Source organism: Amblyomma americanum, chromosome 7 (assembly GCF_052857255.1).
Source record: "Amblyomma americanum isolate KBUSLIRL-KWMA chromosome 7, ASM5285725v1, whole genome shotgun sequence".
Classification (NCBI taxonomy): Eukaryota; Metazoa; Arthropoda; class Arachnida; order Ixodida; family Ixodidae; genus Amblyomma; species Amblyomma americanum.
In genome coordinates, this window is record NC_135503.1 from 118,466,554 (window position 1) to 118,931,908 (window position 465,355).

The 465,355-nt window shown below is 48.3% G+C and overlaps 1 protein-coding gene, 1 long non-coding RNA gene, 1 other non-coding gene and 1 pseudogene across 3 annotated transcripts; 3 read left to right on the forward strand and 1 right to left on the reverse strand.

Annotated features, from left to right (window-relative positions):
- Nucleotides 1-32,508: 32,508 nt before the first annotated feature.
- Nucleotides 32,509-37,075, reverse strand: LOC144097421 (uncharacterized). The gene is made up of 3 exons (XR_013307011.1): nt 36,989-37,075; nt 36,262-36,356; nt 32,509-32,672 (listed from the first exon to the last, which is right to left on the reverse strand). It is a non-coding gene; the product is annotated as an uncharacterized LOC144097421 (long non-coding RNA).
- A 68,442-nt stretch (nt 37,076-105,517) lies between these two features.
- LOC144098022 (calcium-activated chloride channel regulator 2-like) lies at nt 105,518-454,806 on the forward strand. Its single transcript, XM_077630593.1, has 15 exons — nt 105,518-105,596; nt 105,721-106,032; nt 111,645-111,963; nt 139,740-139,846; nt 140,107-140,274; nt 146,095-146,210; nt 149,088-149,196; nt 170,171-170,395; nt 170,968-171,288; nt 179,186-179,429; nt 190,477-190,617; nt 311,038-311,274; nt 351,048-351,298; nt 454,422-454,650; nt 454,745-454,806. Exons 2-15 carry the CDS (start codon nt 105,886-105,888, stop codon nt 454,804-454,806), a joined length of 2,676 nt encoding a protein of 891 aa, XP_077486719.1. The 5' UTR covers nt 105,518-105,596; nt 105,721-105,885.
- TRNAS-UGA (transfer RNA serine (anticodon UGA)) lies at nt 156,553-156,626 on the forward strand. Its single transcript has one exon. It is a non-coding gene; the product is annotated as a tRNA-Ser (tRNA).
- On the forward strand, nt 311,948-312,492 carry LOC144096842 (uncharacterized; annotated as a pseudogene).
- Nucleotides 454,807-465,355: the final 10,549 nt, after the last annotated feature.

Consider the following 465,355-nt stretch of genomic DNA (forward strand, 5'->3'; position numbering starts at 1 on the left):
ACCGATCCTTGAATGGCATAAGCACTGTTCGTACATCAGTCAGGACGAATTGCGACGATCGTGGAGAGAGTATTCATCCTCCCCCCAACCACCTGTGAAGAAGTTAAAGATGACTAAACAACAGATAAGAAAAACACAGGTTCTGCTACTTTGAATTGGTGGTATTACGAGGTTCCTGTAGCATTTAAAATGTAGGCAAAAACAAGTGCCGAATATAAGAGGCTGCAAGTGTTGTTGACTCGAGGAGGTAAGGTTAGCGTTCCTCTAAATCGGCAGGTAATCCCGCCAGTTTAACGATGCTGTTAAAGTTACCGAAGTGAACTTTTTATTTACTCTTTCGCTACTGACGGGACGTCCCGTTGCTGTGCCCTACTGCCTCTCTCTATGAGGTTGTGATTACATTGGCTACTGTACAGCTTTGTGTAGAACTCTTAGGCTACTTTAACTATCGTATATAATAATTGGTAATGACATTTTCCCCTTTGCCTCTTAGATCATATATGTGGTTTTTACTCATTCTTAGGTCCCACTCACTGCTTTTAGGCTTCCTCCGTTCTTTAGATCATGCTCGATTTTCTCCATATTAAACTTCCCCATGACGGCCAACTTGTGCTTATTTATTACCTTTGATATCTCTGCCAGTTGTATTCTGTTCGTAGAGTAAGAATGTTTTATGCTTTGGCATTTCTTAATGAGATTTTTCGCTTCCTGATAATATTTCTCCGGTATCGTCTCGAACCATCCTACCGCCTACTCCGAATGCGCACTCTGTAATGATAGCTGTGAAAGTATCATTCATTGTTTAAACGTTAAGATCGTCTTCCTCAGAGCCGAATATCTTTTCTTCAGCAATATCCTGAATACCTCCTCTTGTCGTCGTACCGCTAACTCGTTAATGCGTTTCCGTTTGACTATTTTTTTGCGCTTCCTTTTCGGGTCTAAGCTAATTCGAGACCTTACTCTTCTGTGGTGGCTACAAACACCTTTCTGAGGACCTCCATATCCTGCACGGTACAAGGGTGAGCGCATAGTATGAATATATTTAAGGCCACTTTTCATTAGGGCTTCGTTACCTTTCTAATTAATATAGCTTGAGGTTACTGTACGCCTCTGTTCTACGCCGAGAGTTCTCGGAGCTCCCGGCTGCGCGTAACCCGCAAACAACAAAAAAACGCGGAAGTCATTGTTGGCTTAGCAGCAGCGCTACAACGCCCGAGCACTGTTGGCATAGTTAAGCGCGCTTTTCCTCCAGCGCACCAAGAAACACGCATGGTGCGTACAGAGAGGGTAGTAGACGGCAGGCGGCGCCCTCAAGATCCTATCTTGCATTCCCACGCCAGCGGATACACGTACAACTTCCGCCAAAATATGCGCACCTGCTCTCGAGTTCTTGAAAGGGGCCCTTTAGTTTCCAGGCACTTATGCAAGCATCGCTGCGTCCCGGGGCTTGTTTCCTGCCTTTGCCATCCGACCCTTCCACAATGTGCGAGCAGATAACGCGCCGTGTCCGATAGCTAGGGAAACTCGTCAGCCATCTAGAAGCGACACGGAGATGCGGCGGCGAAAGGAAAGAGAGAAAGAGCATCACGCGATAAGGGTAAGAACTTCTGTGGGGAGAGGTTGTTATGAATGCTTTCTTTATGTGTTCCTTTTTTTAAGCCACGCCCTGGGCTCGAAATTGTGCCCAACCTTCAGGGCCTGTGGCTATCTTGTATTAAACTTCATTGGTTATTGAAGTTTAGAGCGGGCCTTGAAACATGACCGCCGTAACATCTTTCTCTTCGTGAAACGCATAGTAATATTAATAATAATTGGTTTTCTGGCGGAAAGGAAATGACGCAGTATCTGTCTCATATATCGTTGGACACCTGAACCGCGCCGTAAGGAAAAGGGTAAAGGAGGGAGTGAAAGAAGAAAGGAAGAGAGAGGTGCCGTAGTGGAGAGCTCCGGAATTATTTCGACCACCTGGGGATCTTGAACGTGCACTGACCTAGCACAGCACACGGGCGCCTTAGCGTCTTTCCCCCATAAAAATGCAGCCGCCGCGGTCGGGTTCGAACCCGGGAGCTCCGGATCAGTAGTCGAGCGCCCTAACCACTGAGCCACCGTGGCGGGGCGCATAGTAATGCAAGAAAAAGAATTAAACATAATTCTAGTTAGAGGCTCTCTGCCTAGCACCTACTTCAACGAGTACCTAGGTTTTAACCGAGACCTTCGGTTGATAACTAGTCTTCAGTGCTGTTCGGCTGTGCGAGAACAGTTGTGTTAAGTTACAATCATTGAATTCGTCTCTGTGACTTCGTTTCTGTAACCTGCAATTTTCATCGTTGTAAATTGTGTAAATATATTTTATTGTCTTCATAACCTGCAACACTGATCGTCACCTCCTTCATCACCACCGAATCAACCACGTGCGGAGAGGCATGTGCCCCTCCGAAGGACACAATGGACCGTCTTAAATTTACTTTCTATTTCAATTCTGTCTCACCATTGGGGCTATTCCACGTACACTTCCTGTTATTTCGTTTCCGAAAGCAGTTATTCATGATCCGTAAACTATTTCTCTCTGCGAACTCTACTAATACCCCCCCCCCCCCCCTGCTATTTACGGAGCCTATGCCTTGGCCGCCTACCTTATTTTCATCCACCTTCGCATTGAAGTCGCCCATCAGTATACAGTCTACTGTGATTTTACTTTGTTCATTGGTGATTCCACGTCTTCATAGAAACTTTCAATGATCTGGTCATTATGGCTGGGTGTAGGCTCGTATGCCTGCGCCATCTTCAGCTTGTCCCTCTTATTAAGCCTAATTACGATAGTTGCCACCGTCTCGTTAACACTTCAGAACTCCTCCTTTTTTCTAGATATATCCCAATTCATGAGGTACCCCACATCTAGTTCACGCCTCTCCGATAAAAAGTATATTTCCCTAGGTAGCAAGACCAGTATCTAGAGTGAATATGGCCGCTGCTGTGGAAGGTCTTGGTTTGCTGGGTTTAAAATGGACGAGCCGTAGCCCACCGCCTTTGGTCGGAGACCCATTTAGACCTCTCAAGTTGCATGCTTAACTATTGATGTTAAAGTGAAGTTCGAAGTATTATGATAGTACAGTACATGCCCAACCGTTAGTACTGTAAATGCCTTATCTGTCCTCCTAAGATTCCTAAGGTATTAAAAGGTCGGTGTTAAATGGGACATCATATTTAATACCCGCCAATTCCTCGACAAGCACTGCGCCTGGTTCTTTCCAATGGCGGCCTGCCCGTAGCCAGAGATTCTTAGCACGCGCCTCTGAGTCACAGGTTTGACCGCAACTTTAGTCAGCTGCTTCGCAGCCACAGGGGACTGAGGGCTGAGAAGTAATTGGTGCTTTCTTAAAAGGTCGCGGCCAAGTGCTACCAAAGGTGCAAATAGGTACCGAAGGAGGCCAAATCCTGCTCTGGTGTGGGACTGCGTTCTCGGTCCTGGTCACCGAGGTCAGGCCGCACACCAGCCCTGCTTATGCAATTCCATTGACAGGCGTTTTTTTTTCTTTTAAACCCGGTGTGAATTGCGCGGCACCGGGATTCGAAGCACGGTCCTCGAACGCGATGCACATACTCAAACTCTGCGCCATCCCTGTATGTTAGATCAGATCATTTATGATTTATGAGAGCTTAACATGGCAAAGCGACTCCGGCTATAGACTTGATTCTTTTACCCTCGCACGCAGGCTGCCGGAGCACTCCTACATTCGACATCAGTCGCCATCTGTCGGGGCGCGCGGCACGTTGGATTGCGGGCGGGTCATGCCGGCGGCGCGTAAAATGCGTGTTTACGTGCTCTTCGCTTCTGTCGCTGATGCGCTTTATCACCTAATGTGTGTGGGTGTGTGAGGTGCATAACTACTCAGATTTCCCCAGGCCGTTCTGCGGTTATCTGAGGCACATTTTTGCACATTGTTACACATATATCCAAGGGTAGTCGACCAGGTAGGGTGCGGATTGTAAGCAAGTACTTACAAGCACATTTCAGCGCTCGCGTGTCATTTGTTGCCGTATTTTACGTACGCTACCATCTATGGCAATTTTATGCATCAGAATGTACATTTATCGTTTTGACTCGATGGTGCAATGCTGTGCAAGCGGTAACCCGATCGGCCAGCTGCAGACCGAAGGTAAACCAGGCGAAGCGCGTGTTTTCTATCACCAGTACGTCTCGACATCCGTGAGCTTAGCTTGCTATTGTTCCTGTTTCTTTTTGCCGCAGAACATCAAAATATTAGTATATGAGTATTTGTTATTGTCATAGCTGGGTTAATGTTTCCTGGTGTGGGGTACTACGACACAAAAACATAAAAAGTATAAGTGCTACAAAAGAAAGCTGTGCGTATTGTTCCCAATAAACCCTACTACGCCACACCGAACAATTTTCAAGGCAATAAATCTGGCACCCATAACTGCTATGTACGACAATGCGCTGTGAAACCGTTATCAGGCATCTCTTAAACACAAGGACACATTCCTAAATCATCTTCCAGATTTGACTGCGAAAGAACATGCCCGCTCTTTGCGAATGAATGCACACTGTTAAGTTCCAAGAGCCCGCACTATGGGCACCACATGCTGCCCTGCATATTACCAGCACTGCGGAATTTTCCTGCTGCATTACTGATTTCATATCTTTGCATTCTACCATAAATGTTAGCGTATATATATATATATATATATATATATATATATATATATATATATATATATATATATATATATATATATATATATATATAGCTTTGCATGGTATTGTGAACACTAAATGTGCCTGCCTGTTGCACTGTATGCCGTGTAAGCGAGCGCGGGCCTCGTCAAGCCCAGTTTGCTTTTTGTCTGCGTTTTCCTCAGTATCTACAATAGTGAAATAAATTTTGATTGATTGCAAATAGCGACTATTCAGTTTGTTATTTGATCTTAACAACCGAAGCCTCGTTTGTGGATCTTGGGTAGCCCATGAATTGCAGCCGCGAAACCATTTCGACACAATAGGTGATAGTGTAACCTCTTCCAGTCCGGATTCCTGAACTCGGAGATATCTGCCAGAAGTTCCTGTAGTTTCCTGTATGCCGCGGCAAGGCTGCATACGTTGGTCGGTCGTCCAGCTGGCCACGCATTTTTCGTCGTTGTCTTTCTTCTCTGGCAGAACTGTAGCGTTGCCTTTGTCGGCAAGTAGAACAACAAAACTACTGTTGCTGCGTAGAATCCTGATGGCTTGTTTGTCGAGAACTGACAGCCTCGTCGTGTCTTTCCGCCACTTTGAAAGACCGCCAATAGCACGGTTGCGTGCTTTGTACCGGACTGACAACGGGTGCCTCGGCGGTGAGGGCTAGCAGGAGGAAAGGTTGATCACGTCTTGTTGAACGTTCTTCGCCCCATAATACCGTAAAGCTTGAAATTTTCTTTTGTGAGGCGTTCCGCAATCGCGCTCCCTCAGATTGGCGGTAAAGGTTGCGTGTTGTTGATTGTTTGTGAAATCAACTTGAATAGTGTGTTTTAGCTGTCACCGGGCAAAAAAGGCCTTAGTATCCGGGGTCCTGATTTTTTTATGCCATTCTCGAGCACGTGCTTGGAGTCCCCGGTCACATGTCGAACGATCTGATGTCCCCAGGACGCCCGGACCGCTGTGTGCAAACGAAGAGGCTTGAGCACCGGGTTTCTATCATGCAAGTCAAGTTGCAGCTCAGATGGAATCTGAAAGAAGTGACTTTTGAGGTGAGTGAAACATAGCGGCGTGCTCTCGTGACGACGTCTTGTCCAAATGGCTCCGGGCATATACTTTATGGGCACCCAAGATCCAGAAACCAGGCGTACCGTTGGGACCCATCGTTGATTTCAGCACGTCTCGACTTTACAGCCTTTCCAAATACCTGTACAGTGTAACAAGTCATGACACATGTGGCCAGTTCATGCGACCTTGTTGGAAAGGTGCGCAACGTACAACTGAACGAACAAGATATAATGGGATCCTTCGCTGTCACGTCACTGTCCACCAAGGTGCCGGTTAGCCTGGCCGGCTCAAAGTGCGAACAAAGTCAACAGAGGGACACCGCCCTCTCTGAACGCACCACTTTTGACGTCCAAGATCTTTCTCATTTACTTCGTTACTGCTTCAATAATCCGTATTTCATATTTTGCTTGAAGTTTTACTCGCAGACACAAGACACTGCCATTGGCACCTGCATTTCCGTAATTACAGCTAATATTGCAATGAATGCATTAGAAACCCAAATTCTCAGTAAATTCACACAACCCAAGCTTTTTTACCGCTGCGTGGATGACTGGATGACACTCTTTGCATCCTACGCAAAGCGGACGTCTCCTTGTGACCGCAACAACTGAATGCATTAGAGAGAGAGAGAGAGAGAAAAACAAATTTATTGATTCGAGCTCGACGTCTGCTTAGACGCCGTCGATGGGAGTGGTTCCCTCTTCACGGGACCCATATGCTTCCCTAGCCGCCTGGCCCCTGGAGATCAGGACGAGCTGGTCTTTCACGGCGGGGCTGGCTAGCAAGGTCTCCCATCGCTCGGTAAGGGAGGGTGAGGGATGGGGTAGGGTAGTGGGGCAGGTAAGAGGTGGGGGGATTTCCTTGTTGAAGTTGCATACTCCAATGACATGTTGGAGCGTGCCTAACTGCGCCTTGCAGAAATCACATTCCTTCTCGTACCTTTCCGGGTACATCTTGTTTTGAAGGTAAGGCTTCGGGAAGGATTCTGCCTGTATCTGCCTGTAGATCGCTTGCTGTTCTCTGGTAAGCGATTTGTGAGGATCGGGGTAACGTCGCCTCTCCGTCTTGTAATAGTTCGTAATGTCCTTATAACTAATAATGGACTGTGGCTCACCTTCCTCTGCCCGGTATTCCATCTCTCGGGCGAACTGGTGGGCAAGTTCGTTGCCCTCCAGCCCAGAGTGAGCCGGTGTCCATATCAACTCAACTTTCCTTTCAGGAACGTCGCGTTTACTTTTGAGAATTCCTAGTGCCGCAAGGGACACCCACCCCTTTCTGTAACTGTTATACGCTTTTAATTAGAGCCAGAACTACACTTCATGGTCCAGTATGTACAACATGGCAGTCTCCTTTTCCTCGACGTCTTAGTACAACGCAAGGACGATGGACTCTGGTTAAAATTATACCGAAAACCAGCGCAAGCAGGAAAGTACTTGGACTTTAATTAAAATAACCAGGTTGCACCAAAAAATTTGTTAAGTCGTCTTTGGTGACGCGTGCCACGTGAATCTACAAAGAAAAACACGATTTGCAAGCTGAACTTTAAACGATACGCCGATAGGTTTCGTCTAAGGCTATCACCGCCACTCTGTGGGAAGGATCCAAAAACAGATATTGCAGCCGAGATACGCTAATAGTAAGGTTTTCCCCGCCATTGCTGGCATTCCCTAAGTACATGGCAGAAGCGAAGCTTTATCCGGCATTTTCGTGTAGTATAAGGTACAGATTGAACACCTGTCTTCCAGCAAACTTCGAAGTATGCTGGTGAAGGACCCCTGCCAGATAACCGCTTTCCCGGCGTTGACTATCGGATTCCTTGCGGTGACTGTAACCAAGTTTACATCGCTGAAGCTGGAAAACTCCCCTGAAGAAGAAAGAGCATCAGCGCGATGTCGAAAACCAGAAAGTCGCTTCCATTGCGATCGCCGAGCACGCGCACGAGAAACCGCATGATATCGACTGGGACAACGCTGAAATCATATCCAAAGACAGGAACTTGACTCTTTACTACACGCCTTTTGCTTGAGTCATCATTCATCCAAACGGCGTCTGATAATATGAACTGGAATAAAAAGAGGATGCCACCCGTGTACATGCGATCATTACGTCATATTCTGCGTATTAAAGTGTCGACAACTTGACATTTTAATCTGTTTGAACAAGGTACCCTTACGGGCTCCGAAATGTCAATTTTTTTACTTTGACTTGGCCAATGACTGTTATACTTTTATATGTAACACCAGTGTTTGCGGCCTGGGCTCAAAAATATGATTTGTGCATGCACAAATGGCATTGCTTCTGTAGATTTGTACACGGACGTGTTCATTCGGGCGTTCAAGTACAAGTTACGGGATACCAACACGGCACCTTTATTTGTAATGGTAAGGGGCGTAGCCAGGGGGTGGAGGGCTTATGGGGCGTGCCCCCCCCCCTCCCCTCGAACTTTTTTCGAACTGTGACGCACCGGTGACCGAAACAACCACTGGCGCCGGAAATCATTCTGAATTTTGCCACCTACAGTGTCTTTTTCAGACTAGAAAAGGCATTTTGGCGCGAGCATTGCTAACTCGAGTTGGATTTCGCGGAAACTCCCATGCACCTGGAGTCATGTAACGCAGGAGGCCCCATCCTAGCACAAACTTTCAACGGCCTATCGATGGATCGCTGTTGCGACCAGAATTTCGGTGCAATTACTCGCAATACATAACCGGTGACAGCTGCTGCTGCGCAGTGCACTGGAATGAAAGACAGCGTCATTAAGATTTTTCTCTGATCGTTGCATACGTACAAAAATATAAAGGTTCCTGAACGTCAAACATTCATTAAAACATTTGTCCTCTACTTGCTAATTTCATGGCCTTTACGTTTTTCATAACAGCGACATGCAGTGCTTTGCTGTTTTCGGACCGGTATATAGTTCGAGACTTCGTGCGATATTTTCTTTACTTAATTAATACGCAGAAGCATGGAAGCATTGGTATCAGTTATGTCTACCACGAGTGAACGATAAGGGTATATTTGGTATGACATTATTACAAGGCACAAAACTGAGCAGGGGACAAGACAGAAAAGAAGCAAACAGGACGAGCTTGTCCTGTTTCCTTCTCTCCTGTGTCTTGTCCCCTGCTCAGATTTATGTTCTATAATCATGTCTGCCACGATTTTTAAGACATACGAATACATTATTTTAAAAAAGAGATATTTCACTTGTCTACAAAGTGCGTAGCGTTATCTAATACACAATGGCATTGTCAATGGCAATGACAATGCAGTTATTATTGTTGCGTTTGATCCTTCCACAAATTCTATGAGGAGGCCGTGCTGCAACATGAGCCCCACCCGCACAAAATTTCTGGCTACGCCCCTGGTAAGGGTATGCCTGGTACCAGAACCTCGATCATAGATTGCTTGTGGGGGGCAGCCATGCCAGCACTCATGTCGTATATTTTGTGAATGCAGCACAAAAATAGGACTCAACCAGGAGTTATCAATTTCCATCAGCGTGTTACTTCAAGCGGGTACAAATATGTATTCGATCTGAGCCGAGAGGAAGCAGATCCGTAACTGATGTCTCGTGGTTTTTTCATTTTAAACTCACTGTCGCAAATTCGACAGCGATAGGTTCTCCGGCCCCAGATGCAGTGTTCCACGGAATGTCGGTGATTTTAATAGTAGACACGCTTCAAAGAACGCTAAATGTTGTTGGAAAGTTTTGCAGAAATCTATAGCATGATACATCGCATACGATTGCTGCCTGAACGTTAAAGCTGCTCTCATGTAACTGAGGTCTGGACACTGTTGCCGAAAAAGTTGTTGTACAGTGTAAGTTTCGTAGATATAGTGTGAAGAAGAAGACAAAGCTGGCAGTGGCGCGGGATGGAGCGCACGCGCTAGGCCTGCAATGTTTCTAAATTCTTTCAGCGCGACACAGCATTCAGTGCAACTTACTTGACTTCATGTAACTGGAAGTGGAAAATAAGTGCAGTGACAAACATTGCTAAGGGCATGGTGAGGCCTACACAAAGCGTAATGGTAGAAACGTCTGAAATATGCCCCCTTATGCATGTGTGTAGCGCTAATAAAATCGCTTTAAATGTTGTATTCCTAAATGAAATTCGCTCCATTATTTAGACCTCTACATGCCCTCAGGAGAGGCCAGTCTTCGTTCTCACTCTCACAAAAAGTATTTGCACAGGTTTACATACTGGTTCACTCGAGGGCTGCACGCTTGTTTGTATAACATGCTCTTCATGCAGAACGTCTTGTTCCCTTCGCCGTTAGTGCAGATTTTGTCGAAGCTTCTCCTGTTGCGACTGCACAGAAAATATAAAGCACGTAATAAGAGAACACGCTTGCTGTTATGGCATAAAGAAGCATGTTTTGATGCGTGCTACGGAAGTGACTTACACAGTGAGGCAGGCTGTTAAATCAGAATTTGCAGCACTGAAAGTTAACTCTTTGGAGAACTTGGAGAATTTCAGAGGCGATGAACGCCGAGCATTAAGCGCTAAAATTTCTAATCAGGAGCACGTTGGGAAAATCTAACGTTGACATGGAAGCATTTTGGCACATGTAACTCAGTTTTTACGTCTCTTTCATTGGTAAAGAATGCTGGAAAACTATAAGTGTGATGTACATTTGAGCCCAGTTATATCGAACATGACCGTGACGCGCCGCGTGTGTGTTGTAACCGGAAATTAGCAGCAAATGGACTCATCATTCTTAATGCCATCATTATGCCAGCAAGGGGGGCTTTAAGTCATGCACTGTCAACATTATATCCGCGGGGCCCTATCAGCCTAAACAAGTTTGATGCCATTTGATGCTTTTTCACAACATATAAAGCTTCTCATTTTGTCAGGGAACATTGCGAGCATCGCGCGTACCACAACGACAGGACGATCTGTGTCGAGCGTTCAGACTTACGGCATCCCACAACGAGAAAGTCCGCTGTCAGCCATACGCGAGATCGGTACCTGCAAAAGTGGGAATTTCTGCGTCTGTAGCGTACAAATTTTTTTCACAATGCAATCTTCTCACCGGAAACTGGTGACACAATTTGCGGAAGATCGTGCTTTCGCTGCATGCGAGTGCAGTGGGGAGGGCTTTCGGTTTTCGAGCCCAAAAAACGAATGCGCGTTTAAGGTTTAGTATCCCCTTTAATCAATAGATGTAATTAAGAGCCAGCGCACTTTGTCAGGCAGCGATATTAATATCAACGATTCGTTTTGGAAAACTCCTTGTTGCGCTAATTATTGACAGTGAAGCCGAATGGCCAGGAGAGATGCCGGCAGGGAGCTCGAATATTTTAATGCGAGAACGTTTCTTCCCTTTCTTCTGTCATGAGTGGTGTGAACAGGATGCGTCACCACGGGCTGTGGACGGTAAGTGTGACCAGAGCGTGTCCTCATCAGTCGTCGATCATCCAGTAAGAGTGTAATTATTATTTGTGGTCATTAATGATTATTGAACTCAAAATTTAAATGACCGAATTACTCAATGGAATCATTACTTAATTATTAAGGCAATTATGTTTGCTAATTGCTCGAAATAATTCACAACACTGTTGACTTACTAGTATCTCTTTCGGAACTTAACTAAAAAGTATTGTAACGGGGGCATAGGCTAACGCTGAACCGGCGGCGAAACCACGGCGGCGACAGAGTCTCTCGACTGTTCAGGTGAGCAGGCGCTCGGTTTGAGCGATGGCAGTGCGGCTACTTCTTATTTTCCTCAGTAAATATAGGATGATGCCCTTCCTCCTCCTCACATTGGCCCCGGGGAGAAGAGGAGCCATCGTGGCGACTCAGGATGCCGACAACACAACCGGGTCATAGTATGGCTTGAGTCGTTGGACATGCGCAGTCTCGCGACCACGTCGGCGAAGATCGGAAGACGGTGTAAGGGGCTCGATAAAGTAGTTCACGGACGATGTGCGCTCCAGGCACCGGTAGGGACCATGGTATTGCGAAAGAAGTTTCTTTGAGAGGCCGGGAGCAGTGGAAGGTATCCACAGCCAGACAAGTGAACCAGGTGAGAAATCCGGATAAAGCTGGCCGCCGTCATGGCGATGTTTCTGGCGCCCATGAGTGTCTGCCGTGAGCGACCGCTCAATCTGGCGGAAGTCATCGGCGTGCTGGGCAGCTTCAGAAATAGTCGTACAATCAGATGAGGTAAAGCGGTATGGGAGAACTGTGTCGACGGGATCGGATGGATGTCGGCCGTAGAGCCGAAATAATGGGGAAAAACCGGTGGTGGACTGAGTAGCAGTGTTGCAGGCGTACGTAATATAGGGTAGAACGAGGTCCCAGTTCGTGTGGTTGGCAGCAACGTACATCGCCAGCATGTCGCTCAGAGTGCCATTAACTCGTTCAGTTAGACCATTTGTTTGCGGATGGTAGGCTCCACAAGTCCGATGAATGATATTGCACTCGGAGAGTAGAGCTTTAACGACATCAGACAAGAATACGCGTCCTCTGTCACTGAGGAGTTCACGAGGAGCACCACGGCGAAGTACAAAGCGGTGCAAAATGAAGGACGCCACTTAACAAGCTGTAGCAGCTGGGAGCGCGGCGGTTTCTGCATACCGGATCAGGTGGTCAATGGCAACAATGACCCAGCGGTTGCCAGTAGCGGTGTTCCGCAGAGGGCCGTATATATGGATGCCAACACGGTCGAAGGGGCGAGGAGGACACTGCAGTGGCTGCAACTGTCCAGCAGAGTGATGAGGCAGTTGCTTACGGCGTTGGCAGGACGGGCAAGAGCGGACGTACTTGAGGATGAACTTATACATGCCTCGCCAGTATTACCGGAGACGAATGGGATTGTAGGTCTTGAAGACTCCCGTGTGGCCGCATTGAGGGTCAGCGTGGAAACAGGTGCAGATTTGGGACCGGAGATGTCGGGGGATTACGAGAAGCCATTTCCGTCCGTCAGAGTTATAGTTGCGCCGATAGAGTAGATCATCGCGAAATGTAAAATGTGAAGCTTGGCGACGAAGGGCGCAGGATGCTGGAGGCTTAGATGGGTTAGAGAGAAAGTCAAGAAGAGCGGCAATCCATTCATCTTTACGCTGCTCAGAAGGCATGTCGCAGGTGGTGAGCGAAGGCACAGAGGATTCGAGGGCGGAGAGGCTGGCAAGCGCCGCCGGTATCGGGGAGCGGGACAGGGCATCAGCGTCCTGATGCTTGCGGCCCGACCGATATACGACACGTATGTTATACTCTTGGGAGACGGAGAGCCCTTCGAGCCAGGCGACCAGAGGGATCTTTGAGCGAAGAAAGCCAACATAGGGCATGGTAGTCGGTGACCACGTCAGAAGGACGGCCATGGAGATAAGGTCGAAACTTTCCAAGGGCCCAGGCAATGGCCAAGCACTGTTTTTCCGTCACGGAGTAGTTGGATTCCGATTTCGTGAGGGTGCGGCTGGCGTAAGCATCCACTTATTCCTCGAATCCATACTTGCGTTGGGCGAGCATTAAGGCGAATAATAATAAAGAGACTGACTTAAAATCTGTGAACTAATGAATTAATGATGAAATAAGAATGACTTGTAGTGATTAGTATTCATTGTTAATAATAATGCAACGGATATTTTTTGTGAATACGAAGTGTCTCGGTAGTGCGCGTGTTCTGTCCGGGCCGTGTGCTCTCTCGGCCTGTGTGCTGTGCCAGGGGCGCTCTTGCGTCGTTCTCGCTTTGGATCACCTATCATCTTTGGTGGAGTTGCGGATTTTACGCCCAGCACACCACGCAGCTTCGGAGTGGTCGTCGGGCAGGGTCTACCAACATGGCTCCACCCGGTGAGTCAAGGAACACCACTACCGCTACTTTCGTGATCATGGCTCCTTTTCGCGACCTCAGCACCTTTTCTGGCACTGATGTCATGGATTTGGACGACTGGCTTAGGCTCTAAGAACGCGTCAGCACGTATAGCAGGTGTGACGTACCCTAAGTTAGTGCTCGGCAATGTCATATTTTAACTCAGTGGCACGGCACGAGTGTAGTACAAAACTCACGAGGACGACCTGACAAGCTGGGACCTTTAAGGTGAAGTTGTGGACGGCCTTCGGTAGGTCTTATGAGCGGCAGCTCGCCGCCATAAAACTGCTTGTGTCTCGAGCCCAATCTTTGACAGAAAGCTACGTGGACTACATCCAGGGCATCTTGGCCCTTTGCCACCAGGTCGACGCTGCCATGAGTGAGACGGACAAGGTGAACCACGTGCTCAAGGGCATTGCAGGCGATGCTTTTAATTTCCTTGTTTGCAAAGACTGTTCCACTATTGACTCCATCGTTAAGGAGTGGCGTCGATTTGAGCGAGAGAAAGGTCGCCACATTCCGGAGCCGTTTTCCCGTCTTCCTAACGCAGGCGCGCACATTTTATTGCGAAAACCAGCGATCTCCATTCCGCGCGCCCTCCGATGCTCCTGCCGTCACCGATTCGGTCACGAGGTTCGTCTGACGTACACTGGAGGCCCTCGCACCTCTGTTATCCCCACCATACGTCCCTGATAGGACAAAAAGTATGGTGGGGCAGCCAGAAGAAGAATGTAAATCAATATGCCCCTGCCTATGCCACTAAGTATAACAGGCTTACCCCTGATAGGGCAGTGCCCGTCGTGTCGCTTATTGAGGCCGTTGTGAAGGAAGAACTGGCAAATATGGATCTTTCTCCGCAGGTGTGTTCCATTCACCGCCGAGCCGTCCGCCAGTCCCCTTCCCCTCCTTTTCGCTCCACCTACAACTCTGCGCCTCGTTACCGCAATCCGGCGAATTCGCACGGCTGAAGTCATTCCCATACGCTTTCACTGCTCCCGCGTTGGACACATTTTTCGACACTGCCACAGCCTTTGGTCTTCGCCTCCCTGCGGTGGGTTCTCCAACTACCGACCTGACCCTCAGCGCCACTTCTCGCCCAGCTCCCAGCTCGACCAGCCTGAACCCTCCTTCCGCAATTCCCGCTCTCCGTCGCCCAAGGCCATTGCTCACGCTCACCGCAGTCTTTCGGCTGCTGCCCGCTACGTCCGCTCCACTTTGGAAAATTAGCTGATGCAGCCAACGAAGCTGACGCTGCATCAATGACCTCGACCAGAAATCCTCTACTGATCACCCGACCGAACTTACTGAACGTCACAGACGACGGGTTTCTTGTGCGCGCCCCCACTGAGACCTGTGCGCACGTATCTCTGATGAGCTCCGCCCTTCGACGTCGCTTCCACAAAATGCTCACACCTGAAACGTCCCGCGTGCGGGTGTTGGATGGAGGCAGACCTGCCGTGGGCGGACTATATACTGCTCGCATCACTGTTGCCAGGCACAGTATCCCGGTTCAGTTAACCGTTTTGTCTATCTGCGCCCACGACCTCATTTTCGGCACGGATTTCCTTTCCGACCGTTCAGGTCTGATTGGCTGCTCACAGGGTGTCCTACAACTCGAGTTCCCACAATTCAGTTCCGAGCTTGTCGATCCTTCTCTCCGCCTGCTGAATGCACACTATGCTCACCTGCCGTCTCAAGGCGCCTCGTTCGTTGCACTGACACCCTCTCCTCCTGTTCCCGATGGCCACTACCTCGTTGCGCCTAGTAACGACCTACTCCTGACACGCAATGTTGCTCTGCCGTATACTATCGCCTCCGTCAAGGCGAACAAATTTTTTCTGCCGTTCCTCAACTTCGGCTTCTGTCCTCAAGTTCTTCTGTTCCGCATTTGCGTTTCCAAGTTATCCAACCCTCGCAATGTGCCAAGTCGCTTCATTGGACACAGCCCCTTCCCAAGAACCCGCAGCCCATCCCAAGCCTACCTCTCTATCTACCGACGCCTTCGCCACCATGATGCCCCGCGACCTGCGTCCCGCCCAGACTGCACAGCTTCGAGCCTTCTCGAATCGTTTTCGGATATTTTTCATCTCAATAACATTCCGCTGGTCCAAGCTGTCTCTGTGAAGCACCGCATCGACACCGGGGATGTCTCCTATCCGTCGTCAACCATACCGAGTCTCCCGCGCTGAGTGCCAAGTCATTAACGCTGAGGTTACAAAGATGCTTGCTAAGAACATTATCGAACCCTCCTACTGCCTCTGGGTCTCGCCAGTCGTCCTTGTGAAGAAAAAGAATGGCTTATGGCGTTTTTGTGTTGACTATCGCCACATGAACGAGATATAAAAAAAGACGTGTACCCCCTCCTGCGCATCGACGGCGCTCTTGATTGCCTCTACGGTGCCAAATTCTTCTCCTATTGGCGGATAGCAGTAGATAACCAGGACCGTGAGAAGAACGCGTTTGTGGCACCTGAGCTGTATCAGTTCAGAGTTATGCCTTTTAGATTATGCAACGCACTGGCTACCTTCTAGCGTATGATGGACGCCCTTCAGCACGGATTCAAATGGTCCACTTGCCTCTGCTATCTCGAAGACGTCATTGTCTTCTCGCCCAGCTTTTCTTCTCACCTCGATGGCCTTTCCAAGATTTTTTCACTTTTCCGGCATGCCGGCCTGCAGCTCAACTCCTCCAAATGCCGTTTCGCGCGTCGTCTAGTCACAGTCTTGGGCCCTGTCGTTGATTCCACTGGTGTTCACCCTGATCCATCTAAAATCCGAGCCGTGAAATACTTTCCGGTGCCGAGTTAATGCCACGACGTGTGGAGCTTCCTGGGGCTGTGCTCCTACTTTCGTAGATTCGTGACCGGCTTTGCTGACGTCGTCAGCCCCCTCAGTGATCTGCTCATAAAGGGCATGACTTTCACCTGGGGAACCCTACAAGAAAACGCCTTTGCCGCTCTAATCCCGAATCTCAATAACTCGCCTGTCTTGGCACACTTCGATGTGGCCGCTCCCACTGAAGTCCGCACTTTCGCGAGGGGTCATGGAATCGTCACTGTCCTTTCTCACCGGCAATCTGGGTCTGACCATGTCATCGCTTACGCCAGCCGCCTCCTCTCGGCATCAGAGCGCAATTACTACATCAGGGAACGCGAGTGCTTGTCCCTCGTGTGGGCCGCTGGAAAATTTCGCCCGTATTTATACGGCCGCCCTTTTACGGTTGTCACCGACCACCATGCGCTCTGCTGGCTCTCCTCACTGAAAGATCCTACTGGCCGGCTATGTCGTAGGGCTTTACTTCTACAAGACTACAACAACACCGAGGTCTATAAGACCGGTCGCTACACACCAATGATGACTGCCTCTCTCGATATCCCGTTGACCTTTCTGAACATACTGGCAGTGACGGCGCCGCCCACCTGTTCTCGCTTTCTGCTATCGCTCACGTTAGCAATAAGCACAGACGGGATATTGCGCTCCGTTCAATTATTGACCGCCTGAACTCCTCCCCATCTGAGCCTGCTCTGCGCTGCTTTGTATTGCACCATGATACTCTATACCGCAGAAGCCTCAACTCCGCCGGTCCCGGCCTCCTGCTCGTTGTGCCCAAGCACATGATGACCTCCCCAAGCTCCATGACCTCCCCACTGCTGGACATCTGGGTGTCGCGCATACTTACGCCAGCATGCCACGTCGGTTCTTTTGGCCCCGCCTCTACCAGTCCGTACGCCGCTATGTTCGTGCCTGCGACCAGTGCCAGCGGAGGAAACGTGCTGCCACTCTCTCAGCTGGTATGCTCCAACCTATTGATATGCCCCCTGAACCTTTCTATCGCGTTGGCTTGGATGTTTTGGGCCCGTTTCCTGATTCCACCTCCGGAAACAAATGGGTTGCCATTGCTACAGGCTATGCCACTCGCTACGCAATCACGCGAGCCGTGCCCACCAGTACTGCTACTGACGTTGCCGACTTTCTTCTGTACGACCTCATCCTCTCTCATGGTGCACCCCGCCAACTTCTCACCGACCGCGGCCGTTGCTTTCTCCCTAAAGTTGGCGACGACATTCTCCATTCCTGCTCGACTAAACATAAGCTGACCACCACCTATCATCCCCAAACCAACGGCCTCACAGAGCGCCTCAACCGTACCCTCACGGATATGCTCGCAATGTACGTTTCCCCGGACCTTCGAGACTGGGACATTGACCTTCCATACATGACTTTCGCCTACAATTCTTCCCGTCACGACACTGCCGGTTACTCACCGTTCTATCTTTTGTACGGCCATGGGCCCCATTTCCATTGGACACGTTGCTTCTAACTCTCCTTCACCGCCTTCTGAACATGCACACGACGCAATTGCTTGGCCGACCACGCCCGCCAGCTGGCTAGATCCCGACTACAAGCATCGCAGGCCTCGCAGCAGGACTACTACGACCGCCGCCATCGCATGGCAACTTTCTCCCCTGGAGCCCTCGTCTTGCTTTGGTAGCCATCACACCGCGTCGGGCTTTGCGAAAAACGTCTGTCCCGGTATGTTGGCCCATACCGTGTGCTCCACCAGGTCACCGCTGTCACCTACGAGATCGCCCTGGCCTTCCCGCAGACCACCTCCCGTGCACCTCAGCGTTACGTTGTCCATGTCTCTCGCCTCAAGCCCTACCCCTCGCCACCCCTTGCCACTCCCTAATCTACACCGAGACGGTGTTTTTGTGACCGGGGGCCGTGCAACGGATATTGTTAGTGAAGACGAAGTGAACGAAGTGCCTCGGTGCGCGTGTTCTAGGCTTTGTTGCTCAGTGTTCTTTACGGCCCTGTGCTGTCGGCCTGTGTGATGTTCCCGGGGCGTTCTTGCGTCGTTCTCACCTTCGACTCCGTAACATTATAAATTAATTGATAAATATTTAACTAAATTCGAGATTAATTACATACTGTGAAGAAGAAGAAGGGCATCATCCTATGTTGACTGAGGAAAAGAAGAAGAAAAAGAGGCAGCCGCACTGCCATCGCTCAGACCGAGCGCCTGCTGACCTGAACAGACGAGAGACTCGGTCGCCGCCGTGGTTTCGCCGCCGCCTCAGCATTAACCTAAGCCCCCGTTACATTTTAGTCGGTGCGCGCGTACAAGGTATTGGCCATAGTCAAATTCATTATTCGGTGTCATTGGCGTGTGCAAAAACTGACTCACGCAAACAAGCTTCAACGCGCATTTCATATCAAATACATTCGGAACCGGCTTACTTATGCGTGCGTCAGAAAATAGGTTTTCGAAGCAGTCCTACAGAATTCTGCCAGTCAAAAAAAAATATTCTTCGCTCTTTAGGAAAGTATCGTGAAGTTGAAGAACCACGGTTGTTGATATCATGAGGCCTGCTTGAGACGGCCTAACTCAACTTCTCGCTCTGCTTCATCAATTTCGTTCCTCCTTCGATTGACACGAACCCTCTTTGACCCGCACGTCGACTGTCGCCCACCATATCGACACCGGTGACAACGCGCCTGTGCGTCTGCGCCCTTATCGTGTCTCAGCCAGTGAGCGCCAAGTTATTCAAGACCAAGTTGACACCATGCTTCAGAGCGGCGTGATCCAGGCCTCACACAGTCCCTGGGCTTCGCCCGTTGTCCTCGTGAAAAAGAAAGATGGCTCTATTCGTTTCTGCGTTGATTAACGCCGCCTGAATAAGGTCACACGAAAGGATGTTTACCCTCTTCCGCGCATTGATGATGCTCTGGACTGCCTTCAAGGAGCGGAACTCTTGTTCTCTTGTCTCGACTTACGCTCTGGGTACTGGCAGGTCCCCATGGCAGCCGACGACCGCCCTAAAACCGCATTTGTGACCCCTGATGGCCTGTATGAATTTAACGTCATGCCTTTTGGCCTCTGTAATGTTCCGGCTACTTTTGAGCGCATGACGGACAGCATTCTGCGTTTCCTGAAATGGAAGACATGCCTGTGTTATCTCGACAACATCGTGGTATTTTCGCGCGACTTTGCCACTCATCTATCCTAGCTGAAGCTCGTCTTAACATGCCTTACGGACGCCGGCCTTCAACTGAATTTAAAGAAGTGTCGATTTGCTGCTCGTGAGCTCACAATTTTAGGCCACGTTGTGTCAAAAGAGGGCGTCCGCCCCGACAACGCGAAACTTCGTGCTGTGACTGCGTTTCCAAAACCTACTTGTATTAAGGAACTACGCAGCTTCCTAGGCCTCTGTTCCTATTTTCGACATTTTATTCGCAACTTTGCGGCCATTGCTGCCCCTTTAACTCAGCTTCTCGGCAGCAATGTAAATTTTTCGAATTGGTCGCCTGCCCGCGACGACACCTACAACACTTTGCGCAGTCTCCTCACGACACCACCCAACTTGCGTCACTTCGAACCGCAAGCCCCAACTGAAGTACATACGGACGCCAGTGTCATTGGCCTCGGGGCTGTGCTCGCCCAACGCAAGTCTGGATTTGAGGAATATGTAGTTGCTTACGCCAGCCACACCCTCACGAATTCTTAATCCAACTACTCCGTGACGGAAAAAGAGTGCTTGGCAATTGTGTGGGCCCTTGGAAAGTTTCGACCTTATCTCTATGGCCGTCCGTTTGATGTGGTCACCGACCACCATGTCCTATGTTGGCGTTCTTCGCTCAAAGATCCCTCCAGTCGCCTGGCTCGATGGGCTCTCCGCCTCCAAAAGTATAACATACGTGTCTTATATCGGTCAGGCCGCAATCATCAGGACGCTGATGCCCTGTCCCGCTCCCCGATACCGGCCGAGCTTGCCAGCCTCTCCGCCCTCGAATCCTCCGCGCCTTCGTTCACCACCTGCGACATGCCTTCTGAGCAGCGTAAAGATGAATGGATTGCCGCTCTTCTTGACGTTCTCTACAACCCATCTAAGCCTCCAGCATCCCGCGCCCTCCGTCGCCAAGCTTCACATTTTACAATTCGCAATGATCTACTCTATCGGCGCAACTATAACTCTGACGGACGGAAATGGCTTCTTGTCATCCACCGACATCTCCAGTCCCAAGTCTGCACCTGTTTCCACGCTGACCCGCAATGCGGCCACGCTGGAGTCTTCAAGACGTACATTCGCATCCGTCTCCGGTACAACTGGCGAGGCATGTATAATTTCATCCTCAAGGACGTCCGCTCCTGCCCGTCCTGCCAATGCCGTAAGCAACTCCCTCATGACTCTGCTGGGCAGTTGCAACCACTGCAGTGCTCCTCTCCCCTTCGACCGTGTTGGCATCGATATATACGGCCCTCTGCGATACACCGCTGCTGGCAACCGCTGGGTCATTTTTGCCATTGACCATCTGACCCGGTATGCAGAAACCGCCGCGCTCCCAGCTGCTACAGCTCGTGAAGTGGCGTTCACTCTTTTGCAGCGCTTTATAATTCGCCAGGGTGCTCCTCGTGAACTCCTCAGTGACAGAGGACGCGTATTCTTGTCTGATGTCGTTAAAGCTCTACTCGCCGAGTGCAATATCATTCATCGGACATGTACAGCCTACCATCCGCAAACAAACGGTCTAACTGAACGATTTAATCGCACTCTGAGCGACATGCTGGCGATGTACGTTGCTGCCAACCACACGAACTGGGACCACGTTCTACCCTACATTACGTACGCCTACAACACTGCTACTCAGTCCACCGCCGGTTTCTCCCCATTATTTCTGCTCTACGGCCGACATCCATCCGATCCCGTCGACACAGTCCTCCCATACCGCTTTGCCTCATCTGAGTGTACAACTATTTCTTAAGCTGCCCAGCACGCCGAAGACTGCCGCCAGATAGCACGGTCGCTCACGGCAGACACTCAGGGGCGCCAGAAACACCGCCATGACGACGGCCAACTTGATCCGGATTTCTCATCTGGTTCACTTGTCTGACTGTTTATCCCTTCCACTGCTCCCGGCCTCTCAAAGAAACTTCTTTCGAGATTCCATGGTCCCTACCGCGTCCTGGAGCGCACATCCTCCGTGAACTACCTTATCGAGCCCCTCACACCGTCTTCCGATCTTCGCTGACGTGGTCGCGAGACTGTGCATGTCCATGGACTCAACCCATACTATGACCCGGTCGTGTTGTCGGCACCCTGAGTCGCCAGGATGGCCCCTTTTCTTCCTGGGGCCATTGTAAAGAAAGAGAAGGGCATCATCCTATGTTGACTGAGGAAAAGAAGAAGAAGAGGTAGCCGCACTGCCATCGCTCAAACCGAGCGCCTGCTGACCTGAACAGACGAGAGACTCGTTCGCAGTCGTGGTTTCGCCGCCGCCTCAGCATTAACCTAAGCCCCCGTTACAATACTAACAGAGGAGGCAACGGAGCTGGAGATGCTTTTGCATTTCCGCACGTAAGGAGACAAGTGCATCATTATTTTTTTTCAGCTGATAGTGCTTAGTCGCTGATCACTGTGTGCGCCGCAGGCTATAACTGATGCGACTGACGAATGCGCCCCAACTTTTTCTTTTTTCCTTTTTTGCGTTTGCTTCGCGTAAGCCGAGCCCTTTCTTGAACTTCCTGCGAAAAGCAACTTCGATGCCCACGCACGACCAAGGAGCGCGTGCGAAAAGATACGCGAGCGCCCAGTGCTTTGCATGCATCTTTGCTGTGAGTGAATTTTGTGTTCACGGACGAGTGTTCCATCTGAGTCTCGGCGCAGTAGGCCTATAGTATTGATCGCAGCGTTTATATTCTTTGTATATGAGTTTTCGTGTCTTTATTTCTTATTTGGAGATACTGTCAATTCTTTTAGGCACTTTTACAGAAGTCGACTCAGGACGTGTATACATTTGCGCATACAGCCATACGCGCATTTGTACACAAGAGTTTGCGAAGACCACTACAAAATTAAAGAGGGAAGCACATGAGAAAAAAAACACTAAAGATACCGGCATTCACGCGCTGACATTGTCACAGATTTACATTTATATATAAGAAGTAAAAAAAAGACACCTCAGTGGTGGCATCACTTTCTCGCTGTCGACAGTACAGAATTGATAGCGAGTTGAAGAAACTTGTCAATGGTAGACTGCGAGACCACACTCTCATCTAAAAAGTTACAATCACGCACAGCTCACGGGAAAAACGAAAAACTGTATGTATTATAGGCACAAAAATATTCTTCGAGTGTGAATTGATTCTTCTGACTGGTTTCTCTGGAAGTAGAGAAAAAAATGTGGGTATCAGGATTTACTTTATTCTTGTTATGCAAGATAAGGTACAAAAATTTAAGACGTTGTAGCATCACTTGGCTGGTTAGTGTATGAAGCCCAATCTCGGTCAGCATCTGCGTAGGTGAGTCGGTACACGGCGCCAACACAGGCGTGGCTTTTTCTTGTGTGGAACTTACACCAGACCGCTTCTACACCTGGGACTTCTGGCAACACTGAGCAGCTTATGCCTTGTCTCAGGAGCAAAGCAACACCACCGCCTCTAGCTGCTCTATCTTTTCGCACAATGGTATAGCCCGCGGGAACCAGTACGTGATTTTCAACGTCAGCGTGCAGCCATGTCTCAGTCAGGCCGATAATATCCGGCGCACGGGAGATCAGGATTGCCTCTAACTGTTAGATTTTGTTCACAGGACTGCGCGTGTTAACACTGAGGACAATTACGGCCAACGGCGATTTTGAGTTCGCTTGGCTGGTCTCTCGTCCATGCCTTCGTGTTTTGCAGCTTCCACTGTCATTGGTTTTTGTAGTACCAGATGTACAAGCGGTTATTTATTTTGACTTTGCCATAAGACAAACATCACGATGAACTTTCGTTCTCTCCCGTAGCTTCTTTCTAACGTCCCTTACTCTTTGCGAAAAATCCTTACTCACGGAGTATCCTGATTCTTTAAGCTTTTTACAATTGCTAATTAGGTTGGCTTTATCGCGACAGTCGATTAGCTTCATATTCAAATGTCAGGGCTTGAGATTATCAGTCTCTTGCTTTCGGCCGAGGCGGCGTATTCGTCCGAAACCAGCTGTTTTTATTCTTAACTTATCTTCAAAAATTGTTTTCTCGACAGCATGAAGTAGATCTTGATGAGTTTCATTTTTATGTTCAGCAATACTGTCACGACGCAGCTGGCGTGCGTCGTAGTAAGGCGTGAGGAGGAGCGTTCATATCATATTATATGAGCAATAGTGACCGAAACGGAGGAGCTAATGGAGCTGGTAGTGGTGGATAAACTGAAAGAGGTCCTGCCTAATGACGCGCTGCGACAGATAGCACTTCAGGAGAACAAAAGCTGGCTGATAATAGACGGACTTACAGAAGTAGTCGAGGCTGTGGAGAGCAGTCGGGTGAAACCATCGGGAGCTAGCGTACCGCGCATGGGTATGACCAGTGGTGAAGGACGTAGAAGAGAGGAGATGGCTGAGGCATCGCCACTCCACGGGCAAGAAGCGATAGAGGTGAAGAATGCGCCATTTAAAGCACATACGAGGATGCGCCAGTGTTACCGTTGTGGCCGACCAGGTCACATGGCTAGGCAGTGTCAAGAAACTGAAGAAAAAATAGGAAACAGATGTTGTAAGTGTTCGTAACGATCCCTAGGAGGGGCATTCTGCCGGCAAGGGATGGGAGCAGGAAAGAGGAAAGAAGGCTGCGTCACCCCTTTGCTACCGCTGTGGCCGTTTAGGGCATATTGCCCGAGATTGCCTAGAGACAGAGGCTAGGAAGACTACCGCCAGAGTGATAGAAGTAACCCCTCACAGCGCTGAAATTCTGTGCCAGGGTCAGGAGCCAAAAGCGAGCACTCAGTTGGCGGGGACACATGTAGGCGATGTTCCTCTGTGTTCGGGCGAATCAGACATCTTGGCGCGATTGGATTCGGGCACGGATATAACGGTGGTCAGGAGGTCACTGCTGCCGGCGGGAGGGGTAGTTCAACGAGGGAAAGTAGCATTGAAGGGAGCCTTCGGACATCACATTGAGGCTGAGCTAGCGCATGTGCCGCTAAGAATCGATCGGGGTAGCCCACATGTTGCCATCTTGTGCGCAGTGACAGAGGAGTTGGCGAGAGAAATTGAGTGCTTGTTAACAATGAAGGACTATAACGAATTGGTCAAGCAGAAGGAACCCCTGATCACGGAGCATGAGAGCAGCGATGTTCGAGGTTCACCTCGGTAGACTGTTGTTCCTTTTCTGTTTATTTTTATGCATGCTTCTTGTATACTCTGCCTTCACTTTAAATATGCGATCCTGTGGCGTACGGTGTGGTGTGTAGCAGTGTATCTTGCTTTCATGTACTTGCATGCCTGTATTCTTTTTCGCAGTGAATCTCGAGGGGAAGATTTAGTGCATTCTTGCACTGAAGATAGGCGCGGCGTTCTGACCCAGCCTAGGGGGAAAGCTTGTTTTTTTTCGAACTGGCAAAAAAAAAATAGGGGCGGGGGGGAAGAATGGAGAAGAAGAGGGGAGGTGTCACGATGCAGCTGGCATACGTCGTGGTAAGGCGTGAGGAGGGCCGCTGGAGGGGAGCAGGCGAACGCGCCGACAAAAGGGAGAGGCTCTCAGGGCGGCCTCGCGCGCGAGTTTCGGGAGCCTCGGCCTAAGCAAGGAGTAATGGCCTGATCAGACGCATGTGTCGTAACGGGTTTCTCTCCTGTCGTTGTGGCATGTTTCTGGTTAGCCACGGCAGCTTGCTCGATGGGCCAGCGCTGGAGGCGAGCACGCATCCAGGCACCGTAGGCCAGAGCGGCTAACAGGACGCATGTGTTGTAAATTGCTTCTCTCCCCTCGTTGTGGCATTTTTCTAGTTAGCCACGGCAGCTTGCGTTGCAAGGCGTGTTTTATATTGTGTGCTTTTCTTTTGTGTTGTGATATGTTGCGTCCGAAATATGGCGGTAAAGTCACCTATTGGCTGAGGGTATAGTTTTCGCGGGAGGACAAGGAGATGGGTGAAGGCTGAGGAGAGCTCGGGAGGGTTGGTTGGTGGCAGCCGGACAGATCGGTCGTGTGCGGCCGGTGGTGGTCCCGGGGTCGCGGAGTTGGAGACGCGAGTTCCTTGAGCGGCGGCCGGGCGGGTTGGCCGTGTGGTGGCCGACGGTGGTCCGGAGTCGCGAGAGTTTGGAGTTTTGTCTTTTTTAGTAAAAGCAGAGAGGCCGAAATCTTTCGGCATATGTAAATCCGTTTTGTAAATATTGTAATAAATAACTTTTTGAGGAAAGCCTCTCCAAGTGCCAACGTCAGAAGACCTGCACGCCTGTCTCAAAAGCACCAGTCGCGAAATACGTCCCACGGGTCACTCACGAGACCCACCCTCTACCACTCCACGTCAACATCTGGATGCAGCAACATCGCACAAGAGAGAGAGAGGGAAAATAAACCGTGACTAATACCATACACGATATGGTTAGGTCTGCGGCTGCCATTATGTAATTCGTAGTTTTTTTTCAGTCACAGACAGAACCAGTTTTTCGAGTTTGTCAACCTTATCCACGCATTCTGTTACATGTTTCTCAATTTTTCCTTTTTTTTTAGTCTTTTGTCTATCGCACCTAGCTTTTGTTTGGTGACCACTTTTTCGTTCCTTATGTATTGGATGTCTTTCGCAATTGCTTTAAGTTGCTCGATGAGCGTTGTATCGTCGGGCCCAGGGTTAGTATCGACGTCCCCTGCTAGCACCAACAGAAATCGCAAAGAAACCAACAGATCACAAAACCATTCAAGCAGGTGTTGGCACGGCAGCACAAGAGAGCAGACTTTATTGCTGCGGAGTGATTTTCCAAAGCGCTTGCTCACCTGGATTGCAAACAAGAACGGATTCGAACGAAGCGGTTTGGTTTATCGGTGTTTAACGTCCCAAAGCGACTCAGGCTATGAGAGACGCCGTAGTGAAGGGCTCCGGAAATTGCGACCACCTGGGATTCTTTAACGTGCACTGACAACGCACAGCACACAGGCCTCTATAATTTCGCCTCCATCGAAATTCGACCGCCGCGGCCGGGATCGAACCCGCGTCTTTCGGGCCGGCAGCCGAGCGCCATAACCACTCAGCCACCGCGGCGGCTAAAGGAAGCATCTTGACATTGCTGCCGCACCCACTGAAGGTTTCGTCACAGAAACTGTTCCTTAAATCACCATCTCGTGACGCCACGGTCAATCCCACAGATGTCGTTGCACTCTTCGGCGGGGAGTAGCCGTTGGCTTCATCTTGAATTAGATGAGAATCCCGGTCATGTCCAGCGATCACAGGTAGCCGGTACAATTCCGCCGTAGAATTGCTTGTAGAAGTCGTCGAAGAATGTCCGGAAGAAGCCAACAGCAAACCAAGTGAAACGTGGATTGAAAACAAGAACGGGTTCCAATGAAACATCTTGGCATTGCTGCCGCACCCGCTCCGTGCTGCCGTTATGTACCGTTATAAGCAGGCTCGACTGTAAAGAGCTGCACATGAATGTTTGCTGTCGGCAAATGTTTGGGCGTACGTGTAATGTCTACAAACAAATGTAGCCACCATCCTTAAATACAATCTCTTCTGCTGACCAGAAAAACGCGGGTTCGATCCTGTCCGCGGCGGTTGAATTTCGATTGAGGCGATATTCTAGAGGCCCGTGTACTGTGTGATGTCAGTGCGCGTTAAAGAACCCAGATGGTCGAAATTGCCGGAGACGTTCAGTACGGCGTCTGTCATAGCCTGAGTCGCTTTGGGGCGTTAAACCCTCATAAACCATAAAGCTTAAATACAATCTTCGACTAACGTAGGCTAGCTGTAACTTACAGCCGCATCAGGGCCGAGGAAGTGCGATAACACCTAGCTGATTACAAAAAGCCGCGTGTGAGGGAAGGAAAGGAAGAGAATGCAAGTTACATAACCAGATAACCCCTGAAAAGGGAACAATGGGGGGGGGGGGGGGTAGGTAGGAGGTGGAGCGCATCGCGCCACTGCTACAGTCTAGAAACAAGCATCCTCGCAGGCCGGCATGCTCGCTGGTCTTATGAACGCTGCGGACAGCTTTGGGAGGCGAGGATTCTGTTTCATGATTCGCGTTGTGTTGAAGTTTGCGCGCACCCACAAACACATACACACAAAAGATGTCAGCCAACGAATTAGCGGGCTGACAATGCATGCCAAAAGGCGTTCCGTTGAGGATAATCGCTACGCTTTTCGTAACCCAAACGAGCAAGGGGAAGGGGGTTAAGCCAGAGGAGGAGGATTATAGGTCGCAGCCCTTACTCTTACGTAAATTACATATCTGGTCCAGATATGCTTTATGTGCGGCCAGATATAAATATATAAGGCAGCAAATAAAGCCATATCTGGGCAGATTTAGGTCGAAATCAGGCCATATATGTGCGAAATGTTGCCCTTATATGGCTCAGATCTGACTATATCAGGCAACATATAATCCATATCTGAACGAGTAACGGGACCTTATAAGGCCAGATCAGGGCATATGTGCCATCGTCACGGCCTTATATGGCCAGATCAGGGCCATATCTGGCGTTGTCACGACCTTATACAGCCAGATCAGGACCATATCTGGGCGCATTGTGACCTTATACGACCAAATCGGGGCTATATCTGGGCATCATCGCGACATAAGGCCAGATCAGTGCCATATATGGACACCATAGGGACCTTATGCAGCAGTACATTTAGCCTTAATTCATCTACGGTATACGCAACATATCCAATATTGGCATCATGTGGCCCAGCTTCAATTTTTGACACGTTCAGCATGGCCTAGCTACATGCTTAGTTTTGACATATATATTTATGTCGAATTTAGGGAAACTAGGACTCAATATTTCAAAATAATTCTTGTAAGCATGTATGTATGCTGACATAAGTATTATTTGGGTTTCACATGCACATCATTATAGCAGGTGTTCTATGTTTATCTGTCCAGGCTGTAAAAAATTCCCCTGCTCAAAATACTGGACAGTTTTTGGACCCAAACGCTAACTGCGGGCAAATTGACTTCGTCTACATTTTCTGAAATTATTTTAACACCTGCATTTTCCAGAATCGGCTGAAAGCTGCAGTCGGCTGTGGCACAACTTTTCGTCAAAAGTTGTCAACAAGAGAAGAAGCCAATTTTACAGGTTGTGCCATCTGGCTAACTGCGCTGCAGTGTCCCGCATAGCAAGGGCACAGACGGGCCTCGCAGTTGGCCAGATGATGCAGCTTGGCGAACCAGTTGCTCTGCTCGCCACGATGAAAAGTGCTGCCGCAGCTGATTGCCATCTTTCGCCGATTGTGGAAACTGCAGGCAAGTTCACGTTAAATTACATACCGAAAAACAGACTATCACAAGGTACCTTGTGATTGCATTTGAGCCCAAAGAGTCCAGTAGTTTGCAAAGGGGTTTTTGCAACCTGGGCAGATAAATATTTAACACCATGTATAAAGCATGCAAATATGATAGTTTGTTTACAGCAGCAGCCATCTGCACTCACAGGCAAATTTTTAAGCAACGAGAGAACTTTCAAGAAAATATTTCTCTTGACTGTGATAACAACGATGTGCAATAGAGCAAATGTAGTTCAAAACCCAGTCAGAGCCCAAGGAGCTTTTATGTGCTGACTGCCCACACCAAAACCTGCCCACAGAAAAAAAGCTAAGGGAAACGTTAAATGCATGTTGAAAAGCAATGAACACTAATATTCAGATGTGTGTGACATACACGTGTTTCTAGAAAGCAAAGGTTAACCCGAAAAGGATTTTCGCAATGTTTATTTTGAAAGTGTGCAAAACCGCAAAGCAGCAGATCAAATATCCCTTACAACAAATCAATACACAGGCATCATGAAGCTCATACAGGTGCCAGCACAGCATAAATCAGGCTGTACTTGAGAAATTTATCATAAAATTTGTGTTGAGCAGCTGAAAAACAACTGCACTTTGTGCAGGAGATAAAACAAATTCTACAAAAAAAATTCACGGAAAACAAGCCAAATATATATAATGACACATATACAAGGGCCGTTCACAAAGTTTGGTCTCTTGGTCTGTAACATCTGTAACATCTGGTCTGTTCAAATACAAAGATGCCGCAATTTCAAGAAAGCTTGAAACATTTTCCTTCAATAAAAAAGGTCATTTTTATGTTACCATAGCAACAAAAAACTTGCATTATCGATACACTGGTGTTTGTACACCATCAGAGAAGAATGGGGCTGGCCACTGGAGATTTACGCACTGAATTGGTGAGCTTACTGTCAGACAAAAAGGGCATGCCTTTCAATTGTTACTACACAGCTTTGGACTAGCGGTGAGCCACATATGGCACTGTCTGGAATATACGCTGGGAGGCATAACATCTCACAACTGCACCTTCTTTAATGTGGCAGTTGTCTTCAAACGTGTGGCCAAGCACGGCTAAGCGCTGTCATGCCAGCTACCAGGTGATAAATATTCATCTGAAATTCCAGATAGTCCAGATGTAGTACCATGTGATTTATTGCTGCTGCCAAAGCTGAAGGAACAGCTGAAGGGCATGTACTTTATGTCTAAGAATAAGTTCGCTAATGCAATGCGTAGTTGGTGTAGTCAGCAGCAAGCTCATTCCCTGACAGCACACAAACGCTCGTTTATCGCACAGGTGTATCATTGTTGGTGGGGATAATGTCAAAAATGATCTGTTCTTTTGGAAAACATGACATTCGAACGTGACACCTTTTAAATTGAACAAGTTAAAGGCGTATTATGAACTAGAAGACGGATTTTAATGAAGCGCCCTCGTACTGCTACCAGCAGGGACTGCAGAAAAGTGTTCTTGCATTAACATCACTGAAAGAGATTAGCAGCAAATGTTACAGCGCCTGTAGCTCAAAGCACATGAATAAAGAACTTGTGGAGCGACTCCCACGGACTGCACGTACAACCCCCACATTTTGGTGTTTCTATGCGAATAAACACACTGTTCAATGCATTTTTCTGCCTTTGTAAGTTATAATTTTGCCTCGTAAGAATTTGGAGAGGTACACACAAAATCTAGCACCTTTACACATTTGGTCAGCTTTGGTGGAACTGGAATCACATCAATCTGGCTACTTAGATATGTGGAAACAACAAGAGGCAGTATGAATCCTGCCCCTCGGTGTATGTACTGCTCGGCGTGCTCAAGCAGCCTGTTTACAACTATATAGAGTTCTCCAGCCTACTTAGCAAAGCACCGAATTGATGCAAAGGTTCTCTCCTCACCAAATACATACAAAACTGTGAAATTGTTTCGCTTCGGCTGCTTTGCATAGAGCACAAGAGAAAATGTCTGTGCACCAATTGTAACTTTTCTATACACACTGGCATTGTCCATTGAAGAAAAGAAAGAAATCAAAGTCCTTCTAGCTACCGCAGTTGGTCGGCATGATGCACCATGATAAATAACAGCATTAGACGACAAGCTGATGAACATTAAAGGAGCAGTGGCGTGCTCCATATAAGGCATGAACACCATCAACAAATTTGAATAACAATTTTTCTGCCACATCAACCTGCTCGAAAGAAACAGACTCTGACAGCAACATATAGATTCCACCAACAAGGAGATTAAAGTGCTCCAGGTAAGCATCTGGTAGGATGCCAGACAGAACAAGAAAACTATAAAACAGAGGCCATGCACGCAGTTCATTAGCCTTCTAGTAGCACGTGTGCTTGAGGGAACGCGGAGTTCTAGTTATGTAATCTGGTGGCTTAATTGCTAGAAGTTTGCTGTCCACCAGTCTACCCGGCGCCCAATGTACCATGGCTGACCATGATGTTTAGTGTCAAACCAAAGACAGAGAAATGTTCTCACCACCCCAAAGAGGACACAGTGCATATAATCAACTACGAAGCCAGTGCTGCAGTCGAAACCTGGGATGAGGTTTGTAATAGTAAGGCCTTTAACACCTTTTACCGGATGGCCTTTGCTGGCAGCTTGTTCAGCTTGCTGCCTCATTCTATGACCATTCCTTAGAGTGTACGTTTTGCCAGGGATGTAAACCTGTACGGGACCTTAGCTTGGCAGCAGGTGAGATTTTCCTGGGTGCTCGCAGAATGAGCAACCATACAACCCATTAAATTGCCGAATTCCTTGCAGCATCGCTCTTGCCACCGCATCAACTGATGACACAGGAGCAAAGACATATGATGTTACAGTTTTGCCAGTTTCGGGGTGTCTCCATGTAAGTCCATTAGTTGCAAGGCGACGCAACTCCAAACAAAAAGGTTTCAGGAATGTGTTAATCAGTGGTTTCACACCAAACCACAAGAGTGTCAGGATTTGAAATTTTTTTCGAATGAGAGGCGGAAGTTCAGGGATAACACAGTGGACTAGCCAAAGGGATCTTACGGAACTCTTGAAGACCTGTACACAATCAGTATTCCAGAGGAGCGTGAAGTTAAATTCTGATGAGTGGGCAGCACTGCCTTGGTAGATTGCGCCAACCACAATGTCTTCTAGAGGGTAATCACTGGCTGAACTCACTCTTTTCATAAAATACTTATATATTTTGTCGTTTTCAAGAACTGACCGTAATGTGTCAGTCAACCTCATCTGAAAGAAACTGCCACGCATATCTTGGCACTCTTCATCACAGCTAGGGCAGGCTTGCATGTCCACTTCGAGATATTCCTGACAGTTTTTTCAAAAAAAGTGTGTCTGCACTTCTGTTCCTCTTTGAAATCCTGACAACTTGAAGAATTTAAATGTTGTGTTTGGAAGTGTGTTGGAAGGTGGCAACAGAGCTGAAAAAATGAAAAAAATCTGGTCCGAACACTCTCTGGTTTGTTTAAACTTAAAAAACAGTACCATTAAAATGAGGCATGCGTGAACATTGCTGAAAGCACTGCCCTCAAAAAGTGCAGGCTTGTAGTGTCGGGGCTCCCAGAAGTGAATGGGTTACCAGAACCTGCAGAATCGATCTCAGATGTGGAACAGTTCATTGGATCATCCTCCTCACTATCACTGCATGAAGCAGCACTGGATATAACACCCTGTTCATCGTCCAGAGCTGAGGGTGACGAAGTGCCACTAACCCAGTGGCTAGGAGTCTCGCTGGAGCCAGGAGTCTCGCTGGAACCAGAAGTCTCACTGAAGCCAGAAGCCTCGCTGGAGCTTGCTGCAAACGATGCTTGCCAGCGCCGGCAGGTTTCCCGCGGAAGCTAAAATACAAATTATAAGTGTTTGTACTTCACACGAACATTTGTAGCAACTCAATTATGAGTGTTTACTCCTTGAAGTACTCCTACTTGGAGCCAAGTCAAGCTCGCTTCTGGTTCCCCCCCAGTGAGCATGCTGTCAATGACACATTATACATTCTCCTATAATTGTAACAATCTGAACATGCTCTCAATGGTACATTATACCTTGTCCTCCAATTCTAACGATATGAAGCAAGCGGATAACAAAGCAAAGAATGGCAAAACACAGGAAATGTAATGTAATGAAAGGAATCAAAAAGGGACACAAAAGACTCTCTGCACACTGTTGCAATAAGCAGGTAGGGCCATGCCTGAAGGCACACTGAGGACAATTTGATTAAACTGCAGTTGTTAGAAGAGATCAATTTCTTGGTATTTCATGGCTCTCTTCACATCTCTTTTTAACAACAAAAATATATTCTTGCATTTTTATTGAAATTAGCTACCAAGAACTGAAGTGAAAACCAATGTTGAGTTGGGCTGGGTTTAATGGCACTAGGCTACTAAGGGCATCATGCGCCAAACGCAAGGTTCAGTGTGTATATAGGTGAGAGATATCAAAAGGGTTGTTTAAAAAATCATATCTGGTTTCAAAGGTTTGCTTCTTTCAAGAATGAAATGACACATGAGATATTGACAAGTTAATCTTGTGCTAAGATTAAGCTTGGGATGGAATGGGACATGTTTCTCAAAAAAAATCTGGGAAGTGTTTTTTCCTCAGTTTATCCAGTCCATTACACGAGCATAAAATGTGCATTACTGTCATCTCTTCTCCACACAGCTCACATGCTGGTCTCTGATGTTTAGAAACAATAAAATTGTGTGTAATGTGTGTGTGTCCACTTCGTAGGTAACATAAAATGACTTCCATGAAACGGAAACCGGTGTGGACTAATATATATGCATAAATAGGAAAAGTGCTGCTGTTTATGCACCTCATTTGAAAAAAAATGGCAGGTAGTGGTAACATGTGTATTTTTCTTCTGTAGTTTATAAAGGCTCTGTTTTCAGAGAAAAATATCATTTATGAATAGAATTTTGTCAGCAATACTGCCAACTCCTTATTTGACCTTGGTGTCTCTTTAAAGAGAGCATGGGAATGTGTAGCCTTTTAACTATGGCATAGAAGTGGCTAATACCTGGGAATCCAATGTGCTGGCTATTACAGAACACAGCAAAAACTTTTACGACCACTTTAACAAACATGGTGAAAACAGCCGCTCCTTCACTCTTGGGTCAATCATGATTCATGATTTAAATATTTCTGCGGAGAAAGCCTCCTCAAGAAATCTCCTTCCACTCGAGGTGGCGTGAATGGCCCACAAAGGCTGAGATTAAGGCCAAAATGTGGCCCACAATCTGCATGCCGCTCTATGTAACATATATATTTCGTCATGCTGTGTCTTCTAAACAACTTTCACAAGCAATTTCTACATTCACATTCCAGTAAAACGTGTTTTGTGGGCTGCATGAACCAGCAGATGCAGTGAAAGATGTCTGTAAACACTTTTTCGTGTGGAAATTGTCTCTGCTGGCGACGCACAGCCCATGTAGAACAAGACGGTGTTCAAGAATGGTCTGAAAGCTAGTTATGTTTATTTGGGTTTCGTGTAAAATTTCTTACCCTTCCCTTTGCCCTCGCGAAGCTCAGGGCTCGGGTGTGGTGAAAACACCGCATGCTTCTATGCAGCAAGTTGCAACACATGCACCCAAACCAAAGAGTTCAACTCTCTAAAAACTAAAGTCGCTTGCGGGTTCAAAGCAAACTGGGAGTTTTAATTACCAATGTGCTTGAAAAGCCGTGCCTTTTGCTGATCACAAACACTCCTTTTGTGGAACAAGCAAATCAGTGCTCTCCTTGGACAGCACTACACATCGAAAGACATGCCTACACCCTGAGGCGATAGGCAAGCTGTTGGTGCGCACATCTAAGATGCTCGCACAGGTTGACCGTTTCTCCGATGCCCCCCAGCTTCCTGTATGCAACACGCCATTCCCCACAAGTGAGCAGCTGTATGTGGAAGCTGCCACGCACATCGAGCTCGCTATTAGCCGCCAACTGTACTCCACAACCTGGCACACGGTAGTCTGTGAAACATTTCTCAGGTGTCCAAAGATGGCTTGAAATGTGCCCATGCCACAGCATCATTACGCGATTATCAGTAGGCTCGGTATTTTCAGCTGTTATTGGAAAAACACTGATAAACATCCGCTGGTAAAAATATTATGGCATCGGTTAGAACCGAAAAATGCCACTTTTTGGTTTGTTCATCCTGGCCTAGGACCCATACTCAACAAAACACTTCCCATTTACTTCCTTTCACAGTACAGAAACAGGCCAGCAGGCACTGAGAAAACCGGCCCGGGGGAAGGTGGGGGCACTTGAGGCTCTGCGGTGCTAGCCCCCGAAATGAACCCGCTAGCGTCTCCGTTGCTCTAGCAATAAACAATTTGCAGCTATCTGTAAGTCAGCTTCTCTCCAAGGCTTGTTTTTCTAACAAGAAGATCTCAGTCCCTGACGACACTTCCTCATTCTTCATAGGATTAGTACTAGGAGGCCTGGTAGGAAAGCTGCCAATGAATTCAGTTGATATTAACTGCTCAACAGAATGAGTGTACGGACGAGTCCAATATAAAAGAGTTCGAGTCAGAGTTCTACAGTTGCCACCAGAACAAGGTGAGCGCCGTTATCAACCCTCATATAAGCAAAGCAGCGATCGAGGAGCGCTCAAGGCAACACCGGCGCCACTTAGAGATATACTTGAGGACATCAAGCTTTTCCAAAACTCGAGGAGCGATTCAAGTGAAGGTATGTTTCTGGTCACATGGAGCAAAAGTTCGAGTCAAGGCATGTTAATCAATTTGTCCATTAGCCTAGTACCATCTGCACATCATTTAGATTTCAGTGCAAGCTAGGAGAAATATGGAATCAAAGAGTGCACATATGAGAACAGCATAAAAAATGATGTTTTTTTTTTCACTACTACAAAATTTCAGTTTCTAGAGATGAAAAGTTAAACAAAAGTGTAAAGTTTTATATGAAATCTAAAATACAAAGAAGGTCGCCTGTTCCAAATTAGTCAGAAACACGAAGGCAAATGTTCACCCAAAACTCACGCAACAGACAAAACATGTAGCTATGTTTAACATGAAATGTTTCACATAAAACGCAAGAGAGCTTTTTGCCAAAAGCAACACTGGAAGGCGTGCCTCTCACTGCTACTACAGACAGTTATGGCTTTCTTGGCCTCGTATTCTCTCCAATCGCACCTTTTACTAATCATAAACAAGCATTTAAATCAGCAAAGTTTTTATCCTTGAACTTTCTAATGAGGACCAAACTAACATTTCAGAATGATAATTTATTTCTTAAAGCAGCTAAGCAAGTTCAAAACATTTCTGGTTTAAATATGAGACAGTGCTTAGAAGGTTAATGCATCCATTGCCCATGCATACTATTGAGCTGTCTGCTTTCATGCAGCAACCATTACCTATATACATGTCTGAATCAATGTACTGAGTCAAGATCATGTCAAAAGTGTAGATTTACTAGTTGTCCTGCATTCCACAGGTACTTTTTTAAGGGCCGCGCTTTCTGCTTGGGTCCATCTTTGAGTGGCAACGAAACCACAACAGTTCTTGTACCTGACGGAATAAGAGCAAAGTGTTTGAAATATTTTGTCAAGCATATTGCGCCTTAGACAATGTGACAAGACATTCGAGCGTAAAATCTATACACCTTTCATGCACAGGCAAGTTTTTTTACTTGAACAAGCAATGAAATTATGTGATAGGAAAAAATTCAGACATACTCTGTAACAAAACTGCCACGCCATACGCATGGTAATATCACAAATAAAGTTTTACACGACGCATGTTTTCAGAAAAAAAAGTTTACAGCTCTGCCTCGCGAAACAGCCGTGTGATATTGCCAGCGGATAGAGCATGTACGCACACGTCCCGGTAACTTTTGGCCCTCCCAGTACATGAAATAGAAACCCGAAACAGTATTGTGGCCATGCATTTCTGAACACGTGGCGGGGACATTTGTGCTCGAGCCGTGCCAGACGGGGCAAAATATACGAAACTTTAACGCACGTAGCGGCTGTCACAGATAATTCCTTCGTTCAAGTGCTGCAGCACAGCGAAACGAATGATAAAAGCCCAAGCACAGTGGCAGAAACAAAGCAGGTACGCACGTTAGTACGCTATTTGTCAAGCAGCACACCGCTGTAGCTCTCCATAAGCGTGCTCACTTCGGTGTTATGTATACTTACGTCGCTGAGTTGTTCACGCTGGCGTACTCCAAGTGTTGTTCGTTGAGCAGGCCGACAGGCGTAGACACAGTACCATGAATCGCTGTGCCGGCCGCAGGAAGAACTGTGTGCAACGAACACACCCAACTTAGGGTTCTTAGGGTGCCTCGATGCGCGCGCCGCGCGCCAGGCGCGCATCGATTGAGGCACCCTAACCGAACTAGAACCAAGAACCAAACGCCGCCAAGCCCTTTTGGATTTCGATGTGGATTGAAGACATCTGGAGAAGACTCCACCATAGGCTTTATAAAGGAGTAAGGACACGAAATTTTAGTTACGTAGTATGTATGTAAGGGGATGCACAGCAAATTACTAAAGACGAAAAGTAACTTGGATTGCGCTAAAAAACAATAAACATTTCTTAAATCAATTTTTTAGGTTGTTTGGTTTCGGTTTCGGTCTTCGTATGGCAGTTGTGATGCCACAGACGAATTCAACTCATGTATGTACGGTGCACAAAAACTGCAGAAAACCGGTCGCTGCTTAGTTCGTTTTCGCAAGCCCGTCATATTTCATATAGTCATATTTCATGCCACACGCGACCAAAACAAACCAAAACGCGTCCGCTTAGATGACTGAAACCGAAACTATATGAGAAAAAAAACGCATCAGCGCGCGTCATGTTCTGGCAGTTTGGCCGTTAGATTACGGTCCCTTCAGGCCGTTGGGTATTTGCGCTCGTTCAATGTAGTCCAGGTTTGCCCAACATTACAACCGTCTCAACGTTGGATTTTCTTTCATCCGTGCGCCGCCTTTTTTTCTACAATGGACCGTTACGGCCTGGTGTTTTTTGAAGATGAGAAGACATATGATGCCTTGAAAATGAATCGCATCAGCAGCAAGTCTGGCGAAGACCTTGCCGAGGGATGCGAAGTTCTTGTGCAGTGGCGAAATGAAGGGTCGTTCGCTGCTACACTCATCGGCGTTTCAAGTAAGCCCTGATATTCATATCACTCTTTAAGACGTACGTTTGTGCAATTCTAAATTACCCTCAGGCGTGTGGTCAGTTAATTACTGGTGCTGGCAGCTTCATGTGCGTGTATAGTTCCTTATTCTAGACAAGGCCAATTTGAACAAAGGGCGCTCGCGGAAAAGGATTGTGCAGCGATGTATTGCGGCGGTAATTTTTACGCCAGGGTAAATAAAGAGCCATTTGCCCCGAATCAGCATCCAGATGCTCTCATTCGAGAAAGGATTTTTTTTTGTAGTGCTTACATCAATGTGGAAAATCTGCTACGTGTGCTGCATGTCTCGGATTGTAGGCATTAAAGAAGAAATAGTTCTTTATTGAGTGCTGCGCATTTTGTACTTGCTAACAACCATAAATTTCTTGTTCATTTAAGAGGACGAACAGAAGCTCGTGAGGAAAATGGAAAAAAATGATTTCACTTCAGAACAAGACTGCACAAATGTAGTCCAGGAAAAAGGCATGATATTGTCTCCTTATTTCTTGGTAGCGCTGTACGTTCTTGGCTTTGTGTGTGTGTGTACGCGCACGTGCGTGCGTGCGAGCGCGCCCGCGTGTGCATGCATAGACACCTGCAATTATTTTTTCCGCCATTATCCACTCTGCAGTAACTGGTACTGCATATATAAAAAATATTGTTTCTGATCTGTATATTCTCCCTGGTTTTGTAGACCACAGCACATAGGAAGGCTTTGATGTATAAAACAGTGATTTCATTTGTGATTGGGCAGGTCTAAGACGTGATTTAAATTTCATTTGCGTTAGTATTTTTGCATTTCTCAACGGCAGCTCTAAGGTGTCTTTTGTTACTGGTTCAAAACAGTGCATGCCACTTAGCAATAAATGTACGTGCTGTGTTTGTTGTGTGGTGAGAAAGCACAGAAAAATAATTCTCTTGCTCTATAAAGCAGCCGTAGACTGGTACTTTTTATAGCATTCAACTTCTTCTACCACCATGACAGGAGAGACAGAAGCAGAGGGAACACCGCCTTGCAGGCAGTAAAAAAGTTTTCATGATAAACATGACAGGCATACCAGTACACACAGCCGGTCACCTGCTTGACCATGTGGTGTTGTATGTGAAGTATTATTCAAATGTAAGTCAGGAATGCACTCAGTTAGGAATGAAAGTGCCCATGTAACAAAAGGTATATGGGGGTCAAGACTAATAAAAAAAAATTCCAAGGGTGCACATAGCCTCTCATGCCCAGAGAATGCGAAGCATTTCAAATTTTGAGGCTGGCCGACCTGTAATTGGGAGTCACCACTAAGTTGGCCTTATTCAGATTAGTTTGGACACCAAAAAGTTTGGTCAACTTCGGACGAAGTCAAATTTTAGGTGTCTGGTGGGCCAGATTTTGTGGGTGGACCACCTCACTTTTGAAGTCATCACTGAGCTGGCTGTACTTAAATCAGGTGGACACCTATCTTTGTCAAATTCTGACAAAGTCCAGTTCTAGGGGTGCAGGTAGGCCAGGTTTGGGATTGCAGGCAGACACATTTTCAGCAGACACTTTTCTGTGGCATGAGCCTATTATTGCTTACACATAAAAAGAAATCTCTGCCAGTGCCATAGAGTGCGAGAGGCAGACTGCGCTCTTACTGCCAGTTAAGCATTTTTCTTTGTTTCCTTTTATGCACCCAAGTTCAGTGTCGCAAAAACACATTTGAAAATCGCTCTATAAAGAAAGCTTTCCTATATACCTTATTGTCTGTTCTGCAATCTTTTGGGGCTGTAAGGCTTTCAGAGTTCATGACCAGTAGCCGGCTAGCTTGTTTTATAATTTTTGCAGCTCTATTTTTATGCAATGTTTGCAAAGATGTGTTCAAATTGTTTTCTTCTTTAATATCATTAGAAACAACACTGCCGAAAGAAACAAGATGAAAACCTTCTAGCTTCTATCAAGGAAGCCCAAGAAGTGGATCTGCACAAGGAAATTTAAGATTTAAGGAAAGAAAATGAACATTTGCAGCTGCAAGTAAAGAAATACCAAAGAAAGTTTTTTTCTGTTAGATCAGTGATTTTTGTAAAGAACAATTGTTGTCAGTAATACACCCATCAGACTTTTAACCTTCTGTTTGGTGCATGATAGACTCAGTTGCTTATGCGCCTTTAAAACCAACACACAACAACAACAACAAAGCAACCTGACTGCTTGGGCCGCATGTTAAGTTTTAGCGCGGCACATAGCTGTAGTTGGCTATGGTGTCGCATTCTTTGCCGATGTAATGTATAAATTCCTGCCCAAACCATGGTTTCGATGCTTCCTTTTATCGCATAGAAAGTTTTACAAGAATATATGAATATTTTTGCACTTTTTTCTGGCAGTAGACTGTTCTGGACAAAACGTATACGTACATTTGCACTTGTGTTATTTCCTGCATTAACTGTGGTAAATAATTTATAAGAGAACCCTCTGCCAACTTTATTTTCCTTTCTACTGCTTTCTATCAATGTTTGCTAATGTGCGCGGTATTGTTTTGGCACTTGAGCTCGACGGCTACCTCAAAAGAGCTGAAAAGCTCGTCAAGGAACTGGACCAAAAAAATTGCCCTCGGCAACTAAACACCATGGACGAAGCTGGGTCATCTGGAGAAGAATCAACAGATGCTTCAACACTACCACCTGATGATAACAGTGATGCACAGGCCGCTAAAGATCCTGGAGAAGGTGCTGTGGGACCGGTACACAATGAACAGCAGGCTCCTGAAGTCAGCGCAGCTGCGGCACCTTCTAACGTGACCATGTCATCACAGCTGCGGCACACATGGAGCGACCCTGGAGTAAGTACTCTGTGCGCAATGTTTCTGCCTGAAAGTGCACTGCAGTGTCTTGTACTGGACACAGCTATACCATGAGGCTTTGCACTCTCTGCTCTTGTCTGGAGGATATTTCTCTGGTATTCTTGAATTTTAAAGGCATTCTTGATGCCCTATCGTGGCTGTAACGAACACCTAGGCAAAAAATGTCTTGGCTTAAACAAGTGTGGAATACAGCTCTACTGAAAAAATATGCAATGCAGTATTTTCATACAGCTTGTCAGTAGGTAGTAAATTAAGATCTTTCACCTTTCTTGCTCTTTGAAAATGTTGCCGTTGAGAGAAACACTACTGTTAAGTCCACTTGTTCCATTGCGCTGACATCAGGCAAAAAACATGCAGCACTGTCCTATGAGAAAAGAGACAACCTCCTTTCATATTGCAATATTTGAAGAAAAGGTTCCTTGTATAAAGGAGTAGTATTTATAGTGAAACCAGTGATTCATTTTTAAACAGTAAAATTCTGACGGGGCAGAAGCTCAATGAGAGTGTGACATTACCAGCAGTGTCTGTTTGCCGCATTGGACCCGTGAGATAGCCATATTTGAACCTGTAGGGTAGCCAGCCTATGGGTCTCAACTTTTTTGCACTGCATTTTCTTGCCACTGCATAATTCTGTATGAACAATTTTCTTCACATGCCCTCCCTTTGTCTGTGGAGATACACTCAGTGCAACCCTTTGTAAGAAGTGACCATAATGCAACAAAAGTATTTCTGTGGGCAAGATGTGGTGTGGAAGAGCTCATCCTAAAATAGAACAAACACATTTGTTTCTTACATTTTTAAGGTGTATTCTATGAAATGAGAAACATAGGAAGGAAATGAGACTTTTTTTCCAGCTCCCCAAAAGCCATGAGTGTGAGCCATAATGTATAGGATAGTTAGAGATTCCGCCTGTCGGAAGAAGGGTTCTTGCACTGTCAAGTGTGTGGCACCATTCATCTTGTTCATTATTTACACTGTTTATAAGGTGTCGCAATCATGTGGCAGTGAAGCAAAACCGACATTTGAGCTAGTTGGTATTGCATCTTGTAAAATTATAAAGCACACTCAGGACAAGAAGCCTGGTTCCATAGGACATGTGGCAACTCAAGATTCTGATAAATTTGCACCATTTAATTTCAGCCGTTACCATTGTTTTTTTGCTACAGGACGACGCAACTCACAAGACTGTAGCAACCTTGCACATCATTAAATACAGATGCTCGCATTAGCCACCCATTCATCATTCATCACATCTGAAAAGGCTTTCTTTATAACAGCCACTCACAGAGCATGCGTTTGTTAGGATTATTGGGTAATTTTAATGCGAAAGCATTTCTTTGGTCATGGCTGGCGTGGACAGAGCCTGTCGTCAAATGTGTCATCAGAACTGTCCGCACACTGTCAATCACCAACTGCATGGATGATTAGCAAATAGTTCATTAAGGAATTATGTAAATAGTAGGAGTAATTAAGTTAGTGAGATGTTTAAATGTTTTGTTAATTATTGGAGCAAATTAAGTTGTGGACAGAGCGTGTCTGTAAGAACTGTTATCAGAGCATGTCAGCCTGAATAGCCAGATAATTTGACCGAATTTGGTATGAAATCTAATTTGAGTACGGCCACATCAATAGTCATCTCCAAATTTGGATGGGCCATCCCCAAAATTTGACCCCTTTCCTGGACACTCGATGTTTGCCCTCGTCAGAATTGGACCAAAATTGATGTATAACCTAATTCGATAATGGCCAATTCAATGGTGCCCTCGAAACTTACATTAGCCCACCTCGAAACTCAGTCTCTATAGGGACCTCCAAAATTTGACTTCATCTGAGTTTTACCGAAATTGATGTCTAACCTAATATAAGTGTGGCCACGTCAGTGGCGACTTGCAAATTTGGGACAAAATTTTGGTGTGCCAGCCCCAAATTTTGTCCTTTTACTCCAGAAATTTGACTTTTTCTAAATTGGACCAGTAGAAATGCACGTGGAACTCGTAACAAAACAGTGTATGGAACACGCAATGCTTTCACATTTTGGCAAGTAAGCAGATTTAAGTGTGCCCCTGTAAATTTTCAATATATTCAGGGTGCCTATCAAAATATCTTTTCAGATTCTTTAACTTTTTATGCTTCTCTCTGACTACTGCACCAAAATTTTCCTTACCACTTCAAGGGGTGACAAATGTGATTGGCCTATAAGATGATAACACACATCATCCATTCATACAAAGAATAACAGTTCACTGAATCTGAAATGACACAGTATAAAATATTTGTTCCTGTTTCATAAAGCCAATTTTTTCTTTAAGGATACCTTGCTTCAATCTGCGACTATTACTTCTCCTGTACGTCTTTAACACAGGTTTCAGTTTCATCCAAACATCTAATGTTATGATGTGTGAGCAAACATTTTTTAAACCAAGATAAAAGTAGTAAAAATTTGGAGCAAATTAAGTCAGATATTTTCATGCAGTTCAAATAGCAAGACAGAGCTTAAACTAAAAGAGAAAGAAAATGTTTCCACATAGCACGAAATGAATAGATACCTCTACTCATCCTTGTCATCCTTTGGCACACCGTAATTCATTTCAGGCATCGCATAATTAATATTGTGAGGGTACAATTTATACAAGTTACATCTTTGTTCATGGAAAAAAGTTATTCTGGTATACATTTAGGTTTACATGCTTGACTAGAGAGTTACTGAATATTGTCATGAAACATTGGTGAATTCTCCTACACATTCTGCAAGTAGAGATCCATTTCTCGTTTATGCTCATGCAAAGGAAAGGATATTTTTTTTAGTCGCTGATTTTCCCTCACTTGTGGCGGGACGTGCACCTGTAAGATACAGTTTGTGCCACACTGCTACAAAACAAACGAAAATGACTGGGGATGTGCAGCAGCTGTTTTTGTTTAACCATAGAGCAACTAGCCTGTGTTTGTATTGGCTTTTTCATGGCCTGTGAGATCAATGCGGCCAGACACATATCTTTCCTGAGCTCTTTTCATGCCAGGAGATATAAAGTGCACAAATTCCGCACATTACAGGTTCCAGCTTTATTACAAAATATACTGGTGCACACAGCTATGTCGGCTTAAGCAAAGCAATAACCAGTGTAGGACAAACGAGCATATTCATGCTCCCTTCGTTGGCAGCAAGAAATGGCGTACTTGTATATGATGTTATTTATTTATTTATTTATTACTACCTCAAAGGCCCCATTGAAGGGATATTACATGAGGGAGTGGGTAACAGGGCATAATATTGCTTCAGTCGATGACTTCAATAGTGATGGATCCGTACGAAGCACGACGTGGCCGGGTAAGTCATTCCAGTCTTTTCCGGTGCGCACAAAAAATGAGGACAGATGAGCAGATGTGCGGGCAGGCGGAGGATAGATGGTCTTTTTATGGTTCGTGCGGCTTGAGGTGTGGTAGGCTGGGATGATAACAGACTCGTGCGGAACATGATAATAAAACTTGTGATACAGACATAATCTTGCGATGCTACGTCGGCTAGTTAAACTTGAGAGATGAGCATTGCTGTTTTAGTTTTCGGTGACACTTTCATGATAAGAATAAGCAGAGAAGATGAACCTAGAGGCGCGGTTTTGAATTGCTTCTAGCGTATTAGAAAGGTTATTTTGATTAGGGTCCCAGATAGCGCATGCGTACTCAAGTTTAGGCCATACAAATGTTAGATAGGCTAGTGATTTCAACGACGGTGGTGCTAGACGTAACGTTTTCCGAAAATACCCGAGGACGCGATCAGCTTCCTTTGAAATTTGTGTGACATGGTTTGACCACCTAAGATCATGCGTTAAATGTAGACCTAAGTATTTTTAAGTTGTGACAGCGGTGATTTCTGAGTTAGCAATAAAGTACTTTGAAGGTGGGTCAGAGTGACACCTGTGGAAGGAAAGGAGAGAAGTTTTTTTTACGGTAAGTGACATTAGCCATTTATCACACCAAGATAATATGCAATCTATGTCAGATTGAAGGAGCTGGTGATCATTGTTAGTGAGATATAGGATGGTAAACAACGCAATCATCAGCGAACAAGCGTATGTTAGAGCGTATGTCAGTTGGTAGATCGTTTATATAAATGAGAAAAAGAAGGGGCCCGAGGACTGTGCCTTGGGTTAGCCCAGAAATAACAGAAGAGCGGGAAGATGAACATTTATTAGCAAAAACGAACTGTTGCCGGTTAGTTAGAAAGTTACGAATCCAGGAAAGAACAAGGAAATTGAGATCAAGATGTGAGAGTTTCAAAAAAAGCCGCTTGTGTGGAACTTTGTCAAAGGCTTTTTCGAAGTCTAAAAAGAGGGTCTCCACCGTAATGTTGAGATCAAGTTTAGCACTTATGTCATTAATAAATAGAGCTAATTGTGTATCACAAGAAAGGTTCTTTATGAATTCGTGCTGGTTTGCGTGAAAGAAATTAAGAGAAACTAGAAATTTTATAATGTGAGAGAAGATTACGTGTTCCATTAGCTTTGATGGAACGCTAGTAATGGATATCGGACGGTAATTGTAACGAGAAGATGAAGGCCTTTTTTTGGTACCGGAATGATTTTACCCACTTTCCAGTCGTACGGTACAATGCCTGATGAAAGAGATTGCTGAAAAATATGAGAGAGCAGTTCACTTTTGACATGTTTTGTGTTTTTTAGTGCCTTAACATTAATGTCATCAATACCTGCTGATGAGGTTAGTTTCAAAGAGTCAATTATTTTAACAATACCATGGGGTTCGAATGATATATCGGGCATAACAAGGAAACCAAAGGACGGAAAATTAGGTTGATCACCGTCTGGTTCACGAGTATATACAGAAATAAAGGTTTGGTTAAGCACTTCGGCAAAATCCGGATCGGCAACTGCAGTGTTATCATCGTCGCGAAGTGTTGTGTTGCTAGGGTTAGGATTAATGCATTTCCAAAACTGACTAGGGTTTTTGCGCAACAGTCCGGGGAGTGTGGTGTTACAAAATGTTTGCTTAGATTTAAAAACTTGGGCGTCATAAACCTTTTCGGCTTCGTAATATTACCTCCACGTGCTAAGGTTATTATTTCTTCTGGCAGCCCGAAAAAGCCTTTTCTTCTCATTATTGAGGTGTCTTAAAGTATTATTAAACCAAGGGGTAGAGACGCGCTCACTCATATACACCTAAATTGGAAAGATGTTATGCCAACATTATCAGATTCATGTGCTTTATGCGCGCAGTATCATTTTGATTTAAGCATGTAGGTTTTGGGCAAAATATGCCATATCTGGGCCAGATCTCGTACTTTAAATTATGAATTGGGCAGATATCTGACCAAACATGCCATATATGGCACTCCAAATAAGAAATTTGGCAGATATGGCATACCTCACCAGATATGCCATATCTGGTACTTTAAATCAGTAATTTGGGCAGATATGACATACCTGACCAGCTATGCCATATTTGGTACTTTAAATCAGGAATTGGGCACATATGTTTTATCTGGCCCAGATATGTCCAGATATGCTATATCTGCCCAATTCCTGATATGCCAGATCTGTGTTTTATATAAGTCCAGATATGGCATTTCCGTAAGGGTAGACACAGACGCTTTATTAGCCCACCAGCCCACGGATTTACCCGCTATAGATGGACAAAAAGTGACTTCGCTCTACGGAAACGATGCCACTAAAGAAAGTGTTTTACAGCAGCACAGGAAAGAACGTTGGTTTGAGAGCTACGAGGTTTTCATTGCCATGTAAAGATTCAGTGCCCCGCCGATAGGAATGCAAGCAGAAGGAGGAAGACGTACGCTGCTCATTCATGTTAAGTGCAGTAAAATGATTGTGATCAGTAAAACTGGTTCCAAACGGATATTGCACAATGTCTTTTGATACCACAGCGTCTGCGAACTGCTTATTCGTGCATACAGAGCGGATCGATATTTCTGTATAGATTATAAGCTATACATTATAATTGGGAATGACGGTTTTTCATGGTATAGCCACTCAGGGTGGTCGGCAGACCTTTTATCGCGATCGCGTGTGGTATCGTGATAGTTCTGAAAGTGCTGTATACAATGCAACAAAATTGTGCACATGCGTTTCAGCCGTACATATTTTCACGGCTGAGATATGAGAGCACATCTAGCCAGCTCAGTAATACTAAGCGCACACCTACACTCACTTAGTCGCCCCCAACTGGCAACGAGGGAGCAAAGCCGATGCCACCGACACTGTTCGAACATATGCATTACCCCCTTCTCAGGAAAATAATCGTCCGGATTCGAAACTGAAGCAACATAAAATAAAACATCATATAAGAAGACAGGTAAGGAACAGACTAAAAGCAGGAAGGGGCCGAACGCATAAACACTGCACTTAGCGTGAATAGTAAGATTTGAATCTGCTGACATGCACAATGTCAGACGGCGCAGCACGGCGCGAGGAGTGGGCAGTACCTTGAAGGAGGACCCTGTAGGGGCGGAGCACCCTGTAGGGGCCAAAATAGCAACGCAATAGTTTTGCTGAGTGGCCTCTCTGACTGATGGGGCTCCACACCTACACCTGGTCTCCTCAATGCTATTTGACATCCCTATGATCAAGGTTGTAACGCTGGGCGTCTTGGCTTTGTTGCTGACGAACGGGATGCCTGACAGACGGCGAGCCTCCTCGGCAAGCTGTGCAAGTTCTTCTGCATTCAAGACGGAAGCGTGTACTCCATGCGGTAGGAACATCGAATCTAACATTGTCTTCACTTCACGGAAGTAAACAAGGCGGAAGGGTGTGTGGCTGACTTCCTGTACAGCGGTATTATACACAAACGTGACATCGAGTAGGACAGCATGCAGTTCTTGTCGTCGTCTGCGTACATAGAGAGAATATCGTCAGTGTTTTGTTTAGGCGTTCTCTGAGTCTACTCGCCTGGGGTTGATAGGCGGCCGTCCTGCAGTGAATGCTGCAACTGAGCCACATTACTTCCTCTACTAAATGCGCATTAAGTGTGGCTTCACGGTCCGTCATAACAGTCGCTAGAGCGCCACGGCGAAGGAGGATGTTGTTGACAAAAACTGAGCTATTCCAGGTGCAGTGCCTCACTGGAGGCCATGCGTTTCTTAATACCACTATAATTAATCAGTGGCGACCACAGGCTACCTCTGTTCTAGAGATGACGTAGAAAACGGCCCCAAAAGTTCCATCTCGACTTGTTGAAATGTAGCTTTGCGGATAGGCAGGTTGAAGGAAGCCGGCAGGTTTCAGAGGAGGTATCTTTCTGCGCTAGAAGTCACGACAAGATTTCACATAACATCGCAGTATGGCCGGAAGCTTGGCCAGTAATACTTCTGGCGAATTCGAGCCAATTTGCGAGCGAAGCCAAGATGCCCAAAAGATGATTCATCGTGACAGGAGCGCTGGAAGTGGGCGCGCGGAGATACAGGTACGACGAGGAGGTACACGTGACTCAGCAGTGCAGGTCCTTGTATGAGAGATGGTACGTTGGGATCGCCGCCGGAACCATTGCAGCCACGTTAGTCTGGTCATTAAGTGCTGGCTGTGCGAGCACAGTCAAGATCAAAACTGGTACTAACTACTAAGGAGGTTAGGAAACCGCCCTCTTTCATATCTCCTCAGTTTTCCTTTGTGCTGCTTTATTTTATGGCTGCTTTATTTTTCCTGAATACAACTAGCAAGGAATTCTGTCGGTAGCTGTTATGTAATTGCGGTGGTATTCGCAAGGTTGATGCAATGCAAAACTTCTGGCGCTCGCACCAAAGGAGACAAGAAGCGGGACCGACAAAACGAGTCCCAAATGTGAATTGGGAATTTCTATGTGCGCCCTCCTCTGATGTGAAATAATAATAATAATAATTGGTTTTTGGTGGAAAGGAAATGGCGCAGTATCTGTCTCATATATCGTTGGACACCTGAATCGCGCCTTAAGGGAAGGGATAAAGGAGGGAGTGAAAGAAGAGAGGATCAAATAGGTCCGTAGTGGAGGGCTCCGGAATAATTTCGACCACCTGGGGATCTTTAACGTGCACTGACATCGCACAGCACACGGGCGCCTTAGCGTTTTTCCTCCATAAAAACGCAGCCGCCGCGGTCGGGTTCGAACCCGGGAACTCCGGATCAGTAGTCGAGCGCCCTAACCACTGAGCCACCGCGGCGGGGCGATGTGAAAACCTCCGGCAAGAGATTAGGAAGTGCTTCAATGTATCAACTTCTCCACAAGCCACTCTAAGGTTTGTGGGACTGATCCCGCATCAACATAAGTAAGGATTTAAGCAGGAGATCCTGCGTCGCAGAAGTTCTATTGATACCTCACACTGCCAGGATTTAAACGCACGAGCCTTCCATAGCTACATGAGATGTTCCATAGCTACACCAGCCACACTTCGGCGTCCTCACTTTCCAAGTAGGGAGCAACGCCGATGCCACCTACACTGTTCACAAAATTCATGTGGGAATATTTTACAAAACATTCTCAATGAAATAATGGGGTGACAAAGCACGCAATGATATCATGCAGTTATGCAGACAGTCAGCTAGTCGCTCAAAACCCTGCTGTTCAATAATAATGGTATACACGCATGCTACTTACTGAAGTAACAGAAAGCGATGGCATTGCACTTTCTATCAAACGGCGAAGGTGTCCTCTCGCAGCATTGGATTCCACTGCACAAAAATACAGGCAGCAAACAATACTCCATTTCGTCAGTCACCAATTATCCGAAAAGTTTCAGGGCGTCAATCCACCGCTTTGTGGCTGCAGGGTCATTCGGAAATCTGCCGCGCAGTACTGAAAAAAAAATTACCTATTCCGCTTCTTTCCATGGAGAACCACAGCATATATTTTCATTTCTAGCACTATTGAAAAAATTTGCACTCACCGGTGGAACGAAACCTGCGAAGAAACGACTTCTCTGCGGCTCCTCTCAGTCAAAAAAACCATTGGATTCCAAATGAAAATTACCAATTGGAAAATTTCCAATTGTGTTTTCGACACCATTGGAAACTACCAGTTGGACTTTTCCAATTGGCCGAAACCAACTGGAATATTCCAGTTGACCGAAACCAATTGTACTAGTTCAGTTGGGCGAAACCAATTGGACTATTCCAATTGGTAGACACCAACTGGTCCACTCTATGGCCGATACTCACTGGGCTGCTCTGATTGTCGGGCACCAGATGGTTAATAAACAGTCAGGAGGCAAGCAGTCTATTAACTGTAGCAGTTTATTATAGGCATTTGCATGAAAATACTTTCCCTACAATAATGTCCCATAGGCATGTAGGAATAAGAATTAATAAATAAATAAATAGTCCTGAAACAAATCTTGTTGCAGCTCCTAGCTGGAAGGCTCCATTTCTTTTGCGAGCACCCTGCAATCAAATAGAAGCACGACACAGATTGCATTACTGCAGAAAATCTACAGATCGAAAAGCAAATAACAAGGAATAAGATTTAATGTGTGAACAAACTAACAAAATCCATTAGGCTCCACACTAAGATGCTCTATGTAGAATCAAGTTATGGATGAGCATTCAATGCAGTAACTGCTTGAGTTTTGATACAAGCAGTCACAACAGAAACAATAATTTGTGCGTCATGAAAACTGCAACATGGGAATGCTTGTTTTTGTTCAGTTGTTGGCGATTCATGAAGCATCACAGGAACTTGCTATGTTTTATTTCGTAATTACGCAATGCGATCAAGTTAATAGCAAAATGCAATATACTGCATTCCAGGAGTCATGTCCTGCGCTGCAAAAACAGCACTTTTATAAATGTATACTCCTGAAGATTTGTATTATCCAGATCATCAACGCTGAAAAAGTGCGTAAGCTGCAGCCATCCTCCACGCGCAGAAAAAAGATTCAATCATTTTACCTATTGTCATTATCATACTATGTTCGTCCATTAATTGTTTTACACACAAAGATGTGACCACGTGCTCTGCTTTCAAGCATAGATCGCGGACGTAGGCTCTATAACAGCTTCACAATTAACGCTTAACGTTTGCATCAGGCACACACATATCACATAAAGTTAACAGTGAAAAGTGCAGGTAATTACCTCCAAGCATGAGAATGTGGGCCGGATAAAAGTCTGCTTCTCCTTTGGCACCTGTCCACTTCACCTGATGATAGATTCGCGAATCAAAAGTCTTGGGCATTTTCGGGTGCAAAGTCCTTCACATCCGTGACGGGCACCACCGCACAGCTTATATTGTCTTTATACCTGACGTACGCAAAATCAGGCGCACTCGAAGACATCGCGCACACAGGTATCCTAGTACTACACCTAGAGCACTGTACTGCAGCGCAAGAACCACGCCGATCACGCTGACTGCGCGCGCCATGACACAAACACAGTTGTGGTGATACGAAACTGAGGAATCATTTTATTTTCCGAGAGTAAAACTTTTGAAAGAGATTAACAGCAACAAAATTTTTTAATACAATTTTAAAATTAAGTATTGCTATTTTGTTTATAAATTGTTAATATTTGACTATTTTGTGCAGTACTCTGCATTATGTGAAAATGTGGATAACATCGCTCACCGGCTGACTGGACAAACCTGAACTGCAATATGGCGATCTATGAAGTGAGGCTATGACGGAGCTGCCAGTTTCTGAAATATTGACTGTTTGTATATTCGTAAGAACAGGTAAAAATGCTTATGTCTCGCCAGTGCCGAGTTCATTCACAATGTAAACTCAATATTGCCGGAAATCTTTGTACTGTATGTTTGTTCTTTCTTGAGAGCTGCTGGCACACAAATTTATCTGTTGATCGCACCGAGGCGGAGCCTTTTGCGCGTTATTCCAGACTTATGGTAACTTTGCACGCCATATCTCAGAAGTTCGCTATCAGCTTTAAATTGGGCACGGCCGAGAACAGTGGGCACTCTGTTCGGCGACCGCCGAGCATACTTGTTGCTTTCGTCGCCGCCAAGTCATTCGATCAGCTCATTGTGGGCGCAAGTCAGCCGAAACAGTTTCGTTCGGAGGCTATTTTCGCTGTCTTTCTGACCGCTGGACTGCTGTCATCTCAACGTGACATCTGTTGGGCCAGTTAATTTGGAAGCAGGGAACCAATTGGGTAGTCCAGTTGGAACAAGGAAAAACAATTGAGCTGACCAGTTGGAATATAAGTCCAATTGGAAAGTTCAATTGGACCCAACTGGAAGTACAAAATCAAGTGGATGGTCCAATCGGAACTAGAGAGAAACCAATTGGGCTGCCCAGTTGGATTGATCAGTCCAACTGGCTGACCAGTTGGCTCCCAATGGGTCCAACTGGCTGACCAGTTGGCTCCCAATGGGTCCAATGGGCTGACCATTTGGGTCCAATGGGTCACATTGGAAACTTCAATTAGACCCAATCGGTTTTTTTGACTGGGCTGCACCTGGAGACGCGGTTCTTCACGTTGCGGAGCCCGCCTGAGCACATTCACACTGTTTCGTTAGATGTTTTCGGGTTTCAGTTTCCCGCGCTGGTCCGCCCATGAGCGCGCACGGCGCTGATAAAGATCACCGTGCGCTATCACGTGATATGGCCGGGGGGTCGACTTTATTCTTTTTACATGCTTTTAATATTTATGACTAGGCTTCTGTTTTCTCGCCGGACGCCCCCTCCAGACGCAAGACGCGTCACCGAGTTCCGGAATGGACAAAGCTCTTTGTTGGCAACAACCTTCGACCGACGATACCGACATCTGAACAAAAGCACGTCCATAGCCTCCTTCAAAGAAATTGCTGCAGTGAGGTACACATTCGCCCTCTCGGACACTGTGACAACGGTCGCCCTAACCCGCACCTCGGAGACGACATTGAACCTCCAACCAGGTCCACCCCAGCACAGACGACAGCTTGGGCAGAGCCTCATACGAAGTTACGGAGCGTTTTGTTTGCGTAACCCAAAGGTCCGACGAACGTCCGTTACGAAACATCAAATTAGAACAGGACAACGGAGCCGCAGTCTCCGCCAGAGCCCATACCCTGTGTCCACAGAAGAACACAAAGCCATTGGGGATGGGTTCGAAGAAATGCTGCGCTACGGTGTTATCTGGCCACCAAAGCGCCCCTGGGCAACAACGGACTTCCTCGTGAAAATGAAAAGCGGAAGTTTTCAGCTTTGCTTTCATTACCGCTGACTTAACAGGTAGTGAAGAAAGTTGTCTACCCTGTGCCATTGTACGAACACCAATTTTGGCCGCCTTAGCGGCCTGAAAGGGATCGCAAAAGGGAATGAAAGGGATCGCGAGAAGACATCTCTCGGTTTGGTTTGGTTTAAGGGGGTATAATGTCCCAAAGACCCTGGCTATGAGGGATGCTGTAAGGAGGGGCTCCGGAAATTTCGACAACACGGGGTTCTTTAACGTTCACGGACGTCGCACAGTACACAGACCTCAAGAATTTCACCGCGATCGAAACTGGACCGGCGCGGCCGGGATCGAACCCGCGTCTTTAGGGTCAGCAGCCGAGCACCATAAGCACTGAGCCACCGCGGCGGCATAGAGGACAGCTTCATCCGCCCGGATGGGCTGCTCGTGTTGACGGTAATGGCTTTTAGTCTTTGTTCTGACCTACTGACGTTCAAGCGTGTTATTGACACAGTAATAAAAGGCCGTCGTCATGAGCATCAACCTGTTTACTTCAACAGCAGGGCATAGGCTTCTCCAATGTCTCTCCAATTAAATCTGTCGTTTGCCGGCTGCGCCCACCGTATGCCCGCAAACTTCTTAATCTGATTCGCCCACCTAACGTTCTGCCGCCCCCTCATACGTTCGCCTTCTCTTGTAATCCACTCCGTTACCCTTAAGGGCAAGCGGTTATCTTCCCTTCGCATTACGTGCCCTGTCCAAGCCGATTTCTTCCTCCCGAGATCGACTAGTATGTCATAAACCCGCGTTTGTTCTATCGCACACTCTGCCCGCTTGCAGCCTACTAACGTTTCACCTATCATTTTTCCTTCCATAACTCGCTGCATTTTCTTTAAATTGAGCTGAACCCTTTCCGTTAGCCTCCACGTTTCCATTCCGTGTGTCAGTACAGGTAAGATACAACTGTTGTATATTTTCTCTTGAGGGATACTGGTAAACTGCCATTCATGATCTCAGAGAACCTGTCTTATGCGCCCCACCCCAATCTTATTCTATTTGTTTGCCTCTGATGATCCGGATCAGCGCTCACTACCTGCCCTAAGTAGACGTATTCCTTTATCGCCTCCATCACCTCGCTGCCAATTGTGAACTGTTAGTTCCTTGATAGACTGTTCAACATTATTTGGTTTCTCTGCATTGTAATTTTTCGACCCACAATTCTGCTTCGCATTTTGATTATGCTTTGGAGTTCATTGCCTGAGTGACTCAGAAAGGCAATGCGATCAGTTAATCACAGATTATTAAGGTATTCTCCATTAACTCTTATCTCTAGCTGTATCCAATGCAGGCCTCGGAATACCTCCGGTAAACAGGCGGTGAATAGCATTGGCGAGATTGTGTCTCTCTGACTTACGCCCTTCCTTATTATAATATTAATGCTAAATTTAATGTATGGTAGCTGTGCAGTTGATGCAGATATCCTATCCTATTTACCCATAAGGCTCTTCTACACCCTATTCACAATGTTTGCATGACTGCCTGGGTTCCCAATGGGCCAAATACTTTCTCGTAATCAATAAAGGTTATATATAGGGCTTAGTTATAATCGGCGCATTTCTCTATCAGCTGATTCATAGTGTGCATATTTTCTATTGAGGAATATTATTCACGAAAGCCTCCTTGATCACTTGGTTGATTAAAGTCTTAGGATGTCCTGACTGTATAAACGATTACCTTAGTGAATGCCTTGTAGGGACCGGACAGTAAGCTGATCGGCCTGTAATTTTTCATATGCTCCAAGACTCCTTTCTTGAGAAATAAGATAATTTTAGCGTTCTTCCAAGATTCTCGTACAGTCGGGGTCATAAGGCATTGCGCATTCAGAGTTGGTAGATTTTATAGCACAATCTCCATTCCGTGCTTCAACATGTCTGCTTTTACCTTATCCTCGCCAGCTGCTTTTCACATTTGCATTCCTCCTAAGGCTTCCTTTACTTCCTCTTTCGTTATTGAAGGGATGACGTTTTGCTGTTCGCTACCGTCTCTCTCATTAACGTTCTGATTACATTGCCTCCTGCGCAGATCTTCGTAGAACTCTTCGTCTACGTTAACTATCTGATCGCCATTGCTCATGACAATGCCCTGTTTGTCTCGCAACAAATACATCTGGTTTTTACCTATGCCTAGTTTTCTGTGCGCCGCTCTTAGGCTACCTCCATTGTTTAGAGCATGTCCGATTTTATTCATATCAAACTTCCTTATGTCTGCTAGCTTGCGCTTATATAATAACTTCGATAGCAGTGGTAGTTCTATATTGTTCGATGGACGAGACCCAGAACCGCCGAACACTGCTGCTGTCGCGCAGTTTTTGCAGCCGAGAGAGACGAAAGCTAAACACAGATTTATGCGGCTGTGCATGTATTACTCAACGGTTGTCAATAATTTTTCGCGGATTGCTGAAGCCTTGACTTTGATGAAGGAGCCAGATCTGCCATTCAAGTGAGAAGCTGTGAGATGTGAAGCATTCAAAAACTTCAGCGTTGTTTATAGTCATTGCCTGTGCTTGAACACAAGGACGAAAACACCGAACACTAGAGGCATGCGGACAGTTATTAAGGTGTGGTTATGTGCTGGATGGTGACGCATGCTTGACAACATAGCGCGCAGAAAAGAACGAAGACGAAGACGAGAAAAGGCACGAGACACAATCTCGCCAATGCTATTATCGCCTGTTTACAGGAGGTATTCCGAGGTCTGCATTGGGTACAGTTAGGGATAAGAGTTAATGGAGAACCAATGACTTGCATCCATTTAAATAGGGAGTCGGTTGGGACACAGATGTCTAATCTCATATTGCTCGACAGTGACTAAAGGCGCGCTTCCCCAGCCAGTGCCTATCCTGTCCGTATCCCTTTTGATGTGAGTTCGATCGTTGTCAATACAATACACCTCTCAAAATCAGTCGCACAGCGCCATAGACCTCGCTACCACAGTTTCAACAGTGGATCGCTAGGGTTTTACGCATCCTTCGGACATTATTGGCATGCTCACGCAGTCGATCATTTGCACATTGTTCGGTCTTATCAACTTAGGACCGGCCACGTGCAATGTTTGTAGATGATATACTCCATGTAGTAACATATCTTTTGGCATGCCGCGTTTGACACACTGCTTTGTGGCTTTTCGATAGGTTCGTCACCCTACAGGCCAGTTCCAGTTTATAGGCGCTGGAATGACATTTACATTGACCCGTTGTGGATACTCAGCCCCAATGCCTCCACTTGTGATTTTCTTTCTCGCCGTGCACCCTCCCACGGCATCACCAGGGCCCACGGAGCCATTTGAATTTCCCTGGTTAGTTACCTTAAATAAAAAGCGAGGGTGCCACGCACGGCGTGATTGCTGCGCGCACACGGGAAAGGGCATACTTCACGGCTGGGGAACGTCATGGGGAGCGGACGTATCGCCTGCGGCGCTCCGCTCTCCGCCTGCGGGGCGAGGCCTCGTGGGCAGGACCGTTCTCCCGCATCTCGTTCCGCCCGACCTGGAGTATCCCCTTGCCCTAGCGTAGACGAACATTCGCCTGTAAGTAACCTTGCTTATGAGTCGGACGACCTTGATTCATTAGTGTATTTTGTTGCTGGCTGGGGTTCTTGTTGTTGTAGCAATAAATGCCTGCTCGTGTAAGCCAGAATATTGTTCCTTTGTTCCCTCAGTGCAAGGTCCGCCGTGGTTGGTGTACGCTCGGTAGTGTATGCGAACACGGGGTGAGGTCCGGGCGGTTTTGATCTGTGTCAGCCGCTATTAAGCGGGGGAAAACGCATTTATCCCCCAAATTAAAACCACACACCTTCGAGCAATGTTCTTAAGATTGTGGTACAATGAGTGTATGTATGCAAGGGCACTAGCCCTTTCTTTTTGCTTTTTTCTTCTTCACCCACCTTATCGCAGTCATCTATTTTCTTTCCGAGAATGCTTTCAGCCACAGCTCGAAGTGGATTGGCGGGATAGCTACTCGAATTTTGTGGATGAATCTGCTTTAAACACCTTGGTCCAACATGCACAGGTCTGATTTTCTTAGCGCGTTACAAGCGCACGTTTTCACGATGCCCATTTCATGAGCTTGGTGTGCGCAGAAGAGAACGGTAGCAGCGCTGTTTTTGCTTCGTGTTTAGTGCACCCAGCATACGTGTTGCCCAAACGCACAAGCCTTCAGACCTGGAATCTAGGGCATGGACCATCGGTGACCTCATTGGTTAAAATAAGTGGGATCAGACCCATCTTAAATATAAACAAAGCAAACAGCACTTCCTGTTCAAAGCCCCTGTCATCCAAGTCAAAACAGAGAGAGAGAGAAAAAAAATTGGTAGAGGAAAGGCAGGTAGGTTAACGAGAAGAATGTTTCGGTTGGCTACCCTGCATCGCGGTAGAGGGATGAGGGGGGCGCAAAAAGAATATTAAATTAGCAACGCGGTATGTATCAAGCACGACTAACAATGACAAGCGCACTGAAAATCACTGGTCACCACAGCAATAGCCTGCACACCTTGCGGGCTGCCGAACCGTGCGACCTAAGCAGAAGAGATCTACAGTCCTCTATCACTGATTCGAGACAGATAGGCAGCGCAGAAGTTCTACTGTGTGGAAAGACTCCTTGCCGTTGCGGCTGATAATGTTGATGACAACGTAACACATCCCGACTTATCGGAACTATGAAACCGGAGGATGCGTTGTGCCAGCTATTGGACATCTGCAAGCACTGGATTCAGCAAATCCAGCATCTGCAGTTCATTCTGTGCAGGTGGCATGTGCAAGCTGGAAAACAGCACACGCACGGCATTCACGATTGGCTTGACGATTGCAATCACTTGCTCGTCTGGGACTTGGGCCGGTTCCTGACCCAATACCCGACCAGCAGCAAGCTCAAAACACTGAGTGCGTGGTGACTGTTCTATCACTGAGGGTGTGGAGTGCTTCGGGAGCGATGGCCAAGTCACTTGACGCTCCTGGTCTTGGACCGGAGTTAGGGCTTGTGCTTGATTAGCAATAGGCTCAGGACTTTGGGTGCGGAATAGCTGCTTGGTAACTGCGGGTCCGTGTATCTCAGGCAGGGAAGGCCAAGGCCCATCTGCGACAACCATCCCTGCCTCGCCAGTCATATGGCTCCGGTTCCTTAAAGTAGTATGCGGAGGGGGAGGGCAAGTTGCGGAAATTCTTGGACGATCCTTTCCAATGCTCGCTACAACTTTAGAAGGTCTATGACGAGGGCAACGACGCCGTCGCACCTTAGCGGTAGCTTCCCTGTGTGTGGAATTGTCTCTTTTCGTTCGTTTGAGTATCGCCCGTTCCCTTTTCAGGCGAGGACAATCTTTTGAGGCAGCATCATGAGGGCCGCGGCAATTAGCACACGTAAGGACTGTTGCCCGGCAAGAATCGCCGCTGTGTGGCTGAGTACACCGTGGGCACACGATGGGGAAATTACACACACTACTCACGTGTCCCATCTTTATGCATTTTCGGCACGGAGGAGGCTTCGGGACGAAAGGCCTAACCACGTGCCGAAAGGGCCCAACCTTCACGTACCTTGGAACACAGTCCCCTTGGAAGCTGAACTTAATGCACTTTCTCTTCTCAACGCGCTGAGCTGGCAGTGTGGCTACACCGTGGGTAGCTGGTTTGCTCAAAATTGGCAGATCCGACTCGCTGATGGCCACGTGGACGTCGTAAATGCCGTCTGCCGTAGTGCCAGTGCCTTGAAGAACAGGGGAACGAACGCTGATGCCGCCGAGTGTGTTGATGTTGCTCAAACTTTCAAGCGCGTTCTGGTTCATGACATCAATGGCGACGACATTCCTAAAACGATTCACCCTCACATCTTTAATTTTTCCCGGGACGCGTGCTTCCAGGAACGCAGACGTGGCTTGCCTATTGATGTGGTTGAGATTTTCGGTGGGAATCTCTGGCACAAACAAGACAGTATGTGCCGAAGCTCCTCGCTCCGTAGTGATCGTGGACGTACTCGACGAAGACGTGTCCTCACTTTTGCGCAGTCTTCGTTTGGCCTTCTTGCTGACGACTCTGATGAAGCCGTCGTCAGCCAAAGAGCCAGCACGGCTGGCCGAGTAAACTACGGTGACCTGACTGCTTGCGTTATTCGGCAGGCCAAGAGGTTTCCTCTGGGCGCCAGCGGCTGACCCACCGGTCTGAAGTACAACAGCGTCCACTTCCATCACCGTCAATAAAAATGAAACAGTGGTTTCATTATAATGTCGTAAATCAGGAAAAATTTAAGAAGCGAAGGGACGGCGTTCGGGTGTGGAACCACTTCCCACGTGAAAAGATTACCAAAAAAAAAACATCGACATACAAAAAAATGTTTAGTGCTTTTGGGTCGATAAGAATGTCAGCCAAGGCCCTGTGAAGATGCATTAATGAGAAGTCGCTGATGACGAGGGTGATGCTCGACCCGATGCTTCTACTTCATCATTATCAAGATTCTATCGGAGCATGTTACAATTGTAGACTGTATTAACAGTCTACAGCAGTCTACAGACTGTAGACTATAGAAACAGACGACAGTCTAAAGAGCCGGTTGCGCTTAAACAACCAGAGTTCTGAAACTGAGCACCGCAAAACGATAGAATGCTCACCTCGACACGCTGCAGAAGATCTTTGTGCGCTAGCGAGTAAGAAAGATCATACCCAGGCAGCACATGCAATCGGCCCAATACTGGATATATATTGGCAAATGCTGGTTCTACAACTGACCAATGTGAGACCATCCTTTTCCTATATTCGGCCAATTACCAGCGCCGCTTGGGTTCATGTCAATCGAAAAACTTTGAACGCCGTACCTTAAAGCCTCATTTCTAGTACATCGGGCCTTTTGTGTTCGTTGACCTCCATCCTTGCTACGTTGTCGCCTTGATCAGCATCAGCGCAGCGCATGCACGTTGTTCCACTGCATACGTTTAGGTGAATTCTGCCCGAGGTTAGCCACCTTTCTGGCGGCTTTGCGCCATTCACGGGGAAAGGAAACAGAATATTTTAGATGTTACCAGCGGCAGGTGCGCTTCTACTAGAAAGATGATGACAGCGGCAGGTGCGCTTCTAAAGGGAGTGCGTTTTTCATCGACTACAGCAAGAAGAGTCTCGGACCTCAGTGAGTATAAGAAGGTGGCAACAATGCAATCGTCTAGTCGACCACACATCTTAGTTCCTCTGGCAAAATACACTCTATCTTCTGCGTACCGCCTAGCGAGTAAAAGAACCGGCTTCTACAGTCATCAATGTTCACAGAGATGAAGGTGTGTATCTTCCCCACTTCATGCCATATACACATTTGCATGGAACGAAGTCTGCTGTACAAACTAGGCGGCCCCGACGCGAGCTACTGCGTATTGAAAGAAGGTGCCCAAGCGAGCGCCGGAGTGTGTGTTCTTCCAGCACAAAAATCAAGGGCTTGTGCTGTAGTTCATAGCATTTTTTTATAAATGAAGAAGCTGCGGACGCAGTCGAGGCAGGCATAGTTCAAGCCAGTTATGAATACGTCCCTTTCGGAAAAAAAGGCCTAATGTAAAGGTGGTGCAATGAGCATAAGCTATAGAGACTCACGCAACATACAGAAAGTAGCCATGCCACTAGTTTGCAGACATTTCCCCCCGCGGAACTCACAAGATAAAGTATCCTTCGTGCGCCATTGTCACTGAGCGTGTAACGTGGCAAAAATCAGTGGCCTCTTTATTGCGAGCAAGCTTAATCCTCTTAGAAGTGAACAACACTTGTTTAGTAAGGAACCCACAGGCCGTAATTGACTTTTCGAAAGGGTTTACTCGAATTGGCTTGAAGGATTCTTGGATTGACATAAAGGGCCGTTTTTACTCGCTGCCACAACATGGTCCTCTGCTGCGTGTTGAGGATTGCATTCTTTCAATTGATGCTGTTTTGTTTCGGAGCTCACTTGGTAAAAGCGAAAGCGGCTTTTTAGAGTTTCTTTGTATGTACCTCTATGCTACGGTGGTGACATGGTGCGATGCCACCTTCTTACAGAAGAAAAGTATATCCATAGGGTCGAGCATCGTCCCTATCGTCAGCTACCTCTTTATAGTGCACCTTCACAGAGTTTTGGCTGACTCTCTTTTTGACTGTAAAGTACTAAAATTTTGCGGCATGTACATGATTTCTTTCTGGCAATCTGAACATAAAAATTTACAACTGCTGTATCTTACCGGTACTTACCTTTGGGGCGCAAAGCTGGAGGCTAGGGCAAAGGATTCAGCTTAAGTTAATGTCAAGGCAGCGAACTAAGGAAAGAAAAATGGTAGGTGTAACGTTATGAGAACAAAAGTGGGTAGAGTTGATAGGAAATAAACGCGGGCCAGCGACACCCTATTCAAAATCAAAAGGAAGAAACGGGCTTCGGCAGGCCATGTAAAGTGAAGGTAAGAGAAATGGATTCCAAGAGAACGCAAGCGTAGCAACGCATGGCAGATGGCCCGGTGGTTTATGATTTATGGGGGCTTAATGTCCTGAAGCAACTTAGGCTCTGAGGGATACCGTAGTGAAAGGCTACGGAAATTTCGACAAATTGGGGTTCTTTAAAGTGCACTCACATTGCACAGTATGCGGGCCTTCAGAAATTCGCGTCCGTCGAAGTTCGACCGCCTAACCGCCCCAACCGCCTGACTACTTGAGCAACACTTGCTATTGGGCAAGTTTGTTTGCTTCTATGTTTGCAGGAAACAGGGCAAGAATGAAGGCAGCACAAAAGATTTAGCAGTCGCTTAGCTCGGCTATGCCAGGATATAGGTAGCGTGAGCGGCAATTTCGGTCTCCTCCATGGCTAAACCACACTGGTAAACGCTCCGCTATATGCATACCCTCACTGATTCCTCTGCGCATGCGCACAAAATGAGAGGCACTATCAAGAAGCTCCGGCGCAGCGTCAGACTTGGCTACTGCGCAACGGAGGCGCAGAGCTGGGCAAGCACCGGCACCAGTGCGTCTGCCGCGGCTATGACGCACTCGTTGATGACCGGGCAGTCGCGCGCGCGGCGGAGGCGGATCCGGCGCGCCAACTGTGCGCCGTATGACGTCCTGCTCCTCGCGCATGCGCAGCACGGCTCTCCAGGAGCCACGCGAAACTGCTCAACCTCGGTCACCTACAAAACACGCTACAAAACAAGGAGGACGACAGGAGGGAGCGCTGAACTAACAACTTATAAGCTGATTTCAGGCAGGCAGTAAAATTGTTAGCTCAGCGCTCTGTCCTGTCGTCCTATTTGTTACTGTGTTCCGCTCATTCTTGCGCTGTGTCCTGCAAAAGCTTTACTACTTGACATTGGCGTCGTCAGCAATTTATTTTTCTATGTTTTTCATTGCCTTTTCTTCCCCATTTCCATTATATTCCTATATATTTCAACCCATGATCAGTATAAACCACAACTTGGTATTTAGCGCTTCTCTGTGTCTTCTGGTCTTCGTCCTCATTTTCTGCGTGTTTGGTTGTCAAGAACATACGGAGGCAAACAGTGTCTGCCTCCGTGCAATTGTCGTGTAGAAGAGAAGGCCGCGAGAGAATAATATGCCAGCCGCTATTTATCGAAGGCATAGGTCAGCTATTTAACGACAGAGAAGGAGTGCATGGTCGCGCTGAAATTCTGACCTTACTAGTACGGTGGCCTTGCAAGGTTGAATGCGTTGTGCTCGCCTGCGCTGAGAGTCTGACCTTACTAGTACGGTGGCCTTTCAAGGTTTAATTCGTTGTGCTCGCATGCGCTGAGATTGTGACCTTACTAGTACGGTGGCCTTTCAAGGTTGAATGCGTTGTGCTCGCCTGCGCTGAGATTCTGACCTTACTAGTACGGTGGCTTTTCAAGCTTGAATGCGTTGTGCTCGCATGCGCTGAGATTCTGACCTTACTAGTACGGTGGCCTTTCAAGGTTGAATGCGTTGTGTTTGCATGCGCCGAGATTCTGACCTTACTAGTACGGTGGCCTTTAAAGATTGAATGCGTTGTGCTCGCCTGCGCTGAGATTCTGACATTACTAGTACGGTGGCCTTTCAAGGTTGAATGCGTTGTGCTCGCCTGCGCTGAGATTCTGACCTACTAGTACGGTGGCCTTTCAAGGTTGAATGCGTTGTTCTCGCCTGTGCTGAGATTCTGACCTTACTAGTACGATTGCCTTTCAAGGTTGAATGCGTTGTGCTCGCCTGCGCTGAGATTCTGACCTTACTAGTACGGTGGCCTTTCAAGGTTAAATGCGTTGTGCTCGCATGCGCTGAGATTCTGACCTTACTAGTACTGTGGCCTTTCAAGGTTGAATGCATTGTGCTCGCATGCGCTGAGATTCTGACCTTACTAGTACGGTGGCCTTTCAAGGTTGAATGCGTTGCGCTCGCATGCGCCGAGATTCTGACCTTACTAGTACGGTGGCATTTCAAGGTTGAATGCGTTGTGCTCGCATGCGCTGAGATTCTGACCTTACCAGTACGGTGGCCTTTAGAGGTTGAATGCGTTGTGCTCGCCTGCCAGACTAAAAGAACCTTCGGTTGCCTCACTAGACAGAGTTTACGGCCTCACGAATTTGACGTCATCCTTGTCTACATGTCTGGGCGCCAGCATTCGGACGTCGACTGTCTGACACGGGCACTTGCGGACGCACCTCGAAATGACAATGATGACGACGCCTTCCTTGGACTTTTCAGCAGTAGCGCATTCACGCAGCAGCTACGCTTCAGCCTCGGCCTTGTACCCTATTTAGAGTACCTGGAAAGCGGGAGCGCTTCGCTTCCTGCAGGATTAAAGTCTTTGGTCCTCTTCTTTTTGGAAAACGGCATCATCGCGGAGATCTCGCTCAACAAGGCAACGTGCCTTCTCCTCGTTCCTAACAGCCTCTGAGAACAATATGCAGAATTCACACAAGTAAACGAGAGCTCGCATTCTCCTCCGAATTCAGGACAGATTTTGCTAGCCCTCCCTTTCCGATGATTTCACAGGCTACACGAAAAGTTGCCGTGACTGCCAACACCACAAAACACCGCTAGCGAGAACTGTACGTTTTCTACAATTAATTAAATGGCCAAAGACGGTTCAGAAAATCACCTTGCGCCTTCTTGCTCAGCTTTCTGTGTCGACATCTTATTACAAATGCACGATAGCCGCGGTCAACAACTCACCCTGCTGCGCCGAAGTAAAAGCTGTGTTGCGTACGAGCGCCCCAGAAGCAGGGAAATGCTCCGTTGGAAAAATTTTTCATACCCCCGGAGATGGCTTTGCGCACAGAGTAACTGCGGTAACTGCCGAGCTTACCAAAAAAAAATTGCTGCAGTATGGCGAATGGAGACACTTAAAGACGACTGCGTATCATCCAGAAAATAATGCCCTATCGGTAGCTCTAAACAACAGGATCACCGACTTCCTCGATGTGGACGTCAATCGTGGGATGCCATCCAACTCTACGCTGTGTTCGGTCACAACAACGCTGTGCAAGAGACCAGCATATGAGTTGAGCCTCGTTCACAGCAGCGATGCAACATCCACTCTGGACTCCATGATCCCAAACGTCCCTGAAGACCACCTAAAAGAATCGCGACATCCACCGATTACGGATCAAGGACCAGCAGCGGACCAAAACCAGATACTACAACCTAAGACGCAAAGTGGAATACATGGAAGCAGACAGAGTCTGGTTTCGGACACCCAATCACCGCCACAAAATGGGGGAAAAACTTACGCCGTTGTTTTGGCCACTCTACCGCGAGCCACCAGAATGGCTATGTTGTGCGTCTAAAGCATTATTATGCGCGGTAGAGGACACTTTATTTTTATATTGTCGGCTTTTATTTTGAACTCTCCGGGTTTATTTTTGCGGTCCTTCGTTTGTTTTAAGGCATGAGGGAGGCCGCTTTAATAAGCAATATCAACGCAGTAACGTTAAGCTTTCTGTTCTGCGGAAAATTTGGCATTGTTGGCGTCGGTTTTATAAGAGCAAAATCCCCGGGCAAGTAACCTAGGTGAGTCATCTAGGTCACTCACCTTGTGCCGTCAATACACCCTGGCCACTGGATTGTCAGCAAAGTGGCCAGCACGGGAGATGGTGGTTAAAATAACGATTGAACGCGAGAGGTCGCTCGGGAAGAGCAACCTGGGTAGCACAAGCCCCACATGTGGGAACTCCTGACATCGCACGGCGCTGGCGCATCGGTCTAACTGCTGCGCCACTGCGCCAGGAATGGTATGAGGACTCAAAGCAATGTATGGATGCAAAGCCGAGATTGATCCAATTCCGCACATATGCGTTCACACCTCCTGCATTTGGAAATTTCACCGGTCCTTGTCGGTTTGTCGGTCTATGCAGTCTTAAATGCAAGAGGGAATTTCATGATGAGGTACAGAATAATACAAGTAATTTACGTATACAGAAAAGCACCAGACACTTGTGCAGCCTTGAGCTTGCAAAAAATAAATGACGGACAAGGAATCTCTTGCAAAAAAGGGCCTTCAGCAGCAGGTGTGAATGCAACCACCTACTAAGTGTCAATTTCTCTCCTTTGCACGTAAACATAACCCATCTCTGTTGAATTATAATTTACACGCTGTACAGCTGTCGCGAGTGAGCGAATACAAATATTTGTGGTTATTTTTCATCTAAACTTACCAGAATTAAACATGCCGAATACGTATCAGCAAGGGCTTGCAAAGGGCTAAATTTCGTCAAACGTAAATTCAGAAAAGCGCCTGCTAAAACTACAGAAATACTTTACTTCACTAAAGTAAGATCTATTTTGGAGTACGCCTGCACGGTTCTAGACCCCCATACTACACTTCTTTCCGACATGCTTGAAAGGATACAAAACCGTGCAGCTCAATTTGTCTGCAATAATTATAACTTAACGTCTAGCGTTACATTACTTAGGTATGGACTGGAATGGGAACTATTAAGCGAGTGCAAAAAATGTACAGTTAGAAATAATAATAATAATAATAATAATAATAATAATAATAATAATAATAATAATAATAATAATAATAATAATAATAATAATAATAATAATAATAATAAACGCCTTTATTTTCAGAGAACATATTTACAATCTTTAAGACAGGTCTGGTCAAGCCATGAAGGCTTGTAGGGCAGTACCCGACAGTCGTTAATAACAAATATATTGAAACACAGGCGTGATAAATCAAACAAACAAAAATAAACTTTAATACCAAAAGCAAACAAGAACAAACAAACAGTTTAAGTTTCCGACTAATGGGTTTTTAAGAAGTGTTTTATTGTGACAGCGAAGAAACTGAAACGATCGAATCAGGCAGAGAATTAAAAATTTTGGGTATATAATATTTACGAGTGAAGTGGCCATAATGAGTGTAGCAGCGAGGTACCGTAAAACGAGGGTGCTGTCGGAAATGACGAACAGGAATGAAAGGAACCAAAAGTTCAGTCTCCCAAAAGTGAGCACGAATAACTACGTGATGGAAGAGGGCATCGAAAGAGGGCAGCTGTAAAAACGAAAATAAATTGCACTCATGTGAAACATCCGTGTTGCATGCCACGGATCGAAGGATGTTCCTTAGTATAGCATTTAATTTCATTCGTCATGGCTTTGAGCAGTGATAATACAGAGTGACTCCATATCTGAGGATATTATAAATAAGAGCATGTGCAATAAGCTTGCGAGTCTGAAAAGGTAATAAAAATCGAGCATTGTATAGTACATATGATAAACCAAGAAACTTGTTACATAATACGGTAAGATGACTGTTCCAAGACATATCTCTGTCTAAAAGTATACCACGGTACATGACACTATTTGAAAAATTAATAGGAATGCAACAACAATTAGGACAATGCGAACATTGTAAAAACGATGGTTCAACAAAGGAAAGCTTTTTATGGGGATTATGAAAACAAATGAGTTTGATTTTTTGTTCATTAATTAGAATAGAATTATTTATGAACTAGTTCTCAACATGCACTACATCTGTTCTAAGAGCATCCATGGCCATAGGCAACGATGCATTTCTTGACAACAATAGCGTGTCATCGACGTAGTGAAAAATGTAACATTTTGCTACAGCATTTGATAAATCATTCACAAATAAATTGGAAATCAAAGGCGATGAAACAGAGCCCTGTGGAACACCGGCCGACAAAAATGATTCAGAACTTCGATGCCCGCTTTTTTCAACAACTTGAGCCCGATTAGAAAAATAGCTTTTCAGCAAATCAATAAAAGGACCCCTAAACACTATGACACCAAGTTTCTCTAGCAGAAGGTCTTGCCCAACACAATCGAAATATTTGCTAGCGTCCGAAAGCAAACTACATGCGAATTTGTTATTATCAAAACTTGAGTAAATAATATCAGTAAAACTTTCTAATAACAAAACAGTTCCTTTACCTTCAATGAAACCAAACTGCGCTTCTGATAGGATATTACTCTTGAAAACAAAACTATACATATCTCGGAATAGGTGCTTTTCAAGAATCTGCGCTATCGCAGGTAGAATTGAAATAGGCCTGTAATTTTCTATAGCCTTCAAAGAGCCACTAATATGTAATGAATTAACTATGGCAACCTTTAAATTGTGTAAAATGAAGCATTCAGTAATAAAACTGCTCAACATAAAAAGAAGTACCGACTGCAATTCCGTAAAATTTCGTTAGAGGTCACTCATTCTGAAATTGTCAATACCTGCAGCTTTCTTCGAATTGAAGCTTAAGATTATGCTATGGAGATCCTGGGGTGTAATAGAGGGGAGAAAAGCTGAAGAAGCTGTGAAATATAAAGACCGTGGAACGTCATAGTGGGATAAAAGAAACTTCCTGGAAAGCTGAGAGAAAAATGCATTAAACTCAGAGGCCACAGAGTGCAAGTCCTTGACGAATTTGGCAAATGAATCGCTAATGGATTGTTTTGGGTTTCGTCCAAAACGGCCGCTGAGAGTTGACTAAGTTTTACGTGAAGAGTGTCGGCCGTTACGAAAAGCCGAAATGAAATAGTTACGTTTCGAGGCTCGGATCATGGCAGTAACTTTATTTCTAAACAACCTGAAGTTATCTTTGAGGCGTGTGCTACTGGAACTACGCTTGAAACGTGTCAAAAGGGCATCTTTTTCTGCAGTGGCCTTTAAAATGTCACTTGTTATCCAAGGAAGGTTTGGGTTGCGTTTTTCTAATCACTTTGACCTTTTGTGATGAGGCTGTTATGGAATGAACAACCTGCACAAATCTGTCGTACACGTTAAAAGAATTAACTTCCTCGAGGAAAGAGACCCAGTTAAAGTCTGCTATAAGGTTATCGAGTTTGGCAGTGTCTGTATATGAAATTCGCCCCTTATTTGGGTATGATTTGTTTAAAGAACGAAAAAGGATATGAGAACCTAAAAAGTAATGATCTGAAAGTTTGTATGTAATTACCGAAGAGAACGACTTGGCAAACTGAGCTCTTATATCGATGGGATAAATACAAGAAGCTACGAAATGTTTTCCAAGGTACTCTTCTCTTCTGTAGTCTTTTATCATTGGTTCAAGACTATGTTTCGCTGATGTATTTAGGTATTCGAAACAAATTAACGTGATGGTGACACGGTGTCAATATTAAAGTCTCCAATGAGGCATATAGCATGGTTTGGCAATAGGGAGCCCAAAAAATTTTCCAGCTCAGAAATTCAAATTTTGCGAAGGAGGCCTCTAAATTCCTAGAAGAGTAACTTCTGAACTTGAGATTGATATCTGCAATGCAACGCACTCAGCAAAGCAATATTTTGACTGTAAAGGGCAGGCATTCCATTTGCTGTGAACAAAAACAAGAACTCCGCCGCCTATCAAAGTAGAGCGTGTGAAAGATAAACTATGGCAACTAGGTAACGGAAAAGAGGAGAGAAGCGTGGAAGAGATGTTAATTTCGGCAAGTACGAATGCATCAATAGTATTCTTAGTGTTGTCAACAACAGCCAAAAATTCATTCCAATCTTTTCGCAAGCTACGTATGTTTACATGAAGTACACTGAACGCGTCCTCCTTTGGCGAGACTAAGTTACAACATTCACCAATATTGGCGGAACGAGAAAGGCTGAGTTCATGATTCAAACTAGTTTATCTAAGCGGGCAGAATCATGGATTCGAAAAATAGAAGAGACTTCGGTCTTCCTAGCAATACTTTTCCATGTTTGACCCAAACAACTTTAATATTTTTTGCCTATTCTTTCTGCTTAGCCTCCCAAAGCAGTTTCCTGTTTGATGTGGTGAGGTTGTCATTAAAGTACATTTCAGATAGCTCCCCCTTTTCCACTAGGGGCGTGATCTGGCTTCGATGACTCATTTCATTTTTCTTTCGCAACGACAGAAGTGAATCTCACCAGCAGAATTGTTTTTTTTTTCCTGTGGGAGACAATGAGCTTCTTCAATATCTGAGTCAATCAGCTCAATTTTAAGCTGCTCTGCTAAGCTCTTTAGTACCTCAGACACCTGCTTACCTTGCTTAAGAGAGAAGCCCTGTATTTCTAAGTTCTGCAGCCTGCTGTGTTGCTCCATGTGATTTATCTCTTTCTGAAGGTGTAGCAGTTGTTCATTTTAGCCCGCCACTGTGGTGTTCAGAGTAAGCACCTCATCATGAAGCTTCTGGATTTTGGTCTGTTGGTCAGCAGTGGATTCAACTAAGTCATAATATTTCTCTGAGAAGAACAAAATAGAGGCGTCTACATTTTCGACTCATCCTTCTACCGACTCAGCATTAGTTTTCAGCAAAAACAACTCAGCCACTCTTCGAGAAAGTGAGCTCATGGCGTCCTTAACTGGCAGCAAGCTTTCTATCTTGGCAAAGAGCTCCTCAAGAGTTCTTGACGAGCACGCCTTTTCATTTTTTGGTTCCGTACCGCTCTGTGACCCACACTGCAGACACCGGCAGTCGGCGCATGCTTCAAACCCTCTTTCGGCAGCAGACTTTGCAGGAACCCTTGAACATTTTTTTTTTACAATTTAACATCTTATTACAAGCACAACATGTTTAGTAATTGCCTACAGAGGGCATTGCTTCAGAATATTTGAAACAAGTTTACAGAGTCTCAAATAGAACGATGAAACAGAAGCGCAGTCGGTGGCGGGCAAAAGTCTACCGCGAGAGTGCAAAAAATACAACTCTCACCTGCAACTCTCACCAGCTCCAGCCAAGAGAACGCCGCCGACTGCGCGCAGTGCTCGTTGACGGCGCGTTTTATCCTCCTGGAATTCGGCGAGGATGGAGCAGGAAGCGCTCAGCACGATGCCCTGGTGATAGTGACCACGCTGCGTAGTGGTTTACAATGTAATGCTCAGCAGAAAGTATTTCGGAACAGTTAGAGTGGACAGAGAATCTTACTTTTTGCGTCCTCATTTTCCGTCTAAGTTTAAGGTGCGATCACCAACTCAAAATAGGAAAATTTAATTGTCGGACCAATGTCTTTCGTTGTTCATTTTTTTCCACACACTTCCAGCGAGTGGAACCGACTTCCATAGAAAATTGCAGAATGTCAGAGTGAAACATTGTTTCGGGCGTTGTTGTCAGATGTGTAGCTGCTTGCGCGGAGCCTTCGTTTAATTCGCTCGTTCATTCATTTCAATTTTTTTCCTGTTTGTTATTGTGGCGCCATTCTGTTCTTTTCTCATCTTTTTTTTTCTCACACAAGGGGCGCTCGTGAACAACATGTATTTCCCCCCTGCAATAATGCCTTCGGGCGCTGCAGTTATTGTAAGTAAATAAATAAATAAACATGCATCTCTACCTTAGCTCAACCTTCGCAAGCTACGATAATTCTATCTACCTACAACAGCAGGAAAACTGCATTGGTTCGTGCATCGCCTTGGTTAATATTGACCTGAAAGTTCTTAGGAAAGGTATTTCGATATGTAGATATTTACCTAGTGATCGTGAAATGGCAGCTTGATGCTCTAGTTGACACCACCCTAAGAAAGTTTGTGGCTGGTCTAGAACCACGAGAATTCAGATAGGAACTTCCAGGCTAAGGATCGATTACGCTTCAAGAACTCCAGCCGACGTTAGCAGAACCGCAGACCTGTTCGTGCGAGCCAGTGTAAACAAGGGCTTCCGGCTATACGAGTCAGCCGCTCGAGTCAGCCCGCTAAAAAGAGGCCAATTGCGCAAAATTGTTTCACCGACGCTGTCAGGAAATGATGCCCTCATTTCATGATCAGAAGCCTCAGCATGCAGGTTACACGCCTCAAGTAAGCAGGCTACCCTGATTCTTTGGTAGTATCTATAATAGAATTCCTAAACAGGAAACAAAAAACGGAAGCATGTCTCACTGCTGAAGCAAAAGATAAACTCAGTCAAGCAATCTTTATTTGAACATCGGAATGTAGATGCGCACTTTCGGAAAGCAAAGAGAAAACTTGACGAGGAATGTGTTCTCTGTAAAAGGCGTCAGTGGTTACAGTGGCTCGATGCAAAGAAAAAGGGCAAAAAATTATTCATTTCAAATTTATAACAAAACCGCGATACAAACAACACATAACACTTCTTTTGTGTATGAAAGTACAATATAGGTGCATCAATGAACAACACAAAACAACAATTAATTGAAATGAAAATTGTCACCTTTCAAGCTCATCTTGTCATTTAAGCAACGGAAAGATTGCACATAGTGCTAAGCATTTGATGAACCTGCACTCGTAGCATTTGGGAAGCACGGTTTAGGCGGGATCGGGGTATCAGCCAAATAATTAGTTAAATGATTAGTCATTCGAATAATGTAACTTTATTTACATCATTCATATGTTAGAACGCCGATAAAAACCTCGTCCTGGAGTTCGGTTGCGCGCTCGCGCCCTCGTAAAGTATTGACGGATGTTGTTCAATGCTATGTAAATAGTAGATACCTTTATTCTAACGTCGAGCATGTTAGGAGTGTGCTCGAAAAGACTAAGACTGCCTTTAAAAGAGAGGTACACCCCTACATACTGATAAAGCGGAAGAAACAGCACGCGGACGGAAGGTCAACAACAAAATGACTATTGGACGTAGCTACACATTCCCTTGTAAGTCATAACAGGTCATGATGGAAAAAATTCATATCGTTAACAAAACATAAAAAATGCAAGAACACAGCAAATGAAAAACAAAAGAAGTACACATAGCACTTTTTTTTGCAGAACATGCGCAGCACACTGCACTGCATAATTAGGCGCTCAATCCTCCGAGGGTGAATTAAGCAGGTTTGGATTCATGTACCCAAGCATTTCATGGCCGTAGTTCGTACGAAAGGATGGGACGTACCATATGTCATAGTTACGTGTTGAGTAATGATTAGTTCTGGGCTGTAAGTTTGCTAGCTCATCAAAGAGCGTGTCAGGATTTTTCCGTTTCCTTTCATAGCGTTTCTTTAACAGAATGTAGAGGTTACTGACGTGTGTTATTTTCAGTGACGTGAAAAGGTTGAGTATGAGCCTTATTAAATGGGGCGTTAGCAATAATACGAATGAGTTTTTGTATTCTCTGCGATTTGTCACCGTTTGACCATATTTTCGAGCCCCACAAGAGGTGATAGTATGAAAGGTTTGATAGAAATCGTGCATTGTATATTAAGAACCTAACACTAAGTGGTATTGAGAAACGAACATTGCATAACATGCTTGTGCTTCTTTAAAGATTGTTAAAAGATTATCGATATGTAGGTCCCCTGGCAAATTTCTCTGTATTATCACACGCAGGTACCTTAGGTACACTGTCGCAGAAGCTATATCAATACGTTGTGAATCAATTGTAAAACAAGACAAATATTCTAACGGTTCGTTATTTGGCCTGCTTTGCGTTCATCTTGGGTTTTTGCGTTCATTTTTGTGTTCATCTTGAGCGAAGATTGCGTGCTCCATGCAAGCAATCTGCGCAATGCGTCGTTTGCTTTTAATGTCAATTTGCGTACTGCATTAGCTGTGAAAAATATGCATACATAACACATTTATTACTATAGTGGAGCTCACGATGTCGTTAATGTAGATGGTAAATAGTGTGGGTCCAAGAATACTGCCTTGTGGTACGCCATAAAGAATGGATTTTATGTGTGATGAAGAACTGTTAACCATAAGCAGTTGCCGGCGGTGTTCTAAATACGTTTTTTCTAAGCTAAAGGAAATTGCTGAGAAAACCATACTGCTCAAGTTTTATGAATTAAATTTTGTGATTAATGCATGGAATTGAAAGCTTTTGCGAAGTCAAGGAAGACTCCAAGCGTAAGATCTTTTTTTTTTCAAAGGAATCTAAAATATTTTTTTTTCATGGATAATAACGTTGTTTCAGTTGATTTTCCTTCTAGAAAACCAAAGTATGAATCGGAAATATTTTATGTTTTTCAAAAAGGTATTATACGAACATGTAAAATTTTCTCGAAACATTTAGAAAAACTTGATGGTTGGAAATAGGTCGCTATTTAGAAAAATTAATTTCGCCACCTCCTTTGAAAATTGCGGTAACTTTAGCAATCTGTAGCCTTTCTTGGAAGGTTCCTAAGGAAAATGCCAACTTTGCAATATGTTCCAATATTGGGGCGGGTATATAAGATGTGTATTTGGCCGGCAATTGTTGGAAGTAGTCATGTCCTTACTTTTACTATTTCTCATAGAGAGTAAGACCGACAGAGTTTCACGGGTTGTAACAGGAGCGAAAATCGCGCTTTCGCCAACTGTTTGATTCATGTTGCTTAGAGAGTGGTTGGAGTGTGTGCTGTCTGCAATAGAGTTAAAGTAAATATTAAAATCCTCTGCTAATTAAGAACAAGACAGGTGAGTTCCATCTACAATAATTCTTCAATTTCTGTCTTGTCTTTTAACTTCAGCAAGTTATGGAGTCGTTTCCAGAGAATATCGGAGCGCTTGATTACGTCCTTGTTAAATATGTTAACTTTGTAAGTCCTTTTCAATTGACGCTTGATGCTATTAGCTCTATTTTTTACAGCGCTGAATTTTTTTCTGATCGTCAATAGTTTTAGTTTTTAGAAAGCGTTTAAACAGTGTGTTTTTAAATCGTATCCCCAAGGCATTCCTTAGTTATCAACAGCTTACGTGTTTTTGAAACCCGTACGTTTGTTTTACAGAAAAATACTCAAAATACAGCTGTTTTGAAGTAGAAATAAAAATACGGTAAGCTTATTGAGCATTAGTTTTGTAATACACGCTGCTCCAGTTTACCTATGACAGTTTATCATAGAATGCTTCCAATGCAGTATGGTTTATTTCTTGAAGACACAGAATGAATCATTTTTGTGGGTTTAATATGTGGGATTAAGATATTCGGCTAGTACACCGGATATTGGGGATTCATAACATGCATTAGTCGCAAAGGTTCTAGTAACGTGGATGTTTTGGTGGTAATGCCGCTGCGGTGGCTGAGTGGTTATGGCGCTCTGCAGCTGGCCTGAAAGACACGGCTTCGATCCCGGCCGCGGCTGTCGAATTTCGATGGAGGCGAAATTCTAGATGTCCGTGTACTGTGCGATGTCACTGCGCGTTAAAGAACCCCCGGTGGTTGACATTTCGGGAGACCTTCAATACGGCGCTCTCATAGCCTGTGTCGCTCTGGGACGTTAAACACCAATAAACCATAAACCGTTACGGTGGAAATGCGTGTTGGCTGATTTATGGTATTGACAAATGAGTTGGTCTCTAGAATAGCGTATAATTCTTGCTGGAGAAGAAATTTCAAGCATGTTTATGTTCAGGTCACCGTCTAATATAAGTTTATAGTCCTCATCATTTACCCAACGGTAGTATTGGTCCATTAAAGTGAGAAATTTTTAACAACTGCCGCTGCATGGGAGGAATATGACGGTAAAGGGCAAGCAATTAGACTGTAGGGTAAATACTTCGTAGTCGTCGTTCCCAATAGAGAAATTGTCATGTAATTCGCCTTTTAGAAAATTTTCTGTCCGTAACGCAACCCCCCTCTACTCCTAGATCCGCGGTTAAAGAAAAATGTGGGGTATCCGGATAGACTAAGCACATCACAATGGCTTTCATACCATGTCTCAGAGATCATGATGATAACGTAAAGCTAAAACTGGAAAGAAAGGCACATATATCAACGCTTGCGTTACGCGCTGATCGAGCATTGAAATTCAGAAAAGAAATGCTGCTGCTTTTTGCCTGAAAGTGGGCTCTCAGCTAGTAATGTATCAGTAAATCACGGATTGAAGTGATCATTAACCGCATAATCTCTGAGATTTAGTATGTTCCACTTTTGGTAATAACCATAAGAAATAGCCCCCCCCCCCCCCCCAATAAAAAAGCAACCTGCTGGGCAAAGCCTTGAAGAAATTTAAATGAAAACTGCAGTGGGCATATTGCTCCCATCGCACAAAAATGTGTTTTCAATCAAACCTGTGTGCGAATAGTACACATAATGGGGCACATCACAAAAGCAAGAAAAAGGTAGAATCCTACCGGGGAAAGTGACACTGTGTGTTCTCTAAACACAGGGATTATACAGGCGTGCACAAACCTCAATAACAGCAAAACTATTATCGTAAGCAAACAAGGATTAAGAAAACAGAGTGGTGAACCACTGTTTCAAATGTCAAAGTGTCAAATTTCGTTCACAGCAAAACGTAACGAAGAAGAGAAATGATAGTGGCAAGTGTCCATCTCACAAGCTTATCAAGCAATATTCCATTTTGACGGTCCGTGTTATGTTGTATTGAACACAACATTACAAAAAAAATTACATTTCAGGAAAGTTAAGCGACAGACATTGTTTTTCAGCAGCGATTGCTTGGTCTCATAAACTCTGCATTTTTTTGCGTTTGTGAATATTTTGTGTCTTTTTGCTCCTGTGCCTCGTCTGTCTATTTTAAGGGAATTTATTTTCAGCGCGACACGTAAACGGGGCAAGATAGGCGCTGTGTCTGGCTAAAGAGGAATTTCCCTTGGAAGAGACATACAAGGTACAGGAGGAAAAAAGGCAAACAATAATTAACAATGCCAGAAAGAGTCCATGACACTAAATCGAAGAATTTAGTAATGATGGAGAATAATGACTGAGCATTTGACACGTGTAATTGGTGCACATCTGATGAATGAACCACTCGTCATAATTTCGTATAGCATAATTGTGTTTGTTCTCTGCCTTTTTATGTGAGACGAAGTTTCCACAACACTTCATTACTTGTTTTATGCTGTTTTTTTAGGCTTATTCTGTAGAATTCTTGTTTTGGTGTTATGTTGAAACAATTAACAAGAGGCTTAGTGGTGACGCGCGGGGAATGTTAGCAATCCTTCTTACTGCCCTTTTTTAATAACAGAAGCGAACAAAGAAGAATTATTTAGAGTCACTTTTATGCGTTATGGCTGAAAATAGCCCAGTTTATAAACTCAGGATGCCGACTATTTTTGGTAATTTGTCAGCGGTCTTATCAATATGTATTGACCACGATAAATCCTGCTCGAAAACAATGGCTAAGCTTTTTACGACAGGGACAGCCTACATCAGTACCGATCCAATTGAAAGCGAAATTATCAGACGCCGATTTATTTCACAATATTTTTGGCAAGTGGTACTTCAAAATCAACAGCGCAAAGACGGCACAAAAGAAAAGGATGACACAAAAGCAGTGTTGTGTCGTCATCTTTTTTTGCGCCGGCTATCGCTGTTAATGTGGAAGATTTATTTACTGCTCTAAAAAACACATCTTCCTTTTGTTTATGTCCATGGGCAGTGAATTTGACTCTCCAGTTATTTATAAGGTGTAGGCTACTGTTTGCTTCTTCAGTAAGGTCCTTAGTGATGCTAGAGGCTAAGAATAGGCTCGTGTCATCGGCATATATAACAAAACTTGGGCGTGGATCAATGAAAACGATGTCGTTTATGTAAATGATGAAATCAATGGCCACAATATGCGTCCCTGCGCAAGTCCCGCTGACAATGATTGTACGTCGATTAATTTATCGTTTATTATAACTTCTTGATTGCGAGATGATAAATAGGCGGTTAGTATGCGAAGAAAAACACCACGAAAGGCATAGAACTCAAGTTTAGCAAACATTGTTTTATGATTAATGAAATCAAACGCCTTAGAGTAATCTATAAATATACAAAGGGTTAATTATTCTTGTTCAAAAAAATTAAATTTGTTCTTCAAGAGTTAAAAGCACAGTATCTGTCAAAGGTTTGAAACCCGTGTTGATGGGGTGCCAAAATGCATCCTTTTTACAAAAATTCACAACCTTTTTGTAAAGTAGTTTCTCGAGGCATTCTTAAAAAGGTTAAGAATTGCTATAGGGCAACTTGCATAGCTTTCGGGAAAACTTCCTGGAGAAAGCAAAGATTAAAAATGTATTCTAATACGGGGCAAATGAGGTCGGTAGAATTTTTGATGGGTTCGAATTTGAAATCATTTGCGGCCCGTGTGGTGCTGTTACGGAGAACACGAAAACAGCTTTCAATTTCAGTAGGTTTTTGGAGACATGACACCACTAGAATTTTTTCGTGATTTGAGATAACTCAACGATTCAATATTATGTAAAACTTAACTGAAGTCAGGAAATAATTGCTGAAAGCGTCCGCTGGGTTTTTTCCCGAGTGTCTCTGACTTTGTACTGAGATTTCTAGCTCATCAGATTCTTGTACTGTAAGATTTAGAATTCCTTTTATTTTGCTTCCAAATAAGCTCGGTTCGGTTTCGAGTATTACTAGGGAACAGTTTATCTATTTATTCCTCCTTTATTTGTCGAAGAAAGTATGGCACTTTCTCAAGATTAGATTTAAATTTGGCTAAATAGTGAGGAGCTCTGGTTTAAAGAAACCGTTTTTAAGGGATAATTTTTCCTTTGGATGACATTTAAACGAGACCAATTTATCCCAGGCTTACGCGCTTTTCTGGAACTTATAATGATTTTTTGTGACGAAAGCATTTATCCTATAATGACTTTAATGTGCTTAAAAATGCGTCACATGCATCGTTAGGTTCAACGCTTTCATAGACTTGATTCTAGTTTACGTTTGGAACTTCTCTACGAATATTCCCTATAGTTTGATTTGTAGTGCCCTTTTGCGTCAAATGATGAGTCTTACTCTCGCGTGAGACCATTGGCCACTCGACAAACATAAATATGGGGAAATGATCGCTAACCTGCTCCAGCCTGCAGACCTAACACATTATACTGGTGCATTAATACGCAAAACATTGATTGGTGTCTGTGCAATCGGTCACGTAGGTGATTTTATATAGTTTGTAAGGAAATAACATTGCAACAGCCTGTATATTTCTCTTTCTTGGAGCACAAAGAAAGTCAGTGTTAACTTCATCACTTAGTGTAAAATTTAAGGTATTTTCGGTTACCTAAGAAAGGAATTTGTCTAGGGAAGACAGAAAACCCGAGACGTTTCCTTTTGGAAGACGGTATATGGCGGAAAATACGTTACGACCAGATTTCAAAGATATTATCTCGTAGCTTTCGTTCATTACCGAGTATTCTGAAATGAGACAGCATCGGAAGCATTTCTGTGCACTTGTCATCACGCCACCCCGTTTTTTCTTTGGACGGGTTTGGACGTATCTATCGTACTCTATCAGTTTACAAAACATGTATCTTTTTTATACCAAGTTTGAGTTATGACCGCATCGAAAGAAAAACTTGAAGAGCGACAACTTCATCAACGCTGTTACCTAGTGACTGCATGCAGGGGAAAGAAGTTGATGGCTTTTTTGTTTTCTGTATGAGCCAGCTATTAGCACGTAATGTAGTGTGGAGTTTGCTTTTTGGCGTCAGGTCAGCAGGCTTGCCGGCTGATATCTTGTTGGAGTGTGGCGTTGTAGAGTTCACTGAGTGGTGTTAGTCACAATGATTGAAAAAAGGGGAAACCTATGGGTATCATATGAAATGTTAGCAATAATGTAAAGAACTGTGTGATGCGTTTCAATTTTCTTATGTTTTTTAACGTTGTTGTGATCCATACCAGAGGACAGGACATTAAATTGGGAGAAATTAATTAGTTATATCATAATACCTTATGTATCTGAGGCGAAAGAAAGCGCACCCTGGTTGTAACTTCTACAACAACTGGAAGTTTGTTTTTATCAGAATGTTCACACGATTGTCCCACATCACGTTCTCTTCACGACACCAAGGCTTTTTATAGAAGACACAATTTTTAATGTAATGGAAACGAGAGGGAGTAAAATAAATAGGTTTGTTTACCTAGGGGAATATAAGAGCCTTTGATTTTGTGGCATTAATTTTCAAAGAGGAAGATGTGCTCTAAGTGAGTTGTTGATCACACATTATATAAGCCCTTTGGTCAAGTTCATGCACAGTCGGGAGTAAAAATGATTAGCACAGTTGCGTCACTAGAGCAGTAAAAATTGTATCGCGTGTCTGGCGCGGCGCCTTGATTTTCGAGCATACCTGGTATTTTTGTTACGGGCGTGTTCTTGAGCGCAGCGCCGAAAGTTGGTATCTGCCGCTCCGGTGGCGAATCACCAGGGCTATCTTTTTACTCGCGACTGTACTATTGATGCAGTGCAGAAGATGCTCGCGTCATGTGCATAAACGATATATGTAGCATTTTTCTCAATGTTAAATATACCGTTGAGGTATAGGTTAAGAAATAATGGTCATAGAATACTCCCTTTCTGGATGCCTGCGCAGACGGGATTTAGGTTCCATTTGTGGCCTTTGATAGCTGCGTGTTGCTGGTGCTGCTCAAGATATGATTGAGAAGGTATTGCAAAACAGCGAGGAAACCCGAATGTTCAGGTTTTTAAATCGCATTTTTTTATTTGGCTGGTTACATGCTTGGGATAATCAATGAATACATCAAGAATGTTTAATGGTTTTTAGAATAAATATAATATTTTTTACAGTCAGCAAGGCTGATTCTCTCGATTTACCTTTTCTGCAAGCAAATTACAAGGCTGTTCTAATAATATTCTTGCTAATGAAACTGATAATCCAATAGTGAATTATTTTTCTACGCATTTGAATCATATTGAAAGAATAGATATTGGTCTGAAATTTCGTATATTGTTCTTGTCACCACCCTTAGATATTAGCCACTTGACCCGTCTGCAAGCTTTCGGAAAAATAGCTGACAGAAAAAAAATACATTTGTGATATACGTAGTATTCTAAGTCGCGCAATTATTTCTACTACATGCTTCACTGAGTGCATTTGTAGGCCATCTGCGTCAAACTGTTGATATTTTTGTTCACTCCACCGCATTTATAACGTCTTATTTTGTGGCGGAGCTAGAAATGTGCACTCAGAAAGCTTCGGCCTCACATATTCTAGGCAGTAATAACAACTTGTTGAGGAGTCACATAAAAAGTCCTTACAAGCATTTGCCAACTCAGCCCGAGCATATTTGGTCCTGATGTAATTTATACACGGCCATTTATGGATAATGTAAGCACAGTGCACGACATTCTTCTTCATCTGTACATACATCTATTCGTCATTGTCGCTCATCTTCGTCTTTGGAGATGTGGCCGCCATTCTAGCCAGTGTGCCTGCAGCTCGCTCCGTGCTGTCTCACAATATATGAGAAGGCAAATAAGGCCATGTCTTGGCAGATCTGGCCATATATTAGGTCAAATGTGGCCATACATGCCGCAGCACTGCCTTATTTGTTTCAGATCTGTCCAGATCTGGCCTGAAAAACGGCATATTTGGCTAAGGCCTGTCCAGATCTGAACGCAAACGCAGTCTTATTCGGCCCAGCTCGGGGCATGCGAACCACCATATTTGCTCCAGTTATGGTCAGATATGAGCACAGATGCGAAATATTAGCCATAGGAAAACTGCAAGCACACGCGCACTTAATCTTCCATGACCGTACTTCTGCGTTTTTCCACAATTGCGCACGTACAAGTGGTGAAAAATAACTTGTCGGCAACGTCTGTTAGCTGCTGAATTAAAGAAACAATTTGTATTTATAACAATACCAGATCTTTGAGTATATTTCATAATCCAACTATCTTTTCTCACTTTTTTATTTTCTGGGGACTGCTTCGTCACATAAATGACATTAATTCTTTCCTGTCCAAGAAACTGATTTCTTAAATAATGCTGAAATAATGGTCAATATGTTACCAGAGAAACATTAGAGTTTGCTCACGTAAAAAATTAGATTTCATATGGACGTTAATGTTGCATATGTAATGATACCGTGCGCACACGTTAAACAGTACCCTCTTCTTTAAAATCATTATGTGAATAACTTCCAAGACATTTCTTCTCAGAGAGATTTGCATATTTATTGTGATTACAAAGTTACAAATAGTTAACTGATATATGCAGTATACAAGTGTCATGAGGCTGGTCGGAGGAGAAGTCTGAACCGACGTCGTCTGGGAAAGCTGGTTGTGAGCTTTCGGGGAACTGGCTTTTGTGGCTGGATATTTAACTCAGGAGCAAAAGAGGCAACAGAGTCATCGCGACATGCAATTTATTTCCGCCAACTTCCCTCCAGAAGGAATCAATTTAACCGTAGAATTGACAGCTTCTCTGCGCTTCGGTGCACTTGCGGGACGATGAGTCCGAACAAGCAGTCTATGCACTCCCGCTGTTTACTGGGACGACACATTCTTCAAAATCAGCAGGGTGGGACCATATCACGCATTCAACAATGCATTTCTAATTGAAGAGAAATCGAAGAAAGACTTAATATACGACAGCAAAATGGCTGTTAAGTAGACTATGGCTGCCTTTTTTCAAAGAGGGCCAATATTTTCGACACCATCTTTCGAGCTCAGTTGCGGTGTAAAGAAAAGTTATTAAAATTTTGCAGTCACAATTACCAAAGCGCAGCTTTTCTAGCCTCGAAACTAAAGAGTACTTTTTAAAAAAATCATTACTAAAGACAAGCAATTGTTATGCAATGTCATTCTTTTTTCAGAACTGTAATTGGTAATGTGGCTTAATTACTTCACCGAGATCTCTAGGAAAGAAATTAGTAGTGTAACTTAATTACTTTTCAAAAGTAATTTTGCCATGTATGCCCTGATGTCCCTGCTGCTGGCGCCGAGCACAGATAACCAAAGTCATTCGCTCACTCCAGTGCTGTAGTTGATCATCGCATTATGATTATGCAACACTGGAACATTTCAAGTGGTCACCGGATTCTAAGCAACGTTTCACAGCCTACTGTGTGCCGAGCTCTGGCGCACATATGTCTGCTATTAGCAAGCTCGCTCAGCATGATGGCTTCTGCAGATGGCGGCGCACTTGTGACGAACGGCGTGCTGCATACAGAAAGTTTTTGAGGAAGGGAGGCTCGATTGCTGTTCAAGCATCTGTGCTGCACGCATCAATGGCTTGCGCGTCGCGTTAGGGTATGCATGTTTTCAGACGCGCGGTGCTCTCGAGGAAGTACGTTAGTTCACTCTTTCCATGGAAGGGATATTTGTGGCAAGCGAAAGGCATGGATTTTCAAGCACTTTTACAATTACTGCTCCCAGCTTGCTTAGGCACTGCAAGCTTCTGGATAGTCGAATTTCGGGCGAATTTCGGGGCTCCGGTGCATGCGTTGCAGCACGCTGTGAAGTATGTATGTTTTCGGAATTGTTTTCTTTGCTTTTTTCTTTTCTTTCCGGTCTTTTGCAGACAGGATTAACAAGTTTTCACTGCATATTTTTTGTATGCCTGAGTGGGCCCCTCGTCAGCTCTGAATGGGATTAAAAACAGCGGGCAGCTCACCTGGGTCCCACCACAGATACATGCGGGCAAAAGTGCGATTTCTATCACGGTTCAGTTTGGGCAGCCCCTAAACGTTCCTGGAGTACGCCTCAACGGTTTGGTCCCCTCATCACGCGAGCAACATTGACCGTTTAGAATCAGATAAAAAAAAAGCAATACGATTCATCTTTGGCCGGTACGATCGCAACTTTTCACCTTCTTCATATATGCACACTTTATCTTTGCAAACGTTACAACATCGGCGCACACATGAACGTACCATCATGCTCCACAAGATCGTTCACACGTCATCTCGCATTCAGGCACCGTTCTCTTTTGTGTCCTCAAGAGCACGTGCAACCCGACGGAACCACTCATTAAACATTGTTCCTTTCAAACCACATATAGATTGCTTTAAATTTTCTTTTTTCCCGCTACCTGTTGAAATTTGGAATCGATTGGATGGCTCACTTCGCGCATTGCCAATTGAAGAGTTCGTTGTTTAGCTGCCTAACAATTTGACCTGTTGATCTGTTTTTAATACTGCTATGTAATGTATGTCTATGCTGCCCATGTTATTTGTTTTTACTAATGTATGTCCCACTCCTGCTATGTCTCCCTACCGAGACAGCAGTATTTGTAAATAAAAAAAATAAACACTTTTAATTGGGCAGTGGCTCAAGCCACCTAGCCATGACTTATTAAATTTTACTCTTGTCTTGAATTCAGCCACGAATCAGTGAACCTTCGCTTGGTTACTTCTACCCGCTTAAAATCTATTTTCTCTTCACTTCCCTTAAACCTCAATGCCTTGGATAAGTCAGCCCCGCTGCTTTCCACTGTAGGGTGAAGCCCTTTACAGAAAAGTGTGAAGTGTTCAGCCGTTTGCTCCTCCTCTCCGCACGCAACACACAACGTGTCTATCTCGTGATGCCTTACTCTTTATGTCTTAGTCCGCAAAACTCCCGTTCTGGCCTCAAACAACAAAGAGCTCCCCCTACAATTACCATAGACATTTTCTTTGACAATTTCCTGCTTAAAGATCATGTAGGTTCCCAGTGCGGACTTCGTCAGCATCCCTGTTTTTCACACAGCTCTCTCTGTTTCTTTAACCTTTTTCTAAACCGATAATTGCTGATTTGCCCCGCTACTGCTGTCCAGATATTCGCTTGTCAATTTTCTAGTTTGCTACGTCCATTTCGTGTCAACATTCCTTATGTACAGGTATCTGAAAACTTTCCCAGCCCACTCCTTTTGCCCCATTTTTCTCAATCGCCCCTCAAATGCTATCTTACTGTTAGCTTCTCCGCTCTCGAATGACGTTCACCCCATATCACTCTGTACCTCCTGATTTGGTGTATTGTCATGTGCTCCCATAGCTATCCTCCCTACGCCACGTTGTTTGCTTTCTAACCTTGCTTGAACATTCACCCTTGGGGTGTCTCGATGCCAGCGCCGGGTGGAGACAACTTAAGCGACGCCGCCATATTGAATCACAACTCGCCTCTTTAACGTACCGCGAAATGCTCGACTGGCAGCCCAGTGCAGCTCTCGCTGCAAAAGGCCGTTCAAGTTAAAGCACTTTGAAGGGCGCCGAGAACATAAACGGCGCCGTTACGTACGCTGGCGCCGCTGATCCCATGTGATTCAATATGGCGGCGCCACTGAAGTTGTCTCCACCCCGGCGGCGCTGGCATCGAGGCACCCTATCCACCCTTAGATCACAGCGCCATCTATGGCAGCAACTAGAAAACAGCACATCTCGCATTGAGACTTTTGGCGCCCTCTACAATGCATACAATCGTTCCGCCATATATACTCCGACAATAAGGGGCACCCATCCTGGGACAACCGTGTACCGAATTTGGTAGGCAAATAAATCTCTACGGGTTGTGGTATAGAAATAAAACTACAATTAAATAATAGGTAACATTGTATACATGCAATTACTAATTGCGTTACTATATTGCACCGCAAGCCGAATTATAAGTCCTCCTTTACCTTCCAAACGAAGCAAGTTCCAATTGGGGCCTATCCTCAGGGGGGCGCAACCTTAGCGGTGCAACTCGACAACGGGCAGACGTGCATCGTAATTTCCCTGATAGATGGCGCTAGGCGTCGAACGCTCCGCTGGGTGGAAAAGTTCGTTTACTTTTCCGAACCGCTCAGGGTTTTCTTCACAGGCCCCACTAGATGCGGAATGACTTATGTTTTACGCATGGCCAATAAAGCTAACGCTCGTTACTTCAACGGCTTCCAGGCGGTGGCGGCCTTTCTTTTTCAAGGAATACTGCAGGCATGCGTACCTCGCGCGAACAGGCGAACTGATTGGAATAATTATAATACATATAAGAAAACAAGACGAATACATACATATCATCACAGTATTATGAAGAAGCACAAAACACGGTTGAACGCATCACATTTCAACTGGTGGGCGATAAAAACGACCTTTTAATCGGCAGGCCGGTCTAATCGGAAATCGTGCGTGGAAAAATCAGAATTTGTACATGTTAGTTTGTGCAAAAGCGTGATACATCTAAAAATAGTGTTTATATCGGAGCGCTTGTCAGTCGTCGTATATGTTTCCTTTCGCCCATCTCTAAGTTTTGCGCCTACTTGATTTTTATTTGAAGGGTCTTGAGGAATCTTTATAGGGTAGTCTTCGGGGCTAACACAGAGATTTGTAAAATATAAGAATTTAAGAAAAGTATTTGGGCTTGCTTCCTCCTTTCTTCCAGTAGATCAAGACCAGAAATACGTTGCATGGAGGAAGGTGAGCCGCGCCGCCTATATTGAACGCAAATGACGCCAACTGCTAAGCGATCAATTTTCGTCTCCGTCCTATATCACGCACTAAGTTCGCAGATTAATTATTCAAAAATATTCAGATACAAACGCTGCAGCCACATCAAAAATAAAACAAAAACCGTCGGCCTTTTTGTACACACTCAATTCGGCTTCGAAGCAAAACCTTAAATCCATGAGTTTTTTTGCACACACTGAATTTGGCTTCAGACCGTGCGTTTCTACGCACATGAAATACCACACAGCCTTCCAAGCCAACGCTCTCTATTTTTTTCAGCTCCACATTACCGGATTCCTCTCTGCTGAGCTGGCCTTTTTGTTTTCCCAGTTTTGCCAGTCAACCAGTTAATAAACTTTTGCCGCCATCATGCCTGAACGCGATCTACCCTCCCCATTCTACACCATTCCCACTTCACACCCTCCTCCGCCTCGCCGGACCTTCCTCATCGGAGGGCTGAGTCTATTTCAACCTCGCCAATGATGAACGCTTTGCCCAGAGGAAGACAAGTCCTCTTGTGTAAACATTGGCAAGTAGCCTGAGGTTTTGCCTCTCTTGTTCTTTGGGATTATCGAGACCCATCTCAACAACGCTTTCTAAACTGTTCCTCGCCTCAAAGAAATCATGCTAAATAGTCAGACACACAAACGAGCCCCCTGAGCAATGCTGGTGCTAGACATATACAAAGCATTCAACAACGCCTTCTACGATAACATTCTATCCACGCTAGAAGCAACACACTCTGGCCCCTTACATGAAAATATGAAGTATTCTTCTCCAAGCGAGCGCCTACTGTGACGCGCGCCGTCCTTTACATCACCCACCATCCATCCACGCAACCGCTGTACTCCAAAAGGATAAGTCCGGCCACCCTCCGATTCAACATTGCCATCACCCCGCTAGCTGAACTACTTGCATACATCTCGAACTTAAACCACAAAGCAAATGCTGACCATATGACAATGCGGTCCACCAATGGAGCACCTGCAAAGAGCAACCGATTCCAACCAAATGTACGACATGTCTTGGTCCCGCTTACGCTGCCACTAAATCTGAGTAACTTATAATCAAGCCACTCAATCATACCTCTGCCGCACAAAATAAGGCGTGAGAACGCACGCACACCCAAGGTAGAAAGCTCCCGTTGCTTAGGCTACAAATGGAGCAGGACTTCAAAGTGACGCACAGCATAATCTCCTACAGGGTCAAATAAGCGAAATAGCACATCTCATTGCACGCGTTTCCAAACTCAATCCCGGAATCAAGTAGAAGACTGCCTCCATCATATCACATCCTCACTGAAACGTAACGAAAGCTCAAGTTAATAGACGAAACAGCTGCAAAAGCAATGCTACACCTACCCGACACACCATCACCACAAAATTATTGCAAACACTACAAGGCTTATTACATTACAATGTTAAGTCCACCTAATAGAACAGCACGTCAGGCACCGTGCTCCACTTCCTCCACTTACACATAACGGTGGGATAGAACCCGCCAAATACTCACACCCCGAAGCCAACAACTCTCACTCCTTACTTGCGAAGCAACGTTCAGCAGAAACCACGACCACAAAAATGAACGCAGATTGCGACAAAGGTCACAGGTAAGCAACGGTGTTCCACCACACGAGGCAATTAAGACATGCATATACCGGTGCCAAATTGCAACCCAAATCCCAGGCACCAATACAGCCGCCCTGAACACCGGAGGTAATCGAGGAGCAGGAATCCACAAAATCGCCAACACCGGAGAAGCAAGATGCCTGGCGCTACCTATGGCTATAGCACGTCTGCATCCTTGTCACAGACACCGCGACCACAAGTAGCGACTCACAAGCAACGTTGTTGTTGTTGCCTCTAAATCGATGGCACATGCCCACTTAGAGGGACTCAGCAGGGTTTGGAACAGATCTAAACAGGGGATTATTGCATCTAGGTTTATCCCAACTGGCTCAGAAATATAACTGAGGAATCTGGGAAAACAAATAACAAATTTTGGAAGATTGTGAGGAAATTCTAATAAACGTCGTGGAAACAAACAGGTGAGTGTTAAAATAAATTAATTTTCAAACAACAACCATAGATACATAAATTTTCAGAGAAAAAGAAAGGCAATTAAAAGCCAATACAAAAATCACCCGGCATCGACAACATAACTGTGAACAAGTTCACACAAGCTGTGAAGTAGCTCTGAAGGGCATGCCCTTTGACGGCTGCACCGAAGGAGCGGAGAACGGGAAGAGAAACCCGCCGCCCTAATTGAGCGAGACGGCTTTGCAGAAACTTAATTCCGTGCAAACCGCCGGCAGGAGAGGATAAAATTGTCTATGGAATCAACGTCCCCGCATGACGCATATAAATTCGAGGACGCGAACCAAACGGCATAAATAAAGTTTGAGACGAGAAATCCAGCAGCGCAGCAGCGTACTAGAAACTTCACATTGCCTTGAAATGCATGAATGTACGTTTCATGGCAATTTTAGGTCTTTATAGCATGCTGGAGAAATGATGGGCTCATGGCTCAGGTTTTGGTATAGTTGGAAACGTTCATAACCGGACGTGGTCAGCAGAGTAAGCTTTGGAACAACATAGGCAACAGCGCATTGATGGCTCAGTTCGCAAAGAAATCGCCATCAAATTTTAAGTAATGGCGCATTGCCCTGCAAACCAATGTAAACGCAGTTCTTGTACATGAAGAGGCACAAAATATATTATTTATCGGTACGAGAGAGTCCTCGTGCTTTCAAGCGCTGCCAAGACTGAGAGACAGTCCGAGAGAATAATTCCATAAGAAATATAGTGGGGAACTTTTTAAAGGCCTAACCAATAGCGGGAAAATCAGCTGCAAAACTTCCAAAAGAGGAAACAATTTGCCCTTGATTTTTTGGAAACCTCAGGCAAAGCCATCCAGCATGTCTTTCCAAAAGCACCAGAGGTTGAATTTTGTATCGAGAACACCCGGAGAACAGAACGCAATAGAACTCTAAAATTGGTCTTACAAAATTCTTATAAACAACCAAGAAAGTGCCTCGGCGCGTAGCGAATTTCTTACTGCTGATTCGCGTCGGGCGGCCGATAGTTCGCTCACCTTTGAGTACTATATTTTTGATATAAGGTCGCTAGTCTAATCCATAAAATACAGCTAGGCATTTTAAGTATTCAACTTGTGGGTTTTGCGCGCCCCAATACAGAAGACATATATAAAAAGGGGAACTTACAAGGCATTGAAGTTGGCTTGAAATAGCTGGTACAATGAATGAATACCCCTTGCACATGGGAAAGGCATCTTATCCGCATACACATACATTTTATATAACCCTGAATATTTATGTCCCGCGTGAGGATGTTAAAAAATAAAGGTGAGAGGATTGATCCCTGAAGCACACTTCTAGTCTGAGAAAAGGTTTCCGAAGTAAAGAAACCATCGGAATTCCTCTACCCATGCAAGAACTTAAATAGGCGGAAGAGTTTCACCAAGTTTGATCAAGAGTAGCGAATGTTCTACACTGCCATGCATTTTGGTGATATCCAAAGTAAATAAATATGCGAGATCTTTTCTTCTCCGTTGAAATAATAATTCTGCTTTCCGAATCTAAATGAGCTGTCCAGATCGAGCACCCTCGACGAAACCCAGTCTGTGTAGCACTAGCTGCCATCACGTGGCCTGCAGTACAGCTGTGAGTACTAGTAGTAGGAAACAATTATTCCAAAAAGGTAGGATTGAGAGGCGAAAATACAGATTTTGGGTGGAGTCCTTATTTCAGGACCGCAATGTCCACCGCAGTTGCTCTTGCTTGGGATATCAGCTTTCGCTGCGTCGCCAAGTCAGAGCTGAGCAGGGCAAACTCCCACTGTTCCTCGGAGTGATGTTTGTCTAGTTCGGGGGGCTTGGAACCGGAGCAGTCCCATGTTACATGATATGTTGTTGGAATTCCGCCACACCAGGGGCAGATTCTGTCATATCTGTCGGGGAAGATGATGTGGTACTTGTGTAGGTTAGGAAAGGTGTTCGTCTGTAGTTGTCGCCATTCTCTCACCTCTGCCGCCGTTAGCTTACGGTGTGGTGGGGGATAGACTTGTCTTTGTGTTCGGAGAAGGAGGAGGCGCTCGCCGTAGGTAGAGGGGAGAGGGTCACGTGACGTCGGGGAGGTTAGTCGCTCGGTCAGTATATCCGCGAGCTAGACTGTCCGCGGCCTCGTTTCCCTCGAGCCCCTCGTTCCCAGGAGTCCAAGTGATTTGGTGCTTGCATGTAGAATTTTGAACTTGTGAGGTAGTCAGAATGGGAGCGACGGAGTGTGGAAGAGTGCCAGTGAGAAAGAGGCGACACGCGGACTGGGAGTCGGTAATAATTTTTAACTCATTTCCCATAGCATCGTCGTGCACCACATACGGCTGTGCGTAATGCGTTCAATTAGGTTCACTACATTGGACAAGAGGGAAATCGGCAGAATCTTGTCGATTACAAAACTTTGAGGATCTTGGATAAATAAGATTATTTTCGCAACTTTCCATTCAGGAGGAAGCCAAGCTGTCTCAAGGAGCACATCAACAATATTGTCACTGATAAACGGTCGAAGCACTCAAACCAGGTTTAATTAAACGTGCTGGGCGTGCAAGACAGCGAGGAGCTCGAGCGAGGAAGAAGATGAAAAACCTCTAGCCCTATAGTGCGCAAGGCACGGCAAATCCGATCTAAAACAGTTCGGCCGCAGTATGGCGCCACTGGATTCATTGGTACTGTGGCAATATGCAATACATCAGAGGTAAAGTCTTGCACAAGTGTCTTCAACATACCGATAGTGACCACGTCGCATCCAGGAGCTGCAGGTTTCAGGCCAGAAACTATGAAAAATAATTAAAAGGTTGAACAGCAGTGTAGACGAACGGAACAACCACCACCAACCGCTCTTTATAGCGCAAAGCAAGACTGCGCTATCTGGTGAAGTTTATTTTTTGTTTCCTGCGGCGGTAGCACCTCTAGCTCTATAATATGGGAGGACGGCAAAATATACTTGCATTCTATGAACCACTAAAAAGCTTTACACTTTTTTTGGGCTCCTTAGATAACAGTTCAAAATCGCATCCTACTCCTTCGTTGCCGAGAAAATTTGTAATTTATCCAATTCCGCGGGCAATGGTTATGAGAGAGGCTGGCTTTCCAGGCAGTTTTTCTAAGCTGATATTCTCTCTCACACTCACCATTCTACCACAGAGAGGGCTGTTTGTTCTTGACCGTAGATTGCACCGTGAAGATGGAACTCTCAGTGGCACCTAACACGGAACAGAGAGCTTTCTAAGCGCTATCCAACTTATCAGATTATTCAATGCGGGAGAAAGAGGAATGTACAAGTTTTTTGCAACTTGTGTGGTTGACGAACCTTTGTGGAGAAGCAGCCAGCCTAAAAGGACCAGCTAATATGGTGAAAGCTATCGGAAAGTGACCACTGGAAGTACCACAATCCATTTTGACCAAGTAAAAACCCGCACCTCGTTCGCGTCGGCACGCGTGTAAGTAACTCTTGAAGTGCTGCTGCAGCGCACGCTCCTTGCCGACATCTATGACGAAGAAGCTGTCCACATGCATCTCTTCGGAAACCAGATTTTTTCTTTATGCCCGGCTCTAGTCCAGCTGTTCAGCAGCTTTTACCCACGGCCCCTCCATCGTTTTGATGAAAATAAAGCTATTATTATTATTATAATTGTAAGGCGCATGCATGGCTCCCGCAGACACCACAGCGCAGAGGAAGGCCGTGCTGCCGGGTAAACTGCGATTGGATGGACGACTGGTGGCTGCTATTAGCTTTGAAAGCGCTGCGTGTGGTCTTTGATTCGCCACTGACACAAGGTGGTGCTGTGGAAGCCTTGTTAGATGCCGTATGTGGATCCGCAGACTTTGAAGGGTTATATACGTCGAGAGTGGGTAGTCCTGGGCGATTGCAATAGTAGCAAATGTTGGTGCGCTGCGAGGGAGACCCAGGCATGTGCGAAGTGCCTGACCTTGTATAGCTTGCAGGGCACGCAAATTTGTCTTGCATGTGCTTGAAAGCACTGGTGCACTATACCGCAAAAATCCCAAAAAGAGTGCTCTGTAGAGTTGCAGCATTGATAGAATCGACATTCCCCATGATTTTCCGCCAAGAAATTTGAGCAGGTGTGTGATAGAAATTAGTTTTTATTTGCAATGCTGCAATGTGGGCTCCATGATAAATTCCGATCTATAACAATTCCTAAAAAACGATGAGAATCACGATAGGCAATGACATGGCCGTCAATAGTTAACGGATAACGAGTCATACCTTTGCGAGTGAATGCCACTATAGCGTACTTCTTGACTGACACGCTCAGACCTTGCTCTCGGAGATAGGAGGAATTTATGGTTGCTTCCCTCTGAAGTCTTGCTCGCACGTGAAGACGCGTCACAGAAGAGGCCCAGATGCAGATGTCATCGGCATACATAGAGATATGGACGGTATTAGGTAGGTACTCCTGGAGCCTTATAAGTTTTAGATTAAACAAGGTAGGACTGACAACACCGCCCTGGGGCACGCCCCGGTAGGTGTAATGCACGAGTGTGGAGTCATCTTCACACATAATAAAAAATGTTCTTTTGGTCAGATAGCTTTGGATCCACCTATACATCCGTCCACCGATTCCAACAGCCTCTAGCGAATCAAGGATGGCCTCATGTGTCACGTTATCGTATGCACCTTTGATGTGAAGAAAAAGTGCCGCGCACATGCGCTTATGGCGTTTCTGTTGCTGTACTGTGGACACGAAACCCCGTCGGAAACCCGCCGTGGCATTAGGATACATGTTATTGTGCTCAAGGTACCACTCAAGACGTGAGGAAGCCTCATGTGAGGAAGCCTCTAGCAGCCTTCATTGCTGTTGCTATAATGTCCTCCAAACTGGAACTGAGGGCTTCTTTACACGCCTCTTCCGTTCGAGTTTTAAATGCCGTCCAATCGATGTGCGCGTGTTTAGCTGGGCCGGACGCCCCAAGACCTGAAATCTTGAGGTAGGTGGGTATGTGGTCACTCCCATGAGTCTCCACATAACAAAACCAGTGGACACGCCAGCCCAGAGACCGCGAAACTAGCGTCAGGTCTAGGCAACTGCTATATGAACTGCCTCGCAGGTATGTCGCTCTGCCGTCATTCATTACGGAAAGTTCATTTTCTGAAGCAAATAAGACCAGATTCCGCCCTCTGGCGTTGACTATAGCAGTTCCCCACTGTTGGTGGTGGGCGTTGAAATCTCCGCTAATAATCCAAGGAGCCCGGGTTGCCTCCATAATTGTCTTCAACCTCTCGCAGTCCAATTGAGAGGAGGGGGAGATGTGAACTCTAGGGATCCTTCTTTGACTATGAAACACACGTACTGATTGTCATTGTGGGATTGAACTGGGCAGCAAACGTACGTTATGTCGCTGAGGATGTAGATCAGAACTTTGCTGCGCTCACCGCATGTCGGAGCAAAGAAGGGCTCGTAACCGGAAAGCCTGATTGCTTGGGATAAGTTAGGTTCACAGATGACTAATATCGGGAAGTGGTTGTTGAAAACATGTTCCCGAAAACTTGCGATTCGTGACTTTAGGCCCTTTGCGTTCCACTGGAAGACCGCAGCGCCACTGACTTCCTCACGAAATGTGGGAAGCTGGCCAACCATTATGTTTTAAAGATCTTGTAGTGCTGGAACCAGAGAGTCCAGCACCATTAAGACGTTTCGGGCGGTTGACGATTGCAGGGCCTGTATCAGAGGGCGAATGGCGTTCACCACCGTCCTGAGGATCACGAGGGCTTGGCGATCTTGCTCTGGGAGCCCTTCTCTAATGACAGGTGAGCTCGACGATTGGAGGTTGCGATAAGGAGGCTCAGCAGGACGCAACGGTGGAAGCGCTGGCCAAGCATCCGCACACAACTCTTGGTCCGATTCTCCTTGGCGATATTTCGCGGACTGGACAGACTTGTATGTGGCAGCATGGGAGGAGGTTGAGAAGGAGGTGCTGTGGGCGCGTCGATGTGGTTGCTTTTTGCAATACACTTTGAGTTATTCTTCCGGCGAGAACGCCTTTTCCTAACAGTCGGGGCAGCTTCACGGTGCGTAGAATTGTCCTGAATTATTTGCATTAGAACGGCTCGCTCGTTTTTTAAGCGCGGACACTTCTTAGATGAGGCATCACGAGGCCCGTTGCAGTTGGCACACTTAAGCACTTGTGAATTACATGACTCATCGCTCTGAGCTCCGGCACAACGAGGTCACACTCTCGTGTTGTCGCAGACACCGCTCATATGACCCAGTTTGAAACATTTGTGGCACTGCAGGCGTTTCGGAACTAATGGCCGCACGGCATGACGGAAATGGCCCACCTTCACGTGTGATGGAAGGCTTTCACCTCGGAACAAAATCTTCACACAACGGGAATTGCCCAGACGTGACGCTCGTAGAATTACGGTGCCATCATTTGCCGGCTGCACGAGTATGGGCAAATCATCTCGGGTGATAGCCTCGTCGACATCAGAAATTACGCCGGAAAAGGACTCGTTCCCGACGAGGGGGATAACAATACGTACTGATAATCCGCCGAGCTGAGTTATGGCCCGCAGTGGTTCCAACGCATCCGCATGGTGGACATCAACAGCTAAAATGTTCTTCCGCGCATTCACTCGAACGTCTTTGATTTCTTTAGGCACGAGGGCATCGAGTTCTACAGAGACGACTTGCCTGTTAAGCCGCCTCATGTTGTCGGTTGGCTGCACAGCAAGGATGAGGAAGGTGTGTGCCGGTGTGCTGCCACTTGTTTTTACAGTGTACTCACTGAATGACGACCCGGCTCTGAGCAGTCTTTTTTTGGTCCTCCGGCTGAGGTAAATCTCAAAGCTGTCCTCACTGCTGGCCTCGCTGAGGTACTCGGTGGTGTCATCGCTCTCGGGGTCGCTCGGACGGCTGCACCGCTTCTTCGACGAGCTCGAGGAGGAGGCCGCCGGGCCATCCGCATGCCCCGGAGGGTTCAAATCCATCGCCGTGTGGTGGTGGACGGCGTCCCCTCAGTATACGCGCAAAAACAGAAAAAACTGGAGAATCAATGAAAGCGTTCCATAAGAATGCACTTCGTCGTCTTTGTGGAACGACTCTTGGGGACATGGCGGTCATGTCTTGAAGGATCTGGTAAAAACGTTCTGTGAGGCCCTTGGTTTGAGTGGGGTAAGCAGTAGTGGTGCGGTGCACTGTGTGGAACGCAGCGAGAAGCTCGCGAAGAACTTCAGACAAGAAAACACGGCCGCGGTCACTGGGGAATAAGGCTACATCACGAGTAGTAGCCGCAGGTAGGGCAGCGATCTCAGCATACCGAGTGAGGTTGTCCACGGCGACTATGATCCAGTGATTCCCAACGGTCTTGAAAGGCAGTGCCCCATATAGGTCGATGCCCACACGATCGAAAGCGCGAGCCGGACACGGTATTGGCTGTAACGGGGCAGTCGAAGGGCGAGGTGTCGACTTCCGTTGCTGAGAAGCAGTGCAGGACCGAACGTAGCGACGAACGAAGTTGTACATGCCGCACCAATAGTATCTCTGGCGTAGTCGCTCGTAGGTTTTCAGCGAGCCAACGTGAGCGCTCTGGGGGTCGGCATGGTGGTGTTCACAAATCTCAGATCGGAGATGTCGGGGAATCACAAGAAGCCACTTTCGGCCGTCTGGACGATAGTTACGGCGGTACAGAAGATCGTTGCGAAGGGCAAAATTGGAAGCTTGGCGACGAAGGGCCCGAAGGAAGGAGGCCGTAGAGTGTGCACGAAGTACGTCGAGCAAGGATGAAATCCATGGATCTTGGCGTTGTTGAAGGGGCATGTCCATGGTAGTGAGCGCTGCGAGTACGGAATCAGATATTGGCGAAGAGGGCGCAGGAGAGGGCAGTGGCCAGCGCGACATGGCGTGTGCGTCGGAGTTCTTGCGGCCCGACCGGTAAACTACGGTAATATCGGATTCCTGAAGACGGAAAGCCCAGTGACTAAGGCGCCCTGAAGTATCTTTGAGTAAGGCCAATCAGCACAAGGCGTGGTAGTCAGTGACGACGGCGAACGGACGGCCATATAAGCATGGTCAATTTTGTTTAGAGCCCACACTACGGCGAGACACTCCTTTTCCGTCAAGGAGTAGTTCGATTCAGCTTTGCTGAAGGCACGGCTGGCGTGCGCAAAGACGTATTCAACAAATTCGGGCTTGCGCTGGGCAAGGACAGCACCGAGGCTGAATCACTTGCGTCGGTGTGCACCTCAGTAGTAGCACTGGGGTCGTAGTGTCGAATGATAGGTGGTGAGGTTAGAAAACGACGGAGCGCAGCAAAAGCGTCGTCGCAGGCAGAGTCCTAAGTATACAGGTCGGTGGGACCATTAAGAAGTTTTGTAAGGGGCGCGACGATAGAGGCGAAATTAAAGAAAAATCGCCGAAAATAGGAGCAGAGACTCACAAGTCGGCGCACCTGTTTTGTAGAAGTCCGTTTAGGGAAGTCAGCCACAGTACGGAGTTTGCCAGGATCTGGCAGGACGCCGTCTTTGCAGACGAGGTGGCCGGATACTGTCAGCTGCCGGGCGCCAAAGTGACATTTTTTTAGATTAAGTTGAAGACTAGCACTGGTGAGGCAGCTCAGTACCTGCGCAAGCGCTTGAGATGCGTCGGAAAATCGGGCGAAAACACGACAACAACGTGTCCACTTGAGGCCGCGCTAGATGTTGTCCATCATTCGTTGAAACGTTGCGGGACCGTTCCACAGGCAGAATGGCATCACGTTGAATTCATAGAGTCCGTCAGGGGTGACGAACGCCATTTTAGGATGGTCGGACTCAGCCATCGGGACTTGCTAATAGCCGGAACGGAGATCTAGGGAGGAGAAGAACTCAACTTCTTGCAAGCAGTCAAGGGCGTCGTCAATACGTGGCAGCTGGTACACGTCTTTGCGCGTAATTTTGTTGAGCCGGCGATAGTCCACGCAAAATCGTATCGAGCCACCCTTCTTTTTCACCAGGACGACTCGGGATGACCAAGGACTGGCGGATGGTTGAATGATGCCGCGTTGTAGCCTGTCGTCAACTTGCCCAGTTTTGGAGCGGCGCTCAAGAGGCGACACACGGTGGGGACTCTGGCGGAGAGGAGCATGGGTGCCGATGTCAACGTGGTGCTCGACAGTGGTCGCTCGTTCCAAAGAAGTGGATTGGTAGTCAAACGATGAGCGAGACTCGTTCAGCAGGGCAAGGAGCAGCGCGCGGTGAGTCATGTAGAGGGCGCGGTCAGTGGAGTGGTCGAAAATGTCCGAAGATGGCGGTTGATCTGAAGTAACGCGACATGTGGTGAGGGCAGCGACCTCGGCACTGGAGGAGGTCACATCAATGTCCAAGGAAGTGATCAAGTCAGCGGTTTCAAAATGGCCGAGGCACTCGCCACGGAGCAGGGAGAGCGCGGAGAATGAGGTGTTAGAGACGAGGATGGCGGGAGCACCGTGGTGTATGTCGATGACGGCGAGGGAAGAGATGTGGGTCGGCGGGAGGCAAGGACCGGCGAAGGCGTGAAGAGAACGGTGGCGTAAGAAAGAGAGGCGGCGCAAACAGGGACGAGCACGGCACTGTCAGGGGGTATGCCAGTGTCCTCAGCGACAGCAAGCTTAGCAGCACGGCGAATCGGAGGCTCGTCGAAGGGCGCATCGCAGAGCGGAGAGAAGTCGACGTGCGCCCGGGCACAGTCAATAACGGCACTGCGGAGGGATAGAAAACCCCATCCAAGGATGACGTCATGGGAGCTTGCAGGGAGGACTAAAAATTCGACAACGTATAAAACATCGGCGATGACGACGCGCGCTGTGCAAACGGCCGGAGGATGAACGGGCTCGGCGCTGCCAGTACGGAGTTAGAATCCAAAACATGGATGGTAACTTTGCGAAGCGAGCGGCAGAAGTTTTCGGGGATTACAGAAACGGTGGCCCCAGTGTCCACAAGCGGAAGTGTCTTGACACCGTCAACAAACACATCAAGAAGATTCGGCGGAGAAAGGCGAGGACTTAAGCAGGGCAATGAGTTCCCAGTTCGAGCCCCAGGAACTGCGGCTGCTAGTTTTCCGAATCGGCGCGGACGTTGCGACGCCTCATGGGCGACAGTGAGCGGCGGCGAGGCGAAGGCGAGCGGTAGGAAACGTAGGGCTGGCGACCGTGCTCGCGGTCAGGAGAGGTCTACTGAGGTTGTGGTCCGAAACGTGGGCGAAAGGTACGGTCTGCATCAGGGTAGTCTGGCAGAGGGTGGACAGGCGCATGCAGAGTACGTCGATAGAGGCGCGCGACGTGACCCGGAAGACCGCAGGCGTAGCATATCGGTCGATTGTCAGCCGTGCGCCAAGGGTTGTAGGTAGGGGGCGTGAAGCGGGTCCGTGGAGCAGCAGGCGCAGGCACCACTTGAGGAACGTACGTATAAGCCTGCGGTCGCGGTGGTCGCGCGACAGCCTCGGCATACGTGAGAGGCACGGGAGTGGGGGCAGGCGGCACTTCAACTGGAGGACTGTAGCTCAACGGAGCAGCAAGAGGCGGTGGCGGGGTCGGGGGAAGGCCGACCTGGGGATCCAAGGAGGCTGGTTGTGGAAGAGGAGGGAGGGCGTCAGCGACCGCCTGCGTGAAGGCGTGCCGGATCTCAGCGCTTAGGGGGGTCGGTGTCTGATGTTGGTGAGATAGGAGCGAGAGCTGCCGGCCGACCTCGTCCCGCACAAAGTCTTTGATGGTAGCAAGTAGATCTGGATTGATGGCCAGGCCGGAGATGGAGTCGGCAGGCGGAGGAGGCCGACGAGCGCGAAGACGTTGCTTGCGCAACTCGTCGATGCTTTGGCACAGGGTATACACCGAACAAACGGTGGTGGGAATCTTCGCCAAAAACATCTGAAAAGCATCGTCTTCGATACCCATGATGTTCTTGATCTTGTCAGCCTTTGGCATAGCCGGATCAACAATCTTCAATAAAGCTGGTGAAAATCTCCTCCGTATGCTGAGGTCGGACGCGCAAGCTTTGCTCAGCATGCAGTTTCCACACGGCGGGACGGCCGAAAATCTCCGCAAGTGTGCTCTTAAAAACGGCCCAAGTGGGAACGTCGGCCTCGTGGTTGCGGAACCAGAGGTTCGCAACATCGCTGAGGTAGAAGATGACGTTGGCAAGCTCGACGCGGTCGTCCCAGTTGTTATGACGGCTCACCCATCGTTTGTACGATTCAAGCCAATCTTTCACATCCTGGTCGCTGTGGCCACTGAAAATAGCGGGGTCGCGCTGCAAGATGGCACCGGAGCAGGTGACTGGCTGCGATGGTGCGGCGGGCTGTTCACTGGCCTTGGTCGTTGACATCGGAATGGTGCAGCTGCGAAGCACCACGGTGATAGGGAAAAGGGGAACGCAGCAACCTCCAGCAAATGTTGAGCGGTTTATTGGCACGTTGGAAGCGCCAGCGACGAACACCTTAGCGCAAGTACTCTACGAGACAGTGAGGCGAGAGACTGGGACACAAGCGGCAGCGTTCCAGCACGAGCATCCGACGGGCTTCTTCTTCTTCTGTTGTTGTTGTTGTTAGCCTATCAAAAGATGGCACATACCCACACTGGGGGATCGGCCAAGAATCGGGTGGCTATTCACCTGAACGCAGTTAACAAAAAGGAAAAGCACGTGGGAGCGCCACACCGGTGAATTTTTTGTCATGAACAGAAAAGGGATGAGTGTTTTGATTTTAAAATTTTAAGAATAATAATAAAGAGAGGGATTAAAATATTAATGATTTAGTCAAAATGTAATAATTGATAGAAAAGAAAAGGTAGGAACACATAGCAAGGCAGTCGGTGAGATTTTATCAGGAAATTTAAAACAGCGGTGCAAACAGATCTGTGGCTGAACCCAAATGTGGTGGCGCCAAATGATAGCAAGAGCGGGCTGCTCAAACTAAGGCGAAGATGCTGCAAGGGCTCCTCCAGCAACCTTTTTCTCAGAGAGTTGAATCGGCGACAATACAGCCAAAAATGTTCAATAGATTCAGGCTCACGGCAAAATGCACAAAGGGAGAGAGCGCCAAACCCGACTTGTGTAAATAGAAATTTAGAGGGGGGATGCGGCAGCGCAGCCTCGTCAGTGATACTTCAAGCTGCCGAGAGCAACAAATTTTCCTGTTCCAATAATATTTAAGGTGCTCATAATCCGCCGATGTTAAAAGTGATGTGTCTTGCGTGCTTAAAAACGCACGTCGCCGAAATCTAGATGCTGTAATATAGGCTGTAGCCGGGATGATTGGCAACACGGGGCCGCTGAGGGAAGCCTTTGCGAGATTATCAGCAATCTCATTTACTGTCACACTGCTGTGACCGGGAGCCCATACTAAATGAACAAGGCTCAAATGCGGAGGAAGTAGGGATAAGAAAGTTGATAAAATGGGACCGTCAACATGTGCAGCGAGGGACGAACACAAAGATAAAGAATCAGTAATTACTGCAACTGCTGTAACAGAGGGGTCTAGCTTGCGTAGAGCAAGTACAACTGCTAGAAACTCTGCTTGAAAAATAGGGGTGAAATCTGGAAGGCGTAGAGAAAAGGGCCAGTCTAAATGCGAGCAAAATATTCCCACACCTGCTTTTTCATTGCATTGCGATGCATCAGTGGCTATTGCTATATCTGTAGGTAGGGTCCTCAGATGATCTTCTAGAAGACCATTTAGAATACTCGGTGGCAAAAGTTTTCATTTTTTCGGAATATGTCGTCGAAAACAATGTGGATAGCGGGCCCATTGCGAAGCGCAGGAAGGATATCATAAATGTTTACATCTAAAGGCTGAAGTAATCTTTGCACAAACACTACCTGAGGGGAATTGAAACGAGACCAGGGGACACCAAAAAAGGAGGTCGGCTGAGAACAGAAAATGCTTTGGGAACGGAGGAAATGGGATTCATAGATCCTGAGGTAAGTTTGCACAGTTAAAAATTGAAGTCGTGATAAGAGAGACGGAATGCGGGCTTCAAGGTACAGCACATTGATAGCCACAAATTTTGGAAGGCCGAGGCACATGCGAAGTGCTTCCCTCTCTAAAAAGACGAGAGGGCGAAGTTTATATGCAGCCGAGCCTGAAAACAACACTGATCCAAATTCTAAAATTGGCCTGACATACATTATGTATATCATTAATAGCGCATCTCTGCGCATGCTGTACCGGTGATGACAATCTCCGTAACATGCCCACGGCACGAGCCCCTTTCGCCGCGACATGGTCAATGTGAGGTCATCAGGTGAGTTTGTTGTCATAAATGACCCCTAGGTATTTTAGGGATTGAACCTGCGGTATTATTTTTAACTGGCAAGTGAGAGACACCACTACAGGAGTGAATAGAGGGAAAACAAGAGTGGCGCACTTGCCAACATTTAACTTCAGGTATAATGCGCTCAACCAGTGCTCAAATGTATTCAAATATGACTGCAACAGACCACACAGAAAATGTATATCCGGCGCAGCAGCAAAATACGCAATGTCGTCCGCATAGACGTAAGTGCGTACATGGCGGTGGAGAGGAATTGAGCTTAACAGAATATTAAAGAGCACAGGAGAAAGAACAGCTCCTCTCGGTACACCTCGCGTTTGTCTTTACCTCTCTGAATGAACACCATTATGGACGCAAAAGAATTCCCTGTTATGAAGAAATGCAGGTATCCATGCAACTATATAATCTGGAAATTGAAGAGACTGTAGCCTATGTATCAGGATGGAGTGTTCTACACTGTCTTAAGCTTTGGCGACATCTAACGTAACCAAAGCCGCGACCAGGCGTTGACGACGAGCAAGAAGAATTCTGCCCTCAAGATCAGCATGTACATTCCATATCGAACACCGTGGCCGGAAACCGAGTTGGCACGGGCTGAGTATACTTTTGTGGTCCACAATGGCTGACACCCGAATTAGTAACATCCTTTCTATCAACTTTACCACGTTTGATGTTAAAGAAATTGGCCTTATATTATCCAATTCATAGCCTCCACCCTGATTTTTAAGTAAAGGGATCACCTTGGACAGCTTCCACTCAGAAGGTATCCAAGCGTGTTTGAGAGAGTAGTTTAATAGGTACAATAAGGAGTTGGGAGACTCTTCAAATAGAACCTTGAGCATCTTTGTGGTAACACCATCAGGACCAGGAGCAGCAGCTGGCAATCTCTGGACAACTTGTGAGAGCTCTGATAGATTTACTTGTGAGGCATTATCATTTGGCACGACTGGTGCAAACAACAATGGTCGCAAAGGTAGTAAAGACGAGAACCGCTTTTGCAGGCCTGTGGCTATTAATTCAACCGCCTGGGTAGCTTCTACAGGTGACATAACTAATGACTGAAAATTATGAGAGGACATGAGCTGTTTCCTAGACCGTAGAAAACCGAATAGTGCACGTCGGTTGCCCGCCTTTGAAAGATAATCGAAGTGTTCTGAGTCATATTTTTCCTTTTCGCGAGAAACTGTGCGTTTGAAGGTGGCTGCAATAAGTTTATAATCACTCCAGTTATTCGGACATTGGTTATGAAGAAGCTTTTTCCATGCTGCCTTCCTCCGCCTGTAATCTCTTGTACAGTCCGCATTCCACCAGTTAGAAGAATTCCCTTTTGTTGGCCTCACCAGGAACTCCGACTTTTTACGGCTTTCCTCAATAGCCAGACATATGCTTGCTGACTGGTAGACCTCGGCGATGTTAGACAATGGAGCAAGGGCAGAGCGCAACGCCATCTGAAATCTGTCATAATTTACATGTGACCGCAACTGAGAAGACGCCGAAGTAACACGACATATGATATCAAAATGAATAGGTATATGATCACTTGAGGTGCCGCTATCAACTGTCGACCAATTCGTTACGCCAATTCCAGGACTAATGAACGTGAGATATAAAACAGATTGAGTGTGTGAGCGAAGATAAGTGGCCGATCCTGAATTTAAGCACATCAGGTTGTGATCAGAAACCCAGTCCCAAAGGCGCTTGCCGCATGTATTCGTCCTAAAACCCCAAGACACATGGTGAGAATTGAAGTCCCCAGCAACGAGAACTGGGTTTTTGCAGTTTAAGATTAAAAAATCCAGAGGTCTAACATCCTGGACTCCATTGGGGAAATAATTTGCTATTGAAAATGGAGAGCACCCAGGAAGTACAAAGTCTATTGCCAAAATCTCACAGTCAGGAGACATTTGTTGAAAAGATACCACAGCCCTGTGGCAGAATTTTGAAGAGACTTAAGTTAGTAAACCCCCGCCTCTTGACTGGCGGTCTAGGCGAAATGAAAGGTAATTTTTGATATGAAAATGTTTCTCGGTTTAAAGCCACGTTTCTTGTAGAATTATGACATCCGGATTAAGCTGAGTAGAAAGGCAGTGTAAATCTGTGGAAGCGGGAAGAATAGAGCGACAGTTCTACTGCAAAACTCGCAACGACGCTATGGTTGCGAAAGTCTAGCAGCAGCAACTGCCTGCTCCAAAATGATATCCTTGGGTTTAGTGCCAAGCTGCTTCTTCTTTGATTTGGGCTGGGTGCCCAGAGAATACAACGAATGAGACATGGGGGACCCACTGCGCTTAAGAAGCCGCGCATCAGGCTCCATCATCTCGGAATCATACATTATATCAACATCCCTCGAAGTACCCGAGGTAGGTACAGCGGAAGGGACAGAAGTTTGTTCCTGGGGTTGTGATGCTACTGGAATTGGAGACCGGATAAGAGGAGAGGAAATTGCTGTCGAAAGAGGTGCCAAACTAGCCTGCACGGCATGTGTAATCTGAGTCGCTAGAACATTTGTAAGGCACTCCGACACAATTGCTAAAATCTTTTCTACCATTTGAGACATCGAAGCCTCCACAGCAGGCGCAATTGCCTAGGACAGCGTTGAGTCTAACATGACACCTTGCCGAGCGGTCACGCCGGCATAACCGTGGGCACGTTCTTTGACCTCTGAAATAGCGTCACGGCGCGAACAGCGTTTCCTGTCACTTATTTCCAGAATTTGAATTTCCTGAGCTCGAGAGGGACAATTTGAGTAGTTTGCAGAGTGAGCACCATCGCAAAGTCAACACTTCTCATTCTTTTCAGTGCAGGTGCTCGTGGAATGACCAGCCCCACAGTTGCAACACCTCAAGTTGGATTTGCAACCGCCGGCGCTATGTCCATAGCGCCAGCAGTTGTTAAACTGCAGAGGCCGAGATGATAATGGGTCTACCCGAAAAATTAGAGGCCATGCCTTGATTTCAGAGGGACAGGAAGTGCCGCCAAAGGTAGCAATCAATGATTCAGTGGGCATCCGCAAGTTGTTTACATCCCGGCTACAGCGGTGCACAGCAACAACACCTGCAGCTGACAGAAGCTCAAGAGTCTCTGCCGGAGATAGGGAAGAGTCTACGCCTCGTACAATACCTTTCGTGCACGCCAGATGTGAAGGGATGAAGGAACTTACCCGAAGGGAGGCAAAGGATGAGGAGTTTAGTAAATCTCCTACACAGGCGAGGTCTGGCGATCTGCACAGAATCCCGCCGCGTCCAAACTGGCGAACCTCTGAGATTGACTCATAATGAGAAGTCGCCGACTGGAGAGCAGCCCGAACAGCACCAGGGTTGTTCATCTTGATAGCACCACCATCCTTAGGCACCTGCGCGACAGGGATACTGCCGACACCACTGCGCAAAAAAGCTTCCAACGGTAGGAGATCAGTGGACAGAGAAGCCGACCAGAGGGAACTCCCCTGGCCGGGAGACTGGGTGGACATAGCCCGGGCTTACTGCCTTACCGCGCAACGACGCAGAGAGAAAATGCCACAATCAGCCACCCGAAACTTAGCCGATCGTTCCCAGCAGAGCAGAGCCGTCGGGGCAGCGATGGACGCAAGCGCTTCGTCGTCGTTGGCGTCGGTGCTGGATCATCTTCTTCGTTCCAATAGCAAGGCTCGCATAACAATAGCTTTTCCTGTCTAATAGTGGTTAGGCATCAGGTCTGGGAGCAATTTCTTTGCTGGATAATGTCCAGAACACTCAGCTCATCAGAACGCTTAAGGCAACCGGCATCATTAGCAACGTACTGGTTGGTTGGCCTCAAATAACGCTGGCACACCGCTTCTTCATCTCCAACCCTAATATCATCTACGGTACCAGCACCACAGCCACAAATAATCGTTAGAGGGGCCTTGTGCATGAGAGCATACCCGGAAATGTGCGCATTCGTACGTTTGCCCTGATATTAGCGTCATGGGGTGTGGATGTCCTCCCCAAAGCAGTAGCATAAGCTCAAACCCAAAAAAAGCCTGTCCACTACCACAGCATCATACAACACTAGAGGCAAAGCACCACATATAGCAGCCTTCGTACTCCACACACGAGCACTTACAAAGCTTACACTACATAAACCGTCAGATTAACTCACTCTTAACCCGTCAGCGTGCCTTGCTCCTGTGTTTGTGCTGTCGATTTCGTTCTGTGACCACACTGAAGGATCTCGAAAAAAGCACTGACTGTCGCTCCCCTTGGCCGGCCACGAGCTTTTGCTTGCGTGCCGTGCGCGGGAGATTGCAGCCAGCGCTGCACTCTTATCATGAGACGCCCATCCTGAGCGGGAGTAATCCATTTTATTAAGCTTCCTGTGTGCACTTAAGCTCCAAGATTTCTTGCATCTTCCTCTCTGCTGGGCAGCGTGCACTGGTAACAGTGCGGTCCCAAGACTGGGGAGGCTGATGAAGACATTTCATTTTTCGCCCGTCCGAGATAGCTTTCGCAACAGACCTAATGCTCGAGTAAATGACTGTTCCTATGAATATAATCAGGTCTCACAGCGACTTCAGCAACGCGGACACTCGAGACAACGCAGTTGCCGTGTATGTCGAATGAGCTGTGCATACTGGTGGGGAGTTTCGAATTCTGACTGAACTGTGCAGGGCTCTTAGGGCTCTGTTTTTCAGGCTGCACCTTTTTAATCAACTGGTTAAAGAGTGGCAATCTATAGGTTTTGTCCTCTCTTGCAGATTTGAAAACGTGGCGACCTTTTAGCGTGAAAACATTCGAGCAATGAGAAGAAAACGAAATTGTTACAGCATCCGTCGACTCGGTCGCTGAAGACGACGGCGATGAACTTGGCATGTCTCAGTGGGTGGGATTTCCAGTCTCTTCTTAAAGCGCCGCCACGAACTGAAGAAAGCGCTCGTCTTCGAAAAAGGGTAAGTTGTCCATGCCTTACCTTAATGGAAACAAGCAAAAGGAACAAAATTAACTATATGGTGTCTACAAAACTGCGGATTGAAGAGACTTGTGTACGCCTAATTCTTCCATGTTGTCCGAAAGGAAATTCATCAAGCCTTCTGTGGTGACGGGGCTGTCAACCCGGCTAGTGAGGCGCTGTCTTCAGCGACGAGTAGTCAAGCCTCCTGTGCTAACGGGGCTGTCGACCCGGCTTGTGAACCGCAGTCTTCATCGACGAGTCGCCGGCTTTCGGGCGTAGTTATAAGCATGGTCTTGAACTTACTCAATGCTGCAGGACTTTTGTTCTTGACGCACGCACTAACCGTCGACAAGGAAGACGGCGGATACGTGGGATTGCTCGTAGCCATCGATGACAACGTCGCGTACGACTCTTCTGTGGTCAACTCTACCCAGGTAAGCCGAGGCAGTGGCTTATTCCAAAGGAATTCTCCTACGTGTTTCTAGGACAATTATTTCTGTTTTTTCAATTGGTTACAAAATTTCTTCAGAGGTGGTCAAAGCTCTACCATAAAAACCAGAGTCGTAAATGCCCTTGTCTGGCTTTTACATTCTTAAGAACTAGTACAGCATCAGAACATAAAGTGTAATGTACTCACTCTTGTAGGAGTTTCACGATCATCAGCTTGGATACGTTCATTTAAGGGCAAACGCCTCTCCCGTGTCTCTCGCAATAACAGTGTTGCCAAATAGGGCGGTTAATAGACAAATTGGGCTAGATTTTGTCCCAGTTGCAGTCAAAATTTTCGTTTCGGCTGTGACTATTTCTGCACTACATTTTGTCCTGCGCTTACGCAAAAGAAATTAAAAACGGCTATTAAAATGTGCTCTATAACGAATATTTTGAATGATTTTACTGCAGGCTTTCTCAATTTTTTTCTACATAGTACCACTAGCCGATGTCGTCGGTGCATCTGCTTAGGGGCTATTTTTTCACCTGAAGGCGCTTTTAGCTGATAGCAAACTTGGCATCAAATATTGTGAGGGGCCTCGGGACAGATGCTGAAAGTGTCATGTGCGGGCAGTCCAAGGGCGCTCTGCGCAAAACTGGGGCTGAAAAGACGTGCATGTAAAATGTGTGTGTCATTTCCTTCAGCTAGCCCCTAATGAGGCAATCGATGTGTTTCCTACTCGCATTAGCTACCTGGTATAAGGTGCACTACAATTCAGGTACGCGAAACTTTAGATTGATTAGCACATTTTTCAAAAAGGCAACAAGGGTAGAGGGAAGAGTACGCCGCTATCACATCCGACGATGTCCAGAATAATTCCTCTGGACATCGCCCGAGAGGATGGAAGCAGTGCCAGCATAGCTCGCCATCTTCAGACACCTGACAGCTCAGCATTGCGCCTGCGTTGCGATCAATCGTGAATCAGTGGCCTGTACTACACGCTCACATTGAAGCAATGAAAAGTATAGGAAGCCGTTACGCAGCAATACTATTAGGCTAAATGTACTGTGATGAGCGAAATTCAAATTTTGTTGAATTTCTAACCCGACTTATCGAAGAATTTGAGCGAAAGAACAAGCTCCTTTAGTGCGAGACATTAGGCCGTGATAGGTTTGATTTCTTCTCTGATACAGCGTCAATAAGTCTTCCCTCAGCGACTCCGATAAAAAATTTCAGTTGCAAAGGTACCTTAGTTTTGTAACGGCTTGCATTAAAAACGTGCTAAAGCTTTTTCCCACAAACACAGATTCTTAGCGACCTGCACCTTTTCGAGCAAAAAAATGTGCAGTGTGCCTTCGAGTTTGTCCTGCGCCCATTTGGTGCTTCTCGTCTCATTTTATTTGTTACAAGCACTGAAGCACATTAGGGGGCGAGAGAAAAAACCTCTCTTGGTGAGCAGCTTCACAAGCTCGCATCCTAATGCATAAAGGCAATGGCAGATCGAGTACAAGCGCTACGTGAAACAAAGAAAGAGCACTATTTATGAACATAACTGCCAGAAAAACATGAACTGAATTGAGAGAAGTGACATGATTCCCCAAATTCAACAATAATATATATATTTTGCAGAGAGAGTCCCTACGTTCTTCACCCACATGTTACAAGAAGGTTTAAAAATACAAAACACCTATATAGAGCGTATATAGCTAAACCTATAAGCATGAGAATATATGCGATAATATAAATCAAACTAGCAACACGTTAACGTTTCTAATATACTCATGCATCGTGTCACTAGTAGGAAGGTTATTTAACAATCTTGTAAATATATCTTCGACAAAGTCTGCATTCTGTAATTTGTTCTTGACGAAGAAACCTCGCAGTGGCCGTTGTGCCGTTTACGATATGGTTGACAGTTTTTATCTATGGTAGCCAACATTGACAGGAAGTTATGCTCATTTTTTTTCTTTTAGTAGACCTTTACACAGAAGAAACAGTTATAGCGTGCCATGGTTACCAAGTTCAGTTGTTTAAACAGTGCGCGGATAGAACATCATGAGGTTGAGTGAGATAATTCTTATAATCTTACTTTGAAGACTACTAATATAGCGAGCAATTACCATTTTTGCACTAGATGCGTTCGAGTATCGCCTGCTCCAAACGAAAGTCAGTGATGTGGCAGGGGGTAACCGGTACAATAATTAGATTTGCTAGGCTTGAAAAGTGCAAAACATATTGTGGCAAGTCGATGTTATCAGCGATATCTGTGCTGGTCCTCGCTTTACAATCATAACCTGTGTCAAACGCAATCATGAAGCGAGCGTTCAGCCAAGTGACGCTCACTAAAACGCACCTGCCAGTTAAAAACCATCCTCAGATGGTGGAAACGTTCCTCCATTAGAAGTTCGGCGTGGCGAGAAACGGAGTCTGCTGCAAGGATTTCACACCGGACCAAGATTTTTCGTCCCGTTTCAGCTCGAACACTTTGCATCTGGGCTAAGCAGTTCCGCTTCCCAATCAGATCATGATGCCTGAGATCCCTCTTTAGCCTAACCTTCGTCTATCTATCGAGCTAAATTTTGTACAAGTCGGCACCCTTGGCTGATTTTTTTTTGCAATTCTAGTTTTAGTTTATTGCATTGTCTTCAGAGACAACACATTTGTATCTGTGCTGAATGGCCGAAGGCATGCCGTTGCTCAGCGAGTTTGTTGTGCTGTTATATTTGTGTTTTTTACGACAATTGTGTTTGTGAAAATACTACAATTGTGATGAAGACTACATCTGCCTTCCTATTAATTCGCTTGCTTTCCTCCGTTCCTGCATTCTTTGAACTTGTGCAGCATCTGCTTTTGTGGAGCGTAACCTCCGTGATGGTGCGCTCTAGGCAGAAAAATTGCTCCGCGCGCGCCTATTAAAAGTTCATGTGTGGAAAAAAGTAATATATAGATATCATTGCGTCCACTTAGTTTACTACGCCTCAGGAGAGACAAAAAAAAGCATTTTCTACTTCGCGACTACACAAAATTTGCGCTTTTGGCCATATTTGGGTTATTGCGCCGAACAATTTGGCTGCCTGTGGTCGGAGCTTTCTGGCAACCCTGCCGATTAACCCCGTCCTTTGCTAGCAGCGGACACCGTATCCCCGCAAACTTCTTTACCTCATCCGCCCACTTAACCTTCTGCCGCCCCCTGCTACGCCTGCCTTCTCTTGCATAGCACTGTGTTACCCTTAATGACCAGCGGTTATTATGCCTTCGCATTACATGCCGTGCCCAAGCCCATTTCTTCCTCTTGATTTCGACAAGGATGCCATTAACCCTCGTTTGTTCTCTCACCCACTTTGCCCGCTTCCGGTCTCTTAACGTTACAGCTATCACTTTTTTTCTTTTCATAGCTGCCTGCGTTGTCCTTAGCTAAAACTGAGCCCCTTTCGTTAGCCTCCACGCTTCGGCCCCATAAGGGAGTACCAGTAAGAAACAGCAGTTGTATGCCTTTCTGATCAGAGTTATTGGTAAGGTTCTATGGACGTTTTGAGAGATCCTGCCATATGCACTCCACCCTATTCTTATTCTTGAAGTCATTCCTCTCTCATGTTCCGGATCAGCGGTAACTACCTGCTGTAAGTATACGTGTTCCCTTACAACTTCGAGCACCTCGCTACCAACTGTCAACTGCTGTTCTCTTGCTAGACTGTTGAACACTACTTTGGTTTTCTGCATGCTAGTTTTTACAACCGTCGTTCTGCTCTACCTCTCTAACTTATTTACCATGCTTTGCAGTTCATCTCCTGAGTGACTGAGCAAGGCAATGTAATAAACGAATCATAAATTACTAAAGTATTCTTAATTTACTCTTATTCCCAACTGTTCCCAATCCTGGCTTCGGAATCTACTCCTACTTTGTTGCTATTGGCAACATAGCAGGCCAATTTAAGCTCAAGACGTTGAGAGGTTGTACGAAATCATCTTTGTTTAAACTTCCTGACAAGGCTAACCCCTTCTTGTAGCCTGTTTAAAACCTTGCGATCAATGCCCAAAGCTGGTATAGTTTGTGCTTTATTAAAAGAATTAAACTTTTCCAATGGGCACAAATAAACAATAAATAGGATGACTCACGCTGAATTTTTCTATTATGCCAAAAAATCAGATGGCTTGAAACACGTATCAGCGCTAATCTGAGGGCAAAAAATAAATTACAGAAAAGCAGGAACTTAGAAATTATTTCAGTTTAAATGTAAAATCATGGACAAAACATTGTGGGATACAAGGTCCAAGAAAAAAATTATTTCGGCTGGGTTACCTCGCCACTCAATAAGGTGGTATTCTTTCAGAGCAGTAAACGTGCACATCGCCGCCCCCCCCCCCCCCCCTACCCACCGTACTTCAGTGCACTCACCTCGTTTCGCTAACCGCGGACTAAAAAGTTTTCCCGGGAATCTACATTCCATGAGTCCATCACCACAAGTGGTTTATAATCGATTGTAAAACGCTTGATACCCCAATATTCCTTTAAATCAGCCCATGGAAGTGAGAGGGCTCATCGATGGGTTTGTCTTGAAAAAACAGCGCACCTTTAGACACGGACAGAGGCAGATATAACGACACAGCGCTGTGTTTGTTCATAACTTCAAAGGAACAAGGTATGTGCTGGCTTCAAAGTGCTTGCCTACGTTTCGTCAGGTAAACAAAAATCAAAGTTGCGAAGAATGGCCAGCAAGAAAAGGCAAAAACCCACGGCGAAAAAAAAAATGAGGGACGTGTTCCTGAAAGCTTAAAACGTCAAAAGATAGCAAATCTTTAGAAGAAAAAAATCGGTTTTAATTTTCTGGACACATCATGAGACAAAACACAGCCTTCCAAATTTTACTAGTTGGCGGCTTTCTCCCTTTCATCGGCTGAAAAAAAGTTGATCCTACCCGTCATGCGCTTTTTGTCTTTTTTGGCATTTTCTGAGAGGCTTTCATCTCAAAGTGGTTTTGTCCAAGCTTTCTAGGTCACAGGTCCTGACAGGACATCCCATACTTGTGCTGTATCCGTTTCTTATGAAATAAAGGTTGATAGTTCAACGCTTCAGACCGTGTCGTCGTCCTGCTGCTCATTCTGCTCAGTTTTTGATTTGCTTCATTAAAGGTCACAAATCAGCGAGTAATTAAGCGGTGCTTATTTGAATCCTGAAGCATCTCGCCTTTGGCTCCGCGTACCTCTTTCACTCGTAATTATAGGCGTGCAAACTTCACGCATCTAGCTCATAAAGTCATCGTGTGAAATGAGCGAAGTGGAATAAGTTTTATTACCCGCACATTACGCATGAAACCTTCCGTTTCTCGCATTTTAATGCGGTACTATTTAGGTTGTCATCTGCTAAAACCACCGGTGACGCTATCAGCACCGCCACCTGTGAAAATCGGAGGAGTGGAACATTCAAGCCCTTTTAAGTGGATTATCATATGGTTCACCGGGCACACTCTTCCACCTTAATCCACCTACTAAAACACCTTAATCACTTTTCTTGGTTAGGCCAACTTCCAAATGCTACCGCAATTTTTTTTGAAATTGTGCTTAAGAAGGCCTTAAGTTTTAAATGCAACTGAAGACGGCTGGCACTCGCTACTGCAGGTACTTCTTCGTGAGGCTTCTTCGATACTCTATCGGGCAACGCGCCGTCACGTGTACTTCAAGCAAGTAACCATCGCACTTCCACGAAGTTGGCCGCGCACGGTGGAACATTCCGGCGTTGCTGTTCGCCAGGTGGCTTACCACGCTCTGCACCGATCCGAGATGCGGGTAGTGCAGACCGCGAGAAACTCCGGAGGAGGCGCCTATTCCGCAATGCACGCAGTGAACCCTCGCGGCTGTGGGCAGCGGGGAGACCACATAATGATTTCCCAGGACGCACTGCCCGATGTCAACGATGCTGCCTCTGTGAGGAGGGCAGGTGAGCATCCAGTCAGGAAACTTTCAATGCTGGCTCCTTACGTAATCTACCTACTACGATATGTGCAGAATAGATGAAGATTTAGCCTTCATACCATTTCAGGTCCAGAAATCGATTGTAAGCCTGTTTTGTTCAGAACGCATCTATTCTTACGTTCTTCGTAGAATGTGAGAATTGCACCGATATGAGCGAACTACAGATCTATGCACTTTGCAGTTGCGTCTTTCAGCAGCTAAACATATCATAGACAAGGTCTTTGTGCGTCCAGAGCTGCTCTGAGATTTAATATCCAGCCATCTATTTGCGTTTCGAGCTTGCATCTCGGGAAGTCTTGTTTTATTATCTCTACGGTTATATTTCCCTTTCTGTGCCTGCTAGTGAGCACTTGGTGACCTCTCAATTCGAACAGCATTCATGAAATCGCTTGCCCTTGATGCGGCTGAAAAGTAAAACGAAATTGACGTTCTCGTAGGTCCCGTTGCTCATCTCAGTTTCACCCCCAGGGCAGCACTAAGCTTTTCGTGATTTTAATAAGGGTAGTGTTTTTTGGCATAGCCTCCAACTTGACAAAGAGGCTGCTTTAAGTTTAATCTCGTGCTTGCCTGACAACGTTGTGTTAGTAATTGGCTCAAAAATGTTCTATTTTGGTGATTATGTGTAACTGTAATTTTTAGCTTATAGCAGACAACATCCGCAAGGTTACTCGCTAATACGACAACTATCCGGTAACTATTTTGAATTTCCTACTGATGTGCAGGGCAGCACGGTTAACATTATGTGGAGTATCAACGAAAACCGTATTTTGAGGGGAAAGGAAATGGCTGAGTATCTGTCTCATATAACGTTGGACACCTGAACCGCGCCATAAGGGAAGGGATAAAGGAGGGAGTGAAAGAAGAAAGGAAGAAAGAGGTGCCGTAGTGGAGGGCTCCGGAAAAATTTATTCAGGTGTAAAACCGAATTTTTGTGTACAACAATTTTGCGGTTCTTCGTGCAGAAGCCTTAGTGAGTTAAAAGAACCTCCAATGAGAATTGTCATGATAGCATGACACAACAAAGCCGAAATAACACCATGGTTGGATCTAGATCATAGTGCCTTTTCATCCAGGTAACTCAGAACTACATATTTGCGAGCAAACTGAACTTCGAAAGGTGATGCGAAGGCTGGGAACATGGCATGGGCGGAGGTTCACGCATAGCTCGTTGGTTTTGCATGTTTATATGTTCCTTGCTTGCGCCGAAATTCACGCCGTTTCGTGGGTCTGATCGCGTATTTGACACCGAGCACTTAATTTTGACATTTTGTAAGGGCGCCAGATACCATCAGACCGAAGTTTTGGCGGCGGCGTGGCTGTCAATCCTCGCAAAATCGCGCTAACAGACGAACGTCTTTACGGAATCTACAGTGGAGAATTGGCGAAGTGTTCCTGTCTCGACGATACCTGTGACGAACGGAAACGTGTTCGCAATGTGCTTATCCAGTACTATAGGTAAGGACCTTGGCGGCTTTTTCCTTACTTTGCGGGAAAGCAGCGGCGCGCTTGCGGGAGGTGGCTTCGGTCGTCGCGCTTTTTATGTGCCGGGTTTGTCGCCGCTATATTCTTGGTAGCAATCAGCAACGAACACGTCGAGTCAAGCGCATGTTATGTTCTTATTTGAGAATATGCAGCCATCTATGTGGAGAAGGGGCAGCAAAGTAAGTCGGGATATTAATGTGTGCAACATACGCGGTTACACAAAGATAAATATGCTTTTGAAGAGATTATGCCTTGTGCATGGATAGAGCGTCCACAGTGCTTTTTCGCCGAAGTAGTGCGACAAAATTTTTGCGTGCTCGATCGTGTCGGTTGCCTCTCTCTCGGTGTCGTGAGTTCACCTGTGCTAACGCTAAACTCGAAATGGCAACCCTTCAGAGAAAGGTGAGAAAGCGGCAGTGGCGGAGGTCAGACAGTCTGGATCGTGCACGTGGGCACGTGCCGGGAAAACACGAGCGTGAAAGGTTATACTCGCGAAAAGTGCGCGTCCTTGTCAGCCTTTCTTTTGTTTGTGTCCACCATAGCTATCGGACATCATAAACCCAATACTGAGCGAGAGCCTCGGGATCTCTAGGTTACGTAGGCATTTTGCCCAGAAGCAAAACAGGGAACAGGCGCCCACATGCGACTCGAACGACATATGGCAAAACACATGCCGACAGGAGATTAGACATGCACATATCGATTGTGTTCATCGTGGGCCTGCGGGGTTCATAGTCTGTTGCATTGCTTTTTTGAAACTTTACATGTTTTCGATGATGAAATGAAAGGAAGTTTTTCACCGATCTCACTTGCCAACCCTTTTGTGCAGCTATTGGATTTATATGCACTTTTAGTTTTTATTGACCATGAAACGAGCCAGGTTACACACCTTTATTAAAGCGAAAGCTTTACTAGGCTATGTAGGTGGGGATGGTGTCCACAAAATGTGTCGGTGGCTCAGCTCTCAAAAGGGTCTCTTCACTGCAACTTTTGCTGATGCATCTGTAGCCTGTGCAGATACTCATGCAAATTTCACATCACACATTTATCCGTTTCTTACTCAGATATTGAAAAAAAGAACCTATCTGCACCATAGACATTGTTGCATGAACCACTAAAGCTAAAAATATCTTTTCCATACATAAATGTCAAGCAACAGAGCCAAAGACTTGAGACATGTAAAACAGGTATCACTTTACATCAGTTCGCTTTTATAGAGTGCTCTCCTTATCGTAATGGCGGTTTCTCATGTAAGTGCTGTGGGGGGCGAGAGATGATTTAGAGACCATGCGCCAATTGAAACCGCAATAATTTTTTAACAATGATCAAGCATGACTTGACAACAGGCAGAGGGTGCAGCTTGACTAAACACCAAATAAAAGAGGCCTCTTCACGATTGCTGTTATGATTATTTTTGCGTCATTAGTGTGCATTTTGAGGCCTCTCCATTTCCTGAATTCAAAACATTTGATTGAAGAAATGTACATAGCACAAGTCGTCAAAGTTCAATGATAAAGCAAGGTATTGGAAATTCGTATTTGAGACTGGATTTCACACTGGTAGTTTGCAATTTATTAATTTTTCACTCACAATGCTTCAAATGGGTATAGTGTGCATCCACATTGGCAAATGCTGCATAAATTTGCTGTCATGTAACTAAACTCTAACTTAGGGCCACAAACCACTTAACGGTTAAACCTGTACAGCATACAGTGGAACGCCACCGGAATGTATGCCAGTTTATCAAACATCTTCTAGAACCTCATGTCCAACACGCATTTTATCTGGTAGGCATTGGTTTGGTTTTGCAAATTCAGAATGACTTGTGCTGTCAAGGAAGTTTCAGCGCCTTTATGAAAGCTCATATTACTTTATTCCCACCCACATTTCATGCCTCATTTAGAAATTTTGCAATAGCTTTCAAACCGTTGCTCTTTGTACTCTGTAGCTCTGCAAGGATTCACACGAGCAATGTTTTGTATAGGTGCTCTGTAATTCTTTAACTGGAGTTTCACTATGGGTGACTGTTCACCAGTGTTGTGTGAATACCGCTGGTGGCGATTGGTATTGATTTCTTCGCTATGTTTAAAGACAAAGATAATGTTTTGGATGTGTCATAAGACAGTAGTGTCATTTTATAACAATAAATACCACTTCGCACTTTGCATGAACACTAGAGTTATTTATATATTTATCTGTTATCCTGTTTGATACGACTGACATCAATGACACTGAATGGTGCTGTTCCCTCTCTCATAAAAACCAGGAAATGATGATGATGTTTTTGGCATCGCTCTTGAAGTGAAAGTGGAGTGTCATTATTCTGTTGCATGTAATAAAAGTATTCTATGCATAGTGTCTATGTGGGTATGCTTACTCATTGAAAATCAACAAAATTCCTTCTCATCGCAAGTGATAATAATAATTGGTTTTTGTGGGGAAAGGAAATGGCGCAGTATCTGTCTCATATATCTTTGGACACCGGAACCGCGCCGTAAGGGAAGGGATAAAGGAGGGAGTGAAAGAAGAAAGGAAGAATAGGTGTCGTAGTGGAGGGCTCCGGAATAATTTCGACCACCTGGGGATCTCTAACGTGCACTGACATCGCACAGCACACGGGCGCCTTAGCGTTTTTCCACCATAAAAACGCAGCCGCCGCGGTCGGGTTCGAACCCGGGAACTCCGGATCAGTAGTCGAGCGCCCTAACCACTGAGCCACCGCGGCGGGGTCATCGCAAGCTCATTTAATGATTTTGTTGTTGAGGCAGAACACTGCACTAAAATTGAAATTCAAAACTTATATTTTTTTTGTACGTCTACTAGAAGTAAAGGCATAAGGCATGAGGCACAACTCCGGTAGCGGTGGAAAAACTATGTATGTACATAATAGCCAATAGCTTTGTTATGAACCTTGTGTTTGTGTGTGGTTAAGTTATACATTGGATGTAAGATACTGTAGAGCAAGCCATAACATATCTGCTTTTGAGTTATACCGCACGGCTCCTACATCTTGTTTTTTCCTGATCCTACTATATTATTATTCTGTACAACTCGAACATTTCCACACACTGCTGTTTCTAATAAGCCTTATGTAGAAGTAAACTAAAGTCAGAATAATGCAAGAAGCAATATTAAGAGAAGTATATAGGATGCAGGCGCATTATATGCACGGTATGTGCCTATCACGGGGACACTGAAAAATCAGTGCCTTGTTAAACAGGGGGTAACGTTCGGCTGCAGAGTTCCAGGGTGAGAGGATGTTACCCGGCATCTCCACTAAATGTAAGATGGGGCTTATTTGGAAAAGCTTCGGAACGGGAGCAGGGCCAACAGCAGTCAGAAATGAGCCAGTACAGACAGGAGCACTATTAGGAATGGCCGCCAGCAGGGTATTAGGATTGGCGCCAGCATGTCTCGGGGATTGCAACCAAGGCAGAATCTCTCGCCATGTGTCTGCGGTATGCATTTACCGCGCTCGCCCGGTCGTTGTCTCGAGGATTGCCACCAAGACAGAATCTCTCGCCATGTGTCTGCGGTATGCATTTACCGCGCTCGCCCGGTCGTTGCTGCGTGGGCCAATCGGGAGCAGGGTTCTGCGAAAATCCCTTTAAGGAGTAGCTGTCCCGGGCCGCGAAGTTGTTCGGGCTGTCTTCCGATTTTCCCCGACGTCTCCACCGACCCGACTACTCCTGACCTCCCGGGCACAGCACCAGCGTGGGAACAGATCGCCACAGTGGCTTGTCTGCAAGCTTCGCCGGCCATGCCTAATGGCAGAACCATTGGGGATTATCTCCCGACGGGGCTGCGCCTCGGTTTCTTCGAAGTTCACCGACCGGCGGAGAGCGGGCCGACCACCTGACGTCGCCTGCCAGCCTGGCGGGGTCCTGGCCGCACACTCCTCTCCCTCGGGCTCAACTTATGCCAGGGGCGTGTCCATGTGTACGGAGGTGTCTGTTTGTGTGTGATAGCGCAAGTTTTAACCACACCCACCACGGCAAGGGCGTCCCCTACCTGGGGAATCTAGGGAAGATGCAGTGTATAAAACTGGGCTGCAGATGCAGTTGAAGGAGCTCACTTCTGAACTCAAAAGCTTGTAAAAATGTAAAATAAACCAAGTCTTCTTCCTCCACTAACGAATCCTTCACTCAGCGGCACTCCGGTTCTGGACGGAGCGGGCGTCATCTTGACCGAGGTTGTGTCGAGAAGCGACCCCGATCCCCACCTTCAGCAACTGGTGGCAGCGGTGGGATGGACCAGGTGACATCGTTCTGCATATACGGGTGAGCGCTTTGTCTGTGTTCTATGATTCACCAGGCTTTAAACTCTGGGTAAAAAGTTTGAACTGCTGGTAATCGGGTGTCTGTAGCACAGTGTAGTTTGCACAGAACCATAGAACATTAGTGAGTGGGCAAAGCCACAATTTGGGGCAACGATCATAGACTTCAAGAAGGTTGATAGGGAAGAGCTGTTGCTGATGTGTGATGAGTTGGATGTGGAAGTGGAGGAAGAAATGAGGAAAGGGGCAATCATAAAAGCAATCAGTAATAGCGATGCGGACGAAGAAGCGATGCAAATTGCGTGGGAAATGGCAATGAAAGAGCTAGAACGGCGAAGAAAGAAAGCAGAGGATGAAAAAAAGAAAGCAGATGATGAAGAAAAGAAAGCATAGGATGAAAGAAATAAAAAGCAAGCCGCAGATCAGATAAACTGAAAATGATGGAGCTCCAACTCGAAAGCCAGCGTCTGGCAGCCCAAAACGGCGGAGCAAGCATTAGTGACCGATTAAACAGTGTAGAGTCTCACTGTACAGACAATTGGATGTATCCCTACAAGATGGGCGAAGACATCGGTCTGTATCTAATCAACTATGAAAGGGCGTGTCAAAAGAGAAAATCGCAGAAAATTTGTGGTCACAACGCCTGCTAGGTCTTTTACTGTGCGAGGCGCCTAATGTGATCGCCAGGCTCAGCGAACAGGATGCGGAAAATTATGAAAAGGTGAAACCTGCTCTACTGAAGAAATACCGCCTTTCAGACGAGGCATTTTGGCAGCGTTTTAGGGAGGCAACAAAAAAAAGCAATGAGGGTTATGCGGAGTTTGCGTACACATTGAAAAACAACCTTGTAGAGTGGCTTAAGGGGACAGGCGTGTACGAAAGCAGGGACAAGGTAGTTGAGTGCGTCTGTCTAAAGCAGTTTTTCCGCAGCATTCCACCGTCCGTAAAACTATGGGTGCAGGACAAAGAAAAGGTAGAGACAGTGGAGCGAGCAGCTCAACTCGCAGACGAATTCTCGACACGGAGAAAGGCGACTGCGGAGGAAGGCCAGTCAGAAAGGAACTACCTCAAGAAAGTATCTTTCTTCTAGACGTCCGGCTCTAAATGGAAACGTGGGGCAGAGTTTAACACAAAAAAAAGTCACCGAATAGGCTCCAGAGAAGAGCGGCAGTCAAACGAAGGACGAAGGGGTAGAAAAGGCGGGGAAAAAGGAGTTCGAGGCCAGGCAACCGTTGCGGTGTTTTAACTGCCAAGAAACAGGGCACATCGCTGCAAGATATAGAAACCAGCGATTGGTGTTCTCGTACGTAAACGGTAGTGATGAAAACCTAGAACTGCTTCGCCCCTACCTTCATAAGTTAGAGGTAAATGGCAAGCCTTGTAAGGTGCTCAGGGACAGTGCGGCTACGATGGTTGTAGTACACCCATCCTATGTTACGTCTTAGGATTTCACGGCAGGAGTAACGTGAATTAAACAGGTGTTGGAGGAGCACAGTGTTTGCTTACCTATGGCAAGGGTTGAAATTTCAGGTCCGTTTGGAAAACTGGTGACGGAAGCAGCCGTCACGAAAACAGTTCCGCTGGAATATCCTTATCTGTTCTCAAACCGGTCTGACCGGCTGTTGCGTGAGCGAGGGCAGATCTTTGGAGAAGGAAAAGTGCAGGCACTAACGCGCTCTAAAACCAGCCAGCTCGCCACTCAGTTAACACAGGACCTGGGACAGGGAGAAGCAGAAATCGGAGCAGAACCTGAAATCATGGAGCCAAACCTCGTGGCTGAACAAGGGGTCGAGGTTGTAGCTAGATCAGGCGACATCGACGCAGCTGCGGCGCCAAGCGAACCGCAGGAAATAGAGCTCGGAGCGTCAATATTGGCCTCGACTTCGCGCAGTTTTGAGCGGCTATTAGAAATATACAGGGATATGCTGAAAGCAGAGCAAAAGAATGACCCTAGTTTGAGGCGCTTGCATGCTACCGCGGAAAAGGGGCATAGCGAGGCGTAGCATCACGATACTCGGAAAAGGCTGACTGCTGTACAGGCACTACAGAGATCGCAAAGGCAAGACGTTTGATCAGCTGGTGATTCCGGAAAAATACCGGGCGGACCTTCTGAGATTGTGTCAAGGGAACAGCTGGTCGGGACACTTGGGGATCAAGAAAACGAAAGAGCGACTTTTAATGGAGTACTACTGGCCAGGGTGCTTCAAAGACGTGGAGCGGTACGTGAAGTCGTGAGACGCATGTCAACGAGTCGGGAAACCAGGAGACAAATGGAAGGCTCCCCTGAAATTGGTTCCACTGATCACAGAGCCTTTTCGGCGGTTAGTGATTGACACGGTAGGACCCCTACCGCAGTTTAAATCGGAATACAAATATCTTCTTTCCATGCTGTGTCCAGCAACGAAATTCCCCGAAGCAGTCCCCCTCAAAGAACTAAGCTCTACAGAGAAAGTGGACGCTTTGCTCAGCACCTTTGCACGAATCGGTTTTCCCACGGAGATTCAGGCGGATCAGGGAACCGTGTTCACCAGCGCCTTAACCGCCACCTTTTTGAAGAGGTGCGGTATAAAGTTAATACACAGTTCGGTACATCTTCCCCAGTCGAACAGTGTCGAGAAAATGCAATCCGTGCTCAAAAGGGTTCTGCGCGCGTTGTGCTATGAACGGAAAAAAGAGAGAGCTGTTTGCCGGCAACGCTGTTTGCGCTCAGAACAGTTCCCCATGAAGCGACCGGATTCACCCCGGCTGAACTTGTGTATGGGAGAGCCCTACGTTCTCCTCTCCGGATTTTGCGAGAATTCTGGGAGGGAACAGGAGAAAGCCAAACTGTCGTGAGTTACGTGTTAGAATTGCTCGACCGACTAAGTTCTACGCGTACCCTAGTAGAAGAAAACTTGAAAGCGGCACAGCAGGGGGCAAAAGTCTATTACGATCGAAACGCAAGGCAATGATCATTTCAGACGGGCGATAAGGTTATGATTTTGCGACCATCCAGGAAAAACAAGAAGGAAGTGCAGTGGGAGGGTCCGGTGGAAGTTCAGCACAGGCTTTCAGAAACAAACTACTGTCCTGAAAAACCCGGCAAGAGAAATAAGGTTACCATCTACCACTGCAATTTGATGAAACCTTATGTAGGCAGGGAGGAGGTGGTAAATATGACGTTAAACGCACCCGAGGAAGTACAGGCTGATCTACCTGAGTTAGCAACAGACCGCGATGCGGATTGCAGCGTCCAGAACATTCTTGCGCGCTCTGCGAGGGCTGATGTTCTGAAAGAGGAACAGGTAGATGAACTTAAGGATCTTTTGGGGGAATTCAAAGCGATGTTTAGCAGTCGGCCAGGGAAAACTGACCTGATCACTCACGAGATCGAGCTGACTTCCTCCGAACCAATCATGTCAAAAGCTTATCGAGTGTCACCACGTCAACGGCAGATCTTGGAGACGGAGATTAAGCAAATGCTCGAAATCGGGGTAATCAAACCAACTGAAAGTGATTACACTTCCCCTATGATTCTCGTCGAATTGCCAGGTAAAGAGCCTCGTCCATGCGTGGACTATCAAAAACTCAATGCAATCACCAGAGACCAGCTCTATCCGATTCCCAATATTAATGAGAGAGTGGAGCGGGTAAGTGGGGCACAGTTCATCTCTACGTTATATCTGGTGAGGGGATAATGGCAGATTCCTCTCTCAGACACCTCGAGCCGCTATGCCGCCTTCATTTCACCCATTGGGACATTCAGACCTCTAGTGTTAAGCTTCGGCCTCAAGAACGCACCGTATAGTTTCTCCAAATTAATGGATATTGTACTTAATGACATGCAGAGCGATGCAGTTCCCTACTTGGACGACATAGCCATATTTTCGAACAGCTGGGAGGAGCATATCGCGCATCTGAGAGGCGCGTTGGCAAGGTTGCGGGACGCTGGGCTCGCGCTGAAGTCTGAAAAGTGTAACTTTTGTTGTTCACTAGTCACCAACCTGGGACACATTGTAGGTCGTGGAACTAGGCAGCCTCCGGAACTTAAAATTAAGCCCATAGCGGACTTTCAAACGCCTCGAACAAAGAAAGACATCCGCTCCTTTCTAGGGCTTGTTGGGTATTATCAGAGGTACATTCCTCGCTATTCTCAACGAGTGAGTCCATTAACAGATGCGCTACGAAAGGGTGAGCCCGAAAGGGTTTTTTGGGATGAAGCAAAGGAGAGCGCCTTTCAAGAGCTCAAGAAAGTACTCACTTCACGGCCCGCATTGCGGACGCCTGACTACACAAAAGAGTTTGTAATTCAGTGCGATGCGAGTGATAGGGGGATGGGCGTTGTATTGAGTCAGGTCGGAAAAGACAACGAAGAGCATCCCATCCTGTACTCAAGCCGGAAACTGACGCTAAGGGAGGAAGCTAACAGCGCCTCAGAAAAAGAATGCGCATGCTTAGTCTGGGCAGCACAAAAACTGTCATGCTACCTATACGGATCAAAATTCGTTTTTGAGACGGATCACTGCCCACTCACGTGGCTGAGGCAGATGTCTCAAAAGAAGGGACGCTTGCTGCGGTGTAGCCTCATCCTTCAAAAGTACAACTTCTCTGTGTGGTATAAGAAAGGAAAAATGAATGGCAATGCCGATGGTTTAAGCAGGCTATTCGGAAGTGCTTAAGGTGAAAAGGGTCCTCCAACTTTTATGAGTGTGTTTGTTTGTGTGTGTGTGTGTGTGTGTGTGTGTGTGTGTGTGTGTGTGTGTGTGTGTGTGTGTGTGTGTGTGTGTGTGTGTGTGTGTGTGTGTGTGTGTGTGTGTGTGTGTGTGTGTGTGTGTGTGTGTGTGTGTGTGTGTGTGTGTGTGTGTGTGTGTGTGTGTGTGTGTGTGTGTGTGTGTGTGTGTGTGTGTGTGTGTGTGTGTGTGTGTGTGTGTGTGTGTGTGTGTGTGTGTGTGTGTGTGTGTGTGTGTGTGTGTGTGTGTGTGTGTGTGTGTGTGTGTGTGTGTGTGTGTGTGTGTGTGTGTGTGTGTGTGTGTGTGTGTGTGTGTGTGTGTGTGTGTGTGTGTGTGTGTGTGTGTGTGTGTGTGTGTGTGTGTGTGTGTGTGTGTGTGTGTGTGTGTGTGTGTGTGTGTGTGTGTGTGTGTGTGTGTGTGTGTGTGTGTGTGTGTGTGTGTGTGTGTGTGTGTGTGTGTGTGTGTATTACTAGCGGACCTATGTATGTTTTTTTTTCAAGTTTAGTTATCTACTTCTATCCATTTCATGCACGGCTCTGACTTTTTTGTGGCCCAAATATCCATGATACGTTGACTTAGGATGGCGGAACCACTCGGAGTTGGATTATGTAATGTTATTACCTTATCTGTTGGGATAAGCCTGGTGGATCAGGGGCACAGACTGGGTGCTTTCGCGTCGTGTCGAGCCTTGTTGCTGGGGCCGAACCGGCCGCTGTTTGCAATTGTGGGAGGTTCGGGGGTTGTTATGGTGCTCGCAGAAGATAACCGGTCATCCCATTCCCAAGACCAGCCCATCTCTCATCGGCAAGGGATTGCTACCACTGGCCGAACAAGATTTTCCTGGCCGCGAAGGAGTTATTAGGAATGGCCGCCAGCTGGTATTAGGATTGGCGCCAGCATGTCTCGAGGATTGCCACCAAGACAGAGTCTCTCGCCATGTGTCTGCGGTATGCATTTACCGCGCTCGCCCGGTCGTTGCTGCGTGGGACAAGCGGGAGCAGGGTTCTGCGAAAATCCCTTTAAGGAGTAGCTGTCCCGGGCCGCTAAGTTGTTCGGGCTGTCTTCCGATTTTCCCCGACGTCTCCACCGACCCGACTACTCCTGACCTCCCGGGCACAGCACCAGCGTGGGAACAGATCGCCACAGTGGCTTGTCTGCAGGCTTCGCCGGCCATGCCTAATGGCAGAACCACTGGGGATTATCTCCCGACGGGGCTGCGCCTCGGTTTCTTCGAAGTTCACCGACCGGCGGAGAGCGGGCCGACCACCTGACGTCGCCTGCCAGCCTGGCGGGGTCCTGGCCGCACACCCCTCTCCCTCGGGCTCAACTTATGCCAGGGGCGTGTCCATGTGTACGGAGGTGTCTGTTTGTGTGTGATAGCGCAAGTTTTGTCCACACCCACCACGGCAAGGGCGTCCCCTACCTGGGGAATCTAGGGAAGATGCAGTGTATAAAACTGGACTGCAGATGCAGTTGAAGGAGCTCACTTCTGAACTCAAAAGCTTGTAAATATGTAAAATAAACCAAGTCTTCTTCCTCCACTAACGAATCCTTCACTCAGCGGCACTCCGGTTCTGGACGGAGCGGGCGTCATCTTGACCGAGGTTGTGTCGAGAAGCGACCCCGATCCCCACCTTCAGCAACTGGTGGCAGCGGTGGGATGGACCAGGTGACATCGTTCTGCATATACGGGTGAGCGCTTTGTCTGTGTTCTATGATTCACCAGGCTTTAAACTCTGGGTAAAAAGTTTGAACTGCTGGTAATCGGGTGTCTGTAGCACAGTGTAGTTTGCACAGAACCATAGAACATTAGAGAGTGGGCAAAGCCACAATTTGGGGCAACGATCATAGACTTCAAGAAGGTTGATAGGGAAGAGCTGTTGCTGATGTGTGATGAGTTGGATGTGGAAGTGGAGGAAGAAATGAGGAAAGGGGCAATCATAAAAGCAATCAGTAATAGCGATGCGGACGAAGAAGCGATGCAAATTGCGTGGGAAATGGCAATGAAAGAGCTAGAACGGCGAAGAAAGAAAGCAGAGGATGAAAAAAAGAAAGCAGATGATGAAAAAAAGAAAGCAGAGGATGAAAGAAATAAAAAGCAAGCCGCAGATCAGATAAACTGAAAATGATGGAGCTCCAACTCGAAAGCCAGCGTCTGGCAGCCCAAAACGGCGGAGCAAGCATTAGTGACAGATTAAACAGTGTATAGTCTCACTGTACAGACAATTGGATGTATCCCTACAAGATGGGCGAAGACATCGGTCTGTATCTAATCAACTATGAAAGGGCGTGTCAAAAGAGAAAATCGCAGAAAATTTGTGGTCACAACGCCTGCTAGGTCTTTTACTGTGCGAGGCGGCTAATGTGATCGCCAGGCTCAGCAAACAGGATGCGGAAAATTATGAAAAGGTGAAACCTGCTCTACTGAAGAAATACCGCCTTTCAGACGAGGCATTTCGGCAGCGTTTTAGGGAGGCAACAAAAAAAAGCAATGAGGGTTATGCGGAGTTTGCGTACACATTGAAAAACAACCTTGTAGAGTGGCTTAAGGGGACAGGCGTGTACGAAAGCAGGGACAAGGTAGTTGAGTGCGTCTGTCTGAAGCAGTTTTTCCGCAGCATTCCACCGTCCGTAAAACTATGGGTGCAGGACAAAGAAAAGGTAGAGACAGTGGAGCGAGCAGCTCAACTCGCAGACGATTTCTCGACACGGAGAAAGGCGACTGCGGAGGAAGGCCAGTCAGAAAGGAACTACCTCAAGAAAGTATCTTCTAGACGTCCGGCTCTAAATGGAAACGTGGGGCAGAGTTTAACACAAAAAAGAAGTCACCGAAAAGGCTCCAGAGAAGAGCGGCAGTCAAACGAAGGACGAAGGGGTAGAAAAGGCGGGGAAAAAGGAGTTCGAGGCCAGGCAACCGTTGCGGTGTTGTAACTGCCAAGAAACAGGGCACATAGCTGCAAGATATAGAAACCAGCGATTGGTGTTCTCGTACGTAAACGGTAGTGATGAAAACCTAGAACTGTTTCGCCCCTACCTTCATAAGTTAGAGGTAAATGGCAAGCCTTGTAAGGTGCTCAGGGACAGTGCGGCTACGATGGTTGTAGTACACCCATCCTATGTTACGTCTTAGGATTTCACGGCAGGAGTAACGTGAATTAAACAGGTGTTGGAGGAGCACAGTGTTTGCTTACCTATGGCAAGGGTTGAAATTTCAGGTCCGTTTGGAAAACTGGTGACGGAAGCAGCCGTCACGAAAACAGTTCCGCTGGAATATCCTTATCTGTTCTCAAACCGGTCTGACCGGCTGTTGCGTGAGCGAGGGCAGATCTTTCGAGAAGGAAAAGTGCAGGCACTAACGCGCTCTAAAACCAGCCAGCTCGCCACTCAGTTAACACAGGACCTGGGACAGGGAGAAGCAGAAATCGGAGCAGAACCTGAAATCATGGAGCCAAACCTAGTGGCTGAACAAGGGGTCGAGGTTGTAGCTAGATCAGGCGACATCGACGCAGCTGCGGCGCCAAGCGAACCGCAGGAAATAGAGCTCGGAGCGTCAATATTGGCCTCGACTTCGCGCAGTTTTGAGCGGCTATTGGAAATATACAGGGATATGCTGAAAGCAGAGCAAAAGAATGACCCTAGTTTGAGGCGCTTGCATGCTACCGCGGAAAAGGGGCATAGCGAGGCGTAGAATCACGATACTCGGAAAAGGCGGACTGCTGTACAGGCACTACAGAGATCGCAAAGGCAAGACGTTTGATCAGCTGGTGATTCCGGAAAAATACCGGGCGGACCTTCTGAGATTGTGTCAAGAGAACAGCTGGTCGGGACACTTGGGGATCAAGAACACGAAAGAGCGACTTTTAATGGAGTACTACTGGCCAGGGTGCTTCAAAGACGTGGAGCGGTACGTGAAGTCGTGAGACGCATGTCAACGAGTCGGGAAACCAGGAGACAAATGGAAGGGTCCCCTGAAATTGGTTCCACTGATCACAGAGCCTTTTCGGCGGTTAGTGATTGACACGGTAGGACCCCTACCGCAGTTTAAATCGGAATACAAATATCTTCTTTCCATGCTGTGTCCAGCAACGAAATTCCCCGAAGCAGTCCCCCTCAAAGAACTAAGCTCTACAGAGAAAGTGGACGCTTTGCTCAGCACCTTTGCACGAATCGGTTTTCCCACGGAGATTCAGGCGGATCAGGGAACCGTGTTCACCAGCGCCTTAACCGCCACCTTTTTGAAGAGGTGCGGTATAAAGTTAATACACAGTTCGGTACAACTTCCCCAGTCGAACAGTGTCGAGAAAATGCAATCCGTGCTCAAAAGGGTTCTGCGCGCGTTGTGCTATGAACGGAAAAAAGAGAGAGCTGTTTGCCGGCAACGCTGTTTGCGCTCAGAACAGTTCCCCATGAAGCGACCGGATTCACCCCGGCTGAACTTGTGTATGGGAGAGCCCTACGTTCTCCTCTCCGGATTTTGCGAGAATTCTGGGAGGGAACAGGAGAAAGCCAAACTGTCGTGAGTTACGTGTTAGAATTGCTCGACCGACTAAGTTCTACGCGTACCCTAGTAGAAGAAAACTTGAAAGCGGCACAGCAGGGGGCAAAAGTTTATTACGATCGAAACGCAAGGCAACGAACATTTCAGACGGGCGATAAGGTTATGATTTTGCGACCATCCAGGAAAAACAAGAAGGAAGTGCAGTGGGAGGGTCCGGTGGAAGTTCAGCACAGGCTTTCAGAAACAAACTACTGTCCTGAAAAACCCGGCAAGAGAAATAAGGTTACCATCTACCACTGCAATTTGATGAAACCTTATGTAGGCAGGGAGGAGGTGGTAAATATGACGTTAAACGCACCCGAGGAAGTACAGGCTGATCTACCTGAGTTAGCAACAGACCGCGATGCGGATTGCAGCGTCCAGAACATTCTTGCGCGCTCTGCGAGGGCTGATGTTCTGAAAGAGGAACAGGTAGATGAACTTAAGGGTCTTTTGGGGGAATTCAAAGCGATGTTTAGCAGTCGGCCAGGGAAAACTGACCTGATCACTCACGAGATCGAGCTGACCTCCTCCGAACCAATCATGTCAAAAGCTTATCGAGTGTCACCACGTCAACGGCAGATCTTGGAGACGGAGATTAAGCAAATGCTCGAAATCGGGGTAATCAAACCAACTGAAAGTGATTACACTTCCCCTATGATTCTCGTCGAATTGCCAGGTAAAGAGCCTCGTCCATGCGTGGACTATCAAAAACTCAATGCAATCACCAGAGACCAGCTCTATCCGATTCCCAATATTGATGAGAGAGTGGAGCGGGTAAGTGGGGCACAGTTCATCTCTACGTTAGATCTGGTGAGTGGATAATGGCAGGTTCCTCTCTCAGACACCTCGAGCCGCTATGCCGCCTTCATTTCAGCCATTGGGACATTCAGACCTCTAGTGTTAAGCTTCGGCCTCAAGAACGCACCGTATAGTTTCTCCGAATTAATGGATATTGTACTTAATGACATGCAGAGCGATGCAGTCCCCTACTTGGACGACATAGCCATATTTTCGAACAGCTGGGAGGAGCATATCGCGCATCTGAGAGGCGTGTTGGCAAGGTTGCGGGACGCTGGGCTCGCGCTGAAGTCTGAAAAGTGTAACTTTTGTTGTTCACTAGTGACCTACCTGGGACACATTGTAGGTCGTGGAACTAGGCAGCCTTCGGAACTTAAAATTAAGCCCATAGCGGACTTTCAAACGCCTCGAACAAAGAAAGACATCCGCTCCTTTCTGGGGCTTGTTGGGTATTATCAGAGGTACATTCCTCGCTATTCTCAACGAGTGAGTCCATTAACAGATGCGCTACAAAAGGTTGAGGCCGAAAGGGTTTTTTGGGATGAAGCAAAGGAGAGCGCCTTTCAAGAGCTCAAGAAAGTACTCACTTCACGGCCCGCATCGCGGACGCCTGACTACACAAAAGAGTTTGTAGTTCAGTGCGATGCGAGTGATAGGGGGATGGGCGTTGTATTGAGTCAGGTCGGAAAAGACAACGAAGAGCATCCCATCCTGTACGCAAGCCGGAAACTGACGCTAAGGGAGGAAGCTAACAGCGCCTCAGAAAAAGAATGCGCATGCTTAGTCTGGGCAGCACAAAAACTGTCATGCTACCTATACGGATCAAAATTCGTTTTTGAGACGGATCACTGCCCACTCACGTGGCTGAGGCAGATGTCTCAAAAGAAGGGACGCTTGCTGCGGTGTAGCCTCATCCTTCAAAAGTACAACTTCTCTGTGTGGTATAAGAAAGGAAAAATGAATGGCAATGCCGATGGTTTAAGCAGGCTATTCGGAAGTGCTTAAGGTGAAAAGGGTCCTCCAACTTTTATGTGTGTGTGTGTGTGTGTGTGTGTGTGTGTGTGTGTGTGTGTGTGTGTGTGTGTGTGTGTGTGTGTGTGTGTGTGTGTGTGTGTGTGTGTGTGTGTGTGTGTGTGTGTGTGTGTGTGTGTGTGTGTGTGTGTGTGTGTGTGTGTGTGTGTGTGTGTGTGTGTGTGTGTGTGTGTGTGTGTGTGTGTGTGTGTGTGTGTGTGTGTGTGTGTGTGTGTGTGTGTGTGTGTGTGTGTGTGTGTGTGTGTGTGTGTGTGTGTGTGTGTGTGTGTGTGTGTGTGTGTGTGTGTGTGTGTGTGTGTGTGTGTGTGTGTGTGTGTGTGTGTGTGTGTGTGTGTGTGTGTGTGTGTGTGTGTGTGTGTGTGTGTGTGTGTGTGTGTGTGTGTGTGTGTGTGTGTGTGTGTGTGTGTGTGTGTGTGTGTGTGTGTGTGTGTGTGTGTGTGTGTGTGTGTGTGTGTGTGTGTGTGTGTGTGTGTGTGTGTGTGTGTGTGTGTGTGTGTGTGTGTGTGTGTGTGTGTGTGTGTGTGTGTGTGTGTGTGTGTGTGTTACTAGCGGACCTATGTATGTTTTTTTTTTCAAGTTTAGTTATCTACTTCTATCCATTTCATGCACGGCTCTGACATTTTGTGGCCCAAATATCCATGATACGTTGACTTAGGATGGCGGAACCACTCGGAGTCGGAATATGTAATGTTATTACCTTATCTGTTGGGATAAGCCTGGTGGATCAGGGGCACAGACTGGGTGCTTTCGCGTCGTGTCGAGCCTTGTTGCTGGGGCCGAACCAGCCGCTGTTTGCAATTGTGGGAGGTTCGGGGGTTGTTATGGTGCTCGCAGAAGATAACCTGTCATCCCATTCCCAAGACCAGCCCATCTCTCATCGGCAAGGGATTGCTACCACTGGCCGAACGAGATTTTCCTGGCCGCGGAGGAGTTATTAGGAATGGCCGCCAGCTGGTATTAGGATTGGCGCCAGCATGTCTCGAGGATTGCCACCAAGACAGAATCTCTCGCCATGTGTCTGCGGTATGCATTTACCGCGCTCGCCCGGTCGTTGCTGCGTGGGACAAGCGGGAGCAGGGTTCTGCGAAAATCCCTTTAAGGAGTAGCTGTCCTGGGCCGCGAAGTTGTTCGGGCTGTCTTCCGATTTTCCCCGACGTCTCCACCGACCCGACTACTCCTGACCTCCCGGGCACAGCACCAGCGTGGGAACAGATCGCCACAGTGGCTTTTCTGCAGGCTTCGCCGCCCATGCCTGATGGCAGAACCACTGGGGATTATCTCCCGACGGGGCTGCGCCTCGGTTTCTTCGACGTTCACCAACCGGCGGAGAGCGGGCCGACCACCTGACGTCGCCTGCCAGCCTGACGGGGTCCTGGCCGCACACCCCTCTCCCTCGGGCCCAACTTATGCCAGGGGCGTGTCCATGTGTGCGGAGGTGTCTGTTTGTGTGTGATAGCGCAAGTTTTGTCCACACCCACCACGGCGAGGGCGTCCCCTACCTGGGGAATCTAGGAAAGACGCAGTGTATAAAACTGGACTGAAGATGCAGTTGAAGGAGCTCAGTTCTGAACTCAAAAGCTTGTAAATATGTAAAATAAACCAAGTCTTCTTCCTCCACTAACGAATCCTTTAGTCAGCGGCACTTCTGTCCTGGACGGAGCGGGCGTCATCTTGTCCGAGGTTGTGTCGAGAAGCGACCCCGATCCCCACCTTCAACAGCGTGCACCATGCGATGGCCACTTCGCTCGCGCGTATGCCTGCCGTGCTCCTTACGATGCCAGCACAGTCTCTCAGAGTGCCAAGAAAGCAAACTGTTTATCAAGTGCGCTTACACCCGAGAAGCAAATAGCGCAGCAAAGGCAACAGTATGAAGTACACCTTGCATGTATACTACTGCACACAGTATAACATGATGCTCTGGAGCGTGCCGCAGAGCGCTGGGGGGCTAGCTCGCAGCTAAGCATGTGATGTGCGCGAAATGAACAAGGCAGGGATTGACCACTCCAGAGATGCGTGTCGGCCCTGAGCTCCCCCTTCTCCTCTTCCGTCCCCTTCTGAAAGGATAATGCTTTGGCGAGGCACACTTGAGTCTGCTAGGCGTGGTTGACTTGGCTTGTTTGACTGTTTTATCAGTCGCTGTCAAACGCTGGCTTCAGCTCCTATAAAAAAAAAGAAAGAAATTAAAGCAAAGCTATGGCATGGGTGGTGTGCTATAGGAAACTATACATACTTCGCGAGCAAAGTATGAGAACTAAGAGAGGCGCACACTGCTAGCAGTGCTTGCCGCTAGTGCTGTATTAAACATATGAGAATTGCTGAAGAGATATTACTGTAGGCACTAAGCAAATTAACTGAAATACGAAATATGCTCACCCTATACTGCGCTTTGTACACAACTGTGCTGAAATTTGAACTCGGGTATTTGCTGCCGAGACGTCTGGTACCTTATGGTACAAAGCGTCCACTCCTTTTTGTTTGCTTTATTTTTTCGTTGTGAGGAAATGAAAACAGTGTTCACAGAGACTGCAACGCACTCGCAGGCTGCCATGAAAAGTGAAATCCTTCTGAGCACGCCAAGAGTGCTCATCTGCGCTCGGTTATCGCTTAAATGGACGGTGTACTTTGCAAGCGAGGAGGAGGATAGGTGAGGCCTCAGGGGCGACTGCTTCCTTATGGCATCGCTCGGAGGCAGTGGAGGTGGTGGCGCGTTGCCAATGATACTGCGCGCGATAGCATAGGATTGAATAACGTGGATTAACATCTATGCCAATCTTGGTACTAAAACCTAGTGAACTAATTTTTTAACAACTTTACTGTGGTTGCTGAGTGACTATGGCATTTGGCTGCTGATCCCAAGGTGACAGGATTTGATTCCAGCTGCATCATCTACATTCCGATGTAAGAGAATTCAAAAGGGCTCAATTTAATGCAACCTTGGTGCACACGGAAGAAGCCCTGGTGCTGATGTTTAATCCACAGCTTTCCACTGTAGAAATTATCAGAGCGAAATGAGCTTTGGAATGTTTAATTGTACATGCCACATCGTTTATCACAGCCCAACCAGAAAAACATACAGGAATTGCAATTAAAGAATAGCATTTACCCCTTATTCCTGAACACGACATCATGGATGTCTTGCAAAACCACAGAAAACATATGTGCTGTAGCACGATCATTTCACATAATTTACAGCATCAGAAAATGTCAAATGACGAATTTATGTGGATTTTAAAGAATTTTTTAGGTGAACTACTTATTAACGAACGAATCGTGCCACTGCAGCATTGTGAAAGAAAATAACTTTAAAAATTGGTTACTGCAGCTCACAGAAAAAAAGGATGGGGCTCTTCTAGTAACCGTTCAATTAAAATTTTGCATATGTCTGAGAAGCCAGAACGCTACCTAATTTCAAATTTGGACGTACCATCCAATCGTATAGTGTACTGACGGGACTCTTACGATGTTGCGACATTTTAGCTTCAGAGGCACTTCGGAACACTTTTCTCCTTGAGCAATGCTAACAATTGGCGTTGCCCCTGGTGAGAGGCACCGTCTTTAGCGGTCGGGGTGTTCTTGCATGTGCACTCAGTGGCCAAGAAAGCCAAGAGAGTGCTTCACATTGGTGCCAGTGACATCGCATACGACATTTTCGAGTACCATATCACTGGCTTCCTATGAATGCACCTGCAGCTCGGATGAATCAAGGTCCTCTTGCCTCCTGCGGCTTGTAGTTTGTGTGCTGCTCTGCGACAGAAATGCAGATTAAGTTGGTGAGGAACGCATTTGCTGTAACCTAACAGTTCCTTTGGGAAAGTTTGAAAAGCCTGCTTGTCCAAATATGCTTTTAAGTCGCTGCAAACTCGTACACATGTCGACATTCGTTGCAGCTATATTTTTGACGAATGATTCCGAACATTTTCCAATATGCATAGGCGCCGACTGCGAGGGGGGGGGGGGGGGGGGCTGGAGGGCTCGAGCATCCCCAAAAGACAGCAATTTGGTCGATGTCGCAGTTTCTAGCCGCACGCTTCAAGACAGGAACGGCAAAGTTCACCGGAGCGAAAAAAGCGCACAGCAAAGTAAACTCGTCCCGTCAGCCAATTTACATCAGTGCCAACCTATCGTCCGTCACTTGTTGATCACCAACACAAATTTCATGTGAGTCATTGCCACACACTTCTTTTTATTTGGTCATGTCACCTACGTTAAATCACAAGAACTACTTTCCCGTAGACACTGTGTAAATAATTTTTTTTCGCCAGTCAGTATCTGCATTTTTGTTTCGTGATTTGATTAAGTTTTCTTCACAGGCAGCCCGTTTTATTTTTATTTGTTTTGCCGTGATACGTTTTGCTCACGTTTGCTCATGTACGGCTGCAAGCCCTAACACAGCAGGAGGAGCCGCGAACGCAGTGCGTACACGGCTTTGCGCGCATACTGAACCTTGTGCTGCAGGACATGTATCAGAAAATAGAAATGTGTCGCGATTTCCTGGGCATGATCCCAGAAATAATTTACTTTGTTGCGTGCTCCATAAAATGTTTAAATTTGTTCGAGGCATTTCAAAAAGTCTCTCATGGCCACTTTACTGATGTCGGTTCGGAATTACAGCCACCTCATATCGTTTTTTATGGGCTAGAATCACAAGAACGGAACGCTGATGGAGCAAAAGCCAGCTGATTTTTGAAAGCGCTGTCAAAATTCGATGCATACTCATGCTCAAGCTATATTTTCGCGATTAGAAACAGTAAGCACGGCATTGTACAAGGCAGCATTGAGATTTGATGAAGCGGAAAAAATGGCCAAGGCTGTCAGGAAGAGCCTCAATGAACTTGGGAAGCAAGTATTTTGCCGATTTTGGATAGAGACTCAAGCACAGTCGCGCGAAATGGAACTGCATGTTAAAGAAAAAGAAGCCCCAGCGCTGAGGCAAAGAAAGTCTCCACGACGATATGACGATGGATCTCCACCTCACGTATTTCCTTCGTTCTAGCACATGTAGCGTCAGCTGTTGTACGAGGTTGTGAGCACGGTGCATTCCTCGCTAAAGGACAGGTATCCACCAGGCATGTGGCAGCACATGTCAGAGACTGAGCAGTTTTTGACTGGAAATGGTGATAGCACGTAACTGTTGAAATACTACGGTCAAGAGATTGCGCCTGAAAAGCTCAACCTTCACCGCTCTATGCTCACAGATATTGCTAGTCAGCGCTATGCACCCCTGAAGACTTTTCAGGACGTTGTCGAGAAGCTTTGTGGCTATAACTCTGAGCAGCTGCGAGTTCTTTTGCCCGATGTGGCTAAACTTGGCAAAATTGTTTTGACTATTTCAATCACGTAATGCACATCTAAGAGATCGTTCTCGTGCCTCCGTCGCGTCAAAACGTACTTCAGGCCAACAATGGGAGAAGCTCGATTAAATCACATAGCACTTCTCTATGGGGACAAAGAGCTCGCCACCAAAATAACTCAGTGACATCGCGGACGACTTTATTCAGAGGTCTAGTGTGCAAAGAAACACATTCGGGATTGTGCGGTAGCCTTTGTATAATGTGAAGAAGAGTGAAGTTCATCGTAGTAAAATACGCCAGCGTTCTTCAAGCTGCCACTGCCTATGAGCTCAATTAAATTAGTCTCTCCCATAAAATCAGCCTTCAGTTCCCTGTGTTGCCGCTTCGCCATTACAACTTCTGCTCTATTACTCTGTTTGTGTCTTCGTTTTTATTTTTGAAATATGCAGGAAGGGTTCATCTTCCTTCTTTAAACTTTAAATTGTTAGTTTTTTTTTAGAATGTTTTTATGGTCCTTTACTTCTCAGAGACGAAAAGTTTAAACTATGTTTATATTGAAATTGTAGTGTTGGCGTCAAATGTTGTGTCCTCGCAAAGTGCTTTTTGGGTATCCGGAATCAACCACTGTTTTTAGAAGACTGGATTTGTCATTCGTCGGCGATACCATTCTTAAGAAGGTGGGGCCTATAGCATATAGTCCCTCCGCCAGCCTACGTCTTGTGCTATCATCATGTGAAGATATCGTGTCACACGCAATACATATGCTTGAATTTCACGTTTGCGTGTATGCTTGCATATAATATCTTGCATTTCACGTTCGACTTATCACATGCACCACAGACAAAACACCGCAAAACCGTTAGCGACTATATCGAAGCTCATTTTGTAGCCCTTAATAACTAGGCTCCTCTTTAGATATTTTCTTAGCAGGTTATCTCGAGCGCTCAGTAGAGACCAACTGGGGCATGTATCGAAATAAAGTGGCTCAAATGAGTCATCGTCTCCTCCCTCTTCGGCGAATGTACCCAAAAGCCATGCTACTGGGTTCAAAAAGAAAGGAATTTTTCGAAATGCTAAGTATTCATTAAAACCTGTCGATTTGACAGCACAAAAGACAGCTGCTTCCGCATAGTAACTAGCACTGAAGTCTATTAAATTTACCTTCTCCTAATCACATCATCATCATCATCATCATTTACTGAACATTAAGGACCCTTTACAGGGTATTACATAAGGACGGGGGGGGGGGGGGGGGGGCGACGTACATAGAGAAATACATGAACAAAGCGAAAGAGTGTAAAAGCGAAAGAGTGTAAAACAACAAAAAATAAATCTAGTAAAGCAGATATAAACATTCAATGAGAACAATCAGGAGAACGAATACGATCAGTAACATCAAATGAGAACCCGGTTAAAACATTACAAAAGTGCAACCGAGTAGAGCTAGGAATTGCAAATAACTGAACCCTCCTGAACATTCTGAATACCAATCCAAAACGTTTATGGAACATAATAAAACCTGAAAACATGAGTAAAGTGTCTTTACTGCACACACCGTCGAACCTGCTACCGACCATATCTGCGCTACTGTACTAAATAATACATTGATATTACTAAGTCCCAGCCCCCCCCCCCCCCCCCCCCCCCCCCCCGCACCGATTGAAAACTCGGCGCCTAGGTCAATTGTTCTTGCTACATTCGGCCAATGAAAGTGCTTGTAAAATTAAATTCCTTTAGATCTGTCCGCAGCAGAAACAAGGCATTAAGTGTAACCTGCCAACCCTTGATGGTTGCTTTCCTTGTGCCACAGGGCGATCCAAACCATGCATGACTCAAGGAAGGAACATTGTTCTAGCCCCTTACTGATAGCACATTGCAACTTCTCGTACTGCGCTTGTTGGTGAACATTTCATGCTGTCAAAACTAATCCATTCTTTCCTGAAATCTGATGAAATTTTGGCATCAACAGGAAGTTCCACAATGACAACGAGACTTAGTAGTTCCACCGACACAGATCCACTGAGCATATGGGTGGCATACTTCTCTCTCATCTCAATGAACAGCATCCTGAAGATGCTGTTCACTATAACAACCTGTAGAAACATGAGGCAACGCGTTTTATATTGTAGTGCCCAATGTTTTGTTTTTAATTTTATTGCAAGCATGGCACTTGGAATGATACCAGCTGCTATTTAGATATCTTCGCCCTAAGTAACTTTCCTAAGGAAGCGATATGCTTCTGGGGAATAAAAAAAGCAGATTGAGAGAAAACTGTTTCATTTGTTTACGCCAGTTCTCCATAGATTTTGAAAAATTACGGAGCCTGATTTGTTCTTTGACTAATTCGAAAAGGTGTCTTGGTAACTGCGCCGCAATCTGGTTAAGCGCCTCCTGCTGGGTTATGCGCTCTACCGGGAGCTCTCCTTTAATTCGTACCAGGGTTAACCTGTACTTTTTGCTACAGGCTGTTAATTTTTCAACACTTCATTCCTACGAGGAGTCTACGCAAGACAAGTTCTTGCAGCCCGCTTTTTCGTCTCTGGTGCACCGGTTTGCAGGCTCTCGGGCGCCTTGCTGATTGAAAAGACACAGGTATGAGGTTCAGATGAAAAAAAAAAATGCTCTTCTTAGCTTTACAACGTTTTTATTTGCAAAAGATTAATTTGCGTTTTAGAGAAAAATAAAGTTAGAACACTACTACCACAGCCTTCTTTCATTCAAAACGGTCTGCAGCTTTTGGATTTGGTACTCTTCATTTTGCAGACAAAAATACCTTCGCGCTCACATTCGAAGGTCACAAAAATATCATAACCCTAATGCACCTCACTTACATGTGCAATTTTACTAACAGCAAGACGTCTATACAACACCAGTTTTTTTTTTCGAAATATGCCGAACCCAGAAACCGAAATGAACCCAAAATTTGATGTAATTGCATGCTCGCGCTAAGATATTTTCCAACAACTTTGAAAACAAAATAAGCGAAGTAACACGTAAGACACCGGCGCGCAAATCCTACGAAAATAGAATAGCCAGCCCCTCATGATATTCGCATCAATATGGGCCCAACCCACTCATAAATGCAATCTTTGTTACCTTATGCCCCAGGGGTCGGACTGTGGCGATAGTGGTTTAAATTATTCCTTCCCCAGGTCTACTTTCTGCTCAACTTCAGTGCCCTCCGGTATATGGTTGTACACAGAGGAACCAGTGGCTCGGACGGCTGGTAATGAGGTTTTGAGTGAAACACGACACTTCAGATAGATTCAGTGTACATGCAACTTGGAAGCGGTGCTCGTTGCGGCCATGCTACGATACGCGCCGTGCCTCTAAAAAATCTGTTAAGTCCTGCCTTCACGGGTCCTGCTCACGCTTTGAACTCCTCAGCTTGCAGCCACAATCAATTAGTGCGGTCTCCACGTTAATTGAACACGCTTATGTGCCATTTGGCTCTGACAGCATAACCAGAGGGGCCCTGGAAATCCAGCTCGAACAACTAGGGCGAAAGAACGAAACTTCCGGCACCAGTTGATAGCACTAGGGGCATTCTATCTAGGTGCGACGTTCGAGCGCTGTAGAATAAACGTAACAGCGAGGGAACACCGGGGCTACCTTGTAAAATGAGCAGGCAGCAAGCGAATTTGCAAGCACACAAATGGACATTGGCATAAACTTGACTATCTTTAGAACAGGGCAAAACTGCAGTCTTTTGTGGCCAGTCTTACCAGCAATATGTCCACAATTATTTCACTAATGGTGTCGAAAGTCATTTTGTGCATAATATAAACTAAAAAAAAAAAGAAAGGCCGAGGCGCACAACCACTAGGGGAAACTTTCGGTATCCTAAGATAGTCGAAAAAGCAAACGTCAACAACGGTTTTTTTAATCACAAAGGGTGCATATAAGGAATAAATACTTATAAACAGTTGGAACCCTCAAGAATACGCTGTGGCCTTCGTATGCAGAACTGCTGCACCATTTCGCACAGAAGTGGTCCTACAAGATGCCGGCGTCGCATGTATTTCAGAAAGATTTCAGCCGTTCAGCTGTTTTCGGCTGTCTGTTCCGCTCACTCGCCGACTCGGCTCTCACTTTTCTGTCGTTCCGCCAGCGGTGCAAAAGAGTGAGAGGAGGAACGTGTCAGGTGCGCAAGACTTCTTTTCAACGTATTTTCCTAACAGTCACTTGTGGCTTGTTCCATCTTTACTTGAGAAAATAATTTTATTATGCGGTGCGCTTTAGTGTGTTAAAATATATTTCTATTAGGCTAAGCGAAAGGAGTGTTCCACTGCCGCCAGCGGTGCGCTGCCACCGTTGCGACTGTGGCAGCACCGGCAGCGCGGACGCGCAGCTCGCAACATACCGCAAGCCTGGTTCGGCCTCATTAGTGCAGCTTGTAAAGCCTCTTTTTTTCTCGCCGTTCTTGCCAGTGCACCACAGACTGATTCTGCTTGGAAAAATTCAGTGGGCACTTTGTTGACCTAAAGTGCGCTGGGGCGAAAGCCTTTACCGCGGTGTTGCTGCTTGTGTCACTGATGTGTGGTTAAGGTGCTTATTAAGTACACAACTGTTTGTGAATCTTGAATGCTGCAGACACTGGAGACCGTTTGGGAGGCATTTGTCTGATTGGGCGCCTTTCTGCTAACACTCTGCAGCGTCCTAGACTACGAGAACTACATCTACGTTGCAGGAAGTAGCGCAGTCGTTAGCACACTCGGCTGCAGAACGAAAGGATGGTGGTTCGAATCTAGTCGGCAACAAATATTTTTTCATGACAAGTTGAACAGCGCGACGGACGGACGGTACGACGTCACTTCCGCTGTGGCGACTCCCGCTTGGCAATGTAACGAACGGACAGAATCTCGACCTGTAGTATGAGCCATTAAAGGCTTTCGCCTTAAAGGATGAAACAGCACCGTTGCACAAAAGGTGTACAGCTTTCACAGCGGACGTCTGCGTGGCAGCACCGCTGTCGAAGCATGCCTGACTGAGGTAATCAATGACACATGATTGACTTCAAAAATATAGTACATCAGTAATGATGACGTCGCCCACACCAGACTGAGAGCGATAAGGAGTATTAAAGCTTGTTGTAGTTGATTTTGCGCAGGTTAGTAGCCGTGAATATTTGGTGCGCATGAACGAACATGTTTCCTTGACCGAATAGCACATCAGCCACAGTTTTCAAAACCTGCGCTTTGCATTTGCATTCCGAGCAATCCCTTGATAAGAAAGTTATTTTAAATAAATAATTTTACGCACAGTGCTCCTTCAAAACAATTCAGTCCTGTCTATTTAAAACGCAGTCTTATGAATTATATGAACTGTCTATCAGGCAGATTATACCAGCATAGCAAATATGGTTTGAGGGTAGACAGCTATATTTCTCAATGTTCGATAGTTAAACAGGGATAGCTGTGATGAAGATTCGAGTGTTTTGTACATCACCTTTCTCCAGTCACCGAAATGTCACAGGGGCACAAATGAAAAACGCAAGGCTCTTGTTTTTGGTTGACGGCCGGATTTGTGAACCGACATTTTAATGAATAGGGAGACCCCGTATGCATTACAAGTTGTACAGCAGCACTCGCTTTTCTATCACAATATCTGCAGCATTTCGGCTGGTCCGTGAGTGGGCCCGCTTCCGGTACGGCGTGTTCGATGAGTTTGGCGAGCCCGGAAGTGAACGCTACCCTGCCCTCTACTGCAGCCACGGGAAGGTGAGCTTACGCCAGCAAAACTGTGCTTAAAATATTTCCACCACGTTTACAATCTGTATTGTTTTTTATATTATCTCTCCAGTACAAATTGGTATTTTAGATGGCTAAATAAGTGTTCACAAAATGTGCATTGCTCTTCGTAACAAGCAGAAGCGAACCTAAATAAATTATTTTGATCACATTGACCGCCTAGTCATTCGACGCCAGTGTATATGCAGTAACATCTTCGCTTAATTATTCATAACGCCCCCTTTATTCAGGTTCTGGCGACAGGCTGTGGCACCGGAGAGTACATTTTGAGGCCTTCAGAGGGCACCGCTTGTCGTATGATGCCTGGGTGCCGCTTTGGCGCCGACTGTTTTGTCGAGTTCACACGTGACAAAGGGGATCGGAGTGCCTCTATCATGTCCGTACTCGACTCGACTCACGTGAGTAGTCTAAATGAAGTTTTTTCATGAATTCTGGGCCCACATGTTGTAAATATGCATTCCAATGACTATTCATTTGCACTGCTGCCTTTGGTCTGCGGCTTCCCGGTGACGTAGGCCGGGATGGACCGTGCCAAGCTTATCTGCGTAGATACGCCCACGATGTCATTTCGGTACAAAAGCGGAGCTATAATAGAGCGGAGTTTTCCAATGGACGGTGACTAGATTTGCTTTAAAAAGAGAACAAAATGGGGGACCCCTAACATTTCGAAGCATTTGGCCATGCGGCTCCAGCGCCAACATGTCAGCGAACACTGCGACGATTTGATATGCCCGAAAAGCGTTTTCGGAGATCATGGGCGACGCATTTTTCCAAATCTTGAAGGCACCACAAACGTGTTAGGATAAACAATACCTAAAGTCCGCCAAATAAAAAAAATACGAGATTATACGACTAAGTGTCGCGTGCTTAGTGGTTGTTGTGCTCGCCGCCATGTGTGTTTGGGAGCGTGGCTCTCATTTACGCGAAAAGTGTAAGGGCGCCCTCCTGCAGAAAACCCACTGTCTTCGTTGTTGCCAAAAGATCCGGATTGGATTGGTCGGAAAGGTGCCAGTTAAAAGAGGCTCCCCTAGAGAGCGCCAGCCGCACTAGCGACGCAAATATTCTTCTGCGATCGGAGTAACTATGAGCAACACGCGAAGCGCACGAGTCGTCGGCTGCCGCCTTCCTCCTCACGCTCATATAAGGATGCAACAGAGGTCAACTCGCGTTACTAGCGTCGCCTCTCAAGCTGCTACGCGAGAGGCCCATTGCTGTATCCCCAGACCCTTCGGTAGCGGGTCAGTCACGCTACCGCTAGGGCACGCAGGCACATCGTACGTATTGGTTAATGCTGTTCTTTATATGTATGTATTGTAGTCGTTAAAATTACTGCGATTGTGAAAGAGGAAACGGTGTCGGTGTCTGCTTGGGCAAGAAGAACCGCTGTTGCATAGTGTACATACCGGTATCTCCCGCCGTTATGTCCCGTCTTTTCTCCGTCCACAGCCCGGGCGATGATATCCTCCTATTCACTTGCACTGTTTTGTATTCCTAGTTATTGAGCTTAAGTGTACCCCGAATTTTTGGCGCTCAAATCTTGAGTTATATAGCTGCTATAAAAATACACGCTTTGGCTTTCATCAACAAGAAATTGCCTCAAGACGAGTCACCCATTCACTGCCGTAATAGATACCAACCAAAGCCGACATGGAACAGATAGATGTAATATTAAGGAAGGCATATAAGACCACCCTGCATCTACCTAGGAACACACCGAACGAGAAACTACTCCAGCTAGGGATTAGTAACACCTTCCAAGAGCTGAGGGAGGCCCAAATCAGGGCACAGTATACGAGACTCCGAGGCACGCCAACAGGCCGGGAACTGCTGAAAAGAATAGGGGTGGAAACACAAGAGCGCCTTGACAGGTACAGGGACGTCCCGGATGGAATTAGAAAAGCCATTCGGGTCGCACCCCTGCCCAGGAACATGGATCCGAACCTGCACGAAGGAAGACGGAAAGCAAGAGCCGAGTATATCGAGCGAGGTTTAGCCAATCTGGAAAACACGGTCTTCACGGACGCGGCGCTGTACCTGATGGATAGGAAGCGCACGGCCGCGGCTGTAGTAGTCGACCACCAGGGAGAACTGATCACCTGTGCAGCGGCATAGGCTGCGGACGCAACAGAAGCCGAGGAGGTTGGCATAGCTCTAGTGGTCGCTTGCAGCTCCCAGGGAAACAAATCTCTAAACATACTTACAGACCCGAAAGAGGCATGTAGGAACTACACTAGGGGAAGGATAGGTGCCGCAGCCATGAACATACTCAGAAAAGCGCGTGTCTCGGACACAAAACACATACACAGCCTGGTTTGGATACCCGGACATGCAGGTATTAAGGGAAATGAAAGAGCGGACGGCCATGCTCGAGCGATGAGTTTCCGAGCGGGATTACCGGACGACTTTTGCACCCGAGCCTGCGACGGGGGCTATGCAGAGCACCTGGCCCTATACAGGGGCTTAAGGTATAAATATCCTCCGCCACACAAGGCACTAACAAAGGAAGAGGCTACCGGGTGGCGCAGACTGCAGACGGGTATTTTTCCAAATTTACACATACTAAACAAGATGTTTCCGACACAATACAGAGCCACATGCCCGTGGTGCGGGGCGGTACCAACGCTGTACCACATCACATGGGAGTGTGAGCGAAACATAAAATTCCACCAACACAAACACACAAGTGCGGAGCAATGGGAGAGCCGGCTCGTCAGCAGCGAGCTCACGGTCCAAAGGACCCTGGTGCAGCACGCTTACGAGGCAGCGCGGCTCAGCGGAGCCCTGGAATGAGGGCCCGACCTTGCGAAGACGGGATCCGGGATCGCCTGATATGAAGACGACGCGGATCCTGCTGCCGCCGAACTACGCAAATGTTCAATAAAAGTTTTTCACTCACTCACTCAATCTTTGAAACTCGCTTTTGTTATCTCGATGCATTTGATCATCTGAATGATTCGGTTTACACTGTTCAAGTGTGTATCTGACTCTGAAATTCGAAAAAGAGAAAATATACCGCACAGCTCAGCATTCCTTCTATAAAGGCTGGTTTTCTTTCTAATAAACCTCCCCTTTGTTCCAGACTGACTAAGAGACTCAGTGAAATTGAAAAAAATAATAGTACTAAATACACCTCAGGATTTGCATTCCACTGAGTGGCAATTTATTATTAAGGGGATCTTTCTAGATTAACTCTGACAGAGCTATATTAAATATTTACTGTAATCCTTTGGATTACAATCATGCGCTTATGGTAGAAAGAGGGGCGCATATCTTATTCCGCGTCTCAGCTAACGCGGCCTACAATGCAGGGTCTGAATTAACGCTGTTTTGAATAGGTGTTAGCTAATAATCACAGACGGACTTATTTAAGCAAACCATTGTACCATTCGCAAGCAAAGGCTTAAACAGGATGTAGTAAAGTAGACGATTGGGCTAGTTGCCATAGACTCATGACGAAAAAAAACCGGGCACATTTTGACAGAACGCAAAGGGAGGCACCACCAGCGCTTACTCACAGCTGAAGTTTAGTGGGAGTAACGAGCCACTATATACAGCAACAACCTAAAATAGCATACATCAACGCCAAGTGGGAACAAGTTACCGCGCATGACAAGGTAAAGGATACTAAATGCTACCAGAGGGCAGTCGACTGTTCAAGAAGCAGAACTCCCTATTTGAAAGGGCCACAGGAGGTGCGCTGACGCATCGGTTCGCATTCTTTTTTTCTAATAAAAAAGCCTACACTGACCGTAGGTGTAGCCTGGTCTAGATAGTTGAAAAGAGCAGCGGTTCTCAAAAAGTAGGGCGTGCATTTACAAAGCCGGCAATGTGCAGGTAAGTTATTCCTCTTTGTCCGATATACACTTCACCGTAGGACAAATAATGAAAGGCGAGAGATGTTTCGCCTTTCATCATTTGTAGGAAGGGTGCCGTGTACCGACTGCCGTTGTCCCGCTGTGAAGTGTATATTGGACAAACGGGGCGCTATGTGAATGTGAGGCGTTTCGAGCACCGAAATTCCCTCGGCAATGAATCGCGAGATAACTCACCTGCACGTTGATGTGTTTGTAAACGCACGCCCTACTTTTCGACAACTGTTATTTTCTGCCATTAAGACCAGCGGACCTCTTGAAATCATTCAAGCCTTACTTTATTAGAAAAAATGCGAACCTATCCGTCAGCCAACCTTCCGTGGCCCTTTCAGATAGGAAATTCTGCTACTTGAACTCCGGCTGCGCTCTGCTTGTGCTTAGTAACCTTTTTCTTGCCACGCGCGTTAACTTGCTTCCACGTGGTTTTGACTTGTGCAGTTTCAGATGGTTACTCAATATATACTTGCTCGTTTTTTCCTAAACTTCAGTTGTGAGTCAGCGCTTGTGGCTGGAGAAGTCTCCCTTCTTGTTCTTTATGTTCTGTCAAACTGCGCCCTCCTTTTTTTTTCGTCATAAGGAGGATCATCTAGTGTTGTGGTTGGACGGTTTGGTTTTTCTCATATTCTTTGCTCAATTGTTTATTGAAGGGCGTTTTTACTGCGCAATTTTATCGCTGAGAAAAAAGGCACTATTCTGCTCAACACGATTCGTGATTTCCGTGGAACTTATTCCCGGTGGAAGAAAAAACAAAATAAATTTTCAAGGCATGAGCATGGGTTTTCTGAGTGCGCAACGAATGCACTAGAGAATAACATCGAGGTTATTGAAAGGTTTGGTTTGGTTTATGAGGGTTTAACGTCCCGAAGCGACTCAGGCTATGAGGGACGCCGCAGTGAAGGGCTCCGGAAATTTCGACCACCTGGGGTTCTTTAACGTGCACTGACATCGCACAGTACACGGGCCTCTAAAATTTCCCCTCCATCGAAATTCGACCGCCGCGGCCGGGATCGAACGTGCGTCTTACGGGCCAGCAGCCGAGCGCCATAACCACTCAGCCACCGCGGCGGCACGTTATTGAAAGGGTTGTTATTAGCGACTCAATATCTTAACCCGGTAGCGCAGTTCTTATATTGGCACAACATTCCTTTTGCAGCGGAGGGTTCTCAATATGTTTATCTGCACTGTGCTCGTACCCAACAAGGCCAGGATTCTTCGATTTCAGTTTTACTTGCGAGAAAACTGTTGCTCACTGTAAGCCAGTGTAATCGAAATGTTGAAGACAGTGGTCCATTCTTCCAATGCGCAGCGAAACCTTTCTTTTGGAGTTTGTCCATTCTTTCGAATTTAGTAGTTAGGACTGCCATATAAAACCAACATAGCACATTTTTATATATTGCAAAATTGTTTGTAGCAAAAAATTCAAGGCCCCCGAAAGGAGATCCGCAAGCGTATTAGTTGTTATAGTGAAATTTTAAGAGGTATGAAACATCTGCGTTCATGAACAACTTTAAGTTGAAAACTGAGCTTACACAAAATTTCTTAATGTGATAAGTTCGACTCCCTTGTCTTTTCTCAGCAGCCGCTTGAAAAGAAACGTAACAAAGCTGTTCTCTCGTTGAACAATTTCCTTTGCGAAAAGCCCTCTGCTACGGAACCTCTTTTTCTGCTTCAATCACTCCCCATCTTCGTGCCTTGCCTGACGGCGCGGTTTAGGTGTCCATTCCCTGCGCAATACCTTTTCCTAAAAAAAAAACACTAAAGAATTAGAAACCCTTGCACCAGCTGTGACGCAGGTAATGGTTTCTAGCCATTAGGTTAAGCTCTGCCTTTGGGAAAACCTAACGCCTGGCGTAAATGCAGCTGGCGACCACTGCTCTACTGTTCAATCTGATACTAATATACGACGCTTCAGAATGTACGCTTATCGTCAGAATGAAGTTCTGTCTTGGATGACAATTTCATTGAAGATGATAGCAAGCGCTTGTTCGTATGTAGGGGTTGTCATAAAATGTTTTAATTTATTTACTTAAATAACAAACAATCGCCATTGAGAGAAGGCGTGATAGAAAGTTCCCTACAAACATTGAGAAACGGCAAATGAGTAACTTCCACTGAAATATTTTAAAATGGGAACTTTGGGGCGCTGCCTTCATCACTTAGCGGTCAGGGATGGGCTTGCCTTCACTGAGTTTTAGTTAATTAGAAACACTGTTGAGTTCCGGCCTCCATACGCGAAGTGCTTAGCTCGACTAGTTTTCACCTTTACATAGATGGGTGTGATTGTACTGTGAGTTTTCTGCTTCTGGCTCTAGCCCTTTGCTAACTAGTTTTGTTTCTTGCGCGCAGGACCTGCAATTCTGCAACAACGAAAGCCACAACGCAGAAGCTCCCAACGAGCATAATCACCTCTGCGGGGGTAAATCGACCTGGCATGTCGTCTCACAAAGCGAAGATTTTAAGGGGTGAGTACAAAGGTGTTGTCGCAAATAGGTTTAGGCCTTATCGATCAAATGCATATTTTCCACGTTATCTTCACCTATGAAAGAGAGTCTAACCCTAGTGTGTGCAAGAAATACCTTGAATTTTGAGCACGTCCGAAGTTACTTTAAAACAAAAGTTCTGCAGAAAATGATATTCGACCTAAAAGATATATTTCTGGGTTTAGCTAATTAGCTAAGAAATTTGTCTGTCAGCAGCCGCGCAGGTATCCGAGTGCAAAATCATATCTAGAGTGTATGTTGATATAGTTGTGAACTTTCCTGTTTTTCATGCCCTTATCAGGGATTCCTGTGGAACATCATTAAACGGTCTTCATCTTATAAAAAATATATGAAAATACTTGCGCCTGTGTGTTCAGAAGACAATATGATGACTGATGTGAAACGAATTCTTGACATACGGGCATAAGAAGGAGGACAAAACGTCTTTATTGGGCCCCTGTTACACTAAAGGTATAGTCAGCGGGTGAATCCCAATTTCCGGGGGCTGAGTCTGCGCAGGCATTTCAGGTGGTCGGACTCCAAGTCGGACGGGGTTGCCTCCCACACAAGTCAATGTATGGGTTCGGTGTACGATAGCAGGATGTGGCTGGATCCTCCCTCATTGATGGCTTTCAGTGGTTAACTCACTGAGGTGTACACTTGCCTAGGAGTCACGGTGTGTTTGTAGTCTAAGAAACTTGTGTTCTTTGTGCTTGGTGAAGCGTTTATTCGGACGAAGTTGTTTTTGACGCTCTGCACTCCACTTCAAGATGAGTTCACGGTATAACACATTAGTTTCCTCTGCTTCGTTGAGGATGTGAGGCTCGTCTTAACTGGCATCAGTCGACTGGTTGGCGGTGTGCACGGTTGCATAGTAGGAAAAGATCAAGACCATGTCGGTGAGTAGATTCGTTGCTATGACCTACTTGTACCTCGGATCTGGGCATGCGCCGTTTCGATTTTAGACCTGAGGAGTAGGAGGAGGCATGTGTTGTAGATGAAGCTTTAAAGGTAGTTTCGCAGGTGTTTTCAGACTTTGTAGGGAATTTTCCTCTGGGTTAGTGGTGAAATCGAGGGCTATGGCACTGGGAAGCTTGCTGAAGTGTTTGGTGAATATTATCCCAATACAATTGTCCACAGGGTCTCTATCATCTACGTGCAGGGCGTCGGCGTTTTAGGCCCCACTCCCTGTAAAGGCGTTTGGCTACTGCTGCTCGTCTGTCGGCGCTATTCGGACTCTTGTGCTTAGGTGGTGGGGACCTGGATATCAGGCCTGATCTTCTATGCGATGTCTTGGTGTTTGTCAGTTAGTTGCTCGATCCGGTGTTCCTTGGTTAATAGTATTAGTCCGGTTTGGTTTGTTGCCAGCGGAAGGTGCGTTTGGGCTTTTCATAGCGAGGAGAATAATTCATCCAATGCGGTGCGTACCCCAATCCTAATAGTGTGTGCATTAATGCGCTCATGGGTAGGCCTAATGAAATCCTGCAGGTTTTCCTGACTGCTTTTTGTCTCTTTCGTGTTCAGACTTCGCTAGATTGAGGTTTGATAGATGGCAGGTGATCTGAGAGATTTGATGACCAGGTGATATGAGAGATGGCCAGGGTTTTAAAGATAAGTAGGACGTCCTTTTCCCGCATCTATACCGGTTGATCACGGCTGTGCGGATCATGCGGGATATAGGTATATTCTCAAGTGCTCAGATAATTCGTTTTTTTTTTGTTGAGATGGTAAGGTTAAGGAATGGGATCTGCACAGAGATTACCGGGTATTCTATCCGTTGCTTGAGTCTGCGGCAGTCTCGATTTTTCTCGAGCGAAGGTAAGCCCGCAGCTTGCTGCATAGTTTGGACAATATTCGCCGCTCTTGTTTCTTCACACAGCTTTGATCTGCTCTGGCGTGGCGTATGGCCGCCGGAAAGGGATGTCAGCGGCTTATAATATGTGCAATGTCCCTTCACCCTTGCCCGGTAAGTCAGGCAGGCCCGTAAGGGCGATGTTGAACAGGAGGAGGAAGAGGATTGGTCCTCCCGGAGTGCTACGGGGCCTAATGGGTGAGGTTTTTGTGCCGTTGCTGTTGAGAACAACATTTCTGTTCGACGGAAATGTCTGGATGTAGGTGTGCGTTCTTCTTCCGCACCCCGTGTTTGCCAGCCTGCTGAGGACGCTTTCGCGTGTAAAATTGTAGAATGCTCCCACCACGTTTAAGTTCAGGAATGCATGGGGTTGGGTACGGACTTGGTGGTCTGTAATGTGGTGGTGAAGTTGGAGGAGCACGACTTGGGTAGCAAAGTGCTCCCTGAACCAGAAGATGGCGAGGGGCGTGAGTCGACAATTCTCCATGTATCTAGTCAGCGTCACGTTCATGACTCGCTGAACGGGTTTCCCTACCACGAAATGATTGTAGATGGGGTAAAGGTTGTTCATGAACCTGGCTTCTGCTATTTTCCGGGAAGAGGATGGCTCTGTTTTTTACCACTAGTGTTTTATTAAGTAACTGACTAATTGTTGAATGGATTCATCTCCGAGATGAAAGAGGAGGTTGCGGTGATAGTGTACGGGCCCGGGCCGAGTACTTCTTAATGACTGCTATTCGTGTCTGGATTTTGGCTACCACGATGAGAAAATCCGCCTCTTCGTTTTCTTTGCCGTCGTAGTCTGAGTGGCTCGTGCGGGGCTCTATGCACCGGAATCGCTCTCCAAGGGCTTTGGGCAGGACCTATTTACTGCCCTTAAAACCATAAAGGGCCGTGATGAGTGCGTACCCGTTGATTTTTCGTCCTTTAGGGGTCTACCAAGGCTTCCGGGATTCCTCAAATGCGCTATACATTGGTCTCAGCCTAATTTCAGACCTTGCTCGCAGGTTGCGTCCAGCTGTGGGAGCTTCGCCGTCCCTTCCCACGTTTAGGCTCAACCAGGAGGAGCGTGCACTGACAAGGCGTCTGGTCTTTGTACTCGGTTTGTCGGCAAAGGTGCGATGCCAGCTGCTTGAAAAAGAGATTAGAGTCGCGCTGTTCATGCTGCTGATATAGCCACGTGCGTTCCGAGAAGACCTGTTAAATGCTGCGACATCAATATCTACTGATTAATCTCCTTCTTAGGCCTCCAGAGGGCGGTATTTTGTTGCTTGCTTGGATAAAAATTGCCAGTGCCAACTTTGTTCAAAGCTAAAGTTCCAGTTCCCGTAGGAGCGTACAAAGGCACACATTGCCCATGCGCTACGCAGTAGTAATTCTGCTAAAAACCTCTTCCGTTCACAAAGAGGAAAGGGTATTATGTGCGGCAGCATAGAGGCCTCGGTGGAGGAAAAACCCTTCTTCCACTGTTATCGTCGTCGCCACCCCTTAAGGACAGTATTTAAACAGTATTGAACTGAACATTCACTTTAAAGCGGGATTTTCCAACTGGCCTGATCAAATCCCTGCCCCACACACACACACACACACACACACACACACACACACACACACACACACACACACACACACACACACACACACACACACACACACACACACACACACACACACACACACACACACACACACACACACACACACACACATGCACGCACACACACACACACACGCACACACGCACGCGCACGCACACGCACACGCACACACACACACACACACACACATTGGAAGCAGGGAGATTATCGGAGCAGCTGCTGCGGCGGAGCTAACACGCGCCGCGAGATTAGATGCGGCAACTGTTTTGGGCCCTTTCCCGTTCTTAAGCCCGTTTTGTCTTGGTTGAGCTCCGATCACAAAACCGTAGTTAATAACGCCAAGCACGCACGAACGCACGCACGCACGCACGCACACACACACACACACACACACACACACACACACACACACACACACACACACACACACACACACACACACACACGCACGCACGCACACACACACACACACCGCACGCAAACACACACGTTATATATATTTAGCCATAGATTTATTTTGAGTCGACCGTTTCGGACAGAGCCTGTCCTTCCTCAAGACTGCGGTTACAGAGATGTTCTTCCTCTTCTTAAGGAGTTGGCACTGGCACACATGTACGACACATGAACAAAAGAAACAAACGGAGGCAAAGAATACTAGAAAAGAAAGAGAGAGAAAGAGGAAAAGGGAACAAATAAAAAAGAAAAACGCGCTGTCCCCAGCCGCCCACCCTGCAGCCGCAGGGAGCCGACCCGGGACGAAAAAAAAGAGAAAAACAAGGAGCGGGACGGGTTAATGGCCACCCCTCAAGGCAACAGAGCGGCGGCGAGTAAAGGCGCGCTCACACTAGCGGGAAGCTTCCCGCAGCGGCACAGCGTCAACGTCGACGCTGCCTCGCAGCTCCTCGGAATGACGCTCACACTGCGCGCGTTTTCTCGCTGCGGTTGTCTTGGAATGTGGAGAGAGGAGGCGCTGAGGGAGGACCCGAACGAGCAGAAAGACAAGGGAATAGTCACGTTACACCAGAGAAGACTGGAAAGCGCGCCCTTTTCTCGCGTCGTCGTTTTGATCGTCTGCTAGCTCTCCTCCCGTCGCCCTTTTTGTCTCGAGCATGGCTGGTTCGAACGATGAGCTGTTGGCTACGGTAATCGTGCTTATACTTGTTTGTTCACTGCTTCTGCACCGTCGCTCCTGCACCGTCTCAAGTCGCACGGCCGGTCGGACGCGCGCAGCCTCCGCCTCCGCCGACGGGGTCACTGAACTGGGACCGACGTGACGGTTCACGGTTGGCGCCCATTGGCTGTTCTCGTCAGCGGCACGGGAAAAATAGGTACCGGACCCATCGCTCTGCGGGACGGCACAGGAGGCTGTCTGCGGGAGAAAAACCGGCTTGTGCGGGAAGTGGCGCGCGGAAAACGTCCTGCGTTGCGCGTTTTCCTGCTAATGTGAGCGCGCCTTAAGGTGCACAGGAACAGACGGTGGCGGTATCGCCCAACACACAAAAGTTAGAGACGCGTGCACTCGCGTGCCCCAGCCATAATATGTGAACAAATAAACAAAATAAAATTCAGACAGGGCCAGAGCTTCCGTCATCTGGAACCACTTCGGCCGCCAGAGCCAAGGCCGAATCAGCGGCGCCGTGAGCTTAACTAGACACATGTGCACTGTGCATGAAAACACCCAGACACACAATGGTAAAATAGCCGAGCTCGTGCCAGTGTCCTGTGGGGGCTAAATGACAATGGCGGGAGCATTTAAGTGAGTAAAGTGTACAGAAACAGACGGTGGCGGAATTGTCCAACATATAAAAGTTAGAGATGCGTGCACTCGCGTGCACCGGCAAGAAAGACTAAACAAATAAACAGAATAAAATGCAGACAGGACAGGAGACTTCCGTCATCTGGAACCATTTCGGCATCCCGAGTCAAGGTAGAATCAGCGACGCCGTGAGCTTACACACGTGCACTGTGCCTGAAAACACCCACAAAAGAAAAAAAAAGTGGAAAAACATCCGAGTTCGGGCAAGTGTCGTGTGGGAGGTAAATGTGAATGGCGGGAACACTTAGGCAAGGGTTCTTCAATTGCACCCCGCTCGGCAAGATAATCGAACTGGGAAGATAGGAGTTGGATGGGGTGGGGGTCGAAGAAATTTGTGTGAGCTTGAAAAAGATGTCGCTGGCAAGAAACGACCGAGGTATGTCAAGCTGGCTCTCGTAATGTCAGCAACGGCCCTGCAAGGGGCGGGTGGAGAACAATACCCCTGGACTTTCATTAATGCCGTGAGGAATAGTTCCAAATTTGTAAAGTACGACTCGCGTTGCTGTCTTTCCAGGATGTTGTGAAACCCACCCTGTAGGACTGTTAACTTAATTACATCAAATGGGTGGTTTCGCTCACTAATGTGTCTTGACAAGGGAAGATTGGGTAGGGATTAGATATGCGCGCGGTGGTTATTAAAGCGAATTCGTAGAGGGTTGACAGTCTGTCCAATATAGCGCATACTGCACACACTACATTCTAGGAGGTATATTACGTTGCAGGAATCACAATCAAGGTTGCCATTAATTTCCCATTTGAAGCCTGAAGCTGTGCTTACTGCACAGCATAATGTATGTATGTGTTTGCAGACCTGGCAGCTATTTTTTTCACAGGGCCGACACCCCAAAACCGGCTGTTTATTTGTTTTTGAGTGCACTAGGATATTTTGAATGTTTTTGGTCGTCTGTAGACCGCGTGAGGGGGAGCAGTGAAGATTTTGGTGAGGCGCTCGCTTTGTTCGAGAATGTTGAAATGTTTTCTGAGGAATTTGTTTACGTTAGGCGGGTTACTGGTGAAGGTAAGTACGTGATTTACCCGGTGATCTGTTTCCTCGTTGTAGCGACGACCCTCCAGTATTTGCTGTCGGTTGAGTTTAGATGCCTTTCCAATGGCATCGTCGACAATGGCGGGGGGGGGGGGGGGGGTATCGTTGCTTAATGAGGACTTCTCGCATGCGTTTGGAATTTTTTACGATGTCCTCGTCTTGGGAAGATATTCTTTTAAATCGATGTGCCTGAGAGTATGGGATGCTTGTTTTAGAGTGACGAGTATGGTAGCTTTGGAAGTGTATGTATTGTTGGCGGTCCGTCGGTTTTCTATATACACCGGTGGTAAGTGAACCTTCGTTTACCGAAATCTCAACATCTAGAAAGTTAATTGTGGTGTTGTAGTACGTGTAAGTGAAAGATATGTTGGGGTGGACGAGGTTGCAGTTTTCAATAAAACGTATGAGTTCGTGCTCTGTGTCAGTCCATATTAAAAAGATGTCATCCAAGTAGCGTTTGTATAGGGTGGGCTTAATGGGGCAATCTTTCAGAAATTTGGATTCAATACTATGCATGAAGATATTGGCGTAGGTGGGGGCCATCTCTGTACCTATGGCTGTGCCGTTAATTTGCAAATAGTGTTCATTGTTAAATTCGAAGCTGTTATGATTTTTGCCAGTATTTCTAAAACACTTTGGGTAGGGGATTCCTCCTTTCCGTTTTGTTCATACGCTTCGATCAGAGATTTAATGTCATCGGAATGAGGAATGTTTTTGTAGAGAGAGACTACATCTAGTGTCCCCAGGAACCTGGAATATATATATATATATATATATATATATATATATATATATATATATATATATATATATATATATATATATATATATATATATATGGCCACAAATGGGCTTCTACCGCACGAGGCGGATTTAACGTTGTTGACGGCGGAACTTATCGCTGATCCATCAAAGCAACTGTGGTCAAGACCCTTTTCCCAAGCATCTCACCCAGAAGAGCCGAGCACCAGGCCGGAGGAAATCTTGTACTCATTAAAAACCGGTGGGTACCCGGCGGCACTGGGGATCGAACCCAGCACCTCCCGAACGCGAGGCGGATGCTCGACCACACAAGGCCACCGCTTCATATATATATATATATATATATATATATATATATATATATATATATATATATATATATATATATATATATATATATATATATATATATATATATATATATATATATATATATATATATTTATATATATATATATATATAATATAATATATATATAATAATTTTATTCTTTTTTGTTTTTTTTCTAATTATTACTTCAATTAATCTTTCGCTTAAAGAGAATTACTTATAAAACAGCAGAAAAACAAATCATGCCGCTGACGGGATCCGAACAAACGACCTCCGAATATCACGTCCGGTGCTCTACCAACTGAGCTACGGTGACGGCTGTGAAGTCTGCTTCTTTTCGTGGGTATTTATGTTTTGCGTGTACGCGAATCTTGAGATTGTTCACCAGGGTCACCCTCGAGTGTTCACCAGCGATATTCGGAGGTCGTGGATTCGGATCCCGCTGGTGGCATGGTTTTTTATTTTTTTTCTTTGAAATACCGTACAATGCCGTAGGGCATTTTGTAAGGGGGGTGGCAAAACATAAAGATCAAATTTAAAAGGGGACCAACAAAAACAAGGAAACAAGGCACTATACATGATCAGTAAAAATTTGAAACACCTCAATATAATACAGAACAGTTGACATAGGAACACTGAAATAGGATCGCATGATGAGTAAAGTTGACATAGGAACACCGAAATAAATCCGAAAAAAAGGAACCCAGGGTACATCACAGAAAAAATAAAATTAAAAAGCACATGGTGCGTTTACTAGTGCCATCAACATTTGGAAACAGAAATACAAACAAAAAGAGAGTGAAAAGTAAACGAAATGCGTAAAAGAAAACGTAAACGAGATTGCATCAACATGTTAAGATGGCTTCATTGAAATGTGCAATGAGTTGGCGAAGGAAAGCATCAGGATTAGACAACGTGGCGATGTTGTCTGGGAGGTTATTCCATAATCTTTTGGCTCGCGGAAGTGCTGATGAATTGAAAGTTTATGTGTCACCATAGATGCGTGTAAAACTGAGATGATTGTGGAATCTTTTGGATGTGCGAGATGGGACAGTTAGGTGAAATGAACATGATATATTTGAGTGCACGTACTTACGACATATTGTTAGCAAAGCGATGTCACGGCGTATGCCTACAGATTGCAAAGAAAGAACGGTTTTAGCCTGAGTGACGCTTGAATGGTAGTTGTAGTTTTTAGAGATGAATCGGGCTGCCCTATTTTGAATATTGTTGGTGACCATGTTGTTGTAATAAGAAGACCAAATAGAGGAAGCGAACTCAAGCTGTGGTCAAACAAATGTTAGGTATGCTAGTTTCCGAATATTAGCAAGAGAATTTCGTAAGTTACGGCGTATGTACCCTTATGACTTTGAGTGACTTTGAGGCCACAGCGCGTATGGATGTGATATGAAAAGACCATGAAAGATCGGACGAAAGGTTAACACCAAGGTTTTTGTAATGGGATACATGGGAGAGTAAGTCATCCTGAATATGGTATGTATAATTAGAATTCTTATGGTTCCGGCTGAATGAGATGATTTATCATTTTGATATGTTAAGGGTCATTAGCCATTTATTGCACCTCTCATTAATAAAAAGACAATCTGATTTGAGTACCAGATGGTCGTTAGCAGATTTAATATGGCGGTAGATAGTACAATCATCCGCGAATATCTGCATAGAGGAAGATACGTTATTAGGTATGTCCTTTATATATATAAGAAATAATAAAGGGCCGAGTACACTGCCCTGCGGCACACCGGAGGTAACTGGGGAAAGGTTAGAGGACAAATTATTAACAAATACGAACTGTTGGTGATCGGTGAGGAAATTACGAGGCCATGATAAAATTAACGTGTCTAGACGGAGTGATGATAATTTTGTAATTATGCTCCAGTGAGCTACGCGGCTGAAGGCTTTGGAAAAATCAAGAAATATACAATCAGTTAGCAGGTCATCGTTCCTATTAAAATGCAAGTCAGTGGTTAGTTCAAATAACTGTGTTTCACAGGAATGACCCTTTCTAAACCCATGTTGATTACGGTAAAAAAAGTTATTGTGCTCAAGATCACAGAAAACATGAGGTGCAATTATATGTTCTAGCATTTTGCAGCAGATGCACGTGAGAGATATTGGGCGATAGTTTCCGACTGAGGTTTTGTTCGCAGTTTTAAATATAGGTAAGACTTTAGCTATTTTCCAATCAGAGGGCAGAATTCCTGTAGTTAGTGATGGCTGAAAAATATGGAATAAGAATTTACTACTAACTGAAATGGTGTTTTTCAATATTTTAGAATTAATGCCATCAATACCAGCTGAAGTAGATACCTCAAGATTATTTATGAGACACATAATAGCCTCCTCAGTTATTGCAGTGGCTTTCATGTAGCGATAATCGAGATCGAGAACTTCGGGTAAGTTAGAGTGGTCCTCAGAAGTGAACGCAGATGAGAAGACTTAAATATGGCAGGGCACTCATTGTTTGTAATGGGGCTGTTGTTAGTTTGTAAAGAAAGGGAACTAGTGTCACGACTCGGGCATATCTGCTTCCAAAACTTTTTAGGATTAGTTTTCATAAGTGAAAGATCGTGTGTGAAATATTTATCCTTTGTTGATGATACAGCAGAGCAGTAATGTTTTAGGCAGGCACTGTAACTGTCCCAAGCAGAATGGGTACCAGCACGCTTAGCAGTCCGGTATAGCCCCTTTTTCTTATTCCTTAGTTGCTTAAGTGTCTTTGTAAACCAAGGGTTAGTTATATAGTTCGTAATTGTGATCAGAGGAACATACTTGGTTACCAAGGATGAAACGCTGTCTTTAAGGGGTATCCAGTTTTCTTTAATGCTCCGGCAGTTAAATGAGGGTAGAATCTCATGGTAAAGAAGGTTTGGAGTTCAGATTTGGAGCAGATTGCACAGCCGTCGCCGTAGCTCAGTTGGTAAGAGCACCGGACGTGATATTCGGAGGTCGTGGGTTCGGATCCCACCGGCGGCATGGTTGTTTTTTCTGCTGCTTTTTAAGTATTTTCTTTAAACCGATTGATTGGCAATACAAATTAAAAAAAAATTACAAACATTCCCCTATGCACCTTGGTTTCGGCGACTGTTGGCTTCCTTAATATGTTTGTCAAACGGGCCCCTCATTTCCTTTACCTTGTCTGCTAATAGCTTAACGAGGGTCTCGGTTCTGGCAGTCTTGATGCCACAGGTTGCTTAAGAGGGCTCTCGCAGTTTCCGCCCTCGCCGTTATATGACGTTCCACGTCACGCTCGCGGTAATACAGGACGTGCTACGTCCGCCGCTATGGTCGAGGGTGGCGCTGGAGAACACTCTCAAGGCTCGCTTACACCCAGTAAACATAAATACCCACGAAAGCAGCAGATTGGACAGCCGTCGCCGTAGCTCAGTTGGTAAGAGCACCGGACGCGATATTCGGAGGTCGTGGGTTCGGATCCCACCGGCGGCATGGTTGTTTTTCTGCTGCTTTTTAAGTAATTTTCTTTAAACCGATTGATTGGCACTACAAATTAAAAAAAAATTACAAACATTCCCCTATGCACCTTGGTTTCGGCGACTGTTGGTTTCCTTAATATATATATATATATATATATATATATATATATATATATATATATATATATATATATATATATATATATATATATATATATATATAGATTTAAGTGAAGTGGGCACTTCTACAGAGACACATTTATTTATCAACGTTGCGACCGCGGTGCCGTCTTCTTCAGGACTGTAGTGGTCTCGCGTCAGATGGATGTTTTAAGTTTGTGAGCTGCAGAGGAGGGAGAAAGGAGTGTAACAAGCAAATAGCAACAACAGTTCAAAAACTTGAAAAAAAAATAAAACATAAAGATGGGTGTGCAGGGAGCAGACAGAGACAATATTCGGGGACGAAGCAAAAAAATGGAAAGAAAAGAAAAAAGGGGGAAAACTAGTATAGTAAGGAAGGATGGGGTACAAAAGGAGATGGCGAAACGAGAGAAAGGAAGAGGAAGACGGTGCGGGGGACGTGGGCACCGCGGCAACCACACGCGTTCGAAAGCAAAACGTGCAAACAAAACCCACAAACAAAATGCACAAACACAAAGGGCTCCGCAGCAGATGCGTGGTCAAGGAGGAGCCGCTGCGCAAATGACACTGGCAGCGACGAACAGGCCAAACCAGGCGCCTTTTGGGGGTCTCACTAATTTCCGGTGAGCCGGGGGCTAGAACGTTAAGGAAGGAGCGGGCTACGTTAACGAGCACATGTGTAAGAACTTACTCTGGGGGTCTGGGTTTCCCTGAACGGTTTACCCCTCTCTCTGGACGGGTCGTTGAACCGACTTCGCCAGGAATATTTGTTTGTAGGGAGGAGGGCTGGGCTATCTGTGTACAACGATTTCAAATTGTCGGAAAAAGGAAGGAAAGAAGGTCACAAGCTTATCAATACTGCATGAGGCAGGATAGTGTAAGTAAGGAGGGGTATGATAGCCTGGGTTATACAGTATGAGTTATCAAGGGTATATCTGAGTTAGCCAATTAACGAGAAGTGTAGGATTATTTTTTTTGGAGGTCGTGAATAAAAGAAAGCGTACCAGGCTTTTCGTTAGGACCTTCTTGAATAGTATTAAACTTGAGGATAAAATAGGATTCACGTTGTTCACGTTCTCGTCTGTTTTTGAAGCCCCCTTGATTAGTTGTTACTTTTAGTTGGTCAAATGGGTGTCCTTCTGCATTTACATGCTTGGATAGGGGAAGGATTTTGAGAGACTTGGTGTGTGCGCGGTGATTGTTAAATCGAATGCGGAATGCAGTGTTTGTCTGTCCTATGTATTGCTGGTTACACACAGTGCATTCAAGTAGGTAAACAATGTTTGATGAGTCGCAGTCAAAGTTACCGTTGATTGCATGCTGGAAAACTGACCTCGTATTAGTTGCGGAACACGTAGTCTGCATGTGCTTGCAAACTTTGCAGCGACTTTTACCACAGGGCTGGCATCCATATTTTGAGGTTATGTGTTCCTTGTTGTAGACTAGATAGATGGTTCTGAAAGTTTTTAGCACGCCTGTAAATCACGCGGTGGGCGCATGTAATTATTTTCGATAGTCGTTGACCTTGCTGGAAAATATTAAAGTGCTTATTAAGAATTCTGTATGTTCGGTGCGTTACTGTTAATTGTGAGATTAAGGTTTGTAGTCTAATCCTTTCAGTTATCTATTCGGTGCCCCAAGAGTTTTTGACTACGCTTCAGATTTGAACCTCTGCTTATGGCATCATCAATAATGGAACGTGGATAGCGCTGTGTTAAGAGCACGTTGCGCATGTGTTCGGAGTTTTCATGAAAGTCTAGGTCGTTAGAGCAGATTCTTCGAAAACGATGGGCCCGCGAATAAGGGATGCTGGTTTTGCAGTGACGGGGATGGGCTCTTTTAAAATGTAGATATTTTTGTGAGACGGTTGGTTTTCTATAAACGGTTGTACGAACTGACCTCTTGCCCACCAGAATGTCAACGTCAAGAAAATTGATTTGACTGGCTGAGTAGGTGTGCGGAAACTTTATGTTTGGGTGTACGGAGTTGAAACTGTGAATGAAATTGATAAACTGTTGTTCTGTGTTTGTTCATATTATAAAAATGTCATCCAAATAGCGCTTGTAAAAGTGCGACTGAATTGGACAAGAAGAAAGAAATTTTGACTCTATAAGATGCATGAAGATATTGGCATAATTTGGGGCTATTCTTGCTCCCATAGCGGTGCCACTTACTTGCAGATAATATTGAAGATCAAATTAGAAGCTATTATATTCAAACACAATTTTGGCTAGTGTTCCTAAGGTGTTTGGTCTTGGAGATTCATGAGGTCTCTGCTGTTCATAAGATTCTAAAAGGGCTGCAATGCCGTCGGCATGGGGGCTGTTTGTGTATAAGGATGTTACATTCATGGTCACAAGAAAGGCTCCTTCAGGTAATGTTATATTGTCTATCTGGCAGAGAAAGTGGTTTGTATCTTTGATGTAGGAAGGATGTGTGGCTGGAATGTGGGTAATTAGAGTGTCAATGTACTTTCATATTGCTTCTGTGATAGTGCCGATTCTCAAGAAAATACTTGCATCAGCACTTCGATCCTGCAATCCCGCACACCCAAGCATTTATCTGCCAGCCTGGTGCCAAAATTGAAGACATCCCCAACCTCCTGCATTGGGTACCACGAACTGTGTCGGACATCATCCTACACGTCGGAAGCAACGACGTCGCAATCGGATGCCGCTACCGCCGCAGACCGGTACGTGCAACTGATACATCTAATCAGAATAGGAAGACAGGATATTATTAACATTTTTGCAACGCTCGTGCTACCTCGGGTTCCAAATTTGCAAAGGAAGTCAACCAACAGGCCTCAAGTGGTAAAGATCAACCAGAAGGCCCAGACCTTCAATGCCCTCCTTGCCGATATCTGCCGACGAGAGCAGAACGCCTTCTTCGTAGACCACCGAATGAAATATTCCACTCTAGCACAGTTCTGTCTGCAGATGGCGTGCTCCCCAGCTTCGGTGGAGTCTTGTTGCTGTCTTGGAACATCTATAACTTAGTCCTCCGAATTCGCCATCGCACATTGAGGCAATGAAGAGACTATGCGCCACAACATCCACAGCCTCGGCAGCAACAAAATTCGATGAATACTCCAGAGCCTCGAACATTTTCAAAAGTCGTAGGCCAAAATGCCATGTCTACCAGACAAGCAGCAGCCAGCCGTCCAGACATCACCATCAGGCCCCCACTCACCTCCCGGACATCGAGGGGACACTGCAGCGCTGCACTAAAACAGCCACCTCAGACCACCAGTGGCAAAGCAGCAGCACATTCCCTTACAGCAGGCACCTCAGCCCAGGCGAGCACATCAAATAAGCCATCGTGTTGTGAGGCAAGCCCGAAGATAAGTACGCAACCGAGGCGGAAACCTGCCGTGGATTGTGCACCAGAACAGCAACCCATCACCACCAGCCCGTCATATAACTGTGGACGGACCCCCAGCACCCCTGTTTTACCATATGACCTCGGGAAGTGTTGTGGTTCCGCCCAGCAAGTGCGCCTGGACTAATACACAGGCCGCGTGAGTACTCCGCCTCCCTTGTTCTCATATCACCAATAGGCCTGTTTCAAAACTTCAGATTTTCTTAAATAACAAAAAATAATTGATAAGCGGCTTAGACATGACCTTCATGTTAAAACCTTAAAAACGTACCTTCGGGCTAATATCGTACCGAAAGGTCTACAAGTGAAGCTGATACCAGCAATGAATAATCTATCAGGAGACAAAAAGAAATGGAACGACATATTAAAATCAGCTTTCCTAGAGTTACTCAAAATCACAATTCGGCACTCTGAGAAACCTTCGGTGATACTGGGAACAGAGGAGCGTCGGGCTCGAAATAATCTTCTTGTTTCCGCGCTGGAGGCCGAGGAACTAGAACTTTTCAAAACAAAAAAACTTCAGAAATAGTCATAATCAAAATTAGAAAATTTACATGGGACAAAGTTCCCCGTGACGAATGGATGAAAGAAGTACTAAGTGCGGTTGTATCTAATTCTACCAACCCCGATATCGCTCAGTCAAAGGTCAGCCAAGGGCAAACACTCTCATAACAGGGCCATCACAGTGTAGACAACATCACCAATCTATCTCTAACACTGCTCACAGTGTTTGAGCTAGCCGTCCAATCTTGAGGGCTGACTTTTTGCCCCCGCACAGGCAAATACAATGAATTCCAACTCCTGAAAGATCTTGACGACTTCGCCAGAAAACTTCGCTTGAGAGAATACTTCTTTGATAAGACCGAAAACCCCCACCAAAACTCGGACTTCCACCCAGCAAACCAAAACTCGCCTCCCAACACCGGGCGGGAAAAACACTTGCATATCTATATTAAGGCAGTTCAAAATGACATTATTGGAAATTTTAGGAACCACAGGTTAGGACCAGACAATCTTCCTAAAAGAGAACGTACTGCTCTAGAGGCGCTCAGCAACCGTCCCGACATCGTGATAAAGCCAGCTGATAAGGGCGAAGGCATTGTTATCTTGAACAGGGATGACTATATAGCAGAAGGCATCTGACAGCTTTCTGACAACAATTTTATAAGTAACTACATGGCGATCCTACGGACGAGCACTCAAAAGCTACTTCAGTAAAACACTCTCCGGGGCATGTTGGTTCATAGCTAACAAGAATAAAAGCGCAATAACACGACACAAAGAAGGAGGAAACCGACAGGACAGGCGCTAACTTGCAACACTTTACTGTCTTCATAAACCACCGCGTATATATCAACCACAGGGGGGGGGGGGGGGGGGTAAAGACAGATAGGGGGGGGGGGGATTCCAGTTGAACGCACGTGCGTAGAAAACTCGAATGGCATAACAAGAACAGGAGATTCCGCAGATACTATGCCATATCTAAAAACTGACATTCTTTTTTATAAATCACGATCGACGGGGTGCTAACACATGCACTCCCACTCTTACATATTCTGTGCGCTTCTATCAATTCGCGTGCGATCGTGTCTTTACTTTTGCAGATTATACTTGTTTCCAGAAGTTTTGCTCCACATGCCTTCTTTCTTCCTTCTTCTTCTTTCCAGCAATCCTTACAGAGAATCGGTAGATTTGACCCGGTCCCATTCTTTAATGACAGACTGTGTTCTCTCAAACGGTCATTAATACATCGCCCCGTTTGGCCGATGTAAGTTTTACCACACGTCAGTGGGATGCTATACACAACTCCAACCACACAATCTACAAAAGGATTAGCATGTTTCGTTTGGCAAACTTTATTCTTGTTCTTATCCGGGTTAGTCATTCGGCACAATGCGGCGAGTTTCCTGGGAGCAGAAAAAACCACCGGCACCTTGTACTTGGAAGCAACATGCTTAAGATTATGTGCAACTTTATGCGAATACGGGATCACAACTGGTCTAAGTTTCTTTTCTGAGGTTCCAATTTCGTCTCTTTTTTCTTTTCGTACTTTCTTCACCTTTTTTAGTAAAGCTTCGCTGACTGAGCTCAAGACCGAAGGTGGAAAGCCCGCCTGTTTTAGCTTCTGAATCTGTGGTTGATATATACGCGGTGGTTTATGAAGACAGTAAAGTGTTGCAAGTTAGCGCCTGTCCTGTCGGTTTCCTCCTTCTTTGTGTCGTGTTATTGCGCTTTTATTCTTGTTACTCAAAAGCTATATCTGACATTCTCCTCGACCTCACAAAACGCAATGAAATCTCCCCGAAACTATGCAAGCCACTCACGGCTACCCATCCTTCTCCTGGGTGTTTCTACATGCTCCCTAAATTACATAAAGCCGGTATTCCTGGACGGCCAATAATTTCAGGAATTGGCACTATCACAGAACCAATATCAAAGTACATTGACACTAATTAGCCACATTCCAGCCACTCATACATCCTACATCAAAGCTTCAAACCACTTTCTCCGCCAGATAGACAATATAACATTACCTGAAGGAGCCTTTCTTGTGACCATGGATGTAACGTCCTTATACACAAACATTCCTTATGCCTACGGCATTGCAGCCCTTTTAGAATCTTATGAACAGCAGAGACCTCGTGAATCTCCAAGCCCAAACGTCTTAGGAACACTAGCCAAAATTGTGTTAGAATATAATAGCTTCGAATTTGATCTTCAATATTATCTGCAAGTAAGTGGCACCGCTATGGGAAAAAGAATGGCCTCAAATTATGCCAATATCTTCATGCATCATACAGAGTCAAAATTCCTTTCTTCTTGTCCAATTCAGCCGCACTTTTACAAGCGCTATATGGGTGATATTTTTTATAATATGGACGAACACAGGACAACAACTTAACCATTTTATTGACAGTTTCAACTCCGTACACCCAAACATAAAGTTTGCGCACACCTACTCAGCCAGCCAAATCAATTTTCTTGACGTTGACATTCTGGTGGGCAAGAGGTCAGTTCGTACAACCGTTTATAGAAAACCAACCGTCTCACAAAAATATCTACATTTTAAAAGCGCCCATCCCCGTCACTGCAAAACCAGCATCCCTTATTCGCGGGCCCATCGTTTTCGAAGAATCTGCTCTAACGACCTAGACTTTCATGAAAACTCCGAACACATGCGCAACGTGCTCTTAACACAGCGCTATCCACGTTCCATTATTGATGATGCCATAAGCAGAGGTTCAAATCTGAAGCGTAGTCAAAAACTCTTGGGGCACCGAATAGACAACTGAAAGGATTAGACTACAAACCTTAATCTCACAATTAACAGTAACGCACCGAACATACAGAATTCTTAATAAGCACTTTAATATTTTCCAGCAAAGTCAACGGCTATCGAAAATATTTACATGCGCACACCGCGTGATTTACAGGCGTGCCAAAAACATTCAGAGCCATCTAGTCCACACCAAGGAACACATAACCCCAAAATATGGATGCCAGCCCTGTGGTAAAAGTCGCTGCAAAGTTTGCAAGCACATGCAGACTACGTGTTCCGCAACTAGTACGAGGTCAGTTTTCCAGCATGCAATCAACGGTAACTTTGACTGCTACTCATCACACATTGTTTACCTACTTGAATGCACTGTGTGTAACCAGCAATACATAGGACAAACACTGCATTCCGCATTCAATTTAACAATCACCGCGCACACACCAAGTCTCTCAAAATCCTTCCCCTATCCAAGCATGTAAATGCAGGAGGACACCCATTTGACCAACTTAAAGTAACAATTAATCAAGGGGGCTTCAAAAACAGGCGAGAACGTTAACAACGTGAATCCTATTTTATTCACAAGTTTAATACTATTCAAGAAAGTCTTAACGAAAATCCTGGTACCCTTTCTTTTATTCACGATCTCCAAACGAAACAATACTACACTTCTCGTTAATTGGCTAACTCAGATATACCCTTTATAACTCCTAGTCGATATCCCAGGCAATCATACACCTCCTTACTTACACTATCCTGCCTCGTGCAGTATTGATAAGTTTTTGACGTTCTTTCCTTACATTTTCCGACAATCTGAAATCTTTGCACACAGCTAGCCCAGCCCTCCTCCCCTACAAACAAGTATTCCCGGCGAGGTCGGTTCAACGACCTACCCACGGAGAGGGGTGCACCGTTCAGTGAAACCCAGACCCCGTGAGTAAGTTCTTACACATGTGGTCGTTAACGTAGCCCACTCCTTCCTTAACGTTCTAGCCCTCGGCTAACCGGAAATTAGTGAGACCCTCAGAAGGCGCCTGGTTTAGCCTGTTCGTCGCTGCCAGTGTCATTTGCGCAGCGGCTCCTCTTTGGCCACGCATCTCCAGCGGCGCCGTTTGTGTTTGTGCATTTTGTTTGTGTGTTTTATTTGCACATTTTGCTTTCGTACCCTGTGGTTGCCGCGCTGCCCATGTCCCCGCACCGTCTTCCTCTCCCTTTCTCTCATTTCGGCATCTCCTTTTTTACCCCATCCTTCCTTACTATACTAGTTTTCCCCCTTTTTTCTTTTATTTCTATTTTTTTGCTACCTCCCCCAATATTGTCCCTGTCTGCTCCCCGCACCCCATCTTTATTTTTTTTTTTCACTTTTTCGAACTGTTGTTGCTATTTGCTTGTTACACTCGTTTCTCCCTCCTCTTCAGCTCACAACCTAAAACGTCCATCTGACGCGAGACCACTATGGCCCTGAAGAAGACCGCACCGCGGTCGAAACGTTGATAAATAAATGTGTCTTTGTAGAAGTGCCCACTTCTCTTAAATCTTTATTCTGCGGATCCAACGCAACCTACGTTCGTAACAATATGTATATATGTATATATATATATATATATATATATATATATATATATATATATATATATATATATATTGTGGAAGCAGTCGTGGTTTCTCAACGCGCCTGTGAAGACTTGCACTGTGAAATGGTCACAACTCGTACGACTATCTTGATTTCTTTACCAACGGTTTCAGATGGCAGACCGTCCTTCATATATATATATATTAAGGAAGCCAGCTGTCACCGAAATCAAGGTGCATAGGGGAATGTTTCTTTTTTTAATATCTAGTGCCAATCAATTAGTTTTTTTAAAGAAAATTACTTATAAAGCAGCAGAAAAAACAATCATGCCGCCGGTGGGATCCGAACGCACGACCTCCGAATATCACGTCCGGTGCTCTTACCAACTAAGCTACGGCGACGGCTGTCCAATCTGCTGCTTTCGTGGGTATTTATGTTTTGCGTGTAAGCGAACCTTGAGAGTGCTCACCAGCGCCACCCTCGTCCATAGCGGTGGACGTAGCACGTCCTGTAATACCGCAAGTGTGACGTAGAACGTTATCTAACGGCGAGGGCGGAAACTGTGCGAGAGCCCTCTTATGCTACCTATGCATCAAGACTGCCAGAACCGATGCCTCCGTTAAGCTATTAGCAGACAAGGCAAATGAAGTGAGGGCCTCGTTGGCATATATATATATATATATATATATATATATATATATATATATATATATATATAGTCGCGAAAGCATGACGCACTTGACTACTTAAAATATTATAGAGTGAAGTACACGCTTCGTTTAAGGAAAGATTTTTATTTTACGCAACGTTTCGGCCGGAGGGCCGATCTTTTTCAACAGTGATCACTCTTGAAATCGATCGGTCCTCCAATCGAAACGTCGAGTAAAATAAAAAATTTTCCTTAAGCTTCCTTAAACGAAGCGTATACTTCGCTCTCTCTCTCTCTCTCTCCCTAAACAATATATATATATATATATATATATATATATATATATATATATATATACACCGTTACGAATGTAGGTCGCGTTAGCTTCCACAGAGAAAAAGTTAAGAGAAGTGGGCACTTCTACAGAGGCACATTTGTTTATCGACGTTTCGAGCGCGGTTCGGTCTCCTTCAGGACTGCAGTGGTATCGCCTCACATTAACGTTTTAAGTTTGTCAGCTGCAGAGGAGGAGAGTGAAAAACGAATTTAGAATGCAAATAGCAGCAACAACTGAAAAAATTCTGTATATTTTAAAAGTGTTTTTTTTTTCATTTGCTTACTTACCTAATTGCCTAAAATGAATTAAAGAAAATTTTGAATACTCACTTCATGGACACCTGCTTCAGTGAAGTTCTAGAGGGGGCCACAGAACAACCGATCGCGTTTTTAGTAAGAATATATCTACTGCGTCGTTATTTTTTTCAGCATTTAAAGAAAGACTGAGAAATAGCAAAACAACCACGTGATTTCGCTGTTGCACTAACGTATTGTAGCGTTGCCAAGCGCGCCCTGAGTGAATGAAGCGTGCATGCTAACCAACCGCCCTGAAGTGAGTGGCCGACGCCGCTCTTTGCCTGGTATTAAAGGTTCGCCAGCGCATTGTTTCCGAACGTGGAACCCTCGCGCCCTCATTCGCGATGAACGATGAGCAGGCCATCGAGAGGCAATTCAGTAGGAGCTCCTTTTAACCCATTAAACCTGCAGTACTTCTATTAGGCGTGCCGAATATACATACCTGCGTACAAAGAGAATATAAATGTCTTACGGCGTAGTTCATTATCCTCTTTTACAATATTTTGTCTCCACTCTGCACCGAAGGCCTAGGCATAATAGTAAGTTACCCGAGCCCTACCGTGGTTTTTACTTATCGCATGTGGCATGACGACGTTATAGCTCGTCATCCTCCAGTACATAAATTCACGGCCCCACTAGCCTCCGACACGCAAATGCTAACTGTGCTTTCTTATTTGGCGTTAATTAAAAGCTGAAAAAGCCTTACGCTATGCAAGCTCAAATAAACAGCGTGTTCAAAATTAGACTTTACTGATTTAAAAAAATGAAAACGTGAAACGCCGTACGCTAGTCCCACTTTTACACGTTGGTAATACAGCCAGGAGGACACAAATTTGGGTATAAAGTACCCCTTTAAATTGAATAATTAGCTAACCTTCATTAATTAACTTTTTATTTGCTGAAGTTAGAGTGCATATTTATATAGAGAACTTGGATGCAGTTGCTTTTGAGGGCTAGTCCATTATGTACAATTTGAGTAACGAGCCTGTGTCCCGAGAGGCGCACGTCTAGAATTTCGTCCCAGTTCGTCTAATTACGCATACGAGACAGCGGTTCCCGGCGTGAAGCACCTCCCTCGCGTGACGCAGGTGTTGCGTATGGCACTTCGCCTTACAAGAGCGTGCACCGATCGGCGACGTGGATGACTTTTTATTCTGGACCAGCGTTTTCCTTCTTTACGATCGAAACCAGTGAACAACTGTTGAGTCGGTGATATATCACCGGTGATATATATACGGGAGAGCATATTTTTTAAGCTATCGCATCTAGAGCCGGTAGAAAGACACGATAGCGCTCGCTGCCCACTCTTGCAAGACAGAGTCCCATACGCAACAGCTGCGTCAGACGAGGGAGGTGCTTCACGCTGAGAGCTGCCGTCTGGCATACGTAATTAGGCGAAGTGGGACGAAATTTTAGACGTGCGCCTTTCAGGACACCTGCGCGTTACTAAAATTGTACAAAACAGAATAGCTCCCAAGAGCAACTGCCTCCAAGTTTCCAATAAAAACATGCACGGTAACTTCAGCCAATGAAAATTAATTAATGAATTTTAGTTAATTACTGAATTTATGGGACAATTACTCCCAAATTTGTGTCTGCCTGGCCGCATTACCAACATGCAAAAGCGGCATTAGCGTACGGCGTTTCACGTTTCTTTAAAAAAAACAGCAAAAATCTAAATCTGAACACGCTGTGTTGTAAATTCTGCGAAGACCTGAGGAGGGGAGATGTTGTCATGAAAGGCGAATGAGCTAATATGCCTATGACCGACGCCTCTGGCAATGCAACAAAAGGTTGCTGTATTGGGAGCCGACAATCTATAATCCCTCGCACACCCGGTTCCCAGGCAAGAGAGCATCCACTGTTAGGCTGGGCGAAGCACAAAGCAGAATTTATTCCCAAGCATTTCACGGTTTTCATTGAGCTGTGCATGATGTTTTCGAAGGGCAACATCGCCTTTTACGGCACTTAAGTAAACAACTGAAACACTGTTCGATGTAAGCGCTGCCTCCAAAAGTGTATTCTAACACCACAAGACGCACATCGCTTCGAGTCTTCATGCCAGGATCGTGCAGCCTACGTATTCACAATGCTGACAAACATGCACCGAAGGCGCTCATACTCTGAAAACTTTTCGCACTGAAAGTCTAAATAAGTATTAAACACGGAACAAGCTAGCACGAGATTTTGCTGGCTGCCGTCGCCTTGTAGAAGAGTAAACATATTAAATGTCAGCAGTGTCTATAAATAACTTGTCAACTTCATTTATTCACGTGCAAACAATGAAATATGTTACTTAGTTTTAAAAACACTAACGCAACCAGTATTGGTGCCCTTTGCTCATTGCTTAGCACCCCCCGGAGTAAGTGCGGTTTGGCATTACGCAGAATATTCCGAATGCACGCTAGCGACATCTCTCCATTTTATTCATGGATGGCTACGCATTCATTGCAAGGTAACCTCTACTAGCACTTACAGCTAAGCATTATTCGAAGCTAGGAATGGCATCTCTAGAAAAAGCTTCCCTTGAGAAACATCTCCTTTTTTAAAGCTCTAAAAAGCGCTTGATTTACACGCTGAACAACATAAATGGCGGCCACATACGTATAGCGCGCTAATCAGGGCCAAGTGCACATTGCAACTCAACCTAATTTGTCTGTTAATGGTCGCAATTGGAATTGATCACGAAGTATTTTCACTTTCCGCAGACGGCCTTCAATTATGAAATTAAGTTAATAGGACTATTTTACGACCAGCTCTGTTTCAAAAGGTTTTTGCAGCAAAAGCTCTAGTAGAATTGTACAAGCCATTTAACAAAAGCAAATTAGGCGGTACGACGACAACAGTCGAAGGCATCACGCACTGAAGCTTAACGCGTTATCTGGACACCGCCACGTACCTCATAGCTCAACTGAGGTGTACGCTGAACTAGGGAGCCAGTTATGCACATTAACTGCTCAACACCGATGGCGTCTAACCCTTTTGTTGGTTTTGAGACAACGAAACTCGTATGGTTGCCGCAATTTATGATTGCCTCAGCTTAGAGTCACTAGAAACCTTCTATTGACTGCACGCGCGCTTACTGCGCTATCTAGTGAACTTGTCGTGCTGAATTCCTTCGTTATAATAAAGTTTTCGCTCTCTCTCTGCTCACCGATCCAATAAGCCAGTTATTCACATTTCCTTTCCTCAAAAGCAACGAAAAGTTGAGAATGCCAATAAGACTTCACTGATTGACAGACTATTTGCTTCGTGTAAGGGGGCACCGCAGTCCGTGAAGTGTTCCGGGAACATTACTGAACCGAAGCCCGCGTAGGCACGTGAGCGTAAAAACCTCAAAACGGGCCCGTGGGACGCCTCACCGGGCATTCGCCGTCACAATGGGCAGCTTTGATTTAATACTTTTTTTGTCCTCTTCAATTGCCCTGGTTGCAGGCGAGGAGTCGCATTCTGAGCTTGAAGAGTGCCATGAGCTTATTTCTTAATGAGCTTCCGGCAAGCACCTGGGTCTCACTAATAACCTTCAATGGTGGCCGAACTATGCGCCGTCCCCTCTCCCCTCTTGACAATCGCACGGTGGCGGCTCTTCTCCGCCAGGTGGAATCCATGCAGCCCGACCCCCAGCTCTGCAGCAGCTGCGGTGTGTTGGCTGCTCTTCAGGTGCGTGCTTTACGAATATTCCCGCTGACAATTAGATTGCGTCATCGGAAAACATAATACAGACAGCGGCCAGTGTTGCAGTGCCGTAACCATGATTGAACTAGGAACTAGGATCAAATACACGACAAAGCGCAAGCGAAGAGAAAATAACGCGACTGATTTCACTAAGGATAACAACGAAAACTGAACGAAAAGGCAGATATACGTGCACAACCTCGGGATTCACCACTTTTCTGTTCATTGCTTTTCATCGAACGGCTACTCTTTGTTTGCGTGACTCCCGTTCTAATTCGGGTCAGACTTTGTAACTATAACGAGCATGTTGTTGCGTTCGACGCGCTCGACAGCTTGGTAGTTCTTGGTTATCAGTGTTCCGTGGCACTTCAGCCGCAATAATGCAGGCTTGGAAACCCTTTGTGACTTGCACAACACTCATATCATTGCAACCATGCACTGTATTGTGCATCACAGTATCTCTAGAGGTTCTTGAAGTTTAGCTGTAGAAAAGCTGACACATTTAACAACAACTTAGCTACAATAGCTGAGCTTAATAACTGCGCTATTTTTTAAAGGTTCTGACATCGAGCCCCATGAACCACTCTGAAGGAAGCACAATCATACTCGCTACAGACGGCCCCCTCGAACGTGAGACCCCCGCCAAGGACCTTATCCCGCTGTTGCGTACGCAAGGCGTGCTCCTTCATGGAATCGCACTCACCGTTGACGCGCGTCCAGACCTTGAGTTGCTGGCGTCAGAAACGAGTGGAATATCTTTCGTGGCATTGGAGCCCCGCTCTCTGTCAGCTGCCCTCCAGGATGTGTTGTCCCATATACTTGACGTTTCGGACAAGCTCGAGAAAGCTATCAACTCCCCTCCTGACCACAGGCCTGAGGTAAGACTTCTAAAAAAATTACTTTGGGAGGATAAGTTTTTCGCGCATCTGTGAAGTGATCGTTCTCTAGACGGCCAAGAAAAAAACAGCAACGCCCGAGGTTTATGGAAAAGTTTGTGGTTAGAGACAACGGACGAACAGGGGCAATTGTTCGCAGCTCCTAATTAAATGGTAGAATGCACAGAGCAACGGTTACAACGCATGTCCCACGTGAGTAACATGACCAGAAGGTGCAGTCTCACGAGAGTGCGAATCCAAGGTATTTCTTAACATTCTCACATCGAGCGCATGAAGGCTGTGAATTCAGTTAGCGCAGAATTATGACAAACTACTGAGAAACCAATGCCGTCATCGCTTGGTGTGAACAATGTCGAAATAATTCTTGAGTAAAATTCGACGCTAGCACAGGTTTTTAATATGAGTCAAGGGATATTTTTTGTTGAATTTTTTCGCACTCTCAGCTCTCGTTCTCAGCAAAATATCTACTTGATAAATAACACAAATAAGACGCAGCTTAGTAAAGACGTCTGCCATTGTGGTACGATAAAACATTTGACGTCCACTACCTGGGTTTTGGTTGCGGAAGGTAGTGTGGGGAAGGTTTCCCTGAAATATCTACTAGCTAAGCTTCTTTAAAATACACTGTTCTCGAACAGAGCACGATCGTTTCCTTTTTTTAATTCTATATAATGGGAAAGCGGCCGCCATGGTCGAGGTTTCATTGTGTTACATAAGGCTCTGCTGCCAAAAGCCACTCTTGGCCACCACTGCGCATCGCGGCGTTTTTTTTTAAATTTTTCATCCCACCCAGTACTTCAGAGCCTACCGAAATCAACAATAACGGGAGACCGTTCACACCTTTTAACATTCGAGCCACCAGAACTTACGCTCTGTTATAGAGAATGGCACATAAGATCACACAACTGGGCACACTGCTATTAGACGGCAACGTAGGGGCCCCGTGTCGCATAAACGCCGGTTTCTGCGTTGCCGATTGCGTCGGAGTTGACAGGCGTGACGAGAAAATCCGGATTGGTTACAAAGGTGGCTGTTAGGAGTGGCTCTCACGGATGGCGCCGGCTGTGATAGTCTCAAGCGCATGACGCGTCACTTTGTCATTACGCGCAGATAGCAGCAGTGGATAAGGAACCGCTGCTTATAAATGAAGGGTCAGACCAATAAACGCTCCTTCCTCGTCCTGCACTGGTCTTCGCTGTTTCTTTGGTGCGGCCGCTCGGCTACCGCACGCTACGACATTTCACTGGCGACGAGGATGGGACCGAGGCTGATGGCTACTTTTTTCGATTGCTGCTGAAGACGACTGCCTGGCGGATGCTTCAATGGCGAAGGTGGGAAAAATTGATACTTTTGACGAAAGGAGCGACAGCTTCGAGTCCTACTTGGAAAGATTTAAGCTTTACGTCTTGGCAAATGATGCGTCTGAAGGCAAGAAGCTAGCTGTATTCATGACTGCAGCAGGACCTCGAGTGTATGAAGTATTGAAGAACCTGTTAGTTCCGAACTCACCAGCCGGCAAAACGTATGACGACGTCACGGCGCTACTGAAACCCACTGCAGTCCACGAAAGGCCATGATCGCGGAATGTGCCGATTAAACCGAAGCTTGCCACTAGAGGAAGAGACTGTAGCCGAATTCATTGTGCAGCTGAAGGACCTGACCAGAAGTTGGGAGTTTCGCAAATTTCTTGACGAAGCGCTTAGAGACAGGCTAGTCGCCGGGCTACGCTGCATCGAGACTCAGCGTGAGCTGTTTGGAGCTGAAAAGCTGTCATACGAAGAGGCGTGCATAATCGCATTAAATCGTGAACTAGCCTCCACCCAGACTCAACAAGTAAAGCTAGAAGAGCTCCAAGTTATACCTCAAAGGCGTTCAGGACTAGAAGTTGATGTTCTGAGCCAAGGTGACCGTGCTAAGGACAACTATCGAAGCAAGGCTGAGCCCGTAGAGTGCTTTCAATTGCGGTAAACGCCACGCGGCCAATAATTGTTAATATCGCATGTGCAAGTGCCATAACTTCGGCGAGAAAGTTCACTTCAGATCAAAATGTAGGCAGCGCACAGGTAAACGGAAGGCGCTGACTGCGATCGATAGCCCGGCTGATGAGTCAGACGAAGAGCAAGAAATATACAGTATGGCAACAAATAAGTCTGCATACTATGTTACAGTTCTGATGGAAGGACAGGCCGCAAGGATGCAAATAGACAAAGGGGCGTCCATCACCGTCATGCCGAAGTCAGTTTTTCATCGCAGGTTCCCCCACCTGACAGTAACGACGGCTACTCTTCCTATAAGGACGTACATAGGGGAACTAGTGCCGACCGTAGGATCGGCGAATGTGCATGTTGAGCACGCTAATAAAACTGACGTTGTACCTGTTCTGACAGTAGATGACAATGGGAAAGTGGGTGGGTTGCCGTGTCTGCTTGGCTCCAACTGGCCGGGTAAGCTGAAGTTAAACTGGCAGGAAGTTCAAGCCCTACAGAACCGCAGATAGGGTGAGAACGGGCTACAAAGCACAGGTCTCTTGAAGCCAAACAGCAAGCCAGTATTTTGCAAGGCCTGTCCCGTGCCTGTTGCATTGAAGCAAGCTGTGCCCGAGGAGCTAGATGCCATGGAACGGGCGCAGGGGTACTGAAAAGGGTCATCAGAAGTGATTTTGCGACTCCTTTGGTAGTGGTACCGAAAGATGGAGAAAAAGTGCGGTTCTGCGGTGACTGCAAGGTCACAGTGAACCCTGTGCTGCTCACTGAGCACTACACTCTTCCCTTGCCAGAAGATTTGTTCGCAACATTGGCAGGCTCAAAAGTATTCGGCGTTCTAGACCTTGCTGCCGCTTACCAGCAAGTGAAGCTTTGCGAAGACGCGAAGGCGATTTTAGCTATAAACACCCACCAAGGCCATTACCTGTATCAGCGGCTCCCTTACGGCATCGCAAGTGCTCCTGCCATATTTCAGTTGCTCATGGAGAGGCTTCTCAATGGTATCCCTCAAGTATAGTGCTATATTGATGATGTCATCATTAGAGGTTTAAGTGCGGATGAATGTAGGCAAAGTCTGGAAGGGGTTTTGACACGGTTGCAGGTGCACAATGTGACGCTGCGCATGGAAAAATGCAATCTTTTGCAGTGAAGTACGCTATCTGGGACACACAATTTTAGCGGATGGAATAAAGCCACTGGGATCGAAAACAAGGACAATAAAGCATGCACCATAGCCTAGGAATGGTACCGAACTGAAGTTTTTCCTGGGAATGGTAACATTCTACTCCAAATTCCTATCGAACTCGGCGACTGTGGCTGCGCCGCTCTACGAGCTCCTGAAAAAGGGCACGCGTTGGAAATGACAGGCGAAAGTCCTCGCGTGTTTCGGAAAACAAAGAACTTGCTCAAGACGAGTCCGGTACTTGCTTACTACGATTCGAAGCAACCCTTGGCTCTAAGCTGTGATGCGTCGCAGTATGGGCTCGGCGCGGTTCTTTTTCGGATACTTCTGAGTGGGCTAGAATTTTGCTTCCAGGACGCTATCGCAAGCTCAGCGCGACTATGTCCAGATCGAGCGAGAAGCGCTGGCGATAATATTTGCTCTCAAGAAGCTTCATCGCTACCTATATTGGAGGGCATTCACGTTGTTCACGGGTCATCAACCATTACTAGGCATCTTAGGGCCACGGAAACAGATCCCATATTTGGCGGCTGCAAGAATGCAACGTTGGGCGTTAGTCCTGACTTTTTATTGCTACGAGTTGAGATATCGGAAAGGATCTCAAATGGAAGTGGCGGACGCGCTGTCCCGACTGCCTGTTGCAAGCAAAAACAGTGTTGATGAGACACATACGCTCACTGTTTTCGAAACTACGCCTCTGACGGCTAAGGACGTTACTAAAGTTAGCAAGTATGACGGCACACTCAGCAAAGTGTACCGATATACGCTGGAAGGATGGCCAGCACAAATCAAAAATACTCAACTTGTACCGTACTATAACAGACGTGCGGAGCTGTCGCTGGAAGCGGAATGCGTCACATGGGGCAGTCGTGTTATTGTGCCAACAAAGCTGAAAAACGTAGTGTTGGATCTGTTGCACGCGGAACACCCCAGAGCTTCAGGCATGAAGATTCTCGCACGCAGCCTGCTCTGGTGGCCAGGGCTAGACGCAGACGTCGAAAGCACGGTAAAAACGTGCAGCATTTGCTAACAAATGCAAAATAGCGCTCCCCGTTATCCACTCGACACATGGCCGTTTCCCGCCCGCTGCTGGCAGCGAGTGTATGTGGACTTCTTTTACTTTGCAAAAACGACATTTCTTTTGTGCGTAGACTCGCTTTCAATGCAGATCGAATTGTTTCCTATGCACTAGACTACAGCCGCGAAGACTAACGAGTGCTTGCGGAGTCTGTTTGCTGCTTACGGACACCCTGAACAACTGGTTTTCAATAAAGGTCACCAGTTTTCAGCGCAGGAGTTCCAGGACTTCCTCGATGCCTGTGGCATCCGGCGCACGTACAGCCCGCCATATCATCCGCAGTCCAACGGGGCTGCCCAAAGGTCGGTTCAAACTGTAAAAAGGAGTATCCGCAAGCAGCTTCTGCAAGACAACAAGGGAGGTAACAGCAGATCAATGCGAGAGAGACTGGACCACTTCTTGCTGGCGTGTATTACAACCCCTAACACGGCAAAAGGCAAGTGCCCGGCTTAACTGTTCCTGAAACGAACTCCGCGCACTAAACTGTCTCTACTAAGGTCGTCATTTCGGGATGACATGCAGAGTAAGCAAGAAGTGCTGAAACAGCAACATGACCAAGGGGGACTTTTCGTTCGTTTAAGGAAGAAGACTGGGTATACGTGAAGACTAACCAGCAAGAGAAGGTGCCATGGACAGAAGGGCGTATAGTGCAGCTAGTCAGCCCTGTGACCTATCTCGTAGAGACTCGGAACACAGTTCGGCAAGTTCATGTTGATCATATGCGATCGTACAGCTGTTTCCAGTATGCAGGAGTGAACACCGGGGCGGAAGCCTGAGACGACCCGACACCGAGGACTTTGGGCCTCATCAGGAGACCCCCTCCCCAGCACAGGAGGCGCAGCCTAGGCGCAGCCTAGGCGCAGCCTGACGCGGACGTGGCAGTACCCCATCTTCGCGATGATGCAGCAACCCCCACCCCGCCACCACCATACGGGAAAGAATTGCAACTGCCAGCTGCCCACAACGGACATCCTGAAGCGCAAGCTGAAGCGCCTTCCGACTCTCTACCAACTCTGCGCAGAAGCCAGCGCGCCCGGAAACCACCAGACCGATATACCTCCCACGATTTCCGTCACTGAAGCTAATGAATGGAGGCGATGATCTTGGGGGGGGGGGGGGGGGGGAAGGAGGAATATGATAGCGTCAAGCGCATGACGCGTGACTTCGCCATCACGCGCACTGATAGCAGCAGCAGATTAGCAACCGCTGCTTATAAGCGAAGCGTAAGACGAATAAATGCTCATTCCTTGTCCTACAGCGGTCTTCGCTGTTTGGTGCGGCCGTTCGGCTGCCTGACGGTACATTTCACCGGCTAAGCCAGCGGTGCACTTGTTGCGAGTCAGACACACGCTAGTGCTACCCCACGCAGGCACGTTAGTATGGCTTAGCTAAAACGCGGCGGTATATGTATGTCCCGCGGCCTTTAACATAAAGATTGTGATTGTGAAAGAAACAGTGTCCGTGTCGGCGTGGGCAAGAGTGCCCGCTCTCGTGTCATACCCTTAAAGTTGGAGCTTAAGTGCCCCCCCCCCCGCCCCCCACGAACTTTTTTCTTCCTTAAACCACGGCCAAGCCTGCATTAAACCATTAAAATATATTGCTTTCGAAGTCACCCGAGAATCGGCACAAGTAAGTTATGTGGGGTACCCCACATATACCAGCCTAATTACTGCTCTAGAAATGGTCCAAAATAACTGTGTTTTATCCTTACTTATACTACCTGACATCAAGTGTAACCTTCATTAAATCAAATCTTTACCTCCCATCACTGGCACTTTGTAGAAAAGTGACTTGTATTGCACTGTTTCACATGTTCCATCATCATTCTGTACTCCATGATCACCTCAATCCACTTCCATTTTATGTATTCCATCGCATTAACCATAGCCACAAAGTCGGCATCGATTCAGGAAATCATTTAAATGCTTCTATCAGTCATTCTTGCCGCGCACTTCACGTGTCTGTGTTAATCTTCCTACAGATGTTGTACAGATTCATAATTTAGCAGTTCTGTGTAGCAAAAACTAACAATGTATACTCAAGTGCTATTTTATTATTCGCATAACTACTGCGTTTTCTTCATATTTGTGTTATCACTACACCCCCCCCCCCCCTCTAATGCCTTTAGCCGTTAGGGCTGTAACAAATGAAATTTAGCCGTGAGGGCTATAATAAATGAAATCTATGTCCCAAATGCTCCACCTTCGAGCTAAAAACATGTATGGGAGCACAAAAAAATCACCCACGATTTCTATACTTCGTACTGTAAAATTAGAGCGCCATTCTTCAGGTATTTTTATTTTGCGCGCTCTTATTCGAAGCTAGAACTAAGGCAGTGGCTTACAGACGGCGCTGAACGTCATTCATATAGATGGTGGCCTTTTTAATCTTCACAATTATTTTTAAAAAAAATTTGAGGCATATGTTAGTGCTACCTGTTGAGCCGCATTGTACACTAGGCGGATATTATGTACGTGGTACGGATCCATAATTACTCAATTAATCACCTTAAACTGCCTGATAAACATCTTTATGTTTGACTTTTATGGGCTACGTTATATCACAAAATTGACGGCCTTCAACATCAAAGGTGAGCCCTGTTTCTCAACTTAGTAAACCGCCAATGTGTTTCAAAATATCGAACGTCAAAAAAAAAACACATTTTAATGCTCGTTGAGTTGGCTTTCCTGGTTTGCATGTTGATAAAATGGTGTCTCTCGAACTCTTGTGCTTCAGATACACACGAAGTTGGTTTATTTAATGATTTAGAAGACGTTCACTTGATTTCGGTGACAATACCACTTATATCGCCGTCACTTTATAATTAAGCAATGCGGTAGAGCCAACGGAACAAGCTTTGAAGTGCCTATATTTAGCATTCGTTATTTCGAACTAAACTCCCAATTATAAAAAATTAGAAACAGGGCTCGACTTCGTTTTTCACGGCCACCAATACTGCTATATAACTTGGCCCCTTAAGATCAAAAATGAAGTTTTCTTGTTAGTATAAGTTTAGTAATCTTCTAAATATATATCTATATCAGTTACATAATGACCGCCTTTCTGAACAATTCAGCTCAAAAGACCGCACCGGCGTACCTCTTAGTTTTTCGTACAAAAAACTGTAACGGTTAAGAAAAAAACACCCTTAATAGAGCGAGTGGCGTGTGTTCGGTTACTTGCCGCCAAAGCAGGCAAGCGCACACACAAAGCGTCCACAGTAGAAACGCTGCTGAAAGAGCACTCTCTCATTATGCAGTTATAAAATCACTCTTATATTCTCTACCTCGTACATTGTTAAATGTAAACTGCTTGAGAGCTGATGTTTAATTTTCAATTAGACAGTGGTTATAGCCCTGTGAGGTTTTACCTGTATGTCCGTTGCCACACGTGATCAGCTGCTCGCATTTGCAGGAGTTCGCACTCTTACTACTACGTCATTAGCAGCCTTCACTTTCTTTCCTGTGTATGTGCGGCAAAAAGGAAAGTGTATTTAATTTGGTGTCATTCAAAGTAGTACCTTTTGCCATTCACTTTAGCAGTATTTTTTAAACAGCCACCGTGCCGTTTTTCTTCTGTACCAGCAGTGGTGAGCCTTGCGGGCTGTGTTGAAAGACCATTTATTAATGCTTGCAGGTGGCCAACGACATAATGAACAGTTCCGTGTCCAGAATAGCTCCGCAGCTGGCAGCCTTTTATCCATTTGGCAGGTTTGTCATGGACATTTATTACAAACCCCTCGTGCAGAAGATCGAAGATGCCCTTTTCACTGTCGCTTTAAAGAAAGGAAAAGCTTTGATACTCAACGCCAGTGTCATTGCCACCTTTCAACTTCCCGGACACCCCATCTCAACGCTTCTTCTCGTTGACACAGGCCTAGGTGAGTGACGTTACGTGGCTTGCGTTCTTTTATAAACTTGTACTATTTGCGTCCCACATAATTTTTCATCTCGTCCGTGATGTTTGATCCTTATTCTATGGAGAATAATTTTGGCCCAGATAATACATACTGCCGACTAAACATATCAGGTGATTTTACGCACTAAATGTTTACCTCCCGGTTAGAAAGAAATGAATGGAGTGGCAGACGACATCATTTTAGCTAGAACAGCAGCTCATCCTGTATCTCAACGACACTCATCTATGCAGCAGAAACTTGGAGGGTAAGGAAAATAGTTCATCTTAAGGGCAGCGCAGAAGTAACGTTAAGAGACAGGAAAATTGCAGAGTGGGTCAGGGTTGAGACTCGGATTAGTGACATCCTAGTCAAGATCAAGAGGAATAAATGGGCTTGGGCAGGGGTTGTAATGCGAAGGCAAAATGACAAGTGTCCTTAATGGTAGCAGAGTGATAACAAAGAGAGAAAAGGTAAGCGTAGGAAGGGGCAGCATATAGTTAGGTGGGCGGATGATATTAAAATGTTTGCTGTGATAGTGAACCACAGCTGGCACAGGACAGAGTTACTTGGAGAGGTATGGGAGAGGCCTTTGCCTGGCAGTGGGCTAAATCAGGCTGGCGGTGATGAGGAATACTGAAGTTAACAGCGCAGATCGCGGAGTTCGATACGTGATTAAGGTAAAAAAGCATACCTGCAAAATCGATTATTCGTGAACTGCAGACCCTTCTGATATCTTTCCTTGGAAGGTAGAGCACGTACCACATGCACGTCAAAGCAAAGCATGTGATGTGACGCCGGAACACCGGTGCAATCACGAAAGTCAGCGTTTACCTGGCCAAGTTCATTTTTTTTCCTCAATAAGAACTGTATGCTAAAACCCTGGAGACGCAGCCTAGCGATTTCGGCTTCCTCACTACGCTTTGGAATCAACTAGCAATTCGTAGCGTCTAAACTCCTTAGCAGATATTTTGAAATGAGCAATATCTGCTGTGAACTCCAAGATATATGCAAGCTTAATCAATATTACTTTTGTGTTTCAGTATTTATGCGCTGCGTCTGCCTCTCTACCTCAAGCACTCTTTTTCCACCGCGTCTAAGGTACAGAATATAGACGCTCATCTTTGTACTGTTCTTTCGCTCATGCTAAAAGCCACCGGAACCTGGCTTTATCTGCCCTTGGAGACACCCGAAGGGCGGCACCCGAAAGAGAGCGGTAAAAAGAGCACCAACAGCACGGCGCCTTTAATTGGCAGCGACATAGGGGAGAGCCGCGCGGTTGCCAACGGACGGCGCTTCTGCTCGACACGCTCGCGGGCGGTCTTTCCCGAACGAACTCCAGATGTCGGCCACGGTGCAAGTTGGGGAGTGGGGACGTGGCCACCGAACCATGTGCATGTGCGGGGCAGACAGAAAGAGTTCCTTGTGGACATTGCGGGTGGAAAAGCGGGTGGGCGGGGCCAGTGGGAAAAGAAGAGTCGTCCAAGGAAGACGTGTGTAATCTTTCCTGAATATACTCAATGGTTTTTTCATCTTTATTCAGTTTTTGTCCCCGTGTGATTTACCCACTATGATTTGAACCCTCAAGTTTAAAGTTCAAAGTTGTAGCATTATCGCTAGATTCAGAAAAGCTACTATACATTACAATGGTGCCAAAACCTGGCAGGAGAAGACGGCGGTGAAATCCGAACGGATCACGAGGGGTTCCAAAGACTGAGCTGAAGGAACGACAACATGAAGAAGCTTACGGCCAAGAGGAGAAGTCGGCGAGGGCAGAACACCATCATAATCAATGAGGCCACAGCAGTACTGCCGACAGCCGACGTTCATCAACTGACAGCTCTGTTGCAGACTACAGGTAAGCAACGATGAACTGCGGTAGTTAAATGACGACTTAGAGGACCCTCTACCAGAGGAACGTTTCGAGTCCGTACTCACCGGGGCTACCGAATAAGACGACCGGGCCGTGAACACAATCGGTCCTCTCAAGGCTCGGATAGCAGCTTCGCAACCGACAACGCCTGCAGTAAAAAGCGCCGAATCGACGTAAGCGCCGCTGCCGACACCAAGGCACAGTGGCATAAAGCTCCCGAAGCTGCATCTAGATTCATTCAATGGCGAGCTTGTCAATTGGCCGACATTTTAGGAACGCTTCTGCGAGACGTAGCATGAAAATTGGAGCTTGTCGAGAGCGATGAAGTTCCATTACTTAAAGAGCCTCCTCATCGGGCCCGCTTCGTCGGCAGAAAGAGGATTGCAGGCAACAGAGGCCTGCTATGACGACGCAGTACAGATACTCTAGCGCCGTTTCGGCGACAAGGACGAATAGAGCAGGAACGTCTTGCCAAGTTAAGGATGCTGCCGTCTGTATCGTCTTCAGGAGATTTGAGGGGACTCCGCCGGCTTTATGACCATGTGCAAGCTCACATTTGCGGACTCACGGGACTGGGAGTGATCACGCATGCTTACGCTGCAATGCTTTGCGACATCGTACTAACAGTGCTGCCGCGAAACATGGTAGTAGAGTTTCATCGACTGACAAGCCGAGCTACGAAGCCAGGTGCGTCGTCGCCAGCCGATAGCAGCCCCGCCTCGCCACTTCAGCAGTCCGCCTCTACACATGCAGCAGAGAGATCCGACGGCTGGTTAAATGTGATATTAGAGTTCTTGCTAGTAGAGACCGAGTGCCGAGAGCGGTGCAAACAAGATCCTGTCATTGTTATTTATTTATTTATTTATTTATTTATTTATTTATTTATTTATTTATTTATTTATTTATCAATACTGCAATCCCCTCTGGGGATTTTAGCAGGGTGGGATACAATAAATACATAATGAAAACAATAACACAGACAAAGCATATAATACAAATTAGATCCATGGAGCGTATAAACAGTTAAAGACAACACATTTCTAAACAATACCTGAAATAAATGCCGATAGTGATGATTTTGAAATTTGATCATTGGTTAGTAGATTCCATTCAGTTACTGTTCGGGAAAGAAAGAATACTTAAAACAGTTATTATGGGTGCTAAAGGCGGTTATTCTGCGACTGTGTCTCTGCCTTGTAGAATACCCAGATGAAAAACTAATTATTCCCGTGAGGTCGGTTTTATAATGACCGTTAATAAGTTGAAAGAGGAATTTTAGTCGTGATACACGGTTTCTTTGCGTTAATGGTGGCAGGTTTGCTTTCATTAGTAGTTCGGTTACTGATGTACGTCCAAAGCTATTATATATGAAGCGAACTGCTTTTCTTTGCACCATTTCCATCTTGGTGATGTTAGTCTTGGTGAAAGGGTCCCACGGAGCGCTATGAAAAACGCCCGAATCAGCATACTGCCAGTGCCGATGTGCTTTCTACGCAATCGGAAAAGGCTGAGAAATGTGCGTTCTGTGATTCATACAAGCACGGCACAGAGGTTTGGACAGCTGCGCTGACAAACAAAGAAAAGACGGAGAAGTTAGCCAAGGCAAAAAGGTGCTTTTGGTGCAAGAAGTAGGCACAGGTCTAAAGACTACAGGAGAAAAATAAGTCGCTAGCATTGCGAAAGAAGACATGCTACCTCGGTGCGCATTTCCAATTGGACAGTAGAGAAAATCGACGCACCAACTGAGGTCCCTGCCACGAACGTGCATGCAGCCGCTGGCAGAAAAGAGACTCAAGAGACAGCGCTGCAGACTTTCGCTCCTTTGCTGTGGGGGACACTAAATACGGCTAAATCCAGGTCGTAATGGACGGTGGAAGCCAAAAACATTCTAGAGGATATCTCAAAAACGCTTCATTTGGAGACGTTGGGACAGAGCTACTTCCATCTGAACACATTTGGGAAGTCTGCCGCGCAATTGCAAAGATGCCGGCTCGTCGAACTTTGCCTTCGGAGCCAGTATAGCGACCAAGAATCCACAGTAGATGCTATTGAGGTGCCCTTTATATGCAAGGATGTCCAGAAGGTGCCCGCAGATCAAAGTTTTGTGCAAAAGATATAACTCGGAGGAGTATTAATCGGAGACAAAAAACTCTACCCCGGCATTGCATCTCTCCCAGGAATTCGATTATTATTTGGCGCCGATAACTTCTGGAAATCCCAAACTGGTGAAGTGCAGCGAAACGACAAAAACGAAGGGTTGGCAGCCGTTAACACCGAACTTGTTTGGACCATCGAGGGGCCGTTTGGTGTGACCTCCAACCTCATACTGGCAAGAAATATTTGCATAATACAAATAGGTTTGAAGACGGCTGACCAGGCGCACACTACGCCGCACAAACTCGCTAAACTGGACGCCATAGGCATAAAAGATTTCCCAGAGACGCCCAACACACCAGCACTAGACAAAGTGGTTGCAGAAGAAAGAAAAAGGCAAACTAATAAACATTTTGTCTCTGAGCCCCAAGCTTCATTACTGCGAGCAGAAAATTATAGTAGCCTTACTCGCTTGCTGAGTGTGACCGCCTGGATACGAAGATTTGTGAACAACTGCCGGAGAGGAGGAGGAGGAGGAAACAACTTTATTTAGTCGCCTGCAGAACAACCCCATGATTAAATGGCGCCGCGCCGCGGGCCCTGAAGTCTTCTGAGCAGGCTGGTCTCTACTCAACTCCAGCGTGTGTTACTCCCGCGGTCGGTCGCCCTGAGGGGCAACGTTCCGTCGGTTTCGCTCGGCCTTTGTCTTTCAAGAGCCGCCGAGACGTGCTGGTGGGCGGCCCAGGTTTGGATTTCGTGGTCATAGCATTCCGCCGCAGTCGCGAGTCGTGGCAGAATTGTTGTACTTGTCGAAGCCTCGTTCGGGAACTGCCGGATAAGAAATGCTCCTCTGAGGAGATTGATACGGTACGCAACTTCTGGATTAGATGTGCCCAAAGAGAAGGCTTCGAGCATGAAATTATGACGTTATCCCGCGGAGAAACGCTACCTAACTCGCAAGCTGCTCAGCTTCAACTATTTCTAGATCCTGAGGGGTTGCTCCGGGTACCAGGCAGACTACAATTTGCAACGCTGCCAGAAGTGAAGCACCCTATTCTCCTCCCTAAGGATAACGCTGTCAAAAACCTGTGATGAATGCAGCGCACCGCCGCACCCTGCCACCCTGCACGGGGGGGGGGGGGGGTGCAGTCAAGTATGACAGAACTTCGCGAGTCGTTCTGTATTCCTAGCGCCCACCAACAACTAAGAAAGCTCATAGAGTCCTGCCCTGTGTGCTTCCGACAACAACTTAAGGCAGCAAAAGCACCCATGGCACCTCTTCCTTGCGACAGAGTGAGCGACAATCAGGGTTTTGAAGATTTGGGCATTGATTTTGCCGGCCCATTTAACAAAAGCAGGAAGGATGGCAGCTGCAAAAGTTACATTGCCGTATTCACCTGCGCAACAACAAGAGCTCACCTGCAGCCAGTCCCTAATTTAACGATTGTATGTAAGAAGTTCATCATAGAAAAAGCAGCATGGTGGGGAGGCTGGTGGGAACGAGTAGTGAAGACGGTGAAAGAAACGCTGCGGAAAATCTTCGCACATCAAAGCCTCTCACTCGAGTAGCTAGCCAGAGCGCTGGCAGACGTAGAGGCAACGATTAATTTCCGCCCACAGGCATACGCCTCCGCAGACCAAAATGAACTATCGGTCCTGACGCCTTCCCATCTCATCTCATCACGGGCAAACGGCTGATCACTTTGCCCGAAGTAAAGACAGCGCCAATTCCTTCGGCCACTGCAACAGACATAGGTCGAAGATGGAAATACCGGCAAACTATCATGAATCCATTTTGGAGGCGATGCTTGAAGGAGTACCTCCTTCAGTTACGGTGCCCCACTGCGCCTCTTCATGACCTGCGAGTGCCATAGCCGTGAACGACCTGGTGATCGTGCACAAAGAAAATGCGCCAAGGCATATGTGGCAGACTGCTCGCCTGGTGGAGGTCTTTAAGGGGCGAGATGAACATGTCCGGTCGTGCACCGTCAAGATGCTGTCCGAAGTCTTCATAAGACGACTGTTACAGGTCCCCTATTTATTAGAAACGAACGTAAAATGAGTTTATACTCATTTGGGGGGGGGGGGGGGGGGGGTGTAAAGAAACAGAGAAAGAAGCAGAAGCAGCAGTTCCTCGTAAAGAATTGACAAGCTGTAGGAAAGTGCTACAAAGCAGGCACAGACGGCAACGGAAACCTGGGTGCCCTTGGAGGCATCCGAACGGCGGCACTCGAGAGCGGACAAAAGGCCACCAACAGGACGGCGCCTTTATTGGCCTTTAAGTTGTAGCATTACCGCTAGATTTCGAAGAAGGTACTACATATTACAGCGTTGTCTGTCCCCTTCGTGCATTAGCCGTCGCTGTGGCTCAGTGGTTAAGGTTCTCGGCTGCTGACCTGAAAGGCTCGGGTTCGGTGCCGGCCGTGGCGGTCGAATTTCGATGGAGACAAAATGCTAGATGCCTGTGTTATGTGAGATATCAGTGCATGTTAATGAACCCCAGGTGGTCGAAATATTCCGTAGCCCTTCACTACGTCATCCCTTATAGCCCGAGTTGCCTTGGGACGTCAAACACTATAAAACGAAACCTTTGTGTGTTCAAAATGGCATGCTTGCGATGAACGTCGCCCCCAACAAGACAGCGTACGTCCTCGTCGTTCCGAACAGCTTACAAAAAGAAATAAAGCAGGCTTCGCACTACTAACCAACAGCTTCACATATCGGGTTTACCCTCCCCATTCGTCGCATTTAAGGTAAACAATACTGATTGCGATTGTCCGCCTTCGTCGCATGGTATGTCAAAACATGCCGTCAGCGTCAACGGTCGACGCTGTCGATCAGGCCAGCTGGACCTTTAACGCTCATACCACCACCGAGCAAGCCCTTTCAATAGATTGCAAAGGCTCTCCTCGTCCCCTTTCCAACGTCAACATTGATGAACAAGTGGAACATAGCAAAGACCGGCTACGTGATCCGCTAGGCCGAAGCAAAAGCCCTGCCGAGTGGTACTGAGTTTCAAGAAGGAAATTTTTTTGTCAAGCAGATCCTTCAGCTTCAGGTCGCCCCAGAAGTTTCACCACGCATAGGGTAGCAACATTTACTGAACCCCACCCCAGCCATTCTGAACTACAGCCACATAAGCCAACATCTAACGACTGCGTACCATTCGTAGATCAAGAGTCCTACGGAGCGTTTGAACAAAAGTAATGCTGACATGATCGCCATCTGTGTGGACACCGAACACAAGACCTGGGATGCCATCCTGTCTTACGTATTCTTTGTGTACAACACTGCGGTGCAGGAAACCACCTGATGACACCGTTTATGCTCGTCTATAGCAAGGAGGCAACCACTTCGCTTGACGCCATGCTCCCAACGTTACCGATGAAATCAACGTCGACGTCGCCGCTTATCTCCAGCGCGCGGAAGCAGCCCGACGTCTTGCCCTGCTACAAATCAAGGACCAACAGTGCACCGACGCCCGACCCTACAATGTACGCCCACGTCACACACAATATGAGCCCGGTGAGCGTCTGTCGGTGGGAAGGCCGAGTCACCGCCGCGGACTAGGAGAGAAGCTATTGCACCACTACTTCGATCCGTTCAAGGTGCTTCGTCGAATCGGAGAACTTGGCTGCGAGTTTGCCCCTGGTGGAGTTGCAGCATCAAAGCGGAGCCGTTCACGCCCACAATTTGTGCAAATCGTGCCCCTGAATCCTGGTTATTTACGCTCAGTATTGACAGAATCCGTATCTTTCTCAAGTCCGTTTACTTGTTTTGGTAGCGATAGATACATTACGATAGAATTTCGAGCCTTCAGCGTGGTGGCGCCGCCACCCTGTGGCTGCGCCGCGACGCTGTCACACGGTGCGGAGCAGCTGCCGGCGGCTCGGCGTCGTGGCTGATCAAATGGTTGGTCACGTGATTGGCCACGTGAGCAAGTTACACTCGACCAGCTGTAGCTATCGCGTCACTGCAGGTTTAACCCAATCTAAACCACCGTCAATTTTTTTTTTCAATTCCTTTCTTTTTGTTTTAAAGTTTCCAGCCGATACTTAGTTGAGCCGCCGCGGTGGCTCAGTGGTTATGACGCTCGACTGCTCACTCAAAAGACGCGGGTTCGATCCCGGCCATGGCCCATGTACAGTGCGATGTCAGCGCACATTAAAGAACACCAGGTGGTCGAAGTTTCCGGAGCCCTTCACTGCGGGGCGTCCCTCATAGGCTGAGTCACTTTGGGACGTTGAATCTCAATAAACCAAACCAGTTCTTATTTGATAGGGAAGTAATGACACGCATCGTTGTGTTGTTTGTTCGTTCACTCTCAAAACGACCGATCCGGAGCATCATCATTTTGTTTGAGACGCCAGATGTGGTCATCTTTATTTCTATTCATCGTTGCCACGCGCAATTGCTTCTACGTTTTTTTGAGATTGTTGTAGTAGCTTTCGATTCTTTATCTCGAAGGTTGCTTGCCAGTTTTAAGTTGAGCGCGGCCAACAACTGCAGGGATTCTATTCGATGAACGCCGAGTCGTTCAGTTCATTGTAGGTCCAGGTCAGCCCAAAAGACAGTTTTCTTTTGGAAGCTCTTTTTGCTGGATCTTTTTGCTGCCGGACTGCCGTCACCACTACGTGGCTCTTACAGTGCCTTCCGGGCCGGTTATGGGGATTTATAACGTTTGGGGCAGTGAAGACTTTCTCCTGCACTGCGACCAAATTTTTGTAGATGATGCCTACGCTGTGTACGTATGGTAGTGCCACTACCTTCCTTGTAATGCGAAAGCACTCTCCGGTGGTTCTGAACCCACCATGATCGTCCAGTGTTTGTCTGCGTCTGTCCGCATCCAACCTGAGTCGCGCAAATTCCACTTGTGGCAGCACCTGTCATCTACACCGTGGTTTCGCTCTGTGTACGAGCGTTGCACACATTCTATTTCAATGCACTAGCAGTTATTGTGGATATTCACCGCATTTAGCCGTTGGGTGTCTGCCTGTCTGTCTGTCTGTCTGTCTGTTTGTTTGTTTGTTTGTTTGTTTGTTTTCTTGAAGCCGGTTTTCTGGTTTATTGCTCCCCTGCTCAGGCATGTAAATATGTACCTAGCAACCTGCTCACCGTATCAGGCCGGAGCTCCTTAGTCGCGAGATTTTGATTGGGAAGGCCAACCTGGGTCACAGCCCAACCCAAGCAAATAAAGTCCCACCGATGGCAGCACCTGCCATAGAAGAGCAGTGGCGCATCTTTTCAATGCTGCACCACTGTGCCAAGGGTAGTAGGAAGACTCCCAGATATCTATGAATGGAAAGAGAGACCAATTCCTCAGACACAGTCATGAACGCGTTATCTCTATCCGAACAAATGCCATCCGTGAACACTGGATCTGAACACCGGAACCGAAGAGAAAACTTAACTGTTACCGCAGCCTCTTCCAATTTGGCCTAATTACGCTAATTGGTCATCATTTTTTTCTCCTTTCCTTCTGTTGCCAGCTGGCTCAGGACTGACATGATCCATTGTATTTATTTATTCATGATACTCACGGGCTATTTTTGCATGGGAGCATTGGGTGGGTAGGCTAGTAAATATGAATTTAGAAGACAGTAGAGTAAACACGATTGCAAAAAAACGTTATAAAATAGCAAGAGATACTAAGCAGAATGCATCAATCATTATCAGCCTCTCTCATGTCTCTCAAATTAACCCTGTCATTTGCCAGCGGCTGCCACCGTACACCAGCCAACTTCTTAATCACATCCGCCCACCTAACTTGCTTGGCCCCCATCAGAATGCGGGAGTGGGCGGCAGAGCAGAATACAGGTAAATTAAAACAGAGTTATGCGATTTTCAAAATGCGTTGATATGTAAATGGAACATTGATTTTCCACTGAAGTTAATAAAACCACAATTTCGTTCATATTATGCAGCAGTAAACGAGTTTTCTGGTGAGATCACATAAAACCGCGAAATTAGACGAATATGGTGATTATCTTATCTCGAAACAAGGCAGGATTTTGTGGTGTTAGTAGGATCGTGAGGAAGGCTTTCTGAATAGTCTATGGCACGTACGTGTCAGGGCAGATATGTTAAACGTTTTAGTACGAACAATAATACGCATATAGCTGTTGTGATTGTGGTTACGATGTGATGTACGGCATGGCCGTGACAAAGGCAGAATGTGATTGGGAAGATTCAAAACCATTTTTTGAAACAAGAAAAAGGTGAATCTTTATAACGTGGTTCTAAATACTCAAGTGATAGTGATTACTTGACGTTAGTGACGCTGGAACGGAGGTAATAATTGTGAGTTATGAAACAAGCAGCACTGTTCTCTATGTATTTTAGACGCCGTGTTGGATATATTTTGTGAGGTGACCAGATAGGCGATGCAAATTTAAGTTGCGGACGGACAAACATCCGATGACCTAGTTCTTGCGTATCGGCTGTAGCACGCTAGGTTTACTTTTTAAGTGCCCGAGGGTTCGTAAAGCCTTAGCTGTGACTTTACTTACGCGTGTCGACCAGGACATAAGCACCCAAGCCTCTAATTATTATGAATGCGGTGTCGCATAAGTTCAAGACTCCTGAGCAAATGAGTACGCATACTCATAAATTGTAGACAAGTGAATTTTTTAATGAAAAGTATTAACAAATAATTTTTTTTCACTTATTATCAGGTTCAGCTATAGCGATAGATATATCCGGAGGTCTCCCCTCGTGAGGCATGCAGGTTTTTATTAACATTTTCGCTAACGTCAAAAGCCTTACGCATTGACTTTCTATGGCTGCCTTAACTACTCAATGCCACCATAAGACAGGAAGATTTGGCTACGCATCAAAAGATTGGGCCGTTAACTTCCATATTTCTGTAACTCTGTCTTACAGTGTCTTTCATATCTGCCTGTCAGTTAGAAATGAATCCTCGAACGGTGCAGCGCCCGGCTTCAGCTTTGGCGCCTCAGTTTGCATAAAGCTTCTCACATTGGGCTCTCAAGCTTCTCACCTGGTTGTTTTATTTGAGCATAATAGATTTTTAAGTACGTTCTTGCTCTTTGCTTTTTATTTCAGGTGCGGACCTCACTAGAGGCGACAGCGTATATCAAGGCTATTTCAGCAAGTTTGTTGGAAAAGGCCGCTACACTGTTAATTTTTTCGCTTCTAGCACGCCGCATTCCCTTTTTCTCGAATTCATCGACCCAGTCGTGTTTGGTAAGGCAATCGATAGAATGCAAAAACTTGAATCTATTGTGGGTTCTATGGAACGTTCAGTATGCTGTCAATGAAAATATAATAACCGTCAGCTGACCTCCTTTAAGTTTTCAAGAAGAATTTTACACACTGCTGGATAAACTAATTGGTGTGTATTAGTGGTGATCTGTAAAGTGAATGTGGTTCAACTTTCCGACACCTAACTGTAGTCAATATTTCAAAGCCATCGTAGAGCACAATTTCCCCAATTGCACAAATGGGGCTCTGAAATGCGGGCTCTTGTGAGCCCTGCTGGGGCTGCCAATGGCGGTCCGATGTGGGATATGTGCGGAATTTGCAGCTCGTTACCGGGCTGATCCCACAGCGGCTGCCCTGTGGGCTAGCTGCATAGCCCCAACAGGGGACCCCCATGGTCCACATGCATAAAAGCGATAAAAGAGGCTTGACACGGTCCCTTGTGGGACCCTAATGGGCAGTAATGGTCTCCTCAGAGGGGACCAGGAGGAGGATAAGTTGTCAGTGCAGCGGCGATCCACACCGGCTGCCCCATGCCAAGCCAACATGGGCTAACCCGTGCGAGGCCCACAGGCAAAACCGGCCACTTTCGCTTTTGAACCGGTTTTGCTTGGGACGATCGCTCCCTCGCCCCATTTCTTCTTCCCGATTAGAACGCCGATTGCCACTCGTCGCAGCCATTAATCTCTCAGTTTAAGTCCCCTGAAAGCACGGCTTATTTTAACCTTCGGGCCGGAAACACGAGCTCTGATGCTGGCCTGGAGAGGCCTGTTGGAGTGTCGCAGGTTTTACGCGACAGCTTAAGGTGCTCGTTCTGCTGAAATCCAGGCGTCGCCCGTAGGGGAAAAAACCCCACAATTTCTGTAATCAGAAAAGAGATAATCGAGTGCGCATTTGGGCTCCAACTCAACCCACCGCGTGCCGTCTGTACCCGCCGCACATAGGCCACGAAGGTGTTTTTTTTTCTTTATTGCCCATTTGCCACTAAGGGTCGTTGGTTCAGCCGTGTTTCAGGGGCAGCCACTGAACGTGTTATGGGGTGTATGACTTAGTAACGTGTGTTTTGGATGCGTTCTCATCTTATACTGATGAAAAAGATATGCTAAATAAAATTAGGCATCAGAACTTGCAAGGAATAAAAAGGCAGTGTTATGGCGTTTCATAGTACTGAAACAAATGGTGTGTATGTGTATGAAGTGGCGTGGTATGTCGTGCACTATAACCTTGATAGTGATTGATGATTGTAATCGACAATCGTGGACGGTAATGTGATTGTCGATTGGTAATGTTTGAGAAATATGAAAGAAAACGAAAAAAGGAGAAAAGGAGGAGAAGGCGTGAACAAGAGTCTCACGTAAAGTAAGTCAAACGTCACATGACTTAAAAAGAAATTGTGGCGCACAGAACAAGATAGCACGAAAGAGAAGACACGAACAAGTTTGGCGTCACATGAAGCCTGGACCTATGCGTGGGCAATGCCTAGTATTGTGAATATAGCTCACCTCTTTGGTATTTGAATCAATAATGTTTTGGAGATCTACGTCGTAACATTCTTCCACCATTTGCATGTAAAAAGATTGCTCCTGTAAACTTTTGCCCGGACGATTTCAGTGCGTGCGCGGTCATCTTCCTTTATTTGCGGCGCATTCCGCAGCATCGATGCGAGGTGCTTGTTCAGGGTCTTGAGCCGCTCTTCCTCATGACACTTCTCTCTGATTAGTCTTGCACGTATACACCATATGCCTCTGTAAAGAAAAATAAAATCCATAATACTTATCCTAGTGATGTTAGCGTGAAGGGCAAGAAATTTAGAAAAGCAAGTGAAAGAAAATTTTGCGATTTTTTATCCCTCTGGAAGGATGAGACCCCCTACGCTATGCAACCTACAAATGGCCGGTTAAAAAAAAAACGCTGAACTTGCCGAAAGTGTGCGTTGACGCCGAGCGCATAACCGAGGCAGAGCAAATAGTTAAAAAGAGTGATTTCAAATGCGTACTTACGTCCTAGCACCACGCCGTCATAAAATCCTTCGCCACTGCCGTGGCCGTCACCGCTCAAACGTCACTAAATAATACTGTTCATCACTGGCGTCTTTAGAAGCGAAGTCCATCACCAAGACACAGACGACAGGATTCCAGCATTCTTGCACTCGACGTATGCGTTGGATGGCGTCGTCATCCTCCAGAGAGGATTGATTAAGAAATCAAGAGGAAATGCGCAAAACACTGCATGACAGGTAGTCAACGAGGGCAAGCGAGTGCCAGCGCCAGTTTTAGCGGCTCTCTTCGTCGCCTGACACTCAATCCAACCGCAGGAGAAAAAAAAAACTGCCCCAAAGCAGCGCGGGAAAGGCGGGGGTGTTCTGCGCTGCGTCATCGTGCAATGACCGGACAAGTGCACAAGTAGTAGAATACGACCGCTCCCACGAGACGCTTCGTGGAAGCGTCACGTGGGAGGGGTATGGAAGGGCGGCTTAAAATGTTCTGTAGTGGACTGTAGTGAGCACCTCGTCGCCACTTCGGTGAATGTAGCTGGGAGGGACAGGGCTGAGACGTGGAGGGGCCCTCGGGGAAGGAACAAAGGTCGACAGAAGAACCAGGGATAAGCTGGTTTCACCAGGGATTCCGCATGGTGGCCATTATTCTAGGCTCCGCAGCGAACTAGATGACCGGATTCTTCTTGTTGATGATACGCAGTTCTGCTTTCTAGCGATGGCAGCGGTGCCGTCATCGAAAAAATTAAGGCAGGCGGACAGAAGCACCACAAAAAAAGAGTGCACAAAACTTTAGTTCCTGCGTCCCAGAGCACCGCAACCTAACTGAAGCTACTGCAGGAGCGGATTACGCATAGTGGCCGTCATTCTAGGCTTCGCAGCGAACTAGACGACCGGATTCTTCTTGTTGATGATACGCAGGTCAGCTTTCTAGCGATGGCAGCGGTGCCGTCATCGAAGAAATCTAGGCAGGCGGACAGAAGCACTACAAAAAGAGAGTGCACAAAAGTTTAGTTCCCGCGTAGAAGAGCACCGCAACCAATCTGAAGCTACTGCAGGCGCGGATTCCGCATAGTGGCCACCATTCTAAGCTGCGCAGCGAACTAGATGACCGGATTCTTCTTGTTGATGATACGCAGTTCTGCTTTCTAGCGATGGCAGCGGTGCCGTCATCGAAAAAATTGAGGCAGGCGGACAGAAGCACCACAAAAAAAGAGTGCACAAAACTTTAGTTCCTGCGTCCCAGAGCACCGCAACCTAACTGAAGCTACTGCAGGAGCGGATTACGCATAGTGGCCGTCATTCTAGGCTTCGCAGCGAACTAGACGACCGGATTCTTCTTGTTGATGATACGCAGGTCAGCTTTCTAGCGATGGCAGCGGTGCCGTCATCGAAGAAATCTAGGCAGGCGGACAGAAGCACTACAAAAAGAGAGTGCACAAAAGTTTAGTTCCCGCGTAGAAGAGCACCGCAACCAATCTGAAGCTACTGCAGGCGCGGATTCCGCATAGTGGCCGTCATTCTAGGCTTCGCAGCGAACTAAATGACCGGATTCTTCTTATTGATGATACGAAAGTCAGCTTTCTAGCGATGGCAGCGGTGCCGTCATCGAAGAAATCTAGGCAGGCGGACAGAAGCACTACAAAAAGAGAGTGCACAAAAGTTTAGTTCCCGCGTAGAAGAGCACCGCAACCAATCTGAAGCTACTGCAGGCGCGGATTACGCATAGTGGCCGTCATTCTAGGCTTCGCAGCGAACTAGACGACCGGATTCTTCTTGTTGATGATACGCAGGTCAGCTTTCTAGCGATGGCAGCGGTGCCGTCATCGAAGAAATCTAGGCAGGCGGACAGAAGCACTACAAAAAGAGAGTGCACAAAAGTTTAGTTCCCGCGTAGAAGAGCACCGCAACCAATCTGAAGCTACTGCAGGCGCGGATTCCGCATAGTGGCCACCATTCTAAGCTGCGCAGCGAACTAGATGACCGGATTCTTCTTGTTGATGATACGCAGTTCTGCTTTCTAGCGATGGCAGCGGTGCCGTCATCGAAAAAATTGAGGCAGGCGGACAGAAGCACCACAAAAAAAGAGTGCACAAAACTTTAGTTCCTGCGTCCCAGAGCACCGCAACCTAACAGAAGCTACTGCAGGCGCGGAATCCGCATAGTGGCCGTCATTATAGGCTTCGCAGCGAACTAGACGACCGGATTCTTCTTCTTGATGATACGCAGGTCCGCTTTCTAGCGATGGCAGCGGTGCCGTCATCGAAGAAATCGAGGCAGGCGGACAGAAGCACTACAAAATGAGTTTGCACAAAAGTTTAGTTCCCGCGTCCAAGAGCACCGCCACCAATCTGAAGCTACTGCAGGCGCGGATTCCGCATAGTGGCCGTCATTCTAGGCTTCGCAGCGAACTAAAAGACCGGATTCTTCTTATTGATGATACGAAAGTCAGCTTTCTAGCGATGGAAGCGGTGCCGTCATCGAAGAAATCGAGGCAGGCGGACAGAAGCCCTACAAAAAGAGAGTGCACTAAAGTTTACTTCCCGCGTCCAAGAGCACCGCCACCAACCTGAAGCTACTGCAGGCGCGGATTCCGCATAGTGGCCGTCATTCTAGGCTTCGCAGCGAAGTAGATGACCGGATTCATCTTGTTGATGATACGAAAGTCGGCTTTCTAGCGATGGCAGCGTTGCCGTTATCGAAGAAATCGAGGCAGGCGGACAGAAGCACTACAAAAAGAGAGTGCACAAAAGCTTAGTTCCCGCGTCCCAGAGCACCGCCACCTTACTGAAGCTACTGCAGGCTCGGATTCCGCATAGTGAGCGTCATTCTAGGTTTCGTAGCGAATTAGGTGACCGGATTCTTCTTGTTGATGATACGCAGGTCAGCTTTCTAGCGATGGCAGCGGTGCCGTCATCGAAGAAATCGAGGCAGGCGGACAGAAGCACTACAAAAAGAGAGTCCACAAAAGTTTACTTCCCGCGACCAAGAGCACCGCCACCGAACTGAAGCTACTGCAGGCGCGGATTCCTCATAGTGGCCGTCATACTAGGCTTCGCAGCGAACTAGATGACCGGATTCTTCTTGTTGATGATACGCAGGTCTGCTTTCTAGCGATGGCAGCGGTGCCGTCATCGATGAAATCGAGTCAGGCGGACAGAAGCACTACAAAAAAAGAGTGCACAAAAGTTTACTTCCCGCGTACCAGAGCACCGCCTCCTAACTTGAAGCTCCTGCAGGCGCGGATTCCACATAGTTGCCGTCATTCTAGGCTGCGCAGCGAACTAGATGACCGGATTCTTCTTGTTGATGATACGCTGGTCAGCTTTCTAGCGATGGCAGCGGTGCCGTCATCGAAAAAATCGAGGCAGGCAGACAGAAGCACTGCAAAAAGAAAGTGTAAAAAAGTTTAGTTCCCGCGTCCCAGAGCACCGGCACCTAAGTGAAGCTACTGCAGGAGCGGATTCCACATAGTGGCCGTCATTATAGGCTTCGCAGCGAACTAGACGACCGGATTTTTCTTCTTGATGATACGCAGGTCCGCTTTCTAGCGATGGCAGCGGTGCCGTCATCGAAAAAATTGAGGCAGGCGGACAGAAGCACCACAAAAAGAGAGTGCACAAAACTTTAGTTCCTGCGTCCCAGAGCACCGCAACCTAACTGAAGCTACTGAAGGAGCGGATTCCGCATAGTGGCCGTCATTCTAGGCTTCGCAGCGAACTAGACGACCGGATTCTTCTTGTTGATGATACGCAGGTCAGCTTTCTAGCGATGGCAGCGGTGCCGTCATCGAATAAATCTAGGCAGGCGGACAGAAGCACTACAAAAAGAGAGTGCACAAAAACTTAGTTCCCGCGTCCCAGAGCACCGCCACCTAACTGAAGCTACTGCAGGCGCGGATTCCGCATGGTGGCCATTATTCTAGGCTTCGCAGCGAACTAGACGACCGGATTCTTCTTGTTGATGATACGCAGGTCAGCTTTCTAGCGATGGCAGCGGTGCCGTCATCGAATAAATCTAGGCAGGCGGACAGAAGCACTACAAAAAGAGAGTGCACAAAAACTTAGTTCCCGCGTCCCAGAGCACCGCCACCTAACTGAAGCTACTGCAGGCGCGGATTCCGCATGGTGGCCATTATTCTAGGCTCCGCAGCGAACTAGATGACCGGATTCTTCTTGTTGATGATACGCAGTTCTGCTTTCTAGCGATGGCAGCGGTGCCGTCATCGAAAAAATTAAGGCAGGCGGACAGAAGCACCACAAAAAGAGAGTGCAAAAAAGTTTAGTTCCCGCGTCCCAGAGCACCGCCACCTAACTGAAGCTACTGCAGGCGCGGATTCCGCATGGTGGCCACCATTCTAAGCTGCGCAGCGAACTAGATGACCGGATTTTTCTTGTTGATGATACGCAGTTCTGCTTTCTAGCGATGGCAGCGGTGCTGTCATCGAAAAAATTGAGGCAGGCGGACAGAAGCACCACAAAAAAAGAGTGCACAAAACTTTAGTTCCTGCGTCCCAGAGCACCGCAACCTAACTGAAGCTACTGCAGGAGCGCATTACGCATAGTGGCCGTCATTCTAGGCTTCGCAGCGAACTAGACGACTGGATTCTTCTTGTTGATGATACGCAGGTCAGCTTTCTAGCGATGGCAGCGGTGCCGTCATCGAAGAAATCTAGGCAGGCGGACAGAAGCACTACAAAAAGAGAGTGCACAAAAACTTAGTTCCCGCGTCCCAGAGCACCGCCACCTAACTGAAGCTACTGCAGGCGCGGAGTCCGCATAGTGGCCGTCTATCTAGGCTTCGCAGCGAAATAGATGACCGGATTCTTCTTGTTGATGATACACAGGTCAGCTTTCTAGCGATGGCAGCGGTGCCGTCATCGAAGAAATCTAGGCAGGCGGACAGAAGCACTACAAAAAGAAAGTGCAAAAAAAGTTTAGTTCCCGCGTCCCAGAGCACCGCCACCTAACTGAAGCTCCTGCAGGCGCGGATTCCACATAGTCGCCGTCATTCTAGGTTTCGTAGCGAACTAGATGACCGGATTCTCCTTGTCGATGATACGCAGGTCAGCTTTCTAGCGATGGCAGCGGTGCCGTCATCGATGAAATCGAGTCAGGCGGACAGAAGCACTACAAAAAAAGAGTGCACAAAAGTTTACTTCCCGCGTACCAGAGCACCGCCTCCTAACTTGAAGCTCCTGCAGGCGCGGATTCCACATAGTTGCCGTCATTCTAGGCTGCGCAGCGAACTAGATGACCGGATTCTTCTTGTTGATGATACGCTGGTCAGCTTTCTAGCGATGGCAGCGGTGCCGTCATCGAAAAAATCGAGGCAGGCAGACAGAAGCACTGCAAAAAGAAAGTGTAAAAAAGTTTAGTTCCCGCGTCCCAGAGCACCGGCACCTAAGTGAAGCTACTGCAGGAGCGGATTCCACATAGTGGCCGTCATTATAGGCTTCGCAGCGAACTAGACGACCGGATTTTTCTTCTTGATGATACGCAGGTCCGCTTTCTAGCGATGGCAGCGGTGCCGTCATCGAAAAAATTGAGGCAGGCGGACAGAAGCACCACAAAAAGAGAGTGCACAAAACTTTAGTTCCTGCGTCCCAGAGCACCGCAACCTAACTGAAGCTACTGAAGGAGCGGATTCCGCATAGTGGCCGTCATTCTAGGCTTCGCAGCGAACTAGACGACCGGATTCTTCTTGTTGATGATACGCAGGTCAGCTTTCTAGCGATGGCAGCGGTGCCGTCATCGAATAAATCTAGGCAGGCGGACAGAAGCACTACAAAAAGAGAGTGCACAAAAACTTAGTTCCCGCGTCCCAGAGCACCGCCACCTAACTGAAGCTACTGCAGGCGCGGATTCCGCATGGTGGCCATTATTCTAGGCTTCGCAGCGAACTAGACGACCGGATTCTTCTTGTTGATGATACGCAGGTCAGCTTTCTAGCGATGGCAGCGGTGCCGTCATCGAATAAATCTAGGCAGGCGGACAGAAGCACTACAAAAAGAGAGTGCACAAAAACTTAGTTCCCGCGTCCCAGAGCACCGCCACCTAACTGAAGCTACTGCAGGCGCGGATTCCGCATGGTGGCCATTATTCTAGGCTCCGCAGCGAACTAGATGACCGGATTCTTCTTGTTGATGATACGCAGTTCTGCTTTCTAGCGATGGCAGCGGTGCCGTCATCGAAAAAATTAAGGCAGGCGGACAGAAGCACCACAAAAAGAGAGTGCAAAAAAGTTTAGTTCCCGCGTCCCAGAGCACCGCCACCTAACTGAAGCTACTGCAGGCGCGGATTCCGCATGGTGGCCACCATTCTAAGCTGCGCAGCGAACTAGATGACCGGATTTTTCTTGTTGATGATACGCAGTTCTGCTTTCTAGCGATGGCAGCGGTGCTGTCATCGAAAAAATTGAGGCAGGCGGACAGAAGCACCACAAAAAAAGAGTGCACAAAACTTTAGTTCCTGCGTCCCAGAGCACCGCAACCTAACTGAAGCTACTGCAGGAGCGCATTACGCATAGTGGCCGTCATTCTAGGCTTCGCAGCGAACTAGACGACTGGATTCTTCTTGTTGATGATACGCAGGTCAGCTTTCTAGCGATGGCAGCGGTGCCGTCATCGAAGAAATCTAGGCAGGCGGACAGAAGCACTACAAAAAGAGAGTGCACAAAAACTTAGTTCCCGCGTCCCAGAGCACCGCCACCTAACTGAAGCTACTGCAGGCGCGGAGTCCGCATAGTGGCCGTCTATCTAGGCTTCGCAGCGAAATAGATGACCGGATTCTTCTTGTTGATGATACACAGGTCAGCTTTCTAGCGATGGCAGCGGTGCCGTCATCGAAGAAATCTAGGCAGGCGGACAGAAGCACTACAAAAAGAAAGTGCAAAAAAAGTTTAGTTCCCGCGTCCCAGAGCACCGCCACCTAACTGAAGCTCCTGCAGGCGCGGATTCCACATAGTCGCCGTCATTCTAGGTTTCGTAGCGAACTAGATGACCGGATTCTCCTTGTCGATGATACGCAGGTCAGCTTTCTAGCGATGGCAGCGGTGACGTCATCAAAGAAATCTAGGCAGGCGGACAGAAGCACTACAAAAAGAGAGTGCACAAAAACTTAGTTCTCGTGTCCCAGGGGACCGCCACCTAACAGAAGCTACTGCAGGCGCGGAATCCGCATAGTGGCTGTCTATCTAGGCTGCGCAGCGAAATAGATGACCGGATTCTTGTTGATTATACGCAGGCCAGCTTTCTAGCGATGGCAGCGGTGCTGTCTACGAACAAATCGAGGCAGGCGGACAAAAGCACTACAAAAAGAGAGTGCACAAAAGTTTAGTTCCCGCGTCCCAGAGCACCGCAACCTAACTGAAGCTACTGCAGGAGCGGGTTCCACATAGTGGCCGTCATTATAGGCTTCGCAGCGAACTAGACGACCGGATTCTTCTTCTTGATGATACGCAGGTCCGCTTTCTAGCGATGGCAGCGGTGCCGTCATCGAAAAAATTGAGGCAGGCGGACAGAAGCACCACAAAAAGAGAGTGCTCAAAACTTTAGTTCCTGCGTCCCAGGGCACCGCAACCTAACTGAAGCTACTGCAGGAGCGGGTTCCACATAGTGGCCGTCATTATAGGCTTCGCAGCGAACTAGACGACCGGATTCTTCTTCTTGATGATACGCAGGTCCGCTTTCTAGCGATGGCAGCGGTGCCGTCATCGAAAAAATTGAGGCAGGCGGACAGAAGCACCACAAAAAGAAAGTGCTCAAAACTTTAGTTCCTGCGTCCCAGGGCACCGCAACCTAACTGAAGCCACTGCAGGAGCGGATTCCGCATAGTGGCCGTCATTCTAGGCTTCGCAGCGAACTAGACGACCGGATTCTTCTTGTTGATGATACGCAGGTCAGCTTTCTAGCGATGGCAGCGGTGCCGTCATCGAATAAATCTAGGCAGGCGGACAGAAGCACTACAAAAAGAGAGTGCACAAAAACTTAGTTCCCGCGTCCCAGAGCACCGCCACCTAAATGAAGCTACTGCAGGCGCGGATTCCGCACGGTGGCCATTATTCTAGGCTGCGCAGCGAACTAGATGACCGGATTCTTCTTGTTGATGATACGCAGCTCTGCTTTCTAGCGATGGCAGCGGTGCCGTCATCGAATAAATCTAGGCAGGCGGACAGAAGCACTACAAAAAGAGAGTGCACAAAAACTTAGTTCCCGCGTCCCAGAGCACCGCCACCTAACTGAAGCTACTGCAGGCGCGGAGTCCGCATAGTGGCCGTCTATCTAGGCTTCGCAGCGAGATAGATGACCGGATTCTTCTTGTTGATGATACGCAGGTCAGCTTTCTAGCGATGGCAGCGGTGCCGTCATCGAAGAAATCTAGGCAGGCGGACAGAAGCACTACAAAAAGAAAGTGCAAAAAAAGTTTAGTTCCCGCGTCCCAGAGCACCGCCACCTAACTAAAGCTACTGCTGGCGCGGATTCCGCATGGTGGCCACCATTCTAGGCTGCGCAGCGAACTAGATGACCGGATTTTTCTTGTTGATGATACGCAGTTCTGCTTTCTAGCGATGGCAGCGGTGCCGTCATCGAAACAATTGAGGCAGGCGGACAGAAGCACCACAAAAAGAGAGTGCAAAAAAGTTTAGTTCCCGCGTCCCAGAGCACCGCCACCTAACTGAAGCTACTGCAGGCGCGGATTCCGCATGGTGGCCGTCTATCTAGGCTGCGCAGCGAACTAGATGACCGGATTCTTCTTGTTGATGATACGCAGTTCTGCTTTCTAGCGATGGCAGCGGTGCCGTCATCGAAGAAATTGAGGCAGGCGGACAGAAGTACTACAAAAAGAGAGTGCACAAAAACTTAGTTCCCGCGTCCCAGAGCACCGCCACCTAACTGAAGCTACTGCAGGCGCGGAGTCCGCATAGTGGCCGTCTATCTAGGCTTCGCAGCGAAATAGATGACCGGATTCTTCTTGTTGATGATACGCAGGTCAGCTTTCTAGCGATGGCAGCGGTGCCGTCATCGAAGAAATCTAGGCAGGCGGACAGAAGCACTACAAAAAGAAAGTGCAAAAAAAGTTTAGTTCCCGCGTCCCAGAGCACCGCCACCTAACTGAAGCTCCTGCAGGCGCGGATTCCACATAGTCGCCGTCATTCTAGGCTTCGCAGCGAACTAGATGACCGGATTCTTCTTGTTGATGATACGCAGGTCAGCTTTCTAGCGATGGCAGCGGTGCCGTCATCGAAGAAATCGAGGCAGGCGGACAGAAGCACTAAAAAAAGAGAGTGCACAAAAGTTTAGTTCCCGCGTCCCAGAGCACCGCCACCTAACAGAGGCTACTGCAGGCGCGTATTCCGCATAGTGGCCGTCTATCTAGGCTTCGCAGCGAAATAGATGACCGGACTCTTCTTGTTGATGATACGCAGTTCTGCTTTCTAGCGATGGCAGCGGTGCCGTCATCGAAAAAATTGAGGCAGGCGGACAGAAGCACCACAAAAAGAAAGTGCTCAAAACTTTAGTTCCTGCGTCCCAGGGCACCGCAACCTAACTGAAGCCACTGCAGGAGCGGATTCCGCATAGTGGCCGTCATTCTAGGCTTCGCAGCGAACTAGACGACCGGATTCTTCTTGTTGATGATACGCAGGTCAGCTTTCTAGCGATGGCAGCGGTGCCGTCATCGAATAAATCTAGGCAGGCGGACAGAAGCACTACAAAAAGAGAGTGCACAAAAACTTAGTTCCCGCGTCCCAGAGCACCGCCACCTAAATGAAGCTACTGCAGGCGCGGATTCCGCACGGTGGCCATTATTCTAGGCTGCGCAGCGAACTAGATGACCGGATTCTTCTTGTTGATGATACGCAGCTCTGCTTTCTAGCGATGGCAGCGGTGCCGTCATCGAATAAATCTAGGCAGGCGGACAGAAGCACTACAAAAAGAGAGTGCACAAAAACTTAGTTCCCGCGTCCCAGAGCACCGCCACCTAACTGAAGCTACTGCAGGCGCGGATTCCGCATGGTGGCCATTATTCTAGGCTGCGCAGCGAACTAGATGACCGGATTCTTCTTCTTGATGATACGCAGTTCTGCTTTCTAGCGATGGCAGCGGTGCCGTCATCGAAGAAATTGAGGCAGGCGGACAGAAGCACTACAAAAAGAGAGTGCACAAAAACTTAGTTCCCGCGTCCCAGAGCACCGCCACCTAACTGAAGCTACTGCAGGCGCGGAGTCCGCATAGTGGCCGTCTATCTAGGCTTCGCAGCGAGATAGATGACCGGATTCTTCTTGTTGATGATACGCAGGTCAGCTTTCTAGCGATGGCAGCGGTGCCGTCATCGAAGAAATCTAGGCAGGCGGACAGAAGCACTACAAAAAGAAAGTGCAAAAAAAGTTTAGTTCCCGCGTCCCAGAGCACCGCCACCTAACTAAAGCTACTGCTGGCGCGGATTCCGCATGGTGGCCACCATTCTAGGCTGCGCAGCGAACTAGATGACCGGATTTTTCTTGTTGATGATACGCAGTTCTGCTTTCTAGCGATGGCAGCGGTGCCGTCATCGAAACAATTGAGGCAGGCGGACAGAAGCACCACAAAAAGAGAGTGCAAAAAAGTTTAGTTCCCGCGTCCCAGAGCACCGCCACCTAACTGAAGCTACTGCAGGCGCGGATTCCGCATGGTGGCCGTCTATCTAGGCTGCGCAGCGAACTAGATGACCGGATTCTTCTTGTTGATGATACGCAGTTCTGCTTTCTAGCGATGGCAGCGGTGCCGTCATCGAAGAAATTGAGGCAGACGGACAGAAGTACTACAAAAAGAGAGTGCACAAAAACTTAGTTCCCGCGTCCCAGAGCACCGCCACCTAACTGAAGCTACTGCAGGCGCGGAGTCCGCATAGTGGCCGTCTATCTAGGCTTCGCAGCGAAATAGATGACCGGATTCTTCTTGTTGATGATACGCAGGTCAGCTTTCTAGCGATGGCAGCGGTGCCGTCATCGAAGAAATCTAGGCAGGCGGACAGAAGCACTACAAAAAGAAAGTGCAAAAAAAGTTTAGTTCCCGCGTCCCAGAGCACCGCCACCTAACTGAAGCTCCTGCAGGCGCGGATTCCACATAGTCGCCGTCATTCTAGGCTTCGCAGCGAACTAGATGACCGGATTCTTCTTGTTGATGATACGCAGGTCAGCTTTCTAGCGATGGCAGCGGTGCCGTCATCGAAGAAATCGAGGCAGGCGGACAGAAGCACTAAAAAAAGAGAGTGCACAAAAGTTTAGTTCCCGCGTCCCAGAGCACCGCCACCTAACAGAGGCTACTGCAGGCGCGTATTCCGCATAGTGGCCGTCTATCTAGGCTTCGCAGCGAAATAGATGACCGGACTCTTCTTGTTGATGATACGCATTTCAGCTTTCTAGCGATGGCAGCGGTGCCGTCATCGAAGAAATCTAGGCAGGCGGACAGAAGCACTACAAAAAGAGAGTGCACAAAAACTTAGTTCCCGCGTCCCAGAGCACCGCAACCTAACTGAAGCTACTGCAGGAGCGGATTCCGCATAGTGGCCGTCATTCTAGGCTTCGCAGCGAACTAGACGACCGGATTCTTCTTGTTGATGATACGCAGGTCAGCCTTCTAGCAATGGCAGCGGTGCCGTCATCGAATAAATCTAGGCAAGTGGACAGAAGCACCACAAAAAGAGAGTGCAAAAAAGTTTAGTTCCCGCGTCCCAGAGCACCGCCACCTAACTAAAGCTACTGCTGGCGCGGATTCCGCATGGTGGCCACCATTCTAGGCTGCGCAGCGAACTAGATGACCGGATTTTTCTTGTTGATGATACGCAGTTCTGCTTTCTAGCGATGGCAGCGGTGCCGTCATCGAAACAATTGAGGCAGGCGGACAGAAGCACCACAAAAAGAGAGTGCAAAAAAGTTTAGTTCCCGCGTCCCAGAGCACCGCCACCTAACTGAAGCTACTGCAGGCGCGGATTCCGCATGGTGGCCGTCATTCTAGGCTTCGCAGCGAACTAGACGACCGGATTCTTCTTGTTGATGATACGCAGTTCTGCTTTCTAGCGATGGCAGCGGTGCCGTCATCGAAACAATTGAGGCAGGCGGACAGAAGCACCACAAAAAAAGAGTGCACAAAACTTTACTTCCTGCGTCCCAGAGCACCGCAACCTAACTGAAGCTACTGCAGGAGCGGATTACGCATAGTGGCCGTCATTCTAGGTTTCGCAGCGAACTAGACGACCGGATTCTTCTTGTTGATGATACGCAGGTCAGCTTTCTAGCGATGGCAGCGGTGCCGTCATCGAAGAAATCTAGGCAGGCGGACAGAAGCACTACAAAAAGAGAGTGCACAAAAACTTAGTTCCCGCGTCCCAGAGCACCGCCACCTAACTGAAGCTACTGCAGGCGCGGATTCCACATAGTCGCCGTCATTCTAGGCTTCGCAGCGAACTAGATGACCGGATTCTTCTTGTTGATGATACGCAGGTCAGCTTTCTAGCGATGGCAGTGGTGCCGTCATCGAAGAAATCTAGGCAGGCGGACAGAAGCACTACAAAAAGAGAGTGCACAAAAACTTAGTTCCCGCGTCCCAGAGCACCGCCACCTAACTGAGGCTACTGCAGGCGCGGATTCCGCATAGTGGCCGTCTATCTAGGCTTTGCAGTGAACTAGATTACCGGATTCTTCTTCTTCATGATACGCAGGTCAGCTTTCTAGCGATGGCAGCGGTGCCGTCATCGAAGAAATCGAGTCAGGCGGACAGAAGCACTACAAAAAGAGAGTGCACAAAAGTTTACTTCCCGCGTCCCAGAGCACCGCCACCTAACTGAAGCTCCTGCAGGCGCGTATTCCACATAGTCGCCGTCATTCTAGGCTTCGCAGCGAACTAGATGACCGGATTCTTCTTGTTGATGATACGCAGGTCAGCTTTCTAGCGATGGCAGCGGTGCCGTCATCGAAGAAATCTAGGCAGGCGGACAGAAGCACTACAAAAAGAGAGTGCACAAAAACTTAGTTCCCGCGTCCCAGAGCACCGCCACCTAACTGAGGCTACTGCAGGCGCGGATTCCGCATAGTGGCCGTCTATCTAGGCTTTGCAGCGAACTAGATTACCGGATTCTTCTTCTTGATGATACGCAGGTCAGCTTTCTAGCGATGGCAGCGGTGCCGTCATCGAAGAAATCGAGTCAGGCGGACAGAAGCACTACAAAAAGAGAGTGCACAAAAGTTTACTTCCCGCGTCCTAGAGCACCGCCACCGAACTGAAGCTACTGCAGGCGCGGATTCCTCATAGTGGCTGTCATACTAGGCTTCGCAGCGAACTAGATGACCGGATTCTTCTTGTTGATTATACGCAGGTCAGCTTTCTAGCGATGGCAGCCGTGCCGTCATCGAAGAAATCGAGGCAGGCGGACAGAAGCACTAAAAAAAGAGAGTGCACAAAAGCTTAGTTTCCGCGTCCCAGAGCACCGCCACCTAACTGAAGCTACTGCAGGCGCGGATTCCGCATAGTGGCTGTCTATCTAGGCTTCGCAGCGGACTAGATGACCAGATTCTTCTTGTTGATGATACGCAGGTCAGCTTTCTAGCGATGGCAGCGGTGCCGTCATCGAAGAAATCGAGGCAGGCGGACAGAAGCACTACAAAAAGAAATTGCACAAAAGCTTAGTTCCCGCGTCCTAGAGCACCGCCACCTAACTGAAGCTACTGCAGGCGCGGATTCCGCATAGTGGCTGTCTATCTAGGCTTCGCAGCGGACTAGACGACCAGATTCTTCTTGTTGATGATACGCAGGTCAGCTTTCTAGCGATGGCAGCGGTGCCGTCATCGAAGAAATCGAGGCAGGCGGACAGAAGCACTACAAAAAGAAATTGCACAAAAGCTTAGTTCCCGCGTCCTAGAGCACCGCCACCTAACTGAAGCTACTGCAGGCGCGGATTCCGCATGGTGGCCACCGTTCTAGGCTGCGCAGCGAACTAGATGACCGGATTCTTCTTGTTGATGATACGCAGGTCAGCTTTCTAGCGATGGCAGCGGTGCCGTCATCGAAGAAATCGAGGCAGGCGGACAGAAGCACTACAAAAAGAGATTGCACAAAAGTTTAGTTCCCGCGTCCTAGAGTACCGCCACCGAACTGAAGCTACTGCAGGCGCGGATTCCGCATAGTGGCCGTCATTCTAGGCTTCGCAGCGAACTAGATGACCGGATTCTTCTTCTTGATGATGCGCAGGTCAGCTTTCTAGCGATGGCAGCGGTGCCGTCATCGAAGAAATCGAGGCAGGCGGACAGAAGCACTACAAAAAGACAGTGCACGAAAGATTAGTTCCCGCGTCCTAGAGCACCGCCACGTAATTGAAGCTACTGCAGGCGCGGATTCCGCATAGTGGCCGTCTATCTAGGCTTCGCAGCGAACTAGATGACCGGATACTTCTTCTTGATGATACGCAGGTCAGCTTTCTAGCGATGGCAGCGGCGCCGTCATCGAAGAAATCGAGGCAGGCGGACAGAAGCACTACAAAAAGAAATTGCACAAAAGCTTAGTTCCCGCGTCCTAGAGCACCGCCACCTAACTGAAGCTACTGCAGGCGCGGATTCCGCATAGTGGCTGTCTATCTAGGCTTCGCAGCGGACTAGACGACCAGATTCTTCTTGTTGATGATACGCAGGTCAGCTTTCTAGCGATGGCAGCGGTGCCGTCATCGAAGAAATCTAGGCAGGCGGACAGAAGCACTACAAAAAGAAAGTGCAAAAAAAGTTTAGTTCCCGCGTCCCAGAGCACCGCCACCTAACTGAAGCTACTGCAGGCGCGGATTCCGCATGGTGGCCACCATTCTAGGCTGCGCAGCGAACTAGATGACCGGATTCTTCTTGTTGATGATACGCAGTTCTGCTTTCTAGCGATGGCAGCGGTGCCGTCATCGAAGAAATTGAGGCAGGCGGACAGAAGCACTACAAAAAGAGAGTGCACAAAAACTTAGTTCCCGCGTCCCAGAGCACCGCCACCTAACTGAAGCTACTGCAGGCGCGGATTCCGCATGGTGGCCATTATTCTAGGCTGCGCAGCGAACTAGATGACCGGATTCTTCTTCTTGATGATACGCAGTTCTGCTTTCTAGCGATGGCAGCGGTGCCGTCATCGAAAAAATTGAGGCAGGCGGACAGAAGCACCACAAAAAGAGAGTGCAAAAAAGATTAGTTCCCGCGTCCCAGAGCACCGCCACATAACTGAAGCTACTGCAGGCGCGGATTCCGCATGGTGGCCACCATTCTAGGCTGCGCAGCGAACTAGATGACCGGATTCTTCTTGTTGATGATACGCAGTTCTGCTTTCTAGCGATGGCAGCGGTGCCGTCATCGAAGAAATTGAGGCAGGCGGACAGAAGCACTACAAAAAGAGAGTGCACAAAAACTTAGTTCCCGCGTCCCAGAGCACCGCCACCTAACTGAAGCTACTGCAGGCGCGGAGTCCGCATAGTGGCCGTCTATCTAGGCTTCGCAGCGAAATAGATGACCGGATTCTTCTTGTTGATGATACGCAGTTCTGCTTTCTAGCGATGGCAGCGTTGCCGTCATCGAAGAAATCTAGGCAGGCGGACAGAAGCACTACAAAAAGAGAGTGCACAAAAACTTAGTTCCCGCGTCCCAGAGCACCGCCACCTAACTGAGGCTACTGCAGGCGCGGATTCCGCATAGTGGCCGTCTATCTAGGCTTCGCAGCGAAATAGATGACCGGACACTTCTTGTTGATGATACGCAGGTCAGCGTTCTAGCGATGGCAGCGGTGCCGTCTACGAACAAATCGAGGCAGGCGGACAGAAGCACTACAAAAAGAGAGTGCACAAAAGTTTAGCTCCCGCGTCCCAGAGCACCGCCACCTAACTGAGGCTACTGCAGGCGCGGATTCCGCATAGTGGCCGTCATTCTAGGCTTCGCAGCGAACTAGATGACCGTATTCTTCTTGTTGATGATACGCAGGTCTGCTTTCTAGCGATGGCAGCGGTGCCGTCATCGAAGAAATCGAGGTAGGCGGACAGAAGCACTACAAAAAGAGAGTGCACAAAACTTTAGTTCCTGCGTCCCAGAGCGCCGCAACCTAATTGAAGCTACTGCAGGCGCTGATTCCGCAATGGTGGCCATCATTCAAGACTGCGCACCGAACTAGATGACCGGATTTTTCTTGTTGATGATACGCAGTTCTGCTTTCTAGCGATGGCAGCGGTGCCGTCATCGAAACAATTGAGGCAGGCGGACAGAAGCACCACAAAAAGAGAGTGCAAAAAAGTTTAGTTCCCGCGTCCCAGAGCACCGCCACCTAACTAAAGCTACTGCTGGCGCGGATTCCGCATGGTGGCCACCATTCTAGGCTGCGCAGCGAACTAGATGACCGGATTCTTCTTGTTGATGATACGCAGTTCTGCTTTCTAGCGATGGCAGCGGTGCCGTCATCGAAAAAATTGAGGCAGGCGGACAGAAGCACCACAAAAAGAGAGTGCAAAAAAGTTTAGTTCCCGCGTCCCAGAGCACCGCCACCTAACTAAAGCTACTGCTGGCGCGGATTCCGCATGGTGGCCACCATTCTAGGCTGCGCAGCGAACTAGATGACCGGATTCTTCTTGTTGATGATACGCAGTTCTGCTTTCTAGCGATGGCAGCGGTGCCGTCATCGAAACAATTGAGGCAGGCGGACAGAAGCACCACAAAAAAAGAGTGCACAAAACTTTACTTCCTGCGTCCCAGAGCACCGCAACCTAACTGAAGCTACTGCAGGAGCGGATTACGCATAGTGGCCGTCATTCTAGGCTTCGCAGCGAACTAGACGACCGGATTCTTTTTGTTGATGATCCGCAGGTCAGCTTTCTACCGATGGCAGCGGTGACGTCATCGAAGAAATCTAGGCAGGCGGACAGAAGCACTACAAAAAGAGAGTGCACAAAAACTTAGTTCCCGCGTCCCAGAGCACCGCCACCTAACTGAGGCTACTGCAGGCGCGTATTCCGCATAGTGGCCGTCTATCTAGGCTTCGCAGCGAAATAGATGACCGGACACTTCTTGTTGATGATACGCAGGTCAGCTTTCTAGCGATGGCAGCGGTGCCGTCTACGAACAAATCGAGGCAGGCGGACAGAAGCACTACAAAAAGAGAGTGCACAAAAGTTTAGCTCCCGCGTCCCAGAGCACCGCCACCTAACTGAGGCTACTGCAGGCGCGGATTCCGCATAGTGGCCGTCTATCTAGGCTTCGCAGCGAAATAGATGACCGGACACTTCTTGTTGATGATACGCAGGTCAGCTTTCTAGCGATGGCAGCGGTGCCGTCTACGAACAAATCGAGGCAGGCGGACAGAAGCACTACAAAAAGAGAGTGCACAAAACTTTAGTTCCTGCGTCCCAGAACACCGCAACCTAACTGAAGCTACTGCAGGAGCGGATTCCGCATAGTGGCCGTCATTCTAGGCTTCACAGCGAACTAGACGACCGGATTCTTCTTGTTGATGATACGCAGGTCAGCCTTCTAGCGATGGCAGCGGTGCCGTCATCGAATAAATCTAGGCAGGTGGACAGAAGCACTACAAAAAGAGAGTGCACAAAAACTTAGTTCCCGCGTCCCAGAGCACCGCCACCTAACTGAAGCTACTGCAGGCGCGGATTCCGCATGGTGGCCATCATTCTAGGCTGCGCAGCGAACTAGATGACCGGATTCTTCTTGTTGATGATACGCAGTTCTGCTTTCTAGCGATGGCAGCGGTGCCGTCATCGAAAAAATTGAGGCAGGCGGACAGAAGCACCACAAAAAGAGAGTGCAAAAAAGTTTAGTTCCCGCGTCCCAGAGCACCGCCACCTAACTAAAGCTACTGCTGGCGCGGATTCCGCATGGTGGCCACCATTCTAGGCTGCGCAGCGAACTAGATGACCGGATTCTTCTTGTTGATGATACGCAGTTCTGCTTTCTAGCGATGGCAGCGGTGCCGTCATCGAAACAATTGAGGCAGGCGGACAGAAGCACCACAAAAAAAGAGTGCACAAAACTTTACTTCCTGCGTCCCAGAGCACCGCAACCTAACTGAAGCTACTGCAGGAGCGGATTACGCATAGTGGCCGTCATTCTAGGCTTCGCAGCGAACTAGACGACCGGATTCTTTTTGTTGATGATCCGCAGGTCAGCTTTCTAGCGATGGCAGCGGTGCCGTCATCGAAGAAATCTAGGCAGGCGGACAGAAGCACTACAAAAAGAGAGTGCACAAAAACTTAGTTCCCGCGTCCCAGAGCACCGCCACCTAACTGAAGCTACTGCAGGCGCGGATTCCGCATAGTGGCCGTCTATCTAGGCTTCGCAGCGAAACAGATGACCGGATTCTTCTTGTTGATGATACGCAGGTCAGCTTTCTAGCGATGGCAGCGGTGCCGTCATCGAAGAAATCTAGGCAGGCGGACAGAAGCACTACAAAAAGAAAGTACAAAAAAGTTTAGTTCCCGCGTCCCAGAGCACCGCCGCCTAACTGCAGCTCCTGCAGGCGCGGATTCCACATAGTCGTCGTCATTCTAGGCTTCGCAGCGAACTAGATGACCGGATTCTTCTTGTTGATGATACGCAGGTCAGCTTTCTAGCGACGGCAGCGGTGCCGTCATCGAAGAAATCTAGGCAGGCGGACAGAAGCACTACAAAAAGAGAGTGCACAAAAACTTAGTTCCCGCGTCCCAGAGCACCGCCACCTAACTGAGGCTACTGCAGGCGCGGATTCCGCATAGTGGCCGTCTATCTAGGCTTTGCAGCGAACTAGATTACCGGATTCTTCTTCTTGATGATACGCAGGTCAGCTTTCTAGCGATGGCAGCGGTGCCGTCATCGAAGAAATCGAGTCAGGCGGACAGAAGCACTACAAAAAGAGAGTGCACAAAAGTTTACTTCCCGCGTCCTAGAGCACCGCCACCGAACTGAAGCTACTGCAGGCGCGGATTCCTCATAGTGGCTGTCATACTAGGCTTCGCAGCGAACTAGATGACCGGATTCTTCTTGTTGATTATACGCAGGTCAGCTTTCTAGCGATGGCAGCGGTGCCGTCATCGAAGAAATCGAGGCAGGCGGACAGAAGCACTACAAAATGAGTTTGCACAAAAGTTTAGTTCCCGCGTCCAAGAGCACCGCCACCAATATGAAGCTACTGCAGGCGCGGATTCCGCATAGTGGCCGTCATTCTAGAGTTCGCAGCGAACTAAAAGACCGGATTCTTCTTATTGATGATACGAAAGTCAGCTTTCTAGCGATGGAAGCGGTGCCGTCATCGAAGAAATCGAGGCAGGCGGAAAGAAGCCCTACAAAAAGAGAGTGCACAAAAGTTTACTTCCCGCGTCCAAGAGCACCGCCACCAATCTGAAGCTACTGCAGGCGCGGATTCCGCATAGTGGCCGTCATTCTAGGCTTCGCAGCGAAGTAGATGACCGGATTCATCTTGTTGATGATACGAAAGTCGGCTTTCTAGCGATGGCAGCGTTGCCGTCATCGAAGAAATCGAGGCAGGCGGACAGAATCACTACAAAAAGAGAGTGCTCAAAAGCTTAGTTCCCGCGTCCCAGAGCCCCGCCACCTAACTGAAGCTACTGCAGGCGCGGATTCCACATAGTTGCCGTCATTCTAGGCTTCGCAGCGAACTAGATGACCGGATTCTTGTTGATGATACGCAGGTCAGCTTTCTAGCGATGGCAGTGGTGCCGTCATCGAATAAATCGAGGCAGGCGGACAGAAGCCCTACAAAAAGAGAGTGCACAAATGTTTACTTCCCGCGTCCAAGAGCACCGCCACCAATCTGAAGCTACTGCAGGCGCGGATTCCGCATAGTGGCCGTCTATCTAGGCTTCGCAGCGAACTAGACGACCGGATTCTTCTTGTTGATGATACGCAGGTCCGCTTTCTAGCCATGGCAGCGGTGCCGTCATCGAAAAAATTGAGGCAGGCGGACAGAAGCACCACAAAAAGAGAGTGCACAAAACTTTAGTTCCTGCGTCCCAGAGCACCGCAACCTAACTGAAGCTACTGCAGGAGCGGATTCCATATAGTGGCCGTCATTCTAGGCTTCGCAGCGAACTAGACGACCGGATTCTTCTTGTTGATGATACGCAGGTCCGCTTTCTAGCGATGGCAGCGGTGCCGTCATCGAAAAAATTGAGGCAGGCGGACAGAAGCACCACAAAAAGACAGTGCACAAAACTTTAGTTCCTGCGTCCCAGAGCGCCGCAACCTAACTGAAGCTACTGCAGGCGCGGATTCCGCATGGTGGCCATCATTCTAGGCTGCGCAGCGAACTAGATGACCGGATTTTTCTTGTTGATGATATGCAGTTCTGCTTTCTAGCGATGGCAGCGGTGCCGTCATCGAAAAAATTGAGGCAAGCGGACAGAAGCACCACAAAAAGAGAGTGCACAAAACTTTAGTTCCTGCGTCCCAGAGCACCGCCACCTAACTGAAGCTACTGCAGGCGCGGATTCCGCATGGTGGCCACCATTCTAGGCTGCGCAGCGAACTAGATGACCGGATTCTTCTTGTTGATGATACGAAGTTCTGCTTTCTAGCGATGGCAGCGGTGCCGTCATCGAAAAATTTGAGGCAGGCGGACAGAAGCACCACAAAAAGAGAGTGCACAAAAGTTTAGTTCCCGCGTCCCAGAGCACCGCCACCTAACTGAGGCTACTGCAGGCGCGGATTCCGCATAGTGGCCGTCTATCTAGGCTTCGCTGCGAAATAGATGACCGGACTCTTCTTCTTGATGATACGCATTTCAGCTTTCTAGCGATGGCAGCGGTGCCGTCATCGAATAAATCTAGGCAGGCGGACAGAAGCACTACAAAAAGAGAGTGCACAAAAGTGTACTTCCCGCGTCCAAGAGCACCGCCACCAATCTGAAGCTACTGCCGGCGCGGATTCCGCATAGTGGCCGTCATTCTAGGCTTCGCAGCGAACTAAATGACCGGATTCTTCTTATTGATGATACGAAAGTCAGCTTTCTAGCGATGGCAGCGGTGCCGTCATCGAAGAAATCGAGGCAGGCGGACAGAAGCACTACAAAATGAGTTTGCACAAAAGTTTAGTTCCCGCGTCCAAGAGCACCGCCACCAATATGAAGCTACTGCAGGCGCGGATTCCGCATAGTGGCCGTCACTCTAGACTTCGCAGCGAACTAAAAGACCGGATTCTTCTTATTGATGATACGAAAGTCAGCTTTCTAGCGATGGAAGCGGTGCCGTCATCGAAAAAATCGAGGCAGGCGGACAGAAGCCCTACAAAAAGAGAGTGCACAAAAGTTTACTTCCCGCGTCCAAGAGCACCGCCACCAATCTGAAGCTACTGCAGGCGCGGATTCCGCATAGTGGCCGTCATTCTAGGCTTCGCAGCGAAGTAGATGACCCGATTCATCTTGTTGATGATACGAAAGTCGGCTTTCTAGCGATGGCAGCGTTGCCGTCATCGAAGAAATCGAGGCAGGCGGACAGAAGCACTACAAAAAGAGAGTGCACAAAAGCTTAGTTCCCGCGTCCCAGAGCACCGCCACCTAACTGAAGCTACTGCAGGCGCGGATTCCGCATAGTGGCTGTCTATCTAGGCTTCGCAGCGGACTAGATGACCAGATTCTTCTTGTTGATGATACGCAGGTCAGCTTTCTAGCGATGGCAGCGGTGCCGTCATCGAAGAAATTGAGGCAGGCGGACAGAAGCACTACAAAAAGCGATTGCACAAAAGTTTAGTTCCCGCGTCCTAGAGCACCGCCACCGAACTGAAGCTACTGCAGGCGCGGATTCCGCATAGTGGCCGTCTATCTAGGCTTCGCAGCGAACTAGATGACCGGATTCTTCTTCTTGATGATACGCAGGTCAGCTTTCTAGCGATGGCAGCGGTGCCGTCATCGAAGAAATCGAGGCAGGCGGACAGAAGCGCTACAAAAAGAAATTGCACAAAAGCTTAGTTCCTGCGTCCTAGAGCACCGCCACCTAACTGAAGCTAATACAGGCGCGGATTCCTCAAAGTGGCCGTCATTCTAGGCTTCGCAGCGAACTAGATGACCGGATTCTTCTTCTTGATGATGCGCAGGTCAGCTTTCTAGCGATGGCAGCGGTGCCGTCATCGAAGAAATCGAGGCAGGCGGACAGAAGCACTACAAAAAGACAGTGCACGAAAGATTAGTTCCCGCGTCCTAGAGCACCGCCACGTAATTGAAGCTACTGCAGGCGCGGATTCCGCATAGTGGCCGTCTATCTAGGCTTCGCAGCGAACTAGATGACCGGATACTTCTTCTTGATGATACGCAGGTCAGCTTTCTAGCGATGGCAGCGGTGCCGTCATCGAAGAAATCGAGGCAGGCGGACAGAAGCACTACAAAAAGAAATTGCACAAAAGCTTAGTTCCCGCGTCCTAGAGCACCGCCACCTAACTGAAGCTACTGCAGGCGCGGATTCCGCATAGTGGCTGTCTATCTAGGCTTCGCAGCGGACTAGACGACCAGATTCTTCTTGTTGATGATACGCAGGTCAGCTTTCTAGCGATGGCAGCGGTGCCGTTTACAAACAAATCGAGGCAGGCGGACAGGAGCACTACAAAAAGAGAGTGCACAAAAGTTTAGTTCCCGCGTCCCAGAGCACCGCCACCTAACTGAAGCTACAGCAGGCTCGGATTCCGCATAGTGGCCGTCATTCTAGGCTTCGCAGCGAACTAGACGACCGGATTCTTCTTGTTGATGATACGCAGGTCCGCTTTCTAGCGATGGCAGCGGTGCCGTCATCGAAAAAATTGAGGCAGGCGGACAGAAGCACCACAAAAAGACAGTGCACAAAACTTTAGTTCCTGCGTCCCAGAGCGCCGCAACCTAACTGAAGCTACTGCAGGCGCGGATTCCGCATGGTGGCCATCATTCTAGGCTGCGCAGCGAACTAGATGACCGGATTTTTCTTGTTGATGATATGCAGTTCTGCTTTCTAGCGATGGCAGCGGTGCCGTCATCGAAAAAATTGAGGCAAGCGGACAGAAGCACCACAAAAAGAGAGTGCACAAAACTTTAGTTCCTGCGTCCCAGAGCACCGCCACCTAACTGAAGCTACTGCAGGCGCGGATTCCGCATGGTGGCCACCATTCTAGGCTGCGCAGCGAACTAGATGACCGGATTCTTCTTGTTGATGATACGAAGTTCTGCTTTCTAGCGATGGCAGCGGTGCCGTCATCGAAAAATTTGAGGCAGGCGGACAGAAGCACCACAAAAAGAGAGTGCACAAAAGTTTAGTTCCCGCGTCCCAGAGCACCGCCACCTAACTGAGGCTACTGCAGGCGCGGATTCCGCATAGTGGCCGTCTATCTAGGCTTCGCTGCGAAATAGATGACCGGACTCTTCTTCTTGATGATACGCATTTCAGCTTTCTAGCGATGGCAGCGGTGCCGTCATCGAATAAATCTAGGCAGGCGGACAGAAGCACTACAAAAAGAGAGTGCACAAAAGTGTACTTCCCGCGTCCAAGAGCACCGCCACCAATCTGAAGCTACTGCCGGCGCGGATTCCGCATAGTGGCCGTCATTCTAGGCTTCGCAGCGAACTAAATGACCGGATTCTTCTTATTGATGATACGAAAGTCAGCTTTCTAGCGATGGCAGCGGTGCCGTCATCGAAGAAATCGAGGCAGGCGGACAGAAGCACTACAAAATGAGTTTGCACAAAAGTTTAGTTCCCGCGTCCAAGAGCACCGCCACCAATATGAAGCTACTGCAGGCGCGGATTCCGCATAGTGGCCGTCACTCTAGACTTCGCAGCGAACTAAAAGACCGGATTCTTCTTATTGATGATACGAAAGTCAGCTTTCTAGCGATGGAAGCGGTGCCGTCATCGAAAAAATCGAGGCAGGCGGACAGAAGCCCTACAAAAAGAGAGTGCACAAAAGTTTACTTCCCGCGTCCAAGAGCACCGCCACCAATCTGAAGCTACTGCAGGCGCGGATTCCGCATAGTGGCCGTCATTCTAGGCTTCGCAGCGAAGTAGATGACCCGATTCATCTTGTTGATGATACGAAAGTCGGCTTTCTAGCGATGGCAGCGTTGCCGTCATCGAAGAAATCGAGGCAGGCGGACAGAAGCACTACAAAAAGAGAGTGCACAAAAGCTTAGTTCCCGCGTCCCAGAGCACCGCCACCTAACTGAAGCTACTGCAGGCGCGGATTCCGCATAGTGGCTGTCTATCTAGGCTTCGCAGCGGACTAGATGACCAGATTCTTCTTGTTGATGATACGCAGGTCAGCTTTCTAGCGATGGCAGCGGTGCCGTCATCGAAGAAATTGAGGCAGGCGGACAGAAGCACTACAAAAAGCGATTGCACAAAAGTTTAGTTCCCGCGTCCTAGAGCACCGCCACCGAACTGAAGCTACTGCAGGCGCGGATTCCGCATAGTGGCCGTCTATCTAGGCTTCGCAGCGAACTAGATGACCGGATTCTTCTTCTTGATGATACGCAGGTCAGCTTTCTAGCGATGGCAGCGGTGCCGTCATCGAAGAAATCGAGGCAGGCGGACAGAAGCGCTACAAAAAGAAATTGCACAAAAGCTTAGTTCCTGCGTCCTAGAGCACCGCCACCTAACTGAAGCTAATACAGGCGCGGATTCCTCAAAGTGGCCGTCATTCTAGGCTTCGCAGCGAACTAGATGACCGGATTCTTCTTCTTGATGATGCGCAGGTCAGCTTTCTAGCGATGGCAGCGGTGCCGTCATCGAAGAAATCGAGGCAGGCGGACAGAAGCACTACAAAAAGACAGTGCACGAAAGATTAGTTCCCGCGTCCTAGAGCACCGCCACGTAATTGAAGCTACTGCAGGCGCGGATTCCGCATAGTGGCCGTCTATCTAGGCTTCGCAGCGAACTAGATGACCGGATACTTCTTCTTGATGATACGCAGGTCAGCTTTCTAGCGATGGCAGCGGTGCCGTCATCGAAGAAATCGAGGCAGGCGGACAGAAGCACTACAAAAAGAAATTGCACAAAAGCTTAGTTCCCGCGTCCTAGAGCACCGCCACCTAACTGAAGCTACTGCAGGCGCGGATTCCGCATAGTGGCTGTCTATCTAGGCTTCGCAGCGGACTAGACGACCAGATTCTTCTTGTTGATGATACGCAGGTCAGCTTTCTAGCGATGGCAGCGGTGCCGTTTACAAACAAATCGAGGCAGGCGGACAGGAGCACTACAAAAAGAGAGTGCACAAAAGTTTAGTTCCCGCGTCCCAGAGCACCGCCACCTAACTGAAGCTACAGCAGGCTCGGATTCCGCATAGTGGCCGTCATTCTAGGCTTCGCAGCGAACTAGATGACCGGATTCTTCTTCTTGATGATGCGCAGGTCAGCTTTCTAGCGATGGCAGCGGTGCCGTCATCGAAGAAATCGAGGCAGGCGGACAGAAGCACTACAAAAAGACAGTGCACGAAAGATTAGTTCCCGCGTCCTAGAGCACCGCCACGTAATTGAAGCTACTGCAGGCGCGGATTCCGCATAGTGGCCGTCTATCTAGGCTTCGCAGCGAACTAGATGACCGGATACTTCTTCTTGATGATACGCAGGTCAGCTTTCTAGCGATGGCAGCGGTGCCGTCATCGAAGAAATCGAGGCAGGCGGACAGAAGCACTACAAAAAGAAATTGCACAAAAGCTTAGTTCCCGCGTCCTAGAGCACCGCCACCTAACTGAAGCTACTGCAGGCGCGGATTCCGCATAGTGGCTGTCTATCTAGGCTTCGCAGCGGACTAGACGACCAGATTCTTCTTGTTGATGATACGCAGGTCAGCTTTCTAGCGATGGCAGCGATGCCGTTTACAAACAAATCGAGGCAGGCGGACAGGAGCACTACAAAAAGAGAGTGCACAAAAGTTTAGTTCCCGCGTCCCAGAGCACCGCCACCTAACTGAAGCTACAGCAGGCGCGGATTCCGCATAGTGGCCGTCATTCTAGGCTTCGCAGCGAACTAGATGACCGGATTCTTATTATTGATGATACGCAGCTCAGCTTTCTAGAGATGGCAGCGGTGCCGTCATCGAAGAAATCGAGGCAGGCGGACAGAAGCACTACAAAAAGGGAGTGCACAATAGCTTAGTTCCCGCGTCCCAGAGCGCCGCCACCAAACTGAAGCTACTGCAGGCACGGATTCCGCATAGTGGCCGTCATTCTAGGCTTCGCAGCAAACTAGATGACCGGATTCTTCTTGCTGATGATACGCAGGTCAGCTTTCTAGCGATGGCAGCGGTGCCGTCATCGAAGAAATCGAGGCAGGCGGACAGAAGCACTACAAAAAGAAATTGCACAAAAGCTTAGTTCCTGCGTCCTAGAGCACCGCCACCTAACTGAAGCTAATACAGGCGCGGATTCCTCAAAGTGGCCGTCATTCTAGGCTTCGCAGCGAACTAGATGACCGGGTTCTTCTTCTTGATGATGCGCAGGTCAGCTTTCTAGCGATGGCAGCGGTGTCGTCATCGAAGAAATCGAGGCAGGCGGACAGAAGCACTACAAAAAGACAGTGCACGAAAGATTAGTTCCCGCGTCCTAGAGCACCGCCACGTAATTGAAGCTACTGCAGGCGCGGATTCCGCATAGTGGCCGTCATTCTAGGCTTCGCAGCGAACTAGATGACCGGATTTTTATAATTGATGATACGCAGGTCAGCTTTCTAGCGATGGCAGCGGTGCCGTTTACAAACAAATCGAGGCAGGCGGACAGGAGCACTACAAAAAGAGAGTGCACAAAAGTTTAGTTCCCGCGTCCCAGAGCACTGCCACCTAACTGAAGCGACTGCAGGCGCGGATTCCGCATAGTGGCCGTCTATCTAGGCTTCGCAGCGAACTAGATGACCGGATTCTTCTTGTTGATGATATGCATGTCAGCGTTCTAGCGATGGCAGCGGTGCCGTCTACGAAGAAATCGAGGCAGGCGGACAGAAGCACTACAAAAGGAGAGTGCACAAAAGTTTAGTTCCCGCGTCCTAGAGCACCGGCACCTAACTGAAGCTACTGCCGGCACGGATGCCGCAACGTGGCCGTCATTTTAGGCTTTGCAGCGAAATAGATGACCGGATTCTTCTTGATGATACGCAGGTCAGCTTTCTAGCGATGGCAGCGGTGCCGTCATTGAAGAAATCGAGGCAAGCGGACAGAAGCACTACAAAAAGAGAGTGCACAAAACTTTAGTTCCTGCGTCCCAGAGCACCGCAACCTAACTGAAGCTACTGCAGGAGCGGATTACGCATAGTGGCCGTCATTCTAGGCTTCGCAGCGAACTAGACGACCGGATTCTTCTTGTTGATGATACGCAGGTCAGCTTTCTAGCGATGGCAGCGGTGCTGTCATCGAAGAAATCTAGGCGGGCGGACAGAAGCACTACAAAAAGAGAGTGCACAAAAACTTAGTTCCCGCGTCCCAGAGCGCCGCCACCTAACTGAAGCTACTGCAGGCGCGGATTCCGCATAGTAGCCGTCTATCTAGGCTTCGCAGCGAAATAGATGACCGGATTCTTCTTGTTGATTATACGCAGGTCAGCTTTCTAGCGATGGCAGCGGTGCCGTCATCGAAAAAATCTAGGCAGGCGGACAGAAGCACTACAAAAAGAAAGTGCAAAAAAAGTTTAGTTCCCGCGTCCCAGAGCACCGCCACCTAACTGAAGCTCCTGCAGGCGCGGATTCCACATAGTCGCCGTCATTCTAGGCTTCGCAGCGAACTAGATGACCGGATTCTTCTTGTTGATGATACGCAGGTCAGCTTTCTAGCGATGGCAGCGGTGCCGTCATAGAAGAAATCGAGGCAGGCGGACAGAAGCACTAAAAAAAGAGAGTGCACAAAAGTTTAGTTCCCGCGTCCCAGAGCACCGCCACCTAACTGAGGCTACTGCAGGCGCGGATTCCGCATAGTGGCCGTCTATCTAGGCTTCGCAGCGAAATAGATGACCGGACTCTTCTTGTTGATGATACGCATTTCAGCTTTCTAGCGATGGCAGCGGTGCCGTCATCGAATAAATCTAGGCAGGCGGACAGAAGCACTGCAAAAAGAGAGTGCACAAAAGTGTACTTCCCGCGTCCAAGAGCACCGCCACCAATATGAAGCTACTGCAGGCGCGGATTCCGCATAGTGGCCGTCATTCTAGACTTCGCAGCGAACTAAAAGACCGGATTCTTCTTATTGATGATACGAAAGTCAGCTTTCTAGCGATGGAAGCGGTGCCGTCATCGAAGAAATCGAGGCAGGCGGAAAGAAGCCCTACAAAAAGAGAGTGCACAAAAGTTTACTTCCCGCGTCCAAGAGCACCGCCACCAATCTGAAGCTACTGCAGGCGCGGATTCCGCATAGTGGCCGTCATTCTAGGCTTCGCAGCGAAGTAGATGACCGGATTCATCTTGTTGATGATACAAAAGTCGGCTTTCTAGCGATGGCAGCGTTGCCGTCATCGAATAAATCGAGGCAGGCGGACAGAAGCACTACAAAAAGAGATAGCACAAAAGTTTAGTTCCCGCGTCCTAGAGCACCGCCACCGAACTGAAGCTACTGCAGGCGCGGATTCCGCATAGTGGCCGTCTATCTAGGCTTCGCAGCGAACTAGATGACCGGATTCTTCTTCTTGATGATACGCAGGTCAGCTTTCTAGCGATGGCAGCGGCGCCGTCATCGAAGAAATCGAGGCAGGCGGACAGAAGCACTACAAAAAGAAATTGCACAAAAGCTTAGTTCCTGCGTCCTAGAGCACCGCCACCTAACTGAAGCGAATACAGGCGCGGATTCCTCAAAGTGGCCGTCATTCTAGGCTTCGCAGCGAACTAGATGACCGGAATCTTCTTCTTGATGATGCGCAGGTCAGCTTTCTAGCGATGGCAGCGGTGCCGTCATCGAAGAAATCGAGGCAGGCGGACAGAAGCACTACAAAAAGGGAGTGCACAATAGCTTAGTTCCCGCGTCCCAGAGCGCCGCCACCAAACTGAAGCTACTGCAGGCACGGATTCCGCATAGTGGCCGTCATTCTAGGCTTCGCAGCAAACTAGATGACCGGATTCTTCTTGTTGATGATACGCAGGTCAGCTTTCTAGCGATGGCAGCGGTGCCGTCATCGATGAAATCGAGGCAGGCGGACAGAAGCACTACAAAAAGAAATTGCACAAAAGCTTAGTTACCGCGTCCTAGAGCACCGCCACCTAACTGAAGCTACTGCAGGCGCGGATTCCGCATAGTGGCTGTCTATCTAGTCTTCGCAGCGGACTAGACGACCAGATTCTTCTTGTTGATGATACGCAGGTCAGCTTTCTAGCGATGGCAGCGGTTCCGTTTACAAACAAATCGAGGCAGGCGGACAGGAGCACTACAAAAAAGAGTGCACAAAAGTTTAGTTCCCGCGTCCCAGAGCACCGCCACCTAACTGAAGCTACAGCAGGCGCGGATTCCGCATAGTGGCCGTCATTCTAGGCTTCGCAGCGAACTAGATGACCGGATTCTTCTTGCTGATGATACGCAGGTCAGCTTTCTAGCGATGGCAGCGGTGCCGTCATCGAAGAAATCGAGGCAGGCGGACAGAAGCACTACAAAAAGAAATTGCACAAAAGCTTAGTTCCTGCGTCCTAGAGCACCGCCACCTAACTGAAGCTAATACAGGCGCGGATTCCTCAAAGTGGCCGTCATTCTAGGCTTCGCAGCGAACTAGATGACCGGGTTCTTCTTCTTGATGATGCGCAGGTCAGCTTTCTAGCGATGGCAGCGGTGTCGTCATCGAAGAAATCGAGGCAGGCGGACAGAAGCACTACAAAAAGACAGTGCACGAAAGATTAGTTCCCGCGTCCTAGAGCACCGCCACGTAATTGAAGCTACTGCAGGCGCGGATTCCGCATAGTGGCCGTCATTCTAGGCTTCGCAGCGAACTAGATGACCGGATTTTTATAATTGATGATACGCAGGTCAGCTTTCTAGCGATGGCAGCGGTGCCGTTTACAAACAAATCGAGGCAGGCGGACAGGAGCACTACAAAAAGAGAGTGCACAAAAGTTTAGTTCCCGCGTCCCAGAGCACTGCCACCTAACTGAAGCGACTGCAGGCGCGGATTCCGCATAGTGGCCGTCTATCTAGGCTTCGCAGCGAACTAGATGACCGGATTCTTCTTGTTGATGATATGCATGTCAGCGTTCTAGCGATGGCAGCGGTGCCGTCTACGAAGAAATCGAGGCAGGCGGACAGAAGCACTACAAAAGGAGAGTGCACAAAAGTTTAGTTCCCGCGTCCTAGAGCACCGGCACCTAACTGAAGCTACTGCCGGCACGGATGCCGCAACGTGGCCGTCATTTTAGGCTTTGCAGCGAAATAGATGACCGGATTCTTCTTGATGATACGCAGGTCAGCTTTCTAGCGATGGCAGCGGTGCCGTCATTGAAGAAATCGAGGCAAGCGGACAGAAGCACTACAAAAAGAGAGTGCACAAAAAACTTAGTTCCCGCGTCCCAGAGCACCGCCACCTAACTGAAGCGACTGCAGGCGCGGATTCCGCATAGTGGCCGCCTATCTAGGCTTCGCAGCGAACTAGATGACCGGATTCTTCTTGTTGATGATATGCATGTCAGCGTTCTAGCGATGGAAGCGGTGCCATTTACAAACAAATCTAGGCAGGCGGAAAGAATACCTAAAAAAAGAGAGTGCACAAAAGTTGAGTTCCCTTGTCCCAGAGCAGCGTCACCTAACTGAAGCTACTGCAGGCGCGGATTCCGCATAGTGGCCGTCATTCTAGGCTTCGCCGCAAACTAGATGACCGGATTCTTCTTGTTGATGATACGCAGGTCAGCTTTCTAGCGATGGCAGTGGTGCCGTCATCGAAGAAATCGATGCTGGTGGACCGAAGCACTGCAAAAAGAGAGTGCACAAAAGTTTAGTTCCTGCGTCCCAGAGAACCGCAACCTAACGGAAGCTACTGCAGGCATGGATTCCGCATAGTGGCTGTCATTCTAGGCTTCGCAGCGAACTAGATGACCGGATTCTTCTTGTTGATGATACGCAGGTGAGCTTTCTAGCGATGGCAGTGGTGCCGTCATCGAAGAAATCGAGGCAGGCGGACAGAAGCACTACAAAAAGAGAGTGCACAAAACTTTAGTTCCTGCGTCCCAGAGCACCGCAACCTAACTGAAGCTACTGCAGGAGCGGATTACGCATAGTGGCCGTCATTCTAGGCTTCGCAGCGAACTAGACGACCGGATTCTTCTTGTTGATGATACGCAGGTCAGCTTTCTAGCGATGGCAGCGGTGCTGTCATCGAAGAAATCTAGGCGGGCGGACAGAAGCACTACAAAAAGAGAGTGCACAAAAACTTAGTTCCCGCGTCCCAGAGCGCCGCCACCTAACTGAAGCTACTGCAGGCGCGGATTCCGCATAGTAGCCGTCTATCTAGGCTTCGCAGCGAAATAGATGACCGGATTCTTCTTGTTGATTATACGCAGGTCAGCTTTCTAGCGATGGCAGCGGTGCCGTCATCGAAAAAATCTAGGCAGGCGGACAGAAGCACTACAAAAAGAAAGTGCAAAAAAAGTTTAGTTCCCGCGTCCCAGAGCACCGCCACCTAACTGAAGCTCCTGCAGGCGCGGATTCCACATAGTCGCCGTCATTCTAGGCTTCGCAGCGAACTAGATGACCGGATTCTTCTTGTTGATGATACGCAGGTCAGCTTTCTAGCGATGGCAGCGGTGCCGTCATAGAAGAAATCGAGGCAGGCGGACAGAAGCACTAAAAAAAGAGAGTGCACAAAAGTTTAGTTCCCGCGTCCCAGAGCACCGCCACCTAACTGAGGCTACTGCAGGCGCGGATTCCGCATAGTGGCCGTCTATCTAGGCTTCGCAGCGAAATAGATGACCGGACTCTTCTTGTTGATGATACGCATTTCAGCTTTCTAGCGATGGCAGCGGTGCCGTCATCGAATAAATCTAGGCAGGCGGACAGAAGCACTGCAAAAAGAGAGTGCACAAAAGTGTACTTCCCGCGTCCAAGAGCACCGCCACCAATATGAAGCTACTGCAGGCGCGGATTCCGCATAGTGGCCGTCATTCTAGACTTCGCAGCGAACTAAAAGACCGGATTCTTCTTATTGATGATACGAAAGTCAGCTTTCTAGCGATGGAAGCGGTGCCGTCATCGAAGAAATCGAGGCAGGCGGAAAGAAGCCCTACAAAAAGAGAGTGCACAAAAGTTTACTTCCCGCGTCCAAGAGCACCGCCACCAATCTGAAGCTACTGCAGGCGCGGATTCCGCATAGTGGCCGTCATTCTAGGCTTCGCAGCGAAGTAGATGACCGGATTCATCTTGTTGATGATACAAAAGTCGGCTTTCTAGCGATGGCAGCGTTGCCGTCATCGAATAAATCGAGGCAGGCGGACAGAAGCACTACAAAAAGAGATAGCACAAAAGTTTAGTTCCCGCGTCCTAGAGCACCGCCACCGAACTGAAGCTACTGCAGGCGCGGATTCCGCATAGTGGCCGTCTATCTAGGCTTCGCAGCGAACTAGATGACCGGATTCTTCTTCTTGATGATACGCAGGTCAGCTTTCTAGCGATGGCAGCGGTGCCATCATCGAAGAAATCGAGGCAGGCGGACAGAAGCACTACAAAAAGAAATTGCACAAAAGCTTAGTTCCTGCGTCCTAGAGCACCGCCACCTAACTGAAGCTAATACAGGCGCGGATTCCTCAAAGTGGCCGTCATTCTAGGCTTCGCAGCGAACTAGATGACCGGAATCTTCTTCTTGATGATGCGCAGGTCAGCTTTCTAGCGATGGCAGCGGTGCCGTCATCGAAGAAATCGAGGCAGGCGGACAGAAGCACTACAAAAAGGGAGTGCACAATAGCTTAGTTCCCGCGTCCCAGAGCGCCGCCACCAAACTGAAGCTACTGCAGGCACGGATTCCGCATAGTGGCCGTCATTCTAGGCTTCGCAGCAAACTAGATGACCGGATTCTTCTTGTTGATGATACGCAGGTCAGCTTTCTAGCGATGGCAGCGGTGCCGTCATCGAAGAAATCGAGGCAGGCGGACAGAAGCACTACAAAAAGAAATTGCACAAAAGCTTAGTTACCGCGTCCTAGAGCACCGCCACCTAACTGAAGCTACTGCAGGCGCGGATTCCGCATAGTGGCTGTCTATCTAGTCTTCGCAGCGGACTAGACGACCAGATTCTTCTTGTTGATGATACGCAGGTCAGCTTTCTAGCGATGGCAGCGGTTCCGTTTACAAACAAATCGAGGCAGGCGGACAGGAGCACTACAAAAAGAGAGTGCACAAAAGTTTAGTTCCCGCGTCCCAGAGCACCGCCACCTAACTGAAGCTACAGCAGGCGCGGATTCCGCATAGTGGCCGTCATTCTAGGCTTCGCAGCGAACTAGATGACCGGATTCTTATTATTGATGATACGCAGCTCAGCTTTCTAGACATGGCAGCGGTGCCGTCATCGAAGAAATCGAGGCAGGCGGACAGAAGCACTACAAAAAGGGAGTGCACAATAGCTTAGTTCCCGCGTCCCAGAGCGCCGCCACCAAACTGAAGCTACTGCAGGCACGGATTCCGCATAGTGGCCGTCATTCTAGGCTTCGCAGCAAACTAGATGACCGGATTCTTCTTGTTGATGATACGCAGGTCAGCTTTCTAGCGATGGCAGCGGTGCCGTCATCGAAGAAATCGAGGCAGGCGGACAGAAGCACTACAAAAAGAAATTGCACAAAAGTTTACTTCCCGCGTCCATGAGCACCGCCACCAATCTGAAGCTACTGCAGGCGCGGATTCCGCATAGTGGCCGTCATTCTAGGCTTCGCAGCGAACTAAAAGACCGAATTCTTCTTACTGATGATACGAAAGTCAGCTTTCTAGCGATGTAAGCGGTGCCGTCATCGAAGAAATCGAGGCAGGCGGACAGAAGCCCTACAAAAAGAGAGTGCACAAAAGTTTACTTCCCGCGTCCAAGAGCACCGCCACCAATCTGAAGCTACTGCAGGCGCGGATTCCGCATAGTGGCCGTCATTCTAGGCTTCGCAGCGAAGTAGATGACCGGATTCATCTTGTTGATGATACGAAAGTCGGCTTTCTAGCGATGGCAGCGGTGCCGTCATCGAAGAAATCGAGGCAGGCGGACAGAAGCACTACAAAAAGACAGTGCACGAAAGATTAGTTCCCGCGTCCTAGAGCACCGCCACGTAATTGAAGCTACTGCAGGCGCGGATTCCGCATAGTGGCCGTCTATCTAGGCTTCGCAGCGAACTAGATGACCGGATACTTCTTCTTGATGATACGCAGGTCAGCTTTCTAGCGATGGCAGCGGTGCCGTCATCGAAGAAATCGAGGCAGGCGGACAGAAGCACTACAAAAAGAAATTGCACAAAAGCTTAGTTCCCGCGTCCTAGAGCACCGCCACCTAACTGAAGCTACTGCCGGCACGGATGCCGCATCGTGGCCGTCATTTTAGGCTTCGCAGCGAAATAGATGACCGGATTCTTCTTGATGATACGCAGGTCAGCTTTCTGGCGATGGCAGCGGTGCCGTCATTGAAGAAATCGAGGCAAGCGGACAGAAGCACTACAAAAAGAGAGTGCACAAAAAACTTAGTTCCCGCGTCCCAGAGCACCGCCACCTAACTGAAGCGACTGCAGGCGCGGATTCCGCATAGTGGCCGTCTATCTAGGCTTCGCAGCGAACTAGATGACCGGATTCTTCTTGTTGATGATATGCATGTCAGCGTTCTAGCGATGGAAGCGGTGCCATTTACAAACAAATCTAGGCAGGCGGAAAGAATACCTACAAAAAGAGAGTGCACAAAAGTTGAGCTCCCTTGTCCCAGAGCAGCGTCACCTAACTGAAGCTACTGCAGGCGCGGATTCCGCATAGTGGCCGTCTATCTAGGCTTCGCAGCGAACTAGATGACCGGATACTTCTTCTTGATGATACGCAGGTCAGCTTTCTAGCGATGGCAGCGGTGCCGTCATCGAAGAAATCGAGGCAGGCGGACAGAAGCACTACAAAAAGAAATTGCACAAAAGCTTAGTTCCCGCGTCCTAGAGCACCGCCACCTAACTGAAGGTACTGCAGGCGCGGATTCCGCATAGTGGCTGTCTATCTAGGCTTCGCAGCGGACTAGACGACCAGATTCTTCTTGTTGATGATACGCAGGTCAGCTTTCTAGCGATGGCAGCGGTGCCGTTTACAAACAAATCGAGGCAGGCGGACAGGAGCACTACAAAAAGAGAGTGCACAAAAGTTTAGTTCCCGCGTCCCAGAGCTTCGCCACCTAACTGAAGCTACAGCAGGCGCGGATTCCGCATAGTGGCCGTCATTCTAGGCTTCGCAGCGAACTAGATGACCGGATTCTTATTACTGATGATACGCAGGTCAGCTTTCTAGCGATGGCAGCGGTGCCGTTTACAAACAAATCGAGGCAGGCGGACAGGAGCACTACAAAAAGAGAGTGCACAAAAGTTTAGTTCCCGCGTCCCAGAGCACCGGCACCTAACTGAAGCTACAGCAGGCTCGGATTCCGCATAGTGGCCGTCATTCTAGGCTTCGCAGCGAACTAGATGACCAGATTCTTATTATTGATGATACGCAGCTCAGCTTTCTAGAGATGGCAGCGGTGCCGTCATCGAAGAAATCGAGGCAGGCGGACAGAAGCACTACAAAAAGGGAGTGCACAATAGCTTAGTTCCCGCGTCCCAGAGCGCCGCCACCAAACTGAAGCTACTGCAGGCACGGATTCCGCATAGTGGCCGTCATTCTAGGCTTCGCAGCAAACTAGATGACCGGATTCTTCTTGTTGATGATACGCAGGTCAGCTTTCTAGCGATGGCAGCGGTGCCGTCATCGAAGAAATCGAGGCAGGCGGACAGAAGCACTACAAAAAGAAATTGCACAAAAGCTTAGTTCCTGCGTCCTAGAGCACCGCCACCTAACTGAAGCTAATACAGGCGCGGATTCCTCAAAGTGGCCGTCATTCTAGGCTTCGCAGCGAACTAGATGACCGGATTCTTCTTCTTGATGATGCGCAGGTCAGCTTTCTAGCGATGGCAGCGGTGCCGTCATCGAAGAAATCGAGGCAGGCGGACAGAAGCACTACAAAAAGACAGTGCACGAAAGATTAGTTCCCGCGTCCTAGAGCACCGCCACGTAATTGAAGCTACTGCAGGCGCGGATTCCGCATAGTGGCCGTCTATCTAGGCTTCGCAGCGAACTAGATGACCGGATACTTCTTCTTGATGATACGCAGGTCAGCTTTCTAGCGATGGCAGCGGTGCCGTCATCGAAGAAATCGAGGCAGGCGGACAGAAGCACTACAAAAAGAAATTGCACAAAAGCTTAGTTCCCGCGTCCTAGAGCACCGCCACCTAACTGAAGCTACTGCAGGCACGGATTCCGCATAGTGGCTGTCTATCTAGGCTTCGCAGCGGACTAGACGACCAGATTCTTCTTGTTGATGATACGCAGGTCAGCTTTCTAGCGATGGCAGCGATGCCGTTTACAAACAAATCGAGGCAGGCGGACAGGAGCACTACAAAAAGAGAGTGCACAAAAGTTTAGTTCCCGCGTCCCAGAGCACCGCCACCTAACTGAAGCTACAGCAGGCGCGGATTCCGCATAGTGGCCGTCATTCTAGGCTTCGCAGCGAACTAGATGACCGGATTCTTATTATTGATGATACGCAGCTCAGCTTTCTAGAGATGGCAGCGGTGCCGTCATCGAAGAAATCGAGGCAGGCGGACAGAAGCACTACAAAAAGGGAGTGCACAATAGCTTAGTTCCCGCGTCCCAGAGCGCCGCCACCAAACTGAAGCTACTGCAGGCACGGATTCCGCATAGTGGCCGTCATTCTAGGCTTCGCAGCAAACTAGATGACCGGATTCTTCTTGTTGATGATACGCAGGTCAGCTTTCTAGCGATGGCAGCGGTGCCGTCATCGAAGAAATCGAGGCAGGCGGACAGAAGCACTACAAAAAGAAATTGCACAAAAGCTTAGTTCCTGCGTCCTAGAGCACCGCCACCTAACTGAAGCTAATACAGGCGCGGATTCCTCAAAGTGGCCGTCATTCTAGGCTTCGCAGCGAACTAGATGACCGGATTCTTCTTCTTGATGATGCGCAGGTCAGCTTCCTAGCGATGGCAGCGGTGTCGTCATCGAAGAAATCGAGGCAGGCGGACAGAAGCACTACAAAAAGACAGTGCACGAAAGATTAGTTCCCGCGTCCTAGAGCACCGCCACGTAATTGAAGCTACTGCAGGCGCGGATTCCGCATAGTGGCCGTCATTCTAGGCTTCGCAGCGAACTAGATGACCGGATTTTTATTATTGATGATACGCAGGTCAGCTTTCTAGCGATGGCAGCGGTGCCGTTTACAAACAAATCGAGGCAGGCGGACAGGAGCACTACAAAAAGAGAGTGCACAAAAGTTTAGTTCCCGCGTCCCAGAGCACTGCCACCTAACTGAAGCGACTGCAGGCGCGGATTCCGCATAGTGGCCGTCTATCTAGGCTTCGCAGCGAACTAGATGACCGGATTCTTCTTGTTGATGATATGCATGTCAGCGTTCTAGCGATGGCAGCGGTGCCGTCTACGAAGAAATCGAGGCAGGCGGACAGAAGCACTACAAAAGGAGAGTGCACAAAAGTTTAGTTCCCGCGTTCTAGAGCACCGGCACCTAACTGAAGCTACTGCCGGCACGGATGCCGCAACGTGGCCGTCATTTTAGGCTTCGCAGCGAAATAGATGACCGGATTCTTCTTGATGATACGCAGGTCAGCTTTCTAGCGATGGCAGCGGTGCCGTCATTGAAGAAATCGAGGCAAGCGGACAGAAGCACTACAAAAAGAGAGTGCACAAAAAACTTAGTTCCCGCGTCCCAGAGCACCGCCACCTAACTGAAGCGACTGCAGGCGCGGATTCCGCATAGTGGCCGTCATTCTAGGCTTCGCAGCAAACTAGATGACCGGATTCTTCTTGTTGATGATACGCAGGTCAGCTTTCTAGCGATGGCAGCGGTGCCGTCATCGAAGAAATCGAGGCAGGCGGACAGAAGCACTACAAAAAGAAATTGCACAAAAGCTTAGTTCCTGCGTCCTAGAGCACCGCCACCTAACTGAAGCTAATACAGGCGCGGATTCCTCAAAGTGGCGGTCATTCTAGGCTTCGCAGCGAACTAGATGACCGGATTCTTCTTCTTGATGATGCGCAGGTCAGCTTTCTAGCGATGGCAGCGGTGCCGTCATCGAAGAAATCGAGGCAGGCGGACAGAAGCACTACAAAAAGACAGTGCACGAAAGATTAGTTCCCGCGTCCAAGAGCACCGCCACCAATATGAAGCTACTGCAGGCGCGGATTCCGCATAGTGGCCGTCATTCTAGACTTCGCAGCGAACTAAAAGACCGGATTCTTCTTATTGATGATACGAAAGTCAGCTTTCTAGCGATGGAAGCGGTGCCGTCATCGAAGAAATCGAGGCAGGCGGAAAGAAGCCCTACAAAAAGAGAGTGCACAAAAGTTTACTTCCCGCGTCCAAGAGCACCGCCACCAATCTGAAGCTACTGCAGGCGCGGATTCCGCATAGTGGCCGTCTATCTAGGCTTCGCAGCGAACTAGATGACCGGATTCTTCTTCTTGATGATACGCAGGTCAGCTTTCTAGCGATGGCAGCGGTTCCGTTTACAAACAAATCGAGGCAGGCGGACAGGAGCACTACAAAAAGAGAGTGCACAAAAGTTTAGTTCCCGCGTCCCAGAGCACCGCCACCTAACTGAAGCTACAGCAGGCGCGGATTCCGCATAGTGGCCGTCATTCTAGGCTTCGCACCAAACTAGATGACCGGATTCTTCTTGTTGATGATACGCAGGTCAGCTTTCTAGCGATGGCAGCGGTTCCGTTTACAAACAAATCGAGGCAGGCGGACAGGAGCACTACAAAAAGAGAGTGCACAAAAGTTTAGTTCCCGCGTCCCAGAGCACCGCCACCTAACTGAAGCTACAGCAGGCGCGGATTCCGCATAGTGGCCGTCATTCTAGGCTTCGCAGCGAACTAGATGACCGGATTCTTATTATTGATGATACGCAGCTCAGCTTTCTAGAGATGGCAGCGGTGCCGTCATCGAAGAAATCGAGGCAGGCGGACAGAAGCACTACAAAAAGGGAGTGCACAATAGCTTAGTTCCCGCGTCCCAGAGCGCCGCCACCAAACTGAAGCTACTGCAGGCACGGATTCCGCATAGTGGCCGTCATTCTAGGCTTCGCAGCAAACTAGATGACCGGATTCTTCTTGTTGATGATACGCATGTCAGCTTTCTAGCGATGGCAGCGGTGCCGTCATCGAAGAAATCGAGGCAGGCGGACAGAAGCACTACAAAAAGAAATTGCACAAAAGTTTACTTCCCGCGTCCATGAGCACCGCCACCAATCTGAAGCTACTGCAGGCGCGGATTCCGCATAGTGGCCGTCATTCTAGGCTTCGCAGCGAACTAAAAGACCGGATTCTTCTTATTGATGATACGAAAGTCAGCTTTCTAGCGATGTAAGCGGTGCCGTCATCGAAGAAATCGAGGCAGGCGGACAGAAGCCCTACAAAAAGAGAGTGCACAAAAGTTTACTTCCCGCGTCCAAGAGCACCGCCACCAATCTGAAGCTACTGCAGGCGCGGATTCCGCATAGTGGCCGTCATTCTAGGCTTCGCAGCGAAGTAGATGACCGGATTCATCTTGTTGATGATACGAAAGTCGGCTTTCTAGCGATGGCAGCGGTGCCGTCATCGAAGAAATCGAGGCAGGCGGACAGAAGCACTACAAAAAGACAGTGCACGAAAGATTAGTTCCCGCGTCCTAGAGCACCGCCACGTAATTGAAGCTACTGCAGGCGCGGATTCCGCATAGTGGCTGTCTATCTAGGCTTCGCAGCGGACTAGACGACCAGATTCTTCTTGTTGATGATACGCAGGTCAGCTTTCTAGCGATGGCAGCGGTGCCGTTTACAAAGAAATCGAGGCAGGCAGACAGGAGCACTACAAAAAGAGAGTGCACAAAAGTTTAGTTCCCGCGTCCCAGAGCACCGCCACCTAACTGAAGCTACAGCAGGCGCGGATTCCGCATAGTGGACGTCATTCTAGGCTTCGCAGCGAACTAGATGACCGGATTCTTATTATTGATGATACGCAGCTCAGCTTTCTAGAGATGGCAGCGGTGCCGTCATCGAAGAAATCGAGGCAGGCGGACAGAAGCACTACAAAAAGGGAGTGCACAATAGCCAAGTTCCCGCGTCCCAGAGCGCCGCCACCAAACTGACGCTACTGCAGGCACGGATTCCGCATAGTGGCCGTCATTCTAGGCTTCGCAGCAAACTAGATGACCGGATTCTTCTTGTTGATGATACGCAGGTCAGCTTTCTAGCGATGGCAGCGGTGCCGTCATCGAAGAAATCGAGGCAGGCGGACAGAAGCACTACAAAAAGAAATTGCACAAAAGCTTAGTTCCTGCGTCCTAGAGCACCGCCACCTAACTGAAGCTAATACAGGCGCGGATTCCTCAAAGTGGCGGTCATTCTAGGCTTCGCAGCGAACTAGATGACCGGATTCTTCTTCTTGATGATGCGCAGGTCAGCTTTCTAGCGATGGCAGCGGTGCCGTCATCGAAGAAATCGAGGCAGGCGGACAGAAGCACTACAAAAAGACAGTGCACGAAAGATTAGTTCCCGCGTCCAAGAGCACCGCCACCAATATGAAGCTACTGCAGGCGCGGATTCCGCATAGTGGCCGTCATTCTAGACTTCGCAGCGAACTAAAAGACCGGATTCTTCTTATTGATGATACGAAAGTCAGCTTTCTAGCGATGGAAGCGGTGCCGTCATCGAAGAAATCGAGGCAGGCGGAAAGAAGCCCTACAAAAAGAGAGTGCACAAAAGTTTACTTCCCGCGTCCAAGAGCACCGCCACCAATCTGAAGCTACTGCAGGCGCGGATTCCGCATAGTGGCCGTCATTCTAGGCTTCGCAGCGAAGAAGATGACCGGATTCATCTTGTTGATGATACAAAAGTCGGCTTTCTAGCGATGGCAGCGTTGCCGTCATCGAATAAATCGAGGCAGGCGGGCAGAAGCACTACAAAAAGAGATAGCACAAAAGTTTAGTTCCCGCGTCCTAGAGCACCGCCACCGAACTGAAGCTACTGCAGGCGCGGATTCCGCATAGTGGCCGTCTATCTAGGCTTCGCAGCGAACTAGATGACCGGATTCTTCTTCTTGATGATACGCAGGTCAGCTTTCTAGCGATGGCAGCGGTGCCGTCATCGAAGAAATCGAGGCAGGCGGACAGAAGCACTACAAAAAGAAATTGCACAAAAGCTTAGTTCCTGCGTCCTAGAGCGCCGCCACCAAACTGAAGCTACTGCAGGCACGGATTCCGCATAGTGGCCGTCATTCTAGGCTTCGCACCAAACTAGATGACCGGATTCTTCTTGTTGATGATACGCAGGTCAGCTTTCTAGCGATGGCAGCGGTTCCGTTTACAAACAAATCGAGGCAGGCGGACAGGAGCACTACAAAAAGAGAGTGCACAAAAGTTTAGTTCCCGCGTCCCAGAGCACCGCCACCTAACTGAAGCTACAGCAGGCGCGGATTCCGCATAGTGGCCGTCATTCTAGGCTTCGCAGCGAACTAGATGACCGGATTCTTATTATTGATGATACGCAGCTCAGCTTTCTAGAGATGGCAGCGGTGCCGTCATCGAAGAAATCGAGGCAGGCGGACAGAAGCACTACAAAAAGGGAGTGCACAATAGCTTAGTTCCCGCGTCCCAGAGCGCCGCCACCAAACTGAAGCTACTGCAGGCACGGATTCCGCATAGTGGCCGTCATTCTAGGCTTCGCAGCAAACTAGATGACCGGATTCTTCTTGTTGATGATACGCATGTCAGCTTTCTAGCGATGGCAGCGGTGCCGTCATCGAAGAAATCGAGGCAGGCGGACAGAAGCACTACAAAAAGAAATTGCACAAAAGTTTACTTCCCGCGTCCATGAGCACCGCCACCAATCTGAAGCTACTGCAGGCGCGGATTCCGCATAGTGGCCGTCATTCTAGGCTTCGCAGCGAACTAAAAGACCGGATTCTTCTTATTGATGATACGAAAGTCAGCTTTCTAGCGATGTAAGCGGTGCCGTCATCGAAGAAATCGAGGCAGGCGGACAGAAGCCCTACAAAAAGAGAGTGCACAAAAGTTTACTTCCCGCGTCCAAGAGCACCGCCACCAATCTGAAGCTACTGCAGGCGCGGATTCCGCATAGTGGCCGTCATTCTAGGCTTCGCAGCGAAGTAGATGACCGGATTCATCTTGTTGATGATACGAAAGTCGGCTTTCTAGCGATGGCAGCGGTGCCGTCATCGAAGAAATCGAGGCAGGCGGACAGAAGCACTACAAAAAGACAGTGCACGAAAGATTAGTTCCCGTGTCCTAGAGCACCGCCACGTAATTGAAGCTACTGCAGGCGCGGATTCCGCATAGTGGCCGTCTATCTAGGCTTCGCAGCGAACTAGATGACCGGATACTTCTTCTTGATGATACGCAGGTCAGCTTTCTAGCGATGGCAGCGGTGCCGTCATCGAAGAAATCGAGGCAGGCGGACAGAAGCACTACAAAAAGAAATTGCACAAAAGCTTAGTTCCCGCGTCCTAGAGCACCGCCACCTAACTGAAGCTACTGCAGGCGCGGATTCCGCATAGTGGCTGTCTATCTAGGCTTCGCAGCGGACTAGACGACCAGATTCTTCTTGTTGATGATACGCAGGTCAGCTTTCTAGCGATGGCAGCGGTGCCGTTTACAAAGAAATCGAGGCAGGCAGACAGGAGCACTACAAAAAGAGAGTGCACAAAAGTTTAGTTCCCGCGTCCCAGAGCACCGCCACCTAACTGAAGCTACAGCAGGCGCGGATTCCGCATAGTGGACGTCATTCTAGGCTTCGCAGCGAACTAGATGACCGGATTCTTATTATTGATGATACGCAGCTCAGCTTTCTAGAGATGGCAGCGGTGCCGTCATCGAAGAAATCGAGGCAGGCGGACAGAAGCACTACAAAAAGGGAGTGCACAATAGCCAAGTTCCCGCGTCCCAGAGCGCCGCCACCAAACTGACGCTACTGCAGGCACGGATTCCGCATAGTGGCCGTCATTCTAGGCTTCGCAGCAAACTAGATGACCGGATTCTTCTTGTTGATGATACGCAGGTCAGCTTTCTAGCGATGGCAGCGGTGCCGTCATCGAAGAAATCGAGGCAGGCGGACAGAAGCACTACAAAAAGAAATTGCACAAAAGCTTAGTTCCTGCGTCCTAGAGCACCGCCACCTAACTGAAGCTAATACAGGCGCGGATTCCTCAAAGTGGCGGTCATTCTAGGCTTCGCAGCGAACTAGATGACCGGATTCTTCTTCTTGATGATGCGCAGGTCAGCTTTCTAGCGATGGCAGCGGTGCCGTCATCGAAGAAATCGAGGCAGGCGGACAGAAGCACTACAAAAAGACAGTGCACGAAAGATTAGTTCCCGCGTCCTAGAGCACCGCCACGTAATTGAAGCTACTGCAGGCGCTGATTCCGCATAGTGGCCGTCTATCTAGGCTTCGCAGCGAACTAGATGACCGGATACTTCTTCTTGATGATACGCAGGTCAGCTTTCTAGCGATGGCAGCGGTGCCGTCATCGAAGAAATCGAGGCAGGCGGACAGAAGCACTACAAAAAGAAATTGCACAAAAGCTTAGTTCCCGCGTCCTAGATCACCGCCACCTAACTGAAGCTACTGCAGGCGCGGATTCCGCATAGTGGCTGTCTAGGCTTCGCAGCGGACTAGACGACCAGATTCTTCTTTTTGATGATACGCAGGTCAGCTTTCTAGCGATGGCAGCGGTGCCGTTTACAAACAAATCGAGGCAGGCGGACAGGAGCACTACAAAAAGAGAGTGCACAAAAGTTTAGTTCCCGCGTCCCAGAGCACCGCCACCTAACTGAAGCTACAGCAGGCGCGGAATCCGCATTGTGGCCGTCATTCTAGGCTTCGCAGCGAACTAGATGACCGGATTCTTATTATTGATGATACGCAGCTCAGCTTTCTAGAGATGGCAGCGGTGCCGTCATCGAAGAAATCGAGGCAGGCGGACAGAAGCACTACAAAAAGGGAGTGCACAATAGCTTAGTTCCCGCGTCCCAGAGCGCCGCCACCAAACTGAAGCTACTGCAGGCACGGATTCCGCATAGTGGCCGTCATTCTAGGCTTCGCACCAAACTAGATGACCGGATTCTTCTTGTGGATGATACGCCGGTCAGCTTTCTAGCGATGGCAGCGGTGCCGTCATCGAAGAAATCGAGGCAGGCGGATAGAAGCACTACAAAAAGAGAGTGCACAAAAGTTTAGTTCCCGCTTCCCAGAGCACTGCCACCTAACTGAAGCTACTGCCGGCACGGATGCCGCATCGTGGCCGTCATTTTAGGCTTCGCAGCGAAATAGATGACCGGATTCTTCTTGATGATACGCAGGTCAGCTTTCTAGCGATGGCAGCGGTGCCGTCATTGAAGAAATCGAGGCAAGCGGACAGAATCACTACAAAAAGAGAGTGCACAAAAAACTTAGTTCCCGCGTCCCAGAGCACCGCCACCTAACTGAAGCGACTGCAGGCGCGGATTCCGCATAGTGGCCGTCTATCTAGGCTTCGCAGCGAACTAGATGACCGGATTCTTCTTGTTGATGATATGCATGTCAGCGTTCTAGCGATGGAAGCGGTGCCATTTACAAACAAATCTAGGCAGGCGGAAAGAATACCTACAAAAAGAGAGTGCACAAAAGTTGAGCTCCCTTGTCCCAGAGCAGCGTCACCTAACTGAAGCTACTGCAGGCGCGGATTCCGCATAGTGGCCGTCTATCTAGGCTTCGCAGCGAACTAGATGACCGGATACTTCTTCTTGATGATACGCAGGTCAGCTTTCTAGCGATGGCAGCGGTGCCGTCATCGAAGAAATCGAGGCAGGCGGACAGAAGCACTACAAAAAGAAATTGCACAAAAGCTTAGTTCCCGCGTCCTAGAGCACCGCCACCTAACTGAAGGTACTGCAGGCGCGGATTCCGCATAGTGGCTGTCTATCTAGGCTTCGCAGCGGACTAGACGACCAGATTCTTCTTGTTGATGATACGCAGGTCAGCTTTCTAGCGATGGCAGCGGTGCCGTTTACAAACAAATCGAGGCAGGCGGACAGGAGCACTACAAAAAGAGAGTGCACAAAAGTTTAGTTCCCGCGTCCCAGAGCTTCGCCACCTAACTGAAGCTACAGCAGGCGCGGATTCCGCATAGTGGCCGTCATTCTAGGCTTCGCAGCGAACTAGATGACCGGATTCTTATTATTGATGATACGCAGCTCAGCTTTCTAGAGATGGCAGCGGTGCCGTCATCGAAGAAATCGAGGCAGGCGGACAGAAGCACTACAAAAAGAGAGTGCACAAAAGTTTAGTTCCCGCGTCCCAGAGCACTGCCACTTAACTGAAGCTTCAGCAGGCGCGGATTCCGCATAGCGGCCGTCATTCTAGGCTTCGCAGCGAACTAGGTGACCGGATTCTTATTATTGATGATACGCAGCTCAGCTTTCTAGAGATGGCAGCGGTGCCGTCATTGAAGAAATCGAGGCAGGCGGAGAGAAGCACTACAAAAAGGGAGTGCACAATAGCTTAGTTCCCGCGTCCCAGAGCGCCGCCACCAAACTGAAGCTACAGCAGACGCGGATTCCGCATAGTGGCCGTCATTCTAGGCTTCTCAGCAAACTAGATGACCGGATTCTTCTTGTTGATGATACGCAGGTCAGCTTTCAAGCGATGGCAGCGGTGCCGTCATCGAAGAAATCGAGGCAGGCGGACAGAAGCACTACAAAAAGAGAGTGCACAAAAGTTTAGTTCCCGCGTCCCAGAGCACTGCCACCTAACTGAAGCGACTGCAGGCGCGGATTCCGCATAGTGGCCGTCTATCTAGGCTTCGCAGCGAACTAGATGACCGGATTCTTCTTGTTGATGATATGCATGTCAGCGTTCTAGCGATGGCAGCGGTGCCGTCTACGAAGAAATCGAGGCAGGCGGACAGAAGCACTACAAAAGGAGAGTGCACAAAAGTTTAGTTCCCGCGTCCTAGAGCACCGGCACCTAACTGAAGCTACTGCCGGCACGGATGCCGCATCGTGGCCGTCATTTTAGGCTTCGCAGCGAAATAGATGACCGGATTCTTCTTGATGATACGCAGGTCAGCTTTCTAGCGATGGCAGCGGTGCCGTCATTGAAGAAATCGAGTCAAGCGGACAGAAGCACTACAAAAAGAGAGTGCACAAAAAACTTAGTTCCCGCGTCCCAGAGCACCGCCACCTAACTGAAGCGACTGCAGGCGCGGATTCCGCATAGTGGCCGTCTATCTAGGCTTCGCAGCGAACTAGATGACCGGATTCTTCTTGTTGATGATATGCATGTCAGCGTTCTAGCGATGGAAGCGGTGCCATTTACAAACAAATCTAGGCAGGCGGAAAGAATACCTACAAAAAGAGAGTGCACAAAAGTTGAGTTCCCTTGTCCCAGAGCAGCGTCACCTAACTGAAACTACTGCAGGCGCGGATTCCGCATAGTGGCCGTCATTCTAGGCTTCGCCGCAAACTAGATGACCGGATTCTTCTTGTTGATGATACGCAGGTCAGCTTTCTAGCGATGGCAGTGGTGCCGTCATCGAAGAAATCGATGCTGGTGAACCGAAGCACTGCAAAAAGAGAGTGCACAAAAGTTTAGTTCCTGCGTCCCAGAGAACCGCAACCTAACTGAAGCTACTGCAGGCCCGGATTCCGCATAGTGGCTGTCATTCTAGGCTTCGCAGCGAACTAGATGACCGGATTCTTCTTGTTGAAGATACGCAGGTGAGCTTTCTAGCGATGGCAGTGGTGCCGTCATCGAAGAAATCGAGGCAGGCGGACAGAAGCACTACAAAAAGAGAGTGCAAAAAAGTTTTGTTCCTGCGTCCCAGAGCACCGCCACCAAACTGAAGCTACTGCAGGAGCGGATTACGCATAGTGGCCGTCATTCTAGGCTTCGCATCGAACTAGTTGACCGGATTCTTCTTGTTGATGATACGCAGGTCAGCTTTCTAGCGATGGCAGCGGTGCCGTCATCGAAGAAATCTAGGCAGGCGGACAGAAGCACTACAAAAAGAGAGTGCACAAAAACTTAGTTCCCGCGTCCCAGAGCGCCGCCACCTAACTGAAGCTACTGCAGGCGCGGATTCCGCATAGTGGCCGTCTATCTAGGCTTCGCAGCGAAATAGATGACCGGATTCTTCTTGTTGATTATACGCAGGTCAGCTTTCTAGCGATGGCAGCGGTGCCGTCATCGAAAAAGTCTAGGCAGGCGGACAGAAGCACTACAAAAAGAAAGTGCAAAAAAAGTTTAGTTCCCGCGTCCCAGAGCACCGCCACCTAACTGAAGCTCCTGCAGGCGTGGATTCCACATAGTCGCCGTCATTCTAGGCTTCGCAGCGAACTAGATGACCGGATTCTTCTTGTTGATGATACTCAGGTCAGCTTTCTAGCGATGGCAGCGGTGCCGACATCGAAGAAATCGAGGCAGGCGGACAGAAGCACTAAAAAAAGAGAGTGCACAAAAGTTTAGTTCCCGCGTCCCAGAGCACCGCCACCTAACTGAGGCTACTGCAGGCGCGGATTCCGCATAGTGGCCGTCTATCTAGGCTTCGCAGCGAAATAGATGACCGGACTCTTCTTGTTGATGATACGCATTTCAGCTTTCTAGCGATGGCAGCGGTGCCGTCATCGAATAAATCTAGGCAGGCGGACAGAAGCACTACAAAAAGAGAGTGCACAAAAGTGTACTTCCCGCGTCCAAGAGCACCGCCACCTATCTGAAGCTACTGCAGGCGCGGATTCCGCATAGTGGCCGTCATTCTAGGCTTCGCAGCGATATAAATGACCGGATTCTTCTTATTGATGATACGAAAGTCAGCTTTCTAGCGATGGCAGCGGTGCCGTCATCGAAGAAATCGAGGCAGGCGGACAGAAGCATTACAAAATGAGTTTGCACAAAAGTTTAGTTCCCGCGTCCAAGAGCACCGCCACCAATATGAAGCTACAGCAGGCGCGGATTCCGCATAGTGGCCGTCATTCTAGACTTCGCAGCGAACTAAAAGACCGGATTCTTCTTATTGATGATACGAAAGTCAGCTTTCTAGCGATGGAAGCGGTGCCGTCATCGAAGAAATCGAGGCAGGCGGACAGAAGCCCTACAAAAAGAGAGTGCACAAAAGTTTACTTCCCGCGTCCAGGAGCACCGCCACCAATCTGAAGCTACTGCAGGCGCGGATTCCGCATAGTGGCCGTCATTCTAGGCTTCGCAGCGAAGTAGATGACCGGATTCATCTTCTTGATGATACGAAAGTCGGCTTTCTAGCGATGGCAGCGTTGCCGTCATCGAAGAAATCGAGGCAGGCGGACAGAAGCACTACAAAAAGAGATTGCACAAAAGTTTAGTTCCCGCGTCCTAGAGCACCGCCACCGAACTGAAGCTAATACAGGCGCGGATTCCTCAAAGTGGCCGTCATTCTAGGCTTCGCAGAGAACTAGATGACCGGATTCTTCTTCTTGATGATGCGCAGGTCAGATTTCTAGCGATGGCAGCGGTGCCGTTTACAAACAAATCGAGGCAGGCGGACAGGAGCACTACAAAAAGAGAGTGCACAAAAGTTTAGTTCCCGCGTCCCAGAGCACCGCCACCTAACTGAAGCTACAGCAGGCGCGGATTCCGCATAGTGGCCGTCATTCTAGGCTTCGCAGCGAACTAGATGACCGAATTCTTATTATTGATGATACGCAGCTCAGCTTTCTAGAGATGGCAGCGGTGCCGTCATCGAAGAAATCGAGGCAGGCGGACAGAAGCACTACAAAAAGGGAGTGCACAATAGCTTAGTTCCCGCGTCCCAGAGCGCCGCCACCAAACTGAAGCTACTGCAGGCACGGATTCCGCATAGTGGCCGTCATTCTAGGCTTCGCAGCAAACTAGATGACCGGATTCTTCTTGTTGATGATACGCAGGTCAGCTTTCTAGCGATGGCAGCGGTGCCGTCATCGAAGAAATCGAGGCAGGCGGACAGAAGCACTACAAAAAGAGAGTGCACAAAAGTTTAGTTCCCGCGTCCTAGAGCATCACCACCTAACTGAAGCTACTGCAGGCGCGGATTCCGCATAGTGGCTGTCAATCTAGGCTTCGCAGAGGACTAGACGACCAGATTCTTCTTGTTGATGATACGCAGGTCAGCTTTCTAGCGATGGCAGCGGTGCCGACATCGAAGAAATCGAGGCAGGCGGACAGAAGCACTAAAAAAAGAGAGTGCACAAAAGTTTAGTTCCCGCGTCCCAGAGCACCGCCACCTAACTGAGGCTACTGCAGGCGCGGATTCCGCATAGTGGCCGTCTATCTAGGCTTCGCAGCGAAATAGATGACCGGACTCTTCTTGTTGATGATACGCATTTCAGCTTTCTAGCGATGGCAGCGGTGCCGTCATCGAATAAATCTAGGCAGGCGGACAGAAGCACTACAAAAAGAGAGTGCACAAAAGTGTACTTCCCGCGTCCAAGAGCACCGCCACCTATCTGAAGCTACTGCAGGCGCGGATTCCGCATAGTGGCCGTCATTCTAGGCTTCGCAGCGATATAAATGACCGGATTCTTCTTATTGATGATACGAAAGTCAGCTTTCTAGCGATGGCAGCGGTGCCGTCATCGAAGAAATCGAGGCAGGCGGACAGAAGCATTACAAAATGAGTTTGCACAAAAGTTTAGTTCCCGCGTCCAAGAGCACCGCCACCAATATGAAGCTACAGCAGGCGCGGATTCCGCATAGTGGCCGTCATTCTAGACTTCGCAGCGAACTAAAAGACCGGATTCTTCTTATTGATGATACGAAAGTCAGCTTTCTAGCGATGGAAGCGGTGCCGTCATCGAAGAAATCGAGGCAGGCGGACAGAAGCCCTACAAAAAGAGAGTGCACAAAAGTTTACTTCCCGCGTCCAGGAGCACCGCCACCAATCTGAAGCTACTGCAGGCGCGGATTCCGCATAGTGGCCGTCATTCTAGGCTTCGCAGCGAAGTAGATGACCGGATTCATCTTCTTGATGATACGAAAGTCGGCTTTCTAGCGATGGCAGCGTTGCCGTCATCGAAGAAATCGAGGCAGGCGGACAGAAGCACTACAAAAAGAGATTGCACAAAAGTTTAGTTCCCGCGTCCTAGAGCACCGCCACCGAACTGAAGCTAATACAGGCGCGGATTCCTCAAAGTGGCCGTCATTCTAGGCTTCGCAGAGAACTAGATGACCGGATTCTTCTTCTTGATGATGCGCAGGTCAGATTTCTAGCGATGGCAGCGGTGCCGTTTACAAACAAATCGAGGCAGGCGGACAGGAGCACTACAAAAAGAGAGTGCACAAAAGTTTAGTTCCCGCGTCCCAGAGCACCGCCACCTAACTGAAGCTACAGCAGGCGCGGATTCCGCATAGTGGCCGTCATTCTAGGCTTCGCAGCGAACTAGATGACCGAATTCTTATTATTGATGATACGCAGCTCAGCTTTCTAGAGATGGCAGCGGTGCCGTCATCGAAGAAATCGAGGCAGGCGGACAGAAGCACTACAAAAAGGGAGTGCACAATTGCTTAGTTCCCGCGTCCCAGAGCGCCGCCACCAAACTGAAGCTACTGCAGGCACGGATTCCGCATAGTGGCCGTCATTCTAGGCTTCGCAGCAAACTAGATGACCGGATTCTTCTTGTTGATGATACGCAGGTCAGCTTTCTAGCGATGGCAGCGGTGCCGTCATCGAAGAAATCGAGGCAGGCGGGCAGAAGCACTACAAAAAGAGAGTGCACAAAAGTTTAGTTCCCGCGTCCTAGAGCATCACCACCTAACTGAAGCTACTGCAGGCGCGGATTCCGCATAGTGGCTGTCTATCTAGGCTTCGCAGAGGACTAGACGACCAGATTCTTCTTGTTGATGATACGCAGGTCAGCTTTCTAGCGATGGCGGCGGTGCCGTTTACAAACAAATCGAGGCAGGCGGACAGAAGCACTACAAAAGGAGAGTGCACAAAAGTTTAGTTCCCGCGTCCTAGAGCACCGCCACCGAACTGAAGCTACTGCCGGCACGCATGCCGCATCGTGGCCGTCATTTTAGGCTTCGCAGCGAAATAGATGACCGGATTCTTCTTGATGATACGCAGGTCAGCTTTCTAGCGATGGCAGCGGTGCCGTCATTGAAGAAATCGAGTCAAGCGGACAGAAGCACTACAAAAAGAGAGTGCACAAAAAACTTAGTTCCCGCGTCCCAGAGCACCGCCACCTAACTGAAGCGACTGCAGGCGCGGATTCCGCATAGTGGCCGTCTATCTAGGCTTCGCAGCGAACTAGATGACCGCATTCTTCTTGTTGATGATATGCATGTCAGCGTTCTAGCGATGGAAGCGGTGCCATTTACAAACAAATCTAGGCAGGCGGAAAGAATACCTACAAAAAGAGAGTGCACAAAATTTGAGTTCCCTTGTCCCAGAGCAGCGTCACCTAACTGAAGCTACTGCAGGCGCGGATTCCGCATAGTGGCCGTCATTCTAGGCTTCGCAGCGAACTAAATGACCGGATTCTTCTTATTGATGATACGAAAGTCAGCTTTCTAGCGATGGCAGCGGTGCCGTCATCGAAGAAATCGAGGCAGGCGGACAGAAGCACTACAAAATGAGTTTGCACAAAACTTTAGTTCCCGCGTCCAAGAGCACCGCCACCAATGTGAAGCTACTGCAGATGCGGATTCCGCATAGTGGCCGTCATTCTAGACTTCGCAGCGAACTAAAAGACCGGATTCTTCTTATTGATGATACGAAAGTCAGCTTTCTAGCGATGGAAGCGGTGCCGTCATCGAAGAAATCGAGGCAGGCGGACAGAAGCCCTACAAAAAGAGAGTGCACAAAAGTTTACTTCCCGCGTCCAAGAGCACCGCCACCAATCTGAAGCTACTGCAGGCGCGGATTCCGCATAGTGGCCGTCATTCTAGGCTTCGCAGCGAACTAGATGACCGGATTCTTCTTCTTGATGATGCGCAGGTCAGCTTTCTAGCGATGGCAGCGGTGCCGTCATCGAAGAAATCGAGGCAGGCGGACAGAAGCACTACAAAAAGACAGTGCACGAAAGATTAGTTCCCGCGTCCTAGAGCACCGCCACGTAATTGAAGCTACTTTAGGCGCGGATTCCGCATAGTGGCCGTCTATCTAGGCTTCGCAGCGAACTAGATGACCGGATACTTCTTCTTGATGATACGCAGGTCAGCTTTCTAGCGATGGCAGCGGTGCCGTCATCGAAGAAATCGAGGCAGGCGGACAGAAGCGCTACAAAAAGAGATTGCACAAAAGCTTAGTTCCCGCGTCCTAGAGCATCGCCACCTAACTGAAGCTACTGCAGGCGCGGATTCCGCATAGTGGCCGTCATTCTAGGCTTCGCAGCGAACTAGATGACCGGATTCTTATTATTGATGATACGCAGCTCAGCTTTCTAGAGATGGCAGCGGTGCCGTCATCGAAGAAATCGAGGCAGGCGGACAGAAGCACTACAAAAAGGGAGTGCACAATAGCTTAGTTCCCGCGTCCCAGAGCGCCGCCACCAAACTGAAGCTACTGCAGGCACGGATTCCGCATAGTGGCCGTCATTCTAGGCTTCGCAGCAAACTAGATGACCGGATTCTTCTTGTTGATGATACGCATGTCAGCTTTCTAGCGATGGCAGCGGTGCCGTCATCGAAGAAATCGAGGCAGGCGGACAGAAGCACTACAAAAAGAAATTGCACAAAAGTTTACTTCCCGCGTCCATGAGCACCGCCACCAATCTGAAGCTACTGCAGGCGCGGATTCCGCATAGTGGCCGTCATTCTAGGCTTCGCAGCGAACTAAAAGACCGGATTCTTCTTATTGATGATACGAAAGTCAGCTTTCTAGCGATGTAAGCGGTGCCGTCATCGAAGAAATCGAGGCAGGCGGACAGAAGCCCTACAAAAAGAGAGTGCACAAAAGTTTACTTCCCGCGTCCAAGAGCACCGCCACCAATCTGAAGCTACTGCAGGCGCGGATTCCGCATAGTGGCCGTCATTCTAGGCTTCGCAGCGAAGTAGATGACCGGATTCATCTTGTTGATGATACGAAAGTCGGCTTTCTAGCGATGGCAGCGGTGCCGTCATCGAAGAAATCGAGGCAGGCGGACAGAAGCACTACAAAAAGACAGTGCACGAAAGATTAGTTCCCGTGTCCTAGAGCACCGCCACGTAATTGAAGCTACTGCAGGCGCGGATTCCGCATAGTGGCCGTCTATCTAGGCTTCGCAGCGAACTAGATGACCGGATACTTCTTCTTGATGATACGCAGGTCAGCTTTCTAGCGATGGCAGCGGTGCCGTCATCGAAGAAATCGAGGCAGGCGGACAGAAGCACTACAAAAAGAAATTGCACAAAAGCTTAGTTCCCGCGTCCTAGAGCACCGCCACCTAACTGAAGCTACTGCAGGCGCGGATTCCGCATAGTGGCTGTCTATCTAGGCTTCGCAGCGGACTAGACGACCAGATTCTTCTTGTTGATGATACGCAGGTCAGCTTTCTAGCGATGGCAGCGGTGCCGTTTACAAAGAAATCGAGGCAGGCAGACAGGAGCACTACAAAAAGAGAGTGCACAAAAGTTTAGTTCCCGCGTCCCAGAGCACCGCCACCTAACTGAAGCTACAGCAGGCGCGGATTCCGCATAGTGGACGTCATTCTAGGCTTCGCAGCGAACTAGATGACCGGATTCTTATTATTGATGATACGCAGCTCAGCTTTCTAGAGATGGCAGCGGTGCCGTCATCGAAGAAATCGAGGCAGGCGGACAGAAGCACTACAAAAAGGGAGTGCACAATAGCCAAGTTCCCGCGTCCCAGAGCGCCGCCACCAAACTGACGCTACTGCAGGCACGGATTCCGCATAGTGGCCGTCATTCTAGGCTTCGCAGCAAACTAGATGACCGGATTCTTCTTGTTGATGATACGCAGGTCAGCTTTCTAGCGATGGCAGCGGTGCCGTCATCGAAGAAATCGAGGCAGGCGGACAGAAGCACTACAAAAAGAAATTGCACAAAAGCTTAGTTCCTGCGTCCTAGAGCACCGCCACCTAACTGAAGCTAATACAGGCGCGGATTCCTCAAAGTGGCGGTCATTCTAGGCTTCGCAGCGAACTAGATGACCGGATTCTTCTTCTTGATGATGCGCAGGTCAGCTTTCTAGCGATGGCAGCGGTGCCGTCATCGAAGAAATCGAGGCAGGCGGACAGAAGCACTACAAAAAGACAGTGCACGAAAGATTAGTTCCCGCGTCCTAGAGCACCGCCACGTAATTGAAGCTACTGCAGGCGCTGATTCCGCATAGTGGCCGTCTATCTAGGCTTCGCAGCGAACTAGATGACCGGATACTTCTTCTTGATGATACGCAGGTCAGCTTTCTAGCGATGGCAGCGGTGCCGTCATCGAAGAAATCGAGGCAGGCGGACAGAAGCACTACAAAAAGAAATTGCACAAAAGCTTAGTTCCCGCGTCCTAGATCACCGCCACCTAACTGAAGCTACTGCAGGCGCGGATTCCGCATAGTGGCTGTCTAGGCTTCGCAGCGGACTAGACGACCAGATTCTTCTTTTTGATGATACGCAGGTCAGCTTTCTAGCGATGGCAGCGGTGCCGTTTACAAACAAATCGAGGCAGGCGGACAGGAGCACTACAAAAAGAGAGTGCACAAAAGTTTAGTTCCCGCGTCCCAGAGCACCGCCACCTAACTGAAGCTACAGCAGGCGCGGAATCCGCATTGTGGCCGTCATTCTAGGCTTCGCAGCGAACTAGATGACCGGATTCTTATTATTGATGATACGCAGCTCAGCTTTCTAGAGATGGCAGCGGTGCCGTCATCGAAGAAATCGAGGCAGGCGGACAGAAGCACTACAAAAAGGGAGTGCACAATAGCTTAGTTCCCGCGTCCCAGAGCGCCGCCACCAAACTGAAGCTACTGCAGGCACGGATTCCGCATAGTGGCCGTCATTCTAGGCTTCGCACCAAACTAGATGACCGGATTCTTCTTGTGGATGATACGCCGGTCAGCTTTCTAGCGATGGCAGCGGTGCCGTCATCGAAGAAATCGAGGCAGGCGGATAGAAGCACTACAAAAAGAGAGTGCACAAAAGTTTAGTTCCCGCTTCCCAGAGCACTGCCACCTAACTGAAGCTACTGCCGGCACGGATGCCGCATCGTGGCCGTCATTTTAGGCTTCGCAGCGAAATAGATGACCGGATTCTTCTTGATGATACGCAGGTCAGCTTTCTAGCGATGGCAGCGGTGCCGTCATTGAAGAAATCGAGGCAAGCGGACAGAATCACTACAAAAAGAGAGTGCACAAAAAACTTAGTTCCCGCGTCCCAGAGCACCGCCACCTAACTGAAGCGACTGCAGGCGCGGATTCCGCATAGTGGCCGTCTATCTAGGCTTCGCAGCGAACTAGATGACCGGATTCTTCTTGTTGATGATATGCATGTCAGCGTTCTAGCGATGGAAGCGGTGCCATTTACAAACAAATCTAGGCAGGCGGAAAGAATACCTACAAAAAGAGAGTGCACAAAAGTTGAGCTCCCTTGTCCCAGAGCAGCGTCACCTAACTGAAGCTACTGCAGGCGCGGATTCCGCATAGTGGCCGTCTATCTAGGCTTCGCAGCGAACTAGATGACCGGATACTTCTTCTTGATGATACGCAGGTCAGCTTTCTAGCGATGGCAGCGGTGCCGTCATCGAAGAAATCGAGGCAGGCGGACAGAAGCACTACAAAAAGAAATTGCACAAAAGCTTAGTTCCCGCGTCCTAGAGCACCGCCACCTAACTGAAGGTACTGCAGGCGCGGATTCCGCATAGTGGCTGTCTATCTAGGCTTCGCAGCGGACTAGACGACCAGATTCTTCTTGTTGATGATACGCAGGTCAGCTTTCTAGCGATGGCAGCGGTGCCGTTTACAAACAAATCGAGGCAGGCGGACAGGAGCACTACAAAAAGAGAGTGCACAAAAGTTTAGTTCCCGCGTCCCAGAGCTTCGCCACCTAACTGAAGCTACAGCAGGCGCGGATTCCGCATAGTGGCCGTCATTCTAGGCTTCGCAGCGAACTAGATGACCGGATTCTTATTATTGATGATACGCAGCTCAGCTTTCTAGAGATGGCAGCGGTGCCGTCATCGAAGAAATCGAGGCAGGCGGACAGAAGCACTACAAAAAGAGAGTGCACAAAAGTTTAGTTCCCGCGTCCCAGAGCACTGCCACTTAACTGAAGCTTCAGCAGGCGCGGATTCCGCATAGCGGCCGTCATTCTAGGCTTCGCAGCGAACTAGGTGACCGGATTCTTATTATTGATGATACGCAGCTCAGCTTTCTAGAGATGGCAGCGGTGCCGTCATTGAAGAAATCGAGGCAGGCGGAGAGAAGCACTACAAAAAGGGAGTGCACAATAGCTTAGTTCCCGCGTCCCAGAGCGCCGCCACCAAACTGAAGCTACAGCAGACGCGGATTCCGCATAGTGGCCGTCATTCTAGGCTTCTCAGCAAACTAGATGACCGGATTCTTCTTGTTGATGATACGCAGGTCAGCTTTCAAGCGATGGCAGCGGTGCCGTCATCGAAGAAATCGAGGCAGGCGGACAGAAGCACTACAAAAAGAGAGTGCACAAAAGTTTAGTTCCCGCGTCCCAGAGCACTGCCACCTAACTGAAGCGACTGCAGGCGCGGATTCCGCATAGTGGCCGTCTATCTAGGCTTCGCAGCGAACTAGATGACCGGATTCTTCTTGTTGATGATATGCATGTCAGCGTTCTAGCGATGGCAGCGGTGCCGTCTACGAAGAAATCGAGGCAGGCGGACAGAAGCACTACAAAAGGAGAGTGCACAAAAGTTTAGTTCCCGCGTCCTAGAGCACCGGCACCTAACTGAAGCTACTGCCGGCACGGATGCCGCATCGTGGCCGTCATTTTAGGCTTCGCAGCGAAATAGATGACCGGATTCTTCTTGATGATACGCAGGTCAGCTTTCTAGCGATGGCAGCGGTGCCGTCATTGAAGAAATCGAGTCAAGCGGACAGAAGCACTACAAAAAGAGAGTGCACAAAAAACTTAGTTCCCGCGTCCCAGAGCACCGCCACCTAACTGAAGCGACTGCAGGCGCGGATTCCGCATAGTGGCCGTCTATCTAGGCTTCGCAGCGAACTAGATGACCGGATTCTTCTTGTTGATGATATGCATGTCAGCGTTCTAGCGATGGAAGCGGTGCCATTTACAAACAAATCTAGGCAGGCGGAAAGAATACCTACAAAAAGAGAGTGCACAAAAGTTGAGTTCCCTTGTCCCAGAGCAGCGTCACCTAACTGAAACTACTGCAGGCGCGGATTCCGCATAGTGGCCGTCATTCTAGGCTTCGCCGCAAACTAGATGACCGGATTCTTCTTGTTGATGATACGCAGGTCAGCTTTCTAGCGATGGCAGTGGTGCCGTCATCGAAGAAATCGATGCTGGTGAACCGAAGCACTGCAAAAAGAGAGTGCACAAAAGTTTAGTTCCTGCGTCCCAGAGAACCGCAACCTAACTGAAGCTACTGCAGGCCCGGATTCCGCATAGTGGCTGTCATTCTAGGCTTCGCAGCGAACTAGATGACCGGATTCTTCTTGTTGAAGATACGCAGGTGAGCTTTCTAGCGATGGCAGTGGTGCCGTCATCGAAGAAATCGAGGCAGGCGGACAGAAGCACTACAAAAAGAGAGTGCAAAAAAGTTTTGTTCCTGCGTCCCAGAGCACCGCCACCAAACTGAAGCTACTGCAGGAGCGGATTACGCATAGTGGCCGTCATTCTAGGCTTCGCATCGAACTAGTTGACCGGATTCTTCTTGTTGATGATACGCAGGTCAGCTTTCTAGCGATGGCAGCGGTGCCGTCATCGAAGAAATCTAGGCAGGCGGACAGAAGCACTACAAAAAGAGAGTGCACAAAAACTTAGTTCCCGCGTCCCAGAGCGCCGCCACCTAACTGAAGCTACTGCAGGCGCGGATTCCGCATAGTGGCCGTCTATCTAGGCTTCGCAGCGAAATAGATGACCGGATTCTTCTTGTTGATTATACGCAGGTCAGCTTTCTAGCGATGGCAGCGGTGCCGTCATCGAAAAAGTCTAGGCAGGCGGACAGAAGCACTACAAAAAGAAAGTGCAAAAAAAGTTTAGTTCCCGCGTCCCAGAGCACCGCCACCTAACTGAAGCTCCTGCAGGCGTGGATTCCACATAGTCGCCGTCATTCTAGGCTTCGCAGCGAACTAGATGACCGGATTCTTCTTGTTGATGATACTCAGGTCAGCTTTCTAGCGATGGCAGCGGTGCCGACATCGAAGAAATCGAGGCAGGCGGACAGAAGCACTAAAAAAAGAGAGTGCACAAAAGTTTAGTTCCCGCGTCCCAGAGCACCGCCACCTAACTGAGGCTACTGCAGGCGCGGATTCCGCATAGTGGCCGTCTATCTAGGCTTCGCAGCGAAATAGATGACCGGACTCTTCTTGTTGATGATACGCATTTCAGCTTTCTAGCGATGGCAGCGGTGCCGTCATCGAATAAATCTAGGCAGGCGGACAGAAGCACTACAAAAAGAGAGTGCACAAAAGTGTACTTCCCGCGTCCAAGAGCACCGCCACCTATCTGAAGCTACTGCAGGCGCGGATTCCGCATAGTGGCCGTCATTCTAGGCTTCGCAGCGATATAAATGACCGGATTCTTCTTATTGATGATACGAAAGTCAGCTTTCTAGCGATGGCAGCGGTGCCGTCATCGAAGAAATCGAGGCAGGCGGACAGAAGCATTACAAAATGTGTTTGCACAAAAGTTTAGTTCCCGCGTCCAAGAGCACCGCCACCAATATGAAGCTACAGCAGGCGCGGATTCCGCATAGTGGCCGTCATTCTAGACTTCGCAGCGAACTAAAAGACCGGATTCTTCTTATTGATGATACGAAAGTCAGCTTTCTAGCGATGGAAGCGGTGCCGTCATCGAAGAAATCGAGGCAGGCGGACAGAAGCCCTACAAAAAGAGAGTGCACAAAAGTTTACTTCCCGCGTCCAGGAGCACCGCCACCAATCTGAAGCTACTGCAGGCGCGGATTCCGCATAGTGGCCGTCATTCTAGGCTTCGCAGCGAAGTAGATGACCGGATTCATCTTCTTGATGATACGAAAGTCGGCTTTCTAGCGATGGCAGCGTTGCCGTCATCGAAGAAATCGAGGCAGGCGGACAGAAGCACTACAAAAAGAGATTGCACAAAAGTTTAGTTCCCGCGTCCTAGAGCACCGCCACCGAACTGAAGCTAATACAGGCGCGGATTCCTCAAAGTGGCCGTCATTCTAGGCTTCGCAGAGAACTAGATGACCGGATTCTTCTTCTTGATGATGCGCAGGTCAGATTTCTAGCGATGGCAGCGGTGCCGTTTACAAACAAATCGAGGCAGGCGGACAGGAGCACTACAAAAAGAGAGTGCACAAAAGTTTAGTTCCCGCGTCCCAGAGCACCGCCACCTAACTGAAGCTACAGCAGGCGCGGATTCCGCATAGTGGCCGTCATTCTAGGCTTCGCAGCGAACTAGATGACCGAATTCTTATTATTGATGATACGCAGCTCAGCTTTCTAGAGATGGCAGCGGTGCCGTCATCGAAGAAATCGAGGCAGGCGGACAGAAGCACTACAAAAAGGGAGTGCACAATAGCTTAGTTCCCGCGTCCCAGAGCGCCGCCACCAAACTGAAGCTACTGCAGGCACGGATTCCGCATAGTGGCCGTCATTCTAGGCTTCGCAGCAAACTAGATGACCGGATTCTTCTTGTTGATGATACGCAGGTCAGCTTTCTAGCGATGGCAGCGGTGCCGTCATCGAAGAAATCGAGGCAGGCGGACAGAAGCACTACAAAAAGAGAGTGCACAAAAGTTTAGTTCCCGCGTCCTAGAGCATCACCACCTAACTGAAGCTACTGCAGGCGCGGATTCCGCATAGTGGCTGTCAATCTAGGCTTCGCAGAGGACTAGACGACCAGATTCTTCTTGTTGATGATACGCAGGTCAGCTTTCTAGCGATGGCAGCGGTGCCGACATCGAAGAAATCGAGGCAGGCGGACAGAAGCACTAAAAAAAGAGAGTGCACAAAAGTTTAGTTCCCGCGTCCCAGAGCACCGCCACCTAACTGAGGCTACTGCAGGCGCGGATTCCGCATAGTGGCCGTCTATCTAGGCTTCGCAGCGAAATAGATGACCGGACTCTTCTTGTTGATGATACGCATTTCAGCTTTCTAGCGATGGCAGCGGTGCCGTCATCGAATAAATCTAGGCAGGCGGACAGAAGCACTACAAAAAGAGAGTGCACAAAAGTGTACTTCCCGCGTCCAAGAGCACCGCCACCTATCTGAAGCTACTGCAGGCGCGGATTCCGCATAGTGGCCGTCATTCTAGGCTTCGCAGCGATATAAATGACCGGATTCTTCTTATTGATGATACGAAAGTCAGCTTTCTAGCGATGGCAGCGGTGCCGTCATCGAAGAAATCGAGGCAGGCGGACAGAAGCATTACAAAATGAGTTTGCACAAAAGTTTAGTTCCCGCGTCCAAGAGCACCGCCACCAATATGAAGCTACAGCAGGCGCGGATTCCGCATAGTGGCCGTCATTCTAGACTTCGCAGCGAACTAAAAGACCGGATTCTTCTTATTGATGATACGAAAGTCAGCTTTCTAGCGATGGAAGCGGTGCCGTCATCGAAGAAATCGAGGCAGGCGGACAGAAGCCCTACAAAAAGAGAGTGCACAAAAGTTTACTTCCCGCGTCCAGGAGCACCGCCACCAATCTGAAGCTACTGCAGGCGCGGATTCCGCATAGTGGCCGTCATTCTAGGCTTCGCAGCGAAGTAGATGACCGGATTCATCTTCTTGATGATACGAAAGTCGGCTTTCTAGCGATGGCAGCGTTGCCGTCATCGAAGAAATCGAGGCAGGCGGACAGAAGCACTACAAAAAGAGATTGCACAAAAGTTTAGTTCCCGCGTCCTAGAGCACCGCCACCGAACTGAAGCTAATACAGGCGCGGATTCCTCAAAGTGGCCGTCATTCTAGGCTTCGCAGAGAACTAGATGACCGGATTCTTCTTCTTGATGATGCGCAGGTCAGATTTCTAGCGATGGCAGCGGTGCCGTTTACAAACAAATCGAGGCAGGCGGACAGGAGCACTACAAAAAGAGAGTGCACAAAAGTTTAGTTCCCGCGTCCCAGAGCACCGCCACCTAACTGAAGCTACAGCAGGCGCGGATTCCGCATAGTGGCCGTCATTCTAGGCTTCGCAGCGAACTAGATGACCGAATTCTTATTATTGATGATACGCAGCTCAGCTTTCTAGAGATGGCAGCGGTGCCGTCATCGAAGAAATCGAGGCAGGCGGACAGAAGCACTACAAAAAGGGAGTGCACAATTGCTTAGTTCCCGCGTCCCAGAGCGCCGCCACCAAACTGAAGCTACTGCAGGCACGGATTCCGCATAGTGGCCGTCATTCTAGGCTTCGCAGCAAACTAGATGACCGGATTCTTCTTGTTGATGATACGCAGGTCAGCTTTCTAGCGATGGCAGCGGTGCCGTCATCGAAGAAATCGAGGCAGGCGGGCAGAAGCACTACAAAAAGAGAGTGCACAAAAGTTTAGTTCCCGCGTCCTAGAGCATCACCACCTAACTGAAGCTACTGCAGGCGCGGATTCCGCATAGTGGCTGTCTATCTAGGCTTCGCAGAGGACTAGACGACCAGATTCTTCTTGTTGATGATACGCAGGTCAGCTTTCTAGCGATGGCGGCGGTGCCGTTTACAAACAAATCGAGGCAGGCGGACAGAAGCACTACAAAAGGAGAGTGCACAAAAGTTTAGTTCCCGCGTCCTAGAGCACCGCCACCGAACTGAAGCTACTGCCGGCACGCATGCCGCATCGTGGCCGTCATTTTAGGCTTCGCAGCGAAATAGATGACCGGATTCTTCTTGATGATACGCAGGTCAGCTTTCTAGCGATGGCAGCGGTGCCGTCATTGAAGAAATCGAGTCAAGCGGACAGAAGCACTACAAAAAGAGAGTGCACAAAAAACTTAGTTCCCGCGTCCCAGAGCACCGCCACCTAACTGAAGCGACTGCAGGCGCGGATTCCGCATAGTGGCCGTCTATCTAGGCTTCGCAGCGAACTAGATGACCGCATTCTTCTTGTTGATGATATGCATGTCAGCGTTCTAGCGATGGAAGCGGTGCCATTTACAAACAAATCTAGGCAGGCGGAAAGAATACCTACAAAAAGAGAGTGCACAAAATTTGAGTTCCCTTGTCCCAGAGCAGCGTCACCTAACTGAAGCTACTGCAGGCGCGGATTCCGCATAGTGGCCGTCATTCTAGGCTTCGCAGCGAACTAAATGACCGGATTCTTCTTATTGATGATACGAAAGTCAGCTTTCTAGCGATGGCAGCGGTGCCGTCATCGAAGAAATCGAGGCAGGCGGACAGAAGCACTACAAAATGAGTTTGCACAAAACTTTAGTTCCCGCGTCCAAGAGCACCGCCACCAATGTGAAGCTACTGCAGATGCGGATTCCGCATAGTGGCCGTCATTCTAGACTTCGCAGCGAACTAAAAGACCGGATTCTTCTTATTGATGATACGAAAGTCAGCTTTCTAGCGATGGAAGCGGTGCCGTCATCGAAGAAATCGAGGCAGGCGGACAGAAGCCCTACAAAAAGAGAGTGCACAAAAGTTTACTTCCCGCGTCCAAGAGCACCGCCACCAATCTGAAGCTACTGCAGGCGCGGATTCCGCATAGTGGCCGTCATTCTAGGCTTCGCAGCGAACTAGATGACCGGATTCTTCTTCTTGATGATGCGCAGGTCAGCTTTCTAGCGATGGCAGCGGTGCCGTCATCGAAGAAATCGAGGCAGGCGGACAGAAGCACTACAAAAAGACAGTGCACGAAAGATTAGTTCCCGCGTCCTAGAGCACCGCCACGTAATTGAAGCTACTTTAGGCGCGGATTCCGCATAGTGGCCGTCTATCTAGGCTTCGCAGCGAACTAGATGACCGGATACTTCTTCTTGATGATACGCAGGTCAGCTTTCTAGCGATGGCAGCGGTGCCGTCATCGAAGAAATCGAGGCAGGCGGACAGAAGCGCTACAAAAAGAGATTGCACAAAAGCTTAGTTCCCGCGTCCTAGAGCATCGCCACCTAACTGAAGCTACTGCAGGCGCGGATTCCGCATAGTGGCCGTCATTCTAGGCTTCGCAGCGAACTAGATGACCGGATTCTTATTATTGATGATACGCAGCTCAGCTTTCTAGAGATGGCAGCGGTGCCGTCATCGAAGAAATCGAGGCAGGCGGACAGAAGCACTACAAAAAGGGAGTGCTCAATAGCTTAGTTCCCGCGTCCCAGAGCGCCGCCACCAAACTGAAGCTACTGCATGCACGGATTCCGCATAGTGGCCGTCATTCTAGGCTTCGCACCAAACTAGATGACCGGATTCTTCTTGTTGATGATACGCAGGTCAGCTTTCTAGCGATGGCAGCGGTGCCGTCATCGAAGAAATCGAGGCAGGCGGACAGAAGCACTACAAGAAGAAATTGCACAAAAGTTTACTTCCCGCGTCCAAGAGCACCGCCACCAATCTGAAGCTACTGCAGGCGCGGATTCCGCATAGTGGCCGTCATTCTAGGCTTCGCAGCGAACTAAAAGACCGGATTCTTCTTATTGATGATACGAAAGTCAGCTTTCTAGCGATGGAAGCGGTGCCGTCATCGAAGAAATCGAGGCAGGCGGACAGAAGCCCTACAAAAAGAGAGTGCACAAAAGTTTACTTCCCGCGTCCAGGAGCACCGCCACCAATCTGAAGCTACTGCAGGCGCGGATTCCGCATAGTGGCCGTCATTCTAGGCTTCGCAGCGAAGTAGATGACCGGATTCATCTTCTTGATGATACGAAAGTCGGCTTTCTAGCGATGGCAGCGTTGCCGTCATCGAAGAAATCGAGGCAGGCGGACAGAAGCACTACAAAAAGAGATTGCACAAAAGTTTAGTTCCCGCGTCCTAGAGCACCGCCACCGAACTGAAGCTAATACAGGCGCGGATTCCTCAAAGTGGCCGTCATTCTAGGCTTCGCAGAGAACTAGATGACCGGATTCTTCTTCTTGATGATGCGCAGGTCAGATTTCTAGCGATGGCAGCGGTGCCGTTTACAAACAAATCGAGGCAGGCGGACAGGAGCACTACAAAAAGAGAGTGCACAAAAGTTTAGTTCCCGCGTCCCAGAGCACCGCCACCTAACTGAAGCTACAGCAGGCGCGGATTCCGCATAGTGGCCGTCATTCTAGGCTTCGCAGCGAACTAGATGACCGAATTCTTATTATTGATGATACGCAGCTCAGCTTTCTAGAGATGGCAGCGGTGCCGTCATCGAAGAAATCGAGGCAGGCGGACAGAAGCACTACAAAAAGGGAGTGCACAATTGCTTAGTTCCCGCGTCCCAGAGCGCCGCCACCAAACTGAAGCTACTGCAGGCACGGATTCCGCATAGTGGCCGTCATTCTAGGCTTCGCAGCAAACTAGATGACCGGATTCTTCTTGTTGATGATACGCAGGTCAGCTTTCTAGCGATGGCAGCGGTGCCGTCATCGAAGAAATCGAGGCAGGCGGACAGAAGCACTACAAAAAGAGAGTGCACAAAAGTTTAGTTCCCGCGTCCTAGAGCATCACCACCTAACTGAAGCTACTGCAGGCGCGGATTCCGCATAGTGGCTGTCTATCTAGGCTTCGCAGAGGACTAGACGACCAGATTCTTCTTGTTGATGATACGCAGGTCAGCTTTCTAGCGATGGCGGCGGTGCCGTTTACAAACAAATCGAGGCAGGCGGACAGAAGCACTACAAAAGGAGAGTGCACAAAAGTTTAGTTCCCGCGTCCTAGAGCACCGCCACCGAACTGAAGCTACTGCCGGCACGCATGCCGCATCGTGGCCGTCATTTTAGGCTTCGCAGCGAAATAGATGACCGGATTCTTCTTGATGATACGCAGGTCAGCTTTCTAGCGATGGCAGCGGTGCCGTCATTGAAGAAATCGAGTCAAGCGGACAGAAGCACTACAAAAAGAGAGTGCACAAAAAACTTAGTTCCCGCGTCCCAGAGCACCGCCACCTAACTGAAGCGACTGCAGGCGCGGATTCCGCATAGTGGCCGTCTATCTAGGCTTCGCAGCGAACTAGATGACCGCATTCTTCTTGTTGATGATATGCATGTCAGCGTTCTAGCGATGGAAGCGGTGCCATTTACAAACAAATCTAGGCAGGCGGAAAGAATACCTACAAAAAGAGAGTGCACAAAATTTGAGTTCCCTTGTCCCAGAGCAGCGTCACCTAACTGAAGCTACTGCAGGCGCGGATTCCGCATAGTGGCCGTCATTCTAGGCTTCGCAGCGAACTAAATGACCGGATTCTTCTTATTGATGATACGAAAGTCAGCTTTCTAGCGATGGCAGCGGTGCCGTCATCGAAGAAATCGAGGCAGGCGGACAGAAGCACTACAAAATGAGTTTGCACAAAACTTTAGTTCCCGCGTCCAAGAGCACCGCCACCAATGTGAAGCTACTGCAGATGCGGATTCCGCATAGTGGCCGTCATTCTAGACTTCGCAGCGAACTAAAAGACCGGATTCTTCTTATTGATGATACGAAAGTCAGCTTTCTAGCGATGGAAGCGGTGCCGTCATCGAAGAAATCGAGGCAGGCGGACAGAAGCCCTACAAAAAGAGAGTGCACAAAAGTTTACTTCCCGCGTCCAAGAGCACCGCCACCAATCTGAAGCTACTGCAGGCGCGGATTCCGCATAGTGGCCGTCATTCTAGGCTTCGCAGCGAACTAGATGACCGGATTCTTCTTCTTGATGATGCGCAGGTCAGCTTTCTAGCGATGGCAGCGGTGCCGTCATCGAAGAAATCGAGGCAGGCGGACAGAAGCACTACAAAAAGACAGTGCACGAAAGATTAGTTCCCGCGTCCTAGAGCACCGCCACGTAATTGAAGCTACTTTAGGCGCGGATTCCGCATAGTGGCCGTCTATCTAGGCTTCGCAGCGAACTAGATGACCGGATACTTCTTCTTGATGATACGCAGGTCAGCTTTCTAGCGATGGCAGCGGTGCCGTCATCGAAGAAATCGAGGCAGGCGGACAGAAGCGCTACAAAAAGAGATTGCACAAAAGCTTAGTTCCCGCGTCCTAGAGCATCGCCACCTAACTGAAGCTACTGCAGGCGCGGATTCCGCATAGTGGCCGTCATTCTAGGCTTCGCAGCGAACTAGATGACCGGATTCTTATTATTGATGATACGCAGCTCAGCTTTCTAGAGATGGCAGCGGTGCCGTCATCGAAGAAATCGAGGCAGGCGGACAGAAGCACTACAAAAAGGGAGTGCTCAATAGCTTAGTTCCCGCGTCCCAGAGCGCCGCCACCAAACTGAAGCTACTGCATGCACGGATTCCGCATAGTGGCCGTCATTCTAGGCTTCGCACCAAACTAGATGACCGGATTCTTCTTGTTGATGATACGCAGGTCAGCTTTCTAGCGATGGCAGCGGTGCCGTCATCGAAGAAATCGAGGCAGGCGGACAGAAGCACTACAAGAAGAAATTGCACAAAAGTTTACTTCCCGCGTCCAAGAGCACCGCCACCAATCTGAAGCTACTGCAGGCGCGGATTCCGCATAGTGGCCGTCATTCTAGGCTTCGCAGCGAACTAAAAGACCGGATTCTTCTTATTGATGATACGAAAGTCAGCTTTCTAGCGATGGAAGCGGTGCCGTCATCGAAGAAATCGAGGCAGGCGGACAGAAGCACTACAAAAAGAGATTGCACAAAAGTTTAGTTCCCGCGTCCTAGAGCACCGCCACCGAACTGAAGCTAATACAGGCGCGGATTCCTCAAAGTGGCCGTCATTCTAGGCTTCGCAGAGAACTAGATGACCGGATTCTTCTTCTTGATGATGCGCAGGTCAGATTTCTAGCGATGGCAGCGGTGCCGTTTACAAACAAATCGAGGCAGGCGGACAGGAGCACTACAAAAAGAGAGTGCACAAAAGTTTAGTTCCCGCGTCCCAGAGCACCGCCACCTAACTGAAGCTACAGCAGGCGCGGATTCCGCATAGTGGCCGTCATTCTAGGCTTCGCAGCGAACTAGATGACCGAATTCTTATTATTGATGATACGCAGCTCAGCTTTCTAGAGATGGCAGCGGTGCCGTCATCGAAGAAATCGAGGCAGGCGGACAGAAGCACTACAAAAAGGGAGTGCACAATTGCTTAGTTCCCGCGTCCCAGAGCGCCGCCACCAAACTGAAGCTACTGCAGGCACGGATTCCGCATAGTGGCCGTCATTCTAGGCTTCGCAGCAAACTAGATGACCGGATTCTTCTTGTTGATGATACGCAGGTCAGCTTTCTAGCGATGGCAGCGGTGCCGTCATCGAAGAAATCGAGGCAGGCGGACAGAAGCACTACAAAAAGAGAGTGCACAAAAGTTTAGTTCCCGCGTCCTAGAGCATCACCACCTAACTGAAGCTACTGCAGGCGCGGATTCCGCATAGTGGCTGTCTATCTAGGCTTCGCAGAGGACTAGACGACCAGATTCTTCTTGTTGATGATACGCAGGTCAGCTTTCTAGCGATGGCGGCGGTGCCGTTTACAAACAAATCGAGGCAGGCGGACAGAAGCACTACAAAAGGAGAGTGCACAAAAGTTTAGTTCCCGCGTCCTAGAGCACCGCCACCGAACTGAAGCTACTGCCGGCACGCATGCCGCATCGTGGCCGTCATTTTAGGCTTCGCAGCGAAATAGATGACCGGATTCTTCTTGATGATACGCAGGTCAGCTTTCTAGCGATGGCAGCGGTGCCGTCATTGAAGAAATCGAGTCAAGCGGACAGAAGCACTACAAAAAGAGAGTGCACAAAAAACTTAGTTCCCGCGTCCCAGAGCACCGCCACCTAACTGAAGCGACTGCAGGCGCGGATTCCGCATAGTGGCCGTCTATCTAGGCTTCGCAGCGAACTAGATGACCGCATTCTTCTTGTTGATGATATGCATGTCAGCGTTCTAGCGATGGAAGCGGTGCCATTTACAAACAAATCTAGGCAGGCGGAAAGAATACCTACAAAAAGAGAGTGCACAAAATTTGAGTTCCCTTGTCCCAGAGCAGCGTCACCTAACTGAAGCTACTGCAGGCGCGGATTCCGCATAGTGGCCGTCATTCTAGGCTTCGCAGCGAACTAAATGACCGGATTCTTCTTATTGATGATACGAAAGTCAGCTTTCTAGCGATGGCAGCGGTGCCGTCATCGAAGAAATCGAGGCAGGCGGACAGAAGCACTACAAAATGAGTTTGCACAAAACTTTAGTTCCCGCGTCCAAGAGCACCGCCACCAATGTGAAGCTACTGCAGATGCGGATTCCGCATAGTGGCCGTCATTCTAGACTTCGCAGCGAACTAAAAGACCGGATTCTTCTTATTGATGATACGAAAGTCAGCTTTCTAGCGATGGAAGCGGTGCCGTCATCGAAGAAATCGAGGCAGGCGGACAGAAGCCCTACAAAAAGAGAGTGCACAAAAGTTTACTTCCCGCGTCCAAGAGCACCGCCACCAATCTGAAGCTACTGCAGGCGCGGATTCCGCATAGTGGCCGTCATTCTAGGCTTCGCAGCGAACTAGATGACCGGATTCTTCTTCTTGATGATGCGCAGGTCAGCTTTCTAGCGATGGCAGCGGTGCCGTCATCGAAGAAATCGAGGCAGGCGGACAGAAGCACTACAAAAAGACAGTGCACGAAAGATTAGTTCCCGCGTCCTAGAGCACCGCCACGTAATTGAAGCTACTTTAGGCGCGGATTCCGCATAGTGGCCGTCTATCTAGGCTTCGCAGCGAACTAGATGACCGGATACTTCTTCTTGATGATACGCAGGTCAGCTTTCTAGCGATGGCAGCGGTGCCGTCATCGAAGAAATCGAGGCAGGCGGACAGAAGCGCTACAAAAAGAGATTGCACAAAAGCTTAGTTCCCGCGTCCTAGAGCATCGCCACCTAACTGAAGCTACTGCAGGCGCGGATTCCGCATAGTGGCCGTCATTCTAGGCTTCGCAGCGAACTAGATGACCGGATTCTTATTATTGATGATACGCAGCTCAGCTTTCTAGAGATGGCAGCGGTGCCGTCATCGAAGAAATCGAGGCAGGCGGACAGAAGCACTACAAAAAGGGAGTGCTCAATAGCTTAGTTCCCGCGTCCCAGAGCGCCGCCACCAAACTGAAGCTACTGCATGCACGGATTCCGCATAGTGGCCGTCATTCTAGGCTTCGCACCAAACTAGATGACCGGATTCTTCTTGTTGATGATACGCAGGTCAGCTTTCTAGCGATGGCAGCGGTGCCGTCATCGAAGAAATCGAGGCAGGCGGACAGAAGCACTACAAGAAGAAATTGCACAAAAGTTTACTTCCCGCGTCCAAGAGCACCGCCACCAATCTGAAGCTACTGCAGGCGCGGATTCCGCATAGTGGCCGTCATTCTAGGCTTCGCAGCGAACTAAAAGACCGGATTCTTCTTATTGATGATACGAAAGTCAGCTTTCTAGCGATGGAAGCGGTGCCGTCATCGAAGAAATCGAGGCAGGCGGACAGAAGCACTACAAAAAGAGATTGCACAAAAGTTTAGTTCCCGCGTCCTAGAGCACCGCCACCGAACTGAAGCTAATACAGGCGCGGATTCCTCAAAGTGGCCGTCATTCTAGGCTTCGCAGAGAACTAGATGACCGGATTCTTCTTCTTGATGATGCGCAGGTCAGATTTCTAGCGATGGCAGCGGTGCCGTTTACAAACAAATCGAGGCAGGCGGACAGGAGCACTACAAAAAGAGAGTGCACAAAAGTTTAGTTCCCGCGTCCCAGAGCACCGCCACCTAACTGAAGCTACAGCAGGCGCGGATTCCGCATAGTGGCCGTCATTCTAGGCTTCGCAGCGAACTAGATGACCGAATTCTTATTATTGATGATACGCAGCTCAGCTTTCTAGAGATGGCAGCGGTGCCGTCATCGAAGAAATCGAGGCAGGCGGACAGAAGCACTACAAAAAGGGAGTGCACAATAGCTTAGTTCCCGCGTCCCAGAGCGCCGCCACCAAACTGAAGCTACTGCAGGCACGGATTCCGCATAGTGGCCGTCATTCTAGGCTTCGCAGCAAACTAGATGACCGGATTCTTCTTGTTGATGATACGCAGGTCAGCTTTCTAGCGATGGCAGCGGTGCCGTCATCGAAGAAATCGAGGCAGGCGGACAGAAGCACTACAAAAAGAGAGTGCACAAAAGTTTAGTTCCCGCGTCCTAGAGCATCACCACCTAACTGAAGCTACTGCAGGCGCGGATTCCGCATAGTGGCTGTCTATCTAGGCTTCGCAGAGGACTAGACGACCAGATTCTTCTTGTTGATGATACGCAGGTCAGCTTTCTAGCGATGGCGGCGGTGCCGTTTACAAACAAATCGAGGCAGGCGGACAGAAGCACTACAAAAGGAGAGTGCACAAAAGTTTAGTTCCCGCGTCCTAGAGCACCGGCACCTAACTGAAGCTACTGCCGGCACGCATGCCGCATCGTGGCCGTCATTTTAGGCTTCGCAGCGAAATAGATGACCGGATTCTTCTTGATGATACGCAGGTCAGCTTTCTAGCGATGGCAGCGGTGCCGTCATTGAAGAAATCGAGTCAAGCGGACAGAAGCACTACAAAAAGTGAGTGCACAAAAAACTTAGTTCCCGCGTCCCAGAGCACCGCCACCTAACTGAAGCGACTGCAGGCGCGGATTCCGCATAGTGGCCGTCTATCTAGGCTTCGCAGCGAACTAGATGACCGGATTCTTCTTGTTGATGATATGCATGTCAGCGTTCTAGCGATGGAAGCGGTGCCATTTACAAACAAATCTAGGCAGGCGGAAAGAATACCTACAAAAAGAGAGTGCACAAAATTTGAGTTCCCTTGTCCCAGAGCAGCGTCACCTAACTGAAGCTACTGCAGGCGCGGATTCCGCATAGTGGCCGTCATTCTAGGCTTCGCAGCGAACTAAATGACCGGATTCTTCTTATTGATGATACGAAAGTCAGCTTTCTAGCGATGGCAGCGGTGCCGTCATCGAAGAAATCGAGGCAGGCGGACAGAAGCACTACAAAATGAGTTTGCACAAAACTTTAGTTCCCGCGTCCAAGAGCACCGCCACCAATGTGAAGCTACTGCAGATGCGGATTCCGCATAGTGGCCGTCATTCTAGACTTCGCAGCGAACTAAAAGACCGGATTCTTCTTATTGATGATACGAAAGTCAGCTTTCTAGCGATGGAAGCGGTGCCGTCATCGAAGAAATCGAGGCAGGCGGACAGAAGCCCTACAAAAAGAGAGTGCACAAAAGTTTACTTCCCGCGTCCAAGAGCACCGCCACCAATCTGAAGCTACTGCAGGCGCGGATTCCGCATAGTGGCCGTCATTCTAGGCTTCGCAGCGAACTAGATGACCGGATTCTTCTTCTTGATGATGCGCAGGTCAGCTTTCTAGCGATGGCAGCGGTGCCGTCATCGAAGAAATCGAGGCAGGCGGACAGAAGCACTACAAAAAGACAGTGCACGAAAGATTAGTTCCCGCGTCCTAGAGCACCGCCACGTAATTGAAGCTACTTTAGGCGCGGATTCCGCATAGTGGCCGTCTATCTAGGCTTCGCAGCGAACTAGATGACCGGATACTTCTTCTTGATGATACGCAGGTCAGCTTTCTAGCGATGGCAGCGGTGCCGTCATCGAAGAAATCGAGGCAGGCGGACAGAAGCGCTACAAAAAGAAATTGCACAAAAGCTTAGTTCCCGCGTCCTAGAGCATCGCCACCTAACTGAAGCTACTGCAGGCGCGGATTCCGCATAGTGGCCGTCATTCTAGGCTTCGCAGCGAACTAGATGACCGGATTCTTATTATTGATGATACGCAGCTCAGCTTTCTAGAGATGGCAGCGGTGCCGTCATCGAAGAAATCGAGGCAGGCGGACAGAAGCACTACAAAAAGGGAGTGCTCAATAGCTTAGTTCCCGCGTCCCAGAGCGCCGCCACCAAACTGAAGCTACTGCATGCACGGATTCCGCATAGTGGCCGTCATTCTAGGCTTCGCACCAAACTAGATGACCGGATTCTTCTTGTTGATGATACGCAGGTCAGCTTTCTAGCGATGGCAGCGGTGCCGTCATCGAAGAAATCGAGGCAGGCGGACAGAAGCACTACAAGAAGAAATTGCACAAAAGTTTACTTCCCGCGTCCAAGAGCACCGCCACCAATCTGAAGCTACTGCAGGCGCGGATTCCGCATAGTGGCCGTCATTCTAGGCTTCGCAGCGAACTAAAAGACCGGATTCTTCTTATTGATGATACGAAAGTCAGCTTTCTAGCGATGGAAGCGGTGCCGTCATCGAAGAAATCGAGGCAGGCGGACAGAAGCCCTACAAAAAGAGAGTGCACAAAAGTTCACTTCCCGCGTCCAAGAGCACCGCCACCAATCTGAAGCTACTGCAGGCGCGGATTCCGCATAGTGGCCGTCATTCTAGGCTTCGCAGCGAAGTAGATGACCGGATTCATCTTGTTGATGATACGAAAGTCGGCTTTCTAGCGATGGCAGCGTTGCCGTCATCGAAGAAATCGAGGCAGGCGGACAGAAGCACTACAAAAAGAGAGTGCACAAAAGCTTAGTTCCCGCGTCCCAGAGCACCGCCACCTAACTGAAGCTACTGCAGGCGCGGATTCCGCATAGTGGCTGTCTATCTAGGCTTCGCAGCGGACTAGATGACCAGATTCTTCTTGTTGATGATACGCAGGTCAGCTTTCTAGAGATGGCAGCGGTGCCGTCATCGAAGAAATTGAGGCAGGCGGACAGAAGCACTACAAAAAGAGATTGCATAAAAGTTTAGTTCCCGCGTCCTAGAGCACCGCCACCGAACTGAAGCTACTGCAGGCGCGGATTCCGCATAGTGGCCGTCTATCTAGGCTTCGCAGCGAACTAGATGACCGGATTCTTCTTCTTGATGATACGCAGGTCAGCTTTCTAGCGATGGCAGCGGTGCCGTCATCGAAGAAATCGAGGCAGGCGGACAGAAGCACTACAAAAAGAAATTGCACAAAAGCTTAGTTACTGCGTCCAAGAGCACCGCCACCTAACTGAAGCTAATGCAGGCGCGGATTCCTCAAAGTGGCCGTCATTCTAGGCTTCGCAGCGAACTATATGACCGGATTCTTCTTCTTGATGATGCGCAGGTCAGCTTTCTCGCGATGGCAGCGGTGCCGTCATCGAAGAAATGGAGGCAGGCGGACAGAAGCACTACAAAATGAGTTTGCACAAAACTTTAGTTCCCGCGTCCAAGAGCACCGCCACCAATGTGAAGCTACTGCAGATGCGGATTCCGCATAGTGGCCGTCATTCTAGACTTCGCAGCGAACTAAAAGACCGGATTCTTCTTATTGATGATACGAAAGTCAGCTTTCTAGCGATGGAAGCGGTGCCGTCATCGAAGAAATCGAGGCAGGCGGACAGAAGCCCTACAAAAAGAGAGTGCACAAAAGTTTACTTCCCGCGTCCAAGAGCACCGCCACCAATCTGAAGCTACTGCAGGCGCGGATTCCGCATAGTGGCCGTCATTCTAGGCTTCGCAGCGAACTAGATGACCGGATTCTTCTTCTTGATGATGCGCAGGTCAGCTTTCTAGCGATGGCAGCGGTGCCGTCATCGAAGAAATCGAGGCAGGCGGACAGAAGCACTACAAAAAGACAGTGCACGAAAGATTAGTTCCCGCGTCCTAGAGCACCGCCACGTAATTGAAGCTACTTTAGGCGCGGATTCCGCATAGTGGCCGTCTATCTAGGCTTCGCAGCGAACTAGATGACCGGATACTTCTTCTTGATGATACGCAGGTCAGCTTTCTAGCGATGGCAGCGGTGCCGTCATCGAAGAAATCGAGGCAGGCGGACAGAAGCGCTACAAAAAGAGATTGCACAAAAGCTTAGTTCCCGCGTCCTAGAGCATCGCCACCTAACTGAAGCTACTGCAGGCGCGGATTCCGCATAGTGGCCGTCATTCTAGGCTTCGCAGCGAACTAGATGACCGGATTCTTATTATTGATGATACGCAGCTCAGCTTTCTAGAGATGGCAGCGGTGCCGTCATCGAAGAAATCGAGGCAGGCGGACAGAAGCACTACAAAAAGGGAGTGCTCAATAGCTTAGTTCCCGCGTCCCAGAGCGCCGCCACCAAACTGAAGCTACTGCATGCACGGATTCCGCATAGTGGCCGTCATTCTAGGCTTCGCACCAAACTAGATGACCGGATTCTTCTTGTTGATGATACGCAGGTCAGCTTTCTAGCGATGGCAGCGGTGCCGTCATCGAAGAAATCGAGGCAGGCGGACAGAAGCACTACAAGAAGAAATTGCACAAAAGTTTACTTCCCGCGTCCAAGAGCACCGCCACCAATCTGAAGCTACTGCAGGCGCGGATTCCGCATAGTGGCCGTCATTCTAGGCTTCGCAGCGAACTAAAAGACCGGATTCTTCTTATTGATGATACGAAAGTCAGCTTTCTAGCGATGGAAGCGGTGCCGTCATCGAAGAAATCGAGGCAGGCGGACAGAAGCACTACAAAAAGAGATTGCACAAAAGTTTAGTTCCCGCGTCCTAGAGCACCGCCACCGAACTGAAGCTAATACAGGCGCGGATTCCTCAAAGTGGCCGTCATTCTAGGCTTCGCAGAGAACTAGATGACCGGATTCTTCTTCTTGATGATGCGCAGGTCAGATTTCTAGCGATGGCAGCGGTGCCGTTTACAAACAAATCGAGGCAGGCGGACAGGAGCACTACAAAAAGAGAGTGCACAAAAGTTTAGTTCCCGCGTCCCAGAGCACCGCCACCTAACTGAAGCTACAGCAGGCGCGGATTCCGCATAGTGGCCGTCATTCTAGGCTTCGCAGCGAACTAGATGACCGAATTCTTATTATTGATGATACGCAGCTCAGCTTTCTAGAGATGGCAGCGGTGCCGTCATCGAAGAAATCGAGGCAGGCGGACAGAAGCACTACAAAAAGGGAGTGCACAATAGCTTAGTTCCCGCGTCCCAGAGCGCCGCCACCAAACTGAAGCTACTGCAGGCACGGATTCCGCATAGTGGCCGTCATTCTAGGCTTCGCAGCAAACTAGATGACCGGATTCTTCTTGTTGATGATACGCAGGTCAGCTTTCTAGCGATGGCAGCGGTGCCGTCATCGAAGAAATCGAGGCAGGCGGACAGAAGCACTACAAAAAGAGAGTGCACAAAAGTTTAGTTCCCGCGTCCTAGAGCATCACCACCTAACTGAAGCTACTGCAGGCGCGGATTCCGCATAGTGGCTGTCTATCTAGGCTTCGCAGAGGACTAGACGACCAGATTCTTCTTGTTGATGATACGCAGGTCAGCTTTCTAGCGATGGCGGCGGTGCCGTTTACAAACAAATCGAGGCAGGCGGACAGAAGCACTACAAAAGGAGAGTGCACAAAAGTTTAGTTCCCGCGTCCTAGAGCACCGGCACCTAACTGAAGCTACTGCCGGCACGCATGCCGCATCGTGGCCGTCATTTTAGGCTTCGCAGCGAAATAGATGACCGGATTCTTCTTGATGATACGCAGGTCAGCTTTCTAGCGATGGCAGCGGTGCCGTCATTGAAGAAATCGAGTCAAGCGGACAGAAGCACTACAAAAAGTGAGTGCACAAAAAACTTAGTTCCCGCGTCCCAGAGCACCGCCACCTAACTGAAGCGACTGCAGGCGCGGATTCCGCATAGTGGCCGTCTATCTAGGCTTCGCAGCGAACTAGATGACCGGATTCTTCTTGTTGATGATATGCATGTCAGCGTTCTAGCGATGGAAGCGGTGCCATTTACAAACAAATCTAGGCAGGCGGAAAGAATACCTACAAAAAGAGAGTGCACAAAATTTGAGTTCCCTTGTCCCAGAGCAGCGTCACCTAACTGAAGCTACTGCAGGCGCGGATTCCGCATAGTGGCCGTCATTCTAGGCTTCGCAGCGAACTAAATGACCGGATTCTTCTTATTGATGATACGAAAGTCAGCTTTCTAGCGATGGCAGCGGTGCCGTCATCGAAGAAATCGAGGCAGGCGGACAGAAGCACTACAAAATGAGTTTGCACAAAACTTTAGTTCCCGCGTCCAAGAGCACCGCCACCAATGTGAAGCTACTGCAGATGCGGATTCCGCATAGTGGCCGTCATTCTAGACTTCGCAGCGAACTAAAAGACCGGATTCTTCTTATTGATGATACGAAAGTCAGCTTTCTAGCGATGGAAGCGGTGCCGTCATCGAAGAAATCGAGGCAGGCGGACAGAAGCCCTACAAAAAGAGAGTGCACAAAAGTTTACTTCCCGCGTCCAAGAGCACCGCCACCAATCTGAAGCTACTGCAGGCGCGGATTCCGCATAGTGGCCGTCATTCTAGGCTTCGCAGCGAACTAGATGACCGGATTCTTCTTCTTGATGATGCGCAGGTCAGCTTTCTAGCGATGGCAGCGGTGCCGTCATCGAAGAAATCGAGGCAGGCGGACAGAAGCACTACAAAAAGACAGTGCACGAAAGATTAGTTCCCGCGTCCTAGAGCACCGCCACGTAATTGAAGCTACTTTAGGCGCGGATTCCGCATAGTGGCCGTCTATCTAGGCTTCGCAGCGAACTAGATGACCGGATACTTCTTCTTGATGATACGCAGGTCAGCTTTCTAGCGATGGCAGCGGTGCCGTCATCGAAGAAATCGAGGCAGGCGGACAGAAGCGCTACAAAAAGAAATTGCACAAAAGCTTAGTTCCCGCGTCCTAGAGCATCGCCACCTAACTGAAGCTACTGCAGGCGCGGATTCCGCATAGTGGCCGTCATTCTAGGCTTCGCAGCGAACTAGATGACCGGATTCTTATTATTGATGATACGCAGCTCAGCTTTCTAGAGATGGCAGCGGTGCCGTCATCGAAGAAATCGAGGCAGGCGGACAGAAGCACTACAAAAAGGGAGTGCTCAATAGCTTAGTTCCCGCGTCCCAGAGCGCCGCCACCAAACTGAAGCTACTGCATGCACGGATTCCGCATAGTGGCCGTCATTCTAGGCTTCGCACCAAACTAGATGACCGGATTCTTCTTGTTGATGATACGCAGGTCAGCTTTCTAGCGATGGCAGCGGTGCCGTCATCGAAGAAATCGAGGCAGGCGGACAGAAGCACTACAAGAAGAAATTGCACAAAAGTTTACTTCCCGCGTCCAAGAGCACCGCCACCAATCTGAAGCTACTGCAGGCGCGGATTCCGCATAGTGGCCGTCATTCTAGGCTTCGCAGCGAACTAAAAGACCGGATTCTTCTTATTGATGATACGAAAGTCAGCTTTCTAGCGATGGAAGCGGTGCCGTCATCGAAGAAATCGAGGCAGGCGGACAGAAGCCCTACAAAAAGAGAGTGCACAAAAGTTCACTTCCCGCGTCCAAGAGCACCGCCACCAATCTGAAGCTACTGCAGGCGCGGATTCCGCATAGTGGCCGTCATTCTAGGCTTCGCAGCGAAGTAGATGACCGGATTCATCTTGTTGATGATACGAAAGTCGGCTTTCTAGCGATGGCAGCGTTGCCGTCATCGAAGAAATCGAGGCAGGCGGACAGAAGCACTACAAAAAGAGAGTGCACAAAAGCTTAGTTCCCGCGTCCCAGAGCACCGCCACCTAACTGAAGCTACTGCAGGCGCGGATTCCGCATAGTGGCTGTCTATCTAGGCTTCGCAGCGGACTAGATGACCAGATTCTTCTTGTTGATGATACGCAGGTCAGCTTTCTAGAGATGGCAGCGGTGCCGTCATCGAAGAAATTGAGGCAGGCGGACAGAAGCACTACAAAAAGAGATTGCATAAAAGTTTAGTTCCCGCGTCCTAGAGCACCGCCACCGAACTGAAGCTACTGCAGGCGCGGATTCCGCATAGTGGCCGTCTATCTAGGCTTCGCAGCGAACTAGATGACCGGATTCTTCTTCTTGATGATACGCAGGTCAGCTTTCTAGCGATGGCAGCGGTGCCGTCATCGAAGAAATCGAGGCAGGCGGACAGAAGCACTACAAAAAGAAATTGCACAAAAGCTTAGTTACTGCGTCCAAGAGCACCGCCACCTAACTGAAGCTAATGCAGGCGCGGATTCCTCAAAGTGGCCGTCATTCTAGGCTTCGCAGCGAACTATATGACCGGATTCTTCTTCTTGATGATGCGCAGGTCAGCTTTCTCGCGATGGCAGCGGTGCCGTCATCGAAGAAATGGAGGCAGGCGGACAGAAGCACTACAAAAAGACAGTGCACGAAAGATTAGTTCGCGCGTCCTAGAGCACCGCCACGTAATTGAAGCTACTGCAGGCGCGGATTCCGCATAGTGGCCGTCTATCTAGGCTTCGCAGCGAACTAGATGACCGGATACTTCTTCTTGATGATACGCAGGTCAGCTTTCTAGCGATGGCGGCGGTGCCGTTTACAAACAAATCGAGGCAGGCGGACAGAAGCACTACAAAAGGAGAGTGCACAAAAGTTTAGTTCCCGCGTCCTAGAGCACCGGCACCTAACTGAAGCTACTGCCGGCACGCATGCCGCATCGTGGCCGTCATTTTAGGCTTCGCAGCGAAATAGATGACCGGATTCTTCTTGATGATACGCAGGTCAGCTTTCTAGCGATGGCAGCGGTGCCGTAATTGAAGAAATCGAGTCAAGCGGACAGAAGCACTACAAAAAGAGAGTGCACAAAAAACTTAGTTCCCGCGTCCCAGAGCACCGCCACCTAACTGAAGCGACTGCAGGCGCGGATTCCGCATAGTGGCCGTCTATCTAGGCTTCGCAGCGAACTAGATGACCGGATTCTTCTTGTTGATGATATGCATGTCAGCGTTCTAGCGATGGAAGCGGTGCCATTTACAAACAAATCTAGGCAGGCGGAAAGAATACCTACAAAAAGAGAGTGCACAAAATTTGAGTTCCCTTGTCCCAGAGCAGCGTCACCTAACTGAAGCTACTGCAGGCGCGGATTCCGCATAGTGGCCGTCATTCTAGGCTTCGCAGCGAACTAAATGACCGGATTCTTCTTATTGATGATACGAAAGTCAGCTTTCTAGCGATGGCAGCGGTGCCGTCATCGAAGAAATCGAGGCAGGCGGACAGAAGCACTACAAAATGAGTTTGCACAAAACTTTAGTTCCCGCGTCCAAGAGCACCGCCACCAATGTGAAGCTACTGCAGATGCGGATTCCGCATAGTGGCCGTCATTCTAGACTTCGCAGCGAACTAAAAGACCGGATTCTTCTTATTGATGATACGAAAGTCAGCTTTCTAGCGATGGAAGCGGTGCCGTCATCGAAGAAATCGAGGCAGGCGGACAGAAGCCCTACAAAAAGAGAGTGCACAAAAGTTTACTTCCCGCGTCCAAGAGCACCGCCACCAATCTGAAGCTACTGCAGGCGCGGATTCCGCATAGTGGCCGTCATTCTAGGCTTCGCAGCGAACTAGATGACCGGATTCTTCTTCTTGATGATGCGCAGGTCAGCTTTCTAGCGATGGCAGCGGTGCCGTCATCGAAGAAATCGAGGCAGGCGGACAGAAGCACTACAAAAAGACAGTGCACGAAAGATTAGTTCCCGCGTCCTAGAGCACCGCCACGTAATTGAAGCTACTTTAGGCGCGGATTCCGCATAGTGGCCGTCTATCTAGGCTTCGCAGCGAACTAGATGACCGGATACTTCTTCTTGATGATACGCAGGTCAGCTTTCTAGCGATGGCAGCGGTGCCGTCATCGAAGAAATCGAGGCAGGCGGACAGAAGCGCTACAAAAAGAAATTGCACAAAAGCTTAGTTCCCGCGTCCTAGAGCATCGCCACCTAACTGAAGCTACTGCAGGCGCGGATTCCGCATAGTGGCCGTCATTCTAGGCTTCGCAGCGAACTAGATGACCGGATTCTTATTATTGATGATACGCAGCTCAGCTTTCTAGAGATGGCAGCGGTGCCGTCATCGAAGAAATCGAGGCAGGCGGACAGAAGCACTACAAAAAGGGAGTGCTCAATAGCTTAGTTCCCGCGTCCCAGAGCGCCGCCACCAAACTGAAGCTACTGCATGCACGGATTCCGCATAGTGGCCGTCATTCTAGGCTTCGCACCAAACTAGATGACCGGATTCTTCTTGTTGATGATACGCAGGTCAGCTTTCTAGCGATGGCAGCGGTGCCGTCATCGAAGAAATCGAGGCAGGCGGACAGAAGCACTACAAGAAGAAATTGCACAAAAGTTTACTTCCCGCGTCCAAGAGCACCGCCACCAATCTGAAGCTACTGCAGGCGCGGATTCCGCATAGTGGCCGTCATTCTAGGCTTCGCAGCGAAGTAGATGACCGGATTCATCTTGTTGATGATACGAAAGTCGGCTTTCTAGCGATGGCAGCGTTGCCGTCATCGAAGAAATCGAGGCAGGCGGACAGAAGCACTACAAAAAGAGAGTGCACAAAAGCTTAGTTCCCGCGTCCCAGAGCACCGCCACCTAACTGAAGCTACTGCAGGCGCGGATTCCGCATAGTGGCTGTCTATCTAGGCTTCGCAGCGGACTAGATGACCAGATTCTTCTTGTTGATGATACGCAGGTCAGCTTTCTAGAGATGGCAGCGGTGCCGTCATCGAAGAAATTGAGGCAGGCGGACAGAAGCACTACAAAAAGAGATTGCATAAAAGTTTAGTTCCCGCGTCCTAGAGCACCGCCACCGAACTGAAGCTACTGCAGGCGCGGATTCCGCATAGTGGCCGTCTATCTAGGCTTCGCAGCGAACTAGATGACCGGATTCTTCTTCTTGATGATACGCAGGTCAGCTTTCTAGCGATGGCAGCGGTGCCGTCATCGAAGAAATCGAGGCAGGCGGACAGAAGCACTACAAAAAGAAATTGCACAAAAGCTTAGTTACTGCGTCCAAGAGCACCGCCACCTAACTGAAGCTAATGCAGGCGCGGATTCCTCAAAGTGGCCGTCATTCTAGGCTTCGCAGCGAACTATATGACCGGATTCTTCTTCTTGATGATGCGCAGGTCAGCTTTCTCGCGATGGCAGCGGTGCCGTCATCGAAGAAATGGAGGCAGGCGGACAGAAGCACTACAAAAAGACAGTGCACGAAAGATTAGTTCGCGCGTCCTAGAGCACCGCCACGTAATTGAAGCTACTGCAGGCGCGGATTCCGCATAGTGGCCGTCTATCTAGGCTTCGCAGCGAACTAGATGACCGGATACTTCTTCTTGATGATACGCAGGTCAGCTTTCTAGCGATGGCAGCGGTGCCGTCATTGAAGAAATCGAGGCAGGCGGACAGAAGCACTACAAAAAGAAATTGCACAAAAGCTCAGTTCCCGCGTCCTAGAGCATCGCCACCTAACTGAAGCTACTGCAGGCGCGGATTCCGCGTAGTGGCTGTCTATCTAGGCTTCGCAGCGGACTAGACGACCAGATTCTTCTTGTTGATGATACGCAGGTCAGCTTTCTAGCGATGGCAGCGGTGCCGTTTACAAACAAATCGAGGCAGGCGGACAGGAGCACTACAAAAAGAGAGTGCACAAAAGTTTAGTTCCCGCGTCCCAGAGCACCGCCACCTAACTGAAGCTACAGCAGGCGCGGATTCCGCATAGTGGCCGTCATTCTAGGCTTCGCAGCGAACTAGATGACCGGATTCTTATTATTGATGACACGCAGCTCAGCTTTCTAGAGATGGCAGCGGTGCCGTCATCGAAGAAATCGAGGCAGGCGGACAGAAGCACTACAAAAAGGGAGTGCACAATAGCTTAGTTCCCGCGTCCCAGAGCGCCGCCACCAAACTGAAGCTACTGCAGGCACGGATTCCGCATAGTGGCCGTCATTCTAGGCTTCGCAGCAAACTAGATGACCGGATTCTTCTTATTGATGATGCGCAGGTCAGCTTTCTAGCGATGGCAGCGGTGCCGTCATCGAAGAAATCGAGGCAGGCGGACAGAAGCACTACAAGAAGAGAGTGCACAAAAGTTCACTTCCCGCGTCCAAGAGCACCGCCACCAATCTGAAGCTACTGCAGGCGCGGATTCCGCATAGTGGCCGTCATTCTAGGCTTCGCAGCGAAGTAGATGACCGGATTCATCTTGTTGATGATACGAAAGTCGGCTTTCTAGCGATGGCAGCGTTGCCGTCATCGAAGAAATCGAGGCAGGCGGACAGAAGCACTACAAAAAGACAGTGCACGAAAGATTAGTTCGCGCGTCCTAGAGCACCGCCACGTAATTGAAGCTACTGCAGGCGCGGATTCCGCATAGTGGCCGTCTATCTAGGCTTCGCAGCGGACTAGATGACCAGATTCTTCTTGTTGATGATACGCAGGTCAGCTTTCTAGCGATGGCAGCGGTGCCGTCATCGAAGAAATTGAGGCAGGCGGACAGAAGCACTACAAAAAGAGATTGCACAAAAGTTTAGTTCCCGCGTCCTAGAGCACCGCCACCGAACTGAAGCTACTGCAGGCGCGGATTCCGCATAGTGGCCGTCTATCTAGGCTTCGCAGCGAACTATATGACCGGATTCTTCTTCTTGATGATGCGCAGGTCAGCTTTCTAGCGATGGCAGCGGTGCCGTCATCGAAGAAATGGAGGCAGGCGGACAGAAGCACTACAAAAAGACAGTGCACGAAAGATTAGTTCGCGCGTCCTAGAGCACCGCCACGTAATTGAAGCTACTGCAGGCGCGGATTCCGCATAGTGGCCGTCTATCTAGGCTTCGCAGCGAACTAGATGACCGGATACTTCTTCTTGATGATACGCAGGTCAGCTTTCTAGCGATGGCAGCGGTGCCGTCATCGAAGAAATCGAGGCAGGCGGACAGAAGCACTACAAAAAGAAATTGCACAAAAGCTTAGTTCCCGCGTCCTAGAGCATCGCCACCTAACTGAAGCTACTGCAGGCGCGGATTCCGCATAGTGGCTGTCTATCTACGCTTCGCAGCGGACTAGACGACCAGATTCTTCTTGTTGATGATACGCAGGTCAGCTTTCTAGCGATGGCAGCGGTGCCGTTTACAAACAAATCGAGGCAGGCGGACAGGAGCACTACAAAAAGAGAGTGCACAAAAGTTTAGTTCCCGCGTCCCAGAGCACCGCCACCTAACTGAAGCTACAGCAGGCGCGGATTCCGCATAGTGGCCGTCATTCTAGGCTTCGCAGCGAACTAGATGACCGGATTCTTATTATTGATGACACGCAGCTCAGCTTTCTAGAGATGGCAGCGGTGCCGTCATCGAAGAAATCGAGGCAGGCGGACAGAAGCACTACAAAAAGGGAGTGCACAATAGCTTAGTTCCCGCGTCCCAGAGCGCCGCCACCAAACTGAAGCTACTGCAGGCACGGATTCCGCATAGTGGCCGTCATTCTAGGCTTCGCAGCAAACTAGATGACCGGATTCTTCTTGTTGATGATACGCAGGTCAGCTTTCTAGCGATGGCAGCGGTGCCGTCATCGAAGAAATCGAGGCAGGCGGACAGAAGCACTACAAGAAGAAATTGCACAAAAGTTTACTTCCCGCGTCCAAGAGCACCGCCACCAATCTGAAGCTACTGCAGGCGCGGATTCCGCATAGTGGCCGTCATTCTAGGCTTCGCAGCGAACTAAAAGACCGGATTCTTCTTATTGATGATACGAAAGTCAGCTTTCTAGCGATGGAAGCGCTGCCGTCATCGAAGAAATCGAGGCAGGCGGACAGAAGCCCTACAAAAAGAGAGTGCACAAAAGTTCACTTCCCGCGTCCAAGTGCACCGCCACCAATCTGAAGCTACTGCAGGCGCGGATTCCGCATAGTGGCCGTCATTCTAGGCTTCGCAGCGAAGTAGATAACCGGATTCATCTTGTTGATGATACGAAAGTCGGCTTTCTAGCGATGGCAGCGTTGCCATATCGAAGAAATCGAGGCAGGCGGACAGAAGCACTACAAAAAGAGAGTGCACAAAAGCTTAGTTCCCGCGTCCCAGAGCACCGCCACCTAACTGAAGCTACTGCAGGCGCGGATTCCGCATAGTGGCTGTCTATCTAGGCTTCGCAGCGGACTAGATGACCAGATTCTTCTTGTTGATGATACGCAGGTCAGCTTTCCAGCGATGGCAGCGGTGCCGTCATCGAAGAAATTGAGGCAGGCGGACAGAAGCACTACAAAAAGAGATTGCACAAAAGTTTAGTTCCCGCGTCCTAGAGCACCGCCACCGAACTGAAGCTACTGCAGGCGCGGATTCCGCATAGTGGCCGTCTATCTAGGCTTCGCAGCGAACTAGATGACCGGATTCTTCTTCTTGATGATACGCAGGTCAGCTTTCTAGCGACGGCAGCGGTGCCGTCATCGAAGAAATCGAGGCAGGCGGACAGAAGCACTACAAAAAGAAATTGCACAAAAGCTTAGTTCCTGCGTCCTAGAGCACCGCCACCTAACTGAAGCTAATGCAGGCGCGGATTCCTCAAAGTGGCCGTCATTCTAGGCTTCGCAGCGAACTATATGACCGGATTCTTTTCTTGATGATGCGCAGGTCAGCTTTCTAGCGATGGCAGCGGTGCCGTCATCGAAGAAATGGAGGCAGGCGGACAGAAGCACTACAAAAAGACAGTGCACGAAAGATTAGTTCGCGCGTCCTAGAGCACCGCCACGTAATTGAAGCTACTGCAGGCGCGGATTCCGCATAGTGGCCGTCTATCTAGGCTTCGCAGCGAACTAGATGACCGGATACTTCTTCTTGATGATACGCAGGTCAGCTTTCTAGCGATGGCAGCGGTGCCGTCATCGAAGAAATCGAGGCAGGCGGACAGAAGCACTACAAAAAGAAATTGCACAAAAGCTTAGTTCCCGCGTCCTAGAGCACCGCCACCTAACTGAAGCTACTGCAGGCGCGGATTCCGCATAGTGGCTGTCTATCTAGGCTTCGCAGCGGACTAGACGACCAGATTCTTCTTGTTGATGATACGCAGGTCAGCTTTCTAGCGATGGCAGCGGTGCCGTTTACAAACAAATCGAGGCAGGCGGACAGGAGCACTACAAAAAGAGAGTGCACAAAAGTTTAGTTCCCGCGTCCCAGAGCACCGCCACCTAACTGAAGCTACAGCAGGTGCGGATTCCGCATAGTGGCCGTCATTCTAGGCTTCGCAACGAACTAGATGACCGGATTCTTATTATTGATGATACGCAGCTCAGCTTTCTAGAGATGGCAGCGGTGCCGTCATCGAAGAAATCGAGGCAGGCGGACAGAAGCACTACAAAAAGGGAGTGCACAATAGCTTAGTTCCCGCGTCCCAGAGCGCCGCCACCAAACTGAAGCTACTGCAGGCACGGATTCCGCATAGTGGCCGTCATTCTAGGCTTCGCAGCAAACTAGATGACCGGATTCTTCTTGATGATACGCAGGTCAGCTTTCTAGCGATGGCAGCGGTGCCGTCATCGAAGAAATCGAGGCTGGCGGACAGACGCACTACAAAAAGAAATTGCACAAAAGCTTAGTTCCTGCGTCCTAGAGCACCGCCACCTAACTGAAGCTAATGCAGGCGCGGATTCCTCAAAGTGGCCGTCATTCTAGGCTTCGCAGCGAACTATATGACCGGATTCTTCTTCTTGATGATGCGCAGGTCAGCTTTCTAGCGATGGCAGCGGTGCCGTCATCGAAGAAATGGAGGCAGGCGGACAGAAGCACTACAAAAAGACAGTGCACGAAAGATTAGTTCGCGCGTCCTAGAGCACCGCCACGTAATTGAAGCTACTGCAGGCGCGGATTCCGCATAGTGGCCGTCTATCTAGGCTTCGCAGCGAACTAGATGACCGGATACTTCTTCTTGATGATACGCAGGTCAGCTTTCTAGCGATGGCAGCGGTGCCGTCATCGAAGAAATCGAGGCAGGCGGACAGAAGCACTACAAAAAGAAATTGCACAAAAGCTTAGTTCCCGCGTCCTAGAGCATCGCCACCTAACTGAAGCTACTGCAGGCGCGGATTCCGCATAGTGGCTGTCTATCTAGGCTTCGCAGCGGACTAGACGACCAGATTCTTTTTCTTGATGATACGCAGGTCAGCTTTCTAGCGATGGCAGCGGTGCCGTTTACAAACAAATCGAGGCAGGCGGACAGGAGCACTACAAAAAGAGAGTGCACAAAAGTTTAGTTCCCGCGTCCCAGAGCACCGCCACCTAACTGAAGCTACAGCAGGCGCGGATTCCGCATAGTGGTCGTCATTCTAGGCTTCGCAGCGAACTAGATGACCGGATTCTTATTATTGATGACACGCAGCTCAGCTTTCTAGAGATGGCAGCGGTGCCGTCATCGAAGAAATCGAGGCAGGCGGACAGAAGCACTACAAAAAGGGAGTGCACAATAGCTTAGTTCCCGCGTCCCAGAGCGCCGCCACCAAACTGAAGCTACTGCAGGCACGGATGCCGCATCGTGGCCGTCATTTTAGGCTTCGCAGCGAAATAGATGACCGGATTCTTCTTGATGATACGCAGGTCAGCTTTCTAGCGATGGCAGCGGTGCCGTCATTGAAGAAATCGAGGCAAGCGGACAGAAGCACCACAAAAAGAGAGTGCACAAAAAACTTAGTTCCCGCGTCCCAGCGCAGCGTCACCTAACTGAAGCGACTGCAGGCGCGGATTCCGCATAGTGGCCGTTTTCTTGGCTTCGCAGCGAACTAGATGCCCGGATTCTTATTATTGATGATACGCAGCTCAGCTTTCTAGAGATGGCAGCGGTGCCGTCATCGAAGAAATCGAGGCAGGCGGACAGAAGTACTACAAAAAGGGAGTGCACAATAGCTTAGTTCCCGCGTCCCAGAGCGCCGCCACCTAACTGAAGCTACTGCAGGCGCGGATTCCGCATAGTGGCCGTCATTCTAGGCTTCGCAGCAAACTAGATGACCGGATTCTTCTAGTTGATGATACGCAGGTCAGCTTTCTAGCGATGGCAGCGTTGCCGTCATCGAAGAAATCGAGGCAGGCGGACAGAAGCACTACAAAAAGAGAGTGCAAAAAAGTTTAGTTCCCGCGTCCCAGAGCACCGCCACCTAACTGAAGCGACTGCAGGCGCGGATTCCGCATAGTGGCCGTCTATCTAGGCTTCGCAGCGAACTAGATGACCGGATTCTTCTTGTTGATGATATGCATGTCAGCGTTCTAGCGATGGCAGCGGTGCCGTCTACGAAGAAATCGAGGCAGGCGGACAGAAGCACTACAAAAGGAGAGTGCACAAAAGTTTAGTTCCCGCGTCCTAGAGCACCGCCACCTAACTGAAGCTACTGCCGGCACGGATGCCGCATCGTGGCCGTCATTTTAGGCTTCGCAGCGAAATAGATGACCGGATTCTTCTTGATGATACGCAGGTCAGCTTTCTAGCGATGGCAGCGGTGCCGTCATTGAAGAAATCGAGGCAAGCGGACAGAAGCACTACAAAAAGAGAGTGCACAAAAAACTTAGTTCCCGCGTCCCAGAGCACCGCCACCTAACTGAAGCGACTGCAGGCGCGGATTCCGCATAGTGGCCGTCTATCTAGGCTTCGCAGCGAACTAGATGACCGGATTCTTCTTGTTGATGATATGCATGTCAGCGTTCTAGCGATGGAAGCGGTGCCATTTACAAACAAATCTAGGCAGGCGGAAAGAATACCTACAAAAAGAGAGTGCACAAAAGTTGAGTTCCCTGGTCCCAGAGCAGCGTCACCTAACTGAAGCTACTGCAGGCGCGGATTCCGCATAGTGGCCGTCATTCTAGGCTTCGCCGCAAACTAGATGACCGGATTCTTCTTGTTGATGATACGCAGGTCAGCTTTCTAGCGATGGCAGTGGTGCCATCATCGAAGAAATCGATGCTGGTGGACCGAAGCACTGGAAAAAGAGAGTGCACAAAAAACTTAGTTCCCGCGTCCCAGAGCACCGCCACCTAACTGAAGCGACTGCAGGCGCGGATTCCGCATAGTGGCCGTCTATCTAGGCTTCGCAGCGAACTAGATGACCGGATTCTTCTTGTTGATGATATGCATGTCAGCGTTCTAGCGATGGAAGCGGTGCCATTTACAAACAAATCTAGGCAGGCGGAAAGAATACCTACAAAAATAGAGTGCACAAAAGTTGAGTTCCCTTGTCCCAGAGCAGCGTCACCTAACTGAAGCTACTGCAGGCGCGGATTCCGCATAGTGGCCGTCTATCTAGGCTTCGCAGCGAAATAGATGACCGGATTCTTCTTGTTGATGATACGCAGGTCAGCTTTAGAGCGTTGGCAGTGGTGCCGTCATTGAAGAAATCGAGGCAGGCGGACAGAAGCACTACAAAAAGAGAGTGCACAAAAGTTTAGTTCCTGCGTTCCAGAGCACCGCAAACTAACTGAAGCTAGTGCAGGCGCGGATTCCGCATAGTGGCCGTCATTCTAGGCTTCGCAGCGAACTAGACGACCGGATTCTTCTTGTTGATGATACGCAGGTCAGCTTTCTAGCGATGGCAGCGGTGCCGTCATCGAAGAAATCGAGGCAGGCGGACAGAAGCACTACAAAAAGAGATTGCACAAAAGCTTAGTTCCCGCGTCCTAGAGCACCGCCACCTAACTGAAGTGACTGCAGGCGCGGATTCCGCATAGTGGCCGTCTATCTAGGCTTCGCAGCGAACTAGATGACCGGATTCTTCTTCTTGATGATACGCCGGTCAGCTTTCTAGCGATGGCAGCGGTGCCGTCATCGACGAAATCGAGGCAGGCGGACAGAAGCACTACAAAAAGAAATTGCACAAAAGCTTAGTTCCCGCGTCCTAGAGCACCGCCACTTAACTGAAGCTAATACAGGCGCGGATTCCTGAAAGTGGCCGTCATTCTAGGCTTCGCAGCGAACTAGATGACCGAATTCTTCTTCTTGATGATGCGCAGGTCAGCTTTCTAGCGATGGCAGCGGTGCCGTCATCGAAGAAATCGAGGCAGGCGGACAGAAGCACTACAAAAAGACAGTGCACGAAAGATTAGTTCCCGCGTCCTAGAGCACCACCACCTAACTGAAGCTACTGCAGGCGCGGATTCCGCATAGTGGCCGTCTATCTAGGCTTCGCAGCGAACTAGATGACCGGATTCTTCTTGTTGATACGCAGGTCAGCTTTCTAGCGATGGCAGCGGTGCCGTCATCGAAGAAATCGAGGCAGGCGGACAGAAGCACTACAAAAAGAGATTGCACAAAAGATTAGTTCCCGCGTCCTAGAGCACCGCCACCTAACTGAAGTGACTGCATGCGCGGATTCCGCATAGTGGCCGTCTATCTAGGCTTCGCAGCGAACTAGATGACCGGATTCTTCTTCTTGATGATACGCAGGTCAGCTTTCTAGCGATGGCAGCGGTGCCGTCATCGAAGAAATCGAGGCAGGCGGACAGAAGCACTACAAAAAGAAATTGCACAAAAGCTTAGTTCCCGCGTCCTAGAGCACCACCACCTAACAGAAGCTAATACAGGCGCGGATTCCTCAAAGTGGCCGTCATTCTAGGCTTCGCAGCGAACTAGATGACCGAATTCTTCTTCTTGATGATGCGCAGGTCAGCTTTCTAGCGATGGCAGCGGTGCCGTCATCGAAGAAATCGAGGCAGGCGGACAGAAGCACTACAAAAAGAGAGTGCACAAAAAACTTAGTTCCCGCGTCCCAGAGCACCGCCACCTAACTGAAGCTACAGCAGGCGCGGATTCCGCATAGTGGCCGTCATTCTAGGCTTCCCAGCGAACTAGATGACCGGATTCTTATTATTGATGATACGCAGCTCAGCTTTCTAGAGATGGCAGCGGTGCCGTCATCGAGGAAATCGAGGCAGGCGGACAGAAGCACTACAAAAAGAAATTGCACAAAAGCTTAGTTCCCGCGTCCTAGAGCACCACCACCTAACAGAAGCTAATACAGGCGCGGATTCCTCAAAGTGGCCGTCATTCTAGGCTTCGCAGCGAACTAGATGACCGAATTCTTCTTCTTGATGATGCGCAGGTCAGCTTTCTAGCGATGGCAGCGGTGCCGTCATCGAAGAAATCGAGGCAGGCGGACAGAAGCACTTCAAAAAGACAGTGCACAAAAGTTTAGTTCCCGCGTTCTAGAGCACCGCCACAGAAGTGAAGCTACTGCAGGCGCGGATTCCGCATAGTGGCCGTCATTCTAGGCTTCGCAGCGAACTAGATGACCGGATTCTTCTTATCGATGATACGCAGGTCAGCTTTCTTGCGATGGCAGCGGTTCCGTCATCGAAGAAATAGGGGCAGGCGGACAGAAGCACTACAAAAAGAGAGTGCACAAAAGTTTAGTTCCCGCGTCCCAGAGCACCGCCACCTAACTGAAGCTACAGCAGGCGCGGATTCCGCATAGTGGCCGTCATTCTAGGCTTCGCAGCGAACTAGATGACCGGATTCTTATTATTGATGATACGCAGCTCAGCTTTCTAGAGATGGCAGCGGTGCCGTCATCGAGGAAATAGGGGCAGGCGGACAGAAGCACTACAAAAAGAAATTGCACAAAAGCTTAGTTCCCGCGTCCTAGAGCACCACCACCTAACAGAAGCTAATACAGGCGCGGATTCCTCAAAGTGGCCGTCATTCTAGGCTTCGCAGCGAACTAGATGACCGAATTCTTCTTCTTGATGATGCGCAGGTCAGCTTTCTAGCGATGGCAGCGGTGCCGTCATCGAAGAAATCGAGGCAAGCGGACAGAAGCACTACAAAAAGAGAGTGCACAAAAAACTTAGTTCCCGCGTCCCAGAGCACCGCCACCTAACTGAAGCGACTGCAGGCGCGGATTCCGCATAGTGGCCGTCTATCTAGGCTTCGCAGCGAACTAGATGACCGGATTCTTCTTGTTGATGATATGCATGTCAGCGTTCTAGCGATGGAAGCGGTGCCATTTACAAACAAATCTAGGCAGGCGGAAAGAATACCTACAAAAAGAGAGTGCACAAAAGTTGAGTTCCCTGGTCCCAGAGCAGCGTCACCTAACTGAAGCTACTGCAGGCGCGGATTCCGCATAGTGGCCGTCATTCTAGGCTTCGCCGCAAACTAGATGACCGGATTCTTCTTGTTGATGATACGCAGGTCAGCTTTCTAGCGATGGCAGTGGTGCCATCATCGAAGAAATCGATGCTGGTGGACCGAAGCACTGGAAAAAGAGAGTGCACAAAAAACTTAGTTCCCGCGTCCCAGAGCACCGCCACCTAACTGAAGCGACTGCAGGCGCGGATTCCGCATAGTGGCCGTCTATCTAGGCTTCGCAGCGAACTAGATGACCGGATTCTTCTTGTTGATGATATGCATGTCAGCGTTCTAGCGATGGAAGCGGTGCCATTTACAAACAAATCTAGGCAGGCGGAAAGAATACCTACAAAAATAGAGTGCACAAAAGTTGAGTTCCCTTGTCCCAGAGCAGCGTCACCTAACTGAAGCTACTGCAGGCGCGGATTCCGCATAGTGGCCGTCTATCTAGGCTTCGCAGCGAAATAGATGACCGGATTCTTCTTGTTGATGATACGCAGGTCAGCTTTAGAGCGTTGGCAGTGGTGCCGTCATTGAAGAAATCGAGGCAGGCGGACAGAAGCACTACAAAAAGAGAGTGCACAAAAGTTTAGTTCCTGCGTTCCAGAGCACCGCAAACTAACTGAAGCTAGTGCAGGCGCGGATTCCGCATAGTGGCCGTCATTCTAGGCTTCGCAGCGAACTAGACGACCGGATTCTTCTTGTTGATGATACGCAGGTCAGCTTTCTAGCGATGGCAGCGGTGCCGTCATCGAAGAAATCGAGGCAGGCGGACAGAAGCACTACAAAAAGAGATTGCACAAAAGCTTAGTTCCCGCGTCCTAGAGCACCGCCACCTAACTGAAGTGACTGCAGGCGCGGATTCCGCATAGTGGCCGTCTATCTAGGCTTCGCAGCGAACTAGATGACCGGATTCTTCTTCTTGATGATACGCCGGTCAGCTTTCTAGCGATGGCAGCGGTGCCGTCATCGACGAAATCGAGGCAGGCGGACAGAAGCACTACAAAAAGAAATTGCACAAAAGCTTAGTTCCCGCGTCCTAGAGCACCGCCACTTAACTGAAGCTAATACAGGCGCGGATTCCTGAAAGTGGCCGTCATTCTAGGCTTCGCAGCGAACTAGATGACCGAATTCTTCTTCTTGATGATGCGCAGGTCAGCTTTCTAGCGATGGCAGCGGTGCCGTCATCGAAGAAATCGAGGCAGGCGGACAGAAGCACTACAAAAAGACAGTGCACGAAAGATTAGTTCCCGCGTCCTAGAGCACCACCACCTAACTGAAGCTACTGCAGGCGCGGATTCCGCATAGTGGCCGTCATTCTAGGCTTCGCAGCGAACTAGATGACCGAATTCTTCTTCTTGATGATGCGCAGGTCAGCTTTCTAGCGATGGCAGCGGTGCCGTCATCGAAGAAATCGAGGCAGGCGGACAGAAGCACTTCAAAAAGACAGTGCACAAAAGTTTAGTTCCCGCGTTCTAGAGCACCGCCACAGAAGTGAAGCTACTGCAGGCGCGGATTCCGCATAGTGGCCGTCATTCTAGGCTTCGCAGCGAACTAGATGACCGGATTCTTCTTATCGATGATACGCAGGTCAGCTTTCTTGCGATGGCAGCGGTTCCGTCATCGAAGAAATAGGGGCAGGCGGACAGAAGCACTACAAAAAGAGAGTGCACAAAAGTTTAGTTCCCGCGTCCCAGAGCACCGCCACCTAACTGAAGCTACAGCAGGCGCGGATTCCGCATAGTGGCCGTCATTCTAGGCTTCGCAGCGAACTAGATGACCGGATTCTTATTATTGATGATACGCAGCTCAGCTTTCTAGAGATGGCAGCGGTGCCGTCATCGAGGAAATCGAGGCAGGCGGACAGAAGCACTACAAAAAGGGAGTGCACAATGCGCTAGGTCCCGCGTCCCAGAGCGCCGCCACCAAACTGAAGCTACTGCAGGCACGGATTCCGCATAGTGGCCGTCATTCTAGGCTTCGCAGCAAACTAGATGACCGGATTCTTCTTGTTGATGATACGCAGGTCAGCTTTCTAGCAATGGCAGCGGTGCCGTCATCGAAGAAATCGAGGCAGGCGGACAGAAGCACTACAAAAAGAGAGTGCACAAAAGTTTAGTTCCCGCGTCCCAGAGCACCGCCACCTAACTGAAGCGACTGCAGGCGCGGATTCCGCATAGTGGCCGTCAATCTAGGCTTCGCAGCGAACTAGATGACCGGATTCTTCTTGTTGATGATATGCATGTCAGTGTTCTAGCGATGGCAGCGGTGCCGTCTACGAAGAAATCGAGGCAGGCGGACAGAAGCACTACAAAAGGAGAGTGCACAAAAGCTTAGTTCCCGCGTCCTAGAGCACCGCCACCTAACTGAAGCTAATACAGGCGCGGATTCCTGAAAGTGGCCGTCATTTTAGGCTTCGCAGCGAACTAGATGACCGAATTCTTCTTCTTGATGATGCGCAGGTCAGCTTTCTAGCGATGGCAGCGGTGCCGTCATCGAAGAAATCGAGGCAGGCGGACAGAAGCACTACAAAAAGACAGTGCACGAAAGATTAGTTCCCGCGTCCTTGAGCACCACCACCTAACTGAAGCTACTGCAGGCGCGGATTCCGCATAGTGGCCGTCTATCTAGGCTTCGCAGCGAACTAGATGACCGGATTCTTCTTGTTGATGATACGCAGGTCAGCTTTCTAGCGATGGCAGCGGTGCCGTCATCGAAGAAATCGAGGCAGGCGGACAGAAGCACTACAAAAAGAGATTGCACAAAAGCTTAGTTCCCGCGTCCTAGAGCACCGCCACCTAACTGAAGTGACTGCATGCGCGGATTCCGCATAGTGGCCGTCTATCTAGGCTTCGCAGCGAACTAGATGACCGGATTCTTCTTCTTGATGATACGCAGGTCAGCTTTCTAGCGATGGCAGCGGTGCCGTCATCTAAGAAATCGAGGCAGGCGGACAGAAGCACTACAAAAAGAAATTGCACAAAAGCTTAGTTCCCGCGTCCTAGAGCACCACCACCTAACAGAAGCTAATACAGGCGCGGATTCCTCAAAGTGGCCGTCATTCTAGGCTTCGCAGCGAACTAGATGACCGAATTCTTCTTCTTGATGATGCGCAGGTCAGCTTTCTAGCGATGGCAGCGGTGCCGTCATCGAAGAAATCGAGGCAGGCGGACCGAAGCACTTCAAAAAGACAGTGCACAAAAGTTTAGTTCCCGCGTTCTAGAGCACCGCCACAGAAGTGAAGCTACTGCAGGCGCGGATTCCGCATAGTGGCCGTCATTCTAGGCTTCGCAGCGAACTAGATGACCGGATTCTTCTTATCGATGATACGCAGGTCAGCTTTCTTGCGATGGCAGCGGTTCCGTCATCGAAGAAATAGGGGCAGGCGGACAGAAGCACTACAAAAAGAGAGTGCACAAAAGTTTAGTTCCCGCGTCCCAGAGCACCGCCACCTAACTGAAGCTACAGCAGGCGCGGATTCCGCATAGTGGCCGTCATTCTAGGCTTCGCAGCGAACTAGATGACCGGATTCTTATTATTGATGATACGCAGCTCAGCTTTCTAGAGATGGCAGCGGTGCCGTCATCGAGGAAATCGAGGCAGGCGGACAGAAGCACTACAAAAAGGGAGTGCACAATGCGCTAGGTCCCGCGTCCCAGAGCGCCGCCACCAAACTGAAGCTACTGCAGGCACGGATTCCGCATAGTGGCCGTCATTCTAGGCTTCGCAGCAAACTAGATGACCGGATTCTTCTTGTTGATGATACGCAGGTCAGCTTTCTAGCAATGGCAGCGGTGCCGTCATCGAAGAAATCGAGGCAGGCGGACAGAAGCACTACAAAAAGAGAGTGCACAAAAGATTAGTTCCCGCGTCCCAGAGCACCGCCACCTAACTGAAGCGACTGCAGGCGCGGATTCCGCATAGTGGCCGTCAATCTAGGCTTCGCAGCGAACTAGATTACCGGATTCTTCTTGTTGATGATATGCATGTCAGTGTTCTAGCGATGGCAGCGGTGCCGTCTACGAAGAAATCGAGGCAGGCGGACAGAAGCACTACAAAAGGAGAGTGCACAAAAGCTTAGTTCCCGCGTCGTAGAGCACCGCCACCTAACTAAAGCTAATACAGGCGCGGATTCCTGAAAGTGGCCGTCATTTTAGGCTTCGCAGCGAACTAGATGACCGAATTCTTCTTCTTGATGATGCGCAGGTCAGCTTTCTAGCGATGGCAGCGGTGCCGTAATCGAAGAAATCGAGGCAGGCGGACAGAAGCACTACAAAAAGACAGTGCACGAAAGATTAGTTCCCGCGTCCTAGAGCACCACCACCTAACTGAAGCTACTGCAGGCGCGGATTCCGCATAGTGGCCGTCTATCTAGGCTTCGCAGCGAACTAGATGACCGGATTCTTCTTGTTGATGATACGCAGGTCAGCTTTCTAGCGATGGCAGCGGTGCCGTCATCGAAGAAATCGAGGCAGGCGGACAGAAGCACTACAAAAAGAGATTGCACAAAAGCTTAGTTCCCGCGTCCTAGAGCACCGCCACCTAACTGAAGTGACTGCATGCGCGGATTCCGCATAGTGGCCGTCTATCTAGGCTTCGCAGCGAACTAGATGACCGGATTCTTCTTCTTGATGATACGCAGGTCAGCTTTCTAGCGATGGCAGCGGTGCCGTCATCTAAGAAATCGAGGCAGGCGGACAGAAGCACTACAAAAAGAAATTGCACAAAAGCTTAGTTCCCGCGTCCTAGAGCACCACCACCTAACAGAAGCTAATACAGGCGCGGATTCCTCAAAGTGGCCGTCATTCTAGGCTTCGCAGCGAACTAGATGACCGAATTCTTCTTCTTGATGATGCGCAGGTCAGCTTTCTAGCGATGGCAGCGGTGCCGTCATCGAAGAAATCGAGGCAGGCGGACAGAAGCACTTCAAAAAGACAGTGCACAAAAGTTTAGTTCCCGCGTTCTAGAGCACCGCCACAGAAGTGAAGCTACTGCAGGCGCGGATTCCGCATAGTGGCCGTCATTCTAGGCTTCGCAGCGAACTAGATGACCGGATTCTTCTTATCGATGATACGCAGGTCAGCTTTCTTGCGATGGCAGCGGTTCCGTCATCGAAGAAATAGGGGCAGGCGGACAGAAGCACTACAAAAAGAGAGTGCACAAAAGTTTAGTTCCCGCGTCCCAGAGCACCGCCACCTAACTGAAGCTACAGCAGGCGCGGATTCCGCATAGTGGCCGTCATTCTAGGCTTCGCAGCGAACTAGATGACCGGATTCTTATTATTGATAATACGCAGCTCAGCTTTCTAGAGATGGCAGCGGTGCCGTCATCGAGGAAATCGAGGCAGGCGGACAGAAGCACTACAAAAAGGGAGTGCACAATAGCTTAGTTCCCGCGTCCCAGAGCGCCGCCACCAAACTGAAGCTACTGCAGGCACGGATTCCGCATAGTGGCCGTCATTCTAGGCTTCGCAGCAAACTAGATGACCGGATTCTTCTTGTTGATGATACGCAGGTCAGCTTTCTAGCGATGGCAGCGGTGCCGTCATCGAAGAAATCGAGGCAGGCGGACAGAAGCACTACAAAAAGAGAGTGCACAAAAAACTTAGTTCCCGCGTCCCAGAGCACCGCCACCTAACTGAAGCGACTGCAGGCGCTGATTCCGCATAGTGGCCGTCTATCTAGGCTTCGCAGCGAACTAGATGACCGGATTCTTCTTGTTGATGATATGCATGTCAGCGTTCTAGCGATGGAAGCGGTGCCATTTACAAACAAATCTAGGCAGGCGGAAAGAATACCTACAAAAAGAGAGTGCACAAAAGTTGAGTTCCCTTGTCCCAGAGCAGCGTCACCTAACTGAAGCTACTGCAGGCGCGGATTCCGCATAGTGGCCGTCATTCTAGGCTTCGCCGCAAACTAGTTGACCGGATTCTTCTTGTTGATGATACGCAGGTCAGCTTTCTAGCGATGGCAGCGGTGCCGTCATCGAAGAAATAGAGGCAGGCGGACAGAAGCACTACAAAAAGAGTGTGCACAAAAGTTTAGTTCCCGCGTCCTAGAGCACCGCCCCCTAACTGAAGCTACTGCAGGCGCGGATTCCGCATAGTGGCCGTCATTCTTGGCTTCCCAGCGAATTAGTGGACCGGATTCTTCTTGTTGATGATACGCATGTCAGCTTTCTAGCGATGGCAGCGGTGCCGTCTACGAACAAATCGAGGCAGGCGGACAGACGCACTACAAAAAGAGAGTGCACAAAAGTTTAGTTCCCGCGTCCCAGCGCACCGCCACCTAACTGAAGCTACTGGAGGCGCGGATTCCGCATAGTGGCCGTCTATCTAGGATTTGCAGCGAACTAGATGACCGAATTTTTCTTGATGATACGCAGGTCAGCTTTCAAGCGATGGCAGCGGTGCCGTCATCGAAGAAATCGAGGCAGGCGGACAGAAGCACTACAAAAAGACAGTGCACAAAAGTTTAGTTCCCGCGTTCTAGAGCACCGCCACAGAACTGAAGCTACTGCAGGCGCGGATTCCGCATAGTGGCCGTCATTCTAGGCTTCGCAGCGAACTAGATGACCGGATTCTTCTTGTTGATGATACGCAGGTCAGCTTTCTAGCGATGGCAGTGGTGCCGTCATCGAAGAAATCGAGGCAGGCGGACAGAAGCACTACAAAAAGAGATTGCACAAAAGATTAGTTCCCGCGTCCTAGAGCACCGCCACCTAACTGAAGCTAATACAGGCGCGGATTCCTCAAAGTGGCCGTCATTCTAGGCTTCGCAGCGAATTAGATGACCGAATTCTTCTTCTTGATGATGCGCAGGTCAGCTTTCTAGCGATGGCAGCGGTGCCGTCATCGAAGAAATCGAGGCAGGCGGACAGAAGCACTACAAAAAGACAGTGCACGAAAGATTAGTTCCCGCGTCCTAGAGCACCGCCACCTAACTGAAGCTACTGCAGGCGCGGATTCCGCATAGTGGCCGTCCATCTAGGCTTCGCAGCGAACTAGATGACCGGATTCTTCTTGTTGATGATACGCAGGTTAGCTTTCTAGCGATGACAGCGGTGCCGTCATCGAAGAAATCGAGGCAGGCGGACAGAAGCACTACAAAAAGAGATTGCACAAAAGCTTAGTTCCCGCGTCCTAGAGCACCGCCACCTAACTGAAGTGACTGCAGGCGCGGATTCCGCATAGTGGCCGTCTATCTAGGCTTCGCAGCGAACTAGATGACCGGATTCTTCTTCTTGATGATACGCAGGTCAGCTTTCTAGCGATGGCAGCGGTGCCGTCATCGAAGAAATCGAGGCAGGCGGACAGAAGCACTACAAAAAGAAATTGCACAAAAGCTTAGTTCCCGCGTCCTAGAGCACCACCACCTAACTGAAGCTAATACAGGCGCGGATTCCTCAAAGTGGCCGTCATTCTAGGCTTCGCAGCGAACTAGATGACCGGATTCTTCTTGTTGATGATACGCAGGTTAGCTTTCTAGCGATGGCAGCGGTGCCGTCATCGAAGAAATCGAGGCAGGCGGACAGAAGCACTACAAAAAGACAGTGCACGAAAGATTAGTTCCCGCGTCCTAGAGCACCGCCACCTAACTGAAGCTACTGCAGGCGCGGATTCCGCATAGTGGCCGTCCATCTACGCTTCGCAGCGAACTAGATGACCGGATTCTTCTTGTTGATGATACGCAGGTTAGCTTTCTAGCGATGGCAGCGGTGCCGTCATCGAAGAAATCGAGGCAGGCGGACAGAAGCACTACAAAAAGAGATTGCACAAAAGCTTAGTTCCCGCGTCCTAGAGCACCGCCACCTAACTGAAGTGACTGCAGGCGCGGATTCCGCATAGTGGCCGTCTATCTAGGCTTCGCAGCGAACTAGATGACCGGATTCTTCTTCTTGATGATACGCAGGTCAGCTTTCTAGCGATGGCAGCGGTGCCGTCATCGAAGAAATCGAGGCAGGCGGACAGAAGCACTACAAAAAGAAATTGCACAAAAGCTTAGTTCCCGCGTCCTAGAGCACCACCACCTAACTGATGCTAATACAGGCGCGGATTCCGCATAGTGGCCGTCATTCTAGGCTTCGCAGCGAACTAGATGACCGGATTCTTCTTATCGATGATACGCAGGACAGCTTTCTTGCGATGGCAGCGGTTCCGTCATCGAAGAAATAGGGGCAGGCGGACAGAAGCACTACAAAAAGATAGTGCACAAAAGTTTAGTTCCCGCGACCCAGAGCACCGCCACCTAACTGAAGCTACAGCAGGCGCGGATTCCGCATAGTGGCCGTCATTCTAGGCTTCGCAGCGAACTAGATGACCGGATTCTTATTATTGATGATACGCAGCTCAGCTTTCTTGAGATGGCAGCGGTGCCGTCATCGAAGAAATCGAGGCAGGCGGACAGAAGCACTACAAAAATGGAGTGCACAATAGCTTAGTTCCCGCGTCCCAGAGCGCCGCCACCAAACTGAAGCTACTGCAGGCACGGATTCTGCATAGTGGCCGTCATTCTAGGCTTCGCAGCAAACTAGATGACCGGATTCTTCTTCTTGATGATACGCAGGTCAGCTTTCTAGCGATGGCAGCGGTGCCGTCCTCGAAGAAATCGAGGCAGGCGGACAGAAGCACTACAAAAAGAGAGTGCACAAAAGTTTAGTTCCCGCGTCCAAGAGCACCGCCACCTAACTGAAGCGACTGCAGGCGCGGATTCCGCATAGTGGCCGTCTATCTAGGCTTCGCAGCGAACTAGATGACCGGATTCTTCTTGTTGATGATATGCATGTCAGCGTTCTAGCGATGGAAGCGGTGCCATTTACAAACAAATCTAGGCAGGCGGAAAGAATACCTACAAAAAGAGAGTGCACAAAAGTTGAGTTCCCTTGTCCCAGAGCAGCGTCACCTAACTGGAGCTACTGCAGGCGCGGATTCCGCATAGTTACCGTCATTCTAGGCTTCGCCGCAAACTAGATGACCGGATTCTTCTTGTTGATGATACGCAGGTCAGCTTTCTAGCGATGGCAGTGGTGCCGTCATCGAAGAAATCGATGCTGGTGGACCGAAGCACTGCAAAAAGAGAGTGCACAAAAGTTTAGTTCCTGCGTCCCAGAGAACCGCAACCTAACTGAAGCTACTGCAGGTCCGGATTCCGCATAGTGGCTGTCATTCTAGGCTTCGCGGCGAACTAGATGACCGGATTCTTCTTGTTGATGATACGCAGGTGAGCTTTCTAGCGATGGCAGTGGTGCCGTCATCGAAGAAATCGAGGCAGGCGGACAGAAGCACTACAAAAAGAGAGTGCAAAAAAGCTTTGTTCCTGCGTCCCAGAGCACCGCCACCAAACTGAAGCTACTCCAGGCGCGGATTCCGCATAGTGGCCGTCATTCTAGGCTTCGCATCGAACTAGTTGACCGGATTCTTCTTTTTGATGATACGCAGGTCAGCTTTCTAGCGATGGCAGCGGGGCCGTCATCGAAGAAATCGAGGCAGGCGGACAGAAGCACTACAAAAAGACAGTGCACGAAAGATTAGTTCCCGCGTCCTAGAGCACCGCCACCTGACTGAAGCTACTGCAGGCGCGGATTCCGCATAGTGGCCGTCTATCTAGGCTTCGCAGCGAACTAGATGACCGGATACTTCTTCTTGATGATACGCAGGTCAGCTTTCTAGCGACGGCAGCGGTGCCGTCATCGAAGAAATCGAGGCAGGCGGACAGAAGCACTACAAAAAGAAATTGCACAAATCTTAGTTCCCGCGTCCTAGAGCACCGCCACCTAACTGAAGCTACTGCAGGCGCGGATTCCGCATAGTGGCTGTCTATCTAGGCTTCGCAGCGGACTAGACGACCAGATTCTTCTTGTTGATGATACGCAGGTCAGCTTTCTAGCGATGGCAGCGGTGCCGTCATCGAAGAAATCGAGGCAGGCGGACAGAAGCACTACAAAAAGAGAGTGCACAAAAGTTTAGTTCCCGCGTCCCAGAGCACCGCCACATAACTGAAGCGACTGCAGGCGCGGATTCCGCATAGTGGCCGTCTATCTAGGCTTCGCAGCGAACTAGATGACCTGATTCTTCTTCTTGATGATATGCATGTCAGCGTTCTAGCGATGGCAGCGGTGCCGTCTACGAAGAAATCGAGGCAGGCGGACAGAAGCACTACAAAAGGAGAGTGCACAAAAGTTTAGTTCCCGCGTCCTAGAGCACCGCCACCTAACTGAAGCTACTGCCGGCACGGATGCCGCATCGTGGCCGTCATTTTAGGCTTCGCAGCGAAATAGATGACCGGATTCTTCTTGATGATACGCAGGTCAGCTTTCTAGCGATGGCAGTGGTGCCGTCATCGAAGAAATCGATGCTGGTGGACCGAAGCACTGCAAAAAGAGAGTGCACAAAAAACTTAGTTCCCGCGTCCCAGAGCACCGCCACCTAACTGAAGCGACTGCAGGCGCGGATTCCGCATAGTGGCCGTCTATCTAGGCTTCGCAGCGAACTAGATGACCGGATTCTTCTTGTTGATGATATGCATGTCAGCGTTCTAGCGATGGAAGCGGTGCCATTTACAAACAAATCTAGGCAGGCGGAAAGAATACCTACAAAAAGAGAGTGCACAAAAGTTGAGTTCCCTTGTCCCAGAGCAGCGTCACCTAACTGAAGCTAATGCAGGCGCGGATTCCTCAAAGTGGCCGTCATTCTAGTCTTCGCAGCGAACTAGATGACCGGATTCTATTGTTGATGATACGCAGGTCAGCTTTCTAGCGATGGCAGCGGTGCCGTCTACGAACAAATCGAGGCAGGCGGACAGACGCACTACAAAAAGAGAGTGCACAAAAGTTTAGTTCCCGCGTCCCAGCGCACCGCCACCTAACTGAAGCTACTGGAGGCGCGGATTCCGCATAGTGGCCGTCTATCTAGGCTTTGCAGCGAACTAGATGACCGAATTTTTCTTGTTGATGATACGCAGGTCAGCTTTCTAGCGATGGCAGTTGGGCCGTCATCGAAGAAATCGAGGCAGGCGGACAGAAGCACTACAAAAAGACAGTGCACAAAAGTTTAGTTCCCGCGTTCTAGAGCACCGCCACAGAACTGAAGCTACTGCAGGCGCGGATTCCGCATAGTGGCCGTCATTCTAGGCTTCGCAGCGAACTAGATGACCGGATTCTTCTTATCGATGATACGCAGGTCAGCTTTCTTGCGATTGCAGCGGTGCCGTCATCGAAGAAATCGAGGCAGGCGGACAGAAGCACTACAAAAAGAAATTGCACAAAAGCTTAGTTCCCGCGTCCTAGAGCACCGCCACCTAACTGAAGCTACTGGAGGCGCGGATTCCGCATAGTGGCCGTCTATCTAGGCTTTGCAGCGAACTAGATGACCGAATTTTTGTTGATGATACGCAGGTCAGCTTTCTAGCGATGGCAGCGGTGCCGTCATCGCAGAAATCGAGGCAGGCGGACAGAAGCACTACAAAAAGACAGTGCACGAAAGATTAGTTCCCGCGTCCTAGAGCACCGCCACCTAACTGAAGCTACTGCAGGCGCGGATTCCGCATAGTGGCCGTCTATCTAGGCTTCGCAGCGAACTAGATGACCGGATACTTCTTCTTGATGATACGCAGGTCAGCTTTCTAGCGATGGCAGCGGTGCCGTCATCGAAGAAATCGAGGCAGGCGGACAGAAGCACTACAAAAAGAAATTGCACAAAAGCTTAGTTCCCGCGTCCTAGAGCACCGCCACATAACTGAAGCTACTGCAGGCGCGGATTCCGCATAGTGGCTGTATATCTAGGCTTCGCAGCGGACTAGACGACCAGATTCTTCTTGTTGATGATACGCAGGTCAGCTTTCTAGCGATGGCAGCGGTGCCGTTTACAAATAAATCGAGGCAGGCGGACAGAAGCACTACAAAAAGGTAGTGCACAAAAGTTTAGTTCCCTCGTACCGGAGCACCGCCACCTAACTGAAGCTACAGCAGGCGCGGATTCCGCATAGTGGCCGTCTATCTAGGCTTCGCAGCGAACTAGATGACCGGATTCTTCTTCTTGATGATACGCAGGTCAGCTTTCTAGCGATGGCAGCGGTGCCGTCATCGAAGAAATCGAGGCAGGCGGACAGAAGCACTACAAAAAGAAATTGCACAAAAGCTTAGTTCCCGCGTCCTAGAGCACCACCACCTAACTGAAGCTAATACAGGCGCGGATTCCTCAAAGTGGCCGTCATTCTAGGCTTCGCAGCGAACTAGATGACCGAATTCTTCTTCTTGATGATGCGCAGGTCAGCTTTCTAGCGATGGCAGCGGTGCCGTCATGGAAGAAATCGAGGCAGGCGCACAGAAGCACTACAAAAAGACAGTGCACAAAAGTTTAGTTCCCGCGTTCTAGAGCACCGCCACAGAAGTGTAGCTACTGCAGGCGCGGATTCCGCATAGTGGCCGTCATTCTAGGCTTCGCAGCGAACTAGATGACCGGATTCTTCTTATCGATGATACGCAGGTCAGCTTTCTTGCGATGGCAGCGGTTCCGTCATCGAAGAAATAGGGGCAGGCGGACAGAAGCACTACAAAAAGTGAGTGCACAAAAGTTTAGTTAACGCGTCCCAGAGCACCGCCACCTAACTGAAGCTACAGCAGGCGCGGATTCCGCATAGTGGCCGTCATTCTAGGCTTCGCAGCGAACTAGATGACCGGATTCTTATTATTGATGATACGCAGCTCAGCTTTCTAGAGATGGCAGCGGTGCCGTCATCGAAGAAATCGAGGCAGGCGGACAGAAACACTACAAAAAGGGAGTGCACAATAACTTAAGTCCCGCGTCCCAGAGCGCCGCCACCAAACTGAAGCTACTGCAGGCGCGGATTCCGCATAGTGGCCGTCTATCTAGGCTTCGCAGCGAAATATATGACCGGATTATTCTTGTTGATGATACGCAGGTCAGCTTTCTAGCGATGACAGCGGTTCTGTCATCGAAGAAATCGAGGCAGGCGGACAGAAGCACTACAAAAAGGGAGTGCTCAAAAGCTTAGGTCCCGCGTCCCAGAGCACCGCCACCTAACTGAAGCTATTGCAGGCGCGGATTCCTCAAAGTGGCCGTCATTCTAGGCTTCGCAGCGAACTAGATGACCGGATTCTTGTTGATGATACGCAGGTCACCTTTCTAGCGAGGGCAGCGGTGCCTTCTACGAACAAATCGAGGCAGGCGGACAGAAGCACTACAAAAAGAGAGTGCACAAAAGTTTAGTTCCCGCGTCCCAGAGCACCGCCACCTAACTGAAGCTACTGGAGGCGCGGATTCCGCATAGTGGCCGTCTATCTAGGCTTTGCAGCGAACTAGATGACCGAATTTTTCTTGTTGATGATCCGCAGGTCAGCTTTCTAGCGATGGCAGTTGGGCCGTCATCGAAAAAATCGAGGCAGGCGGACAGAAGCACTACAAAAAGAGAGTGCACAAAAGCTTACTTCCCGCGTACTAGAGCACCGCCACCTAACTGAAGCGACTGCAGGCGCGGATTCCGCATAGTGGCCGTCATTCTAGGCTTCGCAGCAAACTAGATGACCGGATTCTTCTTGTTGATGATACGCATGTCAGCTTTCTAGCGATGGCAGCGGTGCCGTCATCGATGAAATCGAGGCAGGCGGACAGAAGCACTACAAAAAGAGAGTGCACAATAGCTTAGTTCCCGCATCCCAGAGCACCGCCGCCTAACTGAAGCTACTGCAGGCGCGGATTCCGCATAGTGGCCGTCATTCTACGTTTCGCAGCGAACTAGATGACAGGAACTTCTTGTTGATGATACACAGGTCAGCTTTCTTGCGATGGCAGTGGTGCCGCAGTTGGAGAGGAGCACTCCGAAACACGAGTGTAGAAATGTTTAGTTCCCGCGTCTAAGAGCGTCAAGGTCGAACTAAACTACTGTAGGGTCGAATTTCTCGTGTATAGTGTGCGTCGTTCCAGGATTCGCAGCCTGCGATATGACCGGATTCTTGTAGTTGACGATACGCAGGTCAACATTTTTCCGATAGCAGCGGTGTCATCATCGAAGAAATCGAGGCAGGCGGACAGAACCACTGCAAAATCTTGTGCACAAAAGTTTAGTTCCGCGTCGAAGAGCATCGCGGTCGAATTAATTGAACTGATGGCTCGAATTTCTCATTTTTATTGGGCGTCCTTCCAGGCTTGGCAGCGGGTGACATGACCGGATTCTTCTTCTTGATTGTACGCAGGTCAGCTTTCTTGCGATGGCAGCGGGGCCGTCCTCGAAGAAATCGAGGCAGGCAGATAGAAGCACTGCAAAAAGCGAGTGTACAAAAGTTTAGTTCCCGCAACCAAGTGCATCGCGGTCGAACTAAAGCTACTGCAGGAGCGAATTTCTCATTTATAGTGGGCGTCGTTCCAGCCTTCTCTGCGGGCGAAATGACCAGATTCTTCTCGTCGATGAAAAGCAGGTTATCTTTCTTCTGATGGCAGCGGTGCTGTCATCGGAGAAATCGAAGCAGTTGGACAGAAGCACTGCAAATGACGAGTGTGCAAAAGTTTAATGCCCGCGTCCAAGAGCATCACGCTCGAACTAAACTACTGCAGGCGAGAATTTCTCATTTATAGTGGGCGTCGTTCTAGGCTTTGCAGCGGGCGAGATGACCGGATTCTTCCCGTTGATGATACGCAGGTCAGCATCCGTAGTACCGGTGCTATCATCAAAGAAATCAAGGCAGGCGGACAGAAGCACTGCAAAAAGCGGGTGTACAAAAGTTTAGTTGCGGCATCCATGAGCATCATGATCGAACTAAAGGAAGTGCAGGCGCGAAGTTCTCATTTATATTGGGCGTCATTCCAGGCTTCGCAGAGGGCGAAATGACAGGATTCTTCTCGTTGATGATACGCAGGTCTGCTTTCTTGCGATGGCAGCGGGGCCGTCATGGAAGAAATCGAGGCAAGCGGATAGAAGCACTGCAAAAAGCGAGTGTACAAACGTTTAGTTTCCGCGTCCAAAAGCATCACGGTCGAACAAATGTTACTGCAGGAATGAATTCCTCATTAAAGTGGGCGTCGTTCCAGGCTTCGCAGCGGAAGAGATTACCGGATTCTCCTCGTTGATGATACGCAGGTCAGCTTTCTTCTGATGGCCGCGGGGCTGTCATCGAAGAAATCGAGGCAGTTGGACAGAAGCACTCAATACGACGAGTGTAAAAAAGTTTTCTTGACGCGTCCAAGAGCACCAGTGGCGAGCTAAAGCTAGTGCAAGCGCGGATTCCTTATTTATAGTGGGCGTCGTTCCAGGCATTACTGCGGGCGAGATGACCGGATTCTTCTCGTTGATGATACGCAGGTCAGCTTACTTCCGACGGCAGCGGTGCCGTCATCGAAGAAATCGAAGCAGGCAGACAGAAGCACTGCAAAAAACGAGCGTACAAAAGTTTAGTTTCCGCGTCCAAGAGCATAACGGTCGAACTGAAGTTACTGCAGGCACAGATTCTTCATTTATAGTGGGCATCGTTCCAGGTTTCGCCACTGGCGACATGACCGGATCCTTGTTGATGATACGCAGGACAGCTTTCTTGCGATGCCAGCGGTGCCGTCATCAAAGAAATCGTGGCAGGCGGGCAGAGACACCGCAAAAACCAGTGTACGAAAGTTTAGTTTCCGCGTCCAAGAGCATCACAGTCGAACAAATGTTACTGCAGGAGCGGATTCCTCATTTATATTGGGTGTCGTTCCAGGCTTCGCAGCGGGCGAGATGACCGGATTCGTATTGTTGACGGTACGCAGGTCAGCTTTCTTCCGATGTCAGCGGTGCCATCATCGAAGGAATCGAGGCAGGCGGACAGACGCACTGCAGATACAAGGCTACAAAAGTTTAGTTTCCGCGTCCAAGAGTACCATGGCCGAACTAAAGCTACACACTGCAGGCGCGCATTCCTCATTTATAGTCGGCGTCGGTCCTGGCTTCGCAGCGGGTGAGATAAGCAGATTCTTTTCGTTGATGATACGCAGGTCAGCTTTCTTCTGATGGCAGCGGAGCTATCATCGAAGAAACCGAGGCAGTTGGACAGAATCACTGCAAACGACGAGTGTACAAATCTTTAGTTCCCGCGTCCAAGACCATCACGGTCGAACTAAAGTACTGCTGGCGCGAATTTCTCATTTATAGTTGGCTTTGTTGCAGGTTTCGCAGCAGGCGAGATGACCGGATTCTTCTGGTTGATGATACGGAAGTCAACGTTCTTCTGATAGCAGCGGTGCCGTCATCGAAGAAATCGAGGCAGTTGGACAGGAGCACTGCAAACGATGAGTGTACAAATCTTTAGTTCCCGCGTCCAAGACAATCACGGTCGAACTAAAGCTACTGAAGGCGCAAATTTCTCATTTATAGTGGGCGTCGTTGCAGCCTTCACAGCGGGCGAGATGACGGGTATCTTCTGGTTGATGATACGCAGGTCAACGTTCTTCCGATAGCAGCGGTGCCGTCATCGAATAAATCGAGGCAGTTGCACAGGAGCACTGCAAACGATGAGTGTACAAATGTTTAGTTCCCGCGTCCAAGAGCATCAAGGTCGAACTAATCTACTGCAGGCGCGAATTTCTCATTTATAGTGGGCGTCCTTCCAGCCTTCGCAGCAGGTGACATGATCGGATTCTTCTTGTTGATGGTACGCAGGTCAGCTTTCTTGCGATGACAGCGGGGCCGTCATCGAAGAAATCGAGGCAATTGGACAGAAGCCCTGAAAGGTACGAGTGTACTAAATTTTAGTTCCTGCGTCCAAGAGCATCACGGTCGAACTAAAGGAACTGCAGGCGCGAATTTCTTACTTATTGTGGGCGTCGTTCCAGCCTTCGCAGCGGATGACATGACGAGATTCTTCTTGTTTATGGTCCGCAGGTCAGCTTTCTACCGATGGAAGCGGTGCAGTAATCGAAGAAATCGAGGCTGGCGGACAGAATCACTGCAAAAGGCGAGAGTACAAAATTATAGTTCCCGCGTCCAAGAGCATCACTGTTGAACTAATGGAACTGCAGTCGCGGTTTCCTTATTTGTAGTGCGAGTCGCTCCAGGCTTCGCACTGGGCAAGATGGCCGGACTCTTCTGGTTGATATTACACACTTCATCTTTCTAGCGACGGCAGCGGTGCATCATCGAGGAAATCGAGGCAGTCGGGCAGAAGAATTGCAAAAAGCGAGTATAGAAAGTTTACTTCCAGTGTCCAAGAGCACCGCTGCCGAACTGAATATACTGAAGGCGTGGATTCCTGATTTGTATTGCTCGTCGCTCCCGGCTTCCCACTGGGCAAGATGACCAGACTCTTGTCGTTAATGATGCGCAGTTCAGCTTTCTTCCGATATCAGCGGTGCCATCATCGATGAAATCGAGGCAGTCTGACAGAATTAATGCAAAGAGCGAGTGCACAACGTTTATTTCCAGGGTCCAAGAGCACCAGTAATTGTAGGGCGCGTCGTTCCAGGCTTCGCCGTGGGAGAGGTGGCCGGATTCTTCTTGTTCATGATACGCAGATCGTCTCTCTTGCAATGGCAGCAGTGCCGTCATCGACAAAATCGAGGCAGTCGGACAGAAGCAATGCAAAAAGTGAGTGCACAAATATATAGTTCCGGTGTCCATGAGCACCGCCGCCGATATGAGGCTACAGCAGACTCGAAGCCCTCTTTTTTAGTGGGCATCGTTCCGTTCTTCGCAGTGATAACGCTGAACGCATTCATGTTCTTGGTATGCGGTTCAGCTTTCTTGCTATGGCACTAGCGGCGTCATAGAAGAATTATAGGCAGGCAGGAAAAAGCACGGCAAAAATCTGCTGCGCAAAAAAATTAGTTCCCCTGTCCAGTTGCACCACCGCCGAACAAAACCTACTTCACGTGCGTATTCCTCATTTATAGTGGTTGTCGTTCGAGGCTTCGCAGCGGCCGAGATGACCAGATTCTTCTCGTATATAATACGCAGGTCAGCTTTCTTTCGATGGCACTGAAGCCGCCATCGAAAAATTTCAGGCAGGCAGAGAGAAGCACTGAAATAAGCAAGTGTACAAAAGTTTATTTGCCGTGAGCAAGAGCACCACCGCCGAACTAAACATACTGCAGGCGCGGATTCCTCATTTATAGTCGGCGTCGTTCCAGGCTTCGCAGCGGAGAGATTACCAGAATTTCTCGTTGATGCTACGCAGGTCATCTTTCTTGCGATGGCAGCGGTGCTGTCATCGACGAAATTCGGACCGAAATATTGCAAAGATCGAGTGTATAAATGTATAGTTCCAGTGTCCACGAGCACCGCTGCCGAGCTGTAGATACTACAGGCGTGGATTCCGCACTTGTATTGCTCGTCTTTCCAGGATTCGCAGTGGGCGAGATGGCCGGATTCTTTTTGTTCATGATACGCAGTTCAGCTTTCTTGCAGTGGCCGCGGTGCCATATTCGAGGAAAGCGAGGCAGGTGGACAGAAGCACTGCAAAAAGAAGTGTACATAAGCACAGTACCGGTGCCCTTGAGCAGCACCACCAAACTGCAGCTACAGCAGACGCGAATCCCTCATTTATTGTGGGCGTCATACAATTCTTCAAAGTGCTAATGCTAAACGCATTTCTCTTATTGATATGCGGTGCAGCTTTCTTGCGATAACAGCGGCGGCGTCATCGAAGAATTTGAGGCAGGCACGGAAAGGAACGGAAAAAATCTACGGTGTAAAAATTTAGTTCCCGCATCCAATTACACCGCCGCCGAACTAAACATACTTCGGGCGCGGATTCCTCATTTATATGGGGTTCGTCCCAGGCTTCGCGGTGGAGAAGATAGTCGGATTCTTCTTGTTGATACGTAGTGAAGCTTTCTTGCGGTGTCAGCAGAGACATCATCGTAGAAATCAGGGCAGACGGACAGAAGCACTGCAGAAAGCGATTGTAAAAATGATTATTTGCCGCGTCCAAGAGCACCAGCGCCGAACTAAAGCTACTGCAGGCGCGGATTACTAATTTATAGTGGGCGTCGTTCCATTCTTCGCTTCGGGCGAGATGACAGGATTTTGTCTGGTTGATAATAAGCAGGTCAACTTTCTTGGATAACAGAGGTGACGTCATCGAAGCAATCGAGGCAGGCGGACAGAAGCAGTGCAAAAAGATAGTGTGCAGATGTTTAGTTCTCGCGTCCAAGAGCATCACGGTCGAACAAACGCTACTGCACGAGCAGATTCCTCATTTATAGTGGGAATTGTTCCAGGTTTCGCTGCAGCCGAGATGCCCGGATTCTTCTCGTTGATGATACGCAGGTTAGCTTACTTCCGACGGCAGCGGTGCGTCATCGAAAAATTCGCGGCAGGCAGACAAAAGCACTGCAAAAGACGAGTTTACAGAAGTTTAGTTTCCGCATCCAGGAGCATCACGGTCGAACTAAAGTTACTGCATGGGCGAATTTCTCATTTATAGTGGGCGTAGTCCAAGGCATCGCAGCGGGAGAGATGACCCGATTCTTCTCGTTGATGATACGCAGGTAAGCTTTCTTCTAATGGCAGCGGTGCCGTCATCCAAGAAATCGAAGCAGACGGACAGAAGCACTGCAAAAGACGAGTTTACAAAGGTTTAGTTCCCGCGTCCAAGAGCATCACGGTCGAACTAAAGGAACTGATAGCGCGGATTCCTCATTTAAAGTGCGCATCGTTCCAGGCTTCACAGTGGGCGAGATGACCGAATTCTTCTCGATGATACGCAGGTCATCTTCCTTGCGATGGCAGCGGTGCCGTCATCAAAGAAATTGAGGCAGGCTGACAGAAGCACTGCAAAACGCAAGTGTACAAAAGTTTAGTTCCCGCCTCCAAGAGCATCACAGTTGAAATAAAGCTACTGCAGGCGCGAATTTTTCATTTATAGTGGGTGTCGTTCCAGGCTTCACAGCGGGCGAGATGACCGGATTATTCTCGTTGATGATACGCAGGTCAGCTTTCTTCCGATGGCAGCGGTGCCGTCCTCGAAGAAATCGAGGCAGGCGGACAGAAGCACTGCAAAAGACGAGAGTACAAATGTTTAGTTCCCGCGTCCAAGAACACCATGGTCGAGCTAAAGCAACTGCGGGCGCGGATTCCTCATTTGTAGCAGCCGTCGTTCCAGGCTTCGCAGCGGGCGAGATGACCGGATTCTTGTTGATGGTACGCAGGTCAGCTTTCTTGCGATGGCAGCGGTGCCATGATTGAGGAAATCGAGGCAGTCGGACAGAAGTATTGAAAGAGCGAGTCCACAAAGTTTATTTCCAGTGGCCAAGAGCACCGCTGCCGAACTGAAGATACTGCAGGCGTGAATTCCTCATTTATAGTGCGCGTCGCTCCAGGCTTGCACTGGGCGAGATGACCGGACTCTTCTCGTTGATGCTACGCAGTGCAGCTTTCTTGCGATGGCGGCGGTACCATCATCGAGGAAATGAAGGCAGTCGGACAGAAGTATTGCAAAGAGTGAGTGCACAAAGTTTATTTCCAGTGTCAAAGAGCACCGCTGCCGAACTGTAGATACTGCAGGCGCGTATTCCTTATTTGCAGTGCGCATCGTTACAGTCTTCGCAGTGGGCGAGATTATCGGATTCTACACGTTGATAAGCACGTCAGTTTCTTGTGATGGCAGCGGTGCTGTCATCGAAGAAATCGAGGCAGAAGGACAGAAGATTAAAATAAGCAAGTGTACAAAAGTATTGTTGCCGCATCCAAGAGCACCACCGCCGAACCAAATCGAATGCAGGTGCGGATTCCTCATTTATATTGGGCGTCTTTCCAGACTTCGCAGCGGGCGAGATGACCGGATTCTTCTCATTGATGATACGCAGATCATCTTTCTTGCGATGGCAGCGAGGCCGTCCTCGACGAAATTGAGGTAGTCGGGCAGAAGTATTGCAAAAATAGAGTGTACAATTGTATTGTTCCAGTATCCACGAGCACCCCTGCCGAACTGATGATACTGCAGGAGCGGATTCCTCATTTATAGCGGGCATCGTTTCAGGCTTCGCTGCGGGCGAGATGGCCGGATTCTTCTCGTTGATGATACGCAGGCCAGCTTGCTTGCGATGGCAGCGGTGCCGTCATCGAAGAAATCGAGGCAGGCCGACAGAATCATTGCAAAAACGTTTGTGCAAATGTTTAGTTTCCGCGTCCAAGAACACCCGGATTCTTGCTGACGATATGCAGGTCAGCTTTCTTGTGATGGCAGCGGTGCTCTCATAGAGGAATGAAGGAAGGTGGACAGAAGTATTGCAAAGAGCGAGTGTGCAAAGATTAGCTCCAGTGTCCAGGAGCACCGCCGTCGTACTTACAATTCTACAATGCCGTACTTTTCATGACAGCTGCATCCCTATTAAGTTTAGTCATTAGATATTTTCCATGCTCTGTGCTATATTTAGCACTGCTATTTATTCGCACCCCAAGATACTTGTACTTATCCGCCGCATCTAACTTGAACTCGTGTGTTGTGTGCTCGGCGCCCTCTTCAAGAAGTGTCAGGACTGAACATTTATCTCCATCTATAGCGCAGATGTGTACCAACTTCTGCAAATATCTATTTTCCAGGCACTATCGGTATATCATATGCATACATTAACCCCTGTAATGAATGATTAATTCGTTCGCCTTGCTAGTTGGCCAACTCTTCTCCAGTTTGCTCTCTATCCCTAGAACGTATAACATGAGCAACAAAGGTGGCAGTGGACATTGTTGCCTCAGCCCACCCTGTATCCTTGTTGGCTCTGATGCATTTTTACCCATTTAATGAGCACTTGGCACTTTTATAGATGTCTGTTATAAGATTAATTACTTAATCTTCCGCATCCAATGTGCCTAGTATGTCCCAGAGATTCTCTTCAGTAACATTGTCGTAGGCTCCCGTGATATCCAGAAATCTAGCTATTGAGGCCTGTTTTCCCTTCCATGAATCTCTAAACATTGGGTCAATGAAAATAGATTGCTCTCCAACCTCCAATATTATCTGAAACCGTTTTGTAGCTCTCCTAACACTCCCTCTTTCTCCACCGTGGGCCTGGAGTCCGTCATTTATATGCTGCATCGCTGGCCTGTAAACCACAGACGTCGCCGCTATGGTATGGCAGTTGGTTATCTAAGCTTTGTCCCTCTTTTCCTTGTATATCAAGCTCATTCTGCTTAATCGGCATCTATCTTAGGCTTTTCCATCCATTATCTTTTTGCTCACTGCCTAGCTTAAAGTTTGTTTGTGGTTTGTTCCTAGCATCTTTATTAATGCAATCGGAATATCATCCGATCGTGTGGACGTGCTAATAGGAACCTTCTTAGGTCTTTCCCACTTCCTTACGCAATCGAGCGAAACAATTGCGCTACCCGGTCTATCCTCCTTAAATAAATTATGTGCAACATTTGTATATTTGAAAAAAATTTTGTCATCCTCTTTACCATAGGTTCCATCGCGAATACCCTCATCTGTAACTATAAAACTGTGCTCTAGCCCAGTCATATTACTCATAGATTTGAGATGTTTACAAAAATTGTGACCTCCTTTTCTATCCTTTTTATTATTCTTTGACACGCATTGGGCCTTATTTGTCCTAATTTTTGCATTGATAAAGTAGGATGCTTTCATTCTATACTTTATTAACGCATCGCATTTTCTGTTTACCTTAGCTTCTGGTTCCCCAGTTTTCATTCAGAGCCTGTGTTCCCTGGACGCTTCCTCACGTTGCTGTGCGGGCCTCTTGACTTCCTCATTCCACCAACTCTTAGGTTTTCGTCTTCTTTACCTTTTTGACCTGACCAACAGCTTAGCTTGCTCTAGCTCATGTAACCGAGTTAATTTCATATAAGTGTATTCTGTTTCATTGTCCTCCAGACATACTTTCTCAATTTGCTTCGCTGCTGTTTCGAAGTGCTTTTCTGAGTAAAAGATCTCATATCTGATTGTTTATCTTTCGTCGGTCCTACATTGGTTTCTCTTCTAAAACTCATCTTGATACATTTGTGGTTGCTACCTAGACTTCTGAAGCCATGTTTATCTATGCTCATTTCCCTTAGCCTATTATATGTCTATGTGACATCTGCGCATAATTTATCGTCTAGTGCAGACTTCCTGACTCCTATGTTATGAGCCCTTCACACTTCTCGGGGCTGTTACATAAAACTAAATCATGCCTCACACATATCCAGCAGTATGCTTTCTGTCGAATCTGTGTAGACATCCAGGTCTTCTGTGTGTGCACTCATAATGCCTAATATAAGTATCTCGCCCTCTCTAGATCCTAGCTCATCAATGTCGCTTCCGATGAATTCTACCATTTCTCTGTTTTCCTCTTTAGCATTAGCTCCTGCCCTCAGGTATACAGTGCCAAGAAGTGTTTGCTCCCCTGCTACCTTTCCTTTTAGCCGTAAATTTCCTTTCATTCCTTCTTGACCCTTTGCCAATTCAGTTTTATGAATTAATACCTCACTTCTACCCCCCTCTCTGCTGCCCTCTGTTAAATTGCAATATTCTCATACATGATGTGGATTAAAGGGTGTTTGCTCGATGTCCCTAAGATGTGTTTTCAGTAGACCATATAAAATTAATTTATCCGGCCTTAACTGTTCTTTTTATTCTATTTCAGCTTATATCATCCGAAATGCATGTTAATATACACATATCTGAATTAACCTGGCACTGACGCTTGTGTCTTTTTAGCCTCCTTTGGTTCTATGATTTCTTTGATCTTGGTTTTTCCCTTGGTTCATCCTTTTCTACATTGGTGCCGTCAGGACTTTGGGCCCCGCAAAAAAAACTGTTGCCGGGGCCACCTATCCTACCCCCTAACTTCTTGCTAGTGACGCCACTGCAGTGAATGCCATTCTGTCCAAAAGGGTGGGAGCTGGCCCCGTACACATGCCTGTTAACTTCTGTTGCGCCGCATACAATTCGTCGACTCATTACTCTAATTACATGGTTAGCCAAAACGACCCCCCTTTCCCGCTAGACTGCCTCTTGACCTATGGGATTGTGCATATGGTCACATGTACCCTCTCATAGCCCTCCGGATGTCTACACATTCCCACTTCTCTCTCTCGAGGTTTTGGCTCCTCCCCTTTATCACATCGTAGAGACCAGCGTGGATTACAAGGTGTTCGTTATCCTTATTGTCCCCTACACCTCATGGGCTTTGGCCATTGCATCTACCATGCGCTTCCTTGACTGAGCCTTCACCTCCACCTTCCTGTCTGCCTTCACTTTTGTTAAAACGCCTTCCTCAACCCTAGCTATGTTCGAGTCACCCACTGCAGTACTCTTCTGCGCTCTAACCGTTCGCTTACTGCCTGCCACTGTTGGCCTCCGGATCGCGATAGCTGGCTCTCCTGCCGCCGTGCACAGCTGTCGGGCGTCAACTTGCCCTCTGCTACCTTTCCTTGTTTTCCACTCAAAGCGTCCTGCGCTGCCGAGCTGTAGGGTCGACGAGCCTCCGTGTTACTGCTACCTTCAGCCTGAGAGACAGCGATCGTTAGGTGTACCACGATGTCCTTGTCCACCACCTGACGCTGCGCGAACCGGGATGACCTGCCGGTCGCGACTTATCGTTCCCACCTGCTCTTCTAGCTGGGCCCGCTTTTTCCGCCCTTCTTTAAGCTCGCCCATAATTCAATCTAACAGGTCGATCTTAGCGACTTGGTGACCTCTAGGAGGAGTAGAAGGATGAGGAAGAAGAGGTAAGGCAGGGAATATTACTTGAGGAGAAGAAGAAGAAGAAGAAGGTTGACCAGAAGAATATCCGGTTTGCCCATCCCCCTTCCATCGTCCGCACGGCCTCCTCAAATCGCTTCATAGCCTGCACGCGAAGATAGCCTCCTCTGACTCGGAGAAACTTCCAATTCCTTCTCGTCTACATACCACCAACGCTCGCACTTCTTCCACTTCACTAGCTCCCCGTCCACACTCGCTTTCCTAGCTTGCCGACCCATCGTCCGGCCGACTACGTAACGTTAAAGGCCTCCACAAAGCCGTACGGCGCACGCACCTTCGCTAGCCTTCCTACCCCTAACACGGTTTGAAACTACCGCCCCTACAGCATGCGCAAAAAGAAATGCCAAAAACACTTCCTCCGCTGTTGTCAATAATGAAAAGCACTGACCTTCGGACGAAGTAACTGGCGCTCCAAAAAATCGTCCTCGTCCGACGGCGTCACGAAAAGAAAAAAACATCAATGCGTGACGGCCCTGGCGGCCGCGTCTGCAACTTGCGACGTCACGAACTCCCTATTGTCCGTTTCGCGACTCGGCACGCCGCTCCTACGGGGGATCTAGCGGTCGTGCGATTGCACTTGTCTGGGACGTCATTAATTAAAGCACAGCTTGCAGAAGACCGGTCACTTCCTTGACAAGCGGAAGCACCAGCAGCTGCTCTCTTTCTATATACTATGGACGCAATCATTATCGGAAGTCACGTAATTTAAGCGTTACCGGGGCAGTGCTGCTAACGGTCGAACGACCATCTAAAATGACTCATCTTCAGTATATTTAGTCTTTTACTTCATTATCTACAAATGAAAGAGTCCATGCACTCAGAAATGAATAATTGAGATACTCAGAAAGGTACATCAACTATTGGCCTCAGGAAAATTTACATATGCAGATCGCCGTTATTCCACATCGCTTACATGGAAACCATATGACGCACATCGACTCTATTCAGAAGCCGCATTTTGAAATGTCGAAATTGATACGGAGTCTGTATGCCGTTATATACAGTGTGTCTGGAATGAAACGCGGACCAGCATGTGCAGTTTTCTACTTTGCAGCCACCCAAGCAGCACAAGTAATTGGCCCAACATTGGAGCCGTATTGGCAAAGCCCGGCCCTACAAAGAACCAGGATGGGACCATCCTGTTGCAATATTGGGCCGATGACCTGTGCGGCTTGGGCAGGTATTCATTTAAAGTGCGTTGGCGAATGCGTACTTCAATACAACCTTTACATAAACACAGAAACACGAATCGGGTAATTGTGTACTGCTACAGAAAGTACCCGGGTAAAATTTTTTGCTTTGTCCACAGGCAGCGTTCGCGTTTCATTCTGAGCCGAGTGCACATCGTGCAGAAAACATGTGAGAACCATGTACTAATTATATAAAAAAACTACACACAATCCCCAGGTTTAAAAAAATAAGCATTTAGGAGCCAACGAAATCTTCCTTTCAGGGCCTTATTTATGGAAGCGACGCTTAAAACTTTTGAAAGGATACAGATTTCAGTATATATGAGTGTACTGAATATATATATATATATATATATATATATATATATATATATATATATATATATATATATATATATATATATATATATGACAATGGCATTTTTATAGTCGGTACCGTATACCTGAACATTTTCATAACTGCCCGATATGACATAAGTGTCACCCATGGGGTATGTTTCTGTAGGGAAACGGAAAGACAGCGCTGTACAAAGTGCCTAAGAAATGAAAATGAAACTTTAAACAAATAATTTTTATCACTTGGAAATGTATTTTAAGAATATTTTGATTTTCTTTTCGCCCTGTAGTCTTCTGCATTGTTTTCAAGTAATGCGAATTATTCGTAATTTTTTTATTGATATGCAACAATTAACGCACTTTTAGTTTCTTGCTTTCTAGCTTTCATGTATAGTCACCTTACTAATTACTTATTTTTTTCTCTATGCGGTGTTAGGCCACGGCAAAAAAAAAAGCGAAATAGGACAATGCATTCACTCCAAACTCTGAATTTGCACCTCGTGTGGTAATGAGAAAAGGCTAAACTCTGAGAAATTTCGTGGTCTTCGTTCATAGGTTTCCTTTGTCAGCGCGGTGCGGGTGCAGGGCCCAATCACTATGTGCTCAGGCTGAGAGCAACACGTGACGAAAGTGAAATGACCTGTTTCTTGCGACGGACAACTCTGTGACATCCGTGTCGGGCCCACCGCATATGATTATGAGCCATTGCATTATGCTTGCACTGATGTTCTGATCTATGGCGAAGAAAAGCTCTGCACGAGTGAAGCGTTCTGATTGTTCAGTGTTCCGCTTAATGGGCTATGTGTTATGGCTGTGTTCGCATGGCGGCATGTTTCAGCACAAGGCGCAATAATGCTTTTGTATTTCAGCAAGGATCGCCGTACCGATCTTTCGAACGCAATAATTTATATTTGACCAGGTGGCGGCCACAGACGGAGGTCGTGGGTACCAGCACAAGTCTATCCCACGGGCCCATTCACTGTGAACCGGACCCATAGGTCCATGCAAGTAAGTACGGACCTCTTCGAGCGTGATATCCCTCCTGCTCCAGTAAGCCGCTTCAGGGTCAGCGATACTGACGCCGTGCACACGGACGGGCGCCGTATTTGGACGCTCACATGGTTCAACGGCGGCGACCACGGATACGAAGGCACAGGTGCGGTCATTCATGTACAGGTAGTCTAGCCCTCCGCGAAGGGATTAGAAGTATGCCATGAAGGTCTGACGTACGCCCTGTCGGAATTTACTTTTCGCCAATATTTTCGCTTACACACCTTAGAACATCACTTTATTGCACTGCACATTCTTTGACGTTCTAATTGAAAATCTAGTTTCATGTAATTATAAGCTTTATCGTCAAAAAGCAACTCAGACTATGAGAGACAATCTAGTAGAGGGCTCCAGAAATTTCGACAATCTGGTGTTATTTAAAGTGTACTGACATCACACAAGCAGACAAAGAAAGGAGACGCGATCTCGCGAATGCTATTCACCGCCTCTTTACAGCAGGTATTCCTGTTGTATCTTGAAAACGAATATCACGTGGGTTATCACATTGTTACATTGCGCCGCGTATCTGATGTAGGCGGTTAGTGTGCACGTGTACTATTGTATCGCTAACCAATGGCACGCCTCCGTTGCACCCAGGCTTCCTTTATAAGGCGAAGTCCCTGAATCATTTGGCTGTTATGTTCGTGTCGCTGTTCGAATCAATACTTGACTTCACGGCGTCTCTTGTCAACATGGCGACGAGGATGGGATCGTTCGGGCTGGGGCATTGACCAGCCTGCAGAAACGACGACGACGCACGGCAAGCGAGGACATCAATGATGACCGCCACTCTGGGATCTGCGGCCGAGTTCTGCCTGACTCTGGCAATATCAACGTCTACGTGGAAAGGTTCGACCTGTATGCAACCGCCAATGAAACAGACGCATGTAAGAAGATGCAAGTCTTCTTAGCAATTCTGTGTGAAAAGGCTTACGTGACTCTGCGTAGCCTACTGCTACCGAAGAAACCCACGGAAGTCAAGTACGAAGAAACTACAGAAGCTCTCCGTAAGCACTATGCTCCAAAAGGGTCTGTGGTTACCGAGCGCTATCATTTCTACCAGCGAAAGCAAGAGCTGATCGAGAGCCTGCAACAGTTCATCGTCGAGCTGAAAAGACTGGCTGCAACATATTCGTTCGGAGGTTATTTGGGAGAAACGCTCCCGGATCTACAGATTGCTGGAATCGGGAATGATTCGATTCGTTGCCGTCTTCTTGCCCTTTCGGACGACGAAGTCACTTGGGACCGAGTCTGCAAAATTGCCAACGCCTTGTAAACTGCCCAGAAAGACACCCGAGAAATGCTGCCGGGGGGAGGGGGGTGAACCGCCCATCCTGCCGACGTTTACTGGCATCGGGATTTCATCACGCGAGGAAAACGACACGCAGCGAAGAACGAGACCTCTAGCAACGAGCTGCGGGCCCCCCAAAATAGCGCATGGAAGCAACGTGGGAAAGCAAGGTTCGCACCTGTCATAGATGCGGCGGACTTCCCGCGCCAGTGAGTTACCCTTTTCTCAAAAGTATGTGCTTCAAATGCTCAAAGCCAGGTCACATAGCGAAAATTTGCAAAGCAAAGGTCGTACACAAAGTTGAGGAGACAGTGTCTGCAACCGATTTGCTTGCAGTTTGTACTACGAATAAGGTTCATAGCTTTCCGCCTATTGTGCTTAAAGTAAAAGCAAACGGCAAGCTGATGCCGATGGAATGGGACACAGGAGACGCTGTGATCATATTGTCTGAAAGAGACTGATGAAATTTTTTTCTAACCACCCATGTTCCAAAGATGACGTGCGTCTAGGTGTGTATAACGGCACTGCACACAAAGTGAAAGGTGTTGCGAACGTCAGTGTCTCTTATAAGAACCGAAGCTACAATCTTCCTCTGATAGATGCAAAGCAAGAAAATGAAGCCCGCATGCCGACGCTCTAGGTGCGATTAGATAATGGCGCTTAAAGTTGACCTGCACAATGCTGTGCAGCAGTTGCAACATGACTTGGACAACGTACAGGGTGGAAGGCAGATGGTTGCAGCGGAAGCCGATAAGAGGTTAAAACAGCTGTACGGTAAAGTGTTAGAGCCAGGCTATGGTTCGATGAAAGGATTCACTGGTAGCATCCATATCAAGAACAGTGCGCAACCAACCTTTAGTAACGCGAGACTAGTTCCATATGCTTTGCGTGAACAAGTGGAGAATGAATTGAATTGTGAGACCTTGATAAAGCTGGTGTGGGGTACATAGTCAGGCACGGTGCTTGGGCTACCCGACTCGCGATTGTGCCAAAGAACGCAGGAAAAGAGATCAGTATATGAGGCGATTACAATGTCACTGTAAATCGTGGAATCGAACTCGACCACTATCCACTGCCCCTACCAGAGGACATATTCACATCACTGGTTGGCGGAGCCATGCTCACTTTATTGGATTTGTCCAAAGCTTACCCGCAGCTTTAGCTGGATGAGCAGGCACAGGAACTGCTCACTTTGAATACGCACATAAGAATTTTCAGGTTTCGGCGATTGCCGTGCGGAGTGACAAGCGCACCCGCAATGCTTCAGGGCGTGATGGACCAGGTTTTACAAAGCAGCCCTGGTAAAGCCTGTTACCTGGATGATGTGTTAATAGCGGGGCAAAAACCTAACAGAGTGCTATCAGCGTTCCGAGCAAGTGCTACAAGCTCTCAGTAAGCATGGCATTCATGTAAAACCAGGGAAAATGTAAAGTGTTACCAAGATAGTGTTTGTTACTTGGGACACGAGCTGGACAGGAACGGCGTACACCCAGCAGGAGAAAAAGTGTAGGCAATTCGAGAAGCGCCAAAACCAAGTAATGTGACTCAACTAAAGACATTTTTGAGCCTATTAAACTGCTACACTATACTTTTGCCTGATCTAGCAAATGTTTTAGAACCTTTCCACCAACTGGTGCGTAAGGGCAGCACATGGAAATTGTCGAGCCATTGTGTCACATGTTTCAATCGCTGTAAAAACTTTATCAATGAAGACATGGTCTTGGAACTGTGCGATGCAACGAAGGAAATACACCTGACATGTGACGCTTCTGTTTATGGCTAAGGCGCAGTGCTATCTCACGTGGTTGAGGGCGTAGAGCGACCGATTACGTTTGCATCGCGAACAATGACCCCGGCTGAGCGTAACAACGCGCAGGTAGAAAAAGCCCTCGAAGTTTTTTTTTTAGTTAAAAATTTCATAAATATTTGTACGGGCGTAGTTCCGCTGTCATCAATGATCACCAGCCACTCGCCGTCGATGGATGGATGGATGGATACGGCTGAACCCTTTACATCGGGCGGTGGCTCAAGCCACCTAGCCATGTCTTGTGAAATTTTACTCCTGTCTTGCTTTTAGCCACCAATCAGATAACCTTCGCTTGGTTACTTCTAACCTCTTAAAATCCACTTTCCCTTCACTATCCCTAAACCCCAATGCCTTGGGTAAGTCAGCCCCGCTGCCTTCCACTGTAGGGTGAAGCCCTTTACAGAAAAGTATCAAGTGTTCAGCCGTTTCCTCCTCCTCTCCGCACGCAATGCACAAAGTGTCTATCTCCTGGTACCTGACTCTATACGTCTTAGTCCGCAAAACTCCAGTCCTGGCCTCAAACAACAAAGAACTTCCCCTACAATTATCATAGATATTTTCTTTGACAATTTCCTGTTTAAAGGTCCGGTATGTTTCTAGTGCCGATTTCGTCAGCATCCCTGTTTTCCACAAAGCTCTCTCTGTTCCTTTAACCTTTTTCTTAACCGATAATTGCTGATTTGCCCCCTTACTGCTGTCCAGATATTTGCTTGTCAATTTTCTAGTTCGCTTTCTCCATTTCGTGTCAACATTCTTTATATACAGGTATCTGAAAACTTTCCTAGCCCACCGCTTTTCCTCCATCCTTCTCAATCGTTCCTCAAATGCTATCTTACTGCTAGCCTCTCTGCTCTCGAAAGACGCCCATCCCATATCACCCTGTACCCCCTGATTTGGTGTATTGCCATGTGCTCCCAAAGCTAACCTCCCTACTCCCCGTTGCCTAATTTCCAGCCTTGCTTGAACATCTGGCCTCATACACAGGACCGCATTCCCGAAGGTCAGGCTAGGGACCATCACCCCTTTCCAGATCCCTCTTACCACCTCATACCTATTGTAATTCCACAGTGCCCTATTTTTCATGACAGCTGCATTCCTACTAGCTTTATTCATTACATATTTTTCATGCTCTGTCAGATACTCAACACTGTTATTTATCCACACCCCAAGATACTTGTACTCATTCACTACTTTTAGCACGAACTCCTGTATTCTATGCTCGCCGCCCTCTTCATTAAATGTCATGACTGCAGATTTTTCCTTACTATACTTGAAGCCTAATCTATCTCCCTCTGTACTGCATATGTCTAACAACTTCTGCAGGTCTTCCTTGTTGTCAGCCATTATCACTATATCGTCCGCATATATTAGTCCCGGTAATGTCTGTTTAATCAATTCCCCTTGCTTGAAAAAAGATAGGTTGAAACCTAGTCCGCTCCCCTCTAGCTTGGCCTCCAAACCTTGCAGGTACAACATGAACAACAAAGGGGACAGAGGACATCCTTGTCTAAGCCCCCGCTGTATCTCTACAGGCCCTGATACATTTTTTTCCCATTTTATGAGCACTCTGTTACCTCTATATATATCTTTTAAAAGATTAATTACTCCATTTTCCACATCCAATGTGCCCAATATGTCCCACAAATGCTCCTGAGTAACGTTGTCATAGGCTCCCCTAATATCCAGAAATGCTAGCAATAAGGGCCTATGTTCCTTTTCCGCAATTTCTATACACTGTGTCAATGAAAATAGATTGTCCTCCAACCTCCTTTGTTTCCGGAACCCATTCTGTAGTTCCCCTAGCACCCCCTCGTTCTCCACCCAAGCCTGCAGTCTATCCTTTATAATTTGCATCACCACCCTGTAAACCACAGACGTCACTGTTATGGGGCGATAGTTACTTACGTCTGCTTTGTCCCCCTTTCCCTTATATATCATGTTCATTCTACTTAATCGCCATTCATCGGGGACTTTCTCATCCACTATCGTTTTGTTCACTACCTGTAATAATGTTTGCTTGGATTTTGGTCCTAACTTCTTTATCAACATAATCGGGATACCATCTGGTCCTGTTGATGTGCCACTAGGAACCTTCTTCTCTGCCCTTTCCCACTCTCCTTGCTCAAGTGAAGCTATTGCTGTAACCGGTCTATCCTCCTTCGATAAATTATGTACCACGTGCTTTGCTGAAAATTTTTCCGTCATCCTTGTTCCTATGTGTTTTATTGATTCATCCCCTTCTAGTCGAATACCCTCATCTGTAACAATAAACCTTAGTTCTAGCCTAGTTTTATTACTCATTGCATTTAGATGTTTCCAGAATTTTTGGGCTGCTTTTCTATCCTTTTTATTTACTTTTGACATCCATTGGGCACCCTTTCTTCTAATTTTCTCATTAATCAAATAGGATGCGTCCCTTCTACACTTTATGAAGGTATCCCATTTTCTGTCTACTTCGGGTTTTGGTTCCCCCCTCTTCTTGGAATATCTGTGTTCCCTGGATGCTTCCTTGCGCTTTTCTATTGCCCTCTTGACCTCCTCATCCCACCAACTCTTGGGTTTGCATCTTTTCCCTTTTAGCTTTACTCCCACCTTAGATAGCTCTAGCTCCAGTAATCGAGTTAATTTGGTATAAGTCCATTCTGTTTCACTATCCTCAAAAATTACTTTCTCGATTTGTTTGGCTGCTACTTCCAATTGCTTTTCTGAGTAAAAATTTCCCCCTGATTGTTTATCTTGATTCAGTCCTACATTGCTTTTTCTTCTGAAGCTCAACTTGATACGCTTGTGGTCACTACCTAGACTTCTGGAACCATCTTCATCTATGCTCATTACCCCTAATCTGTTATACATCCTCTGTGACATTAGTGCATAATCTATCGTCGAGTGCAGACTCCCCGCCTCCCATGTTATGAGCCCTTCACACTTCTCGGTGCTGTTGCATACAACTAAATCATGCCTGTCACACATGTCCTGCAGCATGCTTCCTGTCGAATCCGTGTACCCATCCAGGTCTTCTATGTGTGCATTCATGTCGCCTAATATAATTATCTCGCCCTTTCCTCCTAGCTCATCAATGTCGCTTGCAATACATTATAACATTTTCCTGTTTTCCTCTTTGGCATTAACCCCTGTCCACAGGTATACAAAGCCAAGGAGTGTTTGCTTGCCTGCCACTGTTCCTTTTAGCCATAAATGTTCCCTGCATCCCAGTCTAACCCTTTGAAAATTCATACTTTTATGAATGAATGCCCCAATTCCACCTCCCTTTCTGCTGCCCTCTGTTCTATTGCAATATTCCCATGCGTAGTCTGGGTTACAGGGTGGTTGCTCCATGTCTCTAAGATGTGTTTCCGCTAAACCATATACCATTAATTCCTCCTGTCTTAACTGTTCTTCTATTTCCTCCCATTTCAGTCTATTCCTGCCACCTTGCATGTTAATGAAACCTATATCTGAATTAACTTGGCCCTGGCGCTTGCGTCTCTTTCTTCCCCTATGGTTCCATTGTCCGTTTGATCTTAATTCTTCCTTCTCTACACTGGTTCCTTCAGAGCTCTGGGTCCCCCCAAAAAAGCTGTTGCCTGGCGACCTATCCTACTACCCACCTTCTTGCCAGTGGCACCACCGTAGTGGATGCCATCCTGTGCAAAAGGGTGGGGCCTAACCTCGTACACTTCCCTGTTGACCTCCATCACCTCGTATCTTAGTCGTCGACTCAATAGCCTAATTACCCGATTAGTCTCCACGACTCATTTTTGAGGCAAAGCGCCACACAAATGCAACCGCTACAACTCGTGTGCATCGCTGGGGAATTTTTCTTGAAAACTACAACCTTCACATTGTGCACAGAGCAGGAACAAAGATAGCCAATGCAGATGGATTATCACGCCTTCCACTGGCAGAAACCGCTGATGAAGCGGAAGAAATAGTTTACTTTTCGCCTCAGAATAACATCCCCTTGACTGCGAAATATATCGAGCCTGCAACTGGGAAAGATTTAGTTCTGAGTGCTGTTTGTGGAATGGTAGGGCAAGAATGGCCACGTGAATGACGTAAGAATGACGCTTCTTATCAGCTTTTCTTTGTGAGGCGATTTGAACTTTCATTAGACTGCGGTTGTTTGGTGTGGAACAAAGAGTTGTGATACCACACTCGCTTCAAAGGGAAGTGATGTGTTTGCTGCATGAGAAACACATTGGCATTACAAAGATGAAGGCACTAGCAAGTCCAATGGTTTGGTGGCCACAGATGGACAACTAACTGCATGGAACAAACTGTGAAGCAGTGTGAAATTTGTCAAAGCACAAAAGCTGTGGGGCCACTAGCACCACTTTTATATTGAAAATGGTGTAAAACAGTTGGGAGAGGGTAGATTTTGATTTTGCAGAAAAAAGAACAAGATGTTTCTTTTAACTGTACATTCCTATTCAAATGGTTGGAAATAAGAGTCATGACGTACACTACTGCGCAATGTACGATCAAAACAGTGCGCTCGTTGTTCGTAAGTCACGGTCTACCGACAGACCTAGTCACAGATAACTGGCCGCCATTTCGCGCGAAAGATTTTCTAGAATTTATGTTGGAAAACGGGGTTAAGCACACGATTACTCCGCCATATCACCCTCAGTTGAACGGGTCGCCAGAACGTGCTGTCCAAACAGTCAAACAGTCACTGTTAAAGCAATTGCTCGAAGATCACCGGAATAAAAGTTCCAGGTCACTGCAGTACAGAATCGACCATTTTCTGTTCGCTTATAGAACAACGCCGCATACAATCACCGGCCAAACACCAGCTGAGCTCTTTTTGAGGAGGAAGTTGCGCACAAGGTGATCGTTATTGAAACCAAATCTGCAAGATGCAATAAATGCCAAATCGGAGAGGAATGTCCCCAGTACAAACAAGCGGAGGATTTCACCTAGGGTATTTTCTGTTGGTGATGCAGTGTTTGTGTGTTCGGTACGTGGGCAACAGGTGAAGTGGCGTCCAAGCAAGGTTGTGGATGTGAAATCGGCAATGACTTACCTTGTGGTTGTGGATGGACAGACACGGTTTGTGCATGCGAATCACTTGCGACATCATTGTGTAAACCTTGCTGTTGTAATCGAAAATGGTGTCCTTTACCACTTGCATGTGACCTGCTCGAAAGTGAACGTTTCCTTGCACCCACCTCAAACCGGTCAGTGTTGCATCCAAGTGATGGTTCGCCACTCGCAAGCGCAGCCCAAAGTGCATCAACGTCGGAACAAAGTGATGCCGGTTCACCTGTGTACCCAGGCGCAGCGCTCGTGATTAGCGGAAGCCACACCGTCTGACATATGACAGATTCTGATCTTTTTGGAGCGGAAGAGTTGTATCTTGCCAAAGATTATTACGTGTGTTATCACATTGTTACAGTGCGCCACGTATCTGATGTACGCGGTTAGTGTGCACGTATGTGCTATTGTATCGCTAACCAATGGCATGCCTCGGTTGCAACCAGGCTTCCTTTTTAAGGCGAAGCCCCTGAATCATTTGGCTGCTATGTTCGTGTTCCTGTTCGAGTAAATACTTGACTTCACGGCGTCTCTGGTCAACGTTCCGAGGCCTGAATTGCGAACAGTTGGGAATAAGAGTTAATGGAGAGAACCTAAATAATACGCGATTTCCTGATAAAATTGCCTTGCTGAGTCATTCAGGAGGTGAACTGCAATTCATGATCAATGAGTTAGAAATGCTGAGCAGAACTGTTGGTCTTAAAATTAACATGCAGAAAACCAAAGTATGTTCAACAGTCTAGAAAGGGAACAGTAGTTCACATTTGGCAGCGAGGTACCGGAAAGGGTAAAGGAATAATTAAGGCATGAAGTGACTACTGATCTGGATCATGAGAGAAAAATAACTAGAAGGATAAGAATGGAGTGGAGCGCATATGGCAGGTTGTCCCGGATCATGACTGGCAGTTTACCAATATAAGTCAAGAGAAACGTGTACAACACATGTGTCATAACCGTGCTAACCTACGGGGCAGAAAAGTGGAGGCTAACGAAATTGGTTCAGGCTAGGTTAAGGACAACGCAACGAGCCGTGGAAAGAAAAATGACAGCGGCAACATTAATAGCACGGAAGCGGGCAGAGCGGATGAGGGAACAAACGCGGGTTAATGACAACCTAGTAGAAATCCTAGTCGTAGCATGGGGTGGCAGAAGGTTAGGTGGGCGGATGAGATAAGGAACTTTGTAGGCATAAGGTGGGCGCAGCTCGCGAAGGACAGGATTAATTGGAGACACATGAGAGAGGCATTTGCCTTGCAGTCGGTGTATTCAGGCTGCTGCTTATGATGACAACGATGACATCCCACAGTACACAAGCTTCTAGAATTTCCCATACATCGAAAATCAAAATTAGACCGCAGCGGCCAGGATCAATCTCGGATCTTTCTGGTCAGCAGCGGAGTACCATAGCCATTGAGTCACCGCCGCGGTGTTAACTGGAAAACTGACTTCATGATATAAGTGTAAAATATACATTTAAACATCACTATTAGCTACTGGTGGTATCCCCAGTATGGATGGATGGATGGATGGATGGATGGATGGATGGATGGATGGATGGATGGATACGGCTGAACCCTTTACATCGGGCGGTGGCTCAAGCCACCTAGCCATGTCTTGTGAAATTTTACTCCTGTCTTGCTTTTAGCCACCAATCAGATAATCTCCGCTTGGTTACTTCTAACCTCTTAAAATCCACATTCCCTATGCGAGGTGCGAGGTGCCTAAAGCGACATCTATAGCCTTCATGACATGAGCCCAACGTTTCGGGTCCAGTCAGGGCGTGCCAGATGTCTGGCAGATGGAGCCTGACACGACCGAGTTTATATTGCCGCCAATATTTGCAGTGTTTGTTCGTTTTTCAAATCTGCCGCGACACCACCTTATCGCTTTGTTTGCGACGCAAGACGCGACTAGATTTATCTCGATTGATCGCAGCCAGGCAAAGCTGATTCTACGTTGTTCCGGAATGTTCTAGTAACTTTGCGCCCTTTATCTCGAATGTTCGCTATTAGCTTTAAATTGAGCACGGCCGACAGCGGCGGGCATTCTGTTCGACGACCGCCGAGCACGCTTGTCGCTTCGCCGCCGCCGAGTGATTCAGTCCATTTTGGGTGCAAGTCAGCCCAATAAACAGTTCTTTTAGAAGACCCTTTCGTCCGTCTTCATCGCTGCTTCGACTGCCGTCACCACTACGTGACATCTGGTGGAGGTGCGGGGTAACTTCCATGTTCCGGACGCCCCCTTCAAGTCGTGAACCCAGCCCTAAGCGCTTCACACCCGAGGACGAACCAGCAGCTCAGCGAGCCAGCCGACGTCTCCAGGGAGAGGAGCCTGAGTTCGGGAAACTGCCGGACCGCACCAGACAGCGAAAAGACGCTGCTTCCAGCACTGCAACCTCGCCAAAGATGTCGACACCGATCATACTGCAGCAGCCGCGGGTGCCGCCAACTTTCAATGGATCCCTAGGCGAAGACCCTGAAGAATCTTTGGACCAATTTGAGCGCGTGGCGTCATTCAACAAGTGGGATGATGCGGCAAAGATTGGACACGTTTTTTTTTTCATTGGATAGCTCCGCACGCACTTGGTACGAAAACTACGAGTCGTCCCTTACGACATGGGAGCCATTCAAGAGAGAACTATTGAAGGTATTCACCAGTGTCGTGAGGAAAGAAAGAGCCGAACGACTCCTCGAGTCCAGGATCCAGCTTCCGAATGAGCCCGTCCGCAGTTACGTCGAGGAGATGAAGCGCCTATTTCGCCGCGCCGATCCCGGGATGACCGAGGAAAAGAAAGTTCAGTTTTTAATGCGTGGCGTAAAAGAACAACTCTTTGCAAGCCTCGTCCGCCAGCCGCCAAAAACAGTCGAGGAGTTTATGCAAGAAGCCTGCACGATTGAGAATACCCTCGACGTTCGAGCTCGGCAGTACAATCGCCCTTCCTCTGCCTGTGCAATCCTTTCGGACACGCCGGCCACCACCAGCGACAGCTTGCGGGAAGTTATCCGCGAAATCGTCCGAGAGGAGCTACGCCGATTACTGCCATCTTCCCCACAGCCACAAGAAGCGACTCTGATGGATGTGGTACGGGAAGAAGTGCAACAGGCACTTGGCACCCCGACGGCCACAGAACCCCAGGCCATGACCTACGCCGCTGCAGTAAGTACTGCTCAGCCCCAACGACAACCCCCACGTCCTCCCCGAGATGAGCCACTTGTTCTATAACGCCGCCTCCCAGCCCCCGCCCGCCCGTCGCCCAGCCTATGAGCGACGCTCAAGCCCCAGGAAATGCGACCCCTGGAGGACTTCCGACAACCGGCTGTTGTGCTTCCATTGCTGTGAGGCCGGCCCTATTCTTCGTCACTGCCCGTACTGACGTATCGGTCTTCGAGGATTTGCCATTAACGCCCCACGACCACGCTTCGGCCAACGTCCGCAGGAAATTGACGAGTACCTGCGTCGAGAAGAGTACACGCCGAACCGCTTTTCGCGCTCACCATCGCCGTCAACCTCGCGCTTTTCGTCGCCACGCCGCAGCTACGCAGCCGCGGTACGAAGAAGGTCTCCCAGCCCCCGTAGGGGAAACTAAAGGCAGCAACCTCTGGAGGTGAGGTTGCTCACGAGCTAAACGCCGAAGATCCTCCACCGACCACGCCCCATGAAGACGCTGCACCCGCGACGCCGCATACAATGAGAACCTCGACCACGATGCAAGCTACCTTGAAATCGACGCCGCCACCCAGAGGAGCTTCGACCACACGCCCAACCCGTGACTCGCATACGCGACGAAGCCGTGACCCGACGTCGAGAGCGACATGCAATGCAAGAGCCAGGACCTCCGACCTAGAAGTGACTATCGACGGCCGGAAAGTTACCGCTCTAGTCGACACAGGAGCCGATTACTCGGTGATGAATGGAACATTCGCTGCGCAGCTCAGAAAAGTCACAACGGCTTGGGACGGCCCACAAATTCGCACCGCTGGGGGCCACCTCATTACGCCATCAGGACGATGCACAGCGCGAGTGACTGTCAAAGGACACACCTATCCTGCGACCTTTGTTGTGCTACCGCAATGCTCCCGCGAAGTGATCTTGGGTATGGATTTCCTTAATGAGCATCAGGCGATCATCGACCTGCGATCCAAGCTGATCACGCTTTCGACGGACGAAGCCATCGCTTCGATGAAAACTCGGGAAAATCACGTTGCCCTAAGTGTCCTGCAGGAAGAAGTGAGCGTCCCACCCCGTTCAAGCGTTATCGTGACCGTAGGCGCCACGAAAGCCATAAACACTGAAGCCATAATCGAGGGGAACATGCAGTTGCTACTAGACCGAGGAATCAGCATCGCAAGAGGCATCGCACATTTCCGCAATGGCCAGGCCGAAGTACTGCTGACTAACTTCAGCGAAGAATACCAGCATATTAACAGAGGAACGACGATTGCTTTCTACGACGAAATATCTGACGTACGAGATTCCTTCGCCCTCTCCGACCCCTCCGCAGAAGATCCGCCTGACCAAGAGAACTCGCCCACTTTCGACATCAACCCAGCCCTGCACCGGAACAGACAAGACCAGATCCGCAATCTGCTTCAAAACTACATTGAGTGCTTTTCGACATCGCCGAAGGTGCGACAGACGCAAATTGCCAAGCATCGCATTATAACGGATCAACACGTCCGACCTCTCCGTCAAAGCCCCTACCGTGTGTCTCCGCGAGAACGACAAGCCATCCGGGACCAAGTCGAAGAAATGCTTCGCGACGACGTCATCCAGCCTTCAAGCAGCCCATGGGCGGCACCGGTTGTTCTAGTGAGAAAGAAAGACGGCGCACTTCGATTCTGCGTGGATTACCGCCGCTTGAACAACATAACAAAGAAGGACGTCTACCCCCTCCCCCGCATCGACGACACACTGGACCGCCTCTGCAACGCCAAGTATTTCTCATCGATGGACCTCAAGAGCGGCTACTGGCAAATTGAGGTCGACGAAAGAGATCGCGAGAAGACAGCATTCATAACCCCGGATGGGCTGTTTGAGTTCAAGGTGATGCCATTTGGTCTCTGTTCCGCACCAGCGACGTTTCAGCGAGTAATGGATACAGTGCTGGCAGGCCTGAAGTGGCAGATTTGTCTGGTATATTTAGATGACGTCGTTGTCTTCGCCTCGAACTTTGAAGAGCACCTCAAAAGACATCGAACAGTACTAGACACAATCAAGTCGTCTGGCCTAACCTTGAAAGCAGAGAAATGCCACTTTGCCTACGAAGAGCTGCTGTTTCTAGGCCACATCGTTAGCAAGGAAGGAGTACGCCCAGACCCGCAGAAAACAGCTGCTATTGAACAGTTTCAACCGCCGGCCGATAAGAAAGCAGTGCGCAGATTACCGACGATTTGTGAAAAACTTTTCGCGCATCGCCGAGCCCCTGACCCAACTGACGAAGGCAGACGTGCCGTTTAAATGGGAAGCGCCGCAAGCAGAAGCCTTCAAGGAACTTCAGTGTCGTTTACAGTCCCCATCGATCCTTGCGCATTTTGATGAAAACGCCGATACTGAAGTTCATACCGACGCAAGCAGCGTGGGACTAGGCGCCGTTCTCGTTCAAAAAAGTGACGGGCTGGAGAAAATCATCGCATACGCTAGCCGTTCCCTTTCCAAGGCCGAGGCTAACTATTCGACCACTGAGAAGGAGTGCCTTGCCATCATCTGGGCTACGTCGAAATTCCGCCCCTACCTCTACGGACGGCCGTTCAAGGTGGTCAGCGACCACCACGCGCTCTGCTGGCTTGCCAATTTGAAGGATCCCTCTGGCCGACTCGCTCGATGGAGTCTGCGTCTCCAGGAGTTTGACGTCACCGTTGTTTACAAGTCCGGACGCAAGCACACTGACGCCGATTGCCTCTCACGAGCCCCTGTAGATGCACCGCCGCTGGACGACGATGAGGACGCCTTCCTGGGACCCATCAGCGCAAGGTCTTTTGCTCAGCAGCAACGCTCGGACCCCAACCTAAAAGGCCTCATCGAGTACCTGGAAGGCAAGGTTCCTTCACCCCCCGCTTCATTCAAGCGAGGACTGTCTTCTTTCTGTGTGCAGAATGTGGTCCTTGTGAAGAAGAACTTTACAGCGAACAAAACAGCCTACCTCCTTGTTGTACCTACTTGTCTCCGCGAAGAAGTTCTACAGGCTTCACACGACGAGCCGACAGCTGTACATCTCGGGTTTACTCGCACCCTCCGCCGCATTCAAGACAAGTATTACTGGCCCCGACTGTCTGCCGATGTCGCACACTATGTCAAAACATGCCGAGATTGTCAGCGACGAAAGACTCCTCCCACACGACCAGCAGGATTTCTGAATCCCATTGAACCTCCCTCAAGTCCCTTTCAGCAGATTGGCATGGACTTGCTTGGCCCTTTTCCAACGTCAACATCTGGAAATAAGTGGATCATCATAGCGACCGACTACCTGACCCGCTACGCGGAGGCGAAAGCCCTACCGAACGGAACAGCAGCAGAAGTGGCCAAATTTTTCGTGGAGTGCATTCTTCTCCGACACGGCGCCCCCGATGTGCTCATCACGGACAGAGGAACAGCATTTACGGCGGAACTCACGCAAGCCATCCTGCGCTACAGCCAAACCAGCCACCGGAGGACAACTGCATACCATCCGCAGACCAACGGACTGACCGAGCGCCTGAACAAAACCATCGCTGATATGCTCGCTATGTATGTCGATGCCGAACATAAAACCTGGGATGTCATCCTGCCTTACGTCGTCTTCGCCTACAACACCGCAGTGCAGGAGACCACCCAGATGACGCCTTTTAGGCTCGTCCATGGCAGGGATGCCACGACCACGCTAGACGCCATGCTGCCCAACGTTACAGAAGAAGAGAACGCCGACGTTGCCGCCTACCTTCAACGCGCAGAAGAAGCTCGAAGGCTTGCCCGATTACGGATCAAAGATCAGCAGCGGTCCGACGCCAGACGCTACAACCTACGAAGACGCAACGCGGAATACAAGCCAGGAGACCAAGTCTGGGTGTGGACGCCCATTCGCCGCCGTGGATTGAGTGAAAAGCTTTTGCGCCGCTATTTCGGCCCGTACAAGGTTCTTCGTCGGCTGGGTGAACTGGATTATGAAGTCATTCCTGACGCAATGACTGCATCCCAGCGACGCCGCGTACGACCAGAAGTTGTTCATGTAGTCCGTCTGAAGCCGTATTATGCGCGCTAAAGGCCGCTGCATTTCCATGCTCTATTTTCGCAAGATCCGTTTTTTTCCCTTACTAGTCGCATTATTTGTTTTAATGCATCGGGTCGATGCTTCTTTGAGAGGGGAGTAATGCCGCGAATATTTGCAGTGTTTGTTCGTTTTTCAAATCTGCCGCGACACCACCTTATCGCTTTGTTTGCGACGCAAGACGCGACTAGATTTATCTCGATTGATCGCAGCCAGGCAAAGCTGATTCTACGTTGTTCCGGAATGTTCTAGTAACTTTGCGCCCTTTATCTCGAATGTTCGCTATCAGCTTTAAATTGAGCAGGGCCGACAGCGGCGGGCATTCTGTTCGACGACCGCCGAGCACGCTTGTCGCTTCGCCGCCGCCGAGAGATTCAGTCCATTTTGGGTGCAAGTCAGCCCAATAAACAGTTCTTTTAGAAGACCCTTTCGTCCGTCTTCATCGCTGCTTCGACTGCCGTCACCACTACGTGACAATATAAATCCGTTTTCTTTGACGGAGAGTTCACCGCTACCCTTAGCATTGAGAAAGAAAACCGCGCGCGCACGCTAGAAGAGAAAGAACGCCCAGGATTGCGTAGTGCCGCTAGACCAGTGAGGAGGCTGGATAGGAGGCACTAAAACGACGCGCCAGCGTATACAGGCTCCTTCCAACTGGGTCGGGCTGAGTCAACCCACCCCCTGCTTTCGGGCTGGTCTATCTCGACTCGACGGTCAGTTACCTCGTCCCCCTAGCATATACATGAGCCCGACAACCGGTTTCAACCCGACAGCCAAATCGACCCGTCTTTTTTCGGACTCAATTAAGCCCCATGTATTTTAAACGTCATGACGTGTGCTCAAGAGATAGTTTACCTTATTTTTATGGCAACCAGCTAGAAGCATAGTCCATAGAAGTTTCGAGGGAAATGCATTTTTACAAATTTTACAGGACAATTTTTTAACACTTACCTCCCTAAGTGTGTTCCCGCTTTGATACTACAGTCGCACATCAGCGGCAAATGACTCTACGCGAAAGTCCAGCAAAGCGAGTTGGACAGATATCCAGCAGCATTTATCGGCTGCGAGAACATGGAACCAGACGTTCGTCTTCACTTGAGCTGCTTTGCCCAGTTCTGCTAGCTCCTGTCAAAGCTTTCGTTTTCCTCTCGCGGGGTGGTCTAAGATTGCCCGCTTCGAGCTCGTCACCCATGGACTATTATATCCTGGCTGCGCTCAAAGTTGTTTTTAAGTGGGGAGCGCACTTGTCTAATTTTTTGTCGACTGCAAGGACTGCTCTGCTTCGTGCGAAGTTATGTTCGATCTCTAGCCGATGCCGGCAGTTGTTGCGAATGATCAACAGCGCACATCGTAATGTTACCTAAAGCGGTGTTCTTTACGACAGCCTTCGGTGTTAATTTCGTAATGGCACCGATCCGCAGGAGTTGAAGCAGTGCAGCAAAGATGATGTCGAAGTGCAGCTGGTATCAAGAGTGACGCCTGTGAGTGTGTCCGTCGTGTCATTCTTTGAACAACGCCCACCGACATGCGCTGCTTCGAATAAACACCTTTAAACTTCGTGAATGTGCCTCGGTTCCCTTCCCTGTCCTGATCTTAGAACTTCGGAGCTAAACGCTACTCGCCCCAGCCGGATGGCCGAAGCCAATCATCGCTGCCAATTTCTGCCACCATACTTTGTTCCCGGGTGTAACGCCAGATCGACCATTCTCTCTAGCGGTACCGACGATCATGACGTTCACGACTGGCTCTCCTTCTACGTGTCCGTCGGCCGTTACAGTCCTTGGGAGCATTCCGATGTATTGTGCAACGTCCTTTTCTACCTCACGGATGCTGCCCGCTGTTGGTTTCGTAATTTTGAAGCCAACCTTCTTTCTTACCTGGTTCTTATTTAGGAAGAGCTTCGCTGACGTTTTCGGCCGTCCCGCTATGACGTAACTCCGTGCTTTGCAACGCCTACCGGCAGAAAGCTTCACTACCTACTTCAGAATATAGCGGACTTATGCAAGCATCTAAACCCGTCCATTCCTGAGAGTGACAGAGTTAAGCACACCCTTAAAGGGATCGTCGATGACGCTTTCAAGATTTTCCTGGCGAAGAGCCCTAGCGCCGTCGCTACTGCCGTCCACCTGTGCCAAATATATAACGAGTTAAAAGCCACGCGCTTCTACGCTGCACTCTGGCGCGCCTGCTGAGGCTTTTGATCCCGTGTTCCTTGGTTAATTGTCTTCTGAGAAGTCCTTGTTCATGCAGCACGTCTAAAACATCGAACGCGCTGATGCTGCTCGGTAGGTTTTTCTCCTGCATCACATTCAAGACCCCACCTCGCCTACTCCCGACCTAGCGCCGTCCCTCGCGCCAACTATCCGCTGCGCTATTCATGGGCAGGTCGCTGTAGTACTCTCATCCACCTCCCTGCTTTCTCTTGCGGCAGCACCGCTCACCTATGCTGAAGCAGTCGCATGGACACGACGTTCCCACAACCCTGCCGTGCACCGCAGCAGTCCTGCCTGTTCTACTCCACCCCTGGCCGCGCCACAACCGCTAGCCTCGTGACGTGGACCCAGACCAAACCTTCGGAAGCCTTGGCCTACCAACGACAATAGCCTAGTCTGATACTCTTACGGGTCATTACGGCACGTCTTTGCCATCAGCGGTCGCCTCATTCCGGGGACGACGCGCGCCCGTACAGGTACGGTCTAGAGCCGCCACTGCCTAGTGTCCCTTCTGGTTCGTCTGCTGTTCGCTCACAGTGGCCTACTTGCCGCCCGCCTTCACCTTGCTAACCTTATATTTGTCCGACGTTCCGGTGACCGGATCCCCTCCCAGTCCACCTGTATAGAGCAGATCCATAGCGAAGAAATGCATGTTTTGCGAGCTCGTTAAGTCATTCGTTTCTTCCCGCTAACCTCATTGAATGTTTGCTGAAGGTGTCCCCATCTACGCGCTCGTTGACAAGGGTGCTCCCGTGTTGGCGATTAGGAAATTTTGTAGACAACGCATAGCTTATTTGCTTTTCGGGTTTCCGAGGGGCGTGTTGCAATGTATAAACTCGGCGTATCGACAACCATGCATTAATGTAAAAAACTGGCGCTTGCGTGTGTTTGTTTTCTTTCTTTCGTTCACGTCTTTCCCTGCCGCGCCATTCTTCCCAGAGAATGCCGCACGAACTTAGCCTTTACGCTGCTCAATCACATTTCTAGTACATCAGGCTCTTTTTCGCTTAAATTCTTAGTTCTGTGTGTCCTCATTTACCTGCTAACGCCGAAAACCAAGCACGCGCCCTTGAATTTTGCTTACGCTCTGAGATTTTACCTCCGGTTGTGAGGGCAATTTTCGGTGGCTTCCGGCCGTCGCCAAGCCATGGTACACGGATTTTCAAATTCTGAGGTATGAATGACGCAGGCAGGCTAGATTTTTCTTGGACTGCCTTCATGTCATGCTCTTCAAGGGCGAACCTCCTCTGGAAGAGGCCTTCAAACGGCGCACCGACCTGCTGTCCCGCACAAGCAAGTGTACATGGCAGTTCATGATTACTCACCTACGTAGGTTGCTACCTCCGATGAAGCCCGCCAGTTTTCACCAGCTGCACATCCTCGAGGACGGTGTGACAGAATTGCTGCGGCTTGGCCTGAAATCCGCTTTGCAAACGAGCAAGACTGCTCCAGAATTTGTGGCGCTTGTCAGACAGGGGTCCAGACGGACTTCGGACAACGCCTTTGACCAATGCATCTCGCAAGAAGTCGTGTTAATGCGTCGTAACCAGCCCCGACTTCACAATTTCTTGGCACGGGTGTCCTTTGTTTAGAAAGAAAATGCAGCACTTCTTCTGCCCGCAGACAAAAATGGTGGGGTTGCAGTTCTACCTGCAAATAGTTAAACGCAAATAAGATCAAGTGCGTTAGCATCAGTGTTACGCCGACTTGCTGATCTTTCAGTTGCCAAAGTGAAATCTGAAGCAAAAAAGTTATGCAAGCGCCCAAAGCTTCAAGGCTTGGCGCAGAGCATCGAGACCAACAACACCTGTTTTATGGAAGTAGTTTTCTGTGCAAAAACACTAGTTTAAGCTGAAGGCCCCAAAAACCACACATATGCACAAGAGAAGAGAGCGAGGCAAGGCGCTATTTTTTATTCTGGTGTGTGTGTGTGTGTGTGTGTGTGTGTGTGTGTGTGTGTGTGTGTGTGTGTGTGTGTGTGTGTGTGTGTGTGTGTGTGTGTGTGTGTGTGTGTGTGTGTGTGTGTGTGTGTGTGTGTGTGTGTGTGTGTGTGTGTGTGTGTGTGTGTGTGTGTGTGTGTGTGTGTGTGTGTGTGTGTGTGTGTGTGTGTGTGTGTGTGTGTGTGTGTGTGTGTGTGTGTGTGTGTGTGTGTGTGTGTGTGTGTGTGTGTGTGTGTGTGTGTGTGTGTGTGTGTGTGTGTGTGTGTGTGTGTGTGTGTGTGTGTGTGTGTGTGTGTGTGTGTGTGTGTGTGTGTGTGTGTGTGTGTGTGTGTGTGTGTGTGTGTGTGTGTGTGTGTGTGTGTGTGTGTGTGTGTGTGTGTGTGTGTGTGTGTGTGTGTGTGTGTGTGTGTGTGTGTGTGTGTGTGTGTGTGTGTGTGTGTGTGTGTGTGTGTGTGTGTGTGTGTGTGTGTGTGTGTGTGTGTGTGTGTGTGTGTGTGTGTGTGTGTGTGTGTGTGTGTGTGTGTGTGTGTGTGTGTGTGTGTGTGTGTGTGTGTGTGTGTGTGTGTGTGTGTGTGTGTGTGTGTGTGTGTGTGTGTGTGTGTGTGTGTGTGTGTGTGTGTGTGTGTGTGTGTGTGTGTGTGTGTGTGTGTGTGTGTGTGTGTGTGTGTGTGTGGGGTGATATTGGGACCTTTAAATTCAACTGAACATTTAGCAACCAGTCCAACAAGTTCTCGAGATGACGTAAGGCGGACTGGCCTTTACTTGTGATTTTTACATAAGTAGACACATGACGGGAGTGTGTCGCGCAGTACTTGCAATGCAACGCATCATTATTTGTGGTTGAATGCCCTTTGTGGCCTGAGATTCGTTTGGCGTCATTTTCTGAAAACTGATGGCCACAGCAGACTCTGGGCGTTGTCACGTCATGGTAAAGATTTATATTATTCCTTATCTCATATTAAAACCCTTTCTTGCGGTGAAGATTGGATTGACCGCCATGGTTCGATAAAATTTCAGCGCCGCTTACGTTATTACGTCAGCTTTTCTAGAACATTTACATTTTTGTGTCACCTCTATATTTCACATTAAAGACAAATTGATTTACTTGCAAAAGCAGGGAATCTGCACCGGTTCATGTTATGCCTCGACTCTTAGTTGCATGGTTTTGGTGCACCGAGTCTAACCATTGGCTAAACAGCTTGACTCCAGCGTCGTGCGAGTCTTTCACTATGTAGATGACTATGTAGTGGTTATGTATTCGCACAATGAAGCTTTTGTTAAAACCACACTGAGGAAGTTTAAGGTTGGCTTAGCCCGATTATTCCTGACACATCAACTTCTCGCAGAAGGCTGAATGAGATTTTGTGACCTCCGGTTGACGTTCAAGAAATATCTTACCCGTTAGGGAAAATAAGGGCCTTTTACCTTACGAATCTGCCCACTCAATATTGTAAAGAGAGCCATTGTGCAACATTATTTTGCCGCGGCTATCAAGAACTCATGCCAACATTTTATCACCATGAGCCTTGGCATACAGGTTGCTGGCATGATGTCGGCGGGCTACCCCGACTCTTGCTTGTCTCGGTAGCCGAAGGCCTGCACCGGAAACTAAAAATGGAGGCCTGCTTGAGTGTTCAAGAAAAGGGTGATCTCAAGGCGAAGAAAAAACAGCAGCTCGAGAAAACAAGCCAGTTGTGATTCTGCATACTCAGACGCTCTCGTACAACCTAAAGAAGATCGGTGCACGCGGGAGCATCCGAGTCATATGTTCGGCAACTCTCAATCTATCAACCATATGCAAGAGCTCATGCCCCGTGAAGAAAGTCACGCCGATACGCAAGATCAACCGCGACAACAAATTCATAGCCTGTTCTGAAGGCGTTGTCTACAAAATTTCCTTAATGTGTGATGCCTGCAATATCTACTAGGCGGGCGGGGGCAGGGGCGGGGGGGGTACATAAATGAGCGTCTCAGAGAACATCACAGGAAGCTGCACCAAGTGGCAATCGATGGCAACCTTGGCCATCACTACATGCTTGGGAAATGATCTTTCATCTAAAAGCAGTCATTTTAATCCGCGGAGAAGTATTGCGAGAACACGAAAAATGCGTGAGCACAGCCTCAATCGTCCTCCAAAAAAAAATTAGATTTCTTGGCTAAATGGAAGTGATCACGTGGTGGCAGTAGACATAACTAGGGTTGAGAGAGAGCGAGAAATCTTTTATTTACATGTTTAATTCGCAGGAGTCGGGTGGCCGGGCCACTAGTCCGGGGCTCCATTGGCAGCAGCTGACCTGCGGTCTAGCTGGCTGATCCAGGCTTGCTGGTCCAGGTTGTCAGTGGTCAGGGCCTCCTCCTACTGCTCGTGTGCAGGGTGTTGCATTAACGTTTTGTCCGGTTTGTCCTAGCATTCCCAAAATGTATGGTAGAGCGTGGCACATGCTCCGCCCCAAGGACAGCGACTTGGGTACTGTGTGTGTCTGATCATGTGTGAAATTATTAGATCCGGATATATGTGTTGTATTCTCCTCCAGTCGATGGCATCTGAGGACAATTGTTTGTGTGGCGGTGAGAAATGTCTTCTTTCTAGCCCAAGTTGTTCTAGCCTATCATCATATGGTCCAGGAGGGGTTCGTGTACGGACGGGGATCCGCCCAGCTTGTGAGAGGTCGAGCTAGATCATTCGCTACCTCATTTTCGGCCAGATCTTCAGTTAAATACAATTAATTTTATTTTACCAGAAGTTTTGAAAGATATCTGGGCTAAAAGCTGTTAATCACAGTTTGACATGGCCCAGAAAACCGCTACAACACAGTTCCGACATAGTTATACACAATAGTTTATAGAAACAATAGATAGATCTAGAATAGCAGATAATATACAATAATAACTTTGAGTCATATTCAAAACACAAACAAGCTTAGTTTCCAAATATTATCAAATATAACCCAAGGATATATTGTAACAGTTGTTACACTGAAAAGGGACTGCAGCGGATGAACGAGGGCACCAGAGAAACGGACCTACACTTCAGCGTCGTCTACTTCTAGAGGCTGCGATCTCTTTCTTCTTCTACTTCCATTCCTCGTGTCACTGCCCCCTCTTCAGGAGCACCGCCCCAATGCGGTGTTACCGTCAGACCAAATAGCGGGGAGCAAAAGTGTTCAAGAGGTACACCACGAGTCTGACATCACGGAATATGACTACATGCAGCCGGAAATTCACTCGGGGGGTCGCTCATAGTACGGCTTCATTAGCACCACATGCACAACGTCGCTGCGCTTGCCGTTGTGCGATTAACGAGCTGGCGAGGCTGGTGGAACTTCATACGTTACGTCGCTGAGGCGGCGGACAACAAGGTAAGTGCCGAAGTAGCGGCGCAGTAACTTTTCGACAGCCCGCGACGACGAACGGGAGTCCAAACCCACACATAGTCGCCTGGGTGGTAGGTAACGTAGCGGCGTCCAAGGTTGTAGCGGTCAGCATCGATCTGCTGCTGACGGTGAATGCGGTGTCTGACCAGTTGCCCTGCTTCTTCCGCGCGCTGAACATAGGTGGCGACGTCGACAAGTTCACTCTCACTGTCAGGGGGGTCCACGGGTAGCATAGCATCGAGGGGGGTGGTAACCTGTCGACCGAAGACTAATTCGAACGGAGTGAACTGCGTCGTCTCTTGCTGCGCGGTATTATACGCGAATGTTGCGTATGGGAGAATTTCGTCCCATGTCTTGTGCTCGATATCAATATACATGGAAAGCATGTCGGTCAAGGTCCTGTTGAGGCGTTCTACCAAGCCATTTGTCTGCGGGTGGTAGGCTGTTGTACGTCTATGGCTGGTGTGCGTGAGCTTGAGTACAGCCTGAGTGAAGCGGGCCGTAAATGAAGCTCCACGGTCAGTAATGATAGCTGCAGGAGCGCCATGACGCAGGACGATGTTGTGGACGAAGAAGTCGGCGACTTCAGCAGCAGTACCGTTTGCAAGTGACGTGGTCTCAGCGTATCGGGTCAAATAATCTGTCGCGTCCGCAATCCACCGGTTTCCTCTCGTCGACTTCGGAAAAGGGCCGAGGAGGTCTATGCCAATTTTCTGAAAAGGGGTCTTTGGTGGTGCTATGGGCTGCAGAAAGCCGGCTGGCTTTAGAGGAGGAGATTTGCGCCTTTGGCAATCACGGCATGTTGTTACGTATCTACGCACGGATGGGAGCAAATTGGGCCAGTAATACTTAAGCCGAATCTTTTCCAGTGTGGTGCTAACCCCCAAGTGGCCGGCGGATGGTTCATCATGACAAGCGCTTAAGATTTCGGAGCGTAACTGGGATGGCACAACAAGCAGAAACGTCTCTTTGTTGCTGTCAAAGTTGCGCTTGTAGAGGACTCCACGCCGCAGAATGAAGGTCTGTAGTCCACGGCGAAACACACGAGGTACATGAGAATTCAAACCCTCCAGATACTTAACGAGTGGCGCCAACTCAGAATCTGCTCGTGAAAGCTTCGCCATACGGGAGATGCTAATGGCACTAAGAACAGGGCAATCCTCGGGGATGTCTTGCGTAGCCGGTTCCACGGGCGCTCGTGATAAACAGTCCGCGTCCTGGTGCTGCCGACCCGATTTATAGACGACCGTAACGTCGTACTCCTGTAAACGGAGGCTCCATCTGGCCAACCGGCCAGAAGGGTCTTGAATGCTGGCCAGCCAGCATAGCGAGTGATGATCGCTGACAACACGAAACGGTCGGCCGTAGATGTAAGGTCGAAACTTACTCAGAGCCCAGATGACGGCAAGGCACTCTTTTTCGGTCGTCGTATAGTTCCGTTCCGATCGAGAAAGTGTGCGGCTCGCGTAGGCGATTACTCGCTCTGCGCCGTCCTGCCACTGTACGAGGATCGCTCCGAGGCCGACATTGCTGGCGTCAGTGTGGACATCAGTCTCTGCATTCTCGTCAAAATGAGCGAGTATTGGTGGACTTTGAAGGCGGCAGCGGAGTTCCCCGAAGGCTGCATCTTGGGCACTTCCCCATACGAAGGGTGTGTCATCTCGAGTCAAGGCAGTCAATGGCTCAGCTAGGCTAGAAAAATCTTTAACAAAGCGGCGGTAATACGAGCAGAGGCCCAAAAAACGTCGGAAGGCCTTCTTGTCGGTTGGGCGTGGGAAACTGGAGACGGCGGATGTCTTGTCGGGGTCTGGAAGAACACCTTGTGCGCTGACAACATGTCCTAAGAAACGGAGCTCCTCGAAGGCGAAATGGCATTTCTCTGGCTTGATCGTTAGTTGTGCAGACTGAAGAGTTTCAAGGACAATGCGCAATCGCTGCAAGTGTTGTTCGAAGCTAGACGAAAAGATGACCACGTCGTCCAGGTACACAAGGCACGTCTGCCACTTCAAACCAGCTAAAACAGTGTCCATCATGCGTTGAAATGTGGCCGGAGCGGAGCAAAGTCCAAACGGGAGCACCTTAAATTCGTACAGACCGTCGGGTGTCACGAAAGCCGTTTTCTCGCGGTCTCGCTCGTCCACCTCGATCTGCCAATATCCGCTTTTCAGATCTAAGGAAGACAAGAACCTGGCGTCCCGGAGTCGGTCAAGGGCATCATCGATCCTCGGGAGTGGGTATACGTCCTTTTTGGTAACATTATTCAGTTTCCTGTAATCAACACAGAATCGCAACGTGTTGTCTTTCTTTTTCACCAGGACCACCGGCGACGCCCACGGACTTGTTGACGGCTGTATAACGTCGTCTGCAAGCATTTCATCGACTTGCGTCCTAATAGCTTCGCGCTCTTTAGGCGAAACGCGGTATGGACGCTGACAAACTGGTGGCGTGGCCGAATCGGTGACAATGCGATGCTTGGCTACCGGCGTACGTCCGACCTTGGAGCTCGCCGCGAAGCAATCTTTAAAATCAAGTAGCAGCGACGACAGAAAGTTCTTCTGATGAGGTGACAACTCCGGGTTGATTTTAACCTTCTGAAGGGCGTTACTTGGTGCGGCATCGTCGTGAAGATTCACCTGTACGGGGCACAGATTCGGCAACCTATCCACGTCTTCGAGGAAGGCGACGGCTGTTCCCTTGGCGAGGTGCTGAATTTCGTTCGTGAAATTCGTCCGAAAAACTGTCGCACAGCCGTCATTCAGTTCAACAAGACCGCGCGCGATATCCACACCCTTCTCGAGCAACAGCGAAGGGTGACTGTACGCAATACCTTCGTAGTCGTGAAACGAGTCGTTCCTCACTAACACCACCACACTGGACCATGGTGGCAGCATTACGTCGTCTTCGACTATACGCAGAGCGTTGACTCCTGGGCCTTCTGTGTTACTGTGCGCCACGGCTTGCTTCGTCGAAAATGTGACTCGCGCATCGTGTAGATCGATCACAGCACCGTTTGCCAGTAGAAAGTCGAGGCCCAGGATCAAATCTCTCGAACACTCGCTCAACACGACGAATTCACCCACGTAGACGAAACCGCGGATGCCGACTAGGGCTGTGCATCTTCCGGCCGGGCTAATGAGGTGACCTCCAGCCGTGCGAATGCTAGGGCCCAACCATGGTGTCAAAACGTTGCTCAATTCCTGGGCGAGGGTGTGGCTCATCACGGAATAGTCAGCCCCAGTATCAAGTAAAGCGATGGTGTCAGTTCCGTCAATCGTCACACGCAAATCAGAAGTAGCGCGTCGGATGCTGTCGCTACTCTGCCCCGGTGAGGAATCAGCGTATCGGTATATCGGCGGCGGAGGATCTTCAGTTTTCCCGACAGCAGCGGCCTTGCCTCCGGAGACCGCTGGAATTAGTTTTCCCGGCGTGGACTGGGAGAACGCCGCTCGGTGTAGCCGGCGTCTCGGCGAGGGCTTGTAGAACGGTAACGCAGCGGGGATGACGACCTAGGATCGTAGCGACCGTATGTCCCAGGCCTCTGACGGGCCGACAGATGAGCTTCAATTTCGAATGGTCGTTCGCCATTCCGGGGGCAAGGGTCGTCGGGCGCGAAACCACGCAGACCCACTCGGCGGTACGGGCAGGCCCTGTAAAGATGTCCCGCCTCATCACAGTCGTATAGCAAAGGGGCCGCCGGTCCGTTGCACGCCACACTTCACACTTCCGTGCCCGCTGATAAGCTCGTCGAGCAGGCACACAGGAAAGACCAGACTGCTGCGCTGCGTGAGTCGCGGTATTCACGTCGTAGCCTGGCGTTGGGGCCCGGCAGAGGACAGATGCATTGGTTGGTCTGACCTCAGTCTGTCTTGGAATCTCAGGCAGTTGTTGCTGCTGTGCTGCTAGGCGCACCTCGTCCCGGACGACTTCAGACAGCGATGTAACAGACGGCGCGCTGGGAGGCAGCTGGAGGGCTTGTAATTCCTTCCTGACGATCGACCTGATTAGGTCCCGTAAAACAGCCGCATCACTCCCTAGCGGCATCGAAGAAACAGCGGGCCCAAGTGTGCTTACATCCCCATTGTATTGCCGGGCTCGTTGCAGGAGCGTCGTCTCCATGGTAGTCGCTTCCGTGAGGAATTCGGCAACAGTACGCGGTGGACTGCGCACAAGACCGGCGAAAAGTTCCTGCTTGACCCCGCGCATGAGGTGGCGAAGCTTCGCCTCCTCCGCCATGGATGGGTCAGCACGCTTGAAGAGGCGCGTCATGTCCTCTACATACATGCGGACGCTTTCGTTAGTCCGCTGTTTACGGGAGCGAAGAGCAGCTTCAGCTTTTTCCCGGCGGTCTGCGTTGGGGAATGTAGCTATGAGATTTTGGCGAAATGTCTCCCAGGTGGACAGGTTGCTCTCGTGGTTCTCGTACCATGTCCTAGCGGAGTCCTCGAGCGCAAAATACACATTATGAAGCTTACGGTCGTCGCTCCAGCCGTTGTAGCGGGCGACCCGCTCGAAGGTGTCCAGCCAGTCTTGCGCATCTCCGTACACCTCGCCGTGAAAAGATGGCGGTGTTCGCGGCGTGTGGTAGAGGTTGGGCGCCGGGAACCTACTGTCGGTGGCCATTTCCGGTGGGACCGTCGGTCGAGGCTGCGTCTTCCTCGGCGGGTTATAAAAAGGCCCGACCTCAGGTGTCTCACCACGGAGGCGGCGGCTTGGGCGCTGATGGACCGGTGTGAGTGCCGTCTATCTCGTAGGCGTACGCAGGTCGGGAAGCGTACCCAGCACTGCTCCACCAGATGTGTAACAGTTGTTACACTGAAAGGGGACTGCAGCGGCTGAACGAGGGCACCAGAGAAACGGACCTACACTTCAGCGTCGCCTACTTCTAGAGGCTGCGATCTCTTTCTTCTTCTACTTCCAATCCTCGTGTCAATATTATACATACATTTGTGAATAAAAATGTAGATTTGTACAATCATAACTGAAATCAAGATAGCATACAGGCACGAGAAATAATAGATCAGTGAAGCTAACATATATAAGAAATGCGACTACTTATAGTTTGGAAAAGGATTCTTGAATCTGTTTAAATGAGATTATCTTGGCATACTGATGTTGATTGAAACTTTGTGGGAGGTTGTGCTGCAATGACTGAAGTTTGTAGATTGTGCGGAAAAATGCGGAGTATGCCGAAATTCAGTACTACGAGTAGGTATAACTGTTTTAATGGGTGTAAGACTTGCAGTTTGTACCAAAAACTTTTTCTGCTCAGTAGTTGAAAATAAGAAATACGGAAATCATTTTTGTTATTAGCTCTGACGATTTTGTATGAGGGAAATAGCGTTTGGGTCGAGTGTAGGAACGAAACATTGGCAATATAGCGAATAGCCTTTCTGTGTAGTGCAAGCATTTTTTGAATGTTTGTTTTTGTTGTAGTAAGCCATATAAGGCTACAGTAATTGAAATGAGATTCGAATAGAGCGTAATATATGTGCAGGTTTATTTTCGTAGGGAGCAGTGTTCGGCAACGAGAGAATGCTCCAGTTGTTGCAGAGTTTTCTACAGGAGCAATGGACTTGCGAATCCCAGCTAAGATAAGATGAAAAAATAACTCCTAGGATCTTATATTCATGTAAAATATCAGTTTGTTGTCCAGCATATTTAACAAAAGGATTAAATTTGAGTGGCTTGTTTCTTGCCCTGAAAATAACTGCTTTAGTTTTTTTTGCGTTGGCTTTTAGTTTATTCGATTGTGACCAATAATGGATTTGGTCAAGTATTTCATTGCTGTTGTTAATCATTTCATCTTCAATGTGACTAGAGATTAGAATTCTGCAGTCATCCGCATAAATGACAAATTTCGCTGTTTGATTAAATGTAACAATAATATTTATGTAAGCATTAAAGAGAAGAGGCTCCAAAACACTGCCTTGTGGCACACCGCATGTAATAAGCAGAAAGTGTGATCGCGTAGTGCCTATGCATACACATTTCCTTCTTCCAGTTAAATATAATGTTATCAATTCTAACGGCTTCCCGCGTATACCATACGACGACAGTTTGGATTAAAATATCTTGTGATCTAAGAAATCCAAAGCCTTCGTGAAATCAATAAAGAGTGCTAACGTGTAAATATTATTTTCAATGTTTTCCACAATTGCCTCTTCTATTTTTAATAATGCTGTTTCGGATGATTTGTTTTTCCTGAATCCAAACTGGGCTTCAGTCAAAATGGTGTGTTTGTCTAAAAACCGCGTGATGCAACTAGGAGATAAGCTTTTCTTGTTCCTTGGTGAATATGGGTATAATCGATATCGGCCTATATTTTGTTCTTAAGTTCCTGTCACCACTTTTATATATTACTGTCACTCTAGACTGCTTCATGCCTTCTCGATACACATTGGTTTCGAGCACGTGATTATAGATGTGGACAAGTACCGAGACAATAAATTCTAAAACATACTTTACTGGCCCCAATTGCATATTTTTAACGTCTAACGCAGTGCTATTACTTAAGTTCATAATGGTCATATAGGTTTCTGTTTCGCTTGTTGCCTCCAAAAATAGGATTTTCCTAGTGCTATTTTTCGTCACCAGGTGTCCATGTTATTCTGTGTGAGTGTGAGAGTCTACTTAATAGTGTGCTCGCCCTTCCGTGAGGTTTTTCAGCAAGGTAATCTCCTCAGGCTTGTTGGGAGCCCGTTACGACGCGCGATGGTTTGCTCTGTCGGCCTTGAGTCCTGATGGTGATGGTTATGATTCTGCTTCCGCAGAATCCTTGGCATTGATTAAATGATTGGCATCTTCTCGTTGTCGGCAGCCGCAATCGCGAATCTTCCTTGCTCGGCATAGGCGCTGATGTTCACATACACTGCTTCAGGGCCTTTAGAGAGTTATTTTGCCACTGCTTTGATCTGGCTCTCCTTCTGCCCTTCTGCCGCTCGTGGTGCATGCGTCTGGGTATTGGGTTTACGTAGATCTTCTTTCTTGCAGGTATCAGAATTTGGGACTTGCTTTTACTCGTTCGTAGTGGCTGCCTAGCCCTAGTCGGTTCAGAATATCCCTACGCGCTTGTGTCGTGGTTAGGCCTTGTTTTTTATCCTCCAGAACCACCATGAGAACCTCGAAAGTTTTGTGCACTCCGAATGCCCAAAGGCGTTTCGCTGATATCGTTTGCTTGATGTTTAGCGCAGTTTTATAGGCTCCCTTTATGATGATATCAATGACCATTCTATGAACGATTCTAATATCTTGATATGCGAGCCCATATATATAATCCTGCTTACGACTAGGGCTTCGGCAAGGCAAAAGGGTGACTTCCTCTTTCATCCCTTTTGGATGCCGGGTTACGCTTCTAATCATTACTGATATTTGGCTCACTGACAAGTTCGGATGTCTCCGGGGAGCATTGAAGACCGCTCTCTTCGGCAAATTATTCGACCATACCTATAGCTACTTGCAGAGCTTCTTTCTTCTGGGCCAACGATCGCTGTGTAGCTCCTATGGTGATGTCGTCCGCCTAGAAAGTGAAGCTGATATCTTCGCGGGTTAAGAGTTTTTTGGCTACCTTGAGCACTCCTATGTGGAACAGCACTGGAGAAACTACAGAGCCCTGCGGCGTGCCTTTGTTTGGTATGGGTATCGTGGGTAACCGGATCTGTCCAATTCCTATGGTGGCTGTGCGATCCACCATAGGAATTGGAGAGATCCGGTCGCCCACTAGAGTGACATAATCTCTAACCGTGCTATTGAAGGCATTTTAAACTTCATGTTCATTAGTTCTTTCCGCTTTAGCCTGCATGTTCATATTCTCTTTTGCTCAATTACTTTTAGTATTCCGACGCGGTTGACGTCGATTTTATCACGCAATGTTCTGTCAGTCCGCTTGTGTTGGTTATCTTCGTTGTCTGGCTCTGATCGGTGCCCGTCTTACTTTTACATCGTTCAGTTGTTTGTTCACAGTTAGGGGTTCGCCACGTGCTGCTGTTCGCTCGTGAATGGCTCAGATCTATGTTTTAATGCGGATGCGCATAGCCCGATTTGGCGTGTCGTGTCTGGCCTCCACGTGCTGACTTTGTTTTTGCAGTTTTCGAGGGGCGTGCTGCGATGTATAAATTCGGCGTATCGACAACCGCACATTAAATTTGAAAGTTGGCGCTTGAGCATATGTTTTTCTTCTTTCGTCCACGTCATGTCCTGCCGTTATTTTCAGCGCTTACATCTAAAGCAAGCCAAAGAGTCATTTTTAGTCACACTCTTCCGTCGATGCTATTAAATAATCCCAAGCAATTTTGGAACGTGGTTATGAAAACTGATCCATCTACAATTAGTCTTAAAACTTAAGACGATCAAGTAATTGCCCGAGAAATGTGTGCTGATGTCCTTAATGATGTGTTTACAGCTTCTCTTACTAACGATTTAATTACCGCAATTCCTTATTACCCACCCAACGACTTCTTGACTATGAACCCCATTATAATATATTCTGTTGGCATCGACAAAATAATTGATCCGCTGAAGACGTCGTCATCATGCGGAGTGGATAACTTAAACTGGAAAATTTTGAAAAATACCAAAGTGTATAGTGCTGTTATTCTTGCTGAACTCTTTCAACGATCTCTTGTGTCTGGCTGTGTTCCTAGCGACTGGAAGGTGGGCAAGGTGGTTCCTCTGCACAAGGCTGGCGTCAAACATTCTCCTAATAATTATCGACCCATTTCACTTCTTAGCATCCCTTGTAAGATCATGGAACATGTCATCTGCCCTCACCTTGCAATTTTCGTGGGTGAAATCTTTTTTTCAGTCAGTGCCAACACTGGTTGCTTAAATTATTCTCATGCGATACGCAACTTCTATGCTTTACACAGGATCTTCATTTCATTCTTGACCGGGGTTCCATAGCTTACTGTATATTCCTCGATTTCTCCAAAGCCTCTGACAAAGTTTCTCACCAATTACTACTTTTCAAATTAATCTCAATCTCGACCCTAACATCATCTCGTGGCTTCAGTCTTTCCTCACTTATAGTTCTCAATACGTGACTGCTAATAAATCCAAATCTCGTTCCTCTCCACTGGGTTCAGGCGTTCCCCAGGGTTCTGTACAAAGGCCCCTACTTTTTCTCATATCAATCACTTGCCTAACAACATTGCTAGTACCGTATGTCTTTTTGCCGACGATTGCGCTATTTACCGTGAAATTAACAGTGACTCTGATACTTCTGTCCTTTGATCTGATATTAACCAAGTTTCAGAATGGTTTAAATTATGACACATAAAACTTAACATTAAAAGGGCAAACATATGCTTTTCTCGACGTAACACTGGAATAGCCACTTACGAGCTTAGTAATATTCCTCTTTAAACTGTGTCTTCGTATAAGTACCTTGGTGTGCACATAACTTCTAATCTATCTTGGAATCTGCAAGAGGAAATTATTACTGACAATGGTAACCTCGTGTTGGGGTACATGCGTAGAAACTTCTCCCTTTCCTCTACTTCAATGAAATTGCACCTTTATAAAACACTGGTTCGGTCTAAATTAGAATATGCCTCATCTGTCTGGGACCCTGACCTGTCATCATTAGCCACTGAAATCGAATGTATTCAGAACCGTGCGTCACGTTTCATTCTTTGCAATTATCACCCTATCTCCAGTGTTACTGTTATGAAAACTGCCTTATCTTTGCAACCTCTTTCACTCCGCAGAAATATTTCGCGCTTATGCCTATTTCATAAGATATATTACTACAATCCTGTCCTTAAGAGCCGGCTATACTAACAACCCCTACATATGTTTCAGGCCGCATTGATCATCTTCGCAAAGAAGGTGTTCGCCATGTCTAACTAAACACGCTTTTTCTTCTTTTGTCCCCGACACTTCTGACAGTTGGAACCACCTTCCAAGGCAACTTGTTGATATTTCTAACTCATGTTCTTTTAAGACTGCCTATGTAATCTTTATTTGTAGATTTTAGTCAGTTTTATTTTGCGTTCGTTTTCGTTGTCTCATTGCTGACTAACGGAAATGTTCTCTATTTTTTGGAATGGCTGATTTTTCCCCTTTTCCTTCTCTTGCCTTATTTTTTGTCATGTTTTGTTCATTTCTCGCCGCGTTTTCATTTCTTCTATTTTGTTTTTCTGCTGCACTCTATCTGACCCAATCTATGTCCTTCCCACTACTCTTTAATGCCTTCTGGCCCTGAGCATATTTGAATAAATAAATAGGGCTCTAGATGCCAACAGATTAGCGCCGGCCCGCTTTCCGTTTCAGCACTTTCTTGCAAATATATTTCTGCCTTCGTCTGCGCGTACGATTTCTCGCCATTCGACGTCCCTTATTGTCTCTGAACCACTCAAGAATCCGTCGGTCGCCTTGCTTCTACGCTTCCCGTCTAATTCTGCACCGCATTTGCGTCCCGGATCCTTCACCTCCAAGCCAAAGCACTTTGCCATTCGTATTTCCTCTTATACGGCTGTAACTACCTCTCTGACGGGCCGAAATGGCTGTTGGGGATCCCTCGATACATCCGTGCTGCCATCGGTGCCTTTTAGTACACAGATAACCAATGCGGCCACACCTATGTACTGAAAACGTATTCTCGACTGCGTGTGTGATACTACTGGCTAGGTATGTACCGCTTCAATACATTCGATCATGTATAGCCTGCCAACGTTGCAAAAACCCTCCCCGCTATGACGCCACTCCCCTGCAGCCGTTAACATGTCCTAGCCGACCCTTTGACCACGTCGGCATAGATCTCTTTTTCTTTCTTCCGACCACTTTTGATGACAACCGCTGGGTTATCATGGCCGTTTACTGTATAACACATTACGTCGGTTCTGCAGTCTCGAACCGCATATGCTGCTGCTTCTTTCATCCTACACAGTCTTGCTCTTCGTCACGGCGCCCCGAAAGAACTGCCAAGTGGCCGCCGCCGTGTTTTAGTCTCGAACGCCGCCGATGCCCTGCTAAAGCAATACCGAATCGCTCATCGCTGTACCAGTGCATATCACCGCTAAACCAACGGCATGGCTGAGCTGTATACCGCACTTTGCGGCAACACAGAGAACAACGGTATTTGCTCCTTTCTTTCTCTTATATCCCCGGGAACCTACATCCACCATAGACACGATCCTTCCCTATCGCCCGGAGCCTACCGAGGCCACACCTCTTTCCGAAACTCAAGCTGTATGCCGAAGACTGTCAGCAGCTTGCGCGCTCTTTCATCACACAGCTCCACTTGCACCAGAAGCACCGTCGGGATTACTTGCGTTCTCCCGCGTCGTATTCGTTTGGCGCACTAGTTCGTGTCTGGGTACCTCTCTACAGTCCAGGCCTCGCCACGAAACTGTTTTCTCGGTACCACGGATCTTACCGAGGTTACAACAAACCTGCTCTCGTGAATTTCTAAGTCGAGCCAGTCGCCTCCTCTACGGACGACGGTCGTCGGGGGCTCAAGCCTTACTGTGATCCGTCCATTTTTTTCTCCCTGTATGTCGCCAGGATGGCTCTTTTTTTCGGCGGGGGGAAGTACATGTATTGGGACGGACCAGCAGCAGTCCAAGCAGCGCCGCGAATTGGTAGACAAAGTGCAGCTGGGATCCTGAGGGACGCCTGCGAGCGTGAACGCCGTGATGCCCCTCGACCAACTCCCACTAAGCTGCGCTTCGAATATACATACCTTTAGAGTTTATTTATTTTGCTTGCGTGCATGTGTGACCGCATCTACAAGCGCAAACGCTCGCATCGAACAGCTCTCACTTGCTTCAAATTCACAAAATAATTCGGCTGTCAGGTCTGTGCACGCGGCTGAAATTGCGGTGATGTTCGAGGCCTTTATTTGGGAGTGGCCATAGGCTGCAGCCCCAAGTATATGCGCTCAGACACGCGCATACATGCACGTCGTAAATGTGTAACGCGCGACGTGGGCTCGTGGTACTCTGTTTTGGTTGTGCAGTGGAAAGGCCGATATGCTTTTTAAAATGCTAAAATATACTTGCACATGCAAGAATTCAGCATTATCATGACCATCAGTCAAACTGCACGTGCTGCAGGACAAATACCGCTCCCACAAAGCTCCGAATAACAGGATGTTCTATCCTAGATGCGGCCACCTTGTCCCCGCAAGCTTCCTAATTTCATGGTATTTTGCCGGGCTAGTTGGTTCTGCATGTTAACTAGTGAAACGAAGCGCTACATCGACACACACGAAAAGACAGGACGACGCCTGTGCCTATCCGCTGTTGTGGTTGTCTGATATTATTGTGTGTTAATGCGAACGTCTAACTTTATTCCAGCACAGGCTACTCTTGCTTTCACTTGGAACTCTTTCCGGTACCCAGAACACCTCTTATCTTGTTTTCGTATTAAATACCCTGCGCATGCCCGTTCCTAATTTACTTCTACTCGGATACCAAAAACCAGTTTTTTCCTTGACCTCTGCTCCTGTCATTACTGTTACACCTATAATTTTCGTTTCGTAACGGGCTGCGTTGTCCTGACCTAAAGTTGAATGGTATGAGTTAGCATCCCCGTTTCTGCCCCATAGGCGAGTAATGCTAAGATACACCTGTTATATACTTTTGTCTAAGAGATACAGGTAATGTCCCATTCACTACCTAAGAGTGCCTGCCAAAGGTACTTCACTGCGTTCTTATTACTTTAGGTATTTCACTGCCATGGTCTGGATGTGCGGAGATTTCTTGCCCTAAGGAGATGTACTCCCCCGACACTTGCAATGCTTCGCTGCATACTGTAAGCTGCGATTGACTTCCGAGAATGTTAAATATTAGCTTATTACACCGCCAGCTGCTAAGTGTCCGTTCCTGAGTTTCGCGTCGTCGCCGCAGCAGTAGTTTTAGTTGTAGGAAGATGTGCGAGAGCGTAGGATTGCGTGACCGGAGGCTGTCTACCGTCGAAGGAGGGAGGCTATGGCGAGGGTGGAGGAATTTAGTGCGCTCCGGCAGCCCAAGGAGATGGCCAACGATGGCGGCGCGCGCCTATAGCGGGGAAGGGAAGAGGAGGCCCATTGTCAGATGCAAGCCAAGAAGGCAGCCCCCCAGAACAAGCCCTCCAGCCACTGGCGTCAATCGACTGTCAGGACGGCTCCGCTGCAGCGCTGCCGAGGACAGGTAAAAAAGGCAGCGACGGTCCTTCTTTCTCGCGCTGTGTGGAGCGTCTTGTCCCTTGGTTGGAATACAGGAGCACTGAGGAGCATTGGCGAGAGGGTGGAAGCTCGCAATACTTTGCTTCACACATAGCAGTCAAGGTTACCTGTGGTACTCGCCTGTTCGCCGCTGTCTGCATTGCATGTATCAAGCTATAGTCCAAAGACATGTAAGTGTCGAAGCAAAAAACGCTCTGTAACTCTGCAGATATGAATATGGTTTTATATAATCTACCTGAATGCGTCGTCAACATTAAGTGCCTTCTTAGATGTCGCTGAATCTCGCGTTACCCAGTAGTAACCATACTGTCAGATTGTTCTGTGCTCATTAAATTGTTTTGACCCCCCTTTCTCCTTTGTCTGTCTAGGTAATTGATCATGCTATGAAATTCGTCCCCTAGTTATTTACAAAAGACAATTACATCAGCGAATCGCATATTATTACGGTATGCTCCATTAACTGTTATCCTCAACTCTTCCCAGCCCAGAACATATATCGTGTCCACCTACCTTACCGCCTTCCTCGTTCATGTTTTATTTCTTTCTCTATATAAGACTAGGGTAGCTGCGCCCCAGGCACGTATATTTTAACACGACAGCGTTAAGGAACTCGTGTCGCAGAAAAGCCGCTGTCGTCGGCGTCGGCCGTAATCGAAAAAAATTAATGTGGATTAGCCCTGCTAACCCAGGATACATAAAGAAAAAGCGAGATTGAGGTCTCCAGTGGCCAACGGAGCTGGTTGTGCGCCTTTCTTTTCCTGAAGATGAACGGTCTTTGCCATGTTGTCAACGCCAATGAACTCTATGAACGCCGTTGGCCCACTTGCTTTGTACGGCTTTTGAGGAATGAAAATGGCACAGTAATCGTCTCACATATCTCGGTGGACACCCGAACAGCGCCGTAAAGGAATGTACAAAGGAGGGAGAGAAAGAGGAAAGAGAAAACTGAAAATCGAAAGTTGGATTTTGAGGAAAGGAGCGGCGCTGCGCAGCGGCGGAACACCTGTGGCTCGGTGCTACTAGTGTCGCATGCGCACTAGTCACTAGGGAGCGAGAGAGAGAAAAAAACTGCCCCCGTGCGTGACGTCACTCGTGCTCCGACATACGCCGGCTCGCGCGAAGCGCAGTGTTGACTAGCGCTGTGAAGCTTTTCGCTTCAAAATCTCTCCTTCCCCTCCTCCTCGCAATGTACGCCACTGCCCCAACATGCAACACGCGCTGGCAGCGCAAGGAAATGAAGGCACGCATGTCACATATTTCGGTGGACAGCCCGCACCGCGCTGCAAGGAAATGAAAATGAAATGAAAATTGGCTTTAAGGAAAGGAAGTGAGGCATGTCTCATATATCTCTGTGGTCACCCGAACAGCGCCGTAAGGAAAGAAAAATGAAATCAAAATTCATTTTAAGGAAAGGAAGTGACGCGTCTGACATATCTCTCGTTCGGGCGCTGTGGGCCCGTGCGAGCACGCAGGAATCACGTGGTGAGCGGCGAACAACGCAGCGCCCATCCATAGCGCGTTCACCACGAAGCTTGTGGCTTGCTTGCCCGTTCGTTCGGCGGGGAAGCTATGCTGGCGTTCGTGGCATCGGGCTTGTCGAGAACGATGTGCCGACGAACTACGACTGCAATTTGAGTCCCGCGCGTTTCGGCAAGGCGCCTGGCAGCACTTCTACGTGGTTTGCCGCTCCGCGCGTCCGTTTCACTGTACGTAGCAGAGCGATTTGCCTAACGGGCAAGGCGTCGCGCCGAACGGGCGATGGCATTCCTTGGACTCTCTGGCAGTGCTGCGACACGCTGTCGCGTTCTCCATCTTAAAGGCAAAGCTTAAGCGTCCTCCAATTTTTGCGCTACTTTATGTATTGCCTATTAGTCACTTTGGCTCCGTAATGACTGCATGATTCCTGGAGATTCGACTGATTGAAATGCTTTTGTGTAATCTTTGCAGACTCTATATAAGGGTTGTTGATATTCTACGAATTTCTCTATTACCTCATATATAGGGAAAATATATTGGATCCTTTGTTGACAGAAGTCTAAGGTTATCTTATTAGCGGTTGCCTAAGATAATACCTTATGGATACAGAACAGCAAGGTGAGCGCTCCATAAATTGTTAATTTCTTGGTCTCTTTATTTTGCATTGAGATCATGGTAATGTTCTTCCAAGATTCCGACACGCTCGGAGTCTTAAGCGATGGCATTACATAGGTTGGCAGTTTTTCTAGCACAATGTTCTTATCGTCCTTAAACTGATTTGCAGTTACCTGACCGTCACCAGCAGCTTTCCCCTTTTCTATTCCTTCAAAAGTTTTCTTTATTTCCTGATCAGGTTACCCCAGATTGTTAAATTATCTGCTGCATGCCTTCGTACTTACCGTCTTGATTACTTCGGCTACAGCACTGACTTGTGTATACCTTCTCGGCTACATTAACCACTTTATGATATATCTGTGCAGAACCGCACAGCTACATTAACCGTCTTATCCATAATAGTAATGAGATTGCCTTCATTGTCTTTTAGGACATGCATGCACTTTACCTCTAATTTCACTCATTAAATATGAAAAGTTCCACGTCGATCATCGTACGCGGGGCCGCCGCGGTGGCTCAATGGTTATCGCGCTCGGCTGCTGACCCGAAAGACGCGGATTCGATCCCGGCCGCGGCGGTTGAATTTCGATGGAGGCAAAGTTCTAGAGTCCCGTGTACTGTGCGATGTCAGTGCAATTTAATGAACCTTAGGTGGTCTAAATCTCCGGAGCCCTTCACTCCGGCTTCTCTCATAGCCTGACATGCTTTGGCACGTTAAAGCACCATAGACCATCGTGCATGGAGGCAGTACGTGAGGCGCCCGCCCTCAAGGCTAGATTCTAGCGCCTTTCAATATATTGTCGTTTTCTATGTCAAAGATGCAGCATGCAATTGCAATATACAGATAATTTGGTGTTATCGGCGCATGCGCTTCAACGAGAAAAACGATCAACCAGCTTATAAGTGTACATCGATATTCGCATCCATTCGCTGCTACCAGATATAACACGGAGGCGACAGACTTGAGTTGGGCGGAACATTTTGTAATTCTTTTCCCCTCACAACCGATAGGAGGATTTGACGAAAGCGGAAGTCGTAACAATTAGAGAAGAGTCAGTCACTACGAACGTCTGTGATCATCACGACCGGCTTTATTACTTGAAGTCGGTCGTGGTGATTATATTTACAGTGTTGTTAGTAAAAAATTGTGCGAAAACCAGAGAGCACGGTGTCTCTTTCTATTGGCAAAACGCGTACAATTTTTCAACCAGATGTGGCATTTTAAGAACAAAGTAATACTGCAACTGTGTTTGAATGCTTTTCAGAATATGCTTGTGCACTTTACGGCAGAACACAGCTCAATGAAGACGGCACGTTCGCGTCGTTTTTGCCGAAATATTTGCACATGAGAGCGATCATGCTTGTTCTGAGATCTTCGGCCGCCCTCTATAACATGACGTCACTTCTTATGCACTTAAGAAGACCGGCGGGCTGGTTTCGGTGGCCGCCAGCCTATGCGGCCAAGTTGTGCCTTTCTTTCAGAAAATAATTTGCTGGGAACCATGCTCCCCTAGGTTGGTAAATAGATGCGGCCTATTGAATGCTCGCTTGACTTGTTGCCTGGCAATAACAACACCATTGCAGCTTTATTTTCCATCTTAACGTTGCTCACAAGTTGTTAGCACAACGATTGCTGTAGTGCATAGAGAAAAATGAGACACTTAACATCCCTTTCGTCACTTGGATAAACAACATTATGAAGTCATGTCTCACTTCTGCAGCAGCGTCGTTCGAACTCCGCTACTCCACGGACGGAGAAAAGCTCCGCAGGAACTTCAGTAGCTGCGACATCGTGGACCCAGCATCGGACCTGTTGAACGGATCGCTCGTGCCACAGCCAGCATACACGGCGCAAGCTGTGCAGTTCCTCGTGCCACTCTCTATTACTCAGGAGCTTAAAGACTCTGGAGCGAGGTTACTGACTGTTTACTTCGACATCAAGCCTGTCTCCTCTACTCGAATAATCGGACAGGTTTGTGGCTCCTGTCTAAGCTCTGCATATATTTTTAACGCCGTAGCGTTAAAGACTCTGTTCTCTTGAAAACCCGGTGTCACCGTTGTCCGCGTTCTCAGTGTCGTGTGTGAAAAATCACAGGGGTGTCTCTGACAAGCGCTTCCCAGAGAGCCACCTAGGATGCAACTGAATCACCACGGTGACGTATCTCGCAGCGTCAACACAACCGGCCCTCCGGATAATGAAAAATTGCCCACCGTGGCAGGTTGCAATTAAATTAATGACTGAATGCTCGGGAAGAGCAACCTGTGTCGTACATGGCCCACCACTGGGAGCACCTGCTATTGTAGGGCGGTGGTGCATCGCTTAACTGCTGCACTACTGAGCCAGGACGGGTATGAGGACTCCCAGAAATCTATGCGTGTGAAGTAGCGAATGACGTTCTTCAGATATGGGGATTAGCCTATTACTCAATCCCGTCATTCCCTTGATGTGGTATGTAAGTTTCCCTTCCCATATTTTAATATGTTACCATTACTAATATAATATCACCGAAATCCGTCCGCGGTTAACTTCGGGTGGCAGTTAGTGAAATAGAGAGAAGGACAACTCCTCTCAACTTTCAGACGACATTGAAGCGGGAGAAGGGAAGACGAAGACAGGGCGGACAGCGACAGGAGGCGACATGTGGGGAGAGTAGAGAAGGCGTACTGAGTGTCATACTGGGGTTGCTGGATTGCTTCGTGAGAGTGGAGCGGGAGTACAGCCTGCTTCACGGCCACTTCCGGTGGAAGACTGATCAAGTTCAAGTTTTATTTCTTTTCTTACAGACGCTAATGTTTACTCTGTCGCAAATACTTTTTTGCCGAAGTTTAAATTGGGAGGGGTGTTTCGTGATACTTCCGAAATTTCCGAAGGTTTTGTGCCTGAAATCGAAAAATGGATTTCAACATTTAATTCTCTGCAGTGAAGGGCGGCACGCACTAAAGAATGATAATCATCCTTTCTAGTCTATAATTTCTTGTATCATGGAAGCCAACACTAAGTGAAAGCAAAGAGTATAGGAGTAGAACTTTTTGCTGGGCTAGTTGGTGCATGTTACTAAGAAAAGAAGCGCCAACAGAGACAAGACGTAAGAAGTGACACGGACAAGCGCTTACTGCAACTTTTTGCCTTCGGGATGTTCATGGGTAAATTCCAATCCATGGATTTGTTGTCTAAATATTTCTAGAATATCATTCATGGTGTCAGGGTATGTCGATGGGTCCTGTTTGTTTAAGACGACTAGAAAATCATCGACATACCTAAATACCTTCAGAACTTTCCCTTTGTCCAGAACAGGGTCCAAAACTTCATCAACGGCTGCGAGAAAGATGTTACGTAAAATAGGCGCCACACAAGAACCTGTTCAAATACCTTTCTTTTGAATGTAGACCCAATTTTAAAATTCGACCACCGTGGCACTTAGGAAGAATTACAACAACGTTAGAAAACTCTTCATTGACATTCCCACTGCATTTTGAAATGACACCGCACCTTTTTTCTCGATACAAGACTGAACGGCTAGGAATAAACCTTTGTGGGGAATAGAATAAAAAAGATCCTTAACATCGACCGAGAAAACGCTGCCTATAGTTCCACAAATCTGAAGAAAGTCTATTACACCAGTTAACTTCTTCGTTGCAAAGGGATCCTCTGCAACAAGTGAATTCATATGTTTTAAGAGGAATTGGCTAACAAGGCGTTGCCGAGACTCGCGCTCACTCACAATGCAATGGAACGGTACATCTACACTATGAGTCTTGGCAGTGAAAAGCATGCTTAGAGTGTTTTCCTTGCACTTACTTATAGCATTTGCAATCTTTTCCAAATCCAGGTTCCTACAGAGGGTGACTGCTCGAGATCTCACTTTTCCCGGCTTGAGACTTGTCACAGCGAAATTGTTTTCCACTGCAGCGCAGGTCTATTCTTTGTACCATCCCGGTGGTACCACCACAAAACCTCCTTCTTTGTCTGCTTGTAATAACCGCAGACATCTGTCCTTGAAAAAAGTGACGACGGTGTTGAACTCCTTTTGGCCCCCTGGGGACTTTTCCGAAGCTGTCCTTGTCAGAGCGTCTACTCCGTCCAACAAGCATCTCTCACGGTTCTCCGGCGAAGCCTTCCCAGACACACGCCTGTTCAATGAGAGAAGCTCGTGAGCCACAGTCATAGGAGCAAGGCTAAACTTCGGCCCCTTCGCCAGAAACCGTCTCACTTCTTCCGGGACTTGCGCCTGCCCCAGTACCTTCACTTCAGCACTGCTGTCCTTCTTTTCACGTGCCTTAGGTGTGTTACTCAGCATATGGCACCACCAGAATTCTACAGCCTGAGCGGCGAGCTTCCTGTATGCCCGGAACGTTTTCTCAGCGATACAGTCAGGGTTTCTAGTGTGACATGCGACACGTAGACAGTCGTAATAGAGCCGCACTTGCCTCCACAATTCCGATCGTAAGATCCTACACAACCTCTTTACGTCGCCGTAGGAAGGCCGAACGGCGCCGAAAAGAGCGATGAATTCACCTGGAACCAGGCCCTTCTTGAGACAGAACGCGATGTACCTGGCACGGCAGGTTGACCATGTGATGTTTACGACGAGGGCAGACAGTTGTGCCGTAGGAGAGGGAACACGTAAAGTACGCAGTTGGCCTAAAGTAAAGTTGGCCTAAAGTACGCAGGAAAACTAAAATGCAACGACGCAATTAATTATAGATGAGGAAAAGCATGCACTGAAGAACCGCGCTCCATAAATACAATGACACTAATTAAATGAAAAGACGTGCGCAAGAGAACAGGGCCGGCAATTCAAGAATTGGTCGTACGTAAGTAAAATACAGGAGTCGTTTGACATTAGACTGCGCTTTTTTCAAATTTCGTTTTAGGAAATTAGGCATTCTGCAGGCTATGGATGTAATATACTTACCTTTCCTCGACCACGTTAGGTTACATATAAAATAAGCACCGAGATACTTATACTCAAGTACTTTTTTGCAAGGAAACATTATGTAATGAGTACCTTGTTTGTAATGGGGAACACTTTCGAGTCAAAGAGGTTACGTGGCTTTTTGTAACGTTGGAAGACATTTCCCATTTTAAGCACCAGCACTGGAAGTATTCCAAGTTTCGCTGAAGTTTCGTCAAATTTTCTGACGCGTTCTTTATGAAATAGTTTCATCCTAGCTTCCTGTGCTTCGAATAATGCCCTGCCCATATCCCTTTGTACTACCTAATTTGTAGCTTTGATGCCGGCGCCTTGTGCTAATATTCCAACGGCTCTGATTTCTAACCTAGTCTGAATTTCTGCCTTTGGCACAATACATTCCCGAAACATAGCCCTGGCACCATTATTCTTTTCCTACTATGTCTGAGTTCTTTTTATCTGATTTATTCCCATAGAGCCTCATGTTCGTGGCATCTCTTCGCCCTCATCTTTTAACAGTCTGCTCCCGCTTTTCTGTGTACATCCCTCCTTCGTTTGCTAATGTCCCGAAATATTTGTATTCAGCCGCTCTCAGTATTCATGGCCTTTTGTTGTAAGCACCTGATTAGATGTATCATTTTAAAAATCACAACTGACTTAATTGCGCTAGAACTGAAACGTAAAGCCTTTCCATCGTCTCCACAGCAATTAACCGCGGTTTGGAAATCTACCTGGCTATCTGCTAACAGTACAACTCGTCCGCATACATTAAACCGGGCAGCCAATGCTCAACGACTTTTGCACCCAATCTGTATGACAGATCGTAACCTAGGTTGCTTTCTTTTAGCCTTCTTTCGATATTTGTGATATCAAGCATGAAGAGCAGCGGGTATAGAGGACAACCCTAGCTTATTCCTTTGCGTACCTGGACTAATGTCGTACTCCTCATCCCTTCCCATGTAATTTAAACTTCGTTGTGGTGGTATATTCCCGTAGGAAAGAACTATCTCTTGGCCGATACCTTTTTCCTTTAGTATGTTGCACAATTCCGTGTTCACGTTTTATGCACCGCTTATGACCATGAAGGCTAAATACGGAGGTCTGTTTTCCGCCTTATCTATTTCTGTGCACTTGGTAAAGCTGCCATCTAAGTGCCTACCACTTCTCAACCCGTACTGAAGTTCTCCGAGTATCTTATTACTTTCTAACCAAGACTGCATTTTTATTTTTGCCATTTGCACTGTCAGCCTGTATGCAGCAGATGTTATCGTAATCGTCCAGAAAGGTTTTATGTGCATCCTATACAGTTGCCTTTATAAATGAAATTCATTTTAGCCTGTAACCGGCTGTGCAGAATTTTCTTATCAGTTATAACGTTTTATAGTCCTAATAACAACATATTCCTGCTGCTTAGACCAAGTTGATTAGCCAGCTTCATAGGAATTTCGTCTAACCCTGCGGACGTCTCTGAACAGCGCCCTTTCCGAGAGATTTCACGTAATTTATCGGGCAGGACGGGTAGCGTTTTAGCTGATTTGTGTGTGTCTACACCGCCTGCACTCGAAGACAATTTTTTTTTTCTGTTCACGCTGCCGCGGCGTTTTGAAAGGAACTTGTTTTGCGCGCGCGCGCTCTGTAACCTTCGCTCGCGATTGGGCGCCGTTTTGAAACTTATTTTGGGCGCACTCTCGTGCTTTAAAGACAGCATCTCGTGTGCGCAGTGTTAAGCAACCAGCCCATGAGAGCGTTATTATCATGCCTAGTTTTGTGTCAACAGTGAATACTACGTCGTATAAGAAGTGAAAACTGCAATTAAAGGCTTCCTTCGAACCAAACTGTGACAGGAATAAGGTAGTGTTCTTTGTTTTTTTTTCTCGTCTCTTCATATTTTGCTTATTCACCTCGCTCTGCTTGCACCGTGGGTGCTGGTCACAAGTTTTCTGTTATTTGTTTCTTTTCTCTTCCATGATGTTTCAGTCATTTTCTCTGCCACGCTGCTCAGCTCAAGGTGCGGGCCAAATATCGCCTAGTTTTGGGGCGAAATAAGAAACCGCAATATCCGATGCCTGTGCTCGCTAATTTATCCAATTAGGTTGAAGATAGCGAGTTATAGCATGGGCGTATGGCTGGAAAGAGCAGTATGGTAACGCACCGCCGTTCCTGATGTTTTCGTGCTTCCCAAGCCGCTTTTGCGTACGGTAGTGGTCAACGTAGATGGCGTGTTTACACAAACAGGTAACTAAAATATCTCCCTTATTCTGGGGCCCTACACTACCCCGTTACACACATTCCACGTTCAGCCGTGGAACTTTTAATGCAGAAACCAGTAACACGCCACAGGTCTCATGCGCATCGATTGGGCACGTAACGCTATTCCGCGGCCGGTCGGGCTCTACAGCCCGTGGTCTGTAATCAGCAGAGCCGCAGTGCTACCGTGTGTGTAAGACAGAAGGCTAGTTCATATGAGGAATGGCTCCCTCGACCTTCGCAGTTTGGCGCGATGCCAATTTACACAGCGCGGTCCGAGTAAGCAGAAACATACTAAGGGCCACCGGCGCACTGTTTTGTTACCGCAGGCGATGCATCATTAGTATTTTTTGATTATTTATACAGATACCTACAGCGCCTTTGGAGGGGTTATTGTAGGGTGCAGGGAAAGGAAACAATATGAAAACACAGATGACCATATAAATTCAGTTCCGAAAGACAAGAGAGGATAAAACAAAAAAAACTACGTTTACAAGAGGTAACATGACATTGCATCCCTCAATCAAATGCAGCACGAAAACTGGAATCACATGCAGCAATAAACTTTACACACCGTCTCATAAGCTCCTTGTAGCGCTGTGGAAGGTACAGACGTCTTCAGCCAATCAGGAGAGAGCGTTAAACGTGTTCTTCCGAAACTCATCTGCTCACAGAGTACAGATCAATGGTTAGAAAACAGCCTAAATCGGCGAATTTATCGCTCATATGATTTGTTATAGGCGAGGTGAGACAAAACGAAGGCCCTGTGGCCCATTTAGTGCCAGTAAACGTGCTGAATACTGTAGTACCAACCACGAATCGATGGAAGATGCCGGGGCTAGCAAAAATCTTTGGTTCCTTTTTACGATTATTTTATTTAAAAAAAAACACTACCACCACCAACCACGAATTCAGTCCGAGGAAAGGGATCCAGCTCCCAACGGGCCCTATATTTTGGAAACAATGTTTGGGCGTACGCAAGAGGCGCGCACGTTGGTTCTTTCTCTTCTTTTCTTTTTTCTTTTTTCTTTTTTCTTTTCTCTTTTCTCTTTTTTTCTTTTTTCTTTTTTCTTTTTTCTTTTATTGCTTGTTTTGGCTGCGTTGTTGGTTATCAGTGGCGATAAGAATAGTTGGTCTATGTGTTGGCTCTTTCCATGCTCCCACCTGGCTGTGTTGTGCGCGTGCGCATCATTCCCTCCAATTCTGTATAAAAGGCGCGGATCGGCCCCCTTCCGAAATAAAAGTTGTTAGTTGTTAGCCTTGGTGACCAAAAATTTCGCGCATGCTCATTTTAAAGCAACTATCACAGGCGGAATGAGTTTCTTGCTAACATCGCCGTGTTGAAATGAAATGAAAATGGTTTTAGGAGAAAGGAAATGGCGCAGTATCTGTGTCGCATCTCGGCGGAAACCTGAACCGCGTATTAAGGTATGGGATAAAGGAGGGACTCGGAGAAGAGAAGAAAGAGCTACCGTAGTGGAGGACTCCGGAATTATTTAGACCACCTAAAGATCCTTTACGTGCAGGGACACCGCACGCCTTGTTGACCGATTATTATCCCAAGCAGCATTGCTAGCTTTTCTGGACGCTGGACGCTTTCTAGTCTGATTGTGCTGTTTTGTTATGCATTGTAACATTTTGTTTCATGCTTTTTTGGCGTCATGTCTTTTACGCGGTGATTATGCAACATATTATCTTTTGTTATTTAGTTCTTGTGTTGCTTTTCTTAGTTCTGTGCAATGCTTGATCGATTTAATTTTAGCGTATATTGTTTTCTTAAGCTGTCAGTGCTGTTGTTTTTAAAAAAAATTTCATGACGCCACTGTTTCCTTTTTCTGTAATTTTATTACAGTTCTGTTACTGAATTAGAATTTGGGTTGCTTACCTATTTACCAAAGGTGCTGAGCGAACCGCAAAGGCTCCCGTGTGTAATGCAATGTGAGTGCATAAAGATCCCCAGGTGGTCGAAATTATTCGCGAGCCCTCAACTACGTCATCTCTTTCTTCCGCTCTTCTCTCAGTCCTTCCTTTGTCCCTTCCCTTACGGCGCGGTTCAGGTGTCCGCCCACATGTGAGACAGACACTTCGCCATTTCCTTTCGCCAAAAACTAATTTTCCATTTTCTATTTACAATATTTTTATCACCGTTTACTTGCCATGGTATTTGTTACTGCGATTTATCCTGATAACATCATTTATTATCCTGTGCGCAGTTGTGACTGTTTTGCTTTCATGCCCCCACTCCCCTCCATTGTAATGGTCTGCAGGGCCCTTAGGGTACGTCAAAAAATAAATATTTTGCGCTAGGAAACGTAGAAACATCGTCTGTGAACTCATCGCAGCTTTGGTGGTGATGCAAGGAACTACTGAAATTGAGTATAAGTTGGGGTCCTTATTGGTCAGGAGAGGGAAAAAAATGGGGAATGTGCCAGTCCATTGTGCTCCGGCCTGGCGGTGCGGCCACGCTTAGTAGCAATGCGCGCAGTGTGTCACTTAACACCCGCAAAGGAACGCTATTTGCGCTGGTAATTGGAGAACGTTTCTCCCTTTCTCTGGAGGGTTGGGCTGCGTGCGAAGGCACAGCGGGAGAAAAGCTGGAGCTCGAAAGACAAACTTACACCAGGATACACGCAACACGTTTAAATTGCAAGGTTTCCTTCTTCCGCGCTGCGATTCTGACGGCACCCTATTCGAACTTGCGTGTTGCGTTAAGTTTCGAAATGCGCTCTCTTGCTTCGTCACTTGGTGCAAAAAGGGAAATTGGTCGCCAAATACCTGGCTACGGTTTTCGAGAACGACGAAAAAAAGAAAGTGCTTGCCGCGGTACAGACGCGTTGGCAGTTTGAATAAGGCCCAGTAGGCATTGCAGCATGTCAACGGCTCGTTATTTTCGCGCCCAACTTCCTTCACGTCTTGTGGGCTATTCCTGTTTGGCGCATAAAAAGCCTTTCATTTCCTTCTGCTGTTGTGCTTTAGAGAAAGATGTTTTGTTTGTTCTGAAAACTGATAATTGCATCTTTCTGTCTGCAGCTACGAACCCACCGTTGGCATGAACCCGATCTCCGCCGCGGCGGCCAGTTTGTTTCTGAAACGATTTCTTTTTCGCCCTTTCCAAGAAATTCTTTTTAACTACATGCTGAAACAACCTGTAAATGTTTGACAGAGGCTTACAGGACTACAGCCTTTATGTGAAAGGAGACTGTTCGTTTTACACAGTCCAACCAAGCGCTTACGCCCAGACAGTATCATGGGTCCTTCATTAAAAAATGTTTTAGCCGCTCTGGCTTACGTTCTCGCGTGCCGGTGGCCACACACACACACACACACACACACACACACACACACACACACGCACGCACACACACACACACACACACACGCACGCACGCACACACGCACGCACGCGCACACACACACACACACACACACACACACACACACACACACACACACACACACACACACACACACACACACACACACACACACACACACACACACACACACACACACACACACACACACACACACACACACACACACACACACACACACACACACACACACACACACACACACACACACACACACACACACACACACACATACAGGCATGCACGCAGACGCGCGCGCGGGCGCACGCGCATGCAGGCATGCACGCAGACGCGCGCGCGGGCACACGCGCGCGCGGGCACACGCGCATGCAGGCATGCACGCAGACGCGCGCGCGGGCACACACACACACACACACACACACACACACACACACACACACACACACACACACACACACACACACACACACACACACACACACACACACACACACACACACACACACACACACACACACACACACACACACACACGCGCGCGCGCGCGCACGCGCACATAGTGACCTGCCCAGCTTAAAGAAAGAGTGTTACTTCCCAAAGAAAAATGCTCCTTGGGCGAACATGCGCACAGAAAGAAACCGACTGCCGCGGCACCAATGAGCACTGTAGATATCGTCGGTTGACTGCTGCTAGTGCTGTGAGGAGAGCTGGATTTGGGACCGCAGCGGTGGCCAAGTGGTTCAGCATCCACCTCGCATGCGGGAGGTGCAGGGTTCGATACCCAGTGCCGCCGGCTACCCATCGGTAATACAATGAGTACAAGCTTTCCCCTGGCCTGGTGCTCGGCCTCCTTAGGGTGAAATGCTTGAAAAAGGTGTATTTGACCCCACCTTGAGAATTCGGAAATACCTTGTGCCATAGCACTCTTTTGCCAAAGATGCCCTTGCGTCATAAAAATCCTTAATCATTATCATCAGAACTGGATTTAAACTTGATTCAGAACACTACATTTAACTCCGTCACCCTTAACGACCAGTGGTTATCTTGCATTCGCATTATATGCACTGCTGCTACTCTGCGAAAAGGAAATTATTTGCTTTTTTTTGGAAACACGGAAGGAAAGACCGTACTTCAGACCAGTAAAGGAGAAAACGTCCGTATTCTGCCGTAGACGTTGCAAGGTAGAAAGCTTGAAGAATCTGTTAGGCAGCAAAACTTAACACGACACAACGCTCCACTCTATAACTGTTGTGTTACCACCAAACGCATAAATATCTTGCTTAAAGACGGCGAAAACAGAACAAAGGTGTTCATGACGTGACGCCGCTGCCTAAGGCCGGTTCACACGAAGTGCAACCCGATTTCCGGTCCGTCTGTTGCCTTGCTGGCCAACAGTGTCCATGGACAAGGACGGCTAATGACCGTGACCATCTATAATGAGACTAACGCCTTGTGAAAAAGTTAACGGCGATAATCAAATTAGTCATGGGTGCGGCCTTTCCCCTTACCGGGACAATGCACGAGCAACATGGAGCGGAAGTGGAGCGTCACGTAACTTTTGTTCTGTGAGCGAACGGTCCATCTTCTGAATCGGCCTTTACTCTCATGCACGGATGGTCAATAATAATTTCGTATCAGAAAAGAACGGCGCAATATAGCAAAAGAGTTCGCTTCGGATCAGGGCTTCGCTTCGCTTCTGTTCAGGGCTGCCCAAAGAGCTAAAATACTCCAGGTCGTAGCACCTACGACGAGTATTATAAAACGGTTGTTGTGTTAGAACATATCAATATCGGGCTTCAGAATTGCATATGCAGTATTGAAATCGATAAATAAAACTTTTTAAAACAATTTTGTTGATTCATATTTGAATAGCGCAATAAAACAACGGGACACAACGAAGAAAGGACACCACAAGCGCTGACTTTGTTGATTGTGAGCCATTATTTGCACTTTGCCACATTTGCAGTGGGTGCCAAGTATTAAAGTCTGACAGTAGATAAGCAAATGGTTTATGCAGTACCAATTTTTTTAAAATTGGGCGGAGAAAAAAGAGCCCTGTATGCTAGCTACATTAGCTATTTCTAGCAACAAAAGGAGGGGTGTGCGCAGCGAAGCAAGCTGTGCTGCTGCTGATACACCTCCTCCCAAAACCTTCCGCGAAATATTTAGACTCTCGAGTTCAACTCGACAGCTGCCTACGATCAATTTTATACTCCTACGTCACTTCGTGCGCTGCTTTGGCGGCGGCTCCACTGTGCGTTTGTTTTCAACGCCATTTGCCATCTTTGTCAAACCGCAAGCTCCAATCACGTTCTGGCGTACGGAAGACCGCTGTGTGTGAGGTGAGTGTAATTTCACTCCTTTGCATTCAGTGGTTTAACGCGCCGGAGTCTTATTTTGCCTTTCACTTGGAAGGTAGGTGCTGTCTCAAGCGCTGCCTGCCCCAGCGTAAACAACTTGTAGTGCTGCAAGTTTTCAATAGCCCTGCCACTAGGTAACAATAATGTCGCGTTCATTTAGCGGTTATTACAGAATGCTATAAAATGTCTAGTACACTACCAAGTAGAGTGCAGCTGCTTCTAGTTAGCTTTCGGAATACGAGGCTGTTCTTTATGGTGGAACGATGTTTTTTTCGCTTTTAATTATCCTATAAAAAAACAAGAAATCACTAAAAAGAGAATTGGTCAGCACGAATGTTCTTTGAGGCGTATGACAATTACATACTGCCACGGAGGGGGCGCATCCAGTCCTTTCTGCTTCTACTTGGGGTGAAGCTTGGTTGGCATGGTTCGTAGGGGTCGAGGCTGTTGAGAAGTGGGGAACGGGCCTATTGTGAAAATATATCTTTCCGACCGGGAAACCGCGAGCACGCCGATCACAGCCGTTCGGGAGAAGGCGCCCTCCTCTCACCTCGACATGGATGTCCGTTTTGTTTTTTGTTTTCTGCTGCTTTCCATCTAGGAGGCCGTACCATGCTTCTTCCTCTCTTCGCGACTGTCACGTTCGTTCTTTCAACGAGCTGAGCAGCGTGTGCGCTGTCGGCTGTGGCCGGTGAATCTCGTCCGCGCCGGTGGACGCCAGCCATTGCGCCCCTTCCGTCATTACAGACTTGGTTCCACGCGCAACCCGAGCTTTCCTGAGCGGTCTTTGCGGGCAACTGCCCCCCGACAACCCTTCGCCGCGGCTCCTGTAGCGGCCGGAGTCGCCCTTTTCCCTGCTGGGTGCCCAACTCCACGACGCTAATGGCGGTGCGTCTGTCCAAGCGCCCCTCTCCCTTCCCAAGCGTCTGCACTGGTTCCCAGCGCAACCTCCTGCGCCGTCGGATTTTCTCCGTGCTGTGCTCTGCGCGCACCTTAATGTGAAAGGTCGACCTTCAGCGCACTTCAGCCATCATCACCTGGATTATATGATTATATCCGCGGCATATTATTCCCAAGAGGGAAATTTTGCTTGCGCGCCTTCCGCGCTCCTCTCCGTTTCACGAGCGCCTTAGTGCGCCCGTTCTCATAATTTGTTTCTCTTTGACGTTTGCATATGCTCGATTTTATGTGCTTTGTGCGCAATTTGCTACACTGCTCTCTCCTGTTTTTGGCAGCATCGTACACTCTGTGCATGTAGCATATGTGTCTCACAAGTACGTTTAATGGTTACATACCGTAAGCATGGCTTGAGAGCTGAATGCCTCTGATGTATAAAAAATGGCCCGCTTACTGCACGACGTGTGACACATTCAGGCTTCATGGAGTGGAGAATGAAGGCAGTACTACTTTTATAATGAAAGCCGCAGCACAACCCACAGGAACAGGAATAAATAGCTTACACAATATGCTGACCCGAACGACATAGTGTGCATGGAGGATCTTATGATGTTTGAACTCATATTTTCTAGCGCTTAGTGATCACAAGGGACAAGCAAGAACACAAATACACAGGACGTATTACACATGACATAATACACAGGACGTACGTCCTCTGTATTTGTGTTCTTGCTTGTCCCTTGTGATCACTAAGCGCTAGAAAATATGAGTTCAAACAATATCCAACTAGCCCAAGTTTCTGCCTTACTAAAAATCTTATGATGTACCTGTCATGTCGTGCTAGAAGGTCGCCGAGGATGTGTTGTTGTTTTTGTTGTCCACATACTATGGCACATGCCCACATAGGGGGATTGGCCAAGGATTGGGGGCACAGAGGGTTTTTCAGGTAAATAATTTCTTGACGAAATTAAAATGAATGGTAAGGACGGAATAAGTAAAGAAAAAGGAACGACAAAAAAAAACGGGAAATGCAGAACGCACGCAGGAGATCGAGACTGATGTTTATAGAGGAGTAGTTAAATGAAAATGATAATTTTAAGAATAAAAATAATATTGAAAAAAATAAAAGATAGCAGGGTAGCCGTCTTAATTTTATTAAAAATTTTGCACGGCAGTAAAAACAGACTTGTGGCTGTACCCAAGTATGGTGGCTCCAAACTACAATAAGACTGGGCTGTTCAAACATAGGCCAAGCTGTTGTAGAGGCTTCATTAAAAACCGTCTTCGCATCATGGTGTACCGGAGACAAAACAACAAAATATGGTCTATGATTTTGTGGTCACCACAAAATACGCAGACGGAATTAAGCGCCAACCCAAACCTGTGCAAATAAAAATTTAAGGGTGGGATCCGGGAGCAGAGCCTTGATAGAGATACCTCAACCTGCCCTGAATGACATGATTGCCTGCTCCAAGAATACCTCAGGTGCATGTAATCATCAGATCTTAAAAGAGATACAGTTGTCATTCCTAACACATTTTGTCGCCGGAACCTCACTGCTGTAATGTACGCTGTAGCCGGAATGATAGGTAGCACGGGGCCAATGAGGGACTCCTTTGCCAGGCAGTCCGCAACTTCATTGGCTGTTACACCCGTATGACCTGGCACCCATGTCATGTGAACAAGGCTCAAATTCAGAGGGAGTAAGGAATGGAAGATGTTTAGAATTGGCGAATCTACAGGCTAACCAAGGGACGAACACAAAGAAAGAGAGTCTGTAATCACAGCCACTGAAGAGAAAGCTGGCTCTAGTTTGCGAAGAGCAAGCACCACCGCCAGAAAGTCCGCTAGGAAAATTGGTGTGTAGTCGGGAAGCCGCACAGAAAAAGACCAATCTAGAAGCGGGCAATATATTCCCGCCCCTGCCTTTTCATCAAATTGGGAGGCGTCAGTAGCTATCGTTAAGGTAATAGTTAGGCTTTGTAAATGATCTTCTAATATTGAATTTAAAATGCGGGGTAGTAAATGCTTAGCGTTTTTCGGGAAAAAGTCATCACATACAATTTCTACAGAGTACCCACTGTTTTTTTGTCGGAAGGATGTTGTACAAAAGAACATTTAAAGGTTCAAGCAAATATTGTACCATAACTACCTTCGGAGTATGAAATCTAGGCCAGTGGACTCCAAAAAAGGAAGTCGGCTGGCAACAAAAAACAGACAAGGAGCGGTGTAAATCTGACTCATATATCCTTAGGTACGTCTGAACAGTTAGGAATTGAAATCTAGATGATAAAGAAGGAATGCGGGCTTCAAGATAAAGCATGTTATTGGCCACACATTTTGGGAGGCCAAGGCACAACCGAACCGCTTCCCGCTCCAAAAGAACGAGAGGGCGAATTTTGTAAGGAGCCGTATCAGAAAACAGCAATGATCCAAATTCTAAAATTGGTTGGACATGCAAAACATATATCAGCAAAATTGCATATCTCCGCATTCCAGACCGGGGATTACTTAATCTGGCAACATGCCCACAGCACGAGCCCCTTTCGCTGCGACACGGTCAATGTGAGGGCGCCATGTGAGGCTGTCATCATAAGTGACACCAAGATATTTTAATGACTTAACTTGAGGAATATTCTGTTGCTGTTAACTGAGAGACAGATGAACGGGATCTATCATTTGAAAAACTAGTACAGCGCACTTGATTACATTTAAGGTGAGACGTAAGTCACAAAACCAGCTTTCAAGCAAATTCAGGTACGATTGCAGGCGCACATAGAGAGATTTAATGTCAGCTGCAGCAGTGAAAAATGCAATGTCGTCCGCATAGATGAAAGTGCGAATGTTTTGATGTCTGGGAATGGAGCTCATTAGAATATTAAAGAGCACAGGCGACAAGATGTATGTTAAACGCGGGCCGATGCAGACGCCTTCTTTTTCTGCACGTAGTACTCACTGCAGAGGTAAACGAAGAACTGATTGTAACAGCTGAGCATGGTTAGACTCTTTTTCTTTTTGTAAACTGCGTTCAGGTGAATAGCCACCCGATTCTTGGCCGATCCCCCAGTGTGGGTATGTGCCATCTTTTGATAGGCTAACAACAACAACAACAACGACTCTCACGCTTCCCTCCGCGAGAAATTTGGAAGCGCGCTTCTACGACTTCTACGCTTTCGCTCGCAACATACATTATCGCGGAAAGTGGCGGCAAAAAGTACATACCCTTAATGTCAAGTGACAGTGCACTCACAGGTCGCAGTAACAGCTCATTGGGGTATTATTATACATCTATAAGGTGCTTCACGAGCAACGAATTCTTAGGCCTCACAACATAGAGGTTTTTTGCACGTACTGTCCGAATGTTTGTTGCCGCATAGACCACTTCGAAATGATGACCCGTAACGGTGAGCCTTCCTTCAGCGTCTTTGCTCTGAAGAAAGGCATAAAACGTTAGTCTTAGTCTTGCTGCTTTTCTGAGTGCGGAAATGATTGTGAGGCAGATCAGCTCTTATCAAATGATTCCACAAAAACTAAAAGATACGGTGAAGCTCTGAAAAGCAGTGCACATAATAAAAGTTTCACAGCTGATCATGAATCTGAAAGGCCCATGTCTTAGGCCCGAATCCTGAAACGCTCCTAACCTTAGACCATTTCCGTACCTTCCGCAAGGAGCCCTTCATGCTCCCTAAACGTAAGGCGACCTCAGAAGCCCAACGCGGATTCAAAAACTTCCTTTCGCTTTCCCTGCGGAAGGAGCGCCTCACCAAAGAAAGCGGACCCGAAGTGATTGCTGGTTCTGAAGATACGTTCAAGAAATGTAAAAAATTCGCAACTAATTGTCAAAGTAAACTGCCGGCGCCGTGAAATTTACATGTATACTTTTATACCTGAGCATAAAGTCATTTTGTTTTGTTAACAGGTTAAAAATAATTTTTAAAAAGCTGCATTGTGCAGTAAAGCGAGCTGACCCTGGCAACTGTGGTAGCATCTGAGCGTCGTTTTTTGGTTGTTTGGAGATCGCTTGGTTGTGCTGGTTTTTTACTATGCTTGCATTTGCCGTGCCAGGGAAGTCGTATTTCGCTGAACTGAAGAGGTCTTGCTGACCGATTTTGTAAAAATGCACAGCAGCGTAATCGAGTGCAAAAAAACGGATGCCGTATGCCTGAAAGCGAAGGGAAAAGCATGGGAGCGGCTATGCATTCAGTACAACAGCTTGCTGCACGTGCGCGCCCGTGAAGTCAAACAACTAAAAAAATTATGGGAATATCTGTACAAAAACTGAAGAAGGCAAAGGCGCAGTAGAACAGGAGCGTGATGGGCACAGGTACGTTTTGGTTTATTTTTCCCCCGAAAAGATGAAATCTTTTCTCCCCTCGGAAAGTTGCAAGTGTATATTATAACGGCGTAGATGACAGCCCTGCCGAGTCGAGGCGGCCGTGCCGCATGTGGCGGTGCGAGTGCCAAATCCCTTCGATAGTGACAGGCCGTCGCAGTCGCCATCCAGCATGCCATCCAGCCAGTCCGTCGCCGACATTATTGGCGGCACGGTGCTAGAGAACGCAGCCTGAAGACAGCGCCGATGGTTAGCGGAACATCGTTTCTACTTCGACTACCAACGTTTCTGTAGTTCTGAAGCACATTCGCTGGCATCACTGCATCGTAGTGAGTGCTCGATCGCTGCCCGTGCAATTGCGATCGAGAAGTAAATGGATTGCTGGCCTCGCTTATCGACGTTACCATCCTCAAACATTAAAAAATTAACGGCTCGACCACATATGTGCCCTGTTAGGAATCAATATTTGCATTTTTTGTTGCTTATGCAACTGCTAAGGGTACTTCCTTTTCGTGGAGCACAGTCTGCACAACACATTAGCGGATTATGTAAAAAAGAATAGCCTGTTCCTGTGCCACTTTTCTCAACTTGCCAACTCTCCCACTGCAATATAGTACTCTGCTGCCAGGAATGCAGACAGATGCTCAACTTTTTCATAGAGAACTAGTGCCACTGTGTGACTATGCAAACACCCTATATGCCTGCTCTGAATGCACGTCATCAAGCTCCCATTGCAACACAGCTGCTTGAGCTTATTGTCTTCAAAAAAGCTGTAGAGAACATCATGCCTTATGTCTCATTAAAGGGCCACACATAGAGGTGTTTGAGCTTGGGTTTAAAATGCTTGCACTATGGAGAATACAGGTCACCGAGCATTCATGTCGCGTACGGGACCTCAGAAGAGAGCGGGAAATTTACGATACATTTTTAAAAATTGCCGCTTTCGCCCCTCGCCGCGACGCGCGGTGCCGGGTTTTTGCACGAAAACCTGGCAGACGAGGGAGGGAAAGTCGCGAAGACGCGGAAGTTCAAATTTTGTCCGCATATAACTCAGCTTCCAGAAAACGCATTAAAATAATTCTTGCTGTGGGATAATTTTGAACTGTCGTCTTTTAACATCCCAGACATATCGCACCTTTATTGAGACCCCCTTCTCGGTCTCTTTAATGCGGTACACTATAAACATGCACTATCATAGTTCCTGCATTTTTTTGTTCTGAACATATGAGCAAGGTTCCAGGAAGTTTGCTTTTCTTATATGTCATTTATTGACTTTGTTGTAAAACATAGTGAAATGTTTTATCAACGTCCTTTTCTGCAGAATTCGTGATGAGCCTGGGCGAGGGTGTCCATGCAGGGTTCCTCGACGGTTCTGAGCTGAGTTCTTCAGCACCCCCTCTTATTCCTTGTGGGCCATCAACAGACGACACGGCCACAAGGGCTTCATGCAGCCAGAGTACAGAAGACGGACGAGCCCAGCAAGGCTCTGCAGCTGAGGCAGCGGTCGCCGTCGCCAAGGCAGTCGACCTACTGCCGTCGACGCAGCGCTGTCAACGGAGCTGGAGGCATGCTTTCTTTCTGAAGAAGATGAGCGCAATCAGAGGCGCAGTGAGCACGAGAGAAGGCTGCAGAACGATGATCAAAGTTGAGCATGCCTTCAAGGAAGAACTGTACGCAAACGAACGGCGGAAACGCAGTGTGTTGCATAAATTGAAGGTTCGGGTTTTGAAAGCCAAAGAGCAGGTCCAGAACTTGAAGCGAGAAATTCTTCTCAGAAAGCTGCAACTCCATGCAGCAGAAGGCAATGCTGAACCCGTCCATATGCCACATACTGAGTAAGGTCCTTTTTATAGTCGTTTTCATCTGTCTTATAGAATCTGCACTGTCTTCTTTCACTCCCTCCTTTATCCCTTTCCTTACGGCGCGGTTCAGGTGTCCAACGATATATGAGACAGATACTGCGCCATTTCCTTTCCACCAAAAACCAATTATTATTTATTGTTATTATTGCCTGACATACTGGCATTTATTAGGTGAACCCACACAAACGCACATTTAATACACCCTACGTGACACACACACTAGAACACAAAACTAACAAAACTGACACAGAACACAGAGGCTATAAATACACGCGACCCGGGCACACTGCTACCAGCGTCTACTACTAGCGTTCTACTATCCGTGGTCGGGGTTCGTGCTCACGGTTGGTTCGGTGCGGCTCGGCGTTGTATGGATCGCGTAGCCGGCGTCGAGGCGGCGTTCGACGCGCTTGGGCTGGCGTCGCTGGCTGCGTCGTACAAGCTCCAGGTCCAAGCGCCCGTGGAGGTGATGCCGGTGTTATTGGCGTTGAGGGCACCACCCGAATGGGTGGCAACAGCGCTGGAGACACCCCTGGCCGTATCAGGTGGTAGCGTCCTCCGTTGACTCCCGGGAACGGGCTCAGGCACGGCAGGAAGTCCACGATGCGATGTCGTAGAACGCGAGCTCAGCGGAGCAGCAGCCGGCGTTGCTCTCTTCCAGCCGATGTGTCCCTGACCTGCCGGAGCCTCCGCTTCTCTGCTGTTCCCCCCAATGCCTCGCTCTAACTCCCCCTTTTATAGCCTCGTTGTTAGTCCACGTAAGTCTTGTCGTCGTCTTCTCTTCTCCACCAATCATCTCTCTCCACCTCTCCGAATGCTTCTCCACCAATCATCTCTCTCCACATCAACGAATGCTTCTTCTTCCTCTTCTTTATTCTTCGGTTAATTCGCGTCGTCTTCTTCACACCTTTTTCTTTTAAATTTTAATTCACGCTCCTTAATATATGTGACAATCATACGGTGACAGCAGTTGAAGAACTTCTGTTGAGAGGTCTGGGACGTGAGTAGCTGGGAGCGTGCAAGTTGGCGGGCCCGGTTGGTCAGCGAGAGCAATGGCGTTTTGGGCGTATGCAGATGGCGGAGCCGTAGAAGTGGGAAGCAGCGTGTCCAGAGGGAGCAGGGGCTCGCGGCCGTACAAAAGATAAAAATGGGAGTAACCGGCAGTGTCATGGCGGCCGGAGTGGTACACGAAGGTCACATAGGGGAGATGATATCCCAGTCGCGATGGTCTGGAGAAACGTACATAGCCAGCATGTCGGTGAGAGTGCGGCTGAGGCGTTCAGTGAGGCCGTTTGTCAGCGGGTGGTAGGCGGTGGTGAGCTTATGTTTTGTAGAGCAGGACCAAGTAATGTCAGCGACAACTCTGGACAGAAAGCATTGGGGTGGTCGGTAAGAAGTTGACGGAAGCACCATGATGTAGGATAAGGTCGGTCAAAAGAAAATCGGCAACATCAGTAGTACTACTGGCGGGGAGTGCCCGCGTGATCGCGTAGCAAGTAGTGTAGTCTGTTGCACCAGCTACCCATTTGTTTCCCGGGTCGATTCCGAAAACGGTCCCAAAAGGTCTAAGCCGACGCGATGAAAGGGTTCGGGTGGGACGTCAATGGGCTGGAGCAGACCGGCTGGAAGAGTGGTAGGGGGTTTCCGCCGCTGGCACTCGTCGCAGGCAGCAACATAGCGGCGTGCACAGTGGTAGAGGCGGAGCCAAAAGAATCGACGACGCACGCGGTCGTAAGTACGGGAGACATCCGAGTGATCAGCAGTGAGGAGATCATGAAGCTCTTGGAGGACAGCAGTGCGAAGGTGCTTGGGCAAAACGAGGAGGAGGTCTGTGCCAGCTTGGTTAAGGCTCCTGCGGCATAAAACTCCATCACGGAGCAAAAAGTGGCGCATCGGAGGGACGAATGTGTCGGTGTGAAAGCGGTCGATAATTGAGCGCAGCTCGGCATCGCGGCGCTGTTCTTCGCCCATGTTCCCATGTTAGCGAGGGCAGAGAGAGAGCAGAGAGCGTCCTGTCTTCAGTGCCAGGATTGTCACACGGGCCAACTGGGCAACGGGAAAGGCAGTCGCCATCGGCAACTGGGCGAGATTGGGTCAGTGGAACGAAACAGGCGGTTCAGTATGACAGGCGAGCGTATTCGGTACTGAACAGTCGCAGTGATGCATCGACTAGTTCTGGATCCAGCAGCGGAAGTTTGAGGTGTAGGACACCCTCCGAGCAGTCAATGAGGGCTGAATATTCAGCCAAAAAAGCCAAGCCGAGGATAAGGTCATGGTCACAGGTGGTCAGCACGGTGAACTGAATCAATAAACTTTGGCCGGCAATAGTAACGCGCGCGGTACACATGCCGTCCACAGCAGGCGGGCGACCAACCGCGACGCGCACACGGGACATGGCAGGCGTGAGGACTTTGCGGAGGCGACGGTGGAGTGCAGCACTAATCACTGATATATGAGCACTGGTGTCACTCAGGGCGCACACAGGAACATGATCGATAGTGACGTTCAAGAGATTCAGTCGAGTGGTCGAAAGAGGATATGTGGAGCTTTTCTTTAAAAGTGTACCAGCTTGTCAGTTCGTCTTCGTGAGCTTCGTACCAGACTCGTGCCGCGCCACTAAGACAGAAGATAGCATTCGCTAGCATCACGGTGCGATTCCACTGGTGGCAGGTGCTCACTCGTTCATACAGGCTGAGCCAGTCGTCGACATCGGTGTCCTCGTTCCCAGAAAATGTACCGGGGTGACGCGGAGCAGCCATGACTACGAAGGGAGTTGTGGAGTGCTTCGTGACTCGCCGGGTAGAGCCATGATGGTAGTAGGCTCGGTCTGACGACCTTTTCGGAGCTGCGTGGCGTGGAGACCGTCTGCTCGGCCCTTCCACCAAAGATGTTACGTGTAAAGAAGTCTAGGCAGGCACAAGGACGACCGGAGCACAGGGCAAAAATCTGAACACCGAGCGGATCGCGCACACACACCAGACACTTCCTCCACTTCGTCTTTTTGGAAATTATACGTTGCAATATGCAGCATTACTCACAGTTTACCTCAACACAGTGTCCGTGCAGCTGTCAACATCATTAATGAAGCAACGCTGGATGAGGTGCCTTCGATGCTGGGTGCCAAAAATTGAATCGGGTTGACGCAAATCCGCACCTGCATCTTCCGGCTCTGGCGCATCGCCATTAGAGATAGGATCCCGCAATGTGCAAGCAACGTTATGCAGTTCTGGACATGCTGTTATTATTGCAGCTGGCAACTCTGTCAGAGTTTCCAGCTTTGCCCTCAGGCAAGCAAAACGTCTCTTCCACGTTTTGCTTGCCTGAGGTCTCTTCCAGACGCCAAAAGCCCGCTCAATGGAATTTCTTGGTCTGATGTTACTCCTGTTGTACTTGTAAGGAACATTACAAATATGACCTTGCATGTGTTTCACATAACTTCAGCAAAGTCAATTCTTCTTACCTTTTCTCTGAAGTGGTTCGAGGGTTCCTCAATGGAGTCATCAAGGAGGGCGAGCAAGCGTATCCTTGGTCGCCAAGGAGAATGCCATTCACTGCCTGCTGCTCGTACATGACTGACACTGTGCTGTTATAAAAAATTCGACTGTCATGGACAGAACAAGGCCAGCTTGGCACGACGTCGAAAAATTGAAGCTCGGGCCCCGAGACCACTTGTAAAAGCAAAACAATGATTACAGACAGTCGCATGTGAATTGACGCATACTTTATGTGCAGAGGTGGCATTTACAGTCATCCACACATTTGTCTAGAGCACTGAACCGGCTCGGCCTTCTCTGCATTTGTAGCATTTGCCACTGCTTGATGGGCTTCACAAAGCTTTTTCAGGCACGAGTTGGTACCCATTGAAGTGCACATGCACTATGGATAAGTATGTGGTCGGAATATATACAAATGTAATGCCACAAGTTAACAACAGCAGATTACCTTACAACTTCTTCTCTGCACTTGTGGAATTCGCCGCTGCTTGATGGGCTTGAGAAAGCTTTCTGAGGCCCGATTTCGTACCCATTGAAATGCACATGCACTGTGGATAAGTATATGGTCGAAATGTATACAGATGTAATGCCACAAGTTAACAACAGCAAGTTACCTTACAACTATATGGTGTGTGTGCGTGTCTGTGTTTCTCTTGTGTACGAGCTACAGTGTCACTACTTGCGGGGTTCATGTACCGAGGTAATGATAAATTTTGCAGCCGAAACTGTACAGCAACAGCCAGAAGCCAACAGATGCTCTTCTGGACTTTTTGCACGTTGGCAAGAAACGCGAATTGCCGTCTTGTCAATTTCGCAAGTTTCTGAAAAGGGCCACTCTCCTGCACATTTATAGTGAAGACCCCTTTTCTGTTACTGATAACTTCGGCATTATCTTCACCGGGGCTTTTTATTTGGACATGAGTGCAATCGATACACCCAGTAACCCCGGGGAATCTTCTGATCGCATGAAACCTGGTTGACTGACGTCGTTTCGGCGGTGTTTGGTAGCCGGACATACTTCGGATAAATACGCAGGCAGATCAGCTGTGTCACCTCCTAGATGCTTTGGCAGCCACAGGGTTGAGACGCACACGCAAGGTAATTACCTACAACAGTTTGCATGGCACCCGCTTCATATAGACGCAAAGCGATGGGTACCTTCAAAAGAGCAGGTAGCGGCGCTCCTCTAGTTGTCACTGCTTGTATCCATTTGCAGATCTTCCAGTATAGCGATAACTGCTTGCTTTGTAAAACGATACAGGGCTAGGAACTCCCCTTCACTGTAATACTCCACTGGGTTTCGCCAGTCGGATGCCGGACTGGAGTCAACGTCGGAGGCTTGTAAACGCTGCCGTAGAGAAGGTTGTGTGCGCGTCGCAGAAACATTGCGTTGCTTTCGAAACTATCGTCTCCAGATACGTATCGCATAGTCGTCATTCTTCCAGCTCCACTTGTCACAATATGAGCAAAAATAAGATGCGATCCACGGGACGATACCAGCAGTCAGTAGAATCCGGCCTCCATACTGCGCATGGTACTACTTTCACAGCCGAGCGTATCGTGTGCAAAACCGTGCGGCAAAGCATGCGTTCAGGTAGAGGAGCGAGGTTTGGAATCATCAAGGTAGCATGCCGGCTCACTTAGCGCGGGGAAGCACCAATGATGCCCTAACTTAGGGCTTCTTAGTAGAGGACGTTTCAGAAGTGACTTCAATCACCTTACGGTGTGTGAGGCGCCATTAGTAAGGTAAGGAGCGTTTCAGAATTCAGCCCTTAGTCCATTTTTCACACCACACGCATAAGTTACCGGGTGATATTGTCTTCACCTTAAGTCATGACGCCTTTGTGCAAAAACTAGTGTTTTTTATAAAAAAATCCGATTAAGAAGTCTAGATTCCTGCATATGATCAACTTCAAATTTTCTGTACTTTTTCATTTTGTCTGTTGTTTTGTATTGGTGTTGCTTGTGGAACTATGTTTGGAATATAGTTTATTTCTAACTGTACATCCCCCCCCCTATGTAATATCTGAAAAGGGCCTTTAGGGTATGTGAATAAGCAAAAGAAACACGCCGTCTTTTGGGGTCATTATTTCGATAAGGCCACACCGCAACGGACATGGGTTAAATTTCTGCAAAGCGCCCTTTCCGAAAGCTTGAGAATCCGTTCCTTGTGAGGCGCACTAAACTTTGGCAGCAGCAGCGGTAGAAGGCACCGGTGTCACAACGCTCTGTTCCTGCTGTTTACGGTGATCAAGGCTTCATCCGTATTACATGGCCTGCTGAAGAATTTTCTGGAGAACTCGTCGACAATCCCTGCTGCGTCCTTTCCGCGGACACGCTCGTTCTGGTTTTCCGTGGTTTACATCTTCCGCTGCTAGTGTCACCAAACCGTGGTTATTCCAGCCAACCCTGCTGTGGTCATCAACGCCGACCTTGCTCACTTTGGCAGCTGCAGCGGCAAAAGGCACAGATGTCACAAACCTCTGCTCCTACTTTTTATGGTGATCAAGACTTCATCCGTATTACAAGGCCTGCTGAGGAATTTTCTGGAAAAACTCGTCCACAATCCCTTCTGGCTCCTTTGCGCGGTCACGCTCGTCGTGGCTTTCCGCGCTTTGCATCTTCCCCTGCTAGCGTCGCCAAACCATGATTCTTCCAACCAACCCTGCTGTGGTCATCAACGCCTTCCTTGCTTACTTTGGCAGCTGCAGCGGCAAAAGGCACAGGTGTCACAACGCTCTGTTCCTGCTTTTTATCGTGATCAAGACTTCATCTGTATTACAAGGCCTGCTGAGGAATTTTCTGGACAACTCGTCCACAATCCCCTCTTGCTCCTTTGCGCGGTCACGCTCGTCCTGGTTTTCCGCGCTTTGCATCTTCCCCTGCTAGCGTCACCAAACCATGATTCTGTCAACCAACCCTGCCGTGGTCATCAACGCTTTCCTTGCTTACTTTGGCAGCTGCAGCGGCAAAAGACACGGGTGTCACAACGCTCTGTTCCCACTTTTTATCGTGATCAAGACTTCATCTGTATTACAAGGCCTGCTGAGGAATTTTCTGGACAACTCGTCCACAATCCCTTCTTGCTCTTTTGCGCGGTCACGCTCGTCCTGGTTTTCCGCGCTTTGCATCGTCCCCTGCTAGCGTCACGAAACCACGATTCTTCCAACCAACCCCGCTGTGGTCATCAACGGCCACCTTGCTCACTTTGGCAGCTGCAGCGGCAAAAGGCACAGGTGTCACAACGCTCTGTTCTTACTTTTTATGGTGATCAAGACTTCATCCGTATTACAAGGCCTGCTGAGGAATTTTCTGGAGAACTCGTCCACAATCCCTTCTGGCTCCTTTGCGCGGTCACGCTCGTCCTGGTTTTCCGCGCTTTGCATCTTCCCCTGCTAGCGTCACCAAACCATGATTCTTCCAACCAACCCCAATGTGGTCATCAACGCCCACCTTGCTCACTTTGGCAGCTGCAGCGGCAAAAGGCACAGGTGTCACAACGCTCTGTTCCTACTTTTTATGGTGATCAAGACTTCATCCGTATTACAAGGCCTGCTGAGGAATTTTCTGGAGAACTCGTCGACAATCCCTTTTGCCTCCTTTGAGCTGTCAAGCTCGTCCTGGTTTTCCGTGCTTTGCATATCTTCCGCTGCTAGCGTCAACAAACCGTGATTCTTCCAACCAACCCTGCTGTGGTCATCAATTCCCACCTTGCTCAGTTTGGCAGCTGCAGCGGCAAAAGGCACCGGTGTCACAACGCTTTGTTCCTACTTTTTATGGTGATCAATGCGTCATTCGTATTAGAAGGCCTGGTGAAAAATTTCTGGAGAACCCGTCGGCATTCCCTGCTGCAACCTTCCCGCGGACACGCTCGTCCTGGTTTTCCGCGCTTTGCATCTTCCGCTGCTAGCGTCACCAAACCGCGATTCTTCCAACGAACCCTGTTGTGGTCATCAACGCCCACCTTGCTCACTATGGCAGCTGCAGCGGCAGAAGTCACAGGTGTCACAATGCTCTGTTCCTGCTGTTTACTTTGACCAAGACTTCATCCGTGTTACAAGGCGTGCTGAAGAATTTTTCCGGAGAACCCGTCGACAATCACTGCTGCGTCCATTCCGCGGACACGCTAATACTGGTTTTCCGTGCTTTGCATCTTCCCCTGCTAGCGTCACAAAACCGTGATTCTTTCAACCAATCCTTCTGTGGTCAGCAACGCCCACCTTGCTCACTGGTAGCTGCAGCGGCAGAAGGCACAGGTGTCACAACGTTCTCCTTCTACTGTTTTGAGGTTTGGTCCTTTTGAATTGTACCCGATCCTAGCCGTCTTTAATCAGCTGCCGCTCCCTGCGAAAGTATTGCGTGTTTTACTGCTAAGTTTGTGTCTGTTGTCGAGCTTGGAAAATGACAGGATCTGATAAGACATGCCGTACGTGCCTGAAGGAGCGATCTGCGAGTAGCCTGTTCATGAATGACTCGGAAGGCGATAGGTCCCATCAACAGAGACAATGCTCAGGCAAAACTGCGGCTAAGAACAAGGCTGCAACATTCTTTGACACATTGAAATGTCCTCAATGCTACTCCTCTCGTTTAAGAGGTTCAAGTAAAGGCCGAATTGATGGGGACATGTTCGCAGTTACACTTGCCGTACATGATAAACTAATGAAGATGGAAAGCCTCCCGGAGAAAGTAGGCAGCACTGAGAAGTCTATCATGATGATGTCTGAAAAATATGATGATGTGTTAAAGGTCATGTCGCGGCATAGCGCAGAATTGATAAAACCCCGGAAACGTTTTGGGGCAACTGAATCCCGCAATGACACTGAAGAGGTTAAAGTGCTGAAAATGGCCATTAATGAATTGGAGTGCAGAAACGGGCAGCAGAACACAGTAATTCACGGTGTTAAGCAATCTGAAAATCAGGACTTCCTTTGCAAAGTTAATGAGGTTGACCAGTCTTTTAGTCTATCTGATCTACGTCCGAAGGACATTTGCGCTGTGCACAGGCTTCCTGCCAAGCCAGGCAAAATCCCCGGAGTCATAGTACGCTTCGTTCGCCAAGACCGGAGAGATCAATGGCTACTGATCAATAAGAACCTGATAAAGCTAGAATCTAAAGTAGGAATAACAGAAAACCTTACGCAGTTAAACCGGCAGCTGCTCCTATCGCCAAGATATGGGCGGACCGCTCTAGGTATCAGTATGGGTGGTGTCGAAATGGCAAGGTTTTAGGGTTCTAGTGTAGAAGGCAACCGGAAAAAGTGCTCATGTCATTCAGAGCGACGACGATTTGGGAGCACTGTCCGAGTAGAGTGCTCCCTTTTAAAATAGCTTGTTTGTCTGACTGGAATGTTCTTCACAACTAACGAGTTGATGATTATGGATTTTTATGGCGCAAGGGGATCTATGGCCAAAGAGCGCCATGAAACCAGGTATTTTTCTTTTTCTGTAGTTGGGGTCAAAGACCCATTTCCCAAACATTTTAACCTATATAAGCCGAGCACCAGACCAGGGGAAAGCTTATACCCATTGTATCACCGGTGGGTACCCGGCGGCACTGGGGATCGAACCCCGCACCTCCCGCATATAACTAACGAGTTAAATAACCTAGTAGCGCGTGGTCCTGAGTGCTCACCTTTGCTCATTATAAATATCCAGTCTATTCGTGGCAAAATAGATTCTCTCCACGTGTTTTTACAAAAATTCATATTTGTGTTCACGGCTAACATACTAACTTAAACGTGGCTTTCTGATGATTCTGAGTGTTTCAGCCTGTCCGCTTACAGTTCGTTCTTTCTGAACCGTAAAAACAGACGTGGAGGTAGTGTGTGTTTGTTCGCGACTGTTTACATTGTGAATGTGTTAATCACCTTAGTGTTGTTGCTTCTGATAACGAGGGGGTGTGTTTAAGTAACAAATTATTGTTCATTGTGGTTTACCGGCCGCAGCAGGGATGTGTTGAGACATTTTTGAATTACTTGGAACAAATTTTTTAGTTCGCAAGTGAAAACAATTATCATGTGCTACACGGTGCTCATTTTAATATTGATATCCAGGAGGCGTCCAATAAAACTCAAGAATTCTTTGTCCTTCTTGAATAATATCTACTGACTATTGTAATAAATACACCCACCCGTATAACACCTACATCTGCAACAGTTCTAGATCTTTTGTTAACTAGCATTGAATCTGAAGTCTTATCCGGTGGTGTTCTATGCTATGCCACGAGTGACCACCTTACCGTGTTTTTAGTGTGTAAAATTTCTGGGCCAAGTACATACCGCAAAAAACTACCTTCATGATGACAACTCATCCCCGCCGAGACACTTGACTCATTTAGGGCTGCTATCATGAATAGAAACTAGAATCGCGTATTCCAACAAACAGACGTAGAGAAGGTGTTTAACTCCTTTTTCGAGATATTCCCTTCCATATATCGTGATAAGTTTCCTATATTCCTTTCAAGCCCCCCCCCCCCACCCCCCCAAAAAAAGCACGTAAGCCCTGGATAACTTCGACCATCCTCCATATGATCTCCAAAAAAATTATTTCAAAGATGTTTACAAAGTCGCAGTACTGGTGTTTTTACAGTTTTCAAAGCGCACCGCAAAAAAGTGACTGCGGCTTAGAACAAGGCGAAGGATAGTTACCGCACGCCATGATCAATGCGACAACTGACCAAAGTCAAGTGTGGACAAAGCTTAATCGCCTACTTAACAGAACTCCGAATAAAACACCGGAAAACTTGAAATTGATCCGGGTTCGAACCCGACCGCGGCGGCTGTGTTTTTATGGAGGAAAAACGCTAAGGCGCCCGTATGCTGTGCGATGTCAGTGCACGTTAAAGATCCCCAGGTGGTCGAAATTATTCCGGAGCCCTCCACTACGGCACCTCTCTCTTCCTTTCTTCTTTCACTCCCTCCTTTACCCTTCCCTTATGAGATAGATACTGCGCATTTCCTTTCCCCCAAAACCAATTATTATTATTATTATTATTATTATTATTATTATTATTATTATTATTATTATTATTATTATTATTATTATTATTATTATTATTATTATTATTATTATATTATTCAGTACAGTGGCACTCAGTTAGCAGACAAATTTAATGAGAGTTTCACTACATTTGTTGACAGTGCATATGATCCTAGTGCGCTTCAGTATATTAATAATTATGTACGCGACTCTGTGGCCCTCTTGCGTTCAAGCAATGAAGTTTTTATATCAGTATTTAACAACAAGAAAAAGCGAAAGTGAAGACGCATATGGCTCAAAACTACAACCTGTTTTATGTGTTCTTCATGTCATATCCCCGATCCTAACATATATGTTTAACCTATCACTGAACTCTGGAGTCTTTCCGTCTAGCGATGAAAAAAGCCAAAGTAATTGTCATACATAAAAGTGGTCCTAAAAATGTGCTCAGTAATTACAGACACGTGTCGATGCTTTCAATCTTCTCCAAAGTGCTAGTGAAGATACTTTTCTTCCGCATCAACAGATTTTTTTAAAAACCTAATATTCTTTAAACTAAGCAGTTCGGCTTTACAAAGAACTTAAGTACTGCAATAGCGCTACTTAAACAAAAGGAATCAATGTCAAATAACATAGAACACAAACTACTCACCATGGGTATATTTGTAGACTATTCAAAAGCCTTCGACAGGATGTACCATTTAACTCTGATACAGAAACTCTCTATATATGGCGTTCGTGGCGTGCCACTTAATCTATTTTCCAGCTACTTGACTGACCGCACTCAATCTGTTCACTTGGGAAACTATCGCTCGCAACTTCAGTCAGTTAGTCATGGTGTCCCTAAGGGGAGCATATTGGGGCCCCTGTTGTTCAACATCCTCATAAATGATTTGGTCCAAAGAGATAATAGGGTCGAATACATCATTTTTGCCCATGGCACAAGTATATTTATTTCAGGAAATAATGAAGAATATTTAATACATAGAGGAAACGATGCACTGGCGAAACTGCATGCATGGTGCAGAAGTAATGCGTTGCTTATTAACACAGACAAATCTAAAGCCTTCATATTCAGAGCTAAAAATGTGTATCTTCCGACTGACCTCACCTTAATCCTTAGTGGTAATACAATAGCAATAGTGAGTGCTGTAAAATTACTAGGTGTTTATTTTAACGAATTCATGAGGGGGAACAATCGTGTCGACCTGATAACGGCTAAGCTAGCTCTTGTTGTAGGAGTATTAGGAAAATTTCAGAGCACATTACCAACTAAACAAAGATCGCAATATATCATGCTTTATTCTAGTCTTATATTAGCTACTGTATTTTGGTGTGGGGAACCACATCTACTTCTAAAAATAAACTGAAATTGAAGAATGCTGCGATGAGAGCCATAGTGAACGTATCTTTCATGTCACACCTTAGCTCCCATTTCTCAACATACCGCATCATGGAAACCGAAAAAAAAATATATGAATTTCGCATTCTCAGGTCCTATAAACTTCAGGGTAAACAAAACAATGTTATTTATAGGCATCGGTAAATTACATGAAAATCCCACAAATTACACAACACGATGCCGCGAACACTGGCATGATCCACATCCGCGCACAAACATGGCTTTCAAACACTTAATTAGGCTTTGCCATACACATTAAATAAATATAAACTTACAGAGCAAAATATTTGCAGCTCTTTTCCTTTCAAAAGCATAAAAATCTTTTTTCTAATGCACCTGCATATTGATTACAAGAGTACCTATTTAAAGTGAACATATAATAATGTCTTGTATTGTTGTATTTGAACAAATTTTGCTTTACTGTACTGCTTCTGGCTGATTTTTGTTATCGCTTATGTTTTTAGTTTATTCTGTATTTCCTGTCCTGCACTGCCGAGAAAAGATATGGGAGCTTTGTCAAGCTGCTCTTGAGCGGCTTTTACTCCCATACACCCCAAACATGTATGTAAAAATGCTTGTTTGAAATAAATTGAAATTCAAATTAAAATAATGTCGTACTAGCTGAAGACAATTCGAAACCCATAGATTTGCACTGGAAACGTCGTCCAGCATTACAGAGATGGTCTTCAGTCGATTCCTTTCCTTGATTTTCATTTTTCAGCAAGAAACCTTAATGCGATTTGGAGGAAAGTAGACGTTGGTCCAAAGGCATAGAATGTAGCATGATGTGGTTTGACAAAATCGCATCCAAAAAATTTAGGGGCTCTTTTTTAAATAAGCACAGAAAGTCTCAAAATATATGTATACATGCCAGCTCATGTGGCGCATGAGTTCTAAATGAATAAATACCTAATTATCAGCATCCCCTTTGTACTGGGGTGATGAAAAGTGTCACCCAGTCATCAATTCCTAGCGTCATCCATATCTTCGGACTAACCGCCAATTTTCTTGTTCCAATTTCCACATTATTTTTGTGACCTTCACCACCCCCTAGTCGTCTCTTGCTGGTTTATAGTTTTTAAAATTTGGCTGCCTCGGCTGTTCTGAAATCACAGTCCTTCTCAGATTCCTGCGGTGGCTTCCTGCATTAAGGGCTGGAGGGCTGTACATGGCGTGAGAACATGTTCTTTCCTTTCTCTAAGAGAGCAATATTTTGGGTCAGTAAGTAGTTCATTACCGCGAAGCTAACTGCGCACTCACAAACAAGTACTTGAAGGGAACAAAAGAGCAGATTAGCGACAGTTTATTCTAGTGTAAAGGTGTTTATTCGAAGCGCAGGTCGGTTGGCGTTGGTCTAACGGCGACACGACGGACACACTCACAGGCGTCACTCGAAAATCCCAGCTGCACTTCATCCACTTCTTCGCTACACTGCTTAAAACTCCTGGCAGTCGGTCCTATTACAGTTACTTCCCCGCCGAAAAAGGAGCTATCCTGGCGTCTTACGGGGAGGAAAGCATGGGCGGATCATAATAAGGTCGGTCCGATTACGCGAGATACATTTTCTACTCTCCAAATTGCCACATAATTAGCTAAACGCCGTCCTAAAATGTACCCTCCGTTTTGTACAAATTAATAGGTGGGGCAGTTACACTGCGCCGCGCCCATTCGTGAGCGCGGGTGCGAGCCCATACGCTGAGCAGCGAGCCGCCATCCGGGGCGCGAAGAAACCGGTCGATTTGAGTGAGTTCCCTGCTAGCTGTTAGGAACTGAAGTGGCCACGCTCCTGCCTCGGCCAGCGTTGCGGCGCACTGCGAGTTTTTGGGCAGGTTGAGGCGCACTCACCAGGACTTTCGGTGCTGGAGCGCGACCTTCTTCCAGCGCCAAACAAACCTTCTCCATGACCAACTGGAGCGAGTTCAGGCGGGCGGTCGACGAGGCGGCGGCAACTGGCGCACACTTCTTTTCAGTTCTAGTCCGGAGCGCCCTCGCAGCAACCTAACGAGCAGAGGTAAGGGCGGAGTGCACACAGTGACGATGATGATGAATCAACATTTGTTAAGCCCGAAATGAAGCGGTGGTGCACGCAGGCATCAGACGGGATGGTTACCTAGTAACGGGACCCATATGTTTACAGCAGCTCCTGGCCCTTGTCCCTCAGTGCGAGCTGAATCGGTAGGGCGGGCTGGATAACAATGTCTCCCTTCGCTGAAGAGGTTGGGGATTGGGGGGGGGGGGGGTTGGCGGGAAGAAGGGGAGGAGTGGGTCTTGATTTTTGTGCACTCTGCCAAGACGTGCGGCTGGATGCCCTTTTCTTGTTTGCAAAAAGGACACAGCATATCGTGTTCCGGAGGGTACATGTGGTTCATCAATACGGGATGCGCAAGCGATCCCGACTGCGCTCGACGCATGTTTGTCGGTTGTTGCCTGTTGAGTTTGAGGTGTGGTTCTGGCAGTCTGCACCTTTCCTCGCGATACATCCGGGGAATGTCCCGAAAGCTTGTGACCGGGTGCGGTAGCTGTTCCGGCTTGTGCTCGGCCCGGATTGACATTTCTCGGACATGGTAGTCGGCAATGATGTTGGCTGCTATCTGCGAGTGAGCCGCGACCCACGCGAACCCTATGGCTCTTCCCGGAGGCTTGCACTTGGATAGAAATGCTCGGTCTGCGGAGGAAATTACTCTGTTGCGGAAGCTTCCGTAGGCTGTGTTTGAGTCGATGACCACGGTGTCCACGCTCGGCTGTGTGAGTGCGAGGGCAACGGCCGCTTCTTCGGCAACTGCGGGAAACTGCGGCAACACAGTGACGAGTGGCAACGCATAGATCGCCGCCCCAAGCTGCGGCGTTGTATAGCCGCAGCAGGGCTTGCTGGGAGGTGGTCTGGCCTGTAGCGGAGATATTGTGCACGGCGACGGTGATCCTCTTATTTATTCTTCAGACAGGCCTTGGTCGCCGCGGGGCGGAAGGAAAGGCACCAGTCGATGTCCAGGCCAAAGTACCGCACAGATTTACTCCAAAGAATTGGAGTCCCGTCCAACAACAGTGGCACAAGGGACGCGCGAGAGTTAGAAGCGCGGGCCATGTCACCGATTTGTCTGAGCTCAGCGACTGAACAAGGCCGCGCAAGCTGGCGTCGATTGCTGCCAGAGCTTCCTGAATGCTTTCCCGCTCGCGGAGTGCCTCGCCCGGCGGTCGCCGGCACCACAGAGCTATGTCGTCTGCAATATGGACATGTACAGTACTCACGGATTGAAATAGGACATTCGGAGCGCGTGGCCGTCGCTTCATGGAGCGCCGCCCGTAGACGCTCATGGAACCAAGGTGGTGCATTGTGGTATGGCGTGAGAGGGAGAACATCTACAAAGCAGAATTGTTCCTTCCAGTAGCCAATCAGCCGGCCTGTGGTTTACCACATGCCTGCGTGGCACTGCAAGGCTAGCGCTCCGAATGTCCTATTTCAATCCGTGAGTACTGTACACATGGTATCAGCCACTCGTGGGGAGGGAGGCCGGCACCGCCGACATGGCAACATCAAACAGAAACGGTGATAAGACAGAGCCCTACGGCACGCCCAAGTACACCGGACGAGGCTTGGAGAGCTTACCCCCTACTCGTGCGCGCATGGTGCGACCGCTCAGGAAGCCTCAAACGTATCGCAAAAGGCACCCGCTCACACCGTCACCTCAAGCACCGCGAGAATTGGTGCGCGGTGAACGCTGTAAAAAGCGCCCGAGACGTCCAGTAGTAGCAGCAGCAGCGCAACCTGGCCTGCCGCCCTGGCGCACTCCAGTGCTGTAGTCCATCCGATATAGAATCAGCCGTGCACCGCGCAAGGAAACCCGTCTGTCGCTCGTCAAACAAATTAGCCTCCGTAGCCCACACTTTCCGACGCCGCAACGCCATATGCTCCATGAGCTTACCTGCCGTCACTGTCAATGCCACTGGCCGGTATTCGCTCAGCTCCATATGTTGGCGCCCTTACTTTCAAATGGGACAAACAACCATGGTGTGCCAATCTTCCGGTAGCTGCCCGCGTTCCCACACTAGGTGTATCTGCTGCAGGAGGATCTGTCGTTGCTCCGCATCCAGGTTTCGCATCATCTGGTAGGTCACGCCGTCCGTTTCGGGCGCGGTGCGGCGGCAGCAGTGCTGCAGAGCATTGTTCAGTTCCGCCGCAGTAAACGGCGCATCACGTGGACCTTCCTAGGCGACGGGAGAGGGACTGGCGTCCCTTCCGTGGCCCTCAGGAGCAGCTATGTTAGCTGAGTTTGCGGGGTTGCGCGGCGCGAACCGGCCGGCCAACCGTTCTGCCACCTCCTCAGAGCTGAGTAGATGGCGAGGGCCGCCAGCGGTTGATGGTTTCCCTGTGGTTCGGTGATGCGCCGCAGGGTGTCAAACAACCTGAACGATGATTGAACTTTAAAGGCGCCAAAACCAGACGCAGACACACGCACGAGAGACGAGAACGGGACAGAGCGCCACTCACAACTGGTTTAATTTGCAGAAACCGCATACATGCATATATATACAGTCAGCCAGCGCCTGCGCAAGGAACATATTCGCACATCAAGTCGTACACGATAAGTATCGGTCAAAAAACTGTATTTCCGCCTTGTACAAAGTTATTGATGTTTCGCTGACACACAAAGATATTGATGTTTTGCTCACGCACGCTGAGCGAGCTGACTTCTTCCTCCACCCTTTGGCATAGTGAAACCCACTGTCGGTGGAATAGCTTGTTGGGGTGGCGGGGTGCTGCAGCGCCCAGGCGGTTATAGACAGACCAGTCGGCGGCTCTGTCAGTCCGTCGCTCTCATCAGGTGTGGGCTACCCCGCCATTACCTCTGCTCGTCGGGTGGCTTGGAGGGCGCTCCGGACCAGGCTTGAAAAGAAATCGGTGCCAGTAGCCACCGCTTCGTCGACCGGCAGCCTGAACGCACTCCAGTTGAAAAAGGAGTAGGAACGTTTGGCGCGCGCCTCCGCTGTAGTGGGTTCAATTAGGATGGAGTAATAATCCGAGCCATAGAGAGATGCTGCCCTTACAAAAATGAATATAGAGTTTCTTTTGAACTTGTATAGGGAGCCTAATGATTCTAAAGGATCTCTATAGGGACTCGCTGCATAACGAGCCAGCTCATTAAGTGTTCTATTTATTCTTTAACGAAACCTTATTATAGATCTAGCTCTGTACGCAGTCAACCGAGAATCGGTAGAATTGGCTCAATAAGAGATCATAAAAAGACAAATTTTAAAGAACTTCTTTTGTGCCTTAACTATACGAACTCGCTCCGTTCGCAGTCAAAACATATTCTATAAGATTGCCTCTGTAAGACTTTATAATGAGTCGAATTTTATAAAAGTTGTTTTCCGCCTTCATTATCTGAACTCGCTCCGTTCGCAGTCAAAACAAATTCTACACAATTGCGTCTGTAAGACTTCGTAATGAGTCGAATTTTATAGAATTTGTTTCGCGCCTTCACTATATGAACTCACTTCGTTCGTTGCCAGAACAAATTCTATAGAATTGCCTCTGTAAGACTTCATAATGAGTCAAATTTTATAGAGCTTGTTTTGTGCCTTTGCTTAGTAAACTCTCTGTTCTGAGTCAAGACAGATTCTATAGAATAAGCTCCGTAAGACTTCAAAATGGGTCGAAATTTATAAAGATTGTTTTGTGCCTTCACTATATGAACTCGCTCTGTTCGCAGTCGAAACAAATTCGATAGAATTTCCTCTGTAAGACTTTATAATGAGTGGAATTTTATAGAGCTTGTTTGTGCCTTTTTTTACGAACTCTCCCTGTTCTGTGTCCACACAAATTCTATATAAAATGCTCGCTGAGACTTCAAAATGGGTCTAATTTTATAGAGTTTGTTTCGTGCCTTCGCTATATGAACTACCCCCGTTCGCACTCACAACAAATTTAATAGAATTGTCTCCGTAAGACTTCATAGTGAGTCTGTTTTAGAAATCTTGTTTCGTGCCTTGGCTGAATGAATTCACTCCATTCGCAGTCATCTATTCAATTCTTCCGCTAAAACGTCTTTATGAGCCAAATTTTACAGAGATTGTTCACTGTCTTCATTGTATCTGTTTGCTCCGTTCGCGGCGAAAACGCGGTAAAATTTGAAACCAAACTCCACCTGAGGATGCTAGAAATAATTCAATGAAAACATATAGCATTACATTTTCAAAAGGAACTGCTGACTCAAGCACTGATCTCGAGAAAGAATTCGGCAGAACTCGGCGGCTCATATATGTATTCGTTTTCTTTATTGAGTAAAAAACAACCTCATTGCCATTGCGATCGCTTGAAATCTCCGGATACGGGATAAACAAAGCATACAAATATCTGTAAACGAATATTTTCCTCGATGAGGGGCAAAATATGATCAGCTCTCAATGCTGACTAATGAGCGCTAATAGGTGTAGCCTTGTTCATCGCCAAAGTTACTGCGTTCACCATTTTTCAAGCTCGTTTTAATTTGTGTCTGCATAAGTTATTTCCTATTTTTCCTACGGCGAAAAAATGGGCCTTTTTCCGTACCGTCCTTTGTATAGCATAAACATTGCCCACATGTTCTACCACGAACTGTGTTTGTCGACCAAGCACATGACGCACTGCAGGACAGTAATTCGGTGCAGTATTAGCAGAGCAGTTCCAAAACTTCGTATGTCACGTTTCCTGCTTCGCAAAAACACTTCTGCCACGGCTTCGTGGCCCGTCCTAGGGGCAGGAGTTCGGTGCAGCGCTGAGGACTGGCAAAGCGCCGTTTCACCGTCCCGTTGCAGCTGCAGTTGGATGAGGGTGCATTTCACCTGCGCATAAATGTCTTAGCAGAGCTTCGCCTAGTCCCTTTATCGCCGCAACAAAAGCCAGAAGCGCGTGCACGAAAGGCACGCGACATTTTTTGTCAATACATTTCTCCACAGCTGCACTCGATTTGCTATAAACTGGTTTGGCCTGAATGGTAATGATCCCTTGCGCTGCAAACAGAAGTTGACTTCGAGAGATTGGCTAAATAAGGGCCATGCCCACGCAGATTCCCGCGTCGTCCCAGCACGCCCGGCCCCAAACGAGAACATGTAGTCTCGTTCTCAAGACTTATTGTGCAAGAATCGAGCACATTAAGTACATCACTGCCAAAGTACTGTGTGAAAGGAATGTCTTCCACAGGCTTGTCCACAGGCTTGTCAAGCACATCTATGGCTAGACGCGAAGCCAACCCTGACAGTTCCCTCAAACAAGCCCGAGAAGCTATTGTGGAGCGGCTTATAATGGCCACACCCAGCGCATTCCTTTCCAGCATAGGAAATAGGTAGTTGAGACTGGCGGCCGCTACACGAAAGAGGCCCAATGGTATGCCAGCACTGCTCCTAATTATGAGTCCTGACGCGCAAAAGGAATTTTCGCTCCCAAGAGTAACCGGCTCCGCGTGAAACCGAAACTCCCGCCAGTTGCCGCGGCAAAAAAAGCCAGTCGAAGCCAATCCAGTCCAATCTCTAAAGTCGCCACCTGCGGTAGGCTGCGGAGCCACGTTCTCTTTGTCGCCGGTTTGCAATTTGGGCTTTTTTTTTCTAGTAACGTTGCTTTTCGTGTTGCGCCTTGCGTGGCCTTTTCGTGCTGTGGTTTTCTGAATGTGCTAAAAAATCGATGTGCGACCTGTGCGCTTCGAAAGACGGTCTGAAGCGCCTGAAGTTATTCTGAAGATATCGGAAGACGTCGTATTGCGCCTTGCAGCACGCCGTGACAAAGCTGGCAACAACGTGGAAGAAAACGGCCTGGTGGGATTGCTTAAGAATGTGAGTAGAGTCCTTAAAATTCTCTTTCAAAATGTTGTGGTGGGGTGCGTGAAGTGCTGTAAATGCTGCTGGGTGTTGTCTGACACCATTTTCCGAGAGAAGTAGATGTTCGAGTTCGACGCAACGGCTTCCGCAAGTGCACTGTTTTCATGTGACCGCGAGCCAGTCACACAGCCATGAAAACCGTTGCTTCGCGTCTATAACTTCTCCGCCGCGAAGAGAAGTTGCGATATGGAGTGTAGTTGAAGGTTTTTGACCTCATGGTATATTTGCCCTCACTAATGCGATGAATGGGACTAACGCGTGGAAAGCACTCTTTTGGAACGACGTATGCTTCTCAGTGACAGTGGGTCTCGGAAGGAAGGAAGGAAGGAAAACGTTTATTGAGCTCTAGAGAGAAGGTGAGCAATTTCGTGGAGTCAGATGTGTCGTCCGTCTTCATAGCAATGGTCATCTGCCCCTAGTCCAGGGCTCCGCTGGATGCCGCTGCCAGCTGTGCTCGCCGGATTAGCCCAAGTTGGACGTCCTGACGGTCGCTCGAGAGCATTCTTTCCCATTGCTCCGCACTCGGGTTTGGTATTTTTGGTGCCACCTCTATTTTCTGGCAGGCCCACGTTATGTGATAGAGCGTGGGTGTTTCATGGCACCATGGGCATTTGTCCGTGTATTGTGTGGGTTGTATTTTTTTAGTGTGTTTAGATTCGGGTATGAGCCCGTCTGTAGCATCCTCCAGGCGACGGCGTCTTCCCTGGAGAGATTTATGTTGTGGGGGTACCGTTTTCTGCAGCCCTTGAAGTGGTTTAATATTGCGGAGTAATTGCCGAGTAATTGCCGAGTAATATTGCCGAGTAATATTGCCGAGTAATTGCGAGTGCACCCCACAGTTTGAATTTTGCAGAGTTGTGGATAGGAACAGAGATAAGCTGTGCCGCGAAATAATCGAGGCTTCGAACATCAAGACGTATGGTGACACATGTGTAAGCGCTTCATCAGTGTCTTTATCTCAAAAAGAACTTCGCTTCCTGAATCGCACATTTTAGCTTGTGTTGGCTTGCAGAATCCCAGTGCATGAATGAGCTCTTTGCTTTGTTTTCCTTTTTGGTGCCTGAATGTATTTATACGTGCCGCGTGCCAAATAAATGTCAGTTGTTAGTTCAGCGCTGTGTCGTCCGTTTCTTTCTCGGCTCTCTTCTTTGGCTTTCGGCCTTGCGCTGCTTCAAATCAAACTATGAATAACCAACTCGCCCATCAGCTTGTGCTTTCAAGCTTCATTTCTAGTACAAAGGGCCCTGTTTTTTCGTCTTGGTTTTCTCAACCACATCGCCTTGTGCAATTCATCGCTGTGGCTATCTGCAAGTCCAGAATGTTAGGATTCTGCATTCAGAAAACGTTTCTTCCATCCGAAGTGCTGGCTTTGTTTGGGGGCTTCTTGCCCTCAGTCAGCCATGGCACAAGGATGTGCAAATTTTTGAGAGCGGAGTGGCTACGACAGGCCAGGTTGTGCCAGGATCACCTGCGGATTGTTCTTCAACTCTACAATCAGCCAGCTGGTTGGAAGAATCAGTGGCGGGAAATAACGCGCCTTGTCTACACCACCACAGACGTCTTATGGCAGCAGCAGCTTCCCACGCTTCGTGACCTCGTTCCGAAGAAACATCGTGGGTCCGTTGGCCAGGTTCACAACATGAGCGGCGCCCCGCTTCCGGCCCATGTGCGTCAAGTCCTCGATCTTGGCCCAAAGTTCGCTGTTGAGCCCCGAAAAAGTGCACCCGAGCTTCTTGCTATGGTAAGGCATATATCCGGATATGCTCCAGCTCCTGAGGCCAGCAGATGCATCTCAGAAGGTGTCGATGTTCTCTCCCGCCCTAGGAATCAGTCTAAGAAGCTACCCATCAATAAGTCTGTGGACTTTCTACGTGACAATTCTTTGGTCCTGCTGACGGCGGATAAGGAAGGGGGTTTTGTCGTTCTGTCTAAGGATAGTTTCAATGAAAAAGCAATGGATGCCGTCCAGTCTGTATGTAAGGAGGGGAGAAAAACAAGTCTTGCGAAGTCTAAATGCAAGGTGAAAAAGTTGTGTAAGCAGAATAACTTAGACAAGCTGTTTACGTCTATAAATAACTGTAAAAAGCCCAGCTTGTCCATGTTTTTTACTGTTAAGACTCGTAAAACCGACGTGCCGTTCCGCGTTATTGTTTCCGAGAAAGGTTCCTGGCAAAAATGTTTAGGACAGTTTCTGAAAGAAAAGCTAACAAAACTACCAGTTGACGATCCCTTCCAGGTTAAGAATTCCCTCGACGTGATTAGCACCCTAGACTACTACCATGACAAGCAACTGTGCGCTTTTTCTATTGACGTAAAGGACCTTTACTACTCCATTCCGCATGACAGTCTCCTTTTGTGCATTAGGGACGTCATTGACAATTATGGTGCCGTTCGCTTTCAGAACGCAGCCGGCATGTCGGTGGAGAACTTTTTAGAATTGTTATTAGCCTACCTTGAATCCACGTATACAGAGTGGGAAGGTCGAATTTTTATTCAGAAGAAGGGCATTTGTATAGGTTCCTGCATTGCCCCAATTTTAAGTGATTTCTTTTTAGCTATGCATGACAGAGAACAAAATGACCGCTTAAATGGCACAGCTGTTGCAGCTGTTTCTCGCTTTGTGGATGACTATCTAGTTTTGCTCACCTGTGGGCGCGAAGCCTTTAGTAGGGAAGTGTCCAAAGTTCGAGCTGTATTTTCTGATGTTCTTGCCCCTTTGGAAGTAACTCATGAAGTTCCTGTAGAGGACACAATCAGATTTCTAGACTTGAGCCTGCAGTTTTCACCTTGCAGTGTGTGCTGGTCTTTCGAGCCTAGGGCTAATAAACCGTTGCTACCTTATAGTTCCGCGCACTCGAAGCTTGTTAAAAGAGGAATTGTCATGTCAAGCTTCAGGAGTGCACTTACAAAATCCTGTCGACATAAAACCGCACGCAGCTTTAGCAACCAAGTAGGGAGGCTTACTGCTTGTGGCTATCCGCTTCATGTTCTTTCTTCTGTGGCCGATGTTTTGTTGAAGAAACTGAAATGCGCCCCGAGTCCTGAATGTCAAACAAGTAAGCCAGTAGCAGCTATTCCCTACATCCACAAGATATCACATAATTTGAAAAGTGTTGGTAAAAGAGTCGGAGTGGATGTTGTTTTTTCGGCTCCCATTAAGTTATCAAGTTTGTGCATGCGTGTCAACAATCCAGGGAAAACTATCCCCGTTTGCACGAAAAATCATGAGCGCAAATTCGGGAAGTGTCAAAAAAATGTCGTGTATTCTATTCCACTGACTTGTAATAGGTTTTATATTGGCCAGACAGGTCAGTGCTTAAATGATAGGCTCAGGCAGCACCGCAACAATGTAGATAATAAAGAGTCCCGTAACCTCAGCATACACTGTCTTGAGTGCGAGTGCACCCCACAGTTTGAATTTTGCAGAGTTGTGGATAGGAACAGAGATAAGCTGTGCCGCGAAATAATCGACGCTTCGAACATCAAGACGTATGGTGACACATGTGTAAGCGCTCCATCAGTGTCTTTATCTCAAAAAGAACTTCGCTTCCTGAATCGCACATTTTAGCTTGTGTTGGCTTGCAGAATCCCAGTGCATGAATGAGCTCTTTGCTTTGTTTTCCTTTTTGGTGCCTGAATGTATTTATACGTGCAGCGTGCCAAATAAATGTCAGTTGTTAGTTCAGCGCTGTGTCGTCCGTTTCTTTCTCGGCTCTCTTCTTTGGCTTTCGGCCTTGCGCTGCTTCAAATCAAACTAGGGACAGGTTCGGCTTCCTCGAGGTCGCTTGTGGGGAGAGCTCAGTAAAAAGTGTACCCTCGAGCTACCCTGTCAACCGCTTGGTTGCCTTCCACTCCCGCCTGTCGCGGCGTCCATACTAACGTATGTTTTATTGATTCTTCTTCTTCTCTGCTTTGTTTGTGTCGGTCCCCAGAGCGGAGTCCGGTAGCCCTCCGCTGCCGCTAGAGTGACGGCCACTTCTTCAGCCTCGACTACCGTGCAGTCCCGTAGCGACGCGCTGATAATTTCCCACATGTCCGAGTTTATCGCAGCAGCTACAGCGTTGGGGTGGTTTTGTCCCGTCCTTCTGGAGTATGCGGCTGCGTTCACATACACCGCTGTTGCCTGGAAGCTAGTGATTTTTGGATGTGCTTGGCTCTCGCCTTTCTACGTTCTTGGTGTAGTTTGGGGTCCATGTTCTTGGGGATGGGGGTCACTCTAATTGTGCCCCATTGCTGTCCGGGATGGTCGCGGTTCGCTGGATTTCTTAGACTTGTTCGTTGCATCCCAACTTCTGCAGAAGCTCTCTGGCAAACGGAGTCTGCTGTAGTCTCTGCAACTGGGCGACGTGCTGTGCCTTTCTCAGTTCTTCAAAGTTGTTATGAAATCCTAGTGCTAAAAGCTTCTCTGAGGATGTGCATTGCGGCAGATGGAGTCCTGTTTTGTATGCTTTGCGCATAATCACACCAATATGTTGGATTTCGCTTTTGATTGGGTTGTAGTATGGAAGACTAAGTGACTCGGCTGATCACCAGGCTCCTGACCAGCTTTAGCGTGTCTTCTTCTCGCATGCCGGAGCGTTTATGGGAGACGCGCGTGATCATGCGGGCAACTTCTAGGGTGGAAGCTCTCAGTAGAGCAAGTGCATGTGTGCACCTTTGGTTTAATTATATCCACATGCTCAAGATTCTTATGTGTTTTCTCTGGTATGGGTTTTCCCTCTAAGTAGACGTTGAGCCTAAGCTCGTCGCTGTTCGGCACTGTGCGGTTTTGTTTCCCTCTCCAGACTCTGAGCAGTTCTGATTTTTCGGCGGAGCATGCTAGCCCTCTCGCTTTTAAGTAGTTCTCTACGCAGGTCGCGGCGTCCTGTACTCTTTCTTCGTTTTCTTTTAGTGAGCCCGTATTTGTCCAGATGATGATGTCGTCGGCATACATGGCACGGTGTATTCCTCCGACTTCCTTAAGTTGTTTTGCAAGGCTGATCATTGCAATGTTAAAAAGCGTAGTTTAGTTTTTCGTGCTTGTGTTTGTATGTGTGTATGTGTTTACAGAGTATAATTCCAAGCTCAACAAAACATGGCCTGCTTATTCCACGTTACAAATGCGTACAGTGCGCAGCCGTTCAGTGCCTGGAATTGGAATGACGATGTAGCTACGGCTGTCTGAGTTGCGCACGTCAAATGCACAAGAAATCTAGCCGATGCCTTTCGCCACGAAAATAACTCCTGAATTCCTTTCCGGTGTTGTTCGCTCACAGAGAGCACTAAGCATTTTGTGGGCACTGGATTTGGTTGATTGGTTCATTTTTGTCATCTCAAGTATAATTAGAACTGCTGCAGTATTGAACCTCTACGAAGAAAAAAAATAGTAACACACCTTTACGCCTTCCAACATGTCGCTGCACTATGCTGGGAATGCTTTTGTTTTTGTAATTGCACACATTAAGCTGTACCATCGCAAACTTCGCATAATGTTTTTTCGACTGTGCTTTTAAATATTTTTTCTCAAAAGACTGTATGTATACACTGGTGACACGTGTAGTTTCGGCATAGTTCTTCAATGAGAGAGATAAGTACCGGCACTTAAATTTCGCCAATATGTATAATTGGAGCTTCTACTCGCGCTGTAGTGTCCTGCCGTAAAAGGCTCACTATTTTACATTGTGGTATTGGCGCTGATTCATTCGCTTGGCTGTAATTTCATTCCTTTTCTGCAGCAACTGAAACATTGCTTTATTTATCTTACTACCAGAGCGCTAGGATATCGTGAGTTTTTAGTATGCCTGTAACTAAAAGGAGTAATTTAAATGCAGGCAAACGATTATTTTATTTTATTTCATAATACTGCAGGCCAATAGATTGGCCCATGCAGGAGGGGCTATACAAGGCATTGAAAATGACAAATAGTAAGAAAATACATGGGGTTACAAACAATGAGCAGAATAACGAAATACAACGCTCATTTACTCGAGAAAATGCTTCTAAAGAGCTTTACTAAAATTTGAGGACTGGAAAATGGCCTCGGGAAGAGAGTTTCATCGGAAACAGTCCGTGGAAAAAAACTGTGCTTGAATGAGTCAGTCTTTGCAAAAATGGGTTCCAGCAAATGAATTCTTGAATGGTGTGTTCGGCGCGACAATTGTTTGAGAATTTCAGGGCGGGGTATGTTTAGTTTATGTGTTGAAAGTTTATGCATAAACAACAGACGGGAAATTTTTCTGCGTACTTCAAGTAATGGAATATGGTTGGTTTTCATTAGTGTTGCAGGTGAGTCTAACCTGCTGTATTTGTTATAAATAAACATAACCGCTTTCCTTTGCACAATCTCTATCTTGTATATGTCTTTCTTTATGAATGGATCCCATAATACCGAAGCGTACTCTAATTTGGACCTAATGAATGTTGAGTATGCAAGGAGTTTAACTTTACTTGGGACATCTTTAAGCTTCCGCCTTAAGTAACAAAGCTTAGAAAAGGACGAGGAGCAAATGTCTGCAATGTGTGAAGTCCATGTTAAGTCAAGAGTTAACGTTACCCCTAATTATTTATATTGTGTAACCTCGTGGATTACATGATTTCGCAGGGTATAAGAGAAAGTACTAAGATGCTTTTTGCGCGAAATGCGTAAGAGAATAGTTTTATCAAGGTTTAGTTGCATATCCTATTTTACACACCACTGTTGAACAGCTAGAAGCACATTTTGCAAGAAGTAGTGATCGTTCTGGTTATTTATGGTCTTAAGAAGTATGCAATCGTCTGCAAAAAGCTTTAAAGAGACATTTCCGTGGATGGAAGCAGACAGATCATTTATATAGATTAGGAAAAGCAGTGGCCCTAAGACGCTGCCTTGAGGTACGCCTGAAGTAATTGGAAGATCGTTAGATCTGCAGCCATTAACGTCTACGTATTGTTTCCTATTTTTAAGATAAGCATGAATCCAGTTAACAAGATAAGTAGGGACGCCAATACTATCTAATTTAGAAATGAGTTTGCCATGAGAAACAGTGCCAAAAGCTTTGCGGAAGTCTAAAAAAAGAACATCAACGTGCCCGGATTTATCAAGAACAACTTGGAATTCATTAACAGTAGAAACCAACTGCGTCACGGTGGACATACCCTTTCTGAAACCGTGTTGCAAAGGGGATAAAATGTCATTTTCAGCTCGAAACGAATTAAGGTACCCAGAGACTACGTGTTCTATTAACTTACAACAAGAAGTAATTGAAATCGGTCTGTAGTTAGAAATACTTAGCTTATCTCCTTTTTTATGGATTGGTACAACGCGGGCTATTTTCCAGTCCTGCGGCACATCACCAGAAGTTAAAAAGACTTGAAATATCTGTGTTAAAAACTCGGATAATTGCGTTGCGAAACGTTTAAGAAAAGCATTGGCAAGCCCATCAGGACCAGAACATTTCTTATCATCAAGTTTACGCAGCATCGACAGAACACCATTCACAGAAATAGCCGGTACGTTACCAAGATCATCACCTCGAATTCTAGCTGTGGTTGCCCTCTCCGTCAGAAATATGCTTTGAAAGTAAGAGTTAAAACCTTCTGCAATCACTGTGCAGTCGGTCACAATGTCGTCACTAATTCGAACCTTACTCAACTGCTCATTCTTTCGACCTAAAATTTTCCAAAACGTTTGGGGATTGCTTCTGATGAATTCGGGGAGCGTCATTTCAAAATAATGAAACTTTGCTGATTTTAACTTTAAGGCAAGTTTCTGTTTGAGTAGTTGGAACTGTTGTAATGAAGATACCTTTTTCTTCCTAGATCGCTTCACTTTGCGTTTCAGTTGAAGAAGTTCTCGACTTATCCTAGGATTGCGACGGTTGATATGAACTTTTCTAAGTGGAATAAAATGTTCGGTACAGTACTGCACTGCATTCTTAAAGTGATGCCACAAACTATGAACGTCATTCACGGAGGAGCTGCTTAACAGCGACTGTAAGTCGTCGATGACTGCATTATCATTAGCACGAACGAATTCCTTTATCATTTTAGCCTGACGCACCTCCGAAGCACCAGGCGAAACACATCAAAAGTATAAAAGACAATGTTCTGATATTCCCGGTTCAACGTCAAGCACTCCATCAAAAAAGGTTTGGCTAACAAAGAATAGGTCTAGTACAGATGACTGTGTGGTGTATTCACGAACAGCTTGCTTAAGGTTCAAAGAAAACATCAGATCTAAAACAATATCACATGAGGCACATAGGCCATACGACGGTTTGTCCGAGTCGATGACAGGAAGATTGAAGTCACCGGTAAGGATAAGATTCCGATTCTGGTAATGTATTAAATGATCGAAAAGACTAGACATAAAACAATCCGTTGCATTAGGTGGACGATACACAGCAAAAAGGTAAAAGGTGAAGCCATGCGTTACTAGGCGCAAAAACAAGCTTTCATGCTGATCAATTTGGTCAAGGAGCGTTACGTTCACATCACACCTAGCAATAACAGCAACCCCACCACCATGTGAACCGCGATCACGTCTGTAAATGACGTAGCCCGGTGGCACAATTTCTTCATCAAAAATACCACTGTGTAACCATGTCTCGCTTATCATCTGTACATGGGGATCATAAGAGAAGAGCACTACCTCAAGGCTGTCTGCTTTATTAACAATGCTTCTGGCATTCAAAGATATCACACGTAGTTGGCGAATCTCAGGTAGTGGTTTCGTCCGACTGCCAAAAGAATTGCTAACGATATTTTCTGCAGATGACGGTATCTGTTTAATTTGATGATCATTAATAAGGGCGTTGAAGGAAGACCGAATTGAACTTGTGGCCTGTCAAGTAGAAGAAGCGGGAGCACATTTCCTTCGCGGACGCCCGGCATTTTTCACTGATTCAGAGGAAGTTGCGTCAGTACTCGGGGCGTTTTGACCGATATCACCTGAAACTGCACCACTTACTTTATACCTTTGGTTCTTCTTTTCGTCCCACGCGTACAACTCATTACTGACAACTAATTTGTCATATTTGAGGGACACTTTATCCTCAGGCTTCTTAACATCCTTAACAGTAGCCCAAAGTAGCTTTCTCGTTTCCCGTACCCTAGGTGAAAAGTCCTCTGAGATGGTCGTTTGGGAACCCTTCAATTTTGAAGCATTCCGGAGAACGTCTTCCTTTTCAGCGAAATCAAAAACCTCATAATCACGGGACGCTTTTTATCTTCAGCTTTTTTCCCCAAGCGGTGCATCCTCTCCAAACTCCCTACTTTGACTTCAAGATTGCTTTCAAATATTTCCGTCAGAACATGCTTCTTAAGGTCATCAACTGTTTCAGTATCTGACTCATCAATGCCATAAATGAGCACGTTGTTACGACGAGAGCACCTTTCAACGTAGTCCACCTTTGTTCTTAGCGAAACTATTTCTCTGTTCAATCCTGCCAACGAGTGCTCGCATGCTTCCACCCTTTGGGCTGTTTGCGATAGTACTTCCAGTTTGCTTTCAATTGAAGCAAGTCTTCTGATTTGTTTCTGATATATGCAAGTCTAGTTTTGCCGCTAGAGACTGAAGTTGGCATGAAGAGACCTTTTGATTCTCGATAATTTCATCGAATTTCTTTGCTACCTCTGGGCCTGTATTAAGCTCAACGTCACCGCTAAGAAAAAGTGCAAGTAAACAAATTGAATCAAAACACTCTGCAAAAGTTTCAAGCAAGACACTTGGGCAAGGCAGCACGACCAAACAAAGAGAATCGCTTTTCAATTCATAGAAGTAGCGATATCTACTTACCTGCATAAAAAAGACAAACGTGTTTAGCTGCGACTGCATCCCACGGGTGCTGCCTTGACCACTGGTGAAGAAAACCTTAGGGGCGGTTCCCGAAAGATTCGATGATGCCGATGTTCCTTGGGATAGCCACTGCGGACGTCGAAAAAGTTCAGCACAGCGGCCGTCGGTGTCGTTGAAAATTCCGGTGTTGGCGGGGAAAAGCACTGTCACTGGCACATGCTGGCATTGTTCATTCCAAGAAGCAGCACATTCGCCGCTACCGAGCTGAACAGAGACAGGGTCGATGCACGAAGCAAGGACCTGCATAAAAAAGACGAACGGGTTTAGCTGCGACTGCATCCCACGGGTGCTGCCTTGCCCACTATACGTGTTAGCAGATTGAAAATTAATTTGACATTGTTAATACACCTACTATCTTTTTACTACTATTTTAGCAGTATCAACCCAGCGTCATTGGAGCGGGAAAGCGAAAATTTTTCTAACTGTATCAGGATCAGAATTGATGAAGTACTCTCCTCAACGCAGGCGATCGACAGCATCACTTTCTTGTCAGATGTTTAGTAAGTGCAATTACTGTGTTCGAGGCACCAGTCTGAGAGACCCAGATGTAGATGGTCTATGCTGCCTATCAGCTATGGAGGCTGAGTGACCGCTGTTCTCAGTTTTCACTTGCTCTAGTTTTCTTACTGCAATCAGCCGGTCACTTGTAAAACACAGAAGGTGAATTAATTCTCTAAAAACAAGTGATTGTGAATGTCATGCATTGTAATGGCAATACATATTTTATGTATCAGAAGAATGTTCTGACTGGCTAATGTAATAGTACTATTCATTGTCATGAAAGAGTTCAATATAGCAGGGGTATCAGTCAGAGCTGGATGGTGTTTACAGTTCTTTTATAAGGGTACATTGCATTTATTTTGAAGTCGTATTTTCTGTATTGTGCTGTTAGCAACCTTTTCAAAGCTAGATGACCAGAGTGCTACTGCTTGAACATGCTGGTCTGATAGTTGCTTCTTTTTGCATTAGTGTGAAAGCAGTTGTGTGCTTGGTCTCACTGACAGATTTTTTTCTTTGGCCTATACGCAGACATCTGGGTACTTCAGACTGGCAAGCATGGGTGGCGCCTGCCTGATACCCTCTCATCTCTGCACAGACAAAAACGACGCACCTCATAATCTGCCAGCCAGGTCACATCACCGGCTTATTGCAAGTCATCAGCACATTTTATGATAGAAAATACTGGTGTCTATGCAATTGAATTATTTTACTGCGGGACATGCACAATGAAGATCACATCCAAAAAATAGCTGGAAGTGCCGGCATGAACTAACTGCCTCCTGTTGCCAATTTTTTTTTCAGAATAATGCAATCAATGAAAAGATCTGAATTAAAAACTAATTATGTTTACACTAGCATGGTCAGAAAGGCAAACCTCATATGAAGCGTTTGCATATTTCAAGTGTGTGCTTTGAGTTGGTTGTTATTAAACCAGCACATATATGCTCCTTACTATTTACTCTAAAAGAATGTAGCGAACATGAAACAGACTGGTTTTCGAATTATTTGTTCCCTTTCTCCTCTAAACCGGATATGGCTTTCTTCTCATTTTTATTTTTCTTCCCTTAATTACTACAGCGCATCATACCCTTCTTGCGAAATGAATTTGCCAGCCTGCTTCTGATGATCTCTTAGATTGTTAGAAGCAACCTGCCTATTGTGAATCCAGGCAACACTTAAACACAGTTCATGAAAGCATGTATATAGATGTAAAATTATTTGCAAGTTGACAGCAGCAGTTGAGTGAAGAAAGGGGGCTGTAACAGATGACATTCACAGTTTATATGTCACCAAACAAGGATTGTCGAACAGCCAACTCTAAAGCGTCCCATTCTGACCGCTCTCTATACCCTATGGGTGGACCAAGCTGTGCGTGCGAAGCAGTGCAGGAAAAGACAAGCGACATATATGTAATAAAAGAAACCAGTCCTTTTGTGGGCAGAGTCACGGATTAAGTGTAGTTTTTTGTGGCTAATAGCAGGCAGTCCAAATTGGTTAGAACTGAAATGTCAACCAATGCACACCCTTTTGTTAACGGTAATATGGGTGGTAGCTAACTAGTTTATTACTGCTGAGTATCAGATATCAAGTACTCCTTGAAATTTACATTCTCATGAGATGATTTTTAGTCATGTAGAGTAGAAATGAATATTGTGCTCTTTCTTTTAATAATTATTGCATTTTGTGCCTTTCTCTTATTCCCGCTGATTAGTAGAGTACAGGCACGTAATGTATGGAGGAATGTTTTCTGCTTTGTAATGATGCGTAAGGCTTTATTATACATGGATACAATAATTCCATGTATGATACCATGTGGTATTCTGGTATGAACGCTAAATAATTTATAATCGAATTTCTTTCTCACCCTGTTTCAGCTTGAACAGCCGAACGATGACTGTGACATCAAAGTGTGCTTATAGGTCACGGGAGAAATGAAGAAACTGCAACATAATCGCTTCTTTGTCATTTTAATTCGCTGCGATGCTAAAGCGAGCCGGTCTGAATAGCCGGAATGGCAACGAATGTCAGCGATATAATGTTCTTTTTTTCTTTCTTCACGTGAACTATAAGCAGTTTAACGTCACATCCATAGTTCCGGTGTCGAAACAGAAACAGGATGACAGAAAAATTTACTTATAAATTATATCACCAGGTGTTTCATGCATAGTATTGTCTTCCGCATCATTGCAGAGAAGAAAGCATGCCGCCAAAATTAAGCGTCTATATTCTGTCAATTACAGGTTAGTCTAATACTGCAGAGATCTCACATTTGCTCTTCAAAACAATTTTGATCGCTTGATCACGTCTAGATCACGTTCACTTTTTTATTCTGCTCACTATCCTTGGACAGCTGTAAATGATATCCTTTCAGAATGCTACATAAAGGCACATAGTCCTTTCTAACTTAATTATCGTAGAATAAACACGCAGCTAGCCTTTTGCTGCGGCTCCAACTAGCATTTGGCGAGTTATGTAGGGCATGAATGTATCAAAATTATGGCAGGCTCCTACCAAGAGATATTCAAGGGGGAAGGCTAGGCAGTATTTGAGTCGGTACTCCGCTGTTTTTTTTATGAAAACATGCTCTCTTTTAGATGTGATCTTTATTGCACATGTGGCATGGAAAATAATTTTAATCTAAAATAATTGTCCCAAAATAAATTGTGCTGATACTGCTCCCATGCCACACCTCCAACCAATTTTCATCATTATTGCTGCAAATTACTAAGGCTCGCTAGGGGCTAGAAACATTTAATTCCATAACCTACTATAAAAGTTGCTAAGTGAAATAAAATTGCTTAATTGCATATGGTGTGCTGTTGCTCTGTATTTCTTGCATGCTTACAGCATTAACAGTTGTTACATCATGTTTTTACGGGCTGTTTTCCTTTCCACCAGGAAACAGAGATCAATGTGTAACCCCATTCCATAGCAATGCTGTGACCAAATGACTTACAGAATTTTTTGCAGATTCAAAAGCAACACGCTGCAAAAAAAGTGTGTGAAAAAGCGTTGTGTTGTGTTGGGTTTAATGGCGCATAAACAGCTAAGGCTATCATGCGCCAAGCTCAAAGTATAGGAAATGTTTTCGCCAGAATTTACAGATAAGAAAAAAAAGCGGTGTAGAAAGTTTCAAAAGTTATTTCCTTGTACCTAGTATAGAGAGCGAAGTCAAGATTGATAAATGGCTAGTATTAAAAGCTTCAAAGGAGGTTGGGTAACCTCAGCAGCCGTCCTTAAGGGGCCAAGGATCTGGAGGCTACCAACCAATAAAATATACACCTCGGCCTTCTTCTCAGGAGAGAGAAAGTGGCCGAAGTGTGTGAACAAGTGGGAAATTCACAGTTTATCACGAAAACCCGCTTCTCCTAAAAAGTTAAAAACAAAAGACATATCAACAATAAAACAATAAAATACTTCTTTCTTAGTTTTTCGAGTTGCGGGCATGATAATGAAATATGGTGTATTGTCAGCTCGTCTCCACATCTTTCACAAAGAGGCTTTTCCTGATTGGTTAGTAAGAAATTATGCGTCAGGTGTGTGTGTTCGATGCGGAGACGACATCTTCTGTAAAACGTTCCTGGTGTGTACATATCTTCCATTCGCCGAGGACACGCTTTACGAAATACAGCTTGTTGGTTATTTCATTATCCCAAGCTTTCTGCCATTTAGCCTTCAGATTTCTGTGTATTAATTTCATGCAGTCTTTGTGGGGCACGCTGACTTTTCCAATTTCACGCCCGCGAGCTTGTGTAGCACTTTTGTCGGCTCGTTCATTGCCGTCTATTCCAACATAGCTCGGCACCAAGCAGAACTTTATGATGTGTCCCTGTGTTGTAACTTTTTCTATGTTATGTACTATGTTTCCTACTAAGGGTTCGACTGCATTTCTGGAATGTAATGCTGTTAGGAGACTAAACGAATCTGTGTAGATTATGCTTTTTTCCAAACTTTTATTTAGTATTCTCCTTACAGCTACAGCATAACACTCCGCAGTAAAAATGGATGCACAGTTTGGTAGCCTTACTATCTTTTGACAGTTTCCTTGCACTACCGCACTTCCGACGTTATCTGCTGTTTTTGAGCCGTCAGTGTAAAACTCTGTGTAGTTCGCATATTTTTCTTGTAGCGCCCGATATTCATGTAATATGTGCTCGTGTGGCGTTTGTTTCATTCGGTATTGTGTTAACGTGAAGTCACACACAGTGGGAAGGCTGTACCATGGGGGCAGTGGGTCATACCCTGAGGCGAAACCAGGAAGGGTATCCAGTATTCCTAAAGTTTGGCAACAATCCTCGAAGCGGAGCAGCAGAGGTTTAACTGACTGGGGTTTGTTGTTGAATAGTGTTCTGGAGGTGCAGTTTCTAACTATGGAATAACAGAGGTGTTTCGGCAAGGAACGGATTTTCAGGACATATGTGCAAGTGAGCATAGTTCTCTCTGTAAGGGAGGGTTCACTGATTTCGACATAGAGACTGTTTATGGGGGATGTTCTGTATGCACCAGTTGAAAGTCGTAAACCGAGAAGGTTATGCACTGGGTCCAGTCGTTTTAGATATGATGGCCTCGCGGACCCATACACAACGCATCCATAGTCTAGAGTAGAGCGTACTACAGACCTATAGATTTGTAAAAGACATGTTATATCAGATCCTCAGCATTTTCGTGACAGTAGTTTTAATATATTCACGGATTGGGAGGCTTTCTTTTTGATGGTGTTTATATGTGGCAGGAATGTGAGTTTCTTGTCAAATGTTATGCCCAAAAATTTATGTTCTTGCTTAACTGGAAGTGTAATTTCATTTAAGTACAATGTGGGGTCAATCTGCAAACCTCATCTGAGTGAAAAAAGAACAGCAACTGTTTTTTTGTGTTGAGAACTTAAACCAAATTCTTTCAGTCCAAATCGCAAGTTTGTTTAATGTCAGTTGAATCTGTCACTCACAGGTTGATAGGCTGGAGGACGTGCATGCTATTTGCAAGTTATCGACATATAACGAAAACATAATTGACTTTGGAACTATTTTAGCTATTTAATTTAATTCTACGACAAAAAGGGTAGTACTTAAAATACGTCCCTGGGGTACACCGTTCTCTAGAATGAATTTTTTGGAAAGGGTGGAGCCTAAGCGTACCTGGAATGAACGGTCAGAAAGAAAATCTTAGGCAGTTCAGCATCCTTCCACGGATCCCTAGGTCCGCGAGGTCGCGGAGGATCCCAAACCTCCAGGTGGTATCAAAAGCCTTCTCCATATCAAAGAATACTGCAAGGCAGTGTTGACTATGTATGAATGCTTCTCTGACTGTATTTTCAAAGCGGATCAGATCGTCAGTTGTTGAACAAGATTTTTTAAATCCACACTGGTGGATATCAAGAAGTTCACGAGATCTAAGGACAAACATCAACCTAATGTTGACAACACTTTCAAACGATTTAGCGAGACAGCTAGTAAGGCCTATGGGTCTGTAACTGCTAGGGGAGGTTGGTGGTTTTCCCGGTTTCAAGAATGGTACAACAACTGCCTTTTTCTAGGCTTGGGGTATTTTTCCTGAAATCCATATTTTGTTAAAAAATTTCAAAAGTGCTTCTACAGAAGGCTGAGAGAGATGCGCCAGCATTTCATAATGAATTTGATCAGGACGAGGCGCAGTCTGTTTGCCTGCAGACAGAACTTTTCTTTTTTCATGAATTGTGATTAGACTGTTGTATGCTTCGTTTGTGCACGCGCTTCTAGGAAGTCTTTCTTTCTCCATAGTTTTTTTGTATTTTATGAATTGTTGTGTATAGTGTGAAGAGCTGGAAACACTTGAGAAATGTTCACCTAGGATGTCTGCTTGTTCTTCTATACTTGTTTGTGCACCAGAGGCTATTAGAAAGAGAATTGTGAAAGGGGAGAATCAGCTCTTCAATTTGCGAACTTGCTCCCGCATTTTTTTGGATGTAATGGAACTGTTTATAGATGATACGTAGCTTTGCCATGAAGTTTTCTCCGCATTGCGGCGGGTATGCCGGGCTTTTGCGCGTGATTTTTTAAAGTTTATAAAATTCTCGACTGTTGGATACCTGCGAAAAATACCCCAGGCTTTATTCTGCTGTTTTTTTGGCTATTCTGCAGTCTTGGTTATACCAAACCTTGTGGTTTTGGCGTACCACTCCTGAAGACTGAGGAATGGCTAGACGTGCTGCAGCAATTGTGCAAGACGTAAACATTTCATTTAGTTCATCTACACTAAGATCTTCTGAAAAACTGTCTCCAGTGTAGCATTTTCCTGGAATAAATCCCAGTCAGCTGTGTGGAGCTTCCAATGACGTGGTTTATTTGGAATGATTGATGGTGGTGATGACGAGTTAATTACTATAGGAAGATGATCGCTTCCATGCGGATTGTCAAGAACATTCCAACTAAAATCAGTAAAAACGGAGGGTGAACTAAAGGACAGGTCTATGCAACTCATTTTTCCTGAGGCTGGGGAGCAATATGTGGGTTTACCTGTATTTAGCTGGCAAACGTCGTTGCAAAAAATAAAATCTTCTAGAACACGACCTCTAGTGTCAGTCTGTTTGCTTCCCCAAAAACCAGAGTGGGCATTAAAATCCCCAACTACCAGATACGGCTCTGGTAGCTGCTTTAAAAGTATTTCTAGGTCATTTATTGTAATTGTTTAAGGTGGCCCGAGATATCTAGAACATATTGTAATTGTTTTGAAATGTAGGACAGTCACTGCAACAGCTTCATAGTTAGCTTTAAGTTTGATTTCTCTGGTTGCAATACCGCCTTGAATTACAATAGCAACACCTCCAGAGAGTTTACTAGTTTGCTCTCTGTCACAACGAAAGACTTTGCATTTTCTCAAAAAGTTCTTGTGTTTTCGACCTAGGTTTGTTTCTTGAAGGCATAAAGCCACAGGGGAAAAGTGTCTAACAGGTCTTTTATGCCACTGTAGTTATTGAAAAGTCCACGGCAGTTCCATTGTATTAGAAATGCCATTTTATGTTTTTTTGACGGAAGAAGCGGGAGCCTAGGTTTCTTTTACAAGAGGACCCGTGATTCAGGTCCTTATTTTGTTTTGACGGTCAAGTGACCTGTGCCGCCCGTGCGGGTCGGGCGTGCCAGATGATATATCCATCGCCCCGGTGGAGGCGCTGCAGGCCTGCAGGATACCGCGCGTGTACGTACTTCAGGCCTCCTACAAGAAGGAGGGGTCTGATCGTCCGCCGACTCAAGGGACGGCGAGACCGTTTGGGGCGGTGGCAGGGCAGCATTTGCTGACCCTGCCAGGGGCGCAGGTGGCCCTGCCTGAGGTTTTGCCTGGGCAGAAGCCGGAGCGCGGTGTGGTGCAGCGCCCCCGCACACCACATCGGCGAAGCTTGTTCTTGCTGTGAAACTGAATGTGTGTTTTTCATAAAAGAGTTGTGCTTCCTTGAAAGTTATGTTTTGCTTTGTCTTCATTGTTATGATTTCTTTCTCATTCTTCCATGAGGGGCATGATCTTGAGTAGGAGGGGTGGTCACCTTGACAGTTTGCGCAATGTAGTGTTGCAGCTTCACAGCTCTCAGAGACGTGCTTTTGCGAGGCGCATTTCGGCACATGTTTTCCGACCACGACAGCTCTGTGAGCCATGGCCGTATCGCTGGCAGTTAAAACACCGTCGCGGGTTTAGGATGTAGTGTCGGACATTTATCTTAGGTAATTAACTTCGATTGACTCGGGGCCCTGGCTTTTGGGGCCCTGAAAAGGAAGCTAATGAGTGCACCGCTGTTGCGCCACCCGGATTTTAGTTTGCCCTTCGTTATGGCCACAGATGCGTGAAAGTTCGCAGTTGGTGCCGTGCTATCTCAGGTTATCGAGGGCAAAGAACATCCCGTTGCTTTTGCTAGCCGACAGCTGAGCCCCACAGAGCAAAAGTACGGAGCTACGGAAAGGGAGTGCCTCGCCGTTGTCTGTGCAGTAAAGCACTTCAGATGCTACCTTTACGGCCGCAAATTCAAGCTAGTCACAGACTGCCATCCTCTGAAATGGGTGATGAGTGTCAGGGACCCTAGCTCGCGACTCGCTAGATGGAATCTACACCTGCAGGAATACTGCTTTGAAGTTGAGCACAAGTCAGGAAAGACACATCTGAATGCTGATGCACTCAGCCGCACAGCTGCCGTGGCAGCTATAGATGAGTTTGTCCCCGTAGTCGACCCCGCCGAATTACGAACAGAGCAGTGCAAAGATCCTGACCTGAAGCGAATAATCGAAAGCTTAGAGGGCGCACCGTCTCACCCCGAACAGCTAGGTTATTTCATTGACAAAGACGGCACCCTGTGTCGGCGCACGAGGCCAACCAGGAAAGGGAGATTAGAGAAAACCGCTTGGGAGAGAGTCGTCATACCTCGGTCGTGGACAGAAAGGGTTCTTCGCGCGTTTCACGATGCGCCATGCGCCGGTCATTTTGGCGTAGCGAAGACACGCAGGCGTGTGGAGCGTTTGTACTTTTGGAGTGGCATGCGACAGGATGTTAGAGACTACTGTGCGAAGTGTCATTCCTGTCTCGAAAGAAAAACACCCAAGGGACGAAGACCAGCTCCAATTCAGCCGTTCTCTGAGGTTTCGGCTCCCTTCGAGCGGACAGGTATGGACATAATGGGCCCATTGCCCACGACCACTTCCGGAAACAAGTACATTTTAGTATTTGTCGATCACCTTTCAAAATACGCGGAAGCGGTAGCACTCCCAGATCAGAAGGCAGACACGGTTGCAAGAGCATTTGTCGAACAGGTCGTGCTCCGACATGGACCCCCGAGGCAACTCTTGACAGATCGGGGAACGAACTTCGTGTCGCAGCTAATGAGGAGAGTTTGCGAGCTGCTTAAGATCGCTAAGAAGCAGACAACACCGTACCATCCGGCTTGCAACGGCGCGGTGGAGCGACTGAACCAAACCGTGGCCGGGTTCCTGTCGCATTTTGTTTCGCGCGACCAGCGGGACTGGGACTTGTGGCTCCCGTATGCAATGTTTGCCTACAATTCCGCAGCACACGAGAGCACGGGCGAATCGCCATTCTTTCTTCTCTACGGCCGAGACCCGGACCAGCCTAGTGAAGTGCCAGAGGGCCCCCGTCGTGTCCCATACGCTTCACTGGACGACTATAAGGTGGAGCTAGAATCGCGCTTGCAAGTGGCGAGGGACATCGCAAAGGAGGCCTTAAAGAAAGCGGCGAAGCGCAGGAAGGAGGTGCACGATCGCAGTGCTAGAGACGCGCCGTTTAATGTGGGGGACAGCGTGTACATTGAAAACTGCCAAAGGCAGATTGGGCTAGCTCGTAAGTTCCAGACGAAGTGGAGAGGACCGTGCGAGGTTGTCGAGAAGCTTTCTCCGGTAAACTTCAGAGTCCAAGACGTGAACCGGCGCTTGATAAGGATACACGCAAATCGCCTCAAGTCGGCACCGGTTCAGTATTCACGAAATGAGGAAAGGGAAAGCGCGGATTTTGATGGGGACAGAAGTGAAGCGGAGCGCGCAGATTGTTCGCAAGAAACGCCCTCTCCTGCATTTGTTCGGCAGGCGCCAGAGGTGACGGCCAGAATGCCACCGGATTTACTTCATGCATTGCTAGAAGAAGAAGCGCGCGAGGTTGCCGCGCAGATAACGCCAGGAGAGGCTCCTGCCACGAGCCCTCGCGAGTCCCAAAGCAGACAAAGGGGCACAGACTTACTTAGTATGACTCATGAAGGCCGATATCCGCTGCGAAATCGGAAAGCTAAGTCGGACTAATGGCGTAAACAGAGCGGAGTTGTGAACTGGTTAGAATTGTGTAATGCCGCAGCTCATAACATTGCTATATGCGTATGTGTTAAGTTATCGGAGTTAATAGTTAAACCTTTCTGTCATTAAGTAACACCTTCACAGGAGAGCATGCGGAGCGCATGCAGAACCTGCCCTACTTCCTTTCGTTATCTATATTTTTTGTCTGTGCCGTGATCGTGCTAGAAGTGGGAGCTCCTTTGTAACTGTGGTAAATTTATTTCGTCCAGTTTGGACTAGAAAGGAGAGGCTTGGGTGCTGAGTTTCATGTTTATCTGTAAAAGAAGATCAGTGCTGCCCCTGGAGACGCCAGTTATGACAGCGGAGGCATTGGTGTTGTGCAGTGGTGTTGAGTGCAGCGAAAAGTGTTTTGTCGGACGCACTGTGCGAGGCGATTCAGAAAGACAAGGGGAGCTGCAGGGACTCAAATGTTCGGAGAACATTCTTCTGGAGGGTGAGCGAGTGTGACATTCCTTGTGTGCTACGAGGTACATTCCTTGTGTGTGCATCAAGTTGGGGCTTAAGGCCGCCCCTCTTTTCCAGCTGCATACCTTTGCAGAAAGCAGGACGCCGGCACACGCGGAAACCGAGAGCCCCCGAGTACATACGGGGAACGAAAATTGTCGCTTGACGCACGGACCCCCTCCCCCCCCCCCTTACGACGTGGGCTATCGCCGGGAAGGCACCCACAGCTTCCCGCCGTGCCTCGTGAACAAAAGCGCATTCCCAGGAGGGCCGTGACGGACACCTGTCATGGCGGACAGGCAAGACTCGCCAAGAATGTGGGAAGACAGGGGCGACCCTTATTCTGGTTTCCCGGAGCGACAGACGAACCCCTTCATGCTTATTAGCTGTGTCCCGCCGTCGGTAGCCCGGCAGCATCGTGGGCCCTTTCGCCCCCTCCTCTGTTGCTGACGGGCGACGCGGACCGATGGTGGGTGGCGGTATGCATGCATGGGGCAAGGATTAGCTCCGAAGGGAGAGCCTGTGGATACTCTCACTTGAGAGAGAGTTGTGGCGTTTTTGTTTATTTAGTTTGTGTTGTTAACAAGACTCTGGGTTCGAGGCTAAGCCCAACCCAAGGGGTTGTCCCCATCTCGCATGTTATTTTTGATTGGAGAATTGATGCTTTGGGCGGGCCACTGAAGATGACCGCCCTTAGTCCTTTGTTAATCAAGTGCTTAAAAGCGCATGTAAACGGATGCAGTCCAGTCTGAGCTGGGGCTCCATGCTTAGCATGTAATGTGATGCTACTTAGGCACTAACCTGCCCGGTCGATGAGTAAAGTAGTGCAAAGTTTGTTCTTTTGTCTTCCAGTTTAACTCTCTGTATATGTATGTTGTAAAATTATGCTCTGCTGTCATCATCTACAAGCTCGCCTCCTGTTCATCTTCCAAGCCGAACGACACTAGAGGAAGGGTTTGTGAACCATCCTCGAAGAAACGGACGACTATTGAAATTCTACTGCATAGACGCTCAGGACGACATCGTTCGCCAAGAGGGCCTTCAGCGCCGAAGCCCGACGGCGTGCAGCTTCTGCCAGCAACCGCTCGAGCCCAACTCCGGAGCCACTCCATCGCCCCCATGAAGTCGTCGGCACGTAAGCTCGGACGCCCCAGCCTCTGATGTATAATCTTAATCATGTGTAATTATTGAATATACCTGTTTGTTTAAACTGAGCCATACGGTGTCTCTTTGCCTCTCCGTCCCGTGTGGACCTGCGCATTATGGGGGTCATCACAGTGTGCTTGAGCTGAATGTGAGGACAAGATGTTTTGTTGCGATTTCTTTGTTTTCCTTTCGGATTTTTATGCGGTGAACATTGATGAGATTTTGGTCTTTTAGACCTTCAAGCATTTCTTCTTCTGTGAGTTGAAGGAAATCGATTTCGGAGATCACACCCCGGACGGTGTTGAAAGATCTATGTGCAGTCACTATGTGCAGTCACTATATGCAGCCAATGGACACTATTTTAGACAGTTTAGAATATTGATCGTTCTCTTTCAGTTCTAGTAGGAGCTCGCCACTAGGCATTTTTTTAGCTTGTAACCCGTGCCTAAGGCAGAGGTTAGGCTTTTTGTGACCATGAACGGAGATATTGTTCGGGCCAGCTGTACACCTCAACTATAACCAAATACGACGCAACTCAGGGTGGTTGGCCACACAAGGTTAACACTCGCCGCCTATGAAGAAACGAAAAAAACCGGGAAACGAGGAGGAGACAGGACAGTAGTCCGAAAGAAGATAGGAAAGTAAGAGATGGAGAGGAGAACAGGAAAAGGCGACTGCCGATTTCCTCCGGTCGGGTCAGGCCGGAGGTGCCGTCTACTGGATGCTGGGGCCAAAGTGGTGTGTTGCCTCCGCCGAGGGGCCTTAAAGGTCCAAATGCTCGGCATCAGCTCAACCACCAGGATCCCCTTTTCCCCGGACACGGCGATGCCACGCACGGCGAGGCGCGGGTGCTCGGGTCCGTGGTGATGCACAGTTCACCATCATCCTTTTGCGGGGATGTCACTGCGGATGCTCGGGAACCCGAGATGTCGCCACTCACCGTCGCGACGCCTGCAAGCTGCAGGCGCCAACCTGCTGGGAGTGTGAAAAGGCATTCCTAAATAACTCACGAAGAGTTTCTGACAAGAGTCATTACAGTGCGTTTCTTGAAAGCCACTAGCGGAGCTCTGTAGGAATGTGGTGGCCATTTCGTTTTTGGAACTCATGACTCAAATCTTATACAGAAACAAAAGGATCACATTGCAATGAAATGAATGGATTCAAACGAATTTCTATAAAATTCGTTTAACTAGTTTCAAAATATAGTTTTTAAAGTGCTTCTTTTAAAGGACATTAGCCGTGTCTCTATAACAATGCGGTGGCCAATTAGTTATTGAAACACTGTACCCAAATTCGATACACAATCAAAAGAAGCACATTACAATGAAAGGAGTGCACTCAAAAGGGTTTCTAAGCAAACTCCTTAGGGACTTTTTAAAGGAAGTGATAACAGTGTTTCTTTTAAAGGACATTAGGCGTGTTCCTATAACAACGTGGTGGCCAATTAGTTATTTAAACTGTGGGCAAAAATACCGTATAGATCTAAAAGAAACACATTACATTCTATTGAGTAAATTTAAAATATTTTACAAAGAATCACAAAAGCAATTTTTGTAAGCGTGATCGGCGCCATGTCGTGTAACGTATTCGACGGCTAGACGCCGAGGGCGGCAGGACGACCGGCCCAAGGAACAGACGACCCACGCAGCGCCAGGAAGACAATGACATTTATTCGTTCGGCAACGCGCTTTTTGAGCGCTAAGCAGCCAATCAGGGAGTGGCAAAAGAAATGAATATATCGTGGCAAGCGAGGCAATCTTATCTGTAGATTACAACGGAGAGTGCGACCAGGACCGCGAATGTTACAGCTCGGCGAAAGCTGCCGTTTTCGGAAGGCGTTCAAGAGGATGACGCTTCTTGAACAACTGAAGGCGGGGACAGGAGGGCAACTAGATTGTCCAAGCACAGCACTGAAGCGTTTGCAAGATCATATTGTCCTTGCGCTTGCAAAATAAGTTGAGGTGCTCGGTGGTACAGGCGGGCAAGTTCAGCTGGACATCGGAGTAATGGTGGAGAAGGCATCAAGCGTCTTCAGGCTCGAACAACAGGCCCGTGGAGAGGGGTTCAGACGTCCAGGAGGAGGTGACGCTCATATTTAGCACGGCTCGCCGAGTGCCGGAAGGCTGCCGAGCACATAGCGACAGAGAGCGGGCCGCAGACATCTGGCGTAGGGTTCATCCGTCAGCCGGCACGATAGGATCTGAAGTGGCATAGGAAACGAGCGAAAGAAACGCAGTAACAACGTCAGAAGTAACCTCGCGCCCAAGTTTAGGAAAGTCCGGCAGTTGAATTCACTGGGAGCAGAACACGCGAAAACTGAACACGTGAATGAAAATACTTGCATTTACTGGCATGCACACGAGAAAAAACAAATAAAGAAAAAGGTAACAAGGGAATACGGCTAAGGCAGTCAGCATTGGCATGGCGTTTGCCTTTCTTGTGCCGCACTATAAAATCGAACTGTTGAAGCGCTACTCTCCACCTCATCAAGCGACCATTTTTGTTAGACATTTGGTTTAACCACACTAAGGGGTAATGATCGGTTTCAAAAATAAAGGAAGAACCTTTCAAGTAACATGAGAGCTTTTCAAGAGCCCACACTAAGCAAGCGCATTCTTTTTCTGTTGTGCTGTAGGCTTGCTCGCGTGACGTTAGCTTTCGACTTGCGTAGACAACAGGGTGCTCCTCGCCTTTATCGTTCACCTGACTTAAAACAACGCCCATTCCGTGGTCACTGGCGTCACACTGAACTAAGAAACAATTTCACCAGCGCTGCGACTAGGAACAAGAACAGAGAAGGAAGACAAGGACAAGCGCTTGTCCTTGTCTTCCTTCTCTGTTCTTGTTCCTAGTCGCAGCGCTGGTGAAATTGTGAATAAGTACCAACTAGCTCAAACCACCATTTTGAACTAAGAAAGGGAGAGAGTAATCTGGTGCCGCGAGAACTGGTGCGCCGACAAGAATCTTTTTAATCGCGGCTATTGCGTCTTTATGCGCCGTATTCCAACGCACAATAGTAGGCTCGGGGTTGCGCAGAGCACCTGTAAGAGGACTAGCGATATGTGCGAAGTTTGGAATGTAGCTTCTGTAATAGTCAGCTAAACCCAAAAAGGAACGCAAGTTAGTCTTTGATGTTGGCAAAGGAAAGCTAATGATGGCCTCAACTTTTAATTCGGAAGGGCGTCACTTCCCTTGGCCAATAACATGCCCCAAGTAGTGGACTTCAGTGTTTGCAAGACAGCATTTGCTCAGTTTGAGAGTCAACCCTGCTTCGCGGATTCGAAGGAATACCTGCTGCAGATGGTCCAAATGCTGTTTCCAAGTACTCGAGAAAACAGCGATGTCATCGAGGTAGGGCGCAGCGAAAAACTCGGTGCCTGTGAGTACTTGATTCATTAGTTTTGAAAATACGAACGGTGCATTCTTGAGGCCAAAAGTGAGCACGAGAGGGCGATATGTGCCTGGCGGAGTGATGAAATCAGCGAGCTTACTGGCGTTCTCCGTCAGTGGCACTTTCCTGAAGCCGCGTACCATATCTAACGTAGAAATGTACTGTGCCGCGGAAACTTTCTCGATCAAGGCTTCATCACTAGGAATGGGAAACATCTTCGTTTTTGTTATCGCATTCAGCTTGCGATAGTCAATACAGGGTCTGGGTTCCTTGCCCGGACTTTCTACGATAAACATCGGTGACACGTATTCGCTTTCCTCTGGCACAATTAGACCCAGTGTCAACATTTTCTGAACGGAATCGTTCAGGAGCTTCTCATGACGGGGCGAAAATCTGTGCATCCTTGTACGGAAGGGTTAGTCAGATGTCAACTCAATGTCGTCTTCTACAAGGTTTTTCCTACCGGGATAGGGACTGAACAAATTGCTGAAGTTGTATACAAGCTCTTTTAACTCCTTTCTTTGCTCGATTGTCAAAGAAGCTTGTTTAGCGACAGTTCGAGTATTTCTTCTGTTGACGGGGAAGGGCAAGGGGTCGGTACATGAGCGACTGGAACATTTATTTCCTCTGGTTCGATTAGGACGATGCTCAGCGTTTTCATACGTTCGATAAATGGCTTCATTAGATTGCAGTGGTAGATTGTCACGTCGTTGCGTTTACCGGGAGTCGTTGCTAGGTAATTGGTGTCTGAAAGCTTTTGCTTAACCGTGACCGGGCCATCCCATAATACTTCCAGTTTGTTTCCCTTCGACGACTTCAAAATTAGCACTTTGTCGCCTTCCTTGAAGGTTCGAGTTCTTGCAGATCTGTCGTAATACACCTTCGCGCGTTGTTGCGCTTCTGCCATGGATATTTGCGCCAATTCTTGCGATTCACGAAGGCGTTTCAACAAGGTCAGCACGTACTCGACAACGGATTTGTCTACGAATTTGTCTTCCCAATTTTCTATTAGCAAGGTTAGCGGGGAGCGAAGCGCTCGACCGTAAGCAAGTTCCGCCGGGGTGAATCCAGTTGCTTCGTGAGCGACTAAGCGCAGAGCAAAGAGCATTGCGGGAACAGCTGAGTCCCAGTTGGTGCCCTTCTCGAAGCAGAGCGCACGCAGAATGCGCTTCATTACCGAGTGAAATTTTTCAACTGAATTGCTTTGCGGGCGGTAGACAGAGCTGTGGTGAATGGATATGCCACATTTCTGCAAGAATGTCGTGGTAAGCGCGCTTGTAAACACAGAACCTTGGTCGCATTGGATTTCGCTGGGAAATCAGATTCTGGAAAAGACGCCGAGTAGCGCGTTGACTACAGCTGTGGAGCATAATTCCGGTAACAGCACTGCTTCTGGGAACTTTTTGGCAGGGAAAATGAGTGTTAGCAAGTATTTGTTGCCCGCCGATGTTGCTGGTAATGGACCAACGATGTCGACTACTAATCTGCGAAAAGGTTCGCCAATCAAAGGCACTCGGACCAAAGGGGCCTTGAATTTTTCGTTTGGCCGTCCGGTCCTTTGGCAAACGTTGCACGAACGTACCCATTGCTCCGATTCCTTGAAGCACATCGGCCAGTAGTAGTCGTTTAACAATCTGATCTTAGTTTTATTTATCCCTAAATGGCCAGCCCAGCTATAGGTATGAACCAGATCGAGAAGTGTAGCACGATACTTGTGGGGAACTACCAACTGTTCGATAGAGCGGCCTTTCTTGTTTTTGAATGTTCGGTACAAGAGGCCGTCTTTTACTGTGAACGATAGTGGTCCCTTTTGGTTCTGTCTTGACCTTTCCCAGCACGTTTGTAGTGACTCGTCGTTCGCTTGATCCGTTTTGAGAACGCTTCTGTCTACTTTTGCAAGAAGTTGGAAACTGTCACTGACTGGGATTATCGGTTCGTCTCCGGGCGCGGAAGCGGCCGGGGAGTTATCAACGGATGGTGTGGCTGGAACGGCTTCGCTCGTTGCGGCAGCTTGTGACGAATCACTTTGCGTCGGTGGCACGAGTAGCGTTAGTAGCTTGCGCTCTTGTGTGGGACCTTGTGACGACCATTACAGGGTTCGCATGTAGTTCCATTCCAGCGTTTTGCAAGTCCCTCATTGATCTGTTAGAAAAAATATAAGGGATTCTTTGCGGCAGCTTGTCTGAAACAGCGGCTTCAGTTTGAAATTTGCCGAAGGCGCCCGTCATTTCAACTTTGGCTACCGGCAAGCACTTCGTGTCGGGCTCTAGTGCCTGACGCACCCATACACACGATCCGGTGAAGTCTTCAGGCTTAACAAACGACGGGTGGGCGATATCAATTGTAGCTCCTGTGTCACGTAGACCCTTGCAACGGACGCCTTTCACCGTCATGCCATAGGTGCAAGGCAAAAGTAAATCGCTCTCTTCAGTTAGCAAGTTAACGGACACAGTTGTTTGTCGGCACCCTACTTCGATATGGCCTGGTTGTTGGCATTTGTGACAGACTAACGGTCGCTTTTCTTCAAACTTCGAACCTTTTGGTTCACTCGAGTTGGACGCATGCGTTTGGGCGGGAACGCCCTCGGGTTTCCCTTGGTTGCTTTCTCTCTCCCTCCTTTCTGAAACTTTTTGAATGCTCCCGACGGTTTCTTTTGCACTTCTGAAGTTAGCATTCTGCGGGAACAGTATTCGTCAGCCAAAGTGGCTGCTATTTGCAACGTAGCTACGTTTGACTTGTCCTGAACCCACAGGCGCATTTGCTCCGGAATAGACGCATAGAATTGCTCTAGCGCGAACACTTCAATCACACTTTGCTTGTTCTCGTATGCGTTGGCACCTTTAAGCCATCCTTCCAACAAGCTCATTGATTTATAGGCGAATTCCGAGAATGACTCTCCTTGACTGCGCTTCGTGTTACGAAACTTCATCCTTAAGGCTTCTGTAGACAAGCTGTACCTTCAACTCAGCTGAAGCTTTACTTTATTGTAGTCACGCCAATTTTCCTCTGGCATTCTCGCGATTACGTCCGCTGCTTCGTTTGCAAGCAATGTCAAGGGGCGTTGCGACCAGGTTTGATCTGCAAGTGCTGCTCTAGTACACGTCCTCTCAAAGTTGACAAGGTACAAAGTGATGTCGCTACCAGCCCTGAAAAGTTGCATGTATCCGCGCATGTCGAAACTGTCAGTTCGTTCAAGGCTATGCAGCTGCATCTCTTTTAACTTCAGTTCTATCTCTCTTTTAGCTGTTCGCAAATTGTCTTCCAACATTCCTCGACTTCGTCGTCTTTTACTTCGCATTTGAATATTGCTTCAATAATTGCAGGTTTACGCATCGGCTTCTGTAGAGGGATACCTAACTCTTCTGCTAGCAAACACTAGGTTTGGTTTCATTAACCATGTGAGGTTCATGACTGCTGAGAACAAGTGCTACTCTTACACGTACTAATATTTAGCAAAGTCAAAAGCCTCGACTACCAAGTAAATGCCGCTAATGCTCCCAATGAACTCAAGTAAGCCATGCTCTCACCAAACCGGACGCCAAGGCCACCGCCTACGTGCGCTCCATCCGCTGTCAGCAGTCCGCTGTCCGCTGTCCCCAGTCCGCTGCCACCAGCTGTTGCGTATTCGACGGCTAGACGCCGAGGGCGGCAGGACGACCGGCCCAAGGAACAGACGACCCACGCAGCGCCAGGAAGACAATGACCTTTATTCGTTCGGCGACGCGCTTTTTGAGCGCTAAGCAGCCAATCAGGGAGTGGCAAAAGAAATGAATATATCGTGGCAAGCGAGGCAATCTTATCTGTATATTACCCCGGAGAGTGCGACCAGCACCGCGAATGTTACAGTCGCCTCGATTTCTATGGATGCGAAGGCAACGTAGATTTAGGGGCCGGGTGTTCCGCGTCGTCGAAAGGTGGGCTCACCGGTGTTCAAGGGGATGAGTTCCACCTGCGTTGTTGCGTCGTGCAGGTATTCTCCACGTGCGGAGTGGCGCGCTACCCCACGCACTATGGTGGGGATTAAAATCACTACAAATTATTTGGCTGCATGAAAACACAGCGCGTTCCAGGCGACAGCTGGGCGCACATAAACACAGGCCACCGACGTGTCAACACCGCCGACGAGCACTGTCACCACCACGCAAGCCTGGGCGTCGGATGTCGCCGCCGCCGAGCAGAAGATAGTGTGCTGGACGTCCTGCCGCACGTATATCGCGCACCTTGATTTCCCGGGGCGATGAGATGTGACACAACAGGGCACTGCGCGACACAGGTGGGTTCCTCGCACATGGTGGCTGAGTGGTAGCCGATGTAGCCTGGTAGTCGCATCTGGGGCTCCCCGTTATGTGAACGTACGTACGTCTCCTGCAGCGCAATAACTTCTCGCGAATTCTCTGCGATGCGAACTCGCATTTCGGAGCACCGCGCCGCAAGATAGCTCACGTTCCACTGCAGGATGGATGGTATGGGGATGCTGGCTTATCTGGGCGGGAGCACCTTCCGCTTCTAAGGAGGTCCGGTGTCCATCGGTACCCTACGGGAAAAGTGCGCTGAGCGCGCGCAGCGCCAGCTTTAGGCGCTCGACCTGCACGTCCCCTGCGTCAGGGGGCTGGCGGTGAGAAGCGGCCGCAGGCTCGTGCCGCGCTGCACGGGACGTCGGGCAACCGGATCGTCGCTGCCGCTGCTGGCGCGGCCGCTGATTCGGTCGTTGGTGCTGCTGCCGCGGCCACTGTACAGGCCCCTGATGCGGTTGCTGGGGTGCTCTCCTGCTAGTGGCCTGCACATAAGAAAAAACGCGCTGCGCTTGCGGCTGCTTCTGGGCTGGGGCGGCTGTTTCAGCCTGGACTACGGCTCGGACCACCCGCCTGGACATTGATGCCATGGATATCGCCATTAAATTGGCCACGTGGCGTTCTTCCTGCCAGTGCGGGCACGCCAGGTCCATGGCTGCGTACTGTCCCCCGCTGTTAAGGCACCGAGGCTTGCTAGCATAGGTACCAAGATCGTGCGAACGCCGCAGCGCGTGCATCGGGCAGGAGCTCTACATGCTTCAACGACATGCCCCAGGTTGGCGCACTTGGCACACTGGAGCGGCCGGGGACGGCAGAGGCGGACGGCGAGCCGGCGCTTGATTATTGCGACGAACGCCAGTGGTGTAGGCGCCGCAAAACGGGGAGCGAGTGTGCTGCCGGACAGCGACGCCGAGACTATCTGCCCTGCTGACTACGCCGCCGCGAGCAGCTCCTATATACGCCGTCTATGCGCCAGTCGACACCGAAGACCAGGCCGGATATTTGCTTCTGAGGGGGCGGCTCTTTGGCGCAGACCGGCATGCCGCGGATGACGGCTGTGGCTAGCAGGGCCTGGAGAGCATCGCTGCTCCCGGCGTCCACTGCCACCACATCCGTTCGTGTGTGTACCCGTACGGCGATGACGCCAGGACGGGTCCCGATCTCCTCGACCAGCTCCCGGCCATGTTTCTTAATTGATGAAGGCGATGCCACGGTTCGCCGGCCGAAACACCACCGTCCCCACCAGGCTGGACGGAACCTCCACGGCACCCACGGCTCGCTTCAGGACAGCCTTTCGACGCCGCTGCGCCTTGGTAGTGGTGGTGCGCCACGGGACCAGGCCAGCCTCAGCGTCAACGTCACTGCCGTTTGCGGCGTATTGCTGCAGCGCGCCGCTGAGTTGGGCGCGCTCGCTGCCAGCAGACGACGCCCCAGCCGCAGCCTGGTCTCGTGCGGCGAGATTTGGCGTGGTCGCGCCTAGTGTGCCTCCGGACGCGGTCTTCCCAGCAGCATCAGCAGCATCTGCAGCAGACTGGAGGAGGGCTCGATGGGGTTCTAGCGAACGAGTCAGTCTCTTCCCTAAAGAGGACACCATGTTGCCGCTGGCAGCCGACTCTTGCTGGGGAAGGCCCACCTCCCTCGAGTGTGGAGAAAGAGGGAACACTGACGGGGAGGGGGGGGGGGGGGGCTTCGTGGGGCCCACTTGGCCGCCACAATGTTCCTGTTGGTCTCCTCATTCCTCTCCTCCTTGGGCCCCGTTGAGCGGCGCCCTGTCCGGCGAACAGACTCGTCCACGCGGGTGGACGTGTTCTCCTCGGCTGCAGATGCCCGTGAGGATTCCGCCGCAGCAGCATCAGGGCGAGAGGGCATCAGAGCCGGTTCCGCGAGGAGTATTCATGGCGGTCGGAGGTGCAGGGATCGCCGGCAATGGCGGGGAGCGAGCCGCCACGGTGTTTTGTATCTAGTGAGCAAGCGCCAAGTCGTCCCCCAGTGCCAGAACGTGTGGGTTCGTCGGCAACACGTCCTAGATCCTGATGACGGACTCTAAGTTCGCCGTGGTGGTGTTGAGTGCCGCCGTCAGGTACCTGACCGTGTCCTGCAGATCCGCGATCTTGGTCTGCATCCACCGCATGGTGCTGGACGATCTTGCCATGAATGTTGCTCGTCTCCGCGAGCGTGATTAGCCTGCTCTGCGATGCGTATCATCACCGCCGATCGCAGGCTGTCGCTCGATCTCGGTGCCTGTTGCCCCCAAGGGGAAGCCCAGCAGCGCCACGAAGCCTTAGGCCTAATGTCCAAAGCAGCGGAGAGCTAAAAAACACGCCTTTCCGCTTCGAGCGCCCGCCGGAGGGAGAGTACTTTTTTGAGTGCGTTTAGTTCATGTGCGATGGTTTGTAAGCGAATAAGATATACGCTCCGTTTTTGTTCCCTTTACGTCCTTGTTTGCGTCTGCGAGGTCAGCTTTTTGATAATTTCTCTGCCTAGTATGCAGCAACCTCGAGTGTCATCGGTGGTGTCAAATTCTGACCGGTAACACTTCTTCCTCAAGCACCGAATCCTGCCCTTGAAACATAAACCATTTCAACTGAATTTTCCAAAAACGTTTATACTTTATATGTTAGTTTTAAACGTACTATAGAGGTCCGTGGTCACTTTGCCGATCATTTTCTGCTGCTAGTTAGCATTTTCGGAGGATCGGATTTGCTGCGTCAAGGTTGTCCGGCTATCGTTTTCCTCCTTTTGACATTAGTAAATATTGCTAGCCACCTAGTTCTACTCACCGCCACGCAGTCTAGGCATTGAGCTGTTATACGCACATGAAAATTTTCCACCCATCGCTTTCCACCCATCGCAAGAGGGTGGTGGCAATAGAACACAGATAGAAGACAGATAAATAGATCATGTAATAACCGAGATAATTCCCAAGAAGAAAACGAAAGCCAAAAGCACCTTCGTAGTTAACCTGTATAGCCCGCCGAGGCAAACAAATGGCGATTCCATTAGGCTCTTTGCGGAAGCGAAGATCGTAGGCCATAACAGCTTGGTCATAGTAGGCGACTTAAACGCAAAAAGTCTAAGATGGGGATACCCTATAGATGACAGGAAGGGACGCGGCATATGCACGGCGGCAGAGAACACGGGATGCGAGCTTCTGACTGACGAAAGTCAGCCAACCAGGCAAAGCAACAGCGTGAGTCCAGATACGAGCCCAGATCTAACCTACATGAGAGGAAAGAGTCAAGTGGAGTGGGAAAATCTACACGAAAATCTAGGAAGCGACCACTTCATAATCAGAACAAGCATGGTAGCCAAGGGCGTCAAACGGAAAATCGGCACTGCACGAATCACGGACTGGGATGCCTTTAGGGCGCACTGCGCACAGCTAGAGGGCGACATCAGATCCGCCGAGGGGTGGAGCCAAAAACTCAGGCGCAAACAAGAGGCGCGCACGAAGGAAGTGGATAGGACGGAGAAGGCACCGGAAGTAGATAAGACTCCTCGGGCTGTGGGAGGCAAGGCGCGGGCTCACGAGGCGCTGGAAAAGGCAGAAGCTAAATAGGAAGCTCAAGAGAAAGATCGCTGAGGTAACTGACCGGGCAGAATAGTACGCAGCACAACTGGCAAGACAGGGGTGGCAACAGTTTAGCAACTCGCTGAACGGCACGCTCGGTACAGGCAGGACGTGTCAGATACTCAGGGCTCTCATGGATCCAACCCAAAGCAAAGCGGAAAATAACAAATCAATACAAAGGCTACTGCATCAGTACAGCGGCACTGAAGAACAGCTATTAGAAGAGGTCCGGAACAAATGCTTTGGGAAGGAACAGGTAGAAAGCTACAATGAGGAATACAGAGGCGAAGAGAGTGCGAACATGGATAGGCCCATCACCAGGAAGGAAGTGATTGAGGCGATGAGGTCCGCCACCAAGAACACGGCAGCGGGGGCAGATAAGATCAGCAACCCGCTAATCAGAAACCTCAGCGACAAAGCCATAGACCAACTAGTCGAGTACCTCAACAGGCTTTGGCAGGAGGGCGTAGTACCAGCATAGTGGAAGCACGCAGTGGTGGTCATGATACCGAAAGCAGGCAAAAAGCTGTCGATCGAGAACCTAAGGCCGATCTCCGTAACATCGTGTCTAGGCAAGCTTTACGAAAGGATAATCACCAAAAGAATACAAACACACCTAGAGAGAGAAAGGCTATACCCAGACAGCATGTTCGGCTTCAGAGCTAATCTATCCAGTCAGAGAGGAGGTCCTTATCACAATGCCTAGGGCTGGAGAAAACGGGGTCATGGCCCTAGACATCAAAGGAGCCTTTGACAACGTCAGCCACGCGGCCATTATGGAAGGCATCAACAATACCAATTGCGGAAGAAGGGTTCATAACTACATCAGGGCCTTCTTAAGCGACAGAACGGCAACGGTCAGTCTGGGAGAGCTAAGAGGCGATCCTTTCTCCACACCATGCAAAGGCACACCCCAGGGATCAGTTATCTCACCAATCCTATTCAACGTGGCGATGATCGGGTTAGCAAGGCAACTGGAAAGAATACCGGGAATTTAACACGCGACGTACGCGGACGACGTCACAGTATGGGTTACCCAAGGCTCGCTCGGGGAAAAATAGGACAGGCTACAGGAAGCGGCCTCCTGTGTGGAGAACTACACCAGGGAAAGAGGTCTCAAATGCTTGAACGAGAAGTCAGAGCTTCTGAGGGTCGGAAAGCACCCCACCCCAGTCAGACCTGGAAGTTGTCTATAGGGGCAGAAAATCCCAGAAAAGGACATGATAAGGGTGCTGGGTATGTGGCTGCAAAGGAGTGGAGAGTGCAGCCACACCATTAGCCTAATAAGTAAAGCAGCAGAGCAGGTAGGACGAATGATCAGCAGGGTCTCACACAGGGGATATGGCATGAAAGAAGAGGACACACTCAGACTCGTTAACAGCCTGATAGTCAGCCGTGTCACATACTCCTTGCCCTACCAAGTGACAACGAAGACAGACAGGGAGCAGATAGATGTAATCCTGAGGAAGGCATACATGATCGCTCTCCATCTACCCAGGAATACATCAAACGAAAAATTGCTCCAACTAGAAATCAGCAAAACCTTTTACGAGCTGGGAGAAGCCCTGCTCAGAGCGCAAACTATGAGACCCCGAGGCACGCCAATAGGCCGGGCGCTACTGAAAAGGATAAGGGTGGATACACAAGGTCACATGGACAGGTACCAGGACGTCCCAGACGGAATCAGGGGAATACTTAGGGTAGCCCCCCTGCCTAGGAATATGGATCTGAACCTGCACGAGGGCAGACGGAAAGCGAGAGCCGAGTATGTGGAACAGGGACTGGCCCAACTGGAAAGCACAGTCTATACGGATGCATCACTGTACCTAACCAGGAGGAAACGCACGGCCGCAGCGGTGGTGGTCAATCACAAGGGAGACCTGGTTACATGCGCAGCAGCCGGGGTTGCGGACGCAACAGAGGCTGAGGAGACCCCCATAGCCCTGGCGGTAGCTAATGGGTCCAGGGACAACAAATTCCTAAATATACTTAATGATTCGAAGGAGGCATGCAAAAACTACATTAGAGGGAGAATAGGTAGCGTGGCCCTAAACATACTCAGAAAGGTAAAATGCTTGGATAGAAAACACATACACAACCTGATATGGATACCCGGGCACGCCGGCATTAAGGGGAATGAGAAGGCGGACGGCCTCGCTCGCGAGTTGAGTTTCCGAGCGGGGCAACCGGACGACTTCTACACCCAGGCCTGCGACGGGGGGTACGCGGAGCACCTGGGCCTATACAGGGGCATGAGATATAGGTACCCACCGCCACACAGGGCGCTAACAAAGGAGGAAGCGACCGGGTGGCGCAGGCTGCAGACGGGTGTTTTTCCCAACATACACCTACTGAACAAGATGTTTCCAACACAGTACAGAGCCACATGCCATTGGTGCGCGGCGGTGCCGACACTCTACCACATCACGTGGGAGTGTGAGCGAAACAGAACATTCCACCAACACGAACACCCGAGTGCGGAGCAATGGGAGAGCTGGCTCGTCAGCAGCGAGCTCAGTCAAAAGGACCCTGGTGCAGCACGCTTGTGAGGCAGCGCGGCTCAGCGGAGCCCTAGAATAGGGGCCCGACCTTGCGAGGACAGGACCCGGGACCGCCTGAGACGAGGACGACGCGGGTCCTGCAGCCGCGAATTCCTTAAAAGATCCAATAAAGTTTGCTTACCTTACCTTACACCCATCGCTTCTCATCCATTTGCCTCAATTATTCTGAATACTGCACATTACTTCTTGCCTCACGCGCATCAAACGTTGATCACCCTATGTCACCTTAAACTCCTTCAAAACTAGAGTTTCTGTCTGGCGCAAGGCAAGCCTACTTATTTTTCCTGCGCTTCATTTCAAGCGCAAAAGTTCCGGGAGATCCTAAACCCACCAGAGGGTCTGCAAATGTTAAGCGGGGGACCACTGCGTGTCGCAATAGCACCACTTGTCGCTTAAAAATACGGCAAAAAAACTTGAAAAACTGATACATTTTTTGGGCATTCCTATGCGATCTACATGATGTTTCTCTTCTACTTTTCAATTCACAGAAATAGCAATTTTTTTTTACTTCAATAAGTCTGCACTCCTAAGCGCTTATTGAATTCAGAAATGCGCGTCCGCCTTTTGGGTTTTCAGCCTGTTAAAAGGACGCCAATTGAAATGGGAATTCAAGGTATTTTTTCTTGACAGGAACAACCGGTGACAACCAAAGACTCTTTCACTTGTATCCGATCTTGCCGCATTTTCTGACCTTTTCATGATGGCTTCAAGATCTTGTATTTCGCCAGTCAAGTGTTCGCATTCGTTGGGGTGGGGGGGTGTCGCTGCACTGCCTGGGATCCTGAGGAATTTTTATAGCGAACAAAAGGAGTCAGCATTAAATCGGAATAGACTGCTGAGCTGATCTTGTGTGTCGTTAGGCAGTGCTTGCTTGCTAGCTGGGAAGACGAAACCTCTCACCTAGATCTAGTAGATCACTTGTGGAGGGTTCTCATAATATTGTGACCCCAATTTCGATCATTTTCTCCATGGAGGTCATTTATGTCTTTTCGATGCAGTGCTGATATTATTGACTAGAAGCCAACTTCCGCAATTTCGCTTGTGCCGTCTGGTATCGGAGTGATCATTTCCATAGTGCAGACTCAACCACCTAGTATTGATTGTGGGTTTCTAAAGAAGGTTTGAATTTTATTTGGGGAAGGCTCGAAAGGGAGCATAGCCAACCGCAGTGAGACATCAGTAGTCAAGCTAGGAGCGTGCACCAGCCGATGGCATTGTGGCGCGCGCGTATGGCCGCCTTCTTTACAATGACCCCGAGCAGAACAGGAGCCATCCTGACGACTTAAGGGGCGGAGAAGACAGCGAGATCACAGTGGGGCTTGACGAGGTTGACTATAAATTCTCGCGGCCACGGCGTGCAAGATCGGGAGATGACGTAAGTGGCTCAACAATATAGAGCAGGTGATGGGTACCTAAAGATGCGATAGAAGCCTTGATATTTATTGAGAAGTATTAGGGACAGGCCCGCAGTACGGGGAGGTATCCACAGCCAGACAAAAGAGCTGGCCGGGAAATGCTGGGCAGATTAATTTTCGTCGTGGCGAGTTTTTTTGGAGGGATTGGGTAGCGGTAGTGAGCGACTGGGCGATCTGGAGGCAATTTCAGGCGTGTCTGGCAGCTTGACAAACAGCCGTGCAATCATATGTGTCGGGGTGGTAGGGCAGAACTGAACAGAAGGGAACGAAGGGATGTCTGCAGTAAAGAAAGAAGAAAGCAGCCAACCCTGTCGGAGGGGGGCGGGAGGGTAGACTGTGTAGCAGTATTGTACGGGAACGTAATATAGGGGAGAATCAGGTCATCATTATCATCATCATCATCATCATCATCATGAGCCTTACTGCTCCCACTGCAGGGCAAATGCCTCTCCTATGTCTCTAAAGATAACCCTGTCCTTTTCCAGCGTCATCCACCCTTTGCCTGCAAACTTCTTAATCTGATCCACCCACCTAACCTTCTGCCGCCCCCTGCTACGCTTACCTTCTTTTGGAATCCACTCCATTACCCATATATACCAGCTGTTATCTTGCCTTCGCATTACATGCCCTGCCCTAGCCCATTTCTTCCTCTTGATTTCGACCAGGATATCATTAACCCGCGTTTGTCCCCTCACCCACTCTGCCCGCGTCCGGTCTCTTAACGTTACACCTATCATTTTTCTTTCCATGGCTCGCTGAGTGGTCCTCAACTTAAGCTGAACTCGTTTCGTTAGCCTCCACGTTTCTGCCCCGTAGGTGAGTACCGGTAAAATACAGCTGTTGTACACTTTTCTCTTGAGGGAAATTGGTAAACTGCCACTCATGATCGGAGAGAACCTGCCATATGCGCTCCACCCCATTCTTAATCTTCCAGTTATCTTCCTCTCATGATTCGGATCTGCTGTCACTACTTGCCCTAAGTAGGCGTCTTCCTTTACAACTTCCAGGCTCTCGCTGCATTTTGTGAACCGCTGTTCTCTTGCTAGACTATTGAACATTACCTTGGTTACCTGCATGTCAATTTTTAGACACAGCGTTCTGCTCTGCCTGTCTAACTCATAGTTCATGATTTGCAGTTCACTTCCTTAGTGACTCAGCAAGGCAATGTCATCAGCGAATCGCAGATTATTTAGGTATTCTCCATTTGCTCTTATTCTCAGCTGTTCCTAATTAATGCCTCGGAATACCTCCTGTAAACGGTGAACAGCACTGGCGAGATCATGTCTCCTTGCCTGACGCCCTTCCTTATTGAAATTTTATTACTCACTTTATGGGGGACTACAGTAGCTGTGCAGTTGCTATGTATATATCTTCCAGTATTTTGACATAAGGCTCTTCTACCCCCTGATAACGCAACGCCTGTATGACTGCTGAGGTTTCCACTGAGTCGAATGCTTTCTCGTAATCAATGAAGGCTATATATAGAGGTTGGTGATATTCTGCGCATTTCTCTATCACCTGATTGATAATGTGAACAGGATCTATTGTGCAATATCCTTTATGAAAGCCTGCCTGATCATTTGGTGGATTAAATTCTAAGGTTGCCCTGACTCTATTACCGATTACCTTGGTAAATACTTTGTAGGCAACGGATAGGAAGTTGATCGGTCTGTAATTTTTCAAGTTCTTGGTGTCTCCCTTCTTAAGAATTCAGATACTGTTTGCATTCTTCCAAGCTTCAGGTACAGTCGAGGTCATAAAGCATTGCGTATACAGGGTAGCTAGTTTTTCTAGCACTATGTCCCTTCCATCCTTCAACCGATCTGCTGTTACCTTATCCTCTCCAGCTACTTCCCCCTTTCCATTGCTTCTAAGGCTTTCTTAACTTCATCTTTTGTTACTGGCGGGATGACGCATTGCTGTGCACTACTGTCTTTCTCATTAACGCTCTGATTACTTTGGCTACGGTGCAGGTCTATGTAGAGCTCTTCGGCTACGTTAACTATCGTATCCATATTCCTTATGACCTTACCCTTCTTGTCCCTTAACGCATACTTCTGGTTTTTAACTATGCCTAGTTTCCTCTTCACCGCTTTTAGGCTACCTCCGTTCTTTAGAGCATGCTCGATTCTCTCCATATTAAACTTCCTTATGTCGACAACCTTGCGATTATTTATTAACATCGATATCTTTGTCAGTTCTATTGTGTCGATAGGGTTAGACGCCCTCATGCTATGACATTTCTTAATCAGATCTTTCGTCACCTCAGATAGCTTTCCGGTATCCTGTCGAACTGTCCTACCGCCTACTTCTACTGCGCACTCCGTAGTGATGCCTGTCAGATTATCGTTCCTTGTATGAACATCAAAATCGTCTTCCTCAGTTAAAGCCGAATATCTGTTTTGCAGCGCCATCCTAAGCTCCTGTGCTTTCCCTCTTAAAGATAACTCGTTAATGGACTTCCTTTTCACTAGCTTCTTCCGTTCCCTCTTCAAGTCTAAGCTAATTCGAGACCTTACCATTCTGTGGTCGCTACAACGCACCTTTCCGCGGACGTCCACATCCTGAACATCCTGATTTCATTTTTAATCTCACTTTTGTGGCTCCACCGGGTCCACTTCCTGTTTTCTCGTTTGCGGAAGAAGGTATTTATGATCCGTAAATTATTTCTATCTGCATATCCTATAGTCACCTACCGCGTGGTCGTCAGCCTGCTTTTTACCCACCTTCGCATTGAGTCGCCCATCAGCACAATGTACTGTGATTTTAATTTATTCATTGCCGATTCTACGCCCTCAGAAACTTTCAACGATCTGGTCATCATGGCTGGATGCGGACGCGTAGGCCTGCACCGTTTTCAGCTTGTACCTTTTATTCAGCCTAATGGCTATAGCTGCTACCTTTTCGTTAATACTATAGAGCTCCTCTGCGTTGCCAGCTATATCCTCATTAATGAGGAATGCCACACCTAGTTCTTGTCTACCCTCTCATCTGCGATAGCACAGTATGTGTCCGTCCTTTAGTGCTGTATATGCCTCACCTGTCCTCCTAACTTCACTACGCACTATCACATCCCATTTAATTCCCGCTAGTTCCTCGAACAGCACTGCTAGGCTAGCCTCACTAGACAAAGTTCCAGCGTTAAACGTTGCCAGGTTCAGATTTCAATGGCGGCCTGTCCGGAGCCAGAGATTCTGAGCACCTTCCGCTGCGTCACAGTCTGACCGCTGCCGTGGTCAGTTGCTCCGCAGCCGCTGGGGACTGAGGGCCGAGGATTAAATGGTTTGTTCATGGAAGGTTGTGGCCAAGTACTGCACCAGGGTGGCCAAATCCTGCTCTGGTAGGGGAGTGCGTTGTCGGTACTCGTCATCGAGATCAGGCCACACCGCAGACCTCGTTATGCAATTCCATCGACACGCGGTTTTTTTTAACCCGGTGGAGAATTGCGCGGCACCAGGATTTGAGCCCCGGTCCTCTAGCACGCGAGGCGGACGCTCTACCTCTACGCCATCGCTGTGCTCGCTATCGTTAGCGATAACATTTGGTTAAAAATGGTCCGGACGTAAGCATGTGTAGTTGAACTAATAGGATTTTATAATCATTCTTTGCCTTCCTGATCACAGCGGCTCTGGGTGCTGCGAAACCTACAGTTCGGCCGTTCTAACATGTATTTTCCCTCTGTGCAGTCAGTTTACTGGACGAATAATAATAATAATAATAATAATAATAATAATAATAATAATAATAATAATAATAATAATAATAATATTAAAAATAAACTCTTCATTACAATATAAATTGCAAAAAGAAAAGGCAATGCAGTACAGTGCGTTAAATTATGAATTGTAGCATGGGCATGTGCAATTAGACATAGTGACTAAATTTTATATTTATTTATTTAATAAAAATTTGCGTCGCCCGGGGTATTATCGCTGGAGAGACTGTTTTAGAAGGACGTAATTTGCACAATAACTCGCAAGGACGCACAAAAACAGTCAGCATTGAGTAACGCAAAACAATGAAAAGAATTAAGGCATGTTACACTCATAAATACATCCGAGAATAAATATCATGGTTATCGCATACTGGAACACATTCTTCTGGAAGCAAGTTCCAATCGTTCACTGTTTTTGGAAAAACTGATTTCACAAAAGATATGTTCGCGCACCTTATTGGAGTGGTCGTGCTGAGTCAAAATGTAGGTTGGTTTCGACAAATAGTTGCGCTTATCAATGCCAGTTTAATTACTGTAGACACTGTGTAAGAATTGGAGACTTACATTTTTTTCTGCTTGCGCTTAGCGTTTCTCGGCCCAGCATGGTCACTATATCAGTGATGCTTCGAAAATAGTTACAATTATTGGACACGAAGCATGCAGCCTGATTTTGTAGTTTTTCTGTTGAGTGTATCAAATAATCCTGATATGGCTCCAAAATAATGGATGCGTTATCGAGGATGAATTTGACATGCAAAAAGTAGTGTTTCTTCAACATCTTAGAACGCTGATTTGAAATTTATACGAATAAAAACATCTTACTTGCCATATATATCGACTGCTGTATGTTTCGTTTCGTTTCGATTTATTACCTTATAGACACCTTTCGTGGTATAACGTAAGAGGTGGACTGCATATCAAAGGTGAAGATTACAATTTTTGAAAGTTGAAAGTAGAGTCTCCGCCAGCGAGACCCCTCTCTCTTCAGTGGCATGGACGACCATGATGTTGAGGATTGGCTTGCATCGTATGAGCGGGTGAGCCCATACAACAAGTGGGACGCGGAAACCAAACTGAACAATGTGATTTTCTATCTGACGGGCATGGCGAATCTGTTGTATCGGAACCATGAGGCGGACATTACATCATGGTCTGTTTTCAAATTTAACTTCTCAGAGGTATTCGGTCGCCCTGCAGTCAGAAAACACCCTTCCGAACAGCGCTTGCGTGCGCGGTCACAGCAGGTTGGCGATAACTTCCCGAGTTACATCGAGGATGTCGTCGATCTGTGCAAGAGGGTGAACGCTCAGATGGCCGAAGCCGACAAGATCAGGCATATTCTCAAGGGCATTGATGACGACGCCTTTCAGATGTTGTTGGCGCGAGACCTGCGCACCGTGGCGGAAGTCGTCACCCTGTGTCAGAGCTTCGACGAATTACGCAAGCAGATGGCTCTGACACGCGAACACACCACGAACGTCGACTCGCTTGCTGGCCTGAACGATGCAAGAGACCAGTCATCGCCCCTACCGCACATCAAGAGCTTCATCCGAGAAGTTGCTCGCCAGCTCTCGCTTATTTCACGCCATCAAGAGCCATCACCACGCATAACTCCGAATTTGCGGCACATCATCAAGAACAGGTCGCTGAGGCTCACCCTCAAGCCCCTCAGCCCACACCTCTTGCGGTCCCGCTGACATATGCGGGCCTTGTTGCGTGCCCTCGTCCACCTACCTATACTCCGCCTCCTGGTCCTGTTCGAGAGTCCGCTGCTTTTATTCCGCCGCCTGCTCATCCGCGAACCTTCTGGGGCACGCCTGATAACAATCTACCGCCTGCTCAACTGGGAAACTCCTGGCGCACGCCTGAACCCGCCCGATCTGCTACTTCTGCGGATTGCCAGGTGATGTGGCGCGGCTCTGCCGTCGACACATGAACGTCTCACGAACACCTCCTGAAGTTTCCGGTTACTGGTCCCAGCGTCAGTACTCACCTCCTGCTGAGTCTCCCCTAAGCCGCCCTCTGTCTCCTGAGCGCACCTCCTTCGCTGCACGCCATTCGCCTTCTCCACGTCGGCGCTCCATCTCTCGATGCGACGGCGTCCTTCGACTACTCAAGAGGAAAACTAGGTGCCGCAGTTCCTGAGGCGAGAAATGCGCAGTCGTCGAAATTTAAAAGGCCTCGTCTGTCTGCCGCCAATTTAATTGAAGTTTTTGTAGAGGGCGTATCGGTGATGGCGCTTGTCGACACCGGTGCTGCGGTTTCTGTCATGGATGCAGCGCTTTGCCGATCTTTGAGGAAAGTGAAGAAGCTCTCTCTCTTGCCTGTCGTTACGAACTGCAAGTGCACACCTCATCCAGCCGTTAGCAGCGTGTACTACTTGAGTAGTCATAGAAGACTTTCTATATTAGGTTGAGTTCAACGTTCTGCAGTCTTGTTCGCATTAGATCATCTTGGGCTGGGACTTCCTATCGCTTCATGACGCCGTCATCGACTGTGCTCGGGCTCAAGTAGCGCTCTGTACGTTGCCGAATCCCGTGCCAGAGATTGAAATTTGCGGTGCCCCTGTTCCTGTCAAACCTTTTGTCGCCGACAGTACCGATATTCCTGCGTGCTCTTCCGTGATTGTGCCTCCTTCCTGTGCTTGTGTTGGCGATGCCAGTGTCCTTTTCACGCTGTCTCTTACTTTTCTGCGTCGCCATTGCCTGCCGCTACCTTATGCCCTTTTATTTTCACCTTTTTATTGGTCCTCTCAGAAAAAATACAAAAAATAAATGAAAGAGAGAGGGAGCCCGGACCAGCAACGCTTTACCAGGCTTAAAGCCAATACAAAAAAAGAAAAGGCACTAAACGCTAAAAAACTTAATTTAAACAGAAAAGCAGGAAAATAGAAACAACAAACAAAAACCATAAGAACCCTAAAGGCAAAGAACAGACGAAAGCACAGATAACGTCACAGAGAATGTCAGTGCGGTGAGCCGCCGGCCTCACCGCACTGTGGGTCTTCAAGCCGTTTTCAAGCCCCTTCACTTTGCGCTGTGGAGAATGCGTCGGCACCATGCAGCTCTGATTCTCTTTTCAACCGTCCCGACGCTGCCGCAGAAATACCGCCGGTCGCCATGGACGTCCTCAGCTTACCTACTCCTGTGCCCGCCTCATTGTTGACCGACCTATTCATTCGCTCTATCGACGCCACTCTACCTCCAACTAAGCGAACCCAGTTTTTTGCGCTTCTTGTGGAGTTTCGCTCCTCCTCCGGTTGCCACCAAGACGGTTTGGGGCGCACGTCGACTGTCGAGGAGCATCGCATTGACATCGGCGCCCATGCCCCTCTGCGACAGCGCCCATATCGTGTTTCCGCCACTGAACAACGTATTATTGAAGAACAGGGAGACACCATGCTTCAGAGCGGCGTTATTCAGCCTTCCACCAGCCCTTGGGCCTCCCCAGTTGTCCTTCTCAAGAAGAAGAAGGATGGCTCCGTTCGGTTTTGCGTCAATTACCGCCGCATTAATAAGGTCACCCTCAAAGACGTCTACCCTCTGCAACGCATTGATGACGCCCTGGACTATCTACCAGCCGCGGAGCTCGTTTCTTCCCTTGATTTGCGTTTTGGTTATTGGCAGGTCCCAATGGCAGCTGCATAGCGTGCCAAAAACACGTTCGTGATCCCTGGCGGCCTCTACGAGTTTACCGTCATGCCATTCGGACTGTGTAACGCTCCTGCTATTTTGGACCGAATGATGGATACCGTTTTGCATGGCCTCAAGTGGAAGACGTGCCTGTGCTACCGGGACGATATCGTTATCTTTTCACCAGACTTCCAAACGCATCTATCTCGCCTGCGGGACGTCATTACATGCCTCACAAACGCAGGCCTGCAGCTCAACTTAAAAAAAATGCACCTTTGTAGCCCGTGAACTGACAATTTATGTCACGTTGTGTCGAAAGACGGTGTACGCCCCGACCCAGCGAAACTTCGTGCCGTGACTGAATTTCCCAAACCTTCCACCACTAAAGAAATTCGTAGCTTCCTAGGGCTCTGCTCTTATTTTAGGCATTTCATTCGCAGCTTTGCCTCAATTGCTGCACCTTTGACTCAGCTGCTCGGCGCCAATGTCGATTTTTCGGCTTGGCCACCCGCCTGCGACGACGCCTACAACACCTTACGTCGTCTCCTGACGGCACCTCCCATCTTGCGCCATTTCGACCTGGCGACCCCGTACTGAAGTTCACACGGATGCCAGTGGTATAAGCCTCGATGCAGTGCTCGCTCAGCGGAAATAGGGATACGACGAATACGTCGTTGCCTATGCCAGCCGCACACTCACAAAGGCTGAGTCCCACTACTCTGTGACTGAAAAAGTGGGCCTCGCCATTGTGTGGGCCTTAGGCAAATTTCGCCCTTACGTGTACGGCCGTCCTTTCGACGTCATTACGGATCATCACGCCCATTGTTGGCTTTCCTCTTTGAAAGATCCTTCCGGCCGCATGGCGCAATGGGCGCTGCGTCTTCAAGAATACAACATCCGAGTCGTGTGCCGTTCGGGCCGAAAACATCAGGACGCCGACGCCTTGTCTCACTCCCCGCTGATCTTGACAGCCTCTGCGAAATCGGAGCCCCTGCGCATCTCCCACCGTCAGTGACATGCCTTCTGAACAGCGCAAGGATCCCTGGATTCGTGCCCTTCTGGACTTTCTCTCCGACCCATCGACGGTTAAACCATCCCGCGCGCTGCGCCGTCAAGCTTCCCATTTTGAGATCAGAGATAACCTGGTTTATCGCCGTAATTATCATTCTGATGGACTAAAATGGCTTCTCATCATTCCTCGCACCTAGGGTCCTATATCTGCTCATGTTTTCACACTGACTTACAATGCGGTCACCCAGGCCTTTTCAAGACTTATACGCGCCTCCGCCTCTGCTACTACTGGCGTGGCATGTACAATTTCGTTTTGAAATACGTACGCTCGTGCCACGACTGCCAACGCCGCAAGACACCCACTACCCGTACTGCTGGCGAGTTGCAGCAGCTATCTTGACCGCCTCGCCCTTTCGACCGCGTTGGCATCGATTTATATGGCCCCTCCCGCATACTGCTTCTGGCAAACAATGGATCATTGTTGCCGTCGCTCATCTCACGCGGTATGCTGAAACCGCCGCGTTCTCTGCTGCCACGGCACAGGATGTGGCATCCTTTCTTCGGCGTCGGTTCATCCTTCGACACGGTGCCCCTCGAGAACTCCTCAGCGAAAGATGTCTTCCTATCTGATGTCATCAAATTTCTGCTCCGTGAGTGCAACGTCAGCCATCGGACTTCCACCGCTTACCAACCTCAGACCAACTGCCTCACTGAACGCTTTAACCGCACTCTGGGGAACATGCTGGCTATGTACGTCGGTTCGAACCACACGACCTGGGACATTATTCTCCCGTATATTACGTTCGCGTATAATACTGCTACGTAGTCTACGACAGGATTTTCTCCTTTCTTCCTCCTTTATGGCCGTCATCCCTCCGTTCCCATTGATACTGTTCTCCCCTGCCACCCTGACGCATCTGACTGCACCACCGTTTCCGGAGCCGCCAGGCACGCCAAAGACTGCCGCCAGATTGCCCGGTCGCTCACGACAGCTACCCAGTCCCTTCAAAAAATGCGCCACGATGAAAATCAACGTCCCCAGCATTTCGCGCCCGGCTTTCTTGTCTGGCTGTGGATACCTCCCAGTTCTCCGGGTCTCTCCCGGAAACTGGTGGCTAAATATCAAGGGCCCTATCGCATCTTGTAACAAACATCTCCAGTCAACTATATTGTTGAGCCCCTCACGCCGTCACCCGATCTCAGACGCCGCGGCCGTGAGACTACATATCCAGCGCCTCAAGAGATACTACGACCCCGCTGTCTTGTCCGCCCCTTAAGGATGGCTCCTTCTACTGTCCGGGGGGCGTTGTAACGAAGACGACGAGCATATGCGCGAGCTGCATGGTCATCGCCTGGTGCACACTCCTGGCTGGACTAGCTGACCTCGGACTGCTGTTAGCCCTGCTCCCGTTAAGAATCTTCTCAGAATAAACTCCACCTTACAGGAGAAACACTTGTCGCAAACGTCGATGGGCAGCGGATGGCAGCAATGACGTGGGGAAGGCCGTTCCAGATAGTAACTGTTCGGAGAAAAAATGAGCCTGCAAACATAGCGGTTTTAGTGATCGGTCGAGCAACATGAAATGGATGCATAGTGCAGTTGGATATGCGTTGAGGTGATGCTAGGTATGGGGATGATCAGGCGAACTGTGAAATACCTTATGGAACAGGAAAAGAGCTGGCTATATGACGACGAGTGGTCCGGTTCAAAAGTTCTCACTGAAGTTTCAATGCTGTTAGGCTGGTATTGAAAAAGTAGTCGGAGAGAATAAATCGTTCTATTCAATTCATTTTTTTCGCATTTTTACAAGAGCACGAAAATGAGATTGCAAGCAATAAAAAGCTGCTGATTAGCAGCTTGACGAAGGTTGCTGCCCCTATATTTGACTGGTTGAAGGGCGCTAACGTACAGCTTCTCATTAAACAACTATAGGTGTCTGGACTAAAAGCAAAGATCACTTTGTCAAGGCGTTTATTTAAAGCACAGGTCGGTTGGTCTTTGTTAACCGGCGACACGACGAGCAGACTCACAGGTGTCGTTCGAAATAACCCAGCTGCACTTCGTCTGCTTCTTCGTTGTCCCGCTTGAACTCGTCCGCTTCTTCGCTGCGCTGCGCCTGTCGGTCCCATTACAATTACTCTCCCTCCAAAAAAGGAGCCATCCTGGCGACTTACGGAGAGGAGAGGATGGTCGGGTCATAGTAAGGCTTGAGGCGCTCAACGTGCACAGTTTCGCGCCCCCGGCGACGGTGGTCCGAAGAGGGAACGAGCGGCTCAACGATATAAGTCACCGGAGAAGTTTGGTGGACAACCCGGTAAGGTCCGTGAAAGCGAGACAGTAGTTTCGTGGCGAGGCCGGGAGTGGAAGAAGGCACCCAGAGCCAAACGAGGGCGCCAGATGGGTATGACGCTGGAGGGTCCGGGGAATCCCGACGGTGCTTCTGATCCCATTGTTGCTGTGTGGTGAAAGAGCGGGCAAGTTGCCGGCATTCTTCGGCGTACAGGTGAGCTTCGGAGAGTAAGGTGGTCTCGGAAGGATCAGGGTGATAAGGAAGGATGGTGTCCATGGTGGATGTAGGCTCCCGGCCATATAAGAGGAAGAAAGGAGAAAACCCCGTTGTTGTCTGAGTAGCTGTGTTATACGCGTACGTGACGAAAGGGAACTCTTGATCCCAGTTGGAGTGGGCGGTGTCAACGTACATGGCGAGCATGTCACTCAGAGTGCGGTTGAACCGCTCAGTCATGCCGTTGGTCTGGGGGTGATAGGCGCTGGTGTAGCGATGAACGATTTGGCATTGCTTGAGCAGGGCCTCGACGGCGTCCGAGAGAAAAACACGGCCGCGGTCACTTAGAAGTTCTTTCGGGGCGCCGTGACGAAGAACAAGACTTTGTAGAATGAAGTGAGCGACATCGTTTGCGGTAGCAGATTTGAGAGCCGACGTTTCGACGTAACGGGTGAGATGGTCAACGGCAACGATGATCCACCGATTATTAGCCGAAGTAGTTGGAAGCGGGCCATAAAGATCAATGCCGACGCGGTCAAAGGGACGGCCAGGGCAAGGTAACGGCTGCAAAGGAGCGGCGGCGGAGTGGGGAGGTTTCTTGCGACGTTGGCAGGCGGTGCATGACCGAATGTCCTGACGTATGTAGCGGTACATACCTCGCCAGTAGAATCGCTGACGAAGTCGAGCGTATGTTTTCAGTACACCGGCGTGGCAACATTGTGGAGCGGCGTGAAAAGAGGCACAGATTGTAGCACGGAGGTGTCGAGGGATGACCAACAGCCACTTCCGGCCGTCGGGGAGGTAATTACGGCGGTATAAGAGGCCATCACGAACGGCGAAGTGGTGGGCTTGGCGGCGAAGGGTCCGGGTCGAATGATGCGGCGAGGGAGTGTTCAGGAAGTTTAGCAGCGAGGTGATCCAAGGATCCTTCAGTTGTTCGGAGAGCATATCAGGGCTGTTGAACGAAGAGAATTCGTAGGCACAGACGAGGGCAGAGGTTGACTCGCATGGGAGTGGTGAACGAGAAAGGGCGTCGGCGTCCGAGTGCTTGCGGCCGGAGCGATAAATGACGTGTATATCAAACTCCTGGAGACGTAAAGCCCAGCGGGCGAGTCGGCCAGAAGGATCTTTGAGGGAGGATAGCCAGCATAGGGCGTGGTGGTCTGTGACGACATAGAAGGGCCGGCCGTATATGTAAGGGCGGAACTTGGTAATTGCCCAAATGATGGCGAGACATTCTTTTTCTGTGACAGAATAGTTTGATTCCGCCTTGGTGAGGGGGCGGCTGGCGTAAGCGACGACGTATTCCGGATACCCAGGCTTTCGCTGGGCAAGAACTGCGCCCAAGCCCACACCGCTCGCGTCAGTGTGAATTTCTGTCGGACAGGCGGGATCAAAATGGCGAAGGATGGGGGGAGAGACCAGCAGGTGGCGTAAAGTGCTGAACGCGGTATCGCAGGCGGGGGACCAAGACGAAAGGTTCGGGCTGCCGGCAAGAAGCTGCGTTAAAGGGGCGATGATACTGGCGAAATTTCGGATGAAGCGGCGAAAATATGAGCATAAGCCTATAAAACTGCGAAGTTCTTTTAAGGTGGTTGGTTTGGGGAAGTCAGCGACGGCGCGAAGTTTGGCAGGGTCAGGAAGAACGCCGTCTTTGGAGATGACATGGCCTAATATTGTGAGCTGCGTTGCACCGAAGTAACATTTTTTCAAGTTTAGTTGGAGGCCGGCGTCAGTAAGGCTAGTGAGTACGCGCTGAAGGCGGTGCAGATGGGAAGGAAAATCTTTGGAAAAAACGACAATGTCATCTAGGTAACACAGACAAGTTTCCCATTTGAGGCCACTGAGAATAGTGTCCATCATCCTTTCGAATGTGGCTGGAGCATTGCAGAGGCCGAATGGCATCACATTGAACTCATACAAGCCGTCTGGGGTGAAGAAAGCGGTTTTCGGCCTGTCGTTCACTGCCATCGGGACCTGCCAGTAGCCGGAGCGTAAGTCGAGGGATGAAAAATACTCCGCTCCCTGCAAGCAATCCAGTGCGTCGTCGATTCGGGGTAGAGGATAAACATCCTTGCGTGTGATCTTGTTGAGACGGCGGTAGTCCACACAGAACCTGATGGAGCCATCTTTTTTCGTCACCAAGACAACAGGAGAGGCCCAAGGGCTGTGAGAAGGCTGTATTATGCCGCGCCGAAGCATGTCGTCAACATTGTCACGGATGACGCGGCGCTCGCTCGGCGAGACTCGGTACGGTCGCTGACGCAAGGGAGCGTGGGTACCAGTGTCAATTGTGTGAGAGACGGCCAATGCGCGCCCCAAGAAGGGCTGGGAAAGGTCGAAAGAGTTGCGGAAGCGGCAGAGAAGTTCCAAGATTTGGTCACGGTAAGCGGACGGAAGGTCGGGAGCGATGTTACGACGAAAGACGTCGATGGAAATCGGATCGGGCGCTGTCGCACAACAGGCTAAGGCAGTAACTGGGGAACAGGCACGGGTATCGGAGAACTCGGAAGCAAGAGCAGGGTCCAGTTCTTCAATAGAGCCGAGGCATTCGCCGCGAAGAACAAACGACGGGCAAGAAGATGGGTTGGTGACATAGATGGCGCAGTGGCCATCGGAAATCGAGACAACGGCGAATGGAATGAGGAGGCGCTGATGGCGAGTGGCTGCTGCGGTAGGTGTGAAAAGAACAGGGCCGCTGAGGAAAGAGTCGGGGCGGAGCGGAACGAGGGCTGAAGAGGAGGGAGGTATGTCGGTGTCGGCAGCTACAAGAAGCTTAGCGGAGCGCACAGGTAGGTCACACAACGAAACATCACACAGGGGAGAAAGCTCAAGTTCCGCACGGGCACAATCAATCACTGCACGGTGGGTCGAGAGGAAATCGCAGCCGAGGATGACATCGTGAAAGCAGGCGGTCAGCACCACAAACTCGATGGTATAGGCGACGTCGTTGATAGAAACGCGGACCGTGCAGGCTGCGATGGGGTGGATGCGCTGAGAGGTGGCCGTACGTAGTGAAAAGTCAGACAGCGGCGTTGTCACCTTACGAAGTTTGCGGCGAAGAGCATCACTAATTACTGACACTGCAGCACCCGTGTCGACGAGCGCGAGAACGGGGACGCCTTCAACAGACACCTCAATCACGTTAGCAGGAGAACACGGAGGACTTAAAAAGTTGGCAAAACACGCAGTCCTTGCCTCCTGAACTGCGGCAGTCAGTTTTCCTCTGGGAGAGGGTCCGAGCGGCGGAGCATCGGAGAAATGGAACGTCGACGAGGGGAAGGCGAGCGGCGAGTAGGGTACTGGGAGCGATGTGTAGAGGAGGCAGAAGAGACATTAGGTAAGGGCGGCCCGGAATCGTAGCGGAAATTGCGCATGAAATCGCCAGAACGAGGAGATCGCTGACGGCAAAAGCGTGCGACATGGCCCGGAAGGCCGCAGGAATAGCATATCGGTCGATTGTCCTCGGTACGCCAGGGGTTCGTAGGGTTTCGGTGGGGTCGACGAACCAGGACCTGCGGCGGGGGTATAGACGGCGGTGGAGCATAAAAGGCCGGGCTGCTAGGGTAGGCGGCAGAGGTGGGCGAGCGCCGTGTACCGGTGACTGCTTCAGCATAGGTGAGCGGCGCTGCCACAGGAGGAGGTGGGGGACTGGATGGCAGAACTGCAGCGACCTGCTCCTGAATAGCACGACGGATAGTGGGCGTAAGAGATGGCGGCAGGTCGTGCGGAGGGCAGACGGGGTCGGGAATGTGATGCAGCAGAGAAAGCTGGCGAGCGATCTCTTCGCGGATGAAGTCTTTAACCTGCTGCATGAACAGGGACTGCTCAGCAGACGAGCCACCAAGGGCCAAGCCAGCAAGACCCCCCGCAGGCGCGCCGGACTGCCGCGTAGATGCGCGTTGCTTGCGGAGTTCGTCGAAGCTTTGGCACAGCTGGATGACGGTAGCGACGGAGGTGGGGTTCTTCGCCAGCAGCATCTGGAAAGCGTCATCGGCTATGCCTTTAAGTATGTGGTTGACTTTATCCCCTTCGGACATGGAGGGGTTGACACGCTTGCACAGGTCAACGATGTCCTCGATGTAGCTTGTGAACGTCTCGGAGGGGAGCTGAGATCGAGCACGAAGACGTTGCTCGGCGCGAAGCTTCCGGACGGCGGGGCGGCCGAAAACGTCGGCGAAGCTCGTTTTAAAGGACGACCAGGTGGGAAGGTCGGCCTCATGGTTGCGAAACCATAGGTTGGCAACGTCCGTGAGGTAGAAGAGGACGTTGCTAAGTTTCACGGAATCGTCCCACCGATTGTAAGTGCTGATGCGCTCATAGGAGGCCAGCCAATCGTCGACGTCTTGGTCATCGGTGCCACTAAAAGGAGAAGGGTCACGCTGGCGCTGCACCCCGTGACAGAGTACGGTGGCAGGGATGGGCTGCGATGGTTCACTCGGACCTTCCGGCATGGTGGCGGAGACGAGGAGCGTTCCACTTCGAAGTTCCAGGATGAGGACCGGGACGGGAACCGAGGCACCTCCACCAAGTGTCAAGGCGTTTATTTGAAGCACAGGTCGGTTGGTCTTTGTTAACCGGCGACACGACGAGCAGACTCACAGGTGTCGTTCGAAATAACCCAGCTGCACTTCGTCTGCTTCTTCGTTGTCCCGCTTGAACTCGTCCGCTTCTTCGCTGCGCTGCGCCTGTCGGTCCCATTACAACTTATACATATATTGTAGACATTCTCATTGGACACAGTCAAGCTCACTTTTCAAAGGCGTACATGGACACATATTACAAGCTGTAAGACAACTAATAACACCATATAAAGCCACCACTAGACGAAGGACACAGAAATCATCCATACAATCGCAACAAATTGTCATTGAGGACCGGAAGTTAATTACATTGCTAGGCTAAGTTGCAAGATCTGGTCTAGAAATTATATATTTTTTCCAGTCTTTTCTTGAGATAATCTTTATGTCTAAATTTACATCCTCTAAATTATTTAACAATTTTGGAAAACGATTTGCTATGCTCTTGCATCCTTGGTTAGTTCGAGAAAATGGCAGCGTCCAACTCTTTCTGTGTCTGATGTCGTAGGAAAGTTGCGATGTTTTTGTCAGGTCTCACAGTGTGAAAAAGCAGTTGAGAGAATTTTTCAAGCCTTGTTTGTGTTTTAGCAAAAGGCTGAATTCCTATATATGCTTGACAGGAAGGATATCAAGTGGAAATGATTCGCTTGTGTGGGCTTCGTCCGAAACGTTTGCCATGTGACGGATAGCTCTTTTTTGCATAAGAAATAGTTTGTGAAGGTTCTTTTAGCATTTGTGCCCCTTACAAGGTTGCAATAATTTAGATGTGGAGAGAATAGGGCGTTATAGAACAACACTTTAATCCCTGGAGGAATAGTGTAGCGAAGTCGAGATAGTATACCGCAAGTCTTCGCGAGGCTTGTACTTATCCAGTCTACATGAGCATCCCAGGTTAAGAGTTCATTAAAGATTACTCCCAAGGATTTTATCCCTTTTACAAAGTCTAGCGTATGATTTCCAAGGTATAAATATATGTCAAAGTTTACAGGCTTTTGTGATCGTGCAAATAAAACGGCTTTCGTTTTTGATGTGTTTACTTTTAGCGAGTTAGTCGCACTCCAATCAGACAACAAAGCTTGCGTATTATTGGCTAAACGCATGTTGCACGACATTATCTGACTGTAGAAAGATACTTGTGTCATCTGCGTAGAATATAAAATGTGCGCTCTATTGTTGTTAATTATATCGTTTACATATAAGTTAAACAATACCGGCCCTAAAATACTGCATTGTGGGACCCTCGCTGTTAAATCTTGCAGAGATGAAAGCTCTTCACAAAAGGCAACGCTCTGTTTCCGATGCTGTTTGATTTTAAAACTGTCAGAGAAACGCCGCGAAATCCATAGTGCTGCAATTAAGTGAACAATACAGAGTGGTCAATGCTATCGAAAGCTTTCGAAAAGTCTACAAATAAGCCTAGGGTTAATTTCTTCTCTTCGAACCCATTCAATAATTATTCCCTCTGAGTGAGCAGAGCCAACTAAGTTGACATTCCTTTACGGAATCCTAACTGCTGTGGTGATATAATAGAATATTTTTATCAGTATGCAGCGACATGTTTACAAATACTTTTTTCTAGTAATTTTTATATGATAGGCAGAACCCAGAAGAAGCGATAATTCGAGGGCACATTTTTATTCCCTAATTTAAAAAGAACTGTTACTTTGGCGCGCTGCGATTCTGAAAACTTTCAAGGGTAATAGCTAGATAACTTTGAGGCGGATACTAGATAGGAGATGCATATTCTAGCCTAGACCGGATGAGCGAGTTATAGGCGAGTAGTTTCACGTGCGGTGGACCATGACGTAGGCAACGTTCCAGAAATCCAAGAGATCGGTTTGCCGATGATATGACGTTAGTGATATGAGTTCGCCAGGAAAGATCACTGCTTAAGGTTATGCCAAGGTATTTTTTAAGATGGCACAAGCTCGATAGCAGAATTGAGGACAACGTAGTTAAAATCGAGGGGCTGCTGGCGCCGGTAGAAGGCCACTGCTTTGCATTTGTTAGAATTTAGGTTCATTGCCATTGGTCATACCAGCGATGAAAGCGATTAAGCTAATTTTGAAGAGCTTCTTGATGGGATGCCTGCAACATACGAACGTTACACGTTAGATGCGTTGGTGAATCGTTAATACAGATTAGAAACAGCAGTGGACCAAGGACGGAGCCTTGTGGGACGCCTGAATTTACAGCAAGGGAGGAAGAATTTTGGTTGTTAACAGAAAGAAACTGGGAGCGGTTTGTTAGGAATTACTTGATCCAAGCAAGAATGTCGGATGTAAATTTGGCTACTCTAGCTTTACTAGCAAACGTGCGTGAGGTACAGTGTCAAAGGCTGTTTGGATATCACGATAACATGAATGGCATCAGTTTGAATATTATGATCAAGATTATTACGATCAAGAAAAGCCCTTGCGGAAGCCATGTTCTGAAGGATGATAAAACTTGTTGCTATCAACATGGTTCATCATTTGTGAGTAACTGATATGTTCCATGATTTTACAGGGGACACTGGTTAGAGAAATGGGTCGATAATTAATTTGAAGATTGCTTGTCACCCGACTTGTGCAATGTAACGACCTTCCGTACTTCATCCGGTATCCCCGTGTAGCAAGGGATTTCGTGAACAACAATGACAGGTATTCAACACTTCAGAGCAGGCTGGTGGCCGTTCTGCAACGACTGCTAACCCATCGCTCTTACGCATCGCAGGCCTTTCTTGCAAGACACAGCTACCGACAACAGCCCAAAACAGTGGCGGAGTAGAAGGCTCACCGACTGCACGCACGCGCACTACCGTCTGCTTCCCAGCACGTGCCATCATCGACTACGACATATCTACCACGGGACTGATCACGGGATATCTACGAAACGGGGGGCGTTTCCAACGCCTATAAAACTGCACCGACACCGACGGAACCCACTTCAGAGCAGGCTGGTGGCCGTTCTGCAACGACTGCTAACCCATCGCTCTTACGCATCGCAGGCCTTCCTTGCAAGACACAGCTACCGACAACAGCCCAAAACAGTGGCGGAGTAAAAGGCTCACCGACTGCACGCACGCGCACTACCGCCTGCTTCCCAGCACGTGCCATCATCGACTACGACATATCTACCACGGGACTGATCACGGGATATCTACGAAACGGGGGACGTTTCCAACGCCTATAAAACTGCACCGACACCGACGGAACCCACTTCAGAGCAGGCTGGTGGCCGTTCTGCAACGACTGCTAACTCATCGCTCTTACGCATCGCAGGCCTTCCTTGCAAGACACAGCTACCGACAACAGCCCAAAACAGTGGCGGAGTAAAAGGCTCACCGACTGCACCCACGCGCACCCTCGCCTGCTTCCCAGCACGTGCAATCATCGACTACGACATATTGATACGGGAATAAAAGAAGAGGCGGAGAGCGAGCGCGAGCGGCGAGCGCGCGGCTCTAGCACGAGGGATATGGAACGAAAAAGCTTGGCCGCCGCCGGTCGTGCTTCGCCGGCTCTCCTCCGTACTGCTGCTATATTTCTCTGGGCGGGCCCGTGGCCACCCCGTGGCATCCCACACCGTAACATTTTGGTGGCAGCGGTGGGATCATGCCGCTCACCCGCTCCCAGAATCAAGCACCCGACGTGCCAGACGACAGGAGTCCACCACCAGCCGATAGCGCCGACGACGCGGCGGCCGGCGCCGCTAGACCTAGGCGCTCGGAGAGGCTCGGCTCTTCGCAGCAGCCGGACGCCGGTGTTGAGCGCCTCCTGGATACAGTCACCCAACGGATGGACGCATGGGAGGCCCGTCTGACTGCCCAGGCTGGGGAGATGGAAGCTCTCCGGCGCGAACTCCGTCGCCTGGTGCCAGCCGAGCCGAGCACAGGTCAGGTGCCTTTGGGCGTCCCCGCCGCCGCTGTTTACGGCTCTGCCGTCGCTGGGCCTGCGGTCGTGGCCGCCAATGGAGTGCTCGGCGCGGGTGCGTCCTCGCCGCAGTGTTCGTTGGACGTTGTGGAATTGCCCACATTTGACGGCACCATCTCGTGGGATGCTTACCGCATCCAGCTGGACGGTATTGCGGCGGCGAGAGGCTGGGACGAGCAAATGAAGGCATGGATGCTCGTTGCAAAACTGAGGGGCCGCGCAACCGAGCTGCTGCAGAACGTGCCGCCCGACCAGCTGGGCTCTTACACTGTTCTGGCGGGCCTCCTCGCCGACCACTATGGTGCCTCAGGTCAACCCCGTGTGCAGTACCACCGCCTGCGAGCCCGCCGTCAAGAGCCCGGGGAGACGTACCAGGACCTCGCCGCCGCCATTGAGCGCCTGGCTCTGCAGTCGCTGCCGGGAGCGCCTCAGAACGCCGTGGCCCTGGTCGGCACCGAGGCGTTTGTCGACGCCATCCGACTCCCCGAGGTGCAGCGCTTGGTCCGCTCTGGCCGTCCTGATTCCGTCCGCGCCACCATGGCGCTCGCCATCGAGGCGGAATTGACTTTGCTGGCCACGCGGGGGTCGCCACCGTCTGCCGAGCGCAGCGTCCGGGTGCAGGCTCCTCGGTCCGCAGCCCCAACTGCGGCCTCTATCCGACGCCTACGTAACGACGTCCGCATGACCTGCTTCCGCTGCGGCCTGCGGGGACACTACGCGAGGGACTGTGCCGGCCCTCCAACGTCGGGAAACTATTTGGCGGAACTCCGGGGGAACCGTTCCGCCGAATCCACGTCCACGTCCACGGCCACGTCCGTCCCCACACTCCTTCGTTCTCCGCGTCCCCTCCTTTCGTCGGCTCCGATTACCACTGATGCTCCTTACGTGCTCGTCGACGTCGCCCTGCTTGACCGGCACGTAAAGGCCTTGGTTGACACTGGAGCGGCTGTCAATGTACTGCACAAATCGTTTGTTGCTAACGCGCCCCACCTGCTTCTGCCAGCCGCCAAAACCCGGCTCTTAGCTTTTAACGGCACCCCTGTGGAGCAAGTCGGACGTGTCGTCGTCAACCTGACAGCACTCGGAAATACCATCTCCACCGAGTTTGTTGTCGCAGACAGCCCTATTTGGCCAGTGGTCCTCGGGTGCGGGTGGTGCCAGCAAGCCGGAGTCGTCCTTAATTTTACTAGAACCAAACCACGGGCGAGCCGAACTCTCTGTGGGCCGGGCTGGCTTAGCCGGGTTTCCAGCCTCGGTGTCGCCCTGTGGCAGTCCCTGGTGTCGGCGACCAAGCGTGCCTCAGCATCTCTGCGTGACCTCGCGACGAAGTGGCCGTGTCGAGTCAAGCCGTTCGACGTCACTACCGTGACTGTGGCGTCCGCCGTGACCCTGCCACCGGGTGCGGCAACGTGGGTGTATGCCAAGCTTGACAGTCCGGTCACAGCAGACGTGCTGTTCGAACCCATCCGGTGTTCAGCTCCAGCCCGTCAGATGACCTCCCCTCGAAGCCTTCTGCCTGTGCTCAAAGGAGAGGCCCACGTATTTATACTCAACATCAGCAGCGTACCTCTCGCGCTGACTCCCGGCACGCAATTGGGTACAGCCTCAGTTTTGGACCCCGGGTCACCAGTGGCGTCTCTGCAACCTGAAGCCCCGCCTCGCCACCCTCCAGCGCCGGCGATCCTATCATGGGAAGAATTTAACTTTGGACCCAGCCTGACCTGCGCGGAGCTCGCCTCTCTGAAGACCTTGCTGCTCGAGCATCGCAGTTGCCTTGCTCTCAGCGCCGGTGAACTCGGGTGCACTTCCTGGGCTCAACACCGGATCAACACCGAAAACCGCGGGCCCGTTCATCACCAACCTCGCCGTGTAGCGCCAGCCGAACGGAGAGTCATCCAGCAGCACGTGTGCGACATGCTTGACCAGGGAATCATTGCCCCTTCTTGTAGCCCTTGGTCCTCCCCTGTCGTCCTTGTGCGCAAGAAGGATGGAACATTGCGCTTCTGCGTTGACTATCGGAAGCTAAATGCTATTACTAGTTGCGACGTGTACCCGCTGCCTCGCCTCGACGATGCGCTTGACCGCCTGAAGGGGGCCCGTTATTTTTCCACGCTAGATCTGCTCTCGGGCTACTGGCAGGTGCCTGTTCACCCCGATGATGCGGAAAAGACGGCTTTCGTGACTCCCGACTCGGCCCCGTGACATACCGCCTCGAAGACCTGCCAGAGCATCGACCATGCGGTGTGCACCACATTTTCCCAGAACATGTTTCAAACATAAGGCGATATGTCTCCGGCGCCTGCGGTGACTCCGACTTAGCTACCGAGTCCTCATCAGTGCCGTCGTCGCCTGCTGGCCCCATGCCTTCCCCACGCAATGCAGTCCCATAAACGGATCGCCGCTCAATATGCATAAAACTCCCTGAAGTTAGCCTAACCGGTGTGGGACCTTCTTCGGCGACTGCAGACACCTTCGCCCAGCTCACACACTTCGAATTCAACGAAGAGTGTGACCGTTTCCTATCTGCGAGCCCACATTGCATCGCCCCAGGAAACCCTGCATCAAAGCACGGCCTGACTTCTCCGCCCCCCCCCCCCCCCCCCGGTGGAAAGGTGATACGGGAATAAAAGAAGAGGCGGAGAGCGAGCGCGAGCGGCGAGCGCGCGGCTCTAGCACGAGGGATATGGAACGAAAAAGCTTGGCCGCCGCCGGTCGTGCTTCGCCGGCTCTCCTCCGTACTGCTGCTTTATTTCTCTGGGCGGGCCCGTGGCCACCCCGTGGCATCCCACACCGTAACAATATCTACCACGGGACTGATCACGGGATATCTACGAAACGGGGGGCGTTTCCAACGCCTATAAAACTGCACCGACACCGACGGAACCCACTTCAGAGCAGGCTGGTGGCCGTTCTGCAACGACTGCTAACCCATCGCTCTTACGCATCGCAGGCCTTCCTTGCAAGACACAGCTACCGACAACAGCCCAAAACAATGGCGGAGTAAAAGGCTCACCGACTGCACGCACGCGCACTACCGCCTGCTTCCCAGCACGTGCCATCATCGACTACGACATATCTACCACGGGACTGATCACGGGATATCTACGAAACGGGGGACGTTTCCAACGCCTATAAAACTGCACCGACACCGACGGAACCCACTTCAGAGCAGGCTGGTGGCCGTTCTGCAACGACTGCTAACCCATCGCTCTTACGCATCGCAGGCCTTCCTTGAAAGACACAGCTACCGACAACAGCCCAAAACAGTGGCGGAGTAAAAGGCTCACCGACTGCACGCACGCGCACTACCGCCTGCTTCCCAGCACGTGCAATCATCGACTACGACATATCTACCACGGGACTGATCACGGGATATCTACGAAACGGGGGGGGGGGGGGGGGGGGGCGTTTCCAACGCCTATAAAACTGCACAGACACCGACGTAACCCACTTCAGAGCAGGCTGGTGGCCGTTCTGCAACGACTGCTAACCCATCGCTCTTACGCATCGCAGGCGGGCTTTTAAGACACCTTGTTATGATATATTTACTGGCATAGCTGCCGGCCTGCTCTGAACGTGGTTTGAAATTTATGCCATTTGTTCCCTGTTTGCTTCCTTTTGTCGCTTTTCGAGCCGGATTCCGATATTCTGCAGACTACGGATGTATTGAAGGATTTTGCCAGATCCATGTCTGAAAAGGCACCAAATTCTATTAAGGAACTAGCAAAGCTGTTCATTGAACTGACAGCGAAGTTTATCGAAGCCGTAGCCGAACTTAGGACTGACGTAATGACCATGAAGCAATCCGTTGAGTTCAACAGTGAGAGCTTGGATGAGTTCAAAAGCGAAATCCGGAATTTACGCCAGGAGCTCACTGAGGTAAAGAAGCGGAGTGAAGACAGTGAACGAGACTGCCAGAGGCTAAGAAAAAGCCTGGGGGACTTAAAAAAGGAGCTTGTTGAATTGAAGCAATACAGTAGGCGCAACAACATTGAACTAAAGGGAGTGCCAGAGGCTGAGAACCAGGACTTAGATGACACAGTCCAGAAGGTGGCCAAGTGCCTGAAACTGGATCTCTCCTCTGGTGGTATAGATGTCGCACATAGAGTTCCGGTTAAAGGATCAGGGCTGCCAAATATAATAGTGAAGTTCAACTCAAGGTGTGCGCGGGACAAATTCTTTCAAGCAGCCAAGAAAACCCGATTGAACAAAAAGATGCTTGGCTTTGAGGATAACGATCCAATCTTTGTGAATGACCACCTCTGCCCTGAAAACAAAATCTTGCTAGGCAAGACCATCCAATTGAAAAAAGAAAAAGGCTGGAAATTTGCCTGGGTTTCAAATGGTAAAATCCTGGCGAGGAAAGCAGACAATTCAAAAGTCGTCCATGTGACATGTGAAGATGATCTTTCAAAAATTGTCTAGTAACTTATTCCTAGCCGCACCCAACTCATGGCAGAGACATGGCGTTCACGAAGATGGATAATAGTAGCTTACACATATTACACAGCAATATACGCAGTATAAGAAAGAACTTGAACTTGCTCCTTGCTTATCTTTTTCAGTGCCAGAAACATTATGATGTCATTGGAATATCGAAAACTTGGCTTAAAAAAGGTGAAGATGTTGTTATTCCTGAGTATCTCACAATTTCTCATCCACGTGATTCACTTTCGCGCGGTGGTGGTGTAGCCCTTTTTGTTAATAACAGTCACACCTACTCAGCCTTGCCCAATGTCTCCTGCAGCACATCTGATATCGAGGCCTTATTTATCAGGCTGGACAACTCTGTTATCATAGGTGTCGTGTATTGACCACCTAATTCAGCTGTAATTTCATTTCTTCAGAAACTTGAATCTATATTTTTCACTCTAGTGTCACAACACAAAGGTCCGGTTACAATCAGTGGTGACGTTAACATAGACACCAGTCATACAAATCATAGTGAGTACTCGTATCTGCTAGAATCGTTTAATTTTCAAAATCTAATCACTGTCCCCACTAGAATAACCAGTACATCTGCAACTGTCATTGATCATGTTTTAACTAATATAACCTCGAATATTACTGCCGGGGTATGCAACCAACCCATCTCAGATCATCTCCCCACCTATGTAACGGTCAAAAACGCCGTAAAACCAAATTTAAAGCACGCCAAAGTACCAGAATTGATTACGCTTTGCTGAGATCAAATATCCAGTTAATCGACACTAGTACGTTATACCACGATGACGTCGACATTGAATTCTCCAATTTAATTGACATTCTGACTTCAGTTAAAAATAGCAGCAGTACTAAGACGTCTGCTCGCTCATATAAAGTGCCCGTCTCACCTTGGATGACAGAGCAGATTTTAGCAATATTGCAGCAGAAGGACTTTTGGTATCATAAATGGAAACAGCATAAGGACAACAGCTATTACTTGGGTCAGTACAAAAAGATACGCAATAAATCCGTGGCAGTTATGCGCGCACGAAAAAAAGAATACTATACACGTTTAATCGAACAGAGCTCCGGTAACTCTAAAAAACTCTGGGAAATCGTAAATAGTGTTATAGGCAAGCCACAGAAACAGACGTTCCCTGACGTGGTTGATCAGAATGTTGTAAACAGCTTTAATTCATACTTAACTACCGTTGGAATTTCTTCAGGTGCCAATGTAAACAACACAGATATAAACTCTTTGTTACCAAGCCCGCTCTCAAAATCCTTTCGAATGGATGACATTGAACTTAACGAGATACACTCAACATTAGCAATTATGGATAGTAATAAAGCCGCAGGTATAGATGAAATACAGTACGTATGTTAAAAGAAAATATTGATATTCTGGGTCCAATAATATGTCACGTCTTCAATCACTCACTTCAAACCGCCACGTACCCTACGTCGCTCAAGACAGTCCGAGTTGTCCCAATATACAAGGACGGTGACCGCTCAAGCCCTTCTAGTTATCGACCAATATCCGTGCTCAGTGCCATTAATGTACTTTTCGAGAAAATCCTTGCGAATCGATTCAATAGCTTTACACAAAAATACAACATAATTTGCCCACAGCAACACGGTTTTCGGCCAAACCATTCAACCTCATCAGCGGTGCAGTCTTTAGCCCACATTATAAACTGTGCTCTAAATGACAATGAACTTGTAGCTGTAGTCTTTCTCGATTTAAAAAAGGCTTTCGATACGGTCAACCATTCTATCCTTTTGTATAAGTTAAAACACTACGGATTTAGGGAACGGATTTTCGATTTGTTTTCCAGTTACTTCAGTGAACGTCAACAGATAGTTGTCATAAATAATGTCTCATCATCACCACAACGTATTCATACTGGCGTACCCCAAGGGTCCGTTTTGGGACCCATACTTTTTTCTATATATGTTTCCGACCTTCCCCGTGTCTTAAAATTCGGAGAAATGCTGATGTATGCAGATGACACCGCTATAATATTTACAGGCAGTAGCATCGAGGAGATGCAGTTCAAAGCAAACGAAGATTTGGCAAACGTCTCTAAATGGTTTTCAGCCAACAGGCTTACTGTAAATGTCAAGAAAACAAAGTATACTATATTTCATTCCCGCAGAAAACAAGTAGATGCTAACTCTGTAACCATCTGTATTAACAACTCCCTACTGGAATATACTCCTTGTTTTAAATATCTTGGCGTATTGTTTGACAGACACCTGCACTTGCAAAACCATTTATTAGCAGTGGGGGCGAAAATGGCATCGGGGTGCTGTAAACTGCTTCAAGCACGTGATATTTTTGGCACAAGTACATTACGTATTTTATATTTTGCCTTTATTCACAGTCATCTCTCATACTGTCTGGACTCATGGGGATGGACCTACAGTAGTTATCTTCAGCAAATCAGAAAATTGCAGAAACGATCATTACGAATCATAACGCATTCTACGCAGGATCACCCCAGCAACCCATTATTTCATGACCTACGGATATTACCTTTCGATTCACTACGCCTCCTAAAAACGGCAACTGTCGTTAACAGCATCGTAAGAAACAACCACCCCTTCCATATGTCCCTCTTCCATACATCCTCTCGTGCTACCAGAAATGTAGCATTAGGCAACTTTAATTTACCGCCCACGCACAATGTTTATGGAGAACGACGGCTCTCTTTCACTGGTGTTAAGATATGGAATACTCTTCCACAAGAAATAAAATATGCTCAAAATTTTACACATACAGCTAAAAAATTCTTTCAGCTCATGCATTAAACATGTTAAAAGACATCTATCTGCATTTCACATCCCATTTATTATTATAATTTGAAGTGCACGATGTTTTCCGAGGCGACTGTTCCTTGTTAGCTTTTTTTTCCCCATTTGTACTATGTATATATCTCTCTCTCCGCTCTTCTAAGTTTTTACTGTGCATGCGACGAAGTGTCTGCATTATGTAATTTCATTTCTTGGACCCATAACTAGCCTACGGCTACGGGTCCAAACAGTGCTGGACACTTTTTTTGTGGTTACATCGATTAATAAAAAAATTTGAAATTTGAAAAATTCACTTCATCAATGGCAGCTGATGACGAGAGCTTCATATTTTCTATTCTTAAGGTACTTGCATTATGACACGTTTTTTATTGTTATCTTTTAAGCTTTGTATTGTGTTTGAGGCTCCAGCTTTTTATTTGAATAACGGACATGAATTAATTTATCGGTGTTAAGACTCATCTTCCAGAACAGACACCGATTTTCTATTTTGTGTAGGTAGCTCGGCAGGATTGCAACATCTGATGGTGAATTTATTTCTTTGTTTACCATGCAGTAATCTCACCATAGTTTTATTGGGGGCTGTATGGTTTCGTTTTTGGTGGTTTAACGTCCCAAAGCGACTCAGGCTATGAGGGACGCCGTAGTGAATGGCTCCGGAAATTTCGACCGCCTTGGGTTCTTTAACGCGAACTGACACCGCACAGTACACGGGCCTCTAGAATTTCGCCTCTATCGAAATTCGAGCACCGTGGCCGTGATCGAACCCGCGTCTTTCGGGCCAGCATCTGAGTGCCATAACCACTCAGCCACCGCGGCGGCTATTGGAGACTGTATGTATTCCACAATGTCATTAATAAAAATCGCAAATACCTCCGCTCATACGAATGTAATACTCTTTGCACTATAGTTAGGAGAACCCTGGACGAAAACACATCCTTTAGATATTTATATTGCAACGCAGCGTCACAGTAGCTGCCCTGTTTTAGAACAGCAGCAAAGCATCGAGCAGTGCGTTTTTATGACCGGCTTATCCCCGCCTGTTCTCACGAGCACTGATGGGAGGTATGCTCGGCGCACTCCCTCATGACCCCAAGGACATATTTAAAAACTTTGCGCAGAATAACACAGGACGGGAGGGAGAAACACGGACACACACACGAGCGTGTTTTCCCTCCCGTCCTGTGTTATTCTGCGCAAAGTTTTTAAATAGGTCGCTACACCAACTGGCCCAAGGCTCTATCCTATTAAACCTCATTGACGTCGCGTGGAATCCATCGATTATAAGACTGATTTTTTGTGTGTTTAATGTCCCAAAGCAACTCAGGCTATTGGGAGGCCCTAGTGGCGGGCTCCGGATAATTTCGTCTACCTGGGGTTCTTTAACGTGTACTGGCATCGCCCATTACACAGGCCTCTAGCATTTCGCCTCCATCGAAATGTGATCACCACGGCCGGGATCTAACCCGCGTATTTCGGGTCAGCAGCCGAGCACCATAACAAGTGACCACCGCGGCGGTATAGAAGAAGTTGGTTAGAACGCTAAACTCGCCCCAATAACGCCCCAATAAAATCGCCCCAATAGCGATTGACAGACAGCTCCGGCCTTGCGATTTAGTCAAAAAGAACTTACGACTTCCGCAGGCGCATTGGCCGCAGAACACACTAAAGAGGACTACTGACGCAATCCCACTATATAACTTTGCGTTTCGCCTGTAGTTATCCCTTTCGCATGTCTTCATCTCATCGTAGCCAGTATAACGCAGTTCTCTTGCCGTACTACGCTCCGCGTTTCCAAAACTTGTGAGCATGACTTCGCCCCCCCCCCCCCCCCATGCAAAAAACTCACGTAAGTACTACTTTTCCTATTTCTTTTATCTGCAGGGGTTGCCTATACCTGCTCTACATGACTCTTATGCCCAGGACACCAAGCGCTGCTGGCCAATATGGGGTGATAATGATGATGTGGACACGACAGTTAAGGCGACAACCGAAAAGCCGGCAACAACTGTGTCCACAGGAACAGGTTCAGGAAATCCGCCCCCTAAAACCACAGAGTCGCCAGGCCATGGAAACGGCGATGGAGGAGGACCAGCCGAGGAGACGGGGAGCAGTGCATTTACCTTCGCCCATCTTGTAGCGCTCTTCTTTGCAGTTATGGCAGCAATGGCAATATGCTTGGGTTGCGCAATCGTCCTCGCTGGCAGAACGCAAGGGACAGCAAGAACTTCTGGCGCCATCTGATGCGTCAGCGTCGTCTCGCTCGTAACGTTCTGGGACAAGCATTACGATTTTTTTTATATTCCATGAAAAACGAACTCTGCCCCAACATGCCATGCTAACTTGAACTAAATTAACTCTCTAAAGTTTGTTATGAGTTAACTGATACGCTGTATTCGATATCATGAAGGTCGCATGTGAAAGAATTTTCAGGCAGAACTGAAGAAGTAGGATCAGAATCACGAATTCTCACCCGAAGCATGAACGCCCACTGAGACCCCAATGCGTAATTGATTGTAAATAAATCATAGATAGGGTGACATTACTAGGAAGCTAAGTTTACCGGCGTGTTGCAGCGTGCGACAGGTGGTGTATTGGCAGGCAGTAGCAGAGCGAAACATCACCTGGCCCATGGCGCGAACGGAGCAGTGGGCAACCGGAAGCTGCTGCTACGGAAAGATCACAGAAGGTGGCCAGCAGCGCAACATGCCGCCTTCCACATGCCACCGGATTGGGTGTGAGAAGCTGCGCTAAAATTTCGCACTATCCGACTATCGTAATCGTCTCCAATTTTTTAGGCTCATTGAGCACTTTTTTCATCCAAATATGTCAACCTTCGTTTTTCGTAGCGATAGCTACATTACGTAGCAATTCGAGCCTTCACTACAGCGGAGCCGCCACCCTTTGGCTGCGACACCAAGCCGAGGGCTGAGCCGCCATGCTGTCACGTGGTTGGTCACGTGTACGAAGCAGCTGCCGGTGGCGCAGCGCCGTCGGCTGATCACGTGGTTCGTCACTTGGTTAGCTCACGTGACCAGCCACGTGGCGCAGAGCAGCTGCTGCTGCCGGCGGTGCGGCGCACCGGCGAAATCGATCTGCCACAGCCGTGCGCATGCGCCGTGTAAAATGGGACGAAGATGGAGGAGGAACGCCCAGCGAAACGGAGCGGCGAAAGACTGACTTTGCAATCAACTTAGCTAGTTCCACTCGACCAGCTGTAGCTATCGCGTCCACTCCCAGGTGTAACCAGAGCTAAACGACCGTCAATTTTTTTTTAAAGCTGTGTGCATACGCCCTACTGTTAGTTTTCCAGTCTGTTGCCTGGAGCTATTGAAGCCATTTTTAGTTGAACTGTTTTGACAGTGTTATCCTTGACAGCAAATTTCCCTCTGCAAATAAAAACTACATTCCTGCGAATAAAAAATTATTTTTAAAAACACCCCACATAAATTATTGCTGTTAACAAGCGCGAGTCATCCATGAACGAAGGCCAATCCTCAAGACAGGTCCGCTTTTGAGGCACGTTACTTCAGGTATGACTTGACAGAGATCGCAGTTTTACAAATAAGGTATCCAGTTGCGAAAACTAATACCTTTAGAATATACTGCGGGATATTTATATTGTATTTTAAACATCAACTTTTACTCATGAATGCACTAAAAGTATGCAGGAAATAGGTTCCCGAAATTTATTGCTTGGTATTCAAAACATATTCTTAAAATTTTCAGAAATACTTCGCCTAAAGCATGCGTCGACCAGGTTTGCAATACGTAAAAAAATCTCTTTGCGCTTTTAGCATCTTCTCAATTAAAAGTTTAGTTTCGTAAATACGAAATTAAATCGTCCAAAGTATACATCACTTCTGACAAATGGGCAGTTCGCGTAAACATGTCTGCCGCACACATTAGGCTGCCATGGAGCAGTGGAGACCTCTAAATCACGTATCGGGGAACAGTGAAAACTCTCCCGTTTCTCTCGTCCTTTAACTTATCGTAACATCTGGCACGAAGACAATCACCACTTATTGACATTACGTGTGGAGAACGTGAGAGCATTCTACCGGCAAGGGACGACACATTATGTTGCTCGATGAGGCGTTCCTGTCTCAAAGACTGTGGGCCCCAAATTGTCGCAGAAGTGCCGGACTGGTCGCGTTCGAATCTTAGGGCGATCTAGTTCTTGGGTACTTCCGGGACCTAACATGCCATTGTAAAGAACCCCGACTCGCAAAGCTCAGGCCGACGAGTTCCCATAGACGCCCATGTATTATTTTATTTACAGACCGACTATTGAGCGATGTCCGACGCAACTCAAAATTAGCAGTTCGGTTCTAGATCGCCCTCAGATTCGAACGTGACCAGTCTGGCACTTCTGCGACTATTTGGGGGCCCACAGTCTTTGAGACAGGAACGCCTCATCGAGCAACGTAATGTGTCGTCCCTCGGTGGGTACATACGAGACGAGCCAAGTACTAAATTTGTCAGAGCACCTTCTATTTGTGGACGTCACTACCTGTCGGCATTTGGTGCGTGGCGACATCTCTCCCGTTGAAGTTGTGCCACGTGAACAAGCAATGTCGGAAAGCATAGCACCGGAAGGACGAAGGACGACGACGAGACAGGGGCAAGCGCTAACTTTCAACACAGCGGATTTAATGCAGACGAGGAGCATATATACGCCACTGATCGGCTTACGGAAATGAGATGAAAAACATAACAAAAGTGCCAACATGCGAGCCATGTCATGAAATCCAGCTCTTTCCTTGATAATGCCACAGACGACCTTCTGACGCATTCATCGTCCGCCCGTGCTATCTCAAACACTTCCTTAAATCTCGAGTCAGATCGTTGCGGTGAAGATACGAATTGACGGTCTTATCGAGCAAGGGATGGCAAGGTGATTTTGCGTCACATTTTTTTGTAGCGAAAGCTACACTGGCTACGGACATGCGATTTCGCTGTGGCGGTGCTCCGAGGAGGCACAGAGACAGACCTTGAGCCCTTGCCTAGCAACCGCCGCAAGCTAGGCGGATGCCGTACGCTCGCCGCGCTATCTGGCATGACGTCACACCGTGTGGCTCGCCGCAGAGCCGGCCTTATCCGTCATTACGTGCGTAACCGCTAACCAGCGTATTCGGTTGCGGCATCTATTGGAGCCACTGAACCCCCCCCCCCCCCCCCCCCCCACGCACACACACTCACTGAATAAAAAAAAACCCTGTATTGCGGCTGGTAATCCTTTGGCCTTTGAGGCGGAGTGCTTCCACTCCGCCACGACGGCTCAAGGTTTGATCATGAATAAAAGCGCATGTATTGAATGCACAGGTTTCATATAATAACTCTTCCGATCCATAAGTTCCGCGCTTTCGCTGTGTATATCCTGGGCCAACAGAGCCAGGCCATCATCAGTTTTTACAATGGGCTGCCAGACGGCCGTCCGCTGTGATGTTCCCCACTTTATTGTGCTGTTGCCGGCGCACATTCATACACCTGCCCGTTTGCCATATATGTGGTACCTGCCACTCGAAAGCGGAATTCTGTAAACCACCCGCGTCCTGCAAGCCACCGCAGGCATCGGCATCTCTGTGCTTATTTATGCACTGAGGTTTCCGCGTTCGAGTAGAGCAGCTTTTTTGCGCACACTTAAAAATATTTTTAGGCGCCGTTAATACCACACTTGCGCCAGAATTTTTTTTTGGCCCTACCTTCCTAACAATAATGGAAACCTATGCAGGTAGAGAATCACGGCTAATTTTCCTTCATTCCTTTTTTCTTCCATTTTCCTTCTCTCTTCCTCTCGTCGCTCATGTGTGACGCAACTTTCCTTCTGCGATGCAGGCCTTCAGCGACTGAAACAATAATCAAAGATATCAAATATTTGTTTTATTCATTGCAGCATGGTGCTCTGCTGTCCTGCATCGAGGCTGCAGTTGGCGAGTGTGGTGCCGTCGATTTCAAGAACGCGTGTGCAATGAGCACGGCGGATATTTTAGAGCCTTTATCTTTGTATTTGATATCAACTGTTTCTGCCTTTGACAATCACATTTACTATAAAAGCAGGGTGTTTGCATATTATCATGAATTGCGCCGATTTTAAGCGCTTTATTTTTAGCCCATTGTGACAAGGTTCTTTTGACCGGCTAGATCATCTTTGGATTTCGAGAACTTTTCGCTCCGTTTATGACTTTTTCATTTTCTTTAGATGAACCTGCTTTTACTTGCCCTACTGTATCGCGTAATTTAGACACTTTTATTGCGTGCTTTATGCCCCTTACGTTTATTCGTGAGTTGCCCGCGCAGCCCAGCATTAGGATTATAGATGTGCGGCTTCGTTTCAACCACGATCATGCCTGCTGGATGTACGAGCCTAGAGCTAAGAAGCCTTCTTTGCCGTAGAGCTTCGCACACTCAAAGCTCGTAAAGAGAAACACTGTTCTTTCGTTCTTGTCGAGTGCTCTCTGCAGCTCATGCGAACATGCCGTGGAAGAAAGCGTACAAAAGCAGGTGGATCGTTTGGAGGCGGCGGCTAATCTCGAACATATTATTGTTTCAGTCGCTGAAGGCCTGCATCGCAGAAGAAAAGTTGCGTCACGCATGAGCGGAAGAGAGAAGGAAGACGGGAAAAAAAAGAAATGAATAAGGAAAGAAAGAGTGAAATAAAGAAACAAATAAAAAGGAAGAGAGAGAGGAAGAAATAAAGAAAGAAAGGAATAAAGAAGGAAGGAAAGAAAGAAATTTTAAAAATTACTCCCGAATGTTTAGAAAGCATTCGTTCTGAAATTAACGCATGTGGACCAACAAATTTCTATTCAATATGGAATTATTACAATATGTTCGAAATGAATTTTTAGCACAGAATTTTTTTTCGCTAAGGGATGGCTGATTTCTGGACAGGATAATTTATGGCACCTGCTTTCTGGTCGCAGCCGCATTGTACGAACCTTGCTGAAGGCAGGGTGACAAACTCAACAAGATGGCATTTCTTGAAAACATGCAAGATGTAGCGTAATAGCGATCAGAATCAAAATTATGGCAAATCAACAGAAACTAAGAGAAGCACCTCTGCTTGCATATCCGGCCTTATTATTCGTCGGTATTACTTCCCAGCACGTTGTATGTTAGGTAAGCACTACCCCAGTTCTGGAGTGCAATCTGTCCACAACACTACACTTGCAGTTCTCAAATAGCAGTAACTAGTGCTCCTCGGAAAAGTAGTGCCTCTTCAAAAAAGCAAATATTCATATGGCATCATTTCAGGCATTCTATCTGTTTTTATACACTTTGTTCACCAGCATCAAATGTTCGGGCAGAGCTCCCAATACGAGAGGAGATCTTACTTTTAGAAACTCCTTCCAGTGCGCAGCAATGTATCTATCACTTCGCTCTGAGCAATTCACGGCCATGCTACAAACATTTAGCGCTCGCCCTGTGCGACCAGTGTACACTGTGCAACCTGTGTAACTGATCTCCTATTACCCTCTTCCTTTTTCTGTCTCTCCCTTTGTCCGCTTTCAACATACATATATATTACCGTACTGTGAGTCGCCTAATTCGGACACCTGCCCACCTGCTCTTCTGTTGATCTGTTTTTCCTTTTTCTCATTGCCATGCTGTACTAGAGGTGGCAATTAAAGGTGTTATCATTATGTTGATGGAATGAGTGTGTTCCTTAGAGGAACCGACTCATTTCAAGGTCCAACGTTTTTGAAGGCGGTGTAAGGCTTTGGCGATGGCGAAAGGGTAGAGCGTCTACGTAGGGAACAAGATGACCGTGGTCGAATTCCGAGGCTGCGATTTCTTCAACCGGAATGAAGAAAAATACTCTTCGTGTGGACAGAATTGCATAACCAGGCACGGGGTGGTTCCTGATCTCGGTAATCACAACCCTCAAAGCACCCCTTACCAGAGCAGGAAGTGGCCACACTGCTGCAGTACTTGTCCACAACCTCCTTTACGATCAAACCAATCAACATTTGTACCCCAGTCCCCAGCGGCGGCGAAGCAACTGACCAAGGTGGCGGTCAGACCTGTGACATAGCGGAGGGTGTTAAGAATCACTGGCTCCGGAGAGGGCGCCATGGGACACTGATCCTGACAACGTTTAACGCTAGAACATTACCCAGTGAGGCTAGTCGAGCGGTACTGTATGAGGAACAAGCGGGTAATGAATGTGATCTCATAGAGCTCTGTGAGGTTAAGAGGACAGATGACGAGCACACAAGTTGAGTTCAGTTGAGGTGTTGAATGCTACAGGTGGGATTAGCCTTGCTTATTCTGCTGGCAATTGCTACACCGTAGCGTCACTTCTACGTTAATAATGTCCCAAACCTGTCGCATCTGCCCCGCTATGCGCACTATCACTTATAATAGCACATATTCCACTCCCGCAGTCACCACCTATGCACACATTCCCTGCGTACACAATACTAAATGGCGGGCACGTGCTGTGCTATCGTAGGTAACCACAACGACGAGAATTAGGTGTGCGATTTCTTATCAAACACGTTATAGCAGGGAACATAGAGAAATTCTATAGCATTAATGAGGCGGCCGCAGTTATCGTAATTATGTTCACTAAGAGGTACAAACAAAAAGTGGCGCAGGCCTACGCGCCTATAGCCAGCTATGAAGCCCAGATCGTCGAAAGGTTTTATGAAGACGTGGAATCAGCAATGAGTAAAGAAAAAAATACTAAAGTTGCTAGCAAATACAACCCACGTGTACAATACTACAAACGAAAGGACAAAATCGTAATGCTACATCTAGACAGTCTTGACGTACGCTCAGTCCTAGCACGTACACAAAACAATATAAAAGAACGCACTATCAAAAAATTTTTTACGTAGGGCACAGAACTAAAATTTCAACGCAGTGCGTTGCGCGGAGTGCGCTCGACGGTATATTGCGCCGGTGTTTAACCTGTTTTTGGGGAGTGTTCGTCGCGGCGCGTCCGGGCTGCGCCACGCAACTTCAAGTGTCGGTATGTCACTGCCCACGTTCCATAGGTGCAGATATGTGGGTAGTACCTGCTGGCCTTCTCTGCGTCCCAGGGGTGCTCACGCATAGCCATCTATTGTACGCGGGGGAACACCATGGACCGCGGAAGAAAAACGGTAGCCGATGGGGTCCACGCGTGGTCCAAGAGGCCCAAGAAACAAGCGGCGAGACCAGGCGAAAACCAACGTAGCTGTTGAAGTATGGAATGTTCTTCTGCTGGAACATGTCATCTCTTTTTTTATACCCCTTGCTCGAACCTCTTCTTCAACTCGAATTTGCTAGTTTAATGTCCTGTCTTGATTTCTTATTCTTTATAGGAATTTTTTTAATCTGTGTTATTAGCCCATTAAACAAAACCCATTCAATTTTGACTGAATATTTGTATCCATTAATTTTTGCTTTACATGAATGCACAAATCATACATGTTTAGTGTATGATTTATGTCAGCCGTATGATTGTATGATTGAGGTCGGGCGTGCTGGTCGATTGCAATGCTGCGCTTGGCAATCTGCGTTTGTCGAACCTTTTCGGGATGATGAGAACCACTCGCTGTAAGTACGAAGAAGATTGCTGATCTGATCATGCATGTTCCGCGGCAGGGCTGGGTTGATGTCGAAAGTGGGCGAGTGCTTTGGGCCAGGCGAATCTTCAGCGGATCGGTCGGAGAGGGCGAAGGATTCTAGTACGTCGGATATGTCGTATAAGAGAGCAATCGCCGTTCCTCTGTTAACTGTGGTGGTATGCGTTGCTGAAGTTCGTCAGCAGTATTTCAGTTTTTCCATTGCGGAAATGTGCGATGCCTCTTGCAATGCCTATTTCTTGGTCTAGAAGCAAATGCATGTTCCTCTCAATGATGGCTTCAGTGTAACTAGGTTCCGTGGCGCCTATGGTGATTAAGGAAATCCATGCCCAAGATCACTTCGCGGGAACATTTCCCTCACAACGAATATTGCCGACCACAATAAGTATGCACCTGGACAGTCACTTAAGCTGTGCACCATCCTGATGGCATAATGAAGTTGCCCCAGCGGTACGAATTTGTGGGCCGTCCCAAGGGGTCATGACTTTCCTCAGCTGCGCTTTCAATGTTTCATTCAGCACCGAATAATCAGCACCTCTGTAGACTGGAGCAGCAACTTCCCAGACGTGGACAACCACTTCTCATTCATATGTCCTGGCTCTTGCGTTGCGCGTCGTCTTCAGCGTCGAGACACGGCTTCGTCAGGTATGTGATTCGTGGGTAAGACAGCTCGTCGAAGTTTTTCTCGGTGCCATCGTCGTATTGAAGGCGGTTCGTGTCATGTTTGAGGCTGTAATTGCATGCGGCATCTTCGTATCGGACGCGGCGTCTTCATGCGACGTGGTCGTTAGAGGATCTTCGATGTTTTGCTCGTGAACAACCTCACCTTTAGAGGTTAGAGTCTTTATCTTCTTCTACAGGGGCTAGGAGACCTGCTCATACCGCAGCTGCGTATCTGCGGCGCGGCGACGCAAAACGCGAGGTTGACGGTGATGGTGAGCGCGAAAGGCGTTTCGGTGCATCTGCGTCACCGCTCGTGGGGACGCAGATACTCGTAGATTTCTTGCGGACGTTGGCGAAAGCGTGTGTCGTGGTGCGTCAACGGCAAAGCCACAAAAGGCAAGACGTTGTTATGGGCAATGAGGCCGGCTTCACCGCAATGGAAGCACAACGGCCGGTTGTCGGTAGTCCTCCAGGTGTCGCATTTCCTGGTGCTCGAGCGTTGTTCGTAGGCAGGTCGGGAGGGCGGAGGGCGGGGTGGCAGGCGGCTTTCGGGCACAGCTGGTTCATGTCGAAGAGGCGGATTTAGGGTACGTCGCTGGGGCTGAGGACTGCGTACTGCTGCGGCGTAGGTCAAAGTTGGATGTTCAGCTGAAGGAATCAATGGGGGGGGGGGGGGGGGGGGGGGCGAGCCAAATGCATTGGGCACATCTTCGCCGATTTCCTCAAGGGTCGCTACTTCACGCTGGTTGGAAGCTGGTAACAGATGACGCAGCTCTTAGCACTCAACTTCACGGATGATATCGCGCAGGGCGCCTCCGAGTTCTGTGCCATTCCGAAGGGTTGTTGAGGTCACTTGGAGCTGTCGAGGGAAATGGCGGCCTTATTTTTCCAATGCTTTTTTCAATACAGGCTGCGTCGCCGGAGAATTCATCGTCGATCTTCGGTGGATTGCAAGTCAGACCACCAAAAAGTGTCCCTTTAGCACCACACGCATCAAAAGCTCCACCTTCTCTTCCGTCATGTCGGGATCGACACATCGAAAAAAGGCGCTTCATATATTATACGTATGCGGTCACTGCATTATTCGGTTGCCGAATGCGTCATTGCACAAACAGCTGAGCCCTTTCTTTCCTGGCGATGATAGTGAATGCCTTGAGGAAAAGTGGTCTGAATGATCTCCACGTCGCTACAGAAGCTTCGTGTTTTTCGAACCAAATGCCGACTGGTCTTCCCAGTGCGAAGAAAACGTAGCTCTCTTGAGTCTGGTCATTCCAAATGTTGAATGCGGCGACATGATAAAGCTATATTGACATCAGAGCTAGTTGGTTTTTCATTTTAAAAAATTATATAAAGAGCACTTAGGACAACAGACAAGGGAGACCAAAGCGCTTGTGTTGTTTGGTCTCTCTTGTCTGTTGTCCTAAGTGCGCTTTATATAATTTTTGAAAATGATAAAGCTTTTCCAGCCATTTTTCAGGATCCTCTCCCAGCGAACCAATCAGCGTAGCCGGCAGTCGGGACTGGTGCAAATTAATGGGGGCTGGTGCTGTAAACGCCTCTGCAGACGACGGCGCTGAGTAGTCCTTGTTTTCTCCAGTGTGGTCCGCTAGAAGTCCGTATTTAGGTGAGCGCCTCTGGAGACGACGGCTGCTTCGTACTTCTGTGGCTTCTGTGGCTTTCTCGTGATATGCTCCTTAGAGACGGCTCGGGCTGCTTTGACAGCTACAAGGGGGTGAGGGCGACAGGGACATACGTTAGCACCTCCACCAGAGGTCACCTGGCGGTGACGGGAGTCCAGGCAGTGAGTAAGACAGCGAAAAGTTCTTTTAAATATAAACTGTTTTTTGGGCTGACCTGCGCCCACAAAGTACTCAATCACTCGGCGGCGGCGAAAGGAACAAGAGTGCTGGCGGTTCCCTCTGCTCTGCGCCATGCTCAATTTAAACCTGATAGCGAACTTTCAGATACGGCGTGCGAAGTTACTACTACAGTGTGAAACCACCTATAACTGGCTCAGCCTGAAGGCGATCACCCCGGATAAATTTGGTCGCGTCTTGCACCACGAACTAGGCGATAAAGCAGCGTGTCAGCACCTTTCAAGAATTAAAAACAAGCAGTACGAAGGTTCGCAGCAAAATATACCTCCAGAGGAGACCGTTCTAAGCGCAGACGCAGCACCAGCGGCTAGAGCAATTAACAAAGCCAAATTTAAGAATAGCAGGGTGATGAGTTGAAGCTTAATACTTCAAGGAGTATAAGTGTTCCATGAAGTACATTAAAAGAATTGATAACGGTGGATAAGATTTTGAGCCGAGCTTAAAAGTAATCAGGTCTAAAACCGTGAATTCTGATTCACTTGGTGTGCGTGAATTGACATTCTTTCGTTTTATGATAAAAGTGCTGGACTGTGTTGACACTGATTGCGCAATCCACCGATTGTTTGTAATTTTGAGAGTTCTGCCGCGTCCGATCATGCACATCGAACAGAAAAGATTAAAAAGGGAGTAAACTATCCTCTAGCGCACACTGCTAGATGGCAGGCTACTCCCATTCTACACAGACATAGGCGTATTCGTG

What these genes read in the sequence shown, in the direction of transcription:
- LOC144098022 (XM_077630593.1), top strand. Translation starts at nt 105,886, where the DNA reads ATGGTCTTGAACTTACTCAATGCTGCAGGACTTTTGTTCTTGACGCAC. An exon ending in TACTCGGTTTGTCGGCAAAG is followed by an intron (nt 149,197 to 170,170) that starts GTGCGATGCCAG and finishes CCCTGGTTGCAG; the next exon opens with GCGAGGAGTCGCATTCTGAG. An exon ending in TCTCGTTGACACAGGCCTAG is followed by an intron (nt 179,430 to 190,476) that starts GTGAGTGACGTT and finishes TTTTTATTTCAG; the next exon opens with GTGCGGACCTCACTAGAGGC.